At 39.4% G+C, this 572,525-nt stretch overlaps 8 protein-coding genes and 3 long non-coding RNA genes across 17 annotated transcripts; 7 read left to right on the top strand and 4 right to left on the bottom strand.

The window, feature by feature from the left end:
* Positions 1 to 26,787: 26,787 nt before the first annotated feature.
* On the bottom strand, positions 26,788 to 38,346 carry LOC136695431 (uncharacterized). 4 transcript variants are annotated; one of them, XR_010802292.1, is made up of 4 exons: positions 37,350 to 38,346; positions 36,867 to 36,980; positions 33,365 to 33,466; positions 26,788 to 27,612 (listed from the first exon to the last, which is right to left on the bottom strand). It is a non-coding gene; the product is annotated as an uncharacterized lncRNA (long non-coding RNA). The 4 variants fall into 4 exon arrangements; XR_010802289.1 differs by having other exon boundaries at positions 36,879 to 36,980; XR_010802290.1 differs by lacking the exon at positions 26,788 to 27,612 and adding an exon at positions 31,676 to 31,773 and having other exon boundaries at positions 36,879 to 36,980.
* Positions 38,347 to 40,662: 2,316 nt separating this feature from the next.
* LOC136695719 (uncharacterized) lies at positions 40,663 to 42,957 on the bottom strand. The gene is made up of 4 exons (XR_010802342.1): positions 42,692 to 42,957; positions 42,277 to 42,335; positions 41,196 to 41,837; positions 40,663 to 41,083 (listed from the first exon to the last, which is right to left on the bottom strand). It is a non-coding gene; the product is annotated as an uncharacterized lncRNA (long non-coding RNA).
* A 29,709-nt stretch (positions 42,958 to 72,666) lies between these two features.
* LOC136695031 (uncharacterized) lies at positions 72,667 to 74,433 on the top strand. Its single transcript, XM_066668846.1, has 2 exons — positions 72,667 to 72,776; positions 73,381 to 74,433. The coding sequence occupies exons 1-2, from the start codon at positions 72,667 to 72,669 to the stop codon at positions 74,156 to 74,158; spliced, it is 888 nt and encodes a 295-aa protein (XP_066524943.1). The 3' UTR covers positions 74,159 to 74,433.
* A 33,744-nt stretch (positions 74,434 to 108,177) lies between these two features.
* drd4-rs (dopamine receptor D4 related sequence) lies at positions 108,178 to 118,113 on the top strand. The gene is made up of 5 exons (XM_066668602.1): positions 108,178 to 108,311; positions 108,671 to 108,948; positions 109,701 to 109,813; positions 113,589 to 114,292; positions 117,036 to 118,113. Exons 1-5 carry the CDS (start codon positions 108,254 to 108,256, stop codon positions 117,242 to 117,244), a joined length of 1,362 nt encoding a protein of 453 aa, XP_066524699.1. The 5' UTR covers positions 108,178 to 108,253; the 3' UTR covers positions 117,245 to 118,113.
* A 19,759-nt stretch (positions 118,114 to 137,872) lies between these two features.
* On the top strand, positions 137,873 to 152,347 carry cdhr5-rs (cadherin-related family member 5, related sequence). The gene is made up of 13 exons (XM_066668845.1): positions 137,873 to 138,025; positions 139,017 to 139,073; positions 139,540 to 139,632; positions 140,579 to 140,665; positions 141,242 to 141,352; positions 142,374 to 142,535; positions 143,644 to 143,734; positions 143,936 to 144,042; positions 144,464 to 144,664; positions 144,833 to 144,964; positions 146,010 to 146,088; positions 147,564 to 147,757; positions 151,272 to 152,347. The coding sequence occupies exons 1-13, from the start codon at positions 137,873 to 137,875 to the stop codon at positions 152,214 to 152,216; spliced, it is 2,412 nt and encodes an 803-aa protein (XP_066524942.1). The 3' UTR covers positions 152,217 to 152,347.
* Positions 152,348 to 162,570: 10,223 nt separating this feature from the next.
* LOC136693915 (uncharacterized) lies at positions 162,571 to 168,306 on the top strand. Its single transcript, XR_010802129.1, has 3 exons — positions 162,571 to 162,668; positions 162,779 to 162,833; positions 168,250 to 168,306. It is a non-coding gene; the product is annotated as an uncharacterized lncRNA (long non-coding RNA).
* A 12,319-nt stretch (positions 168,307 to 180,625) lies between these two features.
* Positions 180,626 to 330,002, top strand: cacna2d1a (calcium channel, voltage-dependent, alpha 2/delta subunit 1a). Its single transcript, XM_066667263.1, has 38 exons — positions 180,626 to 180,970; positions 211,435 to 211,516; positions 214,507 to 214,623; positions 242,819 to 242,878; positions 255,589 to 255,621; positions 256,408 to 256,519; positions 272,637 to 272,768; positions 275,037 to 275,106; positions 275,697 to 275,747; positions 277,550 to 277,649; positions 284,791 to 284,949; positions 287,182 to 287,286; positions 287,367 to 287,445; positions 287,923 to 287,972; positions 288,697 to 288,786; positions 288,886 to 288,954; positions 289,337 to 289,420; positions 289,690 to 289,764; positions 290,639 to 290,710; positions 291,067 to 291,138; positions 291,517 to 291,578; positions 291,969 to 292,045; positions 298,686 to 298,746; positions 299,883 to 299,983; positions 302,799 to 302,880; positions 303,079 to 303,144; positions 305,149 to 305,255; positions 305,899 to 305,964; positions 306,126 to 306,193; positions 307,681 to 307,728; positions 309,597 to 309,668; positions 311,635 to 311,787; positions 313,570 to 313,622; positions 315,462 to 315,517; positions 316,470 to 316,587; positions 316,719 to 316,831; positions 317,661 to 317,743; positions 321,242 to 330,002. Exons 1-38 carry the CDS (start codon positions 180,876 to 180,878, stop codon positions 321,359 to 321,361), a joined length of 3,213 nt encoding a protein of 1,070 aa, XP_066523360.1. The 5' UTR covers positions 180,626 to 180,875; the 3' UTR covers positions 321,362 to 330,002.
* Positions 330,003 to 349,171: 19,169 nt separating this feature from the next.
* On the top strand, positions 349,172 to 382,530 carry hgfa (hepatocyte growth factor a). Its single transcript, XM_066668844.1, has 20 exons — positions 349,172 to 349,394; positions 349,548 to 349,603; positions 353,986 to 354,052; positions 358,965 to 359,109; positions 360,643 to 360,755; positions 361,247 to 361,361; positions 365,293 to 365,435; positions 366,269 to 366,389; positions 367,402 to 367,520; positions 369,822 to 369,987; positions 370,769 to 370,902; positions 371,438 to 371,531; positions 375,083 to 375,219; positions 376,103 to 376,132; positions 376,832 to 376,940; positions 377,162 to 377,236; positions 379,428 to 379,565; positions 379,679 to 379,785; positions 380,538 to 380,680; positions 380,788 to 382,530. The coding sequence occupies exons 1-20, from the start codon at positions 349,172 to 349,174 to the stop codon at positions 380,968 to 380,970; spliced, it is 2,418 nt and encodes an 805-aa protein (XP_066524941.1). The 3' UTR covers positions 380,971 to 382,530.
* An 8,558-nt stretch (positions 382,531 to 391,088) lies between these two features.
* Positions 391,089 to 397,970, bottom strand: pax4 (paired box 4). 3 transcript variants are annotated; one of them, XM_066668687.1, is made up of 8 exons: positions 397,846 to 397,970; positions 396,534 to 396,658; positions 396,230 to 396,445; positions 395,808 to 395,865; positions 394,820 to 394,969; positions 394,097 to 394,179; positions 392,167 to 392,242; positions 391,089 to 391,567 (listed from the first exon to the last, which is right to left on the bottom strand). In XM_066668687.1, the coding sequence occupies exons 1-8, from the start codon at positions 397,877 to 397,879 to the stop codon at positions 391,239 to 391,241; spliced, it is 1,071 nt and encodes a 356-aa protein (XP_066524784.1). In that variant the 5' UTR covers positions 397,880 to 397,970; the 3' UTR covers positions 391,089 to 391,238. The 3 variants fall into 3 exon arrangements, with proteins under 3 accessions (XP_066524784.1, XP_066524785.1, XP_066524786.1); XM_066668688.1 differs by having other exon boundaries at positions 391,089 to 391,555; XM_066668689.1 differs by having other exon boundaries at positions 391,352 to 391,555; positions 392,167 to 392,270.
* Positions 397,971 to 405,056: 7,086 nt separating this feature from the next.
* snd1 (staphylococcal nuclease and tudor domain containing 1) lies at positions 405,057 to 567,734 on the top strand. Of its 2 annotated transcripts, none has more exons than XM_066667129.1 (24): positions 405,057 to 405,388; positions 407,120 to 407,269; positions 407,491 to 407,611; positions 408,111 to 408,192; positions 412,801 to 412,961; positions 413,817 to 413,908; positions 414,090 to 414,248; positions 417,999 to 418,105; positions 418,295 to 418,385; positions 421,906 to 422,019; positions 429,694 to 429,795; positions 436,662 to 436,768; positions 438,635 to 438,745; positions 440,825 to 440,897; positions 442,913 to 443,054; positions 456,381 to 456,484; positions 509,962 to 510,150; positions 532,739 to 532,880; positions 545,662 to 545,785; positions 550,009 to 550,078; positions 551,750 to 551,863; positions 554,680 to 554,883; positions 565,554 to 565,598; positions 566,840 to 567,734. In XM_066667129.1, exons 1-24 carry the CDS (start codon positions 405,311 to 405,313, stop codon positions 566,903 to 566,905), a joined length of 2,748 nt encoding a protein of 915 aa, XP_066523226.1. In that variant the 5' UTR covers positions 405,057 to 405,310; the 3' UTR covers positions 566,906 to 567,734. The 2 variants fall into 2 exon arrangements, with proteins under 2 accessions (XP_066523226.1, XP_066523227.1); XM_066667130.1 differs by having other exon boundaries at positions 405,058 to 405,388; positions 421,906 to 422,010.
* lrrc4.1 (leucine rich repeat containing 4.1) lies at positions 474,495 to 477,766 on the bottom strand. The gene has a single exon (XM_066667131.1). The coding sequence runs from the start codon at positions 477,735 to 477,737 to the stop codon at positions 475,065 to 475,067; it is 2,673 nt and encodes an 890-aa protein (XP_066523228.1). The 5' UTR covers positions 477,738 to 477,766; the 3' UTR covers positions 474,495 to 475,064.
* Positions 567,735 to 572,525: the final 4,791 nt, after the last annotated feature.

The following is a 572,525-nucleotide window of genomic DNA, read 5'->3' as shown; positions in this document are numbered from 1 at the left end:
ACGAGCATCAGCTGACAATGAATGTGGGCAGTTACTGTTATAGATAATATTCTGCTCCATGTATGCTGAGCTGTCCTAGGACTGTTGATTAGCAACAATTTGAAAAGAAGCCCTAGTTGGCTTCACTAACTTAAGAGTTTTTTGTGACCTGAAACATTTTGCTAAATTTTTTATTTAAGGCTATTATAAATTAAACCAGGATATATTAATTGAAAACTGATTTAATACATTGTTTAATTTACGATAATTAAAACTTACATCCAATAAATTACACCTTAAAAATAAAAAAAAATCTTAAAAATCCTTAATAGGGAATTTTCTACTAATATGCATTCATCTTTGACTCCTTGTCACTGACTTAAAGTCAGTGAGGTCTTATTATTATTAATATTCTTATTATAATTATTTTGTAACATGACAGAACTGTTTCTGTGAAGAACTATACTGTGTAATTCATTAAACAATGTATGAAATAAGTATTAAATGTATACACCCTGATTTAATTTATTGTATCAAAACATTAAGTGTGTTAATTCAATTTTAACCAGTGTGTGTATGTGTGTGTTTGTGTTTTAGGCTTTTCCAGGCACCCTATAGTATATGCTTCTTACCTACATGTGCCGTGCATCATCTGCCTGAGAAACTACAGAGTGGAGATGAGAAAGCTGGCAATACTCATGACCCTTTTGGAGTAGGAAAGAGATGAGGAGGGCCAAAGTGGAGGATGTTTTTCACTATCAAAACCTGTTTTTTTTTTACATTTCATTTGAACATGACATGTCATGTCATGGAAATTTGCTTAAGATCCAAAAATAATAAAAACACATTTGTTACATTAATTACATTGAAAATTTAGAATATTTTTGTTTCTCTTTTAAGTTACCATTTTAGAGCTTTGTGTATGTTTTTTTTTCTGTTTCAGGACTGCATGATGTATTAGTTGGCAATCTGATTAGTAATAAGCATGATATCTAAGTAAGATAAATGTAATAGCAAGCTATATGGTACCAGCATCAAATATTTTTAGTTTTAAATGTAATTCTACAAAAGTGAAATGTTGAGTGGCACTATTAAATGACAATTATCATGCCAATATCTTAAATGAGTGTGTTTCATTCAATATAATGATACGTATTGGCTTGGATTTATCAGAGATTCTGTATCTAAAGTGATTAATACATTGCTGCTCACATGATTGCATCACGGAACATAAACTGGTTCTTTCAGGACCTACAAAGCAGTCAGATTTTTATTTAATGTTAGTCACATTTGTTTGCTACATTTTGATTATAAAAATGACTTAATGCACCTTTTAATAATAACTCTCTTTCTGAAATAAATACATCTGAAAAATGTCCATCTGTTTTCACAAAACATCCTTATGCACATTTCTTTTTTCTGTTGAAAGATATTCTACATTTTCATAATTATTAATGCTGTTATAAAAAAACAAAACAAAACACAAAGATATACAAATAAATTAAAAGTCATGGCAAAACAATACAAAACTCAATATAATGTACATACCTCTGCTTCACAAAGCCTGATTTTAATTTTTGGTATAATTTATGTTTTCCATTTCATGAGCAATGTTTTATATTTAGCACAATATCACATGTTCAACATGCTTTATTTGACATGAAGTTACTTCCACTCACTGAACACTTTATGACCCACAGGACTGTATGATATTTTTGAAGAGTAAACCATGCAAATTCAAACTCTCTTCCTTCATGTCATTTTATGGTAACTATTGGGTCTAAAAGATTAAGATTTTCACTCAGTTCAACAAAACATAGCATAAAATGAATTAATTTGCAAATGACAAACGAGAATGCTTTATTCGTCGATGCAACCATTAGGAGTTCCATCAAGGAAAAATTCTTCATCAATTTGTTCAGTTCTTGGGCACAATATTGTATCCAAAAATATGTGTGAGTATTGTTTAGAAAAATTGAAATGGTCAGTTTTGATGTGAGCAATTGTGAATGTAATGTATTAGTACTTAATTTTTAGGCTGTGTTTAATAGTGTGCAACAGTTACCATATAAATGACCAATGAAAGGGGATAATTAATTTTTAATTAAAATGAAACATTAACACAATAATGCTATAAAATGTATTTGTACACTTAATATAGAGAAATATGAAGAGAATTGGACTGGCGTTCCCTCCAGGGTGTATTGCCGCCTTGCGCCCAATGATTCCAGGTAGGCTCTGGACCCACTGCGACCCTGAACTGGATGAGCGTTTACAGATAATAAATATTTTGTTAAGGCAGCAGAGGCAATTACCCCAGACCCCCTTGGTTAAAGCTTAGCCCTCCTAATCATTAATCTCTAGTGATGGCCCTGGTATTTTTTTTAAACATGTTGATCTGCACTATTTCTTTGAAAACAGGCAACATTAGTGAAGATCTTTGTATTGGTGCTCCATCACTTCTAGCCAATGCTTGGCATTGATTTAAAACTTAAGATTCATGTTCAGCTGCTTTGGAGATTCTCATTTAATTCCATGATTTCCTGAGGGGTTATACATCTATGTTCACAACCATTGCACTTTAGCAGAAGTCTATATTAAGGGAGTTTGAAATATAGGTTATGAATAATATTAAGTGACATATGCACTATGGACATTGTGTATGCAAAATATTTTGATGCAAGAGTTTGATGTGGTCTTTAACAGGTTGTTGCTAAGGATCCTAAAAGGTTCAGGAATAGCTCTGGTACACCAAACACACATGTCCACATTTTATAGAGCCTTTGTACTAGCATTCTTCCGCGGCATTATGAAGTATTTGCCACAAGAGGGCACTATAACTACATAAATATATGGATTGCATTTAACAAATGATAATAGACATATTCTAGGAGTATTGGTGTTGATATATAGCTCACAGTCCATGTTTTAAAGTGATATACAGACAGGTATAATGACCTACTCATTTGATTTTCTAAGTACAAATATGTCCTCTACAAAACATGCATTATGTGATGCACAAATAACACCCAAACACACAATAACTAAACCCCATTCAGTCTGATCCATAGCAACACAAACAGACTTCAGATGTAGAACATGGTTCTCAAATAGGGAGCATGTTTCAGTGCTGCGTGCATAAGATGGATAATTTGTGAGAGGGCTCCACGCTAGTGTACATGCATGTAATACAAATTTCATGTTATGGTACATGTACTGTGTATAGTATAATTGCATACTTTACATATTCACAGGCAAACCCCCAAAAAACAAATGAAATCAGGTTATTTCGTTTTCTACAGAATTTCCAGTTAACTTCCTAATGGTGGACATCTGCGAGGTAACTGTGTATGAAAGTATATGACCCCTAATCCTGCCTGCCTTCCTGTTTAGTAAGCAATGAAGGAGGCTTGTGAAGACACAGAAGGTTGAGTCAGCCTATGGTTGGATAGGACACATGGCTGTAATTTCCCTGTTGCCATGGATGATAATGCTTATGATCTGAATCAGGTGAAGTAGCTAGGGAATAACAGAAGGCAGGATACTCAAAAGATGCGTTCCATCTCTTAAAATCAACACAGCATCTCTTACAATCCCATAGAATACATTCATTGTGCCACAATATTGTAAAGTTTTTACTGTAATTTGTTTCCATGAGAATAGAGTAAAACATTATATTGATCACCTACTGTGCCAAAATGTATTATTTATTTGTTTATTGTTTTGAATGAAGCTGTTTTTGTGTAGTAGATGTATCTACAAATAACACAGAGATATGTAAAGGCATTATAAAATGATTAGTGTTCAGTTTATAGTACATCAGTGTGTTTGAATGAGAATTACTTTGCACGTGTGTATAATTTTGTTCCAGAAATGCCACTTTTAAAAATGAAAAATGATTGTTAGGTTCTGACTGCAGTGTTTCATTTTGACATAGTGAGATGTTTATCCACAATATGCCAAATTATGCAGCAGGTGTGTAAGCAATCAGTAAAAATCATCATTCAGGATCACACACACATGCGCAGGCAGAAAAGCAATACATAGACTCACTTCACCCTGGAGGAGTGGGCCAGATGAGTGTAAAAGACTGAGCATATCTAGGAACTTCTAGATATATGAGAGAGAGAGCAACCGACAAGTTTTAGAGAGAAATGTGGTCCTACAGACCTCAATGTCATTCATTCATTATCTGTAACTGCTTATCCAGTTCAGGGTCGCGGTGGGTCCAGAGCCTACCTGGAATCACTGGGCGCAAGGCGGGAACACACCCTGGAGGGGGCACCAGTCCTTCATAGGGCAACACAGACACACACCTACGGACACTTTTGAGTCGCCAATCCACCTACCAACGTGTGTTTTTGGACTGTGGGAGGAAACTGGAGCACCCGGAGGAAGCCCACGCAGACACGGGGAGAACACACCAACTCCTCACAGACAGTCACCCAGAGCGGGAATCGAACCCACAACCTCCAGGTCCCTGGAGCTGTGTGACTGCGACACTACCTGCTGCACCACTGTGACGCCGACCTCAATGTTGATGGACTCAAATTCACTCAATGCCAGTCCTGTTCTTTAGCTTTGAGAGCGCAGGACTTTCACTCCTTGGACGGCTGATCAGGACAATGCTTTTATTTTTCCAAATCGAAGTAGATGTATACTGTGATTTTATAACAGGTGAATTATGTAAAATACGGTTTGGGAGGTGGATAAAATAGTCCTTCAGAGCAGTCATAAAAACATGGCTTGTCAAATAAGAATGCTATAATGTCCTAAATGTTATTGTAGCCTCCACTGCATCAATGTTTTATCATGTCCAAAACATAAGACAGGACATAGTCCTGATATGTGAAAGGTAACACTTGATAGAATTATCAGCAGCAACTGAGAGCTATCTCATGTTATCTCACCATTCACAACTGTGATCATCCAAATGTTTTCATCTCCCATGTCTGTGGTGTAAATAATGCAGTTCAGTCTTTAAAACGATAACAACCAATTTTTAAAAAATCAGTTACACAGTGCTTAAAGGTTATTTGTACTAAAGGACACTACATTTACAACAGCATATTTCTCTTACTGAAATACATTGTCTTTAAGGAATGCTGTCTCTGTTTCTATATGACAGAATGTGACTTTTATCTTCCTGCTCTTCATTCCTCATCTCCATTCCCCTCTTGTCTTTTAATCTGCCCTTGGTTGAGGTGCAGTACTTGGGATAATCACTAATAGAGGACAGAACATGGCTGTTGGTTTGTGGAAGGTGAGCATGCCTTAAGAGGTAAGTCTGAGTTTAAGAGTTTAGTCCTTGAGCTTTGTGTTATCTGTTATTTCTTTGTATGAGGAAAAGTGACACCTAGACTGGCCTGCTTTTTCTTTAATATTCTCAATAAAGTAAGTTAATTTCTATGGCATAATCAGAGTTGCCCAGGAATATGTGTGCTCACGCATAGACATTCAAAGACATTCATCTTTTAAGAGCTTGTAGAAATATACGCAAATGCACTCCTGGTCAAACAGTTTGTTGCTGTTGGTTTTCTAAATGATAAGAAGTTATAATAATCAGTATGTGATCCTGTGAAGTTTCTTGTGGCTTAATGCCATCAAAACCAAATTTTCCAACCCTTAGTCTAAAGCCTTCCTGGAAGAGAAGAAATGGTTCCTGCTGCAAAGGGGGCAAGCTGACTTTCCACAGTCAACCACAGTCAGTGGGCACCAAGCTCAAGGTGAAGCATCAGATGCAGTGGTGTACAGAACGCCACCACTGGACACTACAGTGAATCACTAAAAAGAGTGACCAATCACGCTTTTCCTTTTGCCAATCTGATGGACAAGTCTGGGTTTGGCAGTTGCCAGGAGAATAGTACTTCTCTGACACATGAAGAGCATAAAATACATTTGTCTGTTGTTAATTACAGTTAAATATGCAGGCAAGCTTCACTTCGGTACTTCGGTATGGTTTTGAATCCTGTGTTGTGAATTGGCACAGTACTTTTGAAATGTCCTCTCAGTAGGTCTGTATATTCAGTACTACTTCAGTTCAACAAACAGGTGAACTAGAAGAAAATTGACCTCTTACATCAACAGCTAAGGAAGGCTTGTATTGTCATCCAAGGACAATTGTACAGTATTCATATATTTAATGACACAATAAGACAAGCAAACATTTCAGCAAATTTTTTTATTCATTAATTGCACAGAAACCACATAGTAACAGTTTATTCTTGCATTGGGAATACACTGAAGGAACAGGGAATAGGCTAAAATATATAGTGTACTGCTGTTCCCCTGTTCTTACTCTGTAAATGCATGGAAACAACTGGGAACAAGCTTTCCTTCTGTGTTGTGTTGTTCAAGGTTTGCTCGGTTTGCTTGAAGACACCCACACATCGCAGTGGTGTACAGGAGTATTTATTTTTCTTGTCTACAAAGTGCACAAAGACAGACCCCAAGACAACAAGCCTTAGAACCCTTAATGCATTCCATGTTAAAAGTAAATTATGATACTAATACTGAAAAAGGAGTATTAGTATGTTCTTGAAACAATCCGTATCTGGAATGTTTAATAGTTTACTTTCTACCTTAACCCACCTCACACTAAGCAAATAAGAGACAGCATAAAACAACATTTTAATTGCAAAGAACATAGCATATATCTAGATACTAGCTAAGTGGAGTAAGGTGTGTTCTGTGGACAGTTAGAACATGTATCGTAAACTTTTTAGCCCAAAAATGACAGAGAAGCAGTGTACCTTGTCTCAAAATGATGTTTTCCAAAGAAAACAAGAGATGGGGAAACTTCCTACAGAGAAACACTGTTAAAATGCTAACCCATTTTGACGGCTTTCTATAATAAGCCTAAGTATTTAAAAAAACATTTATTTATTTATTTTTATTCTCAATATGAAGAACCCGGTGTTAAAAACAACAACAATTAGCCATCACCAAAAAAAAACCCTTTTCCTTAATTGCACAGTGTAACCGCCCGCTGCCAGACATGCACAGGATATCTTCTTTACTCACAAAGTTACAAGAGAACAGCAGTTGTAGTTTCTGTGTAATTAATGAATAAAAAGTTTGTATAAATAGCTGCATGCTTTGTTATTGTGAAATTAAAGAGAAATGTGTAACTTAATACAGTTACACCAAAAATACTGGTAAATACACTGTTAAATATTGTAATCTTCAACTCTAAAATGTGGGAAACTACATTTTTAAAATTCTAGAAATTACACTTTAACTACCAGGAAAGTACGCACCAAAACACAGGACGTTACACTGTAAGTTCTTTAATACTTTAAAGAGAGAGAGAGAGAGAGAGAGAGAGAGAGAGAGAGAGAAGGAGAGAGAAAGAGATTGCACTCCACTTTATGAGAAAGTTTCTCTCTTGCTCTCCGTCTCTCTCTCTCTCTCTCTCTCTCTCTCTCTCTCTCTCTCTCTCTCTCTCTCTCTCTCGGAAACAGTGGGAAGCTTTGATGGATTTGAATGGCTTGGATTACCTGCCTTCATGGTAAATGGCAGATTTTCATGGTGATGTGAGGTCACCAGAAAGTGGAAATAAGGCTGCTGCTGTAGTAAAGTTGCCTTCTGCCACATCTGCAAAGCAGAGTAGAATGAGAGAAAGGAGTTAATGCAGTCCAGTTAGCACAAAAATGTTTAAACATCTTGTGTTGGACATTCCCAGAAGAGCAGAGAAGGGAATGCAAAGGAGGGCAAACTCCCCAACTCAACAATTATATCACAAATGTGAGATTGGGTTGGTTCATCTGTACGGATCCTGTTTATCTTGTACGAATTATTCATGAACATTACAGATGTCCTTGGGTAAACTAACTTTACTCACTTACCCAGGTTAAACTAATCCTGAGTGAATTTGGCTGAACATGTAATGTGTAATCCAGAAGCAAGGTATTGCAGAAAATAACTTTACTGTTGTTTACTTCGTGATTGCTTGCTTCAACGTCCTGTAAATTATCTGAGCTGTCCAAAAAAACTGTATGCTGCCCATGAAACGAACTATGAACCAGTTTGATCCCTACAGAGACCAACTCTTTTGTTCGGACCAAATTTTGTTCTGGACTGTGGTCTGAGGCTTCTTTCACAGCCACTATTTTAGTTCGGAGCAAACAAAGTAGGTTGAAAGGACCTAATAGAGCATAAATATAAATAGAGCTTACCTCTCTGTGAGTGGGTTGGATAGTCCTCCCTCTCCTCACCATGTCTGCATTATTTTAGCCAATACCAGTTGGTAGTGTCGCAGTCACACAGCTCCAGGGACCTGGAGGTTGTGGGTTTGATTCCCGCTCCGGGTGACAGTCTGTGATGAGTTTGGTGTGTTCTCTCCGTGTCAGTGTGGGTTTCCTCCGGGTGCTCCAGTTTCCTCCCACAGTCCAAAACCACACGTTGGTAGGTGGAGTGGTAACTCAAAAGTGTCCTTAGGTGTGAGTGTGTATGTGGGTGTGTTGCCCTGTGAAGGACTGGCGCCCCCTTCAGGGTGTATTCCTGCTTTGCGCCCAATGATTCCAGGTAGGCTCTGGACCCACCGTGACCCTGAACTGGATAAGTGGTTACAGATAATGAATGAATGAATGATGTGTTAATGCCAATTCAGAAAGAAAGAATGACTAAATTGAAGGAAAAAAATTGTCTAAAAGAATTCTTAGCCTAATCATGTTCCTTAGTTGTCTTTTGATCATCTCATCACTCTCATCATTTTCCTCTTTGCCCTTATTGTTGCTCTCCTTTTGTCATCTGTCACTCATGGGTGTGTATCAGAGCTGAAGTAAGGCGATCGTTAGAGGTTCATAATGAGAACCCCCAGTCTGAGCTCACCTTTGGCTTTTCCAAGTCAAGCCACTGACACATCTATATTGACCTGGGAGTCAGAAGAGCCCGTTTCATTTTCAAAAGAGCAATTTGTATCCCTTCCTCATGGCCTCGCTGAATACTCTACAGCCCATTACACTAGTCCGCTCTCATTGTGGAGGTGTACATCTGCGGATACTGAAGTGCTTTCCACTTCCATTCTTCATAATTTTTGGCAGCTATGCCCTGGCCCCTCTCTTTCCTCTCTGCTACTGGTTTCCATAAAAACTCACTGATCTCTTATGACTAACGTTAACCATAATTGTAGGGTAATGGTGTGAAAAATAGGGTCGAAATGCAATTCACACATCAGCCACGAGGAATCCACATGTCCTGGCTGCCATCATGTGAATGGGTCTCTTTTCACACTTCCTACATGGCTCTGCATGTAAAGTGAATTAATGTATTGTACTTAATGTAATGTAATGTACTCTCCAAACCATGAGAACACTTAAGTAAACCAGGAAAAAATCAAAAACAATAGTGTGGTTTCCAAATTAACTAAATATCTCTTATGCAATGTGCTTCAATGGCATCTATAACAAACCTGTGCCTGACACAGTGCAGTCTGTTTGTGGATGCAACCATTGCATTATCAAATACACATTACACTGAATGTATTGACTGTTTGAATCTTGGGTGACTCTGTGGATCAGGGAATGTCCCATCCCACTGGAACTCACTATCATGCCTGGTTGCATGAACTCACTATCATGCCAGCATGCTGGCCAGTGTAATGATACACACAAGATAACACCTGACAACTTATACAGGTTATGGCATTTCTGAGCCATCCCCTGAGGGAAATTCACTTGGTAATCAATTTACATTCTACTTTTCCGTGTCTTTTTGCATTTCTGTGTATTATTATATAATATAATGAGTCTTTAACCAATATGTTAGAATCAGCATGTAGAGGGCTGTGCTGTTATTATTTCCATTTAAAATAAACAAATTACGTCATTTGGATCCCGTGAGTCAAAAACCTGCATGAAAAGCTTTTACTTTTGTAGGAAGACTTTAAACTAGACATTGGAACATTACTCTAAGGACACCTTTTCACTCCTCCACAGCCCAGTGTTGGGGGCTTTATACCCCTCTAACTGTCACTTTGTCATAGTAACCTTAGGCTCGTGTACAACTGCTTCAGAGTGTCATATGTATGTTTTATGCACAACTGAGTGTCTGTTTCTACAGTGCATGCCAATTACAGTAGATGAATTTACTTATTATAAGGAACATCTACAAAGTAGGGTGGCATGGTGGCACAGCAGGTAGTGTTGCAGTCACACAGCTCCCGGGACCTGGAGATTGTGGGTTTGATTCCCTCTCTGGGTGAGGAGTTCCTCCCACAGTCCAAAAACACACATTGGTAGTTGGATTGGCGACTCAAAAGTGTGCATAGGTGTGAGTGAGTGAGTGTGTGTGTTGCCCTGTGAATGATTGGTGTCCCCTCCAGGGTGTATTCTCGCCTTGCGCCCAATGATTCCAGGTAGGCTCTGGACCCACCGCAACCCTGAACTGGATAAGTGAATTCCAGTAATGTAAATAAACAGAACTGTAATTGAGAAACTGCTAGATTTTAGAGAATAAAACTGGATAATCGAAATGAAACATGCAAAGTGTATACAACACAGAAGAAGCTCACAGCAGCTTACCACAAATGAGCATGAATCTATTTGGCACTGTCATTATGGCTAGTGAAATTGATTCATCTCAAATTTTGTGATCAGGGGATTTCTCTAGATTTATTCCCATGAACTCACTTTTTGTGTCTCTAGGTTTCTGGCAGTGTACTGTCTTCCCCTTAGCATTCCTCACACAGCTTAAGATCCCATTGATTCCCACCTACCATGGTTGTTTTTTGCCCCTGTGGATTGATGGATAAGCAAGTGAAATGTCAGGGATTCAGCAGTTGTGGGTTGATGGATCAGCAATTCTCTGGAAATTGGGCATGACACAATCCCCAGCGTGGAAATCAACACCTTTAGCATTAAAAGATTTCTCACAGTCCTTATTTCTGTTAGATGTAGATGATAAAACATCATTTGCAGCTTAAATATATATGGCTTTTTTGAGAAAGCTATTTTACTTTGTAGTATGCCTCAGGCACCTGCCATTGTACCCGGAAAGTCAAGGACACCCAAGAATCTCCACTTCGTTTGCTAATTCACATAAAAATATAGGGAAACGGGAATAGTAGCAATTTTGGCAGATACAAAATAATATTTAAATTTTATTCCTTTATGGCAGTGTAAAAGTGGTGCTTTAGGCATGGCTGGCACACAACCGCCCTCTTCATTTTGTAGTCTCAGTCTGTATGTTTTAATTAGCTGTGTTGCTGGCAGATGCTCAGCTGTTGAGCATGCGAATCCAAACCAGAGGGTTAACTGATTGAAAAAGCAATCACAGGCTCACCGTGACTCACTGATGAGATGATTATCTGCTGGGCTGGGAGCTTCTGGGAGCAATCAGCACCAGTGGGGAGGGAGGACCGGAGCAGGTGGGAGTGAGATGCAGTAGTGGGGAGATGTGAAGATGTGAACATGGAGCGTGATATGGCCTGGAATACTGAACACCTCAGCACTGCCATCCTGACTCCTGGAAAAAGAGCTAGCCCTCGGTGGGAGCTGGTGAGTGCTCAGGGTCTGAAATACAGTCTGGGAGCCAAGCTGGGAACTATAAAACATGCACACACAATTCAAACTGAGCACAAACATAAAGCTTTTTTTATGTACAATGTGTCCCATCGTGGCATTATTGTGTGTCCCATATGCAATATGTAATATATGTCTAAATATTTGTAGACATCCCTTAAATTAAGCAAATTCAACTAAAGCAGCTTGTGTAATTTTAATATAAATATCATCTTCTACAAATGTCTGCTAGAAAGATATAAATCTGCCAGGCAATGGACTGTGGGGCAGTGAAACTGTTCTCTCAAGTGATGGAGCATCAACCATATTTTTGTTTCATTCATTATCTGTAACCACTTATCCAGTTCAGGGTCACGGTGGGTCCAGAGCCCACCTGGAATCATTGGGCACAAGGTGGGAATACACCCTGGAGGGGGCGCCAGTCCTTCACAGGGCAACACACTCACACATTCACTCACACCTACGGACACTTTCGAGTCACCAATCCACCTACCGTGTGTTTTTGGACTGTGGGAGGAAACCGGAGCACCCGGAGGAAACCCACACGAACACGGGGAGAACACACCAACTCCTCACAGATAGTCACCCGGAGCGGGACTCAAACCCACAACCTTCAGGTCTCTGGAGCTGTGTGACTGCAACACTACCTGCTGCGCCACCGTGCCACCTATTCTTATTTCATTTATTGATTGATTGATTGATTGTGAAGTGGTGTTTGTGATTGAGATTAAGTATTCAACATCAGTACCTGACCTCACTAATGCTTTTATGTCTGAATGCCTTCAAATTCTCACAGAAAGGTATATATTTTCTTAATGTCATAAGAGTAGTGTCCACAATGTTTCGGCACAAAAGTAACTGAAAATGTAATTCAATTCTGTAATTAAAACTAGATATGGCCCGCAAGTGTTTATATGTAGATAAAACACAAACCTCTTGAATCTCTAACTAAAATATCTTGGAGATACAAAGACTTGTTCTAACATTGAAGATAAATCTGTGAAAGGAAAAATTTATCAGGTTTTATTTGGTGTCTTTGGGATCGTTTTATTAAAAAAATTAATCAAGCAATCAAGACAGTTTAACACTGTACAATAATCACTACTCAAAAATGCTCTGGAGTCAGCGCTGCCTTTGAGGCTGAAGGAACGTAATTGATTACCAGCCAGACAGGTGGGGATTAATGTGATTGGTTAAAATGTGTGAAAAACATGGGGTAAAACTGGGTTTTGTTTCAACACATATATGTAAATGCCAGTGCATTTCTCTCTAGCTATCTAATTTGCTGTCCATATTTTTGCCCCATTCTTTGCCCTTCCCTGAAATGTGCACTGTGGTGTTTGATGTAAATGATGAAGGGATGGCAAAAGTGGTTCAATGATTCAAAGTATTGGAAAGTACCCTTGCATCCTTTCAGCTGTTTAAATCACTACTGCTTAAACAATATTCACTGTGTTCTGAAACTAAGCTGTCTTTTTTACTAAATGCATGTTGAAAGTTGTTGAGATATGTTACAAAGTGTTATGTATGTATGGAGGCATTTCTGTAACAACCATTCGTTTTCTTTTCTATATTTTACAAAACGGAAAATTATTTCATCTGCTCCTATAACCAAACCAATACACTGGACAAAACTGACTGAGAATGCCCTTCTGACAAGCACATCTGTGCAGTTTTTCTGTCTAACTGAAAAACAGGTGAATTCTTCACATATATTAAAGCCAGAACATCAGAGATAGAGTGGTTTGCACAGTATTTTAAACAGTGCTGTAACTGGACCTTTCAGCATTAAATAATGCACTGTTTTAAGAATCAGACATTTATATAGAAATATAAGTATTTCTGCTTAAGTGACTGGTTCCCAGCAATACCCTGTTTTTTTATCGAGTATTTATTACATCAGGTTAATATAAATGTAAAATTGCTTGCGTTGAATAAAAACATCACAGTTAAAATATACTCTTGTCAGTTTCTGTCATGATCAGATACAAACCGGATTCCAAAAAAGTTGGGACACTAAACAAATTGTAAATAAAAACTGAATGCAATGATGTGGAGATGGCAAATGTCAATATTTTATTTGTAATAGAACATAGATGACAGATCAAAAGTTTAATCTGAGTAAATGTAACATTTTAAAGGAAAAATATGTTGATTCAAAATTTCACAGTGTCAACAAATCCCAAAACAGCTGGGACAAGTAGCAATAAGTGGCTGGAAAAAGGAAATTGAGCATATAGCGAACAGCTGGAAGACCAATTAACACTAATAAGGTCAATTGACAACATGATTGGGTATAAAAAGAGCTTCTCAGAGTGTCAGTGTCTCTCTGAAGCCAAGATGGTAAAAAGATCACCAATTCCACCATTGTTGCGCAGAAAGATAGTGCAGCAATACCAGAATGGTGTTACCCAGTGTAAAATAGCAAAGACTTTTAAGTAATCATCATCAACCGTGCATAACATCATCAAAAGGTTCAGAGAATCTGGAACAATTGCTGTGCGTAAGGGTCAAGGCTGTAAAACTCTACTGAATGCTCGTGATCTCCGGGCCCTTAAACGTCACTGCACCTCAAACAGGAATGCCACTGTCACAGAATTGGCTCAGGAATACTTCCAGAAAGCATTGTCAGTGAACACAATCCACCGTGCCATCCGCTGTTGCCAGCTGAAACTCTACAGTGCAAAGAGAAAGCCATTTCTAAGCAAGCTCCACAAGCTCAGACGTTTGCACTGGGCCAGGGGTCTTTTAAAATGGAGTGTGGCAAAATAGAAGACTGTTCTGTGGTCAGATGAGTCACGATTTGAAGTTCTTTATGGAACAGTGGGATGCCATGTCATCCGGACCAGAGAGGACAAGGATAACCCAAGTTGTTATCAACGCTCCGTTCAGAAGCCTGCATCACTGATGGTATGGGGTTGCATGAGTGCTTGTGGCATGGGCAGCTTGCATGTGTGGAAAGGCACCATTAATGCAGAGAACTATGTTCAGGTTCTAGAACAACATATGCTCCCATCTAGACGTCATCTCTTTCAGGGAAGACCCTGCATTTTTCAACAAGATAATGCCAGACCATATTCTGCGGCAATCACAATCATGGCTACGTAGGGGAAGGATCCGGGTACTGAAATGGCCAGCCTGCAGTCCAGATCTTTCACCTATAGAGAACATTTGGCGCATCATAACGAGGAAGGTGCGACAAAGAAGGCCCAAGACAATTGAACATACCTATTTCTAAACTTGAGAAACTGGATGAAATTTTGAAACAACATATTTTTCTCTTAAAATGATACATTCTCTCAGTTTAAACTTTTGATCTGTAATTTGTGTTCTATTCTGAATCTAATATTAGACGTTGGCACCTCCACATCATTGCATTCAGTTTTTATTCACAATTTGTTTAGTGTCCAACTTTTTTGGAATCCGGTTTGTAAATTTACTCATGTAAACATGTTGCTTGAATATCATTTGAGTAGTATCTTAAGTTTAGATTTTTGGTATGAACACACAGTAACAGATTTTTCATTATTATAATTTGTCATGAACTACCTGGGTTTATCACAACAGCCTTTTGCCTAAATGTCAGCAAAATTAAAAGATGGCTCAAACCATATGAGTCTTTTGAACAATGTATTTTTATTATTTTCAGTGTTTAACAACATAAACATCAAATAAACCTCCCCACCTGACACACCAGACATGTAAACATATAACTACATTTCAGATCCATTGAGGGTGTATCTAACCTTTTCCAGTTTGAAATAACACCATACCACATAAGTCTTAAAAATTAAAAGATTCGAGTTACACTTAAAGTGAAGTTTCTCCATTTTTTGAGCCTCAATTTATTGGTTTATGCGAGGAATGTCACAGACTTGCAGTGGAATATGGGTAATTGTCTTAATGAATGTGTCATCTGGTGCAGAATTACAAGTGTGCGGAGGGGGCAAGTGCTCCTGAATACATGGATAAACCAGAGTATTGAGACCTCTGCCATCACATTTGTCAGGAGCGAGGGGCGGATTGAGGAAGGCGGACGCACTCGCTAAAACACAGCTTTTTAATAAAGGAGAATAACAAAACAAAGATACATTAACATAACGAAAACAAACAGGGAGCTAACCAGGCTAAACTAAACAGGGCAAACGGGACTGACAGACTAAAGAGAAAACGAAGGAACGAGAGAGGAAAAGAAACTACGACACGAAACAACGACTAGGCAAACAGACACGGAGAAACTGTGGAGACAGACGGACAGACTCGAAAACACGACCGACTAGACATGAGAAAGGAGAAATGAGAAATGTACGACAACCAGGACGTGACACAAGAGGGCTTAAATACAGACACAAACGAGACACACCTGGACAGATAACGAGGACGGGCTAACACCTGACACGGACGAGGCGGCGGGACGAGGGCGGAGACAAGGATATAAACAAAACATAGCCATGTGCGAATAAAGCACATGGCGGGGACAACAGACTGACAGGACGAAGGCGTGACAGATGCCCCCCCCCCAAGAACGCGCAACTTCCGGGCGCGTACTCCTAAACCCCCCAGGAGCTGGCGCAGGAGAGGGCACGGAAAACAAGACAGGACAACAAACCAACGGGTGACAGGACTCAGGACAGGACGGAAACAGACACAGGAGCTGGGGACACGACAGGACCGAATATACGAGACGGGACATGACAGGAGACTGACAAAGGGGGGCAGCAAGAGACGAGAACGGACTGGACAGGACAGGCGTGGACACATGGGACTTGACAGGGTTTTTGACATTGGACATGACACTGGATGGAAACAGGGACTGGACAGAAGACGGGACAGGTGACAGAACTTGGTGCTGGGACTGGACGGGAGCAGAGACTGGTGACAAGACACTGGACAGGATAGGAACGTTAGACTGGACAGGGGTACGTGACTGGACAGAAGACAGGACAGGTGACATGACACTAGACTGGAACGGAGACGGGACTGGAGACTGGACAGGGGATTGGAAGGGAAACTGGACCGGAGACAAGACAGGTGACTGGACATTGGACGGATACGGGAACTGGACGTGAGACAAGACAGAGGGTTGAAAGGGAGACTGGACTGGAGACAAGACAGGGGACTGAACGCTGGACGGATACGGGGACTGGACATGAGACGGGACTTGAGACAAAACAGAAGGTTGGAACGGGGACTGAACAGGACTAACAGGGGACTGGACATGACTAACAGGGGACTGCACATGAGACAAGATAGGGGGTTGAACCAGAGACTGAACAGGGCTGACAGGGGACTGGACAGGACTTGACAGGGGAACTGGTACAAGAACATTTACAGGGACCGACACAAACACAGTGACCGGGACAGGGACAGAGACAAAGGCTGACACGGGCACAGGGACAAGGACAGAGATAGGAAACAAGACAGGGACAGACAAGGGAACCAATATAACAGGGGGGTGCCCAGGACTGGCTAATGTCTGTGGGGCAGTCTGAGGAACCAGCCTGGGCACAGTTCTGGGGATCGGCCCCGAAGTCCTTCGGGCCGACCTACGGACATGGACAGGAGCGGCGGGTGCCGCCATAGTCACGGGGACAGGAGCGGCGGGTGCCGCCATAGTCACGGGGACAGGAGCGGCGGGTGCCGCCATAGTCACGAGGACAGGAGCGGCGGGTGCCGCCATCACCGGGACAGGAGCGGCGGGTGCCGCCATCACCGAGACAGGAGCGGCGGGTGCCGCCATCACCGAGACAGGAGCGGCGGGTGCCGCCATCACCGAGACAGGAGCGGCGGGTGCCGCCATCACCGAGACAGGAGCGGCGGGTGCCGCCATCACCGAGACAGGAGCGGCGGGTGCCGCCATCACCGAGGCAGGGGAACCTGCGACGTCGTCCACGGAGGCAGGGGAACCTGCGACGTCGTCCACGGAGGCAGGGGAACCTGCGACGTCGTCCACGGAGGCAGGGGAACCTGCGACGTCGTCCACGGAGGCAGGGGAACCTGCGACGTCGTCCACGGAGGCAGGGGGAACCTGCGACGTCGTCCACGGAGGCAGGGGGACCTGCGACGTCGTCCACGGAGGCAGGGGGACCTGCGACGTCGTCCACGGAGGCAGGGGGACCTGCGACGTCGTCCACGGAGGCAGGGGGACCTGCGACATCGTCCACGGAGGCAGGGGGACCTGCGACGTCGTCCACGGAGGCAGGGGGACCTGCGACGTCGTCCACGGAGGCAGGGGGACCTGCGACGTCGTCCAAGGAGGCAGGGGGACCTGCGACGACGTCCAAGGAGGCAGGGGGACCTGCGACGACGTCCAAGGAGGCAGGTGAATCTGCGACGTCGTCCATGAAGACAGGAGAGGCGCGCGTCGCGCTCATGAAGACAGGAGAGCCGCGCGCCGCGCTCTCGAGGACAGGAGAGGCGCGTGCCGCGCTCTCGAGGACAGGGGTTTGTGCTGCTCGCCGGGCTCGTGCTGGAGCTGTAAAGGGTTTAGGGGGTTTCACAGGCGCACCCATTAGATCACCTCGAGGTGCGCCCCTGTTAGCCTCAGACCTCAGAGGTACGGAGGTGAGGCTAACAGCCCCTACCCTTAACGCCCCCCCAAAAATTTCCCTGGACCTGAGGGGGTAATCTTCCAGCGAGGGGGGGAACTCCAGCACGGTTCTTCCGCCGACTCTTTCCAGTCCCGCTGGCGCAACTACTCGATTCCCGAGTCGACTCCTTCGCTATAGGATCCGGAACAGCGCCAGGCAGGAGCTGGAGCCGGCGACTCCATTCCGAGGCCGCTTTCAAAGCCTCCCCCACAGGATCTTTGGGGCCTGTGCGGAATGGAGTCCGGCGAACGGCACACCCTTTGAGATAATAATCCGCGCTAGCTGCGTCCTTGCGGTTGGTCATTCTGTCAGGAGTGAGGGGCGGATTGAGGGAGGCGGACGCACTCGCTAAAACACAGCTTTTTAATAAAGGAGAATAACAAAACAAAGATACATTAACATAACGAAAACAAACAGGGAGCTAACCAGGCTAAACTAAACAAGGGGAGCTAAACAAGGCAAACGGGACTGACAGACTAAAGAGAAAACGAAGGAACGAGAGAGGAAAAGAAACTACGACACGAAACAACGACTAGGGAAACAGACACGGAGAAACTGTGGAGACAGACGGACAGACTCGAAAACACGACCGACTAGACATGAGAAAGGAGAAATGAGAAATGTACGACAACCAGGACGTGACACAAGAGGGCTTAAATACAGACACAAACGAGACACACCTGGACAGATAACGAGGACGGGCTAACACCTGACACGGACGAGGAGGCGGGACGAGGGCGGAGACAAGGATATAAACAAAACATAGCCATGTGCGAATAAAGCACATGGCGGGGACAACAGACTGACAGGACGAAGGCGTGACAACATTCCACAACTACTTTTGCAGGCCCTGTTGGACTACTGTTATTTTAGATTACATTTAAAAAAGTCAGTTTAAAAAAGTCAGTATAAATTTTGTGTAGTTTTTTACTACTGACTGTGTGATTACATAATTATTTGGTTGCAATCTGCCTGTAGACATTACTGAGGTACAAAAAAAACTAACTAAATAAAAAAAAAAAAGCTTACAGAAATATTATGTATTTGTATTATTGCTAATAATAGCTGTAACCAGTTTAAATAAAATGCTACTAACCTCCTGAGGTGGCCAACTCGAATTAGATATGCCAGAGCTGACTAAAAATATAAGCTTTTACTGACAATTACCTTCATGTGTTTCACTTACAGTAGGAATCTGAGACCAACTGGTTTCTGCCCTCACCAAAGGGCAGCTGCCATTGACTGACTTACAGCTGCACTTTATTGCTTCTAGCTGCCAGTTAGACATGTCAAGCCTTGCAGAAGTAGGTTCTGTTAAAAAGCTCTTTACAATGCACATTGTCATCCTTGACACTGTAGATTAGAGGCGTTTTTCTCAGATTTTTATTTTTCCTGAAAAAATAGCACACGCCAACACCAAAGAAAGGCATTCTGCATCTATATAGGGCCAACATCTGTTCTCATGTAAGATAAGGGAAAACCTGTTTTCATCAATCATGTCTAAATCAGTTAGCCCAGGGGGGCCATGAACTGACAGCATCAATTTTGTATAGGACTGTCAACAACACAACCACAGGGAAATATCTAATCGAAGTAGTGTTGCGTGGCATTTTAGGCTTATTGTGTACGCTTCAGAGGAAAAACACATATATTAAATGTTCATGGTAAACCCTTTGCTATGAATACTGAGCGTATCACCTAATTTCTTTACTCTATTAAATTATGTGCTCATTTCTTATTAACATATTATTGCTTCATGACATTTTGGAGTTATGTAGTAACAAAATGTTTTTGTTAGACCAAGCCCAAACTTTCAGCCCTATATTCACCCCCCAACCGCAAGTGTTTTTTCTTGTAAAAGATTTTGGTTTTAAATTTGCTATAAAAATAAAATTTGCTTGCATACTTACTTAATCTCCAAACTCACATAATTTATGCGATGGACAAACTTGCACCAGTCTCTGCCCCTTATTCTTCTCTTGTGTTCACCTAAACAAGGGGCTCAACTTCATGAATGTTCCTAAGCTGCCCAAAACATATTTGAGTTTGCCTCCCCTTTTCAGCCTTCACAGCTGTAGTCCATACAAGCAGAATACATGCTTGTACATACATAAAATCTACTCAAGGAATAAGAAGACTACAGTGCTAAACACTCAACAGGCCTGTTCACGATCCAAATGACTTTTATATATTTCAAAGTGTATGAAGTGTTTTAATTATCACCAAAAATAATTACTGAATATTTGGTTATGCTTTGCTATAGGGAATCCTCAAACCCACGACACGAGGACTCTGGATCTATGTGACAGTGATTCTATCTGTTGCACTACCACCCCTTGGGCTGAAATAAACACATGAACCTTCCCAAATTCACTAAAAGCAGTGGACCCCAGACCAACCGCCATCTTGGTTGAAAATAGCTAAACTGGTCTCTGCTAAATCAAAAGTTTACAGTTTCACAAACTGAAAAAGAAGAAATTGCTGAAAATAGTTGAATTATTTAACTGAGTAAAACTTTTTAATATATTTTAAGTTAGATGGATGATGCTCTACTACTACAGAGAATATAGATCTATTGCTTAATAACCCATTCCTGTACAGCTTCTAGCCATCTAGCTGACACATGGCATTGAGCATGGTGATCTTAGACTCAGGTTCAGATGCTTTTGAGGGCCTTACTACTTCATTTCATATTTTTCTATTAGAGTGTCTGTGTCCACAATGGTTGCACTTTAAAGAGTCAGAATATAGTGTGTTTATGAAGGGCTGTCCACTTGTTCACTCAACAGATATCATCCTGTGTTTAAAAGAACATTAGAAAGTGAAAAAAGAATTTCAGATCTTTCACAAATCTTAGTAAATTAAGGTCACTGTGTATGCAACTAGCCAATTAGAGGCTTGCAAGAGCAAACTCCCTAAGCTCATCAACTCAAAGTAAATGGCATTAAATGTCACTGGAGATTTTACTAGTACAATGGTGTATGGAATAATTGGATCGTCATAAAGCCATAATAATTAAAATTGTGTTGCCAAAGGATTTTCCTAAAATTCAGTGATCCAGAGCAATTCTTTATGTCAATATTAAAATGGCTGTATGGCAACAAAACCAGGTATTCGTTAGGGCCACCTCAGTGCCCTAGGGTAATCCCTATTGAGAACCTGGGGTTAAGCTAAAGAGAAGAATCTACAACTGGAGAGATTATACGTTCAGTGCAAAATGATCTTAGGTTCTCCCACATAATCATCATCATCATTTATGTAAGGATGTGTGAGTAGAATATTAAATCATACTCAAGTAAAATTTTATTGATAACATTTTACAACAGTGTTTTTTAATTAACAGGTAACTATGGTTATTATGCAGGAACTAAACAGGAACTAATGATTAGTGTTGCATTTCCACCTAATTCACTCTTATTCACTACCAAGGAGTACTGTTTAATTACTGAGTAGGTAATATTGAATGAAGGATTAAGGTAGTTGACTATTAAGTAAACTAAGTCTTACTTAACCCCTGGAGAACTGCAATCTAAATGCATAATCCCACCAGTTCAGTGTCTAAATTATAGTATCAGTATTAATATAAAAGGAAATTGGAGAAACCACACCCTGTAATTAGCAACCTCAAATACTTAATCTTCAGTATCACCCAAATATTAAGAAAATGAGCTGAAATACTCCAATGTCTAGTAGTCATATTTAGAACAGAATGATCACTTTCTTTTGTCTCGTAGTGTTATTATATTTATTTTTATATTTAAAAATTGCTCCTTTGAAGTCTTACGGATGATATGATCAAAGAGACTTATTTATGGTCAAAGAGATTTATTTACAAATAAATGTCTTACCTCTTTGTTCTTTAAGAAATGTTTCCAAATTAAGTCTTTTTTGTTGTCATGTTTGTATTGAATGGAATGAAATGTGCAATTATTTGTCATTGTTCAATGTACAAAGAAATGTGTCCATATTTAATCCATCTGTGTCAATGAAAACATACACACACTAGTGCACTAGGGGCTGCGTACACACACCCAGAATTGGTGGACAGCCATCTCTGGTGCCCGGGGAGCAGTTGCGGGTTCAGTGCATTATTTAAGGGCACATCAGTTGCGCTATGTTGTTTATTTTGGGAGTTAACAGCAACACGTTAGCTCATCACAAGATATTACTCTGTTTTACATTCAGGAGTTTAGAAGTTAATGATGATCAGGAACATTGTAACAAAGTGAAACACTGTAAATCATTAGTAATTAGTTGGCTGCAGTATAAGTAAACAACATTAGCAGAAACTGCAGTGGATATGTACACAAATTATGAGTGAACAGAAGGACTGGCTTCTCTCGGTCACTTGCTTTTTAAAGCTTGTCTAATGGTGAGTCAGCATGTCTGATTTTTTTACTGCTTTATTAGCTTTGTGGACACTCGGTTAAAATGACAATGCTTCAGTTTACATGCACTAGCTGTACCAATGTGATTAATACTGTGGTGACTTGGTGCTATTTTGTAATTAATTCTGACATTATCTATGCAGTTTATAAAGAGGTGTTGATGAAGTAGTGTAATGAGTGGTGGTTGCTAAAGGCTGTGTAATGTGCTGTGTTAGACCCAGTAGAGGGTGAGATTTGACTGAGTGCAAGGCTTAAATTAAGCAGATTTGACATGATGCTTCACTTGTTATCTTTATTTAATTTTCCATACTATAGTGTTGAAGAATTGTATGCTAAAAGAATATCAACTTCCACCCCAGTTAAACCCAAATGCCCAACTCTACTGATGATGGCCTTTGTTCAGGCAACGGAGAATCAGCTGAATTTATCCTTTAAACCAAACAGCTCTGGACAGGTCAGACTGACGTGAGCTGTCCATTCCATTTTATATTCAATAAAAATTGCCCAGAATACATTTCAGAATTTTGTATCAGGATTGACATGAGTTACTGCTTCAGTTCTCTGCCTCTCCCACACATGCAGCGACTGAGGCATGGTGTTTGCAAACTGTTCTCTATGTAATTAATTCCTTGTGCAGCAGGCAAAAATCTGGGCTTATTAAAGGCCTCCTGTCCTGCAGGCTGCTTAATTAGCTTTGACTAGGGCACAGAGTAACACTGCACCTGACTCTCCCTTGCTTCTGATCTATCACTTTTCATCCCTCTTTTATTCAGCAACAAGATGCGGTGAACTGATTGGGAGCCACCTCAGGGTGAATCTACTGCTAAAAGTAATTAACTCCTTGTCTTTTCTTTCACTGATGTCTGTTCCTCATTTCCCATTCCCTTAATCACAGACGGGGTGCAGAATCAAAGTGCCCATGTTTCTCAGCACCGATTCAGCTTGGAACAGGGGGACCTGCTGAACTTGAACACAGCATAGATAATGTACAAGCATAATTAAAGCAGTCTGAAGTTGGCTGTGGATAGACAGGATGATAAAAAACACCCAAGAGCCATATAGATTGCATTCTTTCACTAATACAATTACAGTAGTGTGTTAGAGTAATAGATATTAAACGAGCAAGTATTAATTAATTAAGCAGAATTTACTCATTTTCAGAGGATAATGTTATGGTGATAATTTAATTAACTATGTTGTCTATAGATTGTGACTGTATGTGTGTGCTGCCCTGTGAAGGACTGGTGCTCCCTCCAGGGTGTATTCCTGCCTTGCGCCCAATGATTCCAGGTAGGCTCTGGACCATCGTGAAACTGAACTGAATAAGCAGTTACAGATAATGAATGAATAAATGAATGAATGAAAATATTGTCTATAGCCAAAAATATTTGGACAGCAGCTTTGAGAAGACATGTTGAACTATTGCTGTGAGGAATGGATGGCATTAAAGCAGGGCCAGGGACATTAGTTAATGATGCTAGATGATTAGTTCTGCATCACATACACCATCCCAACTGATGTCACATATATTGGAAGATGCTCCTTTATGTCAGAAAATGCATGTTAGAGTGTCTTTATATGACTCTAATGCCAAGCTTTGAGCATGTCGTGGAGCTGCTTCAGGGTCCCATTTCTTGTTGTTCTATGGATTATATAAGCTGCGTAAACAATGGATGCACCCTTAAATTTCATTAACTGAGTAAGTATAAGGGTGGCACGGTGGCGCAGCAGGTAGTGTCGCAGTCACACAGCTCCAGGGACCTGGAGGTTGTGGGTTCGATTCCCGCTCCGGGTGAGGAGTTGGTGTGTTCTCCCCGTGTCCGTGTGGGTTTCCTCCGGGTACTCCGGTTTCCTCCCACAGTCCAAAAAAAACACACGTTGCAGGTGGATTGGTGACTCGAAAGTGTCCGTAGGTGTGAATGTGTGTGTGTGTCTGTGTTGCCCTGTGAAGGACTGGCGTCCCCTCCAGGGTGTATTCCCGCCTTGCGCCCAATGATTCCAGGTAGGCTCTGGACCCCCTGCGACCCTAAAAATTGGATAAGCGGTTACAGATAATGGATGGATGGAGTAAGTATAAGGTGTGTCTACAAACATTTGGACATAGAACGTGCATTCAATGGTAATTGTGTCTGTGTAATTTTATATATGTGGAAACAGTGCATGTTTCAACTGAGTAAACTCCATGCATCACTTTTCCCACAGCTGAAATGGTGCCCATATTGCTTTGGACATTTCTTGGTCAAAGCTTAGAGAAGAACTTTAAATGAAAAAGTCAGGCCACCACTCCAGCACTCTCAGAGTGCTAATTGCTGCTTCCTTACTTGAGCTCATCTGAGTGCCTGGGGGATGGAGACACTAAAGGGAGAATTAATAGGGCTGGAATAAGTTGGAAAGTTATCCCAGCAGGAGTTGGCAGCAGTGGTGTCCAGCACAGCTAAAGCCAGCAAACATGCAGTGAAACAAACATGCTCAACAAGGCAGAAAATCACACACACACGCTCACAGACATGCAAATTTACTGAAAACTGATGACCCGTGGTGTAAATTTATTTAAATATGGGTTATGTGAAGACTGTTTGGTCAATCTAGTGATTTGCTGTCTGTCAGCAGAAACATCTGGCATCTGGTGAGGCATCAAAAAAAAAAAAAAAAAAAGGGCATTTAACAAGCTTCTGGAATAGGCTGTTAAAAATTATCTATGCCTATGGCATACCCCACATAAAAACCCATGCCTAAATACACAATGGCGCTTTTGTCTTGCATCTAATTACATTAAGATATACAGTATAGGGCACAGCATTGTGAATGGCACTTTACTGAACCCATCGAGACTATTTGCTAGTGTTGGACAATGAATGTCAATGAGTGCTACTGCCTTGAACAGTGATTATGCCCAGAGACAGAGAGATGAAATTCCAAATGGGGAAAAAAGAATAAAACTCATTACAAACAATGATAATAGCAAACCCTGTTGTACAATTAGCTGCGTATAATATCTCCAAAATATCCCCAGGCCCTTGGCGAGAGCTTTAGTTAAAAAGCCACACTTAGAAGCGCCAAGGTGAACCCAACTCATCAGTTTAATGGGCACATACACATCAGGAGAAAATAGAGCTGTTAAAGGTTAATGCCAGAATGGTTAATACCAGAAAAGTGAGCGTATGTTTGGAGGTGTGGCAGCAATGGTATTCTGAAGATCTTTAAGTGTGGCATTGCAGCTGGGTTGACAGTTCAAATGAGTCTAATGGCAGGTTCCACTAGATGCGCTGGTAAAGTATTAATACAGAATTCATCAGCGTGGTTGTAGACCCAGGTTTTAGCACACCTGAGAATAAGTAAATTCATTCATTCATTGTCTGTAACTACTTATCCAGCTTAGGGTCATGTTGTGTCATTTTGAAATAATTGAATCCACCTACCAATAGGTGTTTTTGGACCATTGAAGAAACCAGAGTACCCAGAGAAAACCTACGCAGACACGGGGAGAATACACCAAACTCCTCACAGACAGTCACCCGGAGCAGGACTCGAACCCACAAGCTCCAGGGGCTGTGACACTATCTGCTGCGCCACCATGCAGCCAGAATAAGCAGATATATATATCTATATTTGATAAATACTGACTGTTGAGGACTGGTTAGCCAGGTCAAAACTGAATTTGCATTAGAAAATGTAATCAGCTGATGACCCTCAAAAAAATCATGTTTATCTATGGGTAGATGGTAATGGACTTGAAAATGCAGCTAATGTATGCCTACAAAGCAAGCCAAGGCTATAAAAATATATCAAACACTTCCATTTTACACAGTATAAATGTCAGTAAGAAATGGAATAGCTGTGATATCTGCCAAAGAGAGTGTTACCAAGTACTGAATTGGAAGCCTGCCAAAACATAAGAACATTATATATATTACACACACACACACACACACACACATACTTGTTTCTGTGCGTTGTGGGGGTCACCTGGAGGAATACTCACATTGTGGGGTCCACCCTTTCCCAAGGTGCTACAGACTTGAAAAAAATCATGCTTTGTCAAAATGCACTTGTGAATCTTAATATCACTTCAAATTACAAATATCTCACCAAAATTGATTCTGACCAGACGTCCTCGTGACTCGTGGGGACATTTCAGGTTTGGAGTATATTTGGGGACCAAATATTACACAAATCACCTGTTCTCATTCTTTGTGGGGACCAATTTCATTTTGAGAGAGAACAATGTGTAATCTATAATTAATGCAGAAAAACAACTAATCCAGGCCGATGCATTCCTTTAAAGATTAATTTATTAACCTTTAACGTTATTTGAACTAATTTGTTCTTTTATTAAACTCTGAAAAAGATAGGCACAGATGTGTACATACTGTAGAAGCAATGAAGTTAGCCAAAAACTGAGAGAATAAAACACAATATAAATAAATAATACCTTGAATAACTGATGAGCTTAGCTAGGCTAAAGAAAATTAAAAATCAATATGAACACACACAATATAAACTCAGAATAATTGACATGAGACAGTCCATCTATGATATTAACCAAGAACTCCATTACGAACACTGTACTTACACTCGCTGTCCATTATATTAGTTACTCTTACCATGTAGGAGCACTGCCATGTCTGATCCACTCATACCAGAGCAACACATTAATTGTGCTTGTGCAATGCATGGGACCTACACTACTGGACTGTTTGGTCCCTGGTTGGCTTTTCACTACCACAACCTCACCCCAAGAAATGTATCTGGAATCAAAACAAATCGCGCTAGGTGGGGGTCCTCTAGGAGTACTGCCCATTGAAGAACAGGGTGAAATCTGGTAAACAAAGCATGCAGCACAAGAAATGGACACTATTCTGTAAATGCTGAACTACAAAATGCTCCTACATTGTAAATGGAGCTGATGAAATGAACAGTGAGTATAAACACAAGGTGTTCCTATCAAAACTGCCTGGTCCGAGAGTGCTTTGATCAAGTCTGAAAACAGAAACTTTAAAACAATATAAATCACATCACAACATTGCAGAGACAGGTTTAAGAGCCCACTGTTCAGATGTATACAGTGAACAAACAGCTTTCCAGGAACTTTCCATCAACATGAGCTTCTCCACTCCATGGAATTCACTGGACCTAGGTGACAAAAAAAAAATATATATATCTCAAAGGAAATTTTCCTATGCCTAAATTTTAATAAAAACTTTCCTCTTTTACCAACATCTTTTTTGGCACAAATTGCATGATTTAATAAGGCTGTTTTTCTTACAACATGCAAAAGAGAAAACAGACCTACATTGGCACTCAAAATGGTATCAAGCCCCAAATTAGGATTATTAGCTATTTTTTTTTTGCAAAAAGTGATTAAAATAACAATTTAAATAGATAAAATTGTTTTCTCCCAATCCAACAAAAAATGCCCAAAATAACTACTACCTCAGAATTATTAAACACCTTTTAAAACCCTTGTGACAGGTGTAATTAATACTTAGTAGAGTACCTTTTTACCATTTCTTTATACCTGAGTGAATCCATCTCATTCATAAAACAAGTACGTTCATAAATATCATTCAATTACATGTTTCTTGATGGATTCCTGATATATGATCACACTGCACGATTGTAGCCCCGATTTTCTTGTCAAAGACTGTTTTAGGGGATCACGGGAACAACCCTTAGGTCAGAGGCAAATCAACACTATCTCGATTGCTACGTGTGAACCGCTGAAAGATGTGATACAAGAGCTTGCCCAGAAATCGCTGATGCCATGCAAACAGCCAATAAATATCCAGTAGTATGAGACTTGTGACTGACAGTGAGCGAAGAGACAAGCTCCCATCAATGAGAATTTGAGGCATAGGCTGATGAGAAGAAGAACTACACTGTTGTGTTGTGTGTTGTGTCTACTGGTCCTGTTCTGTATGTATTTTAAGATCTTTGTAATTACTGCACTGTACTCTCTGCACTAATGTTCTGGAGTCAAAAAAGGGTAAAAAATTTTGAGTATGTAAAACAATACTCACAAATGTAACAGACTTTGTAACTGTGTTTGAGCAACTACATACACGTTAAAATCCACAAATGTATACGTCAAATTTAAAACAACAACTACAATAATAATAACTTAAATTCACAGATGTGTAAAAAAGATTTGCATTTGTAAATGAAATGTTGTGAATGTGTGAATCAGTAAAATACTTAAAATGTGCAAGAGCAAACCGTTTTTAAAGGTTCCAAATGTGACAGTGGGAGTTTTTGAATGAGATGGAAAAAAACACACATTCGCCTTCTCTGCTGTGTGTGCGAATCTCTTTTTGCAGTTGCGAATTAAAGACCCTGTTTTGAAGGCCAATTGATGGACCAATAGGAAAGCTTTAGCTGGACCAATCAGATCGCAAGGTTTGTTTAACCAATCGGATTTGTTGCTGTCAACCATAGCGCTTTTCCACCAAAAGAACTCTGGTTCTTGAACCAGTTCCGTTCCTGATTCTAGGAACATTGGTTCTTTCCAGTGAACCACCGCATTTCTACACATTTTGAGGACATGGAATACGTCATGAACGGAGACACTATGGCTGAGTTCAGAGGCATCCTGCTGACCTTGTGAACAGCGGAGAAATGTAACCAAGAGCCCAGAGCTTCAAATACAGCGTTATCGCCCAGTGGAGCTTGACAGGGTCATTCACAACGTTTCATAGAAATAAATAATAGGAAAAAACAGGAACATGCCCCATTTTTATGCGTTTTTGGTGAAGTTAGGCGCAATTGCATGTGCGTTGATCAAAGCCGCGGCTCTTGTTTACGTTTCTCTGCTGTCCGTAGAAACGCGGCGGTTCACGGACCTGAGTTCATTTTGTGGAAAAGCGCTATGGTTGACAGCAACAAATCAATGTTCCAATTGGTTAAACAAACCTCACAATCTGCTTGGTCCAGCTAAAGATTTCCTATTGGTCCATCAATTGGCCGTCAAAACAGGGTCTTAAATCCGCATCTGCAAAAAGAGATTCGCACACGCAACAGAGAAGGAGAATGTGTGGATTTTTCCATCTCATTCAAAAATTCCCCCAGTCACATTTGGAACTTTAAAAAGGTTTGCTCTTGCACATTTTAAACCGTTTGAGAAGTTACTGATTCACACATTCACAACATTTCATTTACAAATGCAAATCTTTTTTGCACATTTGTGAATTTAATTTATTATTGTAGTTGTTGTTTTAAATTTGTGCATTCCAATACATTTGTGGATTTTAGTTTTACGTGTATGTAGTTGCTCAAGCACAGTTAAAATTTCGTGTATGTAGTTGCTCAAAAGCAGTTACAAAGTCCATTACATTTGTGAGTATTGTTTTAAAATGCACCAGAGCAAACCTTTATGTTCCAAATGTGACAAAAGATGCACACATTCACCTTCTCTGCTGCTTGTGTAAATCTCTTTTCACAGTTGTGAATTTTTGACCCTGATTGGCCAACTGATGTACCAATAGGAAAGCTTTAGCTGTACCAATCATATAGTGAGGTTTATTTAACCGATCAGAACATTGATTTGTTGCTGTCAATCACAGCGCTATTTCACCAAAAGAACTCTGGCTCCTAAACCTGTTCCATTCCTGATTCTTGGAACCTTGGTTCTTTCCAATGAACTGCTGTGTTTCTACACGTTTAAAGGGGAAACAGGTATGCGTCATTAGTGGGGGAGTCGCTGTGCCTGAATACAGCGCCAGCACCAAAGACTGTTAGACTCATTATTTATTCTTTGTTTACCATGAAGTCAGACCCGAGTGAGATATAATACTGTGTAAATGTTGCCGAGTTCAGAGCCGTCCTGCTGAGCTTGTGAACAGCAGAGAAACGTAACCGAGAGCTGCGGCTCTGACCAACACAAATGGAATCGCACACAAACAGCACCAGAAACAAAAAAACAGGGCGTGTTCCTGTTTTATTTCTTTTTATTTATTTATTTGAAACGTTGTAAATTACCCTGTCAAGCTCCGCAGTGCAATAACGCTGCATTTGAAACTCAGCTGGGAACAAACTTTTCTAGGTCGCGAACCAGTTTGTGTAGATGGAAACATACCAAACGGTTCCAAATTCACCTTGCGAACTGGAACCGTTCTGGTTCCTTTTTGGTGGAAATGCAGAGATACAATAGAGTAGGGGTCCCCAATTACTTTTACTCAAGGGCCACATCCAACAAACATCGTAAAGGCAGGGTGTCATTCTCATATTTTTTCATACAGTACTTTACAAGATTTATTATTTCGGTTAATATATTAAGTCTATGTAAATCGGTAGGCCTTACTAACTACAGTTATTTTATTTTACAAACACTTCAATGAGAGAAGTGATAGTGGCAGGTGGAAACGAGATACCTGAATTTTTGTATTTAAATTGTATCAGCAGCAAATTGCAAGAATGCAAACCCCAGCCTTGTATGTGTAACGAGACCAATGGCCTGATGTGGCAGCAAGTCCAGTTTATATTATTACATTTATTCAAACTAGGAACTATGACTAAACGTTAACTACATCAGTGGCATAGCCACAAATTGATCTTTGGGTGGGCCTGTGTAAAAGTGTGTGGGCACAATTATTCTTTCTATAATAATAAGCAGTGTGATTTATGAAATTGTAGGCTGCCAACTTTCTGAAACCAAATTTAGGGACACATTTATAGCTTTACTATTTTAAATACTTCACTAATTACAATTTATATAAATAAATCATGGACAGTTAATACAAGTGAGGACCAATGAGAAGCATGTTCTGTGGAGTACCTGCCCCTCCCTCTGGCTAAGGGAGACCTGCAGAGCTTCTGTCTGTTTCAAACTATAAGTTTTTACAGTCTAACCTCAAAACAATATAATAAATGGTGTCCTGTGTTGGTTCAATACCAAACACGGCTTTCAGTGTCCAAATATCGAACAAAGTTTGGGAACTGTACAGAACGTGGGTGGCAGGCACATGCAAGACCAGTAGAGATAGGTGTTATGGGATTTGTAGCCAAGTTTGCTGCATCCATGCATGTGAACTTCGATATCAGGTGCCGAAAACTATGGGCAGCTGTGGAGGAGTTATCAGAACCAGCTGAAATTCTAGTCAGCAGTTGTGGAAAAGAAAAAAAATACTTGGGGAAAATGCATATTACTTAGAGAAATACACTGTAACGTAAACTGTAGTTCAGAAAATGTTGTCTGTATACTGACCTGTGAGTGTACTGCTATACTAGGAGTGTCTCCATAGAAGTGGTCCCTACGATGCTAGACCTGACAGTGTGTGTCACCAATACAAACTGAAAGAGCTGTGTCAGAAAAGAAAATAATAACAAATTCAAACTAGACCCTCAGTGACACCAGTCATGAGGTAACATACACTGTAGTTCAGAAAAGCTGTCTGTATATTGACCTGTGAGTGTACTGCTGTAGTAGGAGTGTCTTCCTAGAAGTGGTCCCTACGACGCTAGACCTGACAGTGTGTGTCACCAATAAAAACTTAAAGAGCTGTATCAGAAAAGAAAATAATAACAAATTCAAACTAGATTCTCAGTGACACCAGTCATGAGGTAACATACACTGTAGTTCAGAAAAGCTGTCTGTATATTGACCTGTGAGTGTACTGCTGTAGTAGGAGTGTCTTCCTAGAAGTGGTCCCTACGACGCTAGACCTGACAGTGTGTGTCACCAATACAACCTTAAAGCGCTGTGTCAGAAAAGAAAATAATAACAAATTCAAACTAGACCCTCAGTGACATCAGTCATAAGGTAATGTACAGTGTAGTTCAGAAACGCTGTCTATATATTGACCTGTGAGTGTACTGCTATAGTAGGAGTGTCTCCCTAGAAGGGGACCCTTCTATGCTAGACCTGACAGTGTGTGTCACCAATACAACCTTAAAGAGCTGTATCAGAAAAGAAAATAATAACAAATTCAAATTAGAACCTCAGTGACATCAGTCATGAGGTAATGTACACTGTAGTTCAGATAAACTGTCTGTATATTGACCTGTGAGTGTACTGCTTTAGTAAGAGTGTCTCCATAGAAGGGGACCCCACTATGCTAGACCTGACAGTGTGTGTAACTAATATAAACTTAAAGAGCTTTATCAGAAAAGAAAATAATAACAAATTCAAACTAGAAACTCAGTGACATCAGTCATGAGGTAATGTACAGTGTAATTCAGATAAACTGTCTGTATATTGACATGTGAGTGTACTGCTTTAGTAGGAGTGTCTCCCTAGAAGGGGACCCCACTATGCTAGACCTGACAGTGTGTGTCATTAATATAAGCTTAAAGAGCTGTGTCAGAAAAGAAAATAATAACAAATTCAAACTAGACCCTCAGTGACATCAGTCATGGGGTAATGTACATTGTAGTTCAGATAAACTGTCTGTATATTGACCTGTGAGTGTACTGCTTTAGGTGTTTCTACCTAAACGGGGACCCCACTATGCAAGACCTGACAGTGTGTTTCACTAATATAAGCTTAAAGCGCTGTGTCAGAAAAGAAAATAATAACAAATTCAAACTAGACCCTCAGTGACATCAATCATGGGGTAATGTACACTGTAGTTCAGAAACGCTGTTTGTATATTGACCTGTGAGTGTACTGCTTTAGTAGGTGTTTCTCCCTAAACGGGGACCTCACTATGCTAGACCTGACAGTGTGTGTGTGCACATTTGACCAAAACCTTTTCAATAGTTCCGTCCTGAGAGGGTCCCCACAATGTAAGGCCTGAGAGTGTGTGTAACCAGTACCATCCCTAAGGCCTCACCCAAAAGCAATGAACTATCACAATTTTGTACCAGAGAAATTAACTTCAACTGACCACAGTGACCTGCCTCACTAAAACCTATTTCAGTGACTATATGGACATAAAACCTTTTTAAATACCTCCAAGTCAGAGGACGGCGCTCCAGCGCTGAGCACAGGACCGGAAGCTCAGTGGGTTTGTTCTACCATGTCCATCGTGTCAGCGGTGTCCTCTCATGCCTTCTACAGAGATTTCAAACAACAGTAAAACATTTCGGTGAACACCACACACAAATACATTAGTATTTAAAGTGCAATACATTTTACAACATGTTTAATCTCTCATCAGTTAAACAATTGCTGAGTCAAATTGACTTGACATGGATACACTATGGTATTAAAAAACGTAAGACACATTTGTCCTGACACAAGTAACAATTTCAGATTATACCACCAATACAACCTGAAAGAGCTGAATCAGAAAAGTAAATAACCAATTTAAACTAGACCCTCAGTGACATCAGTCATAAGGTAACGTACACTGTAGTTCAGAAACGCTGCCTGTATATTGACCTGTGAGTGTACTGCTATAGTAGGAGTGTCTCCCTAGAAGGGGACCCCTCTATGCTAGACCTGACAGTGTGGGTCACTAATATAACCTGAAAGAGCTGTGTCAGAAAAGAAAATAATAACAAATTCAAACTAGACCCTCAGTGACATCAGTCATGAGGTAACGTACACTGTAGTTCGGAAAAGCTGTCTGTATATTGAGATGTGAGTGTACTGCTATAGTAGGAGTTTCTCCCTAGAAAGGGACCCCTCTATGCCAGACCTGACAGTGTGTGTCATTAATATAAGCTTAAAGAGCTATGTCAGAAAAGAAAATAATAACAAATTCAAACTAGACCCTCAGTGACATCAGTCATGAGGTAATGTACACTGTAGTTCAGATAAACTGTCTGTATATTGACCTGTGAGTGTACTGCTATAGTAGGAGTGTCTCCCTAGAAGGGGACCCCTCTATGCTAGACCTGACAGTGTGTGTCACTAATATAAGCTTAAAGAGCTGTGTCAGAAAAGAAAATAATAACAAATTCAAACTAAACACTCAGTGACATCAGTCATGAGGTAATGTACAGTGTAGTTCAGAAACGCTGTCTGTATATTGACCTGTGAGTGTACTGCTATAGTAGGAGTGTCTCCCTAGAAGGGGACCCCTCTATGCTAGACCTGACAGTGTGTGTCATTAATATAAGCTTAAAGAGCTGTGTCAGAAAAGAAAATAATAACAAATTCAAACTAGACCTTCAGTGACATCAGTCATGGGGTAATGTACACTGTAGTTCAGATAAACTGTCTGTATATTGACCTGTGAGTGTACTGCTTTAGTAGGTGTGTCTCCCTAAACGGGGACCCCACTATGCAAGACCTGACAGTGTGTGTAACTAATATAAGCTTAAAGCGCTGTGTCAGAAAAGAAAATAATAACAAATTCAAACTAAACCCTCAGTGACATCAGTCATGGGGTAATGTACACTGTAGTTCAGATAAACTGTCTGTATATTGACCTGTGAGTGTACTGCTTTAGTAGGTGTTTCTCCCTAAACGGGGACCCCACTATGCAAGACCTGACAGTGTGTGTAACTAATATAAGCTTAAAGCGCTGTGTCAGAAAAGAAAATAATAACAAATTCAAACTAAACTCTCAGTGACATCAGTCATGAACTAATGTACAGTGTAGTTCAGAAACGCTGTCTGTATATTGGCCTGTGAGTGTACTGCTATAGTAGGAGTGTCTCCCTAGAAGGGGACCCCTCTATGCTAGACCTGACAGTGTGTGTCATTAATATAAGCTTAAAGAGGTGTGTCAGAAAAGAAAATAATAACAAATTCAAACTAGACCCTCAGTGACATCAGTCATGAGGTAATGTACACTGTAGTTCAGATAAACTGTCTGTATATTGACCTGTGAGTGTACTGCTATAGTAGGAGTGTCTCCCTAGAAGGGGACCCCTCTATGCTAGACCTGACAGTGTGTGTCACTAATATAAGCTTAAAGAGCTGTGTCAGAAAAGAAAATAATAACAAATTCAAACTAAACACTCAGTGACATCAGTCATGAGGTAATGTACAGTGTAGTTCAGAAACGCTGTCTGTATATTGACCTGTGAGTGTACTGCTATAGTAGGAGTGTCTCCCTAGAAGGGGACCCCTCTATGCTAGACCTGACAGTGTGTGTCATTAATATAAGCTTAAAGAGCTGTGTCAGAAAAGAAAATAATAACAAATTCAAACTAGACCTTCAGTGACATCAGTCATGGGGTAATGTACACTGTAGTTCAGATAAACTGTCTGTATATTGACCTGTGAGTGTACTGCTTTAGTAGGTGTGTCTCCCTAAACGGGGACCCCACTATGCAAGACCTGACAGTGTGTGTAACTAATATAAGCTTAAAGCGCTGTGTCAGAAAAGAAAATAATAACAAATTCAAACTAAACCCTCAGTGACATCAGTCATGGGGTAATGTACACTGTAGTTCAGATAAACTGTCTGTATATTGACCTGTGAGTGTACTGCTTTAGTAGGTGTTTCTCCCTAAACGGGGACCCCACTATGCAAGACCTGACAGTGTGTGTAACTAATATAAGCTTAAAGCGCTGTGTCAGAAAAGAAAATAATAACAAATTCAAACTAAACTCTCAGTGACATCAGTCATGAGCTAATGTACAGTGTAGTTCAGAAACGCTGTCTGTATATTGACCTGTGAGTGTACTGCTATAGTAGGAGTGTCTCCCTAGAAGGGGACCCCTCTATGCTAGACCTGACAGTGTGTGTCATTAATATAAGCTTAAAGAGGTGTGTCAGAAAAGAAAATAATAACAAATTCAAACTAGACCCTCAGTGACATCAGTCATGGGGTAATGTACACTGTAGTTCAGATAAACTGTCTGTATATTGACCTGTGAGTGTACTGCTATAGTAGGAGTGTCTCCCTAGAAGGGGACCCCTCTATGCTAGACCTGACAGTGTGTGTCATTAATATAAGCTTAAAGAGGTGTGTCAGAAAAGAAAATAATAACAAATTCAAACTAGACCCTCAGTGACATCAGTCATGGGGTAATGTACACTGTAGTTCAGATAAACTGTCTGTATATTGACCTGTGAGTGTACTGCTTTAGTAGGTGTGTCTCCCTAAACGGGGACCCCACTATGCTAGACCTGACAGTGTGTGTCACTAATATAAGCTTAAAGAGCTGTGTCAGAAAAGAAAATAATAACAAATTCAAACTAGACCCTCAGTGACATCAGTCATGGGGTAATGTACACTGTAGTTCAGATAAACTGTCTGTATATTGACCTGTGCGTGTACTGCTTTAGTAGGTGTTTCTCCCTAAACGGGGACCCCACTATGCAAGACCTGACAGTGTGTGTGTGCACATTTGACCAAAACCTTTTCAATAGTTCCGTCCTGAGAGGGTCCCCACAACGTACGACCTGAGAGTATGTGTAACCAGTACCATCCCTAAGGCCTCACCCAAAAGCAATGAACTATCACAATTTTGTACCAGAGAAATTAACTTCAACTGACCACAGTGACCTGCCTCATTAAAACCTATTTCAGTGACTATATGTATATGAAACCTTTTTAAATACCGCCAAGTCAGAGGACGGAGCTCCAGCGCTGAGCACAGGACCGGAAGCTCAGGGGGTTTGTTCTACCATGTCCATCATGTCAGCGGTGTCCTCTCATGCCTTCTACAGAGATTTCAAACAACAGTAAAACAGCCTACAGTTAATGAAATATCACAATTTAATATTAAACATTTGGTAACCACAAATGAGACTATCAGTGTAATTTAATGAATACACAATTTTTATTTTAATCTACATATTATGCATAACCTAGCTTCAGTTCAAAAATTGAAAAGTTTTAAAAACACATTAGCATTTACCAGAAAATAAAAATAAAAAGCTGAATTTTACCAGTACTCCTTATATTACAAATAACTACTCTACAACTGCTTAAAGGCTGCTAATTTAAAACATTAAGTGAACTATACAGGCAAAAAAAAAAAAAACATAATGCACAATTTAATCTTGAAGAAAAGATTATACTAGATTTACCTTTATATGAGTTTAGAGATACCTTCCAATACATTGGTGTTGATAGTGGCACTGATGACATTCTGTGCTGCTTCATCAAGTGCTTTCACTCTCCTCCGTCTCAATTGTACTGTCCTCCTGGAACTCACAATATGCGTAAATGTAGGCAGACAAATCATAACCTAGCCACTGAAATACATTGCATTGTAATGCTGGTCCCAAGCGTGTATACATAGGGAGGGTTGTCAGAAAGATTATCTTTTGTATAAACTATGTCAAATTAACAATGCAGATCACTAACAAGAGTTCCATATCGGATCAGAGAAGGCCTGGGTTAACAACGTCCACCATTGGGATTGTTTCCTGCCAGTGTACCAGTGGAAATTGGGATACTGTTGGTCACAGGAGGAGAAGGAGAGGGGGAACAAGAGTTAAGAGACAAAATAAAGAAGAGGGTGAGGAAGGTGGAGGTGAGAGTGGAAACACTGAACGTTAGCACTATGACTGGTAAAAGGAGAGAGGTAGATGATATGGTGGTAGAATTTGCCCCAAAAAATGCAAATGGCAGTAGTAAATACTTATTTTCAGAAGAAGGAAGAGCATAGGGTGACATTTAAGAGTGGAGGAAGGTCTACACATGTGGACTATGTTTTATGCAGGCGAAGCAACCTGAAGTAATTTAGTGACTGTAAGGTGGTGGCAGGGGTGAAGTATAGCAAGGCAGCATCAGACGGTGGTGGTAGGTAGGATGTATTTGGAGGTGAAGAAATGGAAGTGGGTGAGGGCTAAATCACAGATCAGATGGTGGACGTTAAAGTAAGAACAGTACGGTGTGTGATTCAGGGAGGAGGTGAGGCAGATGCTAGGTGGGGTGGACGAGGTGATGGACAGATGGGCAGAGACTGCAAAAGCAGTGAGGGAATCGGCTACAGGTACTGTGTTTGTCGTATGGACAGAGGAAGGAAGGGAGGAGACTTTGTGCTGGAATGAGGAGATCATGCAGGAAATCTTAAGAAGGAAGTGGTCGACAAAATAGAATTGGAATCTCAAGAGAGATGTCTAAAGCAAATACAAAAAAATGCAGCATCAAGCAAACGGAGAAGTGACAAAGGCTAGGGAAAATGCACATGAAAAGTTGTATGAGAATATGGATAGTGAGGTTAGAATAAAAGACATGTATGGACTGGCGAGATGAGAGAGGAACAGGATGTGAGGATGTACAGCATGTTAGGATGATAATGAATGTAGAAGGTACTGTGCAGACTAATGAAGAGATGATATTTGAAGGGTGGAAGGAGTACTTTGAGGAACTGATGAATGTTTGTGAGGAGAATAGGGAGCATGTTAAGGTTAGTCTGGAGCTATGGAGGAACACAGTAATTCATTCACTCACTTACTGTAAGTACACATCTAAATGTGAATAAACAGTTCTCGTATTCTGAGCTTAGATGCAGATCAGTCGAGGGGTCAGTGCATTACTCTCCTTTTTCTCCTCCCAGATCTTTCCCTTTTCCTCTTTCCACCTGCCCAGGAACGGCTTCTGCTGTCTCCCTCTCCAAAATCTCTCTCTCCCTAAAAGTAAACGAATACAAACAAACCAAATGTTACAAGCAAGTCAGGCTTATAGTACACACCAAATGCTCACTGACTTTCAAATGAAGGAGTTGCAAATATAATCATAGGCTACACTGTCAAACACATTGTTTTAGATTTGCAGATTTTTAACATCTCAAAGCAATTTTACGTGATTTAAACTAATTACAAAAACCCACATATTGGCACTTTAATTTAACTTTCACGTCTGTCTTTCTCTCTCAATGCACTGAAAATACAGTTTTAATAAAACTCTGATTATATGATTCTAATAAAATATCACGTTTACTCTCAATATTAAACATTTACAAATGAAGCGTCACCTTAAGAAACACTTGCCTCTAACTGGCCTCTATAATGTAAACAGCTGAAGTAACTGTCTCTCTGTCTCCAACACGCATTCATGGAAACAGAGTCCTTTAAAAACTTCATTTTACAAAAACAGCCGAATATTCTCTCTGTATCCAGTATAACGTTAGTTAAAGCACGAAAGCTCTTGTTAACGTCACATTTAAGCAAGTATGTCTCGCTGCAGCCTGTAGGAAGGCGGGGTTGGACATCCAACTCCTCCGACATCCAACTCCGCCCACATCCAGCCACGCCTTCTAATACTGACGTGTTCAATAAGCACTGTGTGGCACTTGAACGCAGACATGTTTAGCGACACTGAGTAGCACATTAAATACGCATATAACGTCTTTTATTAATTATTACACTGTTCAGGTGCTTTTTTGTTTTTCCGCTGAGGGTATCTGTTAAAAACATTACCTGATTTATATCTGATTTGATTTAACTTTTGTCGTTGTTGTCAGTGCTTGGCAGACTATTATTGTGAATGGTAGAGTGAACGGAGGATATCCTTTAGGATTCATTCAAATACTGTTCTCCATTCAGTTAATATCTTGTCCCAAAAATCGTTAATTTTATTATTCGTAATGGTCATACTCAGCCACAACGAGTGGTAATGTTATGCCAACTATGACATGATGGATTGTTATGTAGTGTATGTAGTGCACAGCTGACTGCAAAACAATAATAAAATCCAGTGCTATTAAGTGTACAGTGCCTTGAAAATATAAGCATCGCTGCCTGGTCATGAACATCTTCTCATTTTAAGAACGCACAGATTTCCATAGGTGATGCTGTTTGTCTGCATACAATTTATTAGAAGCTTATACAATTTTCATATGTTTTTAAACGTCTGTGTTTTGCGTTTCAGACAAATAAGTATTCACAAATATTAGAGGTACCACTTATTTCATAAATGACTAATAATTACTGCCTGTGAGTAATTAGAGATGTCTAAGGGTAATTAGCCAGGCTGTGAAATAAAAGACTAAAGAGATAATGATTCTAATGACAATATTCCAAATGTCCGAGTGAAGAAAATGCTGCAGTAAAATATATAACACATGTTTAGAAGTCCAGTCGTGCAGGATTGGTTTCAATAAGAAGAAAGAGAAACACATTACACAACTTAGCACTCCATTTACAACTCCCTACAGTCGCGGTCGCTTGAAATATAGTCAAATAGAATCTCCTTATTGGCATTGGCATGTAGAACTCTAAAATGTGGTGAAGTCACGGGTGTGGAGTCTGTATTAAAGACAAGGAAAAACTGGCACAGTAGTTTTATTATTTTATTTTCAAGTCTTAACAACATTTTATATATATATCTATATATATACACACACACACACACAAATCTTCATAAACTTGTTTGTTGTGGACAACAAATAATAAACAGAAGCATACTTGTTCTCTTATTTTACTTCCTTATCTTGTCTGTCTTTTGATGTTCTTTGTACTCTGTATCGTAATGCATGCACAATGCTTTGATTCCTTGAAAAATGCTGTATAATTAATATATATTTATATTATTATTATTATTATATTATTATTATTATTATTATTATTATCAAAGCCAGCAACACTGCATTTGACTGCAAAATTCCAACAAAATCTTCTGATCATAAAACATTTATTTGTCAACTTTTTTGCAACCACTGGCAAAAGAAACAATTCTCAAACTTCATACGCAGTTCACAAACCCAGTAAACAGTCTTTATACGTCTCTCTACGGCACAGGCAGCGCTCCAGTCCATACACTGTGTGAAACTGTTGTTTGTATTCTGTGCTGTAGAGTTTCCAAGTCACAACAGCTGTACGTGTCGAATTAGAGAATTAATAATCAGATTACTACCTCTTCTTATAAGGAATACAAACATCTTAAAATAAAGTTTACTGAAATACAATAATGCACTTTATACTTACTGTCAAGCCACTGAAAATGTGCTTGGGCCCGGAATGATTGTCTTCCAACAGTGTCCTGGAAGAGGCGACACACCAGTGAGAGCTTTAAAAAAGCGTGGTCACCCTATTCCAGGACGACCTCTAATAGAATCTGCTCCAGGACCGTGAGGGGCATCTGTTAAAGACGTTATAGAAGAGTGTAGATACTGTTTTACAGTTTATTTAAATTTAGTGAAACAAAAAAGCTAAATATAAATTTACCACAGAACCTACATCCCAATTAATATATTAAAACAAACCCCAGTTTTCTCATTTGTGAAGACTATTGCACATTAAGCAAAATGAAAGTTGAAATCCCCAGTTCATCTTCAAGAACAGACACAAACACCTGCTCAATGGAGACGGTAAACATTCTGTCTCCTTTACTGTTAACAGAAAAAAACAAGGTGAAATCCAGACTGAAATTAATATAAATACTATTTAACAATGGACCATGTCTAATTTGAGCTCATCAGATGCTGTAAATAACTGCTTTTAAGTCACACTGGTTACACACTGACATGTGCCCTTATAAATTCAAATAAACCATCAGACCTTGAACGCTCCTCAGTCTTTCCCTTCTTCTGTTTACTGGCCTTTCCTTGTTCATTAGAGCTCACCGTTCTAAAATACAGTTGGAATTTAAATGATGTAAGTTAACTGAAAATTCGGTTTGTCAGCTACATTTACAAACATTACGTTGTTTGCAATTTACCAATGAAACAAAACCAATGTAAATAACTCAATACAATGACTTTAACAAGTGCTCTCTCCAAAATGCAAAACATCACAGTACAATGTACAATGTGTCTAAAGAGAAAGCTGCATGTGTGTGTAAATATTTTTGTTTGTTATTTAGTAACAGGTGTATAAACCCTGCAGGTCACATGCTCCCTAAAAGTACGGAGCTGTGGGATGTCACTCTAACAGACAAATGACAAAGTTCAGAATGCAGTTTAAAGCCTTACTGGAATATCCTCAAAAAAGTCCTAATCTGAAGTAATCACCTGACTGAAGTCAAAAGGCCAACCAAGGGCCATGTAGAGTGCATACTGAAACATACCATAGATACAGCTGAGAACACTGAACATTGAAGGGTCAAAAGTGGCCTGAACGTGGACGCTGAAAAAATAAAACAATAAAACATTAAAGGAGATTACAGTTTATCTGTGATATTCATGTTCATTGTAACTACATTTGTGAGCTTTTCTTTAAGTCAAAAGTCTTGTTACTTACACGGAGGCAATATTATAAGCAAGTTTTTTCTGTGTGTAATTAAATATCAGTAACTCTGTTAATTATTTGGCTAAATCAACCACATACGACACGCGTGCCGCAGTTGAATATTCGTGTATTTATCTATGACCCTACTGGTACATACTGAAATAACGTATTTATAACGTGTTCGTGTATCTAGCAAAAACACTGACAACAACGAGCTTTGTAATTATACTTACAAACTAAATGTTTTTACTCACCGACATAACGTGCGCTGTTACTTTTTCCGTAAAAACGTTCTGTTTGAGAGTTTTTAGGGCGCGAGCATGAGCTGTGTTCGAATTCACGAGGGTAGGGAACGATTTCGGACACTACCTTAAAATAGTGTACTATTAGTGACTAGAGCACTATTTGGGACATAGAAAAGTCACTGGGCACGGGCGTGGCTTCTGACGTGGTGAGAGGGCGGGGTTGGATGTGGGCGGGGTTGGATGTCCAACTCCGCCTTCCTACAGGCTGCAGCGAGAGGCTTCTCCATTTAAGAGCCTCTTTCTCTCTGCACTACTCTCACACGGAAATATAGCCCTTTAAAACATTTGAAACAGCTTAATAACTCCCATTCTCTCTATATACACACAAATAAGACTAAAATAAGCGTCACATTATCGAGTAAAGCCATATATTTAAGCAATTTTACGTGATTTAAAGTAATTACAAAAACCCACATATTGGCACTTTAATTTAACTTTCCCCTCTGTCTTTCTCTCTCAAGTGAATGCACTGAAAATACAGTTTTAATAAAACTCTCTAACTGTCTCTCTGTCTCCAACACGCATTCATGGAAACAGAGTCCTTTAAAAACTTAATTTTACAAAACCAGCCGATTATTCTCTCTATATCCAGTATAGCGTTAGCTAAAGCACGAAAGCTTTTAACGTCACATTTCACGGGCCTCTTTCTCTCTGCACTACTCTCGCACGGAAATATAGCCCTTTAAAACATTTAAAACAGCTTAATTCTCTCATTCCCATTCTCTCTATATACACACATAAATACGACTAAAATAAGCGTTACATTACCGAGTAAAGCCATATATTTAAGCCGTTGTTTATTACCTTTCAGCTCGTCCTGTGCACGACCCAGCAGACTCTTCGTGGAACAGAGGGATTATGGGAAGTGTAGTTCCTTTGTAGTTCCGAGTTGCTTTTCCTTCATTCAATGTAGAACGGTGAAAACTACAAACCGCCATTTTATATTCGCTTCCATTACACAGAGCCATTATCTTCAACCAAATGTTCGGCTGAGCTATTTTAATACATAAAGAGTGGACTATATTTACACGTATATGAATTTTACTCTTGAACGTGTCACCATTAAAGACTTTATAACGCTGATGTTTGAACTAAAAGTTTTAATTTAAACAATTTAATTCGCCTCCTCACTAACTTACAATATACTACACCAGGATTAATATTTTGTAACTAAATGTATGTCCATGTACATTTCTTGTTAAGATTATTTTCTATGTTTAAAAGACTAACTAGTTGTGTACGGTGTTTTATTTGTGTTTACCTTGGAGAAGGAGCCATTAATGCAGTGTTTAAAGGACCCTAGTTCATTTAATATGAGTCACTATCAGTGTTGCGTAGACGCAGTAGTGAAGTGTGTACGGACCCCCACGATCTGTGTGTTCATGCAATACCACCGAGTGCCACCGGGGGCGTGGTGAGCAGAGTCACACACAGATGAGACACACGGCTGTCAGGTTTGTGTGAAGCATGGGGGCCAAAAAAAAAACTGCACCACCCATATCAGCATGGCCTCCTGAGTCAGCTGACCCATTTTGGCTGAAAACATTGTGGGGACCAGCAAACCGGTCCCCACCATGTTTTTGGTCCCCACACCGTGAGTGTGCTAACAGGTTGCGGACCCCACCATGTAATATAAACAAACACACACATACATACATACACACACACACGCACACACACACACACACACACACAGAGGCATGGACACATTTTTTGGTGTTGGTATGCTTGCATGAAATAAACACACTGTTTTCTCAGAAATAACTTTAAGCTGAGTAAAGTAATTGTAATCCATCTTCATTTCTTCTGTAGTTAATAAGCAATCAGGTTTTGCTTTTGATCTTTTGATTTATCAGAATAATTCAAAAACCTGACCAGTGATGTATCTTGACCTTGGAGTTCAGCTTGTATCTACTTGGACATTTTCTTTGTCTACTATTCTCACTATCTTTGCAAGTACAACTATTGAAACCCATTATAAATTAGTTGTTAAGATCAGATAGTAGTTAAGTAATTAGTAGTTAAGATCAAATACATCACATATTTGGACCGACTAGGGGTTTGTTGACTGACAATTGATTGCATGTTAGAAATAAGTAATGTAAGTAATTCTTTGTCCTAAAAAATTTACGAGAAACAAAGGAAAGGAACCTAATTTGTAATGGAGTTGAATACCTTTCATTACAAGTGGAGACCTACTTTTAGGGATTATAAATAATTTTGCTTCTTTGGCTCATCTGATTTGTACTTCACACACACACACACACACACACACACAGAAAAATTGAAATAATGTTTGCATAAATATTTTTAGTGTATGGTGGTGAAAATGACTTATAATAAAATGTGTGCATCATTAACATCTTTTCAAAAGTAAAAAGATAACTATAATTAGATCAATGTAACCATGTTTTGCTATACAATTGGTGGCATGAATTGAGACATCAAACAAAAAGAATGAAAATTTATAGTCATTGATTCTCTCTGTGAATAAAGTGACTCACTCTGCCTTGGATACATGGAAGGAACAGGGAAGAAGAAGAATTTCTGATTTCCACAGCACACATTCATCAAAGCAATAAGTCAGAATATGCGTGTTCCTCTTATTTTTGCACTAGAGCTAGGTGATCTTTGGAAGTGCACACAGTGGCTTTACATATGTTCCATGTTCTCTAAAGCCTAAGAACAGTGTGTTGACATGTTTAACATTTTAAACCAAACATATGAAATATGATACATGATATTTAGAGGTGGCTCTTTCATCATCTAATGAAGAGAAATTCAGAAACACACTTCCATCCTTTTGAGGCGAGTGTTCTGAGTTCTCTACTGAACTGTGAATGAAGTGGAAGCATTTCCATGCATTTACCAAACCATTACAAAATTGTTGCTATCATAATGAAAACACAGGAGAAAATCTCAAAGCTAATTTTGCAAAACTGAAGCAATTCATGGTATGATTTGTATGATGTTACTGGAGTAAAATGAAGCATTTTTGTTGCATTTCATAGATGTATTGTATTCTACCTTTCACATGCTCATTAATTATAATAGATATTCAGAAAATTCACAAAATGTTCTTTACAGCAGCAAAATACATTTAGACAAGTTTACAAAGTATTTTTATGAAACAAAAATATATTTTTAGTTCTCCAAAAGTCTTTGAGTGCAAAATGTGTTCACTCAGTTGTTGACATAGATATTGTAAGACAGATTCAGTGGAAGAAGATGATACAGGTGAATATGGGAGGTCTGTTGGATGACCTCATACCTCATGCCAAGGTTCAGACAGTAACAGAAACAACTGCAGTTCCTCTAAATATGGAAACACAGTTGGGCAGGTCAACAAAAAAGAGACTTTGTGATTTTGGTGTTTTTATTATCACCAGTATATGAAATGTAAAAAGCCAGAATTAACAAATTAACAACAGTACTCATTGGTCAAGGATCTCTGGAGCAGTGTTGTGTTTCCTGAAAAGTTCTGAATAACACAGACAGTCATTTGCTATTCGTTGTTTAATTGGAATTAATCAAATTTAAGGAAGAATTGTAAAGAAGTCTGAAGAACTGTTTTAACTGATGCAGTGAACTAAATGAAAGACCAATTAAAGAAAATATATATTGCTAAATGCCTAAATATGATTCATTCAAAATGTATATGATCCAAATTTTAAAAAATAACTACATTAGGATTTTTAGTTAAAGGGTCACATAATGTGTGATTTACGAACAATCAGTTTTATTGTGTTATTACTTCATTTTTCAGTCTTTAAATGGCCCTAATGGCGCAGAATCACAGCCACCGTGTTAAAACACAACTCAATTATCACCTCTACGTTAATGAAAATATCCTAGAATAGTATCCCAAAATCTGATATTTTAGCTTCATTGTATTTAAAAAGATCATTTTAGATATGTAGATGTTGTAATTTTGAGAAATCAATATATTAAGAAAAAAATTTCAAGCACCATCATTATTTTTAGAATAATGTCAGAAACAAAGAGCAAAACTAATGTTACAATTGGCAATTCCTCAGAATAAAGCAGTAAAGCTGTGAGAATAAAGTGCCATGATACTCTATCAAGTAAAAGTCACAGTATATTACCTAATAAAATATTGTGCCTGGTGGAGATTATTTCTTTATATGAAATCCATATCCTCGTCCTCTTTTTTTCTAACCCACAAAGACACCCTTCTGTCATTGTGAGGAAAGAACACAATTTTTGTTCATAAAAAAAAAGTAATAAACATATCAGGGAACTGCAAAGTGGTAGTAGAGAAAGGCAATGGTCAAACAAGAGAAATCCAAACACAGAACAGGAACATCCAAAAACAAAAAAACAGTCCAAAGGCAAACACAATCAAAAAGAGAATATCCAAAAGAGATGGCAAATATACAAGTAGGAGAGTCATACGCATAAATCTTCACACCAGAAGACCACTTTATATGCATATCAAAAGGCAATATCTCACAATGCTTCTACATTAAGCCCAGGCATACATACAGACTGATAATTACAACAAATGTGGAAAAGTTTAGTTACAACTCATGTGATCTGATGATAGGATGCAGTGTCCATGTGTTCTCCCTGAGGATTCTTGAGTCAGACTGGTGCAGAAAGTGATTGGATTGTGGCTCCTTGGTCGTAGGTGTGACACCTTCCATTTTTAACACTAACTGAAATATTTCAGTGACTTTACAGGTAATAATAGCACCTTATTCTCCAAACTTCACCACTGCATTATTACATTGCCACTGCTTTTTTTGTAATATTGTGATTTTATTCCAGGAAGATTATAAAGGCATTCATAATACATTTCCTTATTGTAATATAATTATTTTATATTTTTAATTAATGATTTCACTCTCAAAATATAAAATCAAATCTAAATATGTTTTACTTTATTATGAAATGACCTTTTTTATTTTTTCCCCCTTTTTTAATAGTGATGGTAAAATGCTGTTGTAGTAACCGGATTAAAGCAGAGTGTACTTATTCGGTTATACAGCCAGGAAGGTGGGTGAACAGCTATAATTAGCAGCTACTGAATGCAGAGACAGAGAAGGAGCGATGGAGGAAAGAGGGAAGATGCTGTGGTTGTGTGACACGAGCTCAATGGGTGAAGGTGGATGGAGTTTAATTGGAGGTTAATAGAGAAATGTCAGTGTCTCAGACTGGGCTTGACACCGGCTTCTCTCAGTCCTTGAATTTACAAATGAAGTTTTAATGACGTTTAATGTCAGTCCTAATAATGCAAAATGGTGCAGGTTAAGGTGTCATTTTCCCCACTTCCTGCTGTGCCACACTGTATGTGTGTGTGTGTGTGCGTGTGTGCACGCATAATTACAGGAGCTGTGTGACTCACACTGGGATGTTCTTTTCTTTACAATGGCAGGAGACATGGCCTGCCTAGGTCCAATAGGGAAACGGCAGGATGGTACTCAAAGTATAGGAATAAACCTCGAAACACATCTCCTGTTTTAATGAAAGTGAGCTTGCGGACCAATAAAATAAAAAATTCTCAGGGCAGCACAGTGGTGCAGCAGGTAGTGTCGCAGTCACACAGCTCCTGGAGGTTGTGGGTTCAAGTCCTGGTCCGGGTGACTGTCTGTGAGGAGTTTGGTGTGTTCTCTCTGTTTCTTGTATGGGTTTCCTCTGGGTACTTTGGTTTCCTTCCACTGTCCAAAAATACATGTTGGTAGGTGGAGTGGCTACTCAAAAGTGAGTGTTTGTTGCCCTGGGCAGGACTGGTGCGCCCTGCAGGGTGTGCTCCCACCTTGCAACCCAGGTAGGTTCTGGACCCACTGCGACCCTGAACTGGATAAACGGTTACAGACAATGCATAAATTATTTTTATATACCTTGCTGTGTTCACCCTACTTTACTTGGGTGTACTCCAGTTGAACTAGTTTCCTTGTGGAGTCCAGAAACACATGTTATCACAAAAGTGTCAGTCTAGGTGAGTGGGTGATGTTCTAGGATGTGATCCTGCCTGCTGCCCATTTATTCCAGGCAGAATCCACAATGGCCCTGATGATTAAAGATGAAGAGGTTGCAGATAATTAATGATTTCATGTAGTAAATGCATTTTTTTAAATAAGTGAATTAACATTTCAAAGAGAAGCCATCACATGATTAATCTAATACTGGATAAGTGCAAGTGTATTTATAATAATTGCTATTAAAATGCATCCTACACGATCTCCTTAATAGAACAAGTAAACTTGCTATTTCATTAGCTAAAGTAAAATCATAATAAGCTTCCAAATGGTCAATACTGCCAATAAGGCTAACTTGCCAGTCAATGAAAATGAGAAAATAAATTATAGTTGATTACGCATGCTGTTATATTTACAGCCACTAAGCAAATATTGAGAAAGCTTTGTGCTGTAAACTGTATGTCCAGTAGTATCTGGCCACCCCTTGTAATTAGTAAATTCAGTACCTTTAAGGTGCAGCTGCGTTAATCTCCAGAGTAAAACACTGGAACAGCTGCACACTGCCCTAAGGTCACTGTGATAAATGCCCAATGTGTGTGAGGTACAAAGCACCCCAACATTGGGCTGTGGAGTCGGAGTATCTCTGCTATTGAGAACTTTTAATCTAACATCAGTACTTGACCCAATGCTCGCCATGGATTTCTGTGGAAATTATACGAAATGTGTGTGTATGTGCGCAACTGGGATCACCTTAAAATAGCTGAACTTATTCATTCGCAGAGGTGGCTCCAGACATTTGGACAAACTGTCTGTTTGTTCAGACCTCTTAAGTGCTTGTAAGATTGCAGTAAAAAAAGTGTCAAAATTAGTGATGTTCAAGTATGACTCCAGCAGCATATGGTGCCTTACAGAGATGTGCGGCTTCTGCACTTTTTTTGTTGTTGACGTTTGTGACTTACATTCAGTGACTGATGCAGAGTTCAAAGTCTATGATGTTGAGCCCCCCAGGCTCTCTCAACCCTCATGAAAAGATGAGAGAGAAGTGACTGAGTTTTTGGACACACAACATGGCTGCTGCAGTCTAAATGATGAAGTAAGGGACAGGAGCTGAGAAGAGTCTTTCGTATAAACCTGGACAATAGGTGTCAGTTGAATGGCTACTGAATAATATACATATATATATATATATATATATATATATATATATATATATACACACACATACATACATATATATATATATATATAATAGTTTTCTTTGAACTATACATATGTTGCTCTTTAATATACAGACCAGTAGCATTTTAAATTAGCCACACAATTCCAGCCATAGAAATCATGTTTTTTACAGTAACTTGACAAAGTGAAAGGATGAAAAGAAACAGAGCTTAAGCCAAAGCACAGGTGCTGCAAGATCCCTGTGGACACTTTTTGCACACAGCAATAATGAAATTCAAATGTCATCTGTTCGCTCTTTAACCGACTTAGACCCTCATTAAGGTCTTGCTGCTCTTAATGATGGAAGGAAATGGTCCACATTAACAAAGAGAAGCTTGCCATTTAGTCCAGTATCTTATACAAGTATCTCTGTCCAACATGCCTAGTGTTTGGTGTGTGAGGGTAGAGGAGGGCATAATAAATGGGTTGAGACCCCAAGTCTACCAATACACATACACACACATACACTTAGCTAAGCCTTTATTCTCTGTGTTCCTATCATTTTATTGTTTTCATGAAGCCCGGATTCCCATTACATTTTGAAGGTTTAACAGAAGAAACAAAACCCTAAAACAAGGCAGAGTGTGTTGTTTTTCTGTTAAAGCCAATATCAATTTTTTATTTATTTAGATTTTTTTTGTTTTCAATATATTTAAATAAGAAAAAAAATCTGCATATGTGTTATCCTCAATAGTCTGTGGTCTCAGAACTTAAAAAGCATTTTTCAACAAATGCTGGTGCACTTTTGTTGACTTTGTCACCTTTGTCAAATGTATCCATGGACTGTTAGTCTCTAGATAGCTGTTGGCTATTGGCTGTATTGGTTTCTTGGCAGAAACATGTAGTGCTGCCAACTGTCCTGTAAACGTCCTGTAAAATACGGAGTCATCCCGTATTTGTACATTTAAAGGTGTGTTCCATTTTGAACCAATATGGGACAGACTCCTAAAGAGAACACAAATACTGGGAAATCCAAATCTGCTTTAGAAAGAACTAACCAGCACTGTGTCCTGGAGAAACTATATTTCATTCTCCCTCAACACATCACAAATTAATTTTTGAATCAAAGTAATTATTTGTACATTAAAATCACATTAGGTATTTTCTTATAGATTAACATTAATTAGAGTGTGGGCGGCACGGTGGAGCAGCAGGTAGTGTCACAGAGCAACTGTCTGTGAGGAGTTTGGTGTGTTGTCCCCGTGTCCATGTGGGTTTCCCCCAATTGTCCAAAAACACAGATTGGTAGGAGGATTGGTGACTCAAAAAAGTGTCCATAGGTATGAGTGAATGTGTGTGTTGCCCTGTGAAGGACTGGCGCCCCTTCCAGGGTGTGTTCCTGCCTTGCACCCTATGATTCCAGGTAGGCTCCAGACCCACAATGACCCTGACCTGGACAAGCAGTTAGAATGAATGAATGAATGAATGAATGAGTGTCAGACACTGGACATCTGATAATGTAATGAGGATGAGACTGTCTTTTAGATTCTTAGATATCTCAGAGAGCTATCTCTCACGCAGATCTGTGTCTGGGAGCCGAGGGACCACGAGAAGAGAGGCCTCCAGTTGCTCTGTCTCTGGAAGTACAGGAGAGACATCGCCCGCTCATGGTCAGTCCCGGTGTTCTAGCGAGTTATACTATCAATTATCTAATATAAAGTAGCTAAGTTTTGTAAAGACAGTAGCTAGATTTGGTGCCAGTTGTTTTCTTTTCTTCATAATTATTCGCTAGAAGGTCTGAAAAGTCACTAAATCTATTGGCAACATCACTAACTTGGTTTTATCAAGCAGCAAGGACAAAACGTCACAAGGACAAACGTGTTATTACTTTAAAATTTTTATTTTCTTAAGCCATATTAATAATATTTATGAATACATTATTTTCAGGTATATGTCAGCTCTAAATGATGAGGTATTAATCTAAAGGTCCTCAGGCACCAAGCCTGAGATGCAGTGTGGGCAGAGATTCGATTAGACCTGGGCTAAGGTGTTATTAGCAGGTCTGGCTTTACAGAGCGAGTCTCATGTGTGATGTTGTGCTGCCCGAGGTTTATAAGGTTATGTCTAGAGAGGAGAGGAGAACAGCTGTTTATGTTGGGCTCTGTGATCCTGCATGCCATAGATAGTGTTGTAAAAGTGGCCTTCATTACTGTTTGTTTTTATAGTTGATTTATGTGTTGTATGACGTTGACAGTTCTGATGTCTGTAAAACCTACTCAGAGCACCTTGGAAGAAAGTTATGATTAAATAAATTAAAATTGGAGACCCCTGATGAGTCATCAGAAAGCAACAACAGCCTTGACCCAACACCAATGTCGTGCATGAGTTTCAGGTGCTATCAACTACTGCAACAAGAGATCCAAACTCTGCTCTAAATTCACAGCTGCACCTATTTAGAGGTATAGCTAAACATTTAAAAGTGCTGCTTTCAAGGCACTTCATGGGAATACAGCAGCTCAAATTATCCTTAATGATAATGACTAACTTTACCATTTGGACCTGCAATTTAATGGATGCCTTTAATGAAATATCTCAGAATTTCTAATGAGCCACCCTCAGGACTCACTACAACATATGAATTCTATCCATTAAATGGTAACTGCATCCTGCAGATTTCAGCCAACTCCACGCTAGTTCAACTTTTAAAATGCTCAAAAATGTCAGTGGCATTTCAGGTGAAGGCTCATGTACCTCTTTCTGTTTATGAGCATTGCATGGGTGGGCGTCATCAGGGAGCAGTGACATTGGTTGACTGATTTGCAAAATGTGACATATCAGCGTACTTTGGCACAATGACATGTCACCAGTGGTCTTAGGGTGTCATTATATATGAGTCATCATTGGATAACAAATTGTATTTTATTTCAGGTACCTGAAGAGATGCTTTGTATAATTAGAGGTATTTTTATACTGTTACAATGTCATACTTTGACTACTAAACCACCAGTAGTAGAGGCAAGTGAGGATTTACAGTTATTGATGGAATGCAGGTGTGTTATGTGTATGTTTGGACAGATTGTAAGGTCCACATTGAAATAGTGGCACTGAGCATGCATTAATTGTGCCAGTGGGGCTTGGAACAGCCTTAGTCATCAGGGAGGAGAGTGTGAGTCTAAATTTAAGAGCATAATAGGTATGTAAAGCAAGCTTTGAGGGTAGTGAGTCTGGGATTACAAACCTCACTGTTGATAATTCAGTGAAACACAGATGCAAAGAGGTACCTACCTAGCTGGTGATGTTGTGTTTGCTGGAAGGAAAAGAGTTAGCTGGGCCCTGTGTGAAGCTATAATAGACTGGCATGGATATTTGACATCTTTTCCTGTGTATGCAATGTGTATGACATATTACAGAATAAGGATATGCATTCAGGTCTGTTAGTGCTCACTATCAAATATTCCCAAATCAAATACAAGGGTTATTGTACATTTTATTTTGGCTATCTCAAGGCTGGCAACTAATTTACTTCTTGAAAGAAGATCTGTATATTTCTTCTGTAGGACTATTGCTGAGTGGGTTTTTGCTTGCATGATGTCAGTTATTAAAGATTGACTACAAAAGAAGCATCCACCAATCCACCATTCATACATTCATTGTCTGTAACCTTTATCCAGTTCACGCATTCACTCACACCAAACTTGAGTAGCCAATCCCAAGTACCAGCATGAGTTTTAGAACCGTGGGAGCAAGAACTAGAAGAACACACCAAACACCTCACTGTCACCCTGAGCGGGGCTCAAACCCACAACCCCAGGACCCTGGAACCGTTGTGACAGTGACACTATCCGCAGTGTCCCCGTGCCACCCTAAGCAGCCAAATAAGAAGCTGAGTTACATATCACAGAATATTACCACTGAGTGATAATATATGATTGTCAAATATTTCTGAAGGAAAGATGCCCTAAATTGAACTAAAATTCATACGTAAAGGCCAAAGGCGGAAACTGCTGCTGCTGCGCCTCTGCCCTTAGGCAGTACTGTTTGAAAAACATGCTAGAGTGATGGACATAACCACAGGGGCACTAGAGTAGTTAGGAAAATTTCTGATTTATTTATTTTATGTTCTATCAGGTATACCTCACAATGTTCAGCTTTGGTTGTTTTTTAAATCTGCATTAGAAGTCTTTTTTTCCCCTCAACAAATCCAAAGCACTAAATAATTCTTGGTCTGATTGTGACCTCCAGCAAAGGCACATTATGGCTATATTTGTCAGGCAGTCTTGCCAATCTATCGATGATAAAGATCAAAAACAATTTGATTCAAATGTTTTTGCAAAGATTTTATATGGTGCTTTAAGGTATTTGATTAAAGAAGTACTGATTGGAGTGTGCATGATTGTACTTACCATTGCTGGGTGATGCAAATTTCAAAATGATCTCTAACATAACATTTTGTGTGCTCCAAAAAAAGGACCAAAACAGATTGAATCTTATTCACCCATATTATATTATGTAATGTGATTATAATGCATGCCACCGATAATCTTTATGTAGTCCATGAAATGGTTTCTGTGATTACTCTATTACACCAATCTCCAATGAAAGTAGACTGCACTAGCCCTGCTGGTGTGTGGAACATATATTGCTTATCCATAACTGTAAATACACAAGATGGGAACACCATGCACAGAGACTCATCATGAGCAAACTGTAACAAATATCCATCAATTAATTTTTATGAACAACGATCTTAAAGGCAACAGGCTGTCATGCTTTTGCCCTGTCTAGTGTGTTCCTACTCTGTCTGTCTATTGTTTCCTTGTTTACCATGTGCTAGGATCACATGGCTCTGTTGTTGTTTTGTTCCTGTCTACCTCCTTGTCTCTGCCTTAGCTCCACCCTCTCGTTGTGCCTCCTTTGTGGTCCTGTCCCCTCATTATCTGTCCCAGGTGTTCCTTGTCTGTGGTGTGTGTTTAAGTTCCCTTGTTTCACTGTTTAATGTTGGATATTTTCCCTGTGTGCTTGTTTGGTCTGTCTGCTTCTTGTTCTTCTCTCAAGTTTGTTGGTTCCTGTTTGTACCTTTGTTCTACATTTTATCTGTCTAGTTTGTTTTTCTAAGTAGTGTAAGTAGTTCTCTGTGTTTAGGTTAGCTTTAGCTTTATGTCTTGGTCTCTCTGTCTAGTTCTCTAAGTCTTTGAGTAACTCCTGTCTGTGTATTTTCTGTCTGAGTATCTCTATTTGTTTTCTTTTGTTTAAATAAAGTCTGCTGTGTTATTGCGCTTGCGTCCGCCTTCATCAGTCCACCCAGTCATGACACAAGCATGACAAATCCTTTATGTACAGCCAAAATGTAGTCTAAAACGATGTGCTGTCAAAACATTTGTACTGGGAAAAAAAAGAAATGGCCACAAAATAAATACATTTACAAAAAATTGGAACACAAACTGATCAGAGATAAAAAGTAAAATTTTGTGAAAGCATAAAAATACAATCAACTTGCTAGACTGAACAAGAAAAAAAATCTTTAATAAATTAAAAAGCTTATAAAGAAGAAATCATAATAGTTGTTGAGGTCTCTAATTTTCTGTGACATGCTTGAGACAAATGCACCTGGACCTGTATTTAAACACCTAATCTTATAGCCAGTGCCTTTTCCACACTTGATACTGTAGGAAAATCAATGCAACTCTGCTGAGACCTGAGAAAAAACTGTGGACTTCCATAAGTCTGTGTGCTCCTTAGGACCAATCTCCAAATAAGTAAAAGTGACAAAAGCAACTGTGCATACAAGTGTCTGGGATGAATTTTAGTCTACAAATTTTAGTTTAATCTAAATAAATCTAAAAAATTAATCTAAATAGTGCAGTTCTTTCACAAACAGTAAGTATGTGTAGTACAGCAGCAGCAAAACATTAACATAGATAAGACACAAACTTGGAAAAGCAAAAGCACACTATTCAGTCGTAGGATTTACAATCCTGTGAAATTTGATGGATCTTGCGTTAACTCTGTAGGAACAGAAACGCTGTATTCAGAGTTCATACGAAGGTTTGTATATGTGTGAGTCTGTGTGTACTGTGTGTGAGTGAATGTGACAGATGTGAATTTGTTCGTATGTCTCTCACTCTCTCTCTGTCTTTTTCTGTGTGTATGTATTGTGTGATTGACTGTGTGACAGTTTTACCACTTCTTTTGTGTCAGTTGAATTTTAATATTTCAACCATTCAACCTGTAATATTCTATTAGAAATGTGTTTGAAAAAGTGGAATTTAGATAATGACCACCAAGAGCTACAGTTTACGTCAATGATAGTGGACTACATAGAAGCACCTGAACAGAAGCTGTTTCTTTTTCTTTTACACATTTTAACTCGATTATCTTACTTTTCTCTTCTCAAGCTCACCATATTTCATTAGTAAACATTTCTGTGCACTTGTCATGTTTGCCTTTGTGCAGATTCAAGTACTGTGATTGAAGAGACTGCACTTTGCATCAGAATTATTAGTTGTATCCAATGGTTTCTGGCTTAGATAAAGTTCTGACCCAAATCCTGTAGAAAAATATTGGACTGTCCTGAAAAAGTGTTTTTGAGCAAGGAGGCTAACAAACTTGACTGTGTGGGCTACATCTCCAGAAATGTACGGTGCTTGTGCCAGGCTAAGCATTAAATCTGAAATTAATCTTATGGAAATAAAGTAAATACAATAATTTTACTAAAACACAAAACACATGGTGGCATGGAATGTATGGATTGTATGTCTTTAGTGTTGGTTCTGTATAAATGAAACATTGGCCTCTGACTTTTGCAGCTTTGACCTTATGTAGTTATTAACAGTATCAAAAATATAAAGCAGCTAAAAATGACATTTGTTAATAGGTGGTCCCAAAATATATTTTGGTGCAAATAGAGTGATGTAATGATTGGTCTCAACAGGCAACAAAGAAATACAGGGTGCTACAGATACTGCAGTCTCAGTCCCTGTCTTTCTCTATTAACTTTTGAATTTTTTTTCATCCCCATTCACATTTCATGCTACAAGAAGTAGCTCCCAACCTGAAAATTGGATGTTATGTGAGCATGAGACATATGTTATATCACCTTCTCAAGCTATTTTTGCACTTTTCAGGGTGTATGTGTTAGCTTAAAAAAATCACAGACATCACGACAAATTCAGCACAAACTTCATCTTAATCAAAAGGTTTAATTATATGAGTCTGTCACCTCAGTCTGTAGTCAACACCTTATTCCACTGATAACAAACAGAGGGCTTCACCCTCTCATTCTATTCCATGGTTTGTCTAAAAGATATAATCCTTGACTATTTGAAACCCAGTGTTGAGGAAGTGGAGGGGTCAGGTACATTTAACCCTATCCTATTCATTACCCATCTGATATGTGCTCAGAGAAGTTGTTTGCAAACACAGGCCCAGCTGGAAGCTTTCCGCTGTCTGCTGTAGATGTTCCTTAGCCGTGGGAGACAGGCACTGTGCAAAGTGCTCTGTATCCATCATTAACAGGCTGATTGCATTTAATGGTCAACATAATTGAGTGACTAAAAGCTTCCTTGCTGGCTTCTATCATTTTCATTCCACTTTCACCCTCCCTTTACACATTTTCACCCAGTGCTAAGAGGAAAAATTATTAAGACCCTCAGCAGTTGGCTGGGCACAAAGGATTAAGTAGTCATTCTGCTTGAGTGAAATATTGGCGATTTGAAGACACTTAAAGTCCTTAAGAAGATTTCAATTTTCTCTGTAGGTGCTTTGCCACTGGCAGAATCATGAAGTCCTTAAAACCAAAGGATAGCATAGTGTCTCAGAGGCCATAGGAAAGATTATAAGAGCTTTAGTGGTGCATAAGCCTGTGATTCTAAAGCTGCCAATTCAATGCTCTTGAAAGACTAAGCAGTGACACTTTAAGGATCAATTCTGGGGCAAGGATTAAACCAAGTTCTGGACTATGATTTTTGCTCAGTATGATTCTCTATTACATTTGCTTAATCCTGAACTAGGCTTAAACCATGTCTGGAAAATTACAAACTAGCAGTTGTTGTTGGCAAACTAGCAAAGCCTTTTGACGCAAAGGTGGAACGATGTAATTATGTATTTACCATCTCAAAGAGACGACTTTATTGTCAGCATTAGAGATTTAATCAGTTGCTCTATCTGTATGCTGTCTGGTCCAGATCTGACTGGCATCTCTGCCAGCAGTGCTGCAGCTGGTATATTCCTCTGTGAGGTGTGGAACTCTGTTGGTATTTTGGCTTGTAATCCCACCCATTATCCAATTACAGTAAAGTTTAAACAACCTGGGTTACCAGGTATTACACACAATAGTAGACACAACCAGTGTGCTACACCCATGGAAGTGAGCAACAGAGATATTATTAGATATTATTGGGGCTAAATACATCAGCATTCTGATAAACAGCTCCATGACCAGAGACATAAAATTAGAGGAAATACTGGTAATGTATTTGAAAGATGGAGGCAGCTTAGAGAGATGCAGATTTGGCTATTTTCTCCTTAACAGGTAAACCTGTCATTTGTGAAAAACTATAAAACTACAGAAGCACATGTATGGAAAAAACCTGTAAATGCAATTGGCTTGTGTGATTTAGATGAAGAAAATTATCCAACATTCATCCAACCAAAATATCTGATAAAAGGTAGAGAAAACTCTCTCCATTGTTTTGAATGTGTCATTCTTACTTTAACCACTTGCTGTCAGTATTACAGATTGCGCGTTTAAGAGGAGTTAATACTTGCCATTATTTCCTTCCAAGCAATAGGATATTCAGAGTTACAAAATTCTGGTTGAATACAGCTTTTAACATCATCAAGTATATTTCCCATAATCATTAGTGCCGACCAAAACAACCTCATCATGTAGAAATACACACCATTTATAATAGATATGATCCCCTTTGAGATCAGTTGAACCACCCAGATCATTATGAACTGCACCTCTTTCTAATTTGCTTCAATAAACCTAAGTCATCTCTCTTTTTGTTATAAAGTCTTTTTATTTTTCTGTGTGCAGGATCCCTCCTGTTGTCTGCTACTTGTATTCTCTGGATACTCTCCCTGTGTAAACCATTTATTTGTTTATTTTTTACTGTGTTGAGGATAGGGGTGGTGGAAAAAGTAAAGAGAAACTTGTGTGAATAAAATTTAATTTCTGTGGTGAAATCCTTGGCAAATTCTATAGCCATCTATGATTTTTGTTAATTAAATGGTCTGTGCTAAGAACAGTGAAGCTTTCCATATCAACATTGCCATTTTGCTGTAATATATTCAAGAAAGTACACAGTTTTAAAATAAACTACATTTATAGGTGTCAGAATTTGCAAGCTTTCAGCATATATTATAAATAGGAGACACAGGTACAGGAGAGTCAAAGGAGAGATGAGAATTTAGATGCAGACCAATTTTGACATTAATATCTTGGCAAACCTAAACACACTGGGCCTCATTCATGAAACGCGAGCGGAACGAATTAGTGCGTAAATCGTTCGCAAATCACTCTTTTCTTAAATATCGGGATTCATCAAAATGTTTGTAGGTACGGAGAATATTTACACCTCACTTATAAAGGGTCAATAACGGGTCTGAAATGTGTACATAACGTCTCACGCAGAAACTGATTTATAAAGAGAAAACATTTGAGATGTGCGTGTACACATGGTTTTATAAATCTGATATTTTTTGGGCGCACGCTAATTTTTGGGTGTTGTGGGCACGCACACTTTCACTCCATAATCCATGCGTTTTATAAATGAGACACTGTTTTATGTATAAAAGACACTGAAAGTGTTATTTTACATGACTGAACTTTTAAATAAATGTTAATAAAAAATTATTCTAATGCACAGACTATCAAACAATAAATAAACAATCAAACGACAATTCCACAAAACCGTCCTCTTTCTAATACAACCTGTTATTCAGAGCTAATTCCAGTAGCTAAAGGGAAATTGTTTGCTTAATTATTTGGTTACTCGTGTAATAATGGATTATTTCAATATAAAAGAATTTAGGGTCTGCTGGATTTAACAGACCGAGAACTTTAACGTATTTGGAGACAATACGGGTTTATGGTTTATTAGCTGACTCGCAGGTTAGTTACCTATCAAGATAGGTAAGTTTCTTGGGCCACAATTTAGAACCAGCTTTGAGAAGGGAGTCCAACAGATCCCATGCTTTTCCTGAATCTGTTCATGCACTGTCTGTGTTTTTGGACACTGAAGCATTTAAAACATGACTTTTTAAGCCCTCAATCATCCAAGCGTCACCCCGATTTTAAGCTATTTTATATTTGAATATAATATTATATTTTATTATATTATTATAATATATATTGATATTCTTTAGAGTTTTTAAGACATTTTACTGTGATTCATCAGTGCGAGCACTTCTTAAGGGGTTCATTTTAAATTCATGGGAGGAGATTATGGTATGTTATTGTGAAGAAACGTAGCCTCCCAAATTGTAAACATTTGGTATTCACTTACATACAACTTGTCAATTTCCTTGTATATTAAGCACAATTTGCTTGTGTTTTTTTTTTCTTTTTGTTTTACGAAGGTTTCAAAAATTGGGCCCAGTGTGTCTACTAAGATATCTACATGTTTATTTGCTAAAGAGAAATATCTGAACAGACATAAAATAATAAAAATAAACAAACATATATATAGACAGTTGTCCCACACTTTTCTAAACAAGATTGTGGAACATTTTTCAGAATTTGATTGTATGCAGCCACAAGGACGTCTGTGAGATCATGTACTAATATTAGATTAGTTCTGGACCACTAAAAAAGCATATGTTTCATTGCCAACCGTAAGCACACAAGGCTCCTTTGAATCTGTGCTTTCAAAGAGACATAGATGTGTTTGAATTAAAAATACAAAAAAAAAAAGCAAAACTACATATAATACCCTCTTATATGGTCAGCGTGTACCTCTTCCCTTAATAAGTGCTTACAACATTTTTACTTAAAAAAAGCCGACCTTTATTATACCAGTGGGTTCTCCTGGAAAGAGGCGTCAGATTCTAGGCTCTGCAGCACATTGAATTAGAGCAGTCAGATTGTACATGAGCGAGCAGTCAGTGCACTTCCTGCCTGATTGAGAGGTCACACTGGAGATGGAATTACTTCATTGTGCCAGTATTACCTCCACTTCTGCGTTACCAGTTTTTACTCTGACCTGTGGTTGTCATTTTACACAAGATAACATTACACAATAAAATGGCACAGGCGGGTAGAACTGGCATTATACAGCTGTTCATGTACATACCTACGGATGTGTTTTGTCTTTTATGTATATATATATATATATATATTAACATAATTGTACGAACTGGATTCCATCTAGAGTGTCTCCAAATTGGTGTTTTCTACCGCTGTTACTCTGCTGGACTGCTGATCGAGTGTAGCTTTTATCCCCGCTGCTACTTTGCTGTACTCGCCAGTCCAGTGTGACCACTATCTTCGCGGTATTGCTGACCAAGTGGATTCCCTGCTGTTACTCTGTTCTGTAAACCAGTCCAGTGTGGCTGCTATCCCCTAGTTTGTACTCAAACTTAATTCATTCACACTCATTCTGTATTGTTTTGTGTTCTGTTTGTCTTTCACTCCCTCCTATAGCTTGGTGAATAGCTGGCTAGCTAACTCCTTTATTAATAGCTCATAAGCTTTAGCTCACTAGTCTCTTAGATTCAGACAAGAGATGTGGCTATGGTAGCCTTGTGATTGGTCAGGGTAATAGTGACAAAAGCGTTACCCACTTTTAGGACTACCCACTCTGCATTGAGAGGAGAGCAGTACTGCTCATATTTGAGGAGAGATTTATCATTTCTGTTTTGTGTTTTATGTTTAAACTTTGCTGAACTTTTCACATATCACCCAAGGTTATATATTAAACACAATTTCAAAAAGGATTCCCAGAGGCTTTAAATCACATATATTCATAGGGAGTTTGTGTCCATTTGCTGCAACAACAGCCTCTACTCTTCTAGAAAGGCTAAAGTCTAGCTTTTGGAAAATAGTTCTGTGAATTCAACTGTATTCAGGCACATTTAAAGATGGTGGATGATTATTTCTGAATGAAAAAATCACTCCAGTTCATCTCAAATGTATTGGGTAGTGCTCTATAACTCCAGAGCATACAGGTACTTTATTAGTGTATTACATTAAAAGAATTTGTGGCCCAACATATTTTTACATTATCCCTGTTTCAGACAACTTGTGTGCAACTTGATTTATAGGGGAGAGTAGAAGTGGGGAGGGAGAAGCTGGGGGGGTTCGAGCTCTGAATTAGTTTTTACTTAGAGCTAAATCAAGACAGCAAAAATAGATGGCACTTAAATTCCATTAACTTCACACCTGCTGCTCTGGATTCACGTTTCCTCCTCCACTGCTTCTAGATAATTCCCAGCTTCACTTACTCTTCTCCACAGGAGTCAAAGACAGCATACAAACACATCACAGGTATACAGCTCAAACCTCACCCCTCTCACATACAGGCCTCCACTGCTCACTGGTCCAGATACAATTTACCAAATAGATGTGGCTCTTGGATTGGTTTCAGGCTTGGGTTCTCACAACCTGATTCTATTACAGTTACTAGGCTACTAATGATAATTGTCACTACTCAGCATATTGCATGATGACTGTCAATTCAGACCCAATTCTGGCAAAGCCAGACTGGTGATTGAGTTTTCTTTTCCCAATTAGCCATTTCATTTTAGATTTGACCATGAAATACAAACATGAAATGATAAAAAGCTCTTTTTAATTTTGTATTATTAAATGTACTTTTTTCAGTGATGTTACTTCATATAAATGTTGTCTGCACACACATTTAGAAAAAGAAAAATGTTTCTTTTTATTATTTTAATTTCAGTTTTATTTTTGGCTATATTTACCACCCATACTGCTAAATGCCATAAATGGTACGTTAGAGGTACAATATTGGTCACTAAAGCTACAAACTGTGTAAATGTACCTTTAAAGGTACAACAGCGTTTAAAAGTCCAGTTTTGTTAATTAAAGGTACATTACATTCTCTTCTCCAGAAGTAGAGCTAAATGTTTTTCAAAAAATCTTTCATTATAGAACTGTGTCATATAAAAAAAACATAATATAATCCTGGAGATTAAATGGAGCATTTGAAATCATCACAATTTTAAAATATGCAATTATAATAAAATAAGGTACAAATATGTTCCCTAATTAAAAGGTACAAACCACCACAGAGATAAATTTTCTGACAGTGCCCACTGCTCTGGGTGTTTGTTCACAGGTCCTAATTCACTAGTGTGTTTGTGTGTTCACTGCCACAGATGGGTTAAATGCGGAAGACACATTTCATTGTACATTGTACAATAATAATAATAATAATAATAATAATACATTTTTATTTGAAAGCGCCTTTCAAGTGACCCAAGGACACTGTACAATAGATGATAAAATAAAAAATAAAAATGAAAATAAAAAGTAAAAAACAAAGTCAATAAAAGTAAATGCAAATACAAACATACATTTTGAGTCTGGTTTTAAAAACATCTAAAGATGAACAAGCTCGCAGTTCGTCAGGAAGTCTATTCCACAGCTTTGGACCCGCAACACAAAATGCTCTATTTCCAATGGTGCTTAGCTTAAAATGTGGGACCTCGAGCAAATGGAGGCTTGAGGACCGAAGAGTACGCACTGGAGAGTATGGTTGCAGTAGACAATGACAATAATTGCACATTAAATTGCACACACATTAAACTTATACCAGCAGCCATGTCATGTCACTTTACATATAAGAATTTCTCCAGAGAGGAGACTATTTGGTGCCCTCTCTGGAACTCTGACATACTTTGTACATTACTATCAGTAACAATAAAATTAATATTCCTTAGTAACATCAGTGATGAACAAAAATGACCTCAGATATACCTCTCATGACCTAACCCTTGTTTAGAACTAAACAATTATGTGGGGAGAGCCACAGGAGGGAAATACATTTCCTGATTGTTACCCATTAAATAGAAATCAATAGTGTGACTTCTTCAAGGTTTGGCAAAGGACAACCACCTCATCTGCCAAGTGCCTGTAGACTTGAGAACACACTTTCATACATGACATGACTTCTGGTGCTCACACCTGACACATGTAGGTCAAAACACACACACATACAGAGCAATCACTAAGCCTTTTCCTGCCCAGATACACAAACTCACACTCGCACAAACCTATCACAAAGAGACCACCAGAACTAGAGTCTTATCAGAGTGTCCTTCAATACAATAACACAGCAGATTTATTGAAGACAAGAAAATCAAACAACACAGACAAACTAGAACGAGTAACAACTAAAACAAGAAATAGGAAAACCTGAAACAGAGACAAACAAGGAACTGTACAGACAAGACTGAACTAATGTGTATAAACAGACACAGGACTAAAGACTAAGCTAGGACTAATCAGAGCTGGGGCTAAACAAACTGAATATATATGAAGACCTGGTAACAAAGCATCAAGCACACACTGAAAAGAGACAAACAAAATACTGAAACTACTAAAGACTTGGAACACATGGAATAGATTGAGCTTTCTGTTAAAGTACATTATCTTACAGTTTACCAAAAACAGAATGATGCCTACAAAGAAAAGAACACAGTACCTACAGTCAAATATGGTGGAGATTCAAATATGTTTTGGGGTTGTTTTGCTGCCTCTGGCAATGGGTGCCGACTGTGTGCAAAACACAATAAAATCTGAAGATTACCAAAGGATTTTGGGACATAATGTAGGGCCCAGTGTCAGAAAGCTGGGTTTGCGTCCTAGGTCACAGGTCTTCCAGCAGGACAATTACCACAAACATATTTCAAAAGTCTCCTAGAAATGGATGGAAACAAAGCACTGGAGAGTTCTGAAGTGGCCAGGTCTAAATGCCATTGAGGGCAGCACGGTGGCACAGCAGGTAGTGTCACAGTCACACTCGTCCATGGAGGTTGTGTGGTCAAGTGTTGCATGAAATTATACCAATTTTTTTTTCCAATACATGAGGAATAAATACAAGGAAATAAACGTGTATAACAAAACATTTGTAATTGCAATAATTTTCTGGGGGATATATTTTCTGGAACAATTTCAGGGGTGAAAACCCTTTTGGCCATGACTGTATATCTATTTTCATCTGTTTCTCTTTCCTAGGGATCAACACTGATTGTGATATGTGTCACGCCTGTATCTGCGGACGCCTCGCTTCCTTCCTCACTGCAGGACACTCTGCCACTTGAGTATGGGAAAGACTCAGAGAACTTCAAATCCCATGATTCAGCTGATGGTCACCTGACAGCACCAACCAATAGAACTCCTCTCACACGTTCCAAGTCACCCGAGTTCTAATTCACAGCTGTTTTGGTTTTAGCTCAATTACTCACTCACTATATAAACCCGGACTCTTGCTTTCACTCGTTGCGAAGTATTGCTAACTCATGTTACGTACCGAGCGACCTTTATCTCTGAAAGCTTACCCGTGTATGACCCTTGCTTACGTTTCTCAGGACTCTGTGTTTTGGATTACGGACTGTTACTATTTACTACTTCGTGTGTCTGACCCTAGCCTATCCCTCACTATTCTTTGGATTGCCCCTTTTGTTGTAATTGTCTTCTCTCTACGGTGTGCTTTGCACATCCGGAAAGTAAAGCTCTTTTTGTTAAACACCCGCGAGCGTCTCTGTTGTTTACCAAGCCTGACAGAATACTTCGCCAGAAAAATGCAGACGGCGGGTTCTGGTGATCTAACAACTGCGATCGGTAACCAAGGTCAGTTGTTAGGAGAACATCACTCGATATTGCAACAATTGTCTGAGTCGGTCACTCTATTGAGACAACAGCAGAGCCAGCAACAAGAGCAGATGGCAGTGATTTCTGAACATTTAAAGAATCTCGTTCCCCAGCGACCTTTTGCGCCTCTGCTCGAGCCTCCGTCAAACTCGAGTGAAGTTTCACCTGTTTCTGTTCCATCATCTCCTTATAGCGTGAGTAAACCGGAAAAGTATGACGGTTGTATGGACAAATGTTGGGGATTTTTGTTGCAATGCTCATTATATTTCAATAGCTCCCCTCCATGCTCTGATTTCGCTCGGATATCATTTCTAATATCGCGCTTAACTGGTAAAGCTCTCGATTGGGCTACGGCTGTTTGGCCTAACATACAGAGCATTTCCTATGATCATTTTGAAAAGGACTTTAAGACTGTTTTTGATCGTCCTAATGAGGGGAGATCTAATGGCGAAATAATCGCAAAGATTCGTCAAGGCAGCAGATCGGTGGCTGACTATGTTCTAGAATTCCGTATCCTCGCTGCTGGTAGCGGCTGGAATGAACCAGCATTAATCATTGTTTTTCGTAACGGACTTAACGGGGATATCCAGTCGGAATTAGCCTGTCGGGATGAGAATCTCTCATTGGAAGGATTATTTGACCTGGCTATTCGTCTGGACCATCTTTTAGGTGCTCGTAGAAGTCGCAATAGTGGAAAGACATCCCAGGTTACCCACATTCCTAACTCACGGCAACAGCACCACAGGGTAACTACGACACCTGGTACTTACACTCATCAATCATCTGAGCATCCTATTCCCATGCAATGTGATTCGTCACGGCTTACACCAGAGGAGAGGCTTCACCGTCAAGACAACGGTTTATGCATAGACTGTGGCGCAGATGATCACGTTCTTCGTCAGTGTTCAACTCTGCCACGCAAAGATCAAGCACCTCTCCCTGGAAAGCACGCGACATATCAACAGACAAGATGGGTGAGTACCATCACAAAGGGACTCATTTCGAGGTCATTCACTATTCCAGTGGACATTCACTGCTCTCAGGCTTTTTCTTCTATATTTCCAGCGTTGATTGACTCAGGAGCAGAGGGAAACTTCATCACAGCGGCTGTGGTGAAGGAATTGAAGATTCCTGTTATTTCCATGGAGCAATCTCTACAAATATCAACTATTGATGGAGACCCTCTAGGAACTGGTTTGGTGTCCCAAATGACTGCTCCTGTACTGTTAGAGACCAGTGCTTTGCATAAAGAAAAGATCAGTTTCTTTGTTATAGACTCATCAGACTACCCTGTAATTTTGGGCTTACCCTGGTTAGTGAAACACAATCCGGTTATCTCTTGGTCCAAAAGGGAGATTTTGTCTTGGTCTCTGCACTGTTTTAAGCATTGTCTTTCCAAACCCCAGATCAATATTCGTTCCACTTCTATTGAGAGCCCTGAGACTAGTATCCGGTGTGATATTCCTCATGAATATAGAGATATTAGTGAAGTATTCAGCAAAGCCAACGCCATGTCACTTCCCCCGCATCGTTCATACGATTGTACTATAGACCTCATAGAAGGAGCTAATCTTCCTAAAGCTCGAATTTATCCACTTACACAAAAGGAAAATCAATCTATGGAGGAGTACATAAAGGAAGCCTTACAACAGGGTTTTATTCGTCCCTCTACTTCACCAGTATCGGCGGGATTTTTCTTTGTAGAGAAGAAGGATGGGGGTTTGAGACCCTGCATTGATTATAGAGGCTTAAATCAAATAACGAAGAAGTTTTCCTACCCTTTACCCTTAGTGCCTGAAGCATTGGAACAAATTAGAGGAGCAAGTGTTTTTACTAAACTAGACCTCCGTAGCGCTTATAATCTAATAAGAATTAAGGAGGGAGATGAATGGAAAACAGCTTTTTCAACCAGCAATGGACATTATGAGTATCTAGTAATGCCTTTTGGTCTGGCAATCGCGCCTTCGGTCTTCCAGTCGTTTATTAATGATGTTTTGAGAGAGATGCTGGGAAAGTTTGTTATCGCATATTTAGACGATATATTAATTTACTCACCGGACATTAAGACACATGTTCAACACGTTCGTCTAGTCCTCAAGAGACTACTAGACAACCAGCTATACATAAAGAGAGAAAAATGTGAGTTCCATGTACCCAGAATCTCTTTCCTAGGATATATAATAAGTAATCAAGGGGTAGTCATGGACGACAATAAGGTGGACGCTGTTATTAACTGGCCAGTTCCCACTACCATAAAGGGTCTACAAAGTTTTTTGGGTTTCGCTAACTTTTACCGCCGTTTTATTAGAGATTATAGCGCAATTGCGGCCCCTTTGACCTCATTACTTAAAGGGTCCCCTAGAAAACTCCAATGGAACAGTTCTGCTAGCACTGCCTTCCAAAAGCTTAAAGAAGCTTTTACCACAGCACCCATCCTTCATCATCCCAATCCGAAGATGCCTTTCGTGGTAGAAGTAGATGCGTCCGATGTCGGGATTGGAGCAGTTCTCTCCCAACGTTCAGAAAATGATAAGAAATTACATCCCGTAGCATTTTATTCCCATAAATTAACGTCTACGGAGAGAAATTACGGTATAGGGGACAGGGAATTATTAGCCATCAAATTGGCTCTCGAGGAATGGCGTCATTGGTTGGAGGGGTCACAACATCCCTTCTTAGTTTTAACGGATCATAAGAACTTAGAATACTTACGTAATGCAAAAAGACTCAATCCCCGTCAGGCTCGTTGGTCTCTTTTGTTTTCACGTTATCAATTTACCATTACTTACCGCCCGGGTTCGCGTAATACAAAAGCTGATACTCTGTCTAGACAATTTGTCATGGAGGAGGACTTGGAGAAACAGACGGAAGAAATATTGTCACCCGGGGTGGTAGTAGCTGCAGTTCGATGGGAGATCGATGATAGAATTGATAAGGCATTAGAAAACATGAATATTCCTTCTCAGTGCCCTGTCAACAAGAAATATGTCCCTTTGGAATTCCGAGATTGTTTAATCTCGTGGGCTCATTCTTCAATTTCCTCTGGTCATCCTGGAGAGAAACGTACTCAGGAACTCGTAAAAGCTAGGTATTGGTGGGAGAACATGTCAGTCGATATTCACCGTGTGGTTGCCTCTTGTTCAGTTTGCGCACAATGCAAGACACCAAAGACTTTACCTGCCGGGAAATTGCATCCATTACCTGTTCCAAACCGTCCATGGTCTCACATCGCAATTGACTTTATCACTGACTTACCTCTTTCACAACAATTCACCACTATATTAACAGTGGTAGATAGGTTCTCTAGAGCGGTGAGGTTTATCCCATTTTCTCAGATTCCTACAGCCTTCGAAACTGCAGAAGCTTTGTTTAATTATGTGTTCAGACTGTTTGGGATTCCGGAAGACATTGTGTCAGACTGTGGTCCACAGTTTACTTCCCAGGTTTGGTCTGCATTCTTTGAACATTTGGGAGTAAACGTAAGCTTAACTTCTGGTTACCATCCTCAGTCCAATGGACAAAGTGAAAGGGTTAACCAGGAATTGGGTAAATTTCTTAGAGTATATTGCTACAAGAACCAGACAGAATGGGTTCATTTCCTCCCTTGGGCCGAAATGGCACAAAATTCCCTTGTTAACTCCACAACAGGTATCACACCATTTGAATGTGTGTTGGGCTATCAACCTCCTATCATGCCTTGGACAGCGGTGACTACTGAAGTTCCTGCTGTGGACAATTGGATGAAAAAAAGTGAACAGGTATGGGAACTTACTCATCAGCATATCGAAAGAGTGATAGAAAGATATAAGGACTTTGCAGATCGTCACAGGAAGGAGACTCCAGTTTATCAGCCAGGAGATCGGGTCTGGCTTTCTACAAGGGACTTTAGATCTGAAGGTGGTTGTAAAAAACTGACCTCTAAATATATTGGTCCGTTTAAGATTATTGAAAGAATCAATGATGTTACATATAAGTTGGACTTACCTAAGCAATATAAGGTTTCTAGATCTTTTCATGTGTCCCTTTTAAAGCCTGTGGTTCCAGGTCCGTTGGACGAAGCAATACCAGGTGAGACACCTCCGCCTCCGGTGTTCATGGATGGAGATCCGGTTTACCAGGTTCGTGGTTTGCTGGATTCCAGGAGGAGGAGTGGTCAACTGGAATACCTGGTAGACTGGGAGGGTTATGGTCCGGAGGAGAGGAGTTGGGTTCATGCCAAAGATGTTCTGGATCCTGCTTTAGTTTTAGATTTTCACCATCTCCACCCTGACAAACCAGCCCCTCGTCCTAGAGGACGTCCCAGGTATCAACCACTTGGTTCGAGCAGGGTGCCTACTGCTCGACGTTCTGGAAGTCGTCGTGGGAGGACTTCTTCAGGTCAACGCTCTCGTGACTCAGGTGGTTCAAGAAGCTTACCTGTTCGTTCCGGTGCGAGGCGTCCTGTTCGACCTCGTCCTTCAACTACGCCGGACTCCTTGGGGGGGGGGTACTGTCACGCCTGTATCTGCGGACGCCTCGCTTCCTTCCTCACTGCAGGACACTCTGCCACTTGAGTATGGGAAAGACTCAGAGAACTTCAAATCCCATGATTCAGCTGATGGTCACCTGACAGCACCAACCAATAGAACTCCTCTCACACGTTCCAAGTCACCCGAGTTCTAATTCACAGCTGTTTTGGTTTTAGCTCAATTACTCACTCACTATATAAACCCGGACTCTTGCTTTCACTCGTTGCGAAGTATTGCTAACTCATGTTACGTACCGAGCGACCTTTATCTCTGAAAGCTTACCCGTGTATGACCCTTGCTTACGTTTCTCAGGACTCTGTGTTTTGGATTACGGACTGTTACTATTTACTACTTCGTGTGTCTGACCCTAGCCTATCCCTCACTATTCTTTGGATTGCCCCTTTTGTTGTAATTGTCTTCTCTCTACGGTGTGCTTTGCACATCCGGAAAGTAAAGCTCTTTTTGTTAAACACCCGCGAGCGTCTCTGTTGTTTACCAAGCCTGACAATATGGTTTTGCAGTTATGTTCATTTTGCATTTCTCTCTCTGGTGTTTAGTACTGACTCTTGTACCTAGTGGTGGTATGGTACAAAATCTTTGGATTCTAATCCTGTTTGATATGTAGAGAATATACATCCTTACAAGATGATAAATCACTTTCATAATCATCTGAATAGGCGCTACTGCTAAATGCAAATAATGTAAAACTAAAATGTACAGATACTGGAAGATTAGCTCTGGATCACCACTCCAACTCACCTGAAAGAAAAGTCTTTTCTGCACAGAGAAAAAATAATACTCAGCAGTGTTGTTTCAGCCTGGATATTAATGCTGACTATAACTACATAAAATAAGGAAGAGGTGATTTAGAAAAGAGCTGAGAGAGGCTGGAATGAGTGAAACAGTACTATCACGTGTCTTCTAGAATTCAGTAACCTATAGATAGTGTAGACTGGAGTCCTGTCCAGGACCATCATCAGCAGCTTTCAAATATATTCCTGCAGTCCTCTAGCCCAATCTGACATATTGCAATACTCCTTACATACTGATAAGATCACAACTACTCCTTTATCTTCTTCAGAATGAGTTCAAACTGGAACTGAAGAAAAAGCCTTTTTGACATTTTGGAATTCTGGGTCTGTTTGGGGATTCCACTGCATAATTCTAACAGCACATTTCAGTGAGAAAGTTAACTGGGCAACTGCACTACATCAATTGAAAATAAAGTGCTGATATACATTTAAGAAATTTAGCAGCTGTTTGATGGTTTTAGGTGTGGGCAGGTTTGCTACTGTGTACTGTGTTATCATCGATGTTGACAACATCTATACTAATAACAATCTAAGAAAAATACTTTGAGGATCAAATTCATTCATATTACTTGCCTTTAATGTAGTTGATGTCCCAAGAATATCCTCAGAACATGACTGACAAAAAAATCTGTGAAAATACCAAATATTTTAAATAAATGCAAGAATCCATTAAGAGCAAATTGTAATAAAGGACTGAAAGAGAGATAGAGATGTAGATAATCTGAATGGCATCATAAGGTACTCAGTGTCTGTTACTGGTACTGAATGCTGCTTTCAACTCATCATTTAGCTTCCTGGGTTTGGTATAGAGCCATGGGTACCAGGGATAAAAATTAAGTAGTTTTTTGATTGAGGCCACACTGATCAATCCTAGGTCAGAAACCTACATCCTTATTTACATATGAAAAAAACCCTGGTAGACAATGGATGTTAAAAAGAATAAACCCTTGTTATAAAGCCTTTTGGATATATTATTCCATAGCCCATTTTTGTTTTACAATATTTTCCAGTGTATGCAGATCAATTAGTGATTTAGTAAGTGGTTAACCATTTAAAAGTTTTATGGCACAGTCACTTTCACAATGACTTTGACTAAATACTTCAGAAAGATCAGTATACTCCAGAGGAATATTTCCAGGAGAAGCTGAATTGGTCTTCGAGAGTGTGTTTCAGTTGAAGCAGATTGAGACAAAACACTATAATTGTACAGTCAATGCTAAAAACTATGGAGACCATGAAATCACTGGATCATGTCACTCCAGCCAAGGTAGACCTAAAACTAAATCATAAACAGAAGAGTCATTCACAAACAGAGTCAATTCTTCTTTATGGGGTGAGCTGGTAGACAAAGTAATGGGTACTGTCATTTTAGTTACTCCAGAGCCTAGGTGACTATCCAGAACTGAGAGCTTGTGAGGTATTAAAGTGCTCCAACAGCAGGTCTGTCTTTTTCAACACACAGTCATGGATAAAGTTCCTGGGGCTGACACAGACAACAGAAGTGGATTGAGGACTGTAATCTGTTATGAGGAGAATAAAGGGCATAGACACCAAACACTTTGTGGGAAAGCTCACCACCATTAGTGCATGAAATAATCTCCTCAGGTTTTACATGTGTCAGCGCTTGAAATCTGCATGGACCAAACTTGCAATCACATAAACCATGACCGGCTACATCAAAGCAAGTGCAGAGATCTTCCTAAGGAGTATGCCACCTCTTCTCATTGCTCAAACAGTCAAATCTCCAGACAAATGGGTGTGTCACTATCTTTGGTGAGAGACTTTTCTCTTCCTAGAACTGTGAGAGAGAGGGCCGGAGCCATCTGTTTGATTCCTGGAGCTTCCTCAAGGTTTACAGTTGTGAAACAGATAATACAAACAAATAGATGAATTGTTTACGTTACTGAGAGAAAGACCCTGATTCTTTCAAGTGAGTTTAAAGAGGATGTCTGGATTCCAACTGTTATGAACCGTTTTTTCTGTACCCGTTTGGAAGCTGTTTTGATCGCTCGGGTTTTCCTGTTTACTCGTTTCCATTGTTATTTCTATATTTATATCTGTTTTTATAACCTACTAACCATCCATAGATCTATCTTTTAGATTGTCTCCGCAGGAATATTCATTACAGAGGCACTAAAACTGCCACCGGACCCTGGAGTAACGTTCTTGGTGTAAGTTACTAAAATCAACTAAAAGCGGTAAGTACCTGCAATTCCATGGCTACTACTGGCTGTTTTGTCTGCTCAGAGTGTGGCATGTTTAGTTTAACCCCCTTTTCCACCTCTAGCGATAAAGATAGTGGTTGTGTTTGTAGTAAGTGTCAGCTAGTTAGCTCTCTGGTGGATAAAGTGGACCAGCTAGAAGTGCGCATCCGGAGCTTATTATTGTTAAGGGATAAACAGCGAGATTCAGTGCTAGCAACTCCGGGTGCCTTAGGGAGAGTTAGCACCCCCACGACTCCGGCGTTAGAGCCCTCACAGCGGGGTGAATGGGTGACGTCTCGGCGTCATAGCCGGAAAGCTAAGGCTGATGCTAACGCTGAGGCCAAAGCTAGCCCACCGGGACACCACGCTCCTCCGATTCGCGTGTCAAACAGGTTTGCCCTGCTCAGCGAAGCACCCGCTGAGAAGCCTGTTAAGAGTGCTCTGGTTATAGGAGACTCTATTGTTCGACACGTGAAATTAGCTACTCCTTTAGGGGCGCCGGCAGTAACAGTTAGCTGTTTATCGGGAGCCAGAGCGCTGGATATTAGTGGCAACCTTAGACTGTTAGCTAATAGGAGATATTCGAGGGTAGTCATTCATGTAGGGGCCAATGATATTCGTCTGCGGCAGTCTGAGGTAACTAAGGGTAATATTACAGAGGTGATTAAACTGGCCCAGACGATGTCCGATGCCGTAATTTGCTCTGGCCCCATACCAATGCGGCGTGGCGACGAAGCTTACAGCAGACTTTGGGCGTTAAACTGCTGGATGTCCAAGTGGTGTTCCGAAAATCAAGTGGGCTTTATAGACAATTGGTTTCGTTTTGAGGGCAAGCCTGGTCTTATAGGTAGGGATGGTATCCACCCCACGCGGGAGGGTGCTGCCTTACTTTCTTGCAGCATAGCACATAGTCTTTTAGTTAGTCAGCAGAGTAGTGTAGATAGCTGCTGACAATCCAGAGCCGGGACCAGGCCGCAGACAGACAGGCTAAACCGACCGTCTGCGAACTGTCTTAAGGCGTCACCCAGGTTCAACTGTATTGAGACTGTGTCTTTCCCCCGAACTAAATGTAAAAGTAGAAAAACAAAATCAGCCTGTTTCAGCAACCTAATCAATATTAAATCATACACAACACCTAGCAGCAACACCTCAGAACTAAAATTTGGGTTACTCAACATAAGATCACTAAACTCAAAAGCACTCATCGTAAATGATATTATAAGTGATCATAAATTCAATGTTTTCTGTCTCACAGAAACGTGGGTTAGACCAAATGAATATTTAGCACTAAATGAAGCCACCCCCCTAGGCTATAATTATGCACATAGCCCAAGAATATCAGGCAAAGGAGGTGGAGTATGTGTAATTTACCAAAATACCCTAGAAATTAGTCTTAAACAATGTGACACCTTCTCTTCTTTTGAGGTTCTCTCCACTATTATAACAAATCCGGTCACAAAAAAGGACGCATTTTTATTATGCAACATTTACAGACCACCAGGACCTTACTTAGAATTTCTGAAAGAATTCAGCGATTTTGCTACAAACCTAGTGGTGTGCAATCATAAAGTTATAATTGTAGGAGATTTCAATATCCATTTTGAGAAGGAAAGTGACCCACTAAAAAAGGCCTTTACCTCAATCTTAGACTCTATTGGTATTACTCAAAATGTAACAGGGCCTACACACTACTGCAGCCACACTTTAGACTTAGTTCTGACACTAGGTCTTAACATTGACAAAATTAATATCTTACCGCAATCCTCAGCAATCTCCGATCATTACTTAATTTCATATGAGCTACGTTTTAGCCATAATATATGTAGGAACCCTCGTTATTCTACAAGGCATATAATAAAACCATCTACCGCCCTACAATTTATAGAAAACCTACCAGAACTATCGACCCCAGTTCCAACTCCATCAGACCCAATGGACCTAGATGTACTAACTGATTACCTAGAAAATACCTGTCGATCTACTTTAGAAAAGGTAGCACCACTTAAACATAAAAGTATAAGACAGAAAAAGCTCGCACCATGGTATAATGATAAGACCCGTACTTTAAAACAAACATTACGAAAACTAGAACGGAAATGGCGATTAACCAAGCTTGAAGTGTTCCATTCTGCCTGGAAGGACAGCCTTATAGAGTATAGAAATGCCCTCACTAAAGCTCGCTCAGCATATCTGGCCTCGCTGATCTCCAATAATAAAAATAATCCGAGAGCATTGTTTAGTGTGTTTTCTAGAATTACAAAAAATCAAGCAGGTTCTGAACAACTAATTCCAGCAACTCTCACCAGTAAAGATTTTATGGACTTTTTTAATAATAAAATTGAGAATATTAGACAACAAACTCAAGCCACAGGATCAAATCCATCCTGGCTGCCACCCGATGTGAATGATATAAAACATAATATAACTGTAAAAGAAAGACTTGAAACCTTTTACCCACTCCCACAATTAGAACTAGAGAAGATTATCACCTCCGCAAACTGTACAACTTGCACACTTGATGCAATTTCCACAAAGTTGCTCAAAGAAATACTACCAGCTATTATTGATCCTCTTTTAACTATAGTAAACTCATCCCTTAGTCTGGGCCATGTACCCAAAGCTTTTAAACTAGCAGTTATTAAACCTATGATCAAGAAACCAAATCTTGATGCTAGTACACTGTCTAATTACAGGCCTATTTCTAATTTGCCATTTCTGTCCAAGATCTTAGAAAGAGCTGTGGCCCAACAACTTAGTTCATATCTACATAAGAATCATATATATGAAAAATTCCAATCTGGATTCAGGCAACATCATAGTACAGAGACAGCTCTAGCCAAGATAACAAATGATCTTCTTCTTGCCTCTGATCAAGGCCACGTATCCCTGTTGGTGCTTCTTGACCTAAGCGCAGCCTTCGATACAATAGACCACAATATTCTCATAGAAAGGTTAGAAAACATGGTTGGAATCACAGGGACAGCCCTATTATGGTTCAAATCTTACTTAACGGAACGTTATCAATTCGTAAAATTAAACAATCTAAATTCAAATTATTCTAAAGTAAGATTTGGAATTCCACAAGGCTCTATTTTAGGACCAATATTATTTACATTATACATGTTACCGCTAGGCACAGTTATAAGAAACCATGACATTAACTTTCACTGTTACGCAGACGACACACAATTGTATATTTCAGCCAAGCCCAATGACAAACACAGATTAAAGAAAATAGAGGACTGTTTAAAAGACGTGAAAGGCTGGATGTTGCGTAACTTCCTCCTTCTAAACAGCAACAAAACAGAGGTCCTTCTTTTGGGTCCAAAAGTGGCAAGAAATAAATTATCAGATTTAATTTTAAATCTCGCTGACTCTCCAATTAAACCTGGTTCAGCAGCAAAAAATCTTGGTGTCATAATTGACCCGGATTTATCATTTGATCAACACATAGGTAGTATCACTAAGACAGCTTTTTTACATCTTCGCAATATTGCTAAGATTAGAAATGCCTTATCCCTTCAGGACGCAGAAACATTAGTACATGCCTTTATTACTTCAAGGCTTGACTACTGTAACACACTACTGTCAGGATGCACCAGCAGCAATTTAAGAAAACTTCAACTAGTTCAAAATGCTGCAGCTAGGGTCCTCACTAAAACTAGAAAATTTGAACATATCAGCCCAGTTTTATCATCACTTCATTGGCTGCCTGTTAAATTCCGCATTGACTACAAAATTTTGTTATTAACATATAAAGCTCTACATGGGCTTGCTCCTGAATATCTTCAAGATACAATTTCCTATTATGAGCCTCCACGTTCACTCAGATCACAGAATACTGGATTTTTAATTGTTCCCAGAATTCAGAAGGCCTCAGCTGGGGGAAGAGCCTTTTCTTATAAAGCCCCCAGACTCTGGAATGATCTTCCAGAAAATGTTCGGGACTCAGACACAGTCGCAATCTTCAAATCTAGGCTAAAAACACATTTGTTTAGTTTATCTTTTGGTAGCTAATGCTCCCCCATAGATAAAGTCGGCAGATCCGGGGGGTCCATGGACACAGGGAATTATAGTAAACTGAGACGCTGGTGCTGTCGTCCCGCCGCTTCTCGCGATCACTCAGGTTTGTTGACGGTGGAGTGGAGGGATGCCAGTGTTTCAGGATGCTCCCGTGTCTGTGTGTCCTCCTGGTTCTCTCCTTTTAGTTAAAGCTGTCATAGTCAGATCTGCCGGAGTCATTAGCCACACTCTGGAAATTTTCATATTTTCTACTTTACAAACACAAAACAGTTCAAAACTAATTCCATCCCTTTACATTTTTCCGAGTAAACAACTGCCCACCTGTCTGTCTGGACACTGATGGATGACTGTCGATGACCTCCACGCTTCAGACCAGCTGCCCACGCTCCAGCAACCACCAAGTACCTTGAAGCTGTCCCTACACTGAAGTTCTCATGGACTACTAACTATCATCACCAGTAGATTGACCAGAGGAGGATGGGTCACCCCTTGTGAGCCTTGGTTCCACCCAAAGGTTTCTTCCTCAGCTGGGGGAGTTTTTCCTTGCCACTGTCGCCCCTGGCTTGCTCACTTGAGGGTTTTACATTTGTTTTTACATTTCATGTCAAATCTTTGTCTTACTGGAATTCTGTGAAGCTGCTTTGTGACAACAACAGTTGTGAAAAGCGCTATATAAATAAATTTGATTTGATTTGATATGAAATCAGCAACAGTTCAATTTATCTAACAAATTTTAAAGATGAGCTCTCCTTCAGATTTTCCCCTCATGAGGAAAATCGAAGACAGTTTTCACTTCTTTCTCTTTAGATGTTGAATGATGTGCTGTACCACCACAGCCCAAAAATCTTTGCTTATAAAACAGGAAACTAAAAAGAAAATGTGTTTTGTCAATGCTAGGAGGAGAGTTATTGAAAAATAGCAAGCAATGAAGAAAATTCCTCACATTTGTCCATAGATCAATCATACTTCTATTTTGCTCTCCAGTGACAGTTCTCTATTAGCAGATGAATAGACTCATCAAGAGGCAGTGGCAGCAAATTATGTTTAATAATGAAGCAAAAACTAAAGAAAAGAAAGATTTTAAGGAGACAACAATAAAAGGATTCAATGAGCTAAAAGTAATCAATCAAACTGAAATAATTAAAAAGTTCAATGGTGCTTTGCATCACGTCTGTATCTCCAGAATTAGACAAGTCATGGTAAAATTAATTTTTTTAAGCCTCGCTCCACTCAAAAGGAAATCCAAAGATCAAAGCTCTCTGGTTTGCACATTCACAAACCAATATGTGAATCTGTGCAATGGGTGTTACACACCTGTATACACAAATGCTGTCTTTTTTGCTCACGCAGAAGTGCTCACACTTCTGCACGCTCTCACTTTTGTACCAAATAGTTCATTCAGTGTGGTGCAAAACTAATTTATGCACCTGTAGAGCCTGGGGCAAGCGCTGTTCAGCGATCAGCAACCCCTTCTGACCAATCAGAGGACTCGTTAGGCATGTGTCAAATGCTATTGGCTGAGGTCTCCTGGTTCTGTGACTGAGTGACTCCTACGAAAAGCCTTCAACAGAAAACAAACATGGAGGACAGAGGGTCCATGTAGAAAATGGAATGGAACAATGAAAATTACTCTTTATAAGGTATCTATTTTCTACAACTACAAATTTCACTCTCTCAGTGGTTTTGCACCAAATATACCTCCATACTGTCAGCCCTTGTCCACAGGTTTGAGGTTGCAAGGAAAGGTGAAAATAAAACAAAATCATCTTATGCTTGCTTTTTAAATTTTTTTTTCTGTATTTTAACTTGAGTGTTACAGTATAATATTTTATCATTTATTTATTATTAACATTTATTTATTCTTCAATGAACTTTCAATGACTAGCAGCAGCTTGCATGTTACAATGGTAACTCAATAGATAGGTAACACAATACATCACAGAAAGTGAAATGTCTGCAAAAATAATGATCAAACAGTGTAGATACAAATAAACTATCAATACATACACATGGTGCTCTCAGGAAATGAAGATGTATGCAGATGACACTGGATTCATTTAGAAAAGGCGCTCTCAGAGAAATCTGTTCTTACTTCCTGATTGCTGAATAGATAGGAAGCTGCAGCTGCTAACCCCTATTGGATGTCAAAATAAACTAAAACTAATTACTGAAACACATTTTCCTTTAGAAAAACAAATTTTCTATATTAACTGTCTTGTGACATGACAAGAAAGCTTTCTAGCAAAAAGAGACTTAATGAAGCCAGAGTCAATTCAGGTATAGCTCTTGATTGTTTTCTTACATGTGCAGGAGACATGATGCTGGTCATAAAATTAGAATATCATGAAAAAGTTGATTTATTTCAGTAATTCCATTCAAAAAGTGAAACTTGTATATTATACTCATTTTAATATATTCCAAGTATTTATTTGTTAATTTGATGATTATAAATGAACCCCAAATTCAGTATCTAAGAAAATTAAAATATTGCGAAAAGGTTCAATATTGAAGACACCTGCCACACTCTAATCAGTAAATTAAATCAAAACACCTGCAAAGGCTTTTAATTGGTCTCTCAGTCTAGTTCTGTAGGTTACACAGTCATGGGGAAGACTGCTGACATGATAGTTGTCCAAAAGACGACCACTGACACCTTATACAAGCAGGGTAAGTCACAAATGGTCATTGCTAAACAGGCTGGCTGTTCACAGAGCTCTGTGTCCAAGCACATTAATAGAGAGACGAAGGGACGCAAAAAATGTGTTAGAAAAAGTGTACAAGCAATAGGGATAACCACACCCTGGAGAGGATTGTGAAACAAAACCCATTCAAAAATGTGGGTGAGATTCACAAAGACTGGACTGCAGCTGGAGTCAGTGCTTCAAGAACCACCACACACAGACATATGCAAGACATGGGTTTCAGCTGTCGCATTCCTTGTGTCAAGCCACTCTTGAACGGTAGACAATATCAGAAGCGTCTTGCTTCCAAAAAGGACTGGACTGCTGCTGAGTGGTCCAAAGTTATGTTCTATGATGAAAGTAAATTTTGCATTTCCTTTGGAAATCAAGGTCCCAGAGTCTGGAGGAAGAGAGGAGAGGAACAGAATCCACGTTGCTTGAGGTCCAGTGTAAAGTTTCCACAGTCAGTAATGGTTTGAGGTGCCATGTCATCTGCTGGTGTTGGTCCACTGTTTTCTGAGGTTCAAGGACAAAGCAGCCATGTACCAGGAAGTTTTAGAGCACTTCATGCTTCCTGCTGCTGACCAACTTTATGGAGATGCAGATTTCAATTTCCAACAGGACTTGGCACCTGCACACATTGCCAAAGCTACCAGTACCTGGTTTAAGGACCATGGTATCACTGTTCTTAATTGGCCAGCAAACTCGCCTGACCTTAACCCCATAGATTTTCTGAGGAAGATGCAATATGCGAGACCCAACAATGCAGAAGAGCTGAAGGCTACTCTCATAGCAACTTGGGCTTTCATAACACCTAAGCAGTGCCACAGACTGATCCACTCCATGCCACGCCGCATTGCTGCAGTAATTCAGGCAAAAGGAGCCCCAACTAAGCATTGAGTGCTGTACATGCTCATACTTTTCAGTGGGCCAGCATTTCTAAAAATCCTTTTTTGTAGGAAATCCTTTTTTCGGGTTTTCATTAGTTGTAAGTTATAATCATCAAATTAAAAGAAATAAACACTTGAAATATATCAGTCTGTGTGTAATGAATGAGTATAATATACACGTTTCACTTTTTGAATGGAATTACTGAAATAAATAAACTTTTTCATGATATTCTAATTTTATGATCAGCACCTGTAGTGTTGTGGTCCTCTGTTTCAGTAGGCTCAAAATTTGCAAAAACACCCAAAATTAAGAAAATTAACTAACTCTGGATCTGTCTTGTAGTCTTTTCATCTGGTCATCACCATACTCCAAGAGAATATACCTTCAGTAGTGCTCTCAGAGACACCAGTGCCACAACTTAGCCTGTTTCCTTAAACTATGATGATACACCCTGGACATTTGAACATAATGAGTATAGTAAATATATTACAGATTGCTTCTTTACAAAACAGTTCAATATGACAGAATGTTTAATATAAAATGTGTTTTTCATATAAATGAGCCTACTTCTAAGCTATTCTCTGGAGCTTATTTGCAAAAGGAGTGGATAAAACATGACTTTTTTCAGTACTTATATTTCTTTATTGCACATAACAGATGCACAAACATTTATTGGATGGACAACCGGCTTGTGTGAATAATCAAACTGTATGTGTGTTCATAATTTAGGGAAGTGGCTTTGGAATGAGGGCCATATATAAGGTGTGGGGTATTTTTTAATGCTTGCACACTGGTTTCTGCAAAATCACCTACAACAGATTTAAGAGCAGACTCAAATGACATTATAATATTTTATTAATATTAATAAAATTTGAAGTAATTCATTAAATGTTGGATTTCATTATTTAATTTTGAAACAGTAATGTATGTAAATTAAATGTTTGTTATTTAAACATGCATTTTCATAATTTTTTGTGTATTTTTTAAAAAATAATTAATTATTTAATGAACTCATTCATTTGTTTTCTGTTACCGCTTATCCAATTCAGGGTCACAGTGGGTCAGAAGCTTACCAGGAATCACTGGGTGCGAGGAACACAACCTGGAGGGGGTATTCATTACTTAATAATTTATTTAATTTTTAATTGCAGCTACTATTCACCATGAATGAATAAAATCAGTCAGAAGTCAGAGTCAGTGGGTGGGGCCTAACTACAGTCTTTACAGGTTGACTGGTTCTACAGCACATTAAGCCATGACACATTGATTATGTAAGAGAAGAAATAACCCCTAACACCTCAGTAAAATCATATATTTGTTTCCTGACAGACGTCGGAAATGTGAATCAATCTCCTAGATTGATAAATCCTGCTGTAAGATACTTTCTATTAAATCCTGAGAAATATCTTGCATACCCACATTATATTCACAATAGAACGTAGAACATGTTGAAAGTGAGACATTTTATAATTTCATGAAAAATATTAACTCATTTTCAAATTTGATGGCAGCAATGCATTTCAAATATTTGGGACGAGACAAACAAAAGGCTGGAAATGTAAGTGATACTAATTAAAAACAGAACCAGGGGGAGCAACAAAGTCACGTGACAGTGTATAAAAAAGCATTTTAAAATGAAGAACTGTTTTGTGGTCAGAATAATCAAATTTGAATTTTTTTTGGAAACCAGAGATGCCATATCCTGTGGACTGTGATGGTATGGGGTAGCATATGCTCCCATCTAGACAACAGTTTATTCAGGGAAGGCCTTGCTTATTTACCACATACTGAGATGTGTTGTGGCCATCATATGTGTAAATAAGTTAATATTTTCCATGAACTGGTGTAATATCTGGTGTGCTCTATCTTCTGTTGTGAATAAAATGTGTCTCTGAGATTTGCAAATCATTGTATTCTGTTTTTGATTTACATTTATTCACATTTTATGGAGCCTCCAAACTTTTTTTGGAATTAGGTTTGTATTTCATGTACCTCAAATGCTCTTTATAGCCTCAAAATGTACAATTTTGTGGTAAGTTTGAAACAAATAGCAGACTATAAGTTCAGGAAAAGTTTGAACTGCACTGCACTGCATTATTCCAAATATTAAGAAAAAATATTGACACCCATAGTCAACATCTAATTGGATGGACAGTGCATTCATAGACCCCAGCAGGTTAATTGCAAAATGATTTAATTATTCTATAGGTGTATATTTTATTATTGTGATGCACTGTGCCTCGAAACTACTTTTGTCATGTCAGAAACTACTAGGTCAGAAACCCAGTAGCTAAATGCTCGCTACATTGGAGTTAAGTTAGCCACACTAGCATCATGTCTCTAGTAAGCGATTAAAAATTAATCCTCCTCCAAATATGACTAAGCTGAGGAACTACACTCATGGATAGGGTAAATTGTAAATAGGATTTTGCCAACACTTTAAGCAGCCCAGCTCTTAAAAGAAGGTGGGAGTGCAGCATAATAAAATAATTAAATTTAGTTACATAAACACAGCAACCACAATGCTGGCTCCCAGCAAAAGCGTGTCCTTTTATACAATGAATCGCAAGCACTGAATCTGAGATTTATGTACAGCCACGTTAACAGTTTAACAAGGACAAGATGTTACAAAACAGAATTGAGTGAAGATTGGTGATGTGAAGAGGAACAGAGAGACAGATGCATGGAGAAAAGGATAGAAGAGACAGGGGGTGGGAGTGTGTGTGTGTGTAGGGGGTGAGATTAGTGGCAGAGGCTAAATGAGTGATGAGGAGAGCAGAACCAAGGCGATCTCCGTGGAAACAGCCTAAGTACAGAGATGAAAGTGGACAGACACAGGAGCTCAATGGATGTGAAGACGCCTGGGCAGCCCCTCTCTCTCTCTCCACACTGCTTAAAAAAACATTTTTTGCCACACACACATACCCTCACCAAGTTGTCAGTTATTCACATGTAACTCATTTTATGGTATCTATTATATGGGTGCACTTTAAATGTGCTACCAAAACCTTCAGCTGTGCAATTTATTAGCCACACTCTATCCTGTCCATTAATGGATAGAGGACCACCACAGGACCACTGATGACTGCAAACTATTTGTGTCTATCAGCACCAGTGGGGGACAGTAACGAAGTAAATGTAAATGTAAGCAGTTTTTTATGTATCTGTACTTTACTGAATTTTGGACAACTTTTTACATTAACTCCACTACATTTCAAAGTCAAATATGAAATCCTGCTGTTACTTTAGGCATATGTGTGAGTAAAGCCGTAAAGTGTCTGAACAAATCTCCTGCTCAACACAGCACGCGCTAAAACAAGTGAATTTTTCTCTGCCTAAAACCAATACAAAGACTGACTTTTTTAATCAGATGTTGTGTCAATTTGAGACTGTAATTTGAGACACTTTCAGTTTTTTACCGTTTACTATTTTGCTGTATTTGAGTCATCAGTAACTACTATTCATTCATATACACGGTTTACATATCTGTAGATGTCACAAATCACCAAGGGTGAGAGTCAGTTGGAGATTTATTAAACACAATACGTGAAGCGAGATCAAAACCAGAAGAAATTTTAAACCCAAAAATCACTACAGAGAGATAAACTATTCCAAAAGACAAAAACAAATATCAGACATTAAGTCCGAAAAGCAAAACTGTAGCCTGAAGAGACGGGTGTCTCGAAATGTTAGAAATACCTCAAACCACGATCAGCAACTATATACACAAAAAAAGTAAAGCAACTCTATGTAATATTTTTACCTTACAATTCACAGCTTCAAAATCATTGTCATGCTTCACTGACTTGTAAAAGGGGGCGTCTGTCTGTTGCTACTCTCGGCTCCGCACTGCAGAAACTGCACTGTGTAAGTTTTGGAGGAGGGTGAAGCCACCCCTTCCCTACCAGTTTAAGTACAGTGCTGTAAAAGTTAATTGCACTAGGAGAAAAAATTTTGATACTTGAGTACATTTGAAGGTAAATAATTTGTACTTTTACTCAAGTGGAGATGAGTACAATGAGGGCTTCTTCTTTTACTGAAGTAATATTTAACCTTGAGTAGCTGTTAACATTTGCATAAAACACCTTAAGGGAAATCTTCATCACCCCTTAGATATTCCCTTAAGTATTGAATGTCCCTTAAAAACCAATAACTGTTGCCTAAAGTTCCTTAATTACCTTACAATTATTTAAGGGATTCAAAACCTCACCTTAAGACTCAGAACATGGCTGCATTTTTTGAGGTTTTTGAAGATGATCGTGTACCTAGGAGAGTTTTTGAGATCATCTAGATGATCAGAGTGATGAAGTTATTAAAAGAGATTGGACTGTCGTTCAATTCATGAAGTCACCATAGCGAGCTAGAAGACGATCTCAGACATTCTGTACATGCTTTGTCTGCAGATTTACAGTTCCAGATAGAGCTGTGCTCTTTTTTTTTTGCAATTGGGAGTTTTCAGTTAGTTGTGGAAGAAGATTTCTATATCCACAAGTGTTCCGTGTGCCAGGTTGTTCACCGAGTGGCAGATGCTCTTTACCGACAGCTAGATAAAGTAGTTAAGTTTCTATCCTGGGTTGAGCAAGTGGTTATAAAAGCAGAATTTTTCAGGAGAGCCAGAGTGTTCTGACTAGATGTGCTACCTTGTCGAAATGTGCTGCCATAGTACAGTTTTTTTTTATACATAGTGCTTTTATACGTACAGTTGCTTAAATAAAAGAAACCAAAAATGCACCAGAGAAAAACAGATTTATTACATAAAACACCTGAAAACATTAAAATATTTGGACAGATAATGAGATGGCAGGACTACAAAGGAGGCACAACGAGAGGGTGGAGCTAAGGTGGGGCTAGGGTGGAGACAGGAATAATAACAAACAGAGCCATGTGCTAGAGCACATGGTGGGAAAAACAGACACAGGACAGGGTGTGAGACTGTAAGGGGGTACTGTCGCAAATTATATTGACTTGATGTCCAAGCAAAGTATGTCGATGTCATTAAGATGCTTTGCATTGTTTTCCTCCACATGCTATTCAATAAGTAAATTTATTACTACCATGTGTTGTGTTTACCCATTCATAAGCATAACGGGTATATCAATTTGAAAATATTGATGTTTTTTCTAAATGCTAAAATTGAACAGATAAGTGGCAGGCTCTCATAATTGAATAGTAATATATAAGTCTTCTGAGCAATTATTTATTTATTTTCGCTTTCAGTGCAATTTTTCTGTAGACGCTCTGTAAGGGAATGTCTACGATCATGGGGTAACACAGCTCTATACTCCATGTCTTTTAATTTTTTAATTTCCAATATTTTTTGTTTCTTTACAGTTTTGTTTTGTCACCTTGAGACATTCAGGCATGCTCACTCTAGCCTACAGTATAATTTTACCTAGTGAAGCAATTTACATGTAATAAAAAAAATTAAATAAAAGCTGTATGACATACACACACACACACACACACACACACACACACACACACACACACACACAAGCTTGTGATGATCTTTTCTCACATACAGAAATGGCAACCACATCCAAACTGCTTCAGCTGCATCCTGGAGAAAAACTCACAATGTGTGTAATGTGGGAAAAGAGACAGGGAGAAAGCAAAAGTAGTAAGTCAGGAGGATGAAGGATACTCTTTCGCTTAAAAGTTGCCACAATTTAAATGACACATTTCTTATGGCAAGAAACACTCTTATCACCAGATGATTGGATTTTTATTTTAAAATACATTTCTCTTAAAGTAGACATCCTACATCTAACCAGCCCCTACCTGTTGCTGAGTGTAATTCACATTTACAGTACTGTCGTGAATCAATCTCTCTCTCTGCAAACGGCTCTCAAGGCTTCAGCTGATGTTGAGCCGGGGAATGTGTGTAATCAAATAAAATTATGTTGACTACATTATAAAACCCATATATCACTCATAATATACACTGGACTGTGTTATTACAATCATAAAATGTTACATTGCCGGTAGCCATTTCAACCACACAGACACTAACAGAAAAGCACTTATTACCAGAATCTATGTCCAATGCTAAAAAGTGAGCTAATCTGGCTAAAGAAAACAGGCACTACTACTGGTCCTCGTTTAACACAGCAACACATGAAAAAAGTTACAATGCAAATTACTTACTACTGCAACCTGTACGCACATATATCTTTCAGATCTACTGTGTATATTCAATCCAGTATTAATTCTTCTGGGCAGTATGTTGGTGCAGCAGGTAGTGTTGCAGTCACACAGCTCCAGGGACCTGGAGGTTGTGGGTTCAAGTTCCACTCCGGGTGACTGTGAGGAGTTCTCCCCATGTCCGCATAGGTTTTCTCTGGGGACGCACCAACTTGTGCACACATGTCTGTTTTAGCTCACCCGAGTTAGTGAGTAGGTGGATTGGTGACTCAAAAGTGTTCATACGTGTGAGTGAATGTGTGTGTCGCCCTGTGAAGGACTGGCGGTACCTCCAGGGTGTGTTCCCGCCCAGTGATTCCATGTAGGCTTCGGACCCACCAAGCAGTTACAGACAATGAATAAGTGAATGAATGAATGAATGAATTCTTGTACGGGTGCTCTCTGTGCCTTGCTGTCTTTCTTCAATTATGTGCACATTTCACAGCATGTTGTGATCAGTCATCCACATTTTGTAACTTAATCAAAATATCTCAACAGAATAAAAAACATAAAAGATCCATATCTTACCGCATGCAGCTTTCACAGATGAATGTGAAGGTGCTGTAATAAATTGCCACACTTTGCAGACTTCCACAAGTCAAATATCCAACATGAGCCTAAGTCAGTCCTTGATACAGCCCCACGGCAATTGCACAGATTTTACACTAGTCTGAGTAGTTTTATGCTGTGACGCAGTTAAAGAGGTTGGAGTCAAAGAGTAACTGAGGATGCTTCTCGAAATGTAGCCAGTATTTAGATGATTAATAAGACGAGTTTTAGATGTAATTAGATGATTTTAGTATGCCTACACTGATCATGAAACACTAATAATTCCTTGTACCTTTATGAACATGTGGGGGCGCCATGTCACAGAGGACAACAAGACGAGTGCATTCAGAGAAACCACAAGGAGATGGTAAGACCTGCTGCAGTCTAGCTGGGAGAGGTGAAAATAGTTTATATATGAACCTTTAAACACCAAAAGACTTTTAATGTTTAAAACTAGGGTGTAGGTTTAAAGCACAAGATAGGAAATTAAATTTGTGTGTGAATGGATCATTCCTCACCAGTTGAACAGGCTAGTTTGCATATACAATTGGTGTTAGCTGTTAAAAGATATAAGGCAGCTCCTACATAGGGTTTTGTGTCCAGTTTATTCAGATTATTATTGGGATGCAAATTATTGTACTTATGGCAATACTAGTGGTGAATATTCACATTTCTTTTCATGTAGTTACATCGACTCAGAGGAGCTAAACTCCATGGTCTAAGCTCCATGGTCTGTACTACGCCCACTACGTTTTGCACACAAGCCAAAGTGAGTACTGATATTTAAGAGAAAAGAAACAATTTGGGAAATGCTTATTATACTTGATTTTGTACAAAGTTGATTGGTATGAGTTTATTGTTACATGTACTATCAATTCGTTTAATTATTTATCCTCTTTGACTGCTCTGTTTTCTTGGGTGCCCCATACATCTAAGGATGTGGCCAGGGCCATCACTATAGAATAATGATTAGGGAGGCTAAGCTTTAACCAAGGGGGTCTGAGGTAACTGCCTTATATCATTACATTTCTTTGATGAAGTAAAAATTAAGCAAAGCCACAAGTAGCTGCTGCCTTTACAAAATAAAAAAAATTGAAATATCCATCTACTGGAAGAAAAACAGAACTGAGTTTTGAACAACTATTAACTGATTATAAACAGGTATCTAAATACACAGTCATAACATCAGGTAAGAACATAAACATCAGTTCAGTCTGCCCTAAATACTGCAGTGTTTAATGTATGAACGTTTTAACTGGCTTTTTCAGCAGGATTACTTTACATTCATCAATAATAAGGTTTCCTCTGCTGCATAAAGCTATTTTAACTAATGCATCAGTGACTTTTCAATGTAGTTAATTAAAGATTGTAACAGGCATTCAATTAATGTTTTTTTCTTTAGTTTTGCCTCAAAATGACACTGTCAGGAAACTCACTACCCCTTCTCGTGTGTGTAAGGTTGCCAACTTTCTGAAATCAAACACACACACACTGTCTGATGTGTTTTATTGTGGTTTAAAATCCTTTTGCCCAGCCAAATATTTGAAATCCAGATAGAAAATAAATGGACCCAGTGTTTATCTAGTTGTTGTCTTGTGAGTATCTTCCCCAGGCTACATCAACAAAGGTTGAAAAATTGTGATGCAAAAATGGAAACTATTTTTCAAACTCAAATTAAAAATAAACAACAACCATTTAATTAATGATATATTAATGTTATACTAATATATTTGAATGGACTTACAATTTTTTTATTATTATTATTTAGTCTTCCCAGATGTGTGTTGTGAACCAAGGACAATAAATATTAAGTTTTGCACTGGATCAGTAGGGGTGATTGTAGTGGATGAACACAGAACACAGTATCTATTTATACCATCAATTCATCCTGTCACTTCCAAGTGGCAACGCCATCCCTCCTAACCTGCTTCCCTCAAAGTATCATCCATCATAGCAAGCTAACTGTGCGTTCACACTAGCAGGCGACTCGTCACTTTCGTTGCCCCAAGTTTGTCTCTTGTGGGTGTGTCGAGGCTGCTTGTGTTGTCTTGGGGGGCGGGCGATTCAGAGAGCAGAAGCTGGCCAAACACAATTGGTCCAAACATTTCTTGCAGCCAATCATTTAGAATGTCATTTCACTGTGTTATAACTAATTTCATAAAGTTTAGAATATCTCAACTTGATTTGTCGCTTGTCGCCATGTCACTTGCCGCATGTCGCTAATTCACGGTTACAAATCGCATTCTTTCATAGGAAATGACTGGACGCTTGTCACTTTGTCACCTGCTAGTGTAAACAGAGGTAAGAGTGCTGCACCCTCTAATACCATGTTTTTAGGGACCTCGTCTGCCCCATAATATTCTCAAGGTTATGTTTCCCCCTTTTTCCTTTCTGGGAGCTTCTGTAAGTCTTATTGGCAGCTGCCTGCTAAGTCCATGGCTCATGGGAGCACTTCTCTGCAGATGGAATTGATGGCCTGCAGCACCATACAGCTCAGAGGGAGAAGCTCATCGTCTCCCTGCTCCACCACACACATCTCTGGCTGCCTTAGGAGATAAGGACGCACCACCACTCATGAAAGAAAACCACCCTTGATCCAAAAAGCTTAGGTGTGGACACATTAAAAAAGAAAAATCTTTTTGTCTATTAGCAGATGTGTATGCTTAGGCTGAATTATTAATCTAGAACATTCATTCATTATCTGTAACCGCTTATCCGGTTCAGGGTCGCGGTGGGTCCAGAGCCTACCTGGAATCATTGGGCGCAAGTCAGGAATACACCCTGGATGGGGCGCCAGTCTTTCACAAGGCAACCCAGACACACACACACATTCACTCACACACCCACACCTACGGACACTTTTGAGTTGACAATCCACCTATCAACGTGTGTTTTTGGACTGTGGCAGGAAACCGGAGCACCCGGAGGAAACCTAATCTAGAACAACATATTTCCAATGTCTTCAAGGGTCAACAATAATATTTTTTCAACTAAAAGCTTTGGAACAGATTTAACATTTTTAAATCCATGTGACAACATACAAATCACATTTTCAGAAATGCTGGGATACTTTCTGCCATGACAAAACTGAAATCAGTCATTTGTTACTTTACTTGAACCTTTATTTCACAGACAAATGGATGAAGATTTTCCGAGATTTCAATGACAAACATACATCTGTTAATGTCATCTAATGTCATTACATCTAAGAAATGTATGCCTGCAACACACTCAAAAAGCTGGGACACATCACCTATATTTTAATAACACGTTTTGATTGCTTTGTTGTGGAAGATTCTAGCTGTTGCACTATAGCAAGTGGATTTTTTGCCCATTCTTGCTGCATGCAATACTTCAGCTGCTTAACACTCCGTCGTGGCCATTGTCTGATCCTCGTCCTTGTGATGCGCCATATATTTTCAATATGAGACAGCTCCAGATTCAAGAGTTTTATTGTCATGTGCCCAGTAAACAGGCAGGAAACTTTTTGAATGTTGGTGACATCATATATCTTGCCAAAATATAAGCCACCGAATCAATGGTGTATCTGTATATATCTGCAGATCACAAATGCCGTGGCCACTGATACACCCCCCAGGCCATCATGGATGCTTCTAGATACCATTTCATTCAAATATATAGTGAGCCCTCCTGGTTACTGAACTAGGTCCTGTACAAATAAATCAATGTGTGACCTTAGTAAGGTGTTCTACACCTCTTTGAACAACCAGAAAAAGAAAGAGCTGAGTTTTTTAAGGATATGTTTTATTCTTCTGTGCCCAAGAACATCACAACAACAAGCTTACACTGTATTTTTGTCTAATTTAATTAAGGATTTTTTTTCCTGAGTAAATGTTCATTTGACTCAGTTGCTTTGCTGTGGATCAACTTTCAACTTTTCAACGCATTATACCGTGCACAAGGAAATATCATTTACTCCGCTGAGGATATTTCCCTAATATGTCCAATAAAAAGTGTCCCTCTTTTCTTCTGTCTATTTTTAACAACACACTCACACGTGCGCACACGCACACACGCGATGCGGGTCATGTATGTTGCTGATGAATATGTATGAGAGTGTAGCTGTGAATCCTCTCCTCCAGCCTCTGCTCTCTGCAGTAACACTCACGCAAGGGTGACTAATACAGAGTATAATTCAGAACACCGCTGTTTCTCCAGAGAAGAGCTGGGGTACATTTAACTGTCCTTCCTCTGAGCTGAGAACAGTGAGGTGAATACATACACACACACACACACAGGTCATAGTAGAACTGAATGTCCTCCTGACCTGACCCTTCCAGTGATGCTTGCTTATAAAAGTGAGGCTCTGAACAGAGCTGCAAGGTGAACAGAGTTATGAGCCTGATCACGCGTAATCTCTAGTAGGAGGTTTTTATATTTCCTGATGAGGCTATAAAGAAGGGCCTGAGATTTATGTGCTTAATGAACTCATGAATACTAGTAAAGCAGATGTGAATCTAAAGGGTCTGGAGTCGGACATATGTAGGTCAGTTTTCGGTCAAAGGCCTTTCACGAACCAGAGAAGGGGCGGAAGAAGCATTTAGCTGTGGACAGACCATATTGCCAAATCATAGGTGGCAGAGTTGAAGTGAAGAGTGTGAAAAAGGGACAGTGTAGTGAGAGGCAACACGAGAATGGGATGTTAATGGGTTGCAAACTGAGAGCAGAAAGGAAGACTGTGTTAGAAAAAAAGAGAGAAGAGAGACAGCAAAAGAAACAGAAAGGAAGACACTGAATCAAAAGAGGTAGAGAGATGAAGTGATACAAAGGAAAATAGAAGGAAAGGGAGAAGGAGGGATGAAGAAGAGAAAAAAGATGGAAAGAGTGGAGGAGACAGGCAAAGACAATAATATAATGGATAGAGAGTGAAAACATTAAAGGTGTGTGTAATAGAGTGACAGAGAGACAAAGGTAACAAAAAGAAACAGTGAGAAAAAAAGACAGGAAGACACTGAATTAAAAGAAGTAAAGACAAGGGAGGAGAGAAAAATAGGAGTGAGAAAGATACAGAGTAATATAAAGGGTAAGAGAGTGAAAATATATTAAATGTGTATGTGTGAGGGAGGGACAGAGAGAGGGACAGAGAGAGAGAGAGAGAGAGAGAGTCAGAGAGGGGGATGGGATGGGGGGGGGGTAGAGTTGCGCCCAGCTGGAGAGAGGAGGTGGAGAGCCCACACTGCTTTCCTCTGAGCACATAATGAACGCATGATGACAGAGAGAGAGAGAGAGGAGAGAAGAGGAGAGACACCTGCAGCCTCAGGAAACTTTCTGCCTCATGCCTCTGTGTGTGTGACAGACAGTGAACTGGATAGATAGAGAGAGGAGGGAAGAGCAGAGCTGAACAGAGAGAGAGGTGTCAAGTGGTGGCCAGATAAGAGGTCAGAACAGAGGGAGCAGCAGAAGGACATGCTGCTCTGACCTCCAGGCTAAAAGCTCACTTAGGAAAACGAGTGGCTTATACCAGATTTCTGAGGATTTTCTGGATGCTCCTATTCCACCTTAAAGTTTTCGGATCCATGGTGAGTGTCTTGAATTCTTTTATATGAATTAAGCCTTTTATATGCCTCATATGCTCTCTGAACAATCATTTGTCAGCTTTTGGTATAATTTGGAATTGCAGCTGCTCTTTACAATGTATGAACAATAGAAATGATTTTAATTGGCTTGGAATGCATTCATTTTACATTGATTTACACTGAAATTTAAGAAGTTTTTTTTAGGAACGTTTTATTTGAAGAATTAAGCAATGTATTGGCTGAATGGTTGTAAATACAAATCCAAGGCACGTCTGAATCTAAATGACCAATCATTTAGAAGGTCAGATCTAATTAGCATCTACCTATTTTAGGCAAAGCTGGAAAAATGCTTTGTTAATTATGTAGATGACACCAACACTTATAAATATGAATGAAGTCAAAATAATCAGCATTTTACCAATCAGAGCAGAAAATGTTTTTACCATCTCTAAACACTCTCATTCATATTCCAAGGACTGCAATTCTTAAATGAATTTCCAACTACATTTGGTTATATATTACATTTTCTATACATAAATGTTGATCTGTTTCCTCCCACACCACATTTATTTATTAGTATGTATGTATATTATTGCACATGTAACATGTGGACAGGTCCAGTGTTTAATGCACTGTTAGTCAAAAGTTTGGACACACCCTACTTAATATAATTGCTGTCTGACATGTATGTCCATTTTTGTTGACTTTTGGTTTGCATCACTTGAACACAGCAGCTGTCCTTCAAACTGTGTGAAAATGTAATGTTAAATGGACCAGTAGAAATGCTCCACATTTACTTAATAACAATATCTTTTTACATTGCATTCCATTGAAAGTTAACAAGGTTTTTCCTTTGCCTGTAAAGTAACTTTTTTGGAGATACATGGTTTTCTTTGGACAATGATTTAATTACAAAGACAATTTATTTAAAGGCTTATACTTAAATCTTGGATTATTTTGTTGATGGCTATTTTGTACAAAGTATGAATACAAAGAATTCAATAAAAATAAAATAATACGTGCAGTTCTGCACAAAATTAAAGGACCACACTACATTTATTTCATTACCATATAATAAAAGCAGAAAAAAATTATTTTACAAGAACCCTTAACAACTAAATATAATACGCACAGTCAGATATGAATTTTCTGCACACATGCTCTTGGCGTTTTTTTGTTGTTGTTTTATAAACTATAAGAGCATGTCTTAGAATTGATTGCACTTCCTGCTTTACTTGATACACATTGACTCTGGTCTGGCCAGTTAATTCATTATTTTTTTTTTTGGTTTCTTTTTGGTCTCATTCTTGACATTTACAAATTTTTTCGAATGCATAGCATTCTCCTCTCACATTGTATGTTCTAGCAGTTTTGCATGGTTATTAGGAGTCTCATTTTCTTTAAATCAATCATTTTCAAAGTTTCAGCAATTTTTGGATATATTGAAACTTTTCTCAAATGTTTCCATTAATCAATTCATTTTAATTCAGTTATTATCTTCAGAAAAAATGAATAACATAATGGTTTTTGGTCCCTGCATTATTCCACAGGGTTATTTCAGATGCCCTCACTGATTTTCTAAACTTTGCAAAATACAGGGGGAATAAAATCCTTTTGTTAGTAGATGTGGCCAAATGTGCCCTATTTTGTCCTGTTAACTTTGCTGCACACTATGGGAGCAATCAAATGTAGCAAGTTCACACTCCCCTGACCTCAGCATTTGACCAAACAGTGTTTTCCCCTATTACAGAGACCCATGTTGCCATCTGCAGTGTATTGCTAGAGGTTTATGATGACCATTGGTCTTGGAAGCCAGTTTCACTGATCCAATAATGAAGCACAGCACTAACCACACACAGGCCTTTGCCATGGGGCATGTACTGACCTGAGCTGCTTTATATCTCTATTGCTCTAAGTCCTCTTTTTTATCAAGCAGCTGTTGTCCCATCTGCTCGAGCTGATGTGAGGGCTTCATTTAGAGCCATTTAATCACTAGTCATCTAGAACCTTGTGCAATGAACATGGCCCAAAAAAAAAAAAAAAAAAAAAAAGATAATAGAATCAAAAAAGCGCTGCCTGATGTTTGGAGCTCGGACAGGTGCTTGTGTTGGCTGCTGAAGAGCATGACAGCCATTCCACCTTGAACAAGAGCAGCTCCCTGTTAAGTATAATGAAGGCGTGCCAATGCTAAACCTATAAAAGGTGACACATGGATTCTATCAGCTTGCAGCTAATTAGGCTGCTAATTAATAGAGCTCTTATGAGCTTTGGAGTCTGTACCTCAGCTTAATACGTAAGTGAGACTGGGAAATTATGATGACTAAATAATTGCTAATAAATAAGCTCCTGAGAGGCCCAGCAGGTAAAAAAGCGAGGCTCAGAGCGTGCACAGCTGTGCCCTGCGGCTGGAATACACGTTTGAAATGGGTAAAAGAATGCCAGAAAGGCTGGATCAGTTTCCCACTGCACAGCAGGCTTCAGAAACATCAAACTGCTGCTGCTGACATGCTGTGTACAGGGAATTGGCTTTGATGAAACTGGGAAAAGTCAGGAACACACAAAAAGTTTTATTTTTTAAATTCAACAATAATGTGGTACATAAAAAAAATCTTTGGAAAAATAAAGTACACAATAACGAAAACAGTTCTGTTTATTCCAATGTTTTTTCCCTTCATTAAGATACACAAACACATCGATTTTCTTAATAAAGGCCTATACATTAAATGTCCTGAATTTTGTAGATATCTGTTCAAATAGCATTTCTTCTGAAATCAGTTTATTGAGAGGGAATTTCTCTCTGATTTACTCTCTAAACTTCAGGGAAAGCTTTACACAAGGAATATTGCACAGAGGTTCTGACTGCTTTTAGCCACATAAACATTAGTGAGGGCAGGTACTGATAATGGATGATCAGTTCTGGATCACAAATGTAATTTAATCTTATCCTTAACTAATTTAATGGTGCTCCATCACTCCAGAGCATATTTCCACTGTTTAACAGCTCAATGCTTTATATCACTTTGGCCACAGTTCATCCCTGGGCATGGTGACCTAAGGCTAGTTTTAAATGAAGGTTATCTATGAAGACTATATAAGCTGTTTGTGCAAATTGTCCATTGCTGGATTTAGTGTAAGTGTATAAACATGCTGAAGTACCTTTATCACAAATGACATGCACTAACAGCATCATATACAATTCCAAAAGCCCTTTCATAGTGATTCATCTCTGAGGAATCATGTGATGTTCGTTTGCCTTTGTTTACACTCCTCATACCACCATGCAGGGCAATTACTGCCCTCCTGGCAGAGAGTGTGAGAAACACTGTCGCTAAGCCTTATGGCCATCTGGCAGTGTGGTCCACAGGTTGCTATGGTTTTGAGGCCTTGGGTGGGCACGTCCTTCCACCTTACATCCTGACACTTTTCATCGTTTGGTGTGATGAAGACAATTACTTCGTATTTTGAAAGCTGCTGAGAGTAGAGGGGCTTGGGTGTCAGGGAGGTGCTAGCAAACATGCTATTTCAGGCATACAGTCGATCCCCAGGGTTAAACCTGTCAAACCCATCCTCCACATTCACGCAGTCGTAGATGGGCTGGCATTGCCGTATTGCTGGGCTGCCTGTCTGTGAAGTCAGACAACAATAGAAAGAGAAGGAAAAAAATAGGGAAAAATAACTATGTCATAACAGTTTACACCTACGCACACCTTGGTACAATTGGCGCTTTCCCTGTGGAAGAGACTCCGGAGACTCGCTTTACAAGTTTGCTTGTAATTCAAAAGTAGTTTTTGCTGTAGGACGCCAGAGTTCAGAAGCAGAGAGGAGGATTCAAATGTAGAGCCTGTGAAAGGGCTTTCTCCTCAGTAAGTGCTTCTTTGAGACCACGCTTCAGCAGGGCACTTCATTTAGCAACTGGCTGTGCCACTGAATATGCGTGGTTGTGTGTATACGTGAAGCCACTAAGTTAAGGGGCAGTCAGACGGACATCACTAACAGCCTCACAGCAGGTGCACTTGTTATAGCCATCGGGAAATGCTTAGGGAGAAAGAGAGACAACATTGGAGACCAGAATTCCATTTCTTTATCTATCTGGCATTTTTTGCCACGTCCGTGTGACAAAAATGTTCACGTATGCCTTTACCAGTATATAGAAATTCAAAGGGCACTTTTATGATTCATCAGTTTCATGTTTCATAGAGGTATACTTTGTGGTTCTTCAATTAAAATCTACAGTATATCTGTTGCTCTGCATACGTTTTACATACTTTCGTAGACTTGTTTTATCGTTTCAAATATCAGAATGCCCAAACTTCTCCCAAACCCCACAAACTATATCCACATTCAACTACTTAATCACACACAACTAATCCAAAAATCCCTTTCTCTGGATATAAAGAAAAAAAAAAATAAAAAAAAATATATATATATAGGCTCAATTGTTTTTATACAATTGTTAAAAGTGAAGGATCAGTACTTTCTCAAACTTCAGCATCACAGCTGAAATACCCTTGAGCAAAACACTTAAACCCCTGCTGCTCCAGTAGAGCAGAGGTGTCTGTCCACCACTCTGTGAGTCTTACTGAAACATCTGTGACAGGTTTTGGTCAAAATGCCACAAAGGTCAAACACCACAGCACCAGTGTGTTCAGAATGACCAGTATCAATACCTGTTCCTATAAATGAGAACTCAGCCTCAGTTCAGTTTAGTGCAAGATCTCAGGAGCCAAAAGCAGTAGCTTGGTTCTCTTTCCCCTCAAACTTGGTTTTGCCATATTTAATCAGTTCTCCTTGAACATCTCCATGCTCATTGTGTGGTTTCTGCTCCATTTAGCACTTTCCGTTTTGGCACTCTCACCCCAGAGGAAAAATGTATTGCTCATAAACTGCTCTGTAATGTCTCAGGAGACAAAATTCTCCTTGATTTCCTTAGGAGAAAAAGGATGAGACAAAACGGAGATATGAGACATGAGAAATAAAGGAGTGAGTAGTTCATCTCTCAAATCTGAGCAGGTTGTGACTTTAGTGAGATTGCCACTAAAACTCCTGCGAGATCACTGAGATCTTTTTGAACAGCAGGAGACTCTCACGAAAGTCTCATTTGTCTTTCCCTCTGATCTCATTGCTATACATGAGAAACTACTGAGCTATTAATGAGATCCCCTTTTTAATTTTTCTTTCCTCTGGGACATAAACATGAGTCCAGTGCTGTGATTGGAGAGGCTCAGATGGGGAGGAGGGACAATTCTAAAGTCTCAACACATTATATGATGCAGCATAGAACCAAAACAGAAAGACTTATCCATTTTCTGATTTCTGACATAGTCAGAAAACACAAAAAACCTTACTGTGTTGTTTTATTTCACAGTTTGTGGGTTGGTACAATTCCTAATCTCCAAATTAATTTGCCTACATAAAATGTAAATGTTCTAGACCAGGGGTCACCAATCTTATCCACAAAGGACCAGTATGGCTCCAGGTTTTCGTTGCAACTAAACAGAAGCTCACTTTTTAACTGTTTAGAGAGGAGACTAGTTGATTAAACAAGTAGAATCAAGTGTGCTCTGCTTAACTGGAATGAAAACCTGCAGCCACACCGGCCCTTTGTGGATAAGATTGGTGACCCATGTTCTAAACAATTTGTTATCCCTAGGATATTATGTACAACCAAAAATCATTTAGGAACATTTACTGGAGATAGTTTGCTGGCAGTGATTTTTTTTTTCTGAGTTTGAAATGCAGAGCCTGAGAGACACATCACAAACAAAGCCTGTGGTATGTCTCACACATTTAAAAAAGAAGAGATGATTACATACACAAACAGCATAAACACTAAGCCCTCAAAACAGATGAAGGCACAAATGTCATAGTTAATGGGTGTGCAGAAATAGCTACAAACTTACTACCAGCTTCCAGCTAGCTCCATTTTCTCACTTATCTTATCACTTTTCCTGTCCTCACTGTCATCTCTGCTTTTGATAAGCCCAGCCCCCCCAGTTCACACTCTGTTCCCTCTACTTAGTTTACTATTTGTTTTTTCTATGTAGGGCCCTTCTAGAGCAGAGAATCTGGATGAGTTTATTGTCTTGAAATGTACCTTCACTGGTGCAAAATAATATATATTCAATATCTCATTGAAATCTACACTGCCGTCTAAACAGAATAACGTTTAATTTTTCTGCTCGGCTAAGCAATCCACACTAAAACAATGAGTGCTTGGGCAACACTGTTAACACTACAGTTGCCTACCTCTGTAAAATCTGTAATCTGAATTGTATGTTGCTTTGGATAAGAACCTTACTCCACTTTATGTCTCTGTGCACACACTACTGCATTAATCCTGTTTATCATGGAATCTGAATGTGTTCTGAATGCTAATAAATGACCTGAAAAGCAGACGCCACAGACCGGTCTTAGACATGGTGCGATCAATGCCAAAGCAAGGCAGTTTGCTTTGACTGAAAGATAGAGAATGAGCTAATCATGGATCATATTGATGTCAGCCTACATCTATGTGTGAGCGTGAAAGTGAATGAAGTGCAATTCTTCTCAAGGCTTATTTAGAAATGTAAAAGGAAAGCTTTGTCGGATCAAGCTGCGAATGCCTTTCAATAACCTCTGACACTGAGCTTTTAGGATGTGACACTAAATACATATAATTGCTCAAACACGTTACACACATAGGCTATAGAAATCGTTCACCTCCTTTAAACACTCATGATCTATTACATCAATCAAATGGGTCTGTAGACATCACTTAAAATGTTTGAATTAAAGTGCACCCACTGTGGACACAGACATTCAAATGTGAGTGCACAACTTGCATAATCTCCATAGAAAAGCATGGAAACATTTGGAAAGTTCTGGAGTACATAAGCCTATGTTCAGCATGCTCAATAACATTTGTCAGCTAGAGGGGTATAAAGCATCCTAGCACTAGGATGTGGAGCAGTGAAACAGTTTTTTTTGTGTGAAAATAGTGAAACAGTGACGTGTGATCTCACAAATGCCCTTGTGCTTGAATAATTCAAATTCTCAAACTCAAAATAAGTTCAAATTCTCAAACAATGTTCGACATGTTTTTTTAAAACCTTCCTAGACAAATAGAGGCTGTTACTGCAGCAACGTGTGGGACAACTGTCTATAAATATCCTTAATGCTTGGAAAAAAGTTGTGTCCACAAATGGTTGGCCATAAAATGACCTGCTAAAATAGGGATGAAATGTGCTAACCTGCTCTGTCTCTGGGAACCTGAAAAATGTGTTTTTAACACCAAGGAGAAGGAGATGCAATTACTTTAAAAATGTCCTCAGTGCTCTCAGTGAGAAGGTGTGGCAGAAGACATGGCAGTAATCATTTAAAAAGAATATTCAGAGGATATCAAAACATTGTTCTCTTTAATGTTTGCAATGAAAAGGAAACCTGTCTTTTCAGATCTAGCTTATATCCCATAGATTTAATAAATGCGTAGTTTCTCTTTGACAACAACAAAATCACATGGAAAGACAAACACCATGTTGCTTAAGGCACTTGCTGTTTGGGTTTCTAAACACACAGTAATAGTTTTACTGAGGAGCTCAGTAGACACATTTTGCTCAGGTTTACCAAGATATTAATGCCAAAGCTGGCCTGCAGCTAAACTGTCATCTCTCCTTTGTCTGTCCTGTACCTCTTTGCTTAATGATAAACTAAACATCCAAAGTTTTCAGACATCCCTAATAATGAGTGAATTCAGCTACTATAACCTGCACCCACCGTGGACACGGATATTCACCTTGTATAAGCTCTAAAAACACATTTTTCAGGGACAAACTGGAGCAGTGGCAAACAAGTTTAATGTAATTATACCCTACGCCAAGTGCAGGTTAAAGGAGTATGAATACCCCAAGCACCTGGGATCAGTGAAACTGAGGCTGAAACAACTGAGTATCATTCAAAATATTTGAAATGAGTTGGGGTGGTGATTATGATTCTCAACTTATCATTCAACATCAGTACCTGACCTCACTAATGCTCTTGTGACTGAATGCCATCAAATGCTCAACCCTCCAAGAATCTATTCTAAAGCCGTTCTGTTTATCTTCGTCAGGAGACCTCTCAAAATGCATGTCGTTCAGTGGCTCTGCCAGAGCTTGTAGTTCTTCTACAAAGAATTTTTTTCATTCTCTGTTTGCTTCTCTCCATGTCAGTAGCTTGTGAAATTGCTTGCTGGGTTTATCTGTATTCATGAGTTTCTTCAAAAGGCACTAGGCACTATTTCCGTTTGCCTGTTTTCTGTAGCAAGAACTGCACATGCAATAAAATATAACTCACTTTATCAGTCCAAGATACCAACCACTTCATAACCAATCATATTGTCACACATCATGTGCTACTCTATCTGTCTATGTTATTAGTAGTGTAAAATTCTAACCTTTGCACTAGTACAGAATCTTGTAAGACATATGAATTGATCAGCCATAACATCATTTTCGTAACCGTTTTCTTTTGGTCTGTGTGTATAGGTCCTTTTTTTCCAGTGTTGCAAAACTTTTCTAGAACCAGTATTATTCATTCATTCATTATCTGTAACCACTTATCCAATTCAAGGTCGCGGTGGGTCCAGAGCCTACCTGGAATCATTGGGCGCAAGGTGGGAATACACCCTGGAGGGGGCGCCAGTCCTTCACAGGGCAACAGAGACACACACACACACATTCACACCTACGGACACTTTTGAGTCGCCAATCCACCTACCAACGTGTGTTTTTGGACTGTGGGAGGAAACCGGAGCACCCGGAGGAAACCCACACCAACTCCTCACAGACAGTCACCTGGAGCGGGAATTGAACCCACAACCTCCAGGTCCCTGGAGCTGTGTGACTGCGACACTACCTGCTGCGCCACCGTGCCGCCCAGAACCAATATATAATATATTCCTAGTATATTATATTTAAACACACATTTAAACACACACACATATTATATTTAAACAGGTCTTATCTCCTTCCTCAATGAGAATTCATTAAGTAGGAATGAAGAAAATGCCCACAAAGACATGACATAATACACAATTCAGTATTTTTACACAAGATCAGGATACATCTCACACATATAAACCAACATTCACATGTAGACACCCCCCATCAACCCAAGAATCTATAAAACTGATGGTTTCCTTGCTTCCCTCCAGAGGCTGCATTGTCCCTAATGTGTTCTCCACCTCTCTGCCTGAGCCCTGATGGCGCCGCTCAATAGGCAGGTTGTTATAAATCTTCAAATAGACATTCAGACTTACAAAGGAAATGTCACAGGCCAAGACTTGGTCGAATATCTTCAGCGCTTCCTCATAAATCAAACGGCTAATGGTGAAAAACACTTTCTGTCTCGACTTCTTTCATCGTCTCGAGATGGGGAAAAATGTGACGTCGGCTGATTTCTCCAACATTTTCATTCACTGAGGTACTTTGCTGAAGGTTTGACAGTAATATGTCTCATTAATACAGAACTGAACCCTTGAATGTCTTTAGCCACTTTGCTTTTCGGGCACTGAAAGTGAACTATGTCTTATGTCTGAATGAGTGGCAGTGTGTGAGAAGCTGGCCAAGCGGAGACCTGCTGTGCTTTGATTGGAAGAGTGGTATTAAGAGACAGAAGGAGGGCTATAATTATAAATAACAGTAACAAGGGACAGAAGGAGGGCTGTAATTACCTTGATCACTCTTCATTGTTCCTGTTCTGGAGGAATGTAGCTGTTCTGGCTCTTTCTGCAGTCTGGCAGCCATTAGGCAGCTGGTGAAGCATGGAATTTGCATGTGCTGGGCATGGCTCAGGAAAGAAAAAAAAAAGATCACGGAGCAAAACCAGTATTTTGATTATTTCTGGCTTAATAGGACTTTCTAAATTGGTCAGAACAATATTGTAAGTTCTGTTCATTTTATGTATAGCTTTTGTTTTGTTGGTACTGGTAATTATTAAGTGATAACATTTTTCATTAGAATTTTGCTGGACAATGTTTGCAGTTTTTCAAAACACTGTAGAGCCCTGGTACTGGAAGTGTAAACAGTAGTCCTGTAAAATTGTCACGGATCATGGGGCGGACTGACAGAGGCGGACGCACTTGCTAGAACTCGGAGAGTTTTATTTTAACAAAAGATATAACAAAACAAATACAAGCTATAACGAAAACAACAAGACGGGGATTATAAACTACTTCAGACAGGGAAGGAAGGAAACAACACGACATGACTAGGAAATGAAACGACTAGACTAGGAGAGGGAAAGAGACAACACGACAGGACTCGGAACATAGCAAAAACACGACTTGACTAGGAAACTAACAATACAATATGAACGACAACAGGAAGTGATGGAAGGGGACTTAAATACACAACATAGACGAGACGCACCTGGACAGATAACGAGGAGGACGGGTTAACACATGACACAGACGAGAAGGCGGAACAAAGGCGGGACAAGGGCGGAGACAAGAACATAAACAAAACATAGCCATGTGCTAAAAGAGCACATGACCGGGGAAAACAGTGACAAAATGTCATTAATTTATTATTGAATCAATGATATAAAAATTTGATAACCCTGATAAGAATATCAAATATATTTGAGAAAATTTAATTCAAACTCTAAGCATTATGGTGGTTGTTCTTGAAGCCCCTGGTGTCTTAATTGGCCATACAGCCTACCTAGGACTTCAGGAGCTGAACAGGGCTGCTAATATCCCTGATAGCAAGGAGACGGTGGACCACTGTTGGCCCACTGAGGGCAAAGCTGGAGGTCCACTAGTGTTTTGCATAGCGTTTTCACAATCCAATTTGCTATTTTTTATAGGTTAATTTGTTATTCTTTATTAATAAGTTTAGTAAATCATTTTATCCAGCACAGTGTCAACATTTTCAGCATAGTCATTTTATATCAGGCTTATACTCATTGTTAAATCTCTCATAGTTGTTGATAATATTTGAATTAGTTTGTTTTCCAGAATAAAAATCACTGTGAATTGAGGTGATTAGTATACTAATTTGAAAATTTGTTATATCCTGTACAGGATGGTGTCCTGAATGGTCTGATGTTGGAACAGCAGTAGTCTACACTCTGTGGTGTGCCAAACTTTTTACGCCAGTGGACCAATATATGGTTGTGGTCTGGGGTCAGATTAACCACTAATAAAATTAGAAATCAAGAAGTCATGTTTGGATTTTCCTGTTTTATGGGAAAAACATACACTGCAGGCCTTCAAAAAGTCCTAGATACATCAATGACTGAATTTAACAGGACTAGCAGAAACTATTATTATAATATCAAAAAGGTGGTTCCTAGCTCCTAGCTTTAACAACCGAGTGAAAATAAATGTTAAAATAATAAATGTACATACAACTAGCTAGAACCTCTGCATACAATTGCATATAAAGAGTCACATCCCTCCAAAGGGTACCATGCAGACTGGTCTGGTAATTTCATACATAACAGGATGTGCACAAAATATATTTGATCTTCATAAAAATATGTAAACTTACTAAATATACTTTTGGATGTTCATGTAAGTTTCTGGATACCCAGTGTGAAAAATCATCCTAACCTTAACCTTAACATTATCCTAAATTTAGACTTAACCAAAGACCTATCTGTAGATTTTAAATGGCTGTGATTTGTGTTTGTGAAACACTCTCACAAAGAGATTTGTGATGTTCTTCGTACCAGTTCTTTGGGTACATAACAGAGATTTTATGTATTTAATGAAACATTGCCACCAATGGATGGGCGTTCATTATGACTTCTGATGAAGCGAAACGTAAGTGTTATGAATATCTATGCTCTTTTTGTAAACAATTTAAACATTTTTTGAGATCTTGTTGTTAACAGAAGAAATGAACCCAATTTCAGCCCAACATATAGCCAGTAGAATGTTTTTCATCAGTGTGTAATGTGAACATAGCATCTCTAATCAGAGAGCAGACGTTGGAGTGAACACAATGAGAAAGCCTTCATGCGTGAAGGTGGGGGAAGGCAATGACTTGTAACATTTGTGGCTTATGTTGCCAGCGTGATATTTCTGAGTTTATTAACATGATTATTTTCATAGCGTTCTGGAAACTGGATATAAACCAATGTCCTTGTTTACCTTTGAGGGGAAAGATCTGGTTAGAGTGATGATTAGTTTTTTTGTTAGTAAAATTAATTAGAAAATTAGTAGTTTCAGATGTCTTAACCCTAATAAATATCTCAGCCAATTTTTATGTATATTGTTCACCGTTCTCATACATCTCTTTCCCATTGCTCCCGTTAAGCTGCGATCCCGCTCCGGGTGACATTTACAGCGGAACGCTGGGTACAAGAGTCGTACAGATGGATTACCCGACCGACGGATGCCAGGGACACATTGTGGGGGAAATGTGTGTCTGTGTGTGTGTGTTCAGACAGCGGGGGATTAAACAGATGCTTTGCAGACAGCTTTTAAATTTCAAGTAAAATCTACACATTTAAACAGGCAGAAAGAGCCATAAAGAGGAGTGTAAACAGCATAAAACAGTGTAAAAGAGGCAAGCAATTAAAAGCAACAATGAGAGAGACATTTAAAACAGCTACATTCAAAAGTAACTCATGCTCATAATATACCAACAAAAAAATTGACATTTAGCTAGAAGAAAGGAAGAGAAGGAGAGAGACAGAGATGAATGAAACAAAAAGCAAGAGCAGAGGGTAAGAAAGACACATGGAAAGAAAAGAAAAGCAATTCAGAGAGAGAGCACGAGGGAGGGCAAGGTATGAGACAGGCAAAGAGTAAAAAAGAGATAAATGATAAAATGAAGAGAAAGGAAACTACATAAAACAGAATAAAAGTGAAAGATAACAGTAAAGAAAGAAAAAGCAACAGAGAGACAACAGAGAGAGAGAGAAACAAAGGCAAATGGGGAGAGAGGCAGACAGAGGGAGCAAAACATTAAGAGACAGCAGAAGATAAAGAAAGGAAGTAAAAAAGTAAGAAGCACAAGAAAGAAAGAGTGAACAGCAAGAAAGTGATATAAAAAGAGAGGAGTGAGTGAGTGAGAGCAAAAAAATGCAGAGACATAAGATGATCCTATTCCTTGTAAATGTAGACAGAAACAGGGGAGAAGGAACTTCTTTCAATTATATCTTTTGATTAGGAGGAAAAAGAAGTGGGTGGCGCTCATGTGAAGTGCAGGGAAACAGTGTGTCTGGGTTTTTATTTATGTGCATGTCGACAAGTGCCTCTATTTATTCCACTACGCACACCGCTGGGTGTCATGGCAACCCACACCTGTAGTAGAAAGGGAAGCGAGAATTTCAAACGGTGCCTTGGTGCGCTCTCATGGAAGACCAGCATCTTCTGATCCCTCACAGGAAACACATAGCCACTTCAGGGGCTTATCATAACAATGCTATTTCTGGATAAACCATCAAGACCTTTCATTTCAAATACCAACTGACTCAGATCAATAACAACAATAGTAAATGAGAACAGGCTTAAGCCTCATTAAACACAGACAACCACAATAGCTACAAATGCAATATTACAAACTGAAAAAAAACCCTAAAAGCTGCTGGAAGAAAAACTTGTATCAAATCTTATATTGTGTCTGTACCATTTATAAGGGCCATGTTGTTTTTAATTTAATTTATTAATTCATTCACACATCCTGGACACTATGCCAGTTTATCACATGTAGTACTGACAGTTGTGGTTTCAAAATGGGAGATATTATACATGGTCGAGTTGTGCTACCATAGTGTAATTTTATATGTACAGCCAAATAAATAAAAGATTAGGTGGGATATTTTGATAGGCTAAATGATATATATCAGAAAATGCTCCCAACAAAAGTATAAGCAGGAGTTATAAGTAGGCAAAAATAAATACAATTCAAATAAATCTAAAAAGATACTGTGATAATATACTGTTTTAAAGATTTTCACATTTAATTCAGCATGAATATTTTTGGAACACTGAAGAACATAACAGTAAATTAAGGTTGAATAATGCACTCAAGGAAAACAAATTTATTTGTTTTATCTGAGCATGCGCAGAGCTGCTAGCTAGGATAGGTATTAATAGGTAGCACAACATGTAAGAAAACCTGTTTAAAAAGCACGTGCAGACAGTGTACAGCCTCAGGCATCTCAATAAACACATTCATAGCCAAAAGTCAGTAAGTTAGCAGCAAGTAAGTAAACAGTTTCGTGTTGCTGGAGGTGATGGGGACATATTAAGATTTGTTATTGTAATTAGCTAAGCCTGGTAGGTCTTTCATTTGTTCAGATTTCAAAGGTAATCTTATACATGAAAAGGTTAGTGACCACTGGTTTAAGAGATGTGTGTGTGTGTGTGTGTGTGTGTGTGTGTGAAGAACATTCTACGATTTAACAATCCATCACATGATCTTAAGGTTTTTTTTTTACCCATTTTTAAACGAATTAGCAAAAATGGGGATTGCTCAAAGAACTCTGTAGCCTTTGTAGAACTTAATTATTAAGAATGCTGCTCCAAAGCATCCATCCTTTCTCATTTCATGCTTTTTTTCATGGAGGTCCTGTAAACTGTGTGTGTGGTTTAACACAAGTTGCCTTTTAGCAACTGTCATAACTGACCACTCTGGCACGTTTATCTCAGCACTTGTGATTATGCCCAACTGTTCCACATTAGTGTGTGGAAACAGAACTTTTTGGTTTTATCTTTATCATAAATGCTTCTTTATAGAAAAAAAAGTATAATTTAAACTATTAAACAAAAGCCACAATGTATTGCAACCTTCACTTCCCTACTTCAGTTCCTTCATGAATGTGAGTGACTCAGTATCGTACCCAATAAAGTGTAACTCTATTTTTCAACACCCTATTTTTTGTAGTGTGACCGGTGATGACTCTCACAGCATGATTGTGACACTGTGGTGTTGAGCTAGAAGTTTGGAGTGAGCAACTATCAAACTTTTCCAAAAACAGCAAGCGGAACACACATACTCTTCACAGTTCTCTTTAAGCCTTGATTTCACACATGATGTCAGTGATGCAGATTTTGCCTGTGCAGGGTGGAGACAGTCTTGCAATTATCACCCTCTCTTCTTCACACAGGTGTGTGTGCTTCCAGAAGTGAAGTGTGAGAATGGCAGCCTCGTGCACTGACGACACAACCCTGTTTATAGAAGCACGCAGGCAGAACACGAGCCTTGTGCATGCTGACAACATCAACCACAGCGCAAACAGCACAGAGCTCTATGGGACTTTCTCAAGGTATACATATGGAAACACATCTGTGCATCTGGGAGCGTGGGAACAAGAGATGTCATCTATGATCATCATCTCTAGGTCTATGATATCATCATATTCATGTTAGGATGAACCTGTTGGTTCACATTTATGTAGTCTGCCGTAATATTACTTTATGTAACACAGACTATACAGATACTTGTTACTTTAGCAGAAACACATTATACCTTGTAGTCTCTATTCACTTTACAATGTTCAACACTTTGCAAGTACAGCCAGCCCCATTAATACTACTATACCAACAAACATACATCTACACTTGCAGATGTAAAAAACCAAGCAGATTACAAACAGCTTCATAATTCAGCATATTTTTCCCACAGATGTTGACTACAGGCCTGTGTCACAATCTGGGGGCACAATGGCCAGCAATGTGACGCCCGGTGATGGGCCAGAAGAGGCCCAAGAACAGTACAACTACCTGGCTTTGGTGGGTGGCGTGCCCCTCATCCTCATCATTATCCTGGGCAATGTGCTGGTGTGCCTCAGCGTGCTGACCGAGAGGTCACTCAAAACTGCCACCAACTATTTCATTGTGAGCTTGGCTGTAGCCGACCTGCTGCTGGCAGTTCTAGTCCTGCCACTGTATGTGTACTCTGAGGTGAGCACAAGAAATCCATGAGGTTAATTCCACCTAGGTGTAGGACTCTGGGCCCAGTATCAAAATTGTGCCCATACTGTTTTTCACTTTTTTTTAACCTTACAAACAAAATTCCTCTCTGAGTGTATCGAGCTGTCCAATTATGCTGTTTTAGCAGGAGTTTGAAAAGATGCTGTGACTGGCTTCACATGTCTGAGATAAAGCGGATGCTCACCCTCTTTTAGCTTAGTAGCTTTGTGTCATTGGGGGAGAGCTTGAAATTGGGAATAATTTGTCAGAAATAAAAATAAAGCATAAGCCCCATTTCTATGACTCCATATTATAATACTGTTTATCATTCTCTCAAACAACTTTTTGAAGATTACCTGAGATGCATTCCGATAGTGTGTTCAAACTTTCAAATTACACAGAGGGCAGGTGTAAGTGTACATGATTAGGCTATGGTTATGTTATATCGTGAAGTCTAACTGTCCAAGTGTCTGTCTGAAACATATTGAGGTGATTTTTAAGGACTTTCATCACATTTAGACAAAGTTATTGTTGACTATACTTTGGAAAATTTTCCATTTTATGTCTCATAATTTTAATAGTCTCATATTTACTATTATGATTTTTTTTTTTTTTCATGAGCTAAATATCTATATATTCGTTCTTCATGTTTAGTAGCACTGAACATGTACAGTGCTTTAACACATATGGCTCACAACAGGCAGTTATGAAGCAAGCTTTATTAATCAATGTATGTATTTTAGTTTCTTGGAGGAAAGTGGACTCTGAGCATGTATATTTGTGATGCCTTGATGACCATGGACGTGATGCTCTGCACTGCTTCTATCCTAAATCTGTGCGCTATCAGTGTTGACAGGTGAGAAAATATTAACACCAACTGATGCTCACATGTGGCACATGTACACATAAAAGCAACATATATCCAAACATTCGTAGACAACACATACAACCGTAAAGATGCACTCATTACTGAAACACGGTCAACTGCTCATGCATGATTCTACATTGAAAACACTGAAATGAAGCAAGATGCTATAGATCTATGAAAGCAAATCTGTCTCATCAGACTTTGAAATATTACCACCTTTGCACTGAAATTATACATTTGAATTTTGCTGCTTTTGAATTTAAATCGCCCCCTCCAGGGTGTATTCCCTCCTTGCGCCCAGTGATTCCAGGTAGGCTCTGGACCCACCACAACCCTGAACTGGATAAGTGGTTACAGATAATGAATTAATTAATGAATTTAAGTCTTCAGATTTACACCTCTGAATATTTTGTTTCATTTAAATACATCAAGGTTAATAAATTCAGATTAAAAAATTCAAACAATATATTTCGAAGTTGCAACTTCGCTATGCTATGTTCACAGGGCCATTACAAAAAATTTCCACTGTAAGATTTCTTCATATTCAGGATATCATTAGTCAGTTATATTGTGTCTTCAGTGAGCCTTTCAGATTTGTGAGACACAAATCGCCTTGAATAATAATAACAGTTAAAACGTGTTCTTGAAAAATCACGAGTTCTATTCAAGAGCAATTATATTCAGATGCATAATTTTGAAGCAAAATATTCTGAGGTGTAAATCTGAAGACTTAAGTTCAAAAGCAGCAAAATTCAGATGCATAATAATTTCAGAGCAAAAAAATAAAAAATAAAACAGTGCTACAAATTCAAAGGTGATAATATTTCAGATTTCGTCTGATGAGACAGATTTGCTTCCATATAGAGCAGTTTCACATGAGTCTAATAACACTAAGCCAGTGCAAAGAATCAGCTAGAGAAGTATAAAGTGGGCTTGATTTTATATATTGATTTTTGATTAATTAATAATGTGGTCTTTCAGAACAGATTAAAAAAATTCGAGCGCACACACACACACACACACCCTAAAGCCAAGGAGTGATGCTGTTGTTGTGGTATGTAATATACAACTCATACAAGATATCAACATGACAGAAAGCTTTTGCCTAGTAATTCATATCAGTTATCCAACAATGTTATCCAGCTCCTTCTGGGCCCACACAATTCATAATGTAATATGAAAGCCTTATGCATTTTTATTGCTTGTTGATGGGAATTACCATACATTTTTCAATTTAACATCTTTTTTTAATTTAACATATTACTCCCCAATCATTTATCATGATCTGTGTCTGTTGTTCTCCTCTGTTTTATTGTGTCCATTTCTTGTGCTATGGTTTGTCACGTGTTTCATTTTGTTAGCTATGTGTCATTTTTCTGCAAAATAATATTTTAGTGTTAAGATCATCTTAACAGGGAGAGAGAGAGAGAGAGAGAGAGAGAGAGAGAGAGAGTTTAGTGTGATGCTCACTCTACCACTTAAAAATCTTTTTTCTTAGATGCTTTTGGGAAATCTTGCCATGCCCCTGACCTATGAACCTTGATTTTGTCATGTGACAGTGCTCACAGTTGTTCTTAAAGTGTTCCCCTTTATAAGCTCTATCGCTTTATTCCCTGGTCCCTGGTGGTATCCTCACAGGTACATTTCTGTACCTTCAGTTATGAAACATAACTGTAGCATATTCTATCATAATTATAGATTTTATAATAATGTTGATTATATACACCCCATGTAATCTCCAGGACTTGCACGGTGGTGCAGTAGGCAATGTTGCAGTCACACAGCTCCAGGGATCTGGAGGTTGTGGGTTCGATTCCCGCTCCAAGTGACTGTCTGTGAGGAGTTTGGTGTGTTCTCCCCGTGTTTGCGTGGGTTTCCTCCGGGAGCTCCAGTTTCCCCCCACAGTCCCAAAACACACATTGGTAGGTGGATTGGTGACTCAAAAGTGTGAGTGTGTGTTGCCCTGTGAAGGACTGGCGCCCCCTCCAGGGTGTATTCCCGCCTTTTCCCTAATGATTCCAGGTGGGCTCTGGATTCTGGTGGCCCACCGCGACCCTGAACTTGACAAGTGGTTACAGATAATGAATGAATAATGAAATCTTACAAATATTCACCTCTCCTTCTGACTGACAAATTATGTACCAAACTGTACCTTTTCTCTGAGAGTGTATAATGTTTTATACTTATTTAATTTTAGCTTCTCTTCCTTTAAAATAACAAGCAAAATAAAATGTTCTGAAAGGTGTAAAGATGTTCTTTCTTACCTTCAGAGTGCTAGCACTGGAAATGGGAAGAAATTGTTCTTGTGTCAAATGTGTGTCAGTTTTGAAACAGTGGTATATTGAGTTCAGAGGACTAAAATAACACAGTAAACAACAAACTGATGAGACACTTTCTACATCTGAATAAAATATTAATTTCATGCACATTCAGCATTTGCTTGGTGGCCTCTCTTCTGCCCTACAGTGAGCTAAGACAGTGAATCAGAAGTCAGTAGTTAAATGTGGCCACTGCACACTGGGGCTCCCTCCTGAGCTCAGCATGAAGCTAAACTCCTCTAATGAATCCACCCAGCAAGAACAACCCCAAACCAAGCACTCTGCCGCCACACAGGCAGTAAACAACATTTTACCACTTCAAGAGCTCCTGGGGCATGGATATACTACAAAAACAGGCTTTGCTGGATGCATTAAATATTTACTAGTCTCTGCATGTCTCTGGGATTTAATGGTAGGATTCATATATTCTTACAGGGTAACAAGGAGAACATTAAATTACATATCAGTGCAAATACGAATGAGGAAATTTCAATATGTAAAAATATATTCAGCTTCAAACATTGATATTCCCAAGGCAAATGAATCCTACACTTAACCAACACTCATAAATAAATAAAATGTCCTTAAAATAGTGGGTGGTTGTTTGATATACTGCTGCTGATGCTGGTGCAAAAAAAAATGATATAGATGGTAAAAATAAGCCTTCATCTGTGCAGACAAAATTTGGTGTAGGTAAATGAAAAACAAGGACACAGCACATCATCATTTTAAATTCGGTAGTGACACTGGTGTTGTGTTACTGTGTGTTTGACTGTTACAAGTGGATCAAACAAAGCAATGTCTCTGGAGATTTTAAACACTGTATCCATTCACTGTCCACTCTAATTGACACACTTACCTCATTGGTTCAACTTCTAAATGAAAAATCCTTTGTTTTTTCATCAGTGGACACAGGACACTGTTGGCTGGATATCTTTGGTTGTTGGACTATTGTCAATCCAACAGTGATACTACTCATAACAGTTTAAAAGAGAACACAGGCTATTTCCTACTTATTTTAACATTAAAGGTTAGGGTGCATCCACAGCTAACATTAGCCAAAAAGATGTGGACATGTCCTCAACCCAAATTTCTCCTGAAATAAAGCTTATTAAGTAGCTTGTTCCTTTTCCTCCTGCCAGACAATCAGCCTATGTATTTCTAGGGAATATTTACTCCAGATGAATGAAAAATTAGTAAAAGCTACGTGTATATAGTGATTTTCTAGACACCCAAAACACTTTACGATTTTGGAACATTCTTCTTTAAGTCTCTTCAACCACCATCAATGTGCAGCATCCACCTGGATGATGTAACAGCTGCTAATCCACTAGCAAAACAGGGTGATATGAATCTTGTATACATTTTTGACAATTTTCTATAAACGTTTCATTCTTATTTTGCTTGTCTTAACGTACCTCATCTGAACTATCTTTATGATGCAGGTACATAGCAGTGGTTGTCCCTCTGAAATACAACCGGAACCAGTTCAGCGTCCGTCAACTGGCCCTGATCACAGCCACATGGGTGCTGTCACTGGGTGTGGCAAGTCCTGTTATCTTTGGCCTCAACCAAGTGCCCAACAGGAACAGTCACGTGTGCAAGCTAGAAGACAACAAATTTGTAGTTTACTCATCTGTATGCTCTTTCTTCGTGCCCTGCCCAGTAATGCTTCTGCTGTATTACTGGATGTTCAGGGGTCTGAAACGCTGGAGCTCGGGCCGGGGTCGTTCACGTCTCAGCCGGGCCTCTGGGGGCCGCCGCAGTCTATCCCTGAGACTGGGGGCAGCGCTTCAGAGGGAAAAGGGCAGGGCCAGGGAGAAGGTGGTATACCTCATGCCTGGAGGACTCAGCCCCACCTCGCTCTCTGCTGTGCCCACCAGCCCACTCTCCCCTACCAGTCCAATTAACTTGAGTCCAGATGAGCTGCCAGAGGGGCAGAGCCCAGCAGCTGACAGCGACCCCATGACAACACAGATGGACAGTGTATCGGATGCAGAGAATGCAGAGAGGGCCACTGAGGGAGGGAGCATACGAGAGAATGGCCTGGGGAAGCACCATGAAGCTCGCAGGGCACGGAGACACAGCAAGAGCAGTAGGGTGAGCGGCAGAGAACGCAAAGCCATGAAGGTGCTGCCTATTGTTGTGGGTAGGTTATACATCATACACAGTTATATGCCAAAGGCACAGTTATATTATCTAGATGAGATTAGCTTTTAGTCTTTTCTAGGTAACCAGCTTGGTAATATATTTACCATAAATTACAGCTTCAAAATCATCATTCCTGTAATAGGGAGAATAGTGCCTCTGTTGTTGCTACTCTGGGCATAGCACTGCAAAAACTGTACTATATAACTTATGGAGGAGTGTAAGAAACCATTTTTTAGTAGACAAAAACATAAAATAGACCCAATTAAACACTTAGGATATATGTATTTTATTCATTTTATTTTTTTATTCAAGTGTAGACTAATGCAAGTCCAATGCAAGTTAAGCAGGTACTTTCATGTACTCAAAGAAAGTCAAGTCACAAATATTTAGTCTACTTTAAGTCAAGGAGAAATCAAAAGAACAAGAGCAAAGAGAAACTAGATAAGCCTAGATTAGCTGGACCACTATTAGCCATATAGCCATTGTCACAGAGGTTTTTCTGGCATTTCAAAAACAGGAAAGCCCAAAATACATAGCCTTGTCACTGGAAGGTCTGGAGAAACTTTGATGCTTCATATCAATGTCTTTGTTTACATGTGGTTTTTATTATGTGACTGTGTTGTACAGAAAAAACATGGAGGACAGGACTTACGAATGCATAAATGAAAAAAAGGAGCAGAAAGATTTGTTCATAATATATAACACCAGTGTCACCAGCATCAGTGTTTTTCTTGTTCATTTTATTTAAAACCAAATACCAGATGATCTACCACCAAAGAACAAAGAAGATCAAGAACACTTTGTTGATTTTAAGAATTACAATTACTTATTTATTCAGTTTAACAGGTTAAAACCTGTGAAATTTAATGTGGTTGTACGCAGCTACATGCAGTTTTATAAACACACGCCACAAAATGCATCCCCACCACTTCCCTTTACAATATTTCAGGCAAAGACACACACTCATCTCTCGGTCAGATGTAACGTGTGTAAATATTACAGTGTTCCGAGCCATCCTGTTGTGAACAGCTGAGAACATAACTAACGCAGAGCCAAACTCAGCCCCTGAAACACACACAAACGGAGAGTGTTCCTGTTTTGTTTGCTATTATTTATTTATATGAAATGTTGTAACTGACCCCGTAAAGCTCCACTGGGCAATAACACTGTGTTTGAGGCTCTGAGCCCTTTCTTGAGTTTCTGAACCTTGACACGCCTACGAACAAAGCCACGGTTCACGCTGAATATCCTACTCGAAAAGTGATATGTGAATTATGGCTGAACTAACCATAGACAGTATATTAGCGCCACCTTGTGAAATATGGCTGAACTAACAGCAGAAGGTGAAATAAAGTTCCTACTCACGCATGCGCATTTCAACATTAGGATTCAGTCAGTCAGTCAATAAGACAAAATGCCTCTTCTTGGCTGGCTCTGTAGGCAAAAAAAAAATCTTTCAGTCAAATTATTTCTTATAAAACCATTCTCTCATTCTGAGCTTGGTGTGGGAGCACACACGTCTACCACAGTCCATCCAGTATTCAAACACTTCTCTTTCAGTTGCTCAATCATACTCCCCCATGTAAACAAAGTGACCTGACCTGAAAACATGCATGAGCCTGCCTATGCATCATATGTGATACTTTGACATTTCAGAAATTTTGGACACCGCTAGATTCAAGCCTTTACATGAATGCTGCCAGACTTTTCATTTACGTCTCTAGCAGTGACACTTTCAATATTATAAAACCCTCAATACCCAGATCACAAATACAGGTGGGCCGTTATGCCACTACATGCACTCTGTTTGCATTAACACACTGCATGTAAGCTAAAATGGCCTGCATTACAATAAGCTTATTTGGCCAAGATGTCCTAAATTTGAACTAGAAGAGATAAAACTGAAACTGGCAAACAGGCCAACAAATTTAAAATCATAATGCAATGTTTTACAATCAAGCTGGACAACTTCTGGCAGATATACAGCATTATGGCTGAAATACAACTGATAACAGCTGCAAATGAGTTTTCAGTTATTACATCTGGCCTCCTCCTGTGCCATGTTACCATGCAGTATGTGCTTGACCGTTCTGTTTATTTTGGGTTTGTGTCCCTCATCTGGCAACTGTGAGCAGATTGCCCAAATACCTTAAGTTTAGGTAGCAAATGGGCCAGATGAAAAAATGCCAGATCTAAATAAATGCCTGACAAATTAGTTAGACCTCAGTGTGAGGTTTAAATGGATTCTATATGTTCCATATACTAATTCCATTTCTATTTTGTCACAGGTATCAATTAGTGGATATCTGCCTAATTACACTGGAATTACTAAAAGGTGCCTGTGGGGCTAATCCAGCCACAGACTGCATTACATCGTTTACTTTCTTTAAGAAGTGACAGGCCTATTGGGACATGTATTAGTGAGAGTAGACTCTCTAGCAGATTTGTACACTGTTTTTTTCAGCTTTTGTTAATGGTCATTCACCAACATTCTTTTTACATAAAAAAAAAAAATAAAGAATTAAAAATTGCACACAGAACAGAATAATTCTACATGGTTTGCTCAAGTCTGAAATATATTCTATTTAGATTTTGTTTTTTGTTTTTTTACATTTAAGTTATATGTGCTAATACTGATCCAGATCCAAAGGATTGATGGGTTATTTGATAGATGTGTTTTTAAAAAACCTTTGTCTAAGTGTCATCTCTGTTCAATAACTTGAGCTTTTATGTTTCCCCAGGTGTTTTTCTGGCCTGTTGGACACCATTCTTTGTTGTGCATGTAACAAAAGCACTTTGTGAGTCATGCGACATTGGACCAACGCTGATAAGTGTGGTCACCTGGCTCGGTTATGTTAATAGTGCTGTCAACCCCATCATCTACACAGCCTTCAACGCTGAGTTCAGGAATGTCTTTCACAAACTCCTGTGCTGTCGATCTGGAGACTGAGTCTTTCAGAGACCAGTCTTTTGAGACTTCACGCACAATGGCCTTTTTACAGGGTTACTGGTTATGAGGCAGGAAGGAATTGCTGTTGTGTACTTGTTCAGTCCTGGTTACTGCAATGAAACTGGGAAATGAAAACCTGGACCAAATGGATTACTGACCCATCAACACAGTTCAAAAAAAAGAAATGAACAGACTGAGGAGTGTTCGATAAAGACATTAATGAGGCCTTAGCTGACAAAACTTTTTGACAAAATTGTTGCTTACCAATTTACCAGCCCCATTTCAAGAAACATTGGAACACATTCCAGAAATGCAAGTAAAAAATCTATCAAATAAATGATTTTCAGTGTTTTCAATGACAAACTTAAATCTGTTTGTCAGATATAAAAACTGTAGAAGTTGATACCTGCAACACACTAAAAAACCTGGGAGAGATGCATGATACCCAATGTGTCACATAACTTTTATTTACAATTTTATATCTCGGGTATTAATTATTTATTAATTGTTGCAGTATAGCAGCTATCATTTTTGCCCATTTGTGCTGTACAGAAGACTTGAGCTGCTAAACATTCTGTGGTCATTATCTAATTCCCCTCCTCATGATGCTCCATGCATTTTCAGTAGGAGACAGATCTTGACTGCAGACAGGCCACTCAAGCACATACTCTGTCTACAAGGCCACACAGTTGTAACTGCACAATGAGTCTTGGCATTGTCCTACTGAAATAGATATGGCGTTCATGGGAAAAGATGTTGTTTGATGGCAGCATAAGTCTCCAAAATCAGTGGTATCTTCACAAATCTGCAGATCAACCATGCAGTGGGCAAGAAACCTTTGGTGAATGCTCTTTTCTACTCAGTCTTGATCTCACCTGTTAGCTAACTGCTAATGTGTTGCAGGTGTCAAAATTCTATTTTTTGTTTGCTTGTTTGTTTGTTTTGTTTTACGAAGTACAATAGTAAGTTAGCCTTTATTGCAAATTAGAATGTGTCTCAACATTTCTAAAAATGGGTTGTATACAAAACATTACTAAGTACTGTTGACATCATAGCCCAGAGGCATAAAATATGTGAAAATGTGCACATTTTAAATGACAGTCTGTGTTTAATATGTGATCGTTATCAATGTTGATTTTATAATTTTCAAAATGGCCAAATCTGCTTTTTTTTGCATAGAGACGACTCAAATGGACATAAGGCAAGCATCCTCTAGTAGATATTAACAATAAAGGCTGGGTTTTGGTTCTCAAAACCCTTGACACCTTACTACATGCCTAACATATACATGTTTATACTGGAGTTGCGGTGTAACTACATGGGACTAAATGATGAGAAAGTACGTTGCTCACTCTAGCTCTGAAATATATCAGCATGATTAATCAAACCTGAAAAAGATTTATCATAAAATCTTTTCAATGAATCAGAACTTCTGAGTTGTACATAGGACTAACAAAGTTGGCCAGGGATTTTATTCCTTTCACATTTGCCCGTTGAGATCACTGACCTATCCATTATGTGATATAAGTAGTTGTTATGGGCCTCCTCACTGACATAGAAATTCTGGAGGTCATTGATGTTGTTGAAATGAAAATATTGCTCTTGTGATAAATAAATAGTAAATGTGTTGATGTGGAAAGGGCTTCGCTATGAATAATGAGGGCAAATGTCAGCTGCTTATTGAGCTTGTCTCTGCTCAAGAAGTTGTACACATACAATGTAATTTTACTTATTTATAATAAATAAAGTGTTACAGCAGTCATTAAGGACAAGTCTAATAAGGTTACAGATACCAACAGCAATTATATCAAATCATGTTCCACAGCATGCATATTCTGAATGAGTGTAAACGTTGAGTCATTGTTGTAAGTCATAAACAAGGTCAAATCATTTTAGAGCTAAATTTAAAATGATCAGGAAATGCATCTTAGGCAGCATGGATGATCATGTTCTCCACGGACAGATAAGATACCGAGTATGTAATTCTACCTCAAGCTTTGATGCTGGCAGTTAATTGGGCCACCTCCGCACTGCTAACAAAAACAACTGTCAAGCTCCATATGAGGATCCACCAACGTGCTGACAAATGGTTGATTATGAGATGTAGGTAATTTAGCACCTCTGTAGAATAGTTGGAGATAAATCTCTTAAGTAATCAACTTGTCCTTTCCTATAAGGAAATGATCTCCACAAAGGATGGAAAATGTAGCAACAGAAGTCATACTTGGCTGATCCACAGATGCTATATGGACAAAACTTTTGAGACACAGCTCCTAATCAGTGAGTTCACATTTGCGGGGAGATTGTTAGCTGGCAGTGAAAGGAAAACTTAAAAGAAAGCCACTAGTAAACAGTAAGTAGAAAGCCATTTTCACTTCCAGCATGACTTTGTCCCACTGCAAAAAGCAAGGTTCATAAAAGCATGACTGTTTGAGTTTGATGTTGAAGAACCTGACTGGCACACAAAGAACCCTGACCTCCATCCCACTGAACAACTACTGCGATAAACTTAAATGGAGGTTGTCATCCAACATCATTGTTTGACTTCACAAATTCTCTTCTGGATGAACAGGCAAATTCCAGTAGAAACCTTGTAGGAAGCCTACCCAAAAGAATGGAAAATACGAATTTAAAATGGAATACCATAAAAGCATCCGTAGATGTCCTAATACTTTTGTCCATACAGTGCATCACTTACAGTGACATGCAACTATCCTAAGTTAAAATATATCCTATATTTCCCAGGGGGGTAACCGCACCATGCTTATTAGCTCACATAAGAGTATCAACTCTTTACAATCTTGTACATTGAGTAGGTGTCCACATTCTCAGTGCACGAAAATAGATTAAAGAATGGTGCAATTGCCATGAGATCCTGCAAGTAACCACGGAAACACGGCACAATGAGGCGGAGTGGAGGGCACACTTCATCTTAAGTGTGCCAGGGCTATCAGTGTTCCAGCCTAACCACTCTACACCATCAATCCATTGTTTAAATGGTCACCATGGCGAATTTTAAATGTCAAACACTGTCATCATGGCGCATATCTATCATAAAGGTCCACTTTCACATGACAAGGTTAATATGATTGCACAACAAAACCCTGTAAATATCAGCCAGAGGGCTTCTGTAGACAAAGCAACATGCAATGAATCAAAAAATAAAATATTTGACTTTTAAAAATATGGCTTTAAAGTTATTTAAGTACTAGACCAACCATCAAAATGCACAAACACAATCTGTTTCAGTACAACTCCACAGAAAAGCACTGGCCATGGGATGAGCATGAGCATAAGGTCACCATGCCGAAAAGCAAGTGTTTTCTAGAGGGGTATAAAGCCCCTCAGCAATGGGCTTTGGAGCATTGGAAGTGCAGTCTCTTGATTGTTATTCATTTTTCTGGCTGAATGCAATCAAACCCTTACAACTTTTTTCCCATATCTAGTGTAACTATTTCTCAGAATATATAACACCGTTTTTATAGCAAAGTAGAGAAACACTCCCTGTTAACACTCTGCATTTCAGAATGAACAGCTTAATTATGAATGAATAGGTACCCACTATATTTTAGGATATTTTTCTACAAACTTTTGCAACATTTGTATCAGAGCCTCCACACCCACGTAGGACTCAGCAGGAGGTAGCCTTCGCATTCACCTGCAGATGCTCAAAGATCATCCCTGCAGCTTAAAAAAGAGAAGGATCAAATGGGTGAATCCAGTTTATCCCTGTTGGCCTCATTCCCACAGACTCTAAGACAGAATGCAGAAAGACTGCCTGTACTGCATGAGCACTTCACAGACACCATTTCCCCACATGGGCACTGGTAGAGAACACTTCTTCACTCTCTGGTCGACTGTCTTCTTGCCTACCTTTTTTCACAACTGCCAAAGTGTATGCTGCTTCTAGGCTCATGGATTTCAAGTAATCGAGTATGTTCTATCTTTTTTCCAGTATTATAACAGTCCAAGTAAATTATACAACCATCCAGACATTATAGGAGAGGTATGTGATACTCCATAATTTCCACCTCACAAGCACCCTTTACAGTCTTTGGTTAAATTTTTCAACATGCTCTGCAGACAGAGGTAGGATACACACTAAGCATAATTTTTAAACATGTTTTCTTTGTGTTATCAATGTTAATTAAACTAAATACAATTGAAATATATTGATCCAGGTGAAAAAATGGTAGCAATGCAATGTGGACATAATGAAGTTAGTATCCAAGACAAAAATCCATGATTGGTGAATCCTTGTTAATCATTACATACTTTCTCAGGACTATCAAAACGAAATAATACATACAACAGGGGTGGGGGATCTTGGAGGGCTGGATACCAGTTCTCCTACTCAGCCTCAGAACAAACACTGTAAACAAAACTTAAAACCAAGACTGCTGCCAGTTACCATTATCATCTAAATAAGAAAAAATGAATTAAGATACCTTTTTAAAAATATAAGCACACTGTCACAGGTATCTCAGTGTAGGAAGTGGCACAACTGGTGGCCAGCAGTTGTCACCTACAGTTCGTCAGAAGTTCTAATCCACTATGTTCCACTATGGAACATGTTACACTATAAGCATGGAGAATGGTCAGTGATAGGATATTTTGGAGATTCATCCCGACAGAAGCTCGGTTTCCATACCTTATTAGTACTCATCACAGTAAAATCAGACCATTCACGCATGTCCTTTCCAGTAAGGTGGCAAGATGCTCAATTTCCTCTCTACTGTTCCATTGACCTGAAGTAATGGAAGGGCAATCCTGACCTTTTAATACAGCCTTAAGGGTGTTTTGCTGAGAGGTGTGAAGATAGTGAAGAGAATAGGAACAGCCTGGTCATGTCCTTGTCCTGAAAAAAAGACTGTGCCTGATATAGTTCTCAGGTGGACGTGGCGTCCTGCCTTATTTTGTGAGAGCGAGAACAAAAGGGATCGACCCACGCTCACCCACGCTCACCACTGCTGGGATGATACCCGAGTGCTTGCAGGTGCGTGTGATTACTGACTTCAGATGTGCCTGGTTAGAGTGTCCTTCCCTTCTCCATCTGTACAGTTTTTTTAACAACTGTGCTGCAGTTTGACAGATGGTTCCTCACTAATACTGTGCACCATGCTGGTGGAGACACACTCAACACCTCCTTCCCACACAAACATTCCTCTAAAGAAAGTGTGCTTTTAATGCACTTCATGTTCAGAAGGGAATGCTATGCAACGTCTGCACTGGCTATCATGGTGTTGACTGGTCGGTCAAAGGGAGGGCCATCCTACCCATCAGAGGGAGATTGTTATGCTGTTTGTAATAAAATATTATTGTTCATAGTTCATAGAGCAAAGTTCAAATCAAGCCTCCCTCATACTGCAGTACCAAGTTTCACTCTTTTGGAAAGGCTTTACACAGCATTTGAATGCATTCAGAATACAAGTTAAGGTTCTAGAATTAGTTTTGGATCAAAAATTTGTAATAGTAGAGATACACCCTTTGTTAATGATGATGATAGCAAGACAACTTCTTTAACATCTTTTTATCCTGTTCTAGGATGTCCCCTTGTTTAGCATCCTTATGCTAAAGCTGTTCTAGCAGATGTGATGGTAAAGGTCCTACATTAGTAAATGTAAGGTACTAGAGTATAAATGCATTAATGTCCTGGTTGAGAATGATATTTCATGACAGAAATGTACAGCTATATGACCGTTTTAAGCAGTTAAGACATTATATAACAGCATTATAACATAATTAAAGACAAAACAGTTTTCCACTTTGTGTTAAAGTCTACTTACCCAAGTTGAAACAGATGGGACTAAAGTCATATCTGCACTTGCAAATCTGAATTTATCAGCCATGTCTGGGGTATATAGAAGTCACAGGATGGTTCTCAAATTTTGAGGGCTACCAAATTCAAGCACTCACAGTGCTGTTCCCTGGCTGACATCCATAAACTTTGTGTGGATAACTTGGAAGCATGTCTAAAGAACCCTTCTCATCTGTCTATCACTGATATATATTATGAATTAAAGGAACTGAGAGGAAAACCTAATTTGTGGGTCTTTTGACTCATCCAATAATGGCTTCAATATAATGAAACATTTTAAAGCCCAAGTGTTTAAATATGATTTAATCTACTCCTCATATATTTGCAAATCTCTCTCTCTCTGTCTATTTTTCCCCTTATTCCACTCCCTCCCTGCCTCCCTCTTCTAATCATACTGCCTCTCTTTTGAGACACCTACCTTCCAGAGATTTGATTCTACAGTTCCAGCCTTCCTGGAGTGAGTAATCAGAGGGCGGAGAGAGCTCTTTTCGTATCCAGCAGGAGACATAAAGCGTGGATAGCTGTCAGTTTTCATCTTATTCGCACCTTCCTTGCATAAAGATATAGCTCAGTCTGTGCATCCTTATGCTCCCAGGGTTGAAGGTTTCATGGTAAAACCTGAAAAACTGCAAGGCTTAAGGTAAAAAGCCAATAAGACAAATTAATATTGCATAAAAAATAATCTGCTACGTGAAATGAAGTAAAAGTGAGATGTTTGATCTCATATTCTTCGTCAGAAATGTTTATTCTAACTCGTTTAAATTGTTGCACAGATATGAAGCACTTGCTTTAAACATTATAGTGTGGTTGATGATCAAATCTTCTTACAGTGTTCATCCATTAATTCATCTTCTGGAACCACTTTATCCTGATCAGAATCGTGGTTGGTAAAGAGCATACCACAGACTCAAGGTAGGAACACACACAGGACAGGGTGCCAGTTCATATCAGGGATATACACACTCTCTCAATCACTTACACACTGACACCTTCGACCCAATCCACCTACTAATGTGATTTTTGGATTGTGAGAGGAAGCCGAAGAACATGCAGAAAGCTCATGCAAGGAAAACAAAAGGCACTCAGGGTCACTTGAGATGGTCCAGAAATTGACCCCAAACCAAGTAAAATCATGGCTCCCCTTTTGAGTCACATCTAAGCTCTTCATTGTAATAATTTAAAGCCTTAGTGTTTGAAACATGAGGGCAAAGCTGATTTCAAGTGCAAAAAACGAGATTTTAGCTGCAACCATGATAGGCTGTAAAGTAACTTTACTGTAAAGTTAGGAATACCCCTGGGCTCAGCCATAACTTGGTGAAGCAGTTGTGAATGTACCTCTGTAATTTTGTCCTGGCCCAGGGGTTATCAATATTATTCTCCAGAGACTGGACATTGCCCTGCAAGAGGCTAGGCAGAGCTTGGTGAGCCCTATCCCTGACACCAGATCATTAACCTCAGGGCCACACCCGCTTCACGTCTCGTCCTTTATTCTCCCTCTGCCAGCTCAGATCTGGCATTAAAAGTGCTTGTAAATTTGGAATATAGATGGATGCTAATGGAACTTTTATAAAATACTTGATACTTTTAAAAATCCTAAGTGAGTTTTTTTAAAGCATAAAATTAGTCCAACTTGGATGCCAGATAACCAGTGGGCTGTCATTTGTCACTCAATAATAGGGCATTCATTGGGTAAAGCCAATTCCCCAGCTGCAGTGGGATTTTAAAAGTGAGTTTTTTTTGTGGGTCCAAACACATGCTAAAATAATTTTTAGTAACTGTATAAAAATCAGGAAAGTAAATCAGAAGATTCTGAAATAGATACAAGTATTGTGGTAGCACCACCGATTTTGATTGCATAAATGCAATGTGAAATGTTGAGACTTCACAGCTCCTAAATTAAATCCAAGGCCTGCTTTCATTTCTATATGGTGGGGCTGGTACAGTTTGGAAAATTGAGGATCTTTTGCCCCAGAAACTGAAACGACATCTGTTATCTCCTCAGTCAAAGATTGCTCTCTGTGACCTGAAACATGTCTGCTCAATAAGATTGGACATACGCCTGCTTGAGATGATTCGGCCGACCTTGGTTGTAGAAAGCTGTGTGCACAGCCAATAACTAATGGAAAGTTGGAATTTTAATCCCACAGTAGCTCTGAGATCAAATCAGCAAACAAAAGTAAGTGTTTCTGCCTGCTTCAGCACCTTTGGGAATCCCAACAATACATATATTGTTACGGCATGGGTGACCCTCCAAGTCACTGATCTTCTGGCAAAGTACTGCGTTGAGCTTTTTCCAAGTCTTGAATTGCTGCCACAAATAAATCAATTTGCAAGTAACTTCAACTATGAGGCATCAAAGTCTCTAAGAGCTCCTTCTGCTTTGTCTGAATAATTTGAAGTCTTCGTTCTGTGTCAGTAAGTCAAGTCAAAATGTTTTTCACAGGGTTGTGGCCCATGCTGGTGCAGATTCAGTATAGATGCAAGCTCAGCCTGCAAGAACTGGATGACTATCCAGTTTAGTCAGTTGTCATGCTTGTTAATTTTAGCAGTGTTTGGCACAATTTTAAAGCACAAAAAAACTACTTTCTGTATAAATCTCACTCATCCAGTAAGCACAGAATGATACCGGATGATTTATCCTTTCATGAGCCAATGTTTCATACACTTGCACTCCATCTGAAGCTTGCTATAGCCAGTGTTGTGTGGAAAAATACAGGACCATGACAACTCTGCTTCTGTTTATTCTCCATAAGATTTTTCGCAGAGATATGGACAGAACATTAAGACCAGCAGCCATCACCATGCAAATATACTTTACTAGTGGGGGAGAGAAAAGGGCTTACGTTTATGCTTATTTTGCATCAAACTGGCATTGATTTATGGAACACATTGCAATCATATTATAAGGAGTATAATAAATGTTTATCTCTCAATAGTTGTAATGTGAAAAGATACAGCCTTTTTCAAATATACCAAAGAATGACATAAAAAACTGTCATTTATTTTTCTGGCTACATCTCTAATTTTATACAATTTTAATTCATTTGTCTCTTAAGCAGAGCATAGAAGCAAGTCAGAATAATAAAAATAATGTTCAGGTGTTTTTTTTTTTACCTGCTGGTTGATATTGTTCACAATGCACAGTATTCTCACATATTACATCATTCACATTGACAGCACCCTTTGCAGAGAGTTAATAATGTTCTTTACAGAGATGTTTTTGATGAGAAATCCAGAGTGTATCAAAGATGCAAGAGAAATGACCCAGAATGGAGAGAATAGTACTGGGTACATCTGACAGTAATAAACTACACACACTTGAAATGCAGTACAGAAGTATAAAATTGAAGGGACTATTGTGACATGGGAGCTGTTAGGTGTCCTAATATATTTCATCCATTAGATTTGGCAAAGGTTTTTAATGCCGTGTGCCCTTCCTGAAGCAACCCTCCCATTTCACCCAAGCTTGGGACCAACACTAGGAACACTTAAAAGTAACCTCCAGTTATGTGGTATATCAGAGAATATACCAAAATCCACACAGACGATAACTAGAGATTAGTTTTCTTGTGCCCACAGCACCACCAATGCACAGGTCTACATCTCCTCTCTTAATTTACTGATATGTATTTACTACTGTGTGCAACATCCCTTTACAAACATAATAGAAATGTTCATATAATATTCATATTAATATTCATATAAATATTCATATAATACTTGACTATTTAGGAGACCAATTTACACCAGTGTATGTTTGTTACCAAAAATTTTTAGCTGTACTGGTTTCATCTGAACTTGGAAGCTGGTTCCCGTTAAATGTCAGTAGAGTTGCAAGTTTTTATTTATTTATTCTTATTTAAAAGGCACATCTCCCAAATAGTTAGGTAGGGAAGTCATCTGAATTTTTGGAGACCCCAAAATGCTAACAAAATGTATTATTTTGCTGCCATCTGTCTCCCTCAGTACAGAAGGGAAAGAAAAATTGTCATCTTCTAGGCAAGTTTAAACATCTTAATAATTGCCCTAGCATTGGTAAGGGCTTTTTCAAGCATGTACTTATTTATATAGCCAGTGTCTGATTTATGAAGGTCAGTGAACATTTGCCTATATTTATCTGTGCAATCTCTGATCTTTCCCACGCTGATGAATGACTAAGAGAACCTGACCTCTACGTCACCTCCTATTTGTACCCCAGGAAAATAAGAAGTCTCACTGTGACTCTTTAAGAGTTCCCAAACACTCAGGTCTAAAACTAACTATATATGGGGTACATGATTCAGTTGTTGTCATTAAGAATTTTTTTATGAGTGTTCCTGTTTATATTTTCAAATAAAATGATTTTGTGAAATTTAGCTCATTAAAAATAAATTTATTCATTATCTGTAACTGCTTATCCAGTTCAGGGTCGCCGTGGGTCTAGACTCTAGAGCCTACCTGGAATCATTGGGCACAAGGTGGGAAAACACCCTGGAGGGGGCGCCAGTCCTTCACAGGGATACACACTCACTCACTCACACCTACGGACACTTTTGAGTCGCCAATCCACCTACCAACGTGTGTTTTTGGATTGTGGGAGGAAACCGGAGCATCCAGAGAAAACACACGCGGACACAGGGAGAACACACCCACTCCTAACAGAAAGTCACCCAGAGGACTTGAAACCACAACCTCCAGGTCCCTGGAGCTGTGTGACTGCGAAACTACCTGCTGCAGCACTCATTAAAAATTATTTTTTATTATTTTTCTCCATCTTTAACCAAAATGTCTATTATTTTGAAGAAGAAGTACAATTTATATTAGATTTGCATATCTATATGTACATACTGCTAAATTAAACTATCATGTGTGTCAGATACCTAACCTATTTACTTTAAAAACAAGACAGACATTGTCCTTATGCTGCCTAGGAATTTTGTTACAGACAAACTTGGGAAGCTGGGGAAACATTTAAATGAAGCCAAGTCTGGCCAGATTTAAACACTGCCAAATGAGCTATTGCAATAAGGCAAGACTTAGGGGAAAACAAACAATGATCAAAAACTATATATATATAAATAATCAGAACATCAAGAAAACAAATAATTCATTAGCTCATCTAAGAGCAACAGGCATTTCAAAGATCACAGACAACAGCCAATATTATAGAAGTACAAAAAATGAGTCCAAAAATGGGGAACATGTGCTGGTGATTAGTGGAAGGCTGCCATGGTGGAGGTGTTCGAAAAGCTGGCAACACTAATTGGCCAAACAAGAGGAGAGTGCAGATAAGTATATCCAGTTTGTTTTCTTTACGATTCTTACATATGGAATATAACATGCACAAAATAATAATAAATAAATGAATAAAACAAGACATAAACATCAGTTAAAACAAATAATTTACAGGTTAATTTAAGGTGACATGATACAAGGCAGCAGATACTAGCTGATTAACCAAGGACAAATAGGTGTGTTTATTTTATCAATACCATAATATATACCATAATATTATACAATAGACATAAAGTATTCCTTACTGATTTATGGAGTATTGTATAAATATTGTTACCCAGAGCCAGCTTCAACACTCTTAAATTATTCCAGGGGACATATTATTAGGGACAAAATACTTTTTTTGAGTGTATAGCACATAATTTTGTGGATCTGGGATGCCTACTGACCCACAGATTCTGAAATAATACAAGCCAGACAGTTTTCTGGTCAGGAAACATGAGATAAAACTGGCCATTCTGATTTTGCTGTGCATTTGATATCAAGTTTGGAGACTTAAAGGCTATAGAATAATATTGCTCCCTCTTTTTGCTGTACATTGCTGTACTGGAACCTTGTTCATGTTAGAGCACAAAGAGGAGGTTAAATGGAGCAAAACGAATACAATAATTCGACAAAAACAAGAATGGAGAAGAAAGAGAACCACAGAAAAAAGTGCTGTGGTATTTTGGACAATGTATGTGGCAGATGTTTCAATAAAAGCACAGGGAACTCTCTTAAGTTGTGGACAGGGCATACAAACCCTTCAAATTTAGTCATAAAATGACTCAAAACCACAACTTCTCAAATTTTCTCAAGATGTCTCTTTAGAGTGTGGTCATATTCATTAGGTTATTAAGATAACAATGTGTATCCATTATCAAAAAAAATAAAAATACATATTGTAATAATAAGGCCCAGCCCTATTAAGATAATACTCAGATTTCTAAAGGCCTTTCCAAGTAGTAATAAAATTAACTGCACAAATTGAATGGAATCACAGACAACATGCTCTGAGGCCATTCATGTATTTTGAGGAAAATTAAAGTGAATGCTGAGCGTTTGTAAACACAGGTTTACACCAGATTCTTGATTCATTTAGAAAGAGATATTTCTGACTTGAGTGCCCCTACAGCCTTGTTTAATTGCGCTGCCAGTCTTGAAGAAAGGTCAGTGGATGAGAGCAATGGCAGAACGGTCACTAAACAAAATAAAGCCAGGTGAGGGGATTGGCCTTTAAAAGGGAGAGCAAAACAAAAGGCAAGTGATAGAATGAGACAGCACCAGTGTGGATAGGGAGTGACCATGTTTGAGAATCTGTGGGCAGGAAAAACAGAAATATATTCATATATATTCAAACAGAATATATTCATAAGCTTATGCATTCTGAAAAACAAAATGGAACAGGCTCAGACCAGTGTTTTTTCTTCTTATTAAATCAAAGCGTGAAGAAATGTCTTACAAAATAAATTGAGCATTTCTGAGAGCTCTTCTAAATTGAATGTCAGTAAATGGTCCAATTATGCATTTAATATCCCAAGAGCTTACTGTCATGCAAGTAAGACTTTGTGTGTATTTCTTCTGAAACACTGCCCTCTAGCAGTGACTGGAAATCCAAACAAAACATTTAAACAGTTTCTGTAACAGTGTGTCCCACCTCACAAAGTCAAAGATATTTAGAGTACTGTGCAAAAACTTGGTCTGCCAAAAATAAATAAATAACTAAATAATTAATTAATTAATTAGAACTCCTTACACAGTTGTTAGTAAATGTTTTCATATAAATACACTAAATGGCATTGCAATAATTAAGATAAACTCAGTGTTGTTGACTTGAGAAACTCTCACACATGGTGACACCAGGTGGAGAATGTAATTATGATCATATGTTTCTTAATCTCCAAGTATATTGGAGCATTGCCTTGTTGCATAGCAACAAGTACTTCTGTTAGGTAGCAAGATCTGTTATGCAAGGCAATCTGGTAAGAATCAAAAAAGGCTATGTTATTGTAATAGGACAAAGAGTGACCTGCCCTTGAAAAGTCAATACTAAAGCACTAATCCAAAGCTAAATTAATTCCTCACACACTGCACCCTGGGCTTGCTCTAACATGGAAAGAAAAGTAAAAAATGACCCCATATACCCAGCAGTTCTGGATATTAACACATCAGATGTTCCCCACTTGTTTGTACTAATATTGGATATTACATTTTGGATAACAAACACGATTCCAGTATATTCCAGAGAAACAGGATGGTGTGGTACCACTCCAGAGAAGTTGACCTTAAAGAAACAGATTCATCTAGTTAGATGTAAAGCAATTATAAATTCGTGTCATGCAGATAATGCTATACAAAGAAACTGATTACAATTATGTGGATACTTTTTCAGAATGTGTATTTGTACAAAGCAAAAATAGCAATAGTGCTTTTTTCCTGTAAAAACAATTAGTGATATATATTACGTTATAAATAGCTGGAATCATATTTCAGTTAATTACTTAATAAGAATTTAATTATGTACCTAATATATCTTAAACAGAATAATAATTTACAAGGTAATAGTCTTTTGCTGCTATACAGATTATCCATGGCTTGTAATTTATGCGCATGTGTGCTAACTACAACTTCTGTGACTTTTATGATTGTGAACATAATCAGGAAAATGCACTGACATTAAGCTCCATTAATTCAGTGAGAGATAGGTCCAGTCAACTGATGTTCTAATATGAAACTCATTCATTAATACGAATTTTAAGATTCCCATCTTGAAGAACAGAGCACCTTAAACCTTTCTAAACATGCCAAATTTAATTTTTGTTCGGGGAAATTTGTATAATAATACATTCATTCATAATACATTATTATTAGAATGCTATATGGTTTACTAGCCAGTTTATAGGTTTTCAAATACCCTCAGTGATTGACATTTTTAAGCATACGATGGTGACAGGCTTTTAAACCAAATTTACTGTGACTGACATTCATTCATTCATTCATTATCTGTAACCAATTATCCAGTTCAGGGTCACGGTGGGTCCAGAGCCTACCTGGAATCATTGGGCGCAAGGCGGGAATACACCCTGGAGGGGGCGCCAGTCCTTCATAGGGCGACACAGACACACACACACACACATTCTCTCATGCACTCACACCTACAGACACTTTTGAGTCACCAATCCACCTACCAACGTGTGATTTTGGACTGTGGGAGGAAACCCACGCAGACACAGGGAGAACACACCAACTCCTCACAGACAGTCACCTGGGAATCAAACCCACAACCTCCAGGCCACTGGAGCTGTGTGACTGCGACACTACCTGCTGCGCCGCCGTGCCGCCCACTGTGATTGACATCTGCTTTTTAAATACTTAACAACTTAGGAAGTAAAAGTACTTCATTGTTTGAAGGACAAAGAGAGTCATAATTATTAATCACTGCAACAACACTATATGCTTCTAATAAATCATCTACATATTTTTCTTTTCTTTTTCTTTTTTATTGTTTTACCTTCTCATAAAGCTTCAAAACACTGATGTATTGATGTATATGTATCTTATTAAAAAGCAATGTTACATTACATATATATGTAGACGCACTGTCTCTGCTTGTGTTTTAGCACACACACTTGTGTCTATGTGTGGGTTCACAGTGTGTTTAACCCTTGTAGTGTGTCTACAAATGTGAGTACACACACGTGTCATCTAGCACGTGGCATGTGCACAAGTGTTGATCTTTGGTGTGTAACGTGGTGAGGCACCTGTCTTCACATGCCAAAGCCAAGGATCTAGAGGTGAGATGAGTCTAAGACTGATCAGTTCAAACTCAGGAGAATCTTGAATGGCTTTTGCAATCATTAGAGGATAATGACTGAGAGCAGAGGGAGATTGTGAACCATGTTGGCTGATGATTTATAGTCTATTTAACAGGCCCTGGCAATCAATATAATGCAATTTTCCAGTGCTCCTGATGAGCAGGTAAGATTTGTGGAAGAGTTATCTTAAGGCCCGTCTGCACTCTGCAGTGCCACATTATAGCTGAGAACTGTGGACATGTTTAATCTGTAATGGTGGTTAATCAGAACACATGGTTAAAGAAGCCAAAGCCAATTATCCTCTTGCTTTCATCTACTACCAAGGCTTTAACAGGGACCAGACATAATCATCGCAACAGACACAACCCACTGGCATCTAAAGTTTAAGGGGATACTAGCCCCCCTGTGTCTGACTTTGACATGCGGTGAAGTGTAGAGAGAGATAGAGTGAGAGTCACCAGCTAGGTGCTGTAATCCTTTGTCAAATGTAATTAAAGGCCTGTGGGGTCAGCCAGAGGCTTCTGAAAGGTGATAAAGAGACAGGAAAGTTAGAAGACACAGGTGTAGACGCTTTCTTGCTGAGGATGATGGTCTAATCTTGCTAGCTCATAGATCTGTTGACTCCACCTACAGCTACAACAAGCACACTTCCAAGAACGTGTTGAGCAATTCATTAAAGCAAACTGAATTTATCCTTAAAGGTTAGCATTCATCAGTTTGCAGTGGTAATGAAGCATAGCAGGTTTAATTTTACGTTTCTCAATTGGAGCAGAGAAAGCTTGCCCATTTTAGGCTGGACCATTATGATTTGACCTTGTAAGAAAAAGTTATTGTAGGGTGTGCCTTTGTGTAATGCAGAAAAAAAAAACATACTACACATTACTTTGCTTTTTGTAGACTCTAAAACCAGATTTCTTGTGATTACGTTTAGAATATAATTAATTAATTAATTCATTCATTATCTGTAACCGCTTATCCAGTTCAGGGTCGTGGTGGGTCCAGAGCCTACCTGGAATCATTGGGTGCAAGGAATACACCCTGGAGGGGGCACCAGTCCTTCACAGGGCAAAGCAGACACACACACCTACGAACGCTTTTGAGTCGCCAATCCACCAACCAACATGTGTTTTTGGACTGTGGGAGGAAACCAGAGCACCCGGAGGAAACCCATGCGGACACGGGGAGAACACACCAATTCCTCACAGTCACCTGCAGCGGGAATCGAACCCACAACCTCCAGGAGCTGTGTGACTGTGACACTAACCTGCTGCACCACCGTGCCACCCTCAGAATATAATTGCCGAATGTAAACACTAACTTTGTACTGGTAATTTGAAATGAACTCTTGGAATACTAAGCTGAAATAAGACACTCTCTTCAGCGATGTTCAGCAGCAGAGTTCTTGGTGTGTCTGTGTATTCCAGACTTGGACAGCATGAGCCTTTTAGCCATAGTTCTCACTTTAACCTGTCTATCAGCTGCCAGTAAGTTATCCCGTCCTGGAAATGCCCTCTAAGCCCTGTGTCTGCTCTACACGAGAGCTCTTAATACTCTCAGGCTAAACACTTTTCACTTGCTCTCTCTCTCTCTCTCTCTCTCTCTCTCTCTCTCAGCTTGACAGGGAAAATCCATCACATTTGTTGCTGCGACTCAATCAAAGCACAGAGTCCAGTGATTTAACCACAAACAGAAGAGGCATGAGGCCGGAGATGAAGGGGGCCACTACAGGGATGAGTTGCTGGATCCCTTTAGTTTGAAGTGAACAGCAGCACAGAAGAGGTGAGGAATGTTTGTGTGCATATAGCTCTTGGTTGACATTGTACGTATCTCATGGCTGAACAATGAAGTGTGCACAGTTGAAGACTGAAGTGTGCACCGTTCACTTTTTGTGTCCTTGGGTGCTTTGTCTGATACAGAACACCATTTGGTTTCTGTTTACAAAACCATTGAAGCATATTGTTTGGAGGTCACTCTCGGAGTGCAGTGTGTGCATGGGTTTGAAATACTCTTCAATGCCTGATTAAATCAATTCATCAGAGACAATGACAGAGAAAGATGGATCTCAGACCAGTCATTAGACCATATTCTGAGCTGCATTGATGAACAACCGGGCAACAGCTGTGTGACAGAGTTTCATTTTGTGTATTTTTTAGCACTGGGTAGTGCAACTATTCCTCAGTTTGATTATGTTTGCACTTCACGTTTGCATGGAGGTAATACAATACATACAAATTCACATTAGACTACAATTATTTTATCTTGCCATGAAGTAGTGCTACACATTAGTTTGACTCTTCTAATCATGTTGCGTTAACATTGTGTTCATATTTAAAAGAGAATTTTAAAAAAAGAACAGAATAATTACCCTTAATGTATTTGAAAAAAACATTTATTAATATTGTGTATCTAAATATTCTATGTATCTATGGCCCTGGATATCTCGTGCCACATGAACAAATGCATGCAACAATTTCCCACAGCAGTAAACATTCCAAATATTTCCAAGCATCTAATCCTGGGAATATTAGTCACATTGATAAAGATCCTCCAGCTGGATAAGAAAGAGCCTCAGCCTCATCAAAACAGGCCTGGCTGAATTTACATTTACAGCAAATACACAGCCATGTAAGCTTTATAGTTCTAATTATGTTTTTAAAAGGTTTGATTCATGATATATAATTTAAAATTTGCTTTAAATTTTGATTGCCTTTTTCCTTTTCTTTTTCTTTCTTTAAGTAATCAATTTTTAATTAAACAGAGACAAAGGTACAGCAAAGAGATGATGCCTTTTAAAAGTTTATTTCTTTTTTAAATTACTGGGATGTTCTCTGTACATGTGTTTAAAAGAGTAATATGAAGAGAAATGGATGGAAAAGTCAAATTAAATGAGTACTTGATTACATGTTATTAATTTTATTAATGTTATTATTCTTTGAGATGATCATAAGTAATTTGATGTGTAACTACTTCTTTCGAATACTAACACATTTGATCAGTGACCTCATAGTTCAGATGCTGTAACTTTATCCTTATTCTACATTTTTTATAAAAACACTTTTGAAAATATTTTTCTTTATCTTTGTTTTTCTTTAGAGACCACCAACCTCTTAACACATCTTACTAATTGCCTCCAAATTGTTCCATTTACAAAGCTGGGCTAATGAGTTTGAGGGAGTTTGTTTTGCAGAGACTGGATCATTAGCATTCTATATGAGTACGCTTTGATTTGCTCCTAAGGCCATTTCAACACGGGCCTTCACAGCTATAAATTATAATTGAAAACACTAAAGGCTTTAATAAATTTCTGACTAAAACAGGGCATTGCAACAGAAGCAGAAAACAGCCAAATCCTTTGTTTATACTTGTGTAAGAGCATTAATTTTCTCAAGCAGCACCCAACACCCACAGACTGTACGCCCATATTGCTAGGTGACGTATTAGACAAGGATATGAAATCATAATCTCACTGTGGTAATCTTATAATCTAAGATGTGACACAGGCCTACTTCCTGTTACACTAATCCTTATAGAGTTGGGAGTAAATAGCCAGCAGCTATTCCAGTAGTCTGATAGTAAGTCTTGACACTGCCTCCAATTGTTCTGTCTGGAGAATCACAAGGTTTTTGTCTGACAATAATATGGCATAAAAAGGAATGTGAAAGTTCACAAGCTTTGCCAAAAAAAAATCTCCTGTGGAAAGCTGAGGTGACATACCATCAATGCTACTATTTTGGAACTTGTTTTTCTTTGGACAGCACAGATACTACAAATATTTTCTAGTTTATTTTTCAAAACATTGTTTTACTCAGAAGAAGAGTAGGTTCAGTGATTGTTTGACTAATTGATAAAATTATATACATGACATTGTGATTTCTGGTTTCTGTTACCACTGCTTTTACCCTGTTGGATTTTTTATCTTGGTCAACTTTTAACAATTTTGTCATCTCAGGGATACCATTTTCCAAAAATGTTATGAAAACTGATCAGGATTCCCCTTTAACAACCTACAAAACAGAACCAAGTATAACTCCTTTGTCACAAATTTGCAAACATTGTCTAAGCACCACCAGACTGTTGTCATCATGAACTTAACATTCACCAGCTTTAAGCAGTATGTACTTGGATAGTTCAATGTGAGGTTCTTTCAGTTCCTATGGTCAGTGGCATGACTTTAGCACTGAACAGCATTAAGAGTTTTAGCAGACTTGCCATTCATATTGTGGAGGCCTTTTCAGAGGAAGGAAACAAGTGGTGTGCACCATCTGGTGGTAATTTTTATTAATACAAAAAATTAGTTAGAAACTCATTTTTGAGCATGATGTAAGCTGTTATCTGGCTATGTGGTTACAGACAGTGATTGAATGAATGAATGAATGTAAGATAATATCCCCATTTACAGTACATGACTATGAAAATATTACTGATAAAACCAATATTGATTGATGGATTCATCAAAATACTAAAGGTTTGCTAAAGGATCCTCTATTTTGACCTCAGCCTCCGTCTAGAGAAATCATATAATTATATATTATTATAATAATAGAGAGAGAGAGAGAGAGAGAGAGAGAGAGAGATTCCAGCAGCTAAAGCTAAAGCAGTAGCTAAAGGCAGAAAAAGCACTTAATAAGTGACCAAGTGAGAAAGGCTTACAGTGTCTTACAAAATTAGAGAAACAACGATTAGTCACTCATTTGATTGTTGAACTCTTTATAAAATGTTTTTAGAACAGCCATGTATATTTTACAGCTGGGACACAGAGTGGGGAAGGGAAAGTGTTCCACCATGCTGGTGCCTTGGAGGGCATTCTTCTATCAGATGGTGCTGAATGTATCCTATCATATAGTAAAAGGTAAATATGACTCATAACAACACACTCTAGAGCAGCATATTTAAAATGGCTTCATGAGTGGCTTTTTTTTTTCTTTATCACTTCTTAATAAGCCAGTGCATAGCTATATTTAGTGCTGGGTTCATTGATACGTAAAAGACAAAATAAAAAAAAATAAAAAAAATAAAATAAAATAAAAAAAACACGTGAAACACATTAGATTCTCATTTCTATTAATACAAATAACTTGTACTGAAACATACTTCAGAGACCTACTTTAATTTGTATTTGTATAGCATATTGCATTTGAAAAAGAAATGCTAAGTACATATTGAATTTTTAATTTTGACACTTGCTAAGAAGTTGATGAAGTGTGAAATGTATATTTTCTTTTACTAATAAGATTTTAGATTTTTTACTCATTTTAGACCCTGACCAGGAAATTTGATTATGTTATTTAAAACCTAAACAAATTCCATACCCTTTGTATCCAACTTACTTTCTTATCCCATATCCACTCTTTGCTAGTTTCTATTTGGTTGGTGGAGTACTCTCAGTACAGCCATGAAATTTATATAAAAAAACATATAACTGTATAAGTGTATTAGTCACAGCAATGATCTTGGAGTTTATACACATGTCACTGTTGTGTCATTCCCACTGGCATTTCAGAGGAGGGGGAAAATAGAAAGTACCAAAGTAATGAAGGACACAAAAAAACAAGCAAATCTAAGCAGAGTTTAAACATCTTCCTTACTTTAAACCAGCAAATAAGAGCTGTAAAATATGTGTTTCTAATAAAGTGACTGGCGACTGATTTGTTTATAAAGTTAATGTTTCATTTGTTTTCTATAACAGCCAGTTTATGCCTTGGTGGTCATGACATTTTTGCAACAATCAAAGAGAATAGTCCCATGGGGGAGTTCATTGCAAACATCACCATTGTTGGAGAACCAGGGGCCAATAGCATTCGTCTGTGCCTCACTGGAGAGAACGCTGGTTGGTTTTACCTTGAGGGTCGAACAATCAGATTAAACTCCTCATTTTCAAGGGGCTTGGACAGAGAGGTAAGCAGATTAACTGGAGTGTGGATCACAGTATGGGCAACAGTACGCATTTAAGAGGACTGACTGCCATTGTTCCTGAGTGTTGTATGAACACTTTCCCTAGGGCAGGGGTCGGCAACCCGCGGCTCTTTGATCCCTCTGATGCGGCTCAGCTTTTGAAAATAATTAATGAGTATTTAATTGAAATGTATTTTATTTTAGTTCGTTCATTGTCAAAATGTAATTCTATGAGGATTATGGCGATCTTGTAACATCTAAAATATTTTAATATTTAAAATGTTTTGTCGCTCTTAATACACATCACAATTTCCAATGTGCGACACCGGCCAGTGTGCGTTTTCTTGAACTTTTTGACAGCTGACTGCACGGCGCCAGGAAAAGGATGCATTTTTGTTTGCTGCCAGTGGATAATTTAAGTTCGGCGTTTTTTTTCTAATTACTACAAGGACTCAAATAGACATTGAGTATTTTACTTAACCGTCAACCCAACGTCTTTTTTCGGAGTTAAAAATGTTTTTTTGCATGCAGAAATGTTATTTCATTTTTCTGCAGTCGTTCATTAATTTCATAAATGTAACACGGTATAGTTTGTTTATACGTAGCACAAAGGCAAAAAACCTGTTATACGCAGTGTTATTTCATGTAAAATTTCAAAAGGGTTTTGTGGCTCCCAGTGTTTTCTTTACTGTGTGAAACGGGGTCCAAACGGCTCTTTGAGTGGTAAAGGTTGCTGACCCCTGCCCTAGGGCTTTCTAAAATGGAAAGTTTGGTTTAACAATGTGCACTCTGCAGCAAGTTCACCTTTCTGATGTGAGAATTGTGATGTATTCTTAAAACCGTAGACCTATATCTGTTAAGGTTACTGTAATAGGGAGCGAATCAAAACTATTTTTGGCTGATATTTTATATATGGGGGCTTAAATCTTTGTTTTATCCACAAAGCCATTTAAAGGACTTAATAGACATTTTTAATTTTGTGGTCTTTCAACAGGTGCAGGGCTCAATTCTGATGGCCTCTTTAACATGCTACGAAGAGAACACAAAACAGGTATAATTTAATGGGATAAAATCTTTTTGGGGGTGGCAGGGTGGCACAGCTAGTGTTGCAGGGACCTGGAGGTTGTGGGTTCGAGTCCCACTCCGAGTGACTGCCTGTGAGGAGTTTGGTGTGTTCTCCCCGTATCCGTGTGGGTTTCCTCCGGGTGCTCCGATTTCCTCCCGCAGTCCAAGAACACATGCTGGTAGGTTAATTGGTGACTCAAAAGTGTCCCTAGGTGTGAGTGTGTGTCGCCCTGTGAAGTGCCCCCTCCAGGGTGTATTCCTGCCTTGCGCCCAGTGATTCCGGGTAGGCTCCGGCCCGTGACCCTGAATTGGATATCCGCTTTCAGACAATGAATGAATGAATGAAGAATCTTTTGGACTCAGTCCATACATTCAGAAATATATAGGCCTATGATTGTCCAAACAACAAAGACAAAATATGTATGTATACATGGTGTCTCTACTTTTTTCAGAATGAATTCAGAGTCATGGTGGAGATCTTGGATGAAAATGATAACATGCCATATTTTATTGAAAGGTCTATTCAACCACGTTATATTAGTGAGGTAAGTTACAAGAGGCTGCCTCAATTCTAACACTATTTTCCTAGGTCCCTTGCTTGGTCCCTGAGAATTTAAGTGTGCATAAACTGTACTATTATTGAACCACTAATTTGTACTAAATCATTACTAATTTCATCATCTTTGACACTTAATTCCATTTAACTTAAAATTATAACATTTAAATTATATAGTTATATTTAATATATATACGAATGTACAAGTCATTTTTTATTTCTGCAGTTCTGTAAGTTAAATATATTTATATTCTTAGTGTTATATGAATCAAATTCTTATAATTTAGAAGTGTTGTAATTTGTAATACTATATATGGGTATATTTTGTGCTACTGCATAATTTTTATTAGTAATTATTTTGACATGGTATGATTGTTTGTTTTATTTTATACTTTATTAATAATTTAAGCTAATTTTTATGTGTTTTAGAATTCAGGCAGGCAGCTCAGAAAAATATAGTTCAATTGTATTTGCAATTGTAGTGACAAAAATAACATATGACTAGTACACTCAGTATATATTAAGTGTTTCTTAATATAATTTAAATTACATATTAGTAGTGATTTAGTAGTGGTTCTAAAACAACTTAAGTATACTTATTTTTTTAACAAGGCATGTGAAGCCAACTATGACTTCTTTTCAAAAGGCTGTTAACACAATTCCACTGAACAGCTCAGCATGTTTGGAGGAGTATATTATCTGCACAGATGTGTTGTGTTAGCTGACAAACAACCAAACTGACTAGTGCTGTAGTGAGGGGTGAAGGAGGGCTATCTTACCCACCCAGAGAGATGTAGCCCATCTTAGCTGTATTGGACTGTAGGCCTTAAGTGACTGAGGGTGGAACAGGTGGTCTTCCGATGATCCAGCCAATGCACAAATTCACCTTTTTGACTTTAAGAAAAGTGATTCAGTTTTTAATTCTTTTTTTACAGCTAACCGGAGTGAACACCCCTGTGTTTTCAGTTAAAGCCAAAGATGCAGATGGCGACATTATCACATACATCATTGATCAAACATCTGTAAGTAATGTTTGAAGCTCTGCCCCCAAAGTGTCTTTTAAATGGACACTTGAATGGTTTACCAAAACATACAGATTGGTGTATTTGTCAGTGTTTTTTCAATGTGTGAAATTGATATATTCAGTTAGAAATTAACTTTTTAATGGTACTTAAAATAAAAAAACAAACTTATTTTTATAGTCCAACATTGTTGACAGGTCATAAAAATTTCTTCTTGCTCATGAAGGCTACTCTCATAAACTTTCAAATAGGATACTGTATCTAAACATAGTGTATCTAAATGTCCGACCATGGCAAGATAAGTTTAGGATAAGAATTTGGTCTTATAACTTTCATACATTTTAAACTGGCACAATTTTATTTATTTAATTATAATTTTTATTTTGCGTTTTTGTCAGGTTGCCAGTTATGTTGTTCACTAAAGGAAAAAAAAATAGCCATTAGGTTACCCTCATTTTTCATCAGAGCAAAGGAGTGGATACTCTTCTATTATATACAATTTCTGTACACTGAAGTGTTTCCAGCTAAAGCCAGATCAGAAACATGTTTTTATTTGTATTTTTTTGTCTCTCTTAGCCTGATGCCAGCTATTTCAGAATTGACCTTCCCAACAGTGGAGTTATCACCCTGAACAAACCACTAGACTTTGAAACTAAAACCCAGCTCCTGGTGGTTATATATGCTGTGGTAAGCTATTTATATTACTTTCCATTTTCAGCAAGTAATAAGAAATAAGAAAATGTTACAAACACTTATTAACCATAACATTACACTCACTTTCCATTTCCTTAGCAGCTAGGACCACCACAAAGCAGGTATGATTTGTTTGGTGGATAATTCTCAGGGCTGCAGTGTTACTTGTGTTGTAACACCATTGTGATGGATGTGGTGTGTTAGTGTGTATGGCTCTAGAGGCAACAGTGATCTTGGAGTTTATAAACCTCTCATTGCCACAGCTGGACTGAGAGTAGTCCACCAAACAAAACTATCAAGTTGACAGCATCCTGTGTCCATTGATGAAGGCCTAGAGGAGGATCAACACAAACCATGCAGCGACAGATGAGCTACTGTCTCTGACTTTACATTTACAAGGTGGACTGATGAGGGAGGCGTGTATAAAAGAGTGGATAGGGAGTGGACACTTCAGCAGCACTGCTGTATCTGATCCACTCATACCAGCACAATACCCATTAACCCAGCACCACATCAGTGTCAGTGCAGTGCTGAGAACGATTCACCACACAAGTCATACCTGCTCTGTGCGAGTCCTATTATTATTTTATTTACTTAACCTTTAATTTAACCAGGCAAGTCATTAAGAACAAGATCTTATTTACAATGGCAGTCTAGCAAGAAGCAGGAGCTACTTGAATACACATCCATATACATATATGCATGTATATTTACATACACATACATATAGACAATATAAAATGATAAAACAATCTTTCAGTTAGTCCAAACCAGTGAAGAACAGAAAGGGGCAAACTAAGTATGCAGAGCAATTTACAGACTACAGTCTTAATTGTAGAAATAAAAAGTGCTCCTGTCTGGTTGGTGGAGCTCAGAGAATGGACAGTTAGTGAAGAACCAAGGAGGTGGTCATAATGTTATGGATGATGGGTGTATATCTCAGTGGAACTTGACAGATTATGACACAAATCAACACAATTAACATATCTTTCTGCTTTTGGATTTTAATGTAAAGGAAATGAACACTTTTGAGAAGTACAACACTACAGCAACAGTAAGAGTGAACGTGCTGGATGGGGATGACCAATATCCTCAGTTTCTGCCTTGTTCTCCAGTTTCAGAGCATGCCATATGCACCAACCCAGTATACACAGCTAACGTCTCAGAAGATTGGGAGGTAGTGTATATTTACTTATGAAATCTGTGTTACAATTTCTCTCATGCCATGTGATGCTGCCTTGATATCACATGCACTACACAGCTAAAAGTATGTTGATGAATGGACACAATATTTTTATTGCTTACTGAACGTCTAATTCCAAAACTGGTCCTCCTCTGCTGCTATAACAGCCTCCACAATTCTGGAAATGCTTTCAACCAGATGCTAGAAGTTGGCTGCAGTGACATGCATTAATTCAGACACTAACAGCTAATAACATAAATTGGGTATATGGTGATGAGGCCTGTCTCACATTTGTGTTCCAATTGCTCTTAAAGGTTTTGGATGAGTTTGAGAAAAGGGCTCCAGTGAAAGTCAATGTGCTTAAAACCAACAGTGCATCTTACACCACTAAATGGTAATCTTAGACTTGTGTGTGGGTACCCAGTTGCCAAGGTCATCATGGAGTAAAGCTCCCACTAGAACTACTGTATTGATGTTGCCTCCAGATGAGTGCTGAAAAAAGTGATTGTTTGGACAGACGGCATCCCTAACAGTATGTTAAAAATCCTTGTCTGAGCCTCTTTATTGCAACCCATTTTCAGAAGTTTCTTTTCATTTCAGGATTGAACCCCAAATTCCTAGCTTCTCTTAAACCAATCTTACTGGTGTCATGGCAGTTGAAATGAAATTCTGGGAAGGAATTTTAATTTCTGAACATGGATTTGGTACCTCTGTCCACTATATAGCCAGTGTTGGCGGCTCTGTGGCTATATGCTTTATTTTATGCTACCATTTCTAAAACCACAAACTACACAGGGGTAACCACTTACATTTGACCATGTAGCCTGGGGGTGTTCATTATAGCTAAGTCTGTAGTATTAAATACAGCTGAATTGGTACAGCCATAACCTTAAGGTCAGAGAGGTGAGCTTGAGACTATGGGTCTCAGGTTCTAATACCAAGAGGAAAAATTCACAGTAGTGCCCTTGGGCAAGGCACCTAATCACCAAACTGGTCCACTACCACAGATGGTTTAAATGCAGACAATCAGTTTCAACATGGTGATTACTTCTATCTGAAAAACACTAAAGTATACTTGTACCATTTGGTTTTTGTTTTTCAGAATTCTATATTGCATTTTTCCCCTGGTCCCATTCATGCTGAAGATGGAGACAGAGACATAAAAACACCATTGATCTACACAATCCTGTCAGGTATCTGAAACTTTAAGCTGTACTATGCATGGCTGTTAATTATTACATATAATTGTGCCTTTCCATCACAGAAGGAAGGAATATGCAAATGAGGCTTCTAGTGAATAATAATGACTTTTATCCTGCCTCTTGACTAGACATAGGTATGTGATATTAATTTGATTAGTTAATTTGATTAACACTGATGATAAATGACTGCAGGTGAAGACAATGGGAGGTTTACCATAAACCATGATACGGGTGAAATTACCCTGAGACGGCGGATAGAAAGCAGATTGATGACTCCTTCTTTCAGACTTCTCATAATGGTATGGACAGAATAAATAGAAATATCTTCAACATGCATTGTACAATGACACCTGTTAAATTAAATAGGACTCTAATGATGGAAGACTCAAGCATATTAGTTACAACCTATAAATTATTTGAAATAACAATCCACTACAACTAACAAAGCACAGCCAAACATGAAGTTGGTTCTTGCCTCTTGTTATGCCACTTCTGTCAGCTTAATTAGATTTGGGATATAGCAGTTGCATGGCTATGACACAATCATATATAAACCAACTAAAGACATATAAATACAGCATTTTCCAAGTCTGTGATGATTTTGAAAATGTTTTTTTCGACTTGATATTAATACAGATATTAAATTGTAGAAAAGTATTTTGAAAAGCACTGCATTAATATTTTAAATGTATGCTTAGTTCATAATGTCTAATTTCACAGGCTGCCCAAGTGAATGATCCAAAGAAATACACAGTGGCCACAGCATTTGTCCATGTGGTGGCAGAGAACCGTTTTCCTCCATACTTCAACAAGACCACCTACAAAGGCTTTATCATTGAGAATTCAAGCCCTGCAACCTTGGTCTCTACTTATGGAAACAAGATCCTCATCATTCAGGCCACAGACAGAGACTTCAGAGATGTACGATGAATAAACATACATGCATTAAAAAAGAAAATTAAATTACACATACATGCATTAAAAAAATTGCAAAAAAAAAAGATCATTTGCCTCACAGATATTCCAAAGCCAGATCTATGTAGTCGATATGTTTTTTCCCAGTATGAGCCATATTATAATCTTCTGCAGGGAATCAACCCCAAAATGGCCTATGCCCTTCACCCTGTGGCCTCCAGTGCTAAGCTGTACCACATCACAGAAGATGGCATCCTGATTGCAAAGGCTACTCAGCTCAGTGCCTTTGACCGCCACATCCTTGAGGTGTGTATACATTTCAAGCAAAGGGGAGAATGACCTTGTAGCAGTTTCATGGGACTAGTTTGTAGATTGCATCTTGAAAATAAGTAAAAAGCATCTCAGTCTGTTTAAAATGAAATCTATACCTGCATTTAAAAAAATCTCGACACTCATGCCACATGAAACAGACATGTGTATATAGGGACTTAGTAAACTCTATCTCCATTTCTAGCAGTATTCTTAAATACTTACACTAATATTATGCTCCTTAGATACCTAAACTCTTTACATTCTTTGGAACAATATGGAGGTGCTTCATGTACCACCAGTGTGCAGTCAGTGCGCAGCAGTGCTTTTAAGTAATTTTAAGGCACCTGAGATAATGAGATTTAAAAAGCTATTAAGCTTTCTGTCTTGATCTTGTGCTTTGACCATGTGCTCACTCTGTATTTGTTTGTCTAAGCATGTGCTTGTCACAGCCCCTTCTGTGTCATGTGACTGTGGTTCACAGGTGTTCCTCCTTGCCCTGTATGTAAAAAAACCTGTTCCTTTGTCTTGTTGGCCATTTTACATGCTTGTCTTTATCTTGGTGTGTCTAGGTTAGTGTAGTTCATTCATTGTCTTTTCTCTGCCTAAGTCCTGGGTTTCTAGGTTGTGCTCTGTCTCTGTTTATTGCTAAGTTCTTTATTATCTCTGTTTGGTATCAGTTTAGTCTTTTAACAGCATTTAACAACTCTTTGTTTTTCACACTACCTCACAACACATCTTCTTCTTTTTAAAAATATATGTATTTTTTACTGTATATATTTTTGTATTTATTGTAATTATATATCATTTTAAAAATATCAGCTCACATTTTGGCTCTCAGCTCACAATGTGACAAGCAACTCCAGTTGCTTGTCACATTGTGGTAAAATATCAGGGTTAAATAAGCAATAGAAATTGCCAAAATTACTTGAAACCTTAATGTTTTAAAACCAAAAAAATGTATGAAATTTTAAATATATTGTAAAAATATGATATACTCACTGCTACAGTGGCCACTGTACATTTTATTTTATTTTTGCAGGTGGTAGCAACAGACCAAGAGACAGGTGAAGTTGCCAATGCCACAGTAGACATAGAGGTCCTACAGAGAGGACAAGCAGGTAAACTGTGAGCAAGAATTTTATGTTAAATCTCATGATACCCCAATCAGCCATAATAATAAAGTTACATCATTATATCTACACGTTCATTTTGTCAGTTCCACTGACTGTATAGGTGCACTTACAAATACAGTTCAGCCATTGCTATGCATATTGTTTCTGTCCCCTTTAAGCAATAATGGTGCTTTCAGAGATGTGCAAATCAAACCTGCCATGTGCATTAATACACTCCCATACTATCACAGAGGCTGACATTTGAACTGTGCACTTACAACAAGCCAGATGGTAAATCACCTCTTGGGCCCAGAGGATGCATTGTCCATGATTTCTTCTGTTTTTCCGTTGCATACAGAGATTCTCTGAATGTTTTAATAATGTTACGTTCTATAGATCATGAAATACCAAAGTTGTTAGCTATTTGATCATTTGTTATTCTTGCATTCTTTGTCCACACAGTCGTTCACAGTAAGTAGTGAACCCCTCCCATCTTTCAAGGACTCCCTTGGAACTTAGCACTGAATTCAAAATGAGCAGAAATTTTTCAGGAAACAAATTTCAATGTTCTATATGTTGTCTTTTACCATTTCCATTCAAAAACCGGGTTTAAATAATTTGCCCATCATTGCATTCCTTTCTTACTTACATTTTTCTCAAGGGCCCAAACACTGATAAAATGGGCCAAGACTATAGAAACAAGGCGATGGATTTAATATAATGGTTGATATATGTATATATGCCAAATATGTTGAAACAATGATGAAACAAAGCTGTGTCTTCAGAAGCAGCAACATTATCCTTCATTTAGGTAAAACAAAATACTAAGATTTTTGCTTCCAACAAATTAAACAAAATTAAATCTACAATAACAAAAAAGGTAGTTATATTGCACCTTTTATTTTTCCAAAGACATTTCTATAAGTCAGAGCACATAAACATGTGGTTTTATGTCTATCTGTAATGGTTTATGGCACAGTAGCCTCAGCCACAGGTGCTCCTCCTACAGGTAGACAGAAAGTCTGAAAACTTCAGTGCGTTACGCTGGCCTCACTCAGTATTCTGCCAGCTGCATTCTGATTGGTACTCTGCCTCGTCATGTTAAAATAGGAGACTTGTGATTGGTCTTTTTGCGTGTCAGTCAAATTTTGTTTCCTGCAGCAATAGGCGGTTCTTGTCCTTGTTAAGTAATGAAAGGTACACATGCCACAGAACTGCAATTAAACAGAAGCCTAAACTTGTTTCATTATGAAAGTAAATAATTTATTGATACATTCATCATTATATTAATCTGCAGAAAAATTATTAGAACTTTTGGTGTTTTTTCAAGTAGCTTCAAGAGGAGCCAAATGAGGAGCCTTCTTATCCTACAGTCTTGAAGAAGCACCAGAAAATGTTAGCATTTATTCCAGCCATAAAGGGGCACTTGTAAAAAGAATTCTCACTGTCTGCACTTTCTCTACTTTGAAATGCTCCTACAGTTCCGAGAAGCCCCTTTGGAGAAGAGAGGCTATTTGGGGATGTGAATGTGGGCATAGCTGGAGGTCTGGCCTCTGTACTACTGCTGTTGGCAGTAGCAGCACTATGTCTGCTGCTTCGTTTACTCAGAAGGTGGAGACACAGACGAGACCCTGAAGACAGAGGCTCTGTGGCACTGGGCAAGAACCCCAATGTGGTAAGAAATGCATTGGAAGATTTTAGTTTGTAGTTGTTCTCTTAGGGAATGAATAGTTCCATCAGTGGTTCTCTCGGCTGAGGCAGGTCTTAAACCAAGAACTTGAGGGTTACTGAGTAATCACTATTAATTATTCAAATACTACAACTAATGTACATGTTATGTAGGTTTGAGAGTGTCGAAGTAAAAATTAAAACATGAACAAAGCATCAAATATCAGTTGCCTTAGGAATGACAATGGAACTGCAGATTGACGCACGAGCAGGAAATCTGCAAACGCACTTCAACTTACTCTGCCCGTATCAGTGACACTTTCACATTTATATAAAAATAGCACAAAAATTTGTGTTTGGTAGATTATTTCTTTGTTGTAACAGTGCTTCTTGGCAATAAATATTTTACCATTGAAAAGCCTGTTAATTTTCTCTTTTAAATTGTGCCACATTTGTAAGGAACATGCATTTGTGGGATAAGCAGTAGAGCTGAGTATGTGGGTTGCACCCATGAAAAATTTAACAATCTACCAAACACAAATTTCCTTATTTTTGTGTTATGTTTAGTTTCTCAGAGTCGTTTGTTTTCCTAGTCATATGTGTAGTTTGTGAGGTCTGTCTTCTCCACCAAATTGATCATTCATCAATCACGTAAGGTTACTTTAGATCCCATACAGAAGTCATACATTTCAAAGGGTTGTAAACACGCATTGTCTCTGGAACCCCTACAGTTATATTATACATTTCAAAAAATTGTAAACACCCAGTGTCTTCGGAACCCCTGTAGCTATACCAAAATGATCACAGACCAAAGTACAGCTGTTTCTTGTAAATCATTGTAAACACTTAAAACACATACAAATATTTTAAACACATTAACATAAAAGTATTTCCTTGGAGGAATGGAAAGTAACAAAACATAGAAAAACAAACAGAAAAAACTTACTGATGTGTAATTTCCACCACAAGAGTGACAGACATACAGCAAAAATAAATTCATATAAAAATAACATTCCATGTACTCATACAATAATACGAGTATCAATTTAATTGAATTCACAATATTTTATTAGTATGTCATGAAATTTTGATAGATAACAAAGTAACTGAATGAAGAGAAATTATAATAATCATGCTGTTGCACACTTTAGTAACAGAAGATTAATGAAGTAAAATGCATATATGCAAGGCTTTTTCTCCATACACTAGTTACTTATGGATTAGGTGGAATAAAATATAAGAATAAATACTGAACGGCACAAGGATGATACATTCACACTTTTGAATGAACACACATGCACATTTGAATCAGGACCATCTTCCTCAAATGGCAATCAAACTCATTAAAACAAGAGCAAAGAGAAACTAGGCAAGCCTAGTTTTGGCAGACCACCATTAGCCATATAGCCATTGTCACAGAGGTGTTTCTGGCATTTCTTCTTTCTTTCTTTCTCTGTCTTTTATGTTGAAAATATGGAGGGCAGGACTAATAAATGCAGAAATGGGAAAAGGAGTAAACATTTTTTGTTCACAATATATAACACTGGCATCCGTGTTTTTCTTGTTAATTTTATTTTAAAAATAAATACTAGATGATCTACCACCAAAGAACAAAAGAATTACAATGACTAACTTATTCAGTGTAACAGGTTAAAACAAGTTTAATGTGGCTGTGCACAGCTATATGGATTTTCATAAACACACTAACGACACAAAATGTCTCCACACTACTTCCATTTACAGTATTTCAGGCAAATACACCCACTCGTGAAATAAGACAAATTCAGCAGTCCTCCTCTCTCTGTGAGATATAATACGTGTGTAAATGTTGCCAAGTTCATAGCTGTCCTGATGAGCTTGTGAACTAACTAACGCAGAGGCGCTGGCCAACATGCATGGTACAAACATAGCCCCAGAAACACACACAAACGGAGCATGTTCCTGTCTTACTTCCTATTATTCAGCCATGGTTAATGCTGAAGAACCTACTGCTCTTTGGTTCCAGTTGGGAACAAATCTTTCTAGTTTGCGAACCAATTATGTTGGTGGAAATGCATCAAACGGTTTCAAATTTAGTTCACGAACTGGAATGTGAAATATGGCTGAACTAACAACAGACGGTGTAGTAGCACCACCTTAGGTTCTCTCTGTGAAATATGGCTGAACTAACAGTTCAGTCAGTCAGTCAATAAGCGAAAATGCCTCTTCTATGGCGGCCCGGTAGGCGGTCTGGCAAAAACACACACCATCAAACAAATCATATCATAATAATGATGATACATGGTAATATGCACATTGTCAGTGAGTACTGTTACTCAGCCAGACAGCCCTCTGTCCTTGTCACCATTTCCTGATCCATCCCTTATTAATGCATCTCATGTAGAACTTAGTGTTTCCAGCAGGTATGTGTTTGAAAAAAGCTTACTGGTTATGTATACTGGCATGACACTGTGATTTTTGAATATGAGTGATGTTGATGTGTGACTTGTCCACTTTATAGAGACCAGCTTTAACAAGGATCTCAAACTAACAACTTTCACCACTGAGTACATTGTTTTATAAATTATTCATATCCTGGCTAAAACTGGTCAGAAAGTAGTTAAGAGAGCACTTTATTAAATGCCATGACTCTATTAAGGACAATAAGTTCTATATTGGTCCATTTAAAAATTAGAGTGATATTTGTTTCGATAAAGAATATGTTGTATCTTTTATGAAAATTGTTCTATGTAGAACACAAAACCTTCTACATTTTTAAAAATGTGCAACACATTCTTTATCATTTGTCTATGGCTATTTGTCTATGCAAATTGTTTTATTTAGAAATTTTGGTTCTAAATAGAACTGTTGCCTTTAATAATTAAACACTGGAGAAACCTGTTGTATGAGTGTATGTGTTATGGTTTCCACCTTGGTGTCCCTTTCGGTCTTTGTGTGTCACTGTTTAGACGTGTTTAGATGTGTATTGTAAAACCCTGTTTGTAGTTGAACTGTTAACCTAAAAGCAATATATTAAAGGGGCCATATATTATATTTTGTCCTCTGTTCTTATTATTTTCCTGAAGTCCTCATGATGTGTTTGTTTATATATCAAAATGTAATGATTTATTTTTTTACATTACCTTTCTTAAACTGTTAGAATTAACCAGAGGCTATTTTTGTAACTGTGAATTTAAAACTCATCTTTGTTAGATTTCAGTTCAGATTTACCCTGTATAATGCTTCAAGCATAATCCAGTCTAAAGCACTGAATATATGTAATGTCCTTCGCAAAACCTATTAATTCACAATGGCTTGTTATTGTTGCTTAGATAAGGTATAAAGGTGAATTTGAACTGGGATGTGAATGACATTTCTAAATTGACCTGATGTCAAATTTGCTGAATGCCATAAAAGAAAATGTCTGTTTTGAAAGCTGCATTGGACTTAGGTTCAGCACCGGATAAACCAAGTGCAATAAGCGTAGTCCGTTACAACATTGTTGGAGGAGACGCTAAATGCCCTCTCTCCATGATCAACAGGTCATGTCAGGACGGCCCACGTCATTTTTAGAGGAAGCTGCCTACCACAATGAGGCATTTATGGACCATGAATCCAGCTCTGGAGAATTGACAGGAAAACCAGGGTCATACATAAAAAGGAATGAAATGCCCCCACTGCCTGGTCAGGCTTATAGCAGAGGAGAAGCATATAGATCCATGCCCCTCTCCGATATGTTGCCCATTCTTGTGCCTCCAAAGCCACTGCCTAAAATCAGTTCTGTCACATCCAATGGAAAAACACCAGAGAAGTATGCCTCCTTCACAGTTGAGAAGGTAAAGAATGGGAAAGTGAATATATTGGGAGAGAAAAAAGAAGTGGTGACCAGAGTAGAGGATTTGTTACCCACTTCACAGCAGGCTAGTTTTATCACTGCATTAGATGCACCAAGTGAAGGAAGCACTCAAGAGGAGAGGAATGCAGGAGATGGCTGTGAACCAAATATCCAAAGTGGACCAAGAGAGAAAAGCACACAAGCACTGACTGAGAGATCAGGCCACTCTGTTGAGAAATGCATGGATGATCTGTTGCCTACTTCACAGACGACAACTTTATTCACCCCAGCGGAGACTACTCAGGACAAACAAGACACACATGAAGTAGGTGCCAGCTCTATAGCAAAAATCTTAACACTAAAAACAATAAGGTGCCATTGTGATATTGATAACGCCAGCGAAGAAAACCTATACAAGTCTATGGACTCTGAAGGTGATAATGTGGACACCACAACGGATGAAAAACAGTTTCACAAGGCATACAACATGGAGAACAGTTTGTTTAGGAGAGCAAAACATTTGCAGAAAAATGATCAGTCAGAACATGATCAAGAAACCATGAAAACAAATGACATTCCAAAAAACAGACTGATTCACAGTTCTTCAGTTAATGGACTTCTATACTTTGTAGAGGATTCACCTGAGTTTTAGTTGTGTTTTTAATTTATTTATTTATTTATTTGTTTGTTGGGTGTTTCATCAGAAGTGTCAGAAAAGCAGTAATTAATTATAAAACACACAAAAAAAAAATATCAGAAGAAATCATCTTTTTGTAAACTGCAAGTTACTGAATACTTTTTTTTTCAGGAAGGAAACTTCAGAGACTTATTGACCTTCAAGAGAAGATTTTTAAATGATTTTAGTAACTTTTTTCCTGTTTATACATTTTTCATGTATTGTAAACACTATTCTTATTGCATTGTTAAAGGTTTATTGGAAACAGTATGGTCCCAGTTGTGAAATGCCCAGAGGAGAATATCAACATACTTTGGGTGGTATAGCAGTAACATGTGGATGCTATTTCAAAATGAGGGCGGTATTTCAACATTACGTGTCTGGTGTGTCATATTCTTATTTTGTGCCTGTTTGGTTAGTACATGGCAAAGTCATGTGCATTTAAGAGAGCCACATGTAGGGGGCACAGTGGGAGCTCACTATCTGGTAATGTGTAAAAACTAAAAAATAACAAACCCAGGAGCCCAATATAGTTATGAGTTTAGCACAAATTTCAGGTAATATCCAGTTGAAGCAAAGCTCAGAACAGACAAAAACACTCAGAATACCGTTTAGTTGACTTTGTGCTCACTGATTTATCTTTTCTAAAGGTGTGATAGTTAGCTGGAACATGGTCTGTGCTTTGGTGTTTAGCTTATATATATATATATATATATATATATATATATATATATATATATAAAATGTGTGTGGCCTAGTTGGCCAGCTACCAGTCTTATTTTGCTTTTATCTTGGTCCACAACCAGTTAATTGGCTTCGTTTTCTTGAACACAAATTTTTAGCATCAACACGTGTGTTGGTGTACCCTGAGCTGTTTCAAATGTGTTATTACCCATTACCCCCATCCTGTAATACAGTATAACATGTTAACATTTTGAGATGGTATGAAAAAAAATTGGATAAAACGCATCCCTACTGTAGGCCATCAAATAGTCTTTCATATTTCACTGAGTCTAAACATGAGAGTAGTGTAACCAGTCAGTTGTTAGACAACAAAAACAGTGTGCCACGACTATTGTCTGGGTCAGTGTAAAACTCCTAGAAGCTTCAGGTAAAAATACAAAATACTATATCTTGCCATGCTTATAATATCCATGCTTAGTTTAGAATGGTTAAAAAGTACACATTGGGACTGGGCAATGTGTTTTATATACAATAATGACTCACTGCATCAGGAAAAAGGACTAAGGCTGTAGCATGTGTGCAGGAACTTCACAGAGGCTCGGTGCTCCACTGCAACTGCATGTAAAAACATGGCATGTAATGATAACTTTTCAGCTTTTTAAGAGCTTTATTCTGATTGGAGAGAAATTTTGTTGAAGTGGGTCTGGGCAGGAATGCTAACAGCACATCGCACTTCACCCCAAACAGACTGAAGAAACTACCACATAATGCCATTTCTGAGAAGAAATATTTATTTTTTCCTGTGCAGCCATGTAAACATTATCAACACTGGATATTCACAGATATACATAAATATGTGTTTGATTTGTCATATTCATGTAATTTTCTCAATAAAGACAGGTTTGTGGATGGAACAAATATCAGTCAATTTATTATTATTTTAAAGCAGAACATTTTAAAGATAAAGATAAGCTAATTGTGAGCCAGCAGTGGCCTACTTAAAGCCAGTGGAGTGATATATGCTTGCCTAGGACTCACAAACCAGTGTTTACATTCATTCTCTGCTCTCAGTACTCGTTTAAAACACACAAGTCACTGAGTTCACACATTTTATCCAAACATACGCATCTATATTTTAATAGTTTTTTGGAAATTACTTCTTAACTTTACCTATTAAGGAGAAAATATGCAAACATTTGTCCCTTATAGTTTTGCTAGACTGTAAGTTGCCTCTATCTTTCAAATACATCTCAAGTATTTCTTCTTGTTTTATTCTGTCTCTGGTCATAGAGTTTTTTTTTTTGTTTTTTTTTTTTTTTTTTAGCTGGATGTTTAGCTGGAGGCTTTTTAAGTCAAACGTTGTTCTGTTCACTTGCTCACTTTTACCTGCTATTCATGCCTGCTATTGTGTGTCATACCTGGCAACTTGGGTTGTGATTGGATAGTGGGTGGAATTACAAGCCAAAAGACCAATCGAGTTCCACACCTCACAGAGGAATGTACCAGCTGCAGGACTGCTGTCAGCAATTCAGTGCTTCAACTTAACACGTTTCCTTAATCTCTGATGACACATTCTGGACATTGTATGATTTAGTATAGTAAATATTTTACAGATTGCTCCTTTACAGAGGCAATGGTTTCCTGAAATAAGCCTCAGCCCATGTGGCTATATTTATAAGGGTTTTTCATGTAGTGTCTTCTGAGGGATTGATGGTCCCATACATTCAACAGTGGTGTCTAGCCAGAGATATCTCCTCAATTTCTTAAGTATTTTATACATTAAATTGTGAAAGACTTCATTTCATTAGTGATGGGATTCATGAAATGTTGTTTTTGAATTGTTGAACTGACATTCTCTCACAAGTGTGCCAACAAGTGGTGATTCACGACCCATCTGTGCTTACAAACACATATTCTTTGGTGGCTACTGCTCTCTAGTGTGACATGAATATTCTATAATCTTTTCTAAGTTTGTCCCCGTTCCAAGTTTTATTTTACAGTGTGCTGCAGTCATTGATTCGTTTACAGAATATAATCACACTGGTCAGTGAAAACACTGGAAATGCCCCTACTTTTCTATAAAATATGTTTGTAAATCCTTCATTGAAATTAATGTTTCTTTGCATTAAGTTTTGTTCTCATTTAGGTTCAGGTCTGATTGTGACTGACAAGAAAATGCAATTCTATTAATTGGTGTTTTATTAGAACCGTTAAACAAAGATGTCCAAAAATCTTGTCTAATAAAACTTTCCCTTGGATTTTCACTATATATATATATAGTTTTACGTGGTTACACATCGCTACCTTGAAGACGTGACTTGCTGGAGGAGTAACACAGGCGCTGGCTGTATGACGGGAGGTGGGTGGAATAACGGAGAGTAGGCGGGTGAATGTGGGGAAACAAAGCGTAGATACGGCTTAACTTAGCACGAATTTCAATGTCTGCTATTTACACTAATGCTAAATTGCTAAATCTACAATTTGCTAATCTTAAAAGCTCACTGAAGTCTGGGCGCGCTGGGAGACTCGCCTATTGGGGTCAGTGGCCATTTCCAGCCGCCGGCTCGGTGGAGGCTCGGATTTGTTTCTAGAGTCATGGTTCGTTGGTGGAGGCAAAAAATATTCAAATGCCCGGTTCGTATCTTGGAAAGTTCGTTAGTATAGGCGTCCATTAGTGGAGGTTCCACTGTGTGTGTATATATATATATATATATATATATATATATATATATATATATATATATATATATACAATGTTTAGTAAACATGATTTGTCCAGAGTTTTACGGAAATTAAATAAAATAGAAATTATTAAATATATGCAGTGTAAATTTCTGCTATAGAAAGATGAATATATTTTTATATTGCATTTATAATTTGCAAAAGGTTTATATATATATATATATATATATATATATATATATATATAGCCTAGCCTACATCAACAACAGATTAACAAATTTTAAGCTGGAAAATTTAACCCAAAATATCACAATGAACTACCTGTCCAACTGTGTAATTAGCCCCAACAAACACACACACACACAAACACACACAATCCTGGACTGAAAATAGCACACTATGCTCTTGACATTTTACTGTGGGTTGTTTTTATTTTTGCACAAGATTTCTTACTGCTTATTGTTAAACACAATATTTCAGGAGTATTTTACAATTAATAATACACCCTTCAATGCTTTAATTGCAAATGCTTAATATAGTGGACATAAAATATGCTCTCTAACTTAATAGTTTAGTTTACTGCTTTTTTCTTTTTTATGAATATATATTTGTTAGTGGGAACACATAGAATACAGAATATCAATTTAATTGTGTAAACACAAACAGTCAAAAAAGACAGATTTTCATTTCTAGAAGATAATCACAGTTTAAATCTCAGTTGAAAAATTTGTTACTCTTCCCAATTATAAAGGAAACAACATAAATATTAATGTTATCTGTGCCACAGCATGTCTAATTCATTCCATATTTCTGTCTGTTCACAGGAGCCTTCTGCACCCATTCAGACACACCAAGTTCCTTAGGGATTAAAAGACAATGTCTGAATTGCATTTTTTCTAAACCAGATTGGTCATGTTGCACTTTACAGGTCAGTGCTGGGCTATAGTACCCCAAAGGACTCTTGTGCTAAGAGCTTTATAAGATATCTTGGAAGGGATTCTGGCTTCTTCAGACAATCTTATCACATTTTTTTTTTGAAACCTGACTCTGACCCAGGGCTATATGCCAAGGGAACAATATAAAGACGTTGTGCTATCATGGATATTGAAGTCTCTGGATTCTCAGAATTGGGCTACTGCCATGAGCAATTGTTGGCAGTTGTTTAAAAAAGGAAAGAAAACAACCATGATATGAGTGATCTTAAGTGAGAAATCTCATGATAATTTATCCGATTACAAAAAAGAAGTAAATACTTTAAATTTCAATTGCTTCAATTAAATGTTTTTTGTTAAGATATACATTTTGAAACTAATATTTTTAATAAACATCAAATATTTTATAAAAATGCCATAAAACATGTTTAGACATTTACATTGTGTTGTAATCATCGGCAGCTGGACATATATAATTGTTTTTCATTTTTTAAAATTTCCTCCAAATGATTTGCGAAAGTATACCATTGCATTAAAGCCATATTTATACATTTTTTATATACATTTGTTTATATAAAATATATAAAGTATATTTTAAAATATTGTTTTAAAACTGCTTATCTGAATTTACTCCTGATAATGAACTGGATGGCTGCCTCATCAGGAGTAAACACGCTTATTCAGATTTATATTCTATCTTCTAAAAATATCAGTCATAATAATCTTCTACATGAGCTACTGGAAAATGACAACACTGTCATTTTAGCCCCATCCAGGCAAGACACTACTGATACAATAGCAATGTGTATTTTTAGATTTCCAGTATTACTGATAATCAATAATCCAGGCTGTTAAAGCTGGATATTATACTTTGTTGGTCCAGGCCACAGTGGTGTACTTCCAGTACCTTAGCAAACTGAGCAAATTAATCATCAGATTTACAAATTGTATATATTGCACATTACTGCCATAATAAAACAGCATCATATGCCCAGTTATGTAAAGTCAAACAGTCCTGCTGGTGAATCAGTCACATACGGTCCCTACAGCTGTCATGCAGTAATACAGAAATCCCAAGAAAGTCATTAAGGTCAGACATAAATCTTAATTTTAGCTAGTGAGATAATTTGTTAGTTTGTTGAGGAATGTGATAAAAGGGACAAGAACAAAATTTAGAGACTGATATAATCCTTACCTGACTAGATGTATTATGTCATTAAGGAAACTTGATGGTGAAAAAGAAATTTCACATTTGAATTTTTTGTCTACAGACCTTTCCACAGTCATTTCCGCATTAAAGGGGAAAACATACCAGACTGAGAATAAAGTCATAATACAGTGAAAAGACACTGATAATATAATTATTGTATTGTATCTTTTAATTATTTTATATTATATTATTATCATCCATTGTCTGTAACTGTTTATACAGTTCAGGGTCGCGGTGGGTCCAGAGCCTACCTGGAATCACTGGGTGCAAGGCAGGTACACACCCTGAAGGGGGTGCCAGTTCTTCATAGGGCCACACACACTTTGGTCTATAATAATATAAAGTTAATCTGTAAATTATTTCCCAACTTGCTAAATTCAGAAAATTGTCATCGTTTGACTTTGTCTTGTGTCTTGTTTTGGTTTCCACATGTTCTGTGTTTAATTTTGTCTTCCCCTTTTTTTCTTTTGCACCCCTGTCACGTGTCCTTAACTGCAATCTAAGACTTTTGTATTACCTAGGATTTTTAAGTGTTTGTTGCCCTGTCTTAGTTTGTTGGTTATTGTGCTTACTCTTTCTTGTGTCAGGTTTTCTAGGTCTCTTAGTCACTATTGTGTGCTTTTCTGTGTTTTCTGTATTTCTGTGTTTGTTAGTCATTAAAACACTTCCACATTTGTATGTAGCCTCCCGCTGTCTTGATTGTACACCACCCTTACATAATAACTGACCCATTATGGATAGTGTAGTGTAAAAAGTGGAGCCTTGAGGTTTGGGAGAGCAAACCGCAAGGGAGGCATCAGAGAGTGGATCTGAGACTGTAGATCTGTGTTAATGAGAAAACCACCCATGAGAGAAGCCAACACGGACTCAGGACTGAGGGTTGTCATCAGTATCCATCAGGGTGGAGAATCATAATGTCAATGTTGTGCTATGTGATTTTGGCACGAGAACCAAAACACCGAGCTTGGACAGAAAACAATTCCAGAATCAGCTAAAGTTCAAGAATGAAACTGTTCCTTCCATAGGTTTGTCCTCTATCACATCAGCAGTCTCTGTCCTGGTTTCGTTTTCTGTGTCTGTGTCCTCTCCCGTTTTATCTGTAGATTTGAGTTTTACCGTTACTCCTATGTCTGGTCCTGTTTATTCATGTTTCCAACCAAGTCCCTATTGTTTCCTATTGAGTCCCTAGTTATACTTTAGGTGGTGTTTATTATCAGTATTCTCACTTTGCGTAAAGCCTAACATATGCTTTTGTAAGTTGTTTTTTTTCTCCCCCCCTCCCATGTCCATTCTGCTCTATCTGGATAAATGTCCAATGTCTTGTCTCAGCAAACGTCCACCGCGTCTGCCCTGTCTATGCTGATGCCTCATGCTCCTGTCTAGCCTGCGCCAGCTTCCTGTACTATTGAATGTGGCAGCAGGGTCTTGTTCTATGTGGCTGCCAGGACTTTCTTCTTTGTGGTCATTCAGACAAAGCTCAGTGGGGTTATATGGTCTGCCGCCCCAGCCTCTGGATGTTTCAACTATTATGATTTTTGGATTATAGTCCAAAGATTTCTGGATGCTTTGCTTGGACTTGTGATGGTCATGGTCTGACTACATTTTGTGTCTTGTTTCGTTTCTGTGTTTATTTTTCCCAGCCATGTTTTCCATTGTTTGTATTGTCAAGTTTGTATCACTGGGCCATGCTCTTATTTTACTTTACCTTTATTTCCATAAGGAATGCCTCTAAGGAGGTTTGGGCACTTTCTCTGTTTATGTATGGATGCATGACTAAAGCTACTAGACCAGGCTAATTGCAGTCAAGGAGTAAAATAACTCCTGGAACACTACCATGCACTTCATAGCACTTCCCCCTACTGTCATTTCAATAACTCCAAAGCCTTACAAATAACAAACTTTGTCATGTAGCTAGAACAGACAACTATACTGTTTAGGCCTATTTACTTAGTTTAAGTTTCCAAACAATACCTTTTTTGAATAAACAAAACACCTCTCATAGGAATAAACACACATCTCTCACTCCTGTCCAAATATAATTCTAATTCTAAATAAGTCATTCTTTAACTATATATATATATATATATTCATTCATTCTAATCCAGTTCAGGGTCGCGGTGGGTCCAGAGCCTACCTGGAATCATTGGGCGCAAGGCGGGAATACACCCTGGAGGGGGCACCAGTCCTTCACAGGACAACACACACACACACACTCACTGACACTTTATTCACACCTACGGACACTTGAGTCACCAATCCACCTACCAATGTGTGTTTTTGGACTGTGGGAGGAAACCGGAGCACCCGGAGGAAACCCACGCAGACACGAGGAGAATACACCAAACTCCTCACAGACAGTCACATGGAGTTGGACTCGAACCCTCGAAGACCATTACCATGTATATAGTACACATAAATAATATACCCAAAATATTTCTACTGACATACTGAGTGAATGTCTGTTCAGTTCCCAGGTTCAGTCGTCTTTACTTCCCTTTCTGCAGAAAATGTCTGTTTCATTTACCACTTCCCAAGACTCACAACTCAGAGAACACGCCCTATCTACCCTATCAATAGGGAAGTTGTCTGACTTTCCTGTGAGCTCTTCCTGAAAATTCTCATCCTCTTTTGAGAATCCTTTCAAAGTCCTTCATGTGACACCCAATGTCAGAATCACAATCCAAAGTGAAGAGCTTCATAAACTGACTCTACACGAATCCATTCTTACAGATTGCCTTTTTCTGTCGCCTTGTACCTTCTACAAGCTCTTGCCAAAACCCTTGGACTAGTGTCAATTTCTTCATCGAGTCTTACTCCCTGTCCAAGTGGCAGGAAATTGTGGTCCATTACTTTCACAAGCCCTGTCCCTTCTATGGGCTTGAGATGATATGGAGGAAGATTGTGCAGTTTACCCTACACCATAGCCTGTGCTAGGCATTTTCCAACTATTATTTCCGCCCTTTACCCCAGTAAATACAGGTAAACAACAATCACTAGTCTAGCCACCCCCCCATAAGGTATAAAAGTGTTTCTTTTAGACTTTTGTTGTACATTCATACCCAGCAGGGCTAGACTGAATCTTTCTGGCTGGGATCACTTGGTGAATTATATGGGGACATTCTAGACTTTTTTACACACCACATGGTTAAAGTTTGAAGAATGCATTTTTTGAATGTCCGTTCCATTTTCTGAATTAATTCTAGTGGGCAGACCATTGTAAGTTAAATATTTCTTCCACAGGTTTTAGTTACCTCTCACATTTTGTCTCTCTATTCCCTCTGTTTCTATCCTGGTCTTCTGCTTTGTCTTGTTCTTGTCCCTTCTGTGTCATGTGATTGAAGCTCGCATATGCCCCTCGTTTCCTTGTATGTGTAAAAGCCTGGTTCCCTCGATATTGTTCTCTTTCTTTCTAGGGCAATGTGTGCAACTGTGGAGATGATTGTTGATATTTGAAACTCACAGCAACACAAACACACCTCTCAGAAGCTCCCTCCCCCAAATTTGTGAATGCGCATTTTCCCCTCATATTTTTTTTTAAGAAAAAAAAAAAAGGAGATCCTATTGAACTCGAGAAGCTGACAGGAAACTCCTATGCTCTGAATAATGAAATATAACTTCCCGGTGTCCTTACTCCACCATTAACTGACTCTGCTTGGGGTGATAGACTAAGTGCCCCTGAGGCCTCAGGTTCAAGCATCATAAATGAAAAGGAAGCTCCTATTTCTCTATATATTTTATATATTACATTTGTATCACATTCATATTTCAGTTAGGTAGTAAATGATTATATATTATAAAAGTATTTTATAAAGTAAAATATATATATGGGCGGCACGGTGCTGCAGGTTGTTGGACCTGGAGGTTGTGGGTTCAAGTCCCACTCCGGGTGACTGTCTGTGAGGAGTTTGGTGTGTTCTCCTCGTGTCCACGTGGGTTTTCTCCGGGTGCTCCGGTTTCCTCCCACAGTCCAAAAACACATTGGTAGGTGGATTGATGACTCAAAAGTTTCCGTAGGTGTGAGTGTGTGAGTGAATGTATGTGTGTGTGTGTGTGTGTGTGTTGCCCTGTGAAGGACTGGCGCCCCCTCCAGAGTGTGTTCCCGCCTTGCGCCCAATGATCCCAGGTAGGCTCTGCGAATCTATATATATATATATATATATATATATATATATATATATATATATATATATATATATATATATATTTAGCATGGTGAGTGGCGCCCTCTGTTGATGTTGATCTTGGCACTACCCTCTACGAGCAGAGGGCAGCCTCTACCAAAAATTCAAACCCCTAACATTGCATTGTTATGGGTAAACATACTTCTTGTGAAACTACATACCAGCGGTAAAAGTGCCTTGTGATAATATAGCTCTTACTTTTAGATATTTTAAGTCTAAAATAGGAAATTAAACAGATCTGACTGCAGACACAAACAGCTGTCAGTTTCCTTCACAGGTCTACATTATCACATTTAATTCACCATTAATTTAATTTGACATTAAATATATATGAAGTGAAATGGAATAAGGTATTATTTTTAGTTAACACTTCTTATCAACTATTCTGTAAGTACCTACAAATTATCTTATCGTACTGAAAACGAATCTGATTTCTACAGAACCTACTCATCTTATTTTCAGATACGGCGGTAGGCAATGACTCATTGAGGGTGAAGCGACACAAGAGGGAGCCAAAGAGTTCTCGTTGAAAGATTATTTCCTGCTCTCAGCTTCTTGAAGGCGCTGTATGTGATTTTGGGGGACGATGGTTGATATTTGAACTCTGCAGCACTCCTCCGTTCAGTGCTGCTTTTGGAACTCCATATTGTGTTGCGTTTCTGAGCCACTTTGTTTGCAGAGTCAGGGCTGAGTACTAACACTGGACTTTCCCAGTGCTAAGAGGTTTGAGGAAATGAGAGTGATTTTAATGTTAATACGCGGAGTTAGTGGAGGTAACTTTTATTTTGGTTTCAGTTGCTGCATATGTCCAAATACTGACGTTTCACTTTTGCTTCGAAACAAAAACAGGTGTGAAATTGGTCCAGTCCGTGGTCCAAGGCACAAAACCAGTTTGCAAAGCCAGGTGAGTGGGTTAAATATTATTGTACTATAGGACAACGGTAATGTTTATGACTAATTCATACGGAATAAGAAATGGAATAATAATAATAAAAAACCATTTCATTACCATAACCATACCATGCATTCAGTGGACATCGTTTTATAATATACATTTTATTTGTCGTTATGTGTGTTTTATAGTTCAACACGAGGGTTCTCACATTTCAATTAATTTTTTTTTGTCATTTTACTGTAGAAAACTTTAAGGCAAATGTTAAACAACTGCACTTTTTACTTAATTCATTCTTCTTTATCTCAAACCTCACACTAGCACACAGTTTTATACATGGTTAACTGCATTAAGGTGCATTAATTCAGCTAGTGTGAGTTCAAGTGTGAGTAAATATTGCACATATAAGTATTCTATATGTTGCCTAAAGTTGGTGCTTGAACTTTCTTACGGGTATTCGTAACATAATATTAGTCGAGTGGCAACGAAATGAGCCTGTTTAATAATTTTTTTGCAGCTAATTCACGAATTGACCAAACACCGATGTCACATGCACGGCCAACTACAAACACATCAGTGTCTTGTATGGGGAAATGCAGCATGCATAGGTGATGACAACAGGATGTATGTATAGTATGCCAAGGTCTCACTAAATTGCAACGTGAAATCAGAACTTACCAGATCAAATGTAACAGTGTAACAAAACATAACCCAAGGTTCGAATATGGGTCCTCTGAAGTAATGCCACTTCACCCAGCATCTCTGGAATGAGTTGGAGTGTGTTTCTGATTGAGACCTAATTATCTAACATCAGAATCTGACCGCAGTGATGCTCTTTTGACTGATTGCAATTCAATCTAAACAGCAATGTTACAAAATCTAGTGTAAAGCCTTTCCAGAAGAGCAGTGGGAAGTTCTCCCCTCTTCTAGCAGCATTTTGTGCCCAGTTCCTAGTTAAGTAGTCTACTGACCATTAGTGTTCAGTCAGTTCACAATGTCGTTGCAGGACTTTTGCCTCCACAGTCCTAGATCTAGTTGCTGGTTTGTTCTGCTCAGCTGACCATGTGTAGAAACCTCACACACATTATTCACTCTTATAGTGATTCGTAAGCCTTCATCAATGTCCTAGCTGCTATCAATAAGGCTGAAGATTTAAAACATTTAAATTTGTTAGACAAAGCTGGGTTAGTACAATGATTGGCTTATGTACCATAATATTATGGCTTAATGCAATCTTGTTCTAATACACATCACAGACTGAATGGAAACAGGCTGCTTAATGAAGAGAAAAGAAGGGTTGGCTGCACTGTGCGTGTATGTGAATATTTTACTGAATGTGTGCATTCACAGTCACACAGCCACATGCATGTGCTTCAAACAACTGGGTTAATCGGCTAACATAATAGGATGTTTTTTAAAATTACTCAAGCTGCATAACTTTTTATGAGAAATTACATGATTGATTATTTAAATGATATGCATTACCAGTGAACTCAAGGCTGTTTCTGTGCATTTGGTACCACATGTGACATCCTACTTGGGGATTGCAACACTGTTGGTATTCTTTTTATGCCACTGTATGTGGCTTGAGTATCTGTGGAACTTGTTAGCATGCTTCTAAATTAACAGTAAGATGTTCCAGATAATTACTAAGGGGAAATGTATGTGGTTGTTGATATTATTGAGTGGTTTACTGTTGTATTGCTTCTTGTCTTGTGTGTGTGAAACAAAATACTCTTTTCTTTTTGTTAAAGAAGTGATTATTCATTCATTCATTATCTGTAACCGCTGATCCAGTTATGGGTTGCGAGCCTACCTGGAATCATTGGGCACAAGGAGGGAATACACCCTGGAGGGGTGCCAGTACTTCACAGGGCAACACACACATTCACTCACACACTAACAGCTACGGACACTTTTGAGTCGCCAATCCACCTACCAATGTGTGTTTTTGGACTGTGGGAGGAAACCGGAGCACCTGGAGGAAACCCACGCAGACACAGGGAGAACACACCAAACTCCTCACAGACAATCAGGACTCGACCCACAACCTCCAGGTCCCTGGAGCTGTGTGACTGAAAAGAAGTTTTTAGTTCTGATAAAGTGGTTTAGTGTTTTAGCAGTTCAGAGAAAATGTAATATATTAGCAACTAAACAGGAATTGTTCATTAATATTAGGAGAAAATGAATAATGTTCACTCTTAAGAAACCAACAGTGTGTTTTGCAATTCGTTGAGTTTGACTGTACCTACTTAGCCTACAGTAGTTCAGTTCCACCCATTCTTGAATAAATAAATCTGTGGAAAAATATGATAAACATCCCAAGAGAAAGGCCATAAAATTGCATGAACATGTTTTACTTCCTGAAAATGCTAATATTTCAAAGCTAAAGTCAGTTTAAATCTATACAGTAAAGAAACTGCAAATTAGTTCAATAAAAGTAATTAAACAAATACCCCAAAAAACATCAAACTTATTCCTTGGTAAAAAATGCAATTAGTAAATGCTAGAAAAATGCAGAATAAGGACTTCACAGTTCTCACAGGTTCATTAACCTGGGCTGAACCAGACATGGGAACTTCTAGCAGACAGACAGGTGTTGGGGTGATGTGCGGAAGAGCTGTAGAGCTGTTGCACCACGACAGCTGTGTCAGCACAGCCCTGCAGGACAGCATTCTGCCAGTCCACCGTGATGGATTGCATCTTTCTCTCCACCTGCCGAGGACCCACAAGCCCCACTTGTTTATTACCAGCTTCTGCAGCTGGAGCTGGCTGCCATCTGTGACCATCAGATGAGCTGGCTTTCATCAGAACGAAAACTTTGTGAAGCTTAGCCCAAAATGTGTCTCAGACTAATGACAGAGGATAGTAGCACTCTGTGGACTGCCGGCTTGATAGAAGAGAAAAAATCAATGAAAAGATCGGCTTACCATCTCTGAATGTTCTGCAAAACAACAACAAGATCAAATGGAAAGACTGTAAAGCTTTAAGACTCTCCTGCTGTTCAGATCTTTCACCTGGGGAAATAAAGGGCACAGGAAAATCAGGTGTGTTCTCCTGAGAAGTCTTGGACTAATCGAAACATGTTATGGCTTTGGAGATGGATAATTGAAACACAACCTTACTGCAAACAAGCAACCTTTATTGTGCCCTTAAGAGGGCACAACGTAGAAGGAAAGCAAGGGCACAGACAGTCTTTCAGTCTTTTGGGTAGCAAGATCTAGGGGCACCATCTGACATCTTACTAGCCCACACAGATTCCAGGAAAAACCTCAAAACTACCCCAAAATGACCCACATACATTCAAAGGGAGCCACAATGCACACTGGGAGCTTTCCCATGATTCCTATCCCCACCCAGTCTCTGACAACCACTGGAGAATGCTCTAGATCAAGAATCCGACTGCTTGGAACAGGACTTAAAGTAGGACCTATAACCACTCAAGATGGTGTCTCATTAGTGTGTGTGTGTGTGGTTGTGTTTCTCAGTCACTGTGTCTCTGACACATCCCCAAGATGGCTAGAGGGAGGACAATGCTTATGTAAGAGTGAATCAGTCTTCCACGAGATCTGTGTTATTCTAAACTAAGGGCTTATATTGTCATAGAACATCTGCACAGCTTTGACATTCTTGCATACACTATATGGCTAAAGGTTAGTAAGCATGTGCTCATCCAACATTTCTCCTGAACAGAAAGGAGATGGAGTTTGTCCTCCCAGATGTTGGAAGAATGCTGTGGGGATTTGATGGCATTCACCTACAAGGGAGGTCAGATACTGATGTTGGATGCTTAGCTCTGAATTATAAATGCCACTTAAACTCATTCCAAATGTACTGAATTGCTTTGTAGTTTTAGAGAGTTATTCAGAGAACCCCATGTTTGACATTGAGCATGGTGAGCTTAGGCTCATGTGCAGCTGCTTTGGTGGGACACATCTTATTTTAATACATCACTATTAAAGGTACAATAATAAAAAAAAGCCTGTTTAGTTCTAATAAAGGTGAAGATCTAAAGAGAGGCAGAAAAATGATTACGCATATATCAGTTATAACTTTTTTGTGGATATAAATGCAACCTAATATTGTGAATATTGTAAAGACTTTAGGAAGAAAAAGTAGCACATGGGTCCAACCTTTCCAAAAGCCCAAATCCATCTGTCTCTCTTTAAGTTTTGCTTATAAAGATACTTTAGCAAGGTTTCTTCCCACTCATATCATATGTAGTTGTATTGCAATACATTTCTTGCTTTGCAGACACACAAGAAAGTTGGAAGGACACTATAAGGACATAAAGGTGCAAATGTATTCACTTTGATCAGTGGATGTCTATCTTCCTTCTCATCGTATGATCACTCTTTCCTGTCCACATTGTCTCTTTCACTCTTCTCTCCCTCCATCTGGACTTCTGAAGAGCTATGTATAAACCAAGGGTCAGTTCTGGGATCAGTGCTGTTGTGATGTCTTTGTGTTTGAGTTATATTGCTCGGTTGAGTTCAAAGAAGCTCAAGCAGTAACACCTGTGTTAGAAACCAAAGCAAATGTCTATTTTGCTGCAGTTATCCTTTCCTTTATTCTGCATTCATTGCAGACCTACGATGGCTCAGAGACGCAACACACAAAAGTGTTTAGGCAGCAAACAAAAGATAAGGACATAGCAACTTTAAAAGTGTGTTACACTTTTTTTGTTTTCTCTCAATGTCTTTATGTCCTCTGTTAATGTTTTTCTGTTGATTTGTGTGTTTACGCTCAATATTGTTATGTTTTGGTGTCTTTTTTCTGGGCTTTTCTTTTTTGTTTGTCTTTTTGTTATTGTGCCTTCGTCTTTTATTTGTGTGTTCCTAATTTTAATTTATGATTTGTCATCTTTTGTTTCGGTGCTCTTGCTGTGACTCTCTGGGCCACCATTCTAACCTGAGCTCAGCCTTCTTTCTGGCATGTGTGCCTCATTTTTTATTCCCCTCCAACACAAGCTAACATTTCCAGCTGATGTCACACACTGTATGACGTGCGAGAAATCCTGCTGGCTAGGGCTGCCCTTAAGAGGACGGAGAGCTAGAAAGTGATGATTTTACAGATGAAGAACACTGTTTATAATCTGGAGAGCATGTTGGGGGATGTCAGTATCAAACACAGTCCACGTTACTAGGGCCTTGGCACACTGCTTTTTTTTTTGGTGTGTGAGAAGGCCTTTTTTTTTTCTTTCTTTAAAGCTGCAGGCAGTGTGTGTGTTCTGTCTGTGTATTTGGTGGCCTACTCTCCCCCACACACCTGCTCTTACTCTTTACTGGCTGTTGAGATAAACAGTCTGTCCATAAGGGTCTTTATTGAATGAGTTTATCTTTCAGGGGCCACCCTATATTTAGAGCAGAAATCAGTATTAAAAGTTCTGCTGTCAAAAAAAAAAAAGGTGTGTTGTCTTTTTCCCCAGATGGATATCAGCGGAGAGAATGGAGCATGTCACATGCACTCCTGATCTCACAACAGGTTTGTTTCAGTTTGGCAGGTGAAGCATTACATTGTGTTTAAGGATGATCTAAGCCAGGTGAAGCACAAGAAAGATGTGTGGCATCTGCCAAAATCAACCACAATTTTCACTGCAACAAAACATCATTCTCAAATGCAGTAACCTGTTGCTGATAGTTACTGATGTTTTATTTATTAAGGAGCCGTAGCCTAATGCTTAGAGAAGAGGCCTTAGGACTGAAAAGTGAGGTTCAGTTCCCACGATTGTCAGGGAGACTGGGGCAGTGGGAATGAAGGAACAGCCCTGTCTTTTTCCCTCAATCAACAGTTGAGGTGCCCTTGAGCAAGGTACCGAACCCACAACTGCTTCCCGGTGATGGCTGCCCGTCACTCTGGGTGTGTTCACAGCTCCTAGTTCACTAATCTGTGTGTGTGTGTGTTCACTGCCACAGATGGATTAAATGTGGAAGACACTCTTCATTGTATGTTGCACAACGACAAACTATTGCACATTTATATTTATATTCGACAGGTTTTTTCAAAAATGGTCTAACATTCTCCAACTCTCTCTGTATTCCAATCAAACCTCAAAAAAAAAAAAAATCTCCCTTGCTTATAGTGTCCCTCAAACTTAATCTATTCATGCTTGTTCTGTACTGTTAGTTAATGTTTTGTATTCTGTATTTGCTCTGTTTTGTATGTCTTTCAGTGTTCTATGCATTGACTATTGTAAGCGTCTTTGAGTTCTTGAAAAGTTCTATATAAACATAATGATTTATTTATTTATTTATTATTTAATGGAAGATATTAACATTGAGTTTGGCTGACTTTGTTGCACATTCTATATTTTAGAAAGACAGAAAGGTTTCTGTGATTATTTTATTGCATTCATCCACATAAACATTAATGTTGTCAGGGAATAATGCTGGATGCTTAGTTTTGGATTTCAGACACGACTCCAGCTCAAATTTACTGGAGGAGCATAATACAGCTTTGCACTGTTTTGTAAATGAGTTGGGGAAGGTACTCAAAAGTAAATTTTTTACCACATTTTAATATCAAATTTACCACTCTGGTGGATACAAAAGACTTGACTAGGAAAAATGTTGTTACTTAAAAGCCTACCTGCAGAAGACTTTTCTGTGGCAAGTGTATTAGCTTTTTGTGTTTGTGTTATTCTTATTTGCAAAATAACAACATTCATTCATCCATTCATTCATTTTATGCACATGCCTCATCCTGATCAGAACAGTGTAGGGTCCCGAATCTACCTGGAATAATTGAGCACAAGGTAGAAACAAAACAAATCAAATTTATTTGTATAGCACTTTTTACAACTGATGTTGTCACAAAGCAGCTTCACAGAATTCCAGTAAAGACAAAGTTTTGACATGAAATGTAAAAATGTTAAGAATGTAAAAATCCCCTGGTGAGCAAGCCAAGGGGAACAGTGGCAAGGTAAAACTCCCTCAGAGCTGAGGAAGAAACCTTGGGAGGAACCAAGGCTCACAAGCGCAGACCTATCCTCCTCTGGTCAGTCTACTGTTAATAATAGTTGAGAGTCCATGAAAACTTCAGTGTAGCATAGGCAGCTGGTCTGAAGCATGAAGCAGGAGTTCAACAGTCATCTGTCAGTGTCCAGCCAGACAGGTGCATGGTTATTTACTCGAAAAAGTTAAAGGGATGGAATTATTTTTGATCTCGGATTAGTTTTGAAACATCCTGAAGCACTAGTTCATCACACCATCACCCAGTCACTCACACACCCATGCCACTGGATGGATTCACACAGTTGATCCACCTACGAGCATGAACTGTGGGTAAAAACCTGAACACCCAGAGGAAACCACAAAGACATGAGAACACAGCCAACATCTCACAGGCAGTGACCATTGGAAAGGATCAAATCCACGATCCTAAGACCTTGGAGAAGCATCTTCCAAGGTTAGTATTCTAGTTAGAGTTATTAAGAGTGAGAAAGCTGTGATGCACTTAGTCAGTTAAAATCCTCTACTGTGCTCCTTTAGCATGGCAGACAGATTCAGGTTAAGATTTGGGAAAGAGCTCATAAATATAAGAAGACCCTAGGATATGAAATAGAGTTCTGCTCTATTGTGAATGTGGGCAGATGAGGGTTTGTGACACTTCAGAAAAAGTTTTCTTGTGCCCTCCCTTTTCAGCATTTCATCTTCAGTTTCATGTAAGATGACTTGGATATATACCTTATTCCTCTTTGATCCATGAAGATGTAAATGTTTCCTGCCATGTCCTTCTAGACTTTTCTTCAAAGCTGCCATTCATGACAAAGTCATGAAAAAGTAGGAGACTCTGTCTGTTAGACTGCTTTGCTACAAAAGAACCTTTGCTTAAGACATTGATTCCATGATTAAAAAAAGGTTACAAATATCACAATCAGTAAATGAGTACTGTTCCCTGTACCTCATACACTATACTGTACAAGCTACTACCATATACCTCGGTACCATAAATATAGTTTATCCACAATACAGTGCAGGCAACCATTGTTCATCTGTATCATACCTCCTTACCTCCATACCTCCCCAAAAACATCATTCAGTCATTGTGGTGGTATCCATATTTATGTATCTCTATCTTTGTGTATTCTCAGTTTACTACTTCATATGAACAAAGCAGCTGTCCTTCACACTGCATGGACACTTCATGATGAATGGACCAATATAAATACCCAAATTGCTTGGAGTAATATCTTTTTATGTTGACTTACTTTCAAAGTTAAGGTTTTTCCTTCTTCAATATAAAGTTATTATTTTGGGGATGAAATTTCCGTCCATATTGTTTACATAACAGTGGCAATAATGTACCTACACAGTACATTTTTTTAGACAGTGTACAGCTGTGCCTCTGTACAACTGTAGAACCACTGCCATACCTTGTTATCAATATGGTACCTTTATACTATTAATGAAACTCTTTACCATTGCCGTACCACTGTACCATTATGTACCTCTGTACCATAACTGTACTTCTGAAACATGCTGTAAATAAGCCACTACAGTAAAACTAATGTTGACTCTGGTTCTTTAAATTCAACATAACTGATGCGCTCATTAATGCAGAGAATTTGTGTTTGCCCTGAAGTGCCAGTAATTGAACCATTCTATTCTGCTCTTTGCTCCTTTGCAAAAACTATATTTTGAAAATGGTCTATTAATATTCCCTTAATTTATTTCAGCCAGTTTATAAATTCCCATAATGTCATTCGTTCATTTTATTTCAATATTTTACCATGTGAATGTGACTTGAATTTAAACTCCGTCTTCCCTGTTCCATGTAAATGTGAATGTTTCTTTTTTGACTTTTAGTAAACTGCTTCAGAGCACTTTAATAATTTTTACTCTAAGCACGTTTTGTGATTAGAAAGTGATTTTTGTGATTTTTTCTTTTTAAGTGTATGGCTCTCATGAATGTAGTTGGGGTTATATCATTTCATTTTTCATTTCATTATTCATTTCTCAGTTATTCCCCACTGTTTCTTTTTTTTTCTTCATATTTGATTACTTTTCCTAATTTAATAGGGGAAACATTATAGACAACTAAAATGATGTTTTTTTTCAGTGTCCTTTTCACATTCTGTACACATAAGTGTCGTTTATGCATATTTGCACATGTAAATGAAAAAAAACAGGAGGGCTATTCATTCTCTAAAACCATTCAATCTTAAGTTTCAGAGGCCCATTCTGCAAGGTTCTGGGGTTCTTCATTTGAAAATGACTAAATAATACTAAATACTAAATAATTACTAAATAATGATCAGATTTATAAGCTGGATATTTGATGAACAGACATTTTTGTCAAAGCCCATTTACTGTGTTTACTGTATTTATTGTACCTGAACTGGACAAGTAACATATGCACACTCTGCTGGCACCATGGGAACATCTCAGCAGTTCATGTTGTAGGGATCCCAATTAAAATTCCTCAGTTGCCCTGGAAACAATGTCTCAGGGAGAATTAATTAAAACATTTGACTTGACAGGCCATGTGGGATTTTTTTTCTGTAGCCATGAAAACACAAGGATAACTGTATAATTATATATATATATTTTCCTTTACATATTTTAATGGCAGGCTATGTATTTATGATTCTTGTCTTTCTTTGTGGATGTCAGATTATTCCATAAGATCTGTGGATACCCACAACATTTATAAAATCATAAGTGTGTTTAGTGCAAAAAACACACTGTGCAAAAATCATAGACCACTCTTCAGTGTTTCAATTTCATTATTTTTTTCAGTACAAGAGGGAAAAAGCATACACTGGTAACACTTTATTGTATTGTTTTTTAATCATTAACCTGTTGTTGTAAAGTGTTACTAACATTCATTCTTTGTAACCGCTTACCCCGTTCAGGGTCGCAGTGGGTCCCACCCGGAATCACTGGGTGCAAGGCAGGAATACACCCTGGAGGGGGCACCAGACCTTCACAGGGCGACACACATTCACTCGCACACATGGACTTTTGAGTCACCAATCCACCTTCCAAATGTGTATTTTTGGAATATGGGAGGAAAACGGAGCACCCAGAAGAAACCCTCGCAGACACAGGAACAACATACCAAACTCCTCAGAGACAGTCACCTGACATGTCTTAAGACAAGAATTTAGAAAAGGTGGTATGGTATATTATATAAACAAGTTAGTTTTGTTGTACTTTTGATTGATTTACTGTCGTGCAGATAGCAGTCTCTTGAATTTGTAGATATTTCCACCTTATGTAATGTGAAACAATAAAAATAAGATAACATTGCCCACCTATGGAGGTGTAGAGCAATATCCTCATCTTGGGTCATGTTTTTCAATGTTTGGAGCTCTCTCTGTTGTTTAAATAAACTCCAGATGCCTTTTCACTAAGCAGAGAGAAACTAAGCCTAGCATACTGGACAGAGACAGTTTGTATTTTAAGATATTTACTGACACTAGGGCTAAACAGACCTATTTTAAGCATGTAAAGATACCTGAGAGATAGAAAATGGTACGGAAACATTTTTATAAAGTGAATTACATAAAAGTGTTTTTTGATTAAAACCATGAATATTGCCTTTAAATGGAAATAAATATGAAATAAGAAAGAAGGGCGATGAGAGCCTCTTCAGCTTTCTTTCATCACTAAAATAAACAGAGTACTTATACAATTATGCAAATTAAATATAAATTACCATTTTGTATTAGTTATGCATACAACTACAGATTTGTCTTTTAAAAACAGAAATATTACAATGAAGACAGAACTAAAAATAATGTCATTGGCCACCTATTACTTGAAATTTAAGGAAACGCAATTTGAGCAGAACTATATATACATATGTAATATGCAGGGATAGTAGTTTCTCACTCTGGAAGTCAACTCTGCCCTCTCTTGTAGATTGCAAGAGATTTTTTAAAAACTGTACACCCTTAAAGATAAGGGGCTTTGGTCGACATCTGGGTCACAGATTGAATATCAGTTCAAATAGAAATCAAGTAGACATCCAGTAGGGTTATAAGAGCCATCGTCCTTTCCTCTTGCTCCTTGATTCCTTAACAATCTTTGGGGGAAGGGGAGTAGCAAAAAAGGGAGAGGGAGGACAGGAGTAGCAGCAAAAAATTCTGCACAGTATCTCTGAGTTCAGCTCCTCCAAATCCAAAACAAGCTTATGTGACTTGTTCTGTAAGCTTAGTTACAGCACATCAATCCTTACTTCCACATCAAGTCTGGAGAGTAGACAGATGGACCGGCTGAATATAATCCAACCTCTAGGTATTGTCTGAAAGCTAGTGAATGGCACTGCACTTTTAAGATCTCATGTCCTGACCCCTGTGTTTACTTATTTTACTCTCTATTTTCCCTTTTCATTTTACATCTTAAATCCTCAGAAATGTCACTGGAATAAATATAAAAAAATTTAAAAAGTGAATGAATGATGTGCAGTCTCAGATTTTTTATTACAGTACTATAAACAATACACGAGTACCGTTACAATGCATGTGAAAGAATTTTCATAATTAATCCCCCGTTCCCATCCCTAACCGTTTTCATCTGTTTAACTGACGTTTGTTTTGCTTCCTGTCTAAACCTACAGGCTTCAAGGCATTCCTCATTGCTATTTTAAATCAAAGCTTAATGTAAAAAACAAAAAACAAACAAAAAAACAACAACAAAAAAACACAACATGGAGTCTCAGTGAAAGGGAATTGCTACTGTATATTTATAGTTAAGTCTTTTTCTTTCCTAAGTAAAATGCCTGGGGAGAACTTCCACCCCAGATCATCAAGAAATCATTTTAATAAAATGTAAATTGCTCTTTGCCCTGCAAATGCGCTTTAATGAGCTTGAGCATGTTTAAGAGGTTTGTCTCTTCACACTGTTCTTTTGTTTACTATCATTGACACTGGTAATTAAATGACAGAGTCATCTGGCCAAGCCTGAGTTTGCCACAGAGGAAGAGTAGGTCGACCTGTTACAACAATATGGGTCGTCCGGTTGTTCTCTTGTGACCATTGAGTTTGTACTGTTTACAATGTTTAATAACTGCAGACTTTAATAAATGCTGAGCCTCAGTAATGTGTTGATTAACTGTATGCTATGTCTCTAAATGTCTTCATGGTAATATATCAGTTTGTCCAGACAGATTAATAGTACATGCAAGAGAAGGTTAATTTCATAATTTTTGCCCTATTATGGTGAAATGCAGTCGTTTGTTATGAAATGCAGTCAAAACACATTGTAGAAAAACAAACTATGTAAACAAATTCTTAAGTGAAACTAAAGACTGCTAGTGTTTATCATAAAATTAACAATAATGTTGTGCCAGCAAAATCATCATATGGTGCTCACCAGCAAGGGAAGACAATTTTGCTGATCGCCAATGTAAACAGCATGTGTTGTGTTTTGGGAGCTGGTAAGCTTGTCAACCAAGAAAAAGAAAAAAAGCTTTCAAGACATGTAATTATGCAGAAAATTGCAAACTTTGAATCCTTTTCATCTTTGCTAACTGGATGTGTACAAACCTATTTGTGCATCATTATATTTAACCATTTAATTTAACTAGGCAAGTCATTAAAAACAAGTTCTTATTTACAATGTCAGCCCAGCAATGCCACTTGAGGGAAAGGGAAATATATAAAAATAAATAAACATATACGCCATAAAATGGTAAAACAAAACTCAGTACTATCAGTTAATGGATAAACAGTTACCTGTCTCCCTTATATTCCTACAATTAGAAAATGAAATAAAGGACTTCAAATGTAAAGTTTGTCAATCTCGATTAATTATCCCACTGCATGGGTGCTTAATTGACATTGGGCTAGTAGCTAAATACATTGCAGATTACCAGGATCTGATAGAGTCACATTATATACATTATCATAATAGCCACGCCAAGTCCAGACAGAATGGTGTGTGGACTGTACAGAGTGCCCAATGTTAAACAGGGACTTTTAGAAGATTAAGAAATCAGTGTCCACTAGAGTAACATGAAAAATAGAACAATCATCTTTGGGTTCTCTAAGTCCACTTAATGGTACAGCTCAACTCCAGTGTCATCTCAGTTTGCTATTCCAGTTTTCAAGCTTTTATTATGCCTACAAGGCCTCCTTTTCTGCATTTGTTACATAATAAATGCATTGAGAGGAAGTGCTCTCTTTCTCCTTTGTAATTAAACTGAGACCTAAATTCCAATGTGCTGCTGTGGAGCTGGCTGTCAGGGAATCCCTTGATTTCCCCTTGGGTTACATTGCTTGAGATAGTGGAAGGCTTTGTCTACTGTGGTTCATTCAGACTGACAGATTTGGCTCCTCACTGAAACCTATTGGAAGACAAGTGTACTCTTCCCTTCATAATGCCTCAAAGACAGACAGACAGACAGACAGACAGACAGACAGGCAGAAGTGGCTCAGCGTTGAGTTAAAGACCCAACCACTTCAGATCCTGCTGTTCAGTTCATTCATACGTTCAGTTTCTGTAACCACTTCATCCTGTTCAGGGTCATGGTGCATCCGGAGCCTATGCAATATCATTAGGGGCAAGGTAGGAACACACTTGATTTGCCAGTCCATCACACCTTACATAATCTCAGTCACACACCTGTGAGCACGTTTTTCAAAATAGCCAATCCACACGTTTTTGAACTGTGGGAGGAAACCCACACAGGCACAAGGAGAACACATCAAACTCCTCAGACACTGACATGAGGTGTAGTCCCCTGGACTCTGGAGCTGTGTGACAGAGACACTGCCGGTTGCACCTCTGTACTGTCGTTGTTCAATCCAATATTGTTTAATACTTTTTGCTTGGTTGGTTTAAATGGTTTAAATAGGCAAGGCAGGGGAGCCTTGAAACCCACTGATCTAATCTATTCCCAGCACTTAACAAGCTAACCTTTAGTGACCACACAACAACCCCCCACCCTGCAAATGGTACCCATGCCAGTTTGAGAAATGTACTACATTACATGTATTATTCAGTGTTTGTTTCATTTTTCGCTGGTTTTCTTTGCATTCAGAAAAACTGGCAGTACTACACATTTTTTACTTCTCTGTGAAGTAAAAACTTGACACCGTCTGCTTGTCTGCGTGACATATTACTGCTCATCTCTAAGATGTGTTGCTGACTGACAATAACAGCGTTTTGTGTGGTTGTGAGGAGACGGGGTAGCGTTGCTAGGCAATGGCCAAGAGCAGTGAATCCCCTGATAACAGACGCCTCAAGCCTCATCTGCCCCTGCCACTAAACTAATTCAGCCAAATCACGCCCTGTCATAGATCAATCCTAGACATTTTAACTGTCTAATATTAAAGTGGAATACTTAGCACTTGTAGTACTGGCCAGCTTCCCATAAAATTAACATACGATGTGATTCCGATGCTGTCATTATTTTCAACCAGATTCATATAAAACATAATTTAAAACAAAGTTTTTAAACACCAAACGTGCTGTTTGTGGATCTTAGTAATAGTGCACAATGAAATGAAAAAAAAGATGAATATATATTTTAAGCCTAAAAATAGATTTTTATTGTAAATATATATTAAATCTGTACACATCACTAGGTATTGTTAAGACCATACAATCACATTTGGTCCATGCTGTCCATACACACATTTGGACCAAACTAAAAATCACACTTACAGCTTGCCATATGGTGTGAGCTAATTGAGTCCTGGTGTTTTTTTCACATTTCTGATGCTTTGAACAGTTGAACACTTCACACTTCCACAACTTTATAAAAGTATATATTTCAAAGAAGACCCTATGACAGGCAAACCAGTATCATTTACATAATAATATGAAGTCGTCAACACATGCAAGCAGGTAAATACAGAGACAATCCATAATCACACACGCAAACACACACACAAATGAAGCAAAGTTTAGAACACCAGATGGATAATATAAACACACGAGAAACCAACTCAGAAAGGAATTTCAGAGAGCCAAAGAAAGAAAGGAATTTGTAAATTATAGAGACAAAATTAAAAATATATTCAATATATTGTCACAGCCTTAAAAGTTTTTATTTCAAAAAGACAACTTTACAAACAAGGAAAAAAATATTGTTTGTCGCAAACTCTGACATAATAAGAATGCTGTTTTAAACTTGTATATTTGAAAAACCCTTCAGAATGTTCTAAAAGTGTGTGAGTTTCTGGTTCTCAAACAAAATACAAACCACATGTGAGTGACTTTAAGTATGAAAAGTGAGTGAGGATATTATACAATTTATACAGCCAGTCTTTTAAAGTCTAAGTGCATTGCAGTTGTCTGCTTTTTGATCTTTTCCACCTCGCTCATGGACACACATTCACACATATCAGCCCTGAATTCAATCCTCAAATTGCTTGGTAAATACAGATTTGTCAGAGGTAATAGAAACTAAGGTGAGAGATTTACTCCTCATCACAGGCCTACCCTGACCGCAAACACAGCATATGCTTAATAGCACTGAAATCAACAATGGATCACACTACATTTCCCAACATCTGTTACTGATTCCCAGTTTTTACTGTGGATATATATGACTGTGAACTGTAATGTGTAGTTTACAGAGGTTCTGTATAGATAAATAAAAAAGATAGTATTTCTTTTCTGTTTTCTAAAGATCCTAACATAATATAACATAACATTATGAGCCACAATGCAGCTTGTCTGATATACATTTTCAGCCACGATAATAAATCAGCTAATAGGTTAACATATCTACTCAATTAAACATACTAATACAAATAATTATTAATTACTCACTTTAAATTCTATTTGATTAATCAGGTACTTTTTATTTCAGTAAAGGCAGTCAAATATGTAGTGAAATATCTGCTCAAGTAGTGAATAAAATGATCTAATTTAATAAGTAGAACAGAGCTGAATCACAGACTGATACTGTACAATAAAATATATTTACAGCACATTGGTAGCTGGAGTGCAGCTTGTCTGTAATTTTTTATATTCAGTGTTTAAATTACTACAGAAACCCATTAGGTACTTGAGTTGTTTAGATTCATAGCACTTTCAGTCTGTGTTTACTTTCATGTACTCTCAGCTTCAAAAAATAAATAATAATAAATAAATAACCAAATATTACCCACCTGAATAGAGCAATATCCTTATCTCGATTCATGCTTTTCAAAATTTGGAAGTCTATTTATTGTCTAAAAACCTCCAAAATGCAGGTTTTTCTACCCTGAACAGAGAGTAAAAGCCTAGCATAGCAGACAAAGATACTTTTTCTAAATCATTTACAAGCACGGGGGCTTTTTGTAAACACATTAAACCAGTTTTGAGCATGCAAACAGACTGGAGAGCCAGCAAATGGCGATGAAACAGCCTCATAATTTTATAAAATGTGATTTTTGTCAAAGAAGGCAAAAATATTTTTATTTTTGTGTGTGTTGCATTTTTAATTGTTGTGTTCTCACCTAATGATATCACATTCTCATTTTAATTCTTGTCTTTTTTGTTTTGTTTGCTGTTTTGGTTTTTCCCCTCTGAGCCACCATATTAAAGTTTCTCTCAGGCTGGATGTTTTTGTGAGTAAATAGGGAGGAACATAGATTAATGTAATAGAGTGAAAGTACCTTTTGGTCTCACAAATTTTCTTGAGTAAGTGTATGAATTATTTAAAAAAAACGACTCTAAATAAGTACAATTTATTCAAAGTTACTTAGATACATATATTGGAATTAATGTAGCAGTTTGCTTCTCACAACTGCAGGTGAAGTTAATAAGAGTTTACCTCTACAGTATCAAGGGGTGGGATTAATTAGTCAGCAGATGAACATTTCTTTAAAGTTGATAGATTAGAAGTAGGAAAAATATGCAGGAGTAAGGATCTGAGCCATGCACCTTGACAAAGGCCAAATTGTGGTGGTCATATTATTTTCATCAGAAGATGTCCAAAATTACAGACCTGGAGTGTTCCCAGTATGCAGTGGGCAGTACCTACCTTACCTTCAGGCAATGGTATTCCCTAATGGCAGTGACCTCCTCTTATTTGTAGTAATGTGCATTACCACACCCCGAAGATTGTTCAGAACTTATTTGTAAAACATGACATTTTCTGGAAAATAAGGTCTGATCCATCCATTTCAGTTCAATCTCAGAAATTAAAATGTGTTTAACACTAGAAACGCTGAGTGCCAGCCTTTTGATAACTATAACGTTCTACTTCAACCCTGCTTCTACCCATAAGACCCTAGCTTTTGCATTTCAACCTCGTGATTCCATTTTATTCCAGCAGGTGTCACAAACAATTTAGAAGTCCTGAGGATGGGCCAGGAGTCTGAACATGAGAACAAAGATGAGTTTTAAAAAAGGCAAATCAGACACTACAAGTGCTGAGACACAAGTGTGCTGATTAATATGGTGAAAAACAAAATGGCAGGGAGGGATATTTATGATGGTTTGAGGAAAAATGGTGGTGCAACAGGTAGTGTTGCCTTCACACAGCTCCATGATCCTGGGGTTGTGGGTTCGAGACCTGCTCAGGGTGACTCTGATGAGTTTGTACAACCCACATTTCCGTGTGCTCCGGTTTCCTCCCATGGTCCAAAAATACATGTTGGTAGGTGGATTGGCTACTCAGAAAGCGCCCATAGGTGTGAGTGAATGTGTACCAGTACTGTAGTTTGGAGCTTGGTGAAAATAATAAATCTAAAAATGGGCTGGGGAGGAACCTAAATGTGTTTGAAGCAGCGTGTGTCAGGGGAGTGTATGGTCTGGGAGCTCCTTGTATGGAGCAGAGTGTGGTTGTGGTTGTGATGATCGGGGGGGGGGGGCAGTCTGTAAAGCGATCTGCTCAGTCTGACACACACGCTCCCAGCGCCTCAGACAGGGAGCAGCAGCTCCTTCACCTCCAGAGCATCTCCCTCTAGTTCTCTCAGTTCCATCTTCATAGATCTCTTTTCACTGGAGAGACCAAGAGGGAAAACACCCGTCTCTGAACAGACGACGCGTCAAACACAGGCTTCAAAACTCGTAGTGATTTCGGCGGGAGTCCTTGCTTAAATGTTTTGGTGGATTTCGGACTGTTTGGATGTTCAGTGAATAGGGAACGGTCTCTGTGTCCACAGCCATGGACGCGCTCAAACTCCCGGGCTCTGCTGCTCTCCTTCTCCTGCTCTCTTTGTTCAGTTCTGTCTCTTCTGTGCAGTTTCCAGACTCCAATCTGTAAGTAAACACGCCTCGTTTGACTTTTTTTTTTAAGGAAAGTAGTATAACAACTATATTCGAAGAATGGAGGCTGGCTGAGTTTTCCAGTTGTAGCCGGAAGTGCCCCAGAAGAGAATCGCAGCAGTTGGCAGTTTGTTTTTGTTTTGTTTTTGCTTGTTTCCAGTTTTAGCTGTTAGCCACAAGTTGCTGCTGTTTGTTCGCACCATGAGCTTTGAAGCTCTTGCATGCTTTCGGCAGCGAAATTCATTCACAGCAGTTATTTTCCAATGGTTCGCTACGTACCGTTATCCAAACCTGGCTACAGCAGAACATGAGCTGTACTTCAGCTCAAAACTGAGCTCCCGTCTCAATGCTACCTTGAAAAGAATTAACACTATATACCGGTCTTTTTTTTGACGAGGAAACCATGAATAAATAATAAGTATAAAATAATAATCATTTAAAAATACCCCACTTCTACAACCTGTTCGATCTGGAGAAAGTTATTTTCATAACTGTCACTAATTACCTAAACATCATCTGAATGATGCCGTGAAAACGCTATGTCTTTACGTTTAACTTTACAAGGTTTTTGAAGACAGGTAACGTTAGACATAGGTTTAGTTACGTCCCTCCTGCTGACTGGGAATTTACTGTATTGTTCAAATGTGCCAAAACTGTCCTCTAATACCGTGGAATAAATTGCTGTTTCACAAATAAGATTACATAGCTTCTGGTTTGTTCTACACAAATATCCACAGCTCCTCTTTTAGCTTATCTTCCCCCCATCTTTTAGGGATGTATTTAGAAATATGTATGGAGTTTAGAATTGCTTATTCATAGTTGTGTTAAAGAAGAAAGATATCTGAAGCCTCCACCTGTGCTACAATTTTATTATAAGCTTTAGTTCCTTACAGGAGGAATTTCCATGTGTGTTTTGTGTTTTGCTGTGTCGTATCTTTTACCAACTTAGCAGTGGGATATATATTAGATTTGCACATATGTTTACCAAATGGTCCCTGTTGCACTTTGGGGAAGTGAAGCTCAGCAGGACGCCGAAAGGGTGAATTCATGTTAGCTCCAGCTATCGCATGAGTCTGCTGGTGGCTGTCCTCTGTGTGAATATCATTACAGTTCACTGATTATTCCAACTGTACATAGACTAAGCAGAATTTCTACAGCAAACAGCCACACTAGAAAACGTGGTAAAGCTGACTCACCTCTCCTCTCCTCCTACTTTCAGTGAGGTGTTTTTTTAATCATTTATACAGCGAGACCAAAGCCAGGATTTCATTCATAATCTTTCCTCTTTAGTTCACAGTAAACATAAAGGGCAACACACCAAGAGAAAACCCTGAAGCCATTTCCAGCAGATGAGCAATAACCATATAGTTCTGTTACACATTTTTTATGCACAAGTGACCAGACTTTATGATGACATATTTGACTGGTTTAAAGAACATCATTACTATACCTCAAATTTGTTTCTCTTGGGTTAATCTTTCTAAAAGCTGTCACGTTTGAAGCGTTCACATCATCACAGATCCAAAAAATACCAATTATTTGATGGTACGGTTTTATTTATGCTGATCCTGGATCCCCCAAATTAGAATTAGAAAAATAATTCGAATTTAACATAGGATTTAGAAACAAATGTATTTAGCTTGTAGGATTAGATTTTTCAGTAATCCACATATGGACGCATTCACTTCTTTATATAGTTTGATATGCAGTTTTTCTTGGAAGTTACTCATATTTTGGGTGTGGCAAACTGATCTTATCAGCTTCATAAAGGACTAACACTGACCAGAAAAATGCAGCAGGATAAATTGGACCGTCAGCCAACGGATGCTTTGCTAATGGCAAAAACAGCACTGAATGATACATCAGACCCAAGATTACGTGGAGCTGGGGGTTGTGCTTTGAGAAGGACATCACCCTTGGATCATGACCATACTTGCTGCTATACGTTGTTAGATACTGAAACAACATGATTCAATATCTTATACATTATCTTGTTCATTACTTGCGTTCTAGCTGACAGTGGGCCTAAATCCTTCCCTCATGCTTTGTTTTAAATGACACATGTGTGATGATAATCTTTCAGGACAGTCACTGTGTACTTTTGTCTTTACCAATTAATGTCCATGCCCTTTCTGGGAGGGAGTGTAATTTTCACACCTCTTTTGTTGTAAGAATACCACTGTTTATCCCTCTGTTGCCTCACTTTGCTTTTCTTTACTTTTTTTTTTCCCGTGTCTGAAGCCCTCTGCCCCTCTGTCACAGTGCGTGACTGTATCTTTGTGCCCAGGCTCTAACCTCCACATGCCAGGCTTTGTCTGCTTCAGATGTTCTATGAGTGCATCGCAATTTCTCTTTCCTATCCTCTTTCTTGTTTTTTTATTTATTTATTTATTTTTTTTTTTTTATTATTATTATTTTTTTTTTTGCTCTATTCAGCTTTCTTACCCATGGTCCTTACCCATGGGTGTATTGTAGCACTTGCTGTGCTAAGAGGCAGATGATTAAGATTGTCCAAGTTGAAAAGTCTGATGTCATATATTTATCCCCTCAAACTCCCTCATGACTGCCATGCGGATTGAGGCAAGATGGGCAAGGCCACGTTTGAGGGAAGGTTAAACATTTGCCGTTTTATGCCCATAACAACTCTGCTTTATAGTTGGAGCTTGTGCGATCCTGAAAAATCTTTCTTGTTCCAATGCTCACCACCCTGGATTCTCCATACTGCAAGAGTTCACTGAAACATCCCCATGTCTCTATGTGTCTCCCCAGGGCATGTTTAGTCAGTCTGCTGCAAGTTTTGCTTTTTTTTCTTCCTTTCTTTCTTTTCCTCCGGTTGCCTTTCAGATTCATGCACACTGACTCCTTCAGTGGCACTCTGCTTGGATCAGTGTTCATTAAGTCACTGTGTGTGTCATGGCCCGATCGGGTCCATGTCCCCGCAGACGTGGTGATGGCTCGCTGTCCTGCTTTTGGCTTCTGAAAAAGAGAGCCGGCACCAGGCAGCTGGCCCCATCGCAATACCCACCGCTCTCAGTCTCCCATAAGCACCGTTCTTGCCATGTTCCACCCTGTCTCCATGCCTAATTAGATTTCATGCTTAAGCAGCTAAATAGAGTTGCTTTTTCAGTTGCAATCCCCATGCACAACTAGACAGAATAATGGAAATGTCTACAGAGGGCACAGGCCAATAGTAAACAGAAATGCTCCATGAAATTGGCCAATATATGCTACATCCACAAACGTATTCTTTTGTATCTGCTGTTGTGGGACTGGACAAGTTTTAAACAATCTCGTTAATTCTGCTTTTGAGAAATTGTGTCTCAGTATGATTCAATAACTGCATTTTTCATATTAGATTTCTAGTGTTGGTTTAATATTATTTTGAACCGGTGAGTTTTTTTTAAAAAAAATGCTACAGCATTGCAAAATGAGCCACCGTGCTAATATTAGTTTAATTTCATGCAAGGAAAGTACCACTGGGCAGCACAGTGACACACAACTCCAGGGGTCAAAAGTGTCCATAGGTGTGAGTGACTGTGAGTGTGTGATATATTTGATGGTTTGGCATGCATGTTTCTGCCTTGCGCCTAGCAATCTCAGATAAATAAATCAATTAATATATTATCTGTGTGTCATATTACAGCCACAGAAAATATATATGATTTGAAATCAATATTTTATATAGAACAAAAATGGAGATGCATGTTTTATTTGGACAGTGAAAAAAAATCTGCTAAAATAGAATGCAGACGTATTACTTATACAATGCAAAAAAGAGGCAAAATTAAGCAAAAGAATCTCATTTCAGCAAGTAGTACAGAAGTCAGTAAAAATATGAGCATACATTTCAGTTCCTACTGTCGTCAGTACTTGTCATGATGTCAGGAAGCTGCAAATTCTGCTTGGTTTTTGACTTACTTTTATATGCAACTTGATGGAATAAACAGGATTTATATGCTGTGTTTTCTTTTGTAGTGTGCGGGCACTACTTTATCCATTGTATTTTGCAATGGGCGTGGAGGGTGTTGAACCCCAGTGTTACCTACTAGCATGGATAGATCAATTGGTACATGGGATAACCTCAGATGTGAAAGTAGGATAAATGTGTTTATGTGGCTTTTTTTGGATAGGGAGCTGGCAAATTGCTCGAAACTGCACTCCACAGGAGAGTGAATATTTACAGGTGTATATATAAAGACAGAACTCTGAGCTATCTGACAGCAGCTGGAAGCTATTCATATCTCAAAGCCATTTAGCCATATGGTCTTGGCTGGGAATGAGCACTATCCCTGTTTGGAGGTCCACTATACTCTTATACGCAATGTTGTTGCTAAAAATAGCCACTTGGTGCTGGGTTGTTTTCTTATTCTTTCTCTCAGTTATGTGTGGGTAAGCACATTCTTAAGTGGAGAATATTTATTATTAGTATAATTTAGTATTATTTCTTTATCTTTCTCATTCTCATTTATATATATATATATATATATATATATATATATATATATATATATATATCCTGTGAAATGTGTTTGATAATATAATTGAATAATAAAATCTTTTGAATTAGGATTTTGAATGTGGGATTTTGTAAGTGAAAATCTCTTGTTTCTTGTCAATATTCATCCCACGTCTGTGGAATATTGTGTTTCTTAGGCACCAGTGTTTTAAAAGAAAAGATAAAAGTGCAACAGGCAGATGTTATTACATGTTGTCTATGTTGATTATCTCAACTGACTTTCATTTGTATGTGGAAATTGCATGGAGCTTGAGTACCTGCAGTGAATGCTTCAGTGCTACTACTTGAATTATTTACTGTTTAATTAACCCATACATTTAAAATGCCCCATCTAATTTAACCATGGCTAAGTTCAGTTGATTGTAATGTTGTATTGATTCCAATGTATTGTTACGCCTGCAATGTCTGTAACCGAGTGTGCTTTGGTTTTAATCCTGCGAGAAGCATAGGCCTTGTAGTCTCACACCCAGTGAGACTACCATTCCACCATTTCACCATCACTCAGCAGCCACTTATCCTCACTGCACTAATGGCCAGACTGATGTTAATTGGACATTTTTCTCTTCTAAGGCTGATTTGTCTATTTATATAGTAGATATGGGACATTTTATAGTAGTTTTGTAGTAAAATTTACTCAGACCGAGCAGGAGGAAATGGTCGGAGAGTAGTGTGTGTGTGTGTGTGTGTGTCTTTTAAGAGATAACAGCAAAAAAGAGACAGGTGGTTGTATAGGTGGCCTCAGAATGGACCGGAAGTGGTTTTACAGCTAGTATAGCACTAAGTTTAGTATCTTATTCACCGTCTTGCTAAATTCCACATATGTTGTTGTGTTTTTTTGATGTTTTTGTTTTAAATTTTACTGTTTATTTAATTTTTCTTTGAACGGTGTCCTTGGGTCTATAGAAAGGCACTTGGAATAACATGTATTATTATTTATATATTTTTATTATTTTTTTTATTTATTTATTTTTTTCTGTTTTTGGGATCTTTCGGAACCCAGATTCTGTTACTAAAACAGAAATTAAATAAAACCAAAATGTACTTGTATTGGGCAGCACAGTGTCGCAGTCACACAGCTCCAGGGATCTGGAGGTTGTAGGTTCGAGTCCCACTTCGGGTGACTGTCTGTGAAGAGTCTGTGAGGTGTGTCCGCGTAGGTTTCCTTCGGGTGCTCCAGTTTCCTCCCACGATGCAAAAGCACACGTTGGTTAGTAAATTAGTGACTCAAAAAAGTCCATAAGTGTGTGTGTGTGTGTGTGTGTGTGTGTGTGTGTGTGTGTGCTTTGTCCCTCCTCCAGGGTGTGTCCCCACCTTGCAGCCAGTTATTCCAGGTAGACTCCGGACCCACCACCACCCTGAACTGGATAAGCGGTTACAGACAATGAATGAATGAATAAATGAACTTGTGTTAAAAATGTAGACACTTTTGAGGATTTTATAGCAGATCCAGTATTTACCAGAATTATTGATATCTTGGCTATTATTGAACGTTGCTCTCAAATAAACATACGATTTGGATTCTTTGTTGTGAGAACTCAAACAGCCAATATATCTGCTCTGACTTTTTATACTTGTCTTGCACAGACTCACAAGAATAGAATACATTAAGAATGCTATGCTTAGAAAACACAAAGTGGCCTTGAATGCTTTGAGTGGTCTTTTTAACAACAACTTAACTTCTTGGATAATATGTATGAACAATTTCCAGCTGTCAACTCTGTGCAACAAGCTATTTCTTTTCCTGTAGGGCAGAAAAAATTCCTCATGCAATATTGCATAGTGTACTTCCTATAGTGTACTGCAGAGAATTACAGGCAGTTTTTTTTCAATGTTGATCAGTGTTGACTGCAGCTGTATATTTAACCTTTCCACATGTTAACACACTACTGTTTTCCAGTGTCACACAGTGGGGCAAAGCCAAATGGCTGTAGCACATTAAAGTCATACTAGAGCTTCTTGAATTTGAACACTGGAGGGCCAAACAGCAGTAGCCACTGAAAGGGCAGACACGTTAGATCCTGCAGCCGCAGGTATTGAGGCATCAGCCAGGGGTTTGAACAGTTTCTGCTTTATTCTGTCATGCTTTTCCTGCTGTGAAGCTGATGCCTCGTAGAACACACAAGAGGTCAAGGTGAAGGTACTGTGTTGGGCTCAGTCCAAGGCTGCTACTGATAGAGACGTGCTGATGAAAAGAATGGCAGAGCAAGGGGGAAAGGGGAAGATAGGGGAGACACAGATCTGTGGAGACAGCCACAAATGCCAGGAGGAGGAGATTCATCTTAATGTGTAAAGAGAGCCACAGAGTTCCAACATGTGCTTTACATGCATACATGTGATCCCTCTCTTGCTTTCTCTCTATCTCTCTCTCGCTCGCTCTTTTTTTTCAGCCCCAGACCGCCTGTCACAGAGAGCACATGTTTGGATTTCCAGTTTTTGTATTGCTATTCACTCTGACACAATTCGGCTTCAATCAGAAATTTCCATATCAGCACCTCAGGGAATGCTTGAGTGAAACCCAATCAGTGAGAGACAGAGAGAGAGACAAGAGAGAAAGAGAGAGAGAGAGGCAGGCTGATCGGAGGTTTAAAAGTCTACTTAAGTCCATGTTTTCAGCTCACATACAGATCAATATAAGTCAGAGTAGGGCCTATGTGCTTTGATTTGTTGCATTTGTAGACTGATAATTTTTCTTTTTTCTTCCATAACTATCTATATAGAGAGAGTTTATATAATATTAGTGTATTTATTTTGAATGGATTTAATGACTCATGGTATAGAGGAGGTGTAATTTCATTCATTCATTCATTCATTTATATCAACTTGATGACTTGGATGTCGGGGGCGGCACGGTGGCACAGCAGGTAGTGTCGCAGTCACACAGCTCCAGGGACCTGGAGGTTGTGGGTTTGATTCCCGCTCCGGGTGACTGTCTGTGAGGAGTTGGTGTGTTCCCCCAGTGTCCGCATGGGTTTCCTCCCACAGTCCAAAAAAACACACGTTGGTAGGTGGATTGGTGTCTCAAAAGTGTCCATAGGTGTGTGTGTGTGTGTGTGTGTTACCCTGTGAAGGACTGACGCCCCCTCCAGGGTGTATTCCCTCCTTGCGCCCATTGATTCCAGGTAGGCTCTGGACCCACCGTGATCCTGAATTGGATAAGCGGTTACAGATAATGAATGAATGGACTTGGATGTCCTTGGATGACCTTAATTCAGGGCAACTAAATCCTCATGAGCTCCCCCTGTAAACTACAACTGAAATTCAAGCACTATATTTTATACCTGCTTAAGACAAATATGTAACATTAACAACTAAATCTACCTAAGGAAGAATCCTCTGCATTTAAAGCTTTAAGCAGAAGTGACATTGTTATAAAGCCAGCTGATAATGTTGTCATTTGGAGAAGAGGCCTTTCCAAGAAGAAAGCTCTCGCACAACTTTCCAATTCCAGCTTTTATAGACAGAGCAGCTTTGACATCACTCCCCAACCGACTGAGTATTAATCCTACCATTTCCGCAGGACATCTTCCTGATCCTGCTCAGTGCCTTATCATAGATAACCCTGGGTACAGACATTTTTATATTCTTCTTTAACTTCACAAGCAACACTTCCTCAGTGTTCTTGTGCCTCCTGAACAGAACTTATATTCCAGTTTCTATATGACATATTTTTAACCTTTGGTTCAGTCCTTGAGTACAAATATCAAAAGTCTTTAACTATTCAAATCCGTGAAGATCATTCCATGAAGAACATTTCCATATGGTCATCCCTAATGAAGATGGACTTTATAAGATATACTGTATTTCTAAGATACATTAATGAGATATTTGACATTGCTCCTTGCACATTTGAAAAGCTCCAACTTACAGTTTCTTCCTGCACCACATTGACCCAGGTCTGAAAATTCACATACGACCTACTACTTACAGATTCTCATTCCTATTTGCAGTATGATTCTTTACATCCCAGTTTAGGCAAAACCTAAATCTGTTACTCACAACTACTGAGACTTAAACACATTTGAAGCCACTTTCCTCCAGAAAAATACAAAAATAGTTGAATATTTGTAGTTAAACTCATGTAGTGCCTTTCTTGACACCGAAGGATGCTTTCCAAGCAACACTGCACAGTACACCATTTTATTCAACACTCAGTCAACACACACTGATGAAAAACAGCAGCCAAGCTCACAGAGGAACGACTGTCCGCCGTCACACAAGATAGAGTGCCAATTCATATCTGGGCATACACACATGCAAACATTCATTCACATACACCAGGGCAGTTTTTTAGAGTAGTCGATTCACCTAACCTCCATGTTTTTGGACTGTGGGAGGAAACCAGAGACCCCAGAGGTAACCCATGCAGACATGGAAATTCCACCCAGATGGGACTTAAACCCAAGACCCCAGCACTGAGAGGGAACCGTGCTAAACACCAAGCAACCTATTATCATTATTTTAGATTTTCTAAGGTTATTCAGTTACTTTTTGAGAGAATGGGTGCACTGACCTGTAAACCATCTACTTCTAAAGCAATTTGAATTCCTTTGATACAGTCTAAGAAAAAAGGTACAGTAGAGGTATATTATCGGTCACTAAAGGTACAAACAGTGTAAATGTACTTTTAAATGTATAACATTGATTTTAACGTCCAGTTTTCCATAAAAGTACATTAAATTGAATAATGTGTTTGTAATCTTTCATTATAGAGCTGTGTAAAATAAAAGAACATAAAGTCCTGGACGACTCATGACACAGCAGGTAGTGTCGCTGTCACACAGCTCCAGGGTCCTGGGGTTGTGGATTCGAGCCCTGCTTCGAGTGATTGTCTGTGAGGAGGTTGGTGTGTTCTCCCCGTGTCTATGTGAGTTTTCTCTGGGTGATCCTGTTTCCTGCCACGGTACAAAAACACACATTGGTAGGTGGATTGGTGACTCAAAAGTGTCCATAGGTGTGAGTGTGTGGTTCCGTGATGGAATTGTACCCAGTGATTATTGGGTAGGTTCCGGACCCACTGCAAACCTGAACTGTATAAGCAGTTAACATTTTTTTAGCTTTAGTTTTAAAATATATAATTATAATACAGTATGGTATTATTGTGTTCCTTAGTTAAAGGTACAGATATATACAGGACTGCAAAACGTACCACCACTGACATGAAATACATGATTGGAACAAGTAAGATGAAGGTGGTATTGAATAAAACATGTGGCAGTGTAGCCGGCAAGCATTCCACATGTGCTAAGTAAACTTATAAATACAGCCACTAAAATAGCTCAAAAGAGAATCGGATCGTGTCCTTAGAACAGTACTGAACGATACTGCACTGACCAGTGGAAAACCACAATTAGTGCATCAGAAGCACTTTGCTTACACAGCTGATTAGTCCTCTTTCTGAAAGTGGGTTGCCCTGGAGCAGTTGCACACGATGTCACCATGCTCAATGCCATGCATTAGCTGTAGGGATATAAGGCAAACCCGCAATGGGCTGTTGGAGCAGCAGCATTTGTAATCCAAACTAATGACCCAAAATCAGTACCTGAACGAACACATGTGACTGAATTATACTAAATCTTTCATAGTAGTGTTCTAACATCTAGTGTAAAGCCTTCACAGAAGAGTAGAAGCTGTTACCACAGAACATTGGCACTAACTACAGTTTAACACTCTTGATTCTAGAAGAAATGTTGGATGAACTGGTGCCATGTTGTGTTATTGTTTTAAATGAGATTGCACCTAATCATATGCAAAAGCAATGATGATGGCCATATTAGCACTGGAGGACACAACAACAACAACAACAAAAAAACAGATACATTTACAAATATGGATTATTTATATATTTATTTCACTTATTTTTGAGTCTGCTGCTAGGACTCTGCTTGACTATGATATAAATGCTGACAAGGCAAATGTAAATATCCTCTCCGAGGTTTCATTCCAACTGCCTGGCTTCTCTGCTCATCTCAAACCAGCCTCTGAGGTGTCAGAGAAACATAATTCTAGATAGGATTTTTTTTACTGAACTTGAATTTGTCACCTCTGTGGAAAAGTAGAGGATGAGTGTTATTAAACCTGCGGAGCATCTAATAATACACTAAACTCAACATCGCTGGCCATCCCCAATGTCACAGTGACTTTGTCTGCTTTCCCTTTAGTATGTTCAACCTGGTTGAAATGTAGCAAGGCTGTTGTGCTAGATTTGGTGGAGAAGGAGAATTTGGGACACGGCGGAGTCAGAATGTGTTGCTGCTCACGCGCTGTGATCTCAGTGTCATGGTGTCACGGCCATCTCTTCAGGGGAAGGTAACACAGAAAAGAATGTGATCAGGGTGTGATTTGTATGGTCTGACAACCTGCACAGACTCACACACACGCTCTCTCCTGTCTAACCCTTTGGCGAGTGTCCCTGTGAAATGGGGAAAAAAAATCAATTTCTTCCTCTTATTCCTTGCAAAAACACTGTCCTTAACATAAAGCCACTGGACAGCTCAACGGTGGAAGACACCAACTTCCCAGTTCTGTCACGTTAGATGCTTTCATTGGCTAGAATTAAGCTGAGAGATGGGGGAGAGGGAGGACCATCCTCCCCACCCAGAGAGTACAAGGCCTATTGACCTCTCTTTTGCGATCTTGGACTCTCTTGTGAACTTGTGATGACAGAGCCAGTGCTAAGACAGTTCAGCAGCTCAGAAGCACTTTAACTACTTTTTAAATGAGGTACAATACAGAGCATATATTCAGAGCACAGGTAATTTACAAGAACATGGTTCTGCATAACACCCTGAATGCTTGAAGAATATTTTCATGATTAAAGGGTTCTTTCCTTTATGAAGGGGTTCTTCAGATTGATGGAGATTTTGTTATAGATAGTGCCATACAGAACCCTTTTCTAAAAGGTGCTATATAGAACCATCTATAGCACATTCTCCATCTGAAGAACCCCTTCATAATGGAGAGAACCCTTTAATCATACAAAAGGTTCTTCACATGTTGAAAGTTCTATATAGAACCATTTCCTTTAATAGAAAAATGCTTGTAGAACCATCATTATTAGGTGTGTATGAAAAAAGGGTTTATGACTGGTTTAATCAATTAAAGGAACATTAGGTAGAATTTTTACAGCTTCTAAATCATTGAGATGTTTCAGTGGTCTGTAATATGTAGAAAAGAGCCTCTGTCATTGCTACTCTGAGATCAGCACTGCAGAAACTACGTTATGCAACTATTGAAGGAGGGTAGGAACCAACCCCTTGTCCTTTATTTCAAGACAGTGCTGTAAAAGTGAATTACACTCTTCAGCTGCAGGGGGAGCCCATGAGCACCAATACCTAATTATACCTAATGATAATTTAACTGCCCAAAAATGGCAATAACAAAACATGGTTACAGTTTACACTCATGAGTCACTGCTGTACCTCTACACACCAGCTTCCAATCTAGAGTATGTTTTTTAGCAGGAATTTATAGAGTCATTTTCAGAAGGAGGAATATTAGTGGTATTTATCTCATTGTAAGCAGTAATAAAGCTCACTCATTGCCGTTTTGAACCCCGCTAGATAATTGGCCGCTGTCTCTTCCTCTGCTCCTTTATTTTGTTCACAAATTACACCCTTAGTAAGCGATAGAGCAGGAGAGAAAGAGCCAGAACCTTTGTCTTCACTTCCTTGTGTCAGGTTGCTTATTAAAGTTAGACTCTTCTGTGTTGCCTCTTATTTCTCCCAGAGACTCAATTAAATCCCCTGCATCAGCTTGGCTATGCTTTCATGTCACTCTTATCTGTTTCTAAGAGCACATTAAAAGGCTGAATTACATCTATTAAGGCGGATTTGAGGTTTGAGAGAGAGGAAGAAAGGTAGGGAGAGGGACGATGGCTTCCCTAAGGTGAAACTCATTGCTTTGGTTTTGCATGTGTGCTTGAGATTTCCCCTCATTGGCTCTGCTCCATTTTGTCACTTCTGACAGTATTTTGAAAGATGCAGTGTGGATATGGGAACAAGCTTTGAGTGCTGAGACTACTATAACTCGGTAAACGTCTGCAAAGCAAGTCTCAGGAGCTGATATTAAAGTGCCTGGAGCTTAGCGTCGCCGTCTAAGCATGAATGTACACACAGAGGTAGGCTTGAGCGGATGTAGCCATGAGTTATCTGCTCTGAGCTGAGAGCGCAGCCATGTCAGCAATGTTGGCGACACTTCCACTTCAGAACTGATGGAGGATGCGAGATTGCAAGTTATACAGCATACAGTACTTAATACAAGCAGATGTAAGCAGGCCAAAAATATCATTGCTGTCCAAAAAAAATCAGCTTGTTATGTTTTTACATCAAGTTTGCACAAGCTGCTATGTATCCTGAAAATTTCATGATATATGAAGCAACAGAACTGCGCCAAATTGAGTTGAAATTACTTGCACTAAAGAAACTTTAAGCTAATATTTCCACCAAAATGTAACAAACAAACCTCACAATTTCTCTATACGTTTCTATGCAGTATTTTTATGACGACTCCCGTGAAGAGCTAGTGATGCAGTGGGTGGTTTGGGTACTCATTGTCTGGGCTCAATGAGTAACCATAGATGTTAAGGGTAGCTGGTTGCTGATCAGATCATAAACGGCCACAGCAACCTTAGGGTGTAGCTGTAGGATTGGAACAATGAAAATTGTGTGTCTGCCAGTAGGAAGAGAGTGTGGTGGGCCTTATGTGAAGCTCTAATGGATTGGCATAGGATATTTTACATCTTATCTTGTGTATGATTATAATGAGATGAAGAATCAAATTGCTTTGTGGTCCCTAAATATATCAGATTGTGCTCCATAGAGCAGGTCCCCACATGAAAGCACCATGACCACTAGGTATGAGTATAACTATTGTTTCATTGTAAGATGAAGAACAATCATAGCAGAAAATTACTGTTTTTTCCTTTAAAATTTAAGAGAGTGTATTAAGATGTTGGAGGCATCCCTTCCTGCAGTCAGCACACACCAAAGGGCTATGTGTGTGTTTGTGTCTTTGTGCGTGCTTGATTTTGTCTGCTCTTCAGGGTCTAATCTATGAGGCTGAGTGGTTGTGAGGTCCCTATGGCAACAGACAGTGTGAGCTTTACTTAATAGGACTTAAGCGTTCATGGGAGGGTTTTCATTGGCACATTAACAAGGGCTTCAGGTGTTTTATTTTTTTTATTTTTTATTTTTTTATTGACTATGAAAGACATACACAGAGTGCTGCTGACAAGTTCAAGGAAAAGGCACCAACCCTTCATCATGACTCACTTTGTTTTCATCACTGGAGCTCTGTCGTATGATTTTTGCTTTGGTTTGTTTACAAATTAATTTTTGCCTCCAAATATGTCATATAATAACATTATGTTGTATATTTGTATGGAGGCCGGGGGGTGGGGTGGTTACAAAACATCATAATGCATCAATTATAAATGCATTTTTTACATTTTTACATGGAAAAAGTTCATTGGTCTGCTGCCACTGCTCAAAATGGCAACTGTGAGACCTTTGATGGTATGAAAGAAGGAAAAAAAAAAATGGAAAGGGATGGATGAGAAGAAAGACAAAAGAAGGCAATAAAGAGAGGATATGTGAAGAGAAAGGACAAGGAGAGGAGACAGATTAAAAAAGTAGAGAATATAGCACAAAAAGAGAACTAGGTGAAGATTGCAGTGGAAAATGGGAAAGGAAAAAAGAGTACAGACCAACCAGAAGAGAGGAGAAAAGAGAATAAAAAAGCAGCTGAAACATGAGAATAGTAGGACATACAGAGTACGAGATTAGAAAATGGGAGAAATGAGAAGAAAGGTGAAGAACTAAAAAAAAAGTTGGAATATAAAAGAGAGTTAAGGAGAAGAGAACAGAGCAGAAGTGGAAAGACAAAGGGAAAATGTGAGGAGAAAAGAATGTAATGAAGTACAGTGACAGGAAGAGATTTGAGAAGAGATATGGCTTGAGATTAGGAAGGGTTAAGTGAGAGAGCAAGACAGAGGGAGAGAAAAAAAAAGGAGAAGAAGGGGGAGATGGCTGCAGCTAGGGGTCAGAAACCAGCACTCTGCCTGTGACTCACACGCTCTATTTTCGGACACAGCTGTCGTTCTGTCGGACTGGCTACTTGAAGAATTAGCTCTGTATTGTGGCCCATCAGCAGCTGCTCATACCTCATCTCCAGTCTCTATGGATGCTAACGTTAACAATTGTATCCTGGGCCCATGAAAGTGAAATTGTTTTCTATCTTGGTGCTTTGGAATCACTGTGTGTTTAGATTGTTATGTGGTGGCCATCTTCCCTTATAAGCAGTCCTCATCTGACCCCACTGTAAACCAGCCGCACCTGCCCCTCTGACCTTTGGCCTTTTGCCATAATAAGCGTCCCTCGGGACTTCAACGCTCCTTCATGGGACTGACAGCTGTGACCGTGCCAGAGACTCTCTCACTGCTGCAGAAAAGAGAGAGATGTCCAGTCCAGTTGGCCAAAGCATTGTCTAATTGTGTCATTAATACTTAAGTGGCTGGTGTGTTTCTCAGTTCTCTGGATGGGGATGTGTCACACTTTTTTGACCTGCACAATACAATTAAACACATTCCTGTTTGTGTGTGATCATTGTGTCCTCCTTGTTGTACATCTTCAAACATATCCCACTGCGATTTTTTTTGTATTGATCAAAAATTGATTGGATTGTAAAAAAAAAATGGTGCTGGTGTCTGGGCTGTGGACACATAATATCATCCACTAGTTTTGACAAATATAAAGAAAAAACAATCACTTTTGAGTGCATATGCATATTAATTTGGGCATCTGGAGGTCCTACCAACCTCCCTCTTTTTTTGGCTGCCTATATCAGAAAACGTGGTTAAACGAGTTATTCTAATGCTGCTTTTTATATAAAGTACCACCTCCTATTCTGAGTCTCTCCAATTACTTTGCTGGACCTGGGCTTATGTAGGTGCACAAGGATGTGGTTAAATGAAGTAACACAAACAACAAATGAGGAGAAATAAGTATACTAATAACTTACAAAGAAAACAAGAGTGGAGAACAAAAAGAACCAAGCAAAAATGCATAAAAGACAGCTTCACTCCTCCCTCTTTAATCCCAGGCTCTTGTCCTGAACTGAGCTGTGGTTCATTCTCATTTAAAGGAACAGGTACTGAATCCAGTTATTCTGAACAGGGAGATTTGGTCCTCAGAGGTGCTGTATTGTTTAATCCTTGTAGTGTATTGATCAAAGCATGCCAAAGACATTACTTTAAAATCCCAGGGCTGTATTTTGTTCTATTTAAGCTGTCCCCAGGCACTTTCAGTCTGTGACATTCTCAGAAATCTTGGCAACCAGAAGCCCCCAAGGACATGGCCCTGATCAGTACAGCATCCCTGATTTATACCTTGTTTTCATGTGTTTTGAATGTGTCTCTAATGACTATAAATGCTAAGATTTTATGACTTGAGGAATGTGACTTTTTTATATCCATGTCTCCCTGTGGTTATCCTGTATTAAAAAGGTGCCATGAATCTTTGTTCATGTGCAAACTGTTTACGGCAACGGTCCACAGTCCTTTTAATCAAAGGGTCAGCTCATTGTTTTTAGTCTTTCATGGAGGCTGAACTGTAGGTGAAAAACAAAACATAATGGGGAAAAGGAAACCCAAAAAACCTTTACTGTGTTATAATGGACTTTTGAATCAAATGGCCCTTAAACATAATCTTAGATCCACCGTTGATATCCTGGACTTAGAGCCAGTTTTTTTTTCTTTGATATTATGCCAGATATGTTTCAGGATGCAAGAGTTACTTATGCTGGTATAGTGTGATTATGGTGGGAAAGAGTTCACTTTCTCTTTCACCAGTATTTGTTCTTAAAGTTATTTTTTTTCATTCTGTTCCTAGTAGTTTTACTTCAAAGTTATAAAGTAGTTAAGAGATTGGTTAAATGGGCTCTGGTTGGAAGACCCTGGTTTAGAGTATACGTACATCAAGCTCAGCTTATAAACAATCGGGGGAGGAAATGACAAACGAAGCTATGCAGCTATTTTGGTCTCTGCTGGAATGATTAAGTGGTCCTTTTTCTGTTAGGGATACTATATTTTTCACACTCACCTGTGAAAAATATAGTTGTGTGTTATGTGATCACCTGTGTCCCTGACCACCTCCAAAGTGGTTTAGATGGGTTTGGGTGAAAGGATCACAGGGTGTCTCCAATACGAACTGGATCCCATTCAATTCTGAACCCATTCATCCTTATAGATGATTAGATTTTCACCATTAATTAAATGTATTTAAGGAAATGTCTACAATTATAGGGAGCTCCATGTCTTTAAAATTGGAATGGTATGTTTGAGAAAAAAATGACTCTTGACAAATATAAAGAAAAACAATCACTTTTGAGTGCATATGCATATTAATTTGGGCATCTGGAGGTCCTACCAACCTCCCTCTTTTTTTGGCTGCCTATATCAGAAAACGTGGTTAAACGAGTTATTCTAATGCTGCTTTTTATATAAAGTACCACCTCCTATTCTGAGTCTCTCCAATTACTTTGCTGGACCTGGGCTTATGTAGGTGCACAAGGATGGGGTTAAATGGAGTAACACAAACAACAAATGAGGAGAAATAAGTATACTAATAACTTACAAAGAAAACAAGAGTGGAGAACAAAAAGAACCAAGCAAAAATGCATAAAAGACAGCTTCACTCCTCCCTCTTTAATCCCAGGCTCTTGTCCTGAACTGAGCTGTGGCTCATTCTCATTTAAAGGAACAGGTACTGAATCCAGTTATTCTGAACAGGGAGATTTGGTCCTCAGAGGTGCTGTATTGTTTAATCCTTGTAGTGTATTGACTCTTGTTGGTAAGTGGCTGGAGTTTAACTTTTCTGTAAGTTTTTATTCACTGTAATGCAGTAAAAATTACCCACCTATGAAGCAGGAATAGAGCAATATCCTCATCTCGGTTCATGCTTTATAACGTTTGGAGTTGTCTCCTTTGTCTAAAAAAACCTCCAGATACGATTTTTCTGCATGAGCAGAGAGAGTGAAAGCCTAGCAAAGCGGACAGAGACATTTTATTTTTTTACCCATTTACAGACTTATTAAAGAAGGCCATTACAATTTGTAATCACAATGAGTCATTCAGTGAATCAGCATTAACACAGATTTAAGAAAGAATGAGAAAAGGAAACTTTTTTTTTTTAAATCAATTAAAGAAATTAATAATGTTCCCCATCCAGGGTGTGTTCCCGCCTTGTGCCACCATGATCCTGAACTGGATAAGTGGTGTCAGACAATGAATGAATGAAAAATTAATAATGTAATGTAAATGCAATAATAAAATAGGCTGGTGCCCAGTCAGCTACTTATTATGTTATTTATACACACTGTTTATTTTAAGGCTCTCTGTAGTTGGTCAACATTTTCCTTAAAGGTGTGCTTTTATTTAGCGTTTTATTTACTGACTATATTCACATTATGGTTTTAGCTCTCACCCAGATCCACATACACTGTTGCAGAAGTAGGCTAATGCAGGGTGAGGCATCTCGCCCAAGTATAGTGATGATCAGTTTCTGTCTGAACTTTTTAATGATATACACAGAAAAATATGTTATGATTTTATTGAATGTAATCTATCATCATATTACACACATCTATAGTGTAAGACAGCAGCTATATTTTGACTGTAAAGGCAAAAGCAGCTTCAAGGGCAGTGAAGTGTAAAAGACAGAGGGAGAAAGAGAGAATGTTTTGATGTGGGATGGTTAAAATGGGAACAGTATGTTGTGTAAGAGAGGACTGTTAGAGACACAAGCGACTCAGTGGACTCACTGACACACTCCAGGCCTGAAGCCCTCACAGCCATCCAAGCAAAGTGGACACAATGATTCTCCACTTTTCTCATTCCTATTTCCTTTCTCTGCCTATTTTATTCATCCCCTATTTTGTTTATTTAAGTATTTGCTTAGTGGAATAAACAGTCATTGTTCTTGACTTATCTCAGCTCTTTGGATGACTACAGCATCTCTCTTTCTCTCTCTTTCTCTGTCTCTCTCTCTCTCTCTCTCTCTCTCTCTCTCTTCATTATCCACTTCTCTCTTAACTAACAGTGAATCTACAGCAGGCCATATTGGGTCACTTCCCTCCTTCCTATTTTATAATTCTCTCAGAGCGGGGAGGGGATGTTGGGGGATGTTATCTTCGTTTTTCCATCCACTCCTCCAACTTTCCATCTCCTTGTGCTGCTGCTGTGCTTCATTCTACTGGTCAAATTTTATTTCATCTACAGAATTTATCTTTTAGGCTAAATTCTTTATGCACGGTATGAACATTCATTAACTGTGGCATTCCGTCTCCAAATCACTTTTGCAGAAGAGCAGTTACACAAGTATTCAGTCAACACCTTGAAAACTCTTTTAGACATTAACACAATTTGTAGTCAATATTTTATTTTATTTTTTTCAAATAAACTGACAGAATTTTGCCCTGCAACCCACATTATTGTCAATATGAGTTGATAATGGTTAATAGGCACTTTCAATTCTGTCATGTACTTATGTGGGTTGTGGATAATTTCCTGTAAGTGATACTTTTGATAAATGGATTTGGTGCACAGACATTATGAGTTCCACAGATTGCTTACATGTTGATTTTAAATTACTGGTATTTACAGTAATGGCGAAGTGCAGTATTCAAAGACAAGTTTAACCTGCTGTACTTACAAGAGAAAACTTTATGAAAATGTCACAATGCCACAAGCACAGTATTTATTCTTATTTAATTACCCCTGTTACAAAATATAGTATATGTTTAAGGGACATTGTTATTTAAAGTGTAAACTGATTCTTTATACTAAAGAATTTATACTAAACTGTATATGACTGGCATTTTGTGAAAGAAATCAGATATTTTCTCTTCATTCATTATCTTCAACAAAGAAAAACGGTGAATTTACATGAACACATTCACTTGAGTGTGACTCCTTATCCAGATCAAGGCCTCAGTGTATCTGGAGCCTACCTGGAATGACTGGGCTCAAGGCAGTACCCTGGAGCTGTGTCCTGTTGCACAATGTTTATGCTTTACATGCACATATAATTCAATTTTAGTAATTTCATAATGAGAAACTTTGTCTACATGAGTGACTCAGTAATCAGATTTTTCTAAATACAGGACTATAGCATGGACCAATAAACACACAACAGCAAAACTTTCATTCGTTCATTCATTCATTCATTCATTGTCTGTAACCGCTTATCCCCTGAACCTACCTGGAATTACTGGGCACAAGGCAGGAACACACCCTGGAGGGGGCGCCAGTTCTTCTCAGGGCCACACACACACACATTCACTCACACACTCACACCTACGGACACATTTTGAGTCACTAATCAATCTATCAATGTGTGTTTTTGGACTGTGGGAGGAAACCCACGTGGACACAGGGAGCATTCCAACTCCTCACAGTCACCCACAAGCCCAGGACCCTGGAGCTGCTGCGCCACCGTGCCATCCCAAAGCAAAACATGACCAAAAATATAAAATATTGTCACTGTCCAATTAAAATCATGTACCTCCCAAAATACTGACTTTACAGGAGAAGGAAAAACCTTTTTAATCTTAAATGGAAGTCAATGTAAATAAATTGCTCATCACTTGTATCAAGGGGTTTTTACTTCTTTTTCAGGTGCTCCTCTATTTTTATTTCAGTCTGTATCAACCATGTCTGTATTTTGTCCCCTACTCCCATGAGAACATTACAGTCTGACTGACCAACTGAATTCTCACCTAACTCAGCCCTTGTCTGGTCATTTTAGTCTTGTCCAGATGCAATGATTTTCAAGACTGATGTTGGCTTATATTGGAAAAAAAAGATTTCTGACCTCTGCTACTGACTGTATTTAGTCTTCTAGTGTGCAGACCCAAAATAGGCGATCCTGTATTGCAAAACATAAAAGTTTGGGGTTTGAAGAGTCACTCAAACATTTACTCTGTCTGGCTGGTAAATCTTCAAGTGTATACATTACTTGGGAGAGCATTATCTGGAGGAAAAAGAAAGAAAATTCTTCTTCAGTGCCCCTTCACCTATATGATCACAAGCTGCAAATATCTGGAACATACTAGAAACTCCCTTGGCCTGTAGTTAATTAGCTGTAGGTAATTAGTTTTGTCACTGAGGATGAAAATGTCTAACTACAGACGTCTTCCTGAAAAACATATCAAACCCAAATAAGGCTTTTGAGTACTTAGAAGTTTATATGACTCCAAACTCTACAAAAATATGTGGTAGTGATTAGCGATTGCAAGAAGATAATATCATCTTCTATTTTGGCACATTCACAGATGTAGAAAACAGAAGAATTCAGAGAGAGCATACTCACGTGCTGAGTAACCTGATTACAGAGCTAAAACCCAGGTCTCTTTATTGAATTTCTTGAAATCTGATAATGGCTTTAGCACGGCCTGTGAAAGTGGGGTATGCTGCCCACATGATGTTTTGTATAATCATATCAATGCCAGAATCTGAATGAGATTGAATTATTAGTATGCATGTAAACACACTCAGTGATCACTTCGAGATATAAGAGCTCTGAGGCCAGAAATTACTTGAGAGAGCTGTTTTTATTTTTATTTTTTGTGTGTGTGTGAATCATTTGCAAATCTCTGTGTTCAAATAACACATTGAATATCAAAATGAACAGAATTTTCTATTCTCAATATCATCGCATTGTAAACCTATCCCTGATAGCCTAAGTACCTGCTGAGATTTGAGGTCAGGGACAGTTGTAAGCTGATCAAATAATTAATTTACCCTTATGCTTTTAAAGCAGGTCTAAAAGCTTACTGCTAAAAATATCATGTATAAGGGAGATAAATCTTGGGCTGCATATGTGTATACTCTGCGGTGACTATAGGTGCTTCTATGAACTGTGAAAGCAAATATTTAAGACTCATGTAAATGTGAAACATGTCATCTTGCAGTAACCCAGGAAAATGGGCCATCCTTTACTCTTTATTAAGAGTCTTTATAAAGAACATAAGAACAATATACACTACCTTCCTTAACATGTTCCTGCTGGTGAAATACTAACTACATTTGTTTGACTCAATATTTGTGGACATTTCCTGATGCAACATTTTTTTCATAAATGAAGGTTGTTAGATGGGAGTTTATTCCCTTCTACTTTTATGGTAAGGGATTAAACAATGCTGTGAAAATGGGATTCAGAGTTGGTATCTATTCACAAGAGCATTATTGAAGTTGGGTACTGATATTGGATGGTTAGTTTTGGATCACAAAGGTTGCTGTAGCTCATCCCAGAGGAGGTCTATAACTCTAGAGAACACAGTTCCTCTGCTCCAAATACCTATGCTGTGGGCTTTGTATTCTCCAGCCCAAATTTGCTAATAAAGAGTACAGTTTTGTCCAAGTAAGTAAACAAGTAAAATGTATTTCTAAAACACATTTAAAATCAGCATATTTTGACCAAAGTGTTGTACAAAATAAGCAAAGAAATACAGAAACAGATACAACATTAAAGACAAGAGACAGACATGGCAGGCATGTAACATAAATAAAAGATACCTACAGGACTATCCACAGGTCTGCTCGTTTGTAAAGATGTATTTTAAGACGTGATTTAAAAACAAACAGATGTGTGTGTGGCGCGTATCAGGAGGTTCCATGATTTTTATTCATATAAAAATCATTAAGTCATACTTAAGCTCCAATTGTGCTGTTTAAATCTCTGTTATAAGGGTTTTAGGATTCTGCATTTTATACAAGAAATGTAAAAGAAATGGAACCTGCTATTTTTATCTTTGCAACATGCTGTGACCTTGATCAATGTCCATTTCTCATAAATTCAATGAAGTCTTCCGATGTATTACACTGATTAAATCTGAAGTACTTTTACTTCATTCGTAAAAGATGCATGGCTCGGGAGTGCACACAATGTACACAAATTAGCTTTCTACAACCTGACCTTCAGGGTCAGCTACAGAGACAATTGCTCTTGCATGCATGAATCAAGCTGTTGGGACAGCTGGTGTCGTTTCTTGATTATCTACCATGAATCATGTGATTAGTTTAGAATGTGGACATTTGTTTTCATCGGAGTGTGTTGCTTTCTAATCAGACTTATCCCACAGATCATCTCTCAGCTCCAGGGATTCGTGCTGGCTAACCATATCTGTCCTTCAGCACACTTTGTTTGTTTTGGAACAGGCCACCAGTGTCCCGATAAGTGAACTGTTCAATATTTCATACATCATCAACACACCTTTTGCAAATTTAAAAAAGCAATACAGTAAGTGCAAAAAAATTACATGTTAACAAACCTGCCCAAGTTGAACTTTAATAGTGTATTTGATTCTACAGTTTGATGTGATAAAGTGAGCAAAGTGTGAAATACATTTATTGTGAAATACTTGTCACTGTATATGCACTGATCAGCAATAACATTATGACCACCTTTATTTTCTCAGTAGCACTTTTGGCAGCTGTGGCCTGAAGGTTAGTGAACCAGACTTGGGTCTTGAATATTGTTAGTTCATTTCCTTCAACTGGTGAGAAAATTTGGGGTAGAGTGAAGGAACAATGCTGTCTCCTCTCTCAATCCACAGCCAAAGTACCCTTGGATAAGGTATCAAGAACCCAGATGCTCCCCAGAAGCTGAGTGTGTCTGCCTGGGGCTTTGGATGTGTGTTCACTATGTGTGCGTGTGTGTTTACTGCCATGGATGGTTTAAATGCATAGGTCAATATTCATTGCACTTTTGCAATGATAATAAAGCAGGAGTTTGCTTTCATTACACTTTCTGGTTCTACCATTACAGACTGCAATCCATCTGTTGCTTTCATACATTTTATTTTGTCCCCTTTTACCCTTTTCTTCAATGATTAGAACCCGCACAGGACCACCACAGAGCAGGTATTATATTGGTGGGGGATAATTCTCAGTGCTACAGTGACACTGATGTGGTTGCGTATTAGTGTGTGTTGTGCTGGTACGAGTGGGTCAGATACAGCTGTGCTGCAGCAGGTTTAAAACAATGTGTCCACTTGCTTTCCACGCTGTTAGAATATATCTACCTTGTTGGTCCACCTTGCAAATGTAATGTCAGAGACAGTAGCTCATCTGTTGCTGCACAGTTTGTATTTGTCATCCCCTTGTCCTTCGTCAATGGTTACTGGATGCTGCCTACAGGATACTGGTGGACTTCTCAGTTCAGCGATGACACTGAGGGGTTTAAAATTTTATAAGAGAGAGCATTTGGCATCTCTTCTATTTACAATGCTCAGAAGAGTAGATCTTGACCGTGATGTGTGAGAATGAAGTCTAGACAGACGGTGTATTGGTGTGTGTGTGTGTGTGTGTGTGTGAGTGAGTGTGAGAGAGAGAGAAATATACAGTATATTTCCCCTTACATCTTCATAAGGCAGAAATATGCTGACACAGGGCCAGACCTTAGTTGTTGCCTGCAGGCAGCTGCCTCACACTGTGGCTAAATATACAGCTCTGCACACGTCCAGTAGACACATTCACTCCTCTCAGCTTACATTGTGTTTTTAAATATGAAAACACTGCCAAAGTGTGTGTGTGTGTGTGAGAGTGAGATAAAAAGACTTTTTTTTTTCTAGGAAACTAGAGAGGAAAAAAATTGTCCTTGACACATGCTTATGAACTAATAACCCATGTTTCTTGTATTGAGCATAGTTATAGAGACTAGTAAATAATCCCAAACCCAGACTTTTAGAGTTAACATTTTTGTAATAATAATAATAATAATAATAATAATAATAATATATGCACCTTATAATACACAGTGTTCATCTTATAATTTATTAGAAGAACAAGTATATATTTATTCATTCATTATCTGTAAGCACTTACCTGGAATTATTGGGCGCAAGGCGGGAATACACCCTGGATTGGGCCCCAGTCCTTTACAGGGCAACACACACACACACACACACACTTTTGAGTCGCCAATCCACCTACCAACGTGTGTTGTTGGACTGTGGGAGGAAACCGGAGCACCCGGAGGAAACCCACACAGAGACTGGAAGAACACACCAACTCCTCACAAACAGTCACCCGGAGCAGGAATCGAACCCACAACCTCCAGGCCCCTGGAGCTGTGTGACTGCGACACTACCTGCTGCACCACCATGCCGTCCCTAGTATATATTTAAATGACTGTAAAAATGAGGGTAGTTAAAGATAAAATTTTTAACCTTGTTAATGCTACATGTTGTGTTTATTTGTTAGAAGATATATTATGAGCAAAATAAGCCGTCCATGCCATGGCTGAGCAATTTCTTTGAAACTGTGTCATTCCAAAGATTAATTGGGTGAATTCAAACAGCCAGAGGTTTTTTATGTCATAAACCTAAGGAACCAATCTTGTCAACTTGTCGAATGGGGCTATCGAGCTGCAGGCATGTGGTGGAGCTGTTGGGGGAATGGAATTCAGACTATGCATATTCATAGACCTGCATGTACTGAATGAAGGTAGAATTACATCTAAACCACTTGTAAGGCATTTAGGCCTTTCCTGGAAATAACCTATGTCATTTTGATGAATATAACCAGAAAGGGATTTGCTATTAATATTTGGAATATATCTTCGTCCTTAGATACAAACAATACTGCTGTGGCCTGCTCACAGCGGTAAAATGCCACTTTGATCCCGGATATCTGAGCAGAACTACAGGACACTCTAAGAAAGTTCACTAAAGGCACTATATTTCCCATAATGTCCCAGCACCTTTACAAATGCTTGAGCCGTTTACACTTTCTGTGAGAGCAAGTTTAATTCGTTGTTTGCGCGAAGAAATGGACATTTGTAAATGGACATTTAAAAGGAAGTCAGCCGCGCAACAGACAAGGTAGCTAATGATAGCTCGTATGTCCATTTTTTGGTTATAGTCACGAATAACCTACCAAATATAGCTAAATATTACACCTCTAAAGCAAAAAATTATGTGCTACCCACAGAAAATAATGGTAAGAACATGTAACAACACCCAGCTACTTGAGCATCTGTTCTAGAAAATGTCATTGTTACCTAGTGCTGAACGTAATTACACTGTTCTCTCACATTTTAAGAGTACACCATGTGTATGTCTGTTTTGGCAAAAAACATTGTTGCTGTACTGTAATATAAGAGGAGAAGTTTATGCTAATAACACACCCTTGCATCATGCTGTGACCTGTGCTCAGAGCATGCTGCTCTGCTCAGAGGTTGTATAATTTCAACTATTTTTAATTTTTAACGGGAACAAATCCAGAAACCATTTATATTTAAATATGATTCCATGATATATGACCCCATGCCCCTATACTGAATATTTGAGGTTATATTTTAGTGTTTTTCTTGTCTCTTTAAATTCTCTATCTTTTATTTTTTGATATTGATGGCAGTGGTTTTCAGAGTTTGGATTTCCTTATATTCTCCGCTTACCCTTCACACCTTTCTCACTTCCTTGCAAAATTCAGCCTCTCTTTCTTTTAACAGAGGCTTAACAAGACTGTCTTTGGACAGAGGCACCTTGGGCTTTATGTGTTGACGTCAGTCTGAGATTTATATTCAGAATTTGAAACAGCAACTGGCCAGACAGTCTTTTTTTTTTACTATTATTTATAATGCAGCTCTGTATTTGTACTGTCTTTTTAGAGGAAGAAAATCCATTATAAATCCTTGCATACGTTTGCTCGTTATTACTTTTTATACACTATGGATCCAGAGACCCGTTAATAATGAGTGAATTGAGATAATTTGGGGTCTACCTCTCATAAGAAAGTTTTCCATAGGAAAGTGCGAAATAATATTGAATAAACATTAATTTAAGGTGCTTGCTCAATGCCAATTGCCAGCTACAGAGACAAAAATCCCCAGTCACAGGGATGTGGAACTGTTAATTTTTTTCCCCCCTGGAGTGATGTAAATAAATTTATTTATTTATACATATACATATACATTGTACATATAGGTTTGATAAGACCCAGCTTTACATGCAAATGTTTTTTATGCATAGTCATGTCAAATATTGTTTTAATAATATAAATTAACAAGCTATTCTTGGCCCCTTTTTATTTATTTATTTATTCATTTATTTATTTTAGAAACTACATAGAGACTGTAGTCCATCTGTTCATACCTTATTTGTTTTAGTCATTAGTCTTCAGTTTCTGATCACAGAGCTATTCCTGTCTGGATATTTTGAGTGGTGGACCATCTCCTCTGACCCCACAAACATAGCCACTTCCAGTATCAACCAGACCAGCCAACACTGCACTACCAGGTTCAAGATCAGTTTTTGCCTGCATGCTATTAAACAGGTCACACTGGCTTCACTAACAAAACATGAATACACACACTGTAAACTGCTACAGATTTTAAACAGGATCCTTCAAATTCACTCAGTATATCCACAAACTGAACTCCATTAGCTCATGGAACTGTATGCATGGTACACTACCACTTTTACAGGTGCATTGCAGTAAATTAGAATGTCATTAAGTAAATTTATTTTAGTAATACAATTCAAAAAGTGAAACTCTTATTATATATATTGATTACAAACAGAGTGATCTACTTCAAGCATTTATTTCTTTTAATGTTGATGATAATGGCTTACAGCCAATGAAAACCCAAAATTCATTATCCATGTCATCTTCTGGTGTAGGTCCACTGTGTTATATCAAGTCTAATGTCAGCACAGTCATCTCCCAGGAAATTTTAGAGCACTTCATGCTTCCCTCTGCTGAAAAGCTTTATGGAGATGTGGGTTTCATTTTCCAGCAGGACCTGGCACCTGTCCACACTGCCAAAAGTACCAATGCCTAGTTTAATAACCACAGTATCACTGTGCTTGATTGGCCAGCACATTCTCCTGACCTAAACCCCATAAAGAATCTATAAGGTATTGTCAAGATGAAGATGAGAGACATCAGACCCAACAATGCAGACGAGCTGAAGGCCACTATCAAAGCAACATGGGCTTCCATAACAACTCAGCAGTGCCACAGGCTGATTGCCTCCATTCCACATTAATGCAGTAATTCATTAAAAAGGAGCCCTGACCAAGTATTGAGTGCATATACTGTACATACATTTCAGTAGGCCAACATTTGTTTTTATTAAAATTAATTTAAATTGGTCTAATATAATATTCTAATTTTCGGAGATAATGACTTTCCGATTTTCAATGTCTGTAAGCCAAAATCATCAACTTTAAAGAAATAAATGCTTGAAATAGATCACTGTGTTTTTGATTAAATTAAAATGTATTGCGATTCACCTGTATAAAACAAAATACAAAACAAAACTCACAAACTACCGTCACACAGCTCCAGGGATCTGGAGGTTGTGGGTTCAAGTCCTACTCTAGGTGACTCTCTGTGAGGAGTAGTTCACTAAGTAGCCCTAAAAAACATTATGACACTATTCTGAATTCTGACACTACCACTGTCGGTTGCTTAGTGATAAAGAAATTCACAATGCATCCTGATCCACATTCAGCTCATGTAGTGAGAGCTGATGTTCACTAAAAAATACGTATACATTGTGGGAGATTGTAGTGCTCTCAAAATCACAATTGATTTATCTTTTAGGATTCGGTCACTCAGATAAAAATGGCGACACACTCGATAGTGCTGTAAAATGTAAACAAGGACCCAGCCTTATTGTGTGTTGTGATGGTATTTGCACATCAGACACAGCAGTGCTGCTGGAGTTTTAAACATTTTCTTCACCCATTTTCCACATTGTTAGATTCCCCTGACTCATTGGTTCACCTTGTAAGATGTAAAGTCAGGGAGAGTAGCTCATCTGTTGCTGATTAGTTTGCATTGGACGTCCTCGAATCCTTCATCAGCGGCCACAGGACATGGATGTTTCTGGCTGGTTGACTATTCTCAGTTCAGCAGTAACAGGGCTTTAAAATCTCCAGCAGCACTACTGTGTCAGATCCACTTGTATCAGTACAACATGCACTAACACACCACTACCATGTCAGTGTCACTGCAGTGCTGAGGATGACCCACCACCCAAATCCTACCTGTTTAGTGGTGTTTTTTTTTGCTGATTATTGAATATCAGGGTGAAAAGGGAGATGGAAAGTATGCAGAACCACAGGTGGACTACAGCATGTAATTCTAGAACTACAAAGTGCTCCTGTATGGTCAGAGGAACTAATAAACATGGACAGTGAATGTTGAAACAAGCAGGTGAAGCATCTTATGATTGATTTGTGTATACACACACAATAACTTATATGGTATTTATTCTGGCATTTATTTCTCTGTTAATGAACTGGAAGATGATTTAGCATATGTAATATGTGTAACATCTCTTACAGTATTTATCTAATTCTACATTTTGTGCACAGCTGCAGATGTGGTAGGACAGTTACAGGTCACTCAAATGAAATGCTGTAGCAGATGCTGAATGTGATGTCATTGGAAAAATTCTAACTAAAGGCTATGGGACAAAGATAAATAGTGAGTATTTACCAGTTGAGAACAAGTACACTGCAGGTCAGTATTCATTAAAGAGAGTAGAGCAGGTGGTTTAGTCTCCTCCCCTCTCTCTCCCACTTGCCTACTCACTCAACTCTCTCCATGTTCGTTAACCGTCCACTGACCCCAGCAGCACTTTGAAGTGCACCTGTGTACAGTGTGCTCCCTGGCATTCTTAACGTTATCTTTCCCTACCTAAATTCTGGAATAGGGGTTGCACTTTATTTTCAAAACGTATATACTCCCCTTATAATGAGCATATTTAGCTGGAAGGTGTACCCATTTTCAGCCAAAATGTTCATATGTGTATGCACAAATATAAGAAAAGGTATACTTGGAGAAGCTAACACAGTGTTTGCCAAACTATTTCTTTTGTGCACCCTTTTGTGGATGAGAATATTTTCAGCACCACACTTTTTTTTGTTTCTCCTTTGCAGAGCTAGTTCTAAGCACAAAATTTTCTGGCGTACACACAGACTGGAGAACTAGTGACCCATGAGGGGAATTTTTTCAGAATTAAAAAAAGAAATAAAATTTTCATTGAAATCCTATACAACACCTTTAAGATCACCATGCTCAATGCCACTGCTAGAGGGGTAGTAAGAACTTTGCGCTGGGTTGTGAAAAAGTTTAAATGTATTCTGTAAAGTAATGAAGCTTTATTATAACTTGTTATGAATTGGAGCAGTGTTTGTGCTGCAGAATTTATCATACATCATCTGGACCTAATGTTATGACTGTATTACACCAAATCCGCACAGAGGTGTACACACACATTTGGCCATGAAATGTATTTCTCTGCATTGGTTTTAAGGGTATTTTGTGTCCTTTGGCTCTGAAATATTACAGTGAAGAATTGGAGGGTTTGCTTTGCAGAAATTGATCTCATAGTTGCAAAGAAAATTTGCAATGCAGATGTTGTAATTGTAAGAAGAAAAAATCTCTCTACATTTGGTTCTTTGTTGCAGTTTCAAATGAGTATTTTTCACTCCTCTGGGAGGTTTTCTTATATAAAATATCTAGGTATGTCTGGGGTTGGGTGGGTAACAGTGTATGGTGGATTGAGGTGTCAAAAGAAAAACACCTGTCCAAAGAAGATTAAGGGCAGAGCCATGCAAAGTGGCACCTAGCATGCCCATGCACATTTGATGTGATTGTTTATAGTTGATTTATTGTTTTGTAGACATAGTTATACTATGCTTGTGCTTGTTGTTTTGTGTACAGGGCCAGGGCGTGTGTTTTGAGGGTCTCATTTGTCCCACTGTGTCCAGTGAAAGTACTCTATTCAGTAAAGAGTATTAACCTATTGTTTCAAAATTCTTTTTATACATGAATCAAAAGTGCATCATAGGAATCTTTGGTGAAGGTGATAGATGCTATACTGTCAATAAGTGCTACATGAATCTGAATCTGGCTATTTTTGTCCCCCAGGGCTCGGGAATGGGCAGAGAAAGTACAGGAGGACCTTGTGCAACTGATAAATGCTGAGAGTGATGTGCAGAAACTCACTGAGGTAAAGTCACTTCCTTTCCTCTTCCTTGCTGTTCCTGTCTTATCCTGGACAAATCTCTCAGGGATTATTTGTTTATTTATTTATTTATTTATTTAAACTATGCTCCTTATTGCCCAGCATCCAATCACAGTAACTGCACAGGGCCAGCCTACTCTTATTTGTGAATGGCTTTTTATGGCATGTTCTATATTTTATTTTATGTTAAGTACAAAATATATCACTGCTTTGCACCCAGTGATTCTGGGCTCCGGACCCACCACAACCCTGAACTGGATAAGCTGTTTCAGACAATGAATGAATGAACAAAATACATGAAACACTGGGGTTATATAAACATGAACAAAACCCATAATGTATTGTCTAACCTCAACTGACATTGTACACAGTGATGCGAGTCTGACATTTGTGAAGTTTTACTGAGTTGTATAGGCTTGTGTACATTTTGGTGAGAGTTTGAAGCAGTTTCTCTCATCTCTTCATGAATGACAGGAACTGACAATAAGTGGCATATATTTACTCCAGTAACATAATTATTGTGACTTATCAGAAGCTGAGATTGGCAGTCAGACTAGCTGTGCTATGTTGCCCCTCTGTTACAGTGTGTTCCATGTGCTCTGTACCCACATGGCGACTATGAAGGCTGCCTTGCCCCGGGACTACTTCTCTTTGCTCTTTCCACTGATGCTCCACTTAGGGTTACTCGTGATGCCATGTTGGGCATCTCCATCAGGCTCGCTCATGACTCAGGAGGAAGAGTGGGGCCTTGCAGAGAGAAGCGTGAAATAATAAAGAAAGACTCCCGTCCTTCTGGAGGTTTAGCGTCAGACGAGTAAAGCCCCCTGGCTGCTAAATAATTGGCTATTTGGCATTTCTGAGTTTTGCTTGCCACTGAAATATGCCATGATATGTCTTTCACCCTTAATTCTTTGTAATGTATGTATCCTGCATTAACTCCCAAGTCTTTTTTTATGAGTAACCAGACACTGTGTTGGAAATCTGACAAATATGCAGAAATAAAAATCAGGAATGTATAGTCAGCATACATATATATGTAAAGCTGGATGAACAAAGCTAGTGTTGGCATGTTGTCATAATGTATTATGCATTATATATCAATATTAAAACACCAATGGATACCAATAGAAGCCGCAGCATTTACAAGAATAGTATGATTATGTTTCCTGTAGTCCAGTGTTTGATCACAGTTTATTGGTCCCTTATAAATTATCTGCAGATAATTATATTATTCAAAAACATTCTAATAATTTAATTATTAAAATAGTTCTACTGGTAATATATGGGGAACGATATTGGAAAAAAAGACAGAAACCCCTCAAATGAAGTCATGGGGTCAGAAAATTTGTTGCAGCTTGCTTTGTGGCTTCATAGCACACCACCAAGGCTCATTTATCTAGCCTCTCATTTTCAGCAGTTATGATTATTGTTATTATTATTATTAAAGCAGCATTTGTACAATATTGTCTACCTGGGATGTTTCAAATATAAATAAAGAAGTGACTAATCAAAATTACAAAGTTAGTTAGGCACATTAATCAGAAACTAATGGTTTATGTTGCAAATTTGGCTTAAGAAAATACCGGAAATATCCTGCTGTTTCATGTATTCACTTATTGCACACAGTAAGATGAATGATTTTTCTGAATTTCTGGAACACTACACTACATATGTAGAACAAAACTGGCAAACTCAATTATTGAAATAATTGTTTCACAAAACCTTAGACAATATTTACCTAGCTGTATTCTGATGAAGCCTTTTTGCAAACTCATTGCAAAATATTTGCGAAACGCATTCTGCACTGTGCTGCACTTTGACCCTAAATGGCACACAAACCAAAACATTTTAAAAACAACCAACACACTGTTGTAACCATTAACACACTACAGGTAAAAATTGTTCACACACTTAGATTTTCAGTCATTGTCATTACTTTGAGGGAAGCAGGATGTGAACAGTGATTGATATCTGAAAAATACTGTACAATACAGTAGATGTACAAAAAAGATGCAGGTGCATTGGTCTACCAATGTTTTAGACAGGATACAGGATAAAAATTATTAGAGGAAACAATTTCAGTTTTACCGGATAGAAACTACTGCACTGGAATATGACCTTTGCATGTAGAATTGAACGATGGCTATATGAGAGTGGACAGACATGTGTTTTCTACAACAGCAGGAGATATTCAACGGTCATATTGTCTCTCACAATGAAGCTCTTTGACTGTGTTAAGTACAACTGTGACTTGAAGACAATATACATTTGAAGTGAGTTTTAGCACAACTGAATGTGTCCTGAAATACAGATGAAACAACCCTACTGCGTACAAGTTGAGCATATGCTTTTTTTTTTTTTTTTTTTGTAATGTATTGTGATTGCTTTTTGTAGTGTTTATGCACTGGTTTTATTTATTTATTATTTTCTATTTTTTTATTTATTTAATGGTTTTATTCAGTTTTGAAAAAATATTTGTATACAGTTGACGGTTTGATTTTGCAAACCTTGTCAAAGTTTTGTGAATGCAGCTTGAAATTTGTTTTTGTGTGTACTGTTTTTAGAAAAGGGTAATGTGTTTCAGAAAAAAAAAACTATTAAATCAGCCTTAGATATTCATGTTCCATTTGTCTTCGATTTATTTCATGTGCATTCTCTCTCTCTCTCTCTCTCTTTCTTTTTCTCTTTCTCTCTTTCTCTCTCTCTCTTTTTCTCTCTCTCTTTTTCTCTTTCTCTCTCTCTCTCTCTTTCTTTTTCTCTTTCTCTCTCTCTCTCTCTCTCTCTCTTTTTTTCTCTCTCTCTTTTTTTCTCTCTCTCTTTTTCTCTTTCTCTCTCTCTCTCTCTCTCTTTCTTTTTCTCTTTCTCTCTCTCTCTCTCTTTCTTTTTCTCTTTCTCTTTCTCTCTCTCTGTCTCTTTTTCTCTCTCTCTCTCTTTCTCTTTCTCTCTCTCTCTCTCTCTCTCTCTCTCTCCCAAAGATCTTCAAAAAGCTCAGTACCCGCTACACAGTGGAGGAGAACAAAGCTGAGGAGCTGGTGGTCAATGCTGCCCAGAACATTGAGAAGCTGCTGGCCAACCGCTCAAAGGCCCTGGAGGTGAGTGCCTGTTTTGATATGATCAGACAGAAGTAGCAAAGCACAGAATCCATCTAAATGTTGAGTGGGTTAGTTGGCTTTAATTCTATGGATCACGAATGGCTGTTTGTACCCAGTCAGTATTTTTAAAACTCACTGATTATCACTGACCAGTCTTATTGAATCTGTGGATCCATGTGGTTTCAAGATGGCAGGATTTATGTTGTGTATTGTGTGTGTTATGAACAGGTGGGTCATGTGTTTTTTATTTATTTATTTATTTTTCCCTCATTATGAGGCCTGGGTCCTGGCAGCAGCAGCTCGGTTGTAACTGAATTAGACGCTGCAGGTGGTTCTCGTCTGGATCGATCGCCATTGATTGGAGTGGGCAGCCGAAAGAGCTCTCGAATGTGGGCTCGTGCTGACCAGTCCAGACCCATAATTACACTGGAGACAGGAAAACACCTTTAAAAACAGCTGGAGCTGAAGGGTCCCACCAGTGTTAGAATGGACACCTGCCGGGCCGCTGTGCTGATGGAGATTTTTAAACATTATTTGCTCAGGCTGCAGAGAGAACACCATCTGTTATTCTTGCACCTGCGTGTGTGCGTGTGTGCGTGTGTGTGTGTGTGTGTGTGTGTGTGTGTGTGTGTGTTTGTATAGCAGTTGATATAGCCATAGTGAATAATACCACTGACTTACACACAGCAAACTGGAGTTTGATCCAGAGTTTAGACAGGAACACCATTCTGTACTAGTTTGACTCTACTTTAGCACACATTTTACACAGATTATATCCTCCTAGCACCCCAGTAAAATGTCTGGGTAAAGTCTGAGTGAGAGCATGCGTGAACAGAGCCACTAATGTTCCGGAGAACCCCACATTACCTCCTGCAGACACTGCACAGCTGCTACCCTGTGCCTAAAATATGCAGTACTTTTTCCCCGCTGTACACTTCATGTTTGAAAGGACAAATTAGGAAATTTCTGGACCTCATTGTCAAAAGAATCTCTGGAATTTCTGGAGTTCCTTACGCTTGCCCAATTTCCTGTTTCCAACACAAACTTCAGGAACTGACTTCACTTGTTCATCACTTCATGCCAGGTGATGCTGTAGATAAACAAACAGATTTTTTTAGTGTTTACAGGAAGTCGGGAATCTCTCTCTCTTTCTTCCTCTCACATTTTCTTTTATTTCTCCATTTATCTGCAGTCACAGAGTAGAAAGAAGCTGTGGAGTTAGGAGCTGGGTCTGTTGTTGAAGTAAATGGCCTTAAGGCATTGTCACAGTGCCCCAAAGGTTTTCACTGTCTTCATATGAGCCAATTTGGAAAATTGGTCTCATTTTACCATTTTATTTCCTCTTTGACGCACACACCACCCTCTCACTTAGATGTGCACCACCCTCTCTCACTTACATATATATAGCAGGTAGTGTCGCAGTCACACAGCTCCAGGGGCCTGGAGGTGGTGGGTTCGATTCCCGCTCCGGGTGACGGGGGTCTGTGAGACTGTGAGGAGTTGGTGTATTCTCCCCGTGTCCTCGTGGGTTTCCTCCGGGTGCTCCGGTTTCCTCCCACAGTCCAAAAACACACGTTGCAGGTGGATTGGCAACTCCAAAGTGTCCGTAGGTGTGAGTGAATGTGTGTGTGTGTCTGTGTTGCCCTGTGAAGGACTGGCGCCCCCTCCAGGGTGTATTCCCGCCTGGCGCCCAATGATTCCAGGTAGGCTCTGGACCCACCGCGACCCTGAATTGGATAAGCGGTTATAGATAATGAATGAATATATATATATATATATATATATATATATATATATATATATATATATAAACATGGGCACACCGAATAAGGTGACCATGAATGGGTTTTTAAAAGCAGTGAGGAAGACTACAGCCTCAGTCTTTCACTCTTCCTCATACTCTCACACCATATCTCTCCCTGTCTATTTTTCTGAACATTTTCCTTTTTCTTTATTACATCTAAATGTATTCTTTTTCTCTTTCTGTCTTTCTCTGTTTCTTTCATCTTTATTTCTCTCCCACTTTTTGTCTCTATTTCCTCCACATTATTTCCCATCATCTCTCTCTGATACTTTTAGATATTACAGATCTTAATGCAGCTAAGTAGAGAGAGATTTTTCTCTTTCTGCTCTGCATTAGGAGAATTGTTAGGACAGGAAAGGGAAGAGAAAAGAAAGTGTGTTTGTTTTCTTTCTTTCACCACCCTGCCTCTCCTTTTATTTTCCTCAGTGCCTGGGTTCCTGAAGCCCTTTGATAGGGCAGATAAAACAGAGGCAGATGGATGAGTCAGCCTATGGGCTGTTTCATAGACAGCTAAATATCATTAGAGCTGTGCTTCTGTAAGCAGGCCTGCAGATCACTGCCCATAGTGAGCACAGCTGTAAACACCAACTCTCTCTCTCTCTCTCTCTCTCTCTCTCTCTGTCTGTCTTTCTGGTTCTTTCTCTTGCTTTCTCTCTCTCTTTCTCTCTCTCTCTCTAGCGCTCTCTCTAGCGCTCTCTCTCTCTCTCTCTCTCTCTCTCTCTGTGACTATAGGCAAACAGGATATGGCTGATAAACACTGCTGATAGTAAGAGTATTTCACTGCTGTAAGCAGACTCTCAGAGGGCCTCCTAAAAGCATGGCTCAGAGAATGTAAATCTAAGTGAACCGAGTTATAGCATCTTTTTTCCTACAGTCTCTCTCTCTCTCTCTCTCTCTCTCATTCACACACACACACACACATTTTATATTTGTTAGGGAGCAGAGTTGGCACCATGCCAATACCAGGTACCTGTATTGGGTAGTTGTAAAAAGAAAATGCTGCACTGCATATCGGAGAGAAAAATAATGAATGAATCTGATACAATATCACAAATCTTTCCAGCTTTCGTTTTATATATACATAATTTTTTTTTTCATATTCCACAAGTTGTTTTCAGTGGGTGATAGGTCTGGACTTGTTTAACTCTCAGATTCTTTTACTAAGCAGCCATGGTGCTGTAATCCATACAGGATAGTCAACAAAGTAGCTATCTTCTAATAATAACATATAGTAGAAATATATATATTTTTTCCTTATTCCACATTAAAAGATGTTGCTATAACATTTGGATACATTGAGGCACAAGAATGAAACGGTTGCACTGTTTATGGTGGACTGCAAAATTAGAAAAATGCTAGCAAGGTAACAGCAGATCATTTTTGTTCTTATGAATTTTGTAGAATATTGTATGTACAGCTTTGTATAATCTTCCTGGAAATGAGTAAACCACAATGGCACGCCATGTCGAATGCAAGGTGTTGGCTAGAAGGGTATAGGTGCCACTGCATTGGGCTGTTGTGCAGTAGAACTATTTTCTCTGCAGTGATGGATTCCTGTCCAGTTTTTGAATTGAGTTGAAACTAATAATCATACTCATGCTGAATGTCAACAAAATGTCACAGAAATGTCCCAAAGTTTAAGTATTTTCTAAAATAATAGAAGCTATTACTACAACAATATGGGGCAAATTACCGATTGATACCATTGATTTGAAAATATTATATATATGCATGTATGCCTGTGTTACAGTTACATGGAAGTCCCCTCTGACCTCTCTATCTGATAGCTGTAGTAGAGGCCATTTTCCTTCTTATGTTCCCTCCTATCATAGGTCCAATAAATTATTCAGCTCTCCTCATGCTGTATGTTCTGAAGTGGGCTTCAGGGGCAGGGGTTATACTGTGTTAAAAGCTTTCTGTGAAATACCTGTATGCACCCATGACTCATGCCATTAGGGCTTTTTCATGGGTCATCCATTTATAGAAGTATGATTGATCACACCTATACACACATGGACACAAAGACGTTCTGTTATACACACCCTTGCCTGTGTGGTAAATCATATACAATTTAATAATCAATGTGAGAACTTTACTGAAGGACAGCATTAATAAATCAACACGACACCTACCTAAGACTTATTCTGACAAGTGTTAGCTGTCATAACACTGGCTGAGATAAAATCATAAAGAAAGAAAGCACTATTCTATTCAGTAGGTTTAATGTATTTAATTTTGAAATATTATTGCAAAATCATCCAGCAGTAGAGCACACTGAAAATGATAGCAGTATCAGTGGGAGTATTTGTGTGGATAAACCACCAAGCATCAAACTAACAAGAGCAACAGCGAAATGGAAATCTCCATTGACTCACTGGTACGAACATTTAAAAAAATAAAATAAAAATGGATATATATAAACACATTTACCAGCACAGGTTTCCTAAAAACATTAGAACTACCTAAAAATGTATTAAAGAAATAAATTTGTGTTTTGCTGGACAATTAATGGTATATGAAGTAGACATGGAATAAATGGCAAATTCATTGCTGTACACACATCACAGTGTCATTGTCTCTGAAACCAAGCCTACTCTACTCATTTATAATGAGTGATGTTGGTTAAGTAGTGTGCTTCCATTTATCTTGTTGTCAGATCATGAAATTGGATAGAATTATAATCTACGTTCACTAAATGCCCACCTTCTGTACAAGCAAAAATAGCGGATTTTTGCACAAAAACTATTGAGTAAAGAACACAGAAAGTCTCATACACCCGAGTCCAGTGTTCAGGACACAATCTTTCCAGCTTTAATCCAGATAAAGTCTAGACTTGATTGATTGGATCTTGGAAAGGAGAACGCCTCCTTGGGAATTTAGTTGAATGAGCCACTCAATGGTATGAGTCAGGAACACTAGCGTTTGAGACACAAAGAAAGACATGACATCAGACTGCATTATCCTTAAGTGCTCAAATGTTTTTGACTTTTGCCAGCCATTGGAGGATAAAAGTCACTGCAAACTTTAGAAAAGACAAAGAGTGTGCCAGAGTGTGTGTGTGTGTGTGTGTGTGTGTGTGTGTGTATGTATGTATGTGGGTGTGTGAATTGTCAGGCATTTAATCATTGATTTGTGGTATACTCTGAGCTTAGGGATCGCATTGGGTCCCTGGCAGCGACTTTAAAAGGCTTTGGCTGACCACCAACTGCACTTGTCCATCAATGGCTGTTCTGCTCCAAGTAATCTCTCTATTCTGAGCCTGTCATTTTGATTTAGCTTCATTTAGTGGCAAGAGATATTAATGGCAAGCTAAAATGTTCACCCTGGCTGTGTAGTGAGCTAGGACAAAAGTACAGTCTTAAAAACTTTTTTTTAAATTAATAAACTAGAAACATGCACTGATCAGCCAAACATTAATACAGCCTCATTGTTTTTATGTTTATTCTCCATTTTATCAGAGCCACTTACCGTAGAGGTGCAGTTGGTCACTCAACAATCACAGACATTAGTCCATCTGGTGCTCTGCATACATTGTTAGCCTCCTTTCTTTGTACTTGATCCGGACAGCACAGAGCATGCGATTTTTAAGTGGTGTAACGTTATCCATGCTGCAGTGAGACAGACATGGTTGTGTGTTATTGTATTATATTCTGACACACCTACCTTGTTGGTCCACCTTGTACAAACTGGATTCCAAAAAAGTTGAGACACTAAACAAATTGTGAATAAAAACTGAATGCAATGATGTGTAGGTGCCAACATCTATTATTTTATTCAGTATAGGACACAAATCACAGATCAAAAGTTTGAACTGAGAGAATGTATCATTTTAAGGGAAAAATATGTTGTTTCAAAATTTCATGGCATCAACAATTCAAAAAAAGTTGGGACAAGGCCATTTTCACCACTGTGTGGCATCCCCCCTTCTTCTTACAACACTCAACAGACGTCTGGGGACAGAGGAGACCAGTTTCTCAAGTTTAGAAATCGGAATGCTCTCCCATTCATGTCTATTACAGGCCTCTGTTCAATCGTCTTGGGCCTTCTTTGTCGCACCTTCCTCTTTATGATGCGCCAAATGTTCTCTACAGGTGAAAGATCTGGACTGCAGGCTGGCCATTTCAGTACCTGGATCCTTCTCCTACGTAGCCATGATGTTGTGATTGCTGCAGAATGTGGTCTGGCATTATCTTGTTGGAAAATGCAGCGTCTTCCCTGAAAGAGATGACGTCTAGATGGTAGCATATGTTGTTCTAGAACCTGAACATAGCTCTCTGGTGCCTTTCCAGACATGCAAGCTGCCCATGCCACAAGCACTCATGCAACCCCATACCATCAGTGATGCAGGCTTCTGAATGGAGCGTTGATAACAACTTGGGTTATCCTTGTCCTCTCTGGTCCGGATGACATGGCGTCCTAGTGTTCCATAAAGATCTTCAAATCGTGACTCATCTGACCACAGAACAGTCTTCCATTTTGCCACACTTCATTGTAAAAGACCCCTGGCCCAGTGCAAACGTCTGAGCTTTTGGAGCTTGCTTAGAAATGGCTTCCCCTTTGCACTGTAGAGTTTCAGCTGGCAATGGCGGATGATACGGTGGATTGTGTTCACTGACAATGCTTTCTGGAAGTATTCCTGAGCCCATTCTGTTATTTCCTTGACCGTGGCATTCCTGTTTGAGGAGCAGTGACGTTTAAGGGCCCGGAGATCATAAGCATCCAGTAGAGTTTTACGGCCTTGACACTTACGTACAGCAATTGTTCCAGATTCTCTGAATCTTTTGATGATGTTATGCACGGTTGATGATGATAACTTAAAAGTCTTTGCTATTTTACACTGGGTAACACCATTCTGGTATTGCTGCACTATCTTTCAGCGCAACAATGGTGGAATTGGTGATCCTCTTACCATCTTGGCTTCAGAGAGACACTGACACTCTGAGAAGCTCTTTTTATACCCATTCATGTTGTCAAGTGACCTAATTAGTGTTAATTGGTCTACCAGCTGTTTGTTATATGCTCAATTTCCTTTTTCCAGCCACTTATTGCTACTTGTCCCAAGTTTTTTGGGATTTATTGACACTGTGAAATTTTGAATCAACATATTTTTTCCTTTAAAATGTTACATTTACTCAGATTAAACTTTTGATCTGTCATCTATGTTCTATTACGAATAAAATATTGACATTTGCCATCTCCACATCATTGCATTCGGTTTTTATTCACAATTTGTTTAGTGTCCCAACGTTTTTGGTGTCCGGTTTGTAGACGTAAAGTCAGAGAGAGTGTCTGCAACAGATGAGCTACTGATAGTCATCTTCTAGTCCTTCATTAGTGGAAACAGGATGCTTTTTAATTTTGGTTGGTGACTTATTTTCAGTCTAACACTGAAACTGTTTTTTAAAAATCTGAGGAGTAACAAGTGGATTACCATCTGTTATTGTAGAACTCCAAAGAGCTTCTATGTGGTCAGTAGAGCTGATAAAATGGACGATCAACGTACACAGCAAATTCTCCAGTGTTAAATCAACACTATTAGTGTTAACATTGAGAGTGATAAATTATTACACTAACAGTGTTAATTTAACACTAATAGTTGATTTAATAGTTGATTGATTTAACACTGGTGAATGTTTTGTGTAGGTGTTGTATATGTAAATGTAACATTGAAATAATATGGCTCATTTGTGCCTAAAACTTTGTTGAAGCGCCTTAGAAGTAGAATATTCAGCCACTTGAATGTGCACTGACCGTGGAAGAAGGCTTTTAAGTGTGTATGCAAATTGGATCTGTGTTCTCTGTAGCTATGGAGCACTAGGGCTGGAATATATGGCCAAACTTTTTATCATATCAAATATTTCTTAATTTCTGTTGATAAAATAAACCTATATGAACAATATAAAAGTCACCGAAACACTGCCAAGAATGCTCTTAATGAATGTCTGTACATTTAATCTTCTGAATAATGAATTACATTGAATGATCACTGGATTAGGAACACCTACCTTGTGTCTACACACAATGTCCAATTTTATCAGCTCCATTGGCCATAGAGCACTTTGTAGTTCTACAATTACAGACTGTAGTCCACCTGTTCCTCTGCTTACTTTCCTATCCCCATGTCACCCTGCATTTCAATGGTCAGGACAACCACAGAGCAGGTTTGATTGGGTGGTGGCTCATTCTCAGTGCTACAGTGACACTGGTTGTGGTGGTGTGTAAATGTGTGTTGTGCTGGTATGAGTGGATCAGACACAGCAGTGCTGCTAGAGTTTGGACAAGGAGTGTAGTTACAAGGTATGTATTCCTAATCCAGTGATCATTCAGTGTATATAATATTATAGAAATAAAGCTGCCACCACTTTACTGACCCCATTTGATCTCTCCACTCACTTGTCTTAGCAAACATTCTCTCTAAATTAAGAAAAAATGTTGCTGTGTTCAGTTCTCATTTGTGTTTGTATTTTAACTGCAAGGATGTGGAAGTGGGAGCCTAGTGGTAACACTAGAGGAGACAAAGGACTGTCAGCAACACCCTGTAATGAACATCAGTCAGTGAGAGATACTAAAATTAATGTATATCAAAATATTGGAATGCATGTTGATATTGAATTATTGTCCCACCCTGTGAAGTACTGTCTAATACATCACGGTTATGTCATTGTCAAGCTTAGTATCTAACCTCACTAACATTCTGAATGCCATTAAATGCTTACAGCAATGTGTGCACATCAATTTTAAAGTCTTCCCAGAAAAGTAGGGGATGTTCCTACAGCTAAGGTTGGTGAATTACATTTTTATAACTTTAGTCTCAGCTGAAATTTTGGATGGGCATGTTTCCAGTAACTTTTGGGCATATTGTGTATGTCCCATGTGTTTGTACATCACACAATGTGAGAAATGCCTGGATACGTCATCTTTGCTCCACACTGGTTGCTGGTTGCTATGACACTGGGTTGCTAAGCTACCTTGGCACCATAAACAGATGAAGTGATAAATTTCGTGTTTCGCACCAGAATAAAATGTAATGAAGTATGGTCTAACAATCTTCTTCTCTTGTTGTGTTCTTGCACAGTGGATCAAATCAGTAATTAGGAGGAGGGCACAGATGCTAGTTTACCTTTATTTGAAGTAAGATGCTAGGAGTGAGAAATTAGACTCTTGTCTGCCCACACAGGCTGTGCGAGATCTGTGTGTTCTTGTCTGTGAAACACTTTGCCACAGTGTACTAGAGTGGGCCATTAACAGCTTCATTTTCACTCCATGTCCTCAATTCATTGATGAGAGTGAGGAATAACCAATTTTAATACTTGTATGTCTTTATTATTTGAATGGTATTCACATATATCAATGAGAAATAATTTAATATAATTATGAATAATAAAAACTAAAACACACCCTCTGAAAGACTGACACCTCCTCCAGGGTGTGTGAATGAAGCGGAAAAAAAAACACAAACAGAAAATGTGTCACATTATGAGAGGATTGGTGTGTGCTCCTTGTATCCTAAGTTGTCTGTTTTTGGCCAACAAGTCAAAAATATTCTGGTTTGCCTGCTCAAATTGTTCACTGTTGTGGGTTTGTGAGTGAATTATTGAATGTGTGATGCCCTATGATGGATTAGCCGACTAGGTTGTGTATTTGTACACAATGACCCTGGTAGTCTTTGGAAACATTGTGACCCTGGTTACAAAAAGAAGAATGAATGAATAATCAAATGTGAAATATTTTTACTTAAGTTGATTATTCTTTTACTTTGTTTGCAAAGGTTTTGGTGGGGAAAAAAAACAAGAGCAAAGAGAAACTAGACAAGCCTAGTTTTGCCAAACCACCATTAGCCATATAACTATTGCCACAGAGGTTTTTCTGCCATTTCAAAAACAGGAAAGCCCAAACAAAATACATAGCCTTGTCACTGGAAGCTCTGGAGAATCTTTGGTGCTTCAAATCAATGTCTTTATTTACATGTGTTTTTTAAGTGACTTTTACAGAAAATATGGAGGACAGAACTAATGAATGCAGAAATAAAAAAAAGAAAGGCAAATTTTCTTCATAATATATAACACTGGCATCAGTGTTTTTCTTTCTCATTTTAGTTAAAAATAAATACTAGATGATATACCACCAAAGAACAAAGAAGAACAAGAACATTTTGTTGATTTTAAGAATTACAATTACTTTTATATTCAGTGTAACTGGTTGGAGTAAAGTTTAAGGAGGATGTGTGCAGCTATATGGAGTTTTATAAACACACTGTCACATCCTGTGTTTGTTTCCCTAGCCATGTGCTCATTTAGCACATGGCTCTGTTTATTCTTCCTGTCTCCGCCCTAGTCCCGCCTTAGCTCCGCCCTCTCGTCTGAGTCTCCTTTGTAGTCCTGCCCTCTTGTTATTGTCCCCAGGTGTCCCTTATCAGTGATCTGTGTATATATAGTCCCTTTGTTTCAGTGTTCCCTTGTCAGTTCTTGTGTGTGTAGATGTGTGTTTCTCTTTTTTGGCGTCTCCCATGTCTACACCTGTTCTCGGTTGTCTGTCAGTCTTCCTATCTGTTCCTGTTTCATTTGTGTAACTCCTTGATCGTGTTTGTTTTCTTTTGGTCTTGTTATATAAAGATTCCTTGCGTTTACGTCCACCTCCCTTGTCTGTCCTGCCCAACCATGACAGAAGAACCGACCTACAAAAATGGATGTAGCGAGGAACCCATGGGCCAGGTGTGCTATTAGGCGGACTCCCTTTAGCACTGGTCCTGGCAAGCCAGTCGGGTATGTGCTGGAGACATAACCGTCCTCCTCATCCTGACGGCGTGGGAGTCGGCGGAAGCAGTGTGCTGGAGTTTTCCCCTCGCTGGAGGACTGCCCTTTCAGGTCCGGGGAGGATTTTGGGGGGGGGGCGTTGAGGGTTGGTGCTGTTAGCCTCGAACCTCAGGGCAGAAGAGGTGAGACTAACAGGGGTGTAATTCATGAGGATCCTTGGTCAAGGGACTTCATGGATTTCCTCATGAATGCACCTATTGGACCTCTTGAACCCTCAACAGCTCCAGTACCTGCCCCTCGAGCAGCACAAGCTCCTGCCTCCGTGGACTTCGTCGCAAGGCCTCCTGCCTCTGTGGATGTCATTGCAGGACCTCCTGCCTCCGTGGACGTCATTGCAGGACTGCTTAACGCTGCTGCTCCAGAGTGCGCAGCGCCTCCAGCCGCTCCTGTCCCTGTGAAGGCGGCGAACCCCGCCGCTCCTGTCCCTGTGAAGGTGGCGAACCCCGTCGCTCCTGTCCCTGTGAAGGCGGGTTCCACAGCCGCTCCTGTCCCCGAGATGGCGGCGAACCCCGCCACTCCAGCTCCAGAGAAGGCGGCTTCTTCGGCCGCTCCAGCTCCAGAGAAGGCGGCTTCTTCGGCCGCTCCAGCTCCAGAGAAGGCGGCTTCTTCGGCCGCTCCAGCTCCAGAGAAGGCGGCTTCTTCGGCCGCTCCAGCTCCAGAGAAGGCGGCTTCTTCGGCCGCTCCAGAGAAGGCGGCTTCTTCGGCCGCTCCAGCTCCAGAGAAGAAGGTCTCAGCCGTATCTGCTCCTGCGAAGGAGAAACCCGCCGCTTCTGCACCCGTGACTGTGGCCCCGGCCGCTTCTGCTCCCGTGACTGTGGCCCCGGCCGCTTCTGCTCCCGTGACTGTGGCCCCGGCCGCTTCTGCTCCCGTGACTGTGGCCCCGGCCGCTTCTGCTCCCGTGACTGTGGCCCCGGCCGCTTCAGGTCGTGTCCGTAGGCCAGCCCCAAGAACTTCGGAGCCGATTCCCAGAACTGTGCCCATGCTAGTACCTCAGGCTTCCCCACATTCTGTCTTGTTCTATCTCAATTCCCATCCAATGTGCCACCCCTGCCACCTGTCAAGTCTTGTGTTTCTACTCCTGTCCTGTCTAGTCCGTTCCAGTCCTTAGTCCCGTCTCCTGTCCTGTCCCGTGTCCAGTCTCTTGTTTCCGGTCCTGTCAAGTCCCCAGCTTAATTTCCTGTGTCTGTTCCTGTCTTGTCCTGAGTCCTGTCTCCAGTTGGTTTCTTGTCTTGTTTTCCTTGCTCCTCTCCTGTGCCAGCTCCTGGGGGTTCTAGGTTTACGCGCCCCAGGAGTTGCGTGTTTTGGAGGGGGCATCTGTCACATCCTGTGTTTGTTTCCCTAGCCACGTGCTCATTTATCACATGGCTCTGTTTATTCTTCCTGTCTCCGCCCTAGTCCCGCCTTAGCTCCGCCCTCTCGTCTGAGTCTCCTTTGTAGTCCTACCTTCTTGTTATTGTCCCCAGGTGTCCCTTATCAGTGATCTGTGTATATATAGTTCCTTTGTTTCAGTGTTCCCTTGTCGGTTCTTGTGTGTGTAGATGTGTGTTTCTCTTTTTTGGCGTCTCCCATGTCTACTCCTGTTCTTGGTTGTCTGTCAGTCTTCCTGTCTGTTCCTGTTTCATTTGTGTAACTCTTTGATCGTGTTTGTTTTCTTTTGGTCTTGTTAATAAAGATTTCTTGCGTTTACGTCCACCTCCCTTGTCTGTCCTGCCCAACCGTGACACACACTAACATGACAAAATGTTGCCCCACAAGTTCCTTTTATGATATTTCAGGCAAATAGACACACTCATATGAAATAAGACAAATTCTGCAGTTCTCATCTCTCTGTGAGATAATACGTGTGTAAATGTTTCAGAGTTCTGAGCCGTCCTGCTGAACTTGTGACCAGCAGAGAAACGTAACTAACACAGAGCCAAACTGAGCGTGTCTTATTTCCTATTTTTCAGCCACAGTTGGCGCTGAAGAACCTACTGTGCTTTGGTTCCAATTGGGAACCTATTTTTCTGGTTCATGAACCAGTTTATGTCAGTGGAAACATGCCAAACTCTCCCAAATTTAGTTTACGAAATGAAATGTGAAATATGGCTGAACTAACAACAGACATTGTAGTAGGGCCACCTTAAGTTCTCTCTGTGAAATACGGCTGAACTACATGCGCATGCATGTTTTAACATTAGGAGTCAGTCAGTCAGTAAGCGAAAATGCCTCTTCTAGGTCGGCCATGATTAGCTCATTCTCTCTTTCAGTCAAAGCAAACTGCCTTGCTTTGGCATTGATCGCACCATGTCTAAGATTGGTCTGCGGCGTCTGCTTTTCAGGTCATTTATTAGCATTCAGAACACATTCAGATTCCGTGATAAACAGGATTAATGCAGTAGAGTGTACACAGAGACATAAAGTGGAGTAAGGTTCTTATCCAAAGGAACATACAATTCAGGTTATTTTACAGAGGTAGGTGACTGTAGTGTTGTCCAAGCACTCATTGTTTTAGTGTTGATTGCTTAGACGAGCAGGGAGATGAAACATGTTGTTCTGTGCAGAAGGCAGTGTAGATTTCAATGAGATTTTGAATATATATTATTCAAACACACACACACATATTAACTAGAGGCAATTAGTACATACAGGAGTTGGACAATGAAACTGAGACACCTGGTTTTAGACCACAATAATTTATTAATATGGTGTAGGGCCTCCTTTTGCGGCCAATACAGCGTCAATTCATCTTGGGAATGACATATACAAGTCCTGCACAGCGGTCAGAGGGATTTTAAGCCATTCTTCTTGCAGGATAGTGGTTAGGTCACTACGTGATGCTGGTAGAGGAAAACGTTTCCTGACTCGCTCCTCTAAAACACCCCAAAGAGATAGAAATAAAAGCTATAAAACCATTTAGGAGCTAAAAACCTGAGAATGCAAAATTTTAAGTTTTACTTAAAAACATCAACTGTGCATGACATTCAAATGTCATAGGCCATTTCACAATTTTGGGGCAATTACAGAGAATGAGCCGTAGTTCCCATATACAAAGAATTGAAGTAGTAGGATAATGATGTGATAAAAGCCTGAAAAACATTTTCCAGATCCTTAAATGCATTTTAGCTTGGGGATGGTTCTCAGTTGATTTAAAAAAAAAAAAAACCTCAGAACATTGTATTAATTTATTTATCAAATTTAAGCACAGAGTCAAAGATAACACCAAGATTTCTGCTGTGTCTTTGTATCTTCAAAGTAAGTGGGCGCAGACAATCTGGCACAGAGTCTGGCCAAAAATGATTGCCTCAGTTTCAATTTCAAGAAGTTACTGGATGTAATATCTTGAAAACAGTTGTACAAAGCTTGGACAGAACAGTTATCAATTTTTTTTAAAATGGGAGATATAACTGTGTGTCTTCTGTGTAACAATGTTAGGAAATTCTATATTTACCGAAAATAGACCCTAAAGGAAGACCATATACAGAGAAAAGAGTACAGGAACAAGAATAGCACCCTGAGGTACTCCACAAGTAATTTCTGATGAGGACGAGTAGAAATTTTGTAGATTTACTGAAAAAGTAATATAAGACCATTTCAGGGCAATTACTCAAATATTAATTTTATGCTTAAGGCGGTCAAGAATGATGTCATGATCGAATGTGTTTAATGGAGCACTGAGGTCTTAAAGGATTGAAATGGTGCATTTTCTAAATCTAAATTGATCAATACGAGTCTAAATTGATCAATAAATAATTTGTTACTGCAAGAAGAGCACACTCTCTACTGTGACGTTTTCGTAATATTATTTTCAGCTGAAAAAGGGGCAAAGTTGTTACAAAAAGACTTTCACTAAAGTTTTTTTGAACAATAGGATCATTTAGAAATTGGTCTAGTCAGGTACTAGATATCAGTACCTGATCTTGCAGATGTATTGCATCAACCAGGTCCTAGCCCATTCAAGTGAAACCCAGTACTGAGATTTTTGTAACATATTATGAAAAATAAATAATTCTGTTTGACTCCCTGACTTTGGGACTGGTCTGATTCAAAAGCTTTCAGTGACCTAATAGAAACCTCGGTTTTAATAATATCTGAATATATTTGGAGAGGTGTGCAATCTTGCATGATCTAATATTCTTGACTTCTGGCTTGGCATCTTCCCCCAGTTAAATTGTAATATTCAAGAAGACAAACAGCAAGAACACTTAAGAGGAAAAAAAAAAAAGCCTTAGGTTTTTCTAGATCCACTAGAAACAACATGGATGACGGTTTGTGACTTGCCAACTAGTATAGCCTGAAATTTTCCATCATTCCCTGGGTTCACTCCTGCAAGGAGACTTCTCAAGAACATCCTTTAGAACACTAGGCAATTCCTCACATTCTTGCTGTTGAGCACCTCTGTTTGTAAATGCTTAGTTAGGAGTTTATATGACCTTCAACTGCAGTCATTCATTCATTCATTCATTATCTGTAACCGCTTATCCAATTCAGGGTCGCCGTGGGTCCAAAGCCTACGTGGAATCTTTGGGCGCAATGCGGGAATACACCCTGGAGTGGGCGCCAGTCCTTCACAGGGCAACACACACAGTCACACATTCACTCACACCTACGGACACTTTGGAGTCACCAATCCACCTACCAATGTGTGTTTTTTGGACTGTGGGAGGAAACCGGAGCACCCGGAGGAAACCCACGCGGACACGGGGAGAACACACCAACTCCTCACAGACAGTCACCCGGAGCGGGAATCGAACCCACAACCTCCAGGTCCCTGGAACTGTGAGACTGCGACACTACCTGCTGCACCACCATGCCCCAACTGCAGTCAACATTTTACAATTGTAACAGTGAAATAAGTTAAAATGCTTGTTTCCTGGGAAGTGTTTTGAATTGGTTCTGTTTTCTATCGTTATACTTATATAGCTCCTTTCTAGATACCCAAGGACGCATTACAATCCACACTGCTCAGAACACTCCGTCCACACACACACTGGCGAGAAGCGGCAGCCAAATGCGCACAGCGTACTCTCTACCAGGAACGACTGTCCACCTGGAGGACTGCATTGGGCACTAGGATTTCACCCAGAATAGATAATCCATATCTGGGCACACACACATTCACTCACTCACACACACACACACACACACACACACACACACACACACACCAGGACTTTTTTTTATTAGAGAAGCCAATTCACCTACCTTCCATGTTTTTGGACTGTAGGAGGAAACCGGAGACCCCGGAGGAAACCCACGCAGACACGGAGAGAACATGGAAAACCCAAGATCCCAGCGCTGGGAGGCGAACGTGCTAACCACTAAGCCACCGTGCCGCCCGATTTTGGCATATATACAGAAGGCAGACAGAGAAGAAATAATAAAATCAAAAAATACAAAAATAACACAAATACTGAGCTATGGTCCATATAACTTTATCCAACATGTTATAATATATAGAAGATTTCAGAAGACAGGGTTGCCTCAAATTGTTAATTGACATGTTTTTTCAGTACAGTCTTTCATACATACATACAGATAAACATTTCCATACCCTCCAGCAAAAATGCATAAAGAAGAAGATGCTTTGTAGCAGATCTCACACATTGCAGGGTATCCTCTGGCCTGGCAATGTGCTTTCAGTGTTGGAAGTCTGTTTTTATTTTTTGGTTATTTTTCCCCCTCCCCCACATTGCTTTTTTTTTTTTTGGGCATGATCACAAGTAGCACAACCCCAATGAGTGCAGGCTTAGCATTGTGGGCCAAGATGGCTCCACTAGCACTACATTTTCAAGCTGCCAAGTTAACACATTTTACTTCGACTTGAACCAAAATAACACTTCTTTTCTGTTCCAATGTGAATGATTTTATAATGACTATAGCCTTAAATTACAGTTCAAGGGATATATTGGATACATTATACAGCTTTCAGTGTGAGTGCAAGTGAACTCTGGCAAATGACCAATCAGTTTTGGAATGATGTTTTATCACTCATGCAAAGCTTTAAAAATTGATTCCATCTAATATTAATGCAAGCATATGTTTTAAAAAAACATGTAGAAAGGTTATGAATGTGCATGCACAACATTATACAGAAATTGTAGTCCAGTTTGCTAGTTTTGTCATCTGTGGTATGATGTAATTTCAGAAAATGTATTTGCTGGTGAAGTATTAATATTTATTGGATTATGTAAAATGATAATTTATTAAAGTTCACCTGCACCTGTTTCTGAAAAAAAAAATCAATAATGTGCCTATGATATCATGCATTTGTGACTGGCTTGTGATTGGTTGCTGTGTTCCCTTATCCTACAATACTTGTCTCTGTGGTGAAAAGCACACATACTCTCCCTAGAACTTGTGAGCCTAATGTTTTGCAGCATGGCTCATAGTGTGACAATTCTAAACTTATTTTTTTTGCAATTGTTTCAGTTTGTCTGTTTCTCCTATATTTCTTTCTAGTTGATTGTTTCCCTTTGCTTTTTTTAAGCCATGTTGCAGACCCATAAATGCTCTGATAAAAGTGTTTGAGCTTATATGACTTGCAACACTGTTATTTTGTGATTTTGTATTTTTAAAATTTCTCTTCCTCCAGTGATAAAACACCAGATATTCACAAGTAAACATTAAGAACCAAAGATTAAAACATTTTAAAATGAATGACTATAATCTGCTATCTAGCTAGAAGAGTAGAGCTAGATGTTGTTTTTCTGGAACAGGCCAATTCACTATCACTCAGTACAGAATCTATAATAAGATTGTAAAAAAATACAAGCTTTTTTTTTTTACTTTAATATTCACAAAGCAATGATAAACACAAATTTATGACAGAATGCATCTTTTAGCATCCAATTTCATTGTATTTTTCATTGTATTTTTGGAATGCTATCTAAGCAGAATGGCATATAATATTTAATGGCGCGAGAAAGAAGGTAGATCCGTTTAATAAGCAGTATTAAATATTACCAACAAAACATATAAACATGTCCTGTAATCTCTTTTTTATAAAGTTATTTTCTATGCTTTTAATTTTTTTTAAACAGCTTCTCTCAGGCTCCTTCAGTCAGAGCATATTTGTTTTTTAATTTTGAAACTTTCATGCACAAGTTACTCACAGCCAACAGCATGGTTGAATTCAAATCTCTCCTTCGCCAGAAGCTCCTTCCCTGTTCTTTTGCGCTACTGCACACTAACGAGATGAGATGAGATTAATTTGTAATAGACTGTATAAAGAAGGCTTGTTCAATGGGAGCAAAGTTAATGTGCCCATTAATGTAGCGTGCTTGGAATGTGTTATTCTGTTATATATCTGTGGTTGTTTCTTGTAATGCACATTAATGTTTGTTAATTGTTACTGGGATATTGACTTTTTGCAATACTGAAATTGTGAAAGGCGGTGTATTTAAATTAACCCTCTTAAAAATCAGGGTGTCTTCAGTTACTTGGATGAACATTTTCTGGTTTAAATAATGTAGCTGTAACATATTATGTTTAAATGTCTTATTACATATGTTACATATTACATGTGTACAAGTTATATTGCAATCGTAGTATGGGTAATATGATATTAATAAAGAGTCCAAACACATTTGGCCTTGGCTGATCATTACAGCCATAATCATACACTACTTTGTGTGTTCTACTGATTTAACAAAAAAAGAGGATACTTTTAAATACACCATTCTATTTTGTTTTTCTTTTGCACAAATGTGTAACAGATTTTCATTAAACCAGGCATATGACAATTTATGGTTGATTAACACTGGATAAGAAATCTTGGTGAAAATAACAGGATCTAATCTGGTGAGTCCCAAATTATAGCCCTTAAAGAATTGGGGAGTACATAACTATTTACAGGCTGATTGTTTTGGTCTTAACACTAGAAAGGCTGAAATATTGTGGACCTGAGAACACAACACCTCCTATTTCTTTTTGTCTATAGTTTATTTTAGAAGTAGTTGGTTATATTTTTCTTTGTATTTATTAAAATATACAGAGTCTGGATATGGGAATGGGCAAACGAGCATTTACACACGTGCATGTCTTCTGCCATTCATGCACCAGGCATTTGCAGCATATTATTGCAAGAGTAAATCTCCTGCCATACACACACCACACATTTACACATGTAGGTGTGTTCTTAATAAAAGCATATGTACAGTCATTTATTTAAGAGGTAATTCAACATTTTCCAACTGTGTTGTATTTATAAACGTTTTTGTAGTGTTTGGGCACTGTTTGTATTTGAGTCGTCATGCAAGCTTATGTTTCATATAAAAAAAATACAAACTGGACAAGCAATAAGACAAAAACAAACAAATAAACACAAAACTATCATCTAATAACAAAATGTTTTCTTCTGATGAGTCCTGAAAACAGTATTTATCTTGGTTTTAAGACGCAATGAATCAATAAATACAACAAAGAATATGAAGAAAATGTCTCAGTGGGTCTGGACCCTCACTGGACCCAGTGAGTGTGCAAGGCGGGAACACACCCTCAGGGGGCACCAGTCCTTTGCAGGGCAAAACACGCACATACATTCACTCACACTCACATCTATGGACACTTTTGTGTAACAAATCTACCTACCAACGGAGGAAATCCACACAGACACAGGGAGAACACACCAAAGTCCTCACAGACAGTCGCCTGGAGCAGGGCTTGAACCCACAACGTCCAATTCCCTGGTGCTGTGTGACAGTGACACTACCTGTTGCCCCACCACGCCGCCCACCAAGAAATTTGTATGAATAAATAACAACATACAACTGTTTATTATATAACACTTTGATTTTCCCAAAAACCTTAAATATTCAAGAAAACTATCCTAAAACACCATCATATAAATTCAGCAATAAATTAAAGAGAGTAGATTAAAAATAATAATTTTTGAATGGGTTTATGTGTTTTTAATATCGGTATTTCTTGATATTTTTTCGTGTGTGTGTGTGAGAGAGAGATATATATATAGAGAGAGAACACTGTAGACTGTATTTCTTGATATTTTTTCGTGTGTGAGAGAGAGGGAGAGGAAGAGGGGTGTAGAGAGAGAGAGAACACACTGTAGACTGTAGTTTGCTTTTTGGTGAAACAATGAGCAAATAACTGCTGCTCCCCTCCTGGCAATGCAAACAGTATTTCTGGAGAGAGGGAGGGAAACAGAATAAACCTGGCTCGATAGACAGCCATGGCTCATTATCTTCTACCTCATTACCACTTCCCCATTTGTGTATCTCTTGATAGGTGTGTTCTTACACGTGTGTCTGTGTATATTTTTCTTTTGGGTCTTTGTCCTCACAGCTGTTGGCTTCTCTTTCTCCATGTCTGTGTTGTGCCAGGCTGGGCTAGATAGAGACAGACAGCTAAAGCAGATGTCGTCCTACAATTGGACTGAGTGAGAAGAAATTGTATTATTTGAGTTTTCCTTTCCCATGCCCCACATATTTTCAGCCCTAGTGCGATGCAGAATTTTCCCAATGTGGTTAAGCCAGCTCTGTTCTGGACCAGTGTGGTCTGCCCCAAGACTATGGTTTGTGGACACCTGCTAATTCAGCAGTTCTGAAATAAAGATATAAATCAGTGTTTCATCCCACATGCAGGTGATCCATCACAGTCACCACACTTCAACTATTAGAAAAGAGAGGGTGATGAAGCCAATTGAACATGGGGATGAAAAAGAGGGCAGGAGTGACTACAGTGGCAGTGGACTTTCTAGCTAATGACTAGCTTTGAGCATGCTGACTTTAGGCTCATGTATGGCTGCTCTTGAGTGTTGCATTTATTTTAACATACATTTAAGCTAATTTAAGTTTTACTTTTTAGTGTTAGGTTACTTGGTTGGAATAAATGAGGTTATGTTCTTAAAAATGCGGCGTTATATTTCTTATATGCATGAGGACACATGGACATTTACTGTTGTAATATGGTTATATTCCCACAGTCTTCTCTGAGTGAATTGTATTAACAGTGCTAGGCATATATTTGCCTGTGGCTACTGAGACCATTCCCAACATCTTAAAGAAGGAATGAAATGTAGATCATGTGTAGCACAGAGGGAGAAGGGGATGCAAGGAAAGGTCAGGTCTGTTGTGGTTTTACACATCTTATCCACTCTACCCTTAACGTTATGGCAGCACTCTCAGCTAATTGGCTCATGTTTGGAATTGTCGTCAAGGGGTGATTCACTCGAACAAGAAAAAAAAAAGAAAATGTGGTGTGTTTTTCTTTCATTCTCTCTCTCTCTCTCTCTCTCTCTCTCTCTCTCTGACTGTCTATATTCCTCTCTTTCTCTCATCCTCTCTCTCGCACAATCATGCAAGTGGTTAGTTACAGTGGGAGCTGCAGTCACTCACGGATTCTCTCTGTATCACTCTTTCAATCTATCACAATCTTTTGCTATTACTCTCTTCCTCTCCCTCTCCCCTCCTTTTTCTCAGTTTCTTTGTCTCTCTCTCTCTCTCTCTCTCTCTCTCTCTCTTTCTCTCTCTCTGTCTATCTCGCTCATCTTCTTGTGAAGGTCTAAGGGTCATTCTCAAAGGAGAATACTGCAGCATGTCATAATTCATGTAGTAATTAGCATGGAAAGGAATTAGTCTAGCCAGAGGGCAGCATAAGTATGCCTTCTCTCTGTGTGTGTGTGTGTGTGCGTGTGTGTATCTGTTTGTAAGGAGGTAGCTAACACATTGCCAGTCAAAACAGCAGAAGCTTGTGTTCTTCTAGTGTTCTGGTAGTGCTAGAAAAAACACACAAGCAGAATAGACTTTATTAGTGAATGATTAAGGGAGATAACCGACCTGTGTGTGAGTGTATGTGCTTATGTTTAAGTGTGTGCAATCACCTTAGGTAGGTAATGAAGCAAAAAAAAATTCCTCCTTGGAACACATTCTCAAATATATTTTTAAAACTGGATTTGCTTGTATTGCTTTTCTTGAAGATTGAGACATATTTCTGAGGAAATCTTAGTTTCTTTTTGACGTGAAGTTTTTATCCTAAATACTCCTTTTGTCTGAGCTGAAAAAACAAAAATGCTCATCACTGGTTTAGTGCATGTGTCAGCATCTGTAAATTGTGGTTTGTCGTTAAAGACTGTATGTCTTTCATTGGACTAATATTGCAATAACATTGACTTTTTATCAAAAATCTATACACAATATATATCTAGTTGTGTTAGCTGGAAGATTCAGTGAGAATACTTAATGCTTTTCAGGAAGAACAGATTTGAACCAAAGTGTAAGAGGACAGGACAAAAAGCGTTAGACCTTTGACCTGGCTCTGTTCCCTGGAGAAATAAGCTGTGTCCTGACTTATTGCAGGAGGGTATTGTTGATGGTGTTGATGATGCATAGGAATATGTGGGTGTATTCAATTTGGCTTCATGTATTTACCTGTGTACACACCACTACCCTCATATTTATTTTTCCTATTGATCACTAATATGTATAAAAATAAAAAACATAAACATAAACAGGACATAGATAATATTTAGATTAGTAATCACTGGGCGCAAGGCAGGAACACACCCTGGAGGGGGCGCCAGTCCTTAAAATGGGTGACTCACATTCACACCAACGGACACATTTTAGTTGCCAATCCACCTACCAACGTGTTTGTTTTTTTGGACCGTGGGAGGAAACCGGAGCACCCGGAGGAAACCCAGTCAGACACAAGGAGAACACACCGAACTCCTCACAGACAGTCATCTGAAGTGGGACTCGAACCCCCAACCTCCAGGTCCCTGCGTGACCTAGTGACTGCAACAGTACTTGCTGCGCCACTGTGCCGCCCGTTGTCATATGTTGGCCATAATAAATAAATTTGGCCACTGATCCTGTGACATGAAATATTATGGCATCTGTCAGGAAAACAGACAGTAATGGAAACATGACACAGTTATATTACCCCAAAAAAATCTGTCATGATAGCATATGACACTTGACCATGACATGTTTATAGCCTGGTTATGTCAATGTTATGTAACAGGGGTCAAGTAAAGCCTTACCAGAAATAGCATCAACCAGGAATATTGAGTTTCACCTCCCACATTTATCACCCTCACCTATACACTTGAGCCTTGGAATCTGTATTTGAAATAGCTTTTATGTGTAGCTAAGAGTGTCACACTATCATGGTGATGAGGTCAGGCCATACAGGCCTGAAGATTTGTGTGTTTTTACAGGATATCGTATTGCTTTAAATATCTTAACTTCCCTACTTCAATAAAATGATTTACTTGAGATATGACAGTTTTAGATCACATAGCACTAGAGAGAAACCCATGATGCTAAAATTTGAGGATTTCAACACAGATTTCTTTTAGGTCTTAATGAAACATCTGTTTGATTTTATTTATTTAAATGTGAATTAACCACAGCTCAGGTAAATGTGAGCACAACTGAGTAAATAGAAACAGATTTTTTAATACATTTTTTGCTTTGTGCTCTTTCTTGTCTTTTCTCATCGTGTTTGTTTTGCTCAGTTTTTCCTCATCTTTGTGTTCTTACATAAACAGTGTCCAGCTTTGTGATTGGAAAGATGAACAGGTGGGACAATTCAGGAGTCTCTGCTTGTAGATTTTTTGAGCTCAACAAACCACAAAAAAATTATTGGTTTGTGTTTTTTTTTTTCCACAGTTTGTCAGTTGATAGATTACAGTTCAACAAATATATTTGCTAATACACTAAAAAAGTGTTTTGTTTTCATATGTCTCTTCCATGTATCTCTCTATGATGCTTCTATACCCTTAAAGGAAAATAGCTAGTGTTTTCACCTTAAAATTTCAACCTCAAAATCATTGTGATGGTTCACTGACCTGTAATAGGGAGAATAGGGCCTCTGTCAGTGTTCAACACTGCAGAAACTGCACTATGTATCTTTTGGAGGAGAGTTAGGAACCATCCTTCATCTTTCCACTCCCCATTTATCATATGTAAAAATGAATGGCTTTATGCGACTACAGGGGGGGTCCAGGAGCAACAATACCAAATCTTGCCTAATGTTCCCTTCAAGTAAATTGTGAGTAGGTCATAGTAATTATATTATAATTACACCTCATTGTTTTGTCATTGTCAGTGTGAGGCAATAGTAAACATTATTATTTGTCTTTTTAGCTTGTCCTAAAGTCAACGTGAGTCTTGTAAATATTTTGTTTGAATCAGCCCCTCCTATGACAACTGTATGGCACATCCCTTGATAATAAAGTGCCCCTGTCAGTGATGTTACAGAAACAAGCCAGTAAGCTTGGAGCGTGATTGGCTGATAGTGTGGAATGATCTGAATGTTATTGTAAGCTGTTTGGACAAAGACAGGAAAGAAAGTTGATGTGTCTACAAAGCTAATTTACAGATAATGTGGGATACTGTGTAAAATGTAGTTAATACACTCATCTGTATTTGGGTAATTCCCTTGAACATTTATTTAGCTGAAACCTGTACACCTGTACTGAAAGCTTTCCATGTTTTTCACTGACCAACAAAAATGTGGGGACTATGCCAAAGTAAAGTGGAAAGTTTATTTAAACAAATACATGTCTCACATTTCTAAAGCATTACACTATAAGTAGGTGAATATAAATTCTATAAAATGAGAATTGAAAAAGTGCTCAGTTTTGCCAGCAAAATTGGGTTGTTTCTCATCACTTTATGCCAAAATTTGTGAGAGAATTGTCAAATATTTCAGGCAAAACATATTTCAATGCAGGATTGCAAATAATTTATGTCTTTAACCATCTACAATACATAATATGAAAAGATTCAGGGAGTCATGGGAAGTCTTGGTGTGTAAATGCCAAACGCTGAAACCGCTGCTGAATATGCATGACCAACAAGCTCTTACTGTAGGTGCTGTTTTTTGAGAAACTGACATGTTACTTGAAGCCACATGGACTCAGGAGTACTTTGGAAATCTTTGCTACTTAACACAGTCCACTGCTGCATCACAATATTGCAACCTGCAACTGTGTTATCCAAAGAGGAAACCATATATTAATTTTGTGCAGAAATGCTGGAAAAAATGTTCTATTTGGGGGAAAAATGAAATTTGGGTTATGTGAAAGAGAGGGAACAATCCATCCAGACTGTTACAAAATAAAAAAAGTGCTAAAAAAGAGTATCAGTGATGACATTGGGGTGCATCAGTGCCTACGACAGGGGTGATCTGCTTATGTGAAAGTACCATTGATATGGAGGCTTGTATATGAGTATTTTGGAGAGACACATGCTGCCATCAGGATGATGCGATGCCAGGCCAAATTCTACATGAGATACTACAGGCCTGTCTGCAGTCCAGGTCTGTCTCTTATGTTTCTTTGAAAATGTATGGTGAATCATGAGGAGGAGAACACTGTTGAGCAGATCAAGTCTTGTTTACAGCAAGAATCTGCAAAAATACCATCTGAAAAACTGCAATTAGTATCTCCACTTCCCAAAAGATTAAAAAGTACAATTAACTGACATGGTTATGTGACTCAGCGGTAAACATGTCTCTATCCCAGCCTTTGACTATGTTGCAGGAATCAGTTTCTAAATTTGCACTTAACAAAAACCATTTAAGTTAATTATTGAAAACAATGAATGTTTTATGTGTCCTTTTTTCTTTTACATAAAAGTGAGGTGAATTAGCAAATTACAGATTTAATTTTGTATGGCATTATTAGAAAGGTTCTCAACATTTCTTTATATGAGGTTTGTAAAATCTGTAATGAATTACTGTAAAAATAAAAAAAAATACATTTTAATATTGTTAGCTTGCCTTGGTTCTATACTTCATATGCTCATTTACCTCATATTATTTTATTAACCTTCTGAAGGCTTGCAGTTCAGAGACATGAATCTTGCAGTATAGAGACATGATATACTACAGTGTCATTAATGTTATGAATTATGCATTATTTGACCTAGTGGGCTGCGTAGGATATTAAAGAAAAACTCCAGGATTTCCATTCTAATCTCTGAATACTGCATATGTAGCATACAGGCCATTTCCATGGATTTTGTTTACTTATGAGTACAAAAAGCTATACTGACTTAAAACAAAGATATAATAGATATTATTGTCAAGTGTCTTATTTCCACAATGTTGTAAAAAAACAAAACTATAACAAAAAAAAAAAAAAACATCATACTTGACCTCACTGCTCTAAGAGTTGAATGCTATCAAATACCCATAGAAATGTCCCCCCACTAATTGTATAGACTTTCCAGGAGAGTGAAAGCTGTTACTGAAGCAAATCCAGTTAAAACATAGATTTCAGAATTAAGGTTGGATGAGCAGGTGTCCACAAATAAGTGTTTACTGAATCAGTAGATTGTTTGTGAATGTTAATCGTACTCCCTACATGATCTCCTATGTGGTCCCTTTTATGCTCTGGCTTCCAAGCGATGCAACCACTATGAAATTTGTACATTAGACAGAGAGATGCTAACACTGGGAAATTCTTTTAGCTTAGACCAAATTGCCACTGTTTTTAGATTCTCTTTTACTAGAGACAATGTGCTGAATTGTAATTGCAGTTTTAATACAGCAACCTCTTAAAAACTGTATTAAGCTTAGCATAGACGACATGCTAATTAATGCACTGTTTAAAGCTTGACTGGCTTTTCCTTATGCACTGGCTTTTCCTGATCTCCATAAAAAAAATCTCAGACAAAGCCTTTGTTCTGTTATGGCGATGTTACTTTTACTCTGCGGCGTTAATAATGCGCTTCTGTGTTTATTTTGGCAGACAGCTTTAATATCATGCTAATGCTAGGCTCCCACCCCACTGGAGTGAAATGGGGTTAGCATGTTATCGAATGTAAATTCATTCTAACAAAGAGTGTGAAGGCCTTTGCTGTTGCCATCAAGTTCATGGTGAAAAAACAAGGCTCCTTTGGCCCGAGGAGCTCTCCTCCTAGTTTGGACTAAGACAACAAAAACTGACACCACAGCTCTGTTTCAGCACAGAGTACAGAAAGAATACAATGTACAGAGTACTCCTGTAAAAACCTAATGAGCATATATATATATATATATATATAGTACTGTGCAAATGTTTTAGGCACTAGATATTAAACGATTTAAAAAGCTATTTATGTGAGCAGTAAGAGTTTATTTGCTAAAAACCAAACAAACACACAACAAATAACACCCAACCTTAGACCAAATAACATTAATCAAGTAAGTGTGATATTCTGTGTGTGAATGTGTTGGTTTGTAAATCTGAAAAAAAAACATTGTTCTTCAAACTTACTCACACCTACTACTTTATAGAAAAAAAATCTAATCTTATATTTCTTATTTGTTTTATATTATAATGTTTTGTATTAACTGTTATTATATATCATTTTATACAAGCACCATGCCACTGAGAAGGCATTAGTTTAAATATATATAATTATCTTAGGTGCCTAAGACTTCTTGGCTCAAACTGTTGCATATGAATGTTTGTAATTGAAAGTAAATGGTAAAATACAGCTAGGGAATATCATTCAAATTCTCAGGGCTAACAAAATATATCTTGGAGATGGGTTGGCTGTTAATAAGCTGTTGTGTGTTTTATCTGGTTAGAAGCTTGATAGACTTTAAACATCCCATGTTCCCTTTTTTTTGGCCTCTAAATTTGACACAAGTCCAATAATGGCCCTTACTTGACAGAATAAGAAATTAGAAACGGGTTTTCTCGGGGGAAATTAGGCGTACTGTCACTCTCTAGATCAGCCCCTATTATGTACTATTAACCTAGTCATTAGTGAAGATGTGGGGCAGAGCAGCATGTGATCTAATTTTAGCGTGACATCCTGTTATGCCAAAGTCTTCCCTCCTCAGGGTGCTGAACATAATGTAGTGTGTGGAGAGCCATTCTTCAGCTGCTAATGCACAGTGCACTGTTCACATTGTTTTTGTTGGCTGGTCCAGAGCTTTTCTTGCTGCAGGTTTAGTCATGTGTCTGCATTAGGGCATTACAGTTTGTCCAGTAAATGTTGACCTAAATGTGGTTTTATACAAAACTAAGCTGACCTGCCAAAGTCACCTTAAGATTATGAACTGCCAGATAAATCACAAACAAACGCATGTTTCATGTAGTTTTTTTAGAAAATCATGCTTTTTATGAGATTTTGTAAGAATATAGAAACAAATTTGAAACTACATGGAAAATTATGAAATTGTTTTTTACTGAAACATGGAAATAAAGAAGAAAGATAATTAATTTGGGCATTAATAAAACAAAGAATTTACGCAAACTCATTTCAACATTGTGTGATTTCAAGGTCATTTTTTAAATGTAAGCAATCTTCTGATATTGTTATTTTTAAATACATAACAGTTCACAAAGGCACAATTATATCTGCCCAGTAAGATAAGAATGACATGTCTTTATCAGTAGAACATGTCAAGAATTGATTTCATTGCTTTAAAATATCCTTACAACATTCACATACGTGAACTATTAGATCTATTACATAAATTTCAATTTCCAGTTTCTTAGAATTTGCAGGACTTGCAGTGTAAACCTCGATTTAATAGAGATTTGAAAGATTGAATGTGAATCTGTGTGTGCTTGAATGTTTATTTGAGTTATATAATTAGTGTGTGACATTTTCTACTTTTCCTGTGTTTTCAGGCTCTTGCCTCAGCTGCAGAAGAGCTGCAAGAGAAGCACAAATGGGATGAGAAGATTAAGGTAAGGGCACACAAATGCATACACACACATACACACACTTTGGCATCTTGATTAAGAAAGTGTCGGTGAAGGCCAAGTGATGATGTTCACCTTCTGGACCTTATTAAATGTGGTGAGCTGAGGGCAGAACAGCCCATCTGTCTCACATACACTTGTGCCAGTCACCATTAGATTGCTTCTGGGTTTGTGGCTAATCAGTGTATTCCTGACCAGCGATGTAATCCTACCTCATATCAGACCAGTGTCTCATTGTCACTCCTCCTCAAATTGAGTAGTGAATTGGAATATCAATCCTTGTTTGTGGTTTTACAGATGCTTTCTGTTCTGTTCCAGGATTGGCTGTCAGGTCCTGCCTTAACTGATATTTTGATAGATTTATTTCTGATATATAGAATGGATTATATGTGTCATGAGGGGAGACAGTTATTGGCAGTTGATTTGATTTTTGTTCAGGTTTTTTAGTGTGTGAGATTTAACTCCATTCCCAGTCGCATTACCACATTACAGTCCCCAAGTGGAGGATGTAATCACATATGCCAATCAACCATAACATTATGACCACCTCCTTGTTTTCTACACTCATCGTCCATTCTCTCAGCTCCACTGACCCTACAGGACTTTGTTGTTCTACAAATACAAACTGAAAATTCTATGCATACTTTGTTTGCCCCCATTTACCCTGCATTTCAACAGTCAGGACCCAGACAGAGTGGGTGTGATCTAGGTGGTGGATCATTCTCAGTGCTGCAGTGACACTGAAGTTAACATGGTGTGTTAGTGTGTCTTGTGCTGTTAAGAGTGGATCAGACACTGCAGTGCTGCTGGAGTTTTTAAATACTGTGTCCACTCCTTGTCCACTCTGATTAGATTAGACACTCTGTAATGCTCCTCTAGGGGACCCTGACCATTAAACAACAGGGTGAAACAAAGAACGAGGCAAATAAGATATGTGGAGCAACAGGGAGACTGCGGTTTGTAATTGTAGAACTACAAAGTGCTCCTGTGTTGTCAGTGAAGCTGAGAGAAAGGACAGTGTGTGTGGAAGGAGGTGGTATGAAGTTGATATGTGTATATTTGCTGTGCCATTAATTGTTTATTTTTTATTCCCTTCTTCTTCTGTTAAAATCACTCCCATTTGTACGTGTGTGCCTCCTGTTTTTGGAGCCATTTCTGAGTGGGGATGATGGGTGGGAGTGTAGAGGGGGGGAAATTAATCTCCTGGGTTCAGCAGTGTGTGAACAGAGGCGTGTTTGATTGCATCAGTATCCTTTATTAGTCACTTTCATTCCCTCAGCCCAAAAGTTACCTGACAGAGCAGCATTCGTGATCAGCATTAGCAACAATTTCTGACTTTTAATACCCGACATTACAGAATAGATGAGATAAACTTTATTGATCCCCAGAGGGAAATTCAATTGTTCCAGTTCTGTAGACACCTGCTCATCCACTGCATTTTCTGAAATTAAGGATATTAACAGAGAATTTTTTCCTTTTTCTCTCTCTCTCTCTCTATGCTGAAATAACTGCCTCAACTACTGGAGAAATGAAACATGAAGTTATAATAAAAGTTTAGGTTAGGTCACATGTTTCTTCTGAAATTAAGGGTAGTAATTGGAAGTTTCTTCCTCTTTATTGCAACAAGAGCGTACATTTTTATAGAAAGGATTTGATGGCTTGTAGCAACAACAGCATTCGTGAGGTCAGGGTCTGATGTCAAATTATAGGTTCTGAATCAAAATGAAACAGCACTCAAAATGATCTCAGAGACACTAGATGGAGTTCCATATGCACAAACAACACCACAATGTCACTATCACTGCTGCACTGAGAAGGATCCCCTACTCAAAAAGTGGTTAACAAAGCAGGCAGAGCAACAGATGTACTCCAATCTGTAACTGTAGAACTACAAAAGTGCAACTGTATGATCATTGGAGCTGATTAAATGAAAATTGGGCTTAGTAACAAGGAGGTAATTTTAAAGTTATGGCTATTCAGTGTTTATCATGTATTGTCAAAAGTCAGAAAGATATCAAGTTCACATTTATTTCACCATATCCCCCAGCTTTGATTCTATTCCCATTGCACTCACATTTACAAACTATAGTAGTTTCATTGTTTTTAAGTGCAACAGAAAAACCACAGCAGACCTAAGGCTTTATCTTGTGGTTATCTGAGGAAATACCAAAGTGCTTGAGTTTAGAGCTAATCCAGGAGGGGACTGTCCCTCATTTAGAAGTTCCTGTTTGGGATTTTAAAATAATTACTCAAAGTACTGGTACGTGTACAGAAATAGTGGTCCTTCCACATGGCTATGCTAAGACACAGTGTCTGAGTTGAGTGTGACAGTGTGAGTGATGCAGTCTAAGTGACTGGACTGTAGCACTTTCATTGCGTGTGGTTTGAGTCAGCAAGTAACCGGGCCCACCCACAATCACTCACACACTTATAAACAAATTTCCACAAGTGCTGCAAATTAATACAGATTGCTTTGTCTATGTCACTACCTTGGGTCACTGACAGTCCTGACAGTAACAAATGAAAAGATTTCACAAAGAAAGTTTGCTTTGCTAGGTCCCATCAATGCTATGCTAATATACCTCAGGTAGGATTGGAATGATTAGTGGTTTATATTTGTAGGCTACTGCAGAGGGAAAAAGATGATTATGCTATACTGTTCAAATCCCAATAATTTCAGAAATAATGCCAGAAATCTTCAAAAAATTGAAATAAATTGTCTGATGCAAGAGCAAAAATCTCTGTAGAAGAACAGATGTTTATATCATTGTAATCAGATGTAGTGTAGCAGTAGTTCTGCTGAGGGATTTGGTGTTATGATGAAAGCTAAAATCATTTAAAGATATGCATGAATGTGTGATGTTATCTCCCCGTGGGTTTCCTCCGGGTACTCTGGTTTCTTACCATGGTCTAAAAACACACGTTGGTAAATGGACTGGCGACTCAAAAGTGTCTTTAGGTGTGAGTGAATGTGTGACTGAATGTGTCACTCTGTGTATTGGCACCCTCTCCAGGGCGTGATCCTGCCTTGCATACAGTGATTCCGGGTGGGCTCCGGACCCACTGCGACCCTGAACTGGATAAGTGGTTACAGATAATGAATGAATGAATGTCTGATGCTTGTGATTAGATGCTTTTTTATGTCCACTGAAATATATTTTTAGTATATCAAGGATATCAAAGCTATTTTGTGTTTCACCAATTGTATTGAGATAGAACAGTTTAATAATAACTGCCTGCGGAGGATCAGCAGTTGTCCTTTTTAATTTTCCCAATTCCATCTGCTAGCTGGATCTCCACTTGTCAGTGTGAAGGCTTCTATATTCTGCCTTCAGGACCTGTGAAGTGCCACCACAGTTCCACAGTTCCAAACTGTTACTAACAGACCATCACTGCACAGAGCAACAGAAGAGAACAGAAACTACCATGTATTTTACACCAGCTAAAAGTAGTGTTGCATCGATATCGGCACCAATACTGGCACTTAAACACAGAATCCACCACAGAGAGCACAGATACTATAGGTGTGTTGGAAATGGCCCACTACTCCTTATATGTAGTGCACAGGGCACATTTCGGGATACACCCCATCCTTCTAGATGCAGCTCAATTTAAAGTTGGGGCAGATTTTATACTGACTGGGTATTTCACACTACACAACTGTTTTTGTCGATTTTTATGGAAATATATCACACACATTACACGGCTGGGATAATACACTACACAACCCCAAACTCGCATTTTCTTAGAGAGACACATAGATACAGACGTACAACTTGCTGTGGTTATTGTTTGTGCTGCTATTTGTGTAGATCCACAAAACATGTATAAATGTTTTTGGGTTGTGAATGGGCAAACATAGTCAGTGTGGTCTCTACACATTGCAGTGGGAGCTGGCGATTAATAGAATATCACATAGCTGTGGTTACGTTTCACCTTAACCTTCCACCTGTGTTAGCTTTCTGTTACCATCTCTTATGTTAATGGGTCGGTTTTGACCCGTGTCTTAAATCAGCCATAAGACACCCTAAAAACAATTAATTATCAACCGATTTGTTTCTTACCTCTTGATTACCTTGTTAGGCTTCCTTATCCATGAAAGGATTGGTTTTAATTTTTCATTGTTGCATACTGTAAACTGGAGATGTACACTCTATAAAACACAGACTCTAAACTGATTTGGCCTTACATGTCTGGACATGTCTGTCTTTCCTTTTTTTGTGAAACAGGCAAAGATAGAAGCCCCTAACTGAAGCTCAAGTTGTTGTAGGAAGAGCTAGCTGTAGGCTGTTGGTGTATAGTGTTTATGAGTTCAGATTTGGCACTTGTTTTTGTTTTCTGATTTAAAATTATACCTGGGCCGAAATTTACCTTAACAAGAGAAAAGCCATTATTTTAACAAGAGCATTTTATAATTTAGTAAAAAAAATATTATTTTGTTGAAATAGAAGTTCCTGACAAAGTCAAAAATTCTTGATGCAATAAACAAATTTATGGAGTACTTGTATGCATTTAAAACCTAAAAACGGGCCAGTCAAGATCCTACCACAAGAGGAAGGTTAAATGGTTCAGAAACGTCATTTAAGGTGGATTGTATATTGGCAGATACTTGAACATGAAATATCGGTATTGGTATCGGAAGGGGAAAAAGTGGTCTCGGTACATCTCTAGCTAAAAGGCTCGCAGCCACAGATGATTTGTACATCATCAGGGACTGAGCTTATCTCAGTGAAATGCAGGGTTAACACATTCACTGCTGAACAAAAGTATATTTTTCATAGCACTTGTTCAGAATTTGTAAATGTCCCAAGTACTCTTTGATGAATCACAGTGCAGGTGGTAAATCATCAGGGAAGTCAATTAATAATCAACTCACTGTCCTCTTACATCATTAAGTGGACACACTACATAAGTGCTATAGATCAGGCAAAAAAATGAACAATTATGTACCTTTGGATCTCACTGTTCTCTAAGAGGGGAAAAAAGAATACTGGGTTCTTAAAAAGTTCACAGGTTTCTATTCTGCATTTAAAGGCTGCTTCTGGCAGCCTCATTACCCTGAATCTACTTTAAAACTACACTTATGTGTTTTAGAATATATCATCCAAGATCAGCATGCACCCTATCTTCAGCTAAAAAAGTGAATGCTCCCTCATACATGTGTTGTTTATTGTATTTTTTTAAAGTACTTGTATAATTATTAATTATAATATTATTGTTGTTGTTATATTATTATTATTATTTTTGTTATTATTATTATTAGTAGTAGTAGTAGTAGTGTAGTTACTGTTGTTGGTCATAGTAGTAGTAGTATTCATTTAGAGAATTACACATTTATAACAGTGGAGCTAGAGAGATTGGGCACTTCAAGTTTTCCATAGGAGTTATATAATGGGAAGAGGAGAGAAGAGCAGAGCAATGGAGAGGCACAGCTGTGCTGTGATTTCAGTGAGCACTCAGTGCTGGGAGGAGAATTCTCAATTTCACCACTGCTCTGTGTGATCCTGCACAGTGTCCTTCATGCCCCGAGTAGCGTGTGTGTGTCAGTATGATGTTATACTTTGACCTTGTATGGGACCTGTATGGCCTGGAAGTGAGCAGGTCATGACATTCTGTCACATGTATGTATGTAAACATACGTTTGTGACTCTGAGACCCCTGCAGCTTTCGAGTGTGTGTGAGAGTGAGCAAGTCAGAGAGCTCCTGTATTACTCTTATTAAGTAACTATGCTTCTGCCAGCGGGGGTCACATGAGTTCACACCTCCTTTACCGGCCTTTATCCAAGAGCTCAGTGCCAGGGAGCCCTCATTATGATGTAGCACACACAGAGATGACACTCAGAGCTGTCCAACTCACACCCTCTCTCTCTCTCTCTCTCTCTCACACGCACACACAATTCTCACTTCATCAGTCATATGCATGTGTCCTGAGGACTCATGACTAACTGTCAGAGAGGTACTAAACTCTTTACTACATTTTCACTACAGTGAACTGGTATGAATCACTCACATTACATTATCAGTCAAGTAGACTTACCTACTCCAGGACATGTGTGTGTGTGTCTATGTATGGTCATTTATTCATTCATATATACAGTTGTTTGTTCATTAATTCATTCATTTGTTTATTCATTTTTTTATTTTTAAATCATCAGTGCTCTAGCCCAAAAACCTGAAACTCTTGTGGTAATACTGATAAAGCTTTTCAAACACTGACCAAGAAATGACAAAAGAAAAACAAAACAAAACAAAACAAAACAAAAAAAGCTCAAGCTCAAAAGCTGTTAAGCTCAAGCATGTGTAATGTATTTGATTTGTAATCAAGCTAAAGCTTGCATAATTTATTACAATTTTAGACCATGCTTAGGGTCTGGATCAAGCATTTAGTATTAATTATCATCACCGGTAATTGAACTAGCATTCTCCCGAAGATAGGGCCAACTAATAAACTCTAATATTTAGTACCATATTTGTGCACTTTTCTTGATGTTTACTGGGAGTTAAGATATTTTAGCCAAGATACTGAATAACAGACTTGTTTTGATTTGAGCCCGTGGATTTCGTTGTGTGTGGGAGATCCCGTGTGAGAATCAGACTAAGAGCTTGCTACAGTCACTCAACCCTCCATTCATGTCTACAGATATACACACACACACACACACACACGCACACACACACACACCCACACACACACCCAGGCAACACAGCTGTTGTTCCTCAGCTTCTCACTTCTCTGATGTATTATACTAATGCATGAGTCATGTAACCACCATATAATTCAAACTGCCATTAATGTCACTGGTCAACTCAAGACAGACTACCAATTCTGTCATGCTGAGACATTTTTTTTTAAAGTAAGAAACCCCATGATCTTGATCAGGATGAAGCATTTACAGAAGATGAATGAATAAGTATTTTCTGCACTCTGTTTTGTTTGGCAGCATCAGAGGGATCCGGGCAAGTTGGGACTCATATGGATGACTGCATATGGATATGATTTAAGCTTCAGTTGCAATTTCATCACCCACTGATGACTGTGGCATTTCTATTTTTTATTTTTTTTTTAAAAGAAAACATTCCTGCTTTCTGGGGTTAAATTAGGATAAGTTTGAAGGTCAGAAAATGTAAAAATATGCATGAGACACACATTTGATCTAATATCCTTGGCCCTGTGTGTGTGTGTGTGTGTGTGTTTGTGTGTGTGTGTGTGTGTGTGTGTGTGTTTGTTTACTTGCCTGTAGCAGTAAGAGCTTTTGAAGTGCAGTCAGTAGTTAACGCTCACACCAGCAGCTGTCACAGGTGTTCCTCATTAATCTGTTACAGGGCCAGCCGTTGTTGTGCTACAGCCGATAGACAGGTGGCGCTAAGCCATGTCTCCAGGGCAAGTGTGTCAGAGAGAGCTCTTCGTTAACGCCTTAGTATCTTCCATCCTGACATTGCCTGCTGTGTGTTTGTGTTTGTGTGTGTGTTTGTGTGTGTGTGTGTGTGTGTGTGTGTGCACTGCAGAGTATGGAAGGAGTGGGTGAATAAGTGCAGAGGAAAAGCTAACTTTAAACATCTATACATGAACACACACTTCCACTACACACTGAACGATAATTGACTCAGGTACGCATGCTGAACCTATGCTCGTCTATGTTGGGAGTCATCATCATCATCATCGTCTTTACCGCTTATTCCATTTCAGAGTTGTGTTAGCAACAGGGCGAGTATAGAAGTCCCCACAAGCTGTCCCCCACAACTTCCACCAGCTCCTCCTGGGGGATCTCCTTCCAGTTGGACATTTTTGATATACCTCCAGTGGGAGGTGTCCAGGAGGCATCCTTATCAGATGCCCAAACCACCTCAGCTGGCAGGAGCAGTGACTCTAATCAGAGCTCCTCCCTAATCACTGAGCTACTCATGGAGAGTTCGCTCAGCAACCCATCAGAGAAAACTCATTTCAGCCGTTTGTATCCGTGATCTTGATTTTTTTGGTCATTATCCAGAGCTCATGATCATAGGTGAGAGTGGGGACATAGACTGATTGGTAAATTGAGAGCTTTGCTTTATGACTTAGCTCTTGGGGTAGGTTCTCGACCCCTACCTGAAAGGAGCATGCCACCTTCCTGTCCCAGGCTATGCCTCACCACCCTGTCCATGTATATCAGGAACAGGTGTGGAGATAAGGCACAGCCCTGATGGAGTCCAGTGCCCACATTGAACAAGCTTGACTTACTGCCGAGGATGCAAACACAACTCAAACTCTTACAGTAGCAGTACTGTATGGCTCGCCGAAGCGACCCTGGCCCCCCATACTCCTGGAGCACCTCCCACGGAATCTCTCAGGGAACACAGTCATACGCCTTCTCTAAATCCACTCAACATGTCTAGAATGGAGTAGCAAACTCCCATGCCCCCTCAATCATCTGTGATAGAGTAAAGAATTGGTTCATAGTTCAAAGATCCTCCAAAATCCTAGGTTCGAACTATCGGATGGATTCTCCTTTCCAGCACCCTGGCATATACTTTCCTAGGGAGGCTGAGAAGTGTGATACCCAATAATTGGCACACATTCTCCGGTCCCCTTTTTTAAAAATGGGAACCACCACCCCGTTTGCCAGTCCAAAGTCACTGTTCCTGAGGTCCATGCAATCTCATACATTCCAGGGGCTTTGCCACTGCATAGCTGTTTAACCACCTCAGTAACTTCAGCCAAGGAATTGGAATTTGACACCACAGACACTTCTGGCCCTACCTCCTGCACAGGAGGCATGATTCTCAGGCTTAGGAGTTCCTCAATTGCTCCTTCCAACGTCCAACAATACGCTCAGTCGAGTTCAGTTTCACCATGCTTACTGAGCACAGCTTGGACAGTATCCCCCCCCTCTCCTCCTGAGCTGTCAGAGTGTTTTCCAAAACCTCTTTGAGGTCACCCGGAAGTTATTCTCCATGGCCTCTCCAAACTCCTCCCATGCTCTGGATTTTACTTCTGCAACTGCCACAGCTGCAGCCTTTTTCTCCTGCCGGTATCCATCGGCAGAATCTGAAGTTCCCAGAGCCAGCCAAGCTCAAAAAGCCGCCTCCTACTTGACAGTTTCCCTTACCACCAGTGTCCACCAACGGGTTCTTGGGTTGCTGCCATAACAGGCACCGACAAGCTTTTGACCACAGCTAAATGCAGCCGCTTCCACAGTTTAAGCCCAGGAACAGGGTCCGTTCAGACTCTATGCCCCCTTCCTCTTCCAGAACATGTGAGAAGTTCTCTCTTAGGTGAGAGTTGAAATCTTTCCGAACAAAGTCTTCTGCCAGCCTTTCCCAGCACAACCTCACTATACATTTATTTCACCGCCATTGGATCCAACTCACCACCAGATGGTGATCGGTTGACAGCTGAGCCCCTACCTGAGTGTCCAAAACATATGGCCTCAGGTCAGAAGAAACGACCACAAAGTCGATCATTGACCTTTGGCCCAAGGTGCTCCAAGTACACTTATGAGCAACCTTGTGTTTGAACATGGTGTTTGTTATGGACAAACCATTACTAGCACATAAGACCAATAACATCACACCACACGGGTTCAGATCAGGCAGGCTGTTTCTCCCAATCACTCCTCTCCAGGTTTCCCAGTCGTTGCCAACATGAGCATTGAAGTCCCCCAGCAAACAATAGAGTCAGTGCATGGAATCCTCTCTAGAACTCCACTCACTACCTCTAAGAAGGCCAAATACTCTGAGCTGCTGTTCGGTGCATATGCACACAATACAGTCAAAGTTGTCCTCTCTGCAAGCTGGAGCCTCATTGAGGTGACCCTTTCATTTACCGGGATGAACTCCAACTGTACAGCCGCCAGCCGGGGACTTGTGAATATCCCCACACTGCCTGGCACCTCTCACCTTGTGCAACTCCTGAGTAAGAGAGAGACCAACCTCTATCGAGGAGACACAGAGCTGACACTGTGTGTAGAAATGAGCCCAAAAATATCTAGCTGGTATCTTTCAACCTCTCAATGCTTCTGGATCTAGCAGGTGGTGAGCCCACATGATCCTTCCACGCTGCCTTTTTGAGGTAAGCCCAGCCAGGTTATGTAGGCTGCCCGGCCACCAGCGCTCGCCATGAGACACTACCCCCAGGGTTGCCTCCAGGGGTAGGTCCCGGTAATTCTCTCCCAGGCAGGGGAGAGCTTTTCATAGAGATGCTTCTTGGATCATGTTTGTCTGGATCTTCACTCCAGACCTGTTCGCCATGGGAGACCCTACTGGGAGCTAACAGCTCCCAATGACATAGCCCTGGAGGTCATAAGACCACACAAGCCCTTCTGCCACAACAAGGCCCAGATCTAGGAAGGGAGTGTTACTTTTAAATTGTATTCAGTTACAGAATACAATATACATGCCCTAAAATGTATTTTGAAATGTATTCCGTTACATTACTCAATATCAGTAACATATTCTGAGTACTCTGGAATACTTCAACATTTTCTTACATTTTAAAACAGTGTGAATGTGGCAGTCACACCCTGTTACTTGAGAAGAGTATTCTGTTGTGTTAAACTGTAACAGCTAACAATGTTTAAGAGCTTTCCTTAAGACATTTGCTGTAAAGGGGTAAAAACTGAATGTGAACACAGAAGATCTTCAGTGGTTTGTCTAGTTAAAAAGGAAGAAAGAAAGAAAAAGACCCAATATTCCCATGAATAATTCCATAGATATTAAGAGCTTTATTTATACTCTCAAGTACCAATAGTGTTTTAAGGGAATAATATACTTCAGAACATTTTTTGTTTGCCTTTATGTGATTTTAATGCTGATTTTAACATTGGTTTTGGTGTACCATTGTTTGTTTTATGCAGCGTCTCCCCTTATGCTTTGTGCTCCCTTTAAATTTAGAACTGCCAACTTTCAGAAATCAAATTAAGGAATACAAGGCCCAGGTGGAGTCTTTCAGAACAGCGGCAAAGCAGAATCTGTCCATGTATTTTGCCAGTAGTGTATTAATGCTGTTCTATTTTATATTGTTCATTAATTACAATGAGATCTGAACAGAAAGCATCTTAATAGTGTAAGAGATCTAAAGGGCAGTCTCATCCTCATTACATTACTATATTTAACTTATATGTCCAATAAAGATACAACTAGTTATGTTAAAACATTTGGTGGCATTGTTTTACTTTTATGTTCTATGTTTAATATACAGACTAGTCTGCTTATTTAGGACTCCTATATCTTACATATATTACAATAATTGTATGTTCATTCATTCATTCATTGTCTGTAACCGCTTATCTAGTTCAGGGTCACGGTGGGTCCGGAGCCTACCCAGAATCATTGGGTGTAAAGCAGGAACACACCCTGGAGCGGGCACCAGTCCTTCAGAGGGGCACACACAAACACACACACACACTCACACCTATGAGTTGCCAATCCACCTACCAACATGTGTTTTTTGACTGTGGGAGAAAACTGGAGCAACTCAGAGGAAACCCATGCGGACACGGGGAGAACACACCAACTCCTCACAGACAGTCACCCAGAGCGGGACTTGAACCCACAGCCTTCATGTCCCTGGAGCTGTGTGACTGTGACACTACCTGCTGCACCACCGTGCTGCCCTTAGTGTGTTAATGTTACTGTTAATCTTATACAAAATGATCTAATGTGTGTTTTTTTTATGTATAAAGGATTACTTTGATCTATACCTCTCAGTGTTGCCTCAAAATCAAACCTCTGTATGAGGGACTATGATTCCATTTGCTGCAGCACTGAATGATGTACAGCTAGCACTGGCTGCTAATTGGCTTAATAAAAGTGATGACCAATGAGAAACATGTTCTCTGGTAAGGAGCCGTGGAGTATCTGCTCCTCCCTCTGGCTCAGAGAGAGCAGCAGAGCTTGTGTTTGTCTCAGAGATCATGTGTCTAAACAGCTTCACCTCAGAAATACGGAATAAAATGGAATAAAATGTATTGGTTCAGTACCAAACACGGCTTTAAGAGTCTGTATGGTTGCTGAAACGAATCATGTATACTCGTGCTCCAGCTCTGAATCTGACTTGTGTGAATGTGCGTTTGTGTGGTACATGGAACAATCAGAAAAGAAAGTGTGTCCTTGCATGTGCATTCACGCGGGGAATTAGCTCTGGCTGACTGGGTGGGCCTTGCTCCACCTGTGGCGACTCCCTTGATTTAAATGAATGTCCCTCCTGTTGTCATCAGCAGGAATTTCTCCTGCATTTCAAAGCTGTAATTTTCTTTTCTGTCACAAATGTTCACTCATTTTAATTCTCTGTTAGTCAGAGATTAAACACTACAACAGAACAGCAATGTCTCAGCGTAGCAGTGAGCGGTTATGACTGACTGTGCCATAGAGACTGAGAATTTATTTACACCCCCAAACTTGAAGTGATTATGTTAACCTACCACTCAGAAAATACCTGCACACAAATTATGGCCCAATGATTAAGTCATAACACTACAAGGTTTTTTTATTTTTATTATTTGTTTATTTAAAATGTAGCATTTAGCATATTTAATTTAGTGATTGTGTTGCTTCACTGAACTGTGAATCCTTTAAGTTTCAGATGTGTCTTTTTTCTACGTGTGTCCAATATTAGTTATTACAACTGTACACAAACACACCATATCATCCAACAAAAGTCCACAAGACACAATTATACATAAATGTATTCTAAAACATGCATTTCTTTTCTCTTACAGGAGGACAGTGTTGTATATTATAATGCCAAAGAGGTGAGTGTGTTCTTATTTTCAAAATAGCTTCACATTCAAATGACTTTGCTTTTCTGAGGGTATCATAAAGTGTGTGTACAATAGCAGATTATTCAGTGATTGTAGAGATTGTGGTGCAAAGATCTGTGCCTTTTAAAGCAGCACTTTCAGTCCACTCTCAGCAGACCACATGGATAATACAAGGTTTATGGGAGACCCATGGATAAATAAATGTGCAACAAACTAACAAAAGCAAACAGCTAAGCTGCAGTCCACACTGACAGCCTCTTCAGACTGTATGAACAAGAGTAACTGGAAACATAGTTTTAATATACATTTATTGTCAGCCTGGTTCACAACAGAGTATTTACAGGAGAAAGAAAATATATTAAGCTTTAATGTAAATTAATAGGAATAGACTTGTTAGTAGAAACATGAAAAGTCTACGGGTCCACTCACTAAATGTTAGTAGATTTAAATAAAATTTTATGACTGAAATTTGAGTGTAGTATTATTATTGTTATTTTTAAAAATATTTTTCCCTTTTTTTCCCCTTTTGTAAATGGGTATTTTCAAATTATGTTAGAAGTTGCCAAAGTGGTGGTGTGAGATTTTTTGGCATTGGTGAGATTATATTTACTGTCCTTGGGGATATGTTGTCATTTTTGCTTTCAGCAGACATTGGTAATGAAAATGGGAAAAAAAACTCTCTGGAAATTACACGAAAGAGATTCCAAACTTTTGAATGGTACTGAGGGTTTGTTACTGTTTGTATGTTCACTAACGTGGTTCTTTGTGTTTATTCAGTTTAACAACACCGGTAATCTGTCCTTGGATTTCATAGAGGACCCAGCCTTCAGGCGCCTCGTATCCTACAACTCCACAGCAGTTCATATACCAACAGACATCTATGAGGGCTGTAAGTGCACACATGCACATATTTAAGGTGCCTTTACACTGCATGGTATCGGCTTGGGTCAGCTCAATGCACTTTTCCCTGGTCTCTTTTCTAATAGCACAACTCTCCTGTGAAATGTCGCCAGTTAGGTTTCAAAACCCTGTCTCTAATGAGAAATTCATGCTTTGAAAATCATAACAACAGCGGTGGTAATATTAGGTGCTGTTTACTAGTCATAAATATACATGTGTTGTTTTTGCTCCGCTCCCCAGGTCACACAGATCAGTAGAGTTTTTCATTGTTGCACGTCTGGCTTTTGCTGGAGTTTTTTGTCATGCATCAATTCAAGAAGCGTTTGAATCTCTTCGACACACAGTGATGTAATTTTCTGAGCTGCTTTTGAGTCGTATAAAAACAAATGTGTCTCGGCTGTAGCTTGGAGATTTTACAAAAGAAAAGTTTGTGCTGGGTGTCTGCATTTTACCATGTAGACAAGTCTCTCTGGTCAGTCAGCGTACTGTAGTGTTTACGCATGTCACGGTTTAGTCCATACTCTGCACACTTCAAACCAGTCCCAGTGACCAGGTACCAGATTTGCCTAATGGAAAAGAGCCGAGCCAAGCCGAGCCGAGTCAAATAGGGATCATGCCATGGATAGCACCATTACAGTCATACAGATACACAACAACTATTACATGGCTTACAAATCAAAGTTTCATATACTGTGACATGTAAAAGCTGTGACTAATATATCTTGAGGCCAGTCTTTCCATGCTTTTGTCACTTTAAGACACTGTTGGATATGTGGATAGCTGAAGGACAGGTAAAGCCATTGCCATTTAGGGTAACATGCCTAGCCTCTGATTCCCCTCAGCATCAGTTGCTCCTTCTCCCACTGCCCTTTCTTCCACATTCTTTCTCTCTTGTGCTTAAAGCCTGTTGGCCTTGAATCATCAGAGCTTGTGAATGTTAATGCTCTCCAATTATCAGTAACTGAAAGTCGTAGCTTTGTGTCTCTTCTACTCTCAAATTCACTGTTGAATAACAGCAGTACAATTTAGTTTAACTGTATTTTATTAACAGTTAAGTTATTCATGACCTATACACAATAAAGTCTCCTAATTATTATGAAAATGTCACTTTTTTCACCTATTCAGAGACTGAGGTTTGATCTAGAACTCCTTTTGTGTGCGAGAAGCAGACTAAAAAATGTCACAGCTTCAGTTGTCTGTTCTGGTAGAGTATAAAGTCAACTGTCAGTAGAATGTTAATGTCTGTTGCTAAATGTTGGGTCAGTGTGCACTGACCTTTAGTCTAATTACACTTCAACCATGATGCTTCTTTACAGAATGTTAATAATGGTTTAAAGGAGCAATAAGCCATTTTCTCCAAAGATTTAAACCCTTTCACTGACACCTAGAGAGGTGGGAAATATCAGGCATTTAGTATTAAATCTATTTATAAAATTATTGGGACTTTTTAGTCCTTAAAACAGGAGCAACAATGAAGTTGTCCTGGACTGGGAGGGGAAAGCGGAGAAAATTAATGATGAATGATGACTCCTGACAATCAAAACCCATTTACATGAATGGTTGGGATTTTTTCATACATGAAACATAATCAATCAGTCCAAATTAATTTATATAGCACTTTTTACAACTGACGTCACAAAGCAGCTTTACATAATTAGTATCAGAACAGATCATTTGTATCAAAGCCCAGTGTGAGCAAGCTAAAGGCAACAGTGGCAAGGAAAAACTCCCTTGAGGCCAGAAGAAGAAACCTTGGGAGGAACAAAGACTCACAAAGGGGATCCATCCTCCTCTGAAAAAGTACTGATAGAAATGTACAGTATCACCAGTTAAGTCTGTCATTATGATACAGTGAAATAATAATAATAATAATAATAATAATAATAATAATAATAGTGCCATCAATCTGGGGCCAAAAAAACAGTGCATCACACTGGAACCATCAGTCAGTCAGAGTGTTGTTAATCCAAGTCCATTTCTAATTCATTGTAATTGATGATGGTGGTTGGTATGAGGGGTCAGAGGCTGGCAGCAGTAAATGGAGGTGAGCAGTTGGTCTGGTGTGGACCAGAGGAGAATCCAGCAAACAATTTTATATCAGTAGGCTGCCATTTTCTCAGAAAACAGTAAAAAGAAACAGTTAGTTTAGTTGATTGCTTCCTCAGACAACGACATCCATCTGCTCCACCATCCTCAAACAAGAGAAATTGTGAGCACAGCATTGCAGAGCACATCATCCGAGTTTACCATGATTCCCCATGTCCATGAGTTCCTGAAACCTTAAACTACAAGAAGAGGTTAGTTGCCCAATGCTAAACTTAACAAGTGTGTTTTGAGCTTAGACTTAAACATAGTGACTGTATCTGTGTCCCGAACACTAGCTGGAAGATTTTTCCAGAGCTGAGGAGCTTTGTAGGAGAAAGCTTTTTCCAGCACTGAAGTCTTATTAATTATTGGAACTAGTAAGAGGCTGGTGCCCTGAGATCTGAGTAATCTTGGTAGTTCATAGTGAGCAATGAGATCTCGCTGCTATTCAGGGGCGAGACCATGCAGAGCTTTATACGTTAGTAAAATAATTTTGTGATCAATAAGGAATTTAACTGGAAGCCAGTGAAGGGGTGATAAGACTGGGCTGATATGATCAATTTTTCTAGTTTTAGTGAAGACCCTGGCTGCAGCATTTTGAATTAGCTGGATAATAACTCTGCCCAGTGGTAGCATGTATAATATTAATAAAAAAAGGTCCTAAATTGGAGCTTTGGGGGACTCCAAATCTCATTTTTGTGTGAATATAGGGGACATTATTTACTTCAACGAACTGGTAGCAATCTGTAAGTTAAGACATAAACCATGATAGGGCTGTTCCTGTGATTCCAACCACGTTCTTTAGTCTTTCTAGCAGAATAGTATGGTCAGTTGTATAAAAAGCAGCACTAAGGTCAAGTAGCACCAGCATGAATATGCAGACTTGATCAGACAAATCTGTCACTTATTAACATTCTGGAACATTTATTTAAGGGACTGTAGTACAATAACATACAGTCTTGCATAAGAATTTGATTCATGCAGCAAGCTCTAAAATGTTTCCCACACTGTTACATCACATTTCCTTTTAGCTTAACTTTTTAACCATTGGGAAATAAGAATATAATTTTTATGGTTTTGTAAGTGTAATTTTTCTCCGTTATTGCTTGAAACACGACTTTAGCTGTCAGGGGTCATCACTGTCTGATTCTCCTCTTCATGATGCACCATAACAATTGTAGATTAGTTTTAGTAGGAGTTTGAAAGCAGATTAAAACATTTAAAAGTAATTTCATTAAAAGAGTACGAACAATCAAGTTTTCTTTTTTATACTTTTCCCAGAAATTGAGTTTGTAGTTATACTGTACAGAGATGTGTAATGTTCTCTTCATCTGACTGTAATGAGATGTCCAGCAGAGCATTGTGTGGGGGAGGGGGACTGCTGTGTGTAGCTGACGGTGGTGAGATATCCTGCAGAGCTATGTGTATATGGTGTGTGGTGGTGGTGAGGGGGGTTTAGACAGTCAAACCGGGAGCTGTTGGGGAAAGCTGCAGGGGTCACACAGTAGGATCTGCCATGACCGTGTTCACTAGCCTGCAGGTGTCACTGGGCTTAATTTAATTTAATCTTGGTCTCTGACTGGTTCATGTCTAGGTTTATACTGAGAAAAAATCTCAATCCAATTTTTTGTCAAATCCCATTGGAACTGGTCAGATTTTCTGCAGCCTGAATGGCAAAAAGTTTCATGAAATCTTCCTTTTTTCTTCCTTTTTTCAAACCACCAAAAGCACTTTTAAATCTAGGTAAAGTTTCTGAACAGCTTCAAATGTTCATACCAGTAGGTCATTCATTTTCTCATAGGATGAGCCTTCTAAACATTCCAAACATAGGGTACATATGGCTGCAGTCATTCTACAGCAGCATTCACAAATGCAGCTGAAGTGTCACAACACAAATCAGGTGTTGCCTCTTACAACTTATAAAATAAAATCTAAATATCTGTGACTGTGGTATTACAACCAAAATTTGTTTGTGTTTTTTCCCTTTTTTTTAATAATCCTTGCTACCATATACCCTCTACACTGAATAAATATTTCATAATGTATGGGTACATAAAAATGGGCCAAAGCTACTTGGAACTAGAGCTTCCATAGACTAGTCGACTATACATTAGCTGAAATTGTGGAGGAGTAGTTGAATATTCAGGAGGAGATGTATCATTAGCAGGGATGCGGGGAGACGGTAAAGAAAGCAACTCATCTTATGGACACATTATCCAAACTTGAGTATTTTGGAAATACTACAAAAGAGATTATTCCCACTCAACAGCCAAATAATGTGCAAAGCTATGCTATAGTAAAATATAAATACTTTTGCTATACATGACCATCTCAAAATGAAGCATCCCAAACATCTAAACGTCTGCATTGCAAACTGCAGGTCAAGCCCACTACATAGCGCGTAAGTGCACTAACATTTGAAATAGATGCTTTTGAAAAGCCACTGAATGCTGAATAGCCCCTGCCAGGTCTTGGAGCATCTCAGTGGTGGAATCAGCTTTCTGCCTGTTCTGACTGGTCTCTTTTACTAGAGACTAAAGATCATGAAACAGTCCAGTGCTTCTAATTATAGTAGGACCTCTCTCTCTGAGGTAAGGCCACTCTGGCTGTAGGCCTCAGTCTAACACTCTCCACCATACTGTCAGTGCATTACTCACTACTGAGCACACAGATATGACAGAAAGAATCAAAGAGAGGTCAGAGGATGTGAAAAAACTCACAATGTCTGAATATTAGTGCAAGAAAATACCAAGTATGAGAAGCAATGCTCTGCATTATTTTTCATTGCATGCAGTGATTAATTGCAAGAATTAATCTGACACATCAAATCAAGCACTGTATTATATAAAAAATTACAACTGCAGACTGAGCACTAAGCTATTAATACAATAATTTAAACATATGAATGTGCATGTCAGCTGAATAATCAATTAATGCACGCCTAGGTGAAAAAATATATATATTAAAAGCATTGTTTTGTTCATATTATTGCTTTGATTGGTTAAATTATTGTATGTTATATATTGTGATCATTAATAATACACCAATAAGCCATAGCATTATTACCACCACCTTTTTTCTACACTCTGTGTCCAGTCTCAAAGCTCAACTGACCATATATCATAGTTCTACAATTACAGACTGGAGTCATAGTCCATCTGTTGCTTTGCATACATTTTTTTGCATCCTTTCACCCTGTTCTTCAATGGTCTTAAACACCCCCAATTTGGATGGGGGATCATTCTCAGTGCTGCAGTGACACTGAGGTGGCGGTGGTGTATTAATTTGTGTTGTGCTGATTAGAGTAGATCAAACGCAGCAGTGTTGCTGGAGGGTTTTAACACTTCGGTTCACTTTGGTATATTTCTTTTAGAGTCACTCTCACAAACCTCACGTTGGGTGCTCCTAGGGGTCCACAAACCCCGGGTCAAAATGCCCTGTTATAGTTTATTTTTTTGTCTCGCATCATCTAATGCTTATTTATTTAGTGATAAAAAAATAGTTTTAGTGATCCTTAAGTGCGGAATTCCTGAATGCATTTGAGTAATAACCCTGTTATGTTCTGTAGGAAGTGTCATGGTTTGGCAAGATATGAAGACACTAAGCTGCCAGCATGTTAAACTGTGTACAAAGAAAACTGTTCATGGTTCTGTGCTATCATATAAAATTGTGGTGCTCTGATGCAGAAGAACAGTGTCACCCAGTTGCATCTCTTTAGCTCCGTCATTATGGAGTAACTGCAATTGCAATATTTCACAGGCAAATGCACACAGCGCGCAATTAATCTCTCTCTCTCTCTCTCTCTCTCTCTCCCTCTCCCTCTCCCTCTCTTAGATTTCCATACATTTTCCTTATTCAATCATCTTTCTGTAACCCTCCTGATCAGGGTCACAGTGGGTCCAGAACTTACTTAAAATCATTACGGCTGTTCATGTACATCTTTGCCTTTGTCTCCCACTGCTCCACTGGTGCAAAGGCTGAGAGCAAATGGCCTCTTCAGATTCAACATAGATGTAGATTGTTTAAAAAAAATCAGATTCTTTTGCTTCGCCATTTTCTATATGCCGCCGTTAACTGCTAAATGCTCATCTCTACTTATCGGAGTGAATGGCTAGTGAATAAAATCTGCACATCACTACCTAATAAGTATCTGTTTATATTAGATTGTGTCTCAGATGCACATTATTCATACTGAAAAAAGTAACCAGTGTTATTGTTTTATCAATGAGACATTCAAGCCAATAGGGGTACCTTAGAATGTCTGGAAAATTGCTTTTGCATTACACAAATCTTCTGGATGGGACTGTGTCTACGAATGTGTTTGTGTGATCCTTCTACTGTTATCCCTCTCACACTTTTCTTTCAGCCGCTGACTGTGTCAGCCTCTATCTGTAATGAAGTGTATTAATAGTTGTGTTGTATATATGTGTGTAGTAGTAGTAGCAGCAGCAGCACTGCTGGAGTTCTGTGTATGCCTCATTAAAGCATCGAGCTGTGGTTGTGTTGCCCTGATGCCTGTTTGCCTCAACACTGTGTGTCATCTGTCACCCCAATCTTGTTGTAGACACAGATGTGCTCACACTGTGTGTGTGCTTATGTGTGCCTGCATGCATGCCTGTGTGTTTGTTTTATTGAGCATCTAAGGGCCTGTATGTTTGTGTGTAAGTGTATGTATATATTTGTATATAAACATGTGTGGAGAAACTGAAAGAGGAAACATGCTGAACATTGAAAATGCATGAATGTGCATATGCATGTGGAAGGAGAGAGAAAGAGAGCGTGAATTGGCTGTATGTGTGTGTGCGAGCATGGTTTATAACACTCTTCTTTGTGTGGGTGTGATGTGTGCTATTACTTGTGGGGAGGGGATCCCTCTGGTGAAGCTCTTAGGCCTTAAATGGATTTTTTTCTCAATCTGACTTATCAATACATGCCCTAATTCATCGAACCTGCTGGACATTGGGCTGCAAAGAACAAATTATTCCCATCCATTTATCTCTCTCTCTTTCTCTCTTCTCTCTCTCTCTCTCTTTCCCTCCCTCTGCTTCTAGCTGGGTCACTTCATAAAAGAAGCAAAGCTTGGTGTGAACTAAATGTTGTGAACATTACAAACAATAAAAAAGTGTAAATTTGTTAACTAGGAATAAAATCATGTTTTGTAATATATTATCTCTACTCCAGGGTGTGTCATCATGGTTTGAGGAAACAGGCAATGTGAAGCACTGGTGTCTCTGAGATCACTGAAGCCAGTATATTCTCTTTGAGAATCCCACCCTCTGTCCAATCACATTACAGTCCAAACCCCTAGGTTTGCCAGGTCCACAAACATAGCTTCCTACAGCCATGAAGTGACCAAACAAAAAGAGAAAATGTTTGATTTTACTGGACCCAAAATACCTCCTTGTCCTTCTAAAACGTCTAAACATTTAATGTGGATTTGGACAATAAAGGCTTGTAAATGCAAAAATCATGGCGACTGAATTTATGTAGGTAGACATTTTAGTGACATGACACACAATAGGTTTGTGTGTTTTAAACAGATAAATTGGAATAACATGCTTCAAAAAAGAGTTTCAAAAGTTAGCGCTATCTTCATTTTAATAAGGTGGAAAGGAGAATTCAAGAAGCTGGCGTCTGATGCCAGTAAGACTCGTAAACGCACCCATTTAATGTGGAATAAAGTTTTTCAGTCCGATAATTGTGAGTAATAAGCAAAGACTTGCCTCCTGAAATGACCTTAATCATGGAAGGGAAAATCAATAAATTCAGGGAAAATGCATAGGTAGATGTTTTAGTGAAATTGTGGACACCTTTCTGTAGATTATGGTGCATTCTTTTTTAGCTATTACAGTCCAAGGTTCTTAAACTTGTCTCTTGTTTGTTTGTGTATGTTGAGTTTTCCTCAAACTGGCAACCTGGCCGTGCTTCACATCTGGGGAGTAGGCAGACTTCTCTCTCCACTGTTTTGAAACTGAATTGTAGTTTTCATTTTCATAGCCCCTTTCATGAGAACCCTTGGTCTCAGTATTACAGATTGCCCTTTAAAGAGTTTTGTAAAATGTATTCAGAATTTGGAAGGTTTAATGTTACTGTGTTTGGCCCCTTATACCTAGTTTGTTTTTCACAACCACACCCCCACCACCCACTTGCAGGCTGCAGTTAATTTAAGAGTTGTTTACTCATTTGCCTGTTGTTGCTGTTGTTGACTCAGCTTAGTCACACCTGAGTTCAGATCAGTATTGTTCTTTTTTTTTTTTTTGCAACCTCCAGCTCTCGGTTGTAAGTAACAAGTCTCTTTGACCAATCAGCCTTCTGCAAGGTTTACATATGTTTTCATATCTGCAAGGTTTTCCTTTAGTCTCTACTCAGCTCATTTGGACCCTCGAACAAGCAGGTACCTGGTTCCAAGTAATGGGTATCAATCTTGCCTAATGGAAAAGCAAGGAGTCAAGTAGAGCTGAGTAGATTTAAGTAGTTATTTTGTAGCTTTATATACCGGCCGGCCATCCTGCCGACTACACCGGTATTGTTCTGAATATAGACTCCAAAATGTTGTTTGTTATGCCATAGTTTTTGCAATGTCTTTCCCTGGCAAAGTAATGAGTCAGGAAATGTTGGAATGTAGTAAGCAGAGGAGATGTTTAATAGGAAAATAAAGCACAAAAACTTCTAATCCCATGATGCACAGCGACTCTTAATCGTGTGATGCCTATGAAAATTCTGCCTTGTCCCCAAACTCTTAGTCTGGGCCTTCACCCCAGTCAGTATGCATCTAAACCAAAGCAGTCTGGACCTTAAACCAAACAGTCTGACAATACCACAATAGTTGGTTGGTTAAGTATTGGAGGTTCACAACTCCCAGAACACCCTTAAGCCAGATGTAAATACAGATGAATGTAAGGGGTAAATGACTCTTTCACACAGGAACTCCTGAAAATCTTAGGAGTATCTGGTCCGGAGTAGTATCCCGGAGTAGTCTTTTCACACATGTAGTGCACAGCAGGATATTTTGTGTGTCAGGTGCAGTCTAGTAGCGGCAGATGGAACTTGTGCTTTAGGCATGGCGCAGTACCTGTGCAGCACATGCAGGAGAAACTCCGGAACATTTCTCACTCCGTTCTCACATGCACTGACTCTGAATTACCTTTTTACTAGGGTGTTAGGAGAATAATGTCCTATAATGTTGTTGTTCCTTGTTTAGCCAAAAGAAAAACTGTTGTGCAAACATCAGTAATCTTTATGTTTATAGCATGGTATATTGCTTTATCCTTTAAGTTGTCTGACAAACAAATTAAGGTACACATTATTCATACTATACTATATGCAGACAGTCAGCCAAGACGTGTTTGCTGTCCAATTTTTTTTTTCTTTAACTTTATGCTGGAACAATGAAGAACTATGTAGTGATTGCAAAAGAATGCTTATAAATTCTTGATAATGTGATGTTTGGGGCGGCACAGTGGCACATCAGGTAGTGTCGCTGTCACACAGCTCCAGGGTCCTGAAGTTAAGGGACTGAGACCCTCCTCTGGTCATGATGGATGTGTGTCTGTGAGATGTTTGGTGTGTTCTCCCTGTATCTGTATGGGTTTTCTCCAGGTGATCTGGTTTCCTCTCACAGTCCAAACACACGTTTGTAGGTGAACTGGCTGTGAAAAATTGTCCAGAGCTGTAAGTGTGTGAACTGGATATGCAGTTACAGACCATAAATATAAGAATTTGGATGTGTTCATGTGTGCTTAACAAAGCTGTTCCCTGTCATAGGCAGACATATTGCTTTAAAGAGAAACACCAGTGGCAGTTTAGCCCTTCCACTGGTCATCATAACATTAGATTCAGTCAATGGTGAGGGATGTCTCAGGGAAAAGAACAAAGCAGATGTGCATTAAACACCAAAACAAAACTGTCAGATGGCATGCTTGTCTGTTAAATATTTAAGCAGATAGGCAAATTTTTTTTTTATTATTGTGCTGTTTTGCTCCCACTGCTAAGTGAGGGAGGGAGGTTTTCTTACGGAAGTAAGAACTTACAAAATTAAAATAAGATTAAATTCAAGATCATCTTTTATTTTTTTTTTATTTCTGTGCCATTGCATGAAATTACTTTTTTGTTTCTTTGAATTTAAGTTTTTCAAATGCAAGCTGTTTTTATCCAGAGCTTCAACAGTATGAGAAGAAAAGCTAAGGTGAGTATATACCATGTATAGCCTGCTTTATACTTTCTATTCACTTCAGCTGGAAGTCACATTGTACGATTGCATATATAATTGGAATAGATGATTAGCAGTCTTAACTATAATTATATTGGATGAGAAACATACTTACAAATGTACCATTTAAGGTAATTCAGAATCAAGCCTTTCTCTACATTATTGTGCAAAAAAAAAAGAAAACAGAGAGACCTGTATCTGAGCACTATAGCTGAATCCCCAGTGGCTCCCCTATCTCTATGTACTGTTCTAGTTAGATGATAGATCATGAATATTGGACTCTACATCCAAGTAGTGCACTGTAGGGAGCCATTTCATATTCAGCTTATTTCTAGAGAAGCTGACAAGCTGGGAAATGACATCTTTTTGCATGGAAGAATATAGAACATTTCCATAAAAGACCAAAAAAGAAGAGAGAACATTTTACTTACATAAAATCATCATCATCTTGATGTATCATATAGGTTCACCTTGTAGTTCTACACTGAACAATCTCTGAATTAGGAATACCTGGCCAGTGGCATATGATCACTGATAAATTGCCCTCACTCATGTCACAGTCAACTCTCAAAAATAGAGTGAATACACAAGGAGTAAAAATCACTAAACCTTACCACTGCCGTTTCCAAAACCCACAGCTCCCATTATGACAGGTTTTTCCGACGGCACCAACTACATTTCGGGGGAAGCCATCGGGGGAAGCAAAACAAACCAGGTACCACGGACCAGTAAGTGAGTAGAACCAAGTATAGTTGAGCAGAGAAAGTGCCATCAAGTGGAAAAGCACTATTAGTGTGTGTTGCCTTCTAAGACTCACTTATAAACTGCTCCTAGACTTTAAATTCTTTAAGTGTCATTGCTGGACTGAGAAAAGTTCACCAACCAAAAAATATCTAGTCATCAGTGACCTATACAAACTGTGCAGCAACAGATGAGCTACTGTCTGATTTTACATTTCTCATGCACGTGTGTTTAGAGTGGCCACTGAATGGGCAGTGTATTTTCAAACTGCAGCAGCACTGCTGTCTCTGATGAGCTCATCATTTACCTCATTTACCTAAATGAAAAGTGGAGCTGATAAGATGGACAGTGAGTGAGGTAGTTTATGACATTTGTCAGCTTTTAACAAGTCTTTACAATACTTTACAATACTTTACAATACAAAGTTAACTGGCTTTTCCACAAAGCAGTTTCTACAGGTAACCTACTAAAATTAAATGAGTTTACATTACTTCATTTGGGGGCGGCACGGTGGGGCAACACAGGTCACTGTCTGTATGCGTTTCTTCTGTGTGCTCCGTTTTCCTCCCTTCTTTAAAACCCTACCCCCCACAAGCCTTTTATGTTTGCTTTTATTTAGGAAGTCTCCCCAAACTCATGATTCACCTCCAAGTCACAGGGTTCACATGCTCCTCTCTCAAGGGATGATTATTGGCCTTCTCATATGTGCACTGATCCTTCAGTTTAACTGAGTGGAACTCTACACTCCCATTGCCACGGCAGCTGTTTTCATGGCTGCATCTACACCATCATCATGTTTTCTGTCTGTGTGTGTGTGTGTACACATTCATGGTACTCTACTTGCTTGCCATAGATCACACAGGTTACACACTTGGAACAACAGCTCTGAGGTGTCGGATATGAGAGATAGAAGAGGGCAGAGTTGGAAGCAGGAGTGATGGATATACGGAAGGATGAGTACTGACAGTGTGATCGATTTGGGGAAGGGTGGGGCTTTAGACAGAGTGAGAGTAAAGGATGGAGAATGAAGGCAGGGAAGAGAGACATGGGGGAAATTGATGGAGCCCCCCTGGGTGGTGTAGTATCTCTTTCTCTCTCTGGTTGGGAACTGGAGAGGCTCTTGTGTTGACTATTAGAGACTTTATGGCGCTCTGCCACACATAAGCAAGGCTATTGAAATTAGAGCTTGATATTAAATGTTTGATAATAAAAAAAAACTACTTTTTGATATATTTTAAAGCAGTACCTGACAGTAAACAAAAGCTTTCTACATTTTGGAGCATGTCTTAGGTGTTTCATTTTGTATACCTGTATCAGTAGGACTTATCGAAACACCTGAATGTAATCTTTTGGAGTCATGTCCCAAAGATTCTTTGGAGTTATGTCCCAATACTTGTGTTCATATAGTGTATCAAGGGCTGGGAGCCAAATGAAACATTAGTAAATTGTCTCTAATAGCACAGACAGGTTACTTTTCATATGAGGACATTATGGACTGAAGATTAAGTATTCCTTTTAGAAACATAAAACACGTTTATTAAAAAACAACGGCAACAAATCAGCAATCAGTGATATAGGCCTATTACTATTGGCTAGCTGTATGAGTCAGGCGCTAATTGAAAGGCCTGCAAACACACATCACTCAGGGCAATGGACATCCAGCCCTGATCTGACCATCTGTGTGATGAGTTGAGTGACCATTAATCCTGGCTTGGTTTTTGACCGTTGTGTGTCTGTGTGAGTTAGGGTATACCGGGTGTGACCCCAGGGGAACTGTACTTTGTGCTGGGAGATGGATGTGTTTACAGGTGGCCTGCTAGGCTCTCTCATTAGGGCCAGCACTGGCCGCTGATGGGTCCATTTAAACATGAACTTCTACAGATGACCGTGGCCCCTGGTTGTAACAGTGCTGCTGATATCGATTAGAGAGAGACACTGCATAATGATTGGAGACAGGAGCAGGGTGTGTGTGTGTGTGTGTGTTCTTTTTTTTTTTCTTTTTTTCTTTCCTGGAGCTGTGGTTAATGAACGAGTTGTCCCAGGGGATAGATCACATATTCTCTCTCTCTCTCTCTCTCTCTCTCTCTCTCTCTTCTCTCTCACTCTCTCTTTCTCTCTCACACACATTATTCTTGATTATTGCAGGGCTTTGGTTTCTCTGCTGGTGTTTATATCTTAAGGACCTTCAGCATGTAATCTTAAATATTATTTATTCTTTGAAATAACACTATTCAGAGTTGCAGAGTTTATTTTTTGAAATAATTTAATTAAATCCTTTTTTTCTTTCCTGGAGCTGTGGTTAATGAACAAGTTGTCCCATGGCATAGATCGCATTTCTCTCTCTCTCTCTCTCTCTCTCTCTCTCTCTCTCTCTCTCTCTCTCTTTCTCTCTCTCTCTCTCTCTCTCTCTCACTCAAACACAGTCATATAATTCTTGATTAGTGCTGGGCTTTGGTTGCTCTGCTGGTGTTTATATCTTAAGGACCTTCAGTATATCACCTCAAATACTCCCTCACTCTTCAGTGTTTTTTTTTTTTTTTGGGTACAATACTTGTTGGTACAAAATGTGGAAAGTGTAATAGGCTAAAAAAAATCCAGGTATATTTTAACTTTAATACGTGTACTGTGACCATGAACTGGATAAGAGGTTACAGAGGTTGGATAATGAAACTGAGACACCTGTCATTTTAGTGTGGGAGGTTTCATGACTAAATTGGACCAGACTGGTGGCCAATCTTCATTAACTGCACTTTGCACCAGTAAGACCATGTGCATCCAATGGTTCAAACTTTGTATCCTGAAGGCTGTGCCGTGTATCGGGATGACAATGCACCAATACACACAGCAAGACTGGTGAAAGATTGGTTTGATGAACATGAAAGTGAAATTGAACATCTCCCATGGCCTGCACAGTCACCAGATCTAAATATTATTGAGCCACATTGAAGTGTTTTGGAGAAGCGAGTCAGGAAACGTTTTTCTCCACCAGCATCACGTAGTGACCTGGCCACTATCCTGCAAGAAGAATGGCTAAAAATCCCTCTGACCACTGTGCAGGACTTGTATATGGCATTCCCAAGACAAATTGACGCTGTATTGGCTGCAAAAAGAGGCCCTACACCATACTAATAAATTATTGTGGTCTAAAACCAGGTTTTTCAGTTTCATTGTCCAACACCTGTATGTATGAATACATGTAAAATATTATTAATATTTCATTACTTTTCTGTAACTGCTCCACAATGTTCAATTGAATAACCAATCCACCTAACGTGTTTTTTGAACAGTGGGAGGAAAGTAAGAAAGGAGGAAACCCACAAATACACTAGGAGAACACGTCAACCTCCTCCCAGACATTGACACTGTGGGAGTTGGGCTTTGAACCCACAACCCCTGAGCTCAGAGCTATTTTAACAGCGGCATGACCTGTTACGCCTTTTGTTTATTTATTTATTTAAATTTGAAGAAAATAATATATTGGGCATTTGTTAAATCTTGTCCTGATACCTGAATACTTTTAAGAAAAAGCAGGTTGTGCAAAAGAGGAATCTTGTGTGGGAATTGTACACTACCCCCTGGAGGCAAACCTTATAAAAAAGCTGTACAAATTCCTTCAAACATGCAGGTGCAATATTATGAACAATGTTATAAGCAGTCTTACACACCAAATGTTAAAGTACATAATTTTGATTGGCAAAACTTCAACATATTATGTTTAGAGAGAATTTGATAATATTGTGATTCCCTTCCAAGAGATTTTATTGCCACAGTCAACTTATTATCCTTAGACCATTTCCTAAAATAAATAAGAAAAAAATAATTGAGTTTAAAAATGTCCTATGTAAGAGACTTTCTAATATGGCTAAATTTATATATATTTGTAATTAATATATATTATAATATTAATATTATTAATATTTGCCAGGTTATATTTTGTGTGACTCATTTGATTGCTATGCCTCTTAAAGCTAAGAGGCATAGAATACAGAACAATACTTTTTTTTTTTAATCCATTTACCAACATCTCAGGATAATTGTTTAATTTGCTAGTAAAATAGTTTGTAATGTTTTTCTCAACATTTATATTATAAAATTATTCAAAATTATATTACTTACTTCAAATATTCATTTTACAAATGAAAGTTCATGACTCAAAAACATTGTAACTCATCTCTAGTAAATTTTGAATGCTAATTTCAAAAACAAAATTTTAAAACAAAATTAATGGAGATGAAACCTAGAGAAAACATTTCATGCACAGATTACACCCTTCATCAAGAGACATTGCTATACTGATAAACATTCAGCAGAATTCTCCTGGATTCACTGCAGTCTTTACACAGTGACTTTAGAAGGTAGAAACTAATTAATTGTTTTTTTGTATTGTCCCATAAACATTGCTTGGTTTTTAATGCAGAGCTTGTGGGGCACTTCTTGTCAGTTTGATCTCTTGGGTTTTTTTTCCCTTTTTGTTTGTTTGTTTTTTGTTTTTTTTTTGTTTTGTTTTTTTGAGAAAGGGTTGCCATTTCCACTAATCGCATTTAGACTGCATTAGCTAATAGCTCCTCTGCCAAAGGCCTTTTCCTTCCGTCTCAACAAGCCCTCTCTACTTGTTTTGTATTACTGAAATATTGTATACTGAGCTCTTAGCACTATTAGTTTTACAAAACTGACTGCTGAGAGTTGCTCAAAGTCACATGTACAATTACTCCTAAGTCAGTTGCCTAGTTTTATGAAACTTGAAATATGAAAAACTACTAATTAAATTTAATGTTCTCTGAATTACTGCTTTGTATTTATGAAAATACTAATGCTTGTTAAGACAATTTTGCATTAAACCTCAGTAGATTCTGCATGATGTGTGTGTGTGTGTGTGTGTGGAGATGATTTTCTGTCTGATCATCTTTCTTCCAGGGATGAAATCTTGGCATCATTGTAACCGTTTATACACAGATTGTTGTATGATGTCTGATATCCTCTAATAGACATCTAATATCCTCTAATAGACATAGCAATTAACAAGGTGCCAACAGATTAGCGTTAACCCAGGATGTACTTGCTTGTTTTGCAGCCACAATAATTCTGAATGAGCTTGCCTGGACAAGCGCGCTGGATGAAGTGTTTCAGAAGAATAAAAGGGAGGACCCCTCACTGATGTGGCAGGTGTTCGGTAGCGCTACTGGACTCGCCAGATACTTCCCAGGTCAGTTTCACAAACAGCCAACTCAAACTTTGCTAATGTTTACAACTGAATGTTTGGAAATGATTTTGCATTAGCTTCATTGTAGGGATCAAAGGAAAATTAAGCTGGTCTCCATTTAGTAAAAAAGAAGAAAACTTTTATTTGAATAAGTCAAGGAATTGAATGGTTTAATTCTGCTTTCTGAGGTACAAGTAAAAATTGAGTATGTATAGCTCAACACTATGTATTTACAGAAATACAGAAACCAAATGTAGAATCTAGTGGTGTCAAATTTAACAGGTTAATAGCAAAGAAAATTGATGCCATTATTTTTAAATGCATTTCATCACAGCTTATTATCACATTTAGAGTTAATACTAATATAACTTTTATCAGCAAACAAAATGGCAGTATCAGTAGTGTAAATAACTTTAAGCCTGGAGGCTAAACATTATATACAATGCTGGATAATGTTCATGGCAGATCTATGGATAAATCAACAAGATATGATGGCGAAGCTTTCGTGCAGGACAAAGTGACACCTAAATAAGCCAAAATACAGGTTTTCCTGCAGAAATTTAGTTAGTCAAGGTGGTGACTATTTGGTTTGTTGGCAGTAGGGAGGGGGGTTTGTGATTCACTAGTTCTTGTTTGTGATGAGTGGGGGCTGGGGGTCGCTGCATGCCCCCGTTGGGAATCAAAGCTCAAGAAACAAACTGGGTCATCATTCGGTGTGATAAAAATCCAATGATATTTCAAGAATTATGTGCTCTGTGTGGTGTATTGGTATTTTGAGGAGCTTACACAATGAGTTGAGGGTAGAGTCGACTCACTTAATGAATCGATTCATAAATTTACTGCAAATGCAAATCCATCCATCCATCCATCCATTATCTGTACCGCTTATCCAATTTAGGGTCGCGGGGGGTCCAGAGCCTACCTGGAATCATTGGGCGCAAGGCGGGAATACACCCTGGAGGGGACGCCAGTCCTTCACAGGGCAACACAGACACACACACATTCACTCACACACTCATACCTACGGACACTTTCGAGTCGCCAATCCACCTGCAACGTGTGTTTTTGGACTGTGGGAGGAAACCGGAGCACCCGGAGGAAACCCACGCTGACACGGGGAGAACACACCAACTCCTCACAGACAGTCACCCGGAGCGGGAATCGAACCCACAACCTCCAGGCCCCTGGAGCTGTGTGACTGCGACACTACCTGCTGCGCCACCGTGCCGCCCCAAATGCAAATCAATGATTCAAAACATTGTTTACAAGCATAGGCTGCACATGCTCTGACCTCATGTACACACAGCCACAGGGAAACTCAGACTACCCACAGCTCATCTTAAACACTGGATTATACTTCAGAACGCGTTTGTGACTGAAAACTGAGGAATAATACATTAAATGAGTTACAGAATGTGACTTTGGTACTTTGTAGGATGTCTTATTATTGAATATTTTCTACAATGGATAGATTAATCCTGGATCACTGGACATAACAGAAATCCACGTGCAAACACATTGGAAGCCTTGTTAAGAAACTGAACAAATTGCATGAAACGGATTGTGGTGGTGGATGTTGTTGTCAGCGTCTAACTGTAAAGCACTGCTGGAAACCCTGCAATGTCAGACATGAACCTATATAAACATATGTAAAGGCTTATGCCAAAAAGCGTCAGTATTCATAAAGGTTGCTTCAGTCAGTTTCACCCTAAAAAACATTATGACAACTAACATTTGGTGAAATAGATGTTTATGAAGGTTTATGTCAGATGTTATAAAAGGCTTGTGTATGTGCCAAGAATGATCTACAGTATTCTGTTACCCGTGTAATATATAAATACTCCTTGGTTGGAACAAATCTGCTTTCAGTGAACCCTGTTACTTGTGTACGCTCTGTACACTTCTGATGCAATTTGTGTCATAGATATCAGATATCAGATTAAATTATTGTTGGCAAATACAGTACCTATGAGAAATGTCTGATTTAAGAAAAGTCATATTGTTCCGGACTGTTAACTGTAGATAACCACAGAGGCAATATTGTCAACAAGTTACAATTGTGAAATATGTTCTATTCATGCACAGTGGTTTCCAAATGTTCTTCAAGATAATTTCAGCATAGATTTAGTCATTAGTACACACAAATGTAAACACATTATAAGCACAATCCACACATAAATAAATGCTCACAAACACACAAATTCACAAAAATCAGTTCACCTCAAAATCACTAACTGAAATACAATAATAAACCTGTTATACCATTTGCAGCCTCACCATGGATGGATACAAGGAAAACACCCAATAAAATTGACCTGTATGATGTACGCCGGAGGCCATGGTGAGTAAATATATTATGGGTAATGGGTGCGTCTGAGAGTGTATGAGTGCATGTTTTGGCATGGATTTAGCTGAGGTTTGTATTATATTTTGTACATTGTCAGTACACTTAAATATAGTGGATGCAATGTCACAAGGCTACATGTAAGCCCGCCACTCCCCACTCTTCTCTTTTTCATATGCACAGTCCTATAACATTAGTAAAACATTAGCTGTAAAACAAAAGCTCCTAGGTTGAATTTATCAGCCCTTGCACTTAGCGACAAAGCAAATCTGTTGAGAATAGTGTCTGATATATATCAAATTTGTGGTGGGTTTGGGTTGGATTCAGGGTTTAAATTCAGTATCATTAGTTGGGGTTGGTTGGGTCAGGTTCCCTCAGAAGTAGGGATCTGTTTGGGGCTTCCGATTCTTTGTCCCATATACAAAGAATGCAATTTTATTTGGAATATACAAGACAAAGATTTCAATGCACTGTTTAGGTGTGTGACACAGGTGAAAAGTTTAGTTCTGCAGTTCTCTCTCGTGTCTCTCAACATTTCCCTGTTACCTATTTCTCCCTGATTGAGTTTGTTATTTCCTGAAAAATAGGTATATTCAGGGAGCAGCCTCACCTAAGGACATGCTGATTCTGGTGGATGCGTGAGTCAAGACTTTTCCTCAAACTTTTTGAATATGAAACCTGCAGTATCACATTTTTGCTTGTAAGACACATTCACATTCACATTCAGAACATACTGAGCATCAAGAGTCATTTATCAAGTGAGAGACAGAAAGTGGGAAATATGTTTGCATACAGAAGGTGTGCCCAAAAGGCTAATTCAGCAATTTTTGTCTGAAATCAAAAGAATTTGTTATAAGAGATATATGTTACACTATAAAATCGCAACATTTCTGTGGGGATTTTTGATTTGATTGCACACAACCATGATGGTGTTAATAAGCTTAGGTGCTAATGAGTAGTTCACAACATTCTTTCTAACTCATTTAAAAGGATCTGAATATTAAACAGACTCCTATGAATATAGAGGGTAGAGGGTTTTAACAAGTTGGAATACCACTAATCCACTCATGTCAGCACAAAACACTGATATAACACCACCAGCTCTGAAAATGATCCACCACCCAGAGCTGAGCCTGGTATAGAGAAACGGTTGTTAGGTTACCATCTGCTAGAAGCACCATGACTCCTTAAGCATTTAAGCATGTGATTATACGAGTTATTACATTCAAAAGCTGTTTATGACCCTTTGGATCCCTTATTGTGCAATTACTCTCCTGGATAAAGGCCTCATATGGTGGGGGGGCTTAAGTGGTCCTCTGGAGCATTTCAGTTTAGTTTAATGATAGATTAGTAATCCCAAACACACACCTCTCTGAGTGATTATTGTTTATTAGCCTATAAATATGTAATATAAAACCTCACTACTTTAGCCTTTTTAGGCTTTTTAGTGCCTCTTTCTTTCTTGCTTTATCCAATGCAATTTTTTGGCCTGCATCTAGTCCTTTTTAATGTATTATTTCAGCTACTATATCTGACACAGGCTGCCATATACACTTGATAACTGAGGCATCTCCAGATCTGTTTTAAGAAACAACAAAACCATATATAGTCACTGTGATAACTACATTTTTTAATATTAAATTCTTAAATTTCGTGAAGCTGAGAGCTTTGAGACTGTTTTAAAATCAAGAACATGAAATAATTAAAATAATTTATTAAAATTGAATGCTTTTGTCTCATTTCATCCATCCATCCATTATCTGTAACCGCTTATCCAATTTAGGGTCGCGGGGGGTCCAGAGCCTACCTGGAATCATCGGGCGCAAGGCGGGAATACACCCTGGAGGGGACGCCTGTCCTTCACAGGGCAACACAGACACACACACACATTCACTCACACACTTTGTCTCATTTCCACAAATGTATTCTAAATGAATAGTAGGTTCTTATTTAAAAACAGAATATTGGACAAACAGCTTTTATAATCTCCACAGAAAAGAGTGAAATGTAAGAGGAAAAGCTGCACATGAGCTTAAGGTATGAAATCCTCCAGCCCTGGGCTGTGGAGCAGTAGAAGTGTGCTTTATGGAGTAATGAAGCACAATCCCCAGTAATTTAGGGATGAGTTGGATTGGTGTTTTTGATCCTAAACTAATTATCCACAATCAGTTCCTGACCTCACTAATGTCTTGTAGCTGAATGACATCAAATCATTACAGATATATTTTAAATTCTTTAGTAATGCCCACACAGAAAATTAAAAACTGTTATTGCAACAAAGGGGAAGTAACTCTGTATTAATAGTCTTAATTTTCAAAGAAAATATAGATGAGCAGCTATGCATTTTACTACGATTTGGTTTATTCACCAAAAGCTGGCTCAAGCAAAACCTTGTTTTGACTCTATTATGTACTGAGTACAACTCTTTTGTTCTGTGTAGGAGTGGGAGTGTATCTGGATTGACACTGAAACTAATCTGCACTTCTGTTAGTGAGATGCTAGAGACACTCGCTGATGATGATTATGTCAACATAATTTCTGTGAGTATCTCTTTCTCTATATATTTTTTTCTCTATTTTTCCCACAAAAAAAGCTAAATTAAGTTAAGCTAAATAGTCTTGCCCCCGGTGACAGTTTTTCTCTGAGTGTACATGTACGCTTTGGTAGTTCTACAATTCTAGACTGAAGTCTTTTGCATAGTTTCTGTCATTCATTCATTCATTATCTGTAACTGCTTATCCAGTTCAGGGTCGCGGTGGGTCCAGAGCCTACCTGGAATCATTGGGCGCAAGGCGGGAATACACCCTGGAGGGGGCGCCAGTCCTTCACAGGGCAACACAGACACACACACACATTCACTCAAACACTCACACCTACGGACACTTTCGAGTCGCCAATCCACCTACCAACGTGTGTTTTTTGGACTATGGGAGGAAACCGGAGCACCCGGAGAAACACATGCGGACACAGGGAGAACACACCAACTCCTCACAGACAGTCACCTGGAGCGGGAATCGAACCCACAACCCACAAGGCCCCTGGAGCTGTGTGACTTTGCCACCGTGCCGCCCTAGTTTCTGTCATCCATTCATTAATGGTCAGGAGTGCCACAGGACCTTCACTGAGCAGGTAACAAAACATCACTGTCATTGTGATGCTGCAAGTGATCCATCACCCAAACAAAACCTGCTCAGTAGGTGGTTTAGTGGGTGTATTGATGAACGAGCTGAAGAGAAGCTAACAGATTATATTGAGAAACAGATGGACTATTTTTATTGTAAGTGGGACCAGGCCTGAGCCCAAGTGCTACTTTAACAAAATATGAAAAATGGAGAACTGGAGTTTAATTGGTTTAACAGCATTATGTATTGTTCCACCTCCTGTAGTTCCACACGTGTCATGCTATCAAGGAGGAACACAGTGTAGGGAAAATGGGAATTGCTTTGTGGAAGATAGAAGCTGCAGATCTTCATTAACCTTACAGAAAAGACAAAATAATATAATAAAACACTCAGCATGATGAAGAAAAACAACAAAGCAAATACGCATCATTAGAGTCCTAACTCACAGTTTAACACTATAAATGCTGTGACTTCTTGACGTAAGTGCTGTGAGCACTAAAGAACTTATTTAAAGTGTATAATTAATTAATATTAAATCAATTTCTATTCCTATTTCTTTTAATATGCTTAATACAAATTTACAAAAGTTATATATTTTCTCATAAATGTATATTTGAGCTTTTAGAAATAATTTTAGGCCTCTTTATTAATTTGGCTAGTCAAAGCCAAATAACTGTTCTTCGTAATCTTCTTCTTGTTCTTCATCTCTTTGCTATTTTTGTAATGATACTCCTCCTAGGGTTTTCAGGTCACAAACACAAAATTTTACCTATAGCCAATTATTTTGCTTGTGCTTTTTAGAGCTATCCGAGTTATGGATTTCGGAATATGAGCTTCCAAATTGGAATTTTTCCCATAGGAACACATTGGCCAAAATTTCAATCTACTCTAACTGTCAGTTTTGAAGCTACAGCCACGAGATTTCACACAGTTGGACCCTGATACACCGGGACCCATCACCGACCTTTCACACTCATCCATCCCATTTTATCTCTACTTCAGTATCCCTCCATTCATGTCAATGGGGGATGACTAGAGTGCATGATGTAATCACACTCTAGCTCCTCTGCCTGGAAAGCTTTTTTCTACTTTTCAGCCAAACACTTCCTTATAATTTAACCTAGAGACGTTATGAGTGAGCAAGAAGCTTTCTGTGCACAGATTGTTTGAGAGAGCAGGAAGATTTCTTGAATTCACACTACAACTTACACATCTTGCTCTTCTGTCCTGCGCGCTCACTCCACACTTACAGCCATTACAAAGGGCCTCAGTTTCAGCCAATCAGACAAATGACAAAGGTTTGTACTTGACCACCAAGTGGGTGAGACATACAGGCTGGTAAATGGGAGGTGGTTAGGGAGAAAATCTGAAAATGTCATCTGCACAGCAACAGACCACCATAGCTAGTAATTTTATTTTATATTAATTGAATTGGGAACATTGTAGAGTTTTTATCTGTTTTTGGCATTTCTATTACTAATAGAGTAGTTTCTACAGTAGTTGCAGTACTATTTACAGTCATTGCTAACACTATTTTACACTATGTAGATTATTTTTAGAACATCAGCTACGTTGCTGACTCAGTAAAACAAGGTAAACATAAGGCCAAAAACAGATAAAAACTCTATAATGTTGCCAATTCAGTGAATATAAAATAAAATTACTGTGGTGGTCTGTTGCCGTTCAGAGGACATTTTCAGATTTTCCCCCTAACCACCTCCTTGCTGGCCTGTATGTCTCGCCCACTTGGTGGTCAAGCCATCCAATCAGAAATTACCTTTGTAATTTGTCACTTCTGATTGGCTGAAACTGAGGCCCATTTTTAATGGCTGTAAGTGTGTAGCTAGTACACAGGACAGGACAGCAAGATGTGTAGATTGTAGTGTATGTTCAAGAAAATATCCGAGCATGCGCAGAAACCTTCTTGCTTGCTCAAAATATTTGCGTGAGAAAGGGTTCTTTCTCGTACAATGTGATTAGTTTTTCAATGTGGGGTATGGTTTTTCTTACAGCACTTGTTCAAACAGGAAATGGTCCTCTCCTATGAAATCTATGGCAGAACTTTCCGGAGCACTGGCATTTAACTGCCACACTCACACAGACACTCACAGACAAAACACACAGACTCATACACATAGAGCCTAATGCATAAGAATAACAGCATATCCCACTGACTTAAGGAAGCCCCGGATAAATGTGGCTGGATTCTTAAGGTGGAATGTAAAATTTCAGCAGAAGTTTATTGAACAAAGTAGTCTAAATATGATGGGAGTCTTTTTAAGGTGGTAGGGTTTTTTAAGGTGTCTGTTTTGTCTGATGTAGCATAGTCATTTACTTAATGTGGAAGCCTAACTAAAGTGGCTGATTATTTTAATGTGGATTTTTTTAAAGATGGCCTGCAAAATATAATGGCAGGCTTTTTGAGGTGACTATTTCAATTAAGAGGTCGCTTACTTAAGGTGGATTTTTAAGGTGGATATTGGATAAATTGTTCTATAAATTTAATGTCATATCTATTAAGCAGCATATAAGCTAATGTTGCAACAATGCTAGCAATACACGACAAGCCAAATTCACGAAAGTTCACGAACTTTCACCCTCTAGTTTTGTTTGTAAATGTATTAATTATTTTAGAATAATTTCATGCAAAACATGCAAATTTGAATTCACATTTCATAATTAAAATCTAAAACCTGCACAAATTCAATCAATAAATGCTTTATTTTACTGATTTACAGGCAACAAGGCCCATGGTGATGTGAAACTGCTCAGGAATAATAAACCATGGCCTCTTAAGAAGCTGAGTTTATTGTGGAAATCCTGCTGGGAGTGATTTGAATGTCTGAGAGTAACAGAGCTCTCCGGAGTTCACTGAGCAGGGCAGTATAAAGAGGAAACGTTCACTTCTTATTACACTCCCTGTTTCAACCTGATCTTTTGAAATTAAACTCCAGTGCAATGTTTTATACTTCACTGAGGTATTGATATAATATTTTGTCAGTTATCCTTTGCGTGTTATTAATAAGTATATATAGAGCATGGTCTCCACTTGATCTTTTCAGGTGAGATAGATATAGCTGATAAAATGATTACATTGTCACAGAAAGAAAAGACAGCAGTGTTTTCAGTGTTGAGTATAGTGAGTATAGTGAGTACAGTGGTGAGTATAGTACAATGCAAAAGTTTGAGATTTCTCAGTCAAGATGACTATTCATTTTCAGGTGAAAAATGTGAAGGAAATATATGTAAAAACTTGCTTTTAGTTTTTAGCAGACATCATCTTGTAAAAAATTACTGTTAATGGCATTTTCTGCTTCCTATCAAAATAACCCAAACAATGAAAGATTTTTTGTGGTATGGGTACTGGGGGCACATTATTGTAAAACAACAGCAGCTCATTTGTTTCATAAGTACATGATTATTTTGCTGTGACTTGTTATAAATCCAAAATATTGTATTGATCCTCCTTTACTGATGAGACAGAAGGCTTGTAAACATGCGTCTGGCATCAAATTAAAAAAATAAAGTAAATGCCTTGGCACAGGTGTCTACATCAGTTTAAGCCTTGAATGATAAATCTACTATTTGTAGAACTCAAGATATCTATTGTTAAATTGGAGTAGTACAAACTGCTCTAAAATGAGCCGAAAACAGCAACTGAGAAAAGGGGTGACAAATACATGTCACGAAAAACTAGTTCCACAAATGCAGATTCTACAATTTACAAATAAATTTTAAATTCGAGACTTCGACTTTACAAATATATGCAATGTAAATTTAAAAAAATGTATTTATTTTTGCATAAAATTATGAAATATCTATGAAAATAAAACATGTATTTATAAATTTAACTGTATTTGTACAAACTGCAGACTGAGACACAGATTGGGATATATTCATTTGTGAATAGTTATTGTTTGGCTCTCCATATTGTTGTTGTTGCACACGACAATTATAAATGAGGCTCAGTAGTTTGTGGTCTCCACGTCACCTCTCTACAATGCATGGGCATGCTCCTGATGAGGTGGTGGATGTTCTCCTGAGGGATCTCCTCCTAGATCTGGATTTAAGCATCAGACAACTCTTGGCCAGTCCATAGCATCAATGCCTTCATCATGAAGGAACTGCTGACACACTTCAGCCACATCAGGCCTAGTATTGTCATGCATCGGAAGGAACCCAGCGCCCACTGCACCAGCATATGGTCTCACAATGGGTCTGAGGATCTCATTCCGGTACCTAATGGCAGTCAGGGTACCTCTGGTTAGTACATGTAGGGCTGTGTAGCCCTTCAAAGAAATGCCTCCCCACACCATTACTTACCTACTGCCAAACTGGTCATACTGGAGGATGTTGCAGGCAGTAAAACATTCTCCACTGTGTCTCCAGACTCTGTCACATCTGTCACATGTGCTCAGTGTGAACCTGCTCTCATCCGTGAAGAGCATAGGGCGCCAATGACAAATCTGCCAATCTTGGTTTTATCTGGCAAATGCCAATCACCCTGCACAGTATTGGGCTATAAGCACAAGCTCCATTTGTGAACGTCAGGCCCTCATACTATCTTCATGGAGTCTGTTTCTGACAGTTTGTGCAGAAACATGGATATTAGTGGACTGCTGGAGGTCAATTTGCAGGGCTCTGGCACTGCTCCTCCGGTTCTTCCTTGCACAAAGGAGGAGGTAGCGGTCCTCCTGCTGGGTTGTTGCCCTCCTACAGCCCCCTCCTCATCTCCTGGTGTACTGGCCTGTCTCCTGGTATCTCCTCCATGCTCTGGACACTGTGCTGACAGACACAGCAAACCTTCTTGCCACAGCTCGCGTTGATGTGCTATCTTGGATGAGCTGCACTACCTGAGCAACTTATTTAGGTTGTAGACAACGCCTCATGCTACCTCTAGGAGTGAGAGCACTACAAAATGCAAAAGTGACCAAAACATCAGACAGAAAGGATGAGAACAGGGAAATGGTCTGTGGTCATCACCTGCAGAACCATTTCTTTATAGGTGTCTCAATGTCTTGCTAATTGCCTCTCATTTCTACCTGTTGTCTGTACCATTTGCAGAACAGCAGATGAAAATTCATTCACAATCAGTATTGCTTCCTAACTGGACAGGTTGATTTCATAGATGTGTAATAGACTTGGAGTTACATTGTGTTGTTTAAGTGTTCCCAATATATTTTTGAGTAGTGTGTGTGTGTGTGTGTGTGTGTGTGTATCTTCTGTAAAGTTACTATATTTAGAGATACATAGTTTTCACTGGACAATGCTAGAGTCCTCTGTGATGCATTCGTCTATATTTGTTGGGAATTTGCTGGAATCCTTCCAGTTAATTTTACTTACTACAATGTTGACAGGGATAAACCAAGGCCATACATATGACTTTAAAATAATATGAGTGGTGTGTGTCACTCCTACTTTGATTTCTCTTTCCATTTCTCTGATTAATTTAAGGCCATATTTTATGTGGCTAGGTCAGCTTTGTGACCCTGGCTCGATGCTAATGAAATCTGTCAGTGTAAGTGTATCAGTGGCACTGAGCCAAAGGACTTTTAGTTGAACTAATGAAGCCATTTATCAAAGTGTTGTGGCATACCTTCCTAACAGCAGGGACACTTGGTGGGGCTTTTGTGTGCTGGGAGGGGTGGTATGTCGCTCGCCGGATGTCTCTCACCTCTCATTCACTCTGCACCCCACCCCTGTATCCCATCAATGAAATTACCTACAGTCTTCTGCTGTGGCAGTGTGTGCAGTGGAGATGATGGAGACTGTTGAGTCTTTATGTATTACTGTTGATCACATGATCATGAGTGCTTCCATTAGACAAAATTAAACCTTCTATTTATAGGTATCAGTACATTGCAGGGGCAGCCCTACCCCTTAACTGATTCACATTTGCAAAGAAAGTAATGCGTACATGGAGCCATACTTGTATATATATATGTGTGTGGCCAGTCCATGCTGGTGTTATATATGCAAAGGGCATGGGTAAAAAAGCAGCATTCTATTGAGAATACACTATATGTCCAAGATTATTTGACATCTCTTATATTTATTGTTTGTTTAGGTTGGTCCCATTATTGCATATCCAAGCTTTGTAACTTCCATAGAAGGGCATGGAATAAGATGCACTGGGTTTTGGAGCAGCGCAACTGTTTTCTGGAATGATGGAGCTCCAATCAATCCCTTTGGGATGAGCTGCAGTAACCTGACCTGCCCTCGTCAGTGCTCTTGTGTAAAGCTTTCCAATAACAGTAGCTACTAATACTGCTGCTAATGGTAGACAAAATAATTTTAAAGACCCCTGATTTTGGAAGAGCAGGTAGTGTATTTCAATGTGGTCTCTGTTTTTATTTATTTATTTTTTCTGCAAATGTTTTCCCTCCTATTTAGGGAGGAAGTACCTTATTAAGAAGATTCTGGGGCTAAAGAGGCCTATGAATCAATATTTTGCAAACTGTCCATTTGTCCATCCAATGTGAGCGCCTAACTGTATTCCTGTGGAAGTGTTATGCTATGAACGCTGCTGAGACCAGTACTGTTTTTCTATTGTCTTCAGTTCAATTACACGGCACAGCCAGTGGCCTGCTTCAAGCACCTGGTCCAGGCCAACGTACGCAACAAAAAGATCTTGAAGAAAGCGGTGCAGAATATCAAGGCCAATGGCACCACCGATTACAAGGAAGGCTTCAAAATGGCTTTTGAACAACTCTCTATGGTCAGTATTACTTTACTCATATTACAACAGTAGTTGAAAATCCAGGAAACTTCACTGTACATTTAAAGTTAAATCTTTATGCACAACGTGAATTCCTGAAGTGTGAGAATATTATATATAAATATGTTTTAAAAGAGTAACCAGGATTGATTAAAAGAGAATGATGTCAGCTGTGTATGATATTGGTGATGGTACTGTAATTTATGTCATACTGCAAATATGGGCTAAATTCAGCTAATTTATGTTTCAATGCCCCTAAAGTGCCCCTATATTTTAGTCTGAAGCAAGTGATTCTATCTAGTTTTTCTGAAGACCCTTAGAAACATGTTACATGTAGCCTATGGTATTTCCAGTGATGTAGTAGATAGTGACATCTGCTGGTTGCCGAAGGACTGAGCTGTGAAATATTTTCTTGATTCCTGCAAAAAACAACCCATTCAAAAGGTTTTTTCATTCTTGCGAGCCCCCACTTTCCTTGATTTGATAGTATACTCTTATGGCTAATATCCCTCAAGCATTAACCGTGCCATACAAGAGAAAGCAGAAACAAAGCAAAAAATAAATAAATAAATAATTGCAATAAAAAAAAAATAGATCTTACATGGGACACAGGCACATCAGGCAATCTGTGTTGAAGGGGAAGAGGGAGGAGGAGTCCATATGGCCAGACACAAACACACACAACTTAATTGGATTTTGATGGGGGTGTCTTGTTTCAGGATGCTTCTTCATTTTCACTGCTGTTAAATTCTCATTTGCCAGGACACAGCAAAGAACACAATGTAGATTATGCATTTCATCATTTACTTCTTACATGTTTTTTTTTTCTGATAGTGTATACTCATGGGTGATATGCACAGCCACGACCAACTTACAGGTGGCTTCTCTGAACTTTTTACTGGCTTTATCTGGAACCACTGTTCCATCTTTTTTTGCCAACACAAGCGTTTGCAACACTATTAATTTTTTCTTTAATAAAGCTGGAATGTCCTGAGAGTAGACAGATCATCTGGCCATTTCGTCGCTTTGACCCTGTCGTACCAACAAGACGTCTTTTCCAGGGACTTGACTAGTGTCCTCTCAATGGCCAGCAGAGCTAGGCTGCTTAAACGGCCTATGTGGCTCTTATGGCCCATGTGAAGTGTGTCCACCTGTGCGCCCACGTATCTTTACACCAAAGGATCGCTGATTCGCTCATTTCGCTGTCAGTCATAAAGGGATTCCGCCTCAGACAGATCATCCAATCATCATGCAGAAGCTGAGCGTCCGGGCCAGCCAAGGCCAGCCCACTGCCCCATAGACCCCCAGAGACGCTGAGCATCCGATGGGCGGGACAAAGCCCAGCATTTATCAAATGACTCGTCTCGTTTTGCTGCACTTTGCTGCTTCCATATTGAACCGTTTAAAGCACTGTGAAACTGTGGAAATGATTGAGAGGAAAGCCGCGTCGTTACCAGTGATAAGAAGCTGATTCTGAACAAAAGTTGAGCGCGTTGTAGTGCATATTTATTCACTGACATGTACACACAACAGTATATATTTGATCACTTATTTTTTACATTTTAGAGGAAGCTGAGCTTCCCTTGCAGTCTTAGAGCAATCGCCACTGATATATATATTCATTCATTCATTATCTGTAAACGCTTATCCAATTCAGGGTCGCGGTGGGTCCAGAACCTACCTGGAATCATTGGGCGCAAGGCGGGAATACACCCAGGAGGGGGCGCCAGTCCTTCACAGAGCAACACAGACACACACATTCACACCTGCGGACACTTTTGAGCCACCAACCCACCTGCAACGTGTTTTTGGACTGTGGGAGGAAACCGGAGCACCCGGAGGAAACCCACGCGGACACGGGGAGAACACACCAACTCCTCACAGACAGTCACTCAGAGCGGGAAACGAACCCACAACCTCTAGGCCCCTGGAGCTGTGTGACTGCGGCACTACCTGCTGCGCCACCGTGCCGCCCTATATATATATATATAAAAATAATGATATCTGGGTTTTGAGTATTTGAATGATATTTATCTAAATTTTGTATATTTTAATTATATCTATTTAAATGTTTTATATTTGAATTATAGTTATATGGCTGGTAAAATACTTGAAATATTTAATGCTGGTAATGACTGATTGCTCCTTTAAGTGGTAGAAAAAGATTACACAACATTATGTTAGTGCTGGAGATGATTTTTTCCACTAATGAAATATATTTGTGTGTTGTAGGTGAATGTGTCAAGGGCAAATTGCAATAAAATTATCATGCTCTTTACGGATGGAGGAGAAGACAGAGCATCTAAAGTCTTTGAAGAGCTTAACCATGATCGCAAGGTGAATAGGCACACACAATATAATAAACACACATGGCTGAATGACAGCGCTAACGGCTATTTATGTCTCCACCTCTTCAGGTTCGCATATTCACATTCTCTGTGGGCCAGCACAATTATGATAAGGGACCTATCAAGTGGATGGCCTGCTCAAATAAAGGTAAAGGAGTTAACTGTTACATAAAAAAGATGTATTTAAACGTTTACCTTTTCATATTTTCTCAGCTCATTCTGAAATGTTCACCTCCAACAAATTCCAAAAATACCCAGGCAGGGGGATATAAGAGCCGGCGCACAAATCATTCTTTGGTAAAAAGGCAATAACCAGGAAAGTGTATGAGTAGGACTGGGTGGAGTTTTAGTTCTTTGCTAAACAATTCACATCCTCAATAAGCGATTGCAAAGATTTTAGGTCATTTTCTTTCATGGTGCACATTATAATCAAAAGGTGCAGTGACTGTAGAGGAGCATTTGTGTAAAGGGCTAGGCTGACAACAACACTTAACTGAAGCTTGTTGACGCAATAATAATTTAGTCCTATTACAGACTTTAGTTATAAAAGCAGTTGTTATATTAACTCTCACGTTTTGCTATTAAGATTCATTATACATATAATAACAAAGTCTTTCTTCTCAAGGCTATTACTATGAGATTCCATCCATTGGAGCCATCAGGATCAACACACAGGTACATTTTTCCCAGCTGAGCCACTGCTAACCTGGGCTTAAGTCAGTGGCTTAACCCTCAGTGTAATGTACTGTGATGTACGTTGTCATGTTTAACATGTTATGTATGTCCAAATATTTGTACATTATTACTTTTATACAAGTCAATTCAGCTTAATATAATTGCATTTAATTCAACTTGTATAATCTCCCTAAAAAAAGCATTAAACAAAATGATCTGATGCATCTGCACGTGAACTGAACTTCTCCATTCTCATTGCTAAGCCATTGCTGGAGATAGAGCTGGGAAAACACTATATCACCTTCTGCAATATTTATCACAATATACATTAAGTAACACTTTTTTTCTTCACTTATTAGAAGTTAACAGGTACCATCAGCATGATGTCATTTTCAAAATGCTAATTTTGGGCAGTTCATATTCATCGATTTTCCTTAATATTTGCATTTTTAGCTGAGCTAATGTTTTAAAACAGAAGTAATTTTCTCCAATAATACTTCTCATTATGAAACATCAGTTGTATTGGCACCTAGTGGCCAGGCTTCATCAGAGATTACTTAGTACACCCGTTTTGATCATGGCTGCCCCCATGTGGAGGACCCGCTCAATGGAGCAAATCCTGGATCATTCACAGACTACGAAGCAATTTGTTTTTTTCATCTGATATTACACTGTATTAAAAAAGAAAAAAAAAAGAGAGAAACAAATCTTGGCTTGTCTACAGGAGTATCTAGATGTCCTGGGGAGGCCCATGGTGCAAGCTGACAAAAAAGCCAAAAATGTGCAGTGGACCAATGTCTACCAGGATGCACTTGTATGTATTTTTTCTTTTCTGCCTTTCATTCAAACCATTTTATTTAATAAGCTGTGCTTATTAATTATTATGAATTTCTCTGTTATGGCTGTGTAACAGGAGCTGGGCCTGGTCATCACAGGAACACTGCCAGTGTTTAACAAGACTACAGTCAACATAAATGGCAAGGTAAACTAGACTACAAATGTGTGATCAGACACAGCAATGCTGCTGGAGTTTTTAAAAACTTTGTCTACTCACTGTCCACTGTGTTAGACACACCTACTACATTGGTCCACACTATTGAGTGTTGTTAAAAAGGAAGATGAAGTAACACAGTGGTAAACATGCCCCTGTCCCAACTCACGTGGAACCTGTTGCAGGCTTCAAATTCAAAATGAGTGAATATCTTGTTTTTGTAGTGTATTCAGTTGAATATAGGTTGAAAAGACAATCATCATATTGTTTTTATTTGGGGTTATATAAAGAATTAAATTGATCTCAAAGTAAGAAGAACACAGCTTAGAAACGTTCCACTGTTTTGACCCATGATTTCTATTATTTGCTGTAGAAAAATGTAAATCAGCTGATTCTGGGCGTGATGGCCATCGATGTGTCGCTGGATGACATTAAGAGACTGACCCCACGCTTCACTGTATGTGCCGGATCTGTTTGTTTTCTCTAGTCATGATTCTCTCTCACATATTGCTGTTTAAAAAAAAAAAAAAAAAAAAAACCAACTATCTGGGCCACATTATTACTACTACCATCTTCTCTCACATCATCTGGCCTGAATTTGTGAGGAGATTTTATATAAAGATTTTATAAATTATTCATTGCCCTATGGCAGTTTACATTTTCCCATTGTTTCCTATTTGATACAAATCTCAAAAAGCCATAATCTCACTTCCCTCGCCCTGAAAGCTTGGCCCTAATGGATATTACTTCGCCATCGATCCAAATGGATATGTGCTGCTTCATCCAAATCTCCTTCCAGAGGTACTGAAAAACTCTCTGTTTCTGACTCTGTCTCTCTCTCTCTCTTTCTCTCTCTAACACACACATACACACACACTCTCTCTTCTACATTTTACTTGTCACTGTCTCTTTTCTCTCTTTTGTTCCTTCACTTTCTCTTTCCCTCTGACTCTGTACCCCCTCACATGTGTATATCTCTATTTACTCTCCTTGTGTTTCTCTCTTTCTTGCTCTCTCACTCTCTCTCTCTTTCTTTCTAAATATAACTTAATTACTGTGTTGTTCTCTCTCCCTTTTTTCTTTTCACCCATTCCCTGTTTTCTTTCTATTGTTCCTGTTCTCTCTTTCTTCATCTCCTCTGTCTTGCTCTCTCCCTGTCCTCTCTCCTTATCATCGCCGCCTTCTCCAGATCCTTCTCTTTCCCTAACATGTGTGGGTGACAGCTCTGTTTGATTTAGCATTATTTCATCTATTTTTCCTCCTAGCCGAATGGATCAGTGCTTTTCTGTGACTAACAAGCTAATCATGGCTCTCAGTGATGTGGAATAACCTGAGCATTCTGTCTGTTTCCTGTCTATTATCACAGTGACTGTTCCTAGGATGTAAACCACACATAGTTTTGTTTATGTTTTCCATGCGAAGGTCAGAGGACTTTGCTGCATCAATTATCCTGAATATTTCTTTCAAAGTGGCCAAATATTTAGTTATCAGACATGCTGGTAAACCGTAGCAATGTTTCAAAGTGGCTCTTTGAGAGAACTGTTTATCAGACCATTGCCAGGAAACCAAATTAATTACATTCAGATGCTGTTTGAAAAATAATGTTCTGTGAGTTGCATGTAAAGCAGCAGCACCTTATTGTACCAAATTTTGAAGCTTTTTTGTTTGTTAACAGAACACCAGGTTTGAGGAGCCAGTGACATTAGATTTCTTGGATGCAGAGTTGGAGAATGAGATCAAAGTGGGGGTAAATTTGTGTTTGCATTTTATTTTTGGTAGAAATTCCTCAAATTTCTCACAATAACAGCTTGCCGTCTGTTTTTCGTTGCCCATTGTAATGACAAGGTCAGTTTTTTCACCTGTTTTAAATGTGTCCCAACCAGCAAGCAACAAACATACACAAGACTTAAAAGGTTAGAGTGGGAGGACACATTTCCCTGGAAAAATGAGAGAAACTGATGGGGAAATAATTCACTTAAAACCTTAATAAGGAAGTTACTGGTTTCTCTTCTGCTCAAAACAAGAGCATATATTTAGAGATGAAGGAGTTGACTTCCATTTCTAACCAGTTCTACATCTCTCTCATTTTCTCTCTATATGTAGATCAGAACGAAGATGATAAATGGACACAACGGCAATGAAACCCTCTACACACTAGTAAAATCCCAGGATGAGGTAATATTATTTCTAGAATCCTTATTTAATCACAGCTGTGCCATTCACCATCTCACCTGGTTCACTTGATTGGCAGTCCACTTATATTTTATCGCTTTGTTCAAATTGCAAGACACGTCAGATTGGTGTGGTCAGACAGCAGTCACATCTGCTGTTGTAGACACGTTGGTAATTATGTCAATGGTGTTGACATACACTGAAAATGGGAAAACATGAATCACAACAACCGTGAATGATGAAAAAAAGTCACTGCTGATGACATCCTATCCATCTCAAATCAATACTTCAACTTTACAGAAAAAATAAAACTGAATTGACTGGATTGATAAGATGCTGTTGAGAATGGTGAAGTCTGGTGTTTTCCAATTTCCTTTGCAGCGTTACATAGACCAAGGCCTGAGAACATACACCTGGGCTGCAGTCAAGGGCACTGATTACAGGTAACTTTAATATATGTTTATGAGCTGGTGCAGCAATAAAACAATAGCTCTCCTTATTTATGTTTTTGTTTGTATTTTTGTATTGATAGAAATTCATAGATTTTGTATGTCTTGTGAAATTCCCTTTATGAATATTCCTGATCATGTGGGTGAATACTGTAGTGATTTGTATAGCAGCCACTAGAGGGCATTCCCATCACTTTTTCTGTGAAGGGCAAGAAATCTAAACATGCACGTTCACTGAACACAAACCTTATGGGGTATTTCTAATTGTTTGCAGGGTTTATTTTTTGTTTAATATTCATTCTCTCCCCTTTACATCATCATCCTTCTCTCTCTCTCTCTCTCTCTCTCTCTCTCTCTCTCTCTCTCTCTTTCTCGTTCTCTCAGCCTTGCGTTAGTGCTGCCTGATTACAGTCGTTATTACATCCGGGCTAAAATAGAAGACACCATCACTCAGGCCAAATGTAAGTGGTAATTGAACCCAAACACAGGTTTCTCTTTTCCTGTGTATAACTGAAGGGATATTTTAGAGTAGTTTCCTGCCAGAGAGCCTTCCCCACACACACACCTCCATTCCACACTTCCCTTTGAATCCCCGACTCCTGCCCCCTAGAGCTGGACCAGCCGGACTCCTCAGTTGTGGTCAGCTTCCTTGGGCTTGCAGCAGACAAGACAGACAGCTCACTAACAGACTCAAGTGTGTATCCCTGCACATTTTAAAAGGCTCTTTGGCCTGAGAGACACACCTCCGCTCCCATGTTTTACCCACACTCTACCTCTCCCCTCTCTCATGTGGCTTTAGAAGTAAGAAACCAATCTGAAATTCTTTTAGACTTCAGACTTGAACCCATTAAAGGAATACTCCAGTGTTTGCTGCCTAATTTCTAACTGTCGTGTCTGTAGAATGTGATTGATTAGCACACAGTAACTTCAGTGTATTTGGAAAACCTCAGAAAACACAGTTACTTAAAATAAATGTATAATAGAAACCAGTGGGAAAGATGCTTTAGTGGAAGGCCCATTGACCTCTATTATGAAAATGTTTTGAGTCAGTTTGTTGTCTCTTCTGTTCTCAAAAATTATCTCAGGTATGGCTGTGTCTATTGACCACACCATACCAATGTAGCAGATAGGGGATAGACAGAAAAACTATGGAGTATGCCTTTAATCTTTCATTTTCAAAACAATATTCTTATTCAAAGCTTCTAGAGTTGAATAAAATATTGGTTAATCCCTTATGTTCTTTCCTACTTTGTTCCCTCCCATCCTCACTCAACCCCCCCACTCTTCTCTCTCTCTATCTATCTATCTATCTCTCTCTCTCACCCCCTCTCTTTTCCTTGTCTGTCTGTAGCCGGGAATTCCTCCAGTCATTCTGGCAAGTATTATCCTCTTGTTATCTCACTATAAAACCAACCAATCTCTCTCTCTCTCTCTCTCTCTTTCTCTTTAATACTCTCACAATATATTTAATTCACAGTTCGACATGAGTATATCTAACTGTAACTGCTGAAACATGCACACGTTTATATCAAACTCATACACACAGCATACAAAATTACCCAGTTCTGTGTGAGAGGCTATGGATGCAGGTAGCATGTGATCAGTGTATGAGACTGGAATACTTGCTCTTGGAATTGCCATGACGTTTGTGTGTGCAAGTAAGCTTCAAGATTGTTTTATTATTGTGTGTGTGAGAGAGAGAGATGCTAAGCAAGGTCATTAATATTTTGCCTGTATTGGTGGTATATCATCAAAGCCATGACTGATCCAAACAACAACTCCTATATTTATGTCCCCTTGTATTTCTGACCATGTGTTTGGATTAACAGTTCCATTTCTTCCATGTAACACAGACTCTGCCCTAAAAACATCCTCTAAAATGTGTGTGTCTGTGTGTGAGTGAGTGCCTATTTTTTATTGCTCTAGACAACCAAAATTCTGTAGTTCTTCCTTACTGGTGCTCAGTAAAGAGTAAGTGCAGCATTGTTTTCATCCACTTCTAGTCCTTCACCAGTGGTCAGTTTCTGACCACAAAGCTACTCTTGTCTGGATACTTTTATGTCTTGGATCTTTATCAGCTTAGCAGTAACACAAACGTGTTGTATAAAATCCTGCAATATCACCGTGTCTGGTACAAGCATCGCACACACAAATATGACACAACCATGTCAGTGTTGTACTGAGACTGATCCACCATCCTGATAAAATATGATCAGTCTAATGGTCCTCATCATGAGATCGTTAAAATAGATAGATTTTTTTTAAAAATATGTATTTATACACCTGATTTATCTTATGTTTAAAATACTTGAAAAATACAATTTATAAATCAAAGTAAGAATTTCATCAATTGTACAGCACTGTGCAAAATCAGAGCCCACCCTTCATTTATTTAATTTCCAGTCCAAACAGCTATACAACACTAGGAGAGAATTTAACCTGATATTTAAGAAGACATCATTTAAGGCAAAGTTCATGATTGTAATCAAAAACAAAAATTTTTTTTTTATAAAATTCAGATGTTTTCAGTCTGTTTGCGTGCTCAAAACTGGCCTAATGTTTTTACGAAGCCCCAGATCTGTAAATGAGCAAATAAACAAACTGGCATCTGGATTTTTAGACAATGAAGAAAATTCCAAATATGTAATTATTTTTTGCTGTTTCGAATCACTTAAGTTGGAAATGTCTAAAACACAGGAGAGAGCTAACCACATTACCGAAAGTGCTACCAAACTAAACAACTTGAATTACAAATGAATTTCAGTGGTAATTCAAACAGTCAATAAAAACATCCAGACAAATTAAACTTCATCCACCTAAAAACAAGTTTTTTCAGTCCTCAAATAAACTTTCCACCTTAAAAGATGCAGAGCTTCTGAATGCAAACAACCAGAGTGAACTACGTTTCCCTACAATCTTCGACATTTCCTTTAACACTGTGTTTGAAACAAAGACACTACTGATGTCCTCAGAACTGTATACTGGTCCCCCAGGAGGCCAGACCTCAGCTGAATCACTGAATGGGTTTGGGAAAAGATAAGTAAAATTCAACCAGCTTCTAAAACTGAACTTTCTGATTTACAGATTGCTTTTAAAAATCTGAATGTAGTTTGCCTCAAAAGAATAAAAGCTGTAATAAAGGCAAAGTTGGATACAGTTAACACTCAAAATTCAATTGTTAAATGAAAGCTATTTGCACAGTACGATAAATAATGTCAAGATATTTTTCTTTTCTCATTTGGTGAGAGTGTGGTGTAGGGGTAAAATAAATCAAAACAACTTTGAACCACTGTGTGTATTTGGGGCATTGACATTGGTGTTTACTTTTGTCTGTGACTGTACACTTATAATGGGCCTATTAGGTGGGTGGAAGGGATTAAGTGTCTACTGGATGTAGATACAGGCTGAGTAGGATGGTGTGTGTATACATACATAATCAGGACAGTAGTTCTGAGGCTCCTCTCTAATAGCACAGCTTAGTTCATATGGTTACTGTGACACCGTAACACTGTGGTTTCCTGTCTCCAAAATACCACCCCCTACATGCAACTATTTAGCTCTCGGTGAGCCTCAGGAACAGTCTGGGTACGTTCACATTACCAGGCTGAAGTGACTCAAATCTCAATTGTTTTTTTCTTTGCATTATGTGAAACATATCTGATATTTTCAGGGCTGTGTGTATATGTCAAATCGAATTTTTTCAGAGTCACTTTCATTTGTGGACCTCGATTGGATGTGTATCTGATTGGTGGGCATGTGAAATGAGTGTGAACTGACAGATTGGCTTTCATGCATCTGTTTGCCTGTGCGCATGCACCTAGACATGTCGACTCTGTCTGCTCAATAAGTGCTATATTCATTGCATAATGCACCTCAGAACTACTGCACCCCAACAGGGCACTAGTTCAATAGCAGGATGTGAAACTTATACCCGAATATATTTATATATACATACAACAAATCATGTGAGTAAAGAAACTGTTATTTTATGACTTGTGCACTGTGTAGGGAGACATTTGGGTTTCAACCAATGTCTTGGTGCAGCAATAAAAGCAAACTAGCTGGCTGTTTTCACCTTCTCTTCATAATCATGCACAGTGGACAAGCTGTTTGCTGTCCTCCTGAGGAAAATGTGATGCATATGAGCCAGACCCACGTCTCTTTTTTCCAGTTTTAATATGGGTCATCTCACATATACAATATTTTAGTTGTTGGTCACAAAGATGACATGAATTAATGTATCAGTGTGTGCATGAATGCTGTTTCAGGGACAGATTTGTTTACATTACAGACCAATACAGGCCACTTATATTTATGAATGTGAACTGTCAAATGTGATCTGAAAAAAACTCTGAAATTGATGAATGATGCTTGTAATGTGAGCGTAGCGTAAATTTGCCAGTTTTAAGTCCCCCGTGCATTATTTTAAAACATTTTTCTGGACAATAGGCAAATATTTGCCTTTATTCACATCACTCTTTGCATGTCCAGCATCTTTTTGGTAAAAAAAATATGAACAATTGAAACTATTAATTATTTTTCTTCAATAGTTACTCTGTCATTGTGTCCATCCAAATGTGTTTAAATTCACATGATGCATAATTCATGAATGATGCCAAAACATTGCTGTGGAGATAGTGCCACAAGCCCAGATGACCACATTTAAAGACCCTCCTCACATTTTTTTTTTCCTTCCATGTGTGCTGAGACAAGTCCTTTTGATCAAAATGCAATATTTTATTCAAGACTTGCTCTGTGAATAAAATATTGGTGACTTTTAACCCTGGTGGTTTTACCCCAAATCTGTTTTCCCCCTCCTTCCCCCCACTGCCTTGGTCAATTGCACCCTCCCTTTTCTCCTCTCTTTTTAGGATTTGACCCTCTGTGGAAAAATGGCAAGTATTTGTTTTTCCTTTTTCTGCTTTTGTCTTATCCTTCATGTGTCACATACATGTACGCAGACTATGTATGCATTATATGTTCGAAGGTTTGAAAACACTTCTTATAGACATTGATTTCACATATTCAATGTGCACCCACTGTGGACACACTTTGTATAATCTATGAAATGACAAGGAATGATTTTAAGGTCGGTATGCTTAATGCCATGCGTCAGATCTGTGGAGCACTAGAACGGTGTTCTCTGGAATGATAGATCATCAGGCAGTACATGTGGAATGGCTTTTGTGATCCAGGACAAATCATACAACATCAGTACCTGACTGACCTTGCAATGTCTCTCATAGTTGAATGGCATAAAATCCTTACAGAAGTGTTCTAACATTGAGTCTAAATACATACCAGAGGAGCAGAAGCTGTTATTATAGAGAAGGTGGGCAAACTAACTTTTAAGATCTTTGATTTTAGAAGAAATGCTGGATGAGCAGGTGTTCACAAACGTTTGGTAATATAGTTTATCTTCAGTCATTTAATACAAATAACAGCCTCATTGTCATTCAAATGTTAATTGTACTGTCCAGTATCTAGACAAATAACTAAAAGTACTAAATAAATGAGAGTAGAACAATTCACAAGTCTTTTAGGGGATTAAGGGCATCACGAAACATAACATGTTATGTTATTTTTAAATGCATCTGAAGAAAGATGCACATCTGAAGATCAATGTAGGAATTTGCCAGCATTTTTCATGTGGTTGCATGTTCTATGTCTCGTGAGAACCATTTGCTGCACATTGAAACATGTTTACCGATATTGAGGTCTGGGATGCCGTGTCTATTGTTTTGGGACTTCAACATCACTGATTACCTGGATTATGAGACAGAATATGCAACCAAATACCGAGACTAAGATTTGGATTGGCAAATGTGTCACTGTATTTTGAAACACTAAAAGCACGCTTGCTAAAATAACAAACAAACATGGAAGCTACATCAGTCAAAAGGAGGGCAAATGAAATACTCAACAATTAAAACTAAATATTTGATTTGTGTGATCTATTTTATTTAATTTTTTCATAAAATATACGCCTTTTCTGACACTGAAAGAACGAATAGCTTAAATGAATTTTGGTACCTGAAGTGCCTCCCAACACAAAACAATAAATAAATTAAATAAAACAACCCAGTCAACTTTTTTGGACTGCTTACATCAGAAAATGTGGGATAAAACTGTTCATTCTGATTTTGCTGACTTTGGGGCTGACTTTTCTTTCTGTGCTGTATTTATGATAGCCAGTATTTTTAACAGTGTTGTCTAAAATGTTTATGTTGAGAACTGAATTTAGACACCAAACACCCATGAGACACCCGCAGCAGGTAGTGTCGCAGTCACACAGCTCCAGGGGCCTGGAGGTTGTGGGTTCGATTCCCGCTCCGGGTGACTGTCTGTGAGGAGTTGGTGTGTTCTCCCCGTGTCCGCGTGGGTTTCCTCCGGGTGCTCCGGTTTCCTCCCACAGTCCAAAAACACACGTTGCAGGTGGATTGGTGACTCGAAAATGTCCGTGTGTGTGAGTGAATGTGTGTGTGTCTGTGTTGCCCTGTGAAGGACTGGCGTCCCCTCCAGGGTGTATTCCCGCCTTGCGCCCAATGATTCCAGGTAGGCTCTGGACCCCCCGCGACCCTAAATTGGATAAGCGGTTACAGATAATGGATGGATGGAATTTAGAGCCTGGAACTTAATTTATAGAAAATGAAAACAGTTTACATCATAGTTTAAATAAATGTGTCCTCCAGTATCATACACTGTGTGATATTATAAGCATGGAAAGTCCCGTGTGTGCGCAGCTAGATGGCTAGCTGCTGATACATTGCTTTGTGAGATTCAGTTCTGCTGGATGTTAAAGTTGGAGAGAAGTTGTGGCGCCTCCAGGCTAGATGTGCTGCCTCAATCCGTCATAATATGTTTCAGCCAGCTCGCAGATAAATAGCGTCCTTGTCCAAAACAGAGCTCTCCCTGGGAAAATGAGTGTGGTTGGATGTTTGTGTTAATGCACTTGATCACGTGACCCTTCAGCACTTGTCTTCACTTCACAGTGTCATATCAGATATGTCTTTAACATTTATAGCAGCAGTAAAGCTCTCTAAGTGTCAGCTGTTTGCTGTATCTTAAACATGATTCTGATTTGTTTCTCTTCCTTTTCAGTCTCTGAAAGTCTACAGGTGGATAAGTTTGAAGAGTATGGATATACTTTCATAGCTCCCAGGTAGGTTACAGAGAGCTACAGAGTGTTAGATGATAAGTGCAAATACATGTGTTTTTACTTCAGAGGATTAAGCAGATTCTAATGTGAGGACTGTGTGAATTCATTTGTTGAAAATGTACAAAATATCTCTTTCACCCTCAGACAGATGTAGTATGTCCTGTGCAGAGCTAAAATAGCATGGAGCAGTATACATGCCATGCTTGTCTAAGCTAATCTGGTGCTGGTACCAATAATCACCCAGCATACCGACATCCATAACACAGCATACTGTTGCATTCACTAGAGTACCCCACGTGACCAAGGATGGAAAAGGGTGGATCAATTCAAAGAGGATCCCAGCATACCTCTGTAGTCCATCTAAAATTGGCTTAGATGTAACTTTACACCTTGTATAGATAAATTGTGTAGATCTGTGAATATGCAATTAGTCACCTTTCTCTTGCTTCATTAAACCTGCTACTTGCCTATAGGTCAAAAGCCCCAACCCACCATTCAACAGGACTTGTTCCTTAGGTTTATGACATGGCTATCTGAATTCTTTCATTTGACACTATCTTTGGAACACTACAGTTTCAAACCAGAAATGGTCAGCCATGGCCTTATTTTGTGAATAACAGGTATTTTAGCACAATATAAACAACACATGCACATGACAACATGACATGACATGATAAAAACTTTTTATTAGAGGTTTTTATTAGAGGTGGATTTTAAAAACCATGTTGTCCTCACTAACGAATCAGTGCCGAGAATGCTCCAGTATTCCGTTTTTGCTTTTAAGTCTGTGTTTTTCTGTCAGAACTAGCAAAACATATTTGTTGTACAAAGTTTGCAGGTTTGAAATGGATCTACAAGGTTAATGTAATTAACTTGTAGTAAACAGTAGGATTATTCAAACTGTCTGTTGTTTCACACTCAAAATCCATCGGAAATGTCTGAATATCTGTGTGGTATGAGGCAAGTGTGTAATGATCAATGCCTGCAGTTTGCATAATGCTAACTGGTGTAACACAAGCTTTTGTTGCTTGTTGGCTACATTTTCTGATGGACTGAATATCCTACATATTTTGACGAGTGTAGATTTGATTTTCCGCTAAACCATTCCCTGAGAGATTCTCCTGTGTTATGTCTCATAGAGAGTATTGTAAGGACCTGAAACCACAGAATAGCAACAACACAGAGTTCCTGATCGAGTTCAACGAGTACATTGACCGGAAGACGCCCAACCATCCGCTGTGTAAGTGCTGGACATATGGCTGTCTGTCTTTCCTGGGTTTATGTTTCACCAGTTTGAGAGCAGAGAAACTGTACTGTGTAAAGCTTTTTTTTGTTTGAAAAACAGCATATAGACAGCTTCTTGTAAAACAAATTCAGGCGCACTAACTTTACAAGTTATTATATATAGAATAAAGCCTGTTAATTAGCCTGCTAGTTGTTTCTAAGTTAGATTCTCAATCTGTCTGATGTTTAAACATCAAGATTTTTTTTGTCCTAGTGTGGTCTTAGGAGTTCATCAAAGGTAATAGCAGAGGAAAGCAGGATATGTCTGGTGGGCATGATCATGCATATTTATAAATACAGGTTGTCTCAAAAGTAAGGATACACCCATAGTTTAGACACAAGCTGTGGGGGCAGGGAGAAACATGGCTCCCACTACTTGTGCCTAAAATTGGATCCCCATCATTTATATGAGTGTTTTCCTTAATCTTCTGTTTCATTAAATTTAATGACCAACTCTTAAGAGATGCTTTTATTAATTTCTTGGTACTTCCTTAGCTACACAAGTCCACCTTTAGGCTTGCTTTAATACTCCCCTCACAGCTCTGGGCTGCTGGTCAGACTCTCAAATAATGACCATCAATTGGAACCACTACTGTTGAGACTGACAAAGAATAAGTCACGGTGCCACTCCAGCAGCACTCTAACCTCCTCAACCCATTTCCCCAGAGGAATAAGCTCACATTTACCCTGACTGATTAAATAAAGCTTTTGTTTGAGCCTGCCAAGTGAGCACGTCTCTTGAGGTCCATTAATACGCATGCATATTTCAGTCAATATCGAATGATATTTATTGCCCTCTGGTTGGCTGTTGTGGGCTTGGGTTCTGCCCCCATCTTCTATATAGAAGCCTTTGATCTTAACACTGGAGGTGCGGTGATCACTCACTTCAGTGCACGTGTTAGGCGTGTGGGGGGGCTGGCCTTGTGGCTGCACACCCACCCAGCAACCTCCAATTACCCTGTGTTAGTGAAAGAAAGCAGGACATGCCAGAGAGGGAGAGAAAGACAGAGTGAACCAAAGGACATGATGGAAACTTGGTGGGGGCACACTAAGTAGGGTTAACCCATTCAAAATATAGCGCAATGAAAGGAGCAGTTGGGCAAACTGATTGTTATTTCAGACATCCTAACATCCCCGGAGTTTCTTTAGTGTACATGTATGTTGTTGTGTGTGCCTTCAGTGTTACTTACCATCACTTCAAACCCATCTTTAATCATTTATGGGTGTTTCTGAGTGTCTTGTGTACTTATGGGTGTTATTATGTGGATCGTCATTTCAGCACCGTCTTTATTCACTTATGACTCTTTTCATATGTAAAATAATGCTCAATTTATTATTCTACAGAGTAATCCATAATCACAAGGCTGAAAACTGTTTGTCCAAAGGGGGGGAAAAAAAATCTCAATTTAAACCATTCACATTTGTAAAGATTTGTCATGGAGGCCCCTGTAATTGTTGTATATGATCTTGGTATTATAAAGGCGGGCTACGGTCAGATCTCTCGAGTTAAACTGAATTCCTGGGCTGCCTTCAATAAGACCCTAATGAAAAGCACACAGTATCAGGAGGGCGGGCGGCAGAGTGTTACACCAGCTGCCCTCTCTGAAGTGTGTGTGGTGTGTGTCATAAAGGAGTTACCCCAGCCTGCGCATTAATGAACTGCAGCGCGACATTTTTAAAGCATTCAAAGGAGGCTGAGCACCCCCCCCAAAAAAAAAAAAAAACAACGCCGCTCCTTTGATGGCTTGTTGCAGTTATACGCAGCCATGCAATACAGACATGTTCCATGTCGCTGGGAATTAATCTGCACATTACTTTTTCCTTGCACTGTTTCTCGCCTCTTTTTTTTTATGAACTCTTACTCCTCACTGACTTCTGCAATAACTGCTTCAGAGGTCAGGATCTAGGGTCTGTTCCCTATTGTAGGAACCAAACAGACATTTACACATGGTACATAAAGATCAAAATCAAGTAAGTTTTGTCATCAGGACCACATACCCACAACAATTCCAGGGTTTACTGGACTATATGAGTCACCAAGACAAATACAACACATAGCATATATTCCTTTAATTGTCCTACAATTTTAACTGACCGCTATGTAGCCAATCTCTAGCTAATGAATCAGTGTTGTTCATTTATGATCACAGACATTTTAATTCAGTTTTTTCCCCCTCATTTTTTCCACCCACTAGTTAGCTCTCCACCCACATAGAATAGTTAATTCCTTCTCCAAGACATGTCAACTTTCGTTACTTCTTGTTTAACTGCTGGTAACACATTCTCACATCTCAGCACACTTGAGCCCCTTTCACACACACAAGGTAACCCAGAATTTTTCCGGATTTAACCCAGAGGAGCTGGATGAATGAAAGCATCCATAATATTGATACCAAATATTACCTGGGGATTATCATGCTAAGTCTAGGTAACCTTGCAGTGAGAATAAGTGACTAGAGCCAGCAATGTTCTGGAGGAGCAGGCCGTTCCTGACAGGTCATTGCACTAATGAGGATGAGGGAGAGCCATCTCATTCATCCAGAGGCTAATTATGATCTGTTGGATTCTCAGCTGTGGTATCACAAGGGATGTGAAACAAACCAGTGAAATTTAGGACAAAAAAGGATGGATATGTGCTAAAATTAGCTTCAGATGTATGCTTCTTCTTGGGACACATAAGGAAAGGCTTAGATGATGGCTAGCTCTGTCAAAATTCAACAGTGTACACCGCATTTAAACATTTTTTACAGTTCCTATTTATCCATGCTTAGGTAATGTGGATCTGGTTAATCGGTTATTACTGGATGCTGGTGTTACTTCTGAATTAGTGAAACACTGGAGTCTACAGAAACTGTGAGTTATGCTATTGCACATGTATTTAAAATGATGTGAAATATATCTGGTATAAATCCTCTCATAAGTGATTTTATGGGCTCTCTTTATGTACACATTGTTAATTAATTATATTATGGCTGTTAACTGTACCTCACTCGTCTTTGCTTGCTGAGTGTTAATCATATCATAATGTGTCTGAATACATATGTCTGGCAGGAATGACAGAGTCAGCGCCCGGTTTGTGGCCACAGAAGGAGGCATTACCAGAGTCTATCCCAAAAGGTATGGCTCTGCTTTAAATAGTTTGGGATTACATCTTTGTCCAGTTGCTTAAACTAGTTGTACAACGCTATACACCACTCTCCTAAAGTTGTAAACACATTCATCAGATCTGTTAAGTTTAAAACACACATCACAAATGTCAGATTCTGAGAATTTAGATTTTTAGCCAGAGTGTAAACATAGTTTATGCGCACACAAACGTGATGGAGTGTTTACTACATCAGAAACAGTGGCGGATGCTGGTCTTTCAAGGAGGGGAAGCTAAATTTTGGCCTACATCATAAAATGTGTCGGTTTTTTATACGTAAATTCTACCCTCCATTCCTTTTCAAGAAAATGATCTGTGACCCTGTCGTACCAACAAGGAGTCTTTTCCAGGGACTTGACTAGTGTCCTCTCAGTGGCCAGCAGAGCTAGGCTGCTTAAACGGCCTTGGCCCATGTGAAGTGTGTCCGCCTGTGAGTGCTTTGTGACGGTGGAGGGGCTCAGCAGCACCTGCTGGACAGAAACTGCGATAGAAGTCAGAAAGAGTGATAGAAGTCAGTCTCCAATAACAAGCAGCTTCAAAAAACCCCACCAGAAATAGAAGCTCGCTAGTCGTTTTTAACAAAGAAAATGCCACTAAGAGGATTAAGAAAGTCTCCAGTTCAACTCAGAACAGAATGAAAATGTAATGCTCCCATGGATCTCTACACCAAAGGATCGCTGATTCGCTCATTTCGCTGTCAATCAAAAAGGGATTCAGCCTCAGACAGATCATCCAATCATCATGCAGAAGCTGAGCGTCTGGGCCAGCCGAGGCCAGCCCACTGCCCCATAGACTCCCAGAGACGCTGAGCATCCGATGGGCGGGACAAAGCCCAGAATTTATCAAATGACTCGTCTCGTTTTGCTGCGCTTTGCTATTGAACTCTGTGGACGCTCAGCATCCACATTGTTTAAAGCACCGTGAAGCTGCGGGAATGATTGAGAGGAAAGCCGTGTCTTTACCAGTAATAAGAAGCTGACTCTGAACAAAAGTTGAGCGCGTTGTAGTGCATATTTATTCAATGACATGTACACCCAACAGTATATATTTGATCACTTATTTTTTTACACTGTAGGGGAAGCTGAGCTTCCCTTGCTGTCTTAGAGCAATCGCCTCTGATATATATATATATATATATATATATATATATATATATATACACAGTACTGTGCAAAAGATTTAGGCACATGCAAAAAATGTTGGAAAGTAAGGATGACTTAAAAAATAATGGAATTAATTTTCTTTTATTACTTGAAAGAAAAAGACAGCAATGTGCAGTAAACCATAATAAACAAAAGAAAATCAGTATTATATGTGATGACCATTTGCTTTTTTATTATTTTTTCTTAAGTATTAGTCCTAGGTACAGTTTATAGAGTTTTATAAAGAAATTAGATGGTAGTTTTACTGAGTGTCTTGGAGAATCTTCCACAGTTCTTTTAAGAAGTTTGTTTTTTTATTGAATGTAACCTGTATTTTAATAAGTTGCTTTCTTTACAGACATACAATTATTTTTTTGTAACATTATTATTATTTTTATTGGGAATATAAATCTAAAATGATTTTGTACTGACTCAACAATGCAGAAATCATAAAATAAATATCTATAACAGAACTTGTACTCAAAAAAAAAGGATGTCTAAAACTTTTGCACAGTACTGCATGTGTTTGTGTGTGTGTATATATATATATATATATATATATATATATATATATATATATATATATATATATATATATATACTTGTATTGTAAATGTAATTGGATCTCAAAGTCCAATTTGTATCCAAAAAAACAGTCTATCAGTGACACTGAGGGCTTTAAAATCTCCAGCAGCACTGCTGTATCTAATCCACTTGTACCAGCACAACACACACTAACACACCACAACACTGAGATTGGTCCACCACCCAAATAATACCTATGGGACTCCTGGTCATTACAGTTTAACATTTGTGTACATGTGAATGTTCTAGCGCTGGTCTAGAATGGACCGAAGAACCAGAGACATATGAGTCCAGTTTCTACAAGAGGACCTTGGATAATGACATTTACATCTTTACTCCTTTACCACCAGAGGCCTGTAAGTTTGTGTTCGTGTGTCACGAAGTGCTACTTAAAACTTTAATTCCTGAAGTTCTCTGCCTTATTGACCCATGCTATTATTAACTGAACATATTTTCCTTCTTACCAATATGTGTGATTTACCAGCTTTATTTGACATCATTTCCACCCACAGTCTCTGTTTGAAGATATCCCAAGCTGCTATTAATTGAAAATTATGTCATTTCTGCCCACAGTCTCTGAAGGCATCATATTCCCCATTGCGAGGAGTATTAATTCCTCAGCATTATGACCTTGTTAATGGCTCTCCATGCAATGTTGGGAAAGAGTTGGCATGGTGATGAAGAACCAAAACTAATCACGAATGTATTGATCAATAGCCCTATTTAAACACTTCAGAATGACTTGGAATTAAATGTCTTTACTTTGACTTCCACTCAATGTTAATGGACTGTAATTTTGCTATTTTGGAGATGCATGTTTTTCTTTGTAAAGTGACCATATACAGATTGTGTACATTGTTAAGTGCAAAAACTGAACTTGCACTGAAATTGCTTATATTTTTGCAATTGTTTACTCTGTAGGATATGTTACATTACATGAGTTTTAACACAGAGAAGTTGTGTCTGAAGTTAAAGGATCTTCTTTCTCTTACTGTTCAGCTGACTCGGTTTTAGTGAGCAAAGCAGTGGAAATTACTCTGAAAAGAAAGAAGCTCAGACCTGCAGGTAAGGCTGATGGATGTGTTAGTGGATGGTCAGGCACTTACATGCTTGTTATATTACTTTACGTTTATGTTCACACTGTGTGAAATGTGAATTAAAAAAAAATTACAAAAGACAACTTACATTGGAAGCTTATAATGGAGGTCTGCTGTTCTTTCTTCTAGTGGTTGGTGTGAAACTGAACATTGATAAATGGATGGAAAGATTCACAAATTCTACGCAGAAGATTAACGTGAGTCAGATTGCTGCTTCTTCCTTATTTATAAGTATCTCATTTTGAAGAGCCTGGATATATCTCAGAAAGACCATCATGCTAACAAAATTTAACTGCTTATGAACAACAGACAAATTCATGCATATGCATTTGGAACCCAAGATACCAGGCCAGGTCAGAAATGAGTGTCCCCAGCCTGGGAAGATCAAGGTGTAAACTCAGGCATCTGAAGCTGGAAGTCCAAGATAGCTAAATTGGTCTCACTCTCTCTGGGTGGGATTATTTGGCCATAATGTCTAACAGTGCTAGCCTGTGTCGTTGTCTGTCTGCTGGCATAGCAGATCTGGAGTTAGCTTTCTCCTCCAAGAATGTTGTGCTGTCCAGTAGTGTAGTGTTGGCAGCAGTTTGAAAAGAAGCAGTATGTGGATCACATTTCTCAGAGGAAGGAAGTGCTAGGCCTCACAATCCCACCTTGGTGGCATTGTGTCTTATTGAGGTGATCCTAGGTAATGTGTGGAATTAACGACTAATTGTGGAGATTGAACTTTTTTCTCTCAAAGAAAGCTTAAGAAATATCTTTAAAAATATGTTTATATATGAGTTTTCTCAATGAATTTGTAAGTGTGGAAGATAGTCACGTGAAGTCACAGAGAAAATCACTTCAGGAGTTGTAAACCTATAGAACTTTTTTTTTCTTCTACAAATACAACTGAACAGTTACTCACACACTCGTATTAAGAATTTTTTCAAGCCATGTACAATATTTGTAAATCAGTGTGTGAATGCAATAAGAGTTACAGAGATGTAAATTATTTTCTTTCAGATACTTTGTTTTTTGGGTTTAATTTTCTTGGATATTTGTCTTGCACAATCACAAGTCAATAACTTTATCTGTGAGCGTATTATACAGTATTATTTGTGCTTGTGTGCTCAATTGGATTTGAGCACATGTGAAAGTATAACTATTAAGTTGTTTTGTGGGAGAGGAAAAAAATACCCTACAGGTTAACAAATCCTAAGTTATTTTCTCTGTGACTTCAAATTTACTGATACACGTGACTATATTATACAACTACAATTTCCACTGTCACAGGTGCTCAGGTGTTTTGCTCCAAATATACCTCCATAAGGAGGGCCCTCAGCTCAGAACTGAAAAGTTTTGGAACGAAGTGCAAGACATGTAACTCAAAACCAAGAAAGTTTTGCATGGAATTACTTTTGTGCCAAATCACACAAAAAATGTATCCAAAACCTATAACTTCAGACAAAATATCCAGCTCTGATGTTTTTGTTCCATATCTTGTGCATTAGCTCTGAGTTCTGGGTGTGCTTTCTGAGTTTTGTGTACGAGCTTCACAAGCTCTGTACGTGTGATCCCTGAGTTTTGCGAATAGTTTTGGTACAACCTTTCACGTGGACTGTTGAGAAAATTATAACTATTTCAGGTATTTTCTTGTGCCACAATCATGTTAATGAGTTCTTGTGCCTTTGTGTTCCCCTGACAGTGTGACCCTGAGAAACGTGAGAACTGTGGCTGTACAAAAGGTGATCAGGTAAGACATTACATATAAGTTTTAACTCAATAAAATTGATATCACAAATAAGTTAAATAGAGCAAAAACTGAAGATTTGCAACCAAAGCCATGTCTGGAATGGCTTCCACCCTGCTAATATATATCCTGCTTGCTACTAGGCTTCATGTCCAGCATCCACTCAAATTCAGATCCATAGGTCATCCCCTTTAAAACATGCCCCTCACTATATATGATGTATCAAGGACCAAAGGGAACTCCCTTGCCTAGTCTTAAATGCGACTTTCACGATTTTAATAAAAGTAAATAAACACTTTTTATAAAATTCTGATGATATTTCATCACCATTTGCTGCTTGCCAGTCTGTTTGTGTGCTCAAAACTGATCAAATGTGTTTATGAAGCCCCATTGTCTGTAAATGGGTAAAAAAAGCCAAAGTGTCTTGGGCCGGAGCATTCTCTCTCAGCTCAAAGGAGAAAAGAGGCATTTTGGATGATTTCACCCAATGAACAGACCCCCAAACATTGGAAGGTATAAACTGAGATGAGGATATAGCTCTATTCCTGCTCCATAAGTGAGTAATATTGAAATATTTTTGCTGTAGATGGAACTGACTTTAATTTGGGATAGCGCAAACTCCTTGAAAGAAATTACAATCCTAAAGTATTATAAAACTAAGCAACTCAATTACCAAAGGACTTTTTTCTGCTCCATCTTAAAAGACGTGGACCTTCTGAACTTAAACAAACAAGAGAACAGTGTTTATCCTAATCGTAGACATTCCCTTTAAACCCTAACACACAGCTTAAAAAGAGTTTCAGCTCAAGGTTCTTGATACATGAGAATCTGAGAAGTCAGCTTTATACTGACAACTACATGAGGACAGTAGCTAATTTTGACTTGGTGATCTTTAGAAAATCTTCTAATTTGCCAACAGTGATTGGATTGATATGCTCGAGAAAGAGGTCCAAAGCACAGCCTATGTTACAGAATGATGTTCTGCATGTTGAGGGCAACTACCCACTTTTGCCAGAGAGGTCTCCAAATCCACAAATTAAAAAAGGGCAGCTTTTGTGAGACAAGATTTCATTCCAAGTTGGGGTTGTAAAATTTAATGTTTCTGCATTGTCACTGTGATTTGAGCATGCGTAGTAGTCACATCATTGGGCATACAATACATCAAGCCCATCATGCCACAGATTTTTAAATACAAAAGGAAAACTCATATGGTTCTCATTTTCCATCAGTAATCTAAAAGAGAATTCTGTCTGATGTAATTCACTTCAATATAAGGACTCTTGCATACACAGAGTTTGTTGATCGTGAGTGACATGTAGTCTCCTCCAATTACAATCATTCTTGCTCAGTCAGGTTTAGCCTGAATTGATAGAAGAATGTTATATGAATTTTTGTGGTGTGGTGAGTAGACAATTGAAATGTGTTGAAATCAGTTAAAGCATTAAGGTTCAAGAAAGGATGCTTCACACTCAAAAAAGTCTTCAGAGTAAAAAGAATATTTTGTCAACTTTATTAATTTTAAATATTTTTTAAATGCACATACACTGCCTCTATAATAAAATATAGTACAGAACTATGTTTGAATTTTATTCAATTTATTGAATAAAATACTACTAAAGATAGAAATGCTGTCCATTGCTGCTATGATGTCACTTCTCCTTTATAGATTGCCCATATTTTCTAGTAACATAGAAAATATTAAAATATAATAAACCTTGTTTTCTCTTCTGAGTAAGTATTTATAATGTTTTTGGTAGATCTGTATGTCTTAGGGTTAAATGCTGGGCACTTATTTAATTTTTAACCATATTTATTTTAGTCCATGATATAGATTCACTATTGTTCTTCTATTTCTCTCTTTGTCTCCACAGAACACTGACTGTGTGCTTCTAGACGATGGAGGATTCTTAGTAATGTCCAATCAGGATAGTTATAACAATCAGGTTGGTTTCTTGCTCATCAAATCAGTGGAAGTCTTTGTTCTGTCAATAACCCACACTGCTCCGACTCCTTTTGCCCCCCTGCAACCACCCTGCTATAGTAGAGTAAATGTTTGTGGTTGGGCTTAGCGAGGGAGGCCTATTGGAAAGGAGTGTGTGTGGGATAAATCATGCAGCAGAGCTAAAGCCATCCTGGCCCTAACCCTCCTCTCAGTGGCCTCTCCAGGGTCTACACTGATCGCTGCCGGCCCTGACCGCCCATTCGTTAGCAGTGTTATTGCTCACAGAGAGGGGTATTGAGCGGAGAGTGCTATATACACACTTAGATTTATGCTTCCTCTGGACATGTAGCCACACACACAGAAAAATATACCCACATATCCACACACACACACACACACACACACACAGACTGTTGTTGACAGGACATTGTTTCTCCTGGACCTGAGTTGGAAGCCTTTTCTCTCTGTGTTCTTAACAGTTACCAGAACAAGGGCAGGCCAAAGGTACTTTATTCCTCACGCTCTCTCACACAAACACACATACAATATCACACCTTTGAGATTTTCTTGGCTCAAATAATGCTTCCATCAAGTTAGTTTATGGTAATGTAGTCAGCTGTGTTAATGAGATTAGTACAGATCCTGTTGACCTCCCCTGAGCCTTATACACTGCTTCAAAATCACTCACAGTGGAATGTCTACATAAATGGTATACAGTATAGTAAATATATATTCAATTATTCAGTTGTAGTCAAGAGAAGTCAAAATTGCTTTTTTTTCTCTTTTTTGTTTTACCAAAATCTTAATACATTCGGAAAAGCATATTGGTATTTAAATTTATCACAGTAATAATTGCATTGCTTCAAACAGTCTAATTTCCATTTAAAGAATTTGAATGCTCTATACAATTTATTTTTTCAATGTAGAAAATTAGTCTTTGTGAGCAATCTGCTCTTTATTGTGTTGATTCCATATGCCTTATACATACAGGATGGGACATTTATATGGATACACCATAATAAAATGGGAATGGTTGGTGATATTAACTTCCTGTTTGTGGCACATTAGTATATGGGAGGAGGGAAACTTTTCAAGATGGGTGGTGACCATGGCGGACATTTTGAAGATCCATTTTGGATCCCATTTTTTAAATGGGAAGAGGGTCGTGTGACAAATCAAACTTATTGAGAAATTCACAAGAAAAACAATGGTCTGCTTGGTTTTAACATAACTTTATTCTTTCATGAGTTATTTACAAGTTTCTGACCACTTATAAAATGTGTTCAAAGTGCTGCCCATTGTGTTGGATTGTCAATGCAACCCTCTTCTCCTACTCTTTACACACTGATAGCAACACCACATGAGAAATGCTAGCACAGGCTTCCAGTATTTGTAGTTTTAGGTGCTGCACATCTCGTACCTTCACAGCATAGACAATTGCCTTCAGATGAGAATGGGGGCCATTCAACTGGCCCACGATGACCAATCCACTTTCCAGGAAACATTCCTGTTCATCTAGGAATGCTCGGACCTGACACCCATAATGTGATGGCGCACCATCTTGCTGGAAAAACTCAGGGAACGTGCCAGCTTCAGTGCATAAAGAGGAAAACACATCATCATGTAGTAATTTTGCATATCCAGTGACCCTGAGGTTTCCATTGATGAAGAATTACTTTTTTTGTTTGTTTTTTTTTTTTGCACTGAAAAACAAATATATACTGAGACAGACTAATACATTTTATTGATGGCTTTTTAACTATTACATTGGTTTGTACACACTGGCTTTTAAAAATGCTACAGGTAAAGTGTGTTGCAGTATCACTCTTGGTAATATTTCAAATGGTGAACTTCAGATTTAAATGCCATAAATGTTTTGGATGGTCTTTTCCAAGGGATTACACTTGGTAAACTACTTAAGAAAGTATTTCTGTCTGTCTGACTGGTGCTGTCTGTCTATCTTTTAGATTGGTCAATTCTTTGGTGAGATTGACCCCATTCTGATGATCAGCTTGCTGAATGAATCTCTCTTCTCCTTCAACAAAACCTATGACTACCAGTCGGTTTGTGACCCTGTTAAAGAACACAAATCATCCGCAGCGTTCAGATCAGTATATGTGGTAGGTTTATGCAGCCATTTTCAATTATAGCCTGTTTTCACAATTTCAGTTATAGCTGAAATTGTTTTCACCCAGCTGTATATTTGTATCCGCTTGTTAAATCATGACGTATCAACCTTGTGAAATTTCACATCCAGGTCCAAACCGCTACTAAATATTGCCAATTTAGTGATTTTGCCTGTAGATTGAGTTATTTTGCAAACCTTCTAGCAAGCTATTTAAAAAACAAAAAACCCGACTAGCATCAGCGACTTTCTGTACAAACCTTAGCTACTTTTTATAGAAGAGAATCGCATTATTTCATTAGAATACCTGAACTGATTGTGAGAGGGGTAGACAGCTCTCTCTCTCTTTGTGGGTATTCTGCTCCTAGATACCTAGTTGTGGGAGTCATGGCTCCTTTGCTACAGAGCCTGAGCTGCAGGAGACAGGGCTCTTTCTATGCGGCTCCTCTGCTACCAGAGACGGAGTAGCACAGTCAGTCCGCACAACGACAGCTTACACAATTTAAAATGATCTGCGACTGTGGAAAAAGTGCTGTCAGAAACATGTTTGCTTCCTTTTATGTTGAATTCATTTCTTTTTCTTGAATTCTGAATTGAGATCACATAATTGATTGAGAGGTTCAGATTTATTCAAACCACAAACACATGTTTTATATTGTATTACACGGGACCAAAGACGCGATTGGACCCTGAAACTGTGAAACTTCACGTGTGGTGTCACACCTAACAAGTGGATAAAAAAATGGGTATATGACATTAGAATGAGGAAACTGAGAGAACTATCACTAAGGTCAAGTGTTTGAAAAATACATTAAAAACTGTTTCCATATTAAACTATTTAATAATTTAATAAAGTATTAAGTGCTTTATTAAAATTTATTATACTTTAACTGGTAGTCTGATGCTGATGATGCTGAATGCAATGGAGGACTCATGGAAAAGTAAACACTGGTTATTTTGGTTATTACTAAAGAATGTAACATCCTAAACAGATGATCCAGAAAAATTCTCTTTAAGAGACTGGTTTTAAACTGCTTTTCATTCTTTCTTTTGGTACTCAAAACATTTGGTTATATTCTGTCATCCGGGCAAATGTCAGTCCTCTTTGTAAGCTTTTAATAAAATGTCTTTAATTTTATAGCACCCTGTCTAGTACTACACTCACTCATGGAAGGTTGCTGGGCTGCTTAAAAGGCTATGATTGGCTAAAAATAACCCTGTTTGTGTGAATGGCTCCAGCAAACTCTGGCAGGCCATAAAGCGAAAGTGAGCCAGCAGTCATCAGTGGCGTGTGATGGCTCTATAGTGAAGCGACAAGGCAGACTCACGCTCTCTCTCTGATCTGCTATTAGTTTAAACTTACAGGTCAGTCTGGGCCTGGTGATTAAAGCATCCAAAACACACACACTCACACTCAAACCCTGAATCAGCGCACAGGGATGCATCCTGTCCAGTGTTAATTAAAGCAGTGTGTTCCTTCTCTCTAATGCAGCCCAGATCTTGCTTGTTGTCCTGTTTGTAAATTTACACTAGTGTCTGTAGCAGTGTAGTTTCCTCCAGCTTTCTTGGCCTTATATTTTTTCGTTTGGCAGAGGCTTCACCAGAGTCTTGCCAATGAAAAGCAGGATGTTTGGGTGCTCCTCTGCTCAGGAGGGGAGGCCCATGGACTCAGAAAAGAATGCCTGAATGAATGTTGCACTGTAGAACACAGAGGTCCAGTGCTGTGAACCTTGGATCTGAGAGAAATTGTGTTTTTTTTTTTTTGTGTCTTTTGTAGCCGACTATAGCAGATGTACTGAATGTTGGCTGGTGGGCCTCTGCAGCAGCTTGGTGAGTGGAGTACTGATCTAAAAACAGTGTTTACACTTGATGAATTTCCTTTCTCTACTGTTAAATTCTAGATGCATACATATTTTTATCCTGAAGGAAATGTATCAGCCAGTAGCAAAAAATACAAACACTGTGCTGTCACTTAAGTATACAAGAAAACAGAAGGTAACTGCACTCTCCACAGCCCTGGAAGCAGTATAATTCTAGAGAAAGAAATTTACAAACTTAAAAAGTGTGGACTATAAATCAATGCAATGCTTAAACTGCACATAAATGTGCTAAAAATACAAATGCTAAACAAACCTAGCGATAAGTGTATATACAAATAGATATCTGCAAATATATATATGAAGAGACAAATAATGCAAAACAGAAGATATTTAATAAATATATTTATAAATGATAATGATATGAATTAAGTGTCTAGATGTGCAAACAGTTAAAGTAAACCTGTGTGTGTGGATATATACAGTATATGCATGATAAGACTCAGAACTTCTCCTTCTGGCCCCACTTGGAGCCAAAATTTTCTAGGGTCAAAGGATCTCCTGACTGTGGTCAAACTATATTTGGACCAATACTCAAGCACTTCTTATTAATACATTTAAACCCACTGACAGCTGTTCAGTTGTAAAAGTAAAGAATTCCAAATATTATGAGATGCTCAAATATGATGGTCTGCATGGGTCTAAGGCCGCAATGTTTAGTGCCAGTCATCTATAGCTAGAGCCAGTCAGCTTAGAGGGGTAAGAATCAGTGGAATTGCTATATTCAATAATTGGATGAAGGCACCCTCTTATACATTGATATGACCTGGAGTGGCATTTGTACTCAGGAAAGAATGAAATGGAATGGGATGCTCTGTATCAGCTGTACATTAGCCTAAAATCACCATACTCTGTGCCAGACAGCATCTAGGGGAGTATAAGTCTCCCCAGCAGTGAATTGTGCATCTGTGTCTAGAGTGATGGAGCTGAAGGAGTGTTCTTTGGCCTAGAACTAACTTACCCAACTACAGGGCCAAAACCTCCCTCGTGCTCTCATTGCTGAATGCCAACAAATTCTCACACAATTGGGAGATGACTCCAAACATTGAAAAGCATGAACCAAGATGAGTATATTGCTCTATACCTGCTCAATAAGTGGGTTATATTGACTTTTTGGATTACATAATGTAGAATGTCTCCAAATTTGGGAGATGACTAAGTGCTACAAAGATAAACAACATGAGTTACAAATGAGTTTCTGTGGTAATTCAAACAGTAAATAAAAACTTAAAGACAAGTTAATGTTTAGTCACTTACAAACAGCTGTAGGTTTTTCTCAAATGTACTATTTCACCTTAAATGACGTTGAGACACTGAATGTAAACAAATCAGAGAGAGCAGTGATTCCCTACAATTGTAGACATCATCTTTAATGCACCAGTTCACCCTTTATTTTGGGGGGCATAGTATGTTCCATTTAATATTATTCAATTAGAACAGTTGTTCATATGAGCAGATTTCAACAAACTTATGGCCACATAGTGTACATGTTTACTGACATAATTCAGCCTGTAACCAGTGGTCTGTGGTATTGTTTGTGGTAACTATTAGTAGCTACAGATATGGCAGATAGAGATCAGATCTAATGTCTTGACTATGAAATATTTACTTAAGCTTAATCTTATAATGAAGAACAGATAGCTGATCAAGACTAGCTTCACTGCCAAGATTCATGGCCATTTGTCTGCTAGCTGAAGAGTTATTGTTTGGGGCAGACATATGAAAGTTGAGTGTGGATCTGTGCTGTGTTATTGTTTGAGACGATGGTCTGCTGCTTTGTTTTGATTTCCAGGTCCATCCTGCAGCAGCTGTTTGTTAGCATAACGTTCCCTAATTTCCTGGAAGCAGGTAAGAAACCAAACTCTGAAAGTGATTAAGTACAGAGTCTTTGCTGCTCAAGAAATGAGAATGTGTAACAATGTGTTATGAAACAATGACAGTGTTAAATGACCGGATAAAAACGTTGCCGCACATTCATGATCAAGACGTTGTGAAATGCCAGATGTGATTGTTTGTGGCAGTGTCAAGTTTGACAGCAGACATGTGGAGGCCTGGGTGGGTTTTTCTGAGCCCTGAAAACTTCACAGAGAAATCAGATGAATCACCAGGCGGGAACTTTAGTGCCATTGAGACCCCATCCTCACATGTATATTTGAAAACATAGTTCATGCTGTTATTGCTTGCTAAATTAAGCTTTTTTTTGTGGATGGTTAAAATGTCTGTTTGAAAACACTGACGTCCCTTCGTCAACTTGCGGTCATTTATGTTTTTGTCTTTATGCTTCAAAACATGTTTTTATTTCTGTTTGATGTATTATAATGTATCAGTTCTCAGTAATCGTTCAGCAGTCTCTGAGGTCCCTTTAATGTCTGCCTGAAAATTTTACATAAAATAATGTATTTAGTTTCATCTTCTTGAAACTGAAATCTCTGCAATCTGGGAAAATATAGCTGACAGCAGTGCTGTGAGCAGAACTTATGTGACTTTGTGATATATGAAAATGAAAATTTGGCAGCAACCCAGAACATAGATTTACTTCCTTTTGACACCACTGTCAAACCATTGTCATCACAGTGACACTGAACTAAAGTGAGTCAGATTGATTAAACTTCCAGTCCAGATTTGAGCAATCTGCCTTTTTAAGCACATCATCTTATCAATCAGGGCTGTGAGAAGTCAGATCTCCCCTCTGTGGAAATGTGCTCAGGGAGGATCCCACTTTGCTGCCTGTATTAGAAATACTTTTATACCTAATTAAATCTTCATGAGTTATTCTTGTGCTTTAAACTTCGATGCCTAGTGGAGCTAGATGATGAAGTCTCGGGGAAAGAAAGCTGCATCACCGAACAGACACAATATTTCTTTGCAAATGCTGAGAAAAGCTTCAAGGGAACCATAGAATGCGCAAACTGCTCCAGGTAAGAACCTGTTTAATACACGCCCAGAACACATAACAAATAAATATAGACATGTGCAGAAGTTGAATCTATATCTTGCTTTGCCTAACTATGTGTTTCTCTCTTTTTCACTCTCTATTTTCTCCCATCAGGCAGTTCATTGCTGAGAAGTTACCCAAGACCAATCTTGTGCTGATTATTTCAGATACTAAGGCAAGTTGTAAGACGTGTTATGCCATGCCACTCATCCAGGCTGAACAGCCTTGTATCCTACACATACAAGACATTGTGCTGTGACATTTCTGCACTCCTTCAGTGTATTAATACTGTGGCCACAAATTCACTTTCATATCTCAGTATATCCATTATAATAACTGTGCGAAGGATTATTTAATTATTTTCCTGTTATCTGTCATATTTCCATTATCTGTTATGAAGGACTGAGATAAGGTCATTGAAGGCTGATTTTTTTTTTTGGTGGGCTGTTCTTAGAACAGTAGTGACAGCGTAAGAACTCCAGTAGCTCTGCTGTGTATGATCCACACTGTGTGACTGCAGCGTATGAATCGAGTAGCTACGCCCATCTGTTTTTTTTTCACTGAGACTTCTTATCCAATGTGAATTCACCATAAACATGACTGATGTCTTCTGGAAAATTGCTTTACCCCAGCTCCATACGTAAAATGAATCCTGTCTGGAAAACTCACTGCAGCAATATGTGGACTCTTTATCACTTTATCACCGCAATGAAACTTTCTGCCATTGATGGGTTAACATGAAGTGTATATATATATATATATATATATATATATATATATATATATATATATATATATATAAAATCAAAACACAATTAACTGTCTCTTCTGCCTAAGAGCTCTTATTGACATTGAGAAGTATGACATGTAAGCAGGAGGTTTCACATTTCTGTTGTGTTGTGTCTTATGGGAGTAATCAAGCAAAATGGGGGAAAAAAGCCTCTTCCCAGTGTTTATTTCATGTTGCTTGACATGATGGACAGCTATGGTTTGGTAAATATTAGGTCTTTCAGGAACCCTATTTTTTCTGGTCTTTTCCTGAACATATTGTCCTAGCTTCTGGTCCAGATCCCTGTCTTATAGCTGAAAACCCACGGTACCGGAAAGGTCCAAGTATGTGCTTCGACAACAACAAGGACGTAAGTCAAATGCAGCTCATGAAAGATTGCTTGCTCACTCACATATTTCCATCTATGCGCAGAAGCACTGCATGTGCTTTATGTTCAGACTCTTGGCTGCTTGTTTTTAATAATCTGTATCTACTTAGCAGGGGCATCTCTGACAAGGAAAGCCTGTTGTGGCACAATAACTGTATCAGTTAACTGTATCTGTATCAGTTAAACGACACAAAATACAAGACCTTATGCTACACTGACTTGTTTTAAATATCTAAAAGCTTAACAAAAAAAGAAATGCAAATATTATTTTTTATGTATTTAGTGCATATTCCATCCTAGGGCTGCAAAGGCAATTGTGGTGCAGCTTTAAGTAGGCAATAAAAAACTTGTATTTTTTGTAAAATTGTAGTGAAAGAGAAATATAAAATAAGTTAAATAACACTTAAGCATCCAGTTCTCTATGTGACATCACATGATCTATTTTGATGAAGATTAATGTCACAGATTGCACAGAATGAGATGGAGAAAGCAAGCATGTAAATAAAGCGTGTTTTTAAAAAAAAAACATATTTACAAGTATAATAAACAAATCTGACAAAGCTTAGGAACGAAAAACAACCAGACAGAAGAATGTACACAATTAAATGAACACCGTAAGAGCATATACAGAGTTAATAAAGGGTACATGTAAGGGGCAACAACTGTGGACACTCACACTCAGGACTCACAGGTGAGGGCCATGGTTAATAACACAAAAGGAGGAGGAAACCAAAAAAAAAAACACACTAGAGAACAAGTATGTATTGCACCCATGTTTTGCATGATGTAGGTCATATAATGGCATTATTTAAGTGCAGAAACTGCTATTTTATGTCACATAATAAAAACAATTATATGGGGCATCAAGCCAATTTGTTGGCAGTAAAGAAAGAAACAAATCCAAAGCTGGTATTTTTCCTGCCTTAATCCACACTCCTTGTAGAAAGTTTATTTCCCCTTTTTTTTCCCTAATAAGTATGTATCTAGATGTAAAGAGTATTTCATGAAATGTAACAAAATTAAAAAAGTTTGCAGACTTATGCCAACCAAATATCTAACTACTTTTAGATTTAAAGCTTATTCCATCAAAATATCCTTTATCTCAACCACATATTTGAGACAAACACATACATTCCCTAACCTAGATATTGCCAAAAAATGTGTACCTTTTATGTGTTGAGTTACAACAGTTGTGTTTTGGGTCGTGTGCTGCCAAACACAAAAACCCATCATTAAAGCAGTCGGATACTATATGTTGCTTGGGAGGACAGTGCTGACAGTGCTTCAGACACACAATAGACCAACTGTCTTGCATATTGTTGCTGTCCAATTAAATACATGTATATCCAATTTTGTGGGCTACATTTGAACACTTTGTGTGAAAATTTCATGATGAATGGACAAAAAGAAATCTTCCAGAATTACTTGGTATAAAATAATTTTACATGGGAAGTTAAGAAGGTTTTTTCTTTCTCCTGTAAATTTACAATTTGGGAGATACATATTTTTCATTGGACAGCCACAATATATTTTATTTCCTTATTTCCATTTCACTACGAAAATATAGTGTCCTGGGGCCTCATTTATAAAGGGTGCGTACACACAAAAATGGGTCTGAAATATGTATGTAACATCTCACACAGAAACTGATTTATACAGAAATACTTAAATTTGGTTTGACCCATGCATGTCCATTACATTTTTTGCAGAAGGAGCACAAAATGGTGACATCCTGTGGTAAAAAAAAAAATCAAGATGAAGATCGTTTAAATCACTTGTTTAATATAACTTTGAAAATTCAAAAAAATTAAAAGAAAGTTAATTGCTTGCTGTATCTCATTCTACTTTATTTGTACTTTAATACGGTTTTACTCTGTATTTTATTCAGATTTATAAATTTATATTTTAAACTTTTTTGTTTTTGTCTCACTGTAATAAACTAATTTTTTTTGAAAAGAGCCATAAGTTCTTTATTATTATTATTATTATTATTATTATTATTTTAATAAATTAAACTTCATTATAAATAGACAGTAAATCGTTATGAGCTGGTGAGCGTTATGTTTGGTGAGCGATGATGACTGGTTAATGAGCCGATTTAACACTGTTTACACGTTGCGTTTCTTTGTAATGCCACAACTGAGGCACCAAGCCTCGCCTCGACCTCTGAAAGAAGAACTTCTCCAAAGCTTCTCTTATTTTATCTTTTGGTCCTCCATTGTCTCCACCCTCTCATGTGAAAATGAACTGGGAAGCCCCTAATTAAATATTCATGAGGTTATTTACATTGACAATTTATAGGTTCAATTATGGTTCACCTGTGCACGTTTTGAAGAAGATTGTGGGTTATAAAGACAATTTTGGGTGCACACTATTTTCTGGCTTTTGTGCGCATATACACTTTCACACCATAATCCACACAGAGTTGTATAAATGAGGCCCCTGGTTTGCATTCCTGAAACTGCTGTCTCTGGTTCTGCAGCTATACACTTCTTGACCACCCGGCACCTAATGTAGAGATGCCCCTGTTATCATGAAACAGTCAAGATCACTCACTCAGTGACCTATTAGGTTTATTGGTATGATTGGATAATGGAGCATACCCTGAGTTAGAAACTTGTCTCTTTTCAGAGATCTTTCAGGGTCTCTGTGTGACAGATCTCTGTGCTTGAAGGCTTGGTTTTCTTTGGTCTTTCAGAGTTCTCCAGGTTCCCCATGTTTTTATTAACTTTGCTTCACATGTTCCAATGCTCTCACTCGTTCTCTCTATTCTCTCTGGAGTGCTTTTCCAAACTGCTGGTTAATGCTCTTCCTTTCTTTTTCATGCACTTTCCTGTGCCCTGTTGAATGTTTTTACTGCATGACTATCTCTCTATCAATCTCTCTCTGTCTGTCTCTTTCTCTCTACTGTTTGCTGGGCTGTGTATCATGTGTTAGGATGAGGCCATGTGTAGGAGAAGCGCTGGCTCTCCACTGCTCTCCTCTCTGATCATGTTACTGCTGCCAGTGTTCATGTGCTGTCTCGGGTCAGTCCATCTCTCTCTTTCTTTCTTTCTTTCTCTCCTCTGTCCTCTCTATGCTACTCTCATTCACAAACACAAAGTCTCTTTTCTACCTACTGCTCCTTCTCTTTTTTCTACTTTTCTCTCTCTCTCTGCACTTCTTTTGCCTTCTCAATCAAAGATATCAACCTTTTTCTTCATATATACTTCATTTGTTGTCATTTGCAAACTAATACATTTATATTAATCCTTAATTTAATCCTGACATTTTGCTAACAAAAGTTTTTTTTTCTATATTTTTATGGTTTACATTGATTTAGAGTTAAGAGAATCTTTTTTAATTGTGCTAGAAATGCCATGACACAAATGTAGCTATCTTGTTTCAGTGTCAAAGTCCCTAGTCAGAATTAGATCTGTGTATATGCCGCTCTGGAAGACAGTTGGTGTGACATGTTTACTCTTTCTCCACTGGATAAAGGAACCGGACGGTGTTGATTGTGGTGGGGCGTCCGGTCTGACTCCACCCATTTGGCTTATGGCCGGCTTTCAGCTGCTGCTGCTGTGGCTCCTGAGTGGACTTGGACGCTGCCCATCGTGACCTCAGCCTAGAGATGCCCCACCCCTTGACGATGCCAAAATCTTCGATCCAATCCTGCCACACGAGTTTCTTTTCAGAATCCTGGGCACCAGCCTGCTTACACCGAGGAAGCCTTCCACCCAGGAAGCTAAAGACTGATGAAGTGTTCGCTCATTGCCCTAAGAGTCACGGTGGGTCAGCAGATGATAAATGAGCTACGACCATCAAACCCTGACCTCTGAGGCCAGTCTCAGCCCACATGGGTGACAGGGTGGACAGCATTAACTTTACCTCTTTTGCCACATTTGCCCCGTTTACCCTGGCAAAACAGAGCTCCTCCTATGCCAGTCATGACTGATACCATCACTGCCAAATACACTGCTCTCTCCTGTGTGTGTGTGTATTGTGTCACTTTTCAAATGTCAGTATTTACCTCTGTACCACATAAGCCAATTTTTATGGTTTTTATTTCCCATGGATTTTTATCAAATAGATACATTTTGCATAGAAACATTCTGCTTTAACCCCAGTGTAAAGCAGTTACAGTAATTATTTCAGAAATGATTGCTAATATCAGTGATTGAAATGGTCCCATTATAGACCTCTGAGAATGTGTCGTTTTCTAGTTTGCAGTTACATCTGGGAAGACCCCTGCGTCTGAGCTGTTTTGTCTGTTTAAAAAAGGAAAATCTCAACTCTTCTAATGCTTTGGGGTTTGCTCACAGATATTCACAGCCTCTTTTACCCTTCGTATGTTTTCCTCCCAAAGGTCATTTTGTGATTATAAATGACAAGTTTGCTAGGAAAAGCAATAGGAATACTCCTACAGATCTGCTTAATACCGGCATTAGACACACCCACTAGACATGCAAACAGAAATAGTCCAGACCAGCATGTATTGTCAAGTGTGGCAGTTGAGTGGGTTTGAGAATAAAAGGCTACTGTATGTTAATGTATACACTGCTGTTGATTTGAACCTCGTTTGTAGCATGTGTGTACTGGTATTCATATTTTGCTTAGTTTGATTTTGTAACTGAGAGGACATTCAGGAAAAAAAAACGAATCAACTTTTTGTTGATCAATTTATGTTTAACACAAAATACAACAGGAATGATTTCCTACAGAAAAATGGCTTAGACCAGGAATCCTTATTGAGATATAACTGGCTTTAAAATGACACACAAGCTCAGGAGTATATTCCTTAGTGATGTCCACCTCAGTGCCTGTAGAGTCCCTTTTTTCCACCTGTAGCTTAATGTTCCTCCCTGTTCTCTAGGTCTATTACTTAATAGCCCTGGAATAGTTTATATCATCCATGCAGAAGTACACCTTGTCCGCCTCCTCTAGTTTTCAGCTTGCCATGTTAGTTTGTCTGTCCAGTCTGTCCTTTGGCTCTGAATTTAAAGCTTGAGGTGATTCAGTGTGTGAAAGGCTTAGCTACACTTAATTGTGTATTGAGGAAGAGTGTTGTTGCATGTGAGTGAGTTTGGCTAGTATTTATTTAAGAAAAAAAAAACTTGGAAAATGGCTCTCATTAAGTATTTTTGCTTGCTGCTGTATGTTTATATGTGATGCTCATTTTGATCAGAATTTTTAAAAAAAATTAACTGATTATTATTATTATTATTATTGCTGGCAATCTCCCCAAACTACTTGAATAAATCAGAACTTAGAAATGAAAGCAAAGATTATAGATATTACTGAAAGCTATTTTACTAAAATTTAGTTTCCAAGCTGTTTTTTTTTTTTGTTAATTTATACCTGTTCTTTGGGTTTTTCAAATTGATTTTGTCTTTGCTGTGTGCCTTGATGTGTTGTAGATAAGATAAAAAAAAATCACACTCTGAAGGGAGTTTCTAAAAGATGCTGGTTTCATTGTTCACTATGTACCGCTGCATATTCTAATGGGATGAATCCCAGCCCAGGAACTCTACTTCCCAGTTTAAACTGCCTGTAACTGTTTCACCCGATCAAGGTTGAGGTGTGTCTGGAGTCTACATGGAATCATTGGGCGCAAAGCAGGAACAAACACTTCACAGAAAGCATCCGTTCATCACAGGGCTTCATAAAAATATATATATTTTTGACGTAAACATGGTTTCTGAAATCAGTAAGTAGTTTTGTGCTGTAGTAATAGCTTCACCTTTCTTAGAAGGTTTAGGCTTAGAAGCTGAAACGTTTCTGGGAGGATTTGATGGCATTTAGTCACAAAAAAACATGACTAAATGCCATTGGGGATCCTCTTTGGGAAATTGCTTGTCTTCATTTGACCCATCCGGGGCAGTGAACACACACCAGTGAGCAATTCTTAACAAACACAACCGGAGCAGTGGTCTACCAACCACTTAGGTGCCGGGGGAGCAGTTTAGGGGTTATGTGCCTTGCTCAAGGGCACTTCAGCCATGAATGAATGAGAGACCCCCCAGCCTCTAGCGCGTTTCTCTAACCTTAAAGTACAATGTAAAAAAAAAATGTCACAGTGGTGGTACCCTCAAGAATACATATTCAGTACTTTTAATTAGGGAACACAATTCTACCTTATTCTATTATAATTGTATATTTAAATTTTATTTTATTTTTTCTCCCCCCATACGCCCCATTTTATCTCCAGGACTTATGTTCTTTTATTTTACAAATTTCTATAATGAAAGATACAGATATTCACAGGATATGATCTATTAATATAAATTTAGGGAACACCACTGGATTCTAAAACCACTGTTGTATATTTAAAGATATATTTAGACTGGTTGTAACTTAAGTGACAATGGTTGGACATGCCTTGCATTATGAATTCTTCATGCAAATGTGTTAGAGACTGTAATAGCCACTCCAGATTTATTACATTTGTGTAGAGTGTGATGGACAGATAATTATACTCAAAATGGAGCACTTCACATAGAGCTACCAGTAGAAATATTGAAGGTTGTATTCATATTTTTAAGGCTATTAACATCATTAAGTTCTCTGTGTACTTAATGTACAATGAAACCACATCTAGTAGTTTCAGTGGCGGCAGTGTGCAATATGTAGTCTGATTATTCATTCTGTTTAATCATATTTATATTCTTTATCAATATTGGCTGTAAAACTGCCAAACCTTTATGAGATCCTACACTGGAAAAAAACAAATGCAGTGTATTTACTTAGTTTAAATGTGTATCTCATTTCTACATTAATAAAATCTAATATATCAAAACAGTAATTTCATAAGGTGCATAAACAAAAAGACAAAATCACGTTGCTGTGAAAATGATGTACCTATTTGAAAGAAGTAAATTCAGTGCATCACTTTTTTTGTTCAGTGGAATCAGATCTGTGTGCCTCGATAAACATAGGACCAAATTCTGGAACCCATGTTCTAATCCCAAACAGGAGTAATGAACCTAAACCAAAAGAGGATACTCTATCGGTTCAACAGTGTCACTGTTTATTGTGTGCATGTTTCTGATGAAAGATTAAAAATGACAATCTGTAGCAAGTCACTGGATTATCCGCAGTGCAGTTTACTGTTGCTTGGTTGTTGTTGTTGTTTTCTTATTTTTGTTTGTTTGTTTTGTTTTTGTATATTTCAGTTTGAGAGGGAAGTTCTAGATTTCCCACTGGTGTGTACTATATGTTATGTATTTGAAGCTTGATTGGAATGTATGCAGTCTGACCTGAGACATTTCGGGTGTTGGGTATATATATAGCTGAAAGTTTGTAGGCCTCTGCTCCTGTAACATATTATATCAGGAACAAATTTGTCCACGACTCCAGAGATTGCAGTTCCACTGCTTCACAGCCTAAAGCTTTGGGGGCTCTCTGTCTCTAGAATAAGGTTTTTCAAAAAATAAATAACGTTTTTTTTGTTTGTTTTAAATAAAGGTTTGCAGAGAAAATTCATAATTAAATTTTAACAGGCACATAAACTCAAAATGTACATGTAGACGAACGTCCCCTTGTGCAAGCTTTACGTTATGCCCAGCTGTTGCTGTCCTAACTTTAAGTGCAAATCTCATTTCTTAATTTGATTTAAAAATTAAGAATTAATGTAGAACTGGAAAATAACTAGCTACCCACCGAGACATCAGGGTACCACTAGTGATGTTTTCTAATTGTTATGAAATGCAGGCTCATGTTACATTACAAGTGCATTAAACTAAGATATTACAATACTTGTCCTAGTTTTTTAAAGGAGATACTGACTTTTGTGTGTTTATTTCCCAACAAGAACTGAGACACCCCTTAGTTAAGAAGGAGAATTTGAATTGTAATAAACAGTATGCCAACATCAGATTACTCAAATCACTTAGTTTTAAAATGTAGCAAACATTCAGAGTTTGTGTTGCCTGAGTCATGATAAAAATCAATGGACAAACTGTGAATGGCTTGAAAAAAAAGTTTGAAAAACCCTGCTCTAGACTACGCTTGGCACTGAGCATGAACTTAGCCTCACGCTGCTGATCCAGAGCACCTTATATTGTTTCATTACTCTGAAGGTGATACCAATATGTTTCCACAGTGGGTGCAGCATAAAGTAACTACATTCACTAATTATAAGAGGTGTCTACAAACTTTTTGACATATATATTTGTCTGTGCACCTGATGTTTGCCTCTTTAACTGGCCACGCTGAAAGTTTACGTTGGCAGCATCAGTCACTTTGATTAATTCGGTAAGGTGGTCTCTTTAGGGAAATCAGCCGAACTGGACTTGAGTAAGACTTTGATGACGTCAGTTGCCTGATGCACATTTTCCTCTGGTCAAGGCAAGCCGTGTTGCTAATGTGGCGTGCCCACAATTGAGCAATGCAGCATTACTACTGATGACTGCACTGTAATTAGGCATGGCTTCCTGAATCATGCTGAATATATCAGAGTGTTCTGTCCTGGTTTTGTCCAGAGAGTTATAGCATATCAAGTCAAAAATGAAAGGTGCCAAAAGATGAGAAATGAGGAACATTCTAAGGTTAAGAACAAAAAAATAAAATAAAATGAGGCTTGTTACAACTGTATTCTATTACATGTTTATATATGGAGTAGCCTGAATCCATATATATGGGTTACTGTAGTTTACTGTATATATCTTTTCTTATATACAGTAGAGATCAAAATTATTTTAACAGATTACATTTTGTTATCAATTTCATAGTCACTACTCCTCCCAGTTTAACATTATCTTAATCAGAAGGGCCATGAATAGAAGGAATGCAGGTGAAGCGTACTTCGTAATTGAAATAATATTTCATATAACCAGTGTGTAAATTTATGAAAAAAAATTGTAATCAGAATTAGAGAGCAGTTATATCTGTAGCAGAATAGAAGCTGACATGACATTTATTGATTACAGCTTTCAAGAATTAGTAGGAATCATAGAGGTTCTTGTTCAGAATGACCTCAGCACTTTTCTGCCCACAAGACAATTTCTCACATTTTGATGTGGTTCTACCGTTCTTTCAGCATCTTCCAGGAACTGTAGTGGATTACATACTTAGCCATCACTTTCCATCACAAATGCTGGTAGATAAGTACCTCACAAAATGCTCCTCAGCAAAGCTTAGACCAGCATTCAGATAAAGGGTTGGTTATTTAAGGGTGGGCCTTCAGTCTGAACTCTGTACACATCAGCCACTGTTCTGAAACAAAACATTACCTGTTCAGCGCTGAATTGGCAAACAATTCCAGCTGCAGTATTAACAGATTCCCCATTGAGAGCTTCTATATCTTCCTGTTCTCCAGAGAAAGCCATGTTATTTTGGGGACTGAATCAATTAGTGACACTGTAAAGCTTCAATATTCTAGAAATCACACTCTAAGAAAGACCAGTTCCTCTTGTGATGGCTTTGACTGATTGAATGATCAGGAGCAGGGCTTAATTAGTAAATTATGTGGTAAGGGTACACAAAGAGTTGAGTGTGTGTGCGTGTGTGGTAGTGGGTGTCGCCAGATAAATAGGGTTTGTCAGATAAACAAGGAAGTTAACACTAAGGACAGATTATCACCAAAAACTGAGGTTTCTCAATACAATCTAATTTTAATTTTGATCATAATTAAAACTGACCAATCCTCACAGTTAAAGTTTTCAAGTTCATCCCTTTTGTACATATTTGAATAACTTTCAATTGGGATGAGCCGTGACTTTAAAATGTAGGAAAAGGCCATTTTTCAAATTTTGTTCTCTACTTTATATATAATGTATCAACTACTTAAACTACATACATAAAAGCAAAGGTGGAGTAGCCTGAATCTATACTCAAACCTATTCATATACTATATCAGTGACTGGCTGAGAATCCAAACAAGAGATTAAAGAATTCAGATTCCATTTCTATATCTGTTGTTGCCTGTATCAATGTTGTGTGTCAAGATCATAATATAAAACGTTGATCCTTCAGGCTTTATATCTACTGGAGATCAATAATAGCAAGTGCCATATAACTCTTTTTCACTCTCTGACTTTAACTCTCTCTCTCTCTTTCTAATTTAATCAAGAAAACATTTATGATTTGTGTTGATAGTAAAACCTTTAAATGCAAACTTCTTCAAACTTCAGACCTTTTTGATATGCTCTTGCTGGTCTGCATGTACCGTGATGGCAGGGAGAATAAACATTTTGTTTGAGCACTTGTGTGAATCTGTGTGTGTAGAAATGTTATTTGCTGTTGGTGTTTGAACATGTTGTATCTAATGTGTCAATTACACTGCCTTCTCTTGAGGAGACAGCATTTGGTTGGTATTGGTCAGCAGATAAACTCATCAGTGTGGAGGTTTCGGAACAAAGACCAGTACACCAAGCTGAATTGGTCAAGCATTTAATAATTTAGGGACAGTTCACAAAGTTGCCTAGATAGCCTGCACCTCTTGCCCTCACTCTGTATTGCTGAAAAAACTTTAGATTTGTTGTGCTGGCTATGCTGTGCTGGCTATGGCAAGCTGAATGTGAGCCAAAGTGCCCCAGAAAGTGACTTCTGGTAACATGTGGCCCTAATTTGATGTTTATGTGGCCCTCGTGTGGCAAGTGGGAGCAGTCGGCTCAAGTAAATTCATTCCATGTGGCAAGTGAGAAATGAATATGTGGGTTGTGGGCCAGGCCAAGGCCAGAATAATTTTGCTCTCTTGGTGGAGGACTTAAAACATGTAGTGACCTCTAGGAACATTTCAGTTAGCTGGCAGTTTCAATCATAATGTAACATACTATATTGTGTAGGTTCCAATATGTAGTGACCTAGGAACAGGTTGTAGATTCAGATCTAAAGACTTATAGCTTTACTAATCTCTATTCAGGGTACAACAAGGTTTTAAGGTCAAGCATCTAGTGACCAGTGAACAGTTTACTAAGTTTGAAGAGTCAGACATCATCATGGAAGGGTTTAACATCAACCTAGGAACAGTCCACCAATCCTGAAGAGAGAAATGTCAAGTATTCTGGGAACAGGATCTAGGTTCAGAAATCTAGTGGTCTAGGAGCACTTCAGCAAGCTTGTGGATTCAAGCGTCTACTTAAACATTCACTACCACATGTGAACAATCAAACATGTAACATAGGAACTGACCACCAGCCCTGCAGAGTCAGAAAATCAGTTACCTCTAATAGGCCTGTCACAATAATTATATTATCGTCTTATCGTACCATATATGGACATTTCCTCAATAATATTTGCAGACTTCAGAGTTGCCCCTTGTGTTTACTTGCAGGGTTGTTTATGTCACCACTATTTCAGCAACTCACCCTGTCCTGTTGTCTGGTTTTCTCTGGTCTCTCTGTTCTAGGGCCTTAATGTGGATTTATTAAAAAAAACTGTGTTTTTATGTTATTTAAGTTTATATCTCTTTAATATATGTAAACATATTTTATAATTGAGTTCCAATATCAGAATATTCTTAATAGCCAAGTTTTGCTAAAGGTTCATTGTTCCTTAAAGGGATGTTATTGCATTATTATGCTCTTATATTTTCATCATTTAGGGGGGGAAAACATTGTTCTACAATAAAAATAATATAGTTTATCACAATTTTTTCTCACACAATATATCGGCCACAATAAATGGCTACTGTGACTGGCCTAAACTCCACAACAGTCTCTTAGGGTACAGATTTTACTAATGTATAATCTGTCCAATATGCATGTAGGCACAAAGATAAAGTGTCTTGTGGGATGTTTTATGTGATGTCTGTGAAATGCTGTCTGATTTCAGGGAGAAACCCCCATTTACCAATTTTCCAGAGGGGTTTTACATTTTGATGAAGTTCTTTACAAAAGTGTTGCAACCATATGCTGTCACTTCAGGACAAGACGCTCCTGGAAGTGTTTTTGATGCTGATGATACTGGTGCTGCCTTTCTCTGGCTTTGGCTCTTCCTGGACTTCTCTCTAAAGGTTCTCTAAACTTATAATAGACTGTTCCACTCTGCTTTCATCAATCAGGAGACTGGCATTCTTTGCCAGCGATCCTGTGCCAACTGCCTAAAAGCAGAATATTATCCAACTTCTCCATCAACTGCCCTTGACCGGCCTCCACAGGCCAGGGGATTGGTGGGCTTCTCATCCATTTCTCTGCTTTACTACATTACTCTTTTCTGGGTCTTTGGTTTGCCTGATTCAGATGGCGTGTATGTTCGTATGACAATGTTATACAAAAACTATTTATAATCCAAGAATTGTGTCAATGTGCAGACACTAATATACTCCAAATAAAAAGCTTTATCATTATTAGCTGAAGAACAGTGTGTGTGTGTGTGTGTTATTCTAAGGCCGCTGTGCTGTTATGTAGATCCCTGCTTCTCTTCTCCAGCTCAGATTGCTTCAGCCTGCATTTGTCCTGCTGCCAAAACACATTTCCCCCTCAGAATGTGCGTGTGAGAAGGAAGCCAGGGTCTGCAGTCTCTCCCCTGTGGCACGGTTCAGTCACTGGAGAAGAAGACTAAGGCCAACCACAACATAGCCACCATAATACAGGACTCGATCTATATTATCACATAACTTACACTGATTATCACACCCACACCATTAGTTTTATTCAATCTACCTGGAATCTACAGGGGGGGCACTTCAAAGGTAGTACATCTAACATGAAATAGGAGCTCATTACGCATTATCATTCATTCATTCATTATCTGTAACCCTTATCCAGTTCAGGGTCACGGTGGGTCCGGAGCCTACCTGGAATCATTGGGCGCAAGGAATACACCCTGGAGGGGGCGCCAGTCCTTCACAGGGCACCAATCCACCTAGCAACATGTGTTTTTGGACCATGGGAGGAAACCGGAGCACCCAGATGAAACCCACGGGGAGAACACACTACCTGCTGCACCACCGTGCTGCCCTCATTACATATTAGCAATGTGCAAATGGTGTTAAAGATTTTTTAAGTCTGGCATATTTCCTTTCTGATGCTGAAGGACAGAGTGTTATCTGTAAAAATGGACAAAAGTATAAACAAAATTCATGCTTCAAGATGGATTTTTTTTTAGATGTAACTCTATGGTGAATGTTTGAACATTCCAGAGTGTGCACAACAATACGTAGTTTCCCATACGTGTTAATTTGTTAGCTACATTTACCATATTGTTCCAGTGCAGATCTGAAGAAACAACAATAATTACTGTTACAAGATGTTCAGTATCTCAGTCCCACTTTTGAGTTGATAGTTTAAACAGCTGAGATTGAGAGGAGATTCTACTAAAAACCAGCTTCCATCATCTCCCGAGAACAGCCTGGTATACTGTTTATTGCCAATATTAAAGCAACCTCTTCTGCTGGATGTGATATGCTTCATGGTGGTTAAGTGCTACTTAAACCTATATGGAGCTAGGGGACATTTCAAATAGGACCAATTACAAAACCTCTAGCATTAGCCTTTAATAAAAATGGCCTATTTGTATTTGCACAGCGGCTAGTGGGAACTACTACGAGGACACACACAATATGAAATTACATATTTTACTGACTGGAGGCAGGAAATTGGCCATAATATTAACGACCGAGGCATTATTAAAAGTGTCAGTCTTCTCCTGAAGCCTCGTTCAGAGGTGAAATGTAAAATATCTTGTGCACTGTAAAGGAAAGCCATAAACATTTGATTGTGTGCTATGGTATGCATTAAAACTGCAGTGGTCAGTGAGAGTTTTAGAGCAGGTGTAGGTAGAAAAACATGACAAAGTGCCGCACTCGCTGTAGGCCTCCACTGAATAGCTATTTTCTTTCTTTTTTCACCCTGAAAAGCTCTGTTGTTTGACCAAGAAAATGACTGCAGTTCTTAAGCATTTCTTAGGAATCACCAGTGAATAATCAAACGCTGTGTAATTGGCATTACTGCCAAGTAGTAGCTAAATCACACAGATGTATTGATGGATATTAGGCTTATAGAGATGTGAACCCATGGGCAATATAATGAATAATAAAGAGCATTTGTTCTACAGAGAGCTCAGTGGAAAAAGAAAACAAGAATCAGTACAGCATCTGTCCTGTCCTATTTTCCCAAAAGACAAAGCCAGCTTACCCACAGACTTGTAATCTCCATGGCCCATGTATTCACTGTTTTCTGTTAAATCTGCACAGTTTTGACCATAAAGTGGCTTACAAATGGACTGTGTCCAAGTCTCAGCTTATCAACCAACAATGGCAAACAAAATATACTTCACATTGTGACTGAGAGCTACATGTCTAAACAGTTGATAGCTTAAAAAAAATCTCATTATGCAATTTTCACTCTATTTGTCATTAGTTAGTTACCAGGCTAATCAAGCTAATAAGTAATTAAAGCTAATGCTCTACTAATAATCATTGTGCAAACTGTAAGCTTAAATCAATATGCACTTGCTGTAAATGATGTTGGGTTTAGTGAATAATCCCTAATATATTTGTTGATGTGGTGTCTGATAATATTTAATGAGGAAAAAGTACCTCCCCTAGCTAAAACAATTGGCAAAAGCATTCAGTTTGTTCAAAATTATGTTAGGTTTTATAGTTTTGTCATAATTTAGCCATGCAGCTTGGTAATTTGAGTAGCGCTTTGAATTATAGTTAGGTAGACTTGTCCTAAAAAATAAATAAATAAATAAATAAATAAAAAACTTTGCATTTCAAACCTATCTGATTTGCTACATTTATGGTAAGGAAAAAAGCTAGAATTAAGTATTACAGAACATTGTAGGAATGATCCATCCTATTTCACTCCAAATTGGCACTCTCAGAGATGGTTACCTAGACAGAGCCATATTGCCATAAGCAACCTTTACATGTGCCCTAAAAAGGACGAGGAGCGGCACGGTGGTGCAGCAGGTAGTGTTGTAGTCACTCAGCTCCAGGGACCTGGAGGTTGTGTGTTTGAGTCACGCTCAGGGTGACTGTCTGTGAGGAGTTTGGTGTGTTCTCCTCGTGTCCTCCGGGTGCTCCGGTTTCCACCCGCGGTCCCACTACTTAAAAGTGTCCATAGGTGTGAGTGTGTGTTGCCCTGTGAAGGACAGATGCCCTCTCCAGGGTGTTTTTCTGCCTTGCGCCCAGTGATTCTGTGTAGACTCTGGATCCACCACGACCCTGAACTGGATAAGTGGTTACAGAAAATGAATGAACAAAAAGGACGAGCATTCAGAGATTTACATTATGTTATCTTTGAGCAATCTCTGAGCTTAATTTCTAACTTATCCATAGAGTGTTTCTTACCCCTGTGCACTTACATAACATGTTGTGGACTTGAACTGACTCCTGTTGTAAAATATATAAGTTGGTTTCTATGTGCTTCTAAACTTGTTCTGGAGAAAATGACTCGTGGGCTTTGATAAATTTTGGCAAATTTGTCTTCATGTTGAAACTGTTTGGAACACTTAGGTTATATTTAGCCTTGCCCATAATCCGGCGCCACTACAGTTGCCCTGCTGAAAGAACAAAAACATAGACCAGCATGCATTCAATAATCTAAGTTGGTTTGTGTTGGTTTCTAGAGGTCTAGTGCTGATTTAGCTGGTCATGTAGCAGGATCATTCTGGTTGACCAGCATTCCAGTGTCCAAGACATTCTGGTTTCTAAGAGGAATCTGATTTCAAGTCATGGTTTTCTGTTTTGCTTTCAGCTAAGAATCATACTTGTACCTGAATGACTGGGCCTGATCAGCCCAGGCTCAGAATCAGTGCCCACAGATCCTATTCTCCAGGGACCTGTGTCTGAGATACTTATGCTACATGGCTGTTTTGAAGATATAACAATGGACACTTAAGTTTTGTGGAGACCATCATTTCTGACCTCGAATGAAAGCCATCAGTATCAGACATCCACTTTTCTGATGAGGCTTGTGAGTCTTCCCTAAAGCTTTACTGCAGGCTTTGTGGTAGATGGTTGGGAGACTAAATTCTTGATTGCAAAACATTTTATTTTCAATTAGGCAAGGGCCACTTGGTTTCCATTATGAAAGAAAAAAAGGATGATTTTTTTTTCCCAGAGTTAGTCTAGCTGGTATATGCAAAGTAATGATTGTGGTAGAGGATTTCTGTGTAGTTCCCATGGCCTTGAAAGTCCTGAAAGTTGAAGAAACTTATTAAGATTGTAATGAGTCAAGTTGGTGTCAGAGTGAATCACACTATAATGAAAGGTCTCTTGGCACATTTCCACTGCATAGAATGTACACGACTCTACTCGACTCAGCACGGCTCTTTTGATTTTCCACTGGCCAAATCTGGTACCTGGTCCCTGGAACCAGGTAGGTTTTCAGTCCCAGCTCGCTCGGGGTTCCAACCATGCCAAGTAGGTACTAAATGGTGATGGGTAAACCCTGCAGAGCACTGAGTGGCCAGAGCCATGTCAATTACCACGAAATGCAGAGCTCATTCAAATCCAGCACAAACTCGCCACTTGTAACATCTCTTAAATTACAGCAGCTTTCCAGTTAAAGCCACAGGTGCAACAGGTAAAACTGATCTGTGAGAACTGGGGCACAGAGCTGTGTTCAGTCCAAAAAACAAAAACAACACATGAATACATCAGTAAACAGTGCCTAACTTTTCCGCTGTCGTTGTTGTGGTTTTTGAAAAGCCAGCGATTCCTGTTAGAGACTAGGTTTTGCAAAGTCACCGGCTCCATTTCGTGTCAGTGGAAAAGCGACAGCTTAAGCATGCCAAGCCGAGCCGTGTAGAGTCGAGTCGATTAGAGCCGGACCCATGCGGTGGAAAAGCGACATTTGACCCAGAGGGCACTGACCACAAACTAACCCAATTTTATTCCTTATAGATTGCTCTGTTATGGTTCATGGGACATAATGGTAATTCTCCTAAAATTCTTTAGGAATGTTTAGGACAAAAGGGAGACATGAGGCACGAGAGAGATAACAGGAAAAAAGAGCGAGAGTGAGCTTTAGTCCGTCTGGTGATTCTGAGTAGAGTTTGTGACTTTACTGACATCTCCACTAAGATTCAAGAGGAGACATATGACATGACTGAAGTCTTCATCTCAGAAGACACATTTGAACAGCAGGAGACTCTCCTTTGTTTTTCCACATGATCTATGTTGTTTAGGAGAACATTAAGTAGATCTCCTTTTTGAGTTTGCTTTCCTCTGGGTCTGCTTTTCAAGGAGAATATTTGTTGTAACTGAGAAAAACAGCATTTAAAACCATCTGCTTTTGAATACAGCAGGAGTCTTTTGTACCTATGAGCTGTCCTGTGCAGATGGTCTGTGGTGTTTGTTGCAGGTTCTGTGAACAAAGAAAAAGGAGGATGGTGGGCAGCTCTTCAAACACACTAAACTATTGCAGCGATGAGCAACACAGGAAGTCCACCATCAGCTTATTCTTCTGTGTGGCAACTTGAGTAATGCAAAAGTAGATCTCTCTCTCTCTTTCTCTCTCTCCCTTTCTATCTCTATCTCTATCTATCTATCTGTCTTGCTGCTGTGTGGCCCTCAGACTCCAGCTCATCTGCAGGTCATTTAATGCTTTAATGACCAGAGTCTGGTAGCGGTCTTGCTTTTCATGTTCTTTCATGTCCAACCGTTGTGAAAGTGAAGCGGGCCGGCACTTGCAGCGGTCAAAGCACTCCCAGCTGTCAGCATGGCTGTGTCCAACTTGGAGAGAGGCACGGGCAGAACAGCAGGACTCCACACACTGAGAACACTTACTGAACAAAATGTATGAGCCTCATTACATCCAGAGGTATGGCTTTTTCAGCGCACAGCCAAGGATCAGGGCAAAGAGTGGATGGAGACACAGGTGGATGGATGTATAATTCAATACAAGATAAATACGTTTAGACTGTTCAAATGTTACATGTTCAGATGATCAAAGGTATGGACTGATAGCAGCTAATGGATAATAGTGGAAGCTATTATATTACATTACATATAGCGATAAAAACAATATGACTTCACTACACATCAAAAAGGGCAGACAGGTAAAAAGATAAACTGAGAAAAAAAAGGAAGGGGAAACAGGAGGGAATGTATGCTGCTGAGCAATTGGCCCCAAAAGTATTTGGACAATTGAACCATTGAACTACTGGCAAACTTAAAGTGGTACTGTAGGTTACTTACATAAACATTTTGTTGTATGCAAAAGACCTATTTGAGGATTCCAATCAGGCTGCACTATGGGTTCAGAAAAGCAGATGTGCACATGTCAGTCAGGGGCTTTTTGTTTGTTTTACCACGGTGTTGATGGATCTGTGTTGGGATCATGAATACAGAAGTATACAAATACATTTTGGACACAATTCTGCAGAATTTGATGATGATCAGGAATGACAATGATCAGGAACACATCAGTTCCCTTATGAAAGAACACTTTTCCAAAAAAATAAATGAACAATTTGGTGTTTTGTTCCTAAACGTCATGTAAAATTCATGCATTAAAAGTATTGCACAAACAACCATATATCTTTTGAGACTTCTGAGGATTTTGGTGGCAGAATTATATATTATATTATATATTGTATATTGTATATACATCATGTTTGAGAATGTTAAAAAAATGTAAAGTTCATTAAGTTTTTCTTTAAAGAAAATAAAATAATAAATGACACAACCCAGAACCCGGGGATGTTGAGATAACACTTTACACAAACACTACTTTACTGTAGTATTTTCTTAGTTTCATATAAAACATTTCAAAATGAGATTATATGAGATAAGGTCACTTAGCCTAATAAAATCCAGGCCTGATTTTCTAAAAAAGCATCGTTCTACAAATATACTCAAATGAAAGTGTGAGAATCACACTGACAACTCCCTCTAGAAGTTAAGATCATCTTAACACAAACATGCTTTTCTGAAACCAGGCCAACATCACTTAAAGATAAAAAGGAATCTGAATCTGAAGTCTGAATCTGTGCCAGAAAAAAGCCTGCAACTCAGTTTTGTTTGCGTGATTGTGTGTGTGCTACATGTTTTGTTGGTTGGTGCAGGTGTGTGATTGTACATATAGTCAGCATTTTGACATAGTGACTCACACACAAGTCTGGAGGAAGTTATTGTGAGTCTTTGTATAGATAAAGATCCTGTGACACGCAGAGCTGCTCATTATGTCTGTACACTGTTTCATCTTTTATATACACACCTGAAGCTCTACAGAAAAAAAAAAAAAAAAAAAAAAAAAAAAAGTGTTAAAATATTTTTGAGCACCTGAGGAAATGAGATTTAAAAAGCTATGGATAGAGTAGTAAGAGATTATTTACTTAAACAATTATTAGAATAAATACAAATAATATTATTACATTATGTAGTGATATTCTGTGTGTGAATGTGTTGGTTTAAATCTCTCCTTGTTGCAGTCCAGGATCATGAGAAGTTCTTATCAAATGCCACGCTTAATAAACACTTCATTGTGTTAAATCAAGTGTGCTGTTGATTTAACAAATCCTTAACATCTGGAAACAAACTTTGTTCTTCATACTAGCTCACAACACATCTACTTATTTTTAAAGAAAAAAATTGAGAAAAAAGTATTTGTATTTATGTAATTATTTTGTTGCATGTAATTATTTTATGGCAGCACGGTGTTGCATCAGGTAGTGTTGCTTTGGTAGGTAGCTTTGGATAAAAGCGTCTGCCAAATGCATAAATGTAAATGTAAATGTTGCAGTCACACAGGTCCAGGGACCCTAAGGTTGTGGGTTCAAGTCCTGCTCCTGGAGATTGGTGTGTTCTCCCTGTGTCTGCATGGGTTTCCTCCAGATGCTCCAGTTTCCTCCCACGGTTCAAAACCTACACATTTGTGGATTGGTGACTCAAAAGTCCGGCACTTCACGGTGTGAGTGAATGTGTGTGTGTGTCGCCCTGTGAATTACGGGCGCCCCCACTGCACCCAGTGATTCTGGATATGCCTCAGACCTACCACAACCCTGAACTGGATAAGCAGTTACAAGACAGTGAATGAATGTAAAATTACTTTTATACAAGCACTATGCTTATTATCAAGAACATAGCTGATTTAACATAATGATAATAATAATCTTATGACTTTTCCCACAGTACCGTAGTTCTAAAATCATCAACTGTACAAGTACATCTGATGCTCTGCCCAATTTCTTCAGTGGTCAAGACCCCAAGAGAGCAGGCCTTATTTAAGTAGTTGATTGTTTTAGTTAGTGGACTGTGTTTAGTCCAGCAGTGACACTGAGGGGTTTAAATACTTCAGCAGCACTGCTGTATCTGATCCAGTCATACCAAAACATATGAGTCACTGCAGGGCTGAGAATGAAGCAACACCCAAATCATACCTGCTGTGTGTTCTTGTATGGGTCCTGACCACTGTAGCACAGAGTGAAAGAGGCTTAACAAAGTGGAACAACAGGAGGACTACACTTTGTAATTGTAAAACTACAAAATGCAATACTAAGCTCAATGATGATGATAAAATAGGCAGTGAATGGAGAAACAAGGTAGTTGCAATGTTATGGCTGATCAGTGTATTTGAATATTTACAGTGTGGTGCAGTGGTATAATGAGGGTCTTGTGGACCAAGGAGCAGAAAAATATATGGGCTCCCCAGTATGAGAATCACTTTGAAATAAAATCAATGATATGTGCATTTTTACATCATACATTGTATTATCACATGACAGTGAATGCCATTTTATTGTTATTTTGTGTGTGTCTGTTGCTTTTGCACACTTTCATAGTTTCCCATAATTCTACTTTTCACTGAAATGTTTTTACTGCTTTTATACAATAAAACAAAAAGAATGCAAAAAAAGTATTTCCACTTGTGGTCATAGGTCTTTGGACCCCACCATAGGTATGTGTGCTTGGATATTTACTGGTCCCTGTGGTGTTTTTTGGGCATGTGCCTGTGCTTCTATGATGTGTGTGCGGGAAGGCATGTGCATATGTGTTTGATGCTTGGATGTGCGAATGTTCTTTACACGTGTGTTTCTTAGAGCGTAGAAACATGTACTTCTGTGCGTACATGTCCCTTTTTTTCTCTGACTGCTAAAGTCATTGGCATGGTTTATGCACATATATACATTCCACATAAATGGAATATGACTGGAAATTAGTAAACTGAGAGACAAACACACTACATAGACAAATGTTTGTGAACACCTGCACATCCAAATTTTTTCCTCTAATTATGAATTATTACTAGGGACTTTACCCCCTTTAGACTAGATGGAAACTTGCTATGAGGAGTTGATTGCATTCACTTAAACATTTAGTGAGGTCAGGTTTTGAAGTTGGATGATTAGTTCAGGATAACAAACACCACTCTAGCTTATCCCAAGGGCATTGGATGGAGCTTCATAAATCCAGAGAATACATTTCTACTGCTCCATGGTCTAATGATAGGGGCTTTACACCTTTCAAGTCAATGCTTAATATTGGGCATGTTGACCTTAAGCTCAAGTGTAGCTGCACTCATAGTGTCTCTGTACTTTTCAACAGAGAATAAAGGAGCTGTGCATGCACAACTAAAAACCTGTGGCTGCTTTTGGTGCACCTTCAAAGAGCAGAAATCCCTCATTAGTAATTTTAGACAAAGAGTTTACATAACATCACTGTTTAGTTAAAAGCATGTATTTCCCAATATCCCAAATTTTAAAGGAGAAAGGAAAAACCGTCTTAACTTTAAATGGAAGTCAAAGTAAAGCTATTTTGGAGCTATTGGTCCCTTCATCATGAAGTTTGACCAAAATGTGATGAACAGCTGCTGTGTTCAAATGATGTAGCAAACTGAAAATATACAAAAATGGACATGCATGGTTTTAACTGGACAGCGATGATATATTGACACAATTTAAATATTTAAAAAATGTGGATATGACACACATATTAGAGTTAATTTAATACATTATGTTTAGTCAGTGTGTTTAGTGTTTAGTCAGCCAACAATGTCCAATAATGTCCCAATGGTGGCACCAGGGGTGTGTTCTTGTATGTATTACTGCGGTCATGTTATGAGGGTGGGTGTGTTAGAATGGGGGTCAAATCACGGTCTGAGTAATTTGCTGCAGATGAACCTGGAGCGCAGTGTGGCAGAAACAAAGCCATCAGGCATGAAGTCGAGGAGCTTTACAAAACTGCAGGAAATCTATTAGCACCTAGCTCGTTTTACCTCCCCCCACCCTCAACCCCCTACCCTCTCTATAACAATGCCACACAGGGCTACAGTCTTTCCCCCTTTACTCTCTGAAGTTGTCTCAGCAGGGTGCTGGGGTGGCTGTGTGTATCTGTGTTTGTGTGTGTGTATGTGTGTGTGAGAGAGAGAGGGAGACAGAGAGAGAGCTGGCGGGTCCAGCAATTTATTTAGACTCATTCCCTCACACGTGGAGCCACTTAACAGGCAATGAGGTGCCAGACGACCCCGCAGCTGCAGCAGCAGGATTCAGCCCTTCACCCTGAACAGCTATATGACCAGTACCCTTTCTCTCTTTTTCTTTACTCCTACACCAGCACACTCTGCTCCATATTTCAGCCTGTCCACTTCACAAAGGCAGTACTGGCAATGTGCATTTTTCAGAAAGTGAGTTACAGTAACTGGCCCTTCTCTACATCCACCAATGTTTAAACCATTCTTAGAAGCTTTGTGTCATTGCCATGGCATGCTGCTTCTGGCTATTGAGTCCAGTCACTGGAGGCCAATTTGGGGCCAAATCCAATATAGGACAGGATGCAGATTTATTAAATCTGACATTATCAAATAAACAGCCATTCCTCCTCTCACTCCTAAATGAATACAATTAATAGTCCAACATGTACTTTCATAAAAAAATAGAATAAATCCCCCATTTCCAAAATGTTATTAAAAATCTTTGATGCTTTTTTATAAAATGTTTTTTGCTTTTAACAAATGGCTTAGGGAAAAAAAATCTCCTCAGGGCCCTCTACAAGGCCACAGATTAGATTTAAGATATTCTAAAGTAACTCAGGGAGACAATATTCATCAACATGTGCTCTTACAGCCATCTAATAGCAGGTTAAAGAACAAAAACAGTATAAGTTTTAACTGACCTGGGACAGTTTTACTGCACTCCACTCCACTTTAATGCTGTTATCATTGAAGCGTTTCCATCAAAGCACAAAAACAGAACAAACAGATTTTAAAAGCCTAATGTCATTAAAGAATAGGACTGGAAATGTAATGATAACGCCAGTTGTGTCTGTATTTATAAGGAGATATATATATATATATATGAAGATTTTAACAAGATTACTGTTTGTGAATAATAAATGTGCTCCAAAAAAACATATTATTTTATTTCAGGTGTGTGGTAATATATATAAACCCAATCTTAAACATGATTACTGTTCCAAAAAAGATGATTAAATTTAAAGACCACATCCAGTGAAAATCAAACTTGCACATTGTCCATTTGATGATTTTTTATACACACACACACACACACACACACACACACACACACATAGGAGCACTTCTCTTGAATTCCACATAAAACTGTGTATCATTCAGTGGATCTAGTGCATACAGAATGCTCGCAGTCAATGTGGCCAACACTCCTTTATTCCACAGAGTAACAGCGAATATCTGGACTTATTTGTCAATTGTGGAAAACAAGAATATTTCTTGGGAAAGTAACGGACTTTATCAGCTTGACAGGGCTAAAAATACACAGTGAATGAACTCATTTCCACGGTAATGTGGTTTAGTTTTGCTTCATTGACCCCTGCTCGTCCGTGTCTGTGCTGACGGCGGCGGACTGATATGAGCAGTGGTTGGATGGGCCTCAGCTTGTCTTTAACCTTGTTATGCGAGTAAACGGCGGAGTTTCGGGGAAGTGGTCGGCGGCGCGAGCCGAGATAGAAGGACCTGCTCGTTCATAATTGGATTTTTGTGGAGGAATGTTTTTCCAAGGCGCGACTTGTGAAACGGTCCGCCATCTGCTCCCTATTAGTGCGCGGGACAGGACCAAAGACACCCAGGCCGGTAAAGCCTCACGCGCTCTGATTCATGGCGCTCTCGAGCTGCTTTATTGCCGCGCGAGGGCTAGCACTGTTTCGCGATCTCCCTGGTTCTCTCTCTGGTTCTCTCTTTGGTTCTCTTCAGCGCAATACTTCCTTTCTCCTCACTTTTCTGTCAAAGTCTATAGACCCCTCCTCATCCTGCGCTGTAATTTTTGGTCTTGTTTATCTTGATTCATTCACCTTTCCTTCCATTTTCTTGCCCCACAAGTCCAACCTTCATCCAACATGTCACCAATCTTTCCAGATTTTTTTTTACTCTAATCATCTAGTGTCTTAAACTATGTTGTGTCTAGAGTCGCCAGTCCACCTACATACATGTGTTTTTGGACCGGGCGAGGAAACCGGGGCACCCTGAAGAAACCAAAGGGGAGAACACCCCAAACTCCTCATAGTCACTTAGAGCATGGGTAAAATGAATTAATCTATTCACCCATCCCGTAGGCATTTAAATGTACACAAACACCTTGTATTGAAAGAAGAAAGCTTAAAGCAGGTTTTGAATTCACCATGATCAATACCACCTGTTATTAAAGTACAAGTTCCCCAAATGTTGGGCTGTGGACCAGTGGAACTGCATTTTGTGGAGAGTTGGAGGTCAGTTTAGGAGATTTGGAGTTGTGATCCAACTTATTGACTTCAATAATGTTTATGTTGATTATGGCAATCAAATCCTCATAGAGTTATTTAATATATAATCTTTCCCAGAATAGCTGGGGTAGTTGCTGCAAGGGAACTCTTTAGCATTATCCTTGTTTTCATAAGAAATGCAAGCTCTCTCTCTCTCTCTCTCTCTCTCTCTCTCTCTCTCTCTCGCCCTCTCTCTTTTATATATATATATATATATATATATATATATGGTTTACATTTACACTGACAATGAACACTAATAAACGTCAGTAAATATACCAGTTTAGCCAACTTTGCAGATGCAGTCTGTGGCCACTTTCCTCAGACTCAGGGCTCACAGAGAGATGGGTGGAGGGGATATAGTTTGACCTTACATCAGTCATTCTGCTGTAGGGCCAGCTCCCTCCTAATTGGTAGGGGTGAGGAAGCTGTTACTCTGACATGGCAGGGTCAGAGGTGATGGCAAGGTGATTGTACCGGCGATTAGGTTCCCCTCTGTGAGTTTCAGGTTCTCTGCTGAAGGAGAAGAGACAGGGGGAAGGGTGGAGGGTGTTTTGGTGGTAATTGCGGAGATGCTGAGTGGATGTGTGTGGTGCGGCTGTGTGTGTGTAGTCTAACATAGCCTGCAGGCCTTGTGGACTGAGTGTCTTGCAGAGTGATCTTGTTGCTTTCCATGTGTGGTAAAGCCAGCCATTAAGCCTTTTCCATTTAGAATTCTTTTCCCAGGGCTTCTCTCGTTTTGTTTTGTTTGTTTGTTTTTTTTGTTTGTTTTTTTGTCTTTTTAAGTTTCTAGTTTTTCCAGTCTTTGTCTTAGATTTTATTGTCTGTATGATGTCTGTACAATTAAAATATATTTCAGCATTCATTGCTAAAATGCAAAATTCTGTATAAAATAGTGGTAACAAGTGAGGCAGTTATTTTGAGAATTAAATGCATCTTATTTTCACAAATAAATATAGCCCACAGTGATTGGGTTACAAGAAAGAGAAAGGAAGCTGAAAACATGCAAAATTTGAAGACCCTTCACTCGACTTTGTGCTCACAGATATGTGGCTTTATCCTCTAAATATGTGTGGTTTGAATTCAGTTTGTAGGAAAAATCATCTGCTGTGGTGTGTTAAACCATAAGTGCCTGTATGCTTCTAAACAGTGTACAACCCGTGTTTCTTAGCTTATTTTCAAAGTTTCTGTTTCTCCAGCATCAGTCCCTGAAATTTGCGCTCTCAGAAACTGGTTTTTATCATCAACACATGTCGGTGTGCACTCTCTAGCTGTGCTGAGCTGAACTGCACAGCGCAAACACTCAGAAAACCCTTCCCTCAACATTGTGCACAAGCCTACTTGCCTCAACGTGTTGGGCCGAGTCTAGTCAAGTAAGGTACATGTAGTATGCTTAGCCACAGATGCTCCTCCCAAATATTGACGGAGATTCTTATACTTTCAGTGCACAAACCTGGCTTCGCTGTCAGGATTCTGACAGTTGCATTCTGATTGGCTGTCCATACATCTGCATATATGCACTTCCGTGTATCACTTTGTACTGATATTGGTCTGAAGTGAATCCCCTCCTTCTATATGACATGCCAAAATAGCAGACTTGTGATTGGTTCTTTTGCTTGTCAGTCAAATTTCTTTTCCTGAACTAGTAGGCAGTTCTTGGCCACATCAAGTGGCGAAAGACACCAGACTCTCCCTAGAGAGTCCAGGCCCACATTTGTCCTTAAACGACTGTGCTGATTCAAGGTGGGTCTGGCAACCTGAACTCAGCCACAACTCCACCTTATACGGGCCAGATGTTGACATTTGGCCCAGGTCTGACCCACACAACACATAGCATAACCCAAGTCAAGTCCGGCTCATGACATTTTGCCCATATCCGGCCCACTCAACACTTACCAATGCCACGAGTGCCAAAAGTGAGACAGATTTGGCCCAGATGTGTCTGCTATCTGGGATGCAATTCCACTGCCCCTGTTCCTCTAAACTGAATCAGTGTGGGGTCTCTGCAGCAACAGTTAGGATAGTGCTGCTCTCCTGTGCTGACACTTTTGGGGACTCTCCTCAGCTGCATGTTGGTCAACTTGTACAATTTGTGTGTTTTTTTTGCTACTTGAACTGCCCTACCCTTGAACTGTTGATGCTGGACCATCACAAGTAATATGCTAATATGCCAGTGCTGGAATTAGGCCTGCCCAGAATATGTATCTATTAGTTCATTGGTATTAGGTTTTAATATTGAGATTCAGATATTAATTTTGATTAATGAAGGCTGTCAATAAGTTTCAATCCACCCATTGAGGCTCATGAACATAAAAGTCCTTGTACAAATGAAGCCTAAGACGGTAACAGCCAATATACAGGTGCTGGTCTTAAAATTAGAATATTATGAAAAAGTGGATTTATTTCAGTAATTCCATTAAAAAAGTGAAACTTGTATATTATAATCATTCATTACACACAGACTGATATATTTCAAGTGTATTTTTCTTTTAATTTGATGATTATAACTGACAACTAATGAAAACCCCAAATTCAGTATCTCAGAAAATTAGAATATTGTGAAAAGGTTCAATATTGAAGACACCTGGTTCCAATTTCTAATCAGCTACTTAACTCAAAACACCTGCAAAGGCCTTTAAATGGTCTCTCAGTCTAGTTCTGTAGGTTACACAATCATGTGGATGACTGCTGACTTGACAGTTGTCCAAAAGATGACCATTGACACCTTACACAAGTAGGGCAAGACATAAAAGGTCAATGCTAAAGAGGCTGTTCACAGAGCTGTGTCCAAGCACATTAATAGAGAGGCAAAGGGAAGGAAATGATGTGGTAGAAAAAAGTGTACAAGCAATAGGGATAACCACACCCTGGAGAGGATTGTGAAACAAAAACCCATTAAAAATGTGGGGGAGATTCACAAAGACTGGACTGCAGCTGGAGTCTGTGCTTCAAGAACCACCACACAGACGTATGCAAGACATGGGTTTCAGCTGTCGCGTTCCTTGTGTCAAGCCACTCTTGAACAAAAGATAGCGTCAGAAGCGTCTTGCTTCCAAAAAGGACTGGACTGCAGGTGAGTGGTCCAAAGTTATATTCTCTGATGAAATTTCCTTTGGAAATCAAGCTCCCAGAGTCTGGAGGAAGAAAGGAGAGGCACAGAATCCGTTGTTTGAGGTCCAGTGTAAAGTTTCTACAGTCAGTGATGGTATGGGGTGCCATGTCATCTACTGGTGTTGGTCCACTGTTTTATCTGAGGTCCAAGGTCAATGCAGCCATCCACCAGGAAGTTTTATAGCACTTCATGCTTCCTGCAGCTGACCAAATTTATGGAGATGCAGATTTCATTTTGCAACAGGACTTGGCACCTGCACACAGTACCAAAGCTACCAGTACCTGGTTTAAGGACCATGGCATCCCTGTTCTTAATTGGCCAGCATACTCGCCTGACCTTAACCCCAAATCTATGGGGTATTGTGAAGAGGAAGATGCAATACGCCAGACCCAACAATGCAGAAGAGCTGAAGACCACTATTAGAGCAACCTGGGCTCTCATAACACCTGAGCAGTGTCACAGGCTGATCAAATCCATGCCGCATTGCTGCAGTAATTCAGGCAAAAGGCGCCCGAACTATGTATTGAGTGCTGTACATGCTCATACTTTTAAGTTGGCCAGCATTTCTAAAAATCCTTTTTTTATTTTGGTCTTAAGTAATATTATAATTTTCTGAGATACTGAATTTGGGGTTTTCATTAGTTGTCAGTTAAAATCATAAAATTAAAAGAAATAAACACTTGAAATATATCCATCTGTGTGTAATGAATGAGTATAATATACAAGTTTAACTTTTTGAATGGAATTACTGAAATAAATAAAATTTTTCATGATATTCTAATTTTAGGAGCAGCACTTGTACAAGAAAGTGTGGTGACACCACAGTTAATTTTATCAGATTCTTACCTCAAATTAGACTACCTCCACGAAGTTCTGGTTACCCTGTGCAAACACTGTGCCCTTAATTGATTTAGTGAAGCCCTGCACAATAATCCAAGGTTCTCCATGGAGAAGCTTACCACTGGAGCTATATCTGGGGCTCACACTTCTGTCTCTTGCACTGCTGCAGGATTCCTAGCTGTTGTCTTCAGCCACCTGCTTGGCTCAGAGCCCCTGAACATTGCCGACTACAGCTGGCTGTTCTGCTTGTGACTGGCTAATTCTGCAAAGCTCAAAGCAGGCTGATCCCTCCTCACTCTCATCATTATTGGCTCAAATAACAACACCTTTTGCCTATGGATCCACTGAGGAGCCACCCTGGCTCTGACACCACTGTGGTGTTTGGGTTGAAACAAACATTTTTTGGGGGGCCGAAATGGGTTCTTTTAAACAGAACCCATTAGCAGGTGCCTGTCCAACACTGCACAGAGACAAACATCATGTCCAGCCCTTTTCAGCTAAGTTGGGGGACTGTGTGTCAGCTCCCAATAGCCGTGTCCTCTTAAAGCCCCAATGCTTTATTGTGAATAGGTGGATGGATGCCACAAACATGCTGTCAGCTCCATAATTATTGGTCCCATTGGTAAAGAGAAGTTAAAAAATAAGTCATAATAAATGTCTTTTATGAGCTTCATTAGTCACTGGAAATATGAAATAACTATTACTTAAAACCATACACATCAATATACAGTTATTCATAACCTTAGAATTGTAACTGAATATGTTCCTATGTTAGGTTTACCTACAAAGTCCCAACTTTTAAGTTTGGTGGTAGTGGCGGTGGAGGAGGAATGTTCTATAATGTGTCTCAAACCGCAATTCTAAACTAAGAGGTGCATCTGTAATGTTTCGGGAAGTTTTCCTAGGCCTACATGTGTCGTTGGTTGGATCTTTCAGGAATTTTTGTTACCTTAGTGTACATTTTATTAAGTTGTTAATTTGTGGAATATCTACATATTGTACACACACACACACACACACACACACACAGACAGACAGAAACTTTAGCTGTTCCCCTAAATATACATGTTCACTGCTCTGTCAGATTTCTTTTGAAACCTCCTTCTTTTTTAGATTTTAATTAAAGTGACTTTCTGTTTCATTTTGAACATAGTGTTCAGAAGACAAATGTTTTAGTTTAAACAGTGTTTTTGCATGTGCCTCATTTCTTAAGAAGCTGTGCTGTTTTTGAATATCTCTGTCTTCCTAGTTTCCTCTGGCCACTCAGAGTGGACAAATGTTTGTCCTAAAGTGACTCCCAGGCCATATTCCTTGTAGTTGAGATTTCCTCCCCAGACACTTAACTTCACTATGTCCAGCTGAAACATAATGCCTGAAATCACCTCCTCTCTTCAGTGCACAGATGGAAAGGAAGGGGGTGGCGTTTCAAGACCTGGACCAGAAGAGGGATATGTTAAAAAAAAAATAAATTAAGATAAGAAAAAAGGAAAAATACGCAAGAGAGTGTATCATAAAAGAGTCTCATAAAAAAAGATATGATGAGACAAGAAACAAAAGGACAAAAGAGGGAGGGCAAATGAAAATTTAATGAGGCATTTCTCTTGAAAACGTTGAACATTTTGGAGCAAGATCACAAACACGGATAATCTTTGGTCCTGCTGGCATGGAGCCAGGCCGTTCCGGCCACACTCTCCACAGGGTCATCCAGATAGAAAGAGAAGGAGAGGCGAATGGAGGGAGAGCGACCAGAAACTGGATGCCAATTTCTCCATATCTCACTTTCAGCTAAGAATACTGTAACTACAGTTGTTATTCCACAGTCTTATAACAGTCGCTTGTTAAACAGACCAGTTACTCTGGCTAATCAGAAGCTGCTGCTATGATCAAACTTTACTAGTGTTTATACAACTCCTGAAATACTTACATCCTTCTTTTAGCCAACCTCTGTTTATGCAACTGTCTAAACAAAGGTTTATGTAAATGACCTCTGTCCTGATTGTCTGTCCTGAATTTAAATTATTATTATTATTATTATTATTATTATTATTTTAATATTAGGGATTTTTCAGGCATCAGATACAAAGGCTAACATTCCTAGGGACATTGTGAAAACAAACTTCCCTGTTGTTTGGACGTCTTGATTTTGTGGAAAGCTCCAATAATTCTTTCACTTCCTTACCGCCATGAACAGCACAACATTTGAATATTTTCCATCCCATCTTTCACTTCCATAAACTCACTGTCACCTGTCCAACTAAGCCGTTTGTCAAAGTTCTGCATCACTGAGCAGCCTCAGTCAACTGTGTTACTGTAAAATGGAAACATCTTGCAGCAAAACCTATTCTGTAGGTTATACTGCAAGCTGTAGGCCGCACAATCTCACAGGATGGGAGTCTACTGAAGTATATAGTGCATGAAAATCGCTTGTCCTTGTTTTTAAACACACAGTTGAGTTCTGGACTGCCTCTGTAAGCTACATCAGCAATACAGTTGTAGCCACACCAACACAAGATCATTGTAAGCAAGTCTGGTTTTGGTTGGTGACAGGAGAGCAACACCTGCTTGAATTCCTAGAACCAAATTAAGGTAATGGAGGTGGAATAAATGGTCCTGTGATCTTGCTCATGCTCAGGATGTTTTATTTTCAGCAAAGAGACACTATAATGCTACTTTATTGACAGTGACAATATAGAGAACAGGGTGCTTCCAGTAGTTTGGGGAAGGCCCTTTTTTATATTGTCTAAGAAGCACACACACACAAAAACATCACTCCACTGCCGTGCTCTCTTCACTGGCTTCCTGTAGCTGCCCGCATCAGGTTTAATACTCATGCTTGCCTACAAATCCAGGAACGACAGCCCCTCCCTACCTTATGGCAATTGTCAAGAGTCAGACTGCACCTCAAGCCCTTCAAGCTTCTAGTACAGCTCGACTTAACCTGCCATCCCTAAAGTCACATGGAGGACTAGCGTCAACACTCTTCTCAGTGCTGGCGCCCAGATGGTGGAATGAACTTCCACTGCCTGTTCGAATAGTGGACTCTCTCGCCATCTTCAAACACAGACTGAAGACCCTTCTCTTTGTAACCCACTTACGTGAGCAATAAAATAAGTGCTCACCATAACAGACTGGTTTTGCACTTGACTTCTTTCTTTCTAGATACGAGCACTGACTAGTTTCTCCTTCTAGGTTTGAGCACTGACTAGATTGTATTGTGTATTGCACTTACTATGTTTTGTTCTTTCTAGGTATCAGCACTGGCCCTTGTTCTGACAATCGTCTGAGCTCAGAGGGAATATGGACAGTAACCTATTGGTTCTAGCAATGATACACATTCTGTCTGAATACTAGGTTCTTTTGTGAGTCTCTCTGGATAAGAGTGTCTGCAAAATGCTGTAAATGTAATGGAAATCTATATGTAAAAAATGATTAGATGAGTTTGAAAGTATGGAAGAAGTTAACTGCTCTCAATTTTGAGCTAATCCCACACCTTGAGGTAACACGTATGCTAATGAATACCAGTGAATAATAGTCATGCCACAAAATCTAGAGGGGAAAGTGAATGAGCAAAGGGGACCAATGTCCATGGCTTTAAAGGTATATGCTTAACACACATATACAGATGTGAAGTATGGAGTATCTGCAAACACTTTTGCCTGTGTAGTGTATGAACTGTATGACTTGGGATGTGAATGAAGGGGTTTAAAATTGTAACTGTTTTTACAAACTACATCAAACTCTTCTCTTGGAAAAATGTTTTTTTATTATTATTTTTTTTTAATGATGTGGCCCCTTTAAGGGTCTCCATGCAGTGGTAGTGTAGTTGCTTTCTGTACCTGTGGACCAATGTACAGACCTTGTCCTATCTCACAGCTGGGCACAGGTCCAAGTCCACTCTAATGGATTAAGCTGCAGTTCCACTCTGGACACAGGCCTGCAGCTCAGCCTCACTCACACACTTACTGACATCACACACTTCTTACACACACACCTGTTTACTGCACACACAGCCACAGTGCTAGAGAACTCGTGATTTTTTAAAATTACTTGTGAGTTAATAAGGCACATTTCAGGTTTGCTTTCCTTTCTCTCTATCTTTTCTCTCTAACCCTTTCTTTTAGGTGTTTTTTTTTTCTGTCATTTCCCATTTTTGCCCTCTCCTCCTGCTCTTTTTACTCCCCTCTCCTTTTGTTTCATCTCCTCTGCTTCTTTTTTCCCTCTCCTCTCTTACATTTTCTCTCATCTTCAATTTGCTTCTTTCTCTCTTTTGCTTTCTTTTACATCCCATCTCTCTCTCTCTCTCTCTCTGTGTGTCTTTCACAGGAGGGCTTTCAGAGTTGTTTCCGAGTGTTAATGGCCAAATTGTGGATTTCTCGTGAAATAATAATTGTGCCCTCTGCGGGGTTTGTGTCTAAAAACTCAGGAACACTTAGTTAAATGCAGCAGCGGCTATCAGAGTGGGATTGCTTCCAGCTGTGGGTGCCTAAATGCCACACCAAGAGAGAGAGAGAGAGAGAGAGAGAGAGAGAGAGAGAGAGAGAAAGAGAACATGGTCTTCTCCCAGCAGGGTAGCCCACATGATTGACACCTCAATATCAGATCCCCAGATCCTAGACATTTTTTATTGATGATGGGGAAAAAAGAACTTTACTATCAGGATGTAATGACATTTCTGTGCAGCATCAGTTTGGTTATGAAGTGGTCAGCCGCCCTCATTCCGCCTGCTCTGTGTTGTGCCTGAATGCAGATGTGCTCTTACCGATTACCATCTAGCCACAAAGTGCCTGGGAGAAGAAGTGGTGGACAACGACTTTAATGTCTCAGATGGTTTATTTTTATGACCAAGCACTTTGAAGAGCAGCTCCTTCACAAGTCAGCTATATCCTCTCCAGTGGCATGGCTTGTATATTTTGGCCCTGGCTAGATCTGTAGGGATGTAGCGTAGGCCACGTCTGCAAGCTTTTCATGTGCTTGTGGTGCTTTTTGCGGCATGTTTTTATTCTGTCCAATCACCAAAGTCTTTAAAACATGCCCATGCATGGACCAAGTTCTGGAAGGCGTTTCCAAGCTTTATGGAGCCGGCTCAGATGCTCAGTTTTGTTTCGGCAACGTCGAAAATGTGTGCAATTAATCAGCGAAGAATGTGGCGCAGTGGTTTCGCAGGGATTTAGAAAGCTAAACACCAGTTGTTCTGTACGTATGCCTTTGAAATCAGTGGAACAGAGTTTTATGGAACATTCCTTAGATTTGTGTTTGATTAGTAAGCAACACCTGAGCTTATGGAACCACCTACACAGCCCCATCTAGTCTTCTGCCCCATAACGTTAATCCTGGCACACCCCTTAGAAAACTAACAATTCAGTATGCGTTAAGTCAGGTGTGTGTGTGTAGGTGTGTGTGTGTTTACATCTGTGTATGTATAGCTGAGTAAGATTTTATGAGCCTAGTATAAAACAATGATTGGGCCTCCTAACTAATAAAAAAAATGGCAGTGTCATTTGCCTATTGCTATGTTTTAAAGTGGTCAAAACTCTCAACAAGGCATGTTACGTTGTCCACTGGCACATTTTATGAATCTATATTTATTAGGCTGCCTATTTAAGGTTTCATTATTACTATTATTTTATTATTACATTACATTATTTTATATACCATTTATATTAAAAACGATAGTCAGCACTAATTACCAATGAGAGACAGGTAGCTAGACGCTAATGTTGCCTGGGTGATGTTTCTGGAAGCAAACAAGTGCCAGGTCCAGCTGGAAAATGAACTCAGCATCTCCTTAAAGCTTGTCAGCAGAGGATGGCATGAAGTGCTCTAAAATGTACTGGTAGATGGCTGTGCTGACATTGTACTTGATATAACACAGTGGACCAACACCAGCAGGTGACATGGGTCCCAAACCATCACTGATTGTGGAGACTTCACACTAGACTCAAGCAGCTTGGACTGTGTGCCTCTCCACTTCCTCTGACTCTGGGACCTTGATTTCCAAATGAAATGCAAAATTTAATTTCATCTGAAAACGAGACTTTGGACACTGAGCAACAGTTCAGGCCTTTTTCTCCTTGGCCCAGGTAAGACACTTCTGGTGTTGTCTCTGGGTCATGGGTGGCTTGACACAAGGAATGCGACATGTCCTGGATATGTCTGTGTGTGGTGGCTCCTGAAGCTCTGACTCCAGCAGCAGTCCACTCCTTGTTAATCTCCCCCAAATTTTTGAATGGCCTTTTCTTGACAATACTTCAATGCTGAGGTTATCACTGTTGCTTGTGCACCTTTTTGCACTCTGTTTGTAATGAATCTATACAATATATGAGTTTCACTTTTTGAATTGTATTACTGAAAGTTTTGGTGTTATTCTAATTTATTGAGATGCACCAGTAACACACTCATTTACTCACTCACATACTCAGTCACTTTTAGGAAGTACACCATCAAAGAGATGTGTTTTCTTTTTGGTCTCCTTCCTTTGGGACACTCTTAATTTATAGGAAGTTTAACTTTTTGATAAGTTTGTAACTTGAATTTGTTTTAGATTTATATCTATGTTTACTTTCATGCATTTAGCGGTCTCCTAAATTTGGAGTGTTATTCGGAGCAGGAATAGAGTAACATCCTCATCTCTTTTAATGCTTTTCATAGTTTAGCAGTCTCTCCACTCTACAAAACCATTCCAGATGCTGTGCCTGACCAGACAATGGAGTGAGGGAGCTCCTGAGCCATTTGGCACTCAGTAAATTCATTTCTTTCCCATGTACTGAGCCAGGGCTGCGTACAAACACCTGACCTGTTTCCAGTATTCAGACAGACCGGAGAGCTAGCAAACAGTGAGTAAAACATTCTCATAATTTCTTAGAAGGTGGTTTGGGTTAAAATCGTAAACATTACCTTTAAGAACTGGTGCTGATACTTTAGTGGTCAACCAAGTCTTACATATTTGTTAGGAGTCCCTTTTTTATCCTTTAGCACTTGTTCAACACCAATTTTTTTTTTACTTCAAGAGGCTGCTATGAATTAAAAATAAATAAATGAAAGGTGATCAGTGACTATGGTGCTCTATTTGTTATGAGTAGTGTGTGATGTGAGACTGTGTATGTCTGAGATTCGTGCACATGTTTCTGCTTATTGGAAAGTACGTGTTTGAGAGATCTCTTTCTGCATCTCTAATACATCCTTTTATTTCCAGGCTTCCAAACAAATCCTGTTCACTTTCGCAGAAATTCCCTTTACTCAGTATGTCATTGGTACATCAAATGACTACTGGATTGAGTGTTGAGGAAATGTCAGCCCAATAACACACACACACACACACACACACACAGAGTCACTTTTCTCTCCTTGTTCAGCAGTAGTTGTGTTATTACTGTGTGTGTGAGAGAAAGAGCCAAAAGTGGTATTGAATGGTTGAACCAAGGACACCTTTTACTCAGAGGTATGTGTGTGTGATAAACAGAGTAAGTCTCTTTCCACGGTATGTCCAGACACCCCCCCCCCACACACACACACACACACACACTTGAGGGGACGGACTGTGGAGGGAGGCTTTCCCTTTTAATCACAGATTTTCTCTCACACACATATACACACACTCAAACGCAGTCGCACACTGAGCGCGCGCGGTGCTCGGAGGTTATTAGCAGGTTTAGGCGGCAGTGAGGGGCGCGCGGCGCGGCACTGAAGACCCCGAGAGCAGAGATGATGTGGATTTCTCAAACAGCGCTGTGTGTTCTGCTCTCCGTCAGCGTGGGTGAGTGTCCTGGAAGAGTTATTCAGCTGCTCGGAGCTGTTATACGGATAAACACAGCGCGGTAACTGCGGCTCCAGAGCGCAGCACTTCAGTCAGAAGTTGTGGGCGTGGGGTGGTGCGCGTGCGGTTCTTTGCTCACTTGTTGAAGGATGGCAGGATGTTAATGCTAATAATAACGGGAATATCGACGCACTGGCTGATAGCAGGGTGAATAGAATATGGCTAGAATGTAATAAAACATTTCTTGTGTTTGGAATGGAGTTAGAATTCAATTTAAATTAAATTAGAATGGGCAGGGAATGCATTTTGTTTGTAACTGGGATTAAAAGGGAAAAAAGCATGTGTGTAGAATTGGAATGGGCTGGAAATGAAACTGGAATGGCAACGTGATTGCATATCCATCAGCTTTTCTTACCTCATCCTCCTCTCAGACACTACAGTAGAGTTAGGAGTGGAATGGGAAGGGGATGTTAATAGACTTGGAATGGGCTTGAAATTAAACTGGAATGGCATATATTAATGTACGTATTTCCTTTCAAGCTACAAATCAGACTCCTTTCTGCAACAGTACTAGAGTTTGGAATGTGACTGTAAATGTAACAAAAAGAGAATAGAAATGAGAAAATTGTGGGAATGATATGTGAATGATTTGCAGTAGGCTGGATTTAAAATGGGAATGGCGCTGAAAGCGCATACCCTAAAATTTTTTTGAGCTGTATATTAAGCCCCTAAGAGACACTACACTGGAGCTTGGAATGTGATCAGAATTCAGTGAGAAGGGAACTGGGGATGGGATATGAATGACACTGGAGTAAGCTGGAAGAGGGATGGAAACTGAATATGAATACAATTGGGCTTGAAATTAAATTGAATCAGCCCTGGACCTGTGATTCCAAGTTTTTTCAGGCTATGCATAAGCTCATGTGAGATATAACACTATAGGGTTCTGAATGGAATGGCAATGGGATGTGAATAGAATTGGAGTGGGTCAGGAAATTCATTTGGAATTATGCTGAAATGCCCATGTCTTCTTTCAACCTACATCAAACTCCACTCAGACACTAGACTAGAATTTGGAGGTGTAAATAGAATTAGAGTAGGACAGAAGTGGGATGGGACTGATGCTGACATTGTATGCCCAATATTTCATTTAAGCTACATAGTAAACCCCTTTCAAACACTGAAATGTGATTTGAATCCAGTGGGAACTGAATGGGGATGGGATTTGAACTAAATTGGAATAAGCTGAATGTGGAATGAGAATTGAACATAACTGTGAACAGAATTGGAGTGGATTGGCAAAGTTACATGTTGAAGGCTATTTTTCTTTCCTAACTATGCAATAAACTCATCTAAACACTGCTGAACTATTTCTCAGGGTTTTATTGCCTGTTCGCATTCTATACATTCCAACCGATCATCTTCACAAATCCTTCACACCTTAGAAGAGTGTGCTGGTGTAATAAATTTGACTCAGTGTGTTGATTTTACCGTTTAAAATCTTGCAACAGTGACAAAGATTTATTTGGATATTCCAGATCTGGAAAAGTGCAAATCTGCTACAGGCTACAGAACTAAACAAGGAAGTTCACAGTATATGTTAAGGGGACAGTGAGTTTTAATGCGCTCATTGACATGGCTGTATATTTGTCTTGGGGTTACAGAAATCCAGCTGCTCTCTTTTTCTCTCTCATGGTTTTATAGCTAGTCTGTGTCTTGTTGCGTTGTATTGTAGTGTACTGTAAAATTCCAATGTATATATTTTCAAAATTGGCTACTTATACAGATTTGGCTGGAATAGCAGTAGCAGTTTGCTTAATGTTCCCATGCATCCACTTACGTGTGCAGTATGTGGACATTAAGATTCTGCAAGGAGTGGCAGTATTCCTGGAAAACGTATTCCCAAAGCAGCATCTGTATATCAAAATGCGTGTTGCGCATACTTTCATACGTCATGTGAGGATTCTTTTAGGCCACCCAGGCTCCAGAAATCCCAAGACAGTCCATATATTTGCTCCCAACCAGCTATTAACACACCTGATCCAAACAATGTAGAACAATGACTACCTGCTACAGTTATATTAGTTCTGGGACAGAGCAAAAGTCTGGACTGACTTAGTGCCTCCGAGAACTGGGTTGGAAAAACTGCTGCTTTGCGCAGACGTAAGCAGCAGACTGTGCAAGCAACATCTGCACTGAGTCCTTTCTTCCATATTTCACCATCACAAATGCTCACTGGACCAGATGTGCTTTGTAAACATATGCCAGACCTAAAAGTACCTCAGACCTGCTCTCTCTCTCTCTCTCTCTCTATATATATATATATATATATATATACACACACACACACACACAAAATATTTTCTGTATATTTATTTATATATTTTTTTAGAGGGAGGGAAAGATGCTCATTGGCTGATCAGCTCAATGTTAGGGCCCAGATGATTCAGACTGAAACTATTAAGTAAATGTCAAACCGATGTCTGTCTTCATTACTGCCATAAATGTTATCTTCAGTATTTTATATATATATATATATAAGTTCCCCGCCTCTCTTCGAGGAGAAAGATCCATCCAAATCTAATAAGCGAGGCCTAGGATAAAGAGTCGTACGGGCAGCACGGGAGAGGAATTTAAAGAAGAGTCTAATTGGAGCGCTGAAGGAAAAAGATCAGTGTTAGAATAGCTGCATGATATGAACCAGATGTTCTCCCATGCAGTCTGAACATTAATAAACCTGCTCTCATCAAACCAATATAGCCACAGGAGTCGCAGTGCCGCTCAGAGGGAACACCACTTCAGACATTAGCCTTTATTCACATCTGTCAGACTGCAGTCGTACAGAACCACAGCTCTGTTTAGCACACCTTATTTAGCTCATGAGCTTATTAACAAGACCTTCATAAGCTTGGGTTAGAGAAAGGAAAATACTAATAATCTCTTCAAGCATTTACTTCTCTAAGCCAGGGGATTGGGTTTCATTGTGTAAACATTGGAAACATCTGTAGATTACAATTCACTGTAAATAAACCTAACAACATGCCCAAATCCACATTCCATTACAGGATAATGGCACAACAGAATCTGTGTGTGAGTAGGGTGAGAGTTTATGAGATTAATCTCTATAGCCAAAAGATCCTTTGTCTGTTAAGTGTGGACTATTTTATTGGAGATATGTGGTCTTTTTACAATGGCTGTCATGTGAGTCTGTAAGATGAGCTTAGTGTAAAATCTGACTCATAACTTGCCGATGAACTTGCAGGTGAATTCATTAGAGACAGGCACTGGGGTGCAGCAGAAGTTCCCAACTAAAGTATACTGCTTCTCTATTATTTACTTCTTATGATCATTTTGAAGTTCATTAGTTGTAAGAATAGTGTTTTATTCCAAAGAAATAATACAAATCATGGCACTGGTATATTTTTAGTCTGTTACAACTAAACAGTCATTGAAAATGTACTTAAAATGTTTTGAAGTATTTTGGTGCTTAAGTGTATTTGAGTATGATTTGGCTAGACTAGTGACTAAATGGTATTAATTTTGTCAGCTGTTTCTACACAAATGTCAATTTAAAATAACATTTCCTCAAAGAAAAAAAAAAAAGAAAAGCAGAAGATTTTTTGCTCAGCTCCTGCCATTTAAATGAGGCCTGGGGAAGTTTCCTGCACAAACCCACATTATACAACTTATTAGTTAATAGCAAGATTTAGGAGTTGTAAAAACAAAATCATCATACTCTGTTAGATTCCCACCTTTTTTCTACATAACTGCACATTATATATATATAACTGCCCAAGCCTGGATAATTGTCATGACAAACATGTTGAAAATGGTTGAAAAAGGTGGGGGGTGCTTGTTCCACTGAGCAAAACTGACTGAGATTAAATGCATTAATGCTAACAACACTTAATGCTAACGAAGCTTAATGCTAGTGTAATACTAGCATTTGTTTATTCCAACCCTGGTACTCTATTGACTCTTGTCACACTTCAGGATTTGACACAGAAGTAGGACTTCACATCACAGCAGCTGTTTGGTGGAGCACTTTGCATATTCAAAGAGGAGCAAGCTTTGTAAGGGCTACAGGTTTTCTAAAAAAAATGTATTGCCAACAATGTTAGAAAAAGGTCAGGTGAAGGATGTTAATTCACAAATTAATGCAGCAATGTCTGTATCTTTTAAGCTGGTAATAAATATAACACAGGTCTCCTTTCTCTTCAAGATCTGGCCACTTGCAACATTTTTATTCATATTTATATTACACCCAGACTGCACAACACTGTAATAAACATTAGCAGCTAATATTTTCTGAACTCCCCGATCAACTCCAGAATGTGTACTTTTGAAATTTGCAGTCCTTATGCTGCTTGCTCCTCTCTGAATAGAAAAAAGAAAGCTCATTTATAAACACTGGCTTTGCTGGAATGTTGTTTTTTTTCTACTATGATGAGTTCACTGGATTGAATCCTGCATATGTTGGTGTTTTCTTTGCTAATCAGCTAATTGTGAAAGCTATCTTGAGTTGAAGATGGATCATTAGCCCAGATAAAACAGTAACATGTGTAGAACACAGTTACTCTTCTGATCTGCAGCCGTATGAGCTGAGTAGAAGGCTGCTTGGAGCATATTGTACTGTACTAATGACTTGTCTGCAAGTGAGATCACTCATGTTGTTGCGTGTGAGATAAAACATGGTTCGCACATAGTTGTGGGTTGACATTGCCAATGTGTCTTTGAAGCTGTGCGCTGATGTTAAGAGTGTGTCTGTGTGTATGTGTGTCAGAGTTTTCAGGAGCCTTCAGGGAGGGAGAATTAACCCAATGTGTGTAATACAGCAGGAAGGACACAGTCAAGGGTGTTAGACAATCTCTTTTATGAAGTGTGTGTGTGTGACCTCTCGCTGCTGTCTCAGTGTGTAGGAAGCAGACTCTGCAGAGGTATCAGAAGAGTGAAGACAGCAGACTGATATGTTCTGACTGCAGCCATTCTGCTCGAGTGAGGAGACTAGCGCTTGACGACTGTGCTCAGAAATGCAGCAAGAGCAAAAAATCATGCAGGTAATGTTTATTCTATAATAACAACCATTTAAACTAATTTGTTGGTTCACTGTTCTGGACACAACTATCCAGCTACACTCACAGTTTGTATGTTCTCCATAGAAAAGGATTGCAAATTGAATAATACACTTTGGATAAGTGAGTAACATTTACATAGCACTTTTCTAGACATCTAAACTGCTTTACATTTTTTGAGACATTAGGAATTTTCCTCAAGCACAATCAATGTGCCATACCCTTCTGGACGGTGTGACAGCAGAAAAAAACATCCCAGTATGTTTACCGTCAGCTGTTTGGTAAAGAGATGTGTAGGCAAGCATTGTGTAAATGGGTATGTGGAGCAATGCACGTGTGTTGTTTAGAATGATGGTGCTCCATTCACTGCCATTGGGGTTGGCGGAATTTGTGCTTGTGAACCAGGACTAATCTTTCAACAACATCATTCCCTGACCTCACTATTGCCCTGATGCCTGAATGCAATTGATTACTCAGAGAAATCATCCAACATCTAGTGTAAATTCCACCTAGCAGAGAAATAGACACAGAAGGCCAAGTCACTGGACACTGAAATGTAAGTTTTGAAAGTTAAAGAAATGTGTCTGCAAAGATGCTTTCACAAAACCACTGGCTGACTAATGGTGCATTGGGACAGTGCTCTAAAAAAGCCATGAATTTCTGAGCTTACCACAAGCACATTGCAGTCAAGTCAAAACAAAATTGGACAAAGGCTGACAAAGTCAAAATCTGTGGACAAATTCTCATCCCACTATTCTTCTGAAATAAAGGACAATTGTTTTGGGCTCCTACGCTTTGGGGTGTAGATTACTTCAGATGTTGAAATATTTCTGTCAGTATTCTGACTTGATGGCATTCTTGTTGGACACACCAGTCCCAAAGGTATTGCCAAGTGTCCCATCATCATAGCCCAATTCTGAGAGAATTGATACGTATCTAGTCCAAGATTGGCATTTGGCATGGGGACTGTAGGGCAGGGGTGCACAACTCCAGTACTTGAGGGCTGGTATACAGCAAAGTTTGGTGATTCCTTGGCTCACACACACCAGATTCAACTCATCTGTTAATTGACAGGTTTAAGGGTTGTGTTTTAGCAGAGGAATCACCAGACTTTTCTGGATACCGGTCCTCCAGGACTGGAGTTGTAACTGCTCTAGTTGATCTAGATTATAAGTTATCATTTGCAGATGAACACTGAAATGCCCTTAGTTTGTTACGTTTTGATTAACTGACAATATTTCTTCGTAAAAAAGGACTATCCAAATGCACTGTGCTTACCCTGCTTACTTAATAAGATAAGGTGTATCATAAGGGGAAAAGGTTGGGTGTAAGAACATTTTCACAGTAAACAGAAGATGAGAAAGAAAAGGAAATTAAGCATGTTTTTTTTTCTCTCTAAACGTAAATTATTTCAAAACTGTATTTTTTTTAAACTAAACCTCTTCTTGTACTTAATCCACACCCCAACTGCTCTATTGCTCTCTCTTTCTCTCTCTCTCTCTCTGTCTCTCATGACAGGGCATTCAACTATGACCACATTAACGGGACATGCCACTTACTTTCATTCGACCGCTTCATGGAAGGCGCGCAGAAGGAGCGTCGGGCCAACCATGACCTTTATGAGAAGAAAGGTAAATATTTTGGTCTTGCACATTTTCTCGCATGCTTGACTTTTTCACTCGGCTCCCTGTTCTTCGAGAGCCTGACGATGCTGGGGTGAAAGTGGTGGCTGCGTTTGTTTAGGACTGAGATTGCAAAGTGTTAAAAAGTCCTGGACAGCTGTGTGTGCTCTGCGCAAATTCGTCTGACTCTGTAAACAAACTGCAGGTCTCTTCAACCAATTTAAAGACCTTTGGAAGCTTCAAGTAAACATGGAAGAAACCCCAAGGCAAACAAGCATGCTTATTAACTAGGTGGTTGCTGTTTGTAATTCCATTAAGAGGTTTCCTTTTTTTTAATGCTTTAAGGAGTTTAAGGACAGGATATTTTCACCTGCAGTCTCTTGCTAGATTCTTTCTTGGAAATTATGTTGAAGATTAAAATGTCAAGAAGGCCTGTGACTAGTAAACAATTCTATTCCCGCTTTGGATTATTAACATGTTTGTTTGCTGGTTCCCCACAGACTATGTGCGCGAGTGCATTGTTGGTTCTGGTGTAAACTACAAGGGAAGAAGGTCGGTTACAAAGAGTGGAGTCCCATGCCAAGCCTGGAATGTATCAGTACCCCACGAACACAAGTAAAATCTCTCTATATCCCTCTCCTTACCCTTTTCTCTTACTTCTGAATCCTCAAAAAGCCTCATTTGCAAATTTTCACAGGAACATCTTGCATCCTTTGGTGACTCATCTCTCTTTTTTTTCCAACCATTAATCACACAGAACCAACCGACGGAAGTCTGTAACACATCAACTGAATCTAAATTAGTGCCCATAAATATAAATAGTCTGAATAACTTTTACTCAAAGTTTAAGCAGTGCTTTGAATTTAGTGATGGTGGAATGTCCACTAATGGGGAAAATGTTCAGTAAGATCATCCCTTAAAGACCTTCTGAAACACTTATATAAATAATGCTCAAATAATATTGAATTATCAGTCTACAAACTCTTTAGCTTAAAGGTGACATTTGTGGTTTCCTCACCATTTGCTGCTCTCTAGCCATTGTGGCCTGATGTCTTTAAAAGCCCCACTGTCTTTAAATGGCCAAAAAAAAAAAGCAAAGGGTCTCTTCTGTGTGCTACGCTAGGCTTTGTCCTCTTTCTCTGCTCACAGCAGAAGCATCTTGAGCGTAAGACAATGGAGATAAATACAAATGATGAAAAGCATGAACCAAGATCAGGATATTACTCTTTTTCTGCTCCATAGGTGTGTAATACTGGGGTATTTATCTGATTATTTAAGGTGAAATGTCTCCAAATTTGGGAGACAGCTAACTGCATTACAGAAAGTGCTACAAAACTAAACAACTCGAGTTACAAATGTGTTTCTGTGGTAATTCAAACAGTGAGTTAAAACCTACAGACTAGTTGCATTTCAGCCACCTACAAACAACAGTCATAGTTTTCCACAAACACACCCTTCCACCTTAAAAGACCCAGCACTTCTGAATGTAAACAAACCAGAGAACAGCATTTCCCCACAATCATAGATATCCCCTTTCATTTTTTTATTGAGCATGTTTTCTTCTTCTTCATTATCTTCTTTTTTTTTAGAGTCTGGTAAACACAGTTGTTGCTACATTAAGTGATTTACAAGCATTGCCTTTTCAAAACCTCCAAATAATTTTAGATTTCTTTAATTTGTGTGTTCTGAAATTGTATATCTGTAAAATACTTGTATCTGTAAAAAATAAAACATCAATGTCATATCAGTGCTTTATGAGGAAAAAATAGATTTGGGTTCCTACCAAAAAAAATAAATTAATGAAATAAATAAAGAGCCCCAGTGGCTTGGAGTAAGTTAAGGCATCCACTGTGTGTGTAGTGAGATGAGTCCAAAAGCAGGAGCTAGGTGGGTTATTGTGGTTGGCCACCGCTAAGTTATCATTAGCCAGGAGTTAGCGCTGTAAGCTATGCTGCTTACGAGCTGTATTAAGAGTTTTCACTGGAGGAAGGATTTATGAACTGAAGTCATGTCCTGTCTGCTCTCCAGCTGGGCTCACAAAGCCGCAGACACAAGAAAACACAAGTCTCAAACACACATGCTTGCCCAGCCCACCCCCTCCCTGAGGACTGCCTCCACTCCTCTCTCTTCCCTCCACACTGGACCAGACTCTCGTTTATTCATGGGACATCAGTGCTGTGTTTCTGCCTGTCTTTATTCTATTCCTTTCTTTCTTTTTTCATTTCTTCTCTTCCTCTGACTCACTCCTATGTGATAAGATCACCTAGAACTCCTCACATTATTCTGCATTCAGTTAAATAGTAGTTGCATTCCCTGTACTGACCTGACCCCAGCTCCAAAAGCCCAAAATTAAGTCCAATCAAACCAAAGTAAAACAAGTCATCGGGCGCTACAAAACCCTCACAGAGATAGACAAAATATAAATGACTATGCCAGTAATAACAAAGTAGACTCACTGGCCTGCTTTTTAATTCCTCGTAGGCAAAAGTTTAGAGCACTTTAAAGTAGTAACCTTTAATAATTCTTCAATTCATTTCTTATTAAAAGTATATTTTTTCAGATGTGAATATCATTCATTACAGCTAGGAATGTGCATTTTTAAATGATAATCAGAATAGTCCATTCTTTGAATGCAAGTTGGTGGATAAAAGCACCATACATAATATAGAACAGTACATGCTTCACATGAATAACATACTAACATTTCTACCACATTTCTACCAACTCCTAGTTTCTACAATCACTGTTCACTGCATTTACACCTGCATTTTGTACTTCTGCAGTTCATTTGTTGCTTCATTCCCTGTTTGTCAATGGTCAGGACCGCCACAGAACTACCAAACAGTAGGTAATATTTGGGTGGTGGATATTTTTGATTGGTGGACCAATCTCAGTTCACCAGTGACTCTTGAGGGTTTAAAACTCCAGAGGCATTGCTGTGTCTGATCCACATATAACAGCACAACACACATTAACTCCCCACCACCACATCAGTGTCATTGCAGTGCTGAGAATGATCCACCATTCAAATCATACCTGTTTTTTTTGTGATCTTCTGTGGGTCATGACCATGGAATAACAGGGTGAATGAGATGGACTACAGAAAGAAGGAGGTGGTAGTAAAGTTAAGGCTGATATATTATTCTGCATACCTAAAACATTATCTACATGCTACAGAGGAGGGCCTATCTAAATGCATTTCTCTAAATTCAGACTGACAGTTGAATACAGGGCTTTGGCGCCCTTATAGAACCGGCTTGGTGCCAAGTGTTGACCAAATGCAGTCACCTTCTGTAAATATACCCTAGAAATGGTGTTGAGTTTAAGCCCTCTTTGTGTGAAAAGAACGAGAGAGTTCTGGACCGTCTGCTTGAGCCTCAGAGGGACGAGGCCTTTGGCAGACACTGTAGAGTCACTGGCTAACATCTGTTAGCACAGAATCATTAGCGTTGGAGCACTCCAGCTTCATGCGGATGCAGCTGTTACTGGCTCCATGTGCTGCTTTTAACAGATTCAGTCCAGTACATCACTTTAGGCTTTTCCTCATTACACCAGTGTTGAGAATCTTCTGGCCTTGCTCTACATGCTCTGACACTGGTAGAGCCCTTGCTTAGCCATAGGTCATGGATCATTCTGGCTGGCGGTGTTATGATGCAGTAGAATACGCACTGGAAAAAGAAGGTAGTTTGAACCTGAGCTCAAAGGAAAGGTCAGTTCAGATTGATTCCCGTCATGACCAAAAAAGGTCATGTCTAAATCCTGCTTAAGAAAAGTTTATCTGTGTAAAACACTAGCAATCTGTTGTTTCTTAAATATAACACATTGCTGTAAAAAATGGCACAGTCTGAGAGAAACAGCTCAGGTTCAAAAAGTTAAAATATACTACTTATAATAGCAATCTCAGAGGAAAATCTTATTGCTCACGGGTTTGTAATGGCTCAGGAGACGTAATGATAATTCTTCTAAAAGTCCATAGAATAAAAAGAATGAGAAAAAAGGAGACATGAGAGTCGCAAGAGAGATATAAAGGAGATCAGTTATAGATGGGGTTTTAGTTTAGGTTTAAGTTTGGTTTCAAAAAGTTAAAATAAACATTTTTGCAAAATTGTCGCTGTTAGCACAAACATTGAATATAATTAAAGGGCAATTTAATAGATTCCATTATTATTAAATTTTTAATACACTTTAGAGTGCTAGTAATACAAAGAAATACAGGAGTGTCCCAACGGCTACACTCTCAGAAAAAAAGGTAATGTACAGGTACATTGTTGGACTCTAAAGGTACAAACAGTGTAAATATACATTTACAGTGGTGTTAGAAGGAGAAGAGAATATTTGTAAGATTTCATTATAGAAATGTATAAAATAAAATAACATAAGTCCTAGAGATAAAATTTGGTGCATGAAATCAACACAATTATAATAGAATAATGTATAATTATGTTCTCTAATTAAAGGTCCTGGATATGTACCCCTGAGAGTGCCAAGAGCACAGAGACAGAAAAAGGTGTGGGAAATTCACTGCTGCTCTGCTTCTCTTTAACAGTTATAAACCTACCAAGCACAGGAAGTTTGATCTGCGTGAGAATTTCTGCCGTAACCCAGATAAAGATGAGAGTGGACCCTGGTGCTTCACCAACTCTTCAGAGACTAGATATCAGGAGTGTGGCCTGCCCCAGTGCTCAGAAGGTTGGAGAATATTCTTTCAATTATTATTTTTTTTTCCAGTCATATGGAACGTTTAGACATTTTGTGAGGGTGTACAGCATGCTGAGGGACTGTATGAAGTTGAGTTTACTGTATTATTGTATAAGTAACACTTTATAATAAACGTAAATTAATTTACGATACTCAAGACAATATTGTGCCTTAACAAATGGTTAGGTAATGCCACAATTAATCACTAAGGAAAGCTAAGAAACAAGAACTACCACTGACTAGCAATATTTATTATTTCATAAAATCCTAAAATAATACCAGCCTTTTTTGTTATTACTTAATCATCAATTGTCACTTTAATTAATCTTGTCGTAATGTTTATTATTTTATTATTACTTAATAAACTCTTAGTTACCGTTAATTAATGTACCCTTATAGTATAGTGTTACCATTTCATGTGATATTGGATTTTATAGACTTATAACCTGCAGTCTCTTAGCACTATTGTGAGCTATAGCTATTGTACAATTCAGTGTGTACAGCTTCAGAATATAGCCCATCTGTTGTTATGCCTAGTCTTATTCAGTTACACCATGGTCTTATATATCCTTGGCCAGTTTCTGACTTCAGGATTGCTGTGGAATGGATATTACATGGGGGGTGGGCTTCCAAAGTAATGCAATAACATTGAAGCTGGTTCAAGTTTATTATTATATTTATAAGTGAACAGCTAACAAAAATAAATGGGAATGGTCATTGGGGGTGTAAATTTGATTATACTTGTTCTTTGCTGTGTTATGTATATACATCTGAGTCTACAGGAATGTCTATTGTACATTCATAAGTGTGTATTGTGTGTGCAGTACAGTGTATGCAGTGCAATGGGGAGGCATACAGAGGTCCAATGGACCACACTGAGTCTGGGAAAGAGTGCCAGAGATGGGATTCACAGAGACCTCACAAACACAAGTACCATCCTCACAGGTATTACACACACACTCACAGCACAGTTAAAGGTACATTAAACATACTTATTTTCGGTCATCTGTGTTCTTTCATTACTATACCTAGAATGCATTTCACAAATACATCATGGGGCCTTTGGAATCATTGTGAAAATAAATCTAACTGCTAGCAAAGCCAGCGTTTCTATTTTTCACCTTATTAATTGTTTATTCAGCCTAGAAATGATCACCAGAGATAGGCTTTCAATCAAAGATAAATAGCCAAACCCAGGGATCTAGATATCCAAATAATTACATGTGCTACTGTTTAGTTTGTTGTACTGCCAATGTGATGAATGTGTCCTTCGTTATGCCCTTTTAGTAAACTATTCTGCGCACTATAATGATAATTTGAAGGCTTTAACTACAGTTATAAATTAATTCTTTCATTATCTGAAACCGCTTATCCAGTTCAGGGTCACTGTGGGTCCAGAGCCTACCCACAATCACTGGGCGCAAGTGGGAATACACCCTGGAGGAGGCACCAGTCCTTCGCAGGGCGACACACACTCACACATTCACACATACAGTGACACCTAGGGACATTGTTAAGTAGCCGATGTTGGAGGAAACCAACACGGATATGGGGAGAACTCTGGGAACCCACAACCTCTGGGACCTGGAGCTGTGTGTCAGCGTTATACAGCTATAGGAAAATAATTAGCTTCCAAGGAGTAGTGTTATCTCTTTTTTTAAAATTAGGCGTTCATTAGTTAAAAAAAAAAAAAAAAAACGGTAACAATCTAATATCCCAAACTGAACAGTCACCACTGCAGTTTTCAAACAGTTCCCCCTCTTCAAGATGCTTAATTAGAACGTTTTTCTTGTCTTCAAACAGGAAAATTTTGCTCATGAGAAAGTTGTAAGATGCAAGTAAGCATGTTTGCAACAGATGTAGAGATGATTTAGTTTTTGGTTTGATCAGATTGTCAATTTAATTTATATGTCAGTTCCACTCACGCAATTAACGTCTTTTTTGTTTTCGTTCACAGGCACTCCGGCAAAGGACTGGATGATAACTACTGCCGCAATCCCAATAATGACGTGCGTCCATGGTGCTACACCATGGACAAGAGCACACGCTGGGAATACTGCAACATCAGTGTGTGTGGTTAGTTCCTCTTCACTTTCTCACACATACACAGGAAACCAAATTCTCAGAGGGGCCTGCCCCATCTCATAGAGCTGTGCATTGTTATAAGTTCATCTCATGCTGTGTTGGCATGTTGTGATGTATGGGAAAATGATTTAATTGGGGCTAGTGCTTGAGTTATGCCACAGTGTTTTATGTTGCAGTCTCAGATGTGTTCTTGTTTATGTGAGGCTTGACGGCGATGATTGACTATATCATTAAATAAGACTTTATTTTGGATGTGTGTATGGCTGTGTGTGCATGTGGGTATACCCCATGGAGCCTGTGGGCAAACGGGGATGACATTTGGGGCAGTGCTGTTCGGGTGATGGAATATATAGATGCAGCGCATGGAATAATACGGAAGCTCATGGTTTACTCTTTCAGTGCTCTGTGTGGACAGCAGCACCTAACCATTCAGCTGCCAGGCAAATGCTAATTTTTGTGCTCAAGAGAACAAACTGTAATAAAAACATTTTGCTTTCTACAGTGATTCAAATCCAAGTTGTTAAAGTTGTTATCCGAGTGCATGCTGCAAAAGCCAAGAAACTTGCAGTCCTTTACAAATATTACAAAAATAACAGAATATTAAATATTACAACTATTCCTTACAGCTCTAATCAGGTTACAGGAAATGGTTGTTGTAGTGTTAGGAGTCTTTCCCAAGGGCTTTTATTAGTTTAATATGCACTTAGGCAGAGAATTGGTAGCTGGTCTGTTACCCACTACGCTACACTATTGCTAACACACCAGTTTGCTTATTTAGCTTAGCCTATACTAACGTTAAGATATTATAGCTATTAACTAGCAAAGCTTTAGCTGAAAGTAGCTGACATGCTGAAAGTCTTCTGAAAGGATACATTGTAGTTCCCGCTATTGTTTTACCTCAATACCATACTTTTTATTTTTAGTGATTACAGTTACATAAAACAGCAGAATTCACAGAATCAGAAACCACCGGCAAGGCAAATCTGAGAAAATGTATGAATGCTAATTCATGATGCTAATTATTAGCCATATCATCCATTAGTTATGATGCTTATATTAGCATCAAAATTAAGAAGCCAACATCGAATATACTTTGGCTCATTTGTTGCTTTTGGGGTATATAATATTATGTATTTCTACCTGTCTGTAATTCAAATGAGTTAATCACATTACAGGCCAGAATAAAAGTTTGTGTCTTATATATTATAGTGTTCTGTAATATATTGCTAACATATTTGTATGTATCATTGTTTCAGTTACATAGAGTATCAGTCAGTGAGATATTTATGACACTAGTCCTGGCAGCATTGAGCTTCTGAAGGAGAAGTGCTTGGGTCTTTCTTCATGTTAAGTATAAAGGCAGTGCTTAGTGGTCTCTTCCAGTTATGTAGAAGTATTTTATGATGCTGCATGTCTGGCTAATTCAGTAATACGTGGTGGATGGTTGTGGGAGTTAATGTTTTGGTAAAGACTTATAATTACAGAGAGAAATGGGAAATGAGAGTTTGACTGAGATTGAAAGCTGTAATTAGTGAATACAGATTAGACCTTTAATCTCCATTCACTAATTGTTGGATTTAAAGAGTCATGGATGCTTTTAATTGAAGCAGCCTTGTTTGAGGTTTATTTACTACAGCGGATTTGGAGCAGCAAGGCGAGAGGTTTATGACATTAATTGCAGAGTGAAAACTATATGCATGTTTAAGACATTTTGTACATCAGTTAAAAGGACGATGTAGGATAATTTATGCTAACATCCCGTTCTCCCTTTCCACAAGTGTTTCTTATTAGCTGGGGATGATGAGACAAAACAAAACATGAATGAGAAGCCAAGCCTTTGTGTGTGTGTGTGTGTGTGTGTGTGTTTGTGTGTGTGTGTGTGTGTGTGTGTGTGAAACACATAATTTACTTTGGAATTTCAACTGAATGTTTCAAAGGTTTTGAGCAAGTTCTTGTGTGTGAGTCTATGCATGTGTGTGTGTATGTATCTGCATGGACATGTACAATATTTAGTTTGGCATGCCTCAGCATTCATCAGAGTGCAGTGGGGTGTTTTGGTGGCTGTGTACAGGTGCAACGGTATGCTATAAATCCCTCTGTCTGTGCACTATGTGGATTAATACTTAGAGCTGCGCAGCTGAGCGTGCCTCTAGATTAATGACGGAGCATCGTGGGAGTGAATGTGGTCTGGCAAATATGTTCCTTCTGTATCTATATCTATTTGTCTTCTAGCACAGAAAGATATGCAAGCTATGGTGAATCAATCTAACCTTTTCACCTCACTACGTGCAGATTCAGATCTTGAGGCCAATGAGGACGTGACCACGGCATGTTTTCGAGGTCAAGGGGAACGTTATCGAGGAACAGTCAACGTCACACCCAGTGGAGTGTCGTGCCAGCGATGGGACTCGCAGTTTCCACACAATCATTCTTACACCCCTCAAAACTACAAGTGCAAGTAAGTCATTTTTACCATCCTCAGTTACTCGGAGGGTAGTAGTTTGAACCAGACTGTGCAAGGATCAGACACAGCAGTGCTTCTGGAGTTTTTAAGCCCTGTGTCACTGCTGGTCTGAATATAGTCCACCAACCAAAAATATGCAGATGACAGAATCCCGTTTCCACTGATGATGGACTATAAACTGTGCAACAACAGATGAGCTACTGTCTCTGACTTTACATCTACAAGGTGAAACAACGAAAACAGGGTGAAAGGGGGAAAGTAAAGTATACAGAGCATCAAATGGACTATAGTCTGTCATTTTACTACAGGCTGCTCATGTGGAGCTGGAAGAGTAGACAGTGAGTGTAGAAACAAGGAGGTGGTCATAGCGTTATGTTTGATTGATACATAAGATATATGATTTAATGTTCAATATTATGTACATGTTAGGCTGATAGCAAATCACCATAGAGCTCTTCACTTCCAAGGGCTTAAAGGCCTTTGCATACCTACAAAACAAACAGCAAACTTGGATGCTGGAGCCTGTGGGTTTTTTGGGAAGTCTTTTGTGTGTCCTCCCACATTCGCACTGATTTATTTTGTTTCCTAGTTGAACTGACAGCTTGAGAAAGCTGGAGTTTGGTTGTGTTTATTTGATTGGTAGAGCAAGGATTTTCAGACCAAAAGAGTGAGCTTTGTATGGCAGACCAGTGAGTTCAAACAACTAAAGTGGGATGTTTCTTGTGTTTCATTTGAGATATGCAACCGTCCTACAAAGGATTTTGATGTGTTTCAGAGATCTGAGAGAAAACTTCTGTAGAAACCCAGACGGCTCTGAAATCCCATGGTGCTTCACTACCGACCCAAAAATACGTAAAGCCCTGTGTACCAACATCCCCAGGTGTGAGTCAGAAATCCAAGGAAAGACAGGTAAGACCACACACACACACACACACACACACACACACACACACAGTTTCATTTGTGTGCAAATAATAATGAGAAAAGAACAAAACAATCTCCACAGCAGAAATACCATAGGGCTGAAAATTTGGTGCAAATGTGCTTTCTAAAGAACCTTAACTTTTTTTTAGACACTGTTCTCACCAAAAGCTTTATCACGCCTACATCTCTCTCTCTGTTTCTCTTGCTCTCTCTCCCTCTCTGGTTCTGCTCAAACCAAAATCAGATGTTGGCACAGAGGAAAACTGTTTTTTTTCCACACAACCACCAGTTGTAAAGTGGTCTCTGACGTGAAATTGGCTCCAACCGCAAATAAAACCCTCATTCAAACATGCTTATTTCATGACAGCATGAATACAGTTTGCAGATCCATAAATGACCAAAGTTTAAATGTGTTGATGGTGTGGATTTTAGTGCTTTTCTGTGTGTACTGGAGCATGTGGTAAATATAGCCTGATGTATTGTTCTTGTTAAATTCATTTCTTCTGCGTCTGTATCCTAGAGTGTTATGAGGACAACGGAGAGAGCTACCGAGGTAACGTGTCAAAGACCAGATCAGGCATTCTCTGTGGACTCTGGTCAGACCACACCTACAGGTAAAGGACACCTAGCCTACAAAAGTCATCTATTGTTTGGAAAAACCGCATCCTTTACTTTATTCAACTTAAATGATCTGAATTCTGCCTGCCATGGAAAGGCTGTCCCCATATGGATTTGTTTTAGTTTAGAACTCATAATGAGGGCTAGAAAACAGACATGGAAAAGGAGCAGCATTAGAGAAGTAGAACAGAACCGCTGTCCAGCAGATTGGCGAGGCCTATTGTGCTCTTCTTCATGCCAAACCTTTCAGCAGTGTGGTCTTCAGCAATGCTGCACTCCGTCTGGGCACGCTTGATCAGTACTGGAATGTGGTCAGACATTCATTAAAATAAAGAAAATCGTTGCTGGCCAAAGAAAAAAAAGTATTTTTTTAATAGATAAACGTAAACAAAATGCTGTTATGTCAGCTACAGTAGCAAAGGAAGAAAATCTGGCAAAAACAAACAAACAAACAAACAATTAATGATATAGGTTTACAAACCTTAAAAATATAGACTAATAAAACACCATGTTGGAACATTATGTGCAAAAACACCTGGCAAATACTAAGACCACCACAATTAATGCATTAAATGTGGTCTTAAAAACATGAGATTATTAAATAAAAAGAAGAGATTATAAATAAAAACGAGATGTGTGCTAGACTGAACAATATATGCAGCATAACAGTAAAGTCACTGTTAAACCCAAATAAAATTGATGTGTTTGTCAAGTTTATACATACCAATTTCCAAATCACAGTCTATCCACAGAGAATTCAAAGAGACAAAAAGCCATCCCAATGTCATATTCCCAGTGCTTGTTAAAAGCTGCATGACTCTGCAAACTTGTATACTCAGAGGAGCAAAACTTTATCCTACCACTATTTTTTATTAGCCTGGCTGAGTAAAGTGAACTCTGACGTTCTCCTTCCTCTGCTACACTTTGAATATATGACATGATACTTAAACCAAACTGATCAAGGATCAAAACCAAGATCAAAATTTGCCTTGTAAATGACTTGTTTTTGAATCAAATGCTTAAAAACATTGTAGAAAATTTTCTACAATTTTATTCTTCATCTTATCTATAAATGAACTGCTGGGAGTTTCCAGAGTGTTGTGCCAGACGGTGTTGGATGTGAAAGTCTAACACAGTAGGCAAATAAGGGAAAAGCATGGAAGTGCCATACTTCAAACTGGTGGATAGTCCTCATCTATGTCTAATCAAATGTGCCATCATTGGCACTTGATGTCACTAATATCAGTAAATCAAGTGGTGTGTTTGATAAATGTGGTCTACAATCAGGTGATAATAAAAAGCTCTTTGGCTGCCAGACCATGATGAGCTGAGACTGCCCTCACTGTAAAATATGTCAGGGACTGCAGTCTTGAAACCTTCTAATAAGTCAAGTGTGTACAGTCAGCTGTGGTGAGGATATCTGAATGCATTATTAATACACTAGTGATGCTCACAGAAACCCAGAATAACCAGAAAAGAGAAGGCCACAAGGACAACACCACCACATTTGTACATCTGACAAAGTGAATACTTAAAATCTTGAGGAGTGCTTTTGCCCAGGAAACATCATGTTCCAGTGCCCTTGGCCTGGGCCTAGCTCCTAGACTTTGTTAATTTACAGGAATTTTAAAAGCCAAAATTGTGCAGACGGATGGACATGTTCCAGAGGTGACCCCCTGACCCCAGGAAGAGCCCCCCCTCCCTCTCTCGCGCCATGGTCAGATCAAAGCCAATCAGCTTCCTCGTGTGGCGGCCAGCCAGAGAGTCTGCCTCATTCAGGGTCAGCAGGTCAGCTCTGAGAAAGCTCAGCCGCCGCTCGCTTCAGGGAGGAAGAATTACCCTCTCCTTCTCTATCCATCATTTCTTCCTACTCATTTATCACTCTGATCCATCCAAACTCCATCAAACACTTTGCTCTCTTTGGGCTGATGCTGTGGAGGTTGCTTAGTTCTCTTCAGCTACTCCGTGTTTTATTGCAAATGCTCAAAACCGGAACCACCATCCTTCTGGTGGAAAAAAGCATAAAGACTCTTCTCTGTCCTGACTCCAGGTGGTGGGACAAACTTCCACAGGCTTCAAAAACAAACTCAGGATCCCAACATTTCTTGAATTGCCTTGTATTGCACTTAGGTTTAACCTCATGTATTGTGTGTCTTTATTTCTATGTATCAGCACTGACCTTTTGCTTCTAGCAGTATCTTAGCTAGGATGCTTTCGACTCTTACCTATTTGTACAAGCAGATGTCACTTTTCCACTGCATGCTACCTACACAACTCACTACTAATCTGCATTTTTGCTTTTCCATTAGACAAACTGTTTCCAAGTCTCTGCTCGCTTGTGGTTCCAAGCGATCTGGTTAGGGACTAAATGTGATGTGTAAACCTTGCAGAGCGCTAACAGGCCAGAGAGACTCCTCAATCACAATGAAAAGCGAACATCAGGCACTAACTTGCCTTTTGTAAAATCTCAAAGTAGAGATCACATTTGTTCATATCCAACTCATAATGGCAGCTTGTAAAATTACACCGTGGACTTTTGAAGTGATGCACTGAGCTGTGTTCAGTTCCAAAAAAACAACAACAACATGCAAATACGCAATGAGAAAACTACACTTAACATTACCGCTGTCGTTGTTGGGGTTTCCAAAGTCTGCGGTTCCTGTTAGAGACTGATTTGGCTATCATTGGCTATATTTCAGGGGCAGCTGTTTAAGGGGAAAAGCTACCAAATACCAGGTCCCAGAAAGCAGAGTAAAGCCGAGTAGAGTTGGTACCATTCAGTGGAAAAGCACCAAAAGATGAACTGTTTGTGTTTACTACACTCAGATTAACAGCATCTTCTAGGGGCTCCCCAGTGATGCAACTGTTTGTGTTGGCCTATCACCATGAAATCACGAGTTTGATGATGTTTCAGCCATTCGTTGCCAGGATTCCAAGAGGAGAGAACAGTTGGCTTCGCTCTCTACCCTATTCAGTGTCTGTCATCTAGAATAACAGACCCGGGCATTTAGTGTTTTAAGCTGTCCACTGAAATTGGGTTAGCGGTAGTTTGAAAAGATGCAGTGGATGGCTTCAAATATCCCAGAGGAAACTGTTGCTGCCTTCTCTCTCCCAGCTTGGTAGCATTGTGTATTTGGGGGAGTAATAGCTGGAGGAATAACGGATGGAATGGGCAACAACTAAATTGGAGAGAACAAAATATATAGAAATAGTATTTGTAAATACTTGTAAGTATTTGTAATATTTGTCATTTCATAAATGAAAATGTCATTAGGTTTGAATTATTAAGAGAATGGTCAGCAGAATTTCACAGTGTTGTACAGAATGTATGTTTCTCAGTTTAGAGCAGAATCATGATGCTCCTTTTTTGAGGAACTGTGGGCAATTACAGATTTGAGAGTTATAGAAGAGTCAAAGTTTCCAACTCACCCTCCCTCCGTGCTTACTCTTACTGACAGCAAAATTGATTTTCTGCTTTTGTGAATGTGTGTGTGTGTGTGTGTGTGTGTGTGTGTGTGTGTGTGTGTGTGTGTCTGTTTGTGTGTAGTAGGCACACACGCTCTGAAGAGGCGAGCGCAGGGCTGCAGTTGAACTTGTGCAGGAATCCAGATAGAGATAAGCATGGCCCATGGTGCTACACTTCCAACTCCTCCATTCCCTGGGATTACTGTGGACTAGAGCGCTGTAAGTTTCATCACCCTCTTCTCTTCTCTTCTCTTCTCTTCTCTTCTCTTCTCTTCTCTTTTTTTAAATGGTGGTTCCCACCCACCCAGCGCTGATTTTTTGGAGTATGCCCCATATATTTTACTGCTTACCCCTGCTGTAATTAGCTCATTTACGAGCACTTCTGAGTTGAAGTGTTGGTCTTAAAAACCGGAATGTGCAGAACAGGTGTACTTCACAAACAGTGTGTGACCTCTCTAAAGCTCACATAGCCCAATGGCATCAAATCTTCACAGAAATGGTCCAAAATCTAAAGTGAATCCTTCTGAGAAATGTAGACTCTTTTATGTTTCCGCGAAAAAAGCAAGTAAACCTCCTAAGAGTACACTTCACTGAAGAATAAATGGATAAATAGGGGCCCAAAATACTTGAGAACATTGCTGTTATTGTGAGCATTTGACCTCAGCTATGAACAGTGAGCTAGTATGTACACTGTGCAAAGAGTGCTCAGCACTTTGGCTTTGGTGTGCAGCGTCATGCTCTAACACTAGACAGATGCAGACCTGAGCTGTGGTCATCAAGCTGTTCTGCCAACATTGCTGTCTACTGGCTTACTGCTCCTCACCCAGGCGTACTCACACTGCACAAAACACAGAAAACAGAGGCTTTCTGCTCCACCACGGCATTCATCTTCCTAATGGGAACCATGTCCTCCCTAAAAGTGGGATTATTCAAAACAAATTAGTTTTACTGCTGGATTATATCCAGATGTTGTTCTTAATGAATGAGATATCAGAGTGTTTACTCTGTGAGGAGTGGGGGGTCTTCGGCTTGAATGATTGTAAAACGGTATATGGACTTATAATTTTTTGTTTGTTTGTTTGTTTTTTGTGACTAATTTTAGGTAAAACGTCAAAGACTATCCATGTAAAAAGTAAGTACCTCACATGCCTCCATCTTTATGTTAGTCATATGTTGTTAAAAGTGAACATGACTACATAAATTGCATCTAACTTTTTATATGATTAAAATCATTATTCACATCCTTACCAAACACAGCTTCAGTTACTTTTAGGAACATTATAGCGTTTCATTTTTAATATATAATATGTCATATTTAACATGTGACATTTAATATATTAGCGGTCCACATTTACTGGGACCTTACTATCTTATAGGAGTCATTAATCCTGTTGGTCCTGTTTGATTCAGTGGCTTTTGTGTTAGTATCTCATCACAGTCCAAACAAAAACATTTATCTCCATTTTTGTCCATTTTTAATTCACTACATCATTTAAACCCTGCAGCTGTCCTTGACATTGCGTGAAAATTTCATGTTGAATGATTTAATAGAAATGCTCTTTTTATGTTTTACGTACTTGAAAGTTAAGAAGGTTTCTGCTTCTTCTCTAAAGTTACTATTTTGGAGATACACGTTTTTTAAGAGAGTAACACTATGCTTAAGTCTGATTCTGAGATTTGCTGTTCACTGTTTAATATAATTTAATCAAACATAGACAATTTTTCGTGTTATTTTGTGTTGCCAGACATAAGACATATCTCTGAATTCATATTATTCAGTAGTACTTACCTGCTGCAAAATATGACATTGTTTTTCTGTTCTTCACTCCAGCACCCGGGCCAAAGCCATCCTGCTTTGTACATAAGACCACACGGATTGTCGGTGGGACGCAGGTGCAATGGGCAGAGGACGGAAGCTGGGTGGTTAGCATTCAGAAAGGGTAAGCGGTTCCAGCATCCTGTTTCTTTTCAGTTCATCAAGCTCTGTTCACAAAATGGCTGTGGTTAAAAAATGCTAAGTTAAATTAATTAGACTCTTTGCATATTGACATGTTAAATATTTATAACATTACAAATTAATATTGAAATATTATCTTCAGTGCAGAGGTGTATTTATGACAGTGAGTCAGATTTTCTGAGGCTGTTATGTGTGTGCTGACAGGAACAGGCACTGGTGCGGTGGCTCTCTAATCAGAGAGGAGTGGGTCCTTACAGATCAGGAATGCTTCCCTTCATGGTAATGTTTGGTTTTATTCACATATTTTCTGAATGTTTAATTTCCTTTTTTTTAATATTATAATACCACTAAACTGTTGTTCAGTATTTTATATCTGTTGAAGTAAAGGACGTACAAGTAGAATTAACTAACATTTGTTACTTATTTATTTACACGCAAAGAGGCAATTTAATAAGCATTAAGCACTTTATAAACCAAAATAAATGGCATGAATATTAGCACATTGGCAGTGCTAAGTTTATCTAAAATTACAATCAACGTCATCATAGCATCTTTACGCTATTCCAATAAGACAAACTTAGTACTGCTCCAATGAAAATAAAGGACAACTGCCTATTTAGCATAAGAAGTCTGGCAGGAAAATTGGGGGTGGTGGGAGTGAAGGAACAGTACTGTTTCCTCCCTTAACATCCTAACATGACTGAGGTGCCCTTGAGCAAGGCACCTAAACCTAATGCACTAGTCAGTGTGTTTGTGTGTGCACCACCATGGATGAGTTAAATCCAGAAGTGCAATGACAATAAATGCTCATTAAGGTTTATGTTAAATAATTTTGCTATGATACATTCGTATAGTTATAGCAAGAGCATTGACATCTGATTGGATGTTTAGAGCAAAAATTAGAGCATAAATAAAGTGCTCATGAGAAAAATATGTCATTTAGGATCCAGAAAATGTTAATAACTTTCAAGGGGATTGAATAGTTTCACAAGACACTGTAAATCTTTTGCTGCATTGCTGAAAGAATTTGTCTATCTCTTTCTTACACTCTTCGTTTTCTCTCTCTTACCCTTACGTCTTGGTGTCCCTGACTGTGTTTCCCTGCGAGGTGCGGATGCGCAGTTTCCTGTTTATGAGTGGGTAGTGACAGGCTGATGTTTTGGCTCTGAGAGAAGCGCCGGTGCTCTGTTGGCCGTGGAGCTGTTTAGCCTCTGTGTGTTTGGCATGCCTCTGCTACCTGTGATGTATGCCTAGGGATGTGCTGTGGTGCTCTTCAAGAGAAAACCTTGTTGACCCAGAGCTGTTCTGGACAGAGGGAGCACGGGCGTCTGTGTTTTAGATCAGCTCTACATAACCCAGACCCACTCCCTCTCGGGCTTAGCTATCTCACGCATCTCAGGAAGAGGCAGGCCCATCCGCATTGCTCAGGACTCACCTCTGTGGCCCAGCTAGGGGAAAAAAAGAAGAAGATTGCTTTACCAGGGATGCAATCCAATGCATTGAGATATCTTTTCCCTATACGTGTAACATCAACATGTGGCCCTTTGTTCTGGAGAACATCTCTTCTCCTACTGTACGGCTTAAAGCCATAGACAAATCAAATCGTACTTTTCCCCTTTTCCTAGATGTTGCCATTTAAATGTGTTCAGATTTGTTTCTAAATTTAAAATATGCCTGTTTACCACCTACAGTGGCGCTCTGTAGAGTTACCTTGTATTTCCTCCATTTGAACAAGTTATCCGGGGAGGAATGATAAAGGTATGCTTGAATCAAGACACTCATGGGCCCTTGATTACTAGGGTCGGATGTAAAACCCCCGAACTTTAGGCTGTGCAGCAGTGGAACTGTAATATCTGAAGTGATGGAGCTACATTCAATACCAATGGGATCAGTTGGTGTGGCATTTGTGATACAAAACTCAGTACCTGATCTCACTTAAATTCTTATGACTGAATGACATCAAATTATTAATACCCTTCATTTTAGAAGAAATGCTGGATGAGCAGGTGTCTACAAACATTAGTCCATATTGTATAGATTAGATGTGGTTCCTGAGACTTGACGATGTTCTATAAAATATTTATCTGTTAGCTATAAAATAGAGCAAATTACAGACAAAATGGAGACCTGAAACTCTTCAGATGAATGCCACTAATGTTTTAGCCATGCAGCATACTTTATCCCCATTTATGATATATGCTTTATCATATTTGTATGTTATAACGTTTAGGACAGGAGTTCTTCGGCATACATTGCTGTTATGGATTAGCCTCATAGCTCCTGTGCAGAGCTTCCAATCAAACTACAGACACCTAACTTGGTAGATATATTTTTATATGTTGGTAGATATTTTTATTGTTAAATAATTTCCTTTGCTGCTCTTTTCCACACTCTTTTGTAACATGTGGCTGCTGTGTTTTGTCATGTGTGTGGGATGAGATGAATCATTTGCTTGGTGTGTGTTCCTCAGTGTTCCTGATCTTGGGGAGTTCAGCGTACATGTGGGCCTCCTCCACCTCAACACCTCCACACACGCGGACGGCCTCCACATTGCACACATGGTCTGTGGACCCGAGGGCTCCAACCTGGCCCTGCTCAAACTCGCCCGGTATGGACTACACATCACTCTCTTAATCATGCATTCATCAATGCACTGGTTCATTCAGTATCTTGGTAACTGACCCACACATGCTGTGTATTCATTTAATGTATTTTGTTCAGGCCGGCCCCTCTTTCAGAGCATGTGAAGACTGTGCAGTTGCCAGTGGCTGGATGCGAAGTGTCTGAAAACTCCCAGTGCCTCATGTATGGTTGGGGAGAGACGAAAGGTACCACAACTCGCATCAATGGCCCTCAGCTCTTTCTTCTCTCTGTGACATCAGTAAAATGCTGTTATTTTTTCTTCATGTTTGTTTGTATATCAGTGGTTTCATATTAAGCTAAGATTTGCAAGTCCAATTAAGACACAGTAAAAGGTCTAATTTTGGTATAAGATTTTGGTATAAAAAGGAATTTGTTTTGGCTGTTTGAAATTGTCTAACTTTTCTAATCATCTCAAAACAGTCTCAGAAGTGTCTATGCTGTTGATATTAAAATTCTGGGAAGGATTTTATTTTCTGAACCTGAATTTGGCACCTTTAAAAGCATATAGTCCATACCCTCATTGGCCTGACTATTCAAGGCCAACACCAATATATACATGAAATATTAGAAAGGACAAATAAAAGTCATAGAAATCTACTGGTTATCTTTGTGATGGCTATGTAAATATGCATATAAATAGAACTATAATTCACCTGTGTCTTATAAAACCCATGTAAATCTTCGGTTCTGGTCTTGTTTCATAGACTAAGAATGAAGTAGGTCTATCATGTGCATGTAAACATAGTAAAGATGATCCGTGTTTAGCCTACTGTCTTCTGACTACAAAAATTGCCATTGACTGGTTTGGCTGGTTTCACAAAACTCCAGGCCTAGACTTAAAATATATTTTTAACAGTGATTCACTTTTAGCACAATGACATTGTAATGTTGGCAAATAATGAGTATTTTCTTGATATATTTCCAATGGCTCCTTCAGGCACAGGTCATGAGGGCAGTCTGAAAATGGTGCGTCTTCCCATGGTCAGCAATGATAAATGCTCACAGATTCACAATGGAAGCCTGCCTATCACAGAGACCAAAGTCTGTGCTGGAGGACAGAAGGATAAGGGTGTGTGTGAGGTAAGCATCAACACCTTCTCCCTAAAAAATATTATATGTTTTTTTTTTCATTAGCTAGATTGGAGCATTAACACTCTAACATTCTCCCATTGGCCCACCTCTGACAGAAAGACTATGGTGGCCCGTTGGTGTGTCAGGAAAGAGAGAGCAAAGTCATCATAGGTGTGAGCATCCACGGCCGGGGGTGTGCCATTGCCCGGCGGCCTGCTATCTTTGTCAACGTGGCCTACTACTCAGAGTGGATCCACAAAGTTTTCAAACATTATTCTGACATTGAGACAACTTACTAGAACATTCGTCCTCACTTGGAAATCACTGCCAGTGTTCCATGCAATTGTGAATGCAGTTTTAGGACAACTAAGGTGGAACCATAAAAGAAGACAGCAATGGCAGTACATGAGCTAACATCTAATATGCAGCAACTAATTTTGCAAATGCCCAAGCTCACAACAAACATTATTTCAATAAAAGGTTTGTTGTGAGCAGACGTTCTACAATTGAGAGGCTGCAAAGAAAGCTCAACCTGCTAGAGAACAGAGACTTCTGAGAAGAAAAAGTTCAGTAAGTCCAGATAACATTTTCTCAAGGAGAGTTTTAAATCAACAAACAGCCAACAAAGAGGCCTAATTTGTTTAACTGGCCTCACACAAATCTGGACCACATGGAAACATAACATAGGAAGCAAAGGAAGCATCACAGTGAAAAACAACTGAAGGATGCATCACAGCATATTTCACCACAAGCATTGGACCAAAGCATTAAGGACTCACTCTCTATTGTTCTCCTGGAGATACTTGAATGTAATAATAACCAAAAGTATCCAACTCCGGATTGAGATTTGGTTATTCACCTTGAGGGCCATGAGGGCTTCCTTTCAGTTCCTAGGAGGTCACTGAGGAGTGTGGAAAATGGGAATTGGTTCTGGGGGCCGCTACAATAGTAGCACATTAACCAGCAGGGAGCCACGCCACTAGAATAAAGAACCACAGTCAGATTACAACATCACTATGCCTTTATATTTTGATAGACCAATGTTTAAATAAATTGCCTTAGTCTTATCTTAGAAGTGACGCTGTACATTTGGAGTTTGTTCAGTACGGAGAGTGTTACATAGCTTGTCTTGCTCCAGTGTGGAGCATATGGTGGCCCTTTTTGGGGCTGTGTTTTACTAAGTTTGGTTTAATTTTTGCTCTTGTGAGTATTTTGCTGGTACCCTATAGGTCTCATAGATCTGGCTCGCTTCTGAATATGTGAAGGTCTAACCATTCTCATGGTGTGATATATCTAAATGATAAGGTATTTATTTATAATAAAATCTTCATGATGGAGGATGATGAAGATTGTTCCAGCAATATTACGTTACAAAAATGTTAGTGCTAATTTCGGCATGAACTTAAAGAATAAAGACATGTCTTTATAGGATGAACAGAAGGGATAGTATATGTTTCAGAAGCACAACATATGTTTATGTACCATAATAAAATATTCTGGCACAAAGATAGCTCCCCACAGGTCTATAAACCATAAACGTCTCATTCTATATGAAGGATATGTGGAAGAAATTAACTGAAACACTGAGGTGAAAGAGCCGAAAACAGTTTTACAGGTTTACTTAACTGACACAAAACATACCATATTTATTTGAATGTTCATGGCCTTTTCATGAGCTAAATTAATGTAAATGTACCATTATGTTAATATTATTGTATATAAACTCTCCCACTATTATGTTGTTTCCATTTTGTAACCATTTTCTTTTCTAAATGTTGTCATTCACCTTCGGAGCTGCTACATTAGACTGACATGTCTCACCACAGCAAGTTATATTAATGTTTTTATATTTATTTTAAGAGGACAACTTCAGTGACTCAGAGTTTGCTGTTTTTTTTTTTGTGGTTTTTTTTGGTTTTGTTTTGTTTTGTTTTTTGTAAATAATTAAGACCTTTGTCAGACAATATGTTAAAAGCATTTGTAATGTTGAATTTTGTATTAAATTAAAATTGTACATAACTGATTTCAATATGATAAATTTGATCATTTCACATAAATGGCTATGGACATTTGTAATATTTAGTTCTAATTTTTACCACCACTTTCCACTGAACGTACCCAAGGTCCATTGTTATAGGTTTATAGACACCCCTTATAATTATGAATTCAGGGTGTTACATATTATACCCCTTTCCATAAGTAACACATTTTCCTGGGGTCTTAATGAAACATTTGTGACATGCTTTTGTCAAAATATCACAAGAATCAAACACCACAGCACAGTTCTTTTCCTGCTACACAGCCCTGTTAACCTTGACAGGTTTCAGTGCCTATTATTTTAAATGAGACCCAGCCTCAGCTCATTGGGAGCTCAGAGGGAGAAGTAGAAACTTTGTTTTTTATCCATTTTACCTGGTTCTCTTTCTTCTCAATACTTGCCTTTGTCATATTTTTTCAGCTCTCATTTCTTCACACTCGTATACATTTTTCTCTGTTTAACATTATCTTTGTAATCTCAAGAATAAGTGGATCCAGCATTGTGATTGGAGACTCAGACAAAAGGTAGGGCAACTCTAAAGTCTATGCATCTGAAAAAGGAATCTGAGCAAAATCAGAATAACAGGTTTTCAGAATTAGTCAGACCGTTAAAATTGACCCTTCTGATCCTCACATATATCTGTGTTCCTAGTATTATCTTAAAGTTAACACTGGAATACAGTATTGGTTAAAAACAGTTGTTAAGCCTGTCTAAATATTTTCCTCATTATTTAAGCATAGAAACGAAGATAGACAGATTCTGTTATTGACTTTCATGGTTCGTTATATTACTATTACCAGGCATGTGCACAGACATTTTTGGGGACAGGAGCTCAAGCCAAAATTAAGGGCATCCATTGCTACCCATTGTTGCCACAAGAACAAGAACTCAGATAAATGCCCATCAAACATCAAAATACTTTTGGGGGAAGTGATGACAGTAAGAGTAATTTTTCATTTTTAAATATTGCTGAATGAAGAAAAACATTGGCTGCAGTAGAAAGGGCACTTTTCTCATCCAGGCAAAAGGGAAGGTGCTTGAGCACCACTAGGATTAAGGATTATCTGTGCACATGCCAGACTATAACTATCAGAAAAAATGGTAACTTTTTAGGAAAAGAAAATACTTAAAGTGAGCAAGGGAATGGACAAATAAAAAAATGGAATTATATATAATGTGTTATGTTTTAATAACTTGTACATAATGAGTGTTTATGACTGATAATTGTTTCTGAATTGTTTTGGATTGATTGACCACAGGTTTCCCAATTGAAAATTGCAGGATCACTGGGTCCAGTTTATATACACTATCGATGGTTGATTGCTGAGCAAAACTACAGAACACGCCATGCAGATTTACCACAGGCACTACACTTTTTATGCCCCAGCACATTTTCAAAAGCTTGAGCCGTTAACGTATTCTATTATAGCCAGTTTACTTCGGGTTTTAAATTTTTTTTAATTAATTTATCTAGGATGACCAGACGTCCTCTTTTCGCCGGACTTGTCCTCTTTTCGGGACCTAAAAAATGCATTCGGTCGGCATTTTGCCGTCCACAGACTTCCCCCTGTCCAATTCTAACAAAAAGCCTTAATCCCTATATTGAAGTGTGCACTTCGATGACGCTTAATGACGTTGTTGTGGGACGCGCTGGGATCAAGTGTTCAAGGGGTCGGAGAAGAAATGGGACACACTTCGCCGCGCGCACCTTCTTGTGCTTTCATCACTTTCAGCCGAGCTCCACATCACAGTATTTTACTGTAGCCTCGAACAGAAATGTGTTAAAAGTTGTTTTGTATTTGAAAGCGTTTCTGTGTCACACGAGCCTTTCACTTTCTGCTCTATATTTAAAAAAACTGAACGTCGTCACGTCATCCCTATAACGACACAAATACACGAACACACCTGACCGTTACTGACTTTCGCAGTTTTTCTGTTTAACATTAATTTTAGATAGGGTGACCTATCTAATTTCACAAACGTCCGGGGTTTTGTTTTTCTAGAGTTTACATAGAATTTCGAGAAGCGTTTCGTTCACAAACTAGTCCCGCCCTCCCCTACTCCGTTTGGTTCGCTTGAAAAGGGGGCGTGGTGAAGTAGCCTAAAATCTTCTGATTGGACGGTCTGACTGTAGAGCTACCGTTATTGGTCGATAACCTTCTCTGTAAACATTTAATTGGTCAGACTGCACCTCAGTAGTCCTTGTTTACGTCAGGCAAAACTCATGTACCTAACCCCCCATGTACCCATGCACCCTCTCCCTATTTTAGAAGAAAACAGATCAACTCATTAAAGCCGGAACAGGGGAGAGACTGAATTATAGCTATATAGTTTTTATCAGCCAGACCTTATAAAATATGAAATAGTATTTTTACATTCATGTCTGGATCCTAACAATGCTCTGATCATTGTCTGTATTATTATCATTGTCATCAAGTCTGTATTACTTATTGGTTGATAAAATGTGGTGCTTGATTTTAGTAACGTTTAAAAAACAGTTAAAAAGTAAACTCGTCAGTTTATGTCATGACCATGAGTTTTCTGGTGTAAACAAGTCGCTTTAATATAGGGCTTCAGTTTTGAAGTTTGGTATGAACAGAAAATAACAGGTTTCAATGATAATAAACTGTCAAGAAATGACAAAAATATTATTTTTATAGGGCCAAATGTTGAATGGAAAGGAATCTGTCCAAAAAGGCTTTTGTTTTTTATCTTGTTAACAAGTATCTGTTTATGTATTACATTTCGGCAGCAGAGTTGGTTATGGAAGCATTTGTGATGCCAAACTGCCTCATGTTTCCTCTTTTTTGGAAAACTCAAATATGGTCACCCTAACTGCACTAAGTAATGGACATTAGCACATGTTTTAAAGAAAGTCAGTAAGGCAACAAGCAAGTTAATGATAGCTCATAGCTCCATGTTTTGTTTATGTTAACCCTATAACCTACCAATATTACACCACTAGAGCAAATATTCTAGCATTTCTCTGCCCACAGAAAATAATGCTAAGAGTGTAACACCACACACTAACAAACAATGAGCTTTTTTATTTAATATTTTATAAAGTTTAAAAGCTATTAATTAAATAGTTTATGAAGCCTTTAATTTTAAAAAATGTCATATTAAATTAGGCAGTGCAGAAAATAATTATACATTTCCGTCACTGACAAGATTAATATTTTAATTGCTTTATTCGTTTTTGCTTTTATTTGTTAACTGAATTGCACATAAACAAAATGACTGTTATTTATACAAAAATGTTTTTAGTGTCCTTCATTTCTCATTCATGGCAGAGTGATCTATTGAGTGTTTAACAGGCTTTTTCCATGATGCACAGCCTCTACGACTGATTGGCGGTCATTGGACCCCTCTAAATTCTGTGTGTCCCAGTAAAAGAAGTATGCTAGAAACACCCGTGCTTGCAGGTGTCTACTTTTTCATTCACAGATGGTAGTTCCCATTGTAAAGAGGACAGGTCTATCTGCCTAAGCACTACATTCAGTTTCCTGTTGCCTCTTGGCACCTAATCCATCCTTGGATGGAGATCAAGGTTCACACTATTGAAGAGTGACCTGGAAATATAAATCTGTTTTTACAGAGCAGCTTCAAATGAACCAAAGCAGGTAGAACATTTGATTCATTATGGATTAGAAAACAGAGGTCAGAGGCTTGAACTCCTGAATGTGCACACCCTTTGTAAATTAATTCTTAAGTGAATGCTTTACAGCAGTTTCCTGCCTGTCTACTGTAGATGTCCAGAAATTTGTAGGAACACCTTGTAAGCTACAAATCGCATTTCCAAAAAAAAAAAAAAAATGTTGGGATATTTTGTAAAATATAGATTTCCAGTTTTTTTCACAGACCACCTTCAATGATGCTTGCAATCAAAAAACGGACAGAACAATTTTACCACTGTGTTACATTACTTTTAATCAGTTACTGTTTTTTCTTTAATCTTCATGGCAGCATATATTGCTCTTAAATTCCAATATACCCCTCCACATTAATGGTACCTTCACACATTCGCTTTGTCACTAATGCTGTGGGAATTAATGCAACCCCATATAATGACAGACATTGACTATTTCACCTCTTGCTTATAACTGTCTGAAAACTCCCTTTTGTCCTTGGCATGAAAATTTCAATGCTCATTTTCCCCAAAAACACGACTCACATCATACATTTCCACTGTCTTTTGGACCATGTGAGATGAGCTCAGGCCCAGAGAACTTTGTGGTTTTTCTGCATAGTTTTCATGTATGGTTTTCTCTTTGCATAATAGAGATTCAGGTTGCATGTCCTGATGCTGTTGAACTGTGTTAAGTGACAACGATTTTCCAAATTACTCATGAGCCTTTGTGGCTATATTTATATCAGTAGCATAACCTATTAATTATGGAATGCTGTCTGCAAGCTCGAAGGCCATGCGCATTTAGTATTAGTTTACAGCTTTTGCCCCAATATAGTGAGACTTCTCCCGATTTCCTGAATCTTTCACTGTATGAGCGTGGGTTTCCTCCGGGTGCTCTGGTTTCCTCCCACAGTCCAAAAAACACACGTTGGTAGGTGGATTGGCGACTCAAAAGTGTCCGTAGGTGTGAGTGTGTGAGTGAATGTGTGTGTGTGTCTGTGTTGCCCTGTGAAGGACTGGCGCCCCCTCCAGGGTGTATTTCCGCCTTGCGCCCAATGATTCCAGGTAGGCTCTGGACCCACCGCGACCCTGAACTGGATAAGCGGTTACAGATAATGAATGAATGAATGAATGAATGAATTTTAAAATGGAGTAACATGAATATTCTATTCTAGAGAAATAACAAATTGTTCCCAATTTCTGTGCATTTTTATACCACATGTTCCAACTTTCTGAAAAAAAGGGACTTTAAAGGCAATGTTCATGATTTATATAAACCAAACAAAAAAAAAACACTTTTTAAAAATTCAGAAGATGTATCCTCAACATTTTCTAGTCCTCCTATCTGTGTGCTCAAAAACATTCTAATGTGTTCACGAAGCCCCAGTGTTAGTTAATGGCTGTAAAAACAAAGAGTCTTGGTCCCATATGCTAGGATTCGTCATCACAGAAAAGGCATCTGGAGTTGTTTAGACAACAGAGAGCCTTCCAAACTTTCAAAAGCACACCCTGATGTGAGAATTTTGCTCTATTCTGCTTCTTTAGTAGTTAATATTGACTTATTTTTGCTGTTTCAGATTGCTTATGGTGAAACAAACTCCAAATTCAGGGTAGTGCTAACTGCATTAAAAAGCGAAAGTGCTTCAAAACTAAACTCCTCGAGTTATATATGAGTTCCGGTGGTTATTCAAACAGTGAATAAACACTTACAGACAAGTTAAACTTCAGCCACAAACAAACAACAACAGTGTTTTTTTCCCCAAACATACTGTTCCACCTTAAAAGACGTGTTGCTTCTGAACATAAACAAATCATAGAGAACAGTAGCTCCCCAGAATCATCGAGGTTGCATTTATTTTGCATCCATTGCTGACACAGTTGTTTCAGTTCAGCACACAGCTTGTATGATCTCAATAGAAAAGCATGAAATGAAATGGGGCGCTCTAGAGCAGCATAAGATCACCATGCTGATGGCCAAGCATCAACTTATGCAGTAGTTCTCAAACTTTTTCCCTCCTTGTTAGATATTTTGTAGCCCCTGCATTCTGTCACACACTTACATGTATTTTGTAAAGGATACACCCTGCAACGTTTTATTGAACAAAACAAAATAAAGTGTTAAATCACATTTTACAGTGGAACTATTATAAGTAGCATGGGAACCACTGAGCAAGCAGGTATTAATGGGTTTAATGCTGTGGAGCAGTGGAACACTGGTTGTAGTTGGAGTGGTGTTTGTGATCCACAACTAATCACTGAACACTCATCAGTACCCGACTCCGATAATGAAACAAATCTTCACACAGTGTTTATGACACCTAATGTAAATCCTTCATAGAAGAGCAGAGTTTTTACTGCTACAAAGTTGGACTTGCTCCTTGTTTTCAGAAGAGACCGCCCATAAACAGGTGTCCACACACTTTCAGCCATAGATTATGCACTGAATTTCCACTGTTTGGGTGATAATGAATTCTGTCTTAGCTCATTCATATTGCAGAGACAAACAGTTGGACTGGAGGAAATGCCAGAGTGCTATTTCTGCCACATTTGACAAGCAGTGAAAGAACCCAGGGATGATGAAGACTAGCCTGTTTTAAATGCTGGCTTTAAAACATACTGTGCTGGCCTTTTACAAAACCAGGCCTTAGACACACTCCTGGGATTCATATAAAACTGGAGATCACACTTGCCTCTTTAATCCGTTCAGAAACTGTATGTACTCCCCAGTAGTACCTTTTATTACGAATTGCTAAAATAAAGATAAAGCCCTGTTTCATTAAGGACTTTATTGTTACTGATTAAAATAGGACATGAAAGAGCAACAAAATCTTGAAACATTCTACAACATCCTGCAGCTTAATAATTCTTCATTCTCTCTTTTGATTAATGGGATTTATATTAGGGACAAGCTTGTAGGGGTGACCCCTATAAAGGTTAACGTTAGACAGAGCAGCTGTGCCTCCCTCATATAATTCTAAGCATCCTGGTTCATGTCCAAGTGTTGATCTTGTTCGGTTACGGTGCAGAAATATGCGAACACTGGCCAAAGTCTACAGGAGAGATTTCTTACCAGATGAACCTTCACTGAGAGAGCTGATCTCTCAGTGAAGAGAGAGAGTGAGAGACAGAGGTGTACTGTTGCGATGAAAGACACACAGAGGGTAAAATAACAGAAAATGGAAACTCCAGGCAGTACAGTTTATGGATATATCAGTGAGAGAGACCCGGGCTGCTGTTTGTATTTAGAGGTGCTTTAGTCCTTCTTGGAATGCTGCTACACACATTTAGAAAAATTTCAACTGGGAAACTGCACCATTCCTCAAAAACAACAAATCTGCTGTCATGTGGAACAGTTGGGACCAAGCCACGTTGGTCCAAGCCTCCTTTTGGTTTTCCAGATGTAGTAAACTTTTTTTTTTACTTTCTTTCAGAGATCTAAGATTTATTTGGTTCCCATTATACAAATAATTTTGTTGTGCTTTGGTGGTCCCAAAATAGCAGCTCTAGTACACAGCATGATCTTGGAGTCCAAGACCATTAGTAAAAAAAAAAGCTTCTATTTTGCATTCTTTTTTCTAATGTAATATTTGTATGTCCATGATACTACTATAACAAGTTGAATGGACAGTAGGCCTTTTAAAACTATAACCTGTGTACCACAGCGTAATAATGTCCTATTTGCTTTAATGACCCTGGAGCATGCCAGTGAAACAAAAGCTAAAAAAAAAAGATCAACGTACATTTTTAAGCTTCTGATAAGTGGCTCAAATCCTGGGGGGTGAATGAAAGAGATTTTTTTTTTTAATCTGACTTTTTTTTTTTTTTTTTTACAAAGCTGTAGGTTCAATATCATAAAACTGCTCAAATACGGACAGTGACTGGGGAACTGCAGAAGTAACAAATAAATAAATAGAAGTACAACAAATAAATGTGGGGGGGCACGGTGGTGCAGCAGGTAGTCACACAGCTCCTGGGGCCTGGAGGTTGTGGGTTCGATTCCCGCTCCGGGTGACTGTCTGTGAGGAGTTGGTGTGTTCTCCCCGTGTCCACGTGGGTTTCCTCTGGATTCCTCCCACAGTCCAAAAACACACGTTGGTAGGTGGATCGGTGACTGAAAAGTGACTGTAGGTGTGAGTATGTGTGTGTTGTCCTGTGAAGGACTGGCGCCCCCTCCAGGGTGTATTCCCGCCTTGCGCCCAATGATTCCAGGTAGGCTCTGGACCCACTGCGACCCTGAACTGGATAAGCGGTTACAGACAATGAATGAATGAACAAATAAAGGTTGTTTATTTCCAGTTCTAATAAATGAATAAAAAACACACCGTTTTTCTGTGTGATTTCAGACTTTTGGACACCCCTGAAAAAACAGGCATCATGAGGTTATGAATAGTGTTTATCTTCACACCAAGACACAGAGACATAGGCCTAAACCAAATTCATATCAGATCATAGCGTTGGGATCTTCAGTCCCCTTTAAAATACCAGCTCTAATTCAGAGTGCCTGCAAGGTGACTGTGAGAGCCATCACCTAGTTACTCAGCTCCAAACAAACATGATATTAGGACATTTCCATGGGTCAAATAATTATAAGAAATATATTGCTATTAATACAAAATGCAGTTAAGTTTAATTGGTTTGACAGTAATTTACAGTTTCCAGTTTTGCAATAATTCATAAGGCACATTCAGAAGCTTCAAACCTGATTAATCATAATGTGAACATTAGAGAAGCAACCTCCTGATAGAAATAAACTTTATTGCTTTGCTGCCCTCTGCTGTTTAAATACAGAAGTTGTTTCAAGTGAGAATTGCAGACATTCAAACTCCAGCTTGAAAAGTGTCCATTACTCACAAATTGCCTGTATAAATCTGTCTTCTGTCCCCATGGCTTCCTCACAGTCAGATGTACTGCCCAGTGAATGAAGGATGAGTCCATTCAGTGAAATGAGGCCTGCATGTGCCTCCCTCATGTCTGTGCTGTACCATGTTCGCTTCATCCAAGAGTTGATCCAATGGGAAGCCTGCTCTCGTGTTTGAACTGCAATGAGCCAGCGAGTGTGTGCTGCTTTCACTATTCTGGGCTACTGGAAATGCAGCCAGTGAGCTGCTGCTGTCCAAATGTCTGGTCACTGGCAGGGGTGCTCTCTCACAGAGCCAGGTCGATGACAGAGAGAAGGGAACAATGGGGCTTCCCAGAGAGTGAGGATGTGCCAAACCTGTATACGAGTCTAAATATTATAATAAATCTCTTTAAGACATGTCATTCTATAACGATATCATTTTCATTTGTGTGTATTAGATTTTAAAAAATATGCCCTGTTTGTAATAGACTAATATTGACATTATTGCTTCCATGCTGTAGGTTTTTGTTAGCAAACAGTTAAAGAATGAATGTGGCTTTTAACTGATTTTTACAATGACTAACGGAGATCCTTATCTTTGGGATGAGTTGAAGTGGCTTTTATGATTCTCCATTAGTCATACAATATCACTATTTGTCCTCAACTGAATGCTATCAAATCCTCATAGCAGTCCTTCACAGGGCAACACACACACTCACACATTCACTCACACCTACGGACACTTTTGAGTCGCCAATCCACCTACCAACGTGTGTTTTTGGACTGTGGGAGGAAACCGGAGTACCTGGAGGAAACCCAGGACACGGGGAGAACTCACCAAACTCCTCACAGACAGTCACCTGGAGCGGAACTCAAACCTACAACCTCCAGATCCCTGGAGCTGCGCGACTGTGACACTACCTGATGCACCACTGTGCCGCCCACTTTAAAACCAAAAAAATATTTTAAAAGAGAGTAGCACTTACCATGATGTGATGGCCTGCCACTTTCTCCCGCTTTCATTTCCCGTCTCATCTTTGCTCGTCTGTTTGAGAACCAGACCTTTTGGATGAAGAATAGATGTATAAACCTTTAAAATCACAGAAGTAGGATTTACAGAATTACCATACTACAATTTCATTCAAAGCTTGACCATTGTTTAAACCATTCATTCCTTCTTTAAGGGACTGTAATCGCTTATCTTGGTTCAGGTGGGTTCAGAGCCTACCTGCTATCACTGGGGGCAAAGCGGGAAAACACCTTGGAATGGGGCGCCAGTCACGCTCACACAGTCACACCTATGGACATTTTGAGTCGCCTATTCACCTACCAGTATGTGTTTTTGGACCGTGGGTGGAAACTGGAGCACCCGGAGGAAACCTACATGGACATGGAGAGAACACACCAAACTCCTCACAGACCATCACACAGAGTGGGACTAGGACCCACAACCCCAGGAACCTGGAGCTGTGTGACAGCGACACTGCCTGATGTGCCACCGTGCCACCCACTGCCAAATGACATCTTATAATGTATTACATTCACCGAATATGGAATTATTAAATCGCTTAAAATCTAAGGTTTTTATGTGTAAAGTTTGGGCATAAATATTATATCCCAAGTATTTATGCATGTTAAACCCCAAGAACCATCTTGCCATTCTAGCTTGTGTACTGCAAAAGCATGTAAACCATACAAAGCTGGTGAATAATTTTGTTTAGCGCTTTGTTTACCAAAATGGATGCTGAGCCAGATGTGTTTAAAGCTCACTGATCTAGTCCCTTCCACTGCATGGCTAGGCTCAGCCCTTTCACTCGATAGCTAATCTGTAAATGCATATGTATGCCTACTGTGGACAGTTATTGTGGTTGTGTGGTGTGTGTGTGTTTCTGTGATATTACTAATTGGTTGTACTTGAATGTTTTGGTTTGTTAACGGGTGGTACTTGGTCTAAAAAAATTAGAACCACAGATTTATCCTTTGTTTAAAATGAAACGTGATTTGTCACAATTACGGTTGGGCGTTATAACAATAATACCGTATACTGCGTTATTAAAAAATGTAGACGTATCTCAAAATGTGGGCGGTATTTATGCCGTGTGTGTGCTGTGTCAAATTTCTGTTCTGTGTCTTTAAGAACATGGCAAAGCATTTTTGTGAATTTAAGTGAAGCACAGGCGGCACGGTGGCGCAGCAGGTAGCGTCGCAGTCACACAGCTCCAGGGGCCTGGAGGTTGTTGGTTCGATTCCCGCGCCGGGTGACTGTCTGTGAGGAGTTGGTGTGTTCTCCCCGTGTCTGTGTGGGTTTCCTCCGGATGCTCCGGTTTCCTCCCATAGTCCAAAAACACACGTTGGTAGGTGGATTGGTGACTCAAAAGTGTCCGTATGTGTGAGTGAATGTGTGTGTTGCCCTGCGAAGGACTGGCGCCCCCTCCAGGGTGTGTTCCTGCCTTGCGCCCAATGATTCCAGGTAGGCTCTGGACCCACCGCTACCCTGAACTAGTGGGCCACCAGTGGTCTGCCTTCTCCTTGCTATCAGGACCCAAAACATCTACACCCTCCCCACAGTAATACTGTATGCCTCGATGAATTTTAAGACCATATGTCTTAAGACATTCAGTGACACCAAGCAATCCATAGTCTTGAACAAAAGTGTTTCCCCCCTTAGTATCGAGGGCTATACTGTCCAACAAGTCATCCAACCTAGTCACACGAATAATGCAAGAAACATATTTACAAATATATTGGTTAAAGTAAAATAAATAGAGCTATTCACATCTTTCAAATAATTGTTGAATGATATGATCAATTAGGAATGGCATAACCTGAATGTAAATATATGGAGTCTTCTGCTGAGCTGTGGATGCGCATATTCTGAGCTCAGTGCTCTAGAGTGTAGCCGCTATGGTGATTCACCTTTATGGTGTCCTGTGACAGATTGGTCTCAGCAGACAGTTTTACTCTTGCATATGTGTCTGGATAATGTCCACTGAGAAATTCTGGACAAAGAAAAGTAAAATAAGTTTCAAATTCAACAGGAAAAGTTGGAAATAATATATATATATATTAAACGTGAACTATACAATTTCATTGGAGTGCCTGTCTTTGTTATTGTAGTTCATCTACATTCCTGCCAGAGGACATCCTGAATCCCAACCAGTGAGCTACTGCATGAATTATGGCAACCTAAAGCAGGCAAGTAGGGCAACCACGGCCACTAAGACCCCAAGAATGCAGTAGGTAAAATCAATTTTTTTAATGCATAGTTTACAGTTAATGTGTACTAGTTTAAAAAACCCTTTGTAGTTCTACAATCACAGAATAGTCTATCTATCTGCCTAAATTGTTTACCTCCTAACACCCTGTTCTTCAATGGTCAGGAACTCCACAGGACCACCACAGAGCAGGTATGATTTGGCTGGTGGATATTTCTCAGTGCTGCTGCTCTGTGGGGGGTCCTGACTATTAAAGAAAAGGATGAAAGAGAGCAAGCAATGTGTGCAGAGCAACAGATGGACTACAGTTTGTAATTTTAGAACTACAAAGTGCTCCTCTGGTCAGTCACCTAAATCACATTTTCAAAAACATTAAGAAATAAATGTCATCAATGAACAAAACTTTGTGTTTTTTTTGGAGTACCTCTTTCTAATATTTCACACTGTTCTGGGCTGAAGTATGTCCTGTTGCGCTGCTGAGTGCTATGCAGGTTGCTGCTTGTTAGCTGTTCATCCATTTCACCCACTGTGTATATATTTTGCCTCTCTTTGTCCACTTTATCACAGATATTCCCTGTATGGAAAGCAATAGAAGGTAGTTTATTGTAAAGCAATCAAGGCAGTGTGAGTCAAATGTTCAAAGCAAAGGAATCATGTATCTGTATTTTAATTAATTATTTGTAAAGTTGTTTTAGTATTCTTATTATTAGCATTATTATTAATTAAACAATATACTAATTTCTGAACTGTGTTTTCTAGCTGACTTTCTTTATACATTTATGTAAAATATCTTGTGGCTTTGTGGTTCTCAAACCTTTTAGACCAAGTACTACCCATTATCATACCGAAACTGCAGAGTACAACTTGTACAAAGTCATAACACAGAAACACACACACAGAACTTGTAGACCGTAAGAATACATATGCATTTACCGTTTACCATATGAGTTAAAGGACTGAGCCTAGCTTTGCAGTGGAATGACTAGATCTGTAAGCTTTAAACACAGATCTTACTCAGCATTCATTCTGTTACAGTATTTGGACTTGGTTTGTCACCTTTGGAAAGTGGTAAACAAAGATCTTCACCAGTTTTGAAAACTTGTTTTAATGTAAAACAAATTAAATCAATTTAAAAATAATTATGAAAATCCTTAAAAAAAAATCCTTATAATGGTTTGTGTAAGCCCTGTGAATTCCCGCCTTGCGCCCAATGATTCCAGGTAGGCTCTGGACCCACCCCGACTCTGAACTGGATAAGCGGTTACAGATAATGCATGAATGAATGAATGGTTTGTGTAATTTACACCTGAAAAGCTTTTCCATTATTCAATTTTTTTTCTTTCAGTGAATGTAGTACATTTTCAGATGTCATCTGGTATACCACCTCAGGATGCTAACCATACATTTATTACCTCCACATTTTTCCAGGTTATGCTGAAGCTTCTTTAGAATGCGGTTTATTGATGATACCTGCAAAACATAACTTATCAGCCACAACAAAAATCTTCATGCTCCTTTTCTTCTGTGAAAACTACTAATGGCCATGGGAGGTATGGATTTCTATTGGTACTGCAAAAGCCATGTTCATTTAGGCTAATCATAAACTGTGATCACAGGTTTTGCTGTTTGTTAAACAAGTTTGCTCATCACCACACAGTAAAACTTCCAGTGATTAATAAACTCATAGGCATGGCTTGAGTACCGAATCTATTTTAAACATTATAACTTGACGTTAATAGTTTTGGTGATAAAAATGACACACATATGAACATCATGAGTGTCAGTGACACAGTATACATTAATCCCATGGGTATTATTACAGAATATGACTTACACTAGGAACTTTGTCAGGTCTGCAGACCTTCTCTGCTGAGAGCTTCTCACGGATTTCCCAGGCAAACAGTGATGGTCTGGAACGTTTGTAGCAGGCTATTGTAGAGATAACGTGAGGTGTAAGGAGCCGTGGTCTGCTGCCTCCTGTAGCTTTAGGCCCCATGAGGCCAGTGTGCCGGTACCAGCGCAGTATCTTGCTGACACAGCCACTGGACACCTGCATATATTGCATTTAGCACACTGTTTCCTGGTTTGCATAGTCATGGGCTAAGCATGTTTTATTAAACTGGGAGATTTATTCCTACCTTTAGGATTCTGGAAATGTGGCATGGACGCACACCTTCTAATGCCAGCTTGATCATCATCCTCCTTGTGTTTTCAGGCAAAGGCCGTCCATTTAGAAACCTGCCTCCCAGCTGATTCAAGCTGCCTTTCTCGCAGAAAATAAATAAATAAATACATTTTAAAAATTACATTCAGGATTAAGGGATAGGTTCAAGTTATGGGGCATCATGACAAAAGACTGTCGGTTATATGGTATACAATGAGATAAACAGATACACACACACACACACACACACACACACATATATATATATATATATATATATATATATATATATATATATATAGTTTGATAATTGATAATTGTAAATCCTTGAATGAATGAATTCATTCATTAATTGTCTGTAACCACTTATCCAGTTCAGGGTCACGGTGGGTCCGGAGCCTACCCGGAATCACTGGGCACAAGGCAGGAGCACACCCTGGAGGGGGTGCCAGTTCTTCACAGGGCCACACACACACGCACCTATGGACGCTTTTGAGGGTAGGGCCGCCAATCCACCTACCAATGTGTGTTTTAGGACTGTGGGAGGAAACCGGAGCACCCAGAGGACACCCACAGGAAGAACACACCAAACTCCTCACAGACAGTCACCTGGAGTGGGACTTGAACCCACAACCTCCAGGTGAGCTGTGTGACTGTGACACCACCTGCTTCGCCACCGTGCAGCCCCTTGTTTATTTCAACTGAATATAATTTTTTATCAAACCAAAAAAAGAAAGAAAAAAGGCATTGTGTTGCAATTTTATTAATGAATAGTCCAGTGGAAATTATAAATAATTCCTTAGGGGGGAACCCAAAAAAACATGTAACATTAATTATATTGCAGGTTGTCTGTATTCCGTAAACAGTAATGAAGAAGGTTTAAAAAACTATTAAATTGTAGCAGTAAAGATACTAAACCCATATTTACTGCAGAAGGCATCAAATGTTAAGTTTTGATATTGGACCTCCTCAAGGACATGGAAATGTTATGTTTCTGCACTGGACAAAAAGGGATTACAAACCCCTTATTTTCCACAGCAATGCTAAAATTAAAAAAAAAATGCTGTGTATTATCTGTGAATGCTTGTAGATATTTAATGTATATAGAATAATAGAGTACTCAATAAAAATAAAGTATTTTAAAATATGTTAAATAGCAATACAGAGTAGCAAATAATAGTAAATATATTTGTATATGAAAAAAAACTTCTACTACTTCTACTACTACTAATAATAATAATAGACTAGTAAATAATAATATATGGAGTAGAAAATGTAACACTAACCTTCTTGTGTCTGAAGCACGTCAGAGCCGCACATTGCAGTGGCCTACTCAGTCGCATGCAGCAAATTTCCACCTTCACAAAGGAAACGCTTATTTACCAAAGCCGACGTTGTTATTAAGTTGATAGTATAAAGAAATATGGTTCTTTCTGATGTAATGGAGTGTATACAGAGTTAGTAACTCGCCCCCGCATCCCCCGGGCTCCTCTAGTCAGAGCAGCGGGGCGCGCGACCCCTCAAATACAGCGGTGCGCGCTCAGCGCTGTGACGTGGCAGGCCCTGATTGGCTGAGTGGGAATCCTCTGCGAGTCCCAGCAGCAAAACGTACTGTGCGCCTGAGGGAGTCACGTGTCTCTCCAGAGCGGTGAAGTACATCTGCAAATAGCGAGAAAAAGTACATCTGCAAATAGCGAGAAAGAGTCCTCACAACACCGCGCCGAGAACATGCAGCCTTCTTTCAGCAATAAATGTGTTTTGATTAAAGTAGTGTAATGTGTTAAATGATGACTAAATTATAATCCAACAACGAAAAGCCTAAATCAGAATAAGTTAATGCGGCATTGAGAGTTCAGCAAACAAAAAAAAAACGAGTGGTCCTAAAGGATAAATGCAGGTTATAAAGAGCTTGTTTTCGATGCGTGAAATAACTTAAGATTGTATTCAAATCTGTAATGATATTCGCGCCAACAAACACTTCTATCTTTGTCCAATGTTACATATTCACTACACACTTTCATTTACACAACACGTGGTGTAACAACGGAAAAAAGCATAAACTCAAAAGCAAAATTAAAAGTCCCCACAAGGCAGTACAAATAAGGTTAGAGACGTCAGGACTTCAATATTATATTTAAGTTACTTAAAATGCTTTTTTAGTATCTGTATGAGAACCATAAAACAAGAAGTCCCTGCTGTTTATAACCTTCATTAATAGTTTGGCCTTGCCTGTTTGTTGATCTTTCAAAACTGCACTGATATTTTACTTTATTTATTCATTAAATTTGCCTTTTTGATAATAATAAGAAGAAATATCCTGTAAGACTCAGTTACAGAGATGTCATTCTTTATTTCAACACAATGCCTTCGATACAGGCAAAAATGTGTTAAAACATTAAAGGACAATTTTGTGGAAATATAGAAATAAATTGCAATTCCTATTCATCATTTAACAGCAAGTAACTCCAGGACTCTGGGTTTAGTGGGATGTGGAAAACTGGCTGCACACTCTTAAAAATAAAGGTGCTACAAAGAGTTTTTTTGAGTTATGCCACTGAAGAACCACTTTTAGTTTCATAAAGTCTTAAGGTTCTTTAAATATTACTAGCAAAAGTGGTTCTTCTATGGCATCGCTTAAAGAACATGTGTAGCACCTTTAAGAGTGTATGTATATACAAGACGAAGGCCTAACAAAATGAAAATGATGAGATGAAAAGCCCCAGAATAGCAGGCATTGAAACTCCAGACAGCCATCTGTGGTGTAGCAGTGATTTACAGTTCACAGAAGAAGTATAGATGCTGCAGTGTGGTAAAAGATTTAAAAGATTGAAGATTTATCAAAGTGACATAAAGGAAAAAACATACCGAAAGCATGGAAGTGTAAATGATGAGGGAGCTCATGGAATTGACTTTAGTGAGTAAATGAAGATAGTAGCAGGAATATGAGTCAGATACCCTTAACATTCTGGGTAGACCTGCAGGAAAACAATGTATCCTTTCAAGATCTTATTGTTTTGGTCTGAAATTGTTCCCCCTTGCTACAGTTTCTCACTGTAAATGAGTTTGAACTTTAAGTAATTCAGTAGACCGATGTTTCACTCGAGGCAGAGGAACCAAAATCAATGGATGACAACAAAAGTTTCACTCAGCAGTGTTTCTTTGTAAATACGTCCAATCAGATGTTTGAATAATAATGACTGTTTTTTTTTTCCAATATATAACACACCATAAATCTGTACGGTGCCAGTGGAATTAAGTTCTGAGTCTCAGTCTCTGAGGTTAAGCAGTTTGTACTGAGGAACAAAAATGTTTTCCTACTGCACATGCCTGGCTGAGGCTGGCCATGTCTCTCAGTCGGGTGCATTTTTAATATTTGGCCATCAAAAGACCCTAGACAGTTCGCGAAAATAATGAGCTTGAACATATTATATATATTCCATTTTTGTGGGTCACTAATTCAGACTGGTAGCCTAAAAGAAAACTGTGTGACCCTCAGAGGGACTAGCAGATGGTCACGTGACCCAAGCATCCTCACATTCGGGCGGCAGGGCTAAGCAGGGCGCATGCTAAGCTAATCAAAACGACTTTCTTCTTTTTTTTTTTAAACAAACATTTGAAAATCTGCTCCAAACACGACTGCCATATGGTAGAGTGCTTTTGATAAATCATAAATCCATCATCCGGCCCTCTTTTATTACATTTTCTTTCAAGCATGAGCAAATAAGGCACGGAGGGGGGCGAGTGTGAAACAATTGAGGGTTTTTTATTTAGAAAAAAAAAAATACGGAGGCGTAAAAACCTCACAGATGTCCCTTGTCGAGGCCAGCAGATAAAATGCGCTGTAAACGTTTCAGAGGAAATATTTGGAGAGCAAATATTAGCGAGAGAGAATCCACACGAGCCTCGTATTTGGGTCCTGTTTAATGACTAATTGGGCATCATTAGGTAAATCCACACAGCTCGAAGTCTGTGAGAATAAAGGTTGGAATTTAAAATGCCATATGGCCCAAATTACACATTAACTCCTGCTTACAGCTCTGTCATATTTGTGAGGGTGGACTGTGTGTGTTATATGGAGGGGAACGTCTGCTCTGAACGCCAGCGTCTCCATGCCAACGAGGAGAAAGACCGGATTATTTATAGCTGTGTTACTTCAGCTAGCTTCCTCAGAAATATACAACAGCGCGCGGGGGTGGGGTACATTCACGCGTCTATCGTCGGAAAACCACTTTGAAAGCCGCTTACAGTGAGCTGGGAATAACGTGTTAACCCTATTCGGTGCGCAAAGCCGTTTGGGGTGGTCGGGTACTCGTGGTGCCACAGTCAGGGGAAGAACGATGCCAGCTTTGTTCCGAAATGTGACGCAGGAGTAATGTTTTAAAGTGTCTGAGCTAGTGGTTTTTCAGCCTTGCGATCTCGGTGGTGGGCTTTATACAGCTCCATTATACTCGCGTAAAAAGCTCTCCAAACGCGCCCACGCGCTTCAGCTCTTCTCTTCCCTCTAGAGCACCAGGCGGAAACCCAGCTACAGAAATGTGCTCTTTAGGCCGATACACTTTAAAGAGTTTAGGACGTTATTTTATACAGAGCAAGAAACAGTTCAGGGGATGTAATTTCTTACAACGTCGTGTTATATAACACGCAGGGCCTCGTGTGAACATAGCTTTATGTCCCCGTGTCATTTTAACGTTTGGGCTTACCCTTACGCATGGGGACAAAACTGTGCCGTGACGAAATATCAGAACACGGCCAGCTGTGTAGAAAAATATTTCCAAAGCCTGGTCCTGGTGGCACACTGCTCTGCGATATTTCAGTGCGTCGTCTGATCCTAGCACCGCCGATTCAGCCCAACGAGGTCCTACCCCAGGACACACGTCCGTTAGCCACATTTGGTGCATTTGCTATAAATGCGTTAAAACAAAAGTTCCAACGCTGAAATTCCTTTAAAGGGATTTGTCAATTTTTCATAATCAAATCATTAAAACGGCCCCTCAAACAAAGGCTCTTGGAGTGGATTGGTTAAAAGTTTAGCGGACTGAGCCAGAACTGTTTACAGTGATGGTGGCAGGTTGTCTTTAGTATATTTTAGCTTTTAAATCTCTTTAAAAATGTGATAGTTTAAACAACGCTTACAAGTATGTCACTTGATTGTTCTGATGTTTTGATGTCTAACATGTTTGTAAATACTTTAATGTAGGCAGTGACTTATTTTTAATAAGCTAATTTACTTATATATGATGGCTAGATTCAGATTAGAACTATGCAACTCAACGACATTAAACAAACACGTTCACATTCACTTCTGAGTATCTTTCTCCCTGCCGTGTTGGGCAGACAGCTGTAAACACAACGGTGTTCTCTCTTGTACATTCAAGGCTTTTGGGTAAGATGCTGCTTCTGAGTCTGCACTGGTGCAGCCTTTGGAGTGTGTTGTTGAGAACGTATCTGATGCAAAATTTGAAACTATGACAACCCCTGTCTACTGTCGGTGACTTTTTTTGCCGAATGCATTATGTATGCAGTACATTTTAGAGTAAAAGTCCGTAAAATCATTACAGTAAATGACTCTAAAAAGTTTGAAAAAAGTTTCTGTAACACTGAAATACCATAAATACATTTTATCAGCAAAAACTATTTTTTTGTAATTTTTTTTAAACATCTCTTTACTGTAAACGATACAGTGATACACATGTCCCTGTTTAATGCACAAACCATTAGGAGCGGTACAAGTGGCCAAAGACTGGAGGAGCTGAGGCTCATTAGGAAGCTCCCAGCATGCCTTGCTGCTCCATATTTTCTGTGATTTTCAGAGTTTCTTTGTTTTTTTCTGTATTTGATGCTTTTTGATTTTGTGTTGCATTGAATGATTCTTTTGTGTATCTGTGTGTGTTTATTGTTGATGTGTGATGAGTAGTGTGTTGGTCACCATCAGCCTGTGTTCGAGTGCTGGAGTGTGTCACACAGATACTGCACATTTCTTTACTCCGTTCAGAAATACCGTCTTTTAAGGGCTGAATATAGGATACTTTGTAGCAGCATGGCTATATCTCAGTGTCAGTTTTCTTATTTGTCACACTTTTTACATATTAATTTTATGGCAAACCAATGTTCATTTTTTAATGTAAAATCTATGGAGGGTTTTACGGTATATGTGTAACCTTTGGAACTGTTCTTGAATGTAAAATTTACGATTGTCAAAAAATAATACCGTAATGTAATTTGCATTTTGACCGTATTTTTTACGTTTTTTTTACAGTGCATTTTGGATCGATTTTTTAAAAATCAGTGGAAATTCCCTTTAAGGTGCTGTCAATAACAAAAACAAAACCCAGTTACTATGATGGGTTAATGAATTAATTAATTGATTAATTAAGTAATTCATTCATATGTTTATTGATCTTCTACGCTCCGGATGATAAATTATCATCAACACATTGCTGGAAACGTGCTTTGTGCAACAAAATTCTTAAATGAAATCTTGACTTTTTCCAAATCTACATTTGATAAAGTTGCGCCACCTGGTGGACATGAATGATGATGACGCATCAGAGGGTGTGTTTGACCGTGATTTACGCTTTGATTTATATCCGCAATTCATGCACATAGTCTACACCTACACTGTATGGTCATAGGTTAGTGGACGTATGCTAATCCATTTTAATTTTCTAAAACTCATCATATTAATTGGACATTACACACTCTTTGTTAATATAACAGCCTTTACTCTTCTCAGAAGGGTTTACACTACATTTTGGCACTCCTCTTGAATTCAGCCGTGAAAATAGTCAAGCATTGATCTTGGTTAAATAAAACGCAATCACCCCTGAGAACCTTGAAGGCCTGCTACTCCACAGATCAATACTCCTCCTGCCTGCACTTGACATCAGAAATAACATAGGCTCATGTGCAGTTGTTCCACAGTTTCTCATTCTGTTTCTGGTTTTGCTTTTCTGCGGAGACAGGCAGCATACACTTGTGTTTACAAAACGTGCATGTTAAAGTAGCTGCATTCTCTCATTATAGTCAAACATAGTTTGAATTAGATTGCAGTGCCAAAGACATCAGTGTTAAAAAAGTTAGTCCAGGGTTTTGGCTTAATAATAATAGTCTGTAAAATATGCCAATAGAGTGCATTTTATAAATGAATAATGAATGACAATTGAAGTTTGATATTCTAGTATGTTATATTTAATTATAAATATTGAGTTATTATAGAAAATATGTTTTTTTAAGAATAAGTCTGAATATAAATACATAAAAATGAGAATGACATTTTAACAGATACTTTATATTTTAAAAGTGGACACAGTCACATCTGGCTTCTACACTAATAATATTATAAGAAGTGGAAAATAAACATTTAAAAGACATTTAGATATGACACTCAACACAGGAGAACTGTACATGAGGAGATGATCTAGACAAGACAGACAAACAATTTACTTTTTTAAACCCATCATCATCAATGTGACTGGTGGTGTAAAAAACCAGTAAATAATAATAAAAAATGTTTTAAAAAGCCAATAATTTAATTAGTTTTGTACATTTATTGATTTGATTGTATTTTTTTTTAACTCAGTCCATTTATTTACAAACCTGTTATTTATTTAAAGAAAGCTTGTAAAAACAACACCCTCCCCCAAAAAAAACAAACAAAAAAAAAACAAGCAAACACCAACACCCCCCCCCAATAAAACCACAACCAAGCAAAAAGAAAAAAAATGTTTTTTTTAAGTTTTTGCTGACTTTTTGCTTTTTGTAACTTGAGTGGTATATGTTTGTAGTATTTTCAGTCTTTACTTTCATGCAGTCTCCCGAATTTAGAATGGGTTTCTACCTAAATAATAGTTCCCACCCATGGAGCAGAAATGTAATATCCTCATCTCTTTTCATGATTTACAATGTTTTGAGGGCTCTTTGCTGGTTTTCTCCCTTGAACAGTGAGAGAGGACTCACACAGGACTTTGTTTTTATTACTCATTTACTGACATGTGGGCTCAGTAAAAACATTAGTATGGTTTCCAGCACACAAACAGACTGGGGAGCTAACAAACTGTGAGGAAACAGCTTTCTGAAGAAACAAAGATTTTTTTTTTTTTATTATTACAATCATAAACACTGCCTGTAATAGTTTCACGTTACATTAGTTAATGCAGATGTGGACTGTGACATGTGACAACAGCTGTCTCAGTCCTCCCAAGCCCAATTGGCTTTATTTATTAGAGTAGTATGACCATTTCTGAGAAAGAGAGAGAGAGGGAGAGAGAGAAAGAGAGAAATAAAATGAGAGTCAGGGATAGAAAGATAAGAATGGGAAAGAGCCAGATATAGAAAGAAAGAGACAAAGAAGAAAGAAACGAAGAAAAAGTGATTGAGTCAGAGATAGAAAGTAAAAAAAAGAGACAGGCAGGAAGACTAGATGTCTCTCTATCTACTTTTTTTTTAAATCAGTGCTGACGTGTCTCAGGGCGCTCTGACCCGGATGTTGGTGCTCTGTGAGCGGTGCGTCACTGTGAAAGCGCTGTATCCCGGGCTCTGTGGGCCTCGAGCTGACCGAGGAAGTAAAGGCAACTGCTGCGACGCGTCCTCCCCGCGCATGGTTCCGGTGAAGTGAGCGTGATCCTCCGTGTTCAGCTTCTCTCTGTCTTTTTTTAACCGAAGCTCTGCTGAACCTCCTTGCCCTATCCCTCACTCTATCTCCGTCTCTCTCTCTCTCTTTTTTCCCGAGCGGACTAAGTAAACGTAGCGGTTATGGCGGCTCCAGTGAGTGCGGCGGCTCAGAGTGGTGCGACGGCAGCTCCGGCGCTGCAGAGAGGAATAGTGAAGATGGTACGAAACGCACACACTGATGCATATAACGTTATACACACTGACACGTAGAGCAACGACACTTAACTTTCTTTATACCATGAGACACACTCCAGCTCCACACGCTCATCTCTCTTCCAGCCCGGGGCCGTTCTTGGAGTAAAGAAGTCTCAAACCCCGGAGTTTACACAAGTTACACAGCCGTTAGCCACGCGGCTAACGGTCACTGTTGACCCCAGCTGTTCCCTCGATAGTTTGAAGTTGTTAGTAGCTGGCCCAAATAACAGGTTTTCATCCTAAACTCCTCTGAGTACCCAGCAGCTGCTCAGTTTTCTTGAGTCTGACTTTAGACAAGCTCCACAGTTGGGGCGCCTCTTAAAACAAGTTAACATTAGCTCTTGGACTTTTTCACTTTTTGGACATTAAATCTGAAAGAACACACTTAGCTAACGTGTTAACCACTTACTTTTCTTTACACCTGCTCTTCACTGCACGGTTTTAACCAGAAACATTTATGTTTTTTAAAACCCAAAGAGAAAAATACACAAAGGTAGAAAACCTATGCTCTTGCTACTTCTTCGACAGCACCGTGTAAGCTCTAACTTTACTTAAAGTAACTATATTTGATTTCATTTAAATGTATTCTTTTCAGCGTTTTTCTTTTAAATGGAAGCTACTATGGATTCACACCTGTACTCCGTTTTGCAGCGACGGACCGTTAGAGACCTGTGAACGTTTGCTAACGGCTATGTGTTTTAACTTAATCTTATGGCTTCCTATAAGTTTAGTATCAGCAGTTCCAGTTGTTTTTAGTGCTGCATATTTTGTTGATAAACCGCTGAACGTGAAAATGTTGTTGAGCTTTAGTGAAGGTTAACGTTAAAGTTTACGTTTCCAGATGTTGAACTAGGGGCTGCTCCGAGAAACTGACACGTAGCTGTTAGCGGAGGAGCTTTGGCCAATGGCTCCTCTCATTTATACTTAACCTCGGTGGGAGAAGAGAAGGAAAATCACGAAGGCTCACTCAGCTGTTTTTTAAATGAAAGTGTAAATAGTGTCAAATTCAGACACTTTAAAGAAAAAAATGCGACTAGAACCAAAACTGCATTCAGCACCTTACCAGAGCAGTCATTTTATGTTTAGCTCCAGTGAAGATTAGGTCCACTTAAAAGCTGCGGTTGAGAAAATATCACTTTCCCATCAGATTCAAAGCTTCTCTAGAAAAGCTTTGCCGACGCTGGACTTGCTTTAAACCTGTTAATATGCTTTACATGTTTTGTGATTGTAACGCCATTATATTCGTTTTTCTCTACACTGCCTCCTCTCATACATTCTCCAATCTGGGATCTCTCACAGGAAAACGGATAAAACGTTATGCTCTGGAAACAATTCAATCATTTTCCAAGCAGTTGCTTTCTATGTGGCTAAGATTCTCTCCTTTAGTCTGTGAAGTTTGACTGCTGTTTGTGACTTTAAGAGCTTTCATTTTTATTTGACTTTCATTTTGTTAACTTCATTTTCAGTCAGAGGTTCCTGGTGCTCCTACCAGCAAGGTTACCAAGATAAGGCTTAAATTCAGTAATTGTATTTACAGACTCATTGAGGAACTGCCAAATGTTTGTGTTTCTTTTGAACAACTTTTGAAGATGTGCATGTTTCACTTTCCGGTGTTTTATTGTAATTAGGTTTAGATTTAATGCTCATTTTCTTTAAAGATAAGTATTGATAAGACATTTTCTGGCTCTCTCATAGGTCCTCTCTGGATGTGCAATCATAGTAAGAGGGCAACCGCGAGGTGGTCCTCCTCCAGAACGACAGATCAACCTCAGCAATGTCCGAGCTGGGGCACTTGCCCGCAGAGCCATCCAGAATCAGCCTGACACTAAGGACACACAAGATGAGGTGCTTAAACCTATTTATTTTTTTAAATGTTGTGTTGTTAAGCTATTAGAAAAGAGTATTAGATGTCATACTCAAACCTTGGTGATGAAACTTACTTTTTTATACTGAGAAGGAGGATATAACCTTCTGGATTGCAAGTTAATAAATTACAGGGTTGCTCCCTCTTGTGGTTAGAGGAAATTACTACTGGTCATTGAACTCCCTCTCTGTGCTTTTTACAGCCTTGGGCTTTCCAGGCTCGTGAGTTCCTGCGCAAAAAGATGATTGGGAAAGAGGTGTGCTTTACTGTTGAGATCAAAACCCAACAAGGAAGAGAGTATGGCATGGTATACCTCGGAAAGGGTAAGCAGCAAATGTGTTCAAACTCAATATCATGGCTATCATCAGTGTTTTTTATTTTTAATATTTGCTTTGCTTTTTTTTTTTTCCCTCCAACATTTCAGTCCTCTGATGGTATTTTACCGGGCTGCATGCTTTCATATTTGCCATGTGACAAATGAAGTTGAGGCTCATACGTTTGATTAAAATGTACATATATCGTTTTATCGTTTAACTATTGCAAAAAACTGTTCATTTGAACTGTGTGGAAGTATTACAAAAAACAACTCTTTAAACAAATATATAGAGTCAAAATCAAAGGTCAACACAGACTTAGGAACAGGAGTCATAAGTTCATATTAAGTATTTGATGAAAGGTAAGAGCAGGCATCAGCATGCTTTGTAGTAACTGATCAGCATCTACTTTCTTAGCTTTGCTTTGGTAGGTGGTAGGTTGTCATACTGGTTTAATGAGGTAAAGCAGTAATCACATATTTATTTTTTCATTCATTGTTTTTCTCAGACACAACAGGAGAGAACATTGCGGAGTCTCTGGTTGCAGAGGGACTTGCAACAGTCCGCAGAGAGGGCATCAGAGGCACCAAGTAAGTATTGTGTGCATTTGTGCCACAGTGCCTGAATGAATGTGCTCCAAGTAGGAAGACACATCTGAGGCAATTTATTCTGCTAGAAAAAAAAAAATTGAGCTGTAAACTCCTTCCACAGTGGGAAGGTTGCTTCTATTGAAGTGGTTGTGCTTGTCCAGTTAAGGCACCTATTTATCTTTGTCACGCTACACAATAACCTTTTAACACTCTGTGGTTTTATCTTGATTAAATGACATATGAGTAAAACATATTATTTATCACACTCTTTCAGCTCTTGCAGTTGTGTTTATGGATTCTACAGTGTGACTAAGTCTAGTATGGGGGTGTAAAAAAACAAACTGAGTCATGCACTGACTACACTATATAGCAGAATAGCTACACGTACCAGTTATTTGCAAATGTAGATTTGCCCAGAATTTTCAAATGATGCTCAGATTTGATAAAGAACAGTAGAGCCAAAAATCAATTAATGTCTGCAGTATAGTGAGATTTATCTTTATTGTGACGGATTATGCGCTTGAGTCTAAGGTTTCCACATATATATTTAGTAATTCAGGCACCTAAAAGTAGAAAAGTCAATTAAATGACACATTTACCACTTTAATAAACTTACAGACCTCCGTAGAGAAGGTGCACATCTTGACCTCAGCATTGGCTCATTGTCATAGAGCATTTGTTATTTGGAGATAATTAATAATATGCAATGAAATATTCAGTCATTAAATAGATGATAGCTAGAGCTGGGAGATATGGCCAAAAATGTTTTCAAGATGAGGTTTTGTATATTGATCGTTCTTGATATTTATGGCGATATTATCTTTCTAAAAATATAGACTGAATACACTGAATGTTCATTACTGTACAACATATATATCCGCATATAGTATGCACATTAATCAAATTCACAAGGAAAGATTTTCACTGGAATAATAACATTTTCTTACCACATAAAAGTAATGATATCTTTGTCTTGTGTTGTGAAAACATTCTTAAGTCATTACCACCTCAAGCCTTTAAAGAAGCAGAGAGAGTACAAAGATAGATTAAGAAGAGTTTAAAATAACAAATGAATAAATAAATGAACACTACTAAGTTCTGAACTATAATATTGCACTTAACCCATTAGAAGGCTTAGAACAGTGCTTGTAACAGTTGGAAAGCTAGAACATTTTCAGTTTTGCATGTTCATTCATTCATTGCCTTTAACCACTTATCCAATTCAGGGAAGCGGTGGGTCCGGAGCATACCCAGGCATCAGAGCCAATTAAAAATTTGTGAGCAGAGAATATAATTTTGTGTGTGGAAAACCACCTCAGGCGGCACGGTAGTGTCGCAGTCACACAGCTCCAGGGGCCTGGAGGTTGTGGGTTTGATTCCCGCCCCGGGTGACTGTCTGTGAAGAGTTGGTGTGTTCTCCCTGTGTCTGTGTGGGTTTCCGCCGGGTGCTCCGGTTTCCTCCCACAGTCCAAAAACACACGTTGCAGGTGGATTGGTGACTCAAAAAGTGTCCGTAGGTGTGAGTGAATGTGTGTGTGTCTGTGTTGCCCTGTGAAGGACTGGCGCCCCCTGCAGGGTGTATTCCTGCTTTGCACCCAATGATTCCAGGTAGGCTCTGGACACACCGCGACCCTAAATTGGATGAGTGGTTACAGATAATGAATGAATGAATGAATGAAAACCACGTCAGGCAACGAACAGTGCTCTCGCAAACCGGAAAACATTTCCCGGCATGAAAATACACTTTGAGTGATGAAAACCCCACCGGATTCTCCCTGTGCCAGAGGGAAAGTTTCTGTGCTTGTGTTCTGACAGGGGGTTGATATACCAGACAAAATATTCTCCAAAAACACATAGCGAACTGGAGACTATAACATATATTTAATATAAATGTGTATATATATTTAATAGATACACACAAGCACTTGAATTAAACCTATTATAGTCTTGTTAACCTTCTCATGTTTATGCGGTCGCCGGTTCATTTACGGTAATAGCATGAGTATATGTGCCAGATAGTGTACAGCTGGCTGTGCTACCTGGGAATAGAAATGAAGGTTTATCGATCTCTATTACCCAAAACTTATCATTGTTATCGAACGAAAATTCATCACAAAACATATCGATATTGTTTTATTGCCCAGCACTAGCTACAGCTCTCATTATCTGGCTATAAATTTTGCAAGCATATCATGGCTTTTCTATTAAAATATGTGCTTGCATTGCATTTCTCCCTCTATCAGTGTAGTATTTGTTTTATTTACTGCATCATTGGAACATAGTAGCTGTCCTTCACATTGTGTGAAAATCTTGAAGAATGGACCAATAAATTCTCAAATTATTTAGAATAAAATTATTATTATTATTATTATTATTTACATTGACGCCCAACGAACGTTATGGAAGATTTTTTTGATTAATTATTTTTTTTTCTTTAGTGGCGAATGAGGAAAAAAAATAGTTACTATTTTAGGAGATGCATGTTTTTCATTAGTCAATAAAGATATGGACATTTTAAATGCTCAGTAGCTAAAGAACATCATTAATGATACTTAGGTTGTTATTAACTGCTTTTGGATACCTGGCCCTATTTAATATACAGAATGTATATTTGAGGTATTTTTGTTCTTCAAGTACTTGAATGCTTCCACTTTTTAAACTGAACATGGCAGCATCTTTTAAATGTTATTTGTGCATTAACATGATGACACTAATGGGAGCGACAGAAAGGTTTTACTGTAGTCATGCATGATAAACCACAAGAAACTGTAATAGTCATGAAGTTGTAATTATCTGTATGGCATTTAAAATGTAAAGGTTGTAGTGACAGTAATGGAAACTTAGTAATGGAAGGTGTCACTTGCATTGCGGTTGTGAGATTTATTCTTGAGATAAACTGCTTTATGGAGCACAGCCACACTTTCTTACATGGAGTGTAATACTGATATATAGCAATTGTTGTTGGCATGAACACTGATGTATAGTGCTTGGAAAAGCATTGTTTTGGGCCAAATATCCCTTTTTTGGATATAGTCATGATAGGTATCTGTTTCATATCATGCATTATTTGCATTTGGACCAATTTAAATAGTGTGCTTTTGTGTATTTATTTAGGAAATATTTCAGGTAAATTGATATCTTGGCACATGGTGAGTTAGAGTTTTGTGGGAGTGGACCATTTGCTTTCGATAATTGAGATCTCAGTCACAATACTAGAAGACTGTTTAAAAGCTGTGTTATTTCTTTGGAAGGAACTCTGGGTAGAGTTGTAGATCCTTTTAGTATTTAAATCTTTTAAACATTAAAACACAGTGAAGTGAAAACACACTGAAGTGACCTGCCATTTTTCTTCCAGAGTTTTTACCCACCCATATCTAGCTGAGCGTTCTCTCAGTGTGCCCTTTACCACCTTCTGTCCTGCCTCACTGATGCTCAGCTTAATATCAGTTCACCTGTGTCATGCATAATGGCAGACATGAGTTTCAGTGTGAAACGATCCTTAGTACCCCTCTTGGGGACCCCAGGAGTCGTGATGGCATTACCATGCTTCATTCATTCTTTCTTTCTTTCTTTCTCTCTCTCTCTCTCTCTCTCTCTCTCTCTCTCTCTCTCTCTCACACACACACAGCTGGAAGGTGAGATTTTTACTTGGCAGCAGCATCTTTTAGTTTTGTCAAACTTATGGGGTGGGCTGCATAAGTGAAGGCCTGCTCCTTGGGTTGTGTAATATGCAGTAGATGGCCAGAATTTTACTGCTGTAGAGCGGAGATTTTGAATCAAAATAACTTGCGTCATGCGGTTTTGGAGCTCTCCTTTGTAAAATGCCTTTTGGGGCTTTGGAGAATAGACACTCCAAAGCTGAGTAAGTCCTCTTGAACTTGAGTGATTGATTTAGAGAGGGATCCTCTCTGTATCCGATAGCTCATTGTTTATTCCTGTCTCACAATCACTTCTCTTCATGCTCATTGATCTGGTAGTCTGATCAAAAGCTCGTTGGACTTAACAGCTTCATAGAGCTTAGTTCCCCCCTCCCCCCTGTTGTTTCCCTTTTTTGTTGTTGCTATAAATGCATTAGGTTTCATTCTGTTTTTAACCTTCTCTCTCTCTCTCGCGCGCTCTCTGTCTCTCCTATCCTTCCTATACTTGTGCCTGCGTGACTTAAACTGATAGGCACATATTAAAAATCTTCTGACGACCGTCTGTCGTGGTCAGACATTTTAATTCTCCTTCAAGATAACACAGGCTTTTTGAACAACAATGGACTTAATTGAAACATGTGTTGGGGTTTGATAATGAACTAATGCATTTGAAGGGTTTATCACAAGCTGCTGGGGCCTCAAAGAGGCCTGATCTTTGTGAGCTGCTTCACAATCTGGGCCTCAGCACTGTGAACACAGCAAAGCTAAAGCTAGTTAACAATCCTCTGATGGACTGCTGGCATTTGATCTGTAATGTCAGAGGATGTTTTGTTCTATCCCACTTTGAATTTTAAATAAACTTTAATATCATGGTAAACTTTTAGCGTAAGCTAATCACTTTCCATTTGTTACTTACATGTTGCTTTCAAACTCTGTCTGCAAAGAGAATAACTAGCTGTCTGTCTGTCAGTCCTGAGCAGGCCAGGCTCTGTGATTTGGAAGACCAAGCAAAGGCTGCTAAGAAAGGCCAGTGGTCTGAAGGTGGTGGGTCGCACACAATTCGTGACCTGAAGTACAGCATTGAGAACCCTCGTCACTTTGTGGATTCTTTGCATCAGAAACCAGTGAACGGTAAGAAACTGCTTCTTAATCTCTTGTACTCTTTCTTGTTTTAACAGTAGTTTATTAACACAAGTTCAGGGTTAGGGTGTGTTTACATATTACATTATGAATATATCAAACGATTAATACACACACACTTGTCAAATGTAACACCACATGTTACTTGTGCCTTTGTGAGAGTTGCTAGATGGTGTAAATCCATTCTTGTTAAAGAAGACTTTAATATTTCATGTCTCAGACTTGTAAGGACTTTCTGGCCCTTATCATGCTCCACTACTGTGTCATTTCTAGCAACACTTTTTCCATATTTTTTTTCCTTCACCCACATAAGAGTGAGAGAGAGAGCTTATTTCTCTCAGTCAAATTGAAAAGTGACTCAGATACTGTTCAGAGTTGACCTCCACTGCACTGCCAGCCAGCATGCTGCAGATGAGAGTGAATGGCTTTAAAGAATTGGCTGTGTTCCCCTGTTCAGGGAATATATTAAGCTCTGTGACTGGTCTGCAGTGTAAGAATAGTGATTTATAGGCTGAGGGTTTTGGGAGTTATCAGTACAACTTAAGATACTGTTTCACTTGGTGGCCTGTTTTTAACGGACCATGATTTGCCCTTCAAGACTGAAAATAAAAGTTTGAGAAATGTTGCAGCACCTGCACAGCTAGCATTAGTTCCTAGCGTCTCCACGTTTCATGGAAGCTGTCATATTTGTCATGTGATATATTATTTTTTTAGTTTATTATTCCTTGTTTTTCTGCTCTTTCATATTTGGTGTTATATCTTAGTACATACCTCTGTCTCTCCCTGATGTTCTCATATTCATTCACTCTCTCTCTCTCTCTCTCTCTCTCTCTCTCATACATTCAGCAATTATTGAACATGTTCGAGATGGCAGTGTTGTGCGAGCACTCCTGCTGCCTGACTACTACCTGGTCACAGTGATGTTATCTGGAATCAAGGTAAGTCCTAATGTAACGTAGAACAGTGAAGAAATTGTGTGGTTTAAGTCACCAAGAAAACTCTTTACAAAATTATATATAGCTTTTAATGTAATATGCCAATGTTTCATTCCATATAGAAACTCATTAAAAACCAATGTTTGTACATTTAAGTTTTGAAATCTATGTTTGACTTACGCAGTGCCCAACATTTAAACGCGAACCTGAGGGAACAGAGACCCCTGAGCCATTTGCAGCTGAGGCAAAGTTCTTCACAGAGTCACGACTGCTTCAAAGGGACGTGCAGATAATTCTGGAGTCCTGTCCCAACCAGATAATCCTGGGCACAATCCTCCATCCGGTATGATCACAAGTTACACTCAAGCAGCCATATGAGTTTAGAATTGATTCTGAGAATGATTGATAAGTGTTGTTTTATTGATAAGAATAAAAAGCTGCTTATAGATAAGAATATGTTTGAGCCCCCCCCAACCAGGGACCATAGCCATATTTAGTGAGTGGAAGGCTTTGTGCCATGAGTTCTGCTCACCATCCTTCGCACTTCAGCTCAGAGTCAGCACAATGTGAGCAGAACAACCAGGAAGCAGTGTGTTCAAATGCTGAACTCTCACTTTTCTATACTGACTGGGTGGCCCTCAGCACAGTTTGGGCCTGGTACCAGTAGATTAGTATATGAAGTTTACAAGTGTTGAGGTAAAATTGAACATCATTTCTTTCAAGATTGCTTGCTTAATGTAAGACTCTAAAGAGGAAGCTATCCCGTCATATGACCAGTAGGGTTTAGAGAGCTGAAGAGAAACATTTAGCTCCCTTCTCATATCATTCGAAGGTAAAATTGTGGGACATTTTGACCTACTTCACATCATGAGATCATCTATCAGTCTTCTCTTTTCTTTAGCCTTCTCAAAAGACCACTCTAGTTTCTGTACCGTAAGGCGCTGTGATACTCTACACACTACGTTTTACAGCTCCATTTCAGACATGACTTTCCTCATGCTGACCCTTTTTAGTCTGCCCTCATGTGGGTGAAACTTGGCGGCCATGTTATGAAAAGAAAATGTGCATGTGCTGTCAGGGCTGACAGTGTCTCCCCATGTGGGACTCAGGGCTAAGCGCTTGCAACTCCTATCCCTCATTTAGGCCAAGCACTAGGCCACTTAAGGGCTTCATTTGACCCTATCAGGAGCAGCTCCTGGAAGCAAAGGATCCTTTTTCAGGGCAGACTTCATAAATGTACCTTCTTCCTATCAGATCTCTCTCATTTTCTGACTCTTATTCAGCATGTATACTGATATACTTTCCTGTATTTTGTAATACGTTTAACAACCAAAAAAGCAATTTGCTGGTTCAGCATGTGTGCAGAAGGCATATTGCCGGTTGCACTGGACAGCTACTTTTAGTTACCCCGACTTTATGGATATGCATGTTAATTTAACTTTTTCATCTATTAGACACTTATCAACAGAAACATTGCAGTAAATGAGCCGGAGTTAGCTCTGTTTTGTTTACTGTGTACTGATTTTTATTTTTTATTTTTTCCCTCCCACCTCCCCTCCCAGTCATTAGTTGTCTATTGCGTGGAAATGGAAACTGAACTATTGCACACAGTGCCACAAATGGTGGGAGGGTGAGAAGCACGTCTTCCGCTGAGACGTGATGTCAGCTACCATCTCTTTTCGCAGTGCTCTGAATGTTCCATCACTGGCCTGTCCTACGTGCCAGATTAGAACATTGAGTGCCCAGCCCTGTCACATCAGTTGACAGATACACATGCTGGCTGGTGTCATGCCATATGATGATGTGGGGGATGGAGGTGGCCCATCCTACCCACAAAAAAAATGTAATTTAAATAAAACAAATAAATAAATAGCAAAGACAATTGTGCTGTCTTAGGACTCCCATCCTCTGTAATGACAATGACATAGTTTAGTCGATGTCAATTTTATTTATAAAGCACATTTTTAAAACCACGAATGTTGACCAAATTGCTGTGCATTAATAAATAAGCCAAAAATACAAAACAAACACAACATTAACTCTGTTACACATAGTGTTGAAAATGTGTGAAACTGACGAAGTATGATGTTTTAGGTAAATATTCAGCACATCAGTGTAGACTTTTCCTTTTATATTTTATCCCACATGATCTACTGAAAAGCAACATTATAGGAACTTTACTGTTTAGAGTTTTGGAGTCTTTATGAATGAGAGTATTCACCAATTTGGTTGTACAACTGTGTATAAAATTAATTATACAAACCTGTCATGGGTTTCCAATTACAGGAGCATTTCAAAAAGATAGAATATTATCAAGATGTAAAATTTTGGTAATTCAATTAAAAAACACTACCCCATAGATCCTGTATGGGATTTAGTTCAGACGTGTTTGCTGGCCAATCAAGCACAGTGATACTGTGGTTATTAAACCAGGTATTGGTACTTTTGACAGTGTGGACACGTGCCAGGTCCTGCTGGAAAATGAACTCAGCATCTCCATAAAGCTTGTCAGCAGAGGGAGGCCTGAAGTGCTCTAAAATGTCCTGGTAGACAGCTGCTCTGACTTTCGACTTGATATAACACAGTGGACCTACACCAGTAGGTGACATGGCTCCTCAAACCATCACTGATTGTGGAAGCTTCTTACCCTAGCCTCCTCTTACCCTAATGTGCCCATCTCTCTGGAACAGGGTAAAGCTAGACTCATCCGACCACACAACCTTCTTCCATTGCTCCAGAGTCCAAACTTTAAGCTCCATAGCAAATTGAAGCCATTTTTGCCGGTTAGCCTCACTGATAAGTTGTTTTCTTAAGGCTACACAGCTGTTTAGTCCTAATCCCTCGAGTTCCCTTTGCATTGTGCATGTGGAAATGGTCTTCCTCTCACTATGAAACACATTTGAGTTCTACTGCTGTTTTCTACATTTTATTTTCACCAAGTGTTTAAGTGATCGCCAATCACGATCGTTCAAGATTTACATTTTTTTTCTGACCACATTCCTTCCTCAGACATGTGTTCTCACTGTCCTTACACTTTTTAATAATGCATTGGACAGTTCTTAACCCAATTTTATTAGTTTCAGCGATCTCCTTAGATGTTTTCTCTGCTTGATGCATGGCAATAATTTGACCCCTCTGACCCTAGGATGTGTTTTTCGACATGGCTGTTTAACAAATGAGAATCTACTCACTGCATCAGTTAGGGTTAAATAACTTGTTGCCAGCTGAAACATAATCACCCGTGCAATAATTATCCAATGTGAGGCTCTTACCTATTGCTTAGTTAAATCTTGGTGGTATTTGTATCCAGTGTATTTGTTTAAAAGTTTGAATTTGTCCTTCAATATTGGAGTGTAAATCCTAAATGTATGCCACTTGACAAAAAATGGTAAACGGGTAATATATTATTTCAAATGTCATTATTCACCTCTTTGATTAAAACATACTCATATCAGAATATTATAACCACCTCCTTGTTTCTACACTCACTTTCTATTCTCTCAGCTCAACTGTCCATACAAGAGCACTTTGTGGTTCTACAATTGCAGACTAAAGTCTATCTGTTGTTCATTTTTTTATTTGTGCCCTTTCAGTGGTCAGGACCCATACATTCTGAAATGAGATAATGAATGAAATTTTAAAAATACCTTTGGTGAAAGGTCTTTTAATTGTTTAACCTACGCATAAAATGTTATAAATGCCGGATACATTTGTACAGTATCACTTTAGCCTCATCATATTTTGCATGGCACTATTCCCGAAGATTTCCCAAACTCCTGACCTATTAGCAGCTGGTTCTGCATCAGAACTTCTAGCTATTTAAGATAATTTTTGTCTTTTGTCTTTCTGTCTTTCATGCTCTGTTTGCAACTGATAAAAACACACAGACTTTGGTTTTGTCTACTAGGATCTCTATTATTCAAATTAGCCCGTTTGCAGGTGGTGTTTATTTAAAACAGCAGGTCACTGTAAATCAGTTGAAGTAACTCTTTGTTGCTGTTATAATACCAATTACTCATTTTCTCTGTTGGAGTTTAAGCTCTCAGATTTTGTGTGTGTTTGTAATTTGTTTTTATTTATTTATTTTTTACAGAATGGGAATATCACAGAGCTGTTGCTAAAGGAGGGCTTTGCTCGATGTGTTGACTGGTCTATGGCGGTGTACACACAGGGGGCAGAGAAACTGCGGGCAGCAGAACGGTCAGTCCCTGTCAATCATAAACAATCGAAACCTGGAAAACAAAACATAAAGCTGACCACTTGAGATTAGTGGTTGATAAAGTCTTTAACTTCAGTAGCTTAAGTCTGCCATCATTTCTGTATGGAACAGTGATTTCATTTTCTCAGTGCCCCAGAGGAGGTTTTTATAGTCGGATCTTTGTTCTGCAGATCAGCTAAAGAGCGTAAAGTGAGGATCTGGAAAGACTATGTGGCTCCCACTGCCAATCTGGACCAGAAGGACAGACAGTTTGTGGCAAAGGTGAGTTCAAATAAACAGACTTTTGCGTTTATATTAATAAAAAAATAAAGTTTACTTGGGTAAATTAGCTGGTGTTTATTATTTTAAAATTTAATTTATTCATTTATTTGTTAATTCATGTTTTAACTTAACTCTATTCAAAAAGGAAGTTAAGGTAAAGCATCCACATTGTCTGAGGCAGACATAGTTTAAAGATTGGCAGCTAAAGTAAATTGAGAAAATTCAATGTCCCTTCATCATACCTTACTCAGTCTAGTTCAGTCTTCCAAGTAAAAGTAAATGTCAGACTTGGCCATTATATTGACTCATTTTATAACTTTAAACTGGCACTTTAGGCTGGTTTGTGAAGATTTCAAACAAATGATGGATTAGCTTAGCTGTTGCCACTGCAGTCAAGCCCTCCAGCCCGAAGATTAAAACTTATTAGTTGTTTTCTGTTTCACAGGCACTGCAATTGGCTAATATGCTGTTTCCTCCTCGTAGAATAAAATATCGTAGCCGTTTTTTCCCCCTCCCTTTTTATGTTAAATATAAATTCATCATCCATCAGTGTAAAACTTACTCTAGAAAAGTAACAAGGTGTGATTATTAACATGTTAAGTTAATGTATGTATTTGTTAAAGTTGTTTGTGATTGGAGTTAGCTGCACCACATATCTTATGGATCACCAGTTTGATCCGCTGGTCTGTGGCGGCTGCATGCTTTAATTTGGCTCGAGTATGAACATTTGTCATCTAATTAATCAGTTGTTTCTAACTGAGGCCAACTGATCAAACTAGAGGACCAGGTGTGCTTCCTTCTGTTGGTGCTTTGTGGATAAGATTGGTGACCTCTGCATCAACTGAACGACTGGGCATAGCATAAAGGGAAGCTGTTCAGCAAAGTAGTTTGTGTTCTAGTGTGCTCTAGTTTGATAGTCAGTATCCTAAAAATGAATCGGATATGCCATTGTTGTGTCTCTAGGAGGTTGGTTGAAGGTGCCCAGTGTGTTAAAGGTTTATAAGAATTGCAAGTGTTTGAAACATGGCTTTGGATGAGGGGGTCTTGGATTTCTAAATATAGGTTCCTTTCTTTTATAGACGTACAGGAGAATGAGCCTCTTTTGAATAACCTATTTATGATGTCTAATGCTGACATTTCCATCTCTTTCTCATGCTCTTTAACAGCTGACCTTTTCTGCCTTCATTTTCTCTATATCAAACTCTACCATGCACACTTCCTTTCAGTGCACTGACAGAGTGTGATAGTTGAGTAGTGCTGTTTAGACTGTGGGGCTCAGCTGAATGTGCCATGAAGCAGTCCTTGCTGGCCTCAGGTGTTCCATTTGGTTCTGCCTACTCTAGTGCGGCCGTCCCTGTGTCTTCTCGAGCAGGCCCGCCGTGCTCCTCTGTTCAATTATCGCTGATAGGCCCTCGCTCTGCTCTGGGCCCAAGCGAGCGAGACATGGAATGCCACATTAATCCCGGAGCTCATTCGGCATGCCAGAGCAGTGCTGGCTGCCACTAATATGACATAGTGAAGAGTTGGGGAATAAAATGAGAGGTTGGAATACCTCTTTAGAAAAGGTTTTTATTTTTATTTATTTATTTGTGTAGCTGCGGGTAAGAATCTTTACTGAAGTAATGGATGTCATTGAAGTGGATGGTGACAGCTGGGACAAGTGAAACACTTTGTGACCCTGATGTGCTTGAGAGCTTGCAAAATTCTTCCCAGTTTGGTATAATGTGTTTAATAAAATAGGAAAACAAAACCCAAATCTGTTTTGAACTTCAAGGCGTCTAAAATATTCATCATTGACCTTTTGGTTGTATAAAGGTGTCACTTTGTGGTCTGCTAACAGAATAAGTTTCAAAAGCTTCAATATTTATTTTCTTTTTTTTTTTTTCTTTTCCTGAGTCAGAAAAGACCAGCGAGAATAAAACATTTATATCAGCATCAGCTAGCCTCGGATCTCCTTGAGCCCTGTGAGAGAGGATAGTCTTTGAAAATTTTTCGTACGTTTGTGCACAAGTGCATGAGTGCAAGAAGGTTATGTAATGTAGAGAGGAGGAGGTACGTATTGTCTTTGTAGTCCACTGTGCATCGGAGGTGGACTGAAATGTGAACATTTTAAATGAGCTTGTTTTCAAATCCCAAACAACACACTAGTGCTGCTGCTCTATTAGCCATAAAGCCATAGCTCAGGCATTGTCCTGTGGGTGGCAGTATCTTCCTGCCAGGCCGTGATCTGCAGTGGCAGAGTGAGTCACAGAGCTGGGCTGGATGTCCCTGTTGGCAGCTTGCAGTGAAGCGCTCTGCATATGCAGCTGCTAATTAACCAGCAAATGTGCTGGCCAGCCATTTTACAGCAACATCCTCACTGATCTCCACATTTGTTTCAAGAGAGGGAGAGAGAAATGGAGAGGGAGTATGTGGAGGGTGTGTGGGGTGGGGGTGTGGGGTCACATAGATATGACCTTGCTTTTTAGGGGTGTGTCTTTATCCCTGAGTGCACACTGTGCTGTGTCGTCTCCATGGAGAGGTTGCTCCAAGTAGTGTTGCTGAGTGTTGAGGCGGGTGCTTGTTTTTGTATGTAGGCTGTTTTCATTTCCACACTGATGGCTCAGCTAATAGCTGAATGATCTGGTGCCATGATAATCCTGTCGATAACAGACTTGTCTCCTATACCCATCGCCATTGGAGACCGGTTTGGTCTCCCTGAGTTTAGATTGAATAAGGTGGTGGGGTTATGTTGGGGGTTGTGTAAATACCGCTTCCTTGCATCTTGACATCAGTCTAATCTATTACCTGCACCTGTCCAAGTATCTGTTCTGCTCCTCTGTACTACAGCTTTAAGACCTCAAAAATGCTGACTTTAAAATACACAAACATCTAATTTGTGTTCATTATGAATAGCTTAGGGCTCTATAAGCTAATCTCTGACTGACTTTAAATGCTGTTAAATTCCTGTTGGCGTATACGAATGTGTGCAATAGAACACACAGCAGAAGCAATCCCATTGCTGTTATTGAATGAGGCTCTATTTAACTATTGTCTGTCCACATTTCTGTCCTTGACCTGTCGGTGACTTTCACTCTCTCTGTCTCTCTCGTTTTCTAGCTCTCCACTCTTCTACAAATAATGCTTAGCCTTCTCACAGGCCTGTGTGTATTCCTGAGCTAATAATTAGTTCTGTAATCTTTTTGATCTACTTAATTCGCCCACTTTTTTTGGCAAATTTCATAACCCCCATTCCCTTTATTTTACAGCTTACTGTTCTTTGACATTTCACGCAATAGTGGTATAATTGTGAAGTTGGAGGATCTGATGGCTGAACAGAGAGAGAAAAGTAGAGCTGTTTGTCAGCAAAGAGTGGGTGAAGTGTGTGTGTGTGTGTTTCATCAGTCACACACAGAAATGTTGGATTTATAAAGCTGTTTCTCTGGCAACAAGCTATGTTCCATGTCCTTCAAGTAGAACATTACTATCCTAATAAAAAAAATATATATATTTCTCTCTCTCTCTCTCTCTCCCCAAACAGGTGATGCAGATTGTGAATGCCGATGCCATTGTTGTAAAGTTGAACTCTGGCGAGTACAAGACAATCCACCTGTCCAGCATTCGGCCCCCAAGGAATGAAGGCGAAGTAAGTAGTGTATGTATTCGTTGTGTCCCAGTTTGTGTGTGTTGTGTCCTTGGTGCTCCCTGTCACTAAGGCCATTACTGAATCCACTGGGTGCAGGCTGTCAGATGCACCCTTTGCAAAGTGCTGATGTTGAAAGTCCCCTCCGATTTTAAAAAGGCGTTTCTTGTCACTTCATACATCTTTCAAAGAGTTTGTAAAGTACAATCTTCTGCGTCTCTTCTGAACACCAGGGGGAGCCAAGCCAATAAGGCCCAACCGTACACTTCCCCACCTTTTACCCCCTGTGCAACAGCTACACTTAAATTTTTTTTTACTGTAACTATCTAAATTGTGGAACATGTACTTGGTGAACGTAGACTGAATCAACTTTTAGTCAAAAGTTATGGGATTTGTTTAAGATGTTTCTCTATGATCCGATCTAACGCAGATAATTCCTTTTCAGCTTTGTAATGATTTAGGGATCGGTTGTCTCCTGCATCAAAGATTAAATATGCATTCAGTTGAAGTATTTTGTTTATATATTTATGTACTAAATTAATGTTTTTTTTTTACCTCTGTTATCTTGAGAATCTTTAAGCACCTAGAAAATAAAACATGTTGAATTCAGATGTTGATCCTGCAGAGAGTGTGTGCATGAAATAGAAAAAAAAAATAAACACAATGGCTAGGTTTCTAGAACATTTGCATTTTTATAGGGTACTATTTAACAGTCATAATGCTTATTGCTTATTTCTTTTACCAAAATTTAAAAAGCAATATTACATATAATCTAGCATTATTTTTGCTTTAAGTTTACATAGGTCTTTATTTCAGTTCATGCTTCATTTACATATCTTTCGTTTACAAGTCTTTTAACATTTGGATAAATGTAACTTTCCTCTTGACATCTCGCACATAAAGCATATGATTTTCCCTAACAGGGAAATGATTGTTGTGTGTATCGTGAAAACAGACTCTGTGAAGTAAATGTAGTGCCTGTGACTGCTCATAATTAGTATCTACTAGCTTGTATCTTAGCCACTGCTAACATTTCTATGTTTTAACCTGCTGCTCGGATGCAAAACCGCATTTTGATGTTTAGATGCTTTAAAATATAACGTTTTTGGCAGACGTACAAAAGTTTGAAGGAGAGAATGAAGATCTGATAAAAATACTTAGCAGTGTAAAGCTGTGAATCTGGTTATAAGCTGTTGACAAGCAGTTAGAGCCAAGATCCCAATGGCTTTAAAATGGGGATTAATCAGATCAGCCGTGATTTATAAAACAAAGATTGGAAATGTGTTTCAGAACCTGCTTCAGTGAAAGGGGATTGGAGCCAAATGGTGGGGGGGTGTTTTTGGGAGGGAAACAAACAAACCTCATGTCCAAATCAGTCTTGCATGAAACTGGGGTGAAATGACAAAACATTACCTGGTTCCCCACTGAAGAGAGTTAGAAATATGAGAACAGCTCTGAGAATGGTTTACACTTTGAAATCTTTCATATATTTTAAGCATTCCCTTATTACTGTACTTGTGTGAACAGGGTGGTCTGGTCTCACATCAGCACCGTTGCTTCAGAGCTCACTCTTTAAATTCTAGGACTACTGCAGTAAAACAGTCCAAGTTTTAAGCTTAATGTGTTTTGCACCCCAGTGTATCACAAGGTGGGCTGTGGCTGAGGCAATGAATGGGTGTATTCCATGTACATGCATCCACGTTTTTACTCCCTCGACAGTAACATGCAGCCCTGATGTGCTGTAGCACAGGGCTGCGCCAGATGCTTCAACAGCATGCGTTGTGTGCTCGGCTGCACTCTGTTATGTCATAGAGATGGATGGAGAGGGAGAGGGGAAAAAGGCACTACACTATCACTGCTCAAGACTCTTTCGGTTTTGTGCTGAGGAGTAGGTGAAGGTCAATGGGTCACCTTGTCACTGGAAGAAAAAAACACTTGTGAAATACATTTTGGCCAGTAATTATTGTACATTGTTTACTCGGCTTAGATCAGCTGATTGATCTAAGCCGAGTAAAGAAAAAGCCCAATAAAAACCTGTTTAGCCAGTGTTGTATCTAATAATATAAGTGACATATGTTTGGGTGTTGAGTATCGCTTTAATTATAATGTAGTTGTGTTGTCTTTGAGCTTTTTGAGCTGTCTAATCTTCAGAAGGATGAGTTAGGGGAATGGTCTGTCCTGAGATTTGTTTTTAACTTGGTCTGATTTCTCTCTTTTCTCCTCACATACACACAGCATTAGCCCTCTAAAGGCATGTTAATGTGTCTGCATATTGTAAAACAGCCACTTCAAAAAGCCAAGGGGGAGAAGTAACATGCTGCTAATTCAGTCACACCTTAATCTTTTTCTCGAACGTTCCAGCAAACAGACATGCGCGCACATTGTTTTACACTCAGTCTGAAGAGGCCGACGCCAAGTTTCTCTGTGGTTTACCTGCCTATTCCTATTCCCTTAAGTTATGGTGTATCCAGTCTGTCTTGCGTACTCTTTCACACCATTCATAATGATCTAGCTGACAGAAAGAGGGCTTCCCCTCTTCTGTAAAACAACACACATGAAATTGGGCTCTTGTCATGGAGTTATTGCCGAAAGTGGTCTTGGTGCATCATGTGTGTTTCCTTCTGGACCTTCCTTTTCTTCATTGCTGTGAGTGCTACAGAGGCATTTGTGTTGACCAATGCAAAGATGAACGCTGACAGCTGCTGTCGTGTGTGTCTCTCTCTCTCTCTGCCTCTTTCTGGCTTTTTTGTGCTCTCTCTCTCTTTCTGTCTCTGTCTCTCTCTCATTCTTCATCTCTGTCTCTCCCTACCCGCTAACCGAAGCTAAAGTATGACTGACAATACTGCCGGACCATTTACGCAGGCTGCAGTAAAACGTGACTTCATGTGCTGCTGATGACCTCTCCTCCTTTTTTCTCCCTCTCTTTGCTTCTTCTCTCTCTCTGGGCCAGACTGAAGCTTATTTTTTGCACTGTTGGGAGCTATTTTGAGCTTTGTGGTAGTGTCAGCTTTTTTCGGGATCCACATGAGGACACGAGGAGAGAGAGAGTGGGGAGGGAGGGGTTGTCAGAACAGCTCAATGACTCATTGCTACTTCCAGTGTCTGTGGTCTGCAGGGTAATTTTGAGATCCAAATTTAAAGGCGAGCCAAAATAAATGTCTGTAGAACAGTGAGATCATAACTGTATAACTCACTATCTGTATGTGCACATCTTGGCTGTACATTTTCTGGCGCAATCATCATTTTTCAGTCATTGTGTGTCTGGGTTTGATCAAGGCCTGTTTGTGTGCTTTTTGCTTACGTTATTACTCTGTTTAGGGTCATTACTCCGCATATGTATCACAAGTCACAAAATTTGTACTCTACTTTCCTCAAATCAGATTTTAATATATTTTTGTATAGCCACTCATCATATCTGACAGTTTCATTGTATCTGACAAGCTATTGGTCACTGAGTTGTGGTTTTCAGAAGCTGACAAATGTTGCATGAATCATTTATTATACATCTGGCAGCTATTTAAACATGCAGGTAAAGTTATCAAAATCTTATACAAGAATCATATAGCACATAGGCCTAAAATATTAGCGACAAAAATGCTCCATTTGTCAACTGTCCAATTATCTGTTACAACTTAGTTTGGGGGGGTGGCTACACACTCTCCTGTGTAGCACAAAAAAGAACAAGGGGATATAAATTTCCAACCATTTGGTTTTAATTAATGAAATAATTCATTCATTCATTCACTTACTTACTCGTTGTCTGTAAGCATTTGTCCAGTTCAGGGTTGCAGTGGGTCCGGAGCCTATCTGGAATCACTGGACGCAAGGCAGGAACACACCCTGGAGGGGCACCAGTCCTTCACAGGGCGACACACACTCACACATTCACTTACACACTCGCACCTATAGACACTTTTGAGTCGCCAATCCACCTACCAACGTGTGTTTTTGGACCATGGGAGGAAAACCCATGCGGACATGGAGAGAACACACCAAACTCCTCACAGTCAGTCACCCGGAGCAGGACTCGAACCCACAACCTCCAGATTTGTGTGACTGTGACACTACCTGCTGCACACCGTGCCGCCCGTATTCAACATGTTTTAAAGTGTGTATGTATGAGGTACTGTATTACCCACAGTAGACAATGTTCAGATTTCTGCTCCTGTGAACTGGAAGACTGCTGAGCGTTGTCTACTATGGGTAATATATTTATGGGAGATAAATACATCTCAAGTATGGGAGATAAATAAATTGGTGCAGATTGAATCATAGCACAAAGGCCAATAGAGGTAACACTCGGAAACACCAACCAACATGCACTGTTGTATTTTTTGCTAAAGCCTCTTACTAAAATAGGAAGACTTGTTTTAAAGTACCATTGCAATGGGAAAACTATTATTTAGAGTATCTGTACATGCCCTACATGCACAGGATTGATGTTAGGTTTTTATTAGCTGTTAATTCTCTCACACTCAGCCGGGTCTGCACCGGTGACAGACTTGTCCTCCTCCATATTGTGATTTTAGCGGTAGATTGTTCTCCAGCCCATCATTCACTCTAGTGGCTTCTACTTCAACCCCCCCCCCCCCCACACACACACACACACACACACACACTCACACACTGGCAAAGTTTCAGCAGATCTGTGCTTAGTTAAACCAGAGCGACTTTTGACCCAAAGCATGACTGGTTAGCACACTGGCTGCCTAACGTTTGCTCTTTTGCATCATTTTCAGAATCATCTTACTTTCTACTTCTACACTCTGTAGGACATACAGAGCCTTTTGAGACACAACCTACACATCGCTGCCAGTCATGGCTGATAACAGCAATATGCTTACGCAACCAGACAGAAAGACACATGGAATTCCTTCTGACCATTCACATTCATGTTGCATACCCATGAACAGGACCACACATGATAGTGTCTCAAATCTGATTAGAAAAGATTGGATTTGACATATCCTCACAGCCCTGAAAAAAAATATCATATCTGTGTCACATTAAGGCTGAATATCAGATCTGAGTCATTCCATTCTGATAATGTGACGTTCTGTCAAATCATGTTGAGAATGTATCCGTTTTTGAAATTCACAAGTTTAGGTGTTGCACTATAGTTTCCATTTGCATTGTCTCTTATTTTTATTTATTTATTGGTTCAATCGATCTCAAAGAGGCCCTTGGTTATCCTTTAACCTTATTCCACCAAAACCACTTCTTAAGTTGGTTCCATCCAGATTCTTGGTTTATTCTTTCTTACAAAGTTTTCAGATTGTAGTGAGATGATACAAGTATGTAAATGTTGCAGAGTTCTGAGCCATCCTGCTGAGCTTGTGAACATCAGAGAAAAATGTCTGAGTCCGGTACTTCACGATAACACTTTCAGTCTCTGCTTTTCTGGAGTTTCTTAAGCTCGTCAAACCCAAAGCTGAGGTCATGGTTCCAAGTGAGGAACCAACACTCCTTTGTTTCCAGCTGAGAATGTACCATTTTGTTGGTGGAAACTCGCTGAATGGTTCCCAATTAGTTTGCAAACAGGAACCCTTCCAGCTCCTCATTGGTAGAAAAGCACTGAATGTTTCTGCTTGTCTTCCTTTGTTACCCTTGGGGCATTTATTTAATACAATGACCTGTTAATTGCATTGATTAATTAAAGCTGAGAAGAGGAGAATATGTATTTTAATTAGTTTTATTTATTAAACATATTGCAGTTAGGGTATGATTATTCACTGTACTCTAGACATACGAGTTATAACCTAGTTCATGTCGTCGTGTTCATATTCGCATATTTCGCATGGTCTTTCCATTTGAAATTTATACTTTATTTATTTTATTATTATTATTTATTTTTTTATTTTTTTCTTATCCAAAAAGGGTTAAAAATAAAAGCCTTCCCTCCAGTATCAGTGGAAAACCGTAACAGCTGTCTGCTCTTCAGATCCACATATGTTCTATCATGGTTCACTCTCCAACCTGCCCTGTCCTTGCAGCTCACGCTTGATTTCCCAAATACAATAAAGACATTTCCTTTCTCTCCCAGTCAGTGCTCTCTCTCAGGGCTCTGTCAGCCCTCAGTCTCCATGATCAAGAGAAAATTGTGTTGAATCATTGCTTTTAAGTCTGTAGGCAGTGTGTCCATTGACCTTTTTGGCTGGGACTGCATGTGTTGCCATGTGTGCATTGTTGCCATAAAGTGCATTAACCCTGTCGCATTGACCATGTAACAGTGGGACTTCATTTGGCCAGTTCCTGCTTGGCAGCACATGGAGATATTTAGGTGTTTTTTGTCCAAGAGAACATGGCCCTCTATTGTCCCCTTCTCTCTCTCTCGCGCACTCTCTCACTCCCACATACTCACTGAGAGCGTGGTGCATGCTATGCTCCAAACACTTCAACCTTGCACAAGGTGACAGGCAGGGGTTTTGTTTCTCTCCCCTGTTGACCACACTCTATGTACTCTGGCACCGGTTTGAACAATTTGGATCCAGCTTATACCTACTTACTTAATGCTACCCTCTTATGCTAACTAGCCTTTTGTAAGACCACTGAATCTCACCCCACTCCCCAGACACAGGCTTAGCCTACATTTCAATTTCGCTTTTAATTGGGCTTCTGAAAGACACATGATTGGACAAATTGGCCTGAAAAATTTGTTGGCAACCTCTGCTGGACTGAAACATGCTTTCTGTGTTCTTAGGAAATAAATTGGGAGTCTCAAATCTGGCATTTAGTACCATTTTATATACATTTTTTTTTTAGATTTCCTTCCCCATGACCTCATTCTTTGTCTAAATTCTCAGATCTTATTAAATGATTAGAACTGCAGTGTTCAAATGATGAGTTCTTTATAAAGTAAATGAATGTATTTTAAGTCTAAACCCAGCAAAAACCCCTCAGCTGCTGGCTAACTTTGTTACCTAAAAAGAAGCTGATTCTTAATATTTAGCTTTATGCCCTTTTGTTTGTTTCTTGTTACACTAGCATCCCCGTCCCCCTCAGCTCTAAAATGGAGTGGTGTTGCCCTGAATGAACTGAATCTTAAAAACTTCCAACTGCCTCGCAGCACCTGGCAGTGCAGAATCAGCAAGCCCAAACACCTGACGCTTACAGGAAAGCAAGTTCCCTACACCTAATGTTTTGACTCTTCTATTTTTAATAGAGCGATATCCGGCTTTGCCACTAAGGATTCATTCATTTGCTCCTAGTCATGTCTGCAATGCAGTGGTCATCATTGCTTGCTTGCTTGCTTATTTATTTAGATTAATCTTCCAACAAGCATGTGCCCAGCTTTGTGTGACTGTCTTTCAGAGCAAAGATCTCTGATCCCATCAGCTCAATAAGACCCATCCTCAGCCAGTCCCAGCCTCACATTGCAGCTGAGAGGGGATGGGTAGGACATTGTGAAATCCAAACTAAAATGGTGGGTGTGAGGTGTGGTGGCTGGAATCCATAAAAACTGGACTGAATGAGGATATTTAGGAGGAGGAATGCAGGAGCTGTAGAGGAGGAAAAGAAAAAAAATTAAAGGAGGCCCTTTTTGAATGGGGGTCATTCAATAGAGTGTTGTCATTCAAAGGTTTTAAATGTTTAAAAAGAGTTTTTTTCCTTTTTTTCTTCCCCCACAAACACTGATGTTTCTTTCTCCCATTTTCTCTCTGTCCCCTTTCCTTTTCTGTCCCACAGGAGAAGAACAAGGACAAGGACAAGCGCTTCCGTCCACTGTACGACATTCCTTACATGTTTGAGGCCAGAGAATTCCTGAGAAAGAAGCTGATAGGAAAAAAGGTAGGGTATGAAGACAAGGTTGGAATAGGGTCCTTTCTGTTTAATTTGCCCCTTATTCTGTAATCTAATGACTTGATGTAAAAGTTCTAATCCAGATTGGCTTTTAATTTTGTTTACGTTTGATTAGATGTGTCATATATTCTTATTTTATAAGATTTAAGTATATGCACATACAAAAATGAAAGTAATTAACTCTATGTAGAGCTGAGATCTGGGCCATAAACACTGTACACCTCAGTTTGTCCTTAATGTGAAGTATTTACCCATCACTTCTAGTATGGATTTACTGCTAACGTAAATGACATTTTGCTGACTGAAATAAGCACAGGGAAATGTATCCTTTTATTATGGAAAGGGTACAACCTTGTAATATGTGCAGGGTATCTGCGGCATGTACTCTGTTAAGAGAACTTTTTGGATTTCTTTTTTGTGCCTTGGAGCCTAGTTCTCTCATTCCATGGTAAACATGGAAAGCCGTTTTAGAAATGTTTGTTTGTTTAGTTTTGTTGTTGCTAGGACACAAGGTTGTGTGTGCGTTTTTGTATAAAGGGTCTTTGACTGGGAGGCGCGAAACTCTTCTATCTCTGGCTACCTTGGCAACAGCGGTGACAATCTGACAAAACTCAGCTCTCTTTAGAAGAGTGTGGGGTGAAAAAAGGGTCTTTTACAAGGATGGACCTATTTACTATGCAAAAAGTAGTTTCTTGTGTTGGCCAAAGTTTCCATCATCTGATGTCTGTTGATGTGCAATATTAAGTATTTGTGCAAAGTAGGGATTGCAATTGATCAATTTCACTTTGTTGTTTTTTTAAACAGAAATCACATCATCTTGATTTTCTTTTATACCACCAGTTTCCCTCAGACTAAATTAAATTACTGAATGTGCCCAATTCAAGCCTGAGTCAACATTCTGAAGCCTACCACTATGTCCATCGTAGCACTTTAAAGGCGATGTTTGCAATTTTAATCAAAAACACATTTTATAAAATTCTGAGGATGCTTCCTCACTTTTCTAGCTCACCAGTGCTGGAAACTGATCTAATGTTTTTACGAAGCTCCAGTGTCAGTAAATACGTAAAAAACCAAAGGGTCTCTTCAGTATGCTAGGCTTTGCTCATGACAGAGAAACGTCATCTGGATGTGTTCAGACAATGAAGAGACATCTAAACATTGAAAAGCATGAACCGAGATGACGATTTTGCTTGATCTGCTCTGCTCTGTGGTGGAGGGTGGTGTACCATAAAATGGTATAATAATGTTTCCTAACTACCCTTGAGGGTACCTCTACAGAGTGACAGTGAATAAACATATGGACAAGTTAAACTTCATCCATATTTATTCTTATTTGTTTTCTAATAATACCGTCCCACCCCTAAAAGAAACAGAGCTTCTGAACATAAACAAACCGGAGAAAGCAGCAGTTCCCCACAGTCACAGACTTTGCCTTAAATTTCAGGGACTATTGCAGTAAAGCACAGTCCAGGTTTAAAGCTTAATATGTGTCTTTGCACCCCAATTTACTACAATAAATAAACTATGACTGAGACAAAAATAAAAGAGAAAGCAGCCCTTCTCCAGGATCGTAGAGGTTGCCGTTTTAAGAGATCACTCCATTTTACCCAGCTACATGGGAGCCTGACATGTCTGGTGCAAAGTGAGTTGCACCTGTCTGTATACAGTGTATACAGCATACTTTAATACCTACGGTAGCTCCACTGCCTACTCAGCAAGAGGAGAGGGGAGGAGCAGGCAGAGAGAATCTACTTGAAGGAGTCCGTTTCAGGCCATGCTCTCTTCTTTCAAAGGAACGCTGAGAGGATGGGCACAGAGAGGGGGAATTTACTGTGCGCTAGGGAATGGAGTGAAAGCTGCAAAGAAGCGCTTCCCTTTCCAGCCTCCTTCCCGCCTCCCCATCCATCCCCACCCAGCCCCACCCCCACCTTGCGTATTGAAACGGCGCTCACTTGTGACATAATCCAAAGCTAGATTTGGCTAACTTTATAAGTAGCACTTCTGTAGAGGGTCTCAGCCTCAGCGAAAAAGTCAAATGAAAATGTTGCATTAATCCACTTATCAGGAAAGAGCACATTCGGATAATCCCGCCTGCTCAAAGTGGTTCCTGTTATGTGGGTGCGAGTATACTGCAAGCGTTTGAGTTTCTCGCACGCGTGTGTGTGAGGTGAAAGAGTGAGAGGCAAGCAAGCGCAAAGTGTTTGATGTCTGTGTTTGTTACTGCGCACAGATCTAAAGTTCTTGCTCTTTTCTTATTTTGCTCAGGACACGTGCATTTTTTAAAAATTTATTTATTTTTAAATATATATTTTTTTTCCAGCTTCTCTTGAGATTGGGTGTTGCTGCTGTGGTGTATACATATGTTTTGTACTGTAGTAGAATTGCAGGCCTATGTAATTGTGGTTGAACAAAGCAGGCAGCACCAGGCGCGTGGTGGATAGCAACTACAGCTGTGTGAAGCCGTCCCCTGGCTGAGCTTTAGAGGGAGCTACAGCCGGGTGCGGGCCTGGCAGCTTACATTTAATCCATAAAATATGGATTACGGCTTCTCCCCACTACACCTAGCCCAAGTGCATTAGATTCCACTCTAAAGGATGTAAGCCTGCAAAGCCCTTGTCTTCAGCTATGCATGGCTCACCTTGCTGCTTAAATGTATACATGCACTTATGAGCATGCATTTGACCTGTGGCGTGCAGTCTCAAAGCTCTGGTCTAATACCCACGCCCAGAGAATAACATTGTCTTTAAGGTTCTCCCTCCAGTAGGACCCCCAAATTATAACCAAATCATACTGCTGAGCACCATTTGCTAAGTCAGTGATTCCCTCATGCCTTATTCATTTGCCTTTTTCCACCCCTCCACTTGGGAAAAACTGTGGCATAGTACTTACATTGCATTACATTTGAGGTTCTACTTTACCACATAGGATGACAGAAAACATGTATATTATGTAACTTCTATGGGAGAAGATTTGTCCTGTTATCTATCTCGCAAAGACTGTGATGGAAGGTCTGCATCAGATTCTCAATTAGCTATTGTCTTACATGAAGCTTTTTAGACCGCTGTTGACTGAAAGCTCTTTTCAGCTTGTGAACCTAATTCGGAACCTTTCAGCACATTTCACCAACATAAATTGGTTCCTGAATCAGAAAAGTTAGTTCCCAGGTGGAACCAAAGAAGAGTAGGATTTTTCGCACGAACCAAGACTTGTACGTGGCTTTGCCAAGTTTAAAAAGCTCCAGAAAGTGCTCAGAGCCTTAGACGGGTCATTTTCAGCATGTTATGTTGTCCAGTATGGTGTGATGGGAAAATGAAATTGACCGGTTATGTGATTTGGAAAGAGAATTGGCAAATATAGGAAGATAGAAGCAGAGCAAATCTGTGATCTGCAATGACTTGAGCCACATTGGATAAGTTTCTCACTGCTCAGCAGGACGGCTCATTAACGCACGTATCAGAGTCCACTGTAAACAGTGGATAAAACATGGCTCTATTCATTTATCTCTAGCTCTGGTGCTGAATTCAGCCACAGCATTGCTGAACCCCCCTTAACCAGTTAAATATATTTACTTCTAAAAGACAACATCATGTTCTCCAGTTACACACTTAAAAATATATATATATATTTATTTTTTTTAATGTGTCAGACTAGTTTTGAGCACTCAAAGAATCTTTCGAGCAGAAAATGGTGAGGAAACATCCTCAGAAAAAAAAGTTTTTTTTGATTATAATCATTTTATGGTTGTTGCCTTTTATATATAGAACCTGCACCATCACTCGTCTGCACTCTCTCTGTGTATGATTGTGGTAACTGCCCAATACCAATGGGTCAACCAGAGAAAGAGAGAGGCATACTAAAAGCATTCAACAGTCCAAAGGAAGTCGTTCACATACATAGCAGCTCCTTGCTGTTGTAGGTGCGTTGGAGGCAAAACATTATTTGGTGAAGGATTTTTACTAAGCTCACGCCCACACACTTTTTTTATCTTTAATGTGATGCTAGTGAATTACAAGCAGGCAAAGTTACATTTTGTGGAAGTGTAATGTGTAGGAGCTGTCTGTATTTATGTGGGATATTGACACTTAAAATGGTGGAAAGTAATTTAAATTATCTTACACCATTTTGCAGACACAGGTGAGCAAGTTTTTCAAAAGCATAATTTATTTATCAATTTCTCTAATTTTGCTTTAGGAGAAATACCTGTGTGAAGCATCAAAATTTTTTTGAAAGGTTGTAGAATACAGATTCATTTTATTTCTTTTTCTTTTTGTAATGCCAATAGATCAGTGTTGGACTCTTTGTCTGAAAAGTGTTCTGCTCAAATGCATAATCTGATAACAGTTATTCCTTGCAAGCTCTTTTTTGCTCTGTTGGACTTTGCCCAAAGTGAAAATAAACTAATGGGCTAGGGTTAGGATTTGAAGTGCAAGAAGTTTGTTCTGAACAAAGTTTCAGAGCTATTAGCGATAAACCCGTCCAGTAAAGACCTTTAAATATCCTCTGCTGTCCAGATGGCTGCTCTGGCACTCTCTTGCTTGTTCTTTAACTCCCGCTGACTCTCTTCATCTCTCAATCTTGCAGTTTTGCTTTTGCCTTGATTCTCACTGTCTTTCCATCCCTCCCTCTATCCTGTCCTCTTGCACACACTCTCTGGCACATTAGCTCTATTTGTCTGTCTGTCTGTCTGTGTGTGTGTGCCCTTGTTCTTTAACAGGGATGCAATGTCACCTGTCTAAGCTCATTACCCCTGCTCATGTGAGCCAAGAATTCTCCTCCACAGAGAGGGAGAGAGATTGAGTGAATAACATGCACAAAAAGCAATTTATTTATTGATTTGTTTTTTTTTTTTTTGATTGTTGTTAATGAGGCTTAGGGCATGGCCTGTGAAAGTGCTGTTGTGGGAAAATAAATGTCTCTTCAGAATTCCTAGACCTAATGAATTTATATTCTGTCCATTAGACTGGTCTACACCCTCAGTCTTGGTGGCAGTTTGTTGGATCAGGCACTCAAAGGAGGGCCCTTTTTACTTCTTGCCATGTTTCATGACCTGTATTTTCCACCATATATTATTTTTTTTAAAAACCTTAACAGAATGCTGCCAATCATCGTATCTTCTTGGACTGCTCCATATTATGTTAATGCACAGCTTTAATGTGCTTTGAGGAGAGCGCTACCCGGTCACTTTGTTGCTTGCATTGTTATAAGCAGTTCAGGTACAAGAACATCCTTCCCATCTAGAGAGGTGCACTCTAAATAAGAGACAGAAGACATCTTTCTGTCTCTGTGATTTGACTCACTGAACAATATAGGGCAAGTAACACGGCCAGTGTTAATTTTAGCAGATAAATTTGTTTTAGTTTTTAGTTTGGGTTACCGAAACTTTTTCTAGTCAAATTTTAGTACATTAAATGAAAAAAGCCTTAGTTAGTGACATTTTTAAGTTTCAAAGCACATTAACATCCAAAATTATGGAAAGAATGTGGTCACTTCCATCTTATAATGTTAAATAAATGCAACATTTATTTCAAGTTTAAAGTGTGCTGCGAAAGGCCCTTTCAAACAGAGACTCCAAGAGATTCAACTCTATGAATCATTGGCCAACAGTTGATAAGCGACTCCCAGATGCTTGAAGAAACTGCTTAGCTAACTTCTCGTCATTTAAAAAAAAAAAAGAAGTTTATTGTGAATTTGTGTGTTGTAATGTCAGTGTATGTAATGTGGCTGATCTCTGAATCCTCTGCAAGAGCACAGCATCCATCTCTTCGCACCCAGAGGACTGTGGGAGATTGAGGCAGGAAGGCGGTGTCCTTGTCCTCGTGCTGGGCCTGTGCCTTGCAGATTAATGTCTGGTCTCCCCTCCAACAGCCAGGCAGACAGACGATCCGTCCTGCTCTCTGTGTTGCCATCAAGTATTTGGGGTATGTGAAATGGCTGGATTTGAGCCTCCCTGTGGGTGTGAGTGTATCTTCTCTAAGTACCTGTTCCTATGTGTTTGTTCAGCAATAATGAGAGGGAAAACAAGAGGCTGCCTGTTCCCTGTGGGAGGGTACAGTAGCCTTCAAGAGAGAGGAACACAGATGGAGACCGTTTTTGACACAAGAGCAGTTTGTTTACACTGCTGTCTCCTGGTTCGTTGTGAAACGAGCGGTTTGTGGTTGCCAGAGACTGTTATGCTATCCTCCCCTCTTGGACGAGATCATTTTGGTTCAGTTACCGAGTATTTGTTGCAGAATTATGCCACCACTAAGAGCCACATTGGTGTTGCTCATTCTTGATTAGAGTGGGAGTGGGAGAGAGACACTTTTGTAGGAGGGTGGGTGGGTGTGTGTGTGTGTTTGTGTGTGTCATTGGTCTTCAACACCCCACCTCACCTCCCCTTGTGATAAACCGTTTCCATGTATGGTCGGTGTTCCTCTAGGGAGATCTACAGTCTAGCCTGATATGATGTACACTGACTAAGGGTGACCTTGGATAGTAGCCCACAGACAAATACACATACACACAGATGTGTGTGTACACACTTTTCTGTCTCTCAGGCAGTGAATGGGTGACAATGTATGAAATATCCATCTTTTTCCCAGCAAATGTGTTTTGTCCTTTGTTCTGTTCCAGTCGTCTAAATGATTTGTAAGGCCTTGTATAGACCTTGTTCAGGTGTGTTGTTCTTTTGAGACATAATTCTGTCACATTTTAAGGTTTTCATATAAAACAGGCAAACTGTATATATTTCATGTGGGGTTCCAGTGGTCACTTCATATCTTCATAGCTGAACCCCTGACAGACTTGTGGTTTCTTGGTGTAATGTGGCCTTTTGGGTCTGGCTGACGATTGAAGTGCTTTCTTTGTGTTCTCAGGTCAACGTCACTGTGGATTACATCAGAGCTGCCACTACTGCCGCAGAAACAGGCCCTGTCCCAGCCTTCCCAGAACGCACCTGTGCCACAGTCACCATCGGAGGAATGTAAGTGCAGCTGCAGTTCCTGAATCAATCCCTCGGATGTCAGCACTTTCCTCTTTCCCATTCCCACTTCTGTGTGTTTAAAGGAACACTGGGTAAGATTTGGTTTTTGTGCTCCTGGGCTCCACCTACAGTTTCACAGTGTAAGGCTCTTTAACAGCACTGTCCTGAAATCAACGTGGAGTGGGGAGACTGAGGGGGTAATGATCTACCAACTCCTAAACGTTACGTACTGCAGTTTCTGTAGTGTTCAGCCCAAAGTAGCAACAACAGAATCACTATTCTCCCTATTGCAGGTCAGTGAAGTATAACAGATTTTGAAGCTGTTTTTATTAAAAGGTGAAAATGCTACCTAGAGTTTCTTTAAAATAAATCAGGATTCCTGATGTGTTACTGTATGTAATGTGTATCCTGCTTGAATCGTTCTAGTTACTCTTTAGTCTCTGTGTACATTAAAAAAAATACAGTAGGGTTTCGGTTTTCACTGTCCATTTAAAAATGTAGATTGCTTAAGGAGAGAGTGATGAACTGAACTTCAAGTACTTCCCCTCTCATTGAAATGCTTTTCTTCTTTTCTTCTTTGGGTAAAATATGGATGGGATTAGCTGAATTTAGCTGAACGTGACCTGATCAAAATCCTCTTTGAATTGATCAGATGAGCTTACTTCTGTCTCTAGTTACAGCCTTTTTCCCCCTGACAAGTTCTTTCTCACTAAAACACAAGTTCAGTCACAGAGACGCACAACTTCATGAACCTAACCATTTGGTCATGGGTCTTCTACATCAGAGTTTTTCAAATCTGGACCTTTGATCCGTGTTCCAGACTGGGATTTTACAGTGGCCAGCTGGCGTGAGGCTATACCTAGTCAGTCAGGTGCATCAGCAGTTGCAAATATTGGCCTGAAACCTGGATCCTAAGGATGTGGATTTGAAGGCACTGTTCTACATATTCAAATCTATGCTGCTTTCTGACCATTTCTAGTGACATCTGTTAAAATGGAAAGCATATCAAGCCATGGACAACAAAACCATGGATTAATGAATAATTCATAACCTCATGATTGCAAGGTTTTGTGTGCAGGACATTCAGATCACACAATCTTTTAATCAAATTGCCTTTGTGCTTCTCAAATACCCTGTCAGCGTGACATTGTGTTCCTCAAGTAGCCTGCATACATCTCTTTGGGTTCCATAGATTAACTTTTCTTCCCCTCCTATTGCACTCCTTGCGACTTTTGTGCTCCAGTCATTTCCGTGGTCATCAGGGAGTCAGAACCTGAGTCTCACGATCTTCTAGAGCAGAGCTTGTGTGTAACGGACAGAGGCTGGCAAACAGGAGCATCATTAGAGCAGGGCTGATTCTCTTGCTGTAAGCTGTGCCATTTGTTTGAGAAGGGGGAAAAAGAATAACTTGTTTCAGATGAACTAAGACAGTAGGGAAATAATTTTTAGCACTTTTATTTGATCTGATTTCCCGCCCCCCCCCCCAATCACTCAGCTCAGCCTGCTCACACATTGCGTCCCTTCTGACACTGTCATCACTTGATTTAGCGAATCTGTAAGCTGTGAAAACATGAATATCATTCAGTAACATACCTACAAATCAATCAAATTTATTTGTATAGCACTTTTTAAAACTGATGTTGTCACAAAGCAGCTTCACAGAATTCCAGTAAGACAAAGCTTCTTGAGATTTTATTCAGTTGCAGTGATGTTATCACGATGATTTAAACTCTCACTTCAGCTTCTTTATCTTGCTGCGAGAGTTTTCTTACTTGAACTACAAATCTAAACACTGTTAAATCAACCCCCTGTTTGAGGAAGGTATTTCCAGTTGTCTAATTCCTCTTCTTTCTTCTGTCTTCATAGAAATATTGCGGAAGCCCTGGTCAGTAAAGGTCTTGCTACTGTAATCAGATATCGTCAGGATGATGATCAGAGGTCCTCTCACTATGACGAACTTCTGGCTGCAGAGGCACGGTAAGACCATGCATGCAGAAGAACCGATGTCGATGCTTGTTTGTCCCTGTTCAGCGTATTACTGTTCGGTTCATGCTGTAGTCTTTGTTACATTTCATGTCAATAGGTGCCGCTGTGTCCTGTGAAGAGTTAATCGTAATACTAAGGTTTAAGAGTTATTAGATTATAAGGTGAATCCCATTTCGTAATTTTACCCCTACCTCTTGTTTGATTCCTTTGGAATCGAGTTACAACATCAATAACCTGATACAGCATTTCAGGGGCTCTTTGCTGCCAGTCTGCAGTTATATCAGAGAACTGTTGCTCTAGTTAAATTTAGGGCATCTCATGCCTTCAAAAGCTGTCCACGGTCCTATATTATCACCAACTCCTAACTCTGTGACATTAAACTAAATTCAAGTGTTAGTTTGGTGACTTTTAGTTCCAAACTTCGAGTTCCACCTTAAATGCTTCAATAGCCACAGGCACTAGGAAGAAATTGAGCGGGGTGTAATTAAAAAATATTAAAAAATAAATAAAAATACTAGTTTTTGCAAGTGGCTTAACTTATAATAATTTTACAATAGTATTCATAGTTGTTAAAGACTAAAATACTGATTTTTATTTATTTATTTATTTTTTGTATTAATAAATATATTTAAAAAAATCTATATATTTTTTGGGTCACTTGCAGTGTCTCGTCAGTGATTCCCAAGACATGCCTAGCTCTTTGTTTGAAGTGTGCCCCTAAAATAGAATTTTCAAGGCATATATAGTCTTCCCTTTTCTTATCTCATCCTCTTTACCAACAAGAATTCAGACACCCTACCCTTTGGCAAAACGCAAGGTACGTGGTTGTGCTAAGGAGTGAAATGGGATTCACCCAAAGGCTCAGGTTTTTTAGTTGCTGCTTTTCATTTTCATTGACCCTAGGTGTGGTGCCCCTGTCCTGAAATGGAGAATGTGGAAGACTATAGGTGATTGAGGTACTGGGAGGATGGATTAAATCAGATTTTAGGCTAAAGCATCAAGAGAGTAGGTGTGACTGGAAGCCTTTTTGTGTGGAGCAGTAAGTCACAGCCCGTCATCAGTTATCCTCTTTCATATAGACAGTCACCGTCCCGTGGCTTCCACTACTGTGTTAAATCAAACCTTCCTTAACATTTTGTCCATGAATATAATTATATGGATTACTGGTTCTGAGCGATGTGAAGATGTAGATTTAGAGCTTATTACAGTGGACATGATTAAGAACAGGGCAACCAGCCCCTGGACAGGGACCATTAAAATGTGGCATCTTTTGCTGCTCCTTCTCTTCTCTCTCACAAATGATGTATAAAACACAGGCACACACACATGCGCATAGACACAAAAACACATCTCAACTCTCTATTTCTCTTCCTCTATTCTGTTTCTTCCTAATGTTTCCCTGTGGACCAGGTGGAGATGAGAGGCATGGTGGTCTCAATTTTATTTTTAGAAAGTATCGCTGGTTGTTACCCCATATCTTCTGAGAAATCTACCTTTGTGAGCATGTGTCAGTGCGCGCACACACACACACACACACAGAATCCCATACTTGGTCTCCCATGGAACAAGATTAGACACCAGGGAAGATAAAGCCACATTTAGACCTAGATCCATCTGCCTTAAAGAGGCTGAAGTCATGTACCTCATTTTCTACAGCCTTTCTCTAATCTACCAGGGCCTGTGGGCTCCACAACTCTAACTTACCAGCATTTCACAAGGCTTCAATTTTCCTCATACACTATTAATGCCTCTCCACACAGCACATTGTTTGTTCCTGATATACACAGTGCCCCCGTAATAGGCTTTGCTAATGCAGCTGTATGAAACCACAGAGTGCCGAGCCACTGTTTCTGGATTACCCATAAGAAACCATGGAAGACATTTATGCCTTCAGCAGCTTGTTGAAGCCGTGCGGATCGCTGTCCTGTTTAAGTGTTGATTTCTCTGGCCAGGCCTGCAATGGTTTTTAGGGCTTTATGGTCTAAAGGAATGCTCCATCTGTCTCCTGTATATCCCCACTTTAATGCCCTCGATGACTGGCCATAATGCCGTTTGCTTGAATCATTGCAGGGCCATCAAGAATGGGAAAGGACTTCACAGCAAGAAGGAGGTCCCCATTCACAGAGTCGCCGACATCTCAGGGGTAGGTTTATATGTTTCTCATACGTTTGCGGTGTATTGTTTATGGGTGTCAGGATGCACTTAATAATTTTCTCTCTTAGTGAGAGCTTTGATAAAATATGATATGGTACCAAATCAAGTGCAGTTTATTCTTGTTAAAAAACATTTATAAATGTATATTTTATATCTGATATGCTCATTTAAAATAAAAGATTTTCCAGTTTTCTATAGAATAAACTCTCCTTGATATTCTTAAAAGGCGATTATGAAATTTTAACCATAAACAATTGTAGCTGTTTTTTTTTCTTTACGACGCGTACAATTTTGCATTTACGTTACTCTGCATTTTCTCATTTCCCCCCTCAGTTCTTCAGTTGCCTCAACGTATGCCTTCTTTCCAAGCTTCAGTTTTATAATTGCTGCTCCCTAACCCCTGTCTCGATCACTGTGAAGCTGGAGTCTTGTGACAGCAGATTCATGATGGTTCTAGCTTCCATTTCCCTTCACATTAATTTGATGAAGGCCTCTCTAAATATAGCTCGCTCCATTAATAAAGTAATCTCAGTTGTAGAGCTTAAGTTGTTTACGTGTGCCAGGGGCCAGGGCCATGCTGGGTATGAATCTTGATTGGGCTGCTCACCAAATGAAGATTAAATTTTACTCGGGCCAATAAAGTTTGTTAGCTCAGTAATGAGAGAAGATATACTCCTCCCACCGCATGTAAAACATGAAAGTGACGTTTAACAGCCCCTGACTTTGTTCTAACCTTTTTATTATTTCATCCTCTCTTCCTCCCACCCTGCCTCCTTCTATCTCTCTCCCTTCCACTCTCCATTCCTCTCTCCCTCCTTTTCACCTGTCCTGCACTCCCTTCTGTCTTAAATCACAAGTTTGAGAACACTTCTTGATTTTTTAATGAGCTGCGGTACACTTTGTGGAGCGTCTCACCTGGCTTTATGAAGAATCAAGCAGCAGGCTCACCACTAGTGTGATGGTCTGCGTTGATGTATCCAACCATCTTTATGCTCTGGCTGTTTGTCAGTACTCACAGGGGCTTCTCATAATGACCAATGTAATTAAAGCACGTCCGAAAATAGGTCAACGTATATGATGTTATCCTTACATTCCTCTCCTCTGTCATCTCTCTTCATCTCAGAAGGGGAAAAAATAAATCTTGTGTGGGTCACAGCTGTAGGATATTTCCAGCTGGAGTGGGTGGCTCTCTCTCTGGCCCAGGGTGACTCACAGGAAACAGCTTGACTTAAATTAAGCCTTCATACCTCAGTCTTCCAGCATCAGCTTACCTATCATCTGTAAAATGGCTAGCTGTCAGAGTTGCAAAGATGAGCAAGTAACCACTGAACTTAGACATGCACTTTCCACTCAGTGGCTCAGAATGGCATGGCTTATAAGCATAAGTGACTTCTGTTTTTCCTCCTTTCTCTCTTTCTCCATCCTTCTTTCTCATTATCTAGTCTGTGTCAATTTTAAATCCACGTAAACAGCTATCCTTTATGTTAAAGACGCTCACTAGCTATTAAGGATGATTACCTGTGCTACTGTCGGTTATACAGCTGATGGTGTTTCAGATGTGTTCAATAATGCAGTAAAGTTTATTATGCATTCAGTGGTAGTTAGAATTCCTCTTCTAAATCCACTACCCAATCATCTGTGCTATTATGTGTTCTCATTCACATTTGAATTCCTGTTCTGTCTCTTTCTATTTCAGTCTTGGCCTCTAAATGCTTCGAAAGAGCATTGTGATATTGCCCTATTAAGATTTGCATCCATGGACCACACAGAGTACACAATGACTGAATTAATGATAAAATGAATTAAACATATTAACCAAAAAACAATGTTAGCCTCTGTGTATTTATATATATATAAAAAAAAAAGCCATTCCGGAGAGTAATAAGACTGAGATGAGTTTTAGTGGACACATTTTTGGGAATTTTTTTTCACTCCACTTGTGTTAGGCTTGCAGTGGGTTGAAGCTGGTTTGATTAATATGCCTTTACTTATATTTCTGTGTAGGAGACCCAGAAAGCCAAGCAGTTTCTGCCATTCTTGCAGAGAGCGGGTCGTTCAGAGGCAGTGGTTGAGTATGTGTTCAGTGGCTCCAGACTGAAGCTCTATATGCCTAAAGAGACATGTCTCATCACCTTCCTGCTTGCTGGTAAGAGCCAAACCAACATTGATTTATAATGTTTTTGATGTTTGTCTCCTTTTATGGTGAGAGATCTGTCCAAATGGAAATGAACAGGAAATAACCAGTAACTCTACTATATACACTAAAGGTTTCCCTGTTGATTTGTATTTGTAACTTGAGGCTTATTCTTTTAGTTTACAGTCCCTTCAGGTGATATTCCAGCTCTCAGTAATTTTCACAGGCAGTGATTTCAAAAGCATCAGGTCTTTTGATTCTGACAGAGGTTGTTGTGCTGTAGCAGGTCTTCAGAGACAGGTTGCACTGCTTGTGCTTTTGGGCTTCTAATGCCATGATGGATAATGCAGGAGTCAATCTGCACTGAGTTGAAAGGCTAGAGTGGCTAGCTCAGAGTGTATGCCTTTTACTAGCCTGCCTTTTGTGTGTGGACATCATAAATTATTTTTTAAATTCCTGCCCAAATGGTAAGAATTTAAAATTGACATCATGGACAGTGCCCAGCACCTTTATTATGACACACAAACTACACTACATCAGGCAGATTGGGTGGATGTACATGCTATACATATCTATTGATTAAGTCCCTGGTTGTTTTTCATGGTGCTCTAGGTTTCTCCAGAGTCAGCCAGGGCATGTATTTCACTGTCAGACTGCTCTTGCAGTGTAAGACCGATCAGTACATGAGGCTAAAGGAGCACAGCCCTCCATTTACTTTGTTATTGAAGAGTCATTATCTGCCTCTGTCTCCACCCAGAGTAATTATTTACCTCCAAAACCAAGAGAGAGCAGGGAGGCCTGTCCACTCCCTGTACGAGGACATACATTCACCCCCGGTTCAGCCGTGCTTAATGGCGCATGCCTGCACTGTAGATATTTCAATTAAATTGGTAATTTGTTTCTAAGCATCTTCCTTTGTTTTTCCATGCTTGTCCAGTCCTTTTTGTAATTAGTTTTTCCATAAGGGATTTTTCTTCTTTTTTTTTTGTGCAACGCAGTGCTTTGGTCGCTCACATTTTCCTTGCCCTGTTCTTCCTCAGGTGGCGGCTCCCCTCAGGGTGTCTTTTCTTTCGCTCATGTTCCTTCCATCACTTTTCCCTGTGTCCCCCCCTCCTGCATGATCACTGAAATTGTTTTATTCCATCAGGCTTATTACCAGAGCCTATTAAAGGCATTTTAGCAGCAGGTGGCGGTGGGTCTGATGAAGCCATTTACCGTAGACTAGAGGCAGCATGCGTATTCTGTAATACACTTGCATTAGGCTGAAATGATGGCAACAAACTGTCGCAGCTTGTTCTTAAGCCAGGATGATTATAACTTATCTTTTTTTTTTTGTGAACTTTTTATAGTGCACACATTTAGCCTGCACATATTTCTTGAGGCTACGTGTCCTTATGTTTACTGTAGTTCTATCTCCTTGTGTTTGTTTAGCCTTTCGTAATTATCTTTAATGGTTCCTTTGCCACAGTGGCTCCAGCCATTGAAGTCATTGCTTCCCTGTAGTCAACTTGTCTGCAAACCATTATCCTAAACATTTTATTTGACCTGTACCTTATAACTTATAAAAAAAACTATATGTCCGAGCTGTATTTATCTCTGTTCATGTATCCATGGGTAAGCCACGTTTTGGCCTATGATCGCTCTGTGTATATGCTCCATGTTAAAGCCCACTCCCAGCACACGCTGCCAATTAATAGCACTCATTGCCTCAAGTGGCTGTAAGGTCTGATAATGCCAAGACCCTGATGAGAGAGAGGGACTGTGCAGGGCTTTCATTCACTCATGCTTTCATTACGCCTCTCAGACTCCTATTAATGTTGCCATGGAGGAGGCTTCCCACAGGCAAGCTGGCAAAGGTTAGCACATTAAAACACAGAAATCCCCCTCCCTCCTTTAATACTTTCTCTTTTTTTTCCCTCTCCTGCTCCCTTTCCATGTTTACATATCCATTTTCTTACATGACTTGCTGTATGCATATTTCATCCTGCCACAGGAATGCACTTCTCCTGCTCCATGAAAAAAAAGATGCTGAAATGCTGGAGCAGGCGGCTTGGCTGCGCAAACAGGAGATGAGAACCATTTGATGCTGTTTGCTGTACATACGCTTGTTGCTGCAGACCCTAAAACCTCAACACCTCTTCCTTTACTCAGTGTCAGGGTTTTTTTTTTTTTTTATTTATTTATTTTTTTTAAAACACACCGTGTACTAGGGCTGGATGATTTGACTACTTTTTATATCATGATATATTTCTTAATTTTCCATTTGATAGAAATCTAATATGAACAAAATCATATTTCAGTATAAACAATATAAAAGCCACAGAAAATAAACTGCCTAGAAGAAATGAAAAATTACATCACCATCAAACATAAATCAACTGGCTTTGTCAATATTAATCTTTTTAAACCAACTTTGTAACTGTGGGAAATGAACTGATGGCCTCAGTCATTGAAAGATGCTATAAAAAATGTACACTGCTATACTGAAAATGCGTTTAGAAGTCATATTCATATTGAAACATTTTATATTGCAAAATATGTTAGTATTGATCAATTGTCCAGTACTACATTGTAGGATTTGAGAAATTTATTACATTTGTTGCTGAGGTCAGCTGTACATCCACGTGTCCTTAGCTACACTCCTCTTCCCATGCTTTCGAGCAGCAGTCAAACTTCCCTCATCATAAAGAACCCCTCCATCTCACCCCTTTGGAGAGACTCCCCTTTCTTCCGGCCAAGACAAAAAAAGAGAGATGAGGGACCTTGCTAAAGTGGAGGAGAGGAGAGATAGCTGAGAAGCAGGCATCAAAGTGTGCTGTGGGACTGGGGGAAGTGGCTAGGGCTGCTCCCTCCGTTTCTGGGCCGCCTCTCATCCTGTTGCAAGTTTTAGAAGCTTCAGAGCCCCTCTCATGCAGTGCGGCGAGCTTATGTGCCGCTGAGATGAGGCAAGTCTGCAGTAGTGGCTGGGTTTGAGCATGTGCATGCCGGTTTGTTGTGTTTTATTATTATTATTATTTTTTTTTATTATTTACTTATTTGTATTTTTGTGTTTTTATTTATTGTTTATTGAGGGCATATGTGCGCTCAACAGTCATCGCTTTATTTGTTTTAAATGATTTGATTGTAGGCTGTAATAATTTTTCCAAGTCTTCATAATTAATATCATGCCATAGCTTATTCTGTCTAAATGGTGACATTTTTAGCCCATCTTAGATTTTGTTGATGAATGGGGACATTTTGTGAAAAACTCATGTGAAAGATGCTCTTTAGCACATGTTTCTGGAATTCCTGCCTGCCAACACAATGTGAATATAGACATTTTTTTTCTGATTTTGTGCTGCTCCTTTAGTAATACTATTCACTTGTGGAAAAGGGGTATACTTAAAGGTGTATAGTTAAAGTATAGTCATGTTAAAATATTTCTTTGGTAAGAGATCTGTCCAGTTTCCAAAGAAAAGCATGATGGTCATAGTGTTATGGCTGATTGTGTGTTTGTTCCTGTCGTGCACTCTGATCGGTAGGGAACCATTCTATGCATTATTTCGTGATAACAGCATGGTTTTTCACAACCACCGTGTCAGTTATTCACTGTTTAACTTGAAATAAATGGACTGATGGCAGTGACTGGCACTAAACACCGTTTAATTCAACACAAATACAAAATAAGACATTAATTAAATGACTTGAGCCTAAGCCAAGTTAAGAACACAAAACAAGAAAAATGACAGAACACATGTCAGTGGAGAAAGAGCCCATTGGAGATTCAGTTGCTGTAACCGTTCTTAGCATTCATGAAGAGCTTTTATTTATTTATTTATTTACATTTCATAATGTTATGGTTGACGTGTGTGTGCATACACACAGCATACCATACTTCATGATTATTGAGAACCTCATTCCCATGCCATTGTATTGTTTAGGGTGATTCATTCTAATTAATGTTAATATTCAAGTTTCTTTAAGAATGAAAGAATAACACAGTTGGTTAATCATGGGGAAAGGAAAATAAGCGTATTGCCTTACATCACATGAAACACAAACATCATAAATTAGTGCCAGCAGGCTAAAATGCAGCAGCGCAATTTAAATTGTAGCCTCACAGAAGTGTACATTTGAAAACATACCATTTTTCATAAAAAAAAAAATAATAATAAAAATAGCCATGGGATATCCTTTGGTCACTACTCAAGTAAGGCAAATACTAGGACAACTAGTGCAGTGGTATATGGTTTTATGTTATGTAAGTGTGGTGCTGTTTTCTTTTTTTCCCTCCTCTCAGCATATTATGTTAATCAAAGACCCTTGTAGCGAGTTATATACATTTATAATTCTTATAGCATAATATTGTCAATGAAACTGAACCCGTCATACGTTATACACTTGTTTAAGCTTAAGTGTTTCTCAAAATTGTGTATATTCTCGCTGAGTTTCTGAGGTAGAGCATAAGGATTATCTGAATAGTGATATCAGTGTTTGAGTACTGCCACCTGAAATTGACAGTAGAGTACTTGAGTACCTGTGTATATTCCCAGCATTAAAATGGAGTTAGTTTTCTCTGCTGCTATAACAGCCTCCACTCTTCTGGCAAGAGACTCCAATTTATCACTGTATTTTGGAGCGTGATTGCAGAGACTTGCTTCCACTCTAAAGAGTTTGTGAGGTCAGGTACTGATGTAGAGCATTAAGGCCTGGCTCACAGTTCCTGATCCAGTACACTCCAAAGGTTTCTGTGCAGGCCAGGCGAGTTGTTTCCGACCAAATTTGGAAAGCCATTTCTTTATGGGCTTTCTTTGCACTGTGCTATGTGATATACTAAAAGACATAGACCACTAGAGCACACAGTCTTCCACCATTATTCCTTCTTTACAACTTATTCCTTCTTGCTATACTCTATACAACCTTTTGACAGGCACAATGTTGATTGTCACTGTTTAGAGACAAATGTCAAATAGTAACTTTATAGAAGAAGGATATGGATTTAGTTTCTTTAGAACCTGAAATTTTTGGATAGAAAAATTCAGGTGATCAAAATTTCAGGTAAAAATAATTTAGGTACACACACACACACACACACACACACACACACACACACACAAAAACAGGTCTGGATATTCAGGCAAAACAAATTCTGGCCTAGAAGTTCAGAGTCATGTCTGGATGTTCAGGGACATATCCGGGCTACTGAGGAAGAGCAAACAAACTTGGATCTAAATGAACTCTCACCTGGCCAATCACAATACATCTAAGGAGGTCATTGGTAGGGCATTTTTAACACCGAAGCATGAGCATATATGACCATGGCAGTCCTTTCCCACTTGTAAGTGACTTTTCTTTCTCCTTTTTAGATGAGCATACGTTAGCTACAATTGAATGTTTATTACATTTATTTGATATTAAAAAAGTAAAAAATAACAAGAAAAAAGAGCCAATAAAACCAAATTTCTCACACGTTTTATTTGGTTGGTCCATTAATCATAAAAGGATGAATTCAGATGATGTATTCTAATGATGTAACAAAAAAATTCACAAAAATGTAGCTACATGATTTTCTCTGAACAGTGACGATATGGACTATACTTGTTTGCTATAACTTAATGTCTTGTGCCATTCATTAGATGCAGAATGTGACATTTTACAGTATGTACATATGCTGTTGTTTAAGTGATAATGTTATGTTTAGGAGCTGTGTTTTGGGTGACGCACTCACTGCAGCGCTGCAGCTTCTGGTGAATCACTATTCCTGGAAAAAACAAGCGATAGGCCTGCTTTAGCTCTGTGTGTGTACGTGTGTCCCTTCAGGAAAGATGCTTTTAGAAAAGCAATACAATTTGTTCAATCAAGTCGCTCTCATGAAAATGAGTTCATTAGGAATGTCCCTATCTCTGTGCTCCTGCTTTGATTAACACTAGACATCTGTACTTTTTTAGAAACCTGGAGCTACTTTGTATATTATGATTGGATGAATGACTCAATCTGTACATATTTCAATTCCTCTTTTTCTTTTGCTGTTTATACAGACTGATTCAGGATTTAGATTTAAACCGGTAAATACAGTACGGTGTTATTGGCCAAGAAAGCAGTGCATGATTTAAAGAAACAAAATGACAGATCAGTGGAGCATTGCCATGATTTTGAAGCTGTAAAAATACATGTTACTGGTATACATAGATCACATGGCTCAGTACTTACTTTGTGTTGCCATGACTTCGTGATGCTGCAGTACAGTGAAGTGTTGACTTCATTATGGAATTTAACAAGACTCCAGCATTGCTGTTACCTGATACAGACTAAGGAGGTCTAGCCCTTGGAGGTCTCAGTATATTGTGCTTTCCTCTGAGCAATTTTGCTTATGGCACTATAGCTTTTCTTCTGAAAGTGGCCTTGAGTAGCTTTTTATGCACTTGGCGGTATAAGGCTGGTTGTGTTATACATTTGCAAACACATTTTCTGTAGAGGGAGAGAGGTGAGCATGATCATCGGAAAACAGGAACATAGGGAATATTTTTATGAAGCAACAGCAGCTCTTATTTCTCCCTCACAGCCCCTCTTTAACCCTTCTTTCTTAGACCTGCCAGGAATAGAAGGAATAGTCTTTCAGTCACACACACACACACTTCCACTGTGCTTTGTGAAAAAACTGTTAAGATGTTCAAGGGATGGCTGATGTAGCGCCTCGGCAGGAATATCTGTTTTGTCCTCTCTGAATGCGAAGTGACTTTCTTAACCTGAAACGTATTGGGGTGGGGTGGTTGTCAATGTATTTCCGTTTTGGAAAGCTTTGTACGCACGTTTTAAACAAGATAGGTCAAAAGACAATGCTGAGACTAGCACATCCCCAGCCAGTTAAACAGAAAATTTGTGCAAATACAAATGGTCTTTTCAATACAAATACACACATACAAACTATACACAAAAAAAACCCACACACATATGAATTGTAAATAATTCATAAGCTTGAAAATGTTAATAGCGGAGTAAAGCTTGGTATAAATGTGAAACTAGATTTTCTGCACATGCCAGCCATGCCTGTGCTGTGAGGAGGTAATGTGTAACATAAGCTAAAACTAAATTAGCCTAGCTTAGATCCCCAAACTTTTCCACAATGCCCCCTCTTTTGTAGATGACATTTTTTTTGTGTATGTCATGCACACTTCTTTTGCTTTACAACTCCACAAGCTCCATTATGATCATTGTTCATTTCATACCAAACTGCAACTTCTTCAAACCTTTAGAGTGGATTAATTACAAGTGACACGCATGTTGTATATCCCCCTACTTCTCTCTTTTTCTGTTCCTCTTTGGGAACCCCAGGTTTAGCTAGTAGGCTTCGCGTCAAAACAACTTGGAATAAGTTTCATTTATTTTTTTATTATTATTATTTTTTTTATTTAGAATTGATTCAGGAATATAAAATGATAGACCAAAATAAGCACAAGTGAGTGCCTGTACTGCGATTAATAGGGTTGGTTTAATTTTTGTGCATGTATCTGTGAAAGCACTCACTTCTTTTTCTGATAGTAACTAGCCGTGTACAAAGGCTTTACTTCTCCTATACTCATTATAGCCCCTCCTCCTGACTTTACTACCCCCCACGCCCTCTGCTTCCTCGATAAGGAGAAAGAGAGAGTGAACACTTGCAGTGCAGAAAGCCTTGCTGCAGTCTTCTAAAATGTGTCAGTGTCTTTAAATCTTTCTTTGCTGCTCGAAGATGAGAGAACATTGCCATCTGTGCTCTTCTCTTATTCATCCATACGTGCCCATTCTGTACAACGCAGTAGCCACATGTTCATGCTGACTTATTTACACATGTAACCTTTGTGTTTCTTGTGGCTGAGAATGAGAGACTCTGAAGGGCAACATCACTGAGCAGCTTGCTTTTGTTTCCTTGCTGTGGCACATCTGATAGAATAAGTAGGACTAATAGCACCTGAACATCGCTACTAATTCACTTGCCAATGTGGCCACTTCTGACTTTCTTATGATCCATCTTCAAATAACAGCTCAATCAATCCCTCTCATCATCTCTCTACCATATAGCTGATGTGTGGTGAGTGTGCTGGCACAGATTGACTGCCATCTTATCATCCAGACGCATACTTGACTGCTGGTAGTGGTTGAGGTGACCCCTCCTTGTGTTCCAAAGAATGTAAAGCACTTTTAGCTTTTAGAATAAATTAATGTAAGTGTAACTACTGCTAAATTATTCATACAGTGTAGTGACCCTCTAGTCCCCTGATTTATTTTTTTGGTCATGGACCGTGTATTTTTAAGTGTTTGTTTCCATAATATTTGGTTTGAATTTTTATCACAGTGCATAATTCTTGCCCTCAATTTTGATACTTGTAACCAACACAGTACTGTTTTTTTTTTTTTTTTTTTTTTTTAAACCAATTCACATTCTTGAATGAAGTCTAAAGCAGCCTAATGCTCTACAGCAAGCTGCATACAACAAAGTGTGGAGAAGATACAATTGATTTTGGAAGCTTTATACCCCCAATTAGGCCATTTCTATGACATTCTGGTTAACCAATGTATTAGTGCAGCACAGCCTTTGGACTTGAAAGCAGGTGCTGTACACAGAGTTCTGAACAAAATTATGTGCAGTATATTACAGCTAAAACGCCAAAGCCCTAAAAATTGTATTCATGACAGCCCTACTCATAGGTACAGCTTCAGCAGTTATTGTCACTGTTTATCGGTTCAGAGTTATCAACTGTAGTAATATGTAGTTTCAGTATTGGACTGATGATATTGTGCATTCATGTGCACACATGAGTGTTTTCCCCTATGTATTTCTACCATGTTTTTCCACTATTTTATGAATGTTTCTTTGCTCCCTTAAGTGAAGACGTTCTAAAATCATACAAGTGAACATTCCCAAAAACAAAGGCATTCCATAGTACCGTAAGAATTTCCGTAAGTATGTTTAATTTACTGCAGTCAGTGTGAGGTGGTCACACTCTGCGTCCAAGACTAAACAGCACCTGCAACGCATTAAGAAATTTCTGTGGAAAATCATTGAAAGGAATGAAATGATCGCATTTGCATTTGAATAAACGTCTAATTTTGGGTTGAGTCATAGGATCCACCTGTCGCAGGATTGATGTGTTTTTTTCTTTTGCAGGTCTGTCCCTTTTATTTGTAGAATAAAAAGAGAAGTATGGAGTTTTTTAAAAAGATTATCTTCAGAACTTTCATTCTGTTTTCATGTGTGTTTCACAGAATTGCAAGATAAGTTGTCTTATCTACGGCATGTCCTATATTTCAGTTTTTACATAGCTGTTTGTAGCAGAAATGGCTTCTTCACGCTACATGGCTTTTAAATGAACTCGAGCATGCGGTTTCAGGATTGTGACGCTTTTAGGTTTGCCTTCGGCAGCCTGATGAAACAGTTTCAGGGATGAGAACAGAGAGGGGGGAAAATTTAACATACCCTGTAAAAACACCCTGTGTCAAGTGGGGAAAAAAAATCTCTACAGCAGAGGTGTGTGAGCGTGTGTTTGTGTTTATTCAGCCAGTGTTTAGAAGGATAGCTTTAAAAAAATTACTCAATTAGCATGGGTGACATTTGTTTGATTCCTTTTCTTCTAATTGACTGAGCTGGGCTGACTGAGATGAGCTGTTGTGATCTGCTTGGCTTGACTTGCCCGGTGGAGAAGTTCCATTTTTCAGGGGCAATGAGTGAGCTGATGACGATTTGAAGCCATTAAGCCTCTGGGGGAATGGAATGGCTGCTGAATGTGCAACCCTTTTTCACAGTGAAGACCCAAAGAAAGGGTTATGTCTTAAGTGGACAAACAAAGCTATAAAAATGAAGTATTCAGCTTTATCTTATGAAGTGTTCTGTTCACAAAGGGGCTCTTGTGCTCTGCTTAGTGTTTTGCCATGCAGGCTTTGTTTGTGGATGCCTTTTTCTGTACTCAGGTTCATATGTACTGGTAATATTTCTGACTTGGTCGTGTCACTTGCCTCTCTGAACCGGTTAAATGAATCCTAAATCGCTGAAAAAAAAAAAATGCTGCTGCTCTTTGTTGAAATCACCTACTGCCTTTGAGCAGGCTGGACGCTAAGAGCAATATAAATGCTAATCTAGAGGCGATTTACTGACTATTAAGATGTAATTGAGTTGTTTCATTTTGCCAGTGCTGAATACTGCAGGATGGGGACATTTTGTTATGTTGTTTGCTGTTCTTTCCCTCGTGTCAGAGGGAAAGTTATATGTTGTAATCAGAGTTCAGTCGGGGTGTTGCTAACAGTATGAAAACTTGACCCGGCGTTTGAGAGCTGGGTGATTTGTGATTTCTGCTGTTGATTTTTTTAATTTATTTATTTATTTTGTATTTCATTTATTTTTAAAGAAATCTGCTTAGAGGATTTTTCCTCCAAGGGGATATTCCACAAAGAGGGATTTCTCAGATTAGCCAGGTAACTGCAGCCTAAAATCTTGTCCAATAGCCAGTGAGTGCTTAAATATGACTGAGAAACCCAGCTTTGTTATACCCCCCCCCAGAACATCCAAAATTCAGTTGTAGATGTGGTCTTTTGTGCTTCTCACAAACAACGTTCCGTGATGCTGAAGTAAAAGCATGAAAAGAAGCATTAAATATTTACATTCTGTGCATCTGATTGTTTTGCACAACAGAGTGTAATCATTTTCACATATAAAGCCATTGAAATCCAAATTTTGGAAAACATCTTTATAAGTTTAAAATTTGTATTTATTTTGCTTTTTTTATTTATTGCAAATGGATTTTTAAAACTTGTAAATGAACATTACTTGAATTAATTGAATGAATTACAAACAATACTTTATATAGATGTTGCAGAATGAAATAGGGCTGGACATTAATTCAATATCAATATATACTGCAATATATGTTTTTATACACATTTTCTATATTTCAATATATATTATTTACAGCATCTGGCACTCACTGACGGTTAAATTACAGGGCGCTGCCGTCAGTAAATTGCACTCAATTTTAAAGTTAGTTTAAAACAATGAATATTGACAAAGCCACAAGGTTTTTGTTTGTTAATGTCATGTTGCTTTCGGTTCTTGGCAATTTTTCTGTGGTTTTTTTATTGTTAACATCAATGTCGGAGTTGTTGTCCGTTTGTCCGTCTCTAGAACGGTGAATTATGAAGTTCAGTAAGGCTTTTGGTTTTATAATTTTGGGGTCTACAGTGAAGAAACTATTGAATCTTTTCAGATATGGGCAGCTGTGGCCTAATGGTTAGAGAAGAGGGCCCCCTCAATCCACAGCTGGGGTGCCCTTGAGAACTCACAACTTCACCCCAGGCGCTGGGGATGGATGCCCACCGCTCTGGGTGTGTGTTCACAGCCCATAGTTCACTGTCACAGATGGGTTAAGTGCGGAGGACACATTTCGTTGTACAATGACAAAAATCTGCACCTTATTATATAATATAAATTTGAATGAAAGCCACACAAACAGTTTCTGTCAGTTGACTTTTAATTTGTGTAAGATATGGGTGTCAAAGTAAGTGTTTTCAACAAACTTGTAACACGCAATTTGTTGACACTCCCTTTCATTTGTAGCTGACAAACTGTTAACATGTTGAAAAATTCTTCAAAAATAAAGCTTGAAAGTGTCAGTGTAGTGCTGCGTTTGCTTTTTTAAGTGAAACTGAATCATGTGCTCTCTTACCAACCTAGAATTTGAATAATCGCATGTGTGTTCACTGCAGTGCAAATGGTGGTACAGATGCTAAAACAAAATCTTTCTGGACAGTGCAAATTATTTAATATATTTATATATTTTTCTTCACTTCATTTATTTTTCCCAGTTTCTGCACATTTCCTTTTTTATATAGAAAATTCATTATAATTTGTCAGTGTTCTCCGTGTCACTGAAATCATAGGCCTCACGTTTGTCAGGGAGTTTTATGTGCAAGGGGGGTGTTTGTTCAAAACTTATTGCAGGCCTACTGTATATGGAGGAGCTGTGAGTGTCCAGTATTGATTAGCTCACTGAAAGAGCACGGTGGGATGTTAAGGGCAATGCTGCTTTGTTAGCATGAGGTTAACAAGTGCAAGCTGGCGTTGGTTCTTTCTGCCACAATCAATAATCTTACAACTTAGAATGAAGTGCTCTCCTAGGCTTCACTGAATATGTGTGTTTGTGTGTATGTTTGTATGTATGAAATGTAGAGAGTGAGGGACTGAAAGGCAGTGGGAGAGGCATTGTGTGACTGTGTACATTCACACATATCAGTAGAGCGCCGCTGCAGATACGGCAGCTGGTTTAGTGTAGATTCCAGGAGTCCTTCCTGCTCTCAGAAGTCAACAGTGTTTGAAGCTGGATGTGGAGACAAAGGCGTGCTGGTGTGATTGAACTGATCTGGGCTTGAAAGCATTTGATGGAGCTCTGCAGCAGCCCTGCACCCAGAATACTGAGTGCTACACATGCAGCACATCCCACAGTGTGTGTTGCTCCTGTGTTTCGCATGTTCAGGACCAGCTCATGGAACAGCCATTAAGTTCCATAAAGGTCCAATATGGCTAACAATCCATGGCAGCAAGCAGAGCACCAAGAGAGGACCAAAGCCTGGCAGTTATTTTATGGTCCCTCTATAGCTAATTTTAGTTATATGGTGGTGCACTGCTTTTTGTGAAATGTTTCAGTGTGTGGGTTTGTTTCTTTCAAATATTATTAATTCATTTTATTTTTTAAATAGTTATACATAAAGTGGCCCTTCACAAAAATTTACAACATAAGTAGGTTTTTGTTCATATAAACATTGAATTATTTTCTATTGTCATTACAACAAAATTGTTTATTATGTTTGTGAGGAGAAACAAACATGCAGTAGTGGCAGTGAGCGCACACACACTTGGCGCAGCGGGCAGCCATCCCTGGGAGTAGTTGGGGGTTAGGTGCCAGGCTTATGCACTGTGCTGAAGAAAAGTGATTGACAAAATAATAAGGGTCATTTGAAAACAGTCCTATCAGGTATTTGCAAAACAGCACCAACCGCTGTTTGTTTGAATTGTCATTTGAGTCTCTTTGTTGGTCTCATTAGTGTTACCACAAACATATTTTTATTTGTGCTTGTGTGTTTTCTTATTAAAAATATCTATTTAAAAAGGTAAATGCATAGCAATTGGCTGCAATATTAAAGAGTAGCAGAACTCCATACTTGTGGATGTCTTTGTAGAGATTGAGTACCAAGGACACTGTTTGCTGTGTATTCAGAAGCACGCTAACTTGCAAGCATTCAAACCATTTGAAGCTTAACATGAACGCCTGAAGCTTCATTCTGTTCTGGGTTTGTGCTGCATGTCTAAGATATTTGGTGGTGTTCTGTGTGCAGGAATCGAGTGTCCAAGAGGCTCCCGAAACATTCCAGGAGGGACGCCGGAGCCTTTCAGTGAGGAGGCCACACTGTTCACCAAGGAGCTGGTGCTGCAGAGAGAGGTAGGACTGTTGGCATATACTTAACCCTCACAGTTGCTTATGGACTTTTAAATATGGTGTGTACCGTGACAAAACATAGTCATCATGTACTATTTTGAAATCCAGAAACAGATGGAAAAATTATAGAAGCACAGCATGCATAAAGAGAATTATGAAGGCATAATACAAATAATAACTATGACACCTGTAATGTCATAGTTGATGCATGTGGCATTCTTCTGCTGAATAAAATGACAAAGTGTAAGAACAGAAAAAAACAATGGTCTTCAAAATGTTAAATAAATCATTTAATGAAAATTAATTCTTGGTTACAGAAACAGGTTGAGGTAAAAAGAATATAGGTAGCTAGCCTTTGCTACCCTTGGTAAACTAGTCTCTTGGTAAGCCATGGTGAACTAGTCTCTTAAATTAAATTGCTTATTAAACTTTTCTGATTTACCAGATGGCAAGAAACTGAGATTACACCTTGATTTAATAGTTGTTTCAATGTTTCAGTGCTATTAATGTCAATAGAAATATGAACCTTGCCAGAACTTACCTGACTTTAGGTAGTTCTTTGGTCCAAATATATGCTTTCAGTATTGATGAGTGTCAGGTTTCTAGAAATCATCTGGACATATGCTGTACATGTGATGGAGAAATGAACAGTGCAGGGGGTGTGGTCTCAATAGCCTTTCAGTGTGTAATATGTCATGTGCCTGGGATTAAGGAGCAGCTTTGCTATTCAACTGTATTGGTATCATATTATTTTATTGCTTATATATAATTTTTTTTTAAACTAGCTCTACGTAGGTTTCTCACCTTTAGCTTCGAATATTGCCATTTTATTCCTGTTAATTCCAATGGTAAATTTGCCAACTTTGAAAATTCCTGGAATTTTGCAACCCAAAATTGTCAGCATAGAAGTCCATACGTCTGCTACTGTACCAGAGGATGTTCCCAGAAAATATGGATGGAGGTTAATATCCCTTTAATTAAACATGCTGCTGATCATATTTAGAAATAATATTGCTAATTTTGTGTTTATAATGATAATGATATCACTGTACACTTCCGCAGGCTCAGTTTTAAGGCAGAACTCCAGAGTCTCCTGTGCTCAGAGCAGAGAGCCACTCATGGCTGTTTTTACCATGCTGCCTCACTCACTCTAATAGACGAGGAAATGTTGCCTGTGGCCAGAGGGTCTGTCGAAGTTAGGGTTAAAAAGCTTTCACCAGTTCAGCGGGGGAAAAGCTTTCTCCCAATCATTCTGAAGGGGCCAAGTGGAACACATGCACACACACATACACATGCACATACACACAGAGGCAACCTTTCTCTTCAGGCCATTTCAGGCACTGTTAGTGCTATTTCCATTAGTGTGGTGTGAACGAGCCAGGCTCTGTAGTCAGGCCTAATGAGGTGAGCTTTATATAAGTGCCTGACCCTAACCTGCCTGCTGTAGACTGGCGGGACTCGGGAGCCTGCCGCTACATTCATTAGAAAAGAGCGCTAGAGAGAGAGAGCGAGTACACAATAGACAGGTCTTTACTACCAGAAAACACTGTATTAGTACAGGAATTTGTAGCCCATACAAATTTATAAATGTGTTTGTGGAAATAATTGTTGTATCCACATTCTCAGATTGAATGTCTTAAGCTAACAACCTGTATTAGAACAGAGAGTTTTATGTTGTCTTTGAGAGTGTGTATCTACTGAACAGACATGGGTTTGCACACACACTGCTTGATTAGCCCCAGCGTAAACTAGCGATCCATTTCTGAAGTCCTGTTTTAGAGTTCTTTCCGAGGCTCTAATTTGCATGAATGCTTTACCTTTATCAAAAATACTGATGATATTGTGTGTGCAAAATAAATATATAAATGTATCTATATTTTTCTCCTATAAAATAACTGTTTCTGAGATTCACACAATATCTATGGTCAAGTGATGTCTAAATTAATCTTATTTGATCATTCACATGTGGTAATGCATGTTCACACTGATTTGCTGGTCAAACACCTTTGCAAATGTTCCATTTTTATAAAGAAAGTTGGCGGATGAATGCTTACAGTGGTTTAAGAGATTAGTAGGTTGTTAGGTGGAATATCAAGAGTATATCTAGCTTCCAAAAAAATATTTAGATGTTAACTGTGTATTAGTTAATATACATATTAAAGGTGTATTTTAAACAAGTTGATGCCCTGGTTGATGGATGTGCTCCTTTCCTTTGAGATGCGTTTGTGTGTAATGACCATGTCATACATTTTGCCAGGATCTTTTTTTCCACAAGATCCTGCTCCTTACTAACTGCTGGTGTGGACTGCATAATTGAGCTGGCACATGTGGTGACCTGAGACACCACAGTCTCCCTGACTCTCCATCTTTTAAAAGGTTTGGCTCCATAGACTTAACCGTAAGCTGGCAATCCTAAGTGGTTCTCCCAGCCTTTTGGAGTTTAGCTTAGCTTTTGCCTTTTTATATAAAGGCTGTGTAAGCCCATGCTTTCCTCTTTCACATAGTTCACTAAAAGTGGCCAGATGTTTTATTTTGGGTTTGAGTTTGATAACAGGCCAACAGCACTGAACAGTGGGATGAGATCCGTAAGAATGGAGAGGCATGCCATAGGCTGAATATTTTAGGCTTAAATTCTGGCTTTTGGTAATAAAGCTTGTTTTTAAGCAATGTTTGTGTGTGTGTCTCTCTCTCTCTCGCTGTCTCTTCTTTGGAGTGTGCAGTCTAGCAGTACAACAGAGGAGTTTTGCAGCAGCATGCTCAGAGGCGCCTCCACAGTAGCTGTGTTCTCTAGAGCGAGAGAATAGGGAAAGGCTAGAGAGAAAGTAAGAGGATGGCTACAAAGAATGAGAAGTGCTTCATTGTAGTCCCAGTCTTCCTTTTGCATGGCTCTACAGCTCCCTTCTGCTCTTACAGATCGCATGTGCCCAACTAATGACCTTTCTGTTCAAAGCCACTAAGTCGTGGAGGGGGATTAAGCTGTCTCGAGATTGAAAATTGACTGAGGTTTGACTTTTGCAGCATACTCCCTGTTTTAATAATAATGTAAAATTTGTTTTTGTTAAAGGAGAGAGCTTTTGTTCTTGACAATATATTGGATTTCTCAGAGTACACTTCTCACATCGATTCCCCAACACTGGACTTATTTCTCACTAGTCACATTGCATAAGTGCTGCATCTCTCTCTCTCTCACCACCTCTCTCATCTGTCTCCTTCAGTCATCATCATCTCTCTCTCTCATTCTCTGTCAGTCTTTCTCACTCTCTCTGTCTCTCTCTTCCTCTCTTCTTTCTATTCTTCTCCACTTGTCTCTCAGTTAAATAATTAATGCAGGGTTTGACTGGCAGGGCACACACTTGGTCACTCATGGCTCTTGGGATGTGCAGTGTGACTACAGCAAACTAGGCAGTGAGACTGCAACGCTACGCGACACTTTGAGCACATTCTTTGTTCTTTAAGCACACACATGCCTGTTCCTTTAGGCTACAACATATGGTATAGATTCCACTCCAGGCTCAGTGAGGATAAAGCCCTAGCTTCATACATATTTCAGGTTGTCTTGCGTTACTCTTTGGCTTCCATGACTTACATTTGAAATCACTGTGTATTTGTTTATCATGTATACTATGTAGTGACATGTATAAAATCGTGTATATAGTATAACTGGTCCTGTTGATGCAAACTAAAACTGATTTAAGTACTATAGATGACTTTCAGTACAGCTTGTTTTGCATTTACTGTTAATTAAAAAGTAACTACCAATCCACAAACTGTAAAATAAGCCCACAGTTTTCAAGGGCTATTAAGTTGCAACAGTGACTCCTGCATTGAATTATATACAGCTTTTTTGTGATACACTATATATACTAATATTTACTGTCACCCACTGTCCATTTCTGGAGCTTCACTGTCTATACAGGAGCACTTTGTAGTTCTACAATTACAAACTGTAGCCCATCTGTTGCTCTGCGTACTCAGTTTGCTCCCCTTTCATCTTGTTCTTCAAAGGCCAGGACCCCCACAGAGCAGTTATGATAGGTGGATCATCCTCAGTGCTGATGTGGTGGTGGTGGTGATTAGTGTGTCTTACAGTGGTACAAGTGGATCAGACACAGCAGTGGTGCTGGAGCTTGTTTCAAATTTGGAAGTGGGTTGCAGTATGTTCTATTTTGATAACCTTTTAAAAATGCATTCTGTTAAGTTTCTAGTAATAGTGTGGCTCTGCCTCCTGTGTGTAGAAGACAGTTTAGGGTGCTGCTTCTCTCTTTTTGTTTTTTTTAAGTAAATAAGTAATTACTTTTAAATAAAGGGACTTGTTTGGCTTTCTAGCATTTCTTTGTTTTTGCCATCCTCTCTAAAGTGTAACTATGTCAAATGGAAACGGTGACCAGTGCTAATGAAAAAACTAAGCAGAAAAAAACAAGCCTGCTTGACAACATTGTATATGTAAAACATTATGATTTTTAGCTAATGACACTTGGACAAAACATTTTAGATCTAGATCTTCTGGATTTCTTTTTCTGTCTTTCTTGTTATAGCAGAATTCCATTGTCTTTTATAGGCCTGTCACAATTACACTATCAACTTATTGAGGTCAGCAAAAATTGTAGAATAAATTTTCAGTATCACCCATTATTTACTGGTGTGTTTGTTTAATTGAGAATGAACACCTCATATTTTTGCCGCATGCTGTGTTCTGCTGTCGAGGGTGTAGTTTTATTATGCTCTTATATTACCATAATATCAATGGCATAAAATGGCTAAAATGACAATAATATTGTTTATCGCAGTTATTTCTAGGACAATATATCGATTACAAATTGCTGACATGACAGGCCAAGTCTTTAATTGGTGTTGGTTGTGTCAAACGTACAAAATGATTAAGGATTTGTTCATTCAACTTGCTACTTCTCACATCCTCCTAAAATACATGTACACGTACCTACATTATTTTCTCACTTCTGTTCCATTTTCTCAATCTGTTCATCCACAATCTTCATGTGAAAACTCTCTGGGTTTTTTGACTTGCTGGTGTGTTGCTAAGTGACTGGACAGCGAGGAACAGAAATAAGAGGGATGGGTGATGAGGGAGGGAGGGAGGGAGCGAGCGAGAGTGGCACTCAGCTCTCCTCTGTTTGAAAGAGCGCCTCTTTCCCTCCTCTCCTCTGTCTCATTCTGTCCCTCGCTCTTTATCTCTCACTGACCCCCTTGTGAGGGTGACATTTTGTCTTGTGTTGAAATGATGAGAGCTCTAATAATAAAGCTTGTTTGAGCTTAAAGTTCTGCCCCCTGTTCTCTCTCCCTCACGGGGTGTGTGTGTGTGCGTGTGCGGGGCTTGATGGGGTTCTCTGAGCTGTGCTGCTGCAAGACAGTGACATAACCTCCCCTTAGGATCTGCACTATTTCATTCGTCCTCCTCCCCCTGCAAACAGGGTGTGTGTGCATGGGCACATGCGTGCATGAGAGGCAGAGTCACTGATGGAATGTATGTGAATGACAAGGAGAGATTGTGTACGAAGGAGATAAAGTGTGTAGGGCTGGTGAATGTTTTTAGCACTGCAGCATATACGTGCCTTTCAAGAGGGGGTGAGGTTGTGCCAAAATGCAGAACAGATGGGGTAAATGAAAGGCCTGAAAGTACTTAGAATATATATAATATATATTTTTTTTTCTTACTTTTATCTGTCATACCTTCTCATATAAAGTATATTGTCATTAAGGTGCCTAGGCTTAAAATGTGCTATTCTGAAAACATTAGTCCAAACCACTGGTTATCAGAATGTGATCTATAGGCTGATTCTAATTTTCTCAGAAGTCACTAGGCCTCAAGTGCAAGAAGGCTTGGAGGGTTCGGGACTTAAAGGCAGTTAGATAAAAAAAATCTGTTGTTGCTACTCTGGGCTCAGCACTGCCAAAGTAACTGCACTATGTAGCTTTAGGAGGAAACACACCACCCTCTCCTCCCCTGCTCCCAAACCTTGATTTGAGGACATTGCTATAAATGTGAATTACAGGAGCAAAAAAAATATCTTACCTTGTGTTCCTTTAAATAAAAACAAAGGCATTATTGAAGAGCTAGCAGAATAATGGAAACACATTGTTTATTTAAAAAAAAAATAATAATTTCATTAAACGTATTTCAAGGGTCTTCGGGGCATGTAGATCGCCAACTGCAAACATCCTGCAAAACAAGCTTTTGCACTGTCTGAGGACAAGTTTGAGAACCATAGCGCTAGAGCCTGCCCCTGTCTAGTGGATTCACAGTATGTAGTGATCAGTCAGCAGAGTTGTGGTGATTGTTGGAGCCTTGGGCTCGTGTCCGTCCTCAGCATCCTGAGGGTGTGTGCGTGGGCCTGCTGGGTGCATCCTTTTTCTCAGCCTGCTTGTTGGAACTACAGGACTGCTCTCCTGCAGAGGACAATGAGTCCTCCCTCTGCTGGAAGTTGCTGTGCTGTAGCCCTGCTGCTGTGGGCTCACAATCAGCCTCTAAGCTGTTTTTTTTTTTCTTTACCCTCCCCCTCTTTCCCTTCCCTCTTATGCAAAAAATAGAAGCAAATTAAAATGCAGTCATTAGCAGATCCCGTAGAGGGAGTCGTGTCCTTAGGCTTGTGGCATTGCAAATGAGACACTGGTGGCATCCGTGGAGGCTCTGAACTCCTTAAACCCCCCAGTCATTCTCTGAAAGACTCGCGCACACTTGCATGCACCCTTACCTCACTGTTCCGGGCCGCTTTGTCCATGCGGTTCCTGCTGAAGCTGCGTCCCTGGCTTTTCCAAGGGAGCTTTAGAAGCAGCCGTTGTCCTTGGCTGGATTATTGAGCCTGGCCTGATTTGAGCATAAAACATTACGCAGTGCAGTCTGGCCTCCGCAGGGCATTATACACTTCAGGGATGTTAGTGTGTAGGGTGCTTGTGTTCATTTTTACTCTAGTGTGGCGCAGCCTTTTTTAAGAGTTCAGTACAGATGTTCAATAGATACTTTGCTGTATAAATGCTGTAATTGAGCCATGTGAAAAGAAAAAAACAAAACAATACAAAAAAAAAAAAAAAAAAAAAAAAAAAAAAAACAACTCTAAAATGGCTTTGTGTCTTTAGCCTTTGTAAAAACAGCAAGATCCTCTTGTGCCATTCCAAATATGGGACATGCCCTTCCAAAAGATTGTGAACACACATCTCATCACATCACTTACTCTCTTTAAACCAGCCTCTGGGTATTGACAGAGTTAACACATCATTTATTCAAGGCCTTGTCCTGCTTTGTTTTGCAGTAAATGATGCTTTCATGACTGCAGGTACAGTTTTACACTCTGTCACTGCTCTTACAGAGCATCAGCTAAACTGAGAGATGCCGTTAGCCAAATAAACTTTGGCTTGTGAGGTGTTTTTATAAACTGGTGTAGTCTTATCAAAAATAGGCTTAGGACAAATTTAATCTGATTTAATAATTAGATTATGTATTTGTTTGTTTTCGATTACATTTTTTTGTATGTATTTAATATTTAAAATGTAAAATTTTCAAATTAATTATTTTTATAATTAAAAATTATTATTTTTTTTAATTTCCTGCTAATCTTAATTTTTTATTCTATTGCTATTTACTGTTTTACAGTATGAATGCTGCTATATAAATAAAATGTTTATTTTTTTGTTTGGAATTTTATTAGGAAGTTCTGTTTACCTTTATGTTGTTCCACCACATCAGCCCTTAAGGTGGTTCTCAGTGCATGGCTCAAGGCACTTGATAGCACATAGGGTTAGGGAGCAGTTTTGAGTATTTCTAAGAGTATTTTAAGAAACTTTAACCCCATATCAGCTGCCTACCCACATCGGCCATGGTGTTTCTTACACTATGTCTATGATGCGAAATATTAATCAACGCCACTGAGCTGCGTTTCTTTTGGTAAGAACTTTGATTCAACTCCGTTGATAATTGTGCTAGGAAACTTAACTGAGAATCTTCCCATTTGTTCAGCGCATTGAGACGTTATGTCTTTCTGAATGGGATGCTAGGGAGCTGTTAGCTGCTGTAAAGTGACTATGGCTGGCTGAGCGTATATATGTGTGTGTGAGAGTGTAAGAGAGAGAGAGAGAGAGAGAGAGTCCATGAGAGTCAGAATAGAGTATAGAGTGAGAATTGGAAGCTGTGGGCAGCTCGATATTTTCTCACTGGCATCCAATCTTGGGTTAGAATGCCTCCCTTGGCATTTGTGTTCTAGCTGGCTGTGGGAGTCATGGTGCAGTAATGGGCACTTTGGGCCTCATTCTGGTCTCTCTTGTAGCCTGTACACAATCAACAGCTGTCATCTTTCTCTTGCTCGCTCTCTCTCTCTCTCTCTCTCTCTGTGAGGCTCGTCTTCATCTCCAGGCAGCCTTGGTTGACCGTGTTTAGCTAGCACAGGTGAGCTGCAGCAGGATTCTTGTGCACTCTCCTCTAGACTGCTGCAGCCACGGCTGCCCCGAGCTCTTTTATCCAGAAGAATCAGCTATGGGAGTGAGTAATCCTGGGCTGGCTTAGTCTTGCACAATGGCTGACCTCTGCTGGCAGTCAGGACAACCCTGAGCCTGGAGAGAAGGGTCTAATCTCAGCAGCCTCGTCAGCGCGTCGTCCTTCTCCAAAGCCTCCCAGTGTGACAAGGGAAGGGGAGAGCTCTAAAAGAAGGACAAGCAGGACAGAATCTTTTCCTAAAGTACCCTACATCCCCATATTTCTCGAGTGAAAAATGTTTATAATCAGTTTGCGGGGGGCACTAGTGATATTGTGGCTATGCGAGAGTGTGTAAGCAGTGGTGCTTGGTTAATTTAATGATGCCAGCCCTTAGCTAGTAGAATTGCTGCTCGCAGTTTTTTCATTAAAGTAATGTAGCTTCGATTGGAAGCAAAATTGTTAAATAGCTTTTCCACTTGGTGGAACAAGGGAAAAGCGAGGTCAAGAAGCAGAGAGAACCATCTTGTTTTAATTTTTTTAAATGGATATAGTTGGTAGTTGAGGGATTGTATTTCTTTTGGTGGTTTTGACACTAACATCTGTGTTTGGCATTGTTCTTAAGACATTCAAGACATTGGAAGGAAAGCTTAACACAAGTAATGTCTTATGACCAAAATACAGTTTCTTCTGTACTTCTATTTATGTAGATATTGTTCACTGTGGTGGTAACTTTTTCTGTCTCTGTGGTGGCCCCTTCAAAAGTGCATATTGAATGATGTAGCTTTAGGAAACAACTGGACTTTAAAACCATGGTTGTACATTTTTAGTATGCATTTGTGAACTAGTGTCGGGGGATATCAAATGTGCACACTAGGTTTGAGTGGTGTAACAGTAATGACATTTAAAAATGTGGATGATATCTCAAAATGAGTACTGTATTTAAAAAAAAAAAAAAAGTGTGTCTTGTGTGCCAAACTACAGTTGTGTCTAAGTAGAAGGCACAACGAGCATGTAATAGAACCACAAGAAGAGGGTGCTGTGGGAGTTCACTGGCTGGTGATGAGGGGGCGAACCCAAGCCCAATAGTCCACCACAGCTGAGTTAAGCTCAGAGTTGGGCTTTAAAAGGAGTAGAAGGAAGCTGTATGACCCTTCAGTCGACTTTGTGCTGACAGATACGAGAATGTTTTGTAAATATGTGGGATTTGAACCTCAATTCGCTGGAACACGGTCTGTGTTCTGGTCTGTAGTTTGTTAGCTCACTTATCTAAAGCTAGATGGCCAGCTATGCTTCTGAACAGTGCAGAACTTATTTGAGTTTTATTCCTGATCTTCCAGCACCAGTGGCTGGACTTGACTCTCTCAGAATGAGTTTTACTTCTTGTACTGCTTAGTATTTTTTTTCCCTTTCTTCTTATACAAATTGTCCTAACTTTGTATTAATCAAAAAGGGAAATATACTCTTTGCCCCGCTGCCATTTTCACACAATTAAAGTAATGTGGGCATTAAGAGATTGCTGTACCATTTTCAGTTTTGCTAGTGAGCACTTTTGAAATGGAGCTTATTTGCGCCTCCAAAAAAAGAGCGCTTAGCAGGAGTTCTCTTTGCTGCAAATCACCCCCGTATCAGCCAAATGTCTTTCTGCCTGGATAGTAGTCAGAAACAATCCATGTCCCATTTGAGATTGCTTTGATGAAAGCAAGTATGAAATCCTTGCTTGTTCTTGCTGATGGCTTCCGTTCCCTCGTGTGGACATTGTCATTCAGAGTCGTGCCGTTCCATGTTTACCTCTGCTGAGTTAGCTGTGCAGCAATGTTAAAAAGCCCAGTAATGGCCATGTGTGTCGCGGCTGGGGAAGAACTCGTCAGCGAGCCTGTGCCATGAGAAGTGGGAGGCGAGGTACATGCCAAGCCCGGCTGATTCACCCCTGCCTTCTTGCCAGCCAGATGCCTGACGTTATCTGCATGTCTTACGCACGGGATGTACTCTCTCTGCCAGAGTGCTGCACTGAGCCTAGAATCAGATACTTCTACTGCTTCAGGCCTTTTTAACCTTCCACTAGTTGGAAAAGGCCTCCGAGAAGGCATTAAGAATAAATAAATAAATTTATATACATGTATATACCTGTCCGAACACTTCTTAACAGCAAAAACCATTGTTACCACTCTCATTAGCTCTTGGATCACAGTCTAATGTTTTCAGGTTTCAGATCAGCACCAACTCGTTTTTAAAGACCTGTGTACTTTTGATTTGTTACTAATGGCTATTTGTATCATTTGTTCTATTAGTCTTGTGCTGGGTCTTTTCACTTTAGTCAGCTAAAACTTTAGGTTTTTGATTGTAATTGATCTATATATATATTAACAATTAGTCTTCCATTTATTCACTTACTGCCAGCAAGTAGAAATAAGTGCAGCCCTGTGCTCCCTTTGAATTTACAGCAGCATGAATCTGTGCTGTGTACTCAGGGTCAGCAGCAGCAGCCAGGTGACAGCCACCTCTCTCCAAACTGTCACCTGCCCTGATTTAACTTTGCTAACCTTAATCAGCCCGCGCTCACTTTTTGAGGAAATGTGAGGTGAAAGCCATCGTGCCTAGGGCTGCCTTTGGCCGTCACTGGCCTTGGAGCAGTGAAGAGTGATTAGTAAAAGCTTTTAGTTAAGTGTGTTTTTGTCGGTATTAGAGTGTATAATCAGAACAGAAACGCACAGAGGCCAAAGTGATAGCACATTCTCCAGCTTTGATGTCTGATGTGACCCTTGTATTTAATTAGCTGGTCACAGCCGGTGGTAAAGGTATGATCAGGCAGAGTGGACTGCAGTTGATATAGGGGGTCTTTAATTAGAGATGCCCCCTGATGAGGGTTTTTTTTTTTATTCCCTCCCCTCTTCCATCCCCCCCAATGTCTGTTTAAGCAGTCAAGTTAGTTGACGGAGTGGCCAAGGTCTGGTGATTGTGGTCCTTGACTTATCTGTGGATTTGACTTGTCTTTCCAATTGAAAAGCTGGTAATGGATGGCTGATGCAAGCCTGCACTGAACATGTCAGAATTCTCTAATGCAGTGGAACGCAACTCAGTCTGCAGGGGCCTAAGATGGTGTCTGTTTTTACTGGATCCCAGCTCCCAGCACAGGAATAGAGCAAAACATGTGGACTGTCTCTGGGAAGACAGTTTAGGGACACCAGTTCTACTTTATTTTCTTCCTGGTATTCAATAAATGTAGGATAGCAGCTGATACCAGGTACTGAAACAATACTACCACAATGAATACATAAATATAAATCAGACACTGATTTTATAAATCACGACTAAAACACTTTCCTATGTGAATAGGCCTTTTATATCGTATATTTATAATTTGTTGAAATAATTTCTAGTTTATGAACTTAAAGCTCATTTATAGTCCCTTCATGTAAATTTTTAATTAAGTAACTTATGTCCGTTTCAAGCATTGTAACAGTCACAGCCCACATACTGCCACTTAACCTTGGCATGGATGTTAAGCACGTTAGAGAGCAGTTCAGAGTCAAAAGTTTCTGATGACAGCAAATATGGCAAAGATGGAGGGGCTGATTAGTTAACTTTGCTTACTACAAAAAAATGTAGACAGAACTCTAGGTGAGATTTGAGTTCTTTGCTCCACCTAGGTTAATTTATTTTTACAGCACCATACCAAAATGGCAGCAATGACAGAGGCTCTACTTTCTCTAATATAGGTCAGTGAATCAGCACAGTTTTTGAAGCTATAATTTTAAGGTAAAAATACATCATTAAATACTTTGTGATGTGTGGATGGTGAATCCGTTTCAGTTGTTACACTGCTCCCATACTTTACACTGGTAATGCTCTATTCTGCCCGTATTTTTAAGATTTCAGGGAATGTGCACATATACAGAGGTCACTCTGATTCGCATCCAAAATTTGAGCATAAATGAGCCTGTAGAATGCAGGAAATCCAGTGCACTGTAGGTAATAGACACTCTAAAAAAAATAGTTGTTATAAATGATAATACAAGTCTCTGTTGTCTGTTATCACACTTATATTCTCATTCACATAAGGCTATATTTCCATAGTCAGTTTCAGTGTTGTGTTGGAGTGACACTGGATCCACTACCAACTCACCATTTGCTGTCCCTGCATCGTTTTAATTATTTATTTATTTTTTTCCCCCTTCTCTCCCCCCCTTAAGAGCCGGTCCTTTAGCATGTGGAAGACTCGTGATTAATTGTCAAATCGAGAGTAAAACTGCAAACTGGGGCTCGTGTCTACTGCACATAAAACAGTTTATGGATTAAGATAACTGCATGCAATCTGAATCTGGATTTGCCACATTTATTAAGTAATTATATGCGGTTTAATAGCTTTCTAAACGATGACAGTAAATAATAAAAACCAAATGAGCTCAGTTCTTAAAGAGCTAAGTCTCAAGATGCACACGTCATGCCACATGATTTCTTAACCAAGCTTTGTGCCTTGAGAATATGGCTTATTATTTTAAAAATGTATTTATTTAGTTATTTTAAAAAAGCATAGTGTGGAATGCATTAAATCTCAATTAATCTCTGTCCAAAACTAACTACAGCCCACTCTCTGTCAAAGGTGCCAGTGTGTATTGTGTGGATTAAGCTGCAGTTCATTGCAGAAAAGTATGTTTTCCAAAGCAATTCTGGGTACTTGAGTGTTTCTGAAAATACTTGATCATTTACAGGTCTGAATGACCATGGACATAATACTTGCTTGTATATAATAATAAGAAGAAGAACATTTTTTTTTTTTTTTTTTTTTTTTTTTGAATGTTGAATTTTCTTGGTGCTGATTTTAGCATGTAGTTTTACATAGTACATAATGCGCAACAATGATCTTAACTGAGCTGGGACCTGTTGTATCTGTATAAATGTGTTAAGCATGACATTGTTAATCTCACCAAACTACTATCTAGGATCACTGGTCTTTTGACAATGAAGGGAAATTTTGTAAAAGGGAATGTGTGCATCTCTCTGAGAGTATAATGAGATCTGGAAAACTGAGACACCAGAGTGTTGGAGTATTCTCCAAATTTGGGGTGTGTGCACCCCACACAGTTAGTACAAACATAATTAAATTCTCTCTCTCTTTCTCTCTCAGCATTGTGATGTCACACTGACACATTGAATCAGAGAGACTTTGATTGCTGCACTCTTAAGTAGCTACCTTCTTTACCCCCGCCCCCCGCCCCTTTTTATGGGGGGAGTAAGACCTCAGGATACTGTTGTCAGAATCAAACCACAAACTGTACAGAAATGAAGTAATTTTGCCCAAGTCTGCACGCGTGGAGCTAATTTGCGTCAGACGAGCAGGCCCTCTGGGTCGAACATGTAAGGAGCTGGGCGGTGGGGGAGAGGCTCCTCGCACTGTCGCCATTTGCATCATGTTAAAATGAGAAACATGGGCCGCGCAGACAGGCTTGAAATGTCTCCCGAATGTGTAGCACCACCAGAGGCCACAGAAGCCTCACCATGGAGATATGCTAATGTGTAATGAAGGAACATTGGCTTGGGCTGGCTGAGCCTGATTTCTGCATTAAGTACAACATTCCTCTGTGAGGACTGTGCGTGTTGCTTTTCTAGCTATGAATATCATGTGAATATTCAAAGCCTTCTTGGTGGTGTAGACAGTCCATAATTCATACGTGCTTTGATGTGCGCTTCCACGATCTCCCTTCGAGGTTACTGTAAATTCTCTCCGAGGTTAAAACGAATGAACGTAGTGGCAAGTGATACAGCTTTGCATTAATTTGATCTAATTTCCTCGCTTTGTGACCCAAAGACACAGTCAGAACAATCAGTAGTGTGAAACGGTTGCCCACGCTGCCTTTTGCCTTTCCAGGCCCTGGGTGCTGTCATTATACTGCGTCCTTTTTTCTTTTCCTCTCGCCTTCTTTCTTTTCGAACCTCACTAGAGAAGCCTAGAACAGAGGCGCTGACAGAAGTGCATCCAGCCAACATCTGTTCACGAATCCTCCTGAGACAGCGGGGGAGAAGGTCAGCCAATGACGAACACTCTGCTCAGCTTGTAATGGGCTGCTTTAGTGAACGATTAGAAACTCTACAGATCTCTGCTAATGCCTCACAACAAATGAAACAGTTGACCCTGTCACAGCAGCTTGTGCATAACACTAAACAACTAGCACCATCGCTTCTTCTATAAACAAAATGGTTTCATGGGCTGGGCACATTTTTGTGCTGATCTCTATTTAGTAGCTTTGTCTCTTTCCTTGTTCTTCTTTGCTAAATAAAAAAGGAGAAATTACTGAAGAACATCTTCAGAAGCATCATATACAGGGAAGTCAAGTTGTTTTTTTGAGTATCAGACATTTTCACTCCTTAAAGTGAACGACAGTAGTTAATTTGCCAGGAGCGCTCTCACTTTCCAAAGCTGAGCGGATGTCCAAGAAAACCATGCATGTCTTTTGTGGGTTTTTAGTTTACTCTGTCGTTTGAGCACAGCAGCTGGCCTTCATTGTGTGCAAGTTTCATTAGGGACCAATAAAAATGCTCCAAATTTTTCTTTCGCCCTTTAAAGTTACTAGTTTCACTGGAGAGCGACCGAATGTTTCTCATAATAGACCACTTCACACAAACCGACCACGTACCCTGCCTCTGTAGCAACTGTGAGCTCATGCTCTGACCCTGTGGCCAGTCACTTCATCTGAGTTGTGGTGTATCACTGCCATTGTTATCTCTATTCCATCTGTCCTGCAGGAGCACCCCTCCCTCACATTGCCTTGCTTCTTCAGTCACCACAGTAACGGTGTCTGTCTGTCTCTCCGTCTTTCTCTCTCACTCTCTAAATTTATCTGGCACTGGTGCTGCAGGCTTTCTCTACTTTAGCTCTCTACTTCTCCAGCTTTCCCATTCTCAACATCTTAATTTGTTCTCGTTCTCTCTCTCTCTCTCTATCCCCCTGTCCATTTGTTTCAATAGCATTAACACTTTTTTGGGCTAAATTTTATTTATTTATTTTATTTTTTCAAAATATAAAAGGAAATTAAAAACAGTATTTCTAGTGCTTGTTCGTTTTCGTTCTCTCTCTCTCTCTCTCTCTCTGCCCATTCTCTGTCCTGTGTGGCTTCTTCTCTACCCCTCTCCTCCTTGCTGCTGTGCTCTGATCTATTTGCTGACATGGAGCCACATGTAACCCCCTTTCCAGATTGTTTCCTAATTGCGAACGAGACACAGTGCGGAGGATCTCTTGCAAAATGCAGCACAGGAGTGTGCTCTCTGCTTCAGTACAATCACATACAAAATTCAATTTAAAGTCCCAGCTCTTGTGTGGACACCTTTTAATTACCGCTCGCACTTAAACAGCAGCACACAGGGGCATACTTATACTGTTTAAAGTTGCAGCAACATCAGTGACACGACTGGTACACATGCAGCCCAGCAGAGCCTTTAACAACTCCTTTTATTATTAGTTTGTTTGTTTGTTTGTTTGTGTTTTTCTCTCCTCTAATACCCCCGTCTCCCGCCAGTGTGCCTGCAATCTGTGCTGATGCCAGTTAAAACACACATATGCCTGACAGTGTTATGATGGCATAGCAAGGTGCTCTACCTCAGTGTTCACTTTCTAAAGACACACTGACTCATTGGCTGCAACTGAGAGAGAGAACAGTATGTTTGACTTGATCTGGCTTGATTTCGACCTAAGCTACCATCTCACATCCTTATCGTACCACAGAAGCATGGGTAGAGCTCTTATCCTGTATACCTCTATAGATATGTTTCATTGACGATCTACATATACTAGTATTTATAGGTTAGGCCAGATATGTGTACATAAGCTTATAAGAGTAGATTCACTTCTGCTATTTAATTTATGTCTCTTGTTGAAATGCTTTTGTAATTTAATGGAACATTTCACTGTCAGTAACACTGTCACTGGGGTGGTACCCTCCAGAGTACATATTTGTTCATTTTAATTAGGAAACAGAATTGTAGATTTGAAAACTATATTGACCAATTTTATCTCCAGGACATATCATATTTTAGTTTACACAGACCTGTAATGAAATCTTACAAATATTCATCTCTCCTTCTGGAGATGAGAATGTAATGCACCTTTAGGGAATATAGCTGGACTCTAAACTGCTGTTATATCTTTTAAAGGGACAGTTACACTCTTCGTATCTTTTAGTAATCAATAATGTATATCTACCATAAATTTTTAGGTAAGGATTGCTAATTTGGCTCCTGAGCTCCCTCTACAGATTGTAGAATGTAAGTATTGTAATTGTCAATCAATGGAGAGCTGGAGGATGGTTTCCTACCCTCATACAGAAGTTACATTGTTAATTTTCTGCAGTGCTGAGCCCAGAGTCACAACAACAGGGACTCTATTCTCCCTATTATAAGTCAGTGAAGCATCACAATGATTTTGAAGCTGTAAATTTTAAGGTACAAAAACTATCTAGTGTTCCTTAAAAGTTGAGTCACCTTACTGAGCTGACACAGACTGAGAGAGCAGCTAACCGTGCACAAGTATACCATGGTGTGCTCTACAGCCAGGCTCAGCCTGCTATGTGGGACGAGGCCACAGTGTGGCCAGATGTCCCAACTTTATGTGAAGGGTGTGTCTGTGCGCGTGTACTGGATCAATTATCATTTAATAAGCCTTTAATCTCTTAGACAGCCTGTGCCCACTCAGCCAATATGCCTCTTGACACAAACATGTATTTCATTTTATTATCTTCTAATGTGCTGTCAGCTTGCACTGTTATGTCTTTTTTTTTTTCTTCCCTTGCCTTGCATTTTAATTAGCCATGTATGAGGACTGGTTCTGTCCGACACTTAACAATATAACATCCTCTTGAACCCTCTCCGAAACCGTCATCAAACCCCTAGACATTCTGCACATAGGCAAAGCCCTCTTAAAGGGTCCCAGTGCTCTCTGCAGAGTTGGGCAAAGGTGATTTATTACCCCACTGTTTTATACATGCTTTAGGATCTGAGCCCTGAATGACGTAACCACGTGTCACATGAACTTAAAATGTGCTCCTAATTTTATGGAATGCAATGAAAAGAGCCGTCAGCTGGCTTAATCATGAACCAAGGGTTTGACAAGCATTGCACATTTGCTCTGTTTTTTTTTTTTTTTTTAAATAAACCTTGAACCATTAGTACTTATTAAAAATTGGGAGGTGTGTTATTTAACCTTATTTAAGCATGTGAAAATTTAGACTCAGAACTCTGTATTCTAACCTTTGTCATTTTTGCCCTTGGAAAGTAGCACTATTCAGCACTTCTCCTGCCAGCTGTTTACCTGCAGCTGACGCATTTGTGAAACTTAAACACAATTAAAAAATTTCCTCCTAAAAATAGTAGATCCCAGTGTAAGCAGATTGTATTATATACGCATTACAGCTCCATAATTTACAAAGTGCACAACTGTCCTCTGAAAGGGCTCATTAGACTCAAGCAATCCAGCAGTTGTAGGGTTAAAGTCTAACTGCAGAGTCCTACTGCAGTGGTTGAACCCTTTTGCCTGATCACTACAGTAAGCCACAAGAGAGAGGAAAAATATCTCTACTTTTGAATTTCTTCCAAAAATCCTTTTTTATTGCATTTATAACATTTGGCACAGTACAAATTCATGGTGCTTACAAGATAAATCTGTAAAGATCGACATGGACCTTTTTTTCTGTTAAAGAAAGACTTCTCAGTATAAATGTTTATTTTTCTTTTCACTGCATTCTCTGTAGCACGGTTTAGAAATCACACAGAATGCCCTTTGAAAACAACACTACCCTCATGTCTTAAAGTCAGGACAGCATCTTTAAACAACTCATCTTTTTTTAAATAGAAGTTACAAGTTAGAAAATAGTTTAATTTATTTTTTAATATAATCTGTTTCTCTATGACCAGCCCATAATAGTTTTTTAAAGTTTTTTTCATATATATATTTATTTATAAGCATGTACAACAAGATACCAGTCTCTAGAATTTGCACGCTGTACAAAAAACAGTCTCTTTGTTTTTTTCTCTTGTGCATTCTATTGCATGTTTTCATGGGGGGGCCCTCTTGGGAGTGTTTGGGGGGAAATAGGGAGATGATTTTTCTGACCTTGGTTCTGGCCAAGGTTTTTCTTTTTCCTTTTTTTTTTCTTTCAGGTATTTTGTCAAGGACTAGATTTGAGTCTCTTGTACTTTGTCCTTCGCATGTGTTTTTATGACGAAGGGCTCTGAGATAGTAGTGACGGTACCGGGCAAGGTTCTTGGAAGAGAGTTTCCGATGCTGTTGGTTTCTGTCCATTTAGCTCCATGACCTCCAGGCTTGTAGGTGTTGTACTTGGGCTTCAGGGTGCTATAGTCAATCTTATGGGGGCTGTAGTCCTCTTTGTGCGGACTGTAATCCATTTTAGGCTTGTGGGGGCTGAAGTCTGGTTTGTGGCTGATGTATTCTGCTTTGAGTGGGTTGTAGTCTGCCTTAAATGCACTGTAGTCTGGTTTGAAGGGACTGCAATCCATCTTGAAAGGGCTGTAGTTGGTGGCAGCTTTGTGAGGAGTGTAATCGGTTTTGGGCTTGTGCGTGCTATAGTCTGGTTTGGGTTTGTGAATGCTGTAGTCTGGTTTGAATGGGCTGAAGTCTGGTCTGACCGTCTGAGATTTGTAGTCTGGCTTGTGAGTGCTATATCCAGGTGTGTAAGGACTCTGCTCGGGTTTTTTGTGTATGTGATAATCAGGCAAAGATCTGTGAGTGTAATCCGAAGATGGCTTGTGAGGGCTGTAGTCCATTGTTGGTTTGTAAGTGTTGTAATCCGATTTTGGCTTGTGTGTAATGTAGTCTGTCTTGGGAATCTGGATACTGTAGTCTGATTTGGGTTTATAAGTGCTATAGTCAGGTTTGGGTTTATGGATACTGTAATCTGACTTGGGTTTATGCGTAATGTAATCTGTTTTGGATTTGTGGTAGCTGTAGTCTGACTTGTGGCTAATGTAATCCAGCTTGTGAATGCTGTTATGGTCCCTTATTTCTGGTAGAGTTAGTGCTCCCTCCCCTGGTATACTGGTGGCAGAAGCTGGTGGAGGGAGGTCCTCCTCATCCACCTGAATAATCTCGACAGTCCTGGCTGCTGCCACTGTGCTCCTTTGTTGATGCCGCTTCCGCAGTTTGTAGAACACGATGAGCATGATGGCTGCCAGCAGCGTCACCGCAACAAAACAGCCAATGATTATCTTTGTTGTCTTCATGACTTCATCCAGACTGGTGCTGGCAGGGTTGGGTGGCTTCCCTGTTGTCACTTTAGAAGCTGGCACTGCTGATGATCGACTCGGCGGTATGTCGGTGCTTTGAAGAAGGACTGTTGGCGTAGAGATGAAAACCGGTTGAAAGACGGAAGGAGAAGCAGTGGTCGTTGTACTTATGCCCGATGTAGTCGTTGTGGTCTTGGTTTTCGGCAGCTCCGATGTCGGGCCCAGCACCTCCACCGTGACGGTGGTGAAGTAGCTGAGGTTGGACGTGTTGAGCTCAGCCGTGCTCACGTTCAGATAAGCCGAAGCGTTGGATTTTCCAGCCGAATTGGACACCATGCAAGTGTACATGCCCGTGTCGCCCACCAGCACATTTGAAAAGTTCAAAGTCCCGTCATTGAGCACGGTTATACGAGGATGGCTGGACGCATGTGTCAGCACAGTGCCGTTTGGCAGGAGCCACCGCACCGAAGACATGGCTGCTGTTCGACATCGAAGCTCTGCTACCCGCTCCGCTGATATATTGAGGTCTCTTGGGGCATCGGCGATGAAGGGTGCAGAACATTGCATCGCACCCGTGTCACCCCGGTCTACCTCCACCAGCTGGCGGCCTCGCATGTGTGCCGGAGTGTGACATCTGCCACAGCAGGTCGAGTTGGTGGGGATGTAGTCGCGCAGCCACCGTGCCAGCCACAACGAGTCACAGCCGCAGTTCCAGGGGTTGTGGTGGAGATGTAGTTCCACCAGGTATTTCAGAGGAGCGAAAAGGTCATGGGGCAGGGAGCTCAAGTTGTTGTGGGCTAGATTTAGCTCCACCAGGGCCAACAGGCCGTCGAAAGCGTTACGTTCAATTAGCCCTATTTTAGAGTTCATGATCCAGAGTTTTTTCAGTGAAATCAGTCCTTTGAAAGAGCTGGGCTTGATCTCTGGGAAGAAGTTCTCTGAGATCTCCAGCTCCTCCAGTGCTAGCAGCGGGTTCAGGTTGGGCATCTCTCCTCGGATGTTGCACATACCCAAGTTGAGGTACTTCAGGTTGACTAGACCCTCGAAGGCCCCTTCGGAGATGTACTCAAGCTTTCGCAACTCACCTAGGTCCAGTCGCATCAGGGAGGGAACTCTGTTGAAGGCGTAAGAGGGGATGCTCTCGATGGGATTGTTTCGGAGCCACAGCTCTCGCAGCTTTGATAGATATTCGAAGGCGCCACTGGGCACCACAGTCAAGCGGTTATCAAAGAGCTCCAGGGTGTTGAGGTTGGTAAGGCCGTTGAATGCACCCACCTCGATCTGTCTGATGGCGTTGCGCCCCAGCTGCAGCACCTCCAGGTGGTGGAGATGGCGGAACGAGTCGGCTTGTACGGCCTCGATGGAGTTCTCCATTAGGTTGAGGTGCCTGGTGTTGGTGGGAATGCCAGGGGGCACGCGAGTGAGTCCACGACGTGTGCACACCACCTTGCTGAGCTGGTTACTGCAGGAGCAAACGGGCGGGCAGCCTTGGGGCCCCGCCGCTCCCGCCGCCACCTCCACGCACACTTGTACCATGAGGAAGACGACACAGAGCAGGGCGGCTTTCCTGGCTCGACGCACAGCTACCCGCCCCAGGAGACTCATGATGTGGCACGTTCATAATTCAGCATCGTCTGGGGGGCGGGGGAAGGGATTTGGGGGTGTGGGGATAGGGGGGAGGGGGTGGGGGGCTCGAGGTGACTGTGGCGTTTGGGAAGAAAGGAGTAGGAGATGGATAGGGAATGTGAGGGGAAGGGTTCGTTTCTGGTTAAAAAAGAGCTGTCCCTACCCTGGGTTAAGCAACACTCTGACTTGTTTTTCCATTTACAGAACTAACAGGGCCATTTTAAGTGACAAAGTGTGAGCAAAGGGGAAAGGTAGATAAAAAAAAATGGAGGACAATTGAATAGAAGGGGGAAAAAAAAGGCCAGACCTTTTATATAAAAAGGGTTTGAAACGCCAGACACCTACCTCAGTGGATTTACAGGTCCGTATTTTTGTTTGTTTGCGTTCACAACATAGGCGCAGTTTCCCCCCTTTTTCCTTATCCTTTGCTTTTGTTTTATTTCAAAGACTCATATATATTCCAGTGGGATAAGGAAATCTTTGCTTTTTTTTTTTTTTTTTTTTCTTGTATTTGTCGCAGAAAGCAAGAAAGTCCCAGAAGTCCCAAAATGGACCCTAATTAATCCACAGAAGACCATCCAAGGGAAAACCAGTAGAGCTGCAGGCCCATGGAGCTTTAGGCAGTGATAGCATTCCAGTTTTGCTTCCAGAGACACGCTCCCTCACACACCGTCGCCTTATCCATAGATGCTTGTCCTTGGAAACTGCTGCTTGACGCTTTCATTAAATACCTTTCTCGAGCTTCCATAGTAGAACGTCTGCACATGCTAAACCAAGGCAGAGAGGGGTGAAAAAGGAGGGAGTTGGTGGGTGGGGGTTGAAGGGGTAAGAGGAAGAAGTACGAGAATTCCACTGTCTTTTCAAATGATCTCTTCTTTGTGTTAAAAGAAAAAAAAAAAAAAAAAAAAGGGGTGGGGGGCAGAGACAGGGCGAGGGGAAAAAAAGATAAAAAAGAAACACAGACCACCCCCCTCTGGTCTCTTCCACTCACTTTTCCTGCTCTCTGTTCTCCTTCTGCCAAAGCCCGTGCCTCATCTGCTTGATTTTGCCTGTGCCGCGGCCAGTTAAAAAGGATGTGTGACACACACTGCAGTCATAGGCTTCTTGCTCAAACTAGTTCCACGCTCCAGCTCGGCAGATGCACGAATAGTGGCGACTGGAGCCTCCTTTCCCGGTAATCCATCAATTTCTTCTAAAAAAAAAAAGAGGGTCAGCGAGTGTCAAAGAAAAGGTACTAGTGCCAGCAGGAGCCCAATAAAGCTTGTTCAGCGGAGAAAACGCTCTCCTGCTTTCGAGCACACACTCGCGCTCCCTGGAATATGAGAGAGGAGAGGAGAAAGAAAGAGGGAGAGGGAGAGAGAGAGAGAGAGAGAGCGCTTCTCCTCCCCTCCTCTGACGTAGTGTTGATCTGAAAAGTATCTGTATAGCGCGGAGCTGGAGCCCCTGCAGTGTCCAGAGCTGAGAGCAGCATCGGAGAGCTCAGTCACACAGCCCCTGGCTGGAGCTGCCGGATGAGCGTCGGAAGGGAGAAGTCCGTCCCCGCGGCAACACCATTCTTTCTCTCCCTCCTTCTCCTTTTTTTTTTTTTTTTTTTTTTTTTTTTGGTCCCCGTTTTTAACCCTGGTCCTGATTTAATCCCACTTCCACAGCTCCTGACTGTGTTCCAGCGGGTTTCGTTTCGCAGTGCTGTAACAAACAGGCAGCTAGGGCATAGACTCATGCACTCACTCTCCCTTTTGTCCTTCAATAGAAACGTGAATGTACTGCTGACGCATCGTGCTCCAAGCAGTGCATTGGTTTGATGCAGTGTTTTTGTGCATTAACTCATCCGCCCACTCTCTCACACACATGCTCTCACTCCCCCGCTCCCCTCTCTCTCTCACTCCCACCCCCTCTCTCTTTCTCTCACTCCATCTCCCCCCACAGTCTTGTTGGCTTCTTTTGCTGCTTCATTTTTTATTTATTTATTTACATTTTTTTCTAATCTTTATATTTGATTTGTCTCTATCACCCTCCTCCTTTTGTGTTTCATTCTTTTCACTTTCCAGTTGTGACCTGCTGGGACTAATGTACATTAAAATGCTCACCGATTGGCTCAAAAGAAGTTATTGTCCTGGTGGTTTGTGGAATGTATAGCACAGTTTTAAGGCTGCAGTTGTCAGGGAATGGATTGCTGCAAGAGAGAGCAACGTGCTCTAATTTTATAGATAAACACAGTCCAACTGATGAATGCCTTCGCGCCACTCTCCCCAACTGAAATGTAGTATCTTCTCTCTCTCTCTCTCTCTCTTGGAACAGGCAGCAGGCAAAGGGTGATGTGATGGCTTTTAGTCACACAGGGTTTGTAACACTCCGCTGCTGGCTCAGTCGAAAGAGAGGGACTGAGTGTGTTGGCCTGGTCAGTGCATGGTCCATGAGGAAGCACAGTAGGGACTGGACAGTACTCTGGATGGGTCATCACTCACTCCAGGGGGAATAAGCCTCTCTTGGATGCAGTTGAGGAAGTTGTTTGGCTGCAGAGAACGAGGCAGAACTTGGACTGGAACATGGAATCTTTGAGTTGTTGACATTGTCTGAACATGAGAGCAGACAATACATGCTTTCAAAATTTTCCTGATCACCCTGGTACAATTAGGTAAAGGTACTCTATAACAAATCCCTGGTCCTTTTACCCCACAGCTTGTTGTTCATCTGTGGATTGGCAACAAGTGAGCACAGCAATCGGAAGGATAGATCTGTTTTTAAGCAGCGTTTCAGAGCTCAAATGACAGAATAACAGCTCAGAGACAGAATGTAAATGGTATGTGTTCTTTAATAATAACTTAAAAATGGTGGATCCTTTCATGCGGTATGCTCAAACAACCAACCAACATTCCATCTTCAAGCAGAATGTGGGCATTCCCTGCATCATATATTTATCCGCAAAAATTCCTTATCATTTAGCCTGACATGACATACTGTGCAAGTTTGGATACTTAAAACATCGCTTAAAAAAACAAAACAAAAAAACATTTTATTTCAACAGACGTTTTTTCTCTGTTAAAGTTCTATGAAACAAGTGGTGTAATGGATCATGGATAATCCGTGATCCGTACGGATCACCCTCCACAGTCCAGGACACATTTGAACCACGGATCAATAGCCAAAGTTTAACTATAACTGCATAGAATAGAATTTTAGTGCCAGGGTTAATTTTCCTTGACGTAGAGCCCTTGTATTAGTGACTTTTATTTTGACGCGGTCTGTTTGTGAAGAAGCAGCTCAGAGGAGCGGTTGCTCTGTTTAATTTTAATTTTTTGTTACTTAAACATTAAATGTTCAGCAATCTGAGGTGGTGAAAACATACAAATGGAGCTGTGAGTGTTTCAAGTGGCGCATGGCGCTTCCTTTGGTGTCAGTGGAGAGCAGAGTTCTATCTGTGTGAGACAAGGGGTCTCAGACACAGGCTGAGGGTAAAAAAGAGAAATCTAGCAGTAAATACACCTCATGGCTCTGAACTCCTCTATTTTAACGTGTAACGTAACAAAAGAACAACAAACAGAGCAGTCGCTCCTCTGAGCTGCTTCTTCACAAACAGACAACGTGAAAATACAAAACTGATACGAAAGAAGCAGTAACACACAATACTTTTTTTTCTTTTCTCCCCCACCAACACCCAATTTTACTGGGCCCTGGACAAAGAGATCGAAAGCTGTTACAAACAAACCACATAGGCTGACAAACATGGCATTTGGAAAAGTAGGAGATTTAGAGTTAAGATCTTAAATAAAGAGAATAAAATGTATAAATAAAATTCATCTTTCTCTTGTCATACGAGAGCCCACTAATCAGATGCGTGACCTTAGACATGCTGATCCCCTACAGGCTTATCCATGAACACATATGGATTTCACTTGCTTGTATATGGCACATGCATCTGTGCAGGAAGTTCCATGCGGAACACACTTTGATCCCAGTTGCTGGAACCAGATTGCTCATCTCTGGTTGGCAGCACGACCCAGAAGACCTCACTCTAGTTGGGAGTGCCCATTCTGCTTGCAGCCTTCTGGAAATGGTCTGTAGAGAAGCAAGCCTGTCAGCCCATCTAGCCTTGGGCGAGGAAGCGCATGGAAGAAGCCTGCTCGGAACTGGGCTTCCAGGCCGACCCAGTTTGAGGCGGTGGGGCTTGTCCGTTTGTCGGCGGCGGGGGAGGTGGTGCGGGAGCCCTAGGGTGTGCCACTAAATCTGGGCTGGGGCCAGCTGCATTTAGGTCATCCTCCCAACCAGCTCCAACTGACTGGAGAGCACCAGTACTGTCCAATATAGAGCTTTTCTCTCGGGGCAGTGCAGACTGGACTGTACGCTCATAGCAGATCCATAACATTGAGCTCTGTGTGCATTAGTCCCAGCATCCCAGCACTCAAAAGAGCACTTCTTGCTGTGATGGATTAAATTTGTTTAAGGAGCAAAATAAATAGCCATCTCTGAACTAAAGCACATACAATAACTTCTATTATATCTCTATACCATTGAAAGTCACATCTGGTCATATTCATTCATAAGCATAACATTTAGTAGCACTTTTGTTTCATAAGTGCCATCCACCTCAGCAGTGTCTTGATTAGTGTGTGGCACTGAAAGGTGATTGTTTGGCATAGAGATTTTTAGACGTTTATGCACCCAAACACTGTTGGCTACACAACGCAATGCGCCACAAGGGGGGACAAAAAAAAAAAACCTACAGCCAATAACACTAATATATTTGGCAACAAAAGAAGTTTGTGCTTGAACAGAAAAATGGGCAAAGGGAAGCAACTGAGAGTCTGACACAGGCCAAATTTTGATTCTCATGTTTTGGTTAGAGCATCTTTAAAAATACAGGTCTTCTAGGGTCTTCCTGTTATGGGCTCGCACTGATGCTCATTAGGAGTGAGGACTAACTGGTCTGATCTGATTTCACAGAAGATCTTCTGTAGCAATTATTATTATTATTATTATTATTATTGAAAAGTTTGTATCGGCTATGTAAAAATTTTGCATACCAAGTCCATTGCTGTTTGATATTAAAGGGGCTTTGTCTCCATCTCAGAATCTCAGAATCCTGGACCCCCATGAACCCAATGCCAGATTTGACACTTTCGGTGTAGACATGAAAACTTGTGACACGCATTACTACACTATGCTTGTAGTTAAGACAAGATGAGAGTCAGATGAGGTATGTGGGGAGTATTTTTCTATTTGTGTATGGACACAAGAATTATAAAAAAAAATGTTAAGTATTTCACTAGTCAACTATAACATAATTAGGAAAGCAGTAAAGAAAAGTGCGCCATTATGCACTTTAATGAGAGAGCTATTTTAATATGCACATTTTTTTCAAAGCATGCTTTTATTTTAAAAATTTTACTCGAAATGGGGAAAAAACATTTTATTTAAAATATTTATTTACCATTTCGAGTTAATGTGGATTGGACATGACTACATAAAATGTTTATATAACCAACTACTTCAGTAAACAGTATATGGCACTGATAATAATGCAAACGAGACATTATGATGTTGCAGACCTTGGCTTGAGGAAATTTTCTCTGAAACTTAAATTAATTTTAATGAATTACCCCTGTTCTGGAGCATACTGATGCAATGCTAATCCCATAAAACCTATAGACTTGTTGACTAATACCTTGTCAGTGATCGTAGTTCTGCTCGGTCAACAGTGTCTCACAAGTGCTCCACTGAAATGGCCACATACACTAGATGGCCAAAGGTATTAATTCTAAGGTATTCTAAGGTATTAATAAGGAGTTAATTCCCCAGTAACAGTGGTCACTTTTATAAGCAGGCTTTACTTTAAACATCGGAATATTACTGTGAGAATTTGATTTGATTACACTCTAGGGAACACAGTTGGCAGTGGGCATGGTGACCTGGCTTTTGTGTGACAGCTCCAGTGTCCCAGATTGTTGGTAATGCTTTTTTTCCTCCCCTCTCTAATGGAGATTATACAAGCTGTGTGTGGAGTTGGATGCTTGTGGCAGCAATGGATGTCCCTCAAAGTAGCTGAAATCTCTCATTAGAAAGGCTTTCTGCTCTGCATGCAAGAGTATGTAAGATTTAAGACTGCATCTGATATATTTCATTATTGGCCTTCAGGTCATACACGCAAAGGATTGTGGTATTTCATTGGATCACCTAAAGCAAGGCAAATTCTGCTCATGCTAAAGCAGTTCTGTCAAGATGTGTTAAAGGTTTACCACATAAAATAAGATTCAATGTGATGGATGATACAAAAATAGTAACTGTTGCCAAAACATACAGACCTTTTGTGGGCCAAGTATTGCCATCTAGGCATATGCTCTGCTACTGTGTTCATAAGTTATCATCATTATGCTCTATCCTGATGAGTTGTAAACAACTTGTTTGCTGTTGATGCCCCCCCCCCCCCCTCCCCGTCAAACATGCGCATGCATCCTTGGTGCTAGCGTCAGGCTGCTCCAACTCATTATGTTCTCCCAGGCTTTGAATCAGTCAAATGTTGTCAGCCTGAAAGCTCTGTCATTTCTGCAAACACTTGTGACCTTGAGTGGGCCGGGGGAACGGACACTTCCGTTCCATTTAATTTCAGTTTCCAGGAATTAATTCCATAGGAGATTACTGCAGCCGGCAGCACAGTCCCACCCACCTTTAGTGGGATTTACCTTTTATCATTATTCACATCATATGCTCCCAACTTTATTATTATTTTATTTTATTTATTTATTTATATTTTGCCCAAGACTTACTGAGATTAGAGTTTTAAACCTGCCTCTGGCCGACACCATTATTTTTTTTCTTGTTTACTAAGTCTGTCCCAATCCAAGTCCTATCCATTTTCCTTTATTGAATTTTTATTTATCTATTTATTTTTATTATTATTTTTTAAACCAATCCATTGGATATCACCTTAGTGATAATCAACTACTTACTTCAATCACTGAAATTTTTGGTGAAATGTAGGCAGTGACATCAAAAAACCCGTCTGTAATGGGAGCTGCTGGCTTTAAAACCACAACAATGGCACCAATAACGTAATGCCCTGTTTACTCATCGTGTACTCGTGTGTTGTTTTTGTGTTTTTGGACTGACAAGGAGCATTTGAATCTCTTCAAAACACCATGGCGTGACTTCATGAATTGACATTGTGAGTTGCATAAAAACAAATGTGACCACTGCTGTAACTTGAAGATTTAACAAGTGGCTGGTTTGTGTTGGAGCTCTGCATTTTGTTGAGACTGACCGGCCAATCAGTGCTCTGCGGTGTTTACACGTCACATTTAGTCCCTACTCTGCTCGCTTCGAGCAGGGACTTAAAAGTAGCTTGTTCCAGTTATTAATTGTATTAAAGTTGTTCATTTAAATTTTTTTCATTCTATAACAATGACAACATCAGAATATATAAACACTATCTGAATTGATTAATTGGGATTAATGAAACTACACTATTCATTAAAGTCTAAATCTGCTCAGATTTTGATAACCAGATTTTTCAAAATTCATTTGCTGTTTCTCTCTCTCTCTCTCTCTCTCTCTCTCTCTCTCTCGCTCACTCTGCCTCTGTTATAGCACTCAGGCCCCAGTGTGTGGTTAATGATATTTGTCCAGGCTGTTTGTGCTGTGAAGGATTGGTAGGAACTGAAGTGAGTGCGTGCCATGGCACCGAGTGTCACTGCCCCTCCTCAGTGGTGGCACTTTTCTAATGGCCATTCTTTATTCGCTAATGACCTTAGATATGTCTGACTCCATTTGTCTTCTGGCCATAGGCCAGGTTATGAAATTCTAACCAGGTACCTTATATTCAGCTTAGACATAGTCTCACTTCACCCATCACTGGCAGCCACTATATAGAGATGATTGTGTGAACTCATGTAGTTGTCATGCTGCATGCTCTTTTACACTCGAGCAGACTTAGTTTCTTTTGAGATGCTTTAGGGTGGAATTTGTGTTGGAGTCGACTCTGCATGGGCCTAAAAGGGCAAACTGTACCTGCAGTAAAAATGGCAGGCTTGTCAAACTGATAGACTCCTTCCTTTTAATGAGAAAGAGGAGTGTGGTGGGATTCTTTCATATGCCAGTACAAGTTCCTAATATGGAATACTCATTAGAGGATGGGTTGGAAAGTGAACTTTGTGTCCTTGTGTGACTAGAGGAGCAAGTTCAGTATCTTTGACTCAAATGTCTGTGCATCACATTAATGTTCCACTGTAATGTAGCACAGGCTGCATAGAAGTTTGCTGCTTCTATTTTAAGGGCCGTACAACAGTAATGAAACTTACTTCATGAATTTTGGATCGAAATATTTGGAGCAATTTGTAATGTCCTTTTTTTTCCCATAGGAAATTCATATGCTTACATCCTTACATGAACTAGTAGCATTATATTTGCCATTTTAGATGTTAAAACGCGTCAAACCTGGCAACAGATTTCTCAAATTTAAGCAGAGTAGCATGTTGGGCAAGGAACAGTTTTGCACCAGTTTAACACATTGTTTCAATTTAAATAAAATGGTGGTGTCCTTTCATTTCTGTATGCAAATACAGAACAGAATGCAATTAACCATCCAGAAATGGCATTCCACAATGTTAATTTTTTTTTATTCCCAAAGCTGGGGCAACTGGGACAGCTCTGAAAGCCTTTTTGTGTAGGCTATAGACCTGTCACGCCATTTTGCGGTCGATATTGTCCCAGAATTAATTGCGATAATCGAATGTTATTGTTAGGTTGAGACCCATTTTTTTTCGCCTAGTATAATGATAATTTAAAAGCATAATAATTCAATTACACCTCTACAAAGAGCAATGAAATTTTAGCAAAACAGTAGTTAAGAATTTTCAGCAGTTAGAATTTATTGGAATATAAAAATGTTTAAATATCCTGCATAAATAAATCATAAAATAAAACCATTTTCAATGACTCGACATAACTGCCCCAGAACTGAGAGACCAGAGAAATCCATAGGGCAGAACAGAGCAAGCAATGGGCGATATTGAGGTCAGCAAAATTATTGAAGAAATGTCCATGTACTGTAGGATAAGTGGATAATGTATTTGTGACAAGCCAAGTAGGCTATGCTTTTAATGCATGGTAATGCAGGAAAGTAAAGTCTGCTTTGAGTAGAGAATACAGTTTGAACTGGAATTAAGCAATTTTACCCTAGTCACTAAACATCAAAATGCCCTTATGATTGGTCAGCTCCGACCCTCTTAAAATTCTGTGCTTTTTTTTTTAAAATGTATTATGCTTTCAGGCTTTTTTTTTTTTCTTTCTTTTGTTTTCTTTTTCTTTCTAAGCATTTTATGCATTATTTTACATATGTACTACCCCTATGTCTTTTTTGGTGTGTGTGTGTGTGTGTGTGTGTCATGGCCTTTCTTCACTGATCCATTGTCAACATATTTCAACTACTAAGCAAAAGCCTCTGCTGGATTATGCCTGTTAACTGCTGAGCCAGGGAGCCGCAGCATGCTTTTAACCCCAAATTCCGACCTGCAGCCCTGCAATGTTCTTACAGAGGTCATCTAGAGGTTAACTCTGTCTACATCACCCAGACTTCATGACCATTCCAAGCCATGTGCACTTCAAGCAATAGTAAAGAATAAGAAAAAGGAAATTGAATCTGACTTGAACTTCTGCATTGTGCCTCATAGAGAGGTTTAATATATTCCAATGGCACCATTAAGCTGTTGAGTTGTAGAGAGATTGAGCTCTGTTAGATTTAAATGAACAATATGCTTACAGTCTATTCCAAGAAAGATGAGAGGGCGTGAGGGAGCATGCAGGGCTGGAGGCAGAGGCAGAGGTAATAGGGTCTGGTAATCTAATGCATGGAAAATTATATTCAGCCCGAAAAGGCACATCAAGGTGAATTCTGCGGCGCTGGAAAATGTGGATCATCTCTGCAAGAGGAAATGTGTCCTGTGTGTTGCAGTAGTAGTTTTCATTCTCAGGTGGTCATTGCATTTGTGCAAGCCGATAGCTGATTTTCAAATATAAAGAAATGACAGTCATTGAGGTTTTTCTTTTTTTCTTCTTCTTTGTGGGGCCCCTAGTTCCGTATTGGCCTTCGGAAGTCATACAGGCATCAGACTAAGGGTGAATCACACTTCACCACTGAGCCCTATCACTTAGTCTTATCCTTCTGTTTTGCCTAGAGGTAGGGTGTTTTGGTTCTTGTTGGGAAAGAGGGGTACGACAGAATGGGAGGGTTATATATATATTTGAAACTGGGATTTTTTTCAGGGACACACTTAAAACGAAGGGCTTTGTGAATGCCTTGTGAATCACAGGCGAGATGGTGAAAGTGTTAAACCTCCCCTTTAATCTCACATCTAGTCTTGCATAGCACAGGTGATGTACAGTCATGGCCCATATCGGTGGTTCACCATGGAGGATGGGGCAGGGGGAATATGACAAAAAGCTCCAGGATAAATCCTCCTAAACTGTGGGCTATGACCTTTTCTTAAATGTGTTTTCTGTTGCAGTGCAGCATGGGATTTCCCAGAGGTGGCGGAGTGGGGTATGAATGGTGGGGAGGAGGTGGGCAGCACTTTTTAAAATTGAAGTCAATAACACAGCGGCTGTCCAGCACAGCAGCCGGGGTTAAGCACTGCCCGGGAAGGCCACTGATTGAGCTCTCCAAGCTCCTCCTGCCATAAGGGCAAAAAGAGGGAGCGATTGATGATTATTGCGGGATGCATAGTGAGACGGAACCTGCACATGGAAAGGGAAGAAGTGAGGGAATGTAAAATGTCTGCTAGCCTTTCCTGTTCCGCAGCCCAAATTCCCAGTCCTGTTTTTAAGCATTTAAAATCCTGCTAATGCAAACAGATTTGTTTCAGACCATATTCTCTAAATCCCTTTTCGTATGTTGGCTTTTTTTTTTTTTTTAGGGTTGGGTGGTGGGGGGGTACAAGCTTACAGGATTAAGAAGCCATGCGTGGGCTACTCTTTACTAACCACTGGGGGGGAAAAGGGGGAGAGGGTGAAAATGAAAGGCTGAGAAGGCAGTTTTGTGTAATCCACCACAGAGCTCTCAGCTGGGATCTGAAATTAAATTAAAATGTTTTCCTTGTTTGTTAAATTTCAATTTATTTGAATTCAATTACATTAACTTTCTACGTTGGAAAATAAATAAAAATAGTGATACATAACTTTGTTTAACTTTGTCTGGATGAATGAGGGGGATTTCATTCATCCATTTATTCATTCTGTAAGCACTTATCCAATTCAGGGTCGCGGTGGGTCCAGAGCCTACGTGGAATCATTGGGCGCAAGTGGACTGTGGACTTCCTTAGTGAAACCCCTACAATCCCTTCAAGTTGTTTTGGTGCTTTTACATTTTTTTTTTTTTTTTTTTTTAATTAATTTATTTATTTAGTTATTTAGTTAATTTTTGAATTGAGGTTTGTAATGAGAGCAGTGCAGCTAAGGACAACCTTATCTCCACCCTGTTCTCAATCAGACTCTGGCTGCTTGGTCTAGAGGGAACCCTGGAACATCACAGGCTGAATTTGGTTCTGAAATGTTTTGGAGAGCTGTATGCTTGAGAGGATTTGTTCTTTTTCCTTGCTGTTGCTTCCTTTCTTTTTTTCTCTCTTCACTCATGTCCCCTGTCTCCTCTGCTTAGTGGCTGCTGAGAATGGGTTTTCTGAGACAGGCATGGCAGGCTAGTGTGTGTGTGTGTGTGTGTGTGTGTGTGTGTGTGTGTATACACACACACACACACACACACACTTTTTCCCCCTCCAAATTCTGACCAGTTTTGCGTAACCCCTGACACTCTCCATATTGTTGTTTACTTCTTGCTGTCTCTTCTTTATTCTAGTGACAGTGCTTAAAAACCCTCTTGCTGAGTTGTGTGACAGCAATGATTTTCTCCATTTAGACATTAAGAAATTTTTGAGTAAGAAGATGGGTATGTCCTTTAAGTTCCATTATTTACTACTTCAGACAGTTTCTTCCTGTTTCTTTAATCCTTTTATTTTTATTTTTTTTTTCTTAATAACGTTGCTGTTTCCATGGTGCTTTAGTTCCACACCAGTGTTAAAAATGGCCCAATGAGGTTTCATATTTCTTTCTCTCTCCATACATTTCCCTGAAAGCTTTGCCTCTAGGCTGTGTGTACACACTCACTTTTCTTTACTACCTTCGACTGAGGAGCGTTCAGTACATCAGAGATAGCAGCTCCAGAGTCAACTCCTCAGCCCCAGAGCTGCTGACGACAGGGCCTGCGTCACCTTGTGTCTCTGTTCATATACACACATACACATCCCAACACGACACAAGCTCACACTCATACTCCAGTGTGGTGCTCTCTGCCTTCCAGCTAACTACTTTATGTAAGGCCTTTTTTTTCTTCTTCTTCTTTTTTTCATTTTTGTTCACAAAGAGGCTGGTATAATATTAAATAAATGAGGAGACACTAATGTTTTAACCAGCAGTAGACACAAACTGCCTGTTCTTTCTCCTCGTTTAAGATCAGTATTGCTCACTAAATGGTTTGTGTAGTCTCTTTAAGTGGAGAGTTACTGAAAGTGAAAGCTGATTAGATTATTCCTGGCCAAGCTTAAGTTCTCCAAAGTGGCGATGACGCAAGCCGTGATGCAGCAGACCCCAGCACCCAAATTGCGTTGTCACATTGGCTTATGCTCAAAGAAGGCCTCTCCAGTAAACACGCACAAAGAAAAATGAGAACACAACAGCTAGATCTATTTGCCAAGGTATTAAATGTGTATTAAGCCCTAACCATTGTTTCCTTGGTGACTGCCAGGCCTGGTTTGAGCTGGTGGGTTGGTGAATCAGATGGCCTCTGGCCCCTGGTGATAAAACAGCCGTTGTGAGCATGAGCAAGATGGAGAGAAGAGAAGCGTAACGGCCTTGACTGGCTCATGCTTTCTGTTGCTTTAGCTACACCACTACATAGGAACCGAATGAAAAAAAGATATTGTGGAATAAGGGCAGAATATGTTCTAGCATTCCATTGTTTCTGTTGTTGAAAGTCACGTGTAGGCATCTTTTAGAAGGGTGAAGTATTCAGGTTTTATAAAGTCTAATGGCACACAGTACTTGAGCCTTGACCAAAGATCTTTCATTTTACTTCATTCCTTTAGCAGTACTTCAGGCATTTTACTTTGTGAAAGTGGAGGCGCCCACAGTTTGACATTCCAATATTTTGGGTGATAGGAAGAGTGAATTCTATTTCTTAATTTTACCCCTACTGCTCGTTTCCGATTGTTATCTTGCCCCTTGTACCTGAGTAGTTAAAGGGTGTAGTGATTAAAATCTGCCACTATGTATCTGTGCGGCCATTCTGCCGTGACGTCAGAGAAGTGCTGCTGGAATTGAATGTACTTAAATTTAGGACATCATGGCTTCAAAAGCATTCCACAATCATATATTATCACCAACTTAGGGCTGGACAGTATGGCCAAAATTTATATTACGATATAATTTCTTAATTTCGGTTGATACAATATACTTCCAATATTGATATGGACAGTATACAATCCACTGAAAACTTCCAAGAACAAGAAAAATGACATCACCTCTTTCTCAGTATTAATAATTTTAATCTAAATTTTAAATTGAATGCACTCAACCAACCACAGTGTCCTGCCATGAACGTAATTCAGTGACAGATGCAGAAAATAATGTATATTGAAATGTTAAAGATTTGTTTAAAATCATGTAACTATTATTGAAACATTTTATATTGAGATATATATTGATATTGAATTATTGTCCAGCCCTTAACCACTCCTCACTCTCTGTGATATGAAGTCTTTTTGTTGTAAACTTCTAGTTCCATCTTAAATAGTGCAGAAATTGCAGGTGATAGAATGTAATTGCTTCACCATTCTGAGACATTAGGAAACTACAAGCGATGTTTTATATTTGTTAAGAAGTAAAGTGACGTTATGCATCGAAACTATATAAAATTAAGAGAATAAAATTTTTATCATGGCTTTTAAAAGTGAAAATACTGACATTTGTGGGTTATTTGGTCATTTGCACTGCCATCTTGCCAGTGATTCACAAGGTATCCATAACTCATTGTTTGAAGTATGCTCCAGAAACATCTCCATTTCAAGGGGTATATAGCCCTACCCCTCTGCCCTTCCACTTTTCCCAACAAGAATTGACGTCCTACCTGTAGGCATAACGGAGGCTTAGAGATAATTGTTAGGGCTTAGGGGTAAAATGGGATTCATCCTAAATGTAAATCCTTTATGATAAATATTGTGGTCCTCTATTTTAATATTTTTATGTTGAAGACAGTACATTATGTATTTGTGCAAAACCTGGGAAGAAAGCTATCAAAGTTCTCCTCTGGTGCCTACAAGCCTCTCTAAAATACACGTTCTGTGATTAATAGTTCATGAGTTCATTTAAACTCATCCATTGTTAATTGGCTGGGGTGAGACAGCTATTGTGTTTGGTATTCATGGCGAGACACTGACTTTGCCTGAGTGTGCTGACTCCAGTGTCTAGTCGTAGACTCGTTTATCGTGGAGCTCCATGTCAGCTTCTCCTTTTTCCTTCTTTTAAATGGCTGCTATAAATTTCCTGAAGAGTTGTTGGGCCTGGATATGTATTTACATAGAATTTGCGAATCTTGACAGCAGGCCTGTCACAATAACAACTTTGTCGACTTATGGTAGGAAGTATGGCATTTCCTCAATAGTTTTTGCTGACCCCAATATCGCCCTAGTGTTTACTTGCAGGTTTGCTTACATAAGAACAAACGTCATCTGTATTTTAGCCGATCCCTCTGTTTTGTTCTCTGGTCTCTCTCTTCTACAGCCATTAGGTGGATTTAAAACATTTTAAAAAATGTGGTTTTTAATCTTATATATTTGCATTTTTAAAGGGGTGTAATTGCATTATTATTCTATTACATTATCATTATTTCAGTGGAATAAAATGTTTTTAAAAGTAGTAATATTAAAATTGTAATGTTTATTGCTATTATAGTAATATAATATACGGTCAGTATTTCAACCACAAAAAGATGGCTATTGTCACAGGCCTACTTGACGGGGGAGTGCCTGATTTGCTGTAGTGCACTGTGAAGCTAGGCTGAGGCTCTTGTTCCCTACAACCACCCCCTCCCCACTTCTTCTGTGTTCACCTCATTCTGCCTAATTGGAAGTGGGGCTTCACTAATGCACCTGGTGTGTAAAAGCCACTTTATCAGTGAGTGTCACTTTTAGAAGCTCTTCTCAGTTTCTCTCTCTCTCTGCCTTTGATCTGTGTTTGAGAAGAGGTGGGGAAAATCGGTATGGGCCACCGTTCTTGATTGAGAATGATTTCAGCTCCGGCATGTTCAGCTTTTTGATCAGAACTGTCAAAGGAAATAGTGTACTTTCCACTGAGAGGACAGTCTCCCAGTGTGACTTCTCCAAGTGTGTATTATTGACTTAAGGCATCAAAGATCTGGGATTGCATAATGTCCAGAAATATTACCACACTATATTGCATAACTGTTAGCACTCCGTGCCAAGTTAGCTCATCAATACACTCATGACAGAAAACTGAATCTGTTACAGCGTCATTTCAATGTCGAGTCTCCATATCACTTTACTTAAACACCAGCTGTCTTTCTGTGGTCAGGTACCCGCAGTGCAGAAGAGAGAAACCTGGGTGAGCAAATATGGTGCTGGCAGGGGTTGGCACTTCAACCATATGGCTGTTGGTGTCAGTCACTAAATGTGAGCCTCTTCTGATCTCACTTCTCAAGTACACCAACTTGAAATTCCTTTAATTTTGGCCCATAACATTCCAGATCTTTGAGGGTTCTTGATTTGGTCCCTTTTATAGGAGCTCGTTCTCTCCACTCATTTGCATGCTCTTGATTTGCATGTCAGTCTTTGTCTCGTACTGGGTAGTCTAGCTGATTAGCAGCATCTGTGCATGTCTTGGGGGATATTGGGGTGGGGGGGGGGTTGTCTTGCCTTCTCTCTTGCCTCCTCATTATGGAGCTGTTTGGAAGCGTGGCCTTGTTTCTGACATCGTCAGTCGTTTAGACCACATCGCAGAGAGGAGAGAGAAGCGATCAGGAATGATGTTCATTTTTCTTCTGCAGTCAAGCACCGGCCGTCCTTGGAACGCCATCATTACTCGCTTTGTTGCGATTGTTGTTTGAATCGAAATGCAGTCTGACACTTACCTGTCTTTGAACATGCTGCATTACCAAATTAAACTAGGAGAGTGACATTGGCTAACTTTTCCTTCATGTTCTCACACGTTATTAGTTTCACATGTGTGTGTGTGTGTGTATATATATATATATATATATATATATATATATGGTAAGCAGTATGACTGTTATAAAATGGGTACATTGTTTGCTGATATTTTGGGAATCTTTAGTAATTGTAGTATCCTAAATCAACTGTGTGCATAACTGGCCTTTTAGAGAGATGAATAAGTATGTAAATCTTTATTTATATTTCACTTACCTAGAACATCTAAAATGCTTTACAATGCAACCCGATAAAATTAAAAAAGATAATAAAAATAAGAAATTACAAAGTAAGTACAATTTTTAGCACACAAGTGGATATCAAATACTATGAAATGCAAGAGAAGGAAAACAAATGTTCTTTTAAAAACAAAAACCACTGAGAGCTTCAAAGAACCAAGCCCTTTTTGATTTTAGTTTGGTTTTGGTGACTGCTAGTAAACCCTGGTTTGAAAACATTGGCGTTATCGCTCTCTCCAGTGGACACAAGGTAAGCTGGGGCATCATAGTGTAAAGACCAGTAAGTTAACGCCAGAATTTCAAAAACTGTTCTGTATCGCAGAGGCCAACTCTGCATGTAACATGCTCCTCAGTTTGTCCTAGTGAGAATACGGACTGCTGCTTTTTGGACAAGCTACAGATGAGCCACATCTCTGATTCAGACAGGTGAACAGGACATTACAGTAGTCCAACTGGAGACATGAGACAAAGTGATGAATGTGTGTGCAGTACTCTGGATCAGTGTTGTTCTTTGTCAATTACTTGTTCTTTACCAACCTCAGAAAACAATTATATATTGTCTACTCTTTAAAAAAAAATCTCTTCAATATCACCCAATTTATACAGTATCAGTATAATGTTGTAGGATATGCATCAGACAGGATTTTGGTAGTTTGTTATTTAACGGTTAAAATAAACAAATAAATAAATAAAATATCGGACAGCCCCTTCCACCTTTTGCCACCAAAGCTTGAGGTGATGCCCTAGTTTGGTACTCATCAGCTCCCTTCACGGCCTAGCCTGGGAGAGAAACACAGATGTTGTAATCTCATTTGTGCGACGCCACACTTCTCACTGATTTGATTAGAGAGCATGGATGCCGCTCTTCAGCTGTCTGAACATGGCTTTTTAAAATGCTATTACCTTAGTGGCCCAGGACTGACTGACTCCCTACTCGCTGGTGATCTTTCCCCTTTTTCTTCTTCTCATTCTCCACCTTAAACTTTCTGCTATTTGTAGTGACTGCTAACTGCTGTATGTTTGCATATGCTCTTGTTTTAAATGAGATCTGAAGCAACAACACGTACGTCTTTAGGTTTCAGCACAAGGTAAACCCTCATGGCCTTCCATCTGTCCATCCAAATACCATGCAAGTGAAGTGAACTACTTTAAAGTAGTGGGCATCCAACCTGAACAAAATGTAATTTACGGTAGAAAAGTTATACGATGATTGTGATTGCCACTTTAGTTACTGAATGGGAAGTGAACCAAATCTAGGTGATAATTGGGTTCAGTTAAAGGCTTCAATGCTATTGCACACTAATGTTATTCACACACACTTTCCAGCAATATGTGAAGGCTAAAATATCTCAGTGAGCAAAATACTAAAACAAAAACAAAAGAAATTCTAGAAAAAAATGACTTGTGCTTTTTAACCATTTTAACCGTTTTAAGACTTGGACTAAGACTCCAGCAAAGTACATTGAGAACCTGAATACTTCCTTTGTATAGATCCATATGCTACTCAAACATCCGCACCTCTTTGAAGTCCTGTGACAAGATTTTTAAGAGGCAGTAAAGCTATGGAATGCCATATATCTTTATTAAATGGCTATTTTAAAGGTCTGCCTGACTATCAGGTCACAGTTAACAGAAATCCAGATTATTCCAAAGGGTTCACAAACTTTGTCACAGATTCACACTGTATGTATATGTTTGAAGTGCCAGCAAAATCTTAGATTAATTTAAGTCTTTCACTGCTGCAACAGGCTTCACTTGTTTGAAACTGTCAGAAAGGCCTGAGCTAGGGTGGGGAAAAAAATGGCATGTGGTTTTTCATCCTCTGCCCCCTCATCCTCTCTCCATCTTTTTCTCGTTCTCTCTGTCTGTCAGAGGGGTCTTGGAGGACAGAAATGGCTTTTTGAGTGACACTGGATGGCATGTCGTTCTCCGTGTCACTGGATGTAAGGGGGTTAGGACGAATGATGATGGGCTCTCTATGATTGCCTGCCTCTAGTCTCTACAGAGTTCAGTGAAGGCCAGATAACTGCCTCACAAAGTGGGAAATGTCACCCTGATGTTGTGGAAACTATATATTTTTGTTTTGTTTATTTTTTTTTTCCTAATATAATTCTGTTATTCGTTCCTTATTGTTATTCTTTTTTTTGTTTGTTTGTTTATTTCTTTCCCCCCAATTTTTGTTGTTGTTCGATTGGGGGGGGGGGGGCGTATGGGTGGTATCATGGGTTTAGTTGCTATAACACAATAAACAAACTTGTTGAACAAGTCTTCCTGTAATCTGAAAAACAAGCTCCCTGGCTAATCTTGCATTGGATTTCACAAATCATGATTTTTATTATTATTAATAATAATAATAATAACAATGTTATAAGTCTAATATTCTACAACTGATAAATCTCAATGACAAACTGTCAATTATATTCTGTCATTATTCCGCTTCCTCTTCTGTCAGGTTGCCTTGACCCTGAAATGGATTTTAAATGTTTTGGTGTGTGTGTGTGTGTGTGTGTGTTTAAAGACTCTACAGGAATTTGACACTTTGGGGAGTAATGTAGCTTAATACTCTTCCAAATCATTCTCCTCCCTTAAACGTGTTCAATGTGGCTTGACGGCTCTTTGGAACACTCCCCAAGGCTGTGTTCTCGGCGTGAAAACCCACCTCTCTCAGCTCAGTCACGCATGCTCTTCAGCAGTAGAAAGAACGGCCCACAGCTCTATCATCATTGCTCGTGATCAACTGGGCATGTGTGCTGATTTCCTTTTTGAATTTTTATTTGTTTATTTATTTTTGTTCCATCCCATGCTGTGTAGTTTTTGACAGAGCTTTGAGGTGAAAGTATACATGCAACATAAGTGTTCTGCAAAGGGAATTATGTGCGATATTAGCAATATTACAAATGTAGCTCAATATGCATTGATCCACTTCAGAGCAAGGGCACGAAGGAGATGGATTACAGTTATTGCTGTTATAGATTTTAATAACCAGGCTGTTAGAGTCCATCCAAAGACCCACTCAGTTGTCACAGAACTGACCGGCATCTTGTCAGTTTTCTCATCACATCGACCTTATCCTTCCACATGCAATCACTCTCTCTCCCCTTATTAATGACCCCTGAGCAGACTAACAAAAATCATTTAAATATTTGTCTACCAGGTCTAGTAAATTGGCCTTTCTGACCACAGGCCAGTGTTACTTTGATCACTTGCTCTTAGAAACCACTGATACTTAGATAAATTTCAGTGGCTGTTTTGACCTCTGGCCAGCCTGTGCAGTGTTGATCAGAGCTCCCACAGGGCAGGGAAAGAAATGATGTAGCACCCCTTGAGCTGGAGACTGGGGGGGGGGTGATTGATCTTTCTTCCATTGGTCACTGTTATGACTTCCCTCCCAGGCTCCCCGCACTGGGAGAGATTGACTGGCTTAAGGGAGGATGTGGCGCCTCATTACACGCTTAGCTCTTTCATTACCAAGCGACATCCTCTCTATGGCGGGCTCTGTGGATTTCAATGGAGTTTGCTTGCTCTGTTTCAAGGGCTCTTCTCGAAATTGCAGTGGTGCAAATAAAGGGGCCGTGGAGTTTGTTAGGTCAAGCTTACCGCACTAATGTTTCAGTGTTTTGTAAAAAGGGGAAAGATGTAAATGGCACGAATCACAGCCGGTTACATTGGTGTGTGTGCTCGTATTTGGTCAGTCTCATTCAGAATTGTCAGCTTTGTAATAGGTCCAAGTCAAAAGAACAAACGTCCTGTCATAATCGATTGCTCTTCTAAGCCATGTGGGTCGCTTAGAGGTGACAAACTCTGTCTGGAGGTTCATCGACTCGCTATTGATTATTTCTGTGGTGAGCATTAGGTTAAAGGCTTTAAATGCCTTTAAAAGGTTTCTGTCCTCCCACATGTGATACAATACACACACAAACATACACTCTCACTCTCTCTCTCTCTCTCTCATATATTCAGTGGCTTTGCCATGGTCATCTTTGTACCTTTTGTACCCACTCAGACTCCTTTTAACCTTCCTTTCAAGTCATACATCCCGTCACCTTGAAAGACAGCACGTTGTAAGTTAGCGTGAGTGTGTTTCTTCTCTGCTGCTGGGTGCCGGTGCGAAATGCCCTGTGGAAGGCATGCAGCTTTATGAAGAGAGCAGTACATCAAAGTGCAACCACGCTGCCAGTTTGTCTTTTAATTGGACACTTTCGGGAGGTGCTGTAATAGCTGTGTCAACATCCACGCTCATTTGCGGAGGAGAAGTGGGAGAGGAAGCAGGTTAAGTTTCATATCACTTTCCCAACATTCCCAAGTGAGACAGCATACACTTTTTGATCTTGCTTCCAAGCCAGTCAAAGAGAAGCTGTGATATCATCAAAAAAAAAAAAAAAAAAAAGACACACGCCCTCCCCCTTCTCTCTTGAAAGGACTCTTGAGTAACAATACTGAGTCTTTCCCTCACTTACTTCCTCTCTTCTTGCCCATGTGGAGGAGGTCTAGATCAGCTTTTCTCTCTTTACGAGCATCACTTTCACTTTGTTCTGTTTCAACTTTAGACTGCCAAGTCATTTATCAGCTTTAAGTGCACAACATGAGTGGGTTTTGTATGCCCATGTAGGTCCTCTGATTTTCCCTCCTTGTTCTTCATGAAGAGAGTGGATAGGCGGCTCATTTTGTGCCTCTGTCAATTATCTATCGATGAGAAAAAGACAGTAATGGGGATGCCGGTGATTTGTGAGAGTGGTGTATGCTCGTGAGTGTTTTTGTGTGTGTGTTTGTGGTGTGTGATTCTGCACGCATTTGCCAATATTGGAACCTCTGCAGTTGAAAATTAGGTTTAGACCAGCAATTTTGCGACACTGATGCATTTGCTCTATAAAAGCTATTCAATGAGCTCAGCTGATGTGCACCTGGTCTCAGCTCACCTTCACTGACTGATGCGTGTGCGTGCAGACATGCAGGCATGCTTATAAATAAAATAAAAAAAAACCCATATATATATATATATATATATATATATATATCACAGCTGCGAAGAACTGCTTTGAAATGTCACCATCTGCAAACAGAACAGGAGAGCGTCTGACAGAGGTCACGCTGCACTGTGTTTGTCCTCCATGCTCTGAGTTGGGCAAGAGCATCTGTATCTTTTTCTTGTCTTTCAGGTTGTTTCTTAAATTTCAGAAATACTGCCGCCTGTTTCCTCCCACTTCAACCACGCCAGCAGCTTCTTAATAAATAAGCCATTTTGCGGTTCTGCTCTTTGAGGCAGACTATTTTAAAAACGTATCCTACATGCCACTGTTGGGTTTTAATGCACAGAAGTACTCTTTTGTAAATTCAACTGTAGTCATGTTTTATTGTTAAATGGACCTGTTTCTTTAGAGCTTCTAGTCCAACCACGATACCAGGCACTAGTATTCAGATACCTCTGAAGCCGTGCGTTGTGTTTGGGTTTAAGCAAACCTCTCTAATAGCCCTTGGCCACCAAAAGAACTCTGGTTCTTGAACTGGTTCTATTCAGGATTTTTGGAAACTTGGTGCTATCCAAGGATACAGTGCAGGGTTGATTGGTTCCAGGATTACTGTGGCCGAGTTCAGTGCCAGAGACAAACAGATAGTCAAGTCCATCACAGTCCTAGAAAACAGACTGAGCATTTTCTTGTTTTTATTTGCTTTTATTTCTGTGTTCTTCCCAATTGTGTAATTGGATAACAAATGTTTTCCAATTTTCCCATTTAAAAAATAAATGAATAAATAAATAAATAAAAATACATGGCTATTTCATTCACTGGACTTACACCAAGTGCACCAGGCAGGGCTGTATAAACATGCTTCAGTTAAACTTGCATGAGGGGACCTAACCAGTTCCAAATTGATGGAAAAGGGCTAGGTCGTGGTAAATCATCAGTATTGTTGGGCTATGCTGGTAGCATAGAAAAGGTAAGATTACAATGTGCCTAGTTTAAGATTAGCCTGAATTTTGTAGCCGATGTTGTGTGGCCCGTGATATACTAGATGGTAGCCGTGGTCTTCCATTTGAAGTGTGTGGAAGTGCAGCGACACTTTCTTTTACGAGAGGTGCTCAACACAGGGAGGGAAAAAAAAGGCCAATGCTTTCCCTCTGAATCAATGGACACCCTCTGTCTTCGAAATGAGGCTTTGATTTACGCCGCACAGAAAACACTACCTTATTTAACCTTAGGGAAGCTCTTGATTTTTGATCTATTTTCTGTCTTTATTTTTCTTACAGCACACATTCTTTAATTAAAGGGCTCGTTAGTTGTGCACTTAAAGGTTGATGCATTGCTCCTTTTTTTTTTTTTTTTTTTTTTAAATCGTGTATAATATAGATCCACCCAAGGTTCCACATGTCTCTGTATGACAGAGCAGTTAGAAAGTCTGTGTAGTCATGTATCTGTTGTAATATGATGGTGATATGACACTAGCCTTAATCTCAGATCCAGCCAGCTCAACTCCTGTTAACGTTCTTCATCTGAAAGGCTGCTCGCTCTCATTTCTGCTCACACACTGGACATTTTGAAGGTCAGCAAGGTCACACTGTAGTGCTTGCGTGCATGTACGTATGTACAATCAGGTGTTACCAGTCCCAGTTAACAGAGGATCTTGCACTCCCAGACTCCGGGCTGTGACATGAAGCCCATCTGTCGTAACAGCGCCCAGCTCCCCGCTGCCTCTCACACACGCTAGTTATTTACCACACAGATGGCGCCGCGGGACACTGCATTTTGACATGGTAACCATGGTTACCTGAGGTTAAGTGCCACTGCTGCCCTCCCAGTCATTTTTCTCAGTTCTGCATCTGCGTACAAGAGAAGAGAGTTGATTTTAATAGCCAACATGTCGATTGGGTACTGAGCAGCGAGAGGGTTTCTGTGGGTGGATAGTGCTGTGAGGCTGATAGTTTGGCAAAATTTACACCATATTTCTTTTTTAACTCCAAAATAGGGCATGCTTGGAGTCCAGAAGCTTGTCTTTGATTTTGCACTGGAACGACGAGGTGGCTTATATCACAGCAATTAGCACACTGCAGATTGCTTGCCTGAATTATCAAACACAACAAATGAAGTAATATAAAATAAACTTTCTTTTGATTTTTACATGGTGAGGTTAGCCAAGTAACTTGTGTGTTGTCCAAATATTTGTTTCTGGATCACAAATACCTCTTCAACTCATCCATCACTCTAGAGAACAGTTATACTGTTCCACAGCCCAGTTCTGTGGGTGGGCATTATCCCCCTCAAGCTGATGCTCGCCACTGACAATTCTACATTACTAGTACTGCTGATAGATGATGAGACCAGTTTATTTCAGCAGAATGTCAATATCCGGGTCGAGTTGTACAACCAGAATGCTCTTATGAACACAACGACAGAGAAGATCATTTTCTCATGACTCATACCCATCTCCCTTAAAAATACATAATCAGGGCGTTAGGTTATGTCATATAAATGCCACATTTTTATGGAGCAGTCATTGATTATGTGTGTAGTGAGGTACAGCAATGCATTTATTTTCTTCATTGGTTAAGATCTCTTGGGGCCAATAATCAGATCTTATTTTTGTTTTACGCTATAATGATCTCTATGGCTTTCTCTTTGTGAAATCTGTAGCAATATTGTAAGTCTAGGAGTAGGGTTTTAGAACAGCCTATAGCATAGTCATGGAAAGATTAGCGCGCACTATTAGGAGCTTGTTAATACCACAGTCTGTTGGGATACGTAATCAAAAGATTTGCATACATGTAGCAATATCGTTTTTCCACAGGAATCTCTGGTTTGGTTTGTAAGTGTGTTGTCCTGAGTCCTTGTGAAAGGACCCCCTACTCCCACCCCCTGGTCCCTTCTTTGTCATTGGATCTGCTGTGATACAAGACATTTCAGAGGATTCAGATTTCTGACAATAAAGTGTATAGCATGGCATTAAGGAATGTACCTAAAGCCATAGTAACAACCAGCTTATTTGGTTGTAGGTTAAGAGAAGGTTAAGAGTAGAGGCCAGGTGTGATCATATATATATATATATATATATATATATATATATATATATATATATATATATATATATATATATATATATATATATTGGTCACACCCACTACTTTTGTTTTTGAACGGTGGTTAAAATAAACACACACACACTCTCTCAAGATGTCCTCTTACTGTGGCGCTGTTCGCACTGTCGACCCTCACAGCTGTGCTGTCAGCAAACCTAATAACAGTGTTAACACAATGCACGGCTGGAACCAGGCTCAGCTCTGCCAGAGAGGAGGCAATGCCCCCCACGATAAGGACAGGCATCACTGTATACATGCCTGCATACAAGCACACACGGCTGGTTATACTCGCCCCACCCCCACAAAAGCACATGCAGATTCGATTTCACTCACATTCATCATTGAGTGTTTCTATTGACACATTGATGCTTATTGACCCTGGACTGAACTGGTAGAACGTATTAAGCTGTTTTTAATGAAAGTAATTCAAGGTCTGTATCACTTGCCCTAGTACTTAAACCAGCATGATTTATTATTAAGTGATTTCTGATAGCACAAGGAGAGAGCAACTAGACTCATAGGTTGGAAGATGGTTCCCCACGTCCAACCTTGTTTGATAAGCTGACATTGCTCTTTCATAGAAGAGTGACCTGTTCTGATTCAGCAGAAGTTTGTGTGTGTGTAAGAGAGAATGACTGTCATACAGTCTCACACTATATGTGCGGCTGCAGACTGAGTCCCATGTGCGCGATGGCAGCATGTACTTCTTGGCTGGCTCTCCTGTTTGATACATGATAATGCCCTTTAGTGAGTGGAGGGTCCTGTGATTAACAGCACTAACCAGTGCTGATGTTTAAGGTTTATTATTATTATTATTATTATGATTATTTTTAAATAATAGAATTTAAAAAATTTTAAATCTAATTTTTTCTCATTTGTCATGTCTTTCACACTAACAGCGCACACACACATCCAGATCACAGAGCTTCATACTCTGAGTGGTATGTCAGATGCCCTTCCTTTACCTGCCTATCATCACTGTTGATGGTAAAACAGCTTGCATTCCTCCAGGGCGTTTCCTTTCACACGTGCAAACATTCACCTACACCCACACACATACACACACACACACACACAGTCTCTTCCATAAATTGTTCTGCAAGTATGATGCAACCTATGGTACCTTTTGTTGATAAAATGCCTCACAGGTTTTTTTTTTTCCCTCCCCCTCCACCTTTAATATTATAATATTATACATTATGGTTCAAGCACTCTGGCAGGTTACATTACTCATAGAGGGGCTGCCGTTTAATGAAAACGAATGAGGACATCACAGCCCCGCCCCCACAACCTGCGTGCTCGGTATTCGGCTGGAAGTGGTGCTTACATCTGCAAATTAGAGGCGCAAGATGAATCCTCATGTGACATCAGAGAATCAAAACGCACAGCGCTTTCTCTCCACTTGGCTCAGTTCTCCGCCGCCCCTTTATGGCCATGATGAGCTTATAGTGAGACGACACATGAGCGAGAGGCCTCTGGTAATTGGGCTCTGCCATAAAAGCAGATTTAGAATGTGAGCTGCACTGAGTGTGGCAGCTGATTAGAGCAGGGAGAAAAAGAGCTGTAATGCGTCTGTGACACATCTGCACATCAGGAGTGTGTGTAGCTGTGTGTGGGAATGATGCAGAGAGGATAGGACTGGTGAAGGTTAAACAGAGGTTGATGCTTGTGATCTAAAAGAAGCATGTTACCGCTCTCTTGCACTTTGGTGAAGCACCTTTGAAAATTAGGTTTTATTCTACACTTGTGCTCAGCACTATTCCTTACATCCCACTGTAGTCAATATAACAATACCGTGAGCATTTGAGAAAGTTTTCCCAATACATTTTGGTTTGGTGATGTGCAACAGCTTTAATGGTCTTATTCTGTACGGCACTTTGAGATCATAGCCCAGAGAGATTTCTGTTCTAAGGCAAGAGTGATAATGAAATGCATTTGACAGGGTTTGGGCAAAGTACAGTGATCAAGCGCAATCCTCAACCTGTGTAAACAGCCCTGTTCAGTTTGTTCAGTAAGCTTTTTTTTAATGATAATAAATAACACATATCTAACCATGGCCCTGAGCAAGCAGCAGCAAAAATCAAGGCCAGAGAAACTCTCATTTTCTCTGCTTTTGCCCAGTTCTTTTATTTTTCTGTGGTTGTAGTTCCTTTTGTGGTTTAACCTTTGCGCACTCACATAAAAAGCTGGTCAGTTGCACTGCTTGGAAAAACTCGGATGCAGGGCCAGTACAATTCTAATGATTTCAAAATAAGTACAGCTTATTTTATTCTTCATTTTCTGATTTTGACATGTTAAAGTTTATGCTTTGGCAGGCACATCAGATCTCCAAAATCAAATTAATGCACAAACGCACTAAAGTGTTTTTAGAGCACAGCTACTCAAAGAACAACCCTCTTTTTCTTTACTTGTGTCTCTCTAAAGCTGTAATTCTTAAAATGGATCGTACAGCCTGCTAAAAGTCCAATTTTGTTCTATTCCTATGTGTTACAAGATGGCTTGAAGCCAAAATGTGAGCACTCTGGGGCCCCCTGAGGAATGATTTGAGAGTCGCTACTCTAGAGCGCAATCATATGTGGTCATTAGAAAGCAAATGTTGAACCACCCTTTTAGTAGAGGTTTTGGGTGTTTATTTTACGCTTTACCCAGTGTCACATTTCTCACTCTTGCAGAGACTATTTGTGCTCCACCGGGAGCCATTTTGTCTCAAAAGCCTCCTCCTCAGGGAGCTATCTTGGCTCTGGAAAAGCTTCCAGTGGAAACCATCTGTGCAGCATTCAGGAAACTCCTCCTGCCCCTATTGTGCCATCGTGTTTTCCTGTTGGATGAGGCTGCGAAATGCTGCACGGGACGTGTGTTCGTTTGTCTGTGTAGTTTAGCTCTGGGGGGTGTGAAATGTGCTCTGTTGGCTGTTAGTCCTACACACAGCAGCTAGAGCATTAAGGCAGTGCTAGGCCTGGAACCAGCGTAGGGGCAGCAGCAAACACTGCAAGGTCTCTTTCTCTCAGTCTCTTTCTTTACCATTATCTACCACAGCAAAGCTCCCTTAACACCCTTATTTGGACACACTGATTGAATATTGAGCATGCTGCCCTAATGGATGCGTTTGATACAGGTTAGGGCCAAGGGAAGGTGGGTAAACCTGAGCAAGTAGACTGTGGAATGTTACTAAAATGGTCATTCTGCTTGTGTAATGCTCCAGAGCGCATGAGAAAGAAACCTTGAGAGGAACCAGGACTCGTGAAGGGGAAGCAAATTACAACACAGCAGTAGAACAGAACTGACAGACATAATAAGTTATAATGAAGGTGTATGAGGGAAAATACCCAACAAGAATTGAGACACCCTACCCCTAGGCTCGTATATCAGTCTCTGTTTTGTCCTCATTACACTCAGCATAAATTCTGTCCCAGTCTTCTGGAAGGAGTGACGTTGTTGTCAAGCGTCGAGCAAATTTCCTTTTCATTCTAGCATTGTGCTGCAAATGATGCTATATGAATAGCTGAGCCATTTGTCAGGTGTCCTGATTGAAATGCAGTTTAAATTATTAGGAGAGCTCTGAAACAATTGTAAATGAGCTTTGCAACATAAGGGGTGACATGGGGTGGGCGGGAGAAGAGAACATGCTAACCATGGACCACCAATATAGCTTTACTCTGTTCTCTGCTGTGATATTTCATACATTTGTGTGTAATGTGCGCCTTGGATCTTTAGTCACACTACTTTTCTGTTTAATATTTTAGTCTGCATAGCCACCGTATTCTCCTTGTGAATTCTCAGTAGAGATTGAAAGTGCTATTTGTCAGTATTTGTGGAGAAGTCATGTGTGCCAAGTCTGTAAACTTGTTAAATTCTTTGTTTGTCTCATTAAGTGTATCTGAGACTTTCTGGAACAAGTTTCCTGGAACAAGACAGTTTGCAGCTACAGCCAATTAAAGTCTACAACTATGGCAAGGGCAAGTAGGTAATGACCAAACCCTCCTAATCTGTGACTAAAGTGCATTATTGTGGGGTTCTGCCATTTTGTAGTGGTGTCCAAAAACATGGTGCGCAATAAGAATCCCAAAAAATGAACTGTACAATGTACAGTAATTATTATACAATGTACCCTAGCAGAGGTAGAATAACCACATATCACTGCCTTGTTTGCTCTAAATGTTCACACAAAGCATCACTGTGTGTAAAGACTGAACAAACAGTAAGTAGTTTTTCTAGAAAGTAAAAAGTTAGCTTTTCACACAGGTTTAGGGTTTCAGGTGCTGCCATTGACACACGAGCAAACATTCTAACAATAAGTATTCCTTATTCATAGTCATATTGTTTGTGTAAAGAGGTTTTTAGCATGTTGTCGGATCACGCTTCAGTGGACGCTCTATCCATATTCCATATGGAGCATTGTGGGGCATAGGAATAAGCTGAATAGAGTGGGGGGGGGGGGGTCAAATGTGATGTTACTTTCACACTTCATTCACTTCATTTATGGCATCTAGATTGGTTTCATGTAACTATAAAATGAATGCAATGGCTTATATAAGATATTAGGTGTTTTCTGAGAATTCTAGTGTGCAGCATTGAATGTGACCTTGTCTTATGATAAGCCTGAGAATTAAAATATGTCTCTGCCCAGAATACCATATGTTACCATCACTCTCATCTGCAATAACTTTTAAAAAAAACCAAAAAAAACAAAAAAAAAACACACACACACACACACACAACAATCTTGTTGCATCATTGGCACACTCTCTAAAACCTTTTTCACCTGGGACAGTATTTATCTCAGTAAAATGGTCAATGTGCAATTATTTGTCATTGTACGTATGTCTTCTGCATTTAACCTATCCATGACAGTGCACTAGGGGCAGCTTGAACATGTAAACAACCTAGGGTTTAGCAAGAAGGCTGCAGTGTGGGACCCTTTTTGTGTGTGTGGGGTGGCTCAACAGGAGGGCTGTCGTTTTTGAGTGGAGCACATTAGCCTTCCATTAGCCAGTGGTGAAGAGGAAAGCGTGTTTGTTTGTCCCAATAATGTGAAGTTGGTTGTCATGCTTGGGTTTAATCAAAGTGGCGATTATGCCCTCATTAAAAAGCTTTTTACTTTCTCCACGTTCGCTGGCTCAGCCTCCCAAGTAATTCCCAGCAGATTTCCCAGGGGGCTGAGGGGCTGAACAGCTCCAGTCTTAATCGTTTGACTCCTGGAGTATCTTTCCACAACACCTGCCTGTTCCCATGTCGGCTCTAAAAACGTACTCACAAAATTGGTTTTGTTTCATGTAAGTGTGAAAAAAACGGGATAAGTAGCATACAGGGGAAGTATGAGAAACTGGGCTACCATTTTGTCCATCTCATCTTCAATATGGCATTGTCAGCAAGTTTTGTTTGATTAGATGTGTATTTAGGTTGTTTGTTCTGTAATTCAAATTGTTTACCTGGGCTTTCTTCACTTTGTTTATTTTTTAAATACTTTGTCTTTTATATATGTATTTTCTCCACATTAATTAGAGGTGTCCTGCTGTGAAGAAAGAAATGACACAAAAGGCTAACAATAACAGTCTCTAAGCTCAGAATCTCTAACATTTGCCCACACCAAATGATCACACTTCTACAATTAAACTGTAGTCTGCATGTTTCTCTGCACACTTTAGTTCCATTTCACACCACAGGACGAACACAAAGCAGGTATGATTTAGGTGGTGGATCATTCTCAGAACTCCTCTGACACTGGTGCCACATTGGTTGTGATGTGTTGGTGTAGGTTTTGCTGCTACAAGTGGATCAGACACAGCAGTGTGGCTCAAGATTTGAAGGCCCTCGGTGTCACTGCTGGACTGAGAATAGTCCACCAATCACATACATCCAGCCAACAGCGTCCTGTGTCCACTGATGGACTAGAGGACGACCAACACAAACTGTGCCTCAGCAGATGAGCTGCTGTCTTTGGCCTTACATACACTTTAGGCTTCCAGCAATAATTCCAAGACTGTGAGGGTAGAACGTTACAAACAGCAAAAGGCAGATCATTACTTCTGATAATGACTCCAAAAGTCTCTTTCAAAGAAATGTTGTAAAATGTATTGTTTATTCTTCTTGCTGCTCTACCACCCTCCACAGACACAACAAGCATCAATACATTTAAATGTATTCCAGTAGGCTATGATGCCAGTATAATCATTTACAAATCTCCTAAAAAGAAAAATCTGTGTAGCCACCTTGAACTTCTGAGCAGCTACATGTGTGCTGGGAAATTATTTAGCCAACGGCGTGAATCTAGCCTGGGACAATTGGACAGCAGAGACTCTGACTCCAAGCTATTTCCTATCGTCTTAAAGCTTCTTTTTCTTCTGCTATGCAAAGATGTAGCAGACCTTTTGTCCTTGCCTCTTATCTCTGATTGCTGGCTTATAAACAGCCCCATCTCTTGGAGACAAAATGATCTATTAGAGGTCTGTGTTCCGAGCGTGTGGTTTAATTGTGAATGTCAGGCTAAAGTTAGTTTGTGACTGAAGCTTGACCTAAAGTTTAATTGTGCGAGAAAGATGAGCAATCCGGTGACAGTTATCGTGTGTGTGTGTGTGTGTGTGCGAGAGAGGGAGAGAGGGCGCGTGCCAAAAGGAGGCTTCTCTTGCCACCTGAAGTGCGGAGCTTGGTGGGTAATCAATAAAGGGCTCTCTCTCTTCCACAGATCTGTCTATTTAAGAACTGGGCCTCCTGGGGCTCCTGAGTGGCACAGCTATCTATGCTCTAGGCCTATTATTGGGAAATCGTAGGTTTGAACCCCTGGAATGCTGCAGCTGTCCAAGGCTTGGAGTCCTAGAGAGCACAGTTCGTCCGTTTACACCAAGTACTGGTTTTTTAACGGGTTCCGTTCAAGATTCCTAGAACCTTGCTGCTGTGCTAATAACTGGCCCATGTTTCCACAGTTTTGATGGGAGCCAAAGATGCATCATTAGTGGAGGGGCTCTAGCATTGCTCTGGCTTAATTTAGCCCCAGACTCAGAGCCATAGATAAACGTACAGAGCCACAGTTAAGGGGCGACATTTTCCTGCACGCCATTAAGGAAAATATAACATGCTGTAAATAACCTTGTCCAGCTTTACTGTAACTCTTAATTTGAGGCTCTGTGCTCTTTCTGCAGCGTATTTAGCTTGAAACATTAATGTGCGCCATCACAGTTCAGGTTGGAAGTCATTTTTTTTGTTGGTGGAAATGTACCTAAAGTTTAAAAATTAGGTTTGCAAATGGGTTATGCGTGGGAAGGAGGGCCACTCTTCCTCTTCACAACTCTGTGCACTGGCTAGTACAGGTAACTGTCAGTTGAAACGACAAACCTGGGCAGTTGATACTCTCCTTCAACACATTGGCCTGTCCAGTGGTGTTGTGTTGGTGGTAGTTTGAAAAGAAGGGGTGATTGGCTTCTCAAGTCTTTAAGAATGTTATCCCTCACTCTCCTATGTTTCGGTGGCATTGTGAATGCAGGAGATGTTTATGAGCAGATTTGGTGACTACAATTAATTGGATAGAATTTAAAAAGACGAGGGCCTTCTATTTTCTATTTCTATTCATCATGATTTAATTGTACCTCTTTACCAGTTCCAGAGATTCCAAGCACTTTATCTCTTTTCTTTCTCTCTCTCAGGTGGAGGTGGAGGTTGAGAGCATGGATAAAGCTGGAAACTTCATAGGCTGGCTGCACATTGAGGGGGTGAATCTGTCCGTGGCTCTGGTGGAGAACTCTCTCTCTAAGGTCCACTTCACAGCCGAACGCAGCCCGTACTGCAAAACGCTGCAGTCGGCCGAGGAGGTGGCAAGGCAGAGGAAAGACAAGGTGAGTGTGTAGGCACACAAATGAACAAATGCATCCTCATCATAGCTCTTACAAGACCAGACTAGAAAACAAATGTCACTTCGTATTTAATCAGTACGAGCGCGCTAATCAGCATGGTCTCATGCTTTCCAGCCCTGAACCGGGTTGGGGAGCAGAGAATAGCCTTTTGAGGGACAGGGGGTTAACAAAAAACAAACAAACAAACTCATGTCATATTTCATTAATTCAGGACGAACACATCCAATGCCAGGAACAGTGGATGCAAAACAAGCACAAGATTTTGGAACGTGTGTTTATGTGCAGGGTGGAACAGGGTTGTGGATTTGTGCCAGTTTTATTGGCGTTTTTTTCTCTACTGGCCTTTGATTGATGAAGCCCTCGCTCGCTGCGATCCCAATCTCTCGCGGCATTTTCATTATGGCTCAAAGAGGTGAGAGAAAGCAATGGCCTGGCGGTCAAATGTGGCCTTGCCAGCTGTTTCTCCTGTCCTCAATCCCTCACTCCCATCACTGAGAGAAAGTAAGTGAACACTGGAGAAGCTTCATGCTGACATGGTTATTATATACAGATGAGGGCATCAGAGGGCCTTGCCTTTTCCCTCCTCTGTGAATCCATCACATGGATGTCTCCCTCGACCCGAAATCAACCACCACATACTTGAAATCCCTTCCCCAATGTACCATATATCACTTTGCAAATTGAATAGCTGAGGTGAAATAGCTAGTGATGCACGGAATTTTCAGCCACTGAAAATTTACAACAGTAAAAATAGTCAAATAGGGCTTGTAGTTTTCTGGACAAAAACAAGCAACGAATGTCAACAAACATCACAAACACAAAAGGGGACATCACTTTTTCATATGTCTGAAAGGTCTTAAGATATGTGACCTGCTATGTTCAGAACGACTCAAAACAGCGCTTGTTTCTTTATATGAAAATGAGCCAAAAGTCATTTTCACATTTTATTTTCATCCTTTTCAATCAGTACACTTATTTTTCTGCCCTTATTGCTTGTTCTGCTCCATCTAACCCCATCTTGACTCTTTGCCATAAACTATGGTCCACCGCTGTGATTGGAGCTATTCTTACATGGGTTTTTCTAGTAAGGACCAGAACAGAACCTTAAAGCTCACCCAACCTGTCAAATATTTCTGTATTTGACCCAACCTGTCAAGTACTTCTGTATTTGGACAATTAAACCAAGTTGTCTCTTTCAGATTTACCTTTGTGCAACAACAGTGACCTCAAATGTGTATCTCCACAATCTGCTTTCTGATTCAGCATACAGGCAGCTTAGAAAGCCACTCACGCTTGTGTACACTCCCTCAGAGAGAGACACAAGCAAACACGAACAAACAAATACCCCTCACCCTGTCTCAGTGTCACCTTTGTGGACACAGTGCTTGGCAGTTTTTGAGTGATGCCTCGCATGCAGTTTGACCCTTTCACTTCCTGCACCACCATTCTCTCAGCAAGCGGAATTGACTTGGCGAGGCCAGGCCGAGTGAATTAAAGGAGACAGGTTCGGCTTGGCCATTCCACTCTCTTCCCCCGTGGCTGCGTGGCTGCTGAGAGGGGACAGGCCAACATGGCAGGCCACGTTGACAAGATCGACTATGAGCTGCCGAGGCCCGAGTTGCACGGATCAACAAGAGGCTGTGTGCAGCCTGCACATGCATCTTCTCCAGGCAGCTCAGGGTTAAAGGGAATGTGGCAAAATCTGAAAGCTTCGTCACTCTTTCATGCTGACCTCTTCATTTTTGTTCAGCCCCGGCAGTCGCACTCTTGTGTATTTCTAACGTTAAGAAGTGTTACTGTTTCTTCTTATTGCTCCCCCAGCGGCTGAGAGAGAGGCATTAGAGCCTTGCTGCGTCAGGTGTCCTATTTGAAGAGATTCAGTAATGAAATGGACTCCGAGGACATATGGTCCTCATTAAGCTATTCTTTCAGATTCAGAAACGCTTTGTGAGGCTTGTGCCTTTTTTGTTCGAAAAAAGGAGATGAGAAAAGCGCTTACCTCAGCTGACCTCTAATGATGACACTGAGACAGGCAATCATGTAAAAGAGAGGGTTAAAATTGGAGAAATGCCTATTTAAAGCAAATTACTGCACACAGGTCTTCAGTAGAAGACCTTTGGTGATTTAAGACTTTTGTTTGTTTGTTTTTAATTATTATTTTTATTTGTTTATTTATTTATTTATTTTATTAGTCTCTCTGTACTGTTGTCAGTCAGCCCCAATATTTTCACAGATTTACATAGCAGAGCTGATAATATACCTCCTCCTTACCCGAGTTCTAGTTTTTGTATGGACTTCCTAATTATTTGCTTGGCTTCCTTCAGCTTTAAAAGAGTCCTTCAGCTTCGCAAAAGAGTCCTGCCAAGCCTTTTACACAGTTAACTGTGACAAGTGGTGTTTGATTTAATCTGTCTGTGTGAGGGAGAAAGTCATCAAATCCATGCAGATTGAAGCTGCTGTAGCCGTCCTCACTCTCACATCCTCTTTCATCAGCGGCTTATACTGAAGACAGTTTCCCTCAAAACTGAGAAGACACCATTAATGCACTCCTCTCAACGTCAGAGAGAAACTGTGCTGAAATCTTCCGAAATGTAAACAGACCCTGCATAGAGAGACAGTCACGCTTTTGTTGCTTGGCAACCGGGTTCTGAAAGAATGATTTTATTTTTTTATTTTATTATTATTATTTTTAGTAGCCTTAAATGTTGTCAGCTTCTACCCGTCCACACAACAAGAAATAAAGTCAAGGAACTTTCCAGTGATTACTGTGGACTAAGAAATTAATTGAGAGCATAAGTGGCTTTCTATCATACGTTGAGGTCAGTGTCATTCCAACTACAAAGCCCAGTAACTACAAAAATTCCACTTAGCCTTAGTCTTTTTTAGTGGCTGCATATGGAAAACTTGCAGCTGTCATTCAGGTGTTTTATCTGTAATTTCTTTCATTCACTAATGTAGGTTTGACTCAAGTTCTAAAGCTGGCAGACTTCATATACAGTTCTGATAGACTGCTTTTTAAATTAAGCACACTAGATACAGAAATGAGAGTTCCTGTTTGGACTCATTTAAGCACATTTAAGGAGGTAAATGTCTATTTTTGAAAGTAATTTCCTAGTGCATTTCACTGTTTCTTGAAAACTTCTTTTGTTTAGATTTTGCAAAGCACACATGTAAACGTATGGCTAACACATCAGTGCAGCAGCAGCCGGTGCACTATATAAAGGAGGGCATGAATTGAGGCGTGCATCCATCACTAATAGCAGTTTGTATTAGTGCTATAGAAGCATAAGGCAAAACCACAAGAAAAGCTCACTGTCCTATGGACTCACTTTTTAATGTGACTCCCCCCCTAAATATTATTGTTTTGTCATATTTCTAAATGTCTTTTGTATAACTTGTTGAAGCATCTTTATACATGAATACTTTATTCTCGTCAACCAGTATCCTCCTTCTGTGGAGCCAAAATGCTGTTTTGAGAAATCCGCCAGAGTTTGATTAGGAATCTGATGCCTAGTGATGGTTGCTAAGCATGAAAAGTTGGATTACTGTTATTTGCAGGCAGTCTGTCGAATCATGCAGAGAGATGCATTAGATTATTTACAACTCAGGCTTTGTTTTATGCTCTGAGTGACATGGTTCTGCAGTGCTTTGTGGCTGTGTACAGACTGCAGTGTGTAGGGTCAGTTCCAGGCCTGTAAACTCTGGCACTGGCCAAAGGTCGAGCTCTGTTCAGATATGAGTCTGCCCAGACTCCTGCAGACATGACATGGCTGCTTTTTGACATTTCACTGAAGGCTGTCCTTGAGGACCTTTGATTCAAGTATAATCCTGTTTCTCTCCTTCTGACACCTCTTTGTGGGGTGTCCAGCCATTTTGGGCCAAGGTTCTGACAGCCATCTGCATCCAGACTGTCAGAAAAAGCCTGTTAACAGCAATATGCCTACAATTCCAAATTAAGAGTCAAAATATTAGTTCTGTAATTGATCCTTTCTGCCACTAGATGTCACACTAGAGCACCAGCCTAAACAAATGATTTCTATTCAACCACGCCCTTCCCTTCAGCCACGCCTCCCTACCCTTGCTTGTGTTCTTAGCATGGATATACTACAACGCTTAACATGTTTTAATGCCCTAGGAACACCAAAATGATATCACTTATTGCTGCTCATATGTACTCTCTTTTGCTGAAATTAACCTATTAAACAGAAAGCAATGATTAATAATAAATGTAAGGATATAAATGATTAAAATGTATACAAATTAATATAAAACAAACATGCTAACAATTTAAACAGCCATTTTAAAGAAATGGTGTGTAAGATTTGGGTTTTTTGCTCCTGGGGTTCCCCAGGAACTGAAAACAATGGGGAGGAGGACTTTAAGGTAAAAGTATTATGTAGTGTTCCTTTAAGTTCTTTTGGATATTATCCACGCGTTCTGGTATGTTTTTCATGTTAAAAATGTACATTTAACAATTTCATGTATTGCATGAAGCATATATGGGAATTTAGCTTTGACCCCAACTATTGCCACTTAACACTGTAGATTGAAACCAACAGAATTTATTACATTTTAAAAACATATTGTACTGTAATCCTGGTAGAATATATTAGTTTTTGAAGAAATCAGAGGGTCTGTCACATAACACAGAGAGCTATCTACATAGAGAGCATTTTTACGACATATTGTGCATGCTCCCAGTATGTAGGCTGTCCCAATTCTTACCTTAAAATACTGCCTACTGAGGTACCTTAAACTGGCAGAATTTTAAGGTTGCATCGAACCTTTCATCAGCCGTGAATGCAGTCCCATGATCCCATGATGCCACGCAAGCACAACTCCTATTTCCAGAGCAATACTAATTAAAACTGCAAAAAAAAAAAAAAAAAAAAAAAAAAAAAACGGAAGTGAAAAATCCATAGTGCTGATGCTAGCAGCTGATCTAAGTAAACACCAGTGGGCAGGAACAAGCTGTGATGCTCTCTAGCTATCACTCTCTAACTAGAGCATCTCGATCTGCTTCATGAGCACAGACGACCTTTAGAACACTCCCTACTTAAACAGCTGTCTATGTAGTCAGTGCCTACTTAGGCAGCACTCTAGATTTTGGGACAGACCTTGAGTGGGTGTCTGTGAAACCAGCTTTACTGCAGTAGCTGGAGGAGCACAGCAAGACTTCGTCTTTAAGACAGCGGAAAGTGTTCTGTTTCCCCTCAGTGCCTAGAGGAAAGTTTACCTTGGAGAACCTCAGTTTAAATCAGCAAGTAGCACCTGTCTCCTCCCAGCGGCTGACCTTCACTATGAATTGTGAGACACTAACTTTTAACCTACAGAATAGTTATCGTCCTGAAAGCACTTCAAGATTTTACATCATCCCTAGAACTATTTCTGTCGTTCCCCCCAGGACAGTGGGAGTGCGTTAGCCTGGTTCCTTGACTGAGGACATCTTCCGTTTTTGAGGAGTGAGTCTTTTCTGCAGGGAGGACCTTTCCTGCACAGGCTGCTGCAGAGTCAGCCCTTTACACACCTGGCTAAACAAGAGAGCGCTAAAGAGAAATTAAGATAATTGGACCTTTAGGGAAGCTAATAGGCTTGAATTTTCAAAAGCAGCACTGACAAAAAATGGAGACTGCTCTCTGTGGCTTCTCGTGTAAATCAAGACAAGTATTTTCCTATTTGTCTCATTTGCGGTTATAGTATTGGATAGTATAAGCTATTAATCATGCAGTACCATTTCATCATTATCGCACTTTAATATCAGTTCTGATTTAAATAAGGTGTTAGGTGATGGGATGCATTTATCGAAAATTTTTAGTTTTTTTTTTTTTTTTTTTTTCTTTCTCCCCCTCACTCTCCTTTTTGGACAATGCGTTTTGATTAAAGGTCCCTCTTATAAGCTGTTCTGATGATGATAATTAAATCTTGACAGCTAGATTGCCTGAGCATGGGAATATGTAATGTGTTCTATTATCGCCCATGACAAAGCACCCTCAATTAAGTCTGAAGCTTTTTATATAATGTATTTATTTTCCCACTCAAAGATCAAGCCATGGCAGTGGCTGTCGCTATGGCAATGTCAAAGCATGCCGCAAAATAGTTTTAAATCCTCTTCACTTAGATATTGGAAGACCTGATAAGGGAATGTTAGTGCCTGCCAGCCTGAAGTTTCAGGTGTTTAATGTGCAATATGTTTTTGTCTTCTCCTATTTCTGGATGTAATTTTTCAGTTCCTTTCTTGCTCTCTCCAGTTCACTGTCCTCCCGTGCACATGCTTTCTGTTTTAGAGGGTGGTAGTAAATTGCATTAGTAGAGAATTGAGACTAATAGTAAAAGGGGCAGCAGGTGATTATATATATATTTTACAATTCTGGTCATCACTCCTCACACCACTGTCATTGTTGCCTTCTAATTTAACAAATGGAGGGCAGGCTATGTCAGACAGGGAATGACACACTGAATCAGAGGTAGAGTTATCCAATTAGACACAGTAGCTCTATCCTCATGGCTTCTGCCCTGCCCTACCTCTCTGCTTTAAATGGACCAATGAGGACCAATGTTGAACACTCTGCAGAAATGACACTGTAATGTCTGCTACCAAGTTTAGGTCTGTGATTATTTTTATAGTATTGTTTTCTCGCTCTCACACTTCCCTCCTCTCTGGATCAAAACCTGTCTGTAAGCTATTTGTTTTTACTCATTTAATCCACGTCCTAAGGGCTGCCTTCATTGGTATTTAGCCCCGCCCACAGTCCCACTCTGGCTTCCACCCACAGACCTGATTCCTCCCGTTTCTGTTCCCAGTCGACCTCACAGCTAGAGCGTTGTCACGCTGCTGTTAGTCGAAATTGCTTTTCATGCCACCTTTGGTTTGATCCATCCGTAATCCCCCTTGTCAGTAGGAGACTCCGAGTTAGCATAGCGCATTAAGGTAATGTATGTCATTAGTGTGTGTTGCGTAACTGCTTCCCCTCTTTCGTTTATAAAGCTTGGCAAGCACCGGTCAAGTAAAAGTGTTTGACACTGACACAGGCATCTGGTGCAATCCTGCAGCACTCCTCTTTTCTTCCAGAGCCTGTGTGGTCTCACCCCACCCATTCGAAACCAAAAAGCACAGATTAATGCCAGTGCGCTCTCTCCCTTCCCAACACTGTGTGCCTTCCCTGGCAGAAGTAGTTAAGACACAGTACAAACAAATGCATGTTAGGATAAACAAGAGCCTGCCGTAGAATGGCATCAGCCTGTTCTGAAGATCTCATGATTTTGTACAGTGCTTGGGCTAAAATAAAAATAAGTTTTAGGATATCTATTCTTGACCTGCTCAAAGCCTGTGAACCAGTTTTGCTGCATGAATTGCTAGCTGTTGAAGGACATCAGCAGAATATTCTGCAGAATACTCCACAGAATATTTTGAACCCCAGTCTCAAGGGTGTGCTGAAAGTTTTTAACCGAATATTTATGCAGCGAGCAGTCCTTGGCTCCTTGGCCAGTGGGAAAGTGACTTGTGTGTTTCGGGGTTGACAAAAGCTAGAAAAGTGATTAATTCTCCTCGCACTTGGAGCCAGAGAGCCAATTAGCATCGTTAAGTGACACCCGGCGCAGTCTGTGTACACACAGCAGAACCGCGTATACATAACAATGACTCTCTCCAAAAGGCCGTATGTTTTCTCCTTCTTTCCTGTCTGTAACATATTTGCTGTGCTAATTCCAACATGGAGTTAATTGAACGAGGCAGCCCTAGGCTAAAACTGTGTTCCAGTCAACTTGCATGTCCATTTTGGGCATTGTGGACCTATGATCTTCTCTGTGGGGTAAATATGGACACTCTGCATAGTGTACATACAGTATCAGGGCTGAATAGAGGGGGAAAAGCAGAGGGTTCTATAGGAGATGTTTTGTTATATGATAGAAAGCCTCCAGGGAGATTAAACTCAGTGTTGGAAATGATGTCCAAGCACACACCAGCAATTATTTTGCCTCGAGTCTGAGAATGTAAAGGCTGTGTGTGTTTGCGTGCACAGCACTCTTTTCCTCTGTAGATCCCTGAAAGATCATTCCTTTCATCTTACAAAGGCTAAAAGCTGACAAGTGTTACTGTATACATTGCATAGATTATGTAATATGTGCATTACTGGCAAGGTGTACTGGAGAATTCTACATCAAACGAATGCACAAACACAACTCTCGCAAGCAACTCAGCAGCTCTAAAGGCAGCCCACCAACTCCTCAGCTTTTGCTCAGCCTGCAGTCAGCACGCACACACAATCGCAAAGATTAGCGCAGAAGTGGAAGTGATGCGTGCATTATTTACACATTCTTCTCACAAATCCCTGGATGCAGTTTCAGCACTCTGTCAGCTTTCCTCTTAGTCCTCTTACACAGGCGCACACTTTTTTTTTCCCTCTTTTCCCCCTCTCTTGCTTTCGCAGAAGAAAAACTGCACACACTTGTGCACATCCACCACAAGTACCAATAGAGGCTGACACATTCTCTTCATCTAATTTGAAGACCCTCTGCACTCTAAAAATGGTTAAAAGAGAAAATGAAACTATTTGGATTTTTATATTTACTGCTGAGAATACAGACTTTTATACTACTTCTCTAAGTAAAGCTCTTTGAGGGCTGCTCAAAAGGCTGCAATCTTTTTAGCTAACGTTGGAGATGTTAGGACATCTGTTCCTAAATATATGAATAATACTGCCATATAAACAAGCTCCTTTTCTGTCTAATGACTGTAAGATATGGTGAGTAGAGTATATTCTGCTAGCTGTACCTTGGCATGCCACAGCTTCACGAACCACATCTCTGGATTTATTCCGGCTCACTCAAGCTTTGCTGGTATGAGTTTAGAGCAGAGGTTCACTACAATCGCGCAATTGGTCATACCAATGGCCATTGGTGATACCTGGCCACAATAAGTGCCGGCTACTGATTGGGAAGTAGCAGCGTAACCGTTTCACTTCAGTAGAATATTGCAAATTATTTATGCACACACTGAAAAACTGTCACTGTAGTGGGACTTTTTGTTGCAGGTACATATTCAGTAACTTTAGTTAAGTACCATGCCTACTCCATATTAACTGTACATTTTTCTTGCACCTCCTGTCATCTTCAGAACTCCCCACCCCTCATAATTTTACACAGTTCTATAATGAAGGCTTACAAAAATTCACCTCTCCTTCTGAAGAAGAGAATGTACTGTAGCTTTAGGGAACACAACAGGACTTTAAAAGCATTGTGGTATTTTTCTAAATGTACATGTAAACTGTTCTTACATTTAGTGACAATGCACATGTATAGTACACGTTCCTTCTGACAGTGTATATGTTTCACATTGCAGTATTAAAGTGATAACTTGCCACAGAGACCATAAAAACCCTCTTGACTTTTCAGTCTACAAATTTGTGATACCAAAGATTTTATGGCATTATTAATATTGTTATTTAAAGATTATGAGTCAGGAAGAAATCTGTCATCCAAAATAAATGGGCTACGTGCAAAACGTCAACGTTATTATTTCTCCATTCTACCAGTTTGACACTAAAACAGCTTAAGTGTCAGTTTAGGGTGTAAGAAGTGAATATTTAGACTTTTGATATGCAATAATATTGCTTTAATATGAACGTTTTGTATAAATACAGTTGGGTTGATTTGAAGTTAATGAAATATTAGCTCTAAGAATACAGCACCGAAGTCTCAAAAAGTCACAGGGGCCATCTCTCAGAGACTGTTACCCTACCCCAATGCATACAGACTGTTTCACCTTTCCAGGGCCATGCAGAGTGGCATCATTATCTGTATGCACCCTGATAGTATGTGTACATAAACAAACACGCTCCAGTGCAATCAAGAATCCAGCGCGGAGGGGCCGGATCTGACTTGTGCTAGGTTAGGATGTTTGTGTTTGTGTCCTTGGCCGCTCTGCTGCCTTTCTGCTCTCATCTGTGACATTCCTCCCAGCTTTTAGCAGAGACGCTTGGGGGAGGGTTTGGGGCCGCCCTGGGTCCACTCGTGCAGAAAGAGTCCGCATGACTGTTTCACCAGCAAGAGTTCCCACAAGACGACCGGGAGTGTGGGTGGGTATGTGTGTGTGTTGTTGGTGGGGGTGGGGGGCTGTAATCAGATATGACGCTGTGAATTGCATTACTGCTGATTAACACATGCTTGAATACTCAGACAGCAAAAGAAAACACAACTGATTGCTCTCTGTTTACCGGACATCCTCTCTCTCTCTCTATCCCTCTCTCTCCCTCTCTCCCTCATGTGGAGGGAACTGCTGACGTGAGTAAGGGTGATAGACGAGTGTTGAGAGTGCAGAGATTTGTCCCTTGTGCAGCGCAGTGAGCAGCCATTTTTCTGCATGATTTGGTGGCAAGGATTTCCTTGGCCTGCCACTGCAGTGGCTGCATAGTGCAGATCATCATTCTGGACTGCCCTTCTACAAAAATGAACGCATATTGCATCGACTATGCCTCGCACAGGATTAAGGATGCTTTTAGCAGTAATGCTTAGCCCTAACTGTTGTAGAAACAAGGGGGCACTTCTAATGTTTTGGATTATTGTGTGTGTGTGTCAGTGTGCTCATGTGTTTTAAAAATCTAAGCTCACTCAGTCCACTCTAGTAACACACACCTACCTCATCGTTTGACCTTATAGATGTAAAATCAGAGACTGTGGCTCATCTGTTGCTGCACAGTTTGTGTTGGTCGTCCTCTAGTCCTTCGTCAGAGGTCAAAGGACGATGCCCACTGAAAATAATCCACCACCTTAATCATACCTGCTCTATAATGGTCCTGTGAGGGTCTGGACCAGTGATGAACAGGCCAACACAGTATGCAGAGCAACAGATGGACTACAGTCTGTATTTGTAGAACTATAATGTGCTTCTGTATAGTCAGTGGAGCTGAGAGAATGGACAGTGAGTGTAGAAACGAGATTATGCTCGATCTGTTTGTGTATATGTGAGCAGTCTGGGCTCTTGATGCGTTTTGCAGTTGGATGCCTAGGGTATTTGACTAATAAAATGATAAATATTTGTTTTTGTGCTCTGTTTTACCTTGTTCTCAGTATTTAAAGAGCGCCTGAGGGGCTGATGGTCTGTGTCCATAGCCGTTTGCAATGCAATACTACTACGGAATAGTTTTGTGAATCTCTGTAAGCTCCCCCTAACTGAACTCAGACTCAGTTCTTTTAAAACTTCAAAACAGAAAACATTCTGTACTCGTTGCGTGACCCAGGATTCTGTTGACAGTAGCAACCCACAGTCGAACAGATAACGCTGTGGGAGTCTTCAGTGCGTGATCATTGGCTGGTTGAAATAAATACTCCTCCATAGAGGGAATTCTTATGAAAAAGCAGCAAGCAAATGCCTACAAGGAACTGTTTTCCTCTCATGTACCTCAGTCCGTTATGTCATGGTCTGCAGGAGCAGAATTAGTTTCATGTACGTTAACCTCTGCTAATTCTGAACGTTTAACACTTATGCCACTAGGTTTGTGCATTATGCTTGTGATACTAGGCTCTTACAAGTTCCGTTAAAATAGATTCCACAAGCCATTAGAATAAGAAACTCTGTCTATTTGGCCTTACATCGACTCTGTGCTGCAGAATTCAGTGGCAGCTAAACTCAACGTTGATCTGTAGTCCAACACTGACACGCACATTTTAAAAGCTGGACTCTCTGGCAGTTCAGTGGGTGCGTGCTGTTGGCAGCACACACATTCACACACCTACCAAAGAGAGAATGTGTGCATTAGACAGGTTTAAGCCGGCGGATCCAGGGCTGAGGATTCAACTAACGGCTCATCAATTTTCTTTATTACCTGCTCAAAAAAATAGAAAAGAAATAGAAAAAAGTCCTCAGTGCAGAGAGAAGCTATTCTTAGATCCTCAGCCAATTCCACTCCTAAATGCATTCTCTCTCTCTCTCTCTCTCTCTCTCTCTCTCTCTACACACACAGAGAGAAAGAGCCTTTTCACTCAGATGGTTGAAACACATTCATTTAGTCTGCTTTGTTAGTAGAATGGATGCTAACACCTTGTCACTAGGGTGTATATTAGACCTGGAGGCTCTTTCGTAAATGTTTGTTTTCGGGCTCAAAGATGTGAATGCTGGCACTGTTTGGGATTTCTGTCTCTCTCTTTTTTTTTATAATTCTTTTGTGGCTGTGTGTTGAGTGCCTTTCCCTTGAGCCCCAGTTCTTCCCTCTGTCATTGCGGCAGACGTGTTTTGTGTGTTTGTATACGTTGACAGCTCCAATCTCAATAGACTTTTAGCAGACTGTTAAGTTAGGGCCGCTCCGCATCAATCACATGAACTTTTTTTTTCACCCCCCTCCATTCTCCCAAACCATCAGTCTTCCACGACGCCAAAGCCTCCCGACCCCTGCAGCCCCATGGCCTTAACGTCCGGCTGTAAATCAGCGCCACTTCTTGGTGTGGGAGAGCACTTCCAGGCTTCAGAGGTCAATGCCAGAAGTGGCTGTTTCTGTAAGTGAAACGTAAGTGGCCACTGTGTCATGTGTGATCAGTGGGTCTGGGAAGTGAGCCCTGAAAAAGACCACTAGAGGAGTGTTGTCTAATCCTAGTACTGGAGTACATGTCTTTTTTTTTCTTTTTCACAGTCCAACACAAAACAGGCCAACACAGTATGCAGAGCAACAGATGGACTATAGTCTGTATTTGTAGAACTATAATGTGCTTCTGTATAGTCAGTGGAGCTGAGAGAATGGACAGTGAGTGTAGAAACGAGATTATGCTCGATCTGTTTGTGTATATGTGAGCAGTCTGGGCTCTTGATGCGTTTTGCAGTTGGATGCCTAGGGTATTTGACTAATAAAATGATAAATATTTGTTTTTGTGCTCTGTTTTACCTTGTTCTCAGTATTTAAAGAGCGCCTGAGGGGCTGATGGTCTGTGTCCATAGCCGTTTGCAATGCAATACTACTACGGAATAGTTTTGTGAAGTTTTGTGTCTTTTTTTTTTTTTTTTTTTTTTTTTCTTTAGCTTCACACAAAAAATAAGCAGCTAATTCCCAAGATGAAGTGAATGTGCCCTTTAATGACATTTTTTTAAACCTTTAATCTACTACACACCTTTAATAATGCTGCTTTAAGCTAACATGCAGCTTAGATTAAGCAAGTAAACACACACATAGGAATACATTTCACAGTAATAAATATTTAGTTAATCTTATTGAAAGATACAGTACTATGCAAAGGTTTTGGCACCTTGGAAGCAGGGAAAAGATATGCGTTATTAGTATTTTGGGAGGGGGGGATCTTTTGATATTTAGAGGGGAAAAAAATATTTTACAGTGTTATGTGTTTTGGATGCTACATAGGAAGCTGATATTAATCACTTGTTGGGCACAAAATCCATGTGTCACTGGTGTATACCCTGGGTAAGATAGGGTTAAACACACTGAAACCCTTTCCGCTTTCACTTCTCCATCAGGAATCGATTGCAAGGGAATCGCTCACATTGTGAATTCCAATTGAACTGACAGTTCCTCGCGCCAAAGCGAGTCGAGTGAATCAGTGAGTCGGTTTGAACTGACAGCTTCACGCACAGCATTGAAGCAGAAGTGAATCAGAGTCACATCAAGTTGGCAGCTTCCTGCACTGAATGTGTTGGACACCCATAAAGGATGAGGGTTTTCTTGGCCACTGCAGCCACATGATTGATAACTATCCAGCTTATTGTGTAGACCGTTGCTTTAGATTGCGGTGCAGACAGCCCAGTATTGGAAGAGGTGCTAGGTTTGGGTGGAGTAATAGAGGTCATGCTCTGTATGCTTTTAACGTGGTTATGTGTTTCTGTATTGAAAAGGTCAGACACCCGGTCCTGCACTGGGTCTAATTTTGAGGACTGAATAGGGGAGGGCACTCTGTCATTCCACTCCTCCTCTCTCCTCTCCATCTGAACGTCTTCCTCCGGCTTTGTCCGTTTGTCTGTCTGTGCCTCTCTTACTGTTTAACTCTCTGTTCAGACACACTGGCTCTCTGTCTAGCCTGAAGGAGAGACACAGTTACATAAATTTGCACTCTGTCTCTCAGGCTTCAGCAATCCTCTTTTTATCTTTTTCTTGCATTCTCTATTTCTCCTAGCATTCAGCTTTTATTTTTCTTCTTTTTCCCCCCATTCTCCCTTTGCCTATATCTCTCTCTCACACACACTGCTTTCTCTCTCTCTCTCTCACTCTCTCTCTCAAATAAGACTGAACTCCATCAGTCACATGTGTAAAAGCAGATAAAACAGCACGTGCCTGTTAGGAGTGAGTTGTTGAAAAAAACGACAGCATTTGATCTGAGAAATGAAAGGGCCTTTACTTCCAAAGATAAGCACACTGCCGTGTCCATGGCAACCTGTCGGCAAAGAAGGAACACTTGCATTAATTAAAAAGTTGATTAATTGCATTTTATTTTTACAATCGTACAAGTAGTTTCTCTCTAACATTTGCTTTGTTTCAGTGGGGAGAAAAAAAACAATGGCTCTAAAACTCATTGGAACAACATTTGGAAGGCTGCACAAATACAGAAGCGGACCTTTTGCTAAGCTGGCTTTTGATGGCCATGAGTTTTATGAATATTCATCATATGTTTTGTCCTCAGCCTCTGGTGGCCTACATGTGTCATGGTCCAGTCAGATAGGAACATGTGCTGAATGCAAGTCTGCAGGTGGGGGAGAGTGGGCAGGTCGGCTGTCTGGCTGGAAATAAGCCTCTTTAAATAGCTCTGCCTCCAATTGCAATCTGCCAGTGGATAATGTGAAGTTGTCCCCCCACCCCTAGCTCTAGGCAAACATCACGTCTTTGCAGTACATTCTAGAACAGTTAATGCCATCTTAAAAGACACTATGCCATAATGTTATTGTTCAGCAATGTGTAATCTAATCTGCAACCCTTCAAAATATTGGATATGAGGTGAGGTATCAGTCCCTGACTGCGCTGTGAACATATCATCCATAAACACTGCATGTAGGTTCCCCTGATGTCCCCGTCCACAGTTATCTGGATATTTTTTTAAGTACTGAGATGTTTGTCTGCATTTTTGCTTCCCATTCACACCTTCCAAGATGGAGATTTTTGAAAACGTAACATGCCTGTCTCTGGATGAACTTCATTTAGCTCCTAATTTCCTATAGAGTCAATTGCTTAAGATATGCTACTAAATTGTATATGTGCAGACAGCACTAGATTTCAGATTCCTACACATGATGAAATATAAATGATGTTGTATTAGAGATATATAATGCATCTATTAAAATATAGATTCAGTAATTATATGACTTGCATAGTGCCCTATTTTGTAATTTGGGGTTAAACCCTTGCCTCTCATGATTTGTTGTTTTAAGATCTATGGCATGATAATGCGACCCTTTTTGTATTCGTGTTGACAGGGATAAGTTCCCCACTGTGATCTTCACTGCTTCCTTCATAGTGTCACTGCATGTCTTGTGTTCCTGACTAACAGCCAGGTTTGCACACAGCAGCAGAGCAGAAAGGACGGGCATTGCGTGAGGCCCCATATGCTGAAGAGTTTCCCCCCAGGTCTTGGCTCTATTTAGGAGGGTTTAGGAGGAAGGGGGTGGTTGGGAGCAGGCGCTTTGCCAGGCTGTCTCTTCGAACAGCCCCACACCAGCCCGGCAACCACAGCGGACGCTCTGCCTCCGTTTCTCCTGTTCCCATGGTTACCCTGGCTGGCCATTCCTCACCAAAAGATCCCAAGCATTTTGCAAAGCTAGAGCGATGACACTCTCCGACTTCATGTTTCACCTGCCTCCTGTAGCCATGCTGTGCCAGCTCTTCAGCCTGCTAGCAATGTGTAAAGTCCATTTGTAGATACAAGGAGCAGAAGCAGTCAGTGTGCTCGTGGCTTTGGCAGGGTGAAGAGAGCAGGCATGGCCAGGCAGTGAGGGAGTGGGTGGTGATATTAGTGGTTTAAGCCAGGGTGTAGGGAGTGCGGCAGCCACCGTGGCTGAACATCTGCCTGCGATTATATGGAGCTAAGGAGAGGCTCTCTGTGTGTGCTTAAACTCCCAGCTGCTCAATCCAAAACCAGCATACACCACCTGTGCTCTTTTAATGCATAATTTATCTACTAAGTATCCATACACAAGTCACGGCCGCCAGGCTGGTTTGAGCTAGACTGGAGACGAACACTGAACACTGGATTTAACAGGATTACAGCTGTAGATCTCTCTCTAGGTCCGCTAGCCTTGAGTTTCAGTTTCTTTGTCGGACATGTGACGTTACATTCAGAGGTATGTGGTCAGCAGAGCCGTCTGCTTCATTGTCTGACGTGCACGAGCATGTTATGATTTAGGAATGGCATTATGAGGGTGTTGTGTGAGAGAGACTAAGTAGCTTGCCATTTTCTGCAAGCTGTCATTCAGCGCTGTCCCATTGCATCCTCAGATGAAAGTTGTTCCTGTTGTTTAAGAAATATTCACTTGTTAAAAGTCAAGTGCATTAGCATCTAAGCAGAAGTGGAATACAGTGTTATTTACATATAAAGTGAAGGGAAGTAAGCATAGCTGAGCATGTCTGATTTGGGTGGTGGATCATCCTCAGCACTGCTGTGACTCTGACGTGGTAGTGTTATGTTAGTGTGTGTTGCGCTGGTACGAGTGGATCAGACACAGCAGTGCTGCTGGAGTTTTTAAACTCCTCAGTTCCACTGCTGGACTGAGAATAGTCCACTGAACAAAAATATCAAACCAACAGCATCCTGTGTTCATTGATGAAGGACTAGAGGACAACCAACACAAACTGTGCAGCAGCAGATGAGCTACTGTCTCTGACTTTACATCTACAAGGTGGATGCTAGGTGTCAACCAGAGTGGTCAGTGAGTAGACGTAATGTTTAAAAACTCTACCAACACTGCTGTGTCTGATCCACTAGTACCAGCACGACACACAGTAACACCACCAGTGTCACTGCAGCACTGAGAATGATCCACCACTCAAATTTGTTCTGTGGTGGTCCTGACCATTGAACAACAGGGTGGAAGGGGGCAAACAGTGTCTATAGAGCAACAGGTGGACCCCAGTCTGTAATTGTGAATCTACTAAGTGTTACTACCTGGACAGTGAGAATAGAGTCAAGGAGGTATTTGGGGGGGAAATGTGATGCAGAAATTCATGTATGGCCCAGTGCCAGCATGTGCCTATTTAGAAGTTATTCTGAGAGACCTCGGCAGATGTGTATGAACAGTAATGCCCAGTTTGCGTGTGTGCGCAGACAGTGCATGCAAGGGCGTGCCTGTCTCATTGGTCTCCCCATGGCTCTAATAGCTTTATTGATATGGACAGATGTATTGAGCGGTCAGACATGCTGGGTCACATACTCTGATTGACCTACCTCACTTGCTGTCCACCAGCCTTCTGTTTTAGTCTTGCTTTGCCCTATTCTGTCAGGGGTAGATTTCTCATTGGTGTTTCCAGAGTCTGTTTTGCTGCTAAATTATGCTTTCTTATTCATAAGTCTATTTTTATATCAGAGTGCATAAGCTAGCTTAATGAACAGTGTGTGTGTGTTAGGAGTGCACTGAGCAGGAGGCCTGTTTGTCCACAGTACTGACGTAGCGGAAGAGAGAGGGAGCCGAATTAATGAGGCTTCGTTTCCTAAAGGGACCTTCATTAACAATATAATGCATGCTAAATTGATTTACCAAGTGAACTCGGATTCATTACCAGTTCTGTTACTCTTGATGCAAGTTGGCTAGTTGGAGAAATCAAAGAACTTAGTCAGGGTTTAGTTGGAAATTGAGGCCAGGTCGGTTTTCCTCTGCCATCGTGTCATAGGCCCTGTTCACACTTGGCATTAACATGCATCTTGGGTGATCCGATCACAGATGGCTGCCAAAGCACAGAGCTGTTAACACCTGCCATTTAAATGCGTCTTCTGTTTCTCACATTATTTCTGCTGAAGGAGGGGCATGGTGAGGTAGGTGCTCTAGTGAATGTAGTCATAGAGATATATGTTTGAAAAAAACATATGAAAAAAAAAAAACATACTTCCAAAAGCCTTGAACTGTCTACTTTTCAAATATATAGCAACTTGTATCTCAGAGTATTAACTTTAGAGAAGGGGGAAAAAAGTCTTAAGTTTCAGTGGAAGTCAGTGTAAGAAGATTTAATTTGAAGTAATTTTGCAGTATTTCTATTGGGCCATTCTGTATATCCTGTCAGTGTGAAGGAGAGCTGTTGTATTCAAATGATATAGTAAATTAAAAGTCCCAAAAATAAATGGACATACATGATTTTTTTGGACAGTGGCGATTATACTGGTTAAAAATAAATGTATGTTTAGATCAAGGTGATTACAGTAAAGTAGTGCTGGGCGATTTTTCATGATTTAATTTGGTTAATTGGAATGAACGATTTCACATGCTGTTTGACATGAAATAATCGAGATTGTACATGTATACATAACTTGGTTAAGATTTAACTAAAGCATTCATAAATGCTATTAACACGAAAACACATCTTAACTGGATAAATGCCGCCTCCCACAGACCTACACACTGCTCCCAGTCACGTACAATGCAAAACATTAAAAAATAAATAAATTAATTAATATTTTAGCCCATTTGTGTAGAAACACCCTCTAGCGGGCACATTTTTGTTAGTGCTAATCAAAATTAATTAGTTGATAGCGTCAAATTATTTTTATCACACAGCACTTAACACAAACTCATATGTTTCAGAAGTACCACGACTACCCGCACACCGATTTTTAGCTGCCTATACGGGAAAAAAAGACCCCCCACCCTGCTCGGTACTGATTTTTCACACTTGGAGCATGATGCCATTTAAACTTGGCTTTAAACCATAACAGACATGTAATATCTCTTCATATTCAGTCTTTAAAAATGACTTACTGTCTCAGGAAATGAGCCACGCTGGTGAAAAGCTCCAAAAGATAATCCCTTGCTCACCACACCACAGTAAACATGCCTTTATTTCCTGCGTAATGGTAACGCACTTTTCTGGAACTCCCCACACCCAGGCAGTGGGAAGGTTTCAGGTATAGTCTTTGTGAATTCAAAGCTGAGGGCGTCCTTCTTAATGCTTTCATTTTTTTATTTAACAAAAATGAAGCTTGCTGTTTACTATTGTTAAATGTATTTTTTTTGTAATAAATTAGTTTCGGTCCTTTAAAAGGAAATATAAAGTGAATCATTATTTGCAAAATGTGATATTTGTGATAGATGTGCTGTTACTAATTTGCACATTTACAGTCCCTTCTAATAAAGTTTAATCAAATAGTTTTTTTGCTTGTTTTATTTTTTTCGAATAACTAAATTGTAATCGCGAATCGTTTATAAATGTGTAATATGACCAGCCCTACAGCAAAATAACAGGAGAGCAATGATTCCGTCTGAGAGGAGGAGCTCAGGCCGTGTTGACTCATCAACAAACTGAGAGGCATCGAGGTGCTTGAGTGCTCACACTACAAGAAATGTGGTCATATGTGTCTCTGACCACCTCATGAGGTTTGAGTGATGGGATTACATTGTATCCTCAAGATGCTTTTGCCCTGGGAGGCTCGGAACAAAATGAACTCTTCCACTTCTCACACTGTCCACCTCCAATAAGGGAGATCTGGTAAATATATATATGTGTGTGTGTGTGTGTGTGTGTGACAGAGAGAGAGAGAGTGTGTGTGTGTGTTTTTACATTCCTGGTGTTGATGGGGATTGGTTCTTGCTGGGCAGAACACATTCTATTGGAATTGACACGCTGTCACCTTTAATCAGTGCTTGGAATGGGCTGTGCGTGCCTGTGATAGAGAGAGAGAGAGAGAGAGAGAGAGAGAGAGGAGGAGAGAGATGGAGATTTTATGAATGTAACTGTGCTGTAGTGCATCTCCGAGGAAAAGCCTGACCTCTACTTGAATGCTCAGTACAGCATGGCTCGGCAGAAAGCTTCCATACTCCTCTGAGTCAGCCTGTAATGGCACATGCTCCTCTGGCCCTCTATTACAGCTTTAGATGGGTGGCTGATGTTGAAAAAGCAACTTAGCGCTACACACCCGGAACACTAACGAGAGGTGCCCTCAATGACCTTGTTTCTGAAATGACAAAGCGGAGAGGGTCAGAGGGAGCTTGTTTATATGATTTAAACCTTTCCAGATGTGGTTTTGTGTGGGTGTGTATGCGTTGGAAATGTGTTGATGGAACAGACCTGGGGTGTTTTTACTTTTTAAGACCTCTTTCTGTTTGTGTTTTTGTTCCCTCTCTCAGCAGCAGTCACATACCTGCGCTCAAGTGGAACAAACAAGAATGGTTGGCTGCTTGCGGAAGGTCATTTGCCCAGGGCGCGGGGGGATATATGTGTGTGCGTGTGTTTGTTTGTCTTTGTGTGCACTAGTCTCAGCAAGTCAGGACTGAGTGTGTGGTTAAAGGGTCACTTGTCTTTGCTGCTTTGGCGTGGAAGATGCGAGGGTCAGATTGTTTGTATGTGCATGTGTCTGCTTTCAGGGCTAGCAGCAGTGTCCTTGCCACGTGTTCCAGCACGTGTCATGGGTCACTCGGCCGGTGGGGGCACGGCGTCCGCTGTCCAGCTGTGCCTTGGACGACATGGTGACAGTCGCCACAGTAATGAGTGCTGACACACTAATCTGTGTTCCTCTGATTGGTCCTGCAGGTTTGATTAAAAGTCAGGCTGTGTCAGTGTGCCAGGGCATGGTGGAGAGTGGGCTAGATGAATGACCCGCTGTAGAGGAAAGTGGTGGAGTTGGTGGGGGGGGGCAGTTTGTGAAGCGTGGCATATTTAGATCTTCATTAACCTAGCCTTCTTCTCCCTGGAATGATTCCTCTTTGTGCATCTTTATTTATTTCGTGCCTCGGGGGGGTATAATTGAATGTAATTGGGTAGTTTGACCCTGTCTTTCGGCATTTGGTGGCTACAGCTGCAAGGCTCAGTGCACGTGTCAGTGGTTGTATTTGTAATAAAGGCTTTTTACCAGCTCCTCTGGTCTTGGTAGCAGACTCTCGCTCGAGCAGTGAAATCAGCCTGTAAATGTCGGTTACTTGGACCTCGTGGAACCCTGAGAATGTGGCATATAAAGCTTCTGGACCTAATTAACTGGTGTCAGCATTGTGGCAAAAAAAAAAAAAACCCTGATATAATTAATATATTTAGTTAATACTTTTTCACCAACAAGAACAGGACACTCAATCCATTAATTTGGATTTACTCTTTAATTATAATTACTCTTTATTATATAGTGCAGGTGACCTCCAGTGGTCTATTTTGTGCCTCAAAATATGGCTCTGACATTTTTCCAGCCAACTGAGAAGTAAGAACTGTCTGCATTCTAATGTAGTGTCTAACTGGTTGGACGTCAACACCATGGATAGCTCCAAATGCACAAGTTACTGTTTTAATACAAATGTTGCCGAACATTGCAGCACAAAAATCCTAAGAGTAAGCAGGTAAATCTGTATTAATGGCCACATTTACACATGTAGTCTCACTTTCATTTTATTTAGTTATTTTGAAGTCCTCATCTCTGGATTAGTATCTACTGCAAGGTTATGATGGTTCAAACTACACTATAAATGTAATGCCTTAGCAGCAGTTATATTTTCAGCTTTCAATCACCACCAGTAAAAGAGACAAAATAAAATTAACATGAGGTTCTGGTGTCTTTTTTTTTTTTTTTTGCAAGTGGTATTTGAGGTTTTTATTTCTATCTGCCATTTTTATTTATTTATTTATCCCCTACCACATCCCCAACCCCTCCTTTGTCAGATCACATCATTTTGAGGGGGAGGGTACACTTTTGAAAAGTCACCCAACCATTTAATTAGTTTGGCTGGTCTGATCTTCCATGCCATACCCAACCTGAGCATTATCTGGAGAGGGAGGTGGAAAAAAAAACAAAATCTTCTCAAATGGCAAACCCATTTCAATGCCATTTTGTGAATGGAGATTAATCATGACTCAGACGCGGTTTTTTTTTTTTTTTTTTTTTTTTTTTTTTTTTTTTTTTTTTTTTCTTCCTTCAACAAAATGAGACACCAGAAACTCACTTGTCCTGTGGTCATTTTAATGCCTCAGATACAAGAGTTTCATCACTGTTTAAGTACAAACATCATTTTGACAAACTAATCCAGTTCAAATGCAGCCATAGACATGTTTCTGATTGTCCACCATTCACTCGTCATATGTCATCATCTATGCTCCAGTAAGGCAGAACTTCCAAACGTGGTTAAATATTTAAGTCTCATTCTGATGTAGTGCTATAATACGCTTTTTTGCATTGTGCTAACTCAGTGTAAACAGGGCATTAACTCTGACTCGAGCTCATGGTCTTAATACAGATTATTGCGATTACAGCTTAATCCTTATCCACTAAAAGCTATTTCCTGTATTTAACTTAATATCAACCCACTTACTCTTGGTCCTCTGCAGACCTCTTGTTTTTTAGGTTTAGTAAATGGAAATGTTGAACTGTGGCATGTTGTAAAAATTAAAAACACAACGTCCTAATAAATAAAATAAATTAAAATAAAAAGGTATTAAGTAATGTGACCTTTTATTTTTTGCTGATGTGACAGATCTGGGCCAATTATGAGGAGAAGCCAACAGAGGAGGTGGCCCAGGTGTCTGAAGAGAAGGAACGTGTGGCCAACTACAGGCCTGTGTGTGTGACAGAGATCACAGACGGACTTCATTTCTACGCACAGGATGTGGAAACTGGTGAGTAGTGTGTGTCCCAGTCTGTGCTTTAAAAAAAAGAACAGCTTTAGCAGCATGTAAATTTGTTTTTGAGTAGCAGTGCACCAGATTGAGATTTAAAAATCTATTTATCTGAGCAATAAGTGTTTCTTTGCTAAAAAAAAAAAACAAACAACAATTAATGCCAAGTATTAGAATAAAACCAAATAATATTATTCCAGTCAATGTGATATTCTGTGTGTGAATGTGTTGGTTTAACTTTTATCAAATCTCTTCTCATGGGAGTCTGTATTATGAGGTTATCATCCAAAATCTAGTTTAACCGGTTAATAAATAATGATTTTAAATAATGTGCTGTTGGTTTAACCAATTCAAACAATCAAGGAGAATCTGAACACAACATTGTTCTTCAAACTCACTCCCACCTACTACTTTATTAAAAAAATCGTATATTTCTTATTTGTTTTATATTTTTTTTTTTTGTATTTACAGTGATTATATATAAATCTATACAAACACCACACAACTGACAAGGCATTAGTTTAATTATAAATAAATATCTTAGGTGCCTAAGACTTCTGCACAGTACTGTGTATATATACATTTTTAACACTTTCTGGCCAATAGCAGCATCACTCTAAAAGTTTCAGCATCTGATTCTCAACCGCAACTATAAATGAAAATTTCATTATTGGAGCTTAAGGTTTAAACCTAAGATATAAAAAAAACACAACCTTTTTGATATAAAATCATTGCTTGTAATTGTTACATAATAATATTACAAACAATTAAATTGCTTAGTTGTTACTAGGCCCATTGTAAAATATAGTTTTTGATCCTGTCATAATGGTTATCTTCAAATTGGTAAAGTTCTGTGTGTTTTGTAAATAAAAAATGTTTATAAAGTTCTGTGGATGTCCTAAATGGTCAGACTTATCTAATGCATAGACACGTTTGGAAACACAGCAGTTTATGTGCACAGATTCCACTGTATGCCTTAGGCATTCTAACTCATAATGCCCTACATATGATAGGAGATGGTCAGCAAACACTGGAATGTCCCTTGGGGCTGACCTGGGCTAGGAAGAGGCTAGGAACCTGTAGTGAATCAGCGATGCTGTATTTAATGCCCACATGCACATTTTATATGGTGTGTACACAAACACACACACACACACACACACACACACACAAACACACACTCACAGATGTGCACACACAAACTGCTTCTTTCAGACCAGTGTATATGTTTTACATAGTAAGCTGTCTTGCCTTTTCTTCTTGCAACACTACTTTAGTGAGGCCATATAATTACCTGTAGTCTTCTCTTAATGCATCCAACTGCACTAATTAATTTCCATGGATTTACAATAAATTTGTGACTCACATCTCGAGCTATGTGACAGTCCTGTCAGGTTCAGTGCAGAATTTATTAATGGCTAACTCCCATCTAACAGGGCTGCAGGAGTTGGAAGCACTGATAGAAAGAGAATAGGATCCTGTTTTTTTTTCCCCCTCTTTTTCATTTTTCTCCCCTCTCCATGCTCCCATCCCCCCCCCCCCCCTTGCTGCACACTACATATGACCTTCTACCCTTCTGGCTGCTCTTGTGTTCTGCCCTCAGAGCATGTGATGTCAGATAACCGTGCCATGTTTGGTAAACATCACTTTAACCAACTGCTGTGTTTCCTCATACACATACATGTGCACTCGCACTCTCTCACACATGCAGTCAGCAAAATGTATTAATGCTGGTTAACAGAAATGGGGAAAAAAAACATACATACATATCTTTAAGTAAAATCATTTGGAAAACATATGAATTTCTGTGTTTAAGATGTGTACATTATGATAATTGTGGTCTGTTCTGGTGTGGGTTAAACATACAATGCTGTAATCTCTAAATAAATAAATGATTTTTGAACTTAGAGGTGGTGCATGTATGGTTGGAAGTGAAGAGTTCACATGGATCTGGTGGCATTCAGCATTAACGGTGCCACTGGGGCTTGGTCACAAGGGAGGCTGATGTGGATCTGCATAGAAGAGCATGATGGGTTTCAGAGTTTGGGAGAAATCTGTGCTGTGGGACCTATGTGAAGCTCTAATGGGCAGGTTTATGATATTGTAGGATATCATATCTTGTGTATAATTACAATTATTAAATAAATCAATAAATAAAACCTTCCTTTTTTATCCCAGACCCATTGAAATTTTGCAAAAAAAAAAAAAACTGAAAAATGCTGTTAAAGCAAGAAATCTGTTTTTCTATTGAATAGATCAGTAGTTACAGGATTAGCCATGTTGAGATTATTACTGCAAAAATATTCATATGCTTTTCACATGAAAGAGCAATATCTGTAGTAGATATATAGGATTCATAATAGTAATCTTCTGAATGATAGGGTAAGGTCATAAGAATTTGCCCCAGTGGCCACATGAGACATCTATGTTTTAGATCATTTGTTTAATACAGACAGGCTCTTTAAAAGGCTGTTATTAAGATGTCAGTGAAGATCAGATCACATTATAAGATCTTTCCCAAGTTTCCGGTCTTTCTCTCACGTGCATACTCTTATTTTTATTTTCTCATGAGTGTGTATGATGGCAATGTTAGCACAGGGTGCTATAGCTAATCCCGCAAGTGTGCAGTTTTTTTTGTTTTGTTTTTAATTAGGCAGTATTTTCACTGTGAGACAGAAAAGGGAGAAAACTGAATGGCAGATACGGAAAAAAGAGGGAAAGACGGTAGTGGAACAGGAGGAGAAGGAATGGGGGTAATTTTGGTCATATTTTACTCCTATTGAAAATGACAATCCTGTTTTTCTAACGAGAAAATTTCTCAAAACCTCCTTTACTGGCTCCAGCACACTCCTTCTCTTCTCTCGCTGTCTTTTTAACTGTCTACACTAAAGAGACCTCCATCCTTTAAGAGTGCTTCAAAGATTGGCCTGAAATTCCTACAAGCCAGCCAGTTTAAGCATTTCCACTTCATGAAGGCAGTACATTTCTAAATGTAAAGGCTCCCCTTTCATAAGCACTTGGAAGATGGACCAAATTCTAACAAATAATCTTGTGTAGATACTAAATAAACCATAAACAAAAAGGCCTTTCTTTCCTTGCTGTCTTTTTATCCTAGGGCCTACAACCAGATTTTGAGACTGTCCTTATGACATGTAAAGCGTATTTTCATATCCAGTGTTTTAACATTTGACTTGTAATGAATAAGCACATCAAAAAGGACCACAGTAACATATAGAAAGCAGTGAATAACAGCTCCACCTAAAATAGATCAGTCTGTCAAACTGCCAAAGAAAGGTGCACTGTTTTTTTTTTTTTTTAAGAGGCACTCAAGTAGTGTCCTTGTGTAAAACGTTCAGAGTCGTTAGATCTGGCTTTATATGGCCACTAATAAATGAGCTAATTTGAATATTCTCAGTGTACAGATAACTATTTGACATCAAACTCACGTGCTTCATGTCTTGCCTGTGTATTTAAAGAGTCCTGCAAGGACAAGTACCATATAACCACAGTGGAGTGAGGATTGAGGTAAGGAAGAATTGATACAAAAAATGGGAGGCACATCTGTGGTTTGTAATGTTTTGGTTTTAGACTTGATGGCCATTGTTAATTCAAAGTATTATGCAAAGCATGTCTAGCCATTGTGGCTCCCATCACAGGAAATGTAACAAATCTCTTCTATCAAAAGCACAAACAAGTCAGGAAGATTCGAAATGATCCATCACACAATGATTTGAAAGCATGGCATTTATTAAATAAGATTGATAAACAGGGCTGGATTCTACAACGAATGCATTGCTCCCATGCTTCTATGTAATTTTATTTTAATTGTAATTGATCACATTTTACAATAAATTCAAGGTACCTAACAATGTTATGGCTTTATTTGTCCATATCCCAAGTGTGTGTGTATACACACTGCATACACACTAAACTCAAAGGCTTGTACTGTTTCACATTTTATGTTACTTGAGGGAGAGAGCATTTCCAAAGAAAAATGACATGCTATGTAATACGACAGTGCTTACTATGTGGCCTTGGGCCACCACTAGCATTAGCCTTTGTCACTGCTGTGGTAAATACTGTGCTTTGCTGTTTGTCATAGTAGAACATCTTAGCCAATAGACATTAGTGTTGAGCAGAAATGAACATCATTCACATTTAGATTAGAATAGTTTTCTTGAATGTCTTCTGTCAGGATTCTAGCCCACCTGCTGTGAGTGTAGGACTGATCAGTGTTTTAATTTTAATTTACTTGTTTTTTTTTTTTACGTAATTATTTATTATTTTTTTAAACAATGGAGATTGGACTGAAATTCTGTATCGTTCACATCTAATCTATCTGCTTGGTTCAGATATTAGCATAGACATTGGATTCATGCTAGCTTTGGCAAACATTTCCTGTTGCATCCAATACACAGTACCGTTGATGTCATTTTTGTTTTACTCTCTTTGTTATAACTTTAATTTGCTTTTTGATGCGTAAAGTTCTTTGGGAACGTTCAGAGACAAATTAACTTCAGAGAAATAAAACATTTGCCTCAAAACAGAACAATCTCTACTCAAAGCAAAAGATAAAAAGAAGCCATCTCACATGACTTTTATTGTGAGTAATTGAAGTACACAGAGCTATCTGCTACAGTGTAATGTTTCTTCTGAATGTTTTTCATTGTCCTTGCTAAAACTATAATACAAATTACAGTAAAGCATACATAACATAGAGGAGTTATTCACAGATGCTGATTTGCCTGGTTCTTATCAATGCTGCTAGGCATGTACTCCTGCATCATTTTTATCACATAATGGTCTCTAAACACCAGAAAATCCTTCCTCCCCTAATATCTTGCCTTTCACAAATCTCAAGGGGATAGACACCAGAGCTCAACACTATTGGTCTAGCTCTCTATCTGTATTTCCCTTTATCCTTTTTTATTACTATTTTTTTTCTTTTTTTAATTAGTTCAATTAAATTACTCAATGTGAAATCAGCTCAGTGAATGTGGTTCTGGGGGGAATTTTCTTCCTCGGGCAGGTGGAAATCTGTTCATAGATTTTTGTCTCCCCACCCAAGTTAATATGCGCAAGGTAATGAACACCTTTCGCTAGCCTGGCTCTTTCTGTCATTGGGGACTGCTATATTAGGTGCTGACTGCTTTTAGTTATGTGCTCCCAGATGTTAGGGAAACGTACGAACTAAATGTCACCTTGTTTAGCCACAGTTCATGAGGGTAATTAGAGGCATTGGACTTTTCTTGCATGCTGTTTAGTGGCGATAAGTCAGTTGATGTAATTTTTTAATATGCAGTAAGAAAGCCCAAAGCTTACACCCTTCCTCACCCTCATGGACTGATATTGGCAGAGCAGTTCAGCAAAAGACTGTGGGTTTTTTTTTTCTGCCCCCTATCCATTGCCTGGCCCACACTGCAGGATTTTAAAATCCTAACCGGTGTAGAAAATGTGAGACACCCCACAGATTTTTCTGATTGTCCTGTAGTGTGGGCCAGGCAAGAGTTGAGTTCCTGCCAGAAAAACGACAGAAATGTCATCCTGGATTAACATTTATACAGTCTAAACATTTCTTCTGCTTTTTAAGTTTAAAGACTAATAATAATAATAATAATATAACAATATTATTTTTTTTCATTTTTAAATATGTAGGTTCATAGTATAAACCAATGGTTATCTTCCATCGGTGAAAGATATTTTCATCTAGGTTGACTTCTCTGGAAGAAGTCCTCTCGTTCTGAGCTCCCCTGCTCAGATTGTCTGCCAGCTTTGGCAGCTGTGGCATCCCCAAATTCCTCTGCTGCATCTTGGCCACTGAGGTTGGAAGCTGGCACAGATTCAGGACGTAATAACTAGATTGTTTCCCCCATCAGGTGCCACTCAGTCCACATTACTCACACTCTACCTTTACACCCAGCAGCTGTTTCCCACCTAATGAAGCCCGGGCAGCACATGGTGTATGGGGATTCACTACAGATACAGAGAAATAAGGGAAGAAGAAAAAAAAAAACACTGCACTGTGCCCTTGCTGTTATTATCAGCAGGTAGGTCTTTTGTTTGAGGACACTTCATTCCTCATTTCTCCCTACTTTGGGCAGACAGAGAGCTTTCCTTTCCTCTTTTGTACTGTATTCGCGTGGGGTGATACCACTAGCATTCCCCAGCATTGATTTCATTAAGGCAACATGAGTGTTAGCATTTTGTATTGATAACTGTGAGAGAACAGACTTGGCAGAAGCAGTAATAATAGATGATGTTTGAAGCGCTCTTGATATGTGCTCCAGTATAGTGACTGGCTTGTGAGAGAATGAGAGGCTCTGTAGTGTCAGAGAAGATTTTCAGTTCCTGTTCATTGTATTCCTTCTCTTCATTTCACAATTGCTAGAGGCCTTACATAATATTGCGTGCAGCATTCAGTGGATGTTTAGAATCTGTTCCATTTCTGTTTGGATCACTTCTTCATTGACTTCACTGGCGTTAATGTGATTCAAGTGCCAACCAAAAATCACCTGCTCACATTTTGGACATAACTCTAGGTCCATGAGCTCTGGCTGTTCCTCATTGATGCCCACCTTGCCTTGTTGTAGTAGGGTGTAGGCCTGTCACAATTGTATCATCAAAAATTTTATAATTACTCAGTTAAAAAGACGTCTGTCCAAAATTGTATTGATGTGCACATTTTAAAATTTATAAAATAGTCTTAAAATGATAATTATAAGTTTTATTCTCGACAATACGTCAAAATTGGGTCACAGGTTTGAAGCAAGTTTAGATCACACTTTTTTTTATCTTTGGAGTCACTGCTAATCCTTAGCATTTCTGCTCTTTAATTTAGAACATACAATGAAAATGGAATATAATTGCCTCAGCCCCATAGATGAAAAATGACATCCACCCAAAATCAGGACCTATTATGCCTGACTCGTTTTTGCAGAGTATTGAGATGAATTGCTTGGAACAGTTTGAGATTTCCACCCAGGCTATGTAATTTATGGTACTTGTGGAAAAGCAGAGAAGTCAGTTTTTCTGATTATCTATTAAGCTTGAGAAGCTTTCCTTTTGCAGGATGTTCTTTACAAGAGCATGTGAGAAGCTGCCTGCTCTGCGGTTGTCCTTTTTTGAAGTGGCAGAAACAAGAAGCATTCAAACACGCCAGAGTTCCTTGCACACTGCAGGGCTTCGTGGGTAATTTTTAGAAACCCTCGCAATCAAAACAAAGCGTTAGATTTGCTCCCAGCAGCACAATGTGAGGAAGAAGCCACAGATGATGCCTCCGTTCTCCTTCAGCAATTGCTCCCAAATTACGAAGCTGTAATTTAGCGCACGGGCTCTGATTGCCTCGTTCCACGTTCCCCTCCCTGTTCTCGGCCCTGCTGCTGACGGGGATTGGAAGCTAAATTAGTCTCATAAGAGCACTTTAATCTCCTTTCTGTGTGCGCGCGCCTCATGCAAATTCAGAGCCAGCAGGAAGATCCACTGGATAGGAGAGGATTTTTATCCCGAGGTGAAAGGTCTTCCTTTATGTTTCTGTGTCCTGCTGAGCCTTGTTGACCACTGAGACATATTCATTTGCATACATGCAACACATAGACCAATAGGTAGAGACCAGCGTTGAACACTGGAAAATAGTCAGCTCAATATGTTCTGTTGACTGGCTATGAATATTTAAAGAGACAAAAGGTCACTTAGGATAGTAACCCCACTCCTGCCATGCCTTGGCCCCATGTCACAAAGAATTGTGAAATATGGCATATGCTACACACGGCTGTTTGGAGAGGACATTACAAGAGGAGCATGCTGCTTAGAGAGATGATGATGCTGGAAATTCCAGGGTGAGAAATGACATTCGTATGCGCGAATTGGTGCTGTGTTACAGAGCGTAATACGTCTGAGAGTTTCTCCACCTTTGTGGTAGGCTTGGGCCATAAAGCAAATTTAGACAAACGATTATCGTCTCCAGAATTATTGGGATAAAGTACCCCATGCAAGCATTACAGGGACTTTCATCTCTCTCAGTCAAGTGAGCAAATTATTGGAGCCTATGTAAGTGATCTGCACACCAGATGCAGTAACATACCACAGGCTTCTAGCCGCTTCTGTGCAGAAACAGTACAGAGTTCAGTTCTCCTGCTGAATGTAGGATCTAGGCCAGTAAACATCCTGTGTTATCTAAAGCAGGAGGATTCGTTTATCTTCTCCCGTGCCCAAAGGCGCAAGGATTAATTTCATATAAACGTCCCTGGCAGAAGAAAGATGACCCCTGCTTACATTTTGGGGGCTTCATCTGTTGATGTCAGCTGGAGATAGAATTTTTTATTTTTTTTGGCTCTGCTTTGCTAAAGAGAGATTGTGTTGTGACTCAAAGACCACATGCTCCTGCTCTTTTGTTTTACTTCTGTTAGTAAGTAATTCCACCCCAGCGCCTGACTCAAAGTTACAACCTGTGAACTTTAGTTGCAAGCTAATGGTGCGAATCCACTCTCAGGTTTTCTGGCTGCGTTCCTCCTCTCGTTACAGAAACAAGCAAAGCAGAACCATACAGGGTTCAGTCTGCTCTCTGCTGATTGACTAATCACAACACGCAGCCATCTTGCTTAAGGTGGAAATGTTCCTTATAATCTGTGTTTTTCAGCCAGTGTTGTAGGAATTTCACTATATTTCCGGTTTAAGACACCTGTTGGTGTGGTAAGTCTTCCTAAGAAGGATGTAAAGGATGTTTGATCTGTGTGCTGTTTATTCTCTGGCCCTATTTGGAAAGACCCACACATCCTCAACAGGAAACCTCTGTAAAGCAATTGACGATGTTGTTCTACACCAAGCACGAGACTTACTGATTTACTGGAAGTAATAAATACATATTAACAAAGCTTATTTTGTCTGTTCTAATTGTGAATGACTAAACATGAGTAACTTGTAGTTAAAATGGATAACACTTTATCATTTTTCTGAATATGCTTTAAACTCAAATAATTAAATATAGGGTTTTATTTACTTTTAACTTAACCAAATAAATATAGCTACAAAAGTTTTAGACCCGTTTTCCACACCCAAGTTGTGATTAAGCCTTGATTAAATACTGTTGACACTGCAGTTTAGTGTAGGACTAAGCCTAATCCATATTCTGTTATCTGCCCTTGTTAAGGTAGATTTTATTATTAATTACAGCCCTAATCTAATTCTAATCCATATAATTCACTTGAAGGCTTCTACTAAATTATTACATATTAATCCATGCTTTATATCGTAGATGGCGTAATTGTTTTCAAACCCTCTGGGAAAAAAATTATAATCTTAAAATAAACTGATTACACAAATTATACTGGGTCACGTTTTGTTTATTAGCATCAAATCATGATTACCTGGCATTCTCATTTAATTTTTACATATAGTTGTTGTGTACTTAGGCTTGTATCAAATCATGGCTAGAGTACATCTCCAGGACATGTTTTAATGCATGGTTCATTTGAAACTGAATTTAGTAAGAAATGTTTCCTTTTTTTGTTTGTTTGTTTTAGTCTTCCCTGACTATACCTTCAAGCAATTTCTTTTTGAGTTGGGAGATGCCCGACGTTGTGAGTGTACTGTTTTAATGTGCTGCTTTGAGTAATACTAGCAGGTAATGGACCTTAGTTGTGACTCTGTGCTGCATTATCATCCCATGAATGTTTTATCCATGCGATTCTGCCTCTCTGCGCACCTCAAAATGGCATCATCAACAAAAACCCGCTTCGCTGTTTGAATCTCTCATGGCGCTCTGTGCTGCACAGAACATTTGAAATGTAATTATATGTGATTTGCAGGCAGCTGCTGCCATAGAGGCCCAAAAAACAAAAAAAAAGAAATTAGAAAACTGGTAAAAGGATGATTTGAGGTGAAAATGGGCTGCTCTGCTCTTTTTGGACCAAGATCCCTGGCTTTTTTTGTGTGTGTGAATTGGTCTTCTCTACTGGAGACCCATATCAACACCACTGTATTGGACTTTCATGTACGTCTCCGTCTCTCTCTCTCATTTACTTTCTGATCTACTGTAATAAATACAGGTGTAGATTATTATAACTTATTATTCAACTAAACAATGCTAACAAGTAGTGCTTAGTTCCCTGCAGTACAGTTTTTCAAGTGTGGACAAGCAATAAATGAAAGAGATGGGTCACAATTTCTCAGTTCTTAGAGATTAGCTCAAATATTTTGAGAAATGTATTAACATTAGTGGAAACATCATCATGGTGTCTACATTGTACTTCTGTGTTCTGGGTCATTGTTTGAAATTTATCTTAATATGTGCACTGTTTGTTTTTGGTAGGCTAACTGCAGTCGGATATGTAGGTGTGCAGACTCCAAAGCACTGTGTTGTTAAGAGGACAGAGGTGTCTCTAAGGTGTTTCTGAAGAGAGCACAGAGTGCCCTCAAGAATCAATGGGACCTAAAGATTTACTTCATCTTAAAGATGAAACCCCTCACCAACCTTTTTCCACAGTGTGAGAGTTTTTGTGCTCGGCACCTGCGTTAATAGTTGTAGTGCTTAGGATTTATAGCATTTACTAAAGCTTTGATCTTGTTGGATTTGTGGTGTGTTTTATATCCTATAGTTATTTACCAGCGTTTAGATATAAGCAGAGAAAAAAATCCTCTGGACCAAAGTAGACAACCATACAATGTCTTGATGAAATTTAGAACACTCATGAAAGTACAGTGGTCTGTATAAACTGCTTTTAATAAATGTTTAATATCGAAGCAGTGCACACCTTTTAACCAGCAAAGTGTAGTGAGGTAATGGCTGTCGGAGATTAGGGTGTTAGCTAATCACTGGGACAGGGGCATCTTCCTACTTCTTTTATATTTTTAACCATGCATCACTTTGTAAACTGTTGTCAGCCAACAATGATTGGCTTTAACTTGACACACAATGGCTTTTTTATTTGTATGCTGTTTGCATATTCAAGCAAAGCAAGTCAATATCAAATAGCTTGTTTAAAGAATGGATTAACCTTATTCAACTTGGTCAACATTACCTTGTCCAACTACTGTTGTACTTGCTTCAGTCGGTCCTGTCTTTAAATCCCATCATTCTGTTGTGAAATCATGCATACCCCATGATATTTTCTGCTTTCTGCATATATACTCAAAGAAGTGGAAATGTGCTAAAGATTCTAAACAGCGGCCTGGTTAATCCGTGAGCAGCAGCCTTTTAGAAACTCCTGCTTATGCCGTGTCCACGTGCCTTAATGAGAGCATCTGATATTAATTAGGTTAAATTAAGTGTAAAGATTTATATAGCATTCAGAAGCCTCCTTCTCCAAGCCTTATTTATTATTTAACAAGCTCTCACAGGACTCAAAGTGGAGCACAGCTGAGGTAGGATACCGCTCTCCTGGCTGGCAGAATGCACTCCAAACTTTTTTAATGAGTTGAATAAATCAGGGGTGTGTTCTGCATTGTCAGTAGACGTGGCATCATAAATGACACCAGTGGGGCATTAACATTTGTTTTCCTCTCCTCCCAAAACTGCTGCCTCGTCCAAACACCACTGATAGAGCTACTGTGAGGAGCGCAGATGAGGATGGGTGTTAATATACTTTTTTTTTTTTTTTTTTTGTGGAAATCCGCTTGTTTACTCATTTCCCTTTTGTAGATGAGGTGCTACTGTATTGCTTAAGTAAGAGAATGTTAAGCTGCACCTTTTTGAATTGCTATTAATATATTTACTCCTTGTACCTGACCCTCCTTGCACTTGTCCTACTTTGCCTGAAATCTTAACATATACACACACACACACACAATATAACTCGGCACTCTCCCTGTGCTACTCACTTTAGCAGTGACATTGTGCTAATTAAGGTACTGTGTTGGCTGGCGGCCGGCTGTGTGCCTGGCTGATAAACTTGCTAAAAGTGTCTGTGCGCCTTTGCCCCTCTTGCTTTTTCTATCTCTATCCATATTCCCTCATCCATGATATTAGTCATGCACGGCTGTGAAGCCATTTTGTGAGCCTTTTCCATAACCCCTTAAAACCTCACAGCTCAGCAATTACACTGATTGCTGTGTTGTTGGAGGGAATGATTGAATGGCTGCAGGCTTTACACTAAAATAAATAAATAAATATCTCAACATGTGTTCCTTATTAGAATAGAAAGAAAAGCAAACACAGACCTACCTTTATTTGTTTCTGTGTTTTAATCACTAACCTTTAACTCGATTTGACAACCTACGCGCTGACCAGCCTCTAATCCGGTTCGAGATGCTGCTTTCGAGACTGAGGTTAGTTTCTGTGTTTGTGAAGATGTTCACCCTCCCGCCATCCTCTGAGAGAAAGTCAATAAAAACAGGTTGTCTACAAATCAGAGTAATTTTGCACTGACCACTTTGCTAAACTAGCTATCTACCAGGTCTCCCTGCACAGTCATTCAGGCTGGGAAGCCAGCAAATTGTTATTACTACGGACCAATCATTTGGCAATCACTGCAGTCCTTTGAGTCGCTGGGCTTTGGCAGTACATCTTTAAAATAACATTGGCATTCATGATGTTTTTTCACACACTTCAGGGCCATCATTGTTGAGCATAACCTACAGTTCTACAGTATGTGAGGCTGTCCTTGGCATTCCCGGACACAGACGTTGATAAGGCGATGGTCTAAATGTCTGCTACAGCAAAATGTGCTGATTTGTCTTTTTCAGCTACAATAAACACAGGCACGTTTGCCAACAGTTCTAACGTTGATCTTTCCTTCCTCGTGCTTGTGAGAGAACAGTCAGATAAGTAACATTTTCATTTGTGCAGGTGCCAAGCTGGAGAACCTGATGGAGACCATGCGAGCAGAGATCGCAGCTCAGCCGCCTGTGGAGGGGGCTTTCACCCCACACAGAGGGGACTACTGCATTGCCAAGTTCGCTGACGGAGAATGGTGAGTACTTGGGCTAGAACACTTTTGTCTTTGCTTTACAAATCAGTTGAAGATACTGTTATATGGTAATAATTTAAGATTTTATTACATACCTTTGGATTGTCATATAGTCAGGTCCAATGTGCAATATTTAGAAGAAAAAGCATTATGAAAGTTGTGGGGTTTTTTTTTCTCTCTCTCTCCAGTTTAATTGTATTAAGCATAAATTACTTTGTGTATTAACAAGCTGTCTGCAGTCTACATATTACCTTGAATAAGTCAGTTTGAATGATTTAATATAATCAAATTTAGTACTAGGGCGGCACGGTGGCGCACCAGGTAGTGTCGCAGTCACACAGCTCCAGGGGCCTGGAGGTTGTGGGTTCGATTCCCACTCCGGGTGTCTGTCTGTGAGGAGTTGGTGTGTTCTCCCCGTGTCCGCGTGGGTTTCCTCCGGGTTCCTCCCACAGTCCAAAAACACACGTTGGTAGGTGGATTGGCGACTCGAAAGTGTCCGTAGGTGTGAGTGTGTGAGTGAATGTGTGTGTGTCTGCGTTGCCCTGTGAAGGACTGGCGTCCCCTCCAGGGTGTATTCCCGCCTTGCGCCCGATGATTCCAGGTAGGCTCTGGACCCCCCGCGACCCTAAATTGGATAAGCGGTTACAGATAATGGATGGATGGAAATTTAGTACTAATAAGGCAGTATCAAGACACTGAGTAGCAAAGTATACTTCTCAATGCACTGGCTGGTTTTATAGGGCCAGAGTACATGAGTTATCTGGGATTTCTGGATTTATTTGTTCATTCATTCATTTTGTTTCTGAACATATGCAGACAGAGTAATGTCATTTATGAATTTTCAATTTTCAAATTTGCCATTTCACCTTAAAATGTGCAGCAGTTCTTGCTTCGGTTCAGAATTAAACCACTGCATCATTTATGAACTAATGGCAGATTTAAAAAAAATAAATAAATAAATAAAATAAATAAAAACCCAAAGCAAACTTGAGTAACACCGTACTTCTCCCTGTAGTGTCATTCACTGATGTGGCTGTATTAGTAATGCCATTAATATGTCAGTAATGTCAGCACTAGAGGGTCCAGCAGACTGCACTCGGCAGCACTCACAAGTAAGAGCTACAAATAAATCAACACAAAGTAACGTGGGAAACTGGTGTTGCCTCTAACAGTGAAATGGCAGCAAGAGACTAACATCAGAGGATTTGCAATATGCAGCTCATTAGGGAGCTGTTCACACAGTGAAAAGGTTGTTACTGAAATTAATTAGTTCCTGATGATTATTTGTCCACATATAGCATTTACAACATGTTCTGCTTTGAAATAATTCTTTTTCATAAGTCAAATGCCATTTATTATGATTAACTACAAAGGCATGCAATTCATTTTGAGAAATTATTTTAATCTTTTAATGCCCCTCACTTTTTTTCATTGAATCTGCTGCAGTAACATTCACCAATGGCAAGGGCCACTTGGGTGATAAATGCTTTTTCATGACAAATTAATTACACATTCACTTTTAACGTTTACAGCCTAAAGGTTATCTGCGAGGTGCCACTCCTAGCTGCGTGGTGAGGAAACAGAGGGAGTCACATGCTCATACCTTATTTACCCACAAGGGTCAAGGAAGGATGGCAACTGCATTATCATTAGAGAGATAATTCAATTTTGTTTATAGAAATGAGACAATAAAAGCGCACCCCCCCCTCTAGTCTGAACCCTGTGAAGCTGGGATAATTACATGTTTAGTGTAACTAGTATGTATGCTTGAGTAGTTGGTTTCTGTTATTAAAACCTTGTAAATGTGAATGCTGGTTAGGCCTAGATGTCCCAGGTAGGACAGATGGAGGTCTTTGTGACGAGGTCTGTCTAAAATGCATTTTACTGACCTTATTAAAAGAGGTACTTGACTTGAGGTGAACCAATCACACCATCAGTGTTATTACAACATAAACAACAACAAAAAGAGCCCAAAACAATTTTATGGTAAGCAGGTGGGCACCGTTCCTGTGTGTAATTGCAGATGAACTTCAGTGCCATTATTTCATCCTCTTTATGTCGTCATGAATAGACACTTTAAAAGAGCCATCTGTTTGTTGTAGGCTATTTATTTGTTTTTACTTTATTTAATTTTATATTTTAGTAAATTGCCTGAGACGACTTCTGCTCATCCTCATCTACACACTGTTCTAAAGAGAGCGTTGTCATTCAGGAAAGATGGAGGGACCTTGCTTTGTCCTCTCATGGTTGGGAGTGAACGGCAGCCTCTGTAGGGAGACCCATTACGCTCTTTCTCCTCTTCTGCACTCTTTGTGGCGGCTTGTTCTCTCCTTATTAAATACTAATTAGACTTTGCGTCCTTTCAAGGTCTGCTGAATGGCGAAGGGATTTGAAAAGCTCGAGCCGAGCTGTGGTGCATTCAGCCCCCTTTCGTGCTATCTCTTCACTGCCTAATCGTTTTTAAACATTCTTCTTTCTGTTTGTCCATCTCTGGGGTTTTTTTCCCCTCTTCCGTATGGATTCTCATTGCATTCACAGTGCTCTAGTGTCAGGAGAGATTGACTGACTAACTCTTGTTGTATTCCTCACTGCAGCTGGCATGATTGCTCTGCTGAACTGCAGTTACCTGGAGGACTGGGCTGTGTGTGAAAACACACACATCTGATATTAAAGACACTATTCCTAAGCCACTTTGGTCTGATTCATCAAAAGCCTCATATGAAGACAATTATATGAAATTCATATTTATATTTATATAAAATTCAGGAAGACGTTTTTATGAATGTTTTTTTTTTGTTAAAGGTCCAAGTCACAAACTACATCCTTTAGTGTCTGCATTAAATCTGCATTGAAGTTTTGTGCATATTTCTTTAAACTAGAAGTGGCTTCACACACACTTTTAGAATCCTGAATATGAAGAGGTAAGACATAAAGGGCAGTACATGAGGCACCAAAAGTTCCCTGCTGCCTTGTTGTATTAAATGTTCAAGTCATTTTTAAAGAACTAGATGTGTAATATGTAACCATAATTTCATAAATTCAAACACACTTCACTCATTTGTCATTTTATGGTAATTGTTGTGTAGTATTAAAATCAACAAATGGCGTTTTATTCAAGAAAATGTAACCTAAGAATTAAGAAGTTTGCAAATGGCAGGCGAGAATTTATCCGTCACTACATTTGAGGTCAGTCAAGGAAAAAAATCACTGCAAACGCATGTGCATCCATTTGTTCTGTTCTTGTGGGTGAGGTTGTATCCAAAACTACATGTGAGTTAGTGTTAAGACGATTTAAAGATGGTGATTTTGATGTTGACCAAGGGTATAAATGAAAAAAATTAATGTATAATAAATTTTACCATAATTGTTACACACACATGATAAAATAAACCTAATTTGTACATTTAATAAATGGTCATGAAGCACGAATTTCAGTTTCAGTACGGCTTGTAAAGTAAGGGAAACTTTAGATTGGCATTATGGCAGTAGCAGTGTGGGAGGATTTAAATAAAGCTCATTGTTTTTTATGCTTGAAATAAGGATCTAGGCGGGGGTGCAGTGGATCTAAGGGCAGGAGAGGAGAGCAGGTGGGTTTTATAACAGCGACCTTCGTCTATGCTCCTGTGATGCAGCTCTTTGAACTCTTACAAATAGAACAGCACCCTTTAGCCTTGGGCATCTCTGATGTGGTGGTTTGTGAATATACAAGAGACTCTCATCTTACTGCAGTTCAATCTTAGTTGATGGTGCAGTCTACATTTTTAATGACCCAGGATCCCAACCCAGAATGCCTCCATTTGGAAGCTAAGGCTGTTAAGCAGAAGAGGCTGTGCAGCTTTAACAGTGTGGTGGTGGTTTTACGCAGAGGAGGAAGGTTAGATGTACATTTCACACTTTTTAAGTGGGCCATGTCAAAAAAAAAATGGATGTCTGGAAGCTACCCAGGAGGCCAGATTGAAGGCCCATGGCAGTGTTGTTGCATGTATATGTGTATAGACAACCAGAGCACCCTCTCCTCTGTGCTTTGCTGCCCAGAAGAATGAAGAGCTCTGAATATTATTTGGTTTGAGATCATAGCCTTGCATCTTTGTTCATTCATCCACAGAATCAGCATGACACACAGTCCCCTTGGGAAATAAGAAACTAATTATTTACTCATCCGCTTTATATCCCCTTTCCTCCCTTTTTTTTTACTCATCTGTCTTTTTTCTTTTTTTTTTTTTTAGGTATAGAGCTCGTGTGGAAAAGGTTGAATCTCCAGCAAAGGTCCATGTGTTCTACATAGATTATGGCAACGTGAGTAACCCTGCTCAGCAGGTGGTGAAATCTCATTTGAAGCAACTGTAAATTCATTTCAATCAAATCAGGGGATGAAATGGTGTAGCAGATTAGCATTTGCCACACACCCGCCACTTACTCTGATGGCAGTGATGTCTGTGATAAGGCTTAAAGTCCACTACCAGTAGATTTTGCAGTTCCATTTGTGACTGTGCTCTTTGGTGGATCTATGTAAGCATGATTTGAGTGGGTGCTTTGTGCACAGTGCAGCACAGTGTGTTGTTGGGTATTTTACTTAACACTGTCAGAAAAACACTGTCAGGTATTCTACAGGTACAATATTGTCACTAAAGGTACAGTAGAAACAGTGGTTTTAAAGGTCATTTGTGTTCCCTAGGCTTACATTACTCTTCTCCAGAACATTTGAAAGCTTTCATAACAGAACTGTGTGTATATATAAAGTAGGTCCTGGAGATAAAAAAAAACATTTAAAAAATCTACAATATCGAATATGGTACAATAATGTTCCTTAACTAAAAGTACTTAATATGTACCCTTAAGGGTTACACCACAGAGACAGCTAAAGGTACCACCACAGAGACACAAATATCACCAGAGTGAGAGAGAAATGAATGCGTTGCTTGCTTTTGGCTTTTCTGATCAAACACTAATTAATGTGGAAATATGCTGTTATTTTCAGAGTCTATATCTCATTCTCTCTGCTCTTTAGTCTTCTCCCTCTGAAAGTTTTATAGTGTGTTTCTACTGCTCTCTGTCACCGTCTATCTTCCTGCCCATCTCTTTTGCTCAGTCTCCATCTTCCTGGCTTTGACATCTCAAAGCGTTATCAGTCTCCTTTACAAACTAAGCTTTGGGCTTTCATCTGAGCCTGTAATCTTTTAAACGTAGTTCCTTCAGTCATCTGCCACCATCAGTAGTCAGCTTCAGCTGAGTAATGGCCACTGATTGACACAGCATATTGTCTGTTGGACTGGGTCGGGCCATCAAAAGTATAAAATGATTTCCGTCTTTACAAGTATTGTAGGTCCATTAGCCCTGGCACAACCTAACATCAGTTATAAAGCAGGCAACATTCAAGTGACCTTTGTCTTTTTAATGCTGTAGTATTCCCTGAACATGCGCGCACACATTTAGCGCCTCTGGATATCCTGATCTGTTTTTATCTGTCCGCCAACTCGCTGTCTTCTCAGTGAAAGAGTCAAAGCTTAATGTGCAGGAGAAAATAGTCATGTTGGCAGTTGCTTTATTCATTCTCCTCTCTCTCTCTCTCTCTCTCGCTCTCTATTACTCTCCCCCTCTCTGTTTTCTCACTCTCGTTTGTGATGCTGGAGTAGGTTTTGTTGTTGAGCATGGTGGCAGCTCCGCACAGAGGTGCTGGGGCCTGTTCTTTTGCAGTGCCACCATCCCCATCTCGTCATGCTGGGAATGTGGCACAGTGGGAGTAAAAAGCCTATTAAAGACTGCCGCACTCTCTCCTGGATTTAAACAGCCGCTTTGAGAGCAGACCGCTGAAGATGGGATGAAAGCAGGAAGTTCCACTCTCCGCCTGCCTGTGGATTGCTTATTGTCTCTCTGCTTGCTGGATGTTCTGTCAATACATTTGATGGATGAAAAATGAGTGAGTCGTCTTTGTAATGCCTGTGTGTGTTTTTTTTAATCATTCTGCAGAGAGAGATGGTGTCCTCCGTGCGTCTAGCGGCTCTTCCACCTGCTTTCAGCACTCGCACCCTGCCTCCTCAGGCCACTGAATATGCCTTCGCCTTCATCCAGGTCCCACAGGATGTAAGTACACTCACACATAAACAGACCTAGAGGTTCACACAATACTTGTTTATATAGAAAGCCACAGGCACATACACTTCACACAAATGCACCCTCATTTCACCCTGGGCCCACATGCTACAAACACAAACACACTGGCTTGAAGATTCACACAAACCTAGTGTATACCCCCACACAGATCAGACTTTGATTTGATTTTGATTCAGGTGCTGCGAGGGATAACTACTGATGCACAAAAACTCACATTACCAAATGCATCTTCACCTCAGTGAGAAAGCAGGCCTTTAATTCAGTATCCTCTAAAATATAAAAGCCTACATGAAGATTCACAGAAGTGTAGAAGCATATAACATATTCATCATGAATGAATGAATAAATGGGAATCATTTGAGATTTTGCAAGTTCAGTCCCTAGCATCATGCACTAGTGCTTTGTCTCTTTAAGAAATCATATGCTTGCCTTTTACCTTGAAATAATTGTAGCTCTAGAGAACACATGGGAGAAATTATAGTATAAATTATTGGAATCTAAAATAGTGCTTGGCAATAAAATGGCCTCCGTTTTTTCCCCAATGATGTTATGCTCTATAACGATGATAAACTTTGGGCAGTAGAGTTCTATTCCTTGTTAGAATTGGCCAACAGAAGCATCCTGATCATTCAGCACATTAACAGGTGTATTAATTACATTAATTAATTATACAGTTAATGAACGTATGAGTCGGTATTTACCTGACAACGTAAACAAGAAAATGTTTAATTCAAGTGCTTTGTGTGTGTGAATTCACATATATGAACTTAATATTATCTCTCCTTTTCTCTCATGTTTGGGTTGTATTTTGTCTGCACATAAGTAATTTACCATAATTGACTAACGGTGTGCTGCGTGATCAGGTGAGTTTGTGATCAGCAGAGTTGTGCTAATACAAATTTAAATATTTTATCTTTATGAAAATTTGCTGCATTATGTCTGTATTTTAGCAGGGTGTCCTTTTATAAATTGTAAGCGTGTTATAGACTTTTATATACTTTTAAATTTTGAGATCAATATAGAAAACTGTATTGCGATAACATTTGTATGGCCACATCGCCCAGCTCTATTCTAAAGAAAGCAGAGTGAATTTGTAAAGTGTGATTAAAAAGGGCATGTGGCCTATAAGTGTTCCTTCCGTATAGTGCAGAGGTCTTTCATTAGGATCTTGGATCCTCATTCCAGGCCTGGGTTTTTAAATGGCCAGGTGATATGACACTACACCTAGCCAGGCAGGTACGTTATCAGATGCAAGTTATAGGGTTGGTTTCCCAGACAGGGATTAAGCTTAGTCCTGGTCTATATCCTCTTTCAGTGGAAAATCACAATTCTGTGTAGTCCAGGACTAGGATTAATCCCTGTCTGGGAAACCATCCCACAGTGTCATATGGGCTGGCCACTTTAAAATCACAGTCTGGATTCTGGATCTAAGGTCTGGATATGAGGGCCTCTGCTCTAGTGTGATCTATTGGTTAGTGGAGTCACTGCAGTCACCTCAGTTGTCTCTCAGCTGACCATTTCTCTCTCTCTCTCTCTCTCTCCCCCCTTCTTTTGTCTAAAAGCAGTATGTCTCCCCACCAGATGACACTAACTCTTTCTGACCACGTCCACTGCTAGTGCCTCACCCAGCCTTGTACACTCTTAGCATAACACTCACACACTAGAAAAATTGTTCTCCACTCACGTAGAAAAAATGTCCGTGTTAGACATCTCTCATCCTGCAGTCTAATAAGAGGAATTTATTATTTGTTTTCTTCCCTAATGCCTTCTCCCCGTCTTCCCTTCTTTCTTTCCTCTTTCTCCACCCACCCCCTCCTCCCACCACCTTTTTTATCTCTCTCTCTGTGCCCTGGGCTTGCCCATAGCGACTGAAACTGACTGACCGGAGGGAAAGCAAAATCAAAATGACTCCTGAGTTTTCCCCTTCAAATCTGTCCCTCACCAACTCTCCTCCTAACACCCCCAAGGGTAGCATGCTTCACAGTTGCCATGGAGACTGGGTCAGCTGTAATGTGATCATAGCCTAGCTTGGGTGTGTGTGTGTTAAGGACAGAGAGAAGCATGGTAGTCTGAATATTCAGGGATCATATTTCAATTTCAGAAGTAAAATGTATAAATTATTTCTGGAACGGGGGAAAAGTCTGAATGTTTATCAAAAAAAAAAAAAAAAAAAAGACACAGGTGCCTTAAAAATGAAATATATTTTCAACATTTCCAGGTTTGTGCTCACCAATGTGATTTCCATTTATAGTGAAGGATTTTTTCTTCCCTTCACTTGTAAAGTTACTATTTTATATATATATATATATTTAACAGTACCTAAATCTACACTCTTACATCTCACACACACACACATACACATAGATACATACATACATATATATACATATATATATAAAAAACGTAAGAGTGTAGCTTTAGGTACTGTTTATCAGGGGTAAGAGTTTTATTTTTTGTTTATCTTTTAAAACTAGTTTCAGAAACTCCTGGTTTTCCTATTTTTTAAGCAAGCTGATTATCCTTCTCCCATGAAGTGTCTTCTCCAGAATGAAAACACAACTGTATAATACTTGCATGTGTGTAAGATCTATGGGGACTATTGTGCCGGATGTGTGTGAGCAGTGCAGCAATGGACAGACTAGATTCAAATTTGAGGGAATCTATTTTTATGGTCCAAATGAAGGTCTCTGATCTGAGTAAATGAGGCCCAGGATGAATACATGCATCATTAGTGTTTTACAGTAGACTGGCTATGTGTAATTTGTGGCTGTGTGCTTGTTCCTCAGGAGGACGCACGAGCTGACGCTGTAGACTGCATAGTGAGGGACATTCAAAACACACAGTGTCTGCTGAACGTGGAGTACGGAGGCGCTACCTGCCCACATGTCACCCTCCAGTTTACTGACTCCAAAGATGATGTGGGTCTGGGACTGGTTAAAGAGGGGTTTGTGATGGTGGATGTACGTAAGGAGAAACATCTGCAGAAAATGGTGAGTGCAAGACTGTCCTCAAATAAATATACACACACCTCTGCTAGAGACTTCACTGAAATCTCTCATCCCTCACACAGATCAAGGTGTTATTACATTAGAAGGCACATTTTTTAGTCAGGATCTCACACAAATAGTAGTAGGTCTGAATGATTTGCCTATGCATTAAAGTTTTATTTTTTTGTATTACCTGTAATTTTCTGTGTAAATATTGTAGTAATTTCCCCCCTTTTTAATATAGGCAATACTACTATAACGTTTCATATGCATGTCTTTTTAATCATTGTTATTTATTTTCATTGTTTTTTTTCTGTCATAAATGTGTATAGTCTTGTGTGTAGCTCATTGTTGAGGGTGTAATAAATGCAATGGCCTTCACGCCTTGTACTCCAGAGAGCTGTTTTGCATTGATCCATAGAGCACAGCAATAGACAAACTTAATCGTTCTGGTCAGCCCCGCATGTCTTGTGCTCTGTAGAGTGAGTAAGCATTAGGTCTGCATGTGGTCTACTATAACATATTGAATGGGCTTGTGCACCTTGCTGTTTCACCATCAGCTCTTCACTGAGCCCTCAGCAGGTTCCCTCTCACAGGCCATTTTCTACCATTATAAAACGCTGCACGCTCTTCTTTTTGGACTCTGAGCACAACACAACTCTTGGTGACACACTTTCCATACTGTAAGATTTAACACAACTCTAGAGAGGCTGTGATGTGGAGCAACATTTCATTCATTACAGATGAAACCATAAAGGAACAGAGATCTGTTTTCTAAGCATTACGAGCCTGCCTGAGCACTGTTAATTAGTTAGCTGTTAACAAGCGAGCAAGTGCTTGATCTCATTTAATCCCACAATTTTAGTGTAGTTTGCATGAGAGATCATATTCCTAGCTAACTGAAATCAATGAGGCTAAAGCTATGAAGCTGTGAAATGATGTGCTATGTGCATTTGTTCATGGTCTTACTCTACATTAGCATTGTGACAGCTGATGCATGTTCCTTGCTTTAACTACACCAGGGACAGAAAATTGTCACTGCCAATGACTTTTAGTGATTTTTAGTACTGCATCACAGAGATGAACAGAATGTTCTGCTCGAGAATATAACTTCTGCTCTTATTCCATAGTTTTGGGATGAAACATTTTTGGAAACATAGATGTCATACAGTTGGTAGTGTACTTTCATTTGTACCATGTTTGGAGACTGCTGTCTTTTATCTGAATATCTCTCATGGTCATATCACAAGTTAACGCCTCGGCAATGTTGAGGTGTTTTCATGCTGCTGTTAATTTTATACTGTCACTAGTTCTCTTAATTACACAGCAGGGCACTGAACGCTACCCCGAAATACTGCCACCCCCCCTTCACAATCTACATATAAATGCATCTGTTTTAAAGTGACTCAAGCTGTATTTAAAGGCAACAATTTTTGGAAAGTGCTGTTCTCTCTGGTTTGTTTAAGTTCAGAAGCTCTGCTTTTTTGATTGGGGGAAAATAGGCTGTTTGTGTGTGGCTGAGGTTTAACTTGTCTGACTTTTTGTTTATTTTTGTGGCACTTGCGATCTGCACTCACGAATTTAGTCAGGTCTATCTAAAGCAAAAAGAAGTCAATATTACCCACCTTTGGAGCAGGAATAGAGCAATATCCTCATTTCAGTTCATGCTATTCTCTGCTATTTCTCTGCCGTGACCAGAGATGGAGAAAGCCTAGAATACCAGACTGACACTTTAGGGTTCTTTTTATTAATTAAAATACTGATCATCACGTCAAAGAATTCCTTGACCAGTGAGTGTGTTCACTTGTGTTTTATTTAAATTGTTTTTGCTCGCTTGCTCTTCCACCTTTGACCTGCGTCCTTTGACATATTCTTTAACATTTTGCATCAGTTAATGCTCTGTTGAAATGGCAAGCCTTCTGCTGTGGCTCTCTAGAGAGCCCTCCTGATCAACTGCTGTGTAAACTCAGTGGGTGGACCTGCATCCTGGCACCATATGGAACCTGATTGAGATGGGCTCTGTCTGGTCTGCTGCACCACAATTCCCAAAGGAGCGCTATCGTTCTGGGTCACGTTCACCCTCATGCCTTGTTTCGCTGGCAAGCTGATTTCCTTGTGGCTGGGCCTTGCTGTGAATTACTGCAAAGACATCAACCCCCCATCCCTTTGAGAGCTCACACACACGCACCCGTGTAATCTGCAGCATGTGCGCATCTGCCGCATCCCTGCCTGCTTTCTTGGGCTTCTATAGATGCTGTGTGTATCTGTGTGTGTGTGTCTTTGCGATAGTGAGCTGCTGTGCTGCTTTTGAAGGCTAGCCAAGCACTTCAGTCATCAGATGATTATAAAGCGCTTATCCTCTGCAGGTATTTTTGGGAGGCTGCACTTGGGTGTGTGTGTATATGTAGCTAAGCAGATGGACCATGGCCATGCTGACCGCTGGATGAGATGAGGCTAATCATGGCGGATCGGTCCAGCTGCTGCCTGTAGCACAGACCCATGTTGGAGCAGCGACAGACACTGCAGTTTCACAAAACCTTCATAAACTGTATTTATACCTGACCAGACACAATTCATTATAATTAAATCCACAGATTAAAGTTTAATTCAACAGTAATATGCTGGGTAACTACAGGTTGTCAGCATATGTGTGGTCTGCATTACTGTTTAGTACCATAAACAGGACATGGACTGAATTGAAAATGATACAAGCAAAGCTAATTTCTAATATCTCCTGCCATGGTTAGCAAAGTCTGCGTGTTGACCAGTACAGTTTAATAAGGTGTTTTCTGTAGCAGGCAGCTAGAGCCATGCCTGTTCAGTTTGAATGTGGACATATTCTGTCTGTTTGATTTGGATAAAACAAACCAGGTATTTTTTGTCTTGTTTGTTTTTTTTTTTTTTTTTTTTTTTTTTTTTTTTTTTTCCTGCTTGCTTCTTGGTTTCAAGCAAGGACTAAACCATGCAGAGTGCTGTCTGGCTAGAGAGACTCATCAATCCAATGAAATAGACATCCAGCACAAACTCGCCATTTTGTAAAATCTCCAAGCTACATTTGAGATCACTTTTTTAATCTATCTGACTCACAACACGAGCTCATTAAATTATACCCTGGTCTTTTGAAGACGTTCAAATGTTCCTTCAATTGGTGGCCGACAGTAGACTCCAGCAAGAGCCGGGCGGCGCACCAAGGAACGTAAAAACTACTGACGTGTCTGAACCTGTGCTGGTCAAAACTGTGTTCTGTCACAAAAATTTGAAACAAACCAAAAAAAACAAACAAAAAACAAATACACAATGAAAGTAAACAGTGCTTAACGTTACCGTTGCCATTGCTGTGCTAGCTACCACGCATCAAAAATTAAATAGAGCAGAGTCAAGTAGGGTAGGTGTAGTAAAAGAGTGCCATTATTGTGCAAGTTACATTTACATTTATGCATTTGGCAGACGCTTTTATCCAAAGCGACTTACAAAAGAGGATCTAACATTCGAACTACAGCACAAATTATACAAAATATCTTACATTAAGTGCAATATGCCAGGAAGTAATAAGTGCATTAAAGAAAGACATTCAGTGCAAAATATACTCTCGGAAGAGCTGGGTTTTCAATGATTTCTTGAATGCAGAGAGGGTTTCTGTTGCTCTGATAGTGCTTGGAAGCTCGTTCCACAAGCGTGGTACCAGAGATGAGAATAGCTTCGACTGACCTAGCCAATGCAGCTCAACTAATAAGTTGCCAAGGCCAGGAAGGTCTCTTGAGATCTGCCATGGCTAACTTTGGGGGTGTCTTAACTGGTATATCCTGTCTGTTTTTTTGACATTAATAAAAGCCCTCAGATCAAAAGATGTCACTTGTTTAGGAAAATTTGCCTTGTTCCCATGTGACTTCAGTCACATGATAGTTCTCTCGCTCACTCTCTCTCTCTCTCTCTCTCTCTCTCTATTTTCCTGTGCCTTTCATTATCTCACTCAACCTGTACTGCATTTCTAGTACAGTAGGCTACAAGTTGCTTGCCTTGAAAAGCGAATAATATGTAGAAAGAAAGGAAATAAACTGGATCAAATATTTCATTCCATGCTAAATGAGATGTGATTAGAAATGCAATTAATATGCAGTAATTATATATCCTGATTTCACAGTTATAGTAGCCATCCCCACTCCTCATAGTTTAACTATGGCTCTTTGCTATTTCTCCCTCCCACATCTCGCTCCCTTTGATATTTTATTCCTTTTATATAGCCCACGTGGCGAGTCAGGGGAACTGGGAGGTGAAAAGCCGTGAAATCTTCTCCTTTCGCCTGTCCTCCACTCTTCTCGTAGGATATCAGCAGTGCTTGACACCTGCTTTCCTGTCTATCAGCAAATCTGAGCCCTCCTAAAGCCCACAGACTAGAGTCGACACATCTGAGAGCAAACAAGACACTTTCACTGTAGTCTAGTACGGAGAGAGAGAGAGATGGGGGGGGGGGTGTTAGATAGAGAGTGGGTGTTAGATAAGACAGTTTGTTCTCTTCCCCTCCCCACCCCAGTGCTGTTAATGCAGGTGCTCTGATAAGAGGCTAAGACTTATGAGCTGGTTTTAAGGCTGATGGCTGCGCATTAGCCTGAGATAAAGCTGGCAGTTGCTTTTGCGGATGTTCACTTCTAGAATCATGATGGTAGCATCAGCAGATGCAGACTTTCTTGACATTTTGCAAATAAGTTTGTACTGGTGGGGATTTTTTTTTGTGCTTGCTCTTACATGCATACAATATTTTCATCAATGCAAGTGGCCTTTGCAGCTATGACACAATCAATTCATCACTGATACCAATTGTCTTAATTTAAATGTTTTTATAGTGAAGGCTTGTGGTGTACAAAAGATTTTCAAACTGCCAGGATTTTAACTTCTGAGTGTCTGGTAAAGACCAAATTATGTCCATTTAAAGGGTGATTTATTTTTCAAGATCCCACTTTTCTTACTTTTCCGTATTAAGTTGCATTTGAACAAAATCACAGATGTCATTTCGTAGTAATTTTACCTAAATTTTACAGCTTAAAATTCGTTGTGATGCTCCACTGACCTGTAATAGGGAGAATAGAGCCTCTGTCATTGCCACTCTGGGAACAGCACTGCAGAAACTGCACTATGTAAGTTTTGGATGAGGGTAGGAAACCACCCCCAACCCCCTCTCTTATCCTCTGCTTGATTTCTGTACAGTGCAGTAAAGGTGATTTACACTCTGCATCTCTAGGGGGAGACCAGGGGCAAAAATACCAAATCTTTCCTTGTGTTCATTTAATTTCCTATAAGAACATATTTACTGCCCTGTAATATAATCGGGGTCTTTGCTGATAATTTCGCCTTTAAACTACAAATTGTCTGGTTAAGAGTGCTGAAATACATAATTTAAATTAAACTGGTGCCTAACAAGGTATTGAAATGTTCAAAAATCATTTTAAATAGGTGATGAAATCATGCTTAAAGACATTTGTTTAGCTTTTGTTATTGAGGTCAGTGTTATCTATAAGGACTTACTTAAATATAAGAAGTTGGAGTTTCACTTCAGCTCTTTCTTTGTGTTCAGTCAATGTAGTAAGCTGCTTGTCTTTAGTCGTATGTCGCTTGAATTGCTTTCTCTTGCTTTGCTATAGATCTGTACTTCAAGACAATCTCTTAGTGTTTGCCAAAGTCTTTAAAGGGAGTTTGAATGTGTGCGAGCTGGAGATTTCTCCGTTGACACCATCTGCTTGCCTAAGTGACACTGGTGCCATTTGAAGTTCATTAACTTAACATGCAGATCATTGCCCACTCACTAATTACAACCAATTATAATCATAGAAAAAATCCCTACTGCTAACTGTAATCTGTGTTTAAAAAAGGGAAAAGCAAACCTGACACCGGAATGTGATTTCTAACAGCTTTTGGTTGTACTTGTTCATTCACACCTCCATAATTTGTCATTATTTGCAAGCTGCTGCTTCACTAAACTGCTAACATAATAGGCCTGGTTAATACAATCGTGAAAGTGTATAGAGGGGTTTTGTGCAGGTGTGAATGTCTGGGGAAAGCATGGAATTCAAAGGTGTGCCTTTCCAGTTTGGGTGGTTGTTTGTTCTCAAAATAATTTTTTTAACAACATTTTTGCTGTTTGCAAAATAAATATGTGATTGCCAACAAAGGGATCTCAGTATGGTCATCATGATATCCTTTTAATTGTACTCATTAATACATATGTATTTAATAATCCAGAATATAGACATTGGTGCCCTAGTCCATGCCTTTGTAGACAGGTAGACAACACAGTTGTGCTAAAGGTAGCTGTTTGAGTATGTCATAGTTTCATAGTTTGATTTGTTTTGATACGTTGTAAACATCCATTTAATTCCATGTTGAGTAATATTGGGACAGTATAATGAGGTCAAGGTGAATGTAATAATGACAGCATTTGTTATTTTTCATGTATTTATTTAAATAACAGGGACAGTACATATTAAACAACACCATAATTTCAAAATGTAAATGTAAAAGATGCCATTTTCATCTGCAGTCCCTGGGCAGGTTGATGTTATAACAGAACAATGTCACAAAAAACAATAATAAACACACAAGTTATATGTAATACAGCATAAAACATAATAAAAAATCATGCTGATAAATCTGTGTGCTCACTAACCATGCCTTCAAACTTCTAGAGAACAAGCGAACAGCTGTCAACCCTTTTACTTCAGCTGGAAGAGAATTGCGGTCATGTGATGCACAGAAGGAAAATACAATCTGGCCAAAAACACCCTCCCTTAGTGGTATAGTGCAGTCACCTCGTGGTAGTGTTGGGGCGGCACGGTAGTGTCGCAGTCACACAGCTACAGGGACCTGGAGGTTGTGGGTTCGATTCCCGCTCCGGGTGACTGTCTGTGAGGAGTTGGTGTGTTCTCCCCATGTCCACGTTGGTAGGTGGATTGGCGACTCAAAAGCATCCGTAGGTGTGAGTATGTGTGTTGCCCTGTGAAGGAGTGGCTCCTCCCTCCATTCCCGCCTTGCGCCCAATGATTCCAGGTAGGATCTGGACCCACCGCGACCCTGAACTGGATAAGCGTTACAGATAATGAATGAATTCAGTATTAAAAAAAAAAAAACATTAAAAAAATGAATATGATGATATGACTTCTTATCTAAAACTTTCAAAGTTTGTTTATATACCATGTCAGTCAGCTTAAGATTTGTCTTACATGTTTGTGTCCAACAACTGGTACAATATGGTATTCATGGCATACACTTTTGCTGCTTTTGTAGTTAAATAATTTCTAATCTAAAATATATAAAAAATAAAAATCTCATTTTTAATATATACACAGTACTGTGCAAAAGATTTAGGCAACAAAGATTAAAAAGCTATTTATCTGAGCAGCAAGTGTTTATATGCTAAAAAACAAACAAACAGCAAATAAAAAAATTCTAAGCATTACAATAAAACCGAAAAGCATTATTCCAGTATGTGCAATATTCTGTGTGTGAATGTGTTGGTTTAACTTTTCCAAATTATGAGGTTATTATCCAATATCTAGTTTTACAGGTTAATAAATAATGAATATAAATAATGTGTGCTGTTGATTTTACCAATTAAAACAATCAAGGAGAATCTGAACAAAACATTGTTCTTCAAACTCACTCACACATACTACTTTATAGAAAAAATCTTTTTGTAATTTGTAAGACAAGGACAGAAGAGTGATGGGTAGTTAAGAAATGTCCTTGCTGCTTGTGTAGTTTTTGATCAGTTTACACACTCCATATTCACACTCACTAAACCGATGTTTGAGGCACACTAAAGCATTGACAAGTCTTATTTTTCCCCTCTCTTCCTCGCACACACTTTCATGAACTTGACTGGCCACCTCCCCATCGCCCTCTGTCATGTTCCATCATCCCCCACTCCAACCCCAGCCCTCAGTGTGGTAATGTTTGTGGGAAGGCAAGACACTTTCTGCTGACAGCCCTACTCCTCATTAACCAGGAAGAGTGTTAGTGTCTAGTTTGTAATGAACATTCTCATTTCTTCTTGCATAGTGTCACCCTCACCTCCCCCCACTGCAGTCGCAGTTAAAGCATGAGACACATCCCAAATGACACGCGCCACTGACCAAAACCTATTTCACTCTGACACTCCCCAGGCAGGATGACCTAGAGGCTGAGAGAGACACACTCGGGCCATTTCAGTTCATTTCAGTGTGGAGATTGAGAAAGCCACACTTTGAATGTTTGTGGTGTAGGGGGTGCGCAGTTTGATTTTCAATCACTGTGCAACATATCGATGTGCTGTTTGGGGTTTTGTCTGTTTCAGTGCAAAGCTTTGTGAAGGAGGGTTAAAAAACTGCTTTTTGACTCTAAGCTTTAGTTTCTTTTTAGAGCTTTGGTAAGATTCTCAGTGTTCAAAAGTAGAAAACGAAAACCATCAAAGAATCTCTAGAGCAGTGGTTCCCAAACTACTTCTGCAGGGCCCTCCTTTTGTAGGTGACTATATTTTCAAGCCACAAATGTATCATCTATTGCCTCCAGACTCCACTGGAATTTATTTTCAACATTGTACTTATATAAAACAGCAAATTCTTGAGCGAAACATGAATCGACATTCATTTGCCTTGCTGTATCCCTGCCCCCACTTTTGGAACCACTGATCTAGAGTAATATAGTACTCTATCAGTGCAAATCCATATGTATATTGAACTCAGTGTGGGTGGGAAAAAAAAGAAATGTAAATATTTGGATATTTTGACTAAGATTTTTACATATACTCATTGGCCTTTTTTCCACTGCAGGTCCAAACAGTCCTGAGCATGGAGGGTAACCATTCCAGTGGCTTTTTATACATGGTCAGGTTCAACACAGAACACTTACAGAGATTTGTGTAGCCCTGTGTAAGGTTAGCTAGCTGTGCTGAGAAAACCTGGCACAGCACAGTTAGCTAACCATACTCAGGGCCACAGCTGTTCTGTGGGAGGACTTAAATGAGGTAGAGATCCGCTGATTGGCTCTTTTAAGCTTTTTGCAGCTCAAATATGAAGGTATTCTGCAGCACTTATTTTTTTTTTTTTACAGTTGACTGAAAAATGCAACCTCTCTCTATATTGTTAACACGAGTCCTCCTGTGGGGCACATATCTTGCGGAAGTGTAGTCAAAGTATGAAAAACAATCCAAAAAAGGCCATTGTTCTCCATTTATTTAGCATGCTAACTCTCATAATTGCTCCTGCTCCTGATTTAGCAATGGTGAATTAATAAATTAATAAATAAATAAATAAATAAATACATGGGTAAATGGCATGGAATTGTACAGAACGGCCTTAAGAATTGTTTGGCCCTGCAGTGGAAAAAGAGACCGTTGTCTAGCCTAAGTTGAGCTGCATTTGGGGAAATGCTGGCTCCACATATCTAGGAGAGCACAAACTAATATGAAAGTGCGAAGGCACTGATGGTTATAGCTGGTGGCATACGCGGCTGGTAGACGATATGGTGCAAGGTTGTGTCGCATACATTTGTGTGATTCGTGTAGGGCGCAGGTTTGATGGATGGCCTGTGCGCTGGCTGCACTTTTCCACGCAGTCTGCAGCTGGAGCCTCCAGACAGGACTCGTCTCTCTCTCTCTCTCACACTTTCTGTTTCTCTCTCTCTCTCTTCCCATGTGTTCCGCAGCTCTGCAGAATCAGCTCGCCAACTAAGCAATTAAGACCTAAATACGCCCCCACATCCTCCAACACACACTCGAACACACTCTTGAAAGAACTCACACGTTGCAGTTTTCAACATCTGGCATCTTTGCAGATTTGTGTTAATTTCTTGGCTGTGATCTCAGCTGTTCCTAATAAGCTTGGAAATATGGGTCCAGCGTAATATGCCGCTTCCCTTCCCTCCCTTTCCTTCTGAAGCCATCTATCACAATGGCAGCCTCTGAGAGGTTTGCACCTTGAGCTGAACAGATTATCCATGCCTTTTTTTTCCTTCTTTGCCCCTTTTTCTCTCTCTCTCTCTCTCTCTCTCTCCCTCTCCCTCCCTCTCTCTCTCTCCCTCCCTCTCTCATGCTCACCTTCTTTCTCTCTCTCACTTCTCCCTGCGTGACTCATCCGTGGTTCAGTCGATGATTCTAAATGGCCACTCTGGCAGAAACGGTCAATATGGTCGCTGTTTGTGCAGGCCTGCTCATGCTGTTGCTCACTAGTAGGAGGGGGGGAGGGAGAGAGAGAGAGAGAGTGATAGAGATGGAACCAGTGATATCAGCCCAAGTGCTGCATGTGAGCCCCCGCACTTTCACTTTCCGACCAAATCCAACATCAAATACAACCCCTCCGCTGCTCACGTGACTCCAGCATCTCCGTGACTAAAGATCCTGATTTCGTTGAAGGCCTCTTAGAGTACAGTGTCTCACTTATCACAGGATTAGAGCGATTTTGGGAGTGAGCTGGCAAGATGCAGGAATGCATTAAGGTATGCCATAGACAACTAGTGGGGAAAGCCCACCCGCTCTAAAGCCGATTGTATGCATTTGCTGCGTTACTCTGGGGGTGGATGAATCATGCTGTCATCTTTATTGTTGTTTACTCTTACTCTTTTTTTCTTTAAGGCTACTAATCCTCAGTCAGCTCTGCCATGTGACACTAATCCCATTTCTGAGCCTAAGCACTGTGCTTGTTTTCCAGGTGACCGAGTATCTCAATGGCCAGGAGTCTGCGAAGAGTGCCAGAGTAAGTCCTTTCACCAACCCTTGTCCATCTTTCTTCACCTTTTGCTTGTCCTCCTCTGCACTGTTGTCCTCCTCTATCACCTCTGTCTTTGCACTTTCTATTTTCTGTCTAATATTCACCCTCTCTCTCTCTCTCTCTCTCTCTCTCATATATATATATATATATATATATATATATATATATATATATATATATATATATATACATATATATATACATATATATATATATATATATATATATATATATATATATATATATATATATATATATACATATATATATACACACACGTATATAAAAACAAGTGGCCCTAAAATGATGTCATACATCTATATCCCCAAGCTACATTTTATCATCATTAAGTCATTCAGCATGAGTGCTGGCACTGGGCAACTCTTCAGCTGTTTACTGACCCATTGGGCCTGGTTTAGCAGCACAGGCTAGTTTTCTGGGTGCCACCACAAGGAGCAAAGTCCCTACATTTCACACGGCTCCCCTTCAGAGGCCAATGGCTGTTTAACAAGACACAAGTGGCAAGCTCTCCTGCAAACGGAGCCATGCGAGGAGCTGATGATGATGTCTCTCCTAACAACGGCGCTAATTATCATAGCCGCTAATTAGCTGCGATTCTCTCCGACTTAACAGCTGAACACACACACACACACACACACACAGAGATGATGATGAGAGAAGGGGGAGTATTCTGTGAAAGAGTGAAGCCTGTATGACTCCTTTCTTATCCTCTTTCCGAAGCTACTCTAAATCTAAAGCCATTCCACTGCTTGGAAATGGAACGTTGAACAGCAAAAAGCGCTTCTACTGTTTTATGAGGTGAAGCCTGGTCGAAATCGATGGAATAGAAGTGAATGAGGAAGTGTCCACACATGACTGGACCTAAATTGGTTGCTGTAAAAGACTGTTTTAAACGACTGTTCTTTTTTGTTCTTAGTAAGAAGCGATGATGTAGTGATCGACTTGCAGTTTCTGTTCGCTCGAGCTGTCTGTGTTCCTCATGACAGAGGAGAAATCAATGCCACAAAGATTTAACCAAAAATGAATTCCTGTACCTGCCATCCTCACTTCTGTAACACAAACGGTTGTGATGTTTTTGTTGCTGTATAATGTGTTTTATGGGCTATAATCAGTTGTAAGCCTGCCAAAAAAAATCTCATACTAATCCCCTTTTATTATTTAATTATTTTTCTTATTTAAATCCGCTTTCTCTCCTCTTGTTTCAGCTCAACATTTGGCGCTATGGAGACTTCCGTGCCGATGACGCAGATGAGTTTGGGTACAATCGCTAAGTCCTGCCATTCCAAAGACCTTGTGGAAGATAAGATGCATCCGTAGAGAGGAAGAGGAAAACAAAATCACATCAAAGCGTTAATATGCTCTCTTATTTTTTCGGTAATATTGCAACATTCATCTCCCTCTCGGTCTACTTTCACACTCTGTGCATTTCCCCTCTTCTGCCCAAGGATTTTTTTTTCTTTCTAAAGAGAGCAGGACTACAGGTGAATACTCTTGTAGAAACTTAAAATAGGACCAATGTTCCATGCCATTTTGACATTTTAGCCAACTATCATTTACATGTTCATTTTTATCCAATCACCATATTGTTAACCCCCTCCCCACAGCTGAACTCTATGCAGTTCTGCTCCGAGCTCTACTTCACAGGGTGTGGCTTTCAGAAGGGCGGGGTTTGCACAGAGGCATCATGAACTCAACAGCTTCCTGAGAACACGCTTCCTTAATCATGAGACAAAATTATTCTATATTTAAATGTATATGGATATTATTTTGATGCTAGATAAGTGCACTCAAAGTGAAACTAAGGAGTGTATTTTTTAATGTATGAGTGTTCGAACTTTCTGGACTTTTGTGTAAGGAGTGTGTTTTCTCTTATTTTATTTTATTACTATTTTTTTTTTTGTTTGTTTTTTTGGTGGCACAAAGAAAAGCTGCCAACGCCTTGACAAGCATTCGTTCTACACCTCTGGGATGTTTACATATAACGGTCGTTTCTTCGTCTTCTCCTCTGTCTCTCTCCTGCCATAGCAGAAACAACAGTGTTTGAATTAATTTCCTTCCAAGGTAGACCATGTCATTGTATTTAAATCTGCTAAATAAAAATGAGCAAAGTCTTCTTCTCTGTGTCTCACTGTGAGAAAGAATGGATGGCTAATTCCCTATTAACGTCGCCTCGCCTGGATAATTTGATTGTGTAATACCAAATATCAAATATATCCACTTCTCTAATTCTTTTCTCAGATTATATTTCACTAATAGGACAAAGAAGGACATGCCTAGTGTACCCTGGGTGATGATCACGATTTGTCATCCTGCGTGGAATGGGACTCCAAATTAGAACTGATTAACCATGCAACAAGAAAGTGTGTGTGTACTTGCTGGTGTGCCTGTTAAGAGAGATGATGAGGGTTTTCCACCCACTAATTCTCTCAGACATGGTGCAACTAGATCAAACAGAGAAAAGAAGGCAGTGTGTCTGTCTTTCTGTGTGCGTTCCTGTGGCCTGTTTGTGTGTGAGAAACTGAGGCAAGAGAATTGAAGGATCTATTTTTCATGAGGCCGGAGCATGTTTCCCCTTTAAGGCGTTTGGAGGCAAAATGAAACACACTCAATAATTCAGACTGCCAAATATGTTTCAAATCACATTTGGGTTTTGGGCTAATGAAAGGCAAGTCCTCAGTGGCGCACTGGTGAGTGCAGTATCTCTCGCCACGGAGCCACCGAAGGACTGCAGACGACCAAGTCCGATACACTTGGATCAATTACAATAGAAGCTTTAGCCAAAAGAATATCTGTCAGCATCTCTGGCCTAACAAATGTTTGTGTGGTCACCCAATTGCTCTGTGTCTAAACTATACTTGTGTGATCTCCTGTATTTGATGCTTTGGCTGACTAAACAGTCTCAACCAATGAGAAACAGCTTTGAGTTTAATGCATGTCCTTTTTCAGATGTAGAAAGGGTCTCTCTCGGGTCCTTTTTTTGCTTTGACCGACAGCAGAAAATTCCTCCTTGCTGTTCCTCTGCTGGCTCATGATGTAATTCTACAGAAAGAAATGAGTTTTGTATTAAAATGTTCTGCCTAAAGTGCTGCTGTTAGATGAGCCCCAGTTCAGTTTTCCTACCTCAATTACAGTTTCGCTTTTTCATTAGTGGAATTTAACATTAATATAAATGAATAAAAAGCATTTCAACGCACTTTTCAATGGTCAGGACTCAGAAGCCCTACAGGACCACCACAGAGCAGTTATAATTTGGGTGGTGGATCATTCTCAGTGCTGCATTGACACTGACATGGTGATGTTAGAGTGTGTGTTGGGCTGGTAAGGCTGGATCACTCACATCAGTGCTGCTTGGGATTTTAAACCCCTCATTGTCACTGCTGGACTGAGAATAATCCATCAACCAAAAATCTCCATCCGACAGTGTCCTCTGTCTCAGACTTTACACCTACAAGGTGGATCAACGAGGAAGGAGTGTCTAACAGAGTGGACAGTGTTTAAAACCTCCAGCAGCACTGCTGTGTCTGATCCACTCGTACCAGCACAACACACACTAACACACCACCAACATGTCAACGTCATTGCAGCACAGAATGATCCATCACCCAAATCATACATGCTCTGTGGTGGTCCTGTGCAGGTCATGACCATTGAAGAACAAGGTGAAATGTGAAACAGGTGGACTACAGAACTACAAAGTGCTCTTGTGTGGTCGGTGGAGTGTCAACACAAGGTAGTCATTTTGTTAATTATGTTCTGTTTTGATCAGTTCTGTCCCAAGAACCTGATCAAAGACAGCTATTAGGACATGGGTCTTAGGACCAGATGAATCAATCGCTAAATGAGTTAGCCTAGCTTTGCAAACATTCAGATCTCTCTTTGTCTACTCTCTCCTACTTGCATGAATAGAAGCTCAAGGATACATCACAGATCCGATGGTCACCTGTCCAAAATGTTACAAATGTACACATGTACAAATGTTATATACGTGCTATGTCCACAAGTTTGCCACCTTTTGCTGTAGTTACAGCCTTTACTTTGGGAGGATTTAATTACGTTTATCTATGACAGCATTAGAGAGGGCAGGTGCTGGTGTTGGATCATTAGTTCTGGATCACAAACTCCACTCCAACTCATCACTCATCCCAATGTTCTTGGATAGTGCCCCTTCTTTCCACAGAACACAGACATATTGCAGTTCTTATGTGGTTCTTAGGCTCATGCATTGCAGAGTGCAATTTTATGTCATACCTTATGTTAAATCCAGAGGCTCCATTTAAGACTTTATTAGAACACTGTTCAGTCTCTGTGTATAAGAGCTTGTGGTTCTGTGTTGTGATGCTAAGAAGAAATGCGGTGTTAAAAGGGAAGGGTGAGAACTATTTACTCCAGTCCACAGAGAGCAGCAGTAAATAGTGTGCACAGAGAAACATGTTAAAGATGACATGTTTAAAAAAAATAAATAAATAACAAAACTGTTAAATAAAATTTTATGTGGTCGGCCTAAAGCCCTAATCAGATGGGAGTGGTTTACGTGGGGTAATGTAATTTTGCCACAGGACCTCAGTAATATTTATGGTGAATTGCATAAGGATCCTTAATGAAAACAGATGGGAGCTGATACTCCATGTACACATTGTTATCGCAGAGTGAATCATACACAGTTCTTGAGAACAGCCCTCCCACCAAAATATTCAGCCCTCAATAACCTTTCTTCTAGACCTTCATAACAGCTCATCGGTGAGAACATGGCAAAATGCTGTACTAATCCTTTACATAATTCTCATAACTGCTATTATAAAATGTTTAATTGTAGTAGCTTTGAATAGGATACACATTAACTTATATGTACACTGGTTCTGTGTCCAAAACTTCCCTATACTCTTAAATATAAAGGTTCTTTGTGATGCCGTAAAGAACTTTTAAATTGGGTGATGGAATTTTAACCTTTAAAAGATTCTTCACAGTCACACATCTATTTAAAAAAAACATGGTTCTTAGTTGTTCAAAGAATGTTTTTGTAGCACCTTTTGTGAAGAGTTCCCTCTGAATAGTCCTTTAGGTGGTCTTTTTATTTGAGTGTGGTGCGTCAGTAAATGAAGTTTTTAGCCTCTTTCTTGAATGAGACATACATTTTTAACACTAAATGCCTCCTACAGCTCCTTAGTCTCAAGAAAAAAAAAAACTCCTTTAACACAAGTTATGATGTCACCATTTCACTGTGCGGAATGTGAAACTGTTTCAACTGATTTGCTGTTTCGGTGGGCTTAGCGTTGCGCTGGAGCTCTGTGGTCGACATTAACAAGCAGTGAAAGATAATCTCCTCTAATTAACCAAATGTACATTACATAATCATAGACCATTTGGAGAGGGCTTGAAACTAATAGCCATTTTCCCGTTCCTATATACAGAAATAAATATCTGTTGAATGAGTGTCTTTCTGGGCAAGGTTTTTACATTTAATATCCGTGTAGTGATTATGAGATTGCTTTCAAATGGTACACCGGAAATCAACACATTTTTGGTCACAGCTCATGCAGCGCTGAACTATTTATAGAGGTCTTTTTCTTTGCATTTTCATATTGATATGGTCAAAGATGCTGTAACCAATAGAGTGTGAGATCCAATGCTTTCCAAAATTTAGGTCAGCTATAAATTTTTCTCCACAAAAAAAAGGGATGTTCTAGAGCAGCCACATATGAAAATAAGGTCACCATGCTCAACGCCAGTCATTGGATAGAAGGGTATAACGTCCCCCAACACTAGGCTGTAAACTGCAGTGGAGCTCCCTTCGACTAGATCATGAAGAAGTGGAAGGGTGTCCTCTGGAGTGATGCAGGCACCATCCACTAGCTTTGTGATGAGCGTGAGAGGCATTCATGAACCAGAAATGATCCAAAACTAATGTCTAAATTAATGCTGTCATGGCTGAGTGCCATTAATTCCACACAGAAAAGTTCTGGAATGTCCAAAGTCATTTTAGAAGTGTGGAAGCAGTCACTGCAACTAGAAATGAAGAGTCCCTATTATCCATGATTTCACAAGAAAATGTTGGATGAGCAATTGTCCACAAACTTTTGGCCACACGGTGTGCGATGAGGCGTATTTGTATCTTTTCTTCCTGCCATCTATTCATCTTTTCACCTCCTCAAGGCCCACATTACATTGCTGAGCTGACTTGCTGTGTTATGCACTGCTGCTGCTATCCAGGCTCTTAATGGAAGACACACCTATACCTTACTGTGCTCTCACTTTAATCAATAGAAAGAAGCACTTTTGAAACCTCAGAACCATACATTTAAAAGTACAGATGTCTACTCTGAGCTGTGCCCAGTGTATCATGGTTTGGAGGGGGTAGAAAGAGGACGAACAGAGTGAGATAGAAGCTTTTAGGATAACTATATTCTAAAATAGTCTAGAGGCCCCTCATTGGGGAAATCTGTGCATTATCTTCATTTGGTTTTTTTATCCTCATTTTTTAAATGGCCAAAAAGCCAAACCTGTGAACACCTAACAGGGTTTCTCGCAATCATCATTTTGCCCTTGTCACCGACACTATTTTTTCCACTCGGATGGAAAAAGGAGGGGAAAGGGAGTGAGTTAGGCCAGAGCTCATTACACCTGCCATGAAAAACCTGGTGTTAAGGATTCAGCCTCCGTCACTCACGTCACTCGGTGACAGCGGGGAGGAACGCTCGCATAATTTCAGTCCATCACAACGGCAGTGCTTTTTCTTCCCCCTCCTCTCGTTCAGGAAAAGAGCAGAAAGGCAGCGCTGCCATTAGCAAAGCGTCCCGGGATCACGCCTACTCCCTCCCGTTTCTGCAAATAGCGGCTCCATATTTTCTGCTCTGCTGTCTAGGTTTATGACCGCAATCGATATAAGCACATTAC

The sequence above is a fragment of the Hoplias malabaricus genome, chromosome 4 (genome assembly GCF_029633855.1).
Source record: "Hoplias malabaricus isolate fHopMal1 chromosome 4, fHopMal1.hap1, whole genome shotgun sequence".
Taxonomy (NCBI): Eukaryota; Metazoa; Chordata; class Actinopteri; order Characiformes; family Erythrinidae; genus Hoplias; species Hoplias malabaricus.
Note: the sequence above shows the minus strand (reverse complement) of the source record. Positions and strands in the feature narration are given on the sequence as shown.

Bases quoted from the DNA above. Each gene is read 5' to 3' on its own strand.
- LOC136695031 (XM_066668846.1), top strand. From the start codon at position 72,667: ATGACCGGCTACATCAAAGCAAGTGCAGAGATCTTCCTAAGGAGTATG. The intron at 72,777-73,380 runs GTGAGAGACTTT...GCGCATCCGGAG, and splicing joins TGGGTGTGTCACTATCTTTG to CTTATTATTGTTAAGGGATA.
- drd4-rs (XM_066668602.1), top strand. From the start codon at position 108,254: ATGCTGACAACATCAACCACAGCGCAAACAGCACAGAGCTCTATGGGA. The intron at 108,949-109,700 runs GTGAGCACAAGA...TATGTATTTTAG, and splicing joins CACTGTATGTGTACTCTGAG to TTTCTTGGAGGAAAGTGGAC. The intron at 109,814-113,588 runs GTGAGAAAATAT...TTTATGATGCAG, and splicing joins TGCGCTATCAGTGTTGACAG to GTACATAGCAGTGGTTGTCC.
- cdhr5-rs (XM_066668845.1), top strand. From the start codon at position 137,873: ATGGGGGAGTTCATTGCAAACATCACCATTGTTGGAGAACCAGGGGCC. The intron at 146,089-147,563 runs GTAAACTGTGAG...ATGCTCCTACAG, and splicing joins CCTACAGAGAGGACAAGCAG to TTCCGAGAAGCCCCTTTGGA. The intron at 147,758-151,271 runs GTAAGAAATGCA...CATGATCAACAG, and splicing joins TGGGCAAGAACCCCAATGTG to GTCATGTCAGGACGGCCCAC.
- cacna2d1a (XM_066667263.1), top strand. From the start codon at position 180,876: ATGGACGCGCTCAAACTCCCGGGCTCTGCTGCTCTCCTTCTCCTGCTC. The intron at 288,955-289,336 runs GTAAACTAGACT...TATTTGCTGTAG, and splicing joins CAGTCAACATAAATGGCAAG to AAAAATGTAAATCAGCTGAT. The intron at 305,256-305,898 runs GTAAGTTTGTGT...CTTACTGTTCAG, and splicing joins TCCTTTACCACCAGAGGCCT to CTGACTCGGTTTTAGTGAGC.
- hgfa (XM_066668844.1), top strand. From the start codon at position 349,172: ATGGCAATTGTCAAGAGTCAGACTGCACCTCAAGCCCTTCAAGCTTCT. The intron at 371,532-375,082 runs GTAAAGGACACC...GTTTGTGTGTAG, and splicing joins TGGTCAGACCACACCTACAG to TAGGCACACACGCTCTGAAG. The intron at 379,566-379,678 runs GTATGGACTACA...TATTTTGTTCAG, and splicing joins GCCCTGCTCAAACTCGCCCG to GCCGGCCCCTCTTTCAGAGC.
- pax4 (XM_066668687.1), bottom strand. From the start codon at position 397,879: ATGTGCGGCTCTGACGTGCTTCAGACACAAGAAG. The intron at 395,866-396,229 runs GTAAGTCATATT...TATGTTTTGCAG, and splicing joins GACCTGACAAAGTTCCTAGT to GTATCATCAATAAACCGCAT. The intron at 394,180-394,819 runs GTACTCCAAAAA...TTCTTTGTCCAG, and splicing joins GTGTGAAATATTAGAAAGAG to AATTTCTCAGTGGACATTAT.
- snd1 (XM_066667129.1), top strand. From the start codon at position 405,311: ATGGCGGCTCCAGTGAGTGCGGCGGCTCAGAGTGGTGCGACGGCAGCT. The intron at 418,106-418,294 runs GTCAGTCCCTGT...TTTGTTCTGCAG, and splicing joins AAACTGCGGGCAGCAGAACG to ATCAGCTAAAGAGCGTAAAG. The intron at 565,599-566,839 runs GTAAGTCCTTTC...CTCTTGTTTCAG, and splicing joins AGTCTGCGAAGAGTGCCAGA to CTCAACATTTGGCGCTATGG.
- lrrc4.1 (XM_066667131.1), bottom strand. From the start codon at position 477,737: ATGAGTCTCCTGGGGCGGGTAGCTGTGCGTCGAGCCAGGAAAGCCGCC.